This window comes from Gorilla gorilla, chromosome 5, assembly GCF_029281585.2.
Source record: "Gorilla gorilla gorilla isolate KB3781 chromosome 5, NHGRI_mGorGor1-v2.1_pri, whole genome shotgun sequence".
NCBI classification, from domain to species: domain Eukaryota; kingdom Metazoa; phylum Chordata; class Mammalia; order Primates; family Hominidae; genus Gorilla; species Gorilla gorilla.
The window spans coordinates 146,534,425-147,111,140 of NC_073229.2; the positions used below are offsets into that span (position 1 = coordinate 146,534,425).

Below are 576,716 nucleotides of genomic sequence, written 5' to 3' on the forward strand. Positions count from 1 at the left end.
CTGTGCCATTGCTTCTGGCACTAGACATTGAAAGCCACAGCTGTCTTGAGAAACTCAATATTACTGCCACTTCTGCTGCCACTACTCAGCACCAAAATGGATTTTCTCCAGGGCCTGCTTCTTTGAATCAGTAGCTTTTTATCCAAAGTTGGAAGAAAATGTTTTTATTTAATTATTTAAAGAAAGTCATGTGCTCACATCCGTGATGAAAAGTACCTTAGCAAAACAAACACCAAGCATTTTCCTTCTCTATTATGCATGACAGGCTCTGTCTCTCACCAGGATGAATCATGCAGCCAATTCCAGGAATATAAGAAGGGGTTTCTGATGTTGTTCAGCCCCTCAAAAAGGGCAAATATGCATTTCAAGCAACCTGAATTTAATGAAAGTGAGTGTATAATTCAGTTAGTGTTGATTTTATTCAAATAAGTCTCAAATATTTTGACATAACAAAAGACAGAAAGCCTCTTTCTACTTTTCCACTAACTGCCTCTCAGAATCACTACCTGCAATTCAGGAAAATTACCTGATAACTCTGGAAATTATACCAATGTGTCAATCCCAGAGATGATGCAGGGTAAAAGATTAAATAAAATATAGTAGCAATTATGAACTTACAGAAAATCAGCCACCAACTCTATTTATATTTCCTTTTTTCAGGGCATTAAGCTAAAATTTTATTAAATATCTAGCTTTCTGGCAAGAAATAATAAAAAAGAGATTATTGATTAATTATAATACTATCTTAAGAATTCAATTTTGATGTATTTGCCCTATCCATTTAACAATAAAATATGAAAATATCTAACCAAAATAGGACTCTTATTATGTGCTTAACATGTGCTAATTATTTACACAATTATTCTATCCCATCTTTATATACAATTTTGTGAGGAAATGAAGTAACTGACTTGCTGCAATAAAAGACTTGCCAGGGATTCCACAAAAATGGCATAGCTAAGGCTCCACTCCCATTATGTCTTCACTTCAAGTTCCAACTTTGTCTAATTCCAAAGCCCAACTCTCATCAAAAAGTGTTGTAGACAAGCGCTCATCAATGGTGGACTAGATAAAGAAAATGTGGTACATATGCACCATAGAATACTATGCAGCCACAAAAGAGAATGAAATCATGTCCTTTGCAGCAACATAGATGCAGCTGGAGTCCATTATCCTAAGTGAATTAATGCAAAAACAGAAAATGAAATGCTGTATGTTCTCACTTATAAGTGGGAGCTAAACAGTGGGTACACATGGACATAAAAATGGGAACAATTGACACTGGGGACTCCAAAAGCGGGTAAGGATGGAGGGGAGTAAGGGCTGAAAAACTACTATTGGATACTATGTTCACTATCTGGGTGATGGGTTTACTAGAAGCCTAAACCCCAGGATTACACGACTTACCCATGTAACAAACCTGTACATATACCCTGAATCTGCACATATACCCTGAAACAACAACAAAAAAGTTACTGTACAGTAAGTTCAGCAAAGTTTCCCGCTCCATTTTTGTTTTGTTCCTCACTCGCTCCTTATTGTTAAAATGAACTACATCAAAACGATAGCAACAAAACCTGAAATTGTGACTGAAAGTATTTATGCAATCAGAGACCCCTCTAAGATGTGCAAGGCCTTGGGAAAATATTTTTGCAGAACCCCTATCTACATTAATCATTCGACTTTTAAATATGCTACAAAATTCATGGGTCGCTGCAAAGATTAGTGACTTCTTGATAAAGATTTGGAATAACAGATACTTAGCTGTTTATTGTCCAATAAGTTCTTGGGAAGATTCTTCATAATATCCAGGTGCCATCTCTTCCTGTTCAGGTCTCAGAACAAGCCTTGTGTGTTTTTTATTGTCAAAATGTGCTAATTTTGTATTTCTCACTGAAAGACTGTATTATCACAAGGCCATGGTTTTCAGAGCCCATTTGTATGAAAACAACACAGATCTTCTTGCTTCTGCAGCTTCCTTAGTAACATTTACTTAATGGTAGTTATTACTCACGTTGCTGAATTATACCTCATGCTGCTGTGGTTATTTTCTTCCAATAATTCTCTCAAAGGTTGCTAATATTTTTCCCAAAGAATGATGATGACCACAAATACGTCTTATCCAGAGTATGCAGGAAATGTGAGCAATAATTCTTTTTTAGGTCATGTGAAATTTTTTGTTCAGAATTTTATAGTGTAAAAGTAGGACAACACATCTTTTAACAATGTTGACCACACTCCTGCCTTCTACACGTCACCCCATCAGGGAGGATAGGCAAGAGACCCATGGGTGACACAAGAAGAATGGTTCCATTTATACAAGGAATATGCATCCCTTTATTCCACATGGCTTAGGACTAACTCAAGAGAGACCCACTGACATTGTATAGCAAGGGTCTCAAAATCTTTGAGGACTGCCTAATACAGAACAAGGAGCCTGAGAACCAGTTGGGGTGGCCACGTTGGTGTCATGGCAGGGATGGAAAGGCACACAGGATGCCTACAATCCTATCCTGCACACAAGTGTCAAGCTGTACTATGTGCAACAAGAAGTTGTTCGGTTTTATAAATGTTTTGTTTGTTGATGCCTCTCTGTGTCATTATCCCTGACTTAAAATAGGTTTTCTAAAGAGAATTGTAAGTGTAAGGAGTTCTGGAAGTCACAAATTCTCTGTAAATACATCTCCAGTCTTAGTGAATCTGAGTGCATTATTGTTACTGTTTTCAGTAGTTCTCTTGACCCCCAGTTTGTATATCCTGCTTCTCCTGTTAAATTATATTTAAAATTTAGCAACTGGCTAATATCATACAATGATCAATATTATGATAAATGCCTGCATGATGCTGCCTCAGAGCAAATTATTGGTTAAACAAACACTTGGATCAAATACAAAAACCAAGAAACACAATATACTAAGTATTTGCTGAGTAATCCTGTCTGTGGCTGGACAAATATATATGCCAGCTGACATCTGTTTTAATCTATCCTCCTAGATATAAATTGGTAGTTTGACCCTATATTTTTGTCATTTTTTTGTGCTGCTACTCACTGTAATCAAAGCATTCTATGACAAGAATCATTGGGAAAAAATAATGTCTGTTGGAAACGATTTAGACCAAATCATGGAGGAAGAAGAAGAGACGTAAAGTGTAGAGTTAGTAATGTTGAAAGGCTTTTATTTTTATTGTCTCTTATGTTTATAGCAAAAACTATATTTAGCAGAATACACTGAATTTTGTTCAGTGTGTTTTATGTTGCCTTTTTTCCCTATAGACCAATATAGTTAATGTTTTATCAGAAATTTATCATTAGTATTTTTCAAGATGTGATTTAATTTTTTCTTAAGTAACAGAATTTTATCTAGCCAAAGTCATCTCTGATTTAATAATGAAAATAACATGAAAAGTAAAACAGGATCTACTTAACAAATTTAGATAGCAGTTTTCTATTCCATAAAGGGAAGGGTAGATGAGAGGCTATGTGTAGCTCACACAGTGAGATACTTTCTGTAGTTAATTAAATGCTTATTTATATACCATTACAGATAGCTGAAGCATATGAAGAAAAAGTCAGAAGTATTTCCAACAAAAATTCTTTTAATTTTTGATACAGGCCAAGTTCTTCATCCTTGAGAAATAGTTTGTATAGAGAAGTGTCCTAAATTCTTTCAGCAGTGCACTTCTTAGCTGCTCCAAGTAATACATCTTGTCCCTGTACGTGAGAAAGTGTTTAGTAAAACCAGATGGCCAACTGTTTTCCTGTCTTGAAGCACTTACAACTGGCAAGAATAGATTTAAGGTCAAAAAAGTTACAGATCCTAATGAAATGAACACACACTTGAAAATTCTAGTACATCCATAATTAGATTATTTTAGTTATTCTCCACCCAAATCTTATTAAGTCACAGTTTGTTATCTGAAAAATATTATTCTAACACACATTGAGCTCAAATCTCCTCCATCCCTACTTTTGTTGAAAGTCTATACAAGATCTACACTATCATTTCAAGCACTAAAAATCCAATGAAAAAATAAAAGTAGATTCTCAACCCAATGTTTAAACAACTCATATTTATTATTGGATATCCGAATATCACAATTGAATATTCAACTCAGAAAGATCCATTTACTTGCCAGGTCCCAGCTCAACTATAAAATCTGCACACAAAGATAAGCCGATACTCTAGGCCAGCACTTGCCAAACGAATCACCTAGAGATCTTGTAATATGAAGAGTGGAGCCTGAGGATCTGCATTTCTAATAAGTTTCCAGATGACATCAAAGCTGCCGGACTGTGGGTCATGTTGCACAAAAAGCTTCCAGAGCTAGACAGTGCTCAGAACTCGACTGCTTCCATTCCTCTCAAATTCTCCCATGATTTGTTCCCAGGCTACTTATTCTCTTCTCCATGGCCTGTCTTTCATTATGCTTTGCCCCAACTCCCCTTCTAATAGCCATCGGTGCATCCACTGGGTTTGTAGCTTTGTTCATCTCTCTAGCCTCCATGTTTCTAATTTCAGACAAATATTTCCCATTCTAGTTTCTGGCCTTGGAATCCCTTCCTTCATTTGACAACACCTCCAGTGCTCCTCATAAGTTAACCAGTGTCTAGACAATCAAAGTGGCAAGAAAGAGTGAAAGAGAACCCTAAAGTCCCAAACGGAAGTACAAGATAAAATCAATGCCATTGGGAATCTGAAATCCATTTGAGATCAGACAATTAGGCCTAAAAATCTGTTACAAAGATAACATATAGGGGTCAAGTGATCAACCAGTACTTAGGAGTTGAGAAAAGAGTACTTAATGACAGCAGACTAAAGTAGGGGAGCTTTATGAGAAATATTGGGGATAAACCCCACTTTAAAAGTTGTATAGGGGTTAAAAAGGTAAACTGATGTGAGACAATTTAAAAGGTAAAGAGAGAGGATAACATAAACAAATGTGCAAGGGCAGAAATATCTAAGCAAATAGGTGAGGTGATCAGTGAGTACACCCATCAAAGAGAGGCAGAGAGCCTAACATTAATTTCCGGAATGCCAAGCTAAAAAAAGTTGTAGTTCTATTTGTAGGTGGTAGAAGGCACTGAGGTTATAAGGAGTTGGACGACTAGGGTTATCCCACTTCCCACTTTGCCTAGGACAGTTCCAGTTTACACCACTGTCCAGCCATAATTATAATCATTATAAATACCCCTCTTTCACGCTTCAAAATGATCCAGTTTGAACAATAAACTATATGGTATCCTAGGCCAGGTGCAGTGGCTCACACCTTAATCCCAGCACTTTGGGAGGCCAAGGCGGGCAGATCACCTGAGGTCTGGAGTTTGAGACCAGCCTGACTAACATGGAGAAACCCCATCTCTACTAAAAATACAAAATCAGCGGGGTGTAGTGGCAAAGGCCTGTAATCCCAGCTATTCAGGAGGCTGAGGCAGGAGAATCACTTGAACCCAGGAGGCAGAGGGTGCAGTGAGCCGAGATTGCGCCATTGCACTCCAGCCTGGGCAACAAGAGTGAAGCTGTCTCAAAAACAACAACAACAACAACAACAAAAAACTATATGGTGTCCTTAAACATAATGGAATTGGTATTTCACCCAAGTGGATTAGAACAGTGTCCCAAAATGCCTAGTTGATAAAGGAAGGATAGGACAGGAGGTTAAAAGAGCATTGCATTTGACATAGTTATGCTGATTATTGCATGTCAATCAAGAGTTTTATTGTAGTTACACATTATAGATCTTGGATTTAGAAAATATAGATAAACTAACAAAATACCATGCCACTTCATAAATGCAGTTTATTTTATAATTAGAACTTTTCAAGACATAAAGTAAAGAGTTGGAAAATTAATAAAGGGGTTTAAAGAAGTGGCCACTGAGTATGATGAGAATGAATTACGAAAGCAGTGGCAGCTCAGGGGGTGTGGGTGGAGAGCTGCTTAGGATAACATCTGGCAAGAAATAAGAGGTTTGATGCTAGATACGTTTTAGACAGAGAATACACAGAACTTAGTACCTGCCTGCGTACAAAATGCCAGAGAGAAGAAGTGAAGGATGAGTTTTGAGTTTTAAATTTGGATGCCTGAAACAAATAAGAAATGCAAGAGGGACTTCAGAGAAGGGGAAAGGGGAGTTCAGCAGATGAGATGATGGCATGATCTTCAAGTGGACCCACCATACCCAATAGGTACCTCAATTAATCCTTTAGTTTAGGAGATGAATTTTTCCCTTTCACTTTTTCGTTTATAAAAATCATATCTGTATTGTCTGTTTTCTCACACATACGTCTAGATTTAGAGGAAAAAACTCTGAAAATCAACTCTCACTTTTTGTAGTGATGCCAGATTTCTAGCTTATATTCCTAGCTTCAGATTCATGGAGATTCAAAACATTGATGTAACTTGACAGTGCTTTTTTAAGAATTAAGTGATCATCACCAGAACAATTAGTGATTTAAGTTATGTTTCAGACTATATGACCTTAGATATCAAGCTGTGCCCCAATTCAACAACATAGAAGAAAGCGATTTTCATTAAAACTCTAAATGAAAGAAAAAACTGGTTTAATTTGCATATTATGATTTACATAATATAAAGATTAATACAGATTCTTCTAGACCTAGACTCAATTTATGTTTGCTATGTATTCCTGCTTTACTATTTCTCCTTTCAGTTACTAGGCCAGACACAACTGAAATTTGGTACTGCCTGAACAAGAATTGTAAAAGGGATTGTATGAGGCAGGGTGTTATCTCAACTACTGAAGTTTACTTGGAGCTAGTGACTTACATTTATCTGTCTATTCACTTGCCCTACACTGACGGCTTTTGTCAGTGTCTTAAGGCCAGGTTTCTCAAACCTTAAACTCTCTGGTCTACCTTGTCCTTGGGCATATGTTTCCTCTTGAGTCCTGCCAGAGTATCTGACTTTCATATTCAAGTGTTCCCTGACTGTTGTTTTTCATCCTAGTTTCTAACATCATTTCACACTAAATTTTTTGTCTTCAAAGGTGCTTCTGGACTCTAATTTGATGACCTTTGGATTCAACCAAAATCATAATTTTAAAGTAGGAAAAAAACATGTAGCACACAATAATTTCATAGCTGATGAAACAGCCCAGATAGATTAATTAACTAATCAAAATCATAACGCAAATTTGTGGCATATTTAAGACCAAGTGTTATGTCTTCCAGTTTAAGGTTTTATCACAAAAGCTTCTTTATTCCTAAGCTGTGGCTCCAATGCTGAGACCAAATTTAACAATAATTGAGTTTTAATAATTAGCATATACATCATCTTATCATTCCTATCCTCTTACTAAACTTCATTTGCAAGATACAGCTAATTTGTTTTCACCTGTAAAATTAAGATATTCCCAGGGTGAAATATAATAGCTATTGAAGCAATTCACTGAAAGCAAATTAAGTTCAAGCAACAGAGAAGTAACATATTACCAATTTGGAAAGACATGGGGAATCTAAATAATGCTGAGTAGATATCAGAATAAAAATGTAGATACATACAGCTCAAATATATTGTCACCTTAGTAATGTTCCTAGGGAACTACTACTATCAAGGAGAAATTTCATGGGGTTTTATAAGAAGTTCTAATTTTAAGATTTCCCAGGAGCACAGAACTAATTAGTTTGTATGGTATTGACTCAACACTATTTCGAAAGAATAATTCCACATCCTACATTGCCAACATTAATGCTTTATCAAGCTGAAAAGTCATTTGGCCTACAGATTTCAATTCCTTTTAAAGATAAATTAAACAAACAACACAAACACAATCTTCCAATCCTGACAGTTGTTGCTACAAAAAGGCAGGGGGGAGAATGGGATAAAAATCACAGTAGAATTCCAGAGTCTCAAATGTACATCTTGTTCCAGCAACAAGCCACACGGATTTTGCTCTTCCTCACTGAAAACCAAAACACTAATTTAGGTGCTCTAAAGTGAACGTGGTTTTTGTGTAAAGCATTTATTGGAAGCTTGACATAGAAATAAATCAAGACATGGTTTTTAAAATGTTTTACACACAAAAAAATGAGGATTCATAGACCAAGTCAATGTATTCTTTTTCTCTACCTTTTCCGTAACAAGTCCCAAAAGAGAAGAACAGGCATAAATAATGAAGTGGGAAGAATAAAAATGTGAACGTCTGACCTTCCAAATCCTCTACAGCAATATATCAGTATAAAGGAAAGATAAAAACAGCTCAGCTTCTCTGGTACATAGAGTAGATGCCTTTTCCTTAAAACCTTTTGTGTGTGCATCTTTCAATAAAGTATATAAGAATATAAGTAACAAGATTTCTTATAAAATACCTTTAGAAAATTTTCAAAATGAACTCAATCAGAAGGCTTATTAGTTTGTTCGTTTTTTGCTTTGAAGAGAGTGGCTATAGACTTCTGAGTTAATGAGAAGAAGATATTTCACATTTATGCCCAACATGACTAATTGTTATGTCTGTGTTGCATATTGTCTCCATCACTAAGTTACAGTGGCATGATGATTTTTTTCTTACACTTGTAATCTCTCCAAAACTCATGGTAATGACGGAAATCCTGAATATAGGTCAATCTCCCTTGTTACGCTTCTTTAAAATCCTAGGAGGAAAAGTAATGCAATTCATTGAACAACTACTATGTTCCTGCTTTGATGTTAAGGGCATTAAATACAATCTTTACAGCAACTTTAGAAAGTAGATATTATTGACCTTCTGTTACCAGAGAGACTATCATAGCTCAGGGAGTAGCCAAATGGAAGAATGAGAATTCAAATCTAAATTGTTCTTATTCCGAAACCCATTCTCTCTCAACAATACTGTACTGCCGCTAGTAACTGCGGTTGGTCAACCAAATATGTGAATTAGACAATGATTTATTGCATTTACTTAAAAAACTACATAAGCTAATTTAGTTGCATCTATTCATATCTAGAGAGAAAATACTTGTATAATTATTTTAACAGGCGATTCTCTGAAAGCACTATATTTTTTTATTAAAATATCGCTGGTGTGATACACAACTAATAAACTCTTCTAAGTAATTTAGAAAAAAATCCAAAACTATTCAATGTACCACATTTCTGAATATGTATTTAATTGCTTTCTTATTTTCCCCCATATTTCCCTGTTAAAAGGGTTAATTAGTGGTAAGATAATTTCACAGATGAAATTCCACAGAACTGTCACAAAATGCAACTTCAAGTTGGTTTCTATAATAGATGTTTGCTCCAACCTTCAATTTTGAATAAGTATATAAGGAAAAGCTAACCAGAAACTTCCGTGCAGCTTGTGGCCAAGGAACAGTGTGTATTTTTGTGTGACACTAACTAGCACATAAAAAGAGCTAATGTTTTGGCTTCATTGAAATTGATCTGTCATCAAGGGAACTGTCTGACTCAAATAATCTATGAACTCTTGATGACCTCTCCAAAAACCCAAGGGTTAGCTATATGTATTAGTTTCAAATACAGTAATATATTGTTACCAAAAACCTCCATCCAAAACATAAAAATGCTAGAAAAATTATTTTAAATACACTTCCAATTCAGAATTACTTTGTGATTTATAGTAAGAGAATATAAAGTTTGTTTGCAACTTTATCATTTGAGATGGCAGTAATCCACATAATTATCAGAAGCTTCCTAAAAGGAGATCTCCACTCCTTTAAGGCTCTGAACTTTCCTTTACTTCAGAAAGGAGTGTTTGGCATTAATTTCATCTCCCTCAAAGTCACATTACTGTTGAGTGAAATAACAAAACTAGATTATTTAAGCATAGCAGGCTGCTAGGCAGCACTCCTGAGTAGTTACCACAGACCACACCTCAGGTGGCTATTGTGAGGCCCCAGGCCAGAAGCAAGGTAATTCACAAGAACTGCATAAATCAACTGAAAATCATTTTGCTTGGCTTTCATATTGCTATCATGAAATAGAATTAATCTACCCTAATAAAGGAAAATCTGCTATGGGTGGAAATTTTCCTGTGCTTTCTCTTCATGTTCATGACAGCCTTTGGTTTAAAACATACCACAGGAGCCATGTATAAAGTTCTACAGCTTAAAAGTGAAATGAACTTGCACCTTGTTTCTGGTTACTCTACTGAGTAAATCATCTAAGGACAAGAGAAATATTGTCAAAGTCACACATGTGACAAGTAAAGCAAAAAGACCATATGTGCAGTGCTGTAAAGTAAGGGAAGGGGTTTTTTTTGGGGGGGACAGCAGGGGGGTTGGGTGGCGGCCAAGTCTCACTCTATTGCCCAGGCTGGAGTGCAATGGCATGATCTCGGCTCACTGCTACCTCCACCTCCCAGGTTCAAGTGATTTTCGTGCCTCAGCCTCCCGAGTAGCCAGGATAACAGGCGTCCGCCACCACAACTGGCTAATTTTTTGTATTTTTAGTAGAGATGGGGTTTCGCCATGTCAGACAGGCTGGTCTTGAACTCTTGACCTCAGGTGATCCACCTGCCTCAGCCTCCCAATGTGCTGAGATTATAGGCGTAAGCCACTGCGCCCAGCCGGGAAAGTTATTTCTTACACATTCAGAAGAAAAGTGTCATCCTCAGATAAGTGTCCTTGTCAGTGGAGAAGGCTAAATTCTCAACTCAAATTTTGAGTGATCACTTGGGTATCTCAAAAGCATTATCAATGAGCAGCATACAACTGTATACTTTGTCAAGGAATCTGACTTCTGACCAACCTACCTGGAATTTAGAAATTTTCATTTAAAACAATGAAAATGCTTAAATACACAAAAAAGAATTTGATGATATTAATAGTATATACCATTTCAGAATGTACCAGGAACTTGGCATTCATTATTTCATTAAGTCATTCATTACTTCATTCATTGCTTCATTCACTTGAATTTTATCAATATTCGCAGAGAATTTAGTCTAATTCATTAGTAGTCCTAAAATAGTGTCAGGCACGTAGTGGATGTTTAAGAATTGTTGAAGGTTTGACCAATGCCAAAGTTGAAGGCACATTTTCCCTGGGCCATGCTAATTCTTCAAAGATGAGAAAAGATTAAGAGGAAGGGAAAAGAGGGGAGGGGAGGGGAAGGGAGAGAAGAGGAGGGGAGGGGAGAGGAGGGGAGGGGAGGGAAAAAGGAAAAGGAAAGAGAAAAGGAAAGGAGTACCATCTCCTTAGTGAGCAAAAGGAAAAACCAATCTTCTATATTTTCAACTATTTAAAGCCATTAAGTAGTTATTTGTATATCCCATCCCCGTCTGGCTAATGAAGTTGTAATTAAAATGTGGTGACAGGCCACTAAAAGTATTTAATGAAAATAGTTTGTATAGATTTTTAGGCCTTAAGAAAGGGAGGCTTTAAATTGTAATGACGCAGAAGTTAAGGCAAAGTTAGATTACTTACTCAAGGTCACTATATAAACAGCAAAAATTAGGTCATTTGATCACTCAGTTTTTAAATGATTACTAGGTGCCACACAATGCTCTAAGTGCTGGACTTTTAAGTATAGCACAGTACCTCCCTCAAGAAGTGTATAGGTTTGTGAGTAAGACGCTAAAGTAGCTAAGCAATTAATATAAAATATGTTAGAAAACATAGAAGAACACCTTCATGACCTTGAGATGAGTGAGGGCTTTTTAATCATGATGCAAAAAGTCGTAATGATGAAGAAACAATCATAAATTGAACTATAATACAATTAAGAATTTCTGTTCATAAACCATTCCCACCTCTGCCAAAGGATAATTAAGAGAGTGTGATGGTTCATTTTATTTGTCCACTTGACTGGACTAGAGACATTTATCTGCTTCTGCCCTTTAACATTGGTGTTCCGTGTTTTTGGACCTTTGGACTCAGACCAGGACTTAGCACCATTGGCTACCCTGGTTCCCAGGCCTTCAGACTCAGGCTTTAGATTTTAACTGAATTACACCACTGGCTTTCCTTGTTCTCCAGCTTGTAGACAGCAGTAAGTGGGACTTCTCAGCCTCCATAATCAGGTGAGCCATTTCTTATAATAATGAAATAAATATATCCTATTGGTTCTGTTTCGCTGGAGAACCTTGACTAATACAAAGAGTAAAGAGAAAATATCTCAAGGAGATATAACTAGCAGGGAGGCCAAGGTGGCTAGAGTTTGCAAAGCAGTGTACTGGAAAGGAGGGAGTTACACATAGAGAGCTCCAGAAATCTGCAGATTCCCCTTTTTGTCTTCAACTAAGTACCAATTAGCACATGACAATGAGAAAACTACCTGTGGCTGGAGAAAGAACCATTAGAAAGGATTCAAGGAAACAGTGTTGGAGTTTACAAAGAGCCTGGGACAGTTGCTAATTTCCCCAGCCTGAGAGAAAACTCATAATTCATGGGGCATTGAGTAGAGTACTCAGAAGAATTTAGCTTCAGTGGTAGGACAAAATCATTTCTAGAAAAAAGGCTGCTCTGGTTCTGTCTAACAAATATTAAAAGCAAGATCTGAATGTATCAAAGTGTTTCCAAGTAACTTTAACTGTGGCCCAGAAAAAACAGCTCAGGAATAATATTTATAAGAATATAAAAATGGGCCAGGCAGGGTGGCTCATGCCTGTAATCCCAACACTTTGGGAGGCCGAGGAGGGAGGATCACTTGAGGCTAGGGATTTGAGACCAGCCTAGTCAACATAATAAGAGCCCCATCTCTCCAAAAAATTTAAAAATTAGCTAGGCATGGTGGTGTGTGATTGTAGTCCTAGCTACTTGGGAGACTGAGGCAGGAGGATCACTTGATCCCAGGGGTCAAGAATACAGTGAGTTATGACCGTGCCATTGCACTCTAGCCTGGGTGACAGAGCAAGACCCTATCTCTAAAACAAACAAACAAACTAAAAGGAATACAAAAATATCCAAAACCCTTCAAGAAAAAATTTACAACGTCTGGTGTCAACTAAAGGAAAACTCAGGCTTTTATAGGATTAAAATCAGTTTTATTCGGAGTCTTACTGAGGATTGGAACCAGGAGAGTCTTTCAGAGAGCTTCTGTTTGACTGCTCCAAAGCAATGTCTCAGCCCACAGCTTATATATCAGGTGGTGGAGGTTCCGCATGTGCTCCAAAGTTACATCGAACATGCTCAGAAATTACTTTAGAACAAAATCATCAAAGTTCAGGTGCCAGAGTACATCTGGTTACAGATTACAGATCTGGTTATGTACAGGAAGAAGCAAGGGCTAGGATCATTGAACTTATTTTAAAATGCAGTGATTCAAGCAAGAGATGGAGGAACCTATGCTCTAACCTGCTTATTGTCTTCAGGCATTCTTCCAGAGGGCCAGTTCAGTCACTGAATCAGGGACTTTGTAAAATTCTGCAGACAAGGGAAAATAAAACGCAAGACAAGCAGAATAAGCAAATATGTTTTCTTACGTTTGCTACTTTGTCTCATCCTGGCAACCAACCAAAAATTACCCAACATGCAAAGACGCAGAAAAATATAACAATAACGAAGGTGAAATCAATCAAAATATACCTGGAAATGACACAGATGTTAGAATTAGTACACAAGGACATTAAAACATTTATCATCAAAAAAGAATAATAAAAATTCTTAACTAATCCTAAGAAATCAGAAGATTTAAAAATCAAAGAATAGGTGAGAGAAAAAATAGCAAAAGAAATATTTAACACAAGAACAGAAAACCAAACACCGCATGTTCTCACTCATAAGTGAGAGTTGATCAGTGAGAACACATGGACACAGGGAGGGAAACACTACACACCAGGGCCTGTCGGGGGCTGAGGGGCTAGTCGGGGGATAGCATTAGGAGAAATACTTAATGTAGATGATGGGTTGATGGGTGCAGCAAAACACCACGGCATGTGTAAACCTATGTAACAAACCTGCATGTTCTGCACATGTACACCAGAACTTAAACTATAATTTCAAAAAAGAAAGAAATATTTATACCCAGTCATCTCAAGAATCACATTATGCCTGTAATCCTAGCACTTTGGGAGGTGAAGGCCATGGCCTTCACCATGGCCAACATGGTGAAACCTTGTCTCTACTAAAAATACAAAAATTAGCCAGATGTGGTGGCACGTGCCTATAATCCCAGCTACTCGGGAGGTTGAGACAAAAGAATCACTTGAACCTCGGGGACGGAGGTTGTAGTGAGCCGAGATCGCACCACTTCACTCCAGCCTGGGCAAAACAACGAAACTCCACCTCGGGGGAAAAAAAAAAAAAATCACATTAAATGAAAATAAACACTCCAATTAAAGGCAGAGATTGTAAATTAGATAAAGAAGGAAGGTGTAAATACAAGTTGTTGAAAGGAAACTTGGTTTAAATTCCATGAGGAAACAAATAGGTTAAAACTAAAAGAATGGAAGAAAAATATATCATGCTGAAACATCAGAAGAAAGCAAAGCAGATGTCAGAGCAAAGAAATATTACCAGAAATTAAAAGATTTATTTCACAGTGTTAAAAGAATAAATTCGTTAAGAGAATATAACAATTCTAAGTTTTTATGCACTTAACTTATGAATACATAAAAATGCACATAGCAAAATGTGAAGGAACTGCCAGAAGAAATTAGACAAATCTAATTCCAATAAGAGATTTCAGCTTCAGTTTCTTGATACTGATATTAAGTACACAGAAAATCCATAAGAATATAGAAGATTTGAACAACACTTTCAATCAATTTGAAGTAATGCACATGTACAGAATACTCAGACAAATAATAGCAGAATTGTATTCATTTCACCTGAACACATTTATCACAACAGAACATATCTGGGAAAGAAAACAAGTCTCAATAGATCTTTAAAATTTCAAATTATGCAAAATATGCTCTCTGTAACCACAATAGAATAAAATTGGAAATCAGTTACAGAAAAACGTCCAGAAACATTTTTTTTCTTTTCTTTCTTTTTTCTTTTTCTTTTTCTTTTTTTTTTTTTTTTTTTTTTTTTTTTTGAGAGGGAGTCTTGCTCTGTCGCCCAGGCTGGAGTGCAATAGCGTGATCTCAGCTCCCTGCAACCTCTGCCTCTGGGTTCAAGTGATTCTCCTGCCTCAGCCTCCCAAGTAGCTGGGATTACAGGTGCCTGCTACCACGCCCGACTAATTTTTGTATTTTAGTAGAAACAGGGTTTCACTATGTTGGCTAGAATGCCTCGAACTCCTGACCTCAAGTGATCCGCCCACCTTGGTCTCCCAAAGTGTTGGAATTACAGGTAAGAGCCTCCGCCACCAGCCCAGAAACTTTTTAAATTATTTAAAAACTAAATAATACATTTCTAAACACTCTATGGGCCAAAAAGATATCATAAAGGAAACTTTAAAATACTTTTTACCGAAATGAAAATAAAAATACAGTTTACTCCGATTTGTGAAATATATCTAACGCAGTATTTAAAGGGAAATTTACAGCCTAAACATTCATATTAGGGGGAAAATGTTCTCAAATCATTGACCTTAGTTTCCACCTTAAGAAACTAGAAAAAGAAGAGAAAATAAAACACCAAGTAAGCAGAAGAAGGGAAACAATAAAGATAGGAGATGAATAAAATAGAAAGTAGAAGACTGATTGAGAAAAGCTAATGAAACCAAAGCTGGGTTTTTTAAAAAGAAGATTAATAAATTTAATAAACTTCAAGGTAGACTGATGAGGAAAAAGAGAGAGAGAAGAGGCAAATACCAACATCAGGAGTGGGAGAAGTGACATTTGTACAGATTCTAAAGATACTAAGTGAATAAGGAATATTATGAAGAACTTTATGTCTATAATTTCAACAAGATAGATAAAATGAATAAATTCCCTAAATGATATTAACTACCAAGACTCACTCCAGAAGAAATAGATAACCTGAATAGCCATATAGCTATTAAAGAAATCAGAATTATCAATACAAATCGTCCCACAAAGAAAACTGGATTTTATCATCAACATCTTCCTCTCCTCATATCTAATTACTAACCTGTGCCTGTCAATTTTTCTTTGAAATTTCCCCTTATCTCAATCCCTGTCTTCTACTACTACCTGGCCAGAGCCTTTTTCAACTTTTGCCAGAATTGCATAATATCGTCTAAGCTGTTATTCTGCTTGCTTCCTTTCGTGGTAAAAAATATATTATTTAAGGGTATTTCTTTGATTCACCTGCTTAAAACAATTCCAGGCTTCCCTCGTTCAACAGTAGCAGTCTCAATTCTGTTAGAAGCCCATTTTTTCACAGGTCTGTCACATTTGTGAAATGAAGGACTGACTGACCTCTTTTTCAGATTATTTTTTCAAGGGTGCTTATATAGAAAATAAATATAGTGTCTCCTTTCAAAGCAAATGGCAGGTTTGCTGAAGGCTTTGAAAGACAGAGATAGTTTCTCTAACTAAAACAAATGGTAGGCATATTACTTTCCAGTATAAAATATTCAGGTCTCCCTAACCTCTGGGATACTCTCCTGCAATTATACCTAGTATGTGTGCAGGTGTCATCTGGCCCTCTTTGTATCATCCTATAGGAATTAGGGCTCAAGGAACCAGCACAAAAAAATGCCAATACTCTGGCTACTTTTATTTCTGTAATAAACCGTTTTTAATCTCTGACTCAGGAGTTTCATATTTTATACCAGCATTCTTGAAACTGTGGTAGAGTAACCTTTTAGCTAATAAATAGTGTAAAATTTCAGAACCTTTACAGTTCTTCACAATTAGAATCACCTAGAGAGACATTTAAAAACACCAGTACCCAGGTTTTAGCCATATCAACTCAGAGCCTGTGGAAGTAAGCCTTGGGCACTGGCTATTTCAAAGCTCCCCAGGCAATTCTAACGTGCAGCCACATTAGAGTAAGCTACAAGGCCCTCTTACATTCAGGGCTCTCTAAAATCTGACTCGTTTGTTTCTCAAACTCATTTTCCAAGTGGAAAAATTAGAAATAAAGGAAGAGACTAAGCTGGAGAAAGAGAAACATTTCACAAGAGAAAACTGAAATATAGAAGACAGGATAGACAGCTACAATGGAGAAAATGAGATTCTGAAAGTGAGAATAGAAAGAATGCATCCAGAACTGTCTTCTGTTAAAAAAAAAAAAAAAAAGCAAGAGAGAGATTTCTAAAAAGCTCCTTGGGGCCAATGACATCGGAAAGAGAGAGAGGTGGAAGGAGGAGGAACCCCCACTGCGAGCTCGACCCCTGGTCCACCAGAAAATAGAGAATGAACAGCCGATTGAGCCCCAAAGGCAGGCCCAGGGATCCCCTACCGTGGTGGAGCACACTTCATATAGTGCCTACACCCCGACTAAGTTGCGGGAGTTAGGCAGTGTCGGCAGCATCCGGGGAAGCCCCTACCTGCCTGGATGCCCCGCCTCTGGGAAGAAGGAGCTGAGAGTATTTCCTTTTCTGCAGCCAAGATGGAAAAGTTGGTTTATATCACAACTCATCCCCACCCCATCAGCGGTTGCAGGTGAGCAGGTGGTTGGCACAAGGTCAAGGTGACCACACCCTGACTGAATGGCTGATGGCAGCCATACGGACGGTGTGGAAGGATGCTGGAGAAATACCAGAAACTGTGAGTAAATGACAATCATATGCAAAGCTGGTGCAGGTAATTTAGGAGATGGGTATGCGGCAGGCTATGTTTGATTTAAATACCGAGAGAGCCGTATGATGAACGCTTTACCTCCCACATGAGGTACCTTGTGTTGGGCTCTGTACCCCTGAGTGCCCTCGGCTCTCTGGCCGCTGTCCTCACTCCATACGCTGTCATTGTCACGTACATGAGGTGACTACTACCATGGCAGCCCTCAGGGAAGCAGAAAGCCAGCGGCAGCAGCAGGGAGTCTGTGCCATAAAGAAGGGGAAGGTATCCCTCCCACAGGCAGCCATCTCAGGGGACAAAAAGGGGCCCCAGTAGGTGACACGCCCGCAGATGTGGATTGATCTGATATTGGCTGGGGTTGTTCTGGAGAAAATTGATAGGCAACCCAATGAAGTGCTGTTAACTTTGTGGAGGCAATTGTCCTCGGAGCAGCAATTCTGGAAAATGCCCAAGAGGGGGCGGGACAATGCTGCCCCACCCAGTCCTGCCCGGATGCTCCAGCTCAAGGATTACTTGCAGACAGGCAGAGGAATAGAGCCTTTTGTGTTTGATTAGGGAACTGGCTAAGATGCCCGGCTTGGGGGGACACTGGATGACCAGAGGCCACATGTGGAATTGGCAATCCACTGGTCTCCCACCAATATACAGTAGATACTGGCACAGATTGTAGACTCATCTATGGGAACGTGGATAAGTTTCTGGGCAAGGCTGCATACGTAGACCACTATGGAGGCCAGTCAGTAAAAGTGAAACCTGTATCTCTGCACCTCAGTATCAGCCGCTTGGCTCCCCACTTATACACTACATATGTCTCCAGAATACATTCTGGGGGTGGACATTTTGCACAGTCTAGACTTACACACTATGGACAGAAAATTCAGACTCCAAGTACGTGGGGGTAAAGCTGATACTACAGGGACGTACACATCACCAGTCTCAGGTTCTGCCGCAATCCCAGCGGGTTACCTCCACTCATCAATACAACTTGCCAGGGGTGCATACAGAGATAACTGAGACTATTCAGAAGTTAGAGGAGGCATAGAGAGTGCATGGCACCCACAGCTCCTACAATTCTCTAGTATGGCCAGTCAGAAAGCCTGATGGGACTTGGTGGATGACAGTAGACTATCGAGAACTACATAAAGTAACACCCCCTTTACATGCAGCTATCCTGTCTACCACAGATTTGATGAACTGCTTGATGATGGAATTGGGACAGTAACACTATGTAGTGGACTTGACTAATGCATTCTTTTCAATTGACCTTACTCCAGAGAGCCGGAAACAGTTTGTTTCACATAAGAAGGGCGACAATGGACTTTCACAGTGTTGCCGCAGGGCTATGTGCATAGCCCCAACATATGTCATGGTCTCATTGCCACAGATTTAGCTGCCTAGCCATGTCTAAAGGGAATCTGCCTATTCCATTATATTGATGCTATTATGTTAACCTCTGATTCTGTTGTAGATTTAGAATTGGCAGCACCCCTCTTGCAACAATCTTTGGCAGCATGCGGTTGGGCCATCAACGAATCCAAGGTCCAAGGTCCTGGATTGTCTGCCACATTCTTGGGCGTTATCTGGCTGGGTAAGACGAAAGCCATACCAGAGGCCATCACAGACAAAATTCAGGTACATCCCTGGCCCACCAAGATAAGGCAGCTAAAGACCTTTGTGGGCCTCCTAGGATATTGGTGGACATCCGTGCACCATTTAGCTCAAATGATGAAACTGTTGTACCGGTTGACAAAAAACGGGGCTACGTGAGATTGGGATTATGACATCCCAATGAGACAGTCTTTCTGGCAGCCAAGCAGGCTATTCAGCAAGCATAGGCCCTGCAAGTGATTGACCAGGGGCACCCATTTGAACTCGATGTGCATGGGACAACAGATGGCTTTAGCTGGAGCCTATGGCAGTGCATGGAGCACTTTAGAACACCAGTAGGCTTTTGCTCCCAACTTTGGAAGGGAGCCAAGCTCTGGTATTCATTGATAGAGAAGCAATTAGCAGCTATATATGCTGCCCTTCAGCCTTGTGAGAGTTTGACAGAAAAGGCTATAGTCATCATGCAGACGACTTACCCAATAGTGGGGTGGATATGTTCATGGGTGAAACCCTCCAGACTGGGATGGCACAGACATCCACTTTAGCAAAGTGGGATGCCTACTTAGAACAGCAGAGTACCTTGAGTTCCAGCCCCTTAGCAGCAGAATTATAAGAAACCTTGGCACCTGTAGTCCTAATGCAAGATAAGGCCATGGATCGGCCTGAGACACCCCTGGACCCCGAGCCATCGCCATTTAAGGAAGGGTGCCTCCCCATTCCTAATGAGGCATGGTTTAGCCAGAGTGCCACTGCTACCTGGACTCCTGTCATGGTCCAGCCTAGTATTGATACCATATGGTTTGACACCGGATGTGGACAAAGTAGTCAATGGGCTGAACTCAAGGCAATGTAGATGGTGATCACCAAGGAGACACCTATGGTAAGTAATCTGCACTGATAGCTTGGCAGTTTATCAAGATCTAACATTGTGGTGAACTACCTGGAAGTCACAGAATTAGTTGGTTGGCCACCAACCCATTTGGGGCCAAGCCATGTGGCAAGACATACGGGAAATGTGCCAACGAAAGGGTGTAACTCTCTATCATGTGACAGGTCATGTGCCTTTGGCTGCCCCTGGCAATGACAAGGCAGATGCCTTGGCCAGAGTCCAGTGGTTGGAGTGAACACCTATATGAGATGTGGCCCTATGGCTACACTGGAAATTAGGCTGTATGGGGGGTAAACTGATGCAACAGAGCACTGGGGTCTGTTCTTGCCCAAGCAGGATATTTGGGAGGCCTGTGGTAAGTGTCCAGCATGCACACAGGCATACCCCAGATGGAGGCAGCTGCCCAGTGTCATGTAACAAGTGATGATAGGGCACATTCCCTTGACCAGATGGCAGATAGATTACACTGGGCCGCTGCCAAAATCGCAGGGATACACACATGTGCTGATGTCTGTAGACACGGCCACTGGCCTGTTGTTCACCTACCTTGTAGGGTGGCCGACCAACAACATACCATTCAGGACCTGCAACACTTGTGTGCTCTATATAGTTGCCACTTAGCCATTGAAAGTGATAGAGGAACACATTTCACTGGACAGCAGATAAACAGCGGGCATGGCAGGCGGACATATAGTGGGGATTTCATGTTCCATATAATCCACAGGCTGCTGGCATGATTGAACAATATAATGGACTCTTGAAAAGTGGGTTACACTTGCATGTTACTCCCCCATCTTTGCAGGGCTGGAGTTCAAGTTTGGACCTGGTGCTCCAGAACTTGAATGAGCGGCCACGAAAAGGTGGCCCAGCCATGGTGGAGATACTGCTACACCAGGCTGCTGCCTCCATTCAGTTACAGATACACACCAAGGATGACCTCCTCCAACCAGGTATGGGGACAATCAGTAATCTATTGTTGCCTGCCCCAACACCCCTAAAGGTAAGAGAACAAAAAACCTGGCTTTGGCCATGGGCCCTCCAAGACCCCCACTGCAAGTGGTTGGCCATCGTAGCCCCCTGGGAGAAAGGTCTACAGTATGATTTACATGTCACTCCTTGGGTACTTGATATATAGTCTCCACAATTGACCATTCATGGGGGAACAACCAAGAAAAGAACCCTCCTGTAGGGGATATATGTGCTGTCTGTGTAGCCTCTTATAAGCTCCCCAGTAACTTTAGCATGAATACAGAACCCAAAGGAACCATGGGGAACTGAAAAGGTATGGTACCATTGTCCAGGAGAGAAGCCCCTGGCAGCTGCACTACTATCCAGAAATGAAGAGTTGGCCTGTATTTTGCCTGAGGAGCGTGATTTACCCCATTAGTATCTGTGCCTGCTTTGTTGTTTCGACCATAGGTTGACATGCTCCAACAGCATTGTGGAATGGGCCCACACCTACACTGAAGTGACTAACATTTCCAGTTAGTAAATCTGCACCACCCTTCCAGCAGCAGCTGTGGACAGCTTGCCCTGGCACATATACCCAGCTTCTATAGACAACTGGACATGGCTAGAGACTTAGGGTCCCATGGGCAATGCCTGGAATGTGACACGGCAAGCTTTGGATAGGGGGTGCCACAAAACCCATGACATGCCCTCCCCCGGCTCACCTGTAGTGTCTATGATGGATGGGGCTGGTTAGTGAGAAAACACGTGGTGCCCCTGCCACAGGTACCACAATGTATAGAGCAACGTTGGGATAGCATCACCATGCGGTGGTTGCCCACCATAGCCTGCACAAGGTATGGTGGAATAAGTGGCCTCATCAAGGACTTTGTGCCCCCTGGGAGTTTATGGGTCTGTGGAGACACAGATTGGCCAAATATTTGCCAGTGAACTAGACTGGCTGCTGTGGCCGGTGAACTAGACTGGCTGCCACTGGGCTTCCCACATTGTCTAGATGCCCACACGACTGGGAGGTGCTACATTCTTGGATTTTGCTAGTGCGCCAGGCCCCGTGGTTGCTCTCCCCCTTAGATTTGACCACCCCTGGAGCGGGTGTCATCACTGTAGAAATGCAGCTTACAGCCCTTGCAGAGCACCCAGCTCAGGCCCTGAGTTATACCTGAGTCATCCTCCTCCTGTTAACCAATGAGGTTGATAAAACCAGAAAGGTGGTGCTGCAAAACCAGATGGCCTTAGATATATAGTAACAGCTGCCCAAAGTGGCACCTGTGCCCTTATAGGAATGCAGTGTAGTACCTTTATTCCAGACAATCAACAAAACATAACAGCAGCCTTACAAGGGATGTCACAGGAGATTAAAGCAGTTGAGAGCCTTACTGACAATCCTCTACAGAGATGGTGGGCGTGCCTGGGCTCTGGCCTATGTTAGGCCCTGATAATCATAGGCAGCATAGCAGAAACATTAGTCGTAGGTTGCTGCTCCCTGTATTGTTGCTGTGGCCTATGGGTCCAGGGGGCTGCCTTATGGGCACGTTTCCCCACTAAGAGGACACCCTCGGCTTAGGGGTTGGAGTGTAAGGAAAATGGCTGTGCAGCAGTCAAGAGTAGGCCCAGGTAAATATCCGGTGCAGCATGACACAGCGGGATTGGAGTGCAGGCACACAATCTTGTGCATTATATAGTCACAGTTATGAAACCATGTTATGGGTGGGCTCATCACCTGACTCTGAGCCACTATTGTCTGTGAGGTGCATAAATGTATCACCGACACTGTGAGAGTGGCAGTGCATAATAAAGCCATGTCCCACCTGCCTATGGCCCCCCAAGTGTTCTTTCAACTACCCGCCCACCAACTCCCCTTGGACCTCAGCTCAGGTTGGAACCTGACAGGATGTCAAAGCAAAGATGGGGTATATGAAAGTGGAGCCAGGCAAGACAAAAGCAGATAGAGTCTGAGTTAGATGCTGGTCTGATGGGAGAATATCTCCTGGGTGGGATTATCCAACTCAAAGAGTATAATTTTGACAATATAGTATATTTGACAAACAGGCAATTCTGGAATATGTCACTATCAGTGTCTACAAAAAAATCTGAAGGAATAAAGTAGAAATACAAAGAATAATGTAAAGGAAAAAACTCAATTATATCAAGCAAACAGTGCTGTAGAAGAAAAGGAAACAACTTACAAAGTAATTTAAACTTAAAAATTCAGCTGAGCTTCACTGAAGGTGTATACTGGAATGGTAGAGAGAAATGAAACTAGAGACAAATCTCCTACAGCTACAGAAAAATACATGGGAGAAAATAATGTTACTCAAGAGTTGAAACATTTAAAAACTAAGCACAAAGTTTTAAACAGCAGGCCCCTAAGGAGTACAGATTTCAGAATAACCAAAAGAAACTTCAGTTCAGAAAGCTATTAAGGGTGATTCTCAGATATTAAGAAAAAATTTTGTTCTAGTAGCAAGTTTCTGGGCTTAAGCAATTAATACTGAAAAAAATGAACAGGTTCAGGGTGTAAAATGCTTGCTCACAAAATATTGGAACACTGTAACGTTAAGTGGATTTCATGCCTATTAAACTTTGGGGTGCCTGAGGCACATGATTCAAGGGAGAAATATAAATTAAAAGAGTTTAAGTATGCAGAAGAAAAATAAAAGCACCTGAAATGAGACTCATAGGCCAAAACCACCACCATTATAATTTCTGAGCTACAAAAAAATATATAGAGTGCATGCATAGGTTTCCCTCCCCAATTCTAATCATAGGATAGTGACAAAATGGACTCTTGCTAGCAGAGATCTCAGGCTTTCAGATTCACTGCTCATGGATTTGAAAGAACTGAAATCATAGGCAGGAGTCACAGCAAGTTTGAACTAAGAAAAATATTGCCATCTAACTTCCTTCTCTTAAATACTGTTGAGACTTCAGCAACACTAAGTACATGGTCCTAGACACACACTTCTGTTTGAGATCAGTGGTCTATGAAATGGGAATTGACCCATTTTCCAACTGAACAGATGCGGAATTGGTGCTTGGATAATTTTTTTGTTCTATTAATGTGTTGGACACTTTTTCAAAAATGCAAGGGTATAAAAAATGTAACAGATACAACTAAAAGAAACCCACATATTTATATGAAAAAATTTGGCCACAGATGCTAAAGAAAACCTAACTCTACCCAGGCCAGGAAGAGAAATTGGGAAAGACTTGAAGTCCTTTTATTTTCATTTTACTTAAGCAATATAATTTGATTTGGGACTTGAAATCCATGGAATCTCCCTGGAAATTGTACAATTAGAAGGCAGTTACACTCAAATTTGGAATATCTCTGTGTTGATGGAAGTTTATTACCAGAATATCATAATGTCTCATTCATTCTTATTGCAAAATTCTGACAAGCAGTGTTGGACATTATGGTCAGCCCTAGTTGTGAAGTGCTCATTTAATTAGCAAAAAGTTCTGACCTATATCAGAGCCATCTGGGTGCTAAATCTACACTGACAATTAATGATTCCAGAAAGATCAATAATTGATACAAGGGAAGTGGCCTCATGAAGAGGGAAGCTATCTCAAGAAGTCTATCTTCTCCTCCAGGAGGAAAAGCCATACTCCTGATTGAGCATAGGCTTATTGGTTAAACTTGATGGGTGAAAAGCAACAAAAGCAACAAGAACAGTAACAATCTAAGATGATGGCAGAGCATCTTGGTCCTTTCAGGCTGCTAAAACAAAATACCACAAACTAGCTACCTTTTAAACAACAAAAATGTATTTATCATTGTTTTGGAGGCTGAGAAGTCCAAGACCAAGGCACCTGGCAGGTTCAGTGCCTGGTGAGGGCCTGCTTCTTCATAGACAGCTGTCTTCTCACTTTATCTTCACACGGTGGAAAGGCAAAGGGTCTCTCTGGGGCCTCTTTTATAAAAACACTAATGTCATTCATGAAGGCTCTGCTCCCATAAAGTAATTACCTCCCAAATGCCCGACATCCCAATACCATAACCTTGGGGGTGGGGATTTCCACATATACATTTTGTGGGGATGTAAACATTCAGACCACAGCACAGAGGCTGAGGGAAACTGAGTATATTATTAGATTGACAAATTTCGGACAAGGAACCAGACAAGCAGAGCTGAGATCTTTTCCCTTTCCTCCTCCTTTTTGGGAATCAATCTGCCTACAGAGGGCACATATTATGGTCTATCTTTAACACAAATGTAATTTTACAACTCTGCTACCTGGGAGGAGGCCTGCCATAGTCCAGACAGGCCTGTGGATGAGAAAATCTGCCTGTTTATGGGCAGTAATATTCAGCATTTATGAGGTTCACTATCTTTGCCAAACACCCAAGACAAGTGTCCCAACAGCTCTAGCAATAACAAAGCAAACATTTAAATCCTCCTCAGCTAGACTTCCTTGTCTATCTCAATTGAATCAGAATTAAGAAAAAGGGTTTGGAGAGATGTTATGTACTGTTCCTCTCCAAATCCCAAATATTTCCAGTTCTCAAAGCACAACCACACCCTGTTTTGTCACACCAGACAGTTCTATTACCTCCTTAACCAAAGTAAGCATTTGAGTGTGACCTCTGGACCAGAGTAATAAAAATAATTAAAATATTAAATGTTTACTAGTGCAAGGACCTACACTGTTATTATTTCTGTGGTAGGGAGGAGGGAATTAAGGCTTAGTGATTATACGTTATCCAAGGTCACAAAGCTAGAAAGAAGGAAAGCCAGAACTGGAACCCAGCTTTTTCTGACTTGGGAACCCTCAGTATTCTCACACTTTGTTTAGTCCATGACAAAAATATCTTGTTCATTTATTTCTATCACCCCCCAAAAAATCCCAAATTTTTAAAACTTTTTCTAGTGTGAAAAGATCGGGAATCTTAAAGCACTTAGAGCATCACTGCCTAGAAAAGCACAGACATGTGCCAGCACATTCTCAGCACTCAAGTAATATCTGCTCATTTTTATTTATAATGTCTAAGACAGATTCATATAACTCCACCCAGCCTTTAGTCTCCAAATCCATTTTTCCAATTTTTCTTCCTTCTATGAGATATATCATTCCCCTGCACAGGCCACTATGTTAATTTGGAATCCGCTTTCCTTCACATAATCTGTTAAGTCAGCATCTCCTGCTGATTTTTCTTTGAGAATATTCCTCCCATGAATCTTTTCATTGCATGACTACCACTACAATTAACCTAAGTCCTCTAAAGGTCTAAATGATTATTTTAGACCTTAAAACATCACAGAAGCATTTTAAGTGGATTTCAGTTTCTAGATTCCCAATTACAATACATTTGACACAGTCCATATTACCTTTACACAAACCACTTACTGGATTCTGATTGACTTTAAACTAACGTCCACATCCTTTGTTCATGGTCTGGCCCGTACATCTCTAATATAATACTCTACTAACTCCCTAGTCAAAGACTCAAATCCAGACAAACTGCTTTACTCATTTTTCCCTGAATATATGTTTACATTACTTTCTCTTAAGTGAAATATGAAAAATATGATAAACCAATAATACATATAAATGGGCTCACCATCATTCACAACTACAGATACTTTAATTAAAACAATGAAATACATTTTTAATTGAGTAGCTATGCAAAGATGCTAAGGGATAAATTCTAGGATTTGATAGCACAGTAAGGTGACTACAGTTAATAATTTATTGTGTATTTCAAAATGGCTAAAAGAAAGATTTAAAATGCTCCCAACACAAAGAAATAATAAATGTTTAAGGTGATGGACATCCTAAGTACCCTGATTTGATCATTACACATTGTATGTCTGTATCAGATTATCACACATACCCCATGTGATATGTGCAATTATTACATATCAATAACAAAATACATATGTACAATTATTACATATCAATAACAAAAATAAAAAATATTGAAAAATTGCATTGAATTGGACAAACACATTCACACACAAATGAGTGTGTATATGATTGGTGAAAGCTGAATAAACTATGGGTTGCATCAATGTCAATCTCCTAGTTTTGATATTATGTTATAGATGTTAACATTAGGGAATTTTAGGTAAAGGGTGCAGTACATGGGATTCCCCATACATATCTTTGCCACTTCCTATAAATATATAATTATTTCTTATAAACATGTAATTATTTCTAAATGAAGGTAAAGATTGTGAAATTCTTACCAAAATAGAAAGCTGAATATTGTTAATACTTTAAGAGGAGTGTAAATGCTATATGAATGTTTTAGGATTGCTAAAATATGTTGGCATAATCTTATAAACTCTTAACAAATCTAGTGTAAACAGCCAACAATAAAAAGAACAAGTTGCAGAATAGATGAATGGTTGTATCTCATTTATGTAAAATATGTACATATTTATTGACTAAAATATCAAGAAAGAGGCCACATGTTGGTTCATGCCTGTAATCTCAGCACTTTGGGAAGCCTAGGTGGGCAGATCACCTGAGGTCAGGAGTTCAAGACCAGCCTGGCCAACATGGTGGAACCCCATTTCTACTAAAAATACAAAAATTAGCCAGGCGTGGTGGTGTGCACCTGTAGTCCCAGCTACTTGGGAGGCTAAGGCACAAGAATCACTTGAACCCGGGAGGAGAAGATTGCAGTGAGCCGAGATGTCGCCATTGCACTCCAACCTGGGCAACAGAGTGAGACTCTGTCTCAAAAAAATTAAAATAAAATATCAAGAATATCCACTCCTAACTGTTAATAATGCTTACCTCTAGAGAATGTGATAGAGCTGGAGAAAAAGAGAGTGGAATTTTATTTTTTACATTAATACAATTCTATATTGCTTAACTTTTTTGGTATTGCTGTATTTTTGATGTAATCTAAAATTAATTAGGAGGATAATGAAACAGAAGAAATTGAAAGAGAAAGAAGGAACTGCCTCCTCTAAGCCTTTGCTCATCCCATTCCTTCAATGCCTATTTTAAAACTTTTTTTCCCGCATGAGATCTCAACAGAACTCAGAACACCAGAGGTATTTTACTTATTGTCTAACACTATACATTTGAGACTTAGAAAGTCTTTCTTAAAATATTAGACTCTAGAATTACAGATTTTTCAAGAAGTGTTTACCATGATAATACTAATGCCTTATATTTGCAAAAAGAGGGGTTATTCACAAATTATCTCATTACTTTATCTGCCATTAGAAAGAAAAGAATAAAGAAAATGCTCACTGGACAAACACAGACCTTAATTCAGTACCATAGTCTTAAATTTCTGGGTCAGTCAATCAGTCAGAAGAAAAAATAATGCAACCTTAAAGAATTAATGCAAATTTAATGAATGAAGATTTGGGGATTATTTGAACATAGCTACTTCTTTCAGAAAAGCAAGATAAGTTTTAGAAATTATTAAAATTCTCATATTAACACCCAAAAAGTGATTCTGTTCAGAGATACTAGTCCAGTGCTCATTAATACATTGTTGTATAACTTTCTGCAAAATAATGCCCTGTCCTCCTGCGGCAGCTTCTTTCCTATGCGACAAACATCCTCAAAAGTATTTGCAGTAGAGGGAAGAGATTCCAAAATGTATATGCCACTGCATTCAGACTTCCTGTGTCTTTCATTGATGTTTGGGCAAAGATAAGGATTGTTCAATGTTTGTGAAGACACAGCAGCAGTACATATCTTCATGAGTTCATCTGAAGTACTTAAATGTAGATATATCTTCCATTCTACGCTGGTACCTGTATAATTGATCTTGATATTTGGATATTTATCATTCACTTGAAAAAACTGAAAGAAATAAATCTGATATATATCAACACTTTATTCACTGAGGGCTAAGAATTAATTTTATAATAGCATCAAAATTATACCTGCATTTTACTATATCCTAAGCAATTATTGTATAAATCTGAGTATCTGAAAGATATGACATATCATCTCAATTATTAGATTACAGTAGAGAGATAGAAGAAGATTCAGTTTTATTCAGATTCCAAATAAAATGTAGGAAGTCTTTCAGAACTTTCTGTTGATTTTCCAACATAACTGTGCCTTGTGCACCATCTAGAGGAAAGATGTTAAATTTATACTGAGCAGAAACACTTGCATTGGTTGTGGAGACAAATTGAACAATCTCACCATGAGAGTTATAAACTAAAAACTATTTCATCTACCTAAGATGATTTTCATGTAGTCTTGCTGGAATATGAATTCCCATCTTATGTAGATGAAGTTAGATATCAGTTGGAATCTACCATGAATATTTATAGTTGCAATTACTTAAAACTGTTACTTGAATATAATTTAAATTTTAATTTCCCTTGGTAAATTAGAGGGCCTACAGCTAGATTTTCTTCTAACATTAAACTAAAGGTTATTTATTTAAAAGTAAATATAACACTTGTGTTATCCATAGTTTAAACAACAAGGAAAAACCCCTCTTTTATTTTCAGTATTAAAAAAAAGACAAGCTCTGTTTTACTGACAAGGAAATCAAAATGTGGATTAGAAAAACTTTCAGACCTAAGTGTTCTATTACCAAAAAAGAGACAAAAAAAGAATTGAACTTCATCATCAAACACTTTTTCCAAATATCTTTCTAAGCTTCCTAGAATCCATAGAGCAAAGTGAGTTAAATCAATGCTTGCACTATCTCCTATTAGTAAACATGTGTAATATGCAACTCTGTCTTTATAGTAGATACTCAAGTTATTTCCTAACAATAATTGTTACAATTGCTTTTAAACACAATTTTTTTAAATGAGATGAGGTCCTTTATTGTCTTACCATGCTATATCGAAAACACCTAACCAGGACAAAAACTCTACGTCCTCATCTCTTGTTAACATATACCCTCTCTTCCTAATTAATCTCATTCAAAAATAAAGTCTCAGTTAATAGTTATATGACAATGACTCCAAATTAATATATAGAATATATTATCACCTTTGTATATTTAAAAGTAACTCAGCCTCTCTACTTGTATGTTTCAAAGATATTTCAACTCAACACATTCAGGGCTATTGTGTTCCTTCCTCCACAGTTTGCTTCTCTTGCTGCACCCCTTTGTTCAGTCTATGGCGCCATGAAACTTGAAAGTCATCCTTGAAAAACTCCCTCTTCCTGTTTTTCCATATCTAAGCCATCGTCCAAACCACTAATTTAACTCTAAGTAACTCTCAAATCTCTTCACCCCTGTCTATCTTTATTCCTACAATCCAGTTCAAACTAACAACACTCTGACTTGGGCAATGGTCACAACCTCCAACCATCGCCTTGTATTATATGGCCCACACCCAGCTGACCACACAGCAGCCAGCCTGTTCTCTTTGCACTGCTCCTGCCTGGAAACCTTCTATAAGCTTTTAGAGGCTTCCCATTGCTCCTAGAGGTCAAGATCCCAGGCCTGACTCTGGTTAAGAAGGTTCCCCCTATCTGGTCAATGCGTGCTTCACTGGTCTCAGGTCACATTTCTTTTCCCTTTGTCCTCCATGCTGTAGCCCCTGGAATTCTCTCAGTTTCTCTAAATACCATTCTCTTTTCCAAGACTAGAATTTGGTAAATGTTATACTTTTTCTTTAAATGCTCTTCCCCTTGCCCCATTTTCTTCTAATTATTTTATTTTCAGTTATACTTTAGATGTCGATTCAAATTTGCTTTCTTGGGGAACCCACCCCCTGAGACTAAGTCAGGCACTTTCACTTATCCACCCCCTGGGGAATCCCCATGAGCATAGAAAACTCTGGTTTTGCTCATCATTACATTCTCAGCGCACGGCATAGAGTTAGTAAGAACTTAAATATTTCTTGAAGAAAGAAACAAATATTTGAATGAGAATGGTCACTTTGGTTTTCTTGCAAAAACAAAATCAAGATAAAAGAAAGAGTACTTGTTTGTCACTTTATCTCCTCTCTTTCCCAAGACCCAATGAAAACAATAGTATAAGTAAACACAAAAATGGTGTAAACCAACAATGAGAAATAGAACAGAAAGTGGGACACTCAATAAATGATGTTAACAAATTTTCAGAAGACTGAAAGTAGGTGATGAACTAGTAACTATTAAAGTAAGCAAAGGAAGATGCTGTACAGGACATACACAGAAAGGGAAGAAGAGGAAAGCTAATCTGTCCACTAGAAACCAGAGGACTAGGGAGTTTGAAGTGCCACTATGGTGGAGAGTTGAAGTGAGGCATGGCGTAAAAACAGAGCTAATTCGAAAGATTTCAGATAAAACATGTTACTTCCCCCCACAGCCACCTCCCTCCTTCAACCTCTGCTTTCTCAGAAGGTCCAACTGTCTTGCACTTATCCCCATCCTAACCCCAGGTGAAAGTCAGAGAGAGAAAGTGCTCACACATGTGGGACAGAAAGGAAGAAGGAAGGAAGGAAAGAAGGAAGGAAGGACAGAAGGAAGGAAGGAAGGAAGGAAAGAAGAAAGGAGCCACCCTTCTCTGTATAAAACTGAATATACTTTGGAAGAACCAGGGCAGTTTGCATGGGAATGGAAACTCAGATATTTAGGAGTCTCAAATTATAGTGTTTAGTGCCCTACCCACATACCTTAAAACAAAGCTTTCCAGTACAATAACTGTATCTGACGGAAACTCACTTGGCTTTTCTATTACCTCTTTCATAAGTCAAATGGACAAGCAAGAACCACCAAGAAAAAAACCTGCAACATGGATGAGAAAAGCCAAAATAAGCAAAAATGACTCCAGAAAAAACACAGGTAATTCATCAACAAAAGGACTCTTAAAAAAAAAAAAAGATTTCTTATTGCATCCTGACAGATATTGGAGAAGATATTTCATATATTGCATCTATAAAACAAATAAAAAACAACAAGATACTATTAAAAAGTAAAAATAAGAAAGCAAATGTGTTATTAGAAATTAAAACATGAATACTAAAAAATCTTCCAGAATATAAAACTAAAAGATAAGCAATAGAAAATAGAAGATAAAATGAGATAAAGATGATTACTCCAAGATATCCAACATAAGAGGGAGCAGAGATAATAGAAGGGAGGTGATAATAAAAAATAATAATAGAAGAAATCTCCTACAGCTGAAGTACTTATTCAGTGAAAGTCCACAGATTGAAAGAGCCCATGGTGTGTCTGGCTCAATTAATAAAAGAAAGACATAAGCTGAGCCATATCATTATAAAACCTCAAAACAATAACTATAGAGAATATATTTAAATTTTTCACTGTGGAGATAAAAACAAATGTTTAAAAAGGAACAGAAGATAGACTATCATCAGAGTTATCAGCAGTACTTGGTGACAGAAAACAATGGAAGAAGATTTTCAAAAATCTGAAGGAAAATGATTTTCCACCTTGGAATGCATGTACTCCAGCACAACCATCCATCAAATGTGAGGGAAAAGAAAGAAATACTTTCAGACACATAGGCAATCAGAAAATTTAACTACCATGGTGCTTTCTGGTGAAATACCTTTAGGATACATTCCTACAAAAGAAAGAAACAGACCAAGAGGGAGAAAAATGATAGGCAACAATGGGTCTTTCTCAGAAGAGCAGTGAAGAAGTCCCAGGATGACAGGAGAACACCAGAACAGCAAACTGTACTCTGTGGCCCGGCAAGATGGCAGTCTCCAGACAAAAGAACCAGGTGGGGGAAAAGTCCACAATGTCATAGACTGTACAATATGAACTTCGAACAAAATGTAAAATGAAACAAAGGTAAATGATGCAAAGAGGAAGAAGAAGCCAATTAGAAATTACAAGAAATAAACAATTGTAAAAGAAGAAAAATATAGATATAATGCACTACTTACCTCTCCAGTGAACGATATTTACCTGATCATAATGACATTAACACTGTCTATTCAATTTCTTATTTTAGAATCAATTTATGGACCAACTATGAAAGCACTGTGGTTATAGAGTACAATGTAAGTGGAATGAAGCTCATTAAAAGTGAAAGTACAGTGACGAAAGGTGGCAGGTGGAAGGGAAAGTTGGAGAACTGAAGGGTAGAGTAGGGGTCCTGTCCATGTTGTGTGGAGTGGAAACAAAAGATACTCTCTGTAGTTGGAGAAACAGGGAATCAAGGTTGTGTAAATCTTAAAACTGCAGGAATTAAAGCAATAGATAGAAGATAAAATTTTTAATTGAAATACACTAGAAGGCAGGGGAATGTAAGAAAGCTTAGTAAAAATGAGCTAAGTACTCCTCTATCATAGTAAGAAGTCAATAAAGAATATCAAAAATTGATAAATCTTGGAATAGATATATAAGCACATTTTGGAAATATCTTAACAGTGTACAAGCTGTGTAACTGCCAAGTTAGTTAACCCCAGTATGCCTCAGTTTCTTCATCTTTAAAATGAGAATAATAATAGTACATATCTCATGGTGCTTGTGATGATTAAATGAGTCAATATATGTAATCTTTTTTTATTATACTTTAAGTTTTAGGGTACATGTGCACAACGTGCAGGTTAGTTACGTATGTATACACGTGCCATGTTGGTGTGCTGCACCCATTAACTCATCATTTAACATTAGGTATATCTCCTAATGCTCTCCCTCCCCCTTCCCCCCACCCCACAATAGGCCCCAGTGTGTGATGTTCCCCTTCCTGTGTCCATGTGTTTTCATTGTTCAGCTCCCACCTATGAGTGAGAACATGTGGTGTTTGGTTTTTTGTCCTTGAGATAGTTTGCTGAGAATGATGGTTTCCAGCTTCATCCAAGTCCCTACAAAGGACATGAACTCATCCTTTTTTATGGCTGCATAGTATTCCATGGTGTATATGTGCCACATTTTCTTAATCCAGTCTATCATTGTTCGACATTTGGGCTGGTTCCAAGTCCTTGCTGTTGTGAATAGTGCCGCAATAAACATACGTGTGCATGTGTCTTTATAGCAGCATGATTTATAATCCTTTGGGTATATACCCGGTAATGGTATTGCTGGGTCAAATGGTATTTCTAGTTCTAGATCCCTGAGGAATCGCCACACTCACTTCCACAATGGTTGAACTAGTTTACAGTTCCACCAACAGTGTAAAAGTGTTCCTATTTCTCCACATCCTCTCCAGCACCTGTTGTTTCCTGACTTTTTAATGATCGCCATTCTAACTGGTGTGAGATGGTATCTCATTGTGGTTTTGATTGCATTTCTCTGATGGCCAGTGATGATGAGCATTTTTTCATGTGTCTTTTGGCTGCATAAATGTCTTCTTTTGAGAAGTGTCTGTTCATATCCTTTGTCCACTTTTTGATGGGGTTGTTTGTTTTTTTCTTGTAAATTTGTTTGAGTTCATTGTAGATTCTGGATATTAGCCCTTTGTCAGATGAGTAGATTGCAAAAATTTTCTCCCATTCTGTAGGTTGCCTGTTCACTCTGATGGTAGTTTCTTTTGCTGTGCAGAAGCTCTTTAGTTTAATGAGATCCCATTTGTTAATTCTGGCTTTTGTTGCCATTGCTTTTGGTGTTTCAGACATGAAGTCCTTGCCCATGCCTGTGTCCTGAATGGTATTGCCTAGGTTTTCTTCTAGGGTTTTTATGGTTTTAGGTCTAACATTTAAGTCTTTAATCCATCTTGAATTAATTTTTGTATAAGGTGTAAGGAAGGGATCCAGTTTCAGCTTTCTACGTATGGTTAGCCAATTTTCCCAGCACCATTTATTAAATAGGGAATCCTTTCCCCATTTCTTGTTTTTGTCAGGTTTGTCAAAGGTCAGATGGTTGTAGATATGCGGCATTATTTCTGAGGGCTCTGTTCTGTTCCATTGATCTATATCTCTGTTCTGGTACCAGTACCATGCTGTTTTGCTTACTGTAGCCTTGTAGTATAATTTGAAGTCAGTAGCATGATGCCTCAAGCTTTGTTCTTTTGGCTTAGGATTGTCTTGGCAATGCGGGCTCTTTTTTGGTTCCATATGAACTTTAAAGTAGTTTTTTCCAATTCTGTAAAGAAAGTCATTGGTAGCTTGATGGGGATGGCACTGAATCTATAAATTACCTTGGGCAGTATGGCCATTTTCATGATATTGATTCTTCCTACCCATGAGCATGGAATGTTCTTCCATTTCTTTGTATCCTCTTTTATTTCATTGAGCAGTGGTTTGTAGTTCTCCTTGAAGAGGTCCTTCACATCCCTTGCAAGTTGGATTCCTGGGTATTTTATTCTCTTTGAAGCAATTGTGAATGGGAGTTCACTCATGATTTGGCTCTCTGTTTGTCAGTTATTGGTGTATAAGAATGCTTGTGATTTTTGTACCTTGATTTTGTATCCTGAGACTTTGCTGAAGTTGCCTATCAGCTTAAGGAGATTTTGGGCAGAGACGATGGGGTTTTCTAGATATACAATGATGTCATCTGCAAACAGGGACAATTTGACTTCCTCTTTTCCTAATTAAATACCCTTTATTTCCTTCTCCTGCCTGATTGCCCTGGCCAGAACTTCCAACACTATGTTGAATAGGAGTGGTGAGAGAGGGCATCCCTGTCTTTTGCCAGTTTTCAAAGGGAATGCTTCCAGTTTTTGCCCATTCAGTATGATATTGGCTGTGGGTTTGTCATAGATAGCTCTTATTATTTTGAGATACATCCCATCAATACTTAATTTATTGAGAGTTTTTAGCATGAAGCATTGTTGAATTTTGCCAAAGGCCTTTTCTGCATCTATTGAGATAATCATGTGGTTTTTGCCTTTGGTTCTGTTTATATGCTGGATTATGTTTATTGATTTCATATGTTGAACCAGCCTTGCATCCCAGGGATGAAGCCCACTTGATCATGGTGGATAAGCTTTTTGATGTGCTGCTGGATTCGGTTTGCCAGTATTTTATTGAGGATTCTTACATCGATGTTCATCAGGGATATTGGTCTGAAATTCTCTTTTTTTGTTGTATCTCTGCCAGGCTTTGGTATCAGGATGATGCTGGTGTCATAAAATGAGTTAGGGAGGATTCCCTCTTTTTCTATTGATTGGAATAGTTTCAGAAGGAATGGTACCAGTTCCTCCTTGTACCTCTGCTAGAATTCGGTTGTGAATCCATCTGGTCCTGGACTTTTTTTCATTGGTAAGCTATTAATTATTGCCTCAATTTCAGAGCCTGTTATTGGTCTATTCAGAGATTCAACTTCTTCCTGGTTTAATCTTGGGATGGTGTATGTGTTGAGGAATTTATCCATTTCTTCTAGATTTTCTAGTTTATTTGCATAGAGGTTTTTATAGTATTCTCTGATGGTAGTTTGTATTTCTGTGGGATCGGTGGTGATATCCCCTTTATCATTTTTTACTGCGTCTACTTGATTTTTCTCTCTTTTCTTCTTTATTAGTCTTGCTAGCGGTCTATCAATTTTGTTGATCTTTTCCAAAAACCATCTCCTGGATTCATTGATTTTTTGAAGGGTTTTTTTGTGTGTGTCTCTATTTCCTTCAGGTCTGCTCTGATCTTCGTTATTTCTTGCCTTCTGCTAGCTTTTGAATGTGTTTGCTCTTGCTTCTCTAGTTCTTTTAATTGTGATGTTAGGATGTCAATTTTAGATCTTTCCTGCTTTCTCTTGTGGGCATTTAGTGCTATAAATTTCCCTTTACACATTGCTTTGAATGTGTCCCAGAGATTCTGGTATGTTGCGTCTTTGTTCTCATTGCTTTCAAAGAACATCTTTATTTCTGCCTTCATTTCGTTATGTACACAGTAGTCATTCAGGAGCAGGTTGTTCAGTTTCCATGGAGTTGAGCGGTTTTGAGTGAGTTTCTTAATCCTGAGTTCTAGTTTGATTGCACTGTGGTCTGAGAGACAGTTTGTTATAATTTCTGCTCTTTTACATTTGCTGAGGAGTGCTTTACTTCCAACTATGTGGTCAATTTTGGAATAGGTGCAGTGTGGTGCTGAAAAGAATGTATATTCTGTTGATCTGGGGTGGAGAGTTCTGTAGATGTCTATTAGGTCTGCTTGGTGCAGAGCCGATTTCAATTCCTGGATATCCTTGTTAACTTTCTGTCTCGTTGATCTGTCTAATGTTGACAGTGGGGTGTTAAAGTCTCCCATTATTATTGCGTGGGAGTCTAAGTCTCTTTGTAGGTCTCTAAGGACTCGCTTTATGAATCTGGGTGCTCCTGTATTGGGTGCATATATATTTAGGATAGTTAGGTCTTCTTGTTGAATTGATCCCTTTACCATTATGTAATGGCCTTCTTTGTCTCTTTTGATCTTTGTTGGTTTAAAGTCTGTTTTATCAGAGACTAGGATTGCAACCCCTGCCTTTTTTTGTTTTCCATTTGCTTGGTAGATCTTCGTCCATCCATTTATTTTGAGCCTATATGTGTCTCTGCGCATGAGATGGGTTTCCTAAATACAGCACACTGATAGGTCTTGACTCTTTTTCCAACTTGCCAGTCTGTGTCTTTTAATTGGAGCATTGAGCCCATTTACATTTAAGGTTAATATTGTTATGTGTGAACTTGATCCTGTCATTATGATGTTACCTAGTTATTTTGCTCCTTAGTTGATGCAGTTTCTTCCTAGCCTCCACTGTCTTAATGAATCATTGAAAGAACTCAGAGAAATCACGTGCATTTGACATCATCCAGATAATTTTTTTAATTATACTTGCCAAGAGAAGCACTAACTGTAAATTCATATTTTATCAATAATTAAAATAAAATGGATATTAACTAAGGGGGAAAATCTGATCCTAGGGAATACAACTCTCTAAAGTACATTCAGTGATGTGGTTTTGCTGAGAATGAACAATTCTACTGTTGGGGGAGTGAAACTTAAGAAATTAATCATATTTATATCATTTTGGGGCCACCAAAAATGGGATTCATGTTTCTTTAGCAGATTTCTTTCTGCCTGCATTTACAGGTCGCAATAGTAACAGAGAGTGAACAGCAGAGGGAGCTGAAGATGCAAGCCAGCCGGTGAACATCTGTAAGACCAGTATTTCACAGCAGGCTTGGAGTTAGCGGCATTCATGTGCAAAACTCCGCATCCTGAGGCTGTGCAAAGCATACTGATTGAAATAATTAGGAGATTTACTTATTCTCAAAAGAATTATAAAAACATAAAGGTATCTTTAATAGAATCCGTTCTTGACAAATATTATTTTGGGGGTCAATGTGATTAGGAAAAGACTTTAATTTAACAAGTTCAGGAGTACATGTGCAGGTTTGTTACATAGGTAAACTCATGCCAAGGGGGGTTTGTTGTACAGATTATTTCATTACCCATGTATTAAGCCTTGTATCCATTATTTATTTCTTCTGATCCTCTCTCTCCTCCCACTCTCCATCCTCCAGTAGCCCCAGTGTCTGTTGTTCTCCTCTATGTGTCTGTGTTCTCAACATTTAGCTCTCACTTGTAAGAACATGCGATATTTGGTTTTCTATTCCTGCATTAGTTTGCTAAGGATAATGGCCTTCAGCTTCATTCATGTTTTGCATGTGGTGTAGCACATTTTCTTTATCCGGTCTACCATTGATGGTCACCTAGATTGATTCCATGTCTTTGATATTGTGAATAGTGCAGCAATGAACATACACATGCATGCATCTTTATGATAGAATGGTTTATACTCCTTTAAGTAAATATTCAGTAATGGGATTGCTGGGTCTAACGGTAGTTCCGTTTTTAGGTCTTCGAGGAATCACCACACTGTTTTCCACGATGGTTGAACTAATTTACACTCTCACCAACAATTTATAAGCGCTCCTTTTTCTCTGCAACCTTGCCAGCACCTGTTATTTTTCTGACTTTTTAATAATAGTCATTGTGACTGGTGTGAGATGATCAATGTGGTCTTGAATTGCATTTCTCTAATAATCGGTGATATTCAGCTTTTATTCATATGCTTGTTGGCCACAATTTCTTTGAAAAGTGTTCGCTCATGTCCTTGGCCCACTTTTTAATGGGTTTGTTTGTGTCTTGTAAATTTGTTTAAGTTCCTTATAGATGCTATATATTAGACCTTTGTCAGATGCATAGTTCGCAAATATTTTCTCCCATTCTGTAGGTTGTCTGTTTATTCTGTTGATACTTTCTTTTGCTGTGCAGAAGCTCTTTAGTTTAATTAGATCCCATTTGTCAATTGTGGCTTTTTATGCAATTGCTTTTGGTTTCTTTGTCCTAAGATCTTTTCTCATTCCTATGTCCAGGCTGGTATTGCCTAGGTTATCTTCCAGAGTTTTTTATAGTTTGGTGTTTTACATTTAAGTCTGTAATCCATCTTGAGTGGATTTTGTATATGGTGTAACGAAGGCGTCCAGTTTCAATCTTCTGCATATGGCCAGCCAGTTATCCTAGCACCATTTATTGAATAGAGGAGTCCTTTCCTTATTGATTGTTTTTATCAGCTTTGTTGAAGATCAGTTTGTTTTAGATGTATATGACCTTATTTCTGAGCTCTCTATTCTGTTCCATTGGTCTATGTGTCTGTTTTGGTTACTGTAGTCCTGTAGTATAGTTTGAGGCCCTGTGGTGTGATGTCTCCAGATTTGTTCTTTTTGCTTAGGATTGCCTTGGCTATTAGTGCTTGTTTATGAATTTTTAAATATTTTTTCTAGTTCTGTGAAGAATGATATTGTAGTTTGATAGAAATAGCAATGAATCTATAAATTGCTTTGGGCAGTATGGCCATTTTAATTATGTTGATTCTTACTATCCACGAGCATGGAATATTTTTCCAATTGCTTGTGTCATCTCTGATGTCTTTGAGCAGTGTTTTGTAATTTTTATTGTAGAGGTCTTTCACCCCCCATTAGCTGTATTCATAGCTATTTTATTTTTGTGTCAATTGTGAAGTGGATTGCCTTCTGATTTGGCTCTTGGCTTGACTATTCTTGGTGTATAGGAATGTTGGTGATTTTTGTATGTTGATTTTGTATCCTGAGACTTTGCTGAAGTTGTTTATCAGCTTAAGGAGCTATTGGGCTGAGACTATGAGGTTTTCTAGACATAGATTTATGTCATCTGTAGACAGAGATAGTTTGACTTCCTCTCTTCCTATTTGTATGCCCTTTATTTATTTATCTTTCCTGATTGCTCTGACCAGGCCTTCCAATAATATGGTGAATAGGAGTAGTGAGACAGAGTATCATTGTGCCAGTTTTCAAGGATAATGCTTCCAGCTTTTGCCCATTCAGTATGATGTTGGCTGTGGGTTTGTCATAGACAGCTCAAAAAGATTTTTTAATGCATTTATCTTTAAAATATCTTGGAAATGCCATCCTCAAATATTTCAGCATCTCCAGATTCCTGTTATGAGTAATACCAATAAGTGCAAAGAGGGTAGAAGAGTAAGCCAGAACAAAACACTCTTATTATTTTTACTAAGAAGAACTTGTTTAGGGTGGCCCAGTTACAAACCTGTTGACACAGAGCATTCTTTTCATTTCTGTTTGCTACTCTCTTCTCAACTGTTCCATGTTTTTCACTTCCTTTCTTCTGTGTTGCCTTTCTCTTATATTTCATTTGCTTGTCACTTTTCTTTCATTTCCACAACTCCTTTTTTCCAAGAGTTTCCTATTTGTTCTTGGCTATTTCTATTTTATGATTTGTTCCAGTCACATTTTATTTCAACCCATTTATTATTGCCCTTCAATTTATTTTTATTTTTAATAATTTTCCCTCTTTTTCTCATTATCTTTTTCCATCTATAGGTTCTTCTTCTTTTATAATCTAAGTTATTAACTTTAAAAAATTTCTTTTTTGCCAGGCATGGTGGCTCATGCCTCTAATTCCAGCAGTTTGTGAGGCCAAGGCAGGAGGATCACTTAAGCTCAGGAGTTCAAGACAAACCTAGGCTACATAGCAAGACCCATGTCTCTATAAAAAATACAAAAATTAGCCAAATGTGGTAGCATATGCCTGTGGTCCCAGCTACTTGAGATACTGAGGAGGGAGGATTGCTTGAACCAGGAGTTCAAGGCCGCCGTGAACTATGATTGTGCCACTGCACTCCAGCCAGGGCAGCAGAGTGAGACCCTGTCTCAAAAATAATAATAATAATGTCCTTTTCTCTTTTTCTTTTCACATTTATTGAGAAAGCTACCTCTTCTCCACTTTTGCAAAGTGGGAACAATATCTTGGCTGTATTCATTCATTTACTTATTTCATAAATACTTAACGAATGCCTACAGTATATAAGACATACCAGGTATCATGGTTGGAAAGTAGCAATAAGGAATGAATGGGGAACATAAAAATGAAAAAGAGATAAATCCTTTCCTCTGTTGCTCATAAGAAATAAACACAAGGCCAGGCGTGGTGGCTCACACCTGTAATCTTAGTGCTTTGGGAGACCGAGGAGGGTAAATCACGAGGTCAGGAGTTTGAGACCAGTCGGGCCAACATGGCGAAACCCCATCTCTACCAAAAATACAAAAATTAGCCAGGTATGGGGGCGTGCACCTGTAGTCCTAGCTACTCAGGAAGCTGAGGCAGGAGAATAGCTTGAACCCGGGAGGCGGAGATTGTAGTGAGCCAAGATAATGCCACTGCACTCCAGCTTGGGAGACAGAGTGAGACTTCGTCTCAAAAAAATAAATAAATAATAATTTAAAAAACCCAAAATAACTACAAGGCAGTTTAATATCACTATCATAAGAAAAATGCAATATTTTTCTCCTGGACAGGGCATTAACATAGAAACTGTGAGGGCTCTTGAGGGACACATAAGATATCCATAAAGGTAAGTTAGGAGAGCAAGATGGCTAATAACACTGAGGCAGAAAGAAGGAATAGCTTAATTGTATTGAAGTAAGGGGTAGATGTGGAAGAATAGCTGGAAATTCTGTACATTATTTGTCTTACAGTAAGGATGGTTTCTCTGCAATATTCATAATAGAATCTGCCTTTTGGTAAACCTTTTCAGTCCTTCTATAGACTTGGTGGGAAAGATTGAAAATCACAATTACTAATCAGTACTTTTTCTTGGTTTATTTCTTCCTTTTAAATGGGAGTAAAATAGTATCTAATTCCTGGGGGGTTGTTCAGAACTAAATTAGTTAATAAATGTAAAGTAGTTATAACTGTTCTTGCAATGTATTAAGGAGTGTAAAGCCGTTTCTTATGCTGTTGTTGTGCTGAGGGTTAATTGGGGCCAATTAAAATGCTCCATATTCATTCCATGAAGATTTTCTAATCTCTCCAACCCACTCTGATCTTTAACTTTGCTGTACACCTAGTCAGTGTTACCTGGTTAATACTTAGTTATTTGCTAATGATTTTGTGTATTTTCATTTTGTGTTTTCGTTAGATCATAAATTCCTCTTGGCAGGGACCACAAGTATTGTACAATTGTCAGTGTAACTAATATGACGGAAGACACCTAATAGACACTCAAAAAAAGTAGCTAAACTAATCAATAGCTTTCATATCTTAGAAGTGCAGGAGTAAATAGTATGAAATGTAAGGCTGCACATTCATTAATGGAAAATAAAAATTATAAATAACCTCAAAAGACATCTAAGAAGAACTGCTCAAATAAACAGTATTTTAGCATTCAGAGTTATTCAACAGTATCAGGGAACATCTATTAGACACCTACTATTATGTGTCTATTTGTCCATAATAAATTCATTATTTAAATATGAGGTTTTGTAAATGAGTGAGGCTCAGAGAGGTCCACAGTCACACTATCATTAATAATGACAAAGCTTGCCGGGCATGGTGATTCATGCCTGTAATCCCAGTGCTTTGGGAGGTTAAGACCAGAAGATTGCTTGATCCCAGGAGTTCAACACCAGCCTGGGCAACATAGTGAGACCCCATCTCTACATAAATACAAAAATTAGCTGGGCATGGTGGTACACACCTATAGTCCTAGCTATTCAGGAGGCTGAGGGTAGAAGATCACTTAAATCCAGGAGTTGAGGCTACTGTGAGGTATGATCATGTCACTGCACTCCAGCCAGGGTGAAAAAGGGAGATCTTGTCTCAATAATAATAATAATGGCAAAGCTATGTCTGCCAAACTTCTAACTGCTCTTTCTTCTGTAATACTTTCCATTGATATAAGTAAATTTGAGAAATAATTTCCATTTGGGGACTGAATAGACATTTTATATAATTAGCACAATTATAGAGACATAAAGTGAAAATAAGAAAAATCAAAATGTTTATTTCCAGAATTAGCTAAAGAAACAGAGCAGGAGTTATGAAATGTCAAAAACTGATTGATTTAAAAGGTTGAAATTCTGCAAATGTATTTTGAATTCCCAAAATACATTAATATTAACATTTTCCAGTAGTGAAACAAATGCTTTTTTACAGTTAGTATGGAAAATCTTGGACAAGTATTTATTATTGAGAGAATCAAGTTTCATAACAGCAATCAAATCCTTTGATTTTTATTTCATGTTTTTAAGAATCAGCCTACACCCTTTCTTGAACCCCAAGAAGTGGGCCATTTCTTTGCTAACTTGGAGTAGAGTAGAGCTAACGCATCATTAAATAAAGCTTGTCTCTATTTCAAGTCCTTTACTCAGCTCTGGTTATTAACTTAGTTGATAGCATTGCATAAAGATGCTCTCCTCTTATTTATTCATTTTTCAATAAATATTTAATGAACACTCATAATGTGCCAGGCACACTTCTTGGAATACATCCATGGAAAAAAATGAAGATCCCTGGCCTTGTGGAAAAAATAAAAAGAAATTGGGGTTGTATAGGGGAGAGTAATCAAGAAGGTTACAATTTTAAACAGGCTGGTCAGGACAGGCCTCATAGAAAATATGACGTTTGAGCAAAATCTTAGAAGCCAGGAGGAGAATATCTAGAGGAAAGAGCATTCCAGGCAGAGAAAGCTGTTAGTGCAAAGACCCTAAGACAAAGTGCTCCCAACATGTATGAAGAATAAGGACTCCAATACATCTGCAAAGAAGTAAGAGCATTAAGAGAAGAAATATGTGATCAGTCTTCCCACAATCCCCACAACCCACGTGCAGAGGTTTTACCAGGGGCCGGGGTTGGGTGAAGACAAATCACACAGGTGCTTGTAGGCATTGAAAGGACTTTGACTTTAATTGGAGTGGAGAGATGGAGATGGAGAGCCTTTGCAAAGTTTTGAGCAGAGGAGTGACATGTGCAGTTGAAAATAAATAGCACGTATTGGTGATGTGAATAACTCTTGGTAAAGTTCTGAACAAAACAAAACTGAATCTTCTCTTTTCTAGAAATTGGATCCCTAGAAAATTAAGTACTGTATATGATAAAATCTTAAAAAAATACATAAATAAATAGTAAAAATCCATCCAATTACTTGTTCAAGGATAATTTTAAAGCATTAGGCTAGCCAAGGGAAAATGTCATTTGATAACACTTAAAATATACAGTCAATTTTTGCATTCTTAGGTATCAAGTATTGCATATTTATTAAACTTTTTATACTCAATGACAAATTTCACAATGATTATCTTAATTTTAATATGGAGAAATAATTCTCATTTCACCTAGGCTTAAAATAATGCCTTAATGTCTCATAATTAACATTTTTGGTTATAAAAATAAAAAATATTAATAGCCATTAAAATGTGTTCATGAGTTTATCCAGCCACTATAAATCAGCAAGGTTAGTAAAATGTTTTTATCAAAGTTGTTTCATATCCAGAGTAGTTGGACTTTTTGGTTGTCACAAGGTTTTGGTATAGTTGAAAGTCCTCCTATAGAGAGTACATTAGCAGTCTCAGTTGCTAAAACAATGGAAAATTATTTTCTCACTGTTCTGGAGGCTAGAAGTCCAAGATCAAAGTGTTGGCAGATCTAGTTTCTTCTAAGACCTTTCTTCTTGGCTTGCCAATGGATTCCTTCTCCCTGTGTTCTCACATAATTACCCCTCAGTCTGTAGGTCTGTGTATTGTCTGCATTTGAATCTCCCCTTCTTATAAGGACACCAGTAATACTAGATCAGACCTACCTGCATGGACTCATTTTATATCAATTATATCCATAAAGGCCCTATCTCAAAAAACAGTCACATTCTGAGGTACTGGGGGATTCAAATTTCAACAAATAAAGCTTGAGGGGACACAAGTCAGCCCATAACACATAGCATCAAGACCCAAATGATTTATCTGATGGAAACAAGACTCAGGATCAAAGCACACGATGACCTCACTAAGCACCAAAGCAGGAGAACCAAAACATGTTTTTGTTCAATTATGTTCATTTGTTTGTTTATTGCAGATTTTTATATCTTAAAAACATTAACATAGTTATCATAAAAAAGCAGAACTTTATTACACATTCTAATTCTTATTAGAATAGAGTCTTGTTAACTGGTGACTATAGGTCTTAGCCAGCCTGTGGAAGATCCTGAGTAAGGGCTAAGGGAGCAGCCCAGCCAAGTAGGTGGGTATTGGCGGCAGGGCTCTGCCTCTCATATGGGAACTGGAGTGCAGCCTAGTTATAGGCTAAAGAGAGTCAAATTGGAAGCCTGCCACTTTGAACAGGGGATGTCAAGCACTCACTCTGGGAACATCAGATACAAGAGACTTGGGATACCAGATTTGGTTTGGATTCTTCTAGGGTCATCATAGGGTAAATCATAAAGTGATAGAAAGGCATAGGCTTCAAAGTGGAAAAGTCTGAATCAAAACACATGCACACACACACACACACACGCACACACATATATATATAACATGCTGATCGTGAACCTATTAGAATGTAATCAAACCTCTCTGGGTCTCAATTTCAATAAACATCTCTAAACACCAGAACACTAGCTCATTTTGTTTACTATCTTCATTTTTCACAGCTGGCTAGGACTAGAAGAGATAGTTACAGACAATTATGAATTAATTCAGTGGAAAATAAACCAGACCTAAATTGGTCCAAAAGCAATACAGAATATATCTTCAGCCACCAGTGCCCCCAAAAATCACATGTAATAAAGTGTATAGTTTTCTGGCTTTGCATTGTGTTATGAAAATAACAAAGAATAAAGGTATCTCCTTTTATTTGTATCCAAAGGTGAAATCACCCCTGAGCACTAAATATTAGATTATTCTCTGCCTTGCTTAAACATTTGCTATTGCCATAGAAGCATGATGTTGACATTTCTTGTTGCTAGGAGCGTCATAGTGTTGGATACGTATACAATAGCATTCTGTTAGCTCAAACATGGGGCTTTTTAAACAGCAGCATGCTCTTTTTATATCCTGGTACAGTAATCTAAAGTATAGATTTACCATGCAAATTATACATGAACATCTGAATTTACTACTACACAGAAATAAAAGCACCAATGCTTAATAATTTATGTTTAAGGAATATTTTTGCAGCATCTCAGAGTGGAAAAAAAAATAAAAACCTTGAAACAAAGCAGATGCCCATCAGTAGTAGAATGGCTGAATCTATTGTGCTGCATACAAGCCACAGAATATCATGGAATCTTTAAAAGGAATAAATTATAGCTATGCCAATTGACATGAAAGAATTTCTACCATGCGTTATCAACTGAGAAAAGCAAAATGCATAAAATTGTTTATATACACCAATGTTCATAGCAGCATTATTCACAATAGTCAAAAGGTAGAAATAACTTGTGTCCATTGATGAACGAATAAAAAAAAGTGGTGTATGCATACAAACGAATATTATTTACCTTTTAAAAAGACAGAAAATTATGACACATGTTTACAGTATGGATGAACCTTGAAGACATGCTAAGTGAAATAAACCAGTTACAAAAAGACAAAGACTGTATGATCCCAAATATATGAGTTAATAGAGTAGTCAAATTTATAACCACAGAAAGTAAAATGGTGGTTGCCAGGGGCTGAGGGAAGGAGGAAAAGCATAAATGTTATTTAATGGGTATGGAGTTTCAGATTTGCAAGATGAAAGGCATTCTAGAGATTGATCACACAAGAAAGTGAATGTACTTAACGCTATTAAACTGTACACTTAAAAATTGTTAAGATGGTAAATTTTATATTGTGTATATTTTACTGCAATTAAAAGTAAATTTTAAAAATTGGGAAAATGTTTTATATAAAAATAATGCCAATAAACTCTCTTTATACATATAAATACATATATAGCCTACTGTAAATAGAGAAAATTTGGAAGGATGACACCAGGTTGTCAAATGAGTTACCCTGTATGAATGCAAACTAGAGGGAATAGTAGGTTGTTCAAATAAATCAAGAAAATAAATGATATAATCCCTACATTGGAGGCAATGGGAGTTCTCTACAGAGTGATACTCGGAGGCCTTTATTGGCTGTAGTGCTTTTTAGTACGTCTTGAAATATATCTTTAGCCACTAATGCCTACAAAGTCATATCCAACAAAATCTATGACCCCCAGCACTGAAAATTAGCTTCCCAGCTAACTGAACTCGTAGTTCAATGTAGGGATCTATTTTGTTGCATCAATTTAGAAAATTTTGCCAGATTTACACTTCTGAGAACTAATCTAAACCAATTTGATTATCCACAATGACTGTTTTGGTAGCTTCAAAGAGTTAGAGCTAGGTGAAGTTGAGCTGACCAAAACCTTACCACCAGAAAGAAGTTTATATTTTAAAAATATTAAAATAATCGTCATGAAAAAAGCAGAAATTCTGCCACACATACAAAGATGTATTAGCAAGAAGGCACAAAAAGTTATTCACCTTGCTATATAAACCTGATGAAGTATGTTGCATAGAATATGTTGCAGTATTCTAACAGTGGGATTCAGCTAACTTTCAAGAAAGTCAGGTGACAAAAATCTACTCTAAGTAGCAGTATTGCCTTTATAATCTAGAGGAGGAATCTCTTTTTGGAGCCCAGCACCTTAAAGAGCCCTGAATATCATAACACACACCAAAAAATTAATTTATTAAGGAACAAACGGTCACTTCTATCATTTGGAATCCAGCACTCCGTGTTGGCATAGTGTAACTCTAAACATCATTCCAGCAACTAAGAGCTCCAGAAAAATTCTTCTCCTACGCCCTTGAGACACAAGGTTTGCAGGTTGTACTACTTTATGCCCATGCCAGCTGCTTCTGAGTGAGAATAGTTTATTTTTTTGAAATGTTTAATACAATCTGATTATAGTTTCAAAATATTAAACTTAAAATGTCAAATTTATATGAATGATTTTGTTTTTAAATTAGAAATTTATTAATTATAATTTAATTTTTAATTTTATGATATTTCTAAATATTTTAAAACAAAATGTACAAAAACTTTAATTTTCCTATTTTTAACATGTATTTGAAATACATTTTATAAAATATATTCAGATTTGGTTGTTAAATACAGTTGTACTTTGAATACAACTACATTTCAAATACTTTGATCCAATAGAACATAGGTTATGTGACAACCTTGATGGTGACAACTAACTGAAATATAGGCAAGAAAAAATAATTTTATGGAATAAATATACAATGATCTACAAATTATATATCTCTATTTTATTAATCATCAAAAACATCATTCCTCCATCAACAGAACACCAAACAATAATTACATTTGATCTTCGCGGATCAAAGTTAATTTAAAAATATTTTGCCAACCTAGTGTCTTATGAAAACTATACATACATTGTTTGTTTGTTTGTTTGTTTGTTTGTTTTTTGAGACAGGGTCTCACTCTGTTACCCAGCCTGCAGTGCACTGGCGCAATCACCGCTCATTGCAGCCTTAAACTCCTGGGCTCAAGCAATCCTGCCTTAGCCTCCTGGGTAGCTGGAACTACAGGCATGCACCACCATGCCCGGCTGAAAACTATGATTTGACACATATCTTTTAATTTTATTATTATGAAGATACATTTTTCAAGCTAGGAGACTAGAACATATTTTATTTAAGTTTGTTAGCTTGATTTGCAATCTTTAAAACTTCTGAAATATGGCATGTAAGCCTCTATTTTTACTCTTGCTTCAGGCCACCTAAATCCCCTGAACACTGGATCTATGAGGATCCTAAGGTTAGGGCACCTAGAGAATAGGCTACCAGTTCAAGATAACACCATTCTCAGGTTAGTCAAAAATGGGGAAAGACAATACACTATTTTTAGTCAATACACATATCCTGAACTTCACTAATTTTACCAAGAAAGAAATCATTTCCACATCCATTGCCCTAGTTAACAAAACTTTGGTATTAATTAAAAAAATAAACATTAAGATTAAATCTTCATAGGAAAAGCATTAGATTAGTCTTTCATATGCTAACTAACCACCCCTGGAGAATGCCTTCCTAATTCGGGTTTTTCAACTGTTAACTTGACTGCCCCTAGGGTGCAGATTACAATTAACTACCACACTATATACTCCTCTTTAAATTGTAGTATTTTAAAGTAAATTATAGCAAATATAACAATTACCATATATAAGGGCTTTATAAATCAAGAGTTCTGCCATTAAGTAGCAAATTTTTTTTTTTTTTTTTGAGTCAGAGTCTTGCTTTGCTTTGTCATCCAGGCTGGAGTGCAGTGGCGCAGTCTCAGCTCACTGCAAACTCCGCCTCCTGGGTTCAAGCAATTCTCCTGCCTCAGCCTCCGGAGTAGCTGAGAGTACAGGCGTGTCCCACACGCCTGGCTAATTTTTTGTATTTTTAGTAGAGATGAGGTTTCACCGTGTTAGCCAGGACGGTCTTGATCTCCTGTCCTTGTGATCCGCCCGCCTTGGCCTCCCCAAAGTGTTAGGATTACAGGCATGAGCCACTGCGCCCGACCGCAAATCTTTAAGAGGTCCTAGCAACTACTTGATTCAGACAATGGCAGACTTTTCTCTGAAAGATCAGAATTCATTCAGTTCTATCCTAGGATGCCTTCTCAAGAAAGCAGCAGGTTGAGCCTTTGTTTCATCTCTACTGTACTGCACCACACTGTGAGCACAGAATAGAAAAGTCATTTCTCTTTATGGCTGGTAGGTGGATGCTGCTCATAGTAGATGACTAAACTCTAAAGAGGTTAGAAATGTCCCAGTGGTTACCAACTCTTCACAGACACCTCTCAGATCATGACACACAGCTGTGACAGTGACTACCTCCTCACTGAACCCAATTTCTCCAGTTTAGTATTCAAAGCATGAGTATATTTCTGTATCCAATTCCTATAATTCAGCTCATTTCATCTTTGAGGTCCTCAAAGGTCTTAGTTATCAAATGATTTGAATAAAATGATAACTTAAACCACATTTTCCGAAAGATAAACTCCTAACACATTCCATCTATCTTGGACACCACCTCCTCTTGGAACAAGACAAGTCCCAGTGAAGTAGAAACTTAAACCCTAACATGGTTTTATTCTAGTAGAAATAATGGAAGGCTTATATTGCAGGCCATTTCTCTATTCCACTCCATTTTTCTAATGTTTCCAGTCCTTCACGGTTTTTAGCCTTGAATTTTCTTTCTTATCAACATCTCTCTGTGTGTGTCTGAGCCTTCACGGGGACCTTGAGTTGCAGGGGTACATCAATTCCTTCTATTTATCAGCTAGCTGTTGGAGTGCCTGTGAAAGAGAGCCTCCACACTGCTTCCAGAAAGGCCAAAGCTGCATTAGAGTTTGCAGATCCCGTATCTACATTGTCGCTATACAATATTTTGCTTTGCTTAAAGAGCCTCTGCTTCCTGTCCAACATAAATAACTGGAAGAGGCTGAGTTAGGGTGACCAAACAATCTGGTTTGCCTGGGGCTGAGGGATTTCCTGGGACATAGGACTTTCAGTATTAAAACTGGAAATGTATTGTGCTAACCTGAGCTAGTTTGTCACCCTAGTTGGATGACTGATTGGATTCTAGCAAATCTGGCTTAGATTGGAGTTTTAATGTAGAGCAGTTCCAGCCCGAGTCTGGTACAAGCAGTACTAACACATTTCCCATGTAAAAAGCTCCTCTGGCTAGTGTCTTTTGCACCCAGGTTGTAGCCTTAGAAGAAGAAAACTTCTTGAAAAATTTTAAAAATTAACTTTCACAGTCTTCTAGCTCTTCACTTACTCAAAAGCCTATTCAAGAGTCCTTAAGCATTTTGCCACTGTCATTTGTTTTGAAGATATAAGTGACCTCAAACCTGGGCCTCTATAACATTCTGTTAACATCTGGCATTTCCGGGATTCTAATATTTGTTCAGTTACTAACAGCTCCTCATTCGCATGCTTCTCAGTTGAGCTATCCTTAAGCTCTTCTCTTCATTTTCTTCTCTTGTAAACAAAAAGGTTTCTACTGACTGAGAATAAATTGTAAGGGGTTTCCTTATTATTAGGTAGAGCACATTTTATCCAAAGGATTTCAAAAGCTAAAATTATTAATTCAACAAATATTTATTGAGCAGTTCCTATGTTATTATTAGCACTGTGTTGAGTGCTCAGGATACAAGAGTGAACAATGCAAGCACAATCTGCTAGTCTAGTAAGGGTTGCTGAGAAGTAAATGAGCAGCAATAGTCTGGTAAAAACTATGAAGGTCAAGTTCCAGAAGCTATAGGAGCACATGGGAGGAACAACTAACCCAGATTTGGGGGTCATGCAAGAATAAACGGATGATTAGCACTTACCTGTTCATGTATTCATTTATTAATTCAACAAATATCTATTGATATTTTAACATATATCATGCATTGTGAATGTCACTGTAAATAAGTGAATGTACATATGACATAGTATTTATGTTGAAGCAGTTTCATAGTCTAGAATGAAAAATACATGTAAATAAATAATTATAATATGATGTAGTAAGTGCTATAATAAATGTTACCAAGGAAGATTTCACAAAAGAACTTATGTTTGTACGGGATTGTACTTGACCTGGAAGGTTGAAGAAGAATTTAGGGGAAAATGGTGAAGAAGGGCTCTGCCAACAGCCTATGGAAATACATAGAGGTATAAAAGAATATGACCAGTAAGGTAACTACAAGCAATGAGGTGCGGCTAAGGGAAAGGCGTTGTAAACAATGGTAGACAATAACTGAAATGGTAGGCGGCATCAGATCAGAGAAGGCCTTTTATGCCCCTTAAGGGGTTTGAATTTATTCTGGAAATTATGGGAAGTCACTGAATAGTTTTAAGTCAGGAAGTGACCTTTTCAGATTTGTGTTTTAGAAAGAGATCCATAAAGATTGTGAAAGTGGACTGGAGGAAGAGACAATTTCTTTGATCTTCAAAACCACCCTGTGAAGTGAGCATAGCAGATATTTTTCACTCACATCTTATATATAAGGAACGAGGACTAGAAAATGTTAGGTGATTTGCCTAAGGTCCCCTAAGTCATTCCAAAATTGAAGAAAATCAACACTTTGTCCAGATAGCAATATAGGTGGAAACCTCTATGCAGTTCACCTTTGGATTTAATCATCCTATCCTTGAAAAAAAATTCTTTAAAAGCTAATACTGGTTGCACTGTTGATTCCAATTAGTTTTGCAAAATCGATTGGATAGAATTTATGGCATCATCTGATGATTTGAAGCATCAAATTGCTCCATAATATGCTTTTCTATTTCCTAGACAAAGGTCTGGATCATTCATATTTTTTAATGTTATTCTAAATCTAAGTCTTACATTCTAGGCTGCAAATGAACCATGAAAATAATCCAGCTTTTTAAACTGGAGTTAATAGGAGGCAACTCCTTTAAGAAAGTGACATTTTTATCTTCTTGTGTTATAAACATGTCAAAATTGTCGACACTGGCGCAAATCTGTTTCTTCTGATATTTTAGGGATATTATAGGTGGCAAATAATTGTGAGATAAAGCTTGATTTTGTTTTCTTCCCCTCTCAGTTTTATAAATAAGTGCAAACAAGCCAACAAGTTATAATTTCCTTTTCCCCCAAAAAAGTCTGCATTCAATACTTAGTTTTTCAGAAAATGTACTAATTATAATAAATATTAACGATTATAAGTTCATAGAAAAACAAAACATAGTCGTTTAAGTTATTCCTGGAACATCTGGATTTTATTAAGAGATGAAGCGTGGCCAAGTGCAGTTGCTCACACCTGTAATCTTATTACTTTCGGAGGCCAAGGTGGCAGATCACTTGAGCTCAGGAGTTCAAGACCAGCCTGGCCAACATGGTGAAACCCCATCTCTTCTAAGAATACAAAAATTAGTGAGGTTTTGTGGTGCAGACCTGTAATCCCAGCTACTCAGGAGGCTGAAGCAGGAGAATTGCTGGAACCCGGGAGGCAGAGTTTGCAGTGAGCCAAGATCACACCACTGCACTCCAGCCTGCCAGCCTGGATGACAGAGTAAGTCTCTGTCAAAAAAAAAAAAAAAAAAAAGACAGAAGTGAAGCATAACAATAAATCTGTACATCTTAGTAGTAAGGGAAGCTCAGTTTACTAATTTTTCCTCTATAACAGCAGTTCTCAAAATGCGGTCCCAGGGCCAGTAGCATCTGCATCATCTGGGACTTGTTAAAAATAAAAATTCTTAACCTGTACCCCAGACTTACTGAGAGCCATGGAAGCAGAAGCAGCAATTTGTTTTTTAAGAAGCTGTCCAGGTGATTCTGCGCTAAAGTTTGAGACACATTGGTGTAAATTTAAAAAGCATGTTTCAGACTACGAAAGACCTGGTTTCAATTCCAACCTTAACTAGATGATTTTGGATACATCATCTAATTTTCTGGTGCCAAGGTTTTCTTATCTGGTTAATAACTTATCCTTGTCACTGCCCTTATAAGTATTACAAATACTACCTGATAAGTGATATTGCTCATTTGCTTACTGGAAGGCTCCCCTCTCCAAGTGATTCAGACGCATGCTTAAGTTTGAGAACCATTTGTTTCAAACTTACGGTCTATAAGATGCCATACATTGGAAACAGAATCACCTACACAATTTGCAAGGTCCATTGCAAAATGAAAATGTACAGTCCCTTGTTCAAAAACTGAGAATTTCAAGAGGATGAGAACAGAGCATTAAACTAAGTATGGCACCCCACTAAGCCCAGCCCTATGAATGCCCAGCCTTTGAATGTCCAAAGACAAGTTTCTGCTTCTATCTAATCACACCTTCTTTTTTTTTAGAAGAAAATAATATAATGCCATGAAAGTAGGCCACATTTCCTCCTTAGACACTGCCATTCTTACCTCCTGAGCTGTTGCCCTCCATAGACAGACATGATCATTAGCTTCCTGGTTTTTGCTCATTCTGTTGTCTTCCTTTTAGCTATTCAAATATATCTGTACCTCAAGACCCAACTTAAGGTCCCTATCTGCCATGAAATCCTTCCTTACCACCTTAACCTCCTAATCTGTCTTTTTAAACTTATCTAGTACTTATTTTATACCAAACATTTAGCTCTTTTTGTATATATTGAGTGCTGATCACTGTGGTCATATTGTTTCTTGAGTTTGAATATAAGCATCTTGAGCTTTGAAACAGTGTCATCATTGTACAATGGAAAGGGCACATACTTTTGAGCTCAATAAAGCTTGGGTGTAAATACTCTCTCCCATTTACTTGCTGTGACTGAAGAAATTAATCAACTTTTGAGTCTCAGAATCTCCTCTGGGAAAATGGGATAATAAAACCTAGTTCATTGGGTTGTTGTGAGGATTCAATAATATATGTAAAGCCCTTGGCATATATAAGGGCTCATCAAATATTACTTCCTCTATCACATGTATGCCTCCATATATCTGATTTTGCTTCAGCCAACATCCCAGTGCTAAGCACAAAGGCAGCATTCACTAAATATTTGCTCATTGGAAGATATATATATATATCTTCCATTAAATGATATATATATATTTAATGTACTATTTTACATTTACCCAAGAAGTAAACCAATCCTATGTTGAAGTTTTGTATGTTATCTCTGACTTGTTTGTAAGTTTTTGCCTTCACATGCTGACTTCTGTAAAAAAATAAAAGTCGAATTTTGTAGACTTCATATTTTCAAAGCATTTGCACAGCCATTATAGTATTAAAGGCACTCTTAGTGGGTAAAAAGATAGATCTTATTCCCAGTCAAGAAATGGAAAAAACTGGCACTGGTGGCTAAGGAATTGTTCTAAATGACAGAACCAGTGTATTTTAATATACAGAAAAACGTCCAAGAGGCTTTATCTAAACTGAGATCTACTGACTCCTTTTCCATTGTTTTTTTCCACTATACCAATCTCTCAGGCAAAAAAGAATATATCTGTAAAGTATACGCAGGAAAAACTATTTTAATTAACTAAAATAGTACAAATGAGTCTATTTCTTTTTATTCTGGGTACAGAGTAGGCACTTGATGACTGGATTAAAAACAGCACATGATGTATCAATTGCAGTTCCTGGTTTACAGTTTTAAGTAATAGAGAGTGAGTTATTTAAACTGCTCTTTTTGATAAACATATTTTAAAGAGGGCTTTTTCTCCCAATGAAAATGTAAGAACAAGGTTCATTATTTTTAAGACAATTTCAATTTGGGGCCTAGCACATCATGCTTGAGAGCTGGTTTGTTCCTTATGCAAATAGATCCTTTCTCTAAACTGGTGCAAACCACACTTTGCCTGCCAAACTTATGACTCAAAGGCCCTGAAGGGTTTTTGTAGCCTCCCAGCCACAGCCCAGAAACCATAAGCTGTTTCCACGTGAAACATCCAAACACGGTCTCCCAAGCCTAAGGTCTGCTACCATCAAGGCTTCTGTATAAAAGGCAAATGAGCAGGCAGCGCCCCCTTCTGCTCCCACCCCCTTCTGCTCCCACCCCCTTCATGTCAGCAGCAGCCAATCGCTTTTCTCTGTCGTGCAGTCGGCCCCTGGGATTGGCCAGAGACGGGACCGGCGCGGAACCACTGCGCGCACAGGCGGAGCGCAGAGACTCGTCCGTCACGTGCGGCCGCCCGGCCTCTCGGCCTTGCCGCGCGCCTGGCGGGGTTGGGGGGCGGGGACCAAGATCTGCTGCGCCTGCGTTGTGGGCGTTCTCGGGGAGCTGCTGCCGTAGCTGCCGCCGCCGCCGCCGCCGCCGCTACCGCCGCGTTCGGGTGTAGAATTTGGAATCCCTGCGCCGCGTTAACAATGAAGCAGAGTTCGAACGTGCCGGCTTTCCTCAGCAAGCTGTGGACGCTTGTGGAGGAAACCCACACTAACGAGTTCATCACCTGGAGCCAGGTATGGTCAGGCCACGGCGGCCTCTGAACCCCTTGAATAACCGCCTCCTCACTCGCTCTCCTGCGGGGTGGTCTCTCGCGGCCTTGCGGCTCGACGCTGTCTGCGAGGCCCGCGGTGCGGGGCCTTGGCGTTCGGCCTCGCGGGGGACCCCCTGTATTGTTCGCTCGGGGAGCCGCGGGGGCCCGGCCGGCAGCGCCGCTCGCCTCAGGCCGCGGTGGGGGAGGGGCGGCCCGCGCGGGGCGTAGCGGCCCAGGCAGCCCCTTAACGGTCCGGTCCGCGTTCGGAACCGGCCCGGCGTCGCGAGGGGAATCGGCGAGCCGAGGGCGCGGGAGCCTCTTTACTGCACACTCATCCTCCGTCCTCCCGCCCGGCTCAGGGGTTACAAATCGCGGAGGGGACAGGGAGCCCAGGGCCAGGATCATCAACGTGGGGCTTTATAGGAGGCGATCTTTACCTCAGCGACCGATCACCCCCGGTTTCCCTAACACTGCTTTGCATCTGGCATCTTTATGTGGAGAGCAGTCAGGGCAATAGACATACGTTCAAACGCAGGTTACTGCTTATCAGTTGGTTTTAAAAATATATAGAAATTAACAAATTATTCTTTTGAGATTCTGTGCTATTTGTATAATGGGATTATTAGGATTGTTTTAATAAAGTACTAATAGGTGGTAACTTAGTAGTTACTAAATTTCGCTGAACAGTTACCAGCAGAGGGGCATATCGATGTGTTGATTATTGGTTTGATCTCAACTCTGGTTCTAAACAAGGATGACCTTAGTCCAGCCCTTTATCTTGTCTGGCCTAAGTTAAATCTTTCGTAAGATGGATGGGTTGCCTAGGTGACCCAAGACCTATATCAGTCCCAAATACAAGATTTTAGGCAGAATGATTATTTAAATCCACAGTGCGTGTGCATTAGAATACACTCCTAGGCTGTTGGAATCATTTTTATGAAGGGAAGTGGTTAACTCTTATTGTAGATGATCACCTATTGAGGCATATTTTCATATGTGTAGTTCTTGAGAAGAATAAGTGAAAACTACCTGCATAGTGCCTGGCACCTGTTAAGTGCTGAGTAAATGTTATCTCCCGTCCTCCTTTCTTTCCTGTTCTCCTCCTATTATAGGAACTCTCAGTTTTATTTACTTTTGTCTTAACAGGGAGTGAGCACCATATTAAGACCCTGAAGTTTTGACTTCTGTGATACCATAGTTTGCCTTGTGTTACTATTTGTTCTTTTTTCTGACTTCCTTCTAGGATTCAATTTTTGTGTGTTCCTTATGAGCAACTGAGTTATCCTTTTAGCCCCACTCCCTGCTTGGAGTTGAGTAGGGGGGCGTGAGTGTTTATATTAAGCATTTAATGAATTCTGTACAATTGTACAAAGCTAGGTGAAAATAAGAAAGCCAGCCACTAGCATGTACTTAAAATAAACACATGTCTCATGCTTTTCATCAGTTAGAAGGATTAAAAGTTGACAAGAAGGATCAGTACAGACTGTTACTCAGACATGTATTCGTGTTAGAGATTGGACTGAGATTCTCTCCCCATGAAAGCTGACTTTATCATACCTTTTTGTCTTTTATGGGCCAGAAATAGGGGCTATATATATTGGCAGTTGCTTTTAATCAGAGTATCATGTCAGTGGTAGGCCTATTAAATTCTGATTAGTAACAGTGTTTTAATAACATTCTTATTTTCTGAGCAGTGTCAAATGTGGAGAGTTTCGTACTGATCCGTAAATGCATCATTCTATGAGTTCTAAGCCAAATAAACAAGCCACTTAACCGTTTTTTAATCCCATTATTAACTTTAAGCTTATGTGTTAACCAATTTTCTAATATGCCAATGGGACAATCAAAATGTAAGCTCAGTGAGATCACTATGCCAGAGACACACTAGGTGTTTAATAATTGTTTGATGAATAAATGAGATCCCTCGAAAATGTAATGGAGTGGTAGGAATGATGAAGATAAAATTATATTTGAAATGAATCTTAGAGATCATCTAGGTTAGCCTCATCATTGTGTAGATGAGGATTTGAAGCTTGGACGGGTGAGATTATTTATCCATAATTATACAGCTCGCCAAGATTGGAGATAAGACCCTAACATAAGCTTGTCCAACCCGAGGCTCACATGTGGCCAAGGATGGGTTGGAATGCGGCCCAACACAAATTCATAAAGTTTCTTAAAGAAACATGAGATATTTTTGCAATTTTGCTTTTAAGCTCATCAGCTATCATTAGTGTTAGTGTATTTTATGTGTGGCCCAAGACAATTCTTCTTCCAGTGTGGCCCAGGAAAACCAAAAGATTGGACACCCCTACCCTAATAGATTTCTGAGCTCCCAGATCAGTCTTCCACCAATAGAACTAGACTTAATACAAGTTGACATCATATTTAGTTTTATGCCAAAATGTTGCTTGCCACAAGTCAATGGACAATTCTGAATAAATGTTGTCTAGGGCTAAGCCTAGTTGCTTAGGCAGCTGTCTCATTTGTGCTCTCCATGGATTTTTCTAAAAGCAGTGCTAATACTGAAAAGTAAAACTTTAACAATAATGTTAGGTGGAAAAACCAAAATAAGTTACTTTCATCTTTCTCTTTTCTTTGATGAATAAATGAAACCCTAGAAAATGTAATGAGAGTGGTAGGAATGATGATATAATAGTCCTCAACAGGCTTTGAATTTCCAGGTGGCAGAGACTATATCACACTATATCATATTCATTTTTTTTTTTTTGTGGTAGAGTATCACTCTGTCACCCTGGAGTACGGTGGCACAATCTCGGCTCACTGCAACCTCTGCCTCCTGGGCTCAAACGATTCTTCTGCCTCAGCGTCTCGAGTAGTTGTGATTACAGATGCGCACCACCATGCCTGGCTAATTTTTGTATTTTTAGTAGAGACGGTGTTTCACCATGTTGGCCAGGCAGTTTCAAACTCCTGACCTCAAGTGATCCACCCGTCTCGGCCTCCCAAAGTGTTGAGATTACAGGTGTGAGCCACCGGCGCCCAGGTACTCTCATGTTTTGAAAGTTGCTATTTATGGTGGTTTCTGGTTTCCTTCAAACTTGTGTTGTATTTCTGTTGAGATAATTTAGCATTTATACTATGAAAATCATTGAGAACTTTTAGAAGAAGCAGTTGTTTTGGGAACCAGACAAGCTTTTGTGCAGTTTTTTTTTTCAATGGTGGAAAATAATTTATTTCTCTACCTTGAGTGTAAGGCAAGGGAAAAAAACTCTTACCAATTGCGTTTTGGAAAACGCAGTTGGTAATATCTTTGGATAATATCTCTGGCGACGTACATAACTTTAATTTTCCTCGAAATTTGCAATATGACAAAATTGAAAAGGGAAATAATACCTCTCACCATTAAATACAAGAATATAATAATCTGAACAATTGAAATTATACTTAAATATGTTATTGACTCTAAAATAATAGAAATGCCTTAATTCCAGACTGTCTTTAAGAAAGCATAATGTGGCTAGGCGTGGTGGCTCATGCCTGTAATCCCAGCACTTTGGGAGGCCAAGATGGGCAGGTTGCTTGAGCCCAGGAGTTTGAGACCAGCCTGGGCAACATGGTGAAACCCTGTCTCTACAAAAAAATACAGAAAGTAGCCAGGTGTGGTGGTGTGCATCTTTAGTCCCAGCTACTCAGGAGGCTGAAGAGGGAAGATGGCTTGAGCCCATGAGGCGGAGGTTGCAATGAGCTGAGATCACACTACTGCAAGCCAGCCTGAACAGCAGAACGAAATCCTGTCTCAAAACAACAACAACAAAAAACAGAAAGAAAAGAAAATATGTTTTACATATTTCCATTTTCTTCTTACTCTTCTGAAAAACAAAAATGAAAAGTTTTCATTTTTTTTAACGTTTCCTTTAAATGTAAAATTTTATATAACTGTTCTTGGCTTTGGTAGTCTGTTGTCAGAATCAAGTACAGAGATTGTACTGTCAGACGACCTAAAACTGTTTTAAATCTTAAGTGTCCTAAAGAGAGGGCACATATTAGCTTGGAAGCAACTGGTGAAACTTGATATTCAGAGACAAGGCTGTAGAGGTTAAATGAAGTTATATAGTAAAAAGCAGCCTTTACGAGTTAATGAAATGTTATAACCAACGTATGCTGAAGTGAAGCAGTATAAAAGAAGGAAAGAACTGGAAGGTCATCCTTTTGTCAGTGTTGTTACCTTTGTCTCTGTTCTTCAGATTGTTTGAGAAAATGAAGTGATTTCCACCAAAGACTTTATACCCAGCTTTCCCCCCTTTTTGTGCCCTTTGGCATTCTCTGCTTCTCTATCCCCCTCATGTCAGCAGAGATGAATTAGGAAATAGGTAGGAGGGAGAGAGAGCAAAAACAGAATTTTTCCATTGTTTTCTAGCTGTTTTGGATGAATTTGAGCAGTAGGCCCTTGGACTTCACAAAGTGCTAGTATTGTTTTGAACATCCCAGCAACCATTGCATTATATTAGTATTTCAAAGTGAAAATAAGAAAGACTACAAGTGTGGGAGGATGGGGGTAAAATCCAACTTAGATGGACCTGCAGAAAAGTTGAAAGATTGATTTTCAAGTATTTTTATTTGTATATATAAGAGAAAGAATGAGCTAAAGACTCTAAAAGAGTAGCTGGTGCATATTAAAAATGATAGATTGGCAAGCCACAAATTTCTGTTCCGAAAAATGTTGTAAAGTAATGTGGCTGAAGTATTAGATTATTAGGAATATTTTGAGTGTTCTAACAAGAGTGCCAAAAGGTTAACTTGGAGAGTAACGACTGTTTCTACTCTTTGGACTCTTGCCAACATTTGTGGGTAAGGTTTAAGGAGAAGGTGCCTATCTTTCCCACCTCACTCACTAGTAGTTTTCTCATCCTTGTAAAATGCTTAGGGAGATTCTGTGTTGTATTGCTTGAACTTCACAGGTTTAAAAGACAGGAAGGTGAATTTTTGCACTCAAAGAAGTTATTTACTAATTTTAGAATAGAGACTGAGGGAATACAATAAGCAGAGATAGAGTGATGTGAATGAATAAGGAGTGTATGTGAGAGAGAGTGAGCACAGGTATAGCAAGAGATTATTGTCATCTCCCTATTTTATATAATCAAATAGTTGAAATTCTAAAAATTCAGTTTATTTGGCCAAAGATTAGTCAGTCACAGATATTTGTTACGAATCTGTTATGACCTAATATTGTGCTAGGTATTAGGAATTCATTCAGTAGTGAACCAAAGTGCCTACCTTTATGGAGCTTACATTGAGTGGTGGATATCAGTAAATAGTAAGCAAATACAAGCTGGGTATGGTAGTGCATGTTGTAGTTCTGGGTACTGGGGAGGCTGAGTTGGGAGGATTGCTTGAGCCCAGGAGTTTGAGGCTAGCTTGGGCAACATACTGAGACCCCTGTCTCTTAAAAAAAAAAAAAAAAAAGTAAAAGGAAGCAAAACACAATCAATATCATTTCAGTTAGTGATAAATGCCTTTAAAAAAAACCAAGATAAACTGTGTGTTGGTTAAGATGCAATCATAAGTCAGAAGCCACAGGTATTTTCAAGAGGGTAAGTTTAATAGAGTTACTGACTATATCAGGGAAATTAAAGAAAATTAAAAGAATACAAGAATAGTTTTAAGAAGCAGCCACTACTGATAGGGCTGAGATAGAGTGCCCAAGTAAGAACCCTTTTTGCCAAGGCTAAGATTCTTACCTTATTGGAAGGAATATGGCCATGACTCAGTAGCGGAGAAGTCACTGGTGTTGCTCTGGTGGAACTTACTGGAAATGCATCCTTCAAAACTTGGTGGGAAATATGCCCTCTAGGTCAGGGGTTGGCAAACTGTAGTCCTTTTGCCAGCTGTTTTATAAATAAAGTTTAAATAGAACACAGCTATGCCCAATCTATTTACATATTGTCTATATCTGCTTTCTCACTACAAAGGTAGAGTTATGATGTTATAATCTGCAAGCCTAATTTACTATTTGTCCCTTTAAGAAAAAGTTTATAAATCTGTGTTCTGGAGTACTCTAAAAAACTGTTTATGGGGAGATATCTTGTTAGAGATACTCTGCTTTGAAACCTCCCAAGGGAGAGGGAGCACCAGTGAAAGCTGATGGTCTTTGAGTGTTGCTGACCACCATTAATATCAAGAGCTAGGCACTGGAGAACCTGCCTCCACTGCAGAAGCTTGCCAAGGATACATGAGTCAGGAACAAGAACTCCTTTTTCTTGTAATATCTCTCTTTTATCCCCTGCTGACAGAACTTAACATCATGGCACCTAGAAAAAGAAAGATATTTATTTAAGGAACCTAGCTCTATGCTTGTAGAGCAGACAATGAAGAATGAATTTGGAGCAATAAATTGATAACTGGCCCATAAACAGACTAGGATTTGTGGATATTTTAGGTAAGGTGATGAGGAAAGCCTCTCCAAGGAGATGATGTTTGAGGAGAGATCTAAATGATTAGAAAAGATGGGCCAAAGGGGAATGACAAAAGGTAAGGCCTTGAATGTGGCTGTTCAAGGAAGCAGGAAGGCCCATGTGATTAGAGTTTCTTTAGGTAATTAGGAGAGTGAGGGTAGGGAGGTAGGCAGGAGCAGATGGTATAGGGCCCTAGATCTATAGTAAGAAGATTGGAAATGAGGGGACCAGTTAGAAGACTATCACAGTTTTCCTATATGGTATTGAAAATATTGATGGCTGAGACTAAGGTAGCAGCAGTCAAGGTATTGAGATGTAGCTTTGAAATCTTTGAAGGCAAAGCTGCAGGATTTGCTGATAAATTGATAAATTGGCTATGGTTGGAGGAACGACAGTTAAAAATGATTCATAAATTTGGTTTGAACTACAGGATAAATCCATTTGCTGAGGAAAGATGTTAGAGATTCTTTTTGGCATATTAACTTTGAGATTAAAAATGGATCTCTAATAGTATTTGAAACAGCTTGAAAATTGTTTAATTTTTCTTAAATTTGACCATGCCTAGTCATATGGCCACACCTAATTTCAAAAGGGATGAGGAAGTGCAGTGCTAGAAAAAAAACAGGAGTATTTTTGAACAGCTTGACTGACTTCCACACACCAAGATGTCCAAGTGGAAATGTTGAATAGGTGGTTGAGTATAAGACTTTGGCATTCAGGGTGGAGTTTGGACCTTGTAACTGGTAAAGCCAGGAGACTTAATGAAATCATCTTCTGTGAAGATAGAAGGAACCAAAAGATGTATTATTCCAACATTTAGAGAGTATGAAGACAAAAGCCAGCAAAGGAGGCTGAGACGGAACAGTGAAAAAGAAGGAAAATCAAGGGAGTGAACCCACAGAAGTTAATGAAAGAAAATGGCTCAGGAAAGAGATCAACTGTGTCACATGCTGTTAGGAATATTCTTGTATATCTCTCCTGGTGTATATAAGCAAGAGTTTCTCTAAAGTCTGTACACTCATATGAATTGCTGGGATATAGGATATGAAATGTCTAACCTCAAGATAGTGTGAATTATCTTCCAAAGAGATCACACCAGCTTATTCCGCTATTAGCCATGTATGAGATTTTCTGTTAATCTGCCTCTTCAAAACTGTGTATTTGTTATTCTTACTTTTTACCAATCTAATTGATGTAAAGCATTGTCTCAATGAGGTTTTGATTTATATTTTCTTGATTATTAATGAGTTCTAAAACCTTTTCACGTTCGTTGGCCATTTGTGTTTCCTGTTCTGTGAAATGTTTGTTTTGCCATTTTTCTGTTTTTTTTTTTTATTATTTGTGAGAATTCCTATATATTCTACATATTCGAGTTTGTGTTTTGGCCATATCTTCCAGTTTGTGGCTTTTTACATTTTAGTTGTCTAGCACCTTTACTGAGTGGTTCTTCCTTTTCCAATGATCTGTATTGCCACTTCTATCTTACGTCACAAGTACATATAGATATTGTCTTAATCAGTTGGGCTGCCGTAGCAAGATATCATAGACCAGGTGGCTTCAACAACAGGCATTTATTTTTTACAGTTCTGGAGGCGGAGAAGTCCAAGATGAAGGCACTGGCCATTTCAGTTCCTGGGTTAGAGCTTTCTCTGCTTTGCAGACAGCTGCCTTCTCTCTCTGTCTTCCCAATGGCAGAGAGAGAGAGAGAGAGAGACAGAGAGTGTGTGTGTTCTGGTCTCTCTTATCTTATAAGGACACTAATCTAACCTGGGGGGTCCTATCTTCATTACCTGCTCTGAACCTAACTACCTCCCAAAGGCCCTACCTCCAAATACCATCATATCAGGGGCAAGGGTTTCAACATAGAATTTTGGGGGACACAAACATTCAGTGGTTTTGTTTCTGGAGTCTTTATGCCATTCCATTGGACAATTTATCCTGTGCCTGTCTTCTGCTGTCTTAATTACTGTAGCTTCAGAAAAAGTCTTTTGGTAGGGTAATCTATCCTTCAGGAGTGCCTTAAGTATTTTTGGTCTTTAGCTCTTCCACATATGTTTTAAAATCAAGTTCCATAAAAAAAAAAAAAAGCCTTTTGGATTTTTGCTGCAATTGGATCAAAACTATATAAATCAGATTAGGGAAAATCGATATCTCTTTGTTGTGTATTCTCATGACAAGGCATATTTCTAAATTCATTTTATTGATTTATGTTTGCTATTAGGTCTTGTGGATCTTTGTTCATTTTCTTCCTGGATATCTTATATATGTTGTAAATGGTGTTCTTGACTTAAAAATAGATGTCTAGCTGTTGCTGGTAATTAGAAATACAAGTAATTTTTGTATATTGATAATAAATCAGTGAGCAAATCATTTTACTGATTTCAGTTTTCTGAGTACACCCATAGTATCTGTGATTGACATTTATTTTCTTCCTTTCAGACCTTTATGCCTTCCGTTTTTCTTTTGGCAGTAACTAAGAGTGAGTAGAAGCAATTATCATGGGATTCTGGCTTTGTTCTTAATTTTTAAAGGGAATGTTTTAATGTTTCCCCCTTACTAGGTGTTAGAATGAGAGTTTTTAACTTCATTTTTTTTTTTTTGACATCAAATGTAGTCGGGTGACTTAGTGAGGAAGGGACTTGGTAGAATGGAAGACACAAGAAAAGATTGACTTCGGGGGAAACAGGAAATGGGTTTAGAACATACTGAGTTAAAGAACATAGTGTAAAAAATGTTAACATTTTAAATTGAAGTGTGTAATTTGAGATGATCAGGGACAGAGCTGTAGATGTGTTTATTATAAAATAAAGTCAATAATAAGATACCCTACTGTGGATGAATTCTAAGGAAAGAATATGAATGGTGCCACGATCAAGGATAAAAACCTGGAAAACACAGCTACCTCTTATTTGATAGGTGGAAGAAAATTGAAAGGAAATATGAGAGATAAGAGACTCAACAGTGTTTAGCATCAAAGCCCAGAGAGTAGAACATTTAAGGAGGAGATTGTTAGTTGTACCAAATGAAATGCCACAGAGAGGTGTAGGAAGATCAGGACTGAAAAGAGGGCATTGAATTTGATATTTGACATTTTAGAAATCTGGTTTCAGTCGAGTGAGGGAACCAAAAGCAGTTTTCAGTGAGAGTAAGTGGATGGTCCTGAATTGGAGAAGGGGGGTTTAAAATACCTGCTTGTTAAATTTTGCAGTTAAGGAAAAGACAAATGGGTAGATTGAAAAAGAAGGTATAAGAGGGAAAGTTCTTTTAAGATAGGAAAAGATGTATGCATTTTAATTTTGATAATTACCTAGTTGCCAATACTGGTTATTGTCAAGGGTTGTAAATTTAATCTAATAAGGGAAAATCATTAGTTGTTTTGCTCTACATTCTTCATTTATGAGTCTGGGTCTCTTCTAAATTTCACAATGTGTTTTTCATCAAAATTGTGTTTCTGTTAGGAAGAAAGTAGAGGAGAGTAGAGATAGAGTAGGAAGCTAGCAGTCTCCATGGATAAATTTATATTTTATCTATATGTCTTCTGGGTTTATTATGTCATGTCTCCAAAAGCTTGCTTGTAAAGAGTAAGATGACATCGAGCTCTTATTTTTCTTCCCAAATGGAAAATTTCTTAATCCTTTTCTGTCCTGATTATCCCCCCATTTGAATGCCATCTTGACTTACTACCTGGTAAATTCTCAGATAGATTTGCTGGTTCATCTATCCTCTCTAGTCAGTCCATTCATCTATTTAATCACTTCTTCTTTTGTACTAAATTGTTAACACTATAATTTTATAATCTATATTGGGTAGGGTTAAAATACTCCTCCCCATTGTTCTCAATATTTTCTTTCCTGTTGTTATGTAATTATTTTTACAAATGAACTTAAGTACCTAACATTTGGTTATGATAGCATCAATTCATCTTTACTCCACAAATCATTTTTTTAATTAAGAGAGAATTTAATGTATTGGTTAATTTAGAGAGAATTGACACGTTTACAATACTGCATTTGTCTTCCTTTTGTATTTCTATAGTTTTAATATTTTTAAAGTTCCTGTATATTTTTAAATTTTATTTTTAGATACTTAACATTTTTCTATTATTATTGAGATTTTTTATTCCATTTTAGTTTCTAATTTTTTAAATTGTGGTAAAATATACATAACATAAAATTAACCATTTTAAGTGCATTAAGTTAGATTCACATTGTTAGGCAACCATTACCACCATCCATCTCCAGAACAATTTTTATCTTTCCACGCTGAAACTTTATACCCATTTCACAGTAACTTCTAACTCCTTCCTCCCTGCAGCCCCTGACAACCACCATTCTACTTTTTGTCTCTGAAATTGGCTATTATGGAAACTTCATATAAGGGGAATTGTACAGTGTTTGTTCTTTTGTGACTGGCTTATTTCACAGCATAATGTTTTCAAAGTTCTTTTCATGTTGTAGCTTGTGAGAATTTCCTTTTTTAGGTGAAATAATATTTCATTGCATGTATATACCATACTTTATCCATATATATTTCACCATGTGTTGGTGGATACTGAAGTTACTTCTACCTTTTGCCTGTTGTGAAAAATGCTACTGTGAACGTGGGGTACGAATATCTGTTCAAGTCGTTGCTTTTATGGTTTTTTGTTTTGTTTTGTTTTTTTGTTGTTTTTTTGGGTTTTTTTTTTTTTGAGTATATACCTAGGAATGGAATTGCTGGATTATATGTTCTTTGTTTAATTTTTAAAGGAACTATCATAGTGTTTTCCACAGCAACCACACTATTTTAACATTCCCACCAATAATGCACCAATATTCCAATTTCTCCACATCCTTGCCAACGCTTGTTTTATGCGTTTTTTGATAATAGCCATTCTAATGGGTGTGAAGTGGTATATTGTTTTAGTTTCGATTTTCATTTCCCTAATGATTTGTGTTACTGACCATCTTTTTATTTGCTTATTGGCAGTTTGTATATCTTCTTTGAAGAAATATCTACTCACTTCCTTGCTCGTTTTTTATCGGGTTGTTTGGGGTTTTTTTGTCTTTTGTTCTTTTTGAATTTTAAGAGTTCTATCTATGTTCTGGATATTAACTCCTTATGAGATATATGATTTGCACTTTCTTCTTTCCATTCTGAGGGTTGCCTTTTCAGTCTGTTGGTAGTCTTCTTTTCATAAAAGTTTTTAGATTTGATGTAGTTCCATTTGTCTATTTTTGCTTTTGTTGCCTGTACTTTTAGTGTTACATTTAATAAATCATTGCCAAGTCTAATGTCATGCTCTACTATTGTTAAAAGTTTCTTTAGCTCTTGTGTTTAGGTCTTTGATTGATTTGAAGTTAGTTTTTATATATGTTATCAGGTAAGGGTCTAACTTCATTTTTTTGTATGTAGATATCCAGTTTTCCCAGCACCATTTGTTGAAAAGACTGTCCTTTTTTTATTGAATGGTCTTGACACTGTTGTCAAAAATCCTTTGGCAGGGTTTATTTCTGGGCTGTCTATTTTATTTCATTGATCTATATGTTTGTCAGTATGCCAGTACCATGCTACTTTGATTACTTTATTTTTGTAGTGTTTCCAGGTGTTTGTTTTTTGTAGAGAAAAACACTAGTGACTTTTAATATTAATTTAGTAACCACGTATCTTACTGAATTCTTAAAGGGTTTTTAAATTGATTTTACAAAGATACAATTATGTCTACTATGTCTACTGCGAATAATTATAAAATGGTACTTCCTCTCAAAATCTTTTTTTTGGTCTTAATTGCACTAGTTTTAAAACAATGTTAATTATGCTGGCTACATAATTGTATTTCATTTTCTCATTGCTGGTTTAATGGAAGTTCTAATATTTCACCATAGAGTGTGATGTGGCATCTGGTTTGAGATATGTTCCTAAACTTTTGAGGTTGACATCAAAAAAGCTTAGTTGCAATTTGTTGCTTAATTGCAATTTGTTTCTTGTTCCTGTTGTCAAGAATAGAATGTTGGTCTGAAGGCAACCAGGAGGGACTGGACTACTCAAGACAGTTGTGGGATGTATAAATATATCACCATGTGTCATAGGAACTTAACTAATTTACTTTTTCTTTTTTTTTTTTCCCCCCTTGCAGAATGGCCAAAGTTTTCTGGTCTTGGATGAGCAACGATTTGCAAAAGAAATTCTTCCCAAATATTTCAAGCACAATAATATGGCAAGCTTTGTGAGGCAACTGAATATGTGTGAGTATGGACAGCAGTTTATTGGAGTACCATTATCAGCTACTGATGAAGCCATTTTTTTTCCCATTAGGGTGGTAAAGGAAAATTATTCCATACAAGCACCACCAAATTTTGACTCGTTTATTTTAGTCATTTGAATTTTGAATATTTTTCAGATGGTTTCCGTAAAGTAGTACATATCGACTCTGGAATTGTAAAGCAAGAAAGAGATGGTCCTGTAGAATTTCAGCATCCTTACTTCAAACAAGGACAGGATGACTTGTTGGAGAACATTAAAAGGAAGGTGAGCTATTGTGAACATGAGCTAATTAGGGTATTGACCTGGAGTGTGCTTGGCCAAGATTTTTATTTCAGCTGTTGAAAGTACAGAAATGCACAACTGTTCCTTGTTGGGATGAATTAGGATAATAAAGTTTTACTTGTTTCCCTGTATTTTTTTCCTAAGTTAGCTTAAAAAAAAAAAAAAGAAAAAAAAAATAAGTTCCTGCTAGAATATGAGCTCCCTGGAAGACTTTTTCTATAGTTTGTAATTGTACATCCAGTACCTACAATAAGTCTCTTCTAATAATATAAATATGCCCACATAGTAGGCATTCAGAAATACATTCAGTAATATATTTTTTAATGCATAATATCTTTTGGTAAAATAAGATATTTTACTAAATCTGTAAAAGGGGTGGACCATGAAAGAAAATGGCCTAGCATGAACCTCTTACTGCATAAATTTAATTAAATGTGGAATGTGGTAATAAAGAGGCTTGGGGGAAATTGCAAGGAGCTTGGCATAAGGGGAGAATAAAAGACTCTAAGGTATTCCTGCTTGCGGAAACTTTTTCACATTAAAAAAAAATTTTTTTTTTAAGTAGATTATTCCTTGCGTTCTCTCCCATTGAGCTCTGAAGTTTATTCTCTCCCTAGCATTTCATTCCGGGCTTTTGGAACCCGATCTCACTTCCTGAACAGGCTACGAAAACCTCTTCTAATAGGGAAGCTTTGAATTACAATCATGGGTGTTTACTGTTTCTTTGATTTTCCAAATTTACTTTTTCAAAGGTTTCATCTTCAAAACCAGAAGAAAATAAAATTCGTCAGGAAGATTTAACAAAAATTATAAGTAGTGCTCAGAAGGTTCAGATAAAACAGGAAACTATTGAGTCCAGGCTTTCTGAATTAAAAAGGTAAAGTGTTATTTCCAAATATAATTTTAATCTGGGAATTGGGTATGTGTCTATGTGTGTTGAGTTTGGAGGTTGTCTGATGTTTTATTGTAAGTACTCAGATCACTTTGCTGAAGCCAAGATCAAAGGTCATTTTTCTGCAAGTATTGGTTCCCTTTACTTTGATTTGTGGCCACTGACTTTACTCTAATATTGTTTTAATTATGATAGTCAGAAGAAGATATAAACCTAAGCGTATCAAAACAGTTTGATGTATAAGTCTTAGCAATAAACAGTAGGTCTTTAAGATGATGTAGGAAATATGATTCTATTTAGGTTAGCTCATATGGTGCTCATAGACAATGAGGGCATACGACATAAAAACCCTGTATGTTACCCATCCTTTGTTTAATGGCTGTCTCTTAAGATTTCTTTGTGCGGGCTCTTAGGAAAAAGTAGGACACAAAAAAATCGGAAAACAATGATGCAGGAGAGTTGCCCTGCTTGATACTTATTTCGTATAGACTTGGAAAAGTGTTATTCAGAGCTTTTATCTACAGAAAGATGCTTCATTTTATTTTACTACATTTCTTGGTACCATTATTCTAACTTGCCATACTAATAACTTGTGTATAGAGTAGATGGTGTATTACTCTTCTTAGTAAGTAGCTGGAATTTTTCTGTATCCTAATAGGTGCCAAGGGCTTAAGAGTGGTTAGTTTACATATTCTCTCTTCCATATCAGATGTGGGACGTTACTTTAGTTAATCATAACTCAAATATCTTCATTAAAAGAGGAACCTATAACTTTGATTTCTTTTTTAAATAAGCTTTAGGCTTTCTCTTCTTGTGTATTTAACAACTTGTTTACTGTATGTATCTTGTGTATACTAGCTGCTCTTTGACCCAGTTCCTTGGGACCACAGTTTCAGCCTTTAAAGAAAGTGATCCCCAAATCATTTTTTGTACCTTAGAGGGAACTTTCTTCTCCTTATCTTTTTGTTTGTTTGTTTTTGTTTTGAGACAGTCTCACTCTGTTACCCAGTCTGGAGTGCAGTGACTTGATCTTACCTCACTGCAATCTCCACCTCCCGGTTCAAGTGATTCTTGTGCCTCAGCCTCCCTAGTAGCTGGGATTACAGGCATGTGCCAGCTAATTTTTGTATTTTTAGTAGAGATGGGGTTTCACTGTGTTGGCCAGGCTGTTCTCAAACTGGTGACCTCAAGTGATCCGCCCACATCGGCCTTTCAAAGTGCTAGAATTACAGGCACGAGCCACTGCACCCAGCCCTACTTATCTTTATTTAGTAAGCAGATAACAACATTTTTTAATTTGAATCAGAAAAATACAGTAGTTATTCAGTAAATATTAAAATCTCCTTTGGTATACCCTTATATGTAAATCTCCAGTTCCTTTTATATTAGTTTGGATTAAATAAGATGACTTGTGGAGAATAACAAAAGATGGAAAATTAAAGCATTTAATAGGTATTCAGCATTATCTGTGCTGCTAACATTTAACAACATAATGCAGTTTCAATTAAAAAAGGTGAACGAAGAAGAAGCTATTCATATTTGGCAAGTTATTAGTTTATTATTGGATATGCTTTTTCAGAATAACATTTTAGTGGTTTACATATGCTGTTGTTTGAGATAGATCTTAAGATAGTTTTAGAATCTGACAGACTTTAGTTTGATTTCAACACTTACCAAATTATTTGTATGATCTTGAGCAGTTCCCCTCAATTCTCTGTACCTCAGTGTCCTCATCTATAAAATAGAGATGATGACTTATTTCTTGGTGGTTTTTAGAGAAGTTTTAAATAAGTAATACACATAAAATGTCTAGCATAGTGCTTAGAGTATAGTAAGTACTGGGTATGTATCACTACCCTTTATTTCCTAAGGTGATTAGGAAGGCCTGAATTCACTTGGTAACCACAGTCGAAAGATTAGCTTATTTTTTTTAAGCAAAAAATAATGAGCCAGATTGTCAAAAGTAGTAAATTGCCAACTACTATATTGATGTAGGCATATGTCTTAAGTTTCTGTGTATCTATTGTCATGAGTAGCAGATAATACACTTAGGAGGGAATGATGCTGGTGCTGGGTGCAGTGGCTCATGCCTGTAATCGCAGCACTTTGGGAGGCTGAGGTGGGTGGATCACCTGAGGTCAGGAGTTTGAGATCAGCTCTGGCCAACATGGCAAAACCCCGTTTCTACTAAAAATACAAAAAAAATTAGCTGGTTGTGGTGGCACATGCCTGTAATCCCAGCTACTTAGGAAGCTGAGGCACGAGAATTGCTTGAACCCTGGAGGCGAAGGTTGCAATGAGCCGAGATCATACCACTGCACTTCAGCCTGGGCGACAGAGTAAAGCTACACTTTTTTTTAAAAAAAAGGAATGATTCAGGAGTTGTGTCAAGGTAGTTGTCACTCCTATGTAATTGAACCAAAGTTTTCTTGGTCTCATAAATACATATAGTAAAAACAAGTGTAGTTAAGTTGTCTGGTATTCTTAATTAAAGATACTATGGTCTGGTTTTTTGATTGATTTTTTTTGTTTTGTTGCTTAATAAATTATAGTGAGAATGAGTCCCTTTGGAAGGAGGTGTCAGAATTACGAGCAAAGCATGCACAACAGCAACAAGTTATTCGAAAGGTAAGAAGCTCTTTTCCCCAGGACCATAATTTGCATTTGTTTAATGAGTACTGTTTGTGACCCAAAAAGGTCTTTATTGAGTGTCTGTGATTGATCTTAGTTTCTTACATATTGGATGCACAGATAGAAGTAAAAAATGAAATGAAATTAAGCCAAGTGTTACACATTTTTAATAAAAAAATTCTCACTAGCTAAAGATGGTTATTCCATACTCGCAGATAATGTCTCAGTAGCTTTTAGTAAATGATCTTTTGCCTAATATAACAATTTTGAAATACTTTATTTTTATGAGCATAATTAATACACTACCAATTTCTTTTAAAATTAGAAAACATAGCCTTACTGGTTTTTTTTGTTGGTTTTTATTATAAAAGGCATAGTTAAGGTCTCAGAAGATAAATGACAAATATTTTCAAATCAGTTGACCAAATTATGAGTTCAGAAAATGATTTCTCAATGTATGCTGTTATTAGTCTGTGCAGAAAAGCAGTTAACATAGTGTTGTAAAATGAATTTTAGATTTTAGTATCTGAGCTGAAAATTTAATAGAGGAGTTGGAATCCCTCTGTTTCATTGTGTCCTTGTGATTTAATCTTTGCATATCAGCTTTCATTTGCTAATAAGAGATGAAACATAGTAATTAAGGCAGCTATTTTTTGCTCATGAGTAAACTAGACTCTGAGTTTAAGCAACAGGTTTTTTGAGGGGGAGCTTCTGATTGCTCCTGCTTAGAAGGCCCTTGAACTAAAAATAGGGTTGTGACTGACAGGATCAGGGTCTAATGGAGAAGGCTTTAAAGCAGAGATGAGTAGCAGTTGCAGCCTGTAGCCTATAGTCAGCATAGATTTACTGTGTGTGTTTTTTTTTTTAAAGTATGCAAGTGAAGATTGAATGTAGTAGAATTCAGTTCTAAGTGTTTAGTCCAAGTACATGTATTTTTAAAACTTTCATAGGCAACTCTAATGTGCAGCCTGGTTAAGAATAGTTGACTTAAAACAATAGATGTACCTTAACCTGTACTTTATGGAAACAGTCTGTTAATACTTTTCAGAAACAGTGTTTTGGTAATATATTAGCTTACAACACTCTATAATGTGTAGATTTTTTTTTTCCTGAAAGCAAGAATAGTTGATAAAATAGCTATGTGACATTTCAGTTTTTCATGAATGCTAACATTCTGTCTGCTAAAATTTGAGTTTGAATCTCTGTGCTTTGGTGAGTGGTGTTTATATAATGCATGACGACAACCAATAATTTTTACTCTGCTCCTGGAATTTACTCTCAGCCATGGATTAATTGAGAATAATATGTGTGATGGTCCAGTTATAGGACTTAACAGGTACAGAAGTTACATGCTGTAAGTGTTAGATGCCTTATCTTCTTCAGATAAAAATCCCTGTGTAATGTGATCCAGAAGTGTCAACAGAGAACTGAGATGTAGAATAAATTTAATTTAGCCAGTGACTGATGTTCTTATAAATTCAACCTGAAGTTTTTAGAATATTCCCATAACATTTATTAATTAAAAAAACTGAAGTCGAATTGTATCATAGATATCTTTAAGCTTACATATTGTCTTTTCACTAGCTGTTAACATTTTCTCTTGAATAAGCAATTTGGTGGCTACCCTCCTTTTCATAGACTCTAATACTATGAAACTCTTCAGTTAAAATGTCTATATTTTTGTCCATTGAAAAATTGATATTGATTATAAGGCAGACCATTTAGTAGCCTTTTTTGTAAGGAAATGCTCACTGTTAGAACCTGTACAATAGATATTTTTAATTGATAATACTCTATTTAATCATGTAACTTCACAAAGCTTATAAGCACACTTTCTGCACAGAGTCTAAATAGTGCTCCAATCAATTTTGGCTTTTATTCATAGCTTCTCAGTGATATACTACTTTTTATAGTTTACCATATGATCCTCACCTTTTATAGCACGTTTAGGAAGTTGGCAATGTAATTTCAAGACATACTCTAAGCCAGTAGTTCTTATACTCACATCAGTATCCAGTCTACACTAAAGGGTTTTCTAAACATACTGGATCCCATGATCCGAATTTCAGATTCAGCAATTCTGTAGTAGGATTGAGAATTTAACATATCCAAAGTTCCTAAGCTAGTGTTCCTGGTATTATGGGCCACACTTTAAGAAACACTACTATAAGATATGAAAGCTTGTTTGTGTGTCTTCACAATTTTCTCTCTAAATTTAATTAAATATTAAAGATTAGCTTCCCTTGTCAGTAGGAAGTTTTGACAGATAGGTCTCAACATTAATCTTTATAGAATCAGGCAATAAACTTTTATCTTTTTCTTTTTTTTCTTTGGTTGCAAGCAGAGTTTGTTTGTTTAGAAATGGAGCATCACGATGTTGCCCAGGCTGGTCTCCGACTCCTGGGCTGAAGCAATCCTCCTACCTAGGCTTCCCAAAGTGTTGGGATTACAGGCATGAGCCACCACGCCTGGCCCATCACCTTTTTCTAACTCGAAAATTTCATGATTATTCTGAAGGAACTGACAGTTTATTTTGCCTCTGTTACCTGGTATAAGAAAAATGTTGCCTATCAAACACCAGTTTTCTCTTTTGCACCGTAATGTAATCTTCAAAGTACTTGAAGCAAAAAAGTTGGGATCTATAGCCAGGCAAGTTTGGTACTTATCACCAAAACAAATAAACTGCCTGGAAGCTGGTGTGTTTCTTTAGACAGTGGTTCTAAGGTGCGTCTGGATTTCAAGCGCTAATATGTGAGAAATTATGAGACTTAGAGGACAAATTATTATATGAATTTGTTTTATAAGACTTGGTAATAGAGACAAAAGAATTAACAGTATAATGAAATAATTTTTGTTTATATTTTTTCAGATTGTCCAGTTTATTGTTACATTGGTTCAAAATAACCAACTTGTGAGTTTAAAACGTAAAAGGTAAGTTTTTATGATAAAGTATTATGTCCTGTATATAGGCAGTCAGACTTTTTAGTGTTTAACCATGAGTAGCCTACACTTGCTGAGTATGTGCTTGTTGTCCAAAAAGAACAATTCTCCTTTGTTAAATTATACTCTTAAAATCTCTAGAGTAGTATTATTTTTTAGTTTTATCATTCTGCTGATGTTTGTGAGAGATAAGGATAGCCTAAGTGGTCACTTTATAGACATACATACAGTTAATACAAAATATTCACTTTTCATTCACATTATTAAAGTAGCATTAGAAGGCCTGAGTGAGGGAAATTTTTAAAAAGAGGCCATATGTTAAAAAAAAAAATGAAAATTTGTTTTACTTGGCCTCTCTTAGTTTAAGCCACTCATAGTCGTTTTAAATCTGTATCTCAGCCATGGGTTGTGATACCTGTAAATGTCAGTAGCTACTATCATCACAGCTAAAACATTAGAAGAATAATGGACAAAAGGAATAGTTGGAAGGAAAAAATGATCTGTAACACTAAGATTTGGGAAAAACTTGATTATGATCAGAGCTTTATGGCCTTAACTACTTCCACTAATTAGTTCTTATGATATTATCTATTTTTTTCTATATAAATACAGTTCATAGAGTTGTGTGGTTCGGTAAGCAATGAAGTATAACTGGAGAGAATAGCTTATTATAACAAAAAGAGTGTAGAAAAGTGGAGAACTGAAAGTCCTAGATATTCTCATCCAGCAGTTTCTGTTCTTAAGATGTAATCATTTTTAAGTTTATTTATTGTTACTGAAATTTTTTATTCATTATTAAAGTGAGTGTGCATGTGTGTGTGTTTGGGTAAGTTAATAGAGGGAGTTTAAATTCATTGTATATTTGCTTCACTGAACTGCATATTCTTCTGGTTTTCAGGCCTCTACTTCTAAACACTAATGGAGCCCAAAAGAAGAACCTGTTTCAGCACATAGTCAAAGAACCAACTGATAATCATCATCATAAAGTAATTTTTTAGTTAGGGTCTATTTTATATTTATTGTCTCAGACTAAATTTTATTATGGCAGTGTTTCATGCATTCAAAGAAGTGTGAATAACAATTCAAGTGTTCATCCCACAGCTTTGTTAAATTGTGACATTTTTTATTATTTGCTTTAGATTATTGTAAGAAATAAATCATCACAAATCTAGTTGTTCCAGTTGCCTGTTTCCAAGTTTTTCTCTCTCCCCCTCCTTGTCTCCCCTCTTTACTCTTCCTCGCTTACCCTACAGGTAATCACTATCTTGAATTAGTATCTATCATTCTCATGGCCATTTTGTATACGTGAATCCAGGAGCAGTACTTGGTATTATTTTGCATATATCTAAACTTCATATAAATAATATCATTTTGTGCATATCATTTTATAGTGTGGCTTTTTTTTAACTTGATGTTGCTTTTGAGATTTATTAAACATAGCGATTTAGTTTATTCATTTCTTTTTTTTTTTTTTTTTTTTGAGATGAGGTTTCACTCTGTCACCCAGCCTGGAGTGCAGTGGTATGATCTTGGCTCACTGCAGCCTCCACCTCCTGGGCCCAAGCAATTCTCCTGCCTCAGTCTCCTGAGTAGCTGGGACTACAGGTGTGTGCCACCACACTTGGATAATTTTTGTATTTTTTGTAGTGATGGATTTTCATCATGTCACCTTTGCTGGTCTCGAACTCCCAGACTCAGGCCATCTGCCTGCCTCAGCCTCCCAAAGTTTTGGGATTGCAGGCATGAGCCATTGCACCTGGCTTACTCATTTCAATATTATATAATAATTGAATATTTTGAAAATGTAATTATAATAATTTAATGTGATTATATATTCTTACATTGGTTATTTTATTTTCAACTTTTTTTTATTAATGTGCACCAACTAGACTGCTTTTTACTCCAGCAATTTAAATTTTTACCTTCATTTTGTCACAGGCTTTCTGGATAATTTGTTAGATTTCTATCCAGTGGCAAATTAGTCCAGTCCAAAGTCCAGATCTTTTTTATTATCTTTTTGTTACTACTTTCAAACTTCAGAATTCAAAATAGTTCTTTAGATTTATTATTAAAGTAATAAGATTTTTGTTCTTGGACAATCAAACTTAACCTCACATCTGATATCTTTTCCCTCTACTGTTAGAAAATAATCAAGCATACCTATTTTGTTTTTAGGATTGAAGGCTCATGTAAGTGGATGAAGATTTTTACATTTTTAACTGGGTTTATATATTTTAAAGTACTTCACATCCTTTGCCTCTTTATTATCTAGTATTGGAATTTATAGTTTTTTGCATTTTAATAATGACTTTAGTTTGCTTTACAGGATTGAACTTAGTTTGATTATACAGCTGTAGCCTGAATATATCTGTAGCTTAAGTTTAAAAAAAAATCATTGCTAAAAAGCCAAGCTAACATGTAACTGAGAGAGGTGAAGTGCGTTTTTTTCTCTTAGTGAAGGTATTTAATGAATAAGAATAAAACACATTTCAAAACAGAGCATCTTGAGCTGAAACAATATCCCTATCAGCACGGTGGCTGTCTGGTTGTGCTTGAAATTTCTAGTTAAGTCCTAAGACTTTTCTCTTTAGGCATAAAAAATACTTTAAAATTTGAAGATCTTTCCATAGAAACATTTTCAGGGGTGTCATCTTCAGGGTCCCTTACAGTAAAAGAAGTAGTAAAATGTAGAATGCAGTTAATATACCTCATACCTCTGTGAATTGGTGCTGCTAGTACCAATTAGTATGTAAGTTCCATAAGAGCAGAGAACATACCTGTTTTGCATACCGCAAGATTCAGTAAATAGTAGTTGCCCAGTTATTTTGTAGATGATATCTTGTTTGGTAGTCAATGATTTTGATTTTTAGATATATTTTTCTCTCTGAATTTTTAGGTTCCACACAGTAGGACTGAAGGTTTAAAGCCAAGGGAGAGGATTTCAGATGACATCATTATTTATGATGTTACTGATGATAATGCAGATGAAGAAAATATCCCAGTTATTCCAGAAACTAATGAGGATGTTATATCTGATCCCTCCAAGTAAGGAGTTTGTGAGATAAAATGTATGAAAATATTGATTACTTTTCTTATTACAGAGCAAAATTCAAAACTACTTTGTTCTTTGAAAAACTAATAATCTTTCTCACATTTGGATTATTAAACTTGATAATTAAGCTAAATTATTCAACCAGATAAAACCTCACCTCCTCTTCCTCTCAAAGGAGGTATACTGAAACTAATTGATTTTTAATTTTTATTTTGGAGTTAAGCACTTCTCATTCAATCTTTGTGGTCTTCTATAGTATGAAGTACCAATATTGTGATTAAGCTGCTCGATCAAGAAATTTAAGCCTTTCAGTATGTGGTATGGGGAGAGAGTTTCCATTTAGAATGAATGGATTGTATGAACTTAATAAATTTGAAAATGTAATACGTTCCTTCTTTTATTGCTGATTTAGCTGTAGCCAGTACCCTGATATTGTCATCGTTGAAGATGACAATGAAGATGAGTATGCACCTGTCATTCAGAGTGGAGAGCAGAATGAACCAGCCAGAGAATCCCTAAGTTCAGGTAGTGATGGCAGCAGCCCTCTCATGTCTAGTGCTGTCCAGCTAAATGGCTCATCCAGTCTGACCTCAGAAGATCCAGTGACCATGATGGATTCCATTTTGAATGATAACATCAATCTTTTGGGAAAGTGAGTGCTCATCTAGATGTTGTCTAAAATTATTTGCTTTCTTTGTTCACTTCACATGTTCTATTTCTCTTCGAGTAATCTTCCTTTCAGATGATGAACCCACATAGTCCACCTTTCTCTGTTTCGGTCAGTGTTGAGTTCTGTAATGAATGGGATTTAATCATCCCAAGAATAGTCTTGGTATTTTCCTGGTAGTTTCTCAGATTCCTTTGATGATATACTTCCTTTGAGTGTACATACAGTGTTTGTGATTATATATATTTGTCTATCCAAACTACAGAATAATGTAATTTCTAGTAAGGTACTTATAACAAAGAAAACTTAATAATTAGTAATAATCAGTAATGAGATTAAACATTTTATATAGTATAGAGGAAAAAGGTAAATCAGACTGTTCTGCAGGGTGTGTTTTTCTGTAAATACTAAAATTTTCTGTAAAGGCTATGAATTTTCAGTTAACCAGATTTTCAAGAATTCCTACTCTAGAATAAGATCTCTTAAGATTAAGAACCGGTAAGGATGCAGCAGCTGCTAGAAATATCTTGCCTAGCCAAGTTGTAATGGTGATTTTTAAACATAAAAACAAGGATATCTAATATTTGATTAAAAAAATTTTTTTTTCCTTAGGGTTGAGCTGTTGGATTATCTTGACAGTATTGATTGCAGTTTAGAGGACTTCCAGGCCATGCTATCAGGAAGACAATTTAGCATAGACCCAGATCTCCTGGTTGATGTAGGTACTTTGGGTAATCTTTGCTATACTGGTAGTTTGTGTGTTTATGTATATTATTTAAAAACCAGTACATCATTTTGTTTTGTATTCTACAGGTTGTTTTTGCATTTCTTTTTTAAATTAATAATTTTGTTTATCAGAAAGAATGAAAAAATAGGTTTGGGACATTGAAGGAGTGTGATTACCACCTGCCTTGGAGTAGCAATTGAACTAATTTCCCTGTGAGAACATATCAGATCTTTTCATTAGTACTGTTAAGTTCATGTCTTGTCTGGACTTGTTGCTCTTTTTTGTTTTGCTCTAGAATGAATTGTCAGTAAATAGAAATTTGTGGAAATTAGTAATAGAGGTACATAGCTAGGAAATAGCATGGAGACACCTTTTAATACTTTGGGGATTAACATTTTTTACTCAAATATGTTTTAATGTATTTGCCTTATTTTTTACATTTTTATATTTTGAGTCACAAGTTTCCCCTGCTCCAGTCCCCACCACTATCCCTATGAAGTTGACTTCAATATTGACTGGACTGAGAATTCTTATCTACCGTTTCTGCCACTAACCACCTTTCTCACTCTATTCTCTCTTGTTCCTGCTATTCCTGCCTTCTTTATCTAAAGCTTCCTACATGGTCTGGTCGCGCTCAGATGAATCTTGTTCTGTCTCCTATTTCCATTTTCTGTTGTGAACAGTTTTCTCTCTTTATCCTGGAAAATTTTGTTGTCTTTTTTCTGTGTTTCTTGCCTTACATTGCAGCTTCTCTTACCCTTTTAAAAGCCTCTCAGGCTAAACAAGAATTAGTTCTTTCTGCTCTTCGATCTTATTTCAAGTTCATTAATTTACTGCATTACTCCTCTGCTTCTCACCAGTCCTTGTCAGTGGCCCAAGGACTTGTTCTTACTAAATCGTTAGCACCTCACAGAGGGGATTTTACTTTCTTTGAAGATTTCTTTTCCATTTTGACCTGTGTTTCTATCTTATGAATACATGTTAATTTGAATTTTGCATCCATGTTGATGACCTACTTCAACTTAGCGGTAACCTGACAGTGTTTTTTGATCCTGTCAGCCTTTCTCCCTTCTTTAGATCCAGAGACCTTTCAAATATTTTTCCTTTAGATCACCAAGAATGAAATAAAATTCTATAATTCTGGCCATGTTCAAATCCTTACAGTCTTCAGCTAGGTCATTTTAATTCAACTTTAAAACATTTGCCACATTTATTTGCCCTAGACCTTATCCAGTCAACAGCCCCTTATTCACAGAGGATAATTAACTATACTCTCATTCTCTCATAAGTAATGACTCTGTTTCCAATCTTGTATCCTTTCTTCTTAGAAGTAATTCCTTAAACCAATGTGTACCCCTATCCTTTGCCTCTGTATTTGTCTCCTCTATCCTTGATCTTTCCTGTCTGCCTTCAGTAGTTAGAGATCTGCTCCATCTTAAAAAACAACCATTTTGACATCTTGCTTTGTTCATTTACCATTCTGCTTCTCTAACTCCTTTACTACAAAACTTTAGAAACGAGCGGCTGCATTTACCTCTTTTTTACTCTATTTTGTCTGAAGCTTTGTATTGTGTTGCTTATTAACTCAAACTCTGCACTGCCTGTGTTGTCTTGGTTTTTTCCATTGTAAGTACGCTGTGTGTGATTTTTCTTTTCTTTTTGCTGTATTAGTCCATTGGGCTAGTGGAAAGTTTGTTTTGAATCAGACAAATTTGGGTTCTGTTATAGGCTCATGTTACTTACTAGCTATGTTACTAACCTTTGAAAAGTTATTCTCTCTCGCCTAGTTTCTCCATCTGTTAGATGTTGCTGATGTCTAACATGAAGGGCTGTTGGCAAGAATTAGAAATAATTAATACTATTATTAACATTATTGGGCATTCTGTACAATAGAACTTTTATTGTTGATTTTAGAGGTGCTGTACTTTTTTGTTCTCTCCCTGTCTCCCTAATCTTCTCTGTTTTATCTAAGAGCTTTTCTTTTTTCTACTATCTTCTACTTAAGGGCATCCCCTAATGCACCCAATCTTTCAGCCTCTTTTATTTTTTCTATCTCTCTTCTTTTTCCATTCTTCCTCTGTGAAGAGATTTTGGCTTGTAAGATTGCTTTCAAATGTGTATATCCAGCTCTTAACATTTTTCTAAAGTAAACTGGACTTGAATTCTAATTCCGTGACTTTGGGATCATCAGGTAACTCTTACCTCAGATTACTTGATTTAACAACAAACTTCTTTATTCTCTGTATTAGTTACATTTTACAGCTTTCTGATTTTCTGTAGTGGTATTACTTCTATTTACTTAGGAGGATAGTTATCACAGAATCACCTTGAATTCTCTTTCTCTCATCATTCACTAAATCCAGTTTTCTAAAATAGCATTCACAAGCCATCCCTATATTCTGTTTTCACTATTGCTTTTCTCATCCAAGACCCTCATTATTTTATCCTTGAATTATGCCGTATTGTCATAAATAAAAAGTCCACCTATGCTGCTTTGTTCTCTGAGATGACAAAAATGGTAAGAATGTGAATAAGTGTGCTGAAAAGTTTACAGCTTCTCTCTGAAGAGTTCAGTACCAGTACTGGTAACCCAGAGTGGGGTCACAGCAGGAGAGGCCTGGCCTTAGAATTCAACCAGCTGTGTCAGCTTATATATGATCTACTTTTTCTACCATTTGTCTCCTGGGAATACATGTAGGATATCCCTGAGTTAGTGGGTAGGGGTTGCTGGGCAAAGAGGAGAATAGAGGAGCTTACAGTGCTGGTCCTCCTCAGATGCCACTCTCTGTAGGTACAAAATTTGGGTTAGGCTTCTTAGGCAGTGATAAGCTAAACTGGCAGAGATTGATTATCATGAGTCACTATCTACTCTCAACGATCTGAGCTTTCTTCCTTTTCTGAGGTTAGTAGTTGGTAAGAAAGGAGAAGGAAATAAAAAGGCAAAGCCAGGGAATTTTATAGGACTACCATGAATATGGAACTTTAAAGAAAGGAATCAGTGTCTAGGGAGAATGGAGGAAGAATCTGCCTGTGGCTTTTTTGCACCTCATTCTATCCTGTGAACCAGTTGGTGTGTTCATTCTCATAAAAGGCTAACTCAGTGAGTGCATTTCATCATTCAGGCCATTCCCAAGGCTCTTATTGCTGACAGGATGTGGCCTCTACTTTTCGAACCTATGTATATAACTTATTCAACTTAGAACTTCTGTGTTATTTCTATTTCTGGAACATATCCTACCTTCTTTGTTGATGCTGCTAGTGTTATACCCGTGTGTTCTTCCCCTAGTCTTCTCCTTTCCAAGTTCTAACCTAATATTCTCCAGGTACTGATATATATCACATAGTTTTATCAGCCCTTTTATTTCATTATGTATGTTTCTGTGTGTGCTTTCCTCCCTTCCCATTGTCTTAACTCCTTAGTGCTTTTGAGCGCCACCATCTTCTGTTAAAATACTGGATTATATCTGAACATGTGTTGCTATTTGGTGTTGGTCTTACCTTGTCCTTTAGATTGTAAGCTCCTAGAGAGCAGGAATGATGTCTTTATGATGTCAGTTATTTGTTAAAGATACTCAGTAAATTTCTATGGAATGAATGACTTTAAAGCTTATGACTTATAGTTAACATCTGTGAACTGGCCGGACTGAGGAGTGCAGTAAGCAGTGATCTTAGCACTTAAAATTTTCCTTGCGAGGTGTGGTGAAAAGAACCAACAAGTAGATATGCCATCTGTCAGAGGGCTTCACTTGAGGCATAGTTTAGGAGCCACTGTCATAGAGCAGATTCTGTAAATTTTTTACCTAACCAGGTATTCAGTGAAGGCTCAGTGTCAGGGCAGAGGTCTCAACCCTGCACACCACTTAAGGCCAAAGACATTTAGAGAAAAAAAATAAAGGAAATGAAATTGAATGGTAAATAATGAAGAAGGGAGGAGGTGAAAACCACTGTTTGTCTCAATTGATTTACCCCAATGTTTTTTAGAGAAGTTCTTACCACATGAAATTTTATCTAATGCATGGGGTAGCTTGTTCTGCTTTTGTTTGTTTTTCTTTCTGCTTTTCTCTTTCAAACTTGTTTAACTGTATAGAAGCTTCCTAGTGCAGGGGCTACATCTCTTCCCCCAACATGGCTGTATAAAAATTTTGAACACACAATTATTTTTAATTATTTTTTAAACTTATCATCTTTCTTGTTTGGTCTTTCAGCTTTTCACTAGTTCTGTGCAGATGAATCCCACAGATTACATCAATAATACAAAAGTAAGTTTTAATTCATGTTGCTCAGGACCCATAGCTATAAAAATCTACAAAAACGTCCTAATAAGTAGAGAGCAATGTCACTCCCAGCCACAAAAAGCATTTTATATTCTTACCCAGTATGTGTGATCAAGATAATAAAATTCTAGTTGAAAAATTAGCTTTTGGTTATGTGGTGAACTATTACCCACTTTTGGCACTTGTGGGATTAACTACCAATATGAAATTAACTTCTTTTGGTGCTGGGAGATCACCTGACTAAACTTGGTATATTGAAACCAATAACTAAAATATGATTTCTTCATGTTTTATGGGCAGCATTTTACATTCTTATTTTTCCTATTCTCAACTTTTTTATTAAAAAGTTATAGTACCCATATTTTTTGTGAGTTCTATCATTAGCATACAGTAAAAATTCAGGAATTCTTATTTATTGCAGAAAAGGGAAGTTGAAACGTATGGATTTTTGACTTTTTTTTAAGTAATAAGGATTTTTTGACATATAGGAACTGCACTTGGGCTTAGCAAGTGTTGACAAGAGATTCTGCGGAACTTGTTTTTAATGAGTAGTAAGGACAATTTGAAGTTATTAGAGCAGGTGTTTATATATCATTGTATTTTATATATAACTTATTGTCATGAATAGGTATACACTCCCTTTATCTTTTATTTGTACCAAATTGTTTAGTAAGGCTTGTTAAAGGTAAATCAAGTCCAGATTCCAGATTAGTGAAGCCAGAATTTTATTTTGATTCTTTTTCTTTATAGTCCAAAAATGAGCACATCTCAAATAAATATAAGTGATTAGGGTGAGGGGTGGAATTTATATGATTATTGTCATGTGTAAGCCTGACCAGACTTTCTATATTTTCAGAGTTACATTGTGGATAACTTAGGGCTTAAAAAATTTGTGAATTTGTGAACTAGGAAGTTGATTATACATTCAGTATGCAGATAATTTATATTGGAGGTTGGCATACTTTCTCCATAAAGGGGCAGCTAGTAAATACTTTTGATTTTTCAGGCCATATGTTCTCTGTCATAACTATGCAGTTCTGCAATTGTAATGTGAAAGCGGATACAGACAATATGTAAAAGAATGTGTGGTTGTGTTGCAAAAAAACTTCATTTACAGACAGGCAGCATGCTGAATTTGGCATATGGACCATAAGTCTACCTGGATTTATATTACAAGATTTTATGTAACATGCTCTGTGTTTCAGTAAATATATTACTGAATGTTATTCTCATGGACCGTTTAAGTTGAATGGACTCATATCATTTGTTCATGTAGTGAATGTGCTTTGTTGTTTATTTGCGACTGGACATTGAGTCCTTATTTGTGGATCATCATCTTATTCCTGAAACCAAGACCTTGATTATAGTTTTCAAAAACTATAAGCAGTTAAGCAACAAATTGCATTTTGCTCTACAATGCTGTAGAAAAATTACATTTGAGAGTGACTTTTCATTATAGTTCTGAATCTAGATTTTAATGTTTTCAAATAATTGGCACATCAGCTGTCCTTCCCTTGCTCATGACAGGTATTATATAACATGGATTACAACACTTTCCTAATAAATCAGATGCCTTATACTTCTCAGTACAGCAATCTTAATTGGCCACTATGAATGAATAAGAATTTGCATGGGAAATGAAATCTCATTCAGTATGATACTGGCTATGGGTTTGTCATAAATAGCTCTTACTGTTGTGAGATATGTTCCATCAATACCTAGTTTATTGGGTGTTTTTAGCATGAAAGAGTGTTGAATTTTATTAAAGGCTTTTCTGCATCTGTTGGGATAATCATGTGGTTTTTGTCATTGGTTCTGTTTATGTGATGGATTACGTTTATTGATATGTGTATGTTGAACCAGCCTTACATCCCAGGGATGAAGCCGACTTGATGGTGATGGATAAGCTTTATGATGTGCTGCTGGATTCAGTTTGCCAGTATTTTATTGAGGATTTTCGCATTGATGTTTATCAGGGATATTGGCCTGAAATTTTCTTTTTTTGTTGTGTCTCTGCCAGGTTTTGGTATCAGGATGACGCTGGCCTCATAAAATGAGTTAGGGAGGAGTCCCTCTTTTTCTGTTGTTTGGAATAGTTTCAGAAGGAATGGTACCGCTCCTCTTTGTACCTCTGGTAGAATTCGGCTGTGACTCCGTCTGGTCCTGGCTTTTTTTGGTTGGTAGGCTATTAATTACTGCCTCAATTTCAGAACTTGTTATTGGTCTATTCGGAGATTTGACTTCTTCCTGGTTTAGTCTTGGGAGGGTGTTATGTGTCCAGGAATTTATCCATTTCTTCTGGATTTTCTAGTTTATTCGTGTGGAGGTGTTTACAGTATTCTCTGATGGTAGTTTGTATTTCTGTGGGATCAGTGGTGATATCCCCTTTATCATTTTTTATTGTGTCTATTTGAAATCCATTTGTTATCAGGTTCTCATGTTTTAGAATAACGGTGACATCTTTGGAAAATACCTATTTTAGGAAGCCTAAAAATAAAGATGGTATTATTTCATTAATGTTTATATATTTATTGTGAATGCTAAGTGATGAAATATTTTTATGTACACTTTTGGAAAGGTTTCGTAGTTTTTATTATATCTTGGAGCCCTTATTTTCTCTTAAATCCTAAAACTTACACAGCTTCATTTTATGTTAAATATCAGGGGAATTACTGGAATTAGTTTACAGTTGGTTACACCATATATATTTAGTCAGCATGTAGATCTGGGACTTGCAGATGTCTGGGACTTACAGGAAAAATTAAGAACCTCTGCACCTCAGAGTTTGAACATCATTGAAAGGAGCACTGAAGAAATTAACAACGGTAAAGATATAATTTCCCTACCACAGTCAGATGTGAGGAGAGAAGAAAGTGGTTCAAAGAAGCAATTTAAATGACAGAAAAGAACTGACAGAGCTACAAAAAGGACAAGAAGAAACACCACCTCAACTTTGAGGCTTCTAAATTATAGTGATAAATAGTTTTAAGGATGTCATTATGTCATCCTGAGCTACTCTAAATATGTTCACTTATGCTAAATATTCTGTTTATGAGTGAAATGTATAATACATTTTTTAAATCAAAACTACTTAAAATGAATTTAATTGCTTAGTTAATTATCTCTCAATTAACATTTTGAAACCAGTCATCTTTGATTCATTCTGATCTTTTACTCGTGACAAATTCTATCTGTTCTGCTGCTGAAATCCCCCTTCATTTCATACTTAATATAGAACTCTTAATTCAGGTTCTTTGTTTTATCCCCTCAGTGACAGCAATAGTTCCTTAACCAGTCTTGTTATCTCTACTCAGATCTCTCTCTGTAGCCCATTTTTCCTGATGTTTCCCCATCTCATATATTTCAGATAATATACCAGTATTTACATATTGTATCAATTTTTCATTTTTTTCAGAAACATAAAATATGAAACAAGTACTTATATATATATATTTTTCTTTTAGTCTGAGAATAAAGGATTAGAAACTACCAAGAACAATGTAGTTCAGCCAGTTTCGGAAGAGGGAAGAAAATCTAAATCCAAACCAGGTAGGTATAAATATAGTATTCAGTCTCTGTAGGTTTTTTTACTCCTATGCAGAAACAAGTGCAAGCCGAGGGTAGTCTTAACAATTGAATATGCTGGCTTTAGTTCTGTGAATAGTGTGTCGAGGTTCTAGTATATAGAGAAAGTTGAATTGGTGAGGTAACAATTCTTTAAGTTTTTTTTTTTTTTCCTATTTAACTTTAGGAAACTAAAGACCCCTCATTTCTTAATTGTTGAATAAGAGCTATTGACTTGCACATTTTAAAATTTATTGACATAGTGCATCATGTCATTTCTTGTTTGGCTATATGAGAGTAGTAATTGCCTATGTGTACATCTCTGTTTTCATTTTTTTCCCCTCAGCTTGAACTCAGTATAAGCTGGTGATAAAAGAGTGTTTTTCTGATCTTTATAGATAAGCAGCTTATCCAGTATACTGCCTTTCCACTTCTTGCATTCCTCGATGGGAACCCTGCTTCTTCTGTTGAACAGGCGAGTACAACAGCATCATCAGAAGTTTTGTCCTCTGTAGATAAACCCATAGAAGTTGATGAGCTTCTGGATAGCAGCCTAGACCCAGAACCAACCCAAAGTAAGCTTGTTCGCCTGGAGCCATTGACTGAAGCTGAAGCTAGTGAAGCTACACTGTTTTATTTATGTGAACTTGCTCCTGCACCTCTGGATAGTGATATGCCACTTTTAGATAGCTAAATCCCCAGGAAGTGGACTTTACATGTATATATTCATCAAAATGATGAACTATTTATTTTAAAGTATCATTTGGTACTTTTTTTGTAAATTGCTTTGTTTTGTTTAATCAGATACTGTGGAATAAAAGCACCTTTTGCTTTTCTCACTAACCACACACTCTTGCAGAGCTTTCAGATGTTACTCAGCTGCATAGTTAAACGCAGATGTAATGCACATTATTGGCGTATCTTTAAGTTGGATTCAAATGGCCATTTTTCTCCAATTTTGGTAAATTGGATATCTTTTTTTTACAATTACGACCATTAACCTCAGTTAAATTTTTGTTTGTTTTCCTGTTTGATGCTGTCTATTTACATTGAGTGTAAGTCATTTGAACTAATGGTATAACTCCTAAAGCTTTCTCTGCTCCAGTTATTTTTATTAAATATTTTTCACTTGGCTTATTTTTAAAACTGGGAACATAAAGTGCCTGTATCTTGTAAAACTTCATTTGTTTCTTTTGGTTCAGAGAAGTTCATTTATGTTCAAAGACGTTTATTCATGTTCAACAGGAAAGACAAAGTGTACATGAATGCTCACTGTCTGATAGGGTTCCAGCTCCATATATATAGAAAGATCGGGGGTGGGATGGGATGGAGTCAGCCCCATCCAGTTAGTTGGACTAGTTTTAAATAAAGGTTTTCCGGTTTGTGTTTTTTTGAACCATACTGTTTAGTAAAATAAATACAATGAATGTTGAGTACTAGTGTCTGTTATGTGTCTTCTTTAGAGGTGACACTCACATGAAACAATTTTTTCTTCTCATAGGAAGCAGTAGCTTTAAACTGTCTGTGGTTCATTATTCTCAATATGAATCATACCAAGATATTTGTGCCTCATCTCGAAAATATATTGTATATTGCAACAAGGGAGAAATATAATCTCTAAATTTAATGTATTTTAAAGTTCTTTGTTTAAAAATTATACTGGGTTGCTTTCTATGTTTCTAATAAAAAAGTGAGAGAAGTATGCCTCTCATTGTCCCAAATAGTGTAAGAATATTATCACTGGATGTCTGGAGAGAAGATAAGAGAAATAGTCAAATCACCTCTTTCCTTTGAAACAGTTGCCCAAGAGAATTATAGAGACTTAATGCAAGGCCAGGGCACTTTATCATGTGAAGAATTTCACCTTTGGGCAAAGGGCTGAAAGCAGTACAATTAATATTGTATAGGGCTATTTAATGGGGAGTTTCAAGGCCAGTTTTCCTATTGGCCATATTCTGTCAGTGTCTTAGAATTTCTTTTATTATGATGTAAAGATTCAAAGTAAGGGCTAGCACAGAAGAATAGGAAAATTCCCTTAGGAGAGTTTTAGTTAGATCCTAAAATACTTGGCTCTGATGGTGGGATCTTGGTGAATTAATTCAAGACCCTACAACAGTGCTCTGCGTGAGCTGAAGAGGTTATGTTTTTAAGGGTGATAAGAAGAGTTTAGAAACTGAGAGGAGAAAACCTTAAAAGACTTTTCTTCATTCCTTTCTCATTGTGAAATACAGTCAAGTTTCTTCTTCTTGGGGGCATTTTGGAACTCTAGAAGCACTTAAAAAATAATTTTGAAAAACTTGATTACGACCCTGGTACTTTTAAAGTTGACATTTAAGATTTTTCATCTTAAGTTTAAATAGTTGGAAGGAATTTAGGATATAGTTAATATTGCTGTTTTAAAACATAATTGTTATATGTTTCTTTAACATTTTCCTAAAGGAATTTGAATGCCATAGTGATTTGATCTCTATCATCCACTCTACTTCCTCCAAACAATTTTTTTTTTGAGACAGAGTTTCACTCTGTCGCCCAGGGTAGAGAGCAGTGGCGTGATCTCGGCTCACTGCAACCTCCGCCTCCCAGATTCAAGCGATTCTCTTGCCTCAGCCTCTTGAGTAGCTGGGACTACAGTCATGTGCCAACACACCTGGCTAATTTTTTATTTTTAGTAGAGATGGGGTTTCACCATGTTGGCCAGGCCGGTCTTGAACTCCTGACCTCAGGTGATCTGCCTGCCTCGGCCTCCCAAAGTGCCGGGATTACACGCATGAGCCACCGTGCCCGGCTTCCTCCAAAGAATTTTATCCTGCTTTTTTATGTTTGAAAGTTAGACAATGATGATCTTTCGTGACACCTCTTTACATCTAAATTTGAGATTGTTTCCTATAACTGTAAGATTCTAGGCATTAAAAAACTTTCCCTCCAATTTTATACTGTATAACTACACAGTGGATTAAAACCATATAAATATATATGGTAGAGACTTAACTGATTGCCAAACCGTTTCCTTTTCCTATCATGTGGCTAGATTATTTCCACCACTGCAGATGGGGTAGCCATGTAACTGAGTTTTAATCAGTAAAACAGGAGAAGTGATGTGTAGCACTTCCAGTTCTGGTGGTGTAACTTCCCCCATGCATTCCTCCCATGCCATTTACCCCTCCACTGGCTTGATGCAGAGTTGTATGTAGCTTTCAAATATACAATCAAGAAGGAAAAAAATGGCTTCTTGAATTACTGCTTAGAGGAGGGCCACCTATCAGTCCTGGATAACCATTTTACACTTCAGGTGAGGGGAAACAAACCTTTTTTCTACCTGAGTTTTTGGGGGTTGATCTGTTATAGCTTGTAATATTTACTACAATTATAGTCTAATTTTGATGATCTGTTAAACAAAAAGTTTTACCAAAAATATATCTTATAGTGGAATAAACAGCTCTTCCTGAGTTTTCATAATAAAAGTTAGTACCAATTTTATTCCTATTTTTGTTTTCACTGATGTTAAAATCCTGAGAATCTTTGTCTATAGTACAAAATGACAAGTAGATGAAAAAGCAGTTTTGTATAGTACTGTTAATTTTGTAATGTCTTTAGAATTATGTACCAGAATTCTATCAATTGATGACTCAGTTGGATCATCTTTCAATTTTGTTGAAAGCAAAATATTAGAAACCAGCTAAATCACAAAAAAAGTTTTTTAACTCAGTGTCATCTCTTTCTCACCAGTATTTTTAAATGTCCCTTTACCAATTGTCTGGAGATTTTTTTCCAAAGTGCATTGGTAAGATTAAGAATGGATAAGAGATATATCTTTGTTTTGTCAAGTATGAAAAGAATAATTTTTGTTCTGTTTTGAGATAGAGTTTTGCTCTGTTGCTCAGACAGGGATTACAATGGCGCAATCTCAGCTCACTGCAACCTCTGCCTCCCGGGTTCAAGCGATTCTCCTGCCTCAGCCTCTGGAGTAGCTGGGATTACATGCGTGCACCACTACGCCTGGCTAATTTTTTGTATTTTTAGTAGAGATGGGGTTTCACCATGTTGGCCAGGCTGGTCTCAAACTCCTGACCTCAGGTGATCTGCCCTCCTCGGCCTCCCAAAGTGCGGGGATTACAAGCGTGAGCCACTGCACCTGGCCAGAATAATTGTTAAAAAGGATGATGCTGGCCGGGTGCAGTGGCTGACGCCTGTAATCCCAGCACTTTGGGAGGCCGAGGTGGGTGGATCACGAGGTCAGGAGATCAAGACCATCCTGGCTAACACGGTGAAACCCCGTCTCTACTAAAAAATACAAAAAATTAGCCGGGCATGGTGGCGAGTGCCTGTAGTCCCAGCTACTCCGGAGACTGAGGCAGGAGAATGGCGTGAACCCGGGAGACGGAGCTTGCTTGCAGTGAGCTGAGATCGCGACACTGCACTCCAGCCTGGGTGACAGAGCCAGACTCTGTCTCAAAAAAAAAAAAAAAAAAAAAAAAAAAAAAGGATGATGCCTTGTCCTGAGGCCTGAGGCACCGTTTCAGCCAGATCAGTTTTAGGAAAGAACACACATAGGAATGAAAGATGTGGTTTCTTTAAAAAACAATCTAGCTTGTGTGTACCAGAGGAAGTCTGCCTGTACTATCTGGGAAACTAGTACCACAGTGTGAAGACAGTGTAGGGGGTACACTCATTATCCCACTTCCAGCTTTTTTTTTTTGTCTTAGGGAGATAGAACTAGGACCATAAAAGCTTGCGAATTACAGACAGCTAAATGTTCTTTTAGGTTGTGTCAGTATGTGTTTGATTACAGATGGCATAATCAGGAATCTAGAGCTTGAGATGTGAGAAGAATGGTCTGCAGACTGGAAAAATACCAAAATGACATTCACTATGACTTAACGTATATAAAATGTCACGTTCAAGACTTAGAGCCTACATCTTCATTTCAAGCACACATGAAGTATTTTTCGAAAATCAATATAGCATAGTAGGTCATAAAGTAAGTCAACAAACTTCTAAGAATTGGTATCAAACAGACTAACCACAATACAAATAAGCTAGAAACCAGAAGAACCATTTTGAGATTCTTTAACATTTCTGGAAATTGGAAAAGAACTGCTAAACTTTGGGGCCAAACAAAAACTGTTGGAAATACTGATGTTAATGATTTAAAAAAAAGAAAAGTACATGCCCAGATTTATGAGATGCAGTTTAAGTGATATCTAGAGGGGAAATCTATTCTTAAGTGCCTTTTTAAGAAAGGAATAAAAACAAAATGAGCTGGACAAAAACCAAGTAAAATAAGCCAGAACTTGTTTATTGAAAAAGCACTAAAACAAAATCTTTTGGTAAGATCGAGCAAGAAGACACAAATAGAGAATGGAAAAATGAAAATTTTATAAATGCAGTTGAAATTTGAAAATGTGAGGATATTATGAACAATTCATTTGGAAACTGACAAAATAGACAAATTACTACGAGTATTTTACTCAAACTAATTGAAGATAGACATGTAATCCCACAGCTCCTAAATAGTTTCAGTAATTAAAAATTCCCCCCAAAGAAAAGCATTTTATAGTAAGTTCCACTAACCTGTTCCATATGGTACCAATTCTTAATCTAACAGTTAACAGTTCATTCAAAATAATGGCAACAATGTATTTGATTTTGTACACATATATTTGTGTGTGTGTGTGTGTGTGTATAGTCGTCATACTTAGGGGTGCTTATATATAAGTGGAATGACAGCAATGATACATGGGATAGGAAAGAGAAATTAGGATTATTTTGTTACTATAAGGTACACTGCCCAAGAAGCAGTATATTATTATTTGAAAGAGGGGTTGCATTATTTGTAAATCTATACTGCAAACACAAGGGCAACCACAAGAAAACCACGCTAGAAGAGAGAGAATAATAAAATGCCAAATTAACGCCATCAAAGGCACAAGACGAATGGAAGACAAAAATAGGAATAAAGAACAAGGTTAACAAATAGAAAACAGTAACATTATGGTAGATGTTTATCCAAATATATAAATATTTTGAATGTCAAGGGTGTAAATGTACCAATTAAAAGATAGATTATTATATGGAAAAACTGGGCCAGTTTAAAAAAGAAAAAATTGTCAAAGCAGGATCAAAGAACAAAACCCAATTATATGTTGGTTACAAGCAACCCACTTGAAATGTAAAGAGACATACAAATTAAAGGGAGAAAAATATGCCAGGCTAACACTAACCAAAATGAAGAAATAGGTATATTATAGAATAGCAGACTATACAGCAAGAATTACTATCAGGGATAATGATGAAAGGGGTCCATTCTCCAAGAAGACATGACTATCCTTAACATGTATGCACCCAAGAACAGAGGATCAGGATACATGAGGCAAAAACTGATAGAACTGCAGGGAGAATGATATAGTTTGGAAGTTGACCCCTCTGACCCTCTTGTTGAATTGTAATCTCCAGTGCTGGAGGTGGAACCTGGTAGGAGGTGACTGCATCATTGGTGCAGATTTCTCATGAATGGTTTAGCCCCATCCACTTGATGCTGTCCTTGTGATGGTGCGTACTCATGAGGTTTGCCTGTTTACAAGTATATGGCTTCTTCCTTCACTCTCTCTTACTCTGACTCTCACTATGTGAGACATCAGGTTCCTTTGCCTTCCACCATGATTGTAAGCCTTCTGAGGCCTCACCGGAAGCTGAGCAGATGCCTGGGACTGTGCTGCTTGTACAGCCTACAGAACCATAAGCCAATTAAGCCTCTTTATATATTACCCAGCCTCAGGTATTTTTTGCAATATAAGGATGGCCTGCCACAGAAAATTGGTACTGAGGAGTGGAGCATTGCTATATAGCTACTTGAAAAGCCAGAGTCTCTCTCTTACTTCCTCCAAACAACCACCCTAGTGCCCCAGCAAGGGTTCTTAACCAGGCTGAAATGGCTGAAATGACAGAAGTAGAATTCAGAATATGGATAGGAACAAAAATCGAGATTCAGGAGAAAAGTCAAAACCCAATCCAAGAAATCTAAGGATTACAGTAAAATGATACAGAAGCTGATAGATGAAATGGGCATTATAAGAAAGAACCAAACTGATCTGATAGAGCTGAAAAAGATGCTACAAGAATTTCATAATGCAATCACGAGTATTACCAGCAGAATAGACCAAGCTGAGAAAAGAATCTCAGAGCTCAAAGATTGGCTTACTGAACTAACTCAAACAAAAAGAATGAACAAAACCTCCAAGAAATAGGGGATTATGTAAAGGAAACCAAAGGGGAAGAAAGCAAGCAACGTGGAAAACATATTTCAGGATATTGTTCATGAAATTTCCCCAACCTCACTAGAATGGCCAACATTCAAACTGAGGAAATGCCCTGGGAGATACTTCACAAGAAGACCATACCTGAGGCACATAGGCATAAGATTTTCCAAGGTTGAAATGAAAGAAAAAATGTAAAAGCAGCCATAGAGAAGGGGCTGCCCAGCCTTGGGACACTGCTCAGCTCTAAAGGGCCCAAGTAAGGCTTGGGGTGCCACTTGTGCAGGGCACAAGCCATAAGCCTTGGTGGCTAACACGTGTTGTTAAGCCTGCAGGTGTGGAGAGTGCAAGGGTGAAGGAGGTTTGGCAACCTCCACCTAGATTTCAGAGGATGTATGAGAAAGCCTGAGTAATCAGGCAGAAGCCTGCTGCAGGGATGGAGCCCTCACAGAGAACCTATACTAAGCCAGTATGGAGGGGAAATGTGGGGTTGGAGGCCCAACAGAGTCCCCACTGGGGTACTCCTCAGAGAGCTGTGGGAAGGGGGCCACTGTCTTCCAGACCCCAAAATGGTTGATCCTCCAATAGCTTGCGCCCTGTGCCTGGAAAAGCTGCAAGCACTAAACTCCAACCCTTTACCCTGCAAAGTCACAGGGGCAGAGCTTCCCAAGGCTTTGGGAGCCCACCCCTTATACCAGTGTGTTCTTGTGAGGCACAAGGTAAGACATGGAGTCAAAGAAGGTTATTTGGGATATTTTAAAAAAGACTGCACTGCTGTATTTCAGACTTGGATGGGGCCTGCAGCCTCTTTCTTTTGGCTAATTTCTCTTGTTTGGAATGGTAATATTTATCCAATATCTGCACCCCCATTGTATCTTGGGAGTAAATACCTTGTTTAGATTTTAAAGGCTTATAGGTGGAAGAGACCTGCCTTGTCTCAGAAGGCCTTTGTACTTTTGAATGATGCTGGAATTAGTTAAGATTTTTGGGAGAATATTGGCAGAGGATGATTGTATTTTGCAATGTGAGAATATGAGATTTCAGATGCCGGGGCAGAATGATACAGTTTGCATGTGGTCTCCTCTAAAACTCTTGTTGAATTATAATCCCCAGTGTTGGAGGTAGGACATGGTGGGAGATAACTGGATCATTGGGGCAGATTTCTCATGAATGTTTTAGTGCCATCCACTTGGTGCTGTCCTTGTGATAGTGAGTTCTCACAATATCTAGATGCTTAAGTGTAGCATCTTCCCCCTCATTCTCTTCTGCTCTTGCTATGTGAGATGCCAGGTCCCCCCGTTGGCTTCTGCCATCATTGCAAGTTACCTGAGGCCTCACCAGAAGCTGAGCAGATGCCTTGCACCATGCTTCTTGTACAACTTGCAGAATTGTGAACCAATTAAACCTTTTTACCTTATAAATTATCCAGTCGCAGGTATTTCTTTATAGCAAATTAGAGAATAGGTTAACACAGAAAAAGTTGAATTCACTATTATAGTTGCAGACTTCAACACTCCTCTAGCAGAATGAAGAGATCCATCAAGCAGAAAATCAGGAAGTCAACAGAGAAAATTGATGAAACCAAAAGCTGGTTTTTGAAAGATTGATGAAATCAGTAAACCTCTGTCAAGCCAGACTGAGAGACAAAAATTAATATCAGAGATGAAAGAGGGGATATCACTGCAAATCCCATGGACGTTAACAAAGGTAATAAAGGAGTATCACAAACAATTGTATGCCTACAAATTTGATAACCTACATGACGAAGTCCTTGAAACACACAACCTGCCAAAACTCACACCAGAAGAAATAGATACTCCAAATAACATCTGTATCTATTTTAAAAATTGAATCTATTGCCTTCCCAAACAGAAAATGCTAGACTGAGGTGGGTTCACTGGTGAATTCTAAAAACGATACCAATTCTGTAGAAACTCTTTCAGAAGGTAGAAGCAGAGGGAATGCTTCCCAACTCATTCTATGAGGCCTAAAACCAAAACCAGACAAAAATATCACAAGAAAACTACAAACCAGTGTCTTTAATTAACATAGATGTAAAAATCCTCAATGAAGTATTAGCAAATCCAATTCAACAATGTATAAGAATTATACACCAGGATCAAGAGGGATTCATCCCAGATACGCAAGCCTGGTTCAAATATTGAAAATGAACTAATAGAATCTATCACATAAAGAAACTCAAGAAAAATCGTATGATCACATCAATAGATCCAGAAAAAATATGACAAAATCCAAAACCCATTCATGATAAAAATTTTCCATAAACTAGACCAGGCACAGTGGCTCATGCTTGTAATCCTAGCACTTTAGGAGGCTGAAGCAAGCAGATCACTTGAGGTCAGGAGTTCAAGACCAGCCTGGCCAACATGGTGAAACCCTGTCTCTACTAAAAATACAAAAAAATTAGCTGGGCTTGGTGGCAGGCGCCTGTAATCCCAGCTACTCGGGGGGCTGTGGCAGAATTGCTTGAACCCAGGAGGCGGAGGTTGCAGCGAGCCGAGATTGCGCCACTGCACTCCAGCCTGGGTGACAGAGTGAGACCCCCGTCTCAAAAAAAAAAAAAAAAAAAAAAATTCTCCAATTCTCCATAAAAAAAGGAATGGAGGGGAACCTTCTCAACCTGATAAGGAATATTTACCAAAGATCCCCAACCAGTAACATCATATTTAATGGTGAGAAATTTAGCAGTTTTCCTACTAAGGAGGAAGGCAAAGATGTTTCTTTTCACTATTTCAACATCCTAATGGAAGTCCTGGTTAATGCAATAAAACAAGAAAAGGAAATAAAAAGTACACTACTTGGGAAAGGAGATATAACATTAACATTGTCTCTGCTAGCCGATGACATGATCATTTATGTAGAAAATCCAAAAGAATTGATTACAAATCTCCTGGAACCTATATGCAATTACAGCAAGGTTGCAGGATACAAGGTTATTATATGAAAATAAACTGCTTTCTTATATAACAGTAATAACTCAAATTTGAAATTAAAACCCAATGCCATTTATATTAGCACCCCAAAATGAAACATTTAGGTAAAAATTAAGAAAATATACATAAGATCTACATGAGAACTACAGACCCGATCAAAGAAATCAAAGACCCAAATAAATGGAGAGATATTTCATATTCATGGATAGGAAGACTCAATATTGTCAACATGTCAGTTCTTCCCAACCTGATCTATAGATTCAATGTAATCCCAATCATAATCCCAGCAATATTTTGTGGATATTTGATAAAGTGATTTTAAAGTTTATATGCAGAGGCAAACAACCTGGAATAGCAAACACAATATTGAAGGAGAAAACCAACACTGAAGGAGGAATGATTGATAGTACTCATCCTCAAGATTTAATATAAAGCTATAATAATCAAGATAGTGTGGTATTGGCAAAAGAACAGACAAATGATCAATGAAACAGAACAGAGTTTAGAAACACTCATATTTAGTCAACTGATACCTAGCGAAAGGACAAAGGCAATACAATGTAGTAAAAAGTCTTTTTGACAAATGATGCTGGAACAACTGGACATCCACATGCAAAAAAAAGAATCTAGACACAGACTTTCCACCCTTCACAAAAATTAACTCGAATGGATCACAGAACTGAATGTAAAAGTATACAACTCCTAAAAGAAAACATAGAAGGAAATTTAGATGGTCCTGTGTTTGACAGTGGCATTTTAGATACAACACCAAAGGCATAGTTCATGATCCACAAAGGTCTCTCTCCCCTCCCATCTCTGACCCCAACCAACCATTAATCTGTTCTCCATTTCTATAATTGTATCATTACATTAATGCTATATAAATGGAATTATATGTGATCTTTGGAGATTGGATTTCTTTAAAACCCAGCATTCATGTTGTTGCATGTACTAATGGTTCATTCCTTTTTTAAGTAGTATTCTATGGTATAGGTTTACTGGTGTGTTTTTTCATTCATCTATTGAAGGACATCTGGGTTTCCAGTTTTGTCTGTTACAAATAAAGCTGTTATGAACATTTATGTACAGGTTTTTATGTGAACATAAGATTTTATCTGGGATAAACGGTCAATACTTTTATGGGCATTGTGCTGCTGATAATGTTGGAGAAAGACCACAAGAATTATGGAATAAAATATACTAAAGCTTGGTAACTAACATGAGTTGGAGTATTTTATCAGTAAAAGTACATTCTTTTTTAGTAAGGGAAATTTTTATACTATCTTAAGTATCTGTTAAAGAAGACAAGCATCAAAACTGGCAACCAGAAAAAATAGCTGGAAGACATAGTAGATGTAGAATATCCACTGAAAATATATTAATATTCTCCAAACTAAACTGGTCCATATACTGAAGACTCTTTAGGGGAAGAATGCCTCTTTACCTTTGAGATCCTACTTCTGGGGTCACTTACAGACAACCAAAGGGTAACAATCTCCTTTTAAGCAATTTAATTATCATTACAGAAAACAGGCAGTTACTTTGTAGTGCCAGGTCCTTTTTCACATAGGAAGAAAGGTCTAAATGTTATTATGGCCACCTAAAGTTAAGCTGCTAAATAATCAGTACACTACACACTTTCTCTGAATTCATTTATTTAGAGGTAAAACACAGCCATTCAAAATTGTGGAATACAATGTCTACACACAGAATAAGGTTGGGGAATTAAGCTGAATTGTTATATTCCATTCACATTAATAAATATTTTTAAAGAAGAAAATGTAGATTTTAAAAGCTTCATTAGACACTAGTGACACATACAAATAACTAAACTGTCATACTGCTTGATTTTCAGGTTGAAAGGTTACAATAATCTATATATTTCAATTACATGGCAGTAAATACAAAAGCATTTTAAACATCTTTTGAACTGTGTAGTATACTATAAGCAGGATTTTATTCTAAAACATTCCATCATTCTTCTGACCTGTTTATGGGTCATGCTGGACACCAGCAATCCACATCACATAAATTATCCACCAGTAATGAGGTGTAAAATCAATTATGCATGTATTTTGAATAGAAATTATTTTTAAATGTCAGAGAGAATGCTATTATTGGCCAACTTGAAATTTCCTAATTAGCTATCTGAGCTATTTAAGTCTGTACTTCAGTGTCTTCATTTTTTTAAGTGAGAGAACTGGACTAGATTTTATATAAGTACCTACTAAAGCCTAGTGTTTTGCAGTTACTTCCTTCCCTGTCAAAATTTTGCCTCCTTTGATTTTCAATGTATGTATTTTTTCTTTGTCTCACTCTGTTGCCCAGGCTGGAGTGCAGTGGCGTGACCTTGGCTCACTGCAACCTCTGCCTCCTGGGCTCAAGCAATCCTCCCACCTCAGCCTCCTCAGTAGCTGGGACCACAGGCATATACTACAAAGCCCAGATTATTTTTTACAGAAACAGGGTTTCACCATGTTGCCCAGGCTGGTCTTGAATTCCTGGGCTCAAGTAATCTACCCACCTCAGCCTCCCAAAGTGCTGGGATTACAAGGGTGAGCTACCGTGCTGGCCCAAAACTAACTTTGAAAGTGACTTTCAAACACTTCCTTCTAACCCATGATTATCCTTTTCAAAACCTTGTCTAAATCCTTCAGAGTTCCAAACATCTCCACTGAACCCATACTTCATGAGTTTAAAACAACCAAAACAGTTCACTTTGTTGGCAAAGGCCGTCTCTACCCAAGTAAGATTATTTACTCGTTATTCAATTTAGTACCCACACCTCCATCCATAACCTACACTATTGTCCACTGAACATTCCCTACCTGTGTAAGTTCCATATCAAGGGTAAAACCTTATAAGATTTTTCAGACAACTGGCATTTAAGTGACTTGTTTATAAATTTTAAAATAAACCATGTTCTTTGCAGTATCCTGCCAGGCAACACATCAAATATTTCAAAAGGCAGCCATACATTTGCTTTAATGCTTCCTAAAACAGCTTAAGGTCTAATATAATTTTAAAATAGTCAATTTTGTTTTTACTCTTCATTTCACAACTATAGAGCAGAGAATAAGCCCAATAATGGCCACTTTTACTAACTCATCACCATATTCATAAAACTTTCCTCTGCAATTCATTCTACTTCACATATGAATGCACTTGGTAAGAAAATAACAAATAAAATGACAAGCAGTAAAATCTAATTCATGCCAGAACACTGGAGAAGTTACATGGGAAGCAAAAACATACACAACTTTACAAAAGTTGGGAATACTGTTTTCAAATAAGCAATAATCAAAGTGGGACTTTCATGCTAGAAGTCTCACTCAGTCAAAATCACGATTTGTAAGAACAAGTGGTGCCACGAGTGTCCAAACATACAGCACGATGCCAATCCAACTGGAAGAGATTTTCACCCAGACAGCTGTCCATTGACTTTTCATCTCACGAGAGGGTTCATACCTAAAATTTCAGGGAAAATTATTAAAAAGGGGCAAGGGGGTTGAATTATCAGCCACCAAGCTACGAAGCTTCATTAATTCAGAAGCGTGCTTTGTATACAGTTTGTGATTTCAGATATATCATTGGTGCATCTAATCTGCTCCCTTTCTTTCTACACTGCTAGTGTGATGGTAAAAATCTGTTATTTCCTTTAATGGAGTAAAGTACACAGGCCTCTGAAATAGTTATTTTGCATAATCTCTGAAGCACTTTATGCATGTCTGCCATGTTATTAGACAGAAGAGGAACTGAATGTGACCTCTGGATAAATGAGATGTCACTATTACATAAGATTGTTCAAGATGTATATGGAACTCCTCACCTGATTTCCACTCCCCCAATCCCCTCCCCCACCCCTCCCTTCTCAGAATTAAGAGACTGGTATGACTCAGAGATATCTCCTTAAAAAAAGAAAGAATTAAGAGACTGGGAAGGAAATATATCTCAAGTTTAAGTGATTTTTGAGTTAATGAAATATACCAAAATCCTTCTGGTATAAAGCCTTAATATCTACTATTATGTGACAGCCAAGGATCTGAGTTAAGAACCAGCTGGTACTCGGGAGGCTGAGGCAGGAGAATGGCATGAACCTGGGAGACAGAGCTTGCAGTGAGCTGAGATCAAGCCACTGCACTCCAGCCTGGGTGACAGAGCAAGACTCCATTTCAAAAAAAAAAAAAAGAACCAGCTGGATTCTTATAGCTTAATATGCTACAGTGTAAGAATTAAAAAATATATATTCTTTTCAATAATAAAAATCAGTAAAGGCTGCACTCAAAGACATACAACAAAGAATAATCTTTTTCCTCCATCTTTTGCTGATACTGAAAGCCGCCTTACAAATTGTTTATTAATATTATGCATTAAAGTTATTAAAAACGGAACTTCCCAAACCACATAGTTCAATTTGAATCTTTGACCAAATCTTTCAGTAATCATTTGGACAAAACCCGAACTTGCAAAAATGAAACACTATAAATCACTATCTTCCTCTTAACAGAAAAAGATTTATGGATTAAGTTTGAAGTGATTAAAAAAAAAAGTAGCTTGTAAGAATTCTAAGCTTGTAGAATTTGTAGAAATTCTTGCTTGTAGAAAGAATTCTAAGCTTGTAAAAATTGTGGCTTGTAAGAATTCTAAGAATCTATCTGCATTAATGAATTCATACTTAAATTTAAAAATTTTCAGAGCTTTTAATAACAGTTCAAACAAAAGAGAAAAAAGGATGTATCCTTTACTTCACTATCTTTACAGAATTGAAAAAAAAATGTTAGATCCACTATCAACATGGATTTTTGTAAAAAGTATTAGTTTCATGAAAATTTTTATTTTAATCTCTCCAAGATTTGGAACTATTTCAATGTTTGTGTTACTGTTAAAGCAAGGAAGTAAAGACTGCATTTCTCATGCTGATCTCACTATTCATTTAGCTGTACATTTTGAAATGTATCAGAGGATAAAAAGTACTTCATATCACATCATGGTTTCACAAGAGAATCATAAAATGCCATCAGAATTCACACATCCAGAGTTTTCATGAAATATAAATACCTGTACCAGTTGGTAAGGGTCATCATGATATAAAGTGAAGCCAGGAAAAGCATGAAGTGAAAGAAGGAATAACTGTAAGTGACACCATCCCTTTCATTATCTACAGCTCGGTGAACATCGTCACCATCCTCCAGTGATCCATCACTTCTAGCTCCACCATCTTCTATTAATGTAGATTCATCACTTGTTAGAGTCAGTTTATTAACCTGACTATTGTTTGAAGTACGGATGCTGTATGAAAGAGAGTTTAGGAGGAGAGAAAAAAAAGAACATGTTTAAAAGAAATGATTCATAAATAAACAGCTAGACTTCTTGTTTAAAGAAAAAAATTCCCTAGTTTTTCCTACCTGGAATAAAATACACACAACAAAAAGAGAATTAGTCCTATAATTCCTTGAGCATGCCACCACTGGACTGACTGCCCTTCCTTTGGGACAGTGCTTGTTGTATTGTAGCCAATTATGCTTAGTAGACTTGGGTTGCAATTTGTTTCTGTAATATAAAGCCAAATTAAAATGTTAGAATATATTAAAAAGATGTTTTTCAGAGCAAACAAAAGTTATTTTTAACTCTCTATACCCCTGCAAATTGAGAAACAATTGCTGGAAAAGGCATCAGTATAACAAAAATAATTGAAGAAAACTTGCACTTATTAATAAGACCTTTGAAGTGTTAATAGTTCTGATTTTATAGAAGTGCCTGGAAAAGTTAAATCATTTAATTTTCAACAACATGTGATAGCTGAGAGATAACTACCTCTACAATCAGGAAAGAGGTGAAATATAGATGAACTTTCTAAGGTTAGTATAATTCTAGTAGATTTAGAAAGAAAATTCAGGGATTATAAGCCACAATGCACTGGCTTTTCTATCATATGTTGAGATTATGATACAGACTTTATGAAGCTTATCAATTTGATACAGCACACTGTTGAAAAAGCAAGACAGCTTACACAAAAACCAGTTATAAGGACTCCAGCAAATGCCTCATGGAAATTACCCAATAAGGTATAACGACCTACTGCTTACTCAAGTTTTATTCTTTTATAAAGAAGAAAGTAGGCCAGGTGTGGTGGCTCATGCCTGTAATCCCAGCACTTTGGGAGGCTGAGGTGGGCGGATCACAAGGTCAAGAGATCGAGATCATCCTGGCCAACATGGTGAAACTGCTTCTCTACTAAAAATACAAAAATCAGCTGGGCGTGATGGCATGTGCCTGTAGTCCCAGCTACTCGGGAGGCTGAGGCAGAAAGACTCGAACCCGGGAGGCGGTTGCAGTGAGCCGAGATCACGCCACTGCATTCCAGCCTGACGACAGAGCGAGACTCTGTCTCAAAAAAAAAAAAAAAAAAAAAGTAGGATTGCTAAAATATTCACTAAAGTGTCTAAAATACATATTTTTCTCCCGCAAAGCCAGATCTGTCAAACTCCATCTTACTAATGAAAATGATTCTTATCTTAAAGCCAATTAGGTAAGGCTATTTCCTTCTCTAAAGCAAACTACTAGTAATTTTTTTCTAACCACCTACCTGGAAAAAAAACAGGAAATCTTTGTGTAATACATCAAAACAAAAAACAAAAAATAAATTGGTCTCCAAGTTATAAAGTACCTATGATAAAATACCTACAGTTTGTAAACTCAATGAGATTCATATAACATCAGATAAATTTTTTAGGAAAAGAGATCTTCCTCAATAGGTAATAATTTTTGTCTATTCTAATTTGTCTCCTTTCAACGTATGTTTCTATTCTCATGGTATGCAATATAACTAGCCTATAATAAGATGCATTACAAAGCCCAATTATCAAATTCAATTGTAAGGCAGTCACAGGCTAAAAGAGTAATTTAATAATGTGAAAAAATTATACTGTTCACAATTGAATCAACAGGAATTTGAAGAGCTTTTCTTTCTATATACAACGATTATATGCTCTATGCAAATCAGATACCTTTCTTATAATTTCACCCAGTTTCTTACATAGACATACCTTGTTTTATTGCGCTTTGCTTTTTTTTTTTTTTTTTTTTTTTTTTTTTAGCATTTCACAGATACTGTTCTTTTTACAAATTGAAGGTTTGTGGCAACCCTGCATTAAACAAGTCTATTGGTTCCATTTTTTCTAACAGTATGTACTCACTTTGTTTCACATTTTGGTAATTCTTGTAATATTCCACAATTTTTCATTATTATTAATTACATCTGTTATGGTGATCTCTCATCAGTGACCTATTATGTTACTATTGTAATTTCTTTGGGGCACCACAAATCACATCCATATAAGATGGTGAAATAATCGACAAACATTGTGTGTGTGCTGACTGCTCCACCAACCAGCCATTTCCTTGTCTCTATCCCTCTCCTTGGGCCTATTTTAAGACACAACCATATGGAAATTAGGCCAGTTAATAACCCTGCAATGGCCTCTAACTGTTCAAGTAAAAGAGTCCCCTTTCTCACTTAAATCAAAAGCTAGAAATGATTAAGCTTAGTTAAGAAAGCATGCCAAAAGCTGAGACAGGTCAAAAGCTAGGCCTTCTGTTCCAGTTGGCTGAGTTGCGAATGCAAAGAAAAGAAAAAGTTCTTGAAGGATATTAAAAGTGCCACTCCAGTGAACACAAACACACAAATGACAGATAAGAAAGCAAAGCAGTCTTATTGCTGATATGGAGGAGAAAGTTTTAGTGACCTGGATAGAAGATCAAACCAGCAGAGCATTCCCTTAAGCCAAAGCCTAGTCCAGAGCAAGGCCCTCTCTTTCATTTCAAGTCTATTAAGATTGAGAGAGAGAAGGAAGCTGTAGAAGAAAAGTTTGAAACTAGATGGGGTTGGTTGTTGAGATTTAAGGAAAGAAACTGTCTCCATAACATAAAAGTATAAGGTGAACCAGTAAGTGCTGATGCAGGAGCTACAGCAAGTCATCCTAAAAATCTAGCCAAAAAAACTAATGAAAGTAGCTACACTGGTCAGGCATGGTTGCTCACGCCTGTAAGTTCAGCACTTTGGGAGGCTGAGGCGGGTGGATCACCTGAGGTCAGGAGTTTGAGAACAGCCTGGCTAACATGGTGAAACCCAATCTCTACTAAAAATACAAAATTAGCTGGGTGTGGTGGCGCAGGCCTGTAATCCCAGCTATTCAGGAGGCTGAGGCAGGAGAATGGCTTACCAAGGAGACAGAAGGTGCAGTGAATGGGGATTGTGCCATTGCACTCCAGCCTGGGCAACAAGAGTGAAACTCCATCTCAAAAAAATAAAAATAAGAAAAAAGAAAGCAGCCAAACCAAACAACAGATTTTCAATAAAGACAACATAGACTTCTATTGTAAGAAGATATAATCTAGGACTTTCATAGCTATAGAGAAGTCAGTCAATGCCTGGCTTCAAAGCTTAAAAGGACAGGCTGATTCTCTTGTTAGGGACTAATGCAGACAATGATTTTAAGAGAAAGCCAATGTTCTTTACCATTCCAAAAATCCTAGGGCCCTTAAGAATTATATTAAGTCTATTCAGCCTCTCTATGAATAGAAAAAAGCCTAGATGACAGCACATCTGTTGAAAGTATGGGTTATGGAATATTTTAAGCCCATTGTTGGGACTTACTGCTAAAAGATCCTTTCAAAATATTACTACTCACTGACGATGCACCTGGGTCACCCAAAAGCTCTGATAGAGATGTACAGGGAGATTAATATTTTCATGTCTGCTAACACAGTATTTATTCTGCAGCCCATGGAAAAAGGAGCAATTTCAACGTTTAAATCTTATTATTTAAGAAATATATTTTGTAAGGCTATAGCTGCCATAGAGTAATTCCTCTGATAGATCTGGGTGGGCAAAGTAAACTGAAAACCTTCTGGAAAAGATTCACCATTCTAGATGCTATTAAGAACATTCATGATTCATGGGAAAAATGTCAAAATATCAACATTAACAGGAGTTTGAAAGAAGTTGATTCTAACCCTCATAGATGACTCAGGATTTCAAGACTTTAGTGGAGGAAGTAGCTACAGATATGGTGGAAAGAGCAAGAGAACTAAAAAGTGGAACCTGAAGATGTGACTGAATTGCTGCAATTTCATTATCAAGCCTGAATGATGAGGAGTTGCTTCTTACGGATGAACAAAGTAGTTTTTTGAGATGGAATTTACTCTTGATGAAGAAGCTATGAATATTACTGAAATGACAGCAAAGGAGTTAGAATATTACATAAACTTGCTTAATAAAGCAGCATCAGGTTTAAGAGGATTGACTTCAATTTGGAAGGAAATTCTACTCTGGGTCAAATGCTATCAAACAGCATCATATGCTACAGAGAAATATTTTGTGAAAGGAAGAGTCAATCAATGGGCAAACTTCATTGTGGTCTTAGTTTAAAGATACTAAAACAGCCACGCCAACCTGCAGCAACCAACACCCTGTTCGGTCAGCAGCCGTCAACATTGAGGCAAGACCTCCTACCAGCAAAAAGATTACAACTTATGAAGGCTCAGATGACTGTTAGCATTTTTTGGAAATAAAGTACTTTCAAATTAAGGAATGTACATTGTTTTTCTAGACATAATGCTATGGCACACAACAGACTACAGTGTAAGATAAACAAAAGTTTTATATGCATTGGGAAACCAAAAAATCATGCTTTACTGTGATGCTTGTTTCATTGTGGTGCTCTGAAACTGAACTCACAGTTTCTCTTAGGTATACATGTAACCTTCTTATAATTTTGTTAGTGATGGAAGAAACTAAGTGAAATAAATAATACATCAAAGATAAAAACTTCATACTTTATTCCTCTAGAAGCCTAATTTTTAAGTAATTTAATCTCACAAAAAGACAATTTCTGGAAAAATAACAACAACTGCAGAACCTTTAGGAACATGTAATATAAATAAAACACACCTGGTTCATTAGTCATAGCTGACCATGTCAAATACATTGTGTAGACTGTAATTACTGAAGACTGTAACAAACCAGATCTTGGTTGTGATTCCTACAAAAAAAAAAAAAAAAATATATATATATATATATAGCAACACAGGTAAACAGTCTGACATCATTCTAGATTTTTGAAAACTTAAAAAGGTATAAGCTTTATAAAAACTAATGCTTTAAAGGGCATACTTGGATTTTTGGCAGTATAGACATTACAGAAGCACCAACGCAGAGGAGCATGTTGACGCTGATGAACGCCTTGTTTTCTGAACAACTGGCTGGATGAGTGTAGTAGACAAAGAACAGGACGATAGCAACTAAAGACAGCAGATAATTCAGAGCTGTAGCTGATAACAAGGCTGTGAAAGAAATATAATTGGATAATTAGCTTTTTATCAGAAATTATTAGCAATTAGAAATGGGACCTGTTTTATAAACAATCTGTCATTTTGTCAAAAAATATATTTTAAGCAACTAACATTGTCAGCATTATAAAGGCTATAAAAGCAGGAAAGAAAATTAATTCTGACCTTTATTGCTGAAGAATTCTAGTTTTTACACATAGCTATTATGTATTTGCAAGGATGGCAAGTTAGTAAGAAACTAATAGGATTTAATACTAATATCTATATTAGAGTTTACAAACTATGTTTACATGTTAGCCATTATTTTCAAAATAAAGAAAAATAACCATAAGAGGAATATTACTTAAGGTTTTTAAAGAACCATTATCACTCAGTTGTAAAGAAGGGCATTAAGAAAATTATTTTCATTATTAATGTTAAGCCCTCAAAACAATGATGCTTTTCCTCATGAACTAAAATCTTAAAAGATACATATTATGCAAGGGTAAGTCATTATTTAATAAGTCAACCTATGCTTTTTCTATGTAAATTTCAACATACACAAGTTGTTTAGCCTTTATGCTAATATGTGCCTAATATACAAGTATTTATGTAGATTTGCCTCGCTGACAGGGGATCCATCCAACAAATATTTATTGAATGCCTGCATTCCAGGCCCTGGGGATACAGCAGGGAACAAAAGACACAGAAACCCTTGCATTAGATTTTGCATTTAGAGAACAAGGTATTCAATGTAAGTGAAATTTCCAAATGACTAAAGCTTATTTCTTTGAGCACCAAATTATTTTAACTTGAACCACTGAGATAAAACACCACAAATTAGTTGTGTGAGAGGAATATTAGGCCAGCAGACACACTGGATTTGGCTTGCATTCCAATTTAAAATTCTTTTAGCTGAAACTCAGTCATTTAGCATGAAAATCCAGATTTATGACTTCTTTTGAAAAACATTAGAAAAATGAAGCAATACTAAGTTCACATTCCCACAAGGCAACTAATATATGGAGCTGAGCAGTAGTAATGCACTTTAGATGGGGCATTCATACTCTCCAATTCATTGTAGTCTATCTGCACAAAGCTTATGCACTTAAACTTTGTCCTCCTGTTCCCTCATTTTTGTTACCTGGTTTGGCCCTGTAAGCATCTGAATTGTGATATCTGTTTTCAAGTATAACCCCAAAGGACTCAACATCATCATTATAAATAATCATTAATTACATTACTATAGGAACTCCTTTAGTTGTTATTGATGCACATAAAAGCATCCTTTGCACTTGAATAAAACGTCCGAGTTGCTTTTTATATTTTTTATTTGCTGCTGTTTATGAATTGTATCACTGTGTGTTTATCTATTCCTAGCAATCCTCTTCCCTTTAATATTTTATTTTTAACCCATTGTAGGCTAGAAAATTAGGCTATAAAGTGCACATGCTTTCAGTAATATGCTTTGGAACATTTATTTTAGCTATTCAGGTTCTTTTGGATTCTTTCCTGGTTCTTGGGTTATGTTCCCAGTTAATCTGCTAAAAGATCTGCTCACCAAGTTGCTGATACAATGTGATATTTTGACACTCACAAAGTTTAAATTAAAAACCTCTTCATAGGAAAGTAGACCATAAAAATCCTAAGTGATTTACCTAGTCTACATATCTATTCTTGACTTCAAAGTTCAACTATACTGAAGTTGTTCTGCGACGAAAGCTTACCTGCATACCAACATCTTGAGTTCCCTTCTTCCATTTTTTCAACCCACGATTCATTCCATGAATGTGCAAAATCAATAAGTAAGACTAGTTGTATGAGGATGAAACAAAAGGCACCTGCCATGCCTACATAAAACCACACTGAAAGGGAAAGAAAGCATACATAAGTGATTGGTTAGTTTGATTTTTATCATTTCCTTTCAAAATCACAGTACACAAAAAGGAAAATAAAATTTTATATGAACATCTTGATTTTGCCAACTGGGGAAACACACACACACACACACCCACAAAAAGACAAACAATTAGAGTTATAGTTCCAGGTGACAATTATTTCAGATTCCTTTATAAAATATCAACATCAAACAACTTAAAAAGGATTTCTTACCAGTTGTAAAAGTTCCTTCTGGAATGAAGAATGCCCCAATAATAATTGCAATTGCTGCAGCAAATTTAAAGAACCAAAATCTAAAACAAAAAGAAATATAATTTTTTATTAATAGACATTCATCAAATAATTTCATATATGAAATCATTTAACTGCATCTTAACAAATAGCTACACTTTATGTGAATGCTCTACTTCTTTCTGAGGATATTATGATCTGGAGTGTAGCCATATTTGTAACTACAAAACAAGGTAATCATCATATTTAGATAATGTAGTTTGGAGAGAGAGTGAAATTAACCATTACCATGAACCCAAGCTTATATTATAGATCTTTCCAATTGGAAAAAACAAAGCAAAAAAAAATCTGATAAGAAAGGCAAGTCAAAATGTGAAAGGAATGGATTAAAGCCCAGACAGCGCTAGAGAAAGCATCAGAGCAAATGGCTGGAAAAGAAAGGGAAATGATAAGACATTTTGGGGACTACTGGACACTGGCTCTGAGCTGACATTGATTCCAGGGGACCCAAAACAACATTGTGGTCCCCCAGTTAAAGTAGGCGCTTATGGAGATCATTGGGTCACTCCACCAGGAAAAAAACCACGACCTGCTGAGTTGCTTGCTGAAGGCAAAGGGAATACACAATGGGTAGCAGAAGGCAGTCATCAATACCAGCTATGACCACATGTCCAGCTGCAGAAACGAGGGCTGTAATTGTTGTGAGTACTTCCTCCTTGTTTTGTCAAAAACATGTTCATGCATGCATATACTTGTACTAAGAAAATATCTTCATTTTATTTCCATTGTCCTTTATCATGTGACATAAGATTTATTGACTTCACATCAGCATTTAAGTATTGTTAACTTTATGTAATTAGTATTTTGGTTGGGGACTGGTGTGTTTTCAGTTGTAAGGTTAGTTGTATGACCTTATTATTGTCTTTATTTGCAGATTATGTATGATATCAGGAGATGTATACGGGTTCAAGTTGACAATGGGTAGACTTCTGATAGTTAATACTGAGTGTCGATTGAATTCAAGGATGCAAAGTACTGACTTGTAATGGTTAATACTGAGCGTCAACTTGATTGGATTGAAGGGTGCAAAGTACTGATGCTGGGTGTGTCTGTGAGGGTGTTGCCAAAGGAGATTAACATTTCAGTCAGTGGGCTGGGAAAGGCAGACCCACCCTTAATCTGGGTGGGCACCATCTAATCAGCTGCCAGCAGGGCTAGAATATAAAGCAGGCAAAAAAAACAAGTGAAAAGACTAGACTGGCCTAGCATCCCAGCCTACATCTTTCTCCCGTGCTGGATGCTCCCCGCCCTTGAACATCAGGCTCCAAGTTCTTCAGTTTTGGGACTAGGACTGGCTCTCCTTGCTCCTCAGCTTGCAGACGGCCTATTGTGGGACCTTGAGATCATGTGAGATAATACTTAATAAACTCCCCTTTATATATATCTATCTATCCTATTAGTTCTGTCCCTCTAGAGAACCCTAACACACTTGATTATCAGAAAAAACAACAATTACATAAACTGCTTTTAAGACCATTTTGAGAAAGATGTATTTCTCACTAATTCATTATGGAAAAATGAGAATGTTAGTTCCATTTCACAGGCTTATTTCACGTAAGTGGGATAATGTATCAAAGTATAAGGTGAACTGTATAAATGAATAGTTTTTATAAACACATGATAAATGCCTCCATCTAAAACTCTAATAATAAAATAATCAATGACCAAAGGAACAAAATAAAGGAAAATCAACCCGTCACATATTTTCTCATTAATATTTATATTCTACTTGTTTATTCCTTTTGTCTTTGGTAGCACATGTAACTAGATAAGCAACAGCAGATATTAAAACAGTCAAATAAGGGTACCAGAAGTAGTGCTCTATATGAAGGAAGATTGATAAAAGAAACCCTGAAGTTTCTTTCTGGGTTGTCCAATACAACCAACCTAGAAAAATCTGCTCTCTGGGTCTAGGGAACTGAGAGTTCTATGTAAGTGGACTGGTCCACCTAAAGTTAACAGTAGAAGGAGAAATAGCTATTCCCTTAGTAGTCACAAATATAATAGAGCCTCTTTTTTAGTATGAAAATATAAAACACTGTGGATCAGAGGTTATTACAGCTATTATTTAATATCCAAAGTCTGACATTCTCCAGTAAAAACAAGATTTTCTTACCCTGTCATTCATGAATAAAGTAATTCTGCAAATTGTATAAGTTTATTTTACCTTAAAGTTTCCTTAGATAAACTGGCAATTATCAAGAAGAGGCTACCCAGGCTTTTATATTGAAGCTTATTTAAAAACTTACCCATTGTGCACTGCAGCTCTAGGATCACTGCTACTCTTCACTTTGATCATTAGTAAAGAGAGAAGAAGATAGAACATAGCCAAACCAAAGCACAAACGATATACAGCTTTATAGCCAACCAAAATGTTACAAGGGACAACACCTTTCTCATTCTCACAAAATCCAGGAATCTAGAAAAACAAGAGTTTATGATCCATCATTTTTTTTCATTAAGTAAAAATAAAAGTTATATGTAATCAAATAGTTTAAGTAAAGGTTTAGAAAACTGGCATTTGCTTTACAATTTATGATGAATATGTACTCAAGATGAGTCTGATACATTTTAATCACATACAGTGGGGAAAAAAGAGTTAAATCCCCATCTGCGCAAATCATAAACGACAATACCAACTCTATGCTGGTTGCTTATTTTGAGTTATAGATTTATCCTACATTTTAAAAACTTGCATTCTACTTGAATAGCATGATAGACTTGTTTTAGTAGTGTAAGTGCTATTTCTGAGACTACTGTTCAGAACTATTAATACATCTATTATTCAAATATATAAGAATAAATTATTTCCTCCCACTCTTTCCAGTCCCAGCACTCTAAAAAAACTGCTTTTCCAGGACACTAGTCATGTACTGGTTTCCAAACCCAAAGGCTACTGCTTAATCACATTCCTTAATCTCATTTTTATATAGACACTATCCCTGTCATTCTTAAAACTTTCTTCCTAGAACCTGTACATTTTCTTTGTTCTTTTCTGTTATCCCTTCCCTCCCAGTTTTCTAGGATCAGAACCAGGTTTTCCTTTCTCCACTAACTCCCTTAAGTAAGAGATTTTGGCAGAGTTCTAGCTCTGCTCACTCTGAATGATCTTCAGCATACGCTGCCATGGTTTCAACATTCAACTTCTATCCTCAAGGCAGTCTCTAGCTCTGATTTCTCTTTTAAATTCCTTCATGTTTTCTACTTACTGCTGTATATTATTATGGACTTCATGTTTGTGTCTACCCAAAATTAAATGCTGAAACCCTAACCCTCAATGGGAGGATAGTGGGAGATGGGGCCTTTATGTGGTAATTAAATCATGAGGGTAGAGCCCTCAGGATGGGATTAATGCCCTTATAAAAACAGATAGAAGAGAGCTGCTGCTTTCTTTCAAAAATGTAAGATGGCCATGTGTAAACCAGGAATAAGACCCTCACCAGAACTTGACCATGGTGGCACCCTGATCTTGGACTTTCAGCCTCCAAAACTGAGAAATAAATTTTTGTTGTCTTAAGCCACCCAGCCTATGATATTCTTGTTATAGCAGCCTGAACTGAGTAAGACATACATATATATATACACATGTACATGATGCAATACCACCAAGTCAACATGTTATAAACTAAATTTATTATATGTTCCCCATCTCCTTCCACAACCTGACTCTCTCTAAAAATTTTCCTTTCTAGGTTAATAGCAATACTTTCCTCCCAGTTTTCTAGGATCAGAACCTGGTTGTTATTTATGATTCCATATCACTGCCAATATTTCAGTGCTAGGCTCAGTCAATTTTACATCCAGAAAATCTTATTTCAGGTCCGCTATTCTCTTCTTGATTATACCACTGCAACAGCTTCCATATTTAACTGCTTGACTTTTATACTTTATTAATTGTAAGATTAATCTTCCTAAAGTATAGATACTTTGCTCGAAAAGCTCTTTTATACTCATTATGCTTTATATTTTTCAATCTCTGTATATGCAAGTTCTAATCATTCTTAGAACATCCTTTTTTCCATGACCCACTGAGATTCTGACACCTGGTTAGAATTATACTTCTTTCTGTGTATTACCACAGTACATTTCCTGTACCACCATCATAGAACTTAACAAACTAATGTATATTATCTTTTTCCTAAAAGATTATGAACTACAACTAGGATTACATACTGTCTTATTCTATATTATTCTGTTTACAATATCCCCGAATCAGTTTTATACATATACATATATACCCTATAGCCTCAGTTAATAAATAAGAAACAAGACTAACCTTATTCAGTTGTTCTTCCATTCCTGGTATCAACATTACACAAGCTACACATACTCCAACAAGCAAGAAAAGTGCATAGATCAATCTAGTTACAGTGGAGTTGTTTCCACTAGGACAGCATCGGCATAGCAAACACGGGGCACTTCCACACAAACATGGTATCTGGGAAAAAGAATATTATTGAAAATATTATTAAGAATCAGTAAATCACTATATCTTAAAATGATACAATGAAAATTGACATTCTATCTGTTAAAAAAGAAAAAAGACTAAAAGTAATTACATCAAGGGACATAAGGTATTTGGTTCATATAAATTATCTATATACCACAAAACTTAGCAACTTCTAAGAAGGAGTAAAGACAAAAAAAACCCTTGGACTCTATGCCAAGTAAAACGGACAAATCAGCTAAAACAAAAAGGGGAAAAAAATCATCAGCAGTAACCAAAGTTTAAAGAGGAAAAGAAATGGAATATTCATGAGTAGCACAGCTGCTAAGCCCACCTCCAGCCCCTGACCTTTAGCCCCCAGATACTAGACTGATGAATACACAAAATTCTGAGGATTCTCAAATACATCCAGGGAGGGAAAAAAAAGTGAATTGATATATTTTCCTTCTTTTGACCTGGCGATAGTGATAATAATGAAAACTACAACTACAGTGAGGCAAAAAGGATAATAATACAACTGGGGCTAGCTTTTCTCCAGTGACCACCACACTAAACTAGCAGTATGCCCCCAAGGGAACAGAATATCTTCCTGTCTAGGAGAGAGGAACACTGGTACAGAGTATTTAACAGTATCTAAGAAAGCCACAGAGTAAATATTCTCATAATATCATAACCTGGGCTGAGATGTCAGACTTCTAGAACGTGGATGAACCAGATCTTCCAGCCCTAGAATTACAGCTCTAGGGGAAAAGGGTCTTAGATATCACAGTAAGGGAATGTTGTAGAAGCTAGACCACTACACCAACCAATATAAGGTAAGAATAAAGCTGCTTTATATTAAACGTCCACTAAACGGAAATACATGTCATGGCAACTATGTAAATATACTTTAGCAAAAATTAAACATAAACATCTCCCCTCAGAAAAAGGAATGAAGAAAATATAAGGCATATGAAGAATTCAGTCTGAAATAAATATAATCCAGTAAGAAAAGGAAATCCCCTACCAGTATTTCATTTGAGCTATAGAAAAATAAAAAATATTTTTTTTTAAAAAAAGGAGACCTCAAAAATGAAGTAAGAACAGAACACAATGGAAAGTGGAAATCAAAGGGCTAAAGAAATGAAAAGGGAAAAAACGGACTTAACTAATAACTATCAAGAAACAAAACAGACATAGGTAAACATAAAATTACTGATGAAAAAAGGCTTGGGATAATTACTGTAAATTCAGATCAAGATGGAGAAACCATGACCAGACTTATCCTCCTGACTTAAACAATGGAAAAAATAAGTTTTTCAGACAATGAACAACAGGCTATGTAAAGCAGCAATTTCTAAGAGAAGACAATGTGAGCCCTATGACTGGCCCTTATTTTATTGATTAATTGATTGATTGAAACAGTCTCCTTCTGTCACCCAGGATGGAGTGCAGTGGTGCGATCTCAGCTCACTGCAACCTTCCCCCACCCACTCCGGGTTCAAGGGATTCCCCTGCCTCAGCCTCCTGGAGTAGCTGGGATTGCAGGCGTGCACCACCACACCCGGCTAATTTTTGTATTTTTTTTTGTAGTTTTAGTAGACAGGGTTTCACCATGTTGGCCAGGCTGGTCTCCTGACCTCAGGTGATCCGCCTACCTCGGCCTCCCAAAGTGCTGGGATTACAGGCGTGGCCCACCGCACCCGGCCAACTGGCCCTTATTTCTGCCTAGGGAGAATGTTCACTGCAGGGAGGGTCTGGGAATTTTACCACTCAGAGGTGAAAAACTTTGTAATCCATGAGGCATTGGGTAAAGATATCAGAAGGCAATTAATGCTGGAGAAAAATCAGCCATCAAACTAAAGGCTGCACTAGTTGCACTTAACGAAACCTAAAGGCAAATAAAAAGATCACACTGTCTCTAAGTAAAATCACCCAAGTCAAAGATAAAAGCCCAAGAATATTTTTTTGAAAATAAAAGTATATCCAGCGCTGATCAAGGAAAAATTTACACTGGAAAGCTAACAAAAAATTAGCAGGCATGCAAAAAACAGAAAAATACAACCTATAATGAGGATCAATCAGTCAATATCAACCTGGAAATGATATAGATAACTGAGTTCATTTATAAATAGGGCACTGTAGTATTATTGTAAGTATATATCACATGCTCAAGGAGGTAGAGGAAAACTTGATAATGTTACGGACAGACATGGAAGATAATTTAAAATTAAGACCCATATCATACTTCTCCAGATGATAAAATAAGCCCCCTAAATATTGACAAGACAGAAGAAAAGATTAATAATGAACCTGAAGACATAAGAAAATAAATGATCCAAAATGAAATTGAGATAAAAATAAGAAAAGGATCAGAACATTGTGAGACAACTTTAAATAGCCTAATATAAGTGAAATTAGAGTCCCTGAAATGAACTTCAATTGGAGAGAAGTGACACAAGGGTGCTTCTGAGGAAGTAATACCCAAAATTTTTCCAAATTTATGAAAACGATAGACTCACAGATCCAGGAAACTCAACAAAGCCCTAGCAAAATAAACATGAAAACCACACCAAGTCACATCATAATCAAATTACTTAAAAAAAGTAATAATCAGAAAAATCTTAAAAGTAGGCAGAAAAATAAAATGAACATTATAAACTGAGGAACAAAGAAATAAATCACACTTCTAGTAAGAAACGTTCAAGCCTAAAATCAGTACCAAAAGAAAAAAATATATAAACATAGAATTTTGTACTCAGTGAAAATATCTTCCAAAAATTAAGGCAAAATAAAGACATTTTCAGGAATAGAAAAGACAAAATAATCCAAACAAGCAGAATTAAACTACCAGAAATGTTGAAGGAAATCCTCCAAGAAAGAAAATTATACCAGAGAGAAATTTGGATTTGCATACAAAGGAATGAAGAATAGAAATATTAAAGAGATATATTCTTCTTATTTAAAAAAATGGGCCAGAATTACAGAGACTAAATCCAAAGACATCATAAGAAAATAATAGACCGATATCCCTCATAAACATACACAAAAAAATTCTTAATGATATTTTAGCCATTCAAAAACAGCAATATGAAAGTATATAAAAAGGATAATATATTGTCACCAGGTAGAGTTTAGCCTGGAAAAGCAAGGCTGGTTCCACTTTTAAAAATCAACCAATGACATCTACTGTATAAACAGACTAAAGAAAAAACAAGGTCATCTCAATAGACACAGAAAAACCATTTGACAAAATTCAATACCTATTCATGATATAAACTGTTAGCAAAGAATAGAAGATAACATCCTTAACTTGATAAACGGCATTTACAAATACCTATAGCTCCCACCCATAATTAATGATGAAAGTCTGAATGCTTTCCCTGTAAGACATCAAACAAGGCAAAATACCTCTCTCACCATTTGAATTCAACTTCACACTGGAGGTCCCAGCCAATACAATGAGGCAAGAAAGAAAATAAAACATAAAAATTGGAATGGAAGACATGAAACTGCCCTCTTCACATATAACACAACTGTCTATATAGAAAATCCCAAAGAGGGCCATACACCATGGCTCACACCTGTAATCCCAGCAATTTGGGAAGCTGAGGCAGGAGGACCATTTGAGCCTAGGAGTTCAAGGATATAGTAAGCTATGATAGCGCCACTGCACTCGAGTCTGGATGACAACAAAACAAAACAAATAAAAACAACAAAAATACCCCACAAAGAACCTACAAAAATGCAACTAGAACTAACTCATCAGTTTAATAAGGTCACATGATAAAAAGTCAATATACACAATCATGTTTCTATGTATTAGGAACAACTGAAAACAAAAAGAAAATAGTTATAAATCTAACAAAACATAGACAAGATCTCAAATAATGAAAACTACAAAACATTGATGAAAGAAATCAAAGACCTAAATGAATGGCAAAATATACAGAGTTCATAGATTGGAAGACAATTATTTTCAAGATATCAGGTCTTTCCAAACTTATCTATAGATTCAGCCCAATTCCAATCACAATCCCAACATCAGATTTACAGAAATAAACTAGCTGAACAGGCAAAAACACCAGAATAGCTCAAACAAGTCTGAAAAAAGAGCAAAGTTAAAAGACACACTACCTGATTTCAAGACTAGCATTAAAGTGACAGTAATTAAAACAGAGTGATATAGGGAAAAGGGTGGACACACTAAGTAGAACACAATAAAGTTCAGAAATAGATTCATGCAAATATAATCAAAGGATTTTTGACAAAGATACCAAAGCAATTCACTACGGAAAGGATAATCTTTTTAACAGATGTTGCTGAAATAACTGGATATTCATACATTTTTTAGAAAGTTAACCTTAAGCCATAATCAAACCATATATGAGAATTAAGAGTTCCTAGATACCATATAAAAAACAGGACTCACAAAAGAAAAACAAATGAATTGGGCTTCATCAAAATTAAGAACTTTTGCTCTTTGAAACACACTGCTGAGAATGAAAAAGCAAACCATAAACTTGAAAATACTTGCAAGTCAGGTACATGATAAATCATCGGCATCCAGAATATAAAACGAACTCTAAAAACTCAGTGATAAGAAAACAAACAACTCAATTAAAAATGGGCAAAATATTTAAACAGATACTTTAATAAAAGGCATATAGACAGCAAATAAGCAACGAAAAAGTGCTCAATATCATTATTAGGGAAATGTACATTAAAATCAGAGATACTACTGCATGCATATTAGAACGGCTAAAATGAAATAAACTGATGATACCAACTACTGACAAGAATGCAGAGCAACTAGAACTCTCTTACTTTGGTGGCGGGAATGAAAAATGGTACAACCATTTTGGAAACCAGTTTGACTGTTTCTTATTTTTAAATCAAACATGCACTTACTGTATGAATAAGCAAATCCACATTCAGATAATTATTCAAGTGAAATAAGAACTTATAATTACACAAAAAAACCTTGATGGGAATGCTTATAGCTACTTTATTTGTAATCATCAAAACCTGGAAAGGCTCCTCAAATGGTGAATGGATAAATTGTGGTACATCCAAACAAAAACAATACTCAACAATAAAAACATATGGTGAATGAAACTCATTATGTGCTAAGTAAAAGAAGCCAGACTCAAAGACTATATATTGTAGGATTCCATTAATATGACACTCTAAAAAGGCAAAATCCTAAAGACAGAAAATAGGGGTTGCCAAGGACAGGACAGTGCAATGTTTTAGGATGATCAATGTTCCAAAATGGTTACACGACTAGAGATGCATTTGTCAAAACTCATGGAACTGTATATTACAAAGAGTAAATTCTACTGTATGTAAATTATACCTTAACTAAAAAAAGTCCTTAAAATAGAGAATCCTCTAAATAAATGAATTAAAGGATATTCACAGATCTAATATAAGAAAAATTTCTTAGATGGAAAAATAATCTGTGCATCAAAAGAGCACACTACTTTTTGAGAAGGGGAAAAAAAGTGATAAAAGATTTAAACTCAGACTTATCTGGTTATTTAATTTTTAAGATAAACAAAAACTCTTCAGCTACTCAGGCAGAGGAAACAAACCGCCTATGCATGTGCAGAGTTGTTTTGGGATGGTGTGGAAACCAGGCTGATATAAGACAGAATACGAAAGAGAAATAACTACAAAGTTCTGAAGGAAATTCGTATACTATATTATACCAGTCCAAAATGTCTCTCAAGAATTTAGCAGGCACTTTCAAAAACCAAAGAACTTAGGGATTCCGGCACCAATAAATCCTTTTTGAAAAATCTACTGATGACAAAATGTGGTCAATTAGGAGATGACATTAAAATAAAAAATTAGAGCAAAGCAATGGTAAGCCAAGGACTGGTAGAGAGCTTTGCATCCACTTAAGTTTACAGCACTGGTTCTCAAACTGTAACAACTACCAGAATTACCTGGAGGGCTTATTAAAACATAGAATGCCCCCAGTCAATGTTTCTAGGGTATAAGATAATGGCAACATAAAAATAATAGTACAAAGTGCTTCTAGTTAAAGATGACAGACTGAATATATTAATTTACCTATGTTCACTCTAGAAATCCCAGTAAAATAAAAAATAAAGGTTTGGGTTTTTTTTCTTTAAAAAAGAAAGAATAAAATGTAAAAGTCAAAAAGAACTAGATCTTTTGTTCTAGTTCTTTTGTTTTGTTCTTCCCAGAACAAATCTAGGAAGTAGAAACTACAAAGTAGTAACAGCCTTAACAGAGAAAGCTGAATTCTAAGTTATCAAAGGAAAAAGTTAACGAGCAACACAATTCATTTGGCAGAATCCCCAAATAGTTCAGGAACTGGTGGCACCAGGAGTCTCTGTAAGTGATACTAAAGGTAGAGTAAAAATAGATGATTGGTTGAATGTCTTTCCAAAGATCAGTTAAGACTCCCAGATTTCATTCCATTTCTTGTACTAGTCAACTGAAAAGAATAAAACATGAGGTTTGACAGGGAAACACCAAGTACCAAGTAGAGTTGACAGAAGGGGTTCCATATTAAAAACATAAAATTAAGTCAAATTTTATGTACTGAATGTGAAGAACCTCATCATTCTTTCCCTCACTTGCCTTCCAGAATGCAGGTATATTCCCCAGGTTGGAGACTGGAAGTGTACCCTGGATCTATCAATAGCCCTAGATAAATATCTGCATTAGGCTTCCACAATAAACTGTTTCAGCCAGATCACTTCACGGTAGTCACAGCTGACAAGTCCTACACGAAGCTCTTGAGTGTCCTACTCCTAAATACGAACAAATAGCTACTGACCACTGAATACTCCGGAAAACACTAAGATCAATGAAAGTGGGAGGAGTGGATAGGAGAAACTTGAAAAGAAATTATAGGCAGACATAAAAGCATAAAAAATTTAGTATTTTTAATATACTTACAGAGTATATTAATAAATTATATAGTACAGGGTATATCATAAAGATAAAAATAAAGATTTTTTTAAAAAGGGAGAAAGCTTGCTTCCATGAAACAAACACAGGATGCTATAAAAATGGAACAGAGGCCAGGAACGGTGGCTCACACCTGTAATCCCAGCACTTTGGGAGGCTGAGGCTGGCAGATCACTTGAGGTCAGGAGTTCAAGACCAGCCTGGCCAACATGGTGAAACAGTCTCTACTAAAAATACAAAAATTACCCAGGGATGGAGTTGTGCGCCTATAGTCCCAGCTACTCAGAAGGCTGAGGCATTTGAACTTGGGAGGCGGAATTGCTCGAACTTGGGAGGCGGAAGTTTCAGTGAGCCGAGATCATGCCACTGTGCTCCATCCCAGGCAACAAAGCAAGACTAGGTGAAACATAGAACAAAACAGACTCTTGGTAATTAAAAATGTTACAGCAGAGGTTTTTGTTGTTGTTTGTTTTTTGAGACAGAGTCTCACTCTGTTGCCCAGGCTGGAGTGCAGCCTTTACTAGAGTGCAGTGGCATGATTACAGCTCACTGAAGCCTCAACCTCCCTGGGTTTAGGTGATCCCCCCCACCTCAGCCGCTACAGAAGCTGGGATCACAGATATGCTGGGTGTAGCTGGGACCACAAGCATGCACCACCACGCCTGGGTAATTTTTTTGTATTTTTTGTATAGACAGTGTTTTGCCATGTTGCCAAGGCTGGTCTCCAACTCCTGAGCTCAAGTGATCTGCCTACCTTGGCCTCCCAAAGTGTTAAGATTATAGGTGTGAGCACACTGCCCCTATAGCAGAGGTTTAAAAATTCAACAGAAGCCCAATCAGTCAATAAAAAAATTTAAAAAATAAAATTCAACGGAAGTTCTGAAAACAATCAAGGATATTTCTCAGAAACCCGTGCAAAAAGCCAATGAGATGGAAAGCAGAAAGGAAGAAAACTAGAGTTTCAGTCCAGGAAGCATATTATGTGAATAACAGAAAGACAATGTAGAAAATACAGGTGAGAAAATTAAAGAATTCAAGAAATGTAACTAACTGGTGGAGAAGGGAAGGATGGAAAGGTCATACAGAAAAAGTTTCTAAAATGACTTCAGAATACCCAGCAGCAAGACTACAAGTCTACAAAGGAGCATCAAAATTCTGAGGGAAAATGACTTCCAATCTAGACTTCTATGACCAAAGCGTACCTCCTATGTGCTTCTGTCAAGGAGCATTATACCAAAACACGGTCGTCAACCAAATGAATACAAGCAATGAAGAAAAAAAGGGTTTCAACCTAAGAGAGAGGAAATGTACATCCTCATTAGAGGATAAAGTGAGATCCAGGATGAAAACAGTTGACTATAGACTAGAGCAGGTCAGAAGATTCTGGGAGAGATAACCTCCAAGGTTCCATCAATCATGCCATGTATCTGAACTTACTCAGAGATGCATACAGCTGGGGAAAAGTCTGAGGTTAAATAATTTAAATACACTGAAAATAGGCTGGGCGCGGTGGCTCACACCTATAATCCCAGCACTTCGGGAGGCCAAGGCAGGTGGATCACTTGAGGCTAGGAGTTCTGAGACCAGCCTGGCCAACATGGCAAAACCCCATCTCTACTAAAAATATAAAAATTAGCTGGGTGTGGTGGCACATGCCTGTAATCCCAGCTACTCAGGAGGCTGAGGCAAGCGAATCACTTGAACCCAGAAGGCCGAAGTCGCAGTGAACTGAGATCACGCCACTGCACTCCAGCCTGGGCAATGCAGTGAGATTCTGTCAAAAAAAGAAAAGAAAGCAAACCAATGAACAAAAAATGTTGTGCATGAAAGGAAAAATCATTGTATATTTATTACAAGGCTGACCTATGAAGAGCATTACACAAATAAAGAACTAACATGTAAGTGCTTGCTACAGCTTTACATATATAAACTTATTTAAATAGTCACAATAATGTTCATTTACCAAAATTATTTAGTATTATGGAAAGCTATGGGGACATCAATGTGTGTGTGTGATTTTGGTGGGGGTAGGGATGAGGGCCAGTTGAAATCAAGGGATGACTGCTAAATCTCCGTCTTCCATAGTTAGAAGACAATGTCTAAAACAAATAAACAAAATCAAGAATACACTATATGTATGTTAATTAGAAATACGGCAATAAATACCAAAAGAAATATTGTCTCCAAAGGGTGGAAATGGGAGTGGTATACTATTTTTCTTAAGCACACAGAGAAGTATGTACATACAGAATTATGAATTTAAAAATTTAAAAATGATACAATTAATTAAACCTGGGAACTAGGGGAATGGGTGAATACTGATTTGTTCCACCTTTCAGAGAAGTGAATCTAAAATTAAAATGTCCTTAAAAAGTTACTCCAATTTCAATGTTTTATATAATGTTTTTCTTAAACTTAAACCAGACTTTCTTAACCATGTTGTTATTGCTATTTTGGGCTGAATAATTATTTGTTGTTGGGGGCTATCCTATACATTGTCGATTTAGCAGCATCCCTGTCCTCTACCAACTAACTAGATGCTAGTGGCACTCCTCACCCCAGGTTGTGACAATGAAAAATGTCTGCAGATATTGCCAAATGCCCACTGGGGAGCAAAACTGTGTCCAGTTGAAAATCACTGCTATGGAAACACCTCCTTAGAAAAATCTTTTTAAGAAACTCTCCTGACAAATGTTAACATTTAAGAATTACTTTATTTTTTTTGTTAAATTCAAGAAAAATTAAATTCAATGCTTTGCTTAAAAATATGTTTAAGATGCTGCCATTCCTAAGAATATATTTTTGTCTATTCATCCACCCATGTATATACAAATACACAATGCACCCATGCATTGAGAGAGAAGGAAGATTTTGGGGGGACATTTTTATTTAATTTCTACTCTGCATTGCTTGACCATTCATAGCAACTATAAATCATTTCTATAAAACAAGTCACTGTATTAACAAAAATTTAGGAGGTTGGCAAAAAATACGCACTCAGTAATCACTAGTTCTTAACGACTTAACTACACTAAATATCTTGATAGGTATTGTATATAAGGTTCACCCATTCAAAAAAAAAATCAATTCTGTCTACTCACTAATACCAGTGTTGAGACTGGGATGGGGAAAAGCATGTAAGTAGGTATTAGTGATTGGTAATGTTATAGTTATAGGATTAGTTGGTATGATGTTTATAATGTTTAAAGTAATTAACAATCAAAAAAAGAGACAACCATGCATGAATAAAAAATTATACTGCCATGAACCAACGATTATGATCAATCTAATTCTAGGTCTCTTAGCAGCAAACAAAAAGTGAACAATTTAACACTCCAATTTCTGCTCAGTGGTATTACACATAATTTGTCTCTTTATAGTTCAGACATTTTCTACAATTATTTTATAAATAAGGAAAAAACTTTTACTAAATTTGATTAAGCCTGCAGAAACTTGTACTAATTAAGAATGAGGTTGGTTTGTTTTTAATTCTGGCTTACCTGATCTAATTTAATGATTTGAATGTTACTTTTTTTTTTGTTCTGTTTTTTGTTTTGTTTTTTTTTTTGAGACAGAGTCTCACTCTGTTGCCCAGGCTGGAGTGCAGTGGCGCCATCTTGGCTCACTGCAGCCTCCGCCTCCTGGGTTTAAGAGATTCTCCTGCCTCAGCCACCCGAGTGGGATTACAGGTGTGCGCCACCACATCCGGCTAATTTTTGTTTTTTTGTTTTGTTTTGTTTTGTTTTCTGAGACGGAGTCCTGCTCTGTTGCCCAGGCTGGAGTGCAGTGGCATGATCTCAGCTCACTGCAACCTCCGTCTCCCAGTTCAAGCAATTCTCCTGCCTCAGCCTCCCGAGTAGCTGGGACTACAGGCATGTGCCACCATACCCAGCTATTTTTTTTGTATTTTTAGTAGAGACGGGGTTTCACCATATTGACCAGGCGGTCTCCCACTCCTGACATCAAGTGATCCATCCACCTCATCCTCCCAAGTGCTGGGATTACAGGCGTGAGCCACTGCGGCAGGCTCTGAGTGTTACTTTTGAAAAGCTGAATAAATTTTAATTTCATCAAAACCTCTAAGTAAATGAGCACATTAAGTGTTAAGAATGTGGAAGAGATGGTCCCCTTCAATGACTATTGGCCTGCAGTAAAATCAAACAATTAATGAATAGAGACAGAGGCACAAGGAAGAAAAGGGAAAAAGATTACTGAAACCGCAAACAATAAAATAAATTCCAAACTGGGCACGGTAGCACCTGCCTGTAGTACCAGCTACCTGGGAGGCTGAGGTTACACTTAAGCTCAGCAGTTCCAGGCTGCAGTTCACTACCACCATCCCCTGCACTTCAGCCCAGCCAATACACTTAGACCCCCATCTCTAAAAAACTGCCTCACTGCTGCTACCTTTTTAATGTACTTCGCTATTAACACAGAAACTAAAAGGCAGGGTCAATTTTATCACGGACATTCTTCTAATCAATAAAGGTGGCGATCTATGTTGTAAAAGGGAAAACATGTATCTCATCTTTTAAATCTCTATTATATACAAAAAACTACAGCACGCCCACTTCATAACTGGACAAGATACGACATTACAAATTAAATTGCATAACATCTTCCAATAAAAAACCGATGAAAACAATCTTATATGATAATCAATTATCAGTTTTCAAAACTGTTTATCACACTAAATATGCCTCTTTTGTATAAAAGTCAATAATTAAACTCTCTAATATCTTGAGATAAAATATTCCAGGCTTCCGTGCAAGAAGAAATACCATATAATCAAAAGAACAGACTGGCTGGAGTAACAATCTCCACATTATTATTTGATTAAAATTCAACATTTTTAGTTCAAGACATATCAAAACCTTTAAGAGTATATATAACGGAATCATTTGGGAAGTCAGAAAAGCAATTGTTAGAAACAGAATTAACAAATTCCAGACTAAAGAAAAGTGATTTGAGTCCAAATACCTCGCCTAAAATTACAAATATCTTTATTAACTGCACTGCCAATGTTTTGCCTACTATTTTGGAGGGGGCAGAGATTATCTTAAATAAACTGAAATTTGTGCCACACGGACCAAAGTCTTGCCACTATACTGAAAATAGTTTTACTCTAACAACTCTTTAATGAAAATGCAATGTACAGCTGATTAAGCATGAAATTTCAGATGACACACGCATGTTTTGTGCCTAAAGACAAAATTGTCATTAGGCACAAGGCATGCGTGTGTCATCTGAAATTTCAATTTTAAGTTGAAATTTGAAATTGACACTTCAAACAGTTACGGCAGAGCTATGACTATTTGTTTCAAAAACAATATTACTACATTAACATTACTGCCAGGCGGTTCCAAATGACGACAGGCACTTTTTAATCATAATCTGCGCCACTGAACAAAGAGGGCGACATGAATCCAGGAACGACAGTGCGGCAGTCTGAGGTCGCCAGGAAAGAGATGACAACAGAGTGGGTACCCCACCAAAGGAAAGGGGCAAAGACCTTTGTAGAGATGGCCTGCGCAGATACAAACAAAACCACGAAAAGGGACCTGAAAGAATGGGAGACAGCGTTCACGAAGCAGGGGTGGGGGAGGGGCCCTATTCTAGTTCTCTTCCTCAATTTGGGTCATCTTCCCATCGCCACTAAACCTTACGGCCAGTGATCAGTTCTTCGCAAGACCCAAAGCTCTGAAGCTGAGTCTGAGTGACGAGAGGAGACGGGAAGAAAACGGGGACAGAGAGGGCACTCCCTGTTGGGTGGGGCACCACATTCCCGCCGGGCTCACCCAGCCCCGGCTCGGATCGCCTTCTCTTTGGTCTCTCACACTAGCACCCCAGAGGCCGCAAAAAGCACCTTACCCAGCTCGCCATGGAGCACAGCCCCAGGACGCTCCCCATCTCCACAACGTCACAAGAGCAGCGGATACAGACAAGATGGAGACAGCGTCTTTCTCGCCTTTCCGAGATTATTTACTATCTGCGAGACACTTCCGGACGCACAGCGCAACCCGCCCCTCAGCCTCGCGTCACTTCCTTCCAGGCCTGGGTGGGATAAAACACGGAGCGCGCAGCGCTGAGATTGCGCATGCGCGTCACTAGACGACACTGCTGTCTTCTCTCGTGGAGAATTTCTCAAGGACTGCTGGCTGGTAACTTAACGGCTAATGTGGATCTGACCGTAGTTTGCCAAATTAAGAAAACGGTGTGAGCAAAACCCACCTTTACCTACCATTCACTTGCATTTGGGCATTAGTAGAGAACAGAGCTGAGGTGGTGGCTGACGTTTTGCCTTCCTTCATCTGAGGAACCTCTGCTTTTTAGGGGATTGCTTCCTCTTTCTCAGTCTTTGTCCGTCCTAACTCCACTTATTTCCCATTTTTCCCACGTTTGCATCCTGTTTTGCTCTTGCGTTTGCAACGTATTCCTGCAGCCCGCTGCCCGGAACAAGTTTTATTGGGATATTTATATTCATCTGTGTGCTTCAGTTTCTCTGTATCATTTCTATTTGCTATTGACTTATATTTTAATTTCTTGTGCTATTAAGATGTTACAAGAAATTTGCACGTTAAAATTATTTTTAATTAGTTAGATAAGACTTATTATCAAACTCAAACACTGATTTCGAATGTCATGAGCTGTTGAGGCATGTGGAACCCTTGCATATTAGGTGATGATGCACATCTGCAGGGAATGCATTCCTATAAAAGTTCCAGTTATTTTTTTAGAGTTATTTGTTCTTGAAAATATTCTGGGAAACAGCTCAAACTTGAAATAGTCATTCCCATAACTAATAATAAGAAAGTGTTGTAAAATCTACAAAAATTGCATGGGTCGAGGTGGGGTAAACACCTAAGAATCTGGAAGAATGTCGGAATCCCTACTCCTAGTTATTGTAACCACTAAGGGACAATCTTGATTTATTCTTCTTTGCCTTATCTGTGGTTTTGTAGACCACTCTTAAAGCAAAGTATTATAATAGAGCATCCATTAGGTTTAAAGAATTGTGGAAATGCCTGTAATCCCAGAACTTTGGGAGGCTGAGGCAGGCGGGTCACAAGGTCAGTAGTTCAAGACCAGCCTGGCCAGCATGGTGAAACCCCATCTCTACTAAAAATACAAAAAATTAGCCGGGCATGGTGGCACGCGCATGTAATCCCAGCTACTCGGGAGGCGAGGCAGGAGAACTGCTTGAACCCGGGAGGCAGAGGTTGCAGTGAGCCGAGATTGGGCCACTGCACTCCAGCCTGGGCTGCAGAGCGAGACTCCATCTCAAAAAAAAAAAGAATAGTGGAAATGGAAATTACAAACCTAACAATATTTTTAATTATGCTAAACTTAATACGTTATTTATGGGAGAAGAGAATCCTAGTATCTCAAGTCCTTAAACTTTTCAAAGTACCAGAGAAGGAGACAAAAAACACTTATATGTGAGTAACTTTAAGGTCGTAAAGAATATTAGCCAGATGGAGAATGGGTCTCTTAAAATTTAAATTTGCACAGATTCTTGTCTCTTGCTACATTTAAGAGGGTTTCTGAGATATTCATAAGTTCTTGCACTATTCAATAGAGTTTTTTCACCTGAGATATTCAGAGTTAAATACAAAAGTCATATTAATCTTTCTGGAATGTAACACTTGGCCTTGAAATACATTAAAAAAAATTTACTTTTATTTAACCTGTAGGCTATGTGGAGTGGAATTTGCTCACTTAAGTTATTATATATACAACATTAATTGGACACGACAGTATATAAATTATAGACTATTTTATTCGTTAGAAGAGTCTTCGACACCAGTCTCATTTTTCTCTTTGCCAACTATGAAAGAAAATTGAAACGATGACTTTTTCAAATTTCAACCCAAACACAGCTCAAAGCATAGTTTTCTCAATATATACCAGCTATTAGTAGGAGCACCCATTTCTCCAGGTGACTTCCTGTAGCACACATATAACTTACAATGCCAAAATACAAATCAGTCTAAGTAAGTACATTAGTAAAAAACATTCTATCTAGCCGAGCATGGTGGCTCACACCCATTATCTTAGCACGTTAGGTGGCTGAGGAGGGCAGATCACCTGAGGTCAGGAGTTCCAGACCAGCCTGGCCAACATGGCGAAAACCTGTCTCTACTAAAAATACAAAAATTAGCAGGGCATGGTGGCACACCTCTGTAATCCCAGCTACTCAGGAGGCTGAGGCTGGAGAATTGCTTGAACCCAGGAGGCAGAGGTTGCAGTGAGCTGAGATCGTGCCACTGCACTCCGGCCTAGGTGATAAGAGCAAAACTCTGTCTCAAAACAAACAAACAAACAAAAAAGCCATGCTATCTAATAACTCAGTTCTCTGACTTGATTAAGGGCTAGTATGCCAAAAAACAAAAAAATTGGAATATTGATTTTTTTGAGAATGTTACTAAGTAGCCATGCTGGAAAAAGTTTTCAGATAAGCTTGGATGGTACTGCCTGTTACATTCTTCTCTTGTGACTGATGTTGCATATTAGCATGTTCAATTCCTTCACTCCTAATGTTTTCTAAACTTGACCTTAAAAAATCTTTTTTTCTTATGAAATGTATTAATATGCACTGTAAGTGTTCCATGAAATATAGTTTAAGAAATACTGATGGAGGGAAGGATGGACTTCATAGCCTTCCGGCAGCCCTCCTAGAATATCTTTTCTCATAATTAAACTTTTGATCCATATGTGGCATCAGAGAGCTGAAGGTTATGTTTGTTGTCAAGAATCAGAGCATGAATGCTCTGTATTGTCAATTAAGGACAAGACATAGACTTTAACATTCAAATAAATGGTATGTAAAGTTAATAGTCTCTTAGGGAAATTCAGGAGAAAGACCAAAATACTTGTCAGAATAGACATGCACAGAAATGGGCTGGGAGATCTGTGGAATACTATAGACAGGCTTAAGGTTTTCCTTAGAAGATAGTCCAGGTTCATTCTCACATATAGGTAAATGAATTCTCCCAGATAAACTGTAGTTGTGACTATTGTACCCTGAGAAAAATGTAAAGCAGGATTATGAAGCTTATCCTAGTCATAGTAAAAATTTCAATAATGGATTCACAAAAATCAATATTAACCAATGTAATTTCAGAATGATTTAGGTACAAAATTTAGGTTTACGTAAGTCACTCTCAAATATAGATTTGTCAGTTATCAGTCATTTTGGTTTGTTGTTGTTCTTGTTATTGTTTTGAGACGTAGGCTTGCTCTATTGCCCAGGCTGGAGTTCAGTGGCCTGATCTCGGCTCACTGCAACCTCCACCTCCCAAATTCCAGCGATTCTCCTGCAACCGCTGCCTGGAGTACAGTGGCCTGACCTCAGCTCACTGCAACCTCAGCCTCCTGAGGAGCTGGGATTACAGGCGCGTGCCAAAACGCCTGGCCCATTCAATTTTTGAGAGAATACTAAAAATAATAATTTTATTTTCAGAAACCACATCTTCAGCATAAAGGAAAATAAATGTCTGTAACCCTTCGCCACCTCTTGTAATTCCTGTTGAAATCCATAAGGTTATGCTGGGTGCAGTGACTCACATCTTATTTCCAACACTCCAGAGACTGAGGCAGGAGGATAGCTTGATCACAGGAGTTAGAGACCAACCTAGGCAACATAGTGAGACTTCATCTCTATAAAAGTAAAAATAGGCCGGGTGTGGTGGCTCACGCCTGTAATCCCAGCACTTTGGGAGCCCAAGGTGGGGTGGATCACCTGAGGTCAGGAGTTTGAGACCAGCCTGGCCAACATGGTGAAACCCTGTCTCTACTAAAAATACAAAAATTAGCTGGGTGTGGTGGCATGCGCCTGTAGTCCCAGCTACTGAAGAGGCCGAGGCAGGAGAATTGCTCGAACCTGGGAGGCAGAGGTTGCAGTGAGCCGAGATCACGCCACTGCACTCCAGCCTGGGTGACAGAGTGAGACTCTGTCTCAAAAAAAAAACAAGTAAAAATAAATAATCAATCCATAAGGATATGGTTTAGAATCATGTATATCACATTAAAAATTCCCAGTGTAACCTAGAATCAGTGTGTCTCCATCAAGGTTGACTAAAATTAGACTCATCTTTGGTCCCATAATCCTTCTTGCCTTTACACAAATCTCTGTATAAACTTTAATTTTTATCCTAATAAATGATCTATATCTCTGAAATATTGTGAGAGTGGAACAGATTTTAAGGAAAATAATCAGGTCATATTTTTCTGGAAATTAGAAATTATACTGCTTAGTTCTCTTGTCCTTAGTACATCAACACTAAATATAATGACGACTGAAACATCTTGGCCCCCCCACAGTAGTTAAAGGATGAATAAAATTTGTGCATAGTTTGTTATATAATCCAAGGGGAGCAAAAATATAAAAAGTATTTTATGGCTTTTATCCTAAATTAGTTATATCTTAAATGTAAACATGTTTAAGTATTTCACAGATATTCTGAAAGGATAAGCCAAAAATAGATTAGGACACAGTAACCCATAGGGGTCAGTATAAACTTAGAATTGGAAGAGACCATATTCTGATTAAAGACATGCTTTTATCTGTTAAGACAGACATTGATAGTTTTGGAAAATAATTCAAAACTAAGATATAGTGTCAAATGTACAAAAACTCTCTTCAATTATGGTCTTAATGTTAAAACAGCAAATGAACAATATTCTTTCCACACAGATTTTCTTATTTTGCTGAAATCTAAGCCTGTAATTCCATAACAAGCAGATATGTTTATACCAGTGAAATAGATGTCTACAAAAATATGTTTATTTCAGGCAGAACATACATAAATTCAGGAAAAAAGGAAATATTCACTGCATAAATAATGAAGTGGATAGTAAATTCAAATATGTGTCTAATATTTAATGTACTATTTTATAATCATTGAGAAGGGAGTGACTTCTTGAAAAAGTGTAAATGGCATTTCTAAAACATTTCACTTTTCAAGGGCAGATGTATTGACCTTGATAAAATATAATGAAATTATATACTGAAGAAATTCTTCACATTCATTCACCCAAAACGTTATTTATTTGTGCTACAGAAAGGAATCAACTAGTTTGATTTGGCACTCATCAGATTTTTGAATTCTTATTAAACATGTTATTAAGGCAACGTCTAAATCAGCACCTTCCAATAGAAATGAAATGTGAATCACATTTGTAATTTAAAATTTTTTGTAGATGTATTAAAAGAAATGGATGAAATTAATTTTAAAGATGCATTTAATTGAACTCTATATCCAAAATATTTCAATGACATTAATATAAAAATTCTTAATAGAATGTTTTACATTATTTTTCATATAAGTCTTCAGAATCTGGTTGTGTTATATAATTAAGAGCACATCTCCATTTGGACCAGCATATTTCAAATGTCCAGTAGTCCCTATATTGGACAATGCAGGTCTGTAAGCTGAAGGAGAAAGTCGAGGCAATTATCCAGGTGATACAAGCTAAACAAGGAAGCAGTCATATTTTTCTTTGTATAAGTTATTTAGATATTTCAGATAAAGTGGTTTTAAGCCTGTGCATTTGCTTTAGGTATTGAACCTAAATTGATTTCTTATATAAAAATCAGATATGAGAGATTTGTAAGAAGGATAAATGTTATATTCTGATAATCATTTAGGCTATCAAAGTACTATACTATATGATACTCTATGAAATTTGCCAGATTTGACTTTATTTTCCAGTAATCCATATATTCCATTATGTTATTTTAGCCAATTTATCTTGATTTCTTTTTTATTCACCTGAATTTCTATGGCCTTAGCTGCTTTCTTTCCTCCAGAATTAATTGTAAGAATAGAATGATATCCAGAGGCCCTGACATTTTAAATGGCCTGATCTCAAGCGACTTCAGACAGTGATTTTTTATTCTTACCCAATTCTCTACACCTCACTCCACTGACTGTATTGTCCATTATTGCGTAAAACACTTTGGCAAATTGATACCTAAAGCTCTTTCTACTGAGTGATTAAGAACTTTGGGTACTTTTTCCTCACAGTTTTTACCCTGTTGAAGATTTGCTTTAACTTCAAAAGCGATGACAAGAAAGTATGGACACCCCTTCAGGACCAACCTGATAAGTCACTGGTAAGGTCTTAATTTCTCCATAAAGCTTCCTAATATTTTCTAGTATTAAGGTCTTCATATCCCGTAACCCGCTTTGCATCACCTGCAGAAATCCTAGGCTTAGCTGTTTGGTAGCATCTGGCTGTGTCATTTGTTCTATTATTTTTCGCAGGCTCTCATCTAGAGTCCTGTTATAGTGAGGGCTGGCTTCCACTAGTTTCCATTATTGCTTATGGGTCTGTCCCTTTTCTCCAGAAAAGTCCTATCTTTTTAAAGATGTAATGTCAGATGAAGCTTATGAACCAACCACAGGCCATTTTTTTAATCGACATCTCCTGAAGGAAATTTTCTGCCTTAGCTGGCCTGACTTACTTGTATTTTGTGGCAGAATCCACTCTTTCTAGGAATCATCCAGTTTTTAAAATCATCTCAGTGGTTGTAGAGCTGAGAGCAGAATTCTCTCTACCTATTTTCTCTGCCATGGAGAAAGCATTCCCAGCATCATTTATACAAATGCTATGCACATTTCCACTTCCCAGCAATACTCATGCAGCAATTTAGATGCCATGGGAGGGTACTCCATAGTTCAGTTCTATGGTATGCTTTGATACGGGCATGGCTGGACACTGCACATTGTTCAGCAATTCCAAATGGTAGTCTTTAGTAAGAGAAAAAACATAATTAGAGTCACTTAACATATTATGTGGTGGCGGGGGGTGGGGAAATATGCTTTAAGAAGTAGCTTTCACATAGAAATGGAGTCCCAAATAGTGAACTTTTCCCATTGGATATTTATATGAATACAACCATGGATTAAATGCCAATAGGAGAAAGTGTTTTAGAGACGTGCTTAAAATCTGGAGAAAGAAAACAAAAAACAAAAAAAAAACTCCTGCAGCCAGCTCAGTGTCTGCCCAAACAGCCACCCAGTTTTGTGCTTGAAACCCAGGGCTCTGGTGGCGTAGGCACTGGAGGGAATCTCCTGGTCAGTGGGTTGCGAAGACCATGGGAAAAGCATAGTATCTGGGCTAGAATGCACCATTCTTCATGGCACAGTCCCTCACGGCTTCCCTTGGCTATCAGAGGGAGTTCCTCGACCCCTTGCACTTCCCGGGTGAGGTGATGCCCCACCCTGCTTCTGCTTGCCCTTCGTGGCTGCACCCACTGTCTAATCAGTCCCGATGAGATGAGCTGGGTACCTCAGTTGGAAATGGAGAAATCACCCACCTTCTACATTGAACTTGCTGAATGCTGCAGAGAGCTGTTCCTATTGGGCCATCTTGACTAATTGCAAGAATATTTTTAAGAGCCTTTCCAGGGCTTCTTGCTTTCTCTAGGCAGACTCTCAGAAGCTCTGTCCCAGACATATTAAAGCAGTAATCAGCAACTTAATGTCTTAATCCTGCCCTGAGAAAGGTACTTCATACTTTATAGAGTTTTGAGGCACTAAGAATCAACAAAGGGGAAAAAAGTTCCTTATCCTAATTGAGTAGCCTAGGAAACAACATGTAGTATTATGACTATGTGTTTTAATTCTGTCAATTAGAACTCAAAATTTTCTTTTTAGTCAGATCAGTTCTATAGTTTTGATAAATATCACAAAACAGAAATGAGAGTACAATGCATTTACTCATGAGTGCTTAGACATCAAAAGTCTCATTATTTTCTTTGCCCTCTTTCCTAGCTGTTAATATAATGCTAAGATTAAGTTGACACATTGACTAGACTGTGATCTCTCTTTGCCCTCTGCTTTATTTAAAGATTTTCCTTTGGCGAGCAGTTATATATCAGGCACTCCCCAAACCCAACATCAGAGACACTCAAAATTGCCGTGAATATTCTAGTAGCAATCTCAAAAGTTTTAAGTTCTTTTGTATATAGATAGACTTGACACATTCTCTCAAAGCATATACTGTTTCTTGCTTTTCACTGTCTACAATGCCAGTGCCAGTATTGACTGTAAGAGCTTCCCATGGCATGAATAAACAGTGAAAAGGTCCAACAGAGCTTAAAGGTATATAGAAAAAATAATAAAAAGTTAAAAAAAGATTAAAGAAAACAATGAGTATATTTGTAGAAATAAGTGAGGTTAGTTCTATTTGATTTGTACTGGCAACCATAGTCAATTTTTTTTTTTTTTTTCTTGAGATGGAGTCTCGCTCTGTCACCCAGGCTGGAGTGCAGTGGCGCGATCTTGGCTCACCGCAAGCTCTGCCTCACAGGTTCATGTCATTCTCCTGCCTCAGCCTCCTGAGTAGCTGGGACTACAGGCGCCCGCCACCACGCCCGGCTAGTTTTTTGTATTTTTAGTAGAGACGGGGTTTCACCGTGTTAGCCGGGATGGTCTTGATCTCCTGACCTCATGATACACCCGCCTCGGCCTCCCAAAGTGCTGGGATTACAGGCTTGAGCCACCATGCCTGGCCTATAGTCAAATTTTTTAATAAAAATGCTAACCTACACTTAGTATATCCAATAACGAATGCACTATTTTGATTTTCAATTCTGTTTATGCATGTTTCAGTAATCAATGCATACATATGTAATATTTTAATATTAGTAATGATAAAGAACAACTACAATTTATTTAAATAATGCTTCAGGTACTTTTTTCTATTCAAGTTATTTACTTAATCCAAAGGGAATAAATTTTTTGAAAATGTAGTAATAGTGATCCTGGAAAAATGTCATGTTCTATTTATATGCCTGGAGTATTTACTCCATTTCTATCTCTTCCCTTTGCTCTGTTTGATGGCTATGCCTGCCTTATATCTCTAAGAATTTTTTTTCAAACAATTTTTAGTGGGTTGTGATGTTCATCTCCGTTTCTTACTGTACAAATACTTTTCTGTTAAATTTAAAGATTACTCTCTAAAGCTTAGTAGGTGTGCTTTCATTTTCACACTGATAACTAAAATCCACATCATTACTAATCACAGACATGCATATGTGTTGATTATAAAGTGATATTGTACATACCACAAAATCAGAGATACAAAAATAATCTTTTGTTGTTCTTTTTAAAAAACTTAATGTAGAAATATCATAAAATGAAGTTAAATTGAGTAAATCTTAAGACATCATTTAGTCAAGCTCCTTGCATCAAATCAAGCCCATGATTATATAAGTGTATAGAAAAGCCCACAAAAAATTAAAAAGAAAGCTTTTCAGTGGAAAACCTGACAGACACCTTATCCAAAAGATCAAAGTTTTAACATCACCAGTAATAGAACAAATAGGTTTCATGTGTCTTCTGATGTAATGCACTGAGGAGTGAGCACTATCACTCCTGAGGCATTTTTGCCAAAAACATATAAACGGGAATAAATCATGAAGAAATATCAGACAAACCCAAATTAAGGCACATTATGCAACGTAAATGGCCTGTACTCTTCAAAATGTCTAGGTCATGAAAGAAAAGGACTAAGAAACTGCCCAGATTAAAGGAAACCAGAGACTTGACAACTAAATGCCACATGTAATCATGGATTAGATACTGGAGCAGAAATAACAATACTAATAAATAATTGCTGTTACTGCTGTAAAGAACATTATTGAGACAATTAGCAAAATTTGAATGGGGCTTGTGAATTACAAAGCAGTATCATATCAAAACTGATTTTCTGTTTTTGATTGTTATAATGTGGTTATGTAGAAAAGTATTATATTTTTGAAAATGTACATTGTAGTATATGGGAGTAAAAAGGATCATGTTGGAAATTTATTCTCGAACGGTTTACAAAACAGTATGTATGTGTGTGTGTGTGTGTGTGTGTACATACACACACATTGTGTAAAGTAAACAAGATAAAATTTTAATATTTGGTGAATAGAGGTGAAAGATATATAGTAAATTTTGTACAGTGTTTGAAACTTTTCTGAAGTCAGAAATCAGTTCAAATTTTTTTTAAATATTGCTTTGGCTTCCTATTTTACCTGTAGTTAACTGTGTCAAAAATATGCTAATTATGTTATCAACACCCAGGGTTTTTGTAATCTCGCAATATTGAAATCAAGAGACATCACAGAACACAGCAGCAAAGATAAGTTTTTTTTTTTTTTTTGAGACGGAGTCTCGCTGTGGCCCAGGCTGGAATGCAGTGGCGCGATCTCGGCTCACTGCAGGCTCCGCCCCTCCGGGGTTCACGCCATTCTCCTGCCTCAGCATCGCGAGTAGCTGGGACTACAGGCGCCCGCCACCTCGCCTGTCTAATTTTTTGTATTTTTGGTAGAGACGGGGTTTCACCGTGTTAGCCAGGATGGTCTTGATCTCTTGACCTCGTGATCCGCCCACCTCGGCCTCCCAAAGTGCTGGGATTACAGGCGTGAGCCACCGCGCCCGGGCAGCAAAGGTAAATTTAATTTTATTCCAGCTTGTGCTCAAGGGAGCTAGCACTGAGAAAGGAAAAAGGAGTTGGCTGTTCCCTGAGGGTAGTGTGTGGGTTAATTTAATAGGCTCTTTTCATAGGGAAAGGTTATATTAGGGCATATATAGGACAGCTTTTTCTAGTGCTTGCACAGTAGCTCAACATGCTTCTCCATACATTACATGTAGCATTAGCATTTAAAATCTCCACCCTTGTGTGTGAATTTTAGCATTAAAATGAGGAAGAGATAACTTTAGGTTGGATTTTTTTTTTTTTTTTTAGATGGAGTCTTGCTCTGTCACCCAGGCTGGAGTGCAGTGGTGCGATCTCAGCTCACTGCAGCCTCCGCCTCCCGGGTTCAAGTGATTCTCCTGCCTCATCCTCCTGAGTAGCTGGGATTACAGGCATGCGCCACCACACCCGGCTAATTTTTGTATTTTTATTAGAGACGGGGTTTCACCAAGTTGGTCAGGCTGGTCTCGAACTTCTGACTTCGTGATCTGCCTGCCTTGCTCTCCCAGCGTGCTGGGATTACAGGTGTGAGCCACTGTGCCCGGCCACTTTAGGTTGGATTTTAAGTCCAACTGCACGTGCAAGGCTCTGGGGAAATCCCTACCCCCCTGAAATAGGAGCTTGCTGTTAAGTTTCTTGGGTCTCTTGTCACTGATTGGCTGAAAGTTAAATAAGCTAGTGTTTGAGTGAGGGGCTTTATCGTTTCCTTTAGAACATCTTAAAATAGGGACTCAACCAGCCTGCTTGTCTTAATCATATAAATTTATTTAAAATTATCTTAATAAACCAGAACGTGGAGACTATTTTTTAAAAGAATTATTTGTCGAAGTATTACATTTTTAGTAAGTTATCTCTTTTTCTTGTGTAGCTTCCTCATTTTTAAATTTAAACCAGACAAAAAGTTTCAGTATACAGCATAAAGAACATTTGATGAAAATTTGATGAAAGTAATTTAAACAACTATAAATACATTAATTTATATCAATTTTTGATTATGGGAGAGTAATAATCCTTCATTACAAGTTGAAACATCCCCTGAATACATTAGAATGAATGCTACAGAAAACAGAAATAATTTTCACAATTATCTGCCACATATCATAATGCCTCAGACAAATTTTGTGTATGCATATAGAAGATGAAAAATTATTTCCTAATACACTCCTAGGTTTTCTGGTTAGAGTCCTCTAAATTAAATTGACAAAAGGCAGAAAAATAAGGGGAAAAAAAACCAAAAGTTTATTAACGTATGCATTGTGCATGTAACATATACCCAGAGATGAGTAACTCAAAGGTTTGGTTAGAACTTGGACTTATATAGGATTTCAGCAAAGAAACAATTTTTAGAAAAATGACAAGAGTCTCTAGGAGTGGCAGATTGTGTGAAGGCAAATATATGGGAAACTAGGTAAATAAAGGCTAGTTTGCAAAGTTTGTTATATACAGTCCTCTGATTCTGTCTACAGGCTGTAAGGGTCTAAAGCTGTCTCTGGTAATTAAGTTTTGTCCTTCCTTGTAGAAAGCGGGGGACAACTTTGTAAATTTATGTCCTGCTTTTAGATGACAGAAGAACAGAGAGCTTTTCTTGTATCTTTTTCTTCTCAATTGCCTTCAGCTCAAAGTAATCCTTGTGCCAAAGTGGAAAAGTTTGCTGTGGCATATTCTGCCACCCTACCATAGCTAGGATAGAATACATCTGTACGTGAAGGTCTTTGAGGGCAGAGGCCAGATTAATTTGTAGAGTTTTACTGCCATCACCTAACCTAGTGCTTGACATGGAGAAGGGGCTTGGTAAACAATTGAATGAATTAATGCATTTGCTTGTGCCTTCCATATTTTCCATACAACACTCTTGCAGTAAATAAAGAAAAAAAAAAGGAAAAAAGAAAAAAAAACACTCTTGCAGTAAATATACTCATATACTTTTAAATACTATTCTAAGGTCAAAAACACCTTTATCAAATATCTAAAAGCTAATGTGAAGAAAATTACATGAACACCAACCAAATTGTATGAAATAATTTCATATGCTTGGTTTATGTACTTGTTTTGAAAAGTGGGATTTTGCCTTAGAAATCAGAGGCCACTTTACATCTTAACTGAGAATCATTTTTGTCAACTCTTGGAACAAGGACAATTGCAAGGAATAAATATGACTTAATTTTTGGAAGATGTATTCTGTGAAGAACTGTTATAGTAAGAGGAATTATTTATTCTTATAAAAAGAAGAATCCTGAAATAAAAAGGGGCAGTCCCAAAGTGAAGGAATCATTTTCAGTAGGTTTGCTATTTTCCTTATCAGAAATTCACAGCACACATTACTTTTTTAAGACTTTGACAAATACTGCCATAAATAAAATTATTTAATATTGTTTAATCCAATGTTTCTTAAATGTGTATGATCTCAAACCCTGAAACAAAGCAACATATCACATCCTGTGGATCATCATTTAGGAAAACACTATTAAAATGTTAAAGCAAACTAAATATGGTCTGAGAAGGACTCCGTACTTGTATATTTGAGTCCTTGTGGATGAACTGCAGCCTAACTTAATAGGTAGACAAGATTGAAAACCTAACTTAGGAGTATGCACCAGAAACAATAGATGAGTTTTGGCCAATCCTAGCAGCAGAAGTTCAACCACTCTTACACTGCCTCGTGTTCAAACTGTTCAAATAAGGCAAATGCTGAATTGTAATCAATCTAGTTGTTTCTGTACCTCACTTCCAATTTCTGTACTTCACTTCCCTTTTTTTGGCCTATAAATCTGTCACCATGTGGCTGCTCTAGAGTCTCTGAATATGCTGTGATTCTGGGGGCTGCCTGATTTGTGAATCGTGTCTTGCTCAATTAAACTCCTTTAAATTTAATTCAGCTGAAGTTTTTCTTTCAACAAAAATATTATTTTTTTTTTCCTGGAATGTGGTAGCTAGGTGGTCTGTATTTTTACTGAGAATAAAATGAGACAAAATGGAAAAACTGAATTAATCTATTACATGAGATATAAATAAGAGGCCTAAGTATTTATACATTGAAATTATTTCCCAAAGGAAAATTAGAATCTCACTGAAAATAGAAGAGCTAGTCATCTATAAAGTATTAATTTTGAAGGTTTAGGTTAAAATATTAGAACAAACTAATGTATCAAAGTGGCATCATTCTTTAGGTAAAAGATGTGTCAGTGGTAAAAACAACATTAAATTTTCTGGAATAATTAGGCTTCAGGATAGCATCAGTCGTGTGTTACTGGAATACAGAAATCAGGATCTAAGGGAAGCACACGTGGTAAACAAAAATCACATTTAATAACAAAGGAGAGTGGTTAACACATTTCCAATTCAAAACTAGAAGAGAGTAGAATCTAGTAAGGATGGCTAGTTTAATAGCAGAGCCATCAAAGGCAGTGTTAAAGCGGAAGGATGGTGGCAGAAATCATTAGCAGTCGAGTGCCTGAGGATTGAATGTTGCATCTGTTGAAGTCTTTATCATGAATTAGCAATGGCTGTGCTTTGGTAGCATGGTTGGATTCACTGTAACTTTTGGATTATTGCTGTATATCTTGCCTTTTGTCTTTTTGCATGGAAGTAATTGTCACCAAAAATTGTCTCTCTTCTATTTTCTTGTCCCAAATTTACAACATATGTCTTTTCTTAGGAGAAATTTCTGGTGCCAGTTGATTGTTTCTGTCTAGAAATAACATATTCATAGACACATACACAAATGTGGCTAATTCATCACAAAATATACCCACGTAACCTCCACATTACCCCCCTGACTCTAAAATAAAAATAAAAACAAATGTAGCTGATAAATTGAATAGCCAAACTTAAAAATAAACTTTTTTTCTTTTAAATCCATCACTGTCCCTATTAAACTTGTGAGCCAGCTTCTTTCTGCAGAAATTGAAAAAGTCTTGAGTCCAGTTTCGTCATTTCTGGTTGTTTCAGATAATAAAAAGTCCTCCAGTCATTTTATTCCCCCTAAACCAGTCTCAATTCAATTATTGTTATCTTTCTTTAAGAGTAATAAGTATGGCATTGAAAAATATTATGCAATTATTTGTTCTCTTGTTTTGGTTTCTTTTTTGAGGATTCCAACCATAGTTGCTTGATCCACCCTCATCTTCTATATTTATTATTTCATGTTTAATGCATTTTAAGTTTATTTCTGTTATACATTTTCATTTATAAGTTTCATCCTCTATGTTCCAATAGTATCTAACTTCCATTATGTTCCTTCTAATTTCATTTCTCATATTAGTTTTTTGTGTGTATGATTTTTTTTCTTTATCTATTTCTTGTTTCTTTCTAGTTTTTCTACTAATGTGTATCTCCTTTTATTGTCTTACCATTTCTTCCTCAAGTTCTAACATTTCTGCTTTATGGTATTCTAGTTAGAGCGAATTTTATTAATACATTTTTAATTTTATGGCAGAGTATTTGATCACAGTTTGAATCTGCACCATGACATTTTTCATGTAATTTTACTTTTGCTTTTTAAAAGTACTGTGTTTTAAAACATCTTAGTTGAAATAACTCTAGATTTGCAGAAAAGTTATAATAGTATGAAGAATTCCATCTACCCTTTATCCCAATTCCCCAAATGTTAACCTTTTGCCACACTTGATGTCTGTCTGTCTATCTATCTATCTATCTATCTATCTATCTAACTACTATTTTCTGAATCAATTAAAAATAAGTTGTAGACATGATGCTGTATTTCATGTAACTACATAAATATGTATTTCTCCAAATGTAAAAGCATTTTACTGCATAACCACAATGTACCAAAATCAGAAAATTAATAAGTAAAATGCTTCTTTCTACATTGAACATATTCACATTTTGCCAATTGTCCCAGTGATATATTTTATAACAAAAAATAAATAAATAGTTTATCTGGTCCAGGGTCCAATAGAGGATTATGTGTTGCATTTAGTTGTCATGTCTCCTGATTATCTGACAATCCAGAACCCACATTCAGTCTTTTCTTTCATGACCTTGTTATTTTTTTGAAGAATGAAAGTTAGTTAAATTGTATCATACCTCTTATGTTTAGACTCATCTGATATTTCTTTGTGATTAGATTCAGCTTGTTATGTTCTGAATATTCATGTTTGTGTTCACCCCCCAAAATTCATACATTGAAACCTAATCACCAGTGTGATGGTATTAGAAGGTGGGGCCTTTTGGGAGGTGATGAGGTTGTTAGGGGACAGCCTTCATGATTGGGATTTATGCTCTTATAAAAGAGACTCCAGAGAGCTAACTAGCTCTTCTGCCATGTGAAGACACAGCAAAAAGGTGCTGTTTTGTTGTGTTTTGAGACAGGCCCAACTGTAGCATCAGCTGACTCCATGGGGAAGCTCTGGATGACCCTTTAGTCTTGACTGGAAGCAGACTCTCACCAGACACCAAATCTATTAACACTTTGATCATAGACTTCCCAACCTCCAGAAATGTGAGAAACAAATTTCTGTTGTTTATACGCTACCCAATTTAAGGTTTTTAGTTATAGCAGCCTGAATGAACTAAGTCACAGCTTAGGCATTCAGGACAGGGATATGAGAGAAGCGATGCTGTGTTCTTCTCATTGTATTAATACTGCATCAGTAAACATATGGTGCTGATTTGTCCCATTACTGATGATAACACATTTATCACTCGTTTAAAGTGATATCTTCCAGGTTTCTCAATTGTAAAGTTTCTGTTTCTCTCTTTAGTAAGTATTTTGGAGGGATATGTTTTTAGACTGTAAATATGTTGTTCCTCAGTAATTATTTACCCATTCATTTCAGCATCTATCCAAGGTTCTTATCTCAATATGTTCTTATTATGGCTACCAAATTGTAATTTTCTCATTTCATCATTCTTTCTACATTTAACTTGCATTTGGCTGGAAGTAATAGCTTTTTCTTTCATATATATATATTCATATATATACACACACACGCATGTATGTACACACACACACACACATCTCCTTATAGATTTCTGTTTATTTAATGAGTTTATAGTCTATTGTTATAATTATTTATCTTGTTGCTCTATTTGCTACGTATTTGGCAAACGGGGAAACCCCCCACCTAGAAGCTGAATCCTGTCTTTTACTTTTTCCCTTCATATTCTTTTGTTTGAGCTCTTCTTTTCTGGCACAAGATCTTCCAGGGTCTCACTGTGTTGCCCAGGCTGGAGTACAGTGGTACCATCATGGTTCACTGCAGCCACTCCCTCCCTGGACTCAGGTGATTCTCCTGCCTCAGCTTCCAGAGTAGTTGGGACAACAGGCACACCATTATGGCCAACTAATTTTTGTATTTTTTTTTTGTAGAAATGGGGTTTTGCCATGTTGCCCAGGCTGTTCTCAAACCAGTTTATATTATTCTTTCATTTCTCCAAGGAGCTCTTGTTCTACGTTAGAGAAGAATGATACTTAGAAACCAACATTGGAGCACTACGTCTGCTCACTGCTCCTGGGATTAATTGCTTCTAGGCTTTCCCACCAGGCAGAGGTAGAAAATGTCTGTCACTCACATACACAAACATTTGTATCTACTTCTGTATCTATCTGTCTATCTCTGTCTATCTAAGAAATTGTGTGTTCCCAGTGATAACTCCAATTGAAACATAATACCACAGGGATCATGCTGGCCATTGGCTTTTCATATTTGTAACTCCTTTATCCAATAGTGAGAAACTTGGTTCTCATTATTCTCAATTTATTCACTTATTTGCTTTTTCCTCCTGTATATAATCAAACTCCTGACCCAGAAAGTTGCCTTCTAGGCCCTGCCCACCTCAATAGCCCCAATAGTTTCCTTGGTCCTAAAGTTTCTACTTGTGTTAGCTGCCTCAAAGGACAGGAAGTAAAAGGAATTAATAGATTTTTTTAAAGAAGGAAAAAGAAGACACTTTTAAAAATAGTATTTCATTTATTATTATTATTATTATTATTGTTATTATTATTATTTTTGAGAAAAGTCTTGCTCTGTTGCCCAGGCTGGAGTGCAGTGGTACAGTCTCAGCTCACTTCAACCTCTGCCTCCCAGGTTCAATTTATTCTCCTGCCTCAGCCTCCTGAGTAGCTGGGATTACAGGCACCTGCCACCACACCCAGCTAATTTTTGTATTTTTAATAGAAATGGGGTTTTGCCATGCTGGCAAGGCTGGTCTTGAACTCCTCACCTCAAGTGATTCAGCTGCCTCAGCCTCCCAAAGTGCTGTGATTACAGGCATGAGCCTGGCCAAAATAGTAATTTAAAAATGGATTCTCTCCTTTTAAAATACTACTCATCATTGAATGAGTTAGGCTTTCCTGGACTGGCCATTTGTAAGAGGTTTCTTTTGGGATATAAAGGAAAGATAAAGTTTCTGGCTAAGTAATTTTCATAGAGCAAAAGCTTTCTCCTTTCCTGTTACAGAGTCATGTTACTTCTTATAAATATGATTTTTCTGTATAATTCTTTTTATAGCCCCAGGCCTTCTTAAGAAGAAAGACATGGCAACTCAGTCCATTCAGTCTTTGTACTAAGGGTCACAAAAAAGGAATATTACTTTTTGGCTTCACAGTGTACCCACACTTTCAGGAAGTATATTTTGCTGGTGCTTTTTGAGATCTATTTTTCAGTGGGTCCCTGCTCTTGAGATTTATCACCAGGGATTCTTGTTTTCACTGCCCTTTCTGTGTATACAAAAAAAGTCATGTGCTTTTGATAGTGTTTGATATAAAATGGAGTCTGGGAGTTAAATATGCATCCAAGTTCTTCAAAAATAGTTTGCAAACTTATGAAAGCTTCTTCTTGTAGCTTTTGAATAATTTCCAAGAAAAAGGGAAAATGCTGATTTATAGAGTCATTCAAATTGTGTCTAAGTCCTCCGAAAATGTTTTTCAAACTTATAAAAGCATCTTCTTGTAGCTTTTGAATAATTTCCAGGAGAAAGAAAAAGTGCTGCTTTATATAGTTATGTTTGTAGTTGTCACATGTTGGCTTCTTCAGGAAGGAGGCTCTGAGATGAAGTTTAGCGTGAGGATGTTTATTAAAGTGTGCCCTTACCAAAGAGATCAATACAACTGGCAGGGAGGGAAAGAAAACAGTAGTAGTATTATGGTTTGGATGTTTACCTCTTCCAAATCTTATGTTGAAATATGATTCCAAATGTTGGAGGTGGGGACTGGCGGGAGGTGATTGGATCATGGAGAAAGTTCCCTCATGAGTGGTTTAGCACCATCCTCTTGGTGATGAGTGAGTTTCCTCTCAGTTCACACAGAGATCTGGTTGTTTTGAATCTGGGACCTCTCCCTTCTCTCTTTCTTGCTCCCATTCTCATCATGTGACATATTGGCTACCCTTTGTCTTCCACCATGAGTGTAAGCTTCCTGAGTGCCTCAGCAGAAGATGACAGCACTATGCTTCGTGTACAGCCTGCAGAACCATAAGCCAATTCAACCTCTTTTATTTATAAATTTCTCAGTCTCAGCTATTTCTTTATAGCTAGCAAAAATGGCCTAATACAAGTAGGCAGAGGAAGAAGTTGTGCTGTGATACAGCCCAGCTTTAGCCTCAGCTGAATCCATAGGGAAGCTCTAGAACTAGAATGACCCTTTAGAGTTGCCTGAATGGGGCTAAGATCACCCATCAGTGATTATGTTAGTGGCAGTGAATCTATACTGGTCTGCAGCAACCTCAATTCCTGCCTCCTCAGAAGAAAAAATTTGAGGGGCATAAAGGAGAAGAAGAGACTGAGACAAGTTTTAGAGCAGGAGTGAAAGTTTATTAAAAAGCTTTACAGCAGGAAGAAAAGTACACTAGGAAGAGGCCCAAGCAGGCCACTTGAAGGACAAGTGTGGGGTTTGACCTTTTGACTTGGGGTTTTATATCTTGACATACTTCCATGGTCTTGCATCCCTTATCTCTTTATTCTGCACTTGGAGCTGCCTGTTCTCATGCACAGTGTGTTACTGGAGTTATACGCATGCTCACTTGAGGCATTCTTCTCTTTACCAGTGGAATGCTTCTGGAAGGTCATATACCAGTTAAACTCTACCATTTTGCCTCTTAATGTGCATGCTTGAGCTCACTCACCCAATTCCTGAGATCTTTTTGGGAATCATCTATTATTATTTTAGAGAGGCAGTGTGACAACTGCCTGACCATCACCTGATGGTCACCTGACATTCCTGTTGGAGTTGGGGGAGCCCTCTCCTCCCCCGCTCATGCCTGGCTAGCTACCTACTGTAAAAATTAGTCATTAACGTAGGCCTCTAGAAGGGACATGTGGTCTTGGGCAAACCAAGTCTTCCTGAAGAAGTGAACAGCTGAAAGATGTCTGCAGATAGCACTCCTCACTACTGGTGCAACAAGTCATTTCTTGAAAATAGGTTGTGGAAGCACATTTCAGTGTCCTGGTGCATAGCCTTTGAATACACACTCCTCTGAGTTTTGGTTTTGATCTGATTTCATAGCCATTTATGACTCAAAAATATCAAGAATCACTGCATTATTGGGAACATTCATTATTTCTGTACCTTGTTTTTATCGAGAAAACTAAGGTTAATCTAGAAAGATTTGAGCTGAATTTCTGAAGCTACTCGGTAAAAATAAACATGTTGTTTTTACAGTCGGCAAATTTTCTTTAGTTATATGTTAGAATTATGAGTACTGAAAGCCCTTTGTAATTCCACTACATTACTAAAAGCTAAGACTCACCAACTGTGGATTAGTTACGCAGATATTTCAAAAACACTTGGAGGTTTTATTCAGAGGCTTAAGCCACACATCTCAGCGATTGAGAGGGTAGCCTAGAACCAAGAGGGGGCAGCAGAGGGCCACCAGAACAGTGAGGGAGAGGTATGAGAATATGTCAGTTGAAAGGATACTGATTTTAGAGAGAGAAATACATTTATCTATTCATGCTAAACACAGAAGGAGGAGTTATGGCTTAAGAAAAATTTATTGTAAGCATATTGAGAGAATCTCTGGTTGTTCGTGGGTAGTGTTCATGGGACAAAAACTGAGCAGAGGAAAAGCAAGTAGAATTCAGGTTATAGGGAAGTCATGAGCTTCTTAGGGAATGTGTGCCTTTTGGATCTATGACCTATGGTTACTTCGGGCTCTTTATCACTGATAACATTAAGCACTCGGGGAACAATATGGGACCAGCGATAGCCTCAGTAATGTTTCCAGATATATATTTATATTGCTTTTCCACTAATTCCTAGACCAGAGTAATGGACTTAAGAGACATTCTTTCAAAGAAAATTTTTCCCCAAAGAACCAGTTTTTGCTTTTAGTGATCAAACTACATTTTCCTCTCAGTTTCTAGTTTGACTTATTATTTTTATAACTCTAACATTTTATGTTTTATTTTATTGAAGCATTTGTTCCTTTTATATTTTTCTGTAAAGTAATTTAAGCATAAGAGGTTATGAGTTTGCCCCAGTATAGCTTTATCATATATTATATATATTTTAAGAGAAAGAGTTTTTTTTTTTTTAATTTTCTCAATATTCTTTACTGGAAGCTTTGGTTTCCTTTTAACCCAATAATTATTTAAGACATGTTTTCCATTTTCCACAAAGGCAAGCCTTTTTGTTTAAGCCATTGTCATTAAATTACAGTTTTATTACATTTTAGTCAGAAGATATGACTTTTATTACTTCTACTCTGGCATAAGGTTTTGTGTCCCAGTAGATAATTAATTTCTCTTTCATGAATTATTGAAAAGGATATATTTTCTATTACAAGTTATCTATTGTCTATCTAAACTCAACTTCATTAATTAGGTTAATTTTAGACTTTCCAATATTTTCTGAATTTTTAAAAAGAAATCCCTTTGAACTGTCAAAGCATGATGCTGTGGTCTGAATATCTGTGTCCCCCCTGCAAATCTACATGTTGAAACTTAGTCACCAATGTTACTGTGTTAGGAGTTAGGACCTTTGGGAGGTGAATGAGATCAGTGCTCTTATAAATTGGCTCCAGAGAGCTCCTTCGTCCCTTTCACCATGTGAGGACACAGCTAGAAGACACCATCTGTGAACCAGAAAGTGAGTCCTTATCAGACACTGAATCTGCTGGCACCTTGACTTCTTAGCCTTCAGAAATGTGAGAATTAAATTTCTGTTGTTTATAAGATACACAATTTATGATATGTTGTTATAACAGCCCAAACATATATGATGTATTGAAATCTTCTATGAAAAATTGTGTGATTTTCCTCAATTTTTTCATGTTTCTAACAGATTTTATTTTATTATGCATATCTGAAGCTGTGCTTTTCAGCATATAAATGTTTATTGTTCTATAACTTTGATATAGGTAGTGCCTCATAAGTAGTACCTTTTGTCTGAGAGTCTGTTTTGTTTTCTTCCATGACCCTGTGAACTCCAAGGAGTTTTCTAAAATATTTTCTGCTTTGGTAGTATGCAAAATTCCTAGGCCTGAAATTTCTTTAATTATCTTTACATGAGGGGTGGTCTAGCTAGTCCAGTCTTTGCCGACTTAACCTTGGTCTTCCTCTCTGTACCTTCACTCTAGTTATATTGAATTCTGGACCACAGCCAGGGACCACATTGTTCCCACTAATCCTGTTCTTGCAGTCATTTATCTACTGTGGCTCTTCTGGAAAGAAATGGGATATTTTCCCATCCTCTCTGCTTGCTTTATTGCTTGCTTTAAATATTTAACTATTTTATTAAGTTGTCTTTAAGAGTCATGAGACATATATGCCCATGTTAATATCAAATAAAAATTTTGAAAAACCTATTAGTAATTTAAAATCAATTACTAAATCCCACTTTATATACGGCCAAGTTAATTCCACACAGACCTTGAACTTTCTTATTTGAGAACATGCTTGATTAATTCAAATTAAATCCAAACACCAAAAGTTCAGAAAACTTGAAAGGAATGCTATGGCATTAAAAAACTTTCATTTAATCTTTGGAATAGTAAGAAAAATCTGCTTGCTAGTTTGGAAGTTGCTAGCTCTGAGACCTTAATTGAGCCATCTAACTTTTCTGGACTTCTATTTACCCTCCTCTGAAACAATAGGCATTGGGCCAATGGTACAATATGGAACTTCTTCCTGGCAGGTGTTCAGAAGTATGTAGGGGTGTTTTTGTTGTCACAGTAACTGAAGAGTGCTATGGCGCAAGGGTTTAAAACATGAGACAGTTTTATACTAAAGAGAATTGTCTCAACAAAATGCCAAAAATACCCCCTTGGGAAATACTGGAAGATGATCAGCAAGTTTTACTAATTTTGTGGTTCCAGAATAGGTGTTGAAAAATAATGGGGAAAAAAATTGCCTTTAAGAAAATCTTGAAGATGGCGGACTTAGCACTCTGACACAGAGAAACAGGGTAGAGAGTAAACACTTGCTCTTCAAGTGGGTCATCAAAGGGATCGTTTCTGGATTCACCAAAGAAGCGACAGGAACCAAAAAGAACAAACAGAAGTGAAGCCAGGCAGCCTCCTACTCAGAACTGGTGTGGAGCCAGCAGAAGCCTCCTAATGTGGAGAAATGATGAGGGAATGAGTGTCCCCAGAGGATCCACATTTCCTCCATGAACCTTGCAATCATGGGCATGGGAGAACCTCCCTGACACCTTCACTCCTCCAGGCCAATACAGAGAGCCACCTGGAGTCTTTGCACAGGCACTGTTTAAGCCCATGTGAAGCCCCAGAGGACTTGGATCCCTTGGTGTCAACAGTTATAGCCCTGCTAGAGGATGCAGCCACAGTGCTGAGGAGTGGCCAGACTGCCCTGCTATTTCCTGCCAGGCAGGATCTACAGCTTGGGCTCCCAGCACAATGGCCCTTCCCCCAATCCAAATATTTTGGTTGGTGACAGCTCCTCATTCTTCTGAGCCAAAACTCTCAGAGGTAATAGACAAGGTTTAGCACCTCTGCATGCCACCAATAGCAAAGTTCACCCTCTTGGGTGGGAGGGAAGTGCAAGTGTATCACATGCCCTACAGTCTTTACTGCTGCAGCTGAGGGGGTCCTGCCTTCCTCGGTGGAAGGCCCATAGCACAGCTGCCCTGCCCCCACCTGAACATTTCACCTGTGGTCCAGAGCCCTTCTGAAAACCCAACCCCCACAGGCCTGTAATATCCCTTCAGATCCTCTACCACTTAAGTGTTCCATCTGCCCCTGCCTGAGAGTTTGGTTGGTGATCTGGGGACCAGGCCACCCCTCCCCATCACAGCCAGCACTTGACTTCTGGGCTAGCCCAACCCTAGTCCTGGCCCTTCAGGAGTCATATATGCTATCTAGTGGGCCACCTGGGGCCTCGGAACTGGGGAAACTACCTACCCCATTCCAACTCAGCTGGCATCTGGCCGATTCCCCCAGTGTCTGAGGTCAAGCTGACCAAATCAGCCAATACCACCACACAACTCACTTGCATGAGTCCAAAGGTGGAGCCACCCCTTTATAAGAAGCGGAAGTACTCTCACATTGGAGAACAGGAGAGCCAGGAAGCTATATGTATCCAGTTGGGTGACAAGATTATACCCTGAAACCACTTCCACAGAGAGTGGTGAAACAGGTGTTTCCCATGGCTTTCAACCATATTGTGGTCCAGAGTGGTCCAGCTGCTGCAGCCTCTCCCCAACATGGAGACTCATTTCCCCAGATGATCCTCCTAGTCACCCTTGTCAGAGCTGGTGTTTACACTTGCCATCTCTGTATTCATAGGCAAGCTTGGGGCTCCAGGTCAACCCAACTGTGTCCCCCAACCCCCATGAAAAGCTCAGGGCACCAGGTACTTCACTGTCCAGTCCCTCACCCAAGACAACAGAAAGCACCTCATGGTAAAGAAAGATCAGGTACACAACTACCTGCTTGTGCCACAGTGCTCTTACCTGCAAGTGCTGTCTACTGGCCTGTAGGTCAAACCACATGGCACAATATAAAATCTGAAGTGACAGAAGTGCAAAGGGCTATAGAAGTAAAGCCAAAAGACCCTACCCAACACATTTATCTCCAGATTTGAAAGAACTAGTATAAGAATTCTGGCACCATGAAAAATCTGAATGTTGCAACACCACCAAAGGATCATTCTTTTCAGAAATGGTCTCTAACCAAAATGGAAACTCAGAAATGACAGTTAAAGAATTCAAAGCATAGATGTCAAGGAAACTTGATGAAATCCAACACAAGATTTAAAATCAATACAAATAAACTTCTAAAGTAATCCAGGAAACTAAGGAAAAGATAAATCTTCTAAAAAGAAATCATTCAGAGCTCCTGGAATTAAAAATTGCTTTAGAAATTCTAAAATACAATTGAAAGTTTTATCAGTAGACTAAACCAAAGAGAAGAGAGGATTTTAGAGCTTGAAAACTATTCTTTTAAACTAATCCAGTCAGACAAAAATTTTTAAAAATTCAAAAAATGAGCAAAGTCTCCAAGAAATATGAGATTATGTAAAGTGACCAAGTCTATAAATTATTGGCATTCCTAAAAGATAAGGATACAAAGTAAACCTGAAAAATATATTTAAGGGAATAATTCAAGAAAATGTTCCTAATCTTGCTAGAGATTTCTTATATCCAGATGCAAGAAATTCAGAGAATACTTTCCAGATACTATACAAAATGAATGTTATTAAAGGATATAGTCACCAGACTGCCTAAGGTCAATGCTAAAGAAAAAACTTGAAAGATAGCTAGAGAAAAAGGTTAGATTACATGCAAAGGCCACCCCATCAGGCTAAAAGCAGACCTTTCAGCAGAAACCTTTCAAGCTTGAAGAGATTGGGAGCCTATTTTCAGCATTCTCAAAGAAAAGAAATTCCAATCAAGAATTTTATATCCTGCCAAACTAAGCTTCATAAGTGAAAGATAAATAAAATCTTGTTCAGACAAGAAATCACTAGGGGAATTTGTTACCTCTAGACCAGCCTTACAAAAGATTATTCAGGAAGTTTAAACGTGGAAACAAAAAACAATACCTACTACCATAAAATCACACTTAAGTATATAGCCCACAAAACCTATACAACAACTACACAATAGCAACTACAAAGCAACCAGCTAACAACTTTATGATAGAATCAAAACTTCACATTATAATATTAGCCATGAATGTAAATGGTATTCACACCCTACTTAGAAGGCAAAGAGCAGCAAGTTGGATAGAAAAGCAAGACCCATTCATCTGCTGTCTTCAAGAGACTCAGCCCACATGTAACGACACCCATAGTCTCAAAGGGTTGAAGAAAGATCTATCATGTAAGTGGAAAACTAAAAGAGATCAGGGGTCATTATTCTTAGACAAAATAGACTTTAAAACATCAACAATAAAAAAGACAAAGAAGGGCACTACATAATGATAAAGGGTTTAATTGAACAAGAAGACTTAACTATCCTAAATATATACATACTCAACAATGGAGCACCCAGATTAATAAAATAAGTACTTCCAGACCTATGAAAAGACTTAGCCACACAATTACATTGGGGGACTTTACCATTCCACTGATGGCATTAGACAGATCATAGAGGAAGAAAACTAATAAGAAAGTCTGGGCTTAAATTCAACACTTGACCAACTGGACACAATAGGCATCTACAGGACACTCTACCCATCAACCAACCACAGAATATACATTCTTCTTATCTGCACATGAAACATACTCTCAGATCGACCCCATGCTCAGCCATAAAGCAAATATTAATACATTTAAAAAATCAAAATAATACCAACCATACTTTTGGGCCACAGTGGAACAAAAATACAAATCACTACCAAGAAATTCTCTCAAAACCACCCAATTACATGGAAATGAAATAACTTGCTCCTGAATGCTGTATTAATCTGTTTTTATGCTGCTGATAAAGACATAACTGAGACTAGGCAATTTACAAAAGAAAGGTGTATTGGACTTACAGTTCCACGTGGCTTGGGAGGCCTCACAATCATGGTAGAAGGTGTACAGCACACCTCATATGGTGGTGGACAAGGGAAGAGAGCTTGCGCCTGGAAAGTCCCATTTTTAAAACCAGTAGATCTCGTGAGACTCATTCACTATCAGGAGGACAGTGCAGGAAAGACCTGCCCCCATAATTCAATCACCACTCACCAGGTTCCTCCCATGACATGTGGGAATTGTGGGAGTTACCATTCAAGATGAGATCTGGGTGTGGACACAGCCAAACCATATCAAATGACTTTTGGGTAAACAACAAAAATAAGGCAGGAATAAAATACTTTTTTGAAATAAAACAGACACAACATACCAAAATCTCTGGGATGCAGCAAAAGCAATGTTAAGAGGAAAGTTTATAGCATTAAATGCCTACATCAAGACTTTAGAAGGATTTCAAAGTAATGAGCTAACATCACATCTAGACAAACTAGAAAAACAAGAACAAACTACAAAGCCAGTAGAAGAAAACAAATAACTAAAATCAGAGGAGAACTGAATGAAACGAAGAGGCAAAAATCCATACAAGAGATCAATGAAATATAAAGTGAGTTCTTTAAACGAATAAACAAGATTGATGACCACTAGCTAGATTAACAGAGAAGTGAGAGAAGATTCAACTAAGCTTAATCAGAAATGCCAAAGGCAACTTTAGAACTGATCTTATGGAAATACAAAAGATCCTCAGAGACTATTATAAACACCTCTATGTATACAAATTAGAAAATCTAGAGGAAATGAATAAATGCCTGGAAACACACAATCTCCCAAGACTGAATGAGGAAGAAATTGAAAGCCTGAACTGACCAATATCAACTTCTAAAACTGAATCAGTAATTTAAAAACCTACCAACCAAAAAGAACCCTGGATCAGATGGATTCACAGCCTAATTCTACCAGACATACAAAGAAGAGTTGGTACCAATCCTACTAAAACTATTCCAAAACATTGAGGAATAGGGACTCTTCTCTAACACATTGTACAAAGCCAGAATCACTCTGATATTGAAATCTGTCAAAGAAACAACCAAAAACAAACTTCATGTCAATATCCCTAATGAATATAGGCAGAAAAATTCCTAATAAAATACTAGTAAACCAAATCCAGCACCACATCAAAATTTATTCACCACATCAAGTAGGTTTTATTCCTAGCAGTCAGGGTTGGTTGAATGTATGCAAATTAATAAATCTGATTTGCCACATAAACAGAATTAAAAACAAAAACCATATGATTGTCTCAGCAAACACAGAAAAAATCTCTTGATAAAATCCAGCATCCCTTCATGAAAAGAACACTCAACAAACTAGTCATTGAAGAAACATATATCAAAATATTGAGAGCCGTTTATGAGAAACCACAGCCAACATCATACTGAATGGACAAAAGCTGGAAGCATTTTCCTTAAGAAATGGAACAAGACAAGGATGCCCACTCTCACCACTCCTATTCAACGTAGTACTGGAAGTCCTAGCCAGAGATATGAGGGAAGAGAATGAAATAAAAGGCATCCAAATAGGAAAAGAAGAAGCCAAATTTCATCTCTTTTTGCTGATGATCTAATTCTATACCTAGAAAACCCTAAAGACTTCACCAAAAGCCTCCTAGAACTGAAAAGTGACTTCAGTAAAGTTTCAGGATACAAAATTTATGTACAAAAATCAGTAGCAATAACATTTAAGTGGAGATCCAAGTCAAGAATGCAATTCCATTTACAATAGCCACATAAAAATAAAATACCTAAGAATACATCTAACAAAGGAGGTGAATGATATCTACAAGGAAAACTATGAAACACTGCTGAAAGAAGTTATAAATGAGACAGACAAATGGAAAAATATTACATGCCCATGGATTGGAAGAATCATATTATTAAAATGGCCATACTTCCCAGAGAAATCTATGGATTCAATGCTATTTCTATGAAACTATTCAGCATAAAATCAGCATCTTTAATCTATTCAGCACTGATGTCATTGGCTACCCAGTGAGATATTAAGAACAGTGGGAAAAAAAGTCCTCAACAGGGTTTGAATTTGTAAGTGGTAGAGATTATATCACATTCTTTTTTTTATATTAAGTATCCAGTATATACTAAATGCTCAGTAGATATTAATAAAATAGAATTTAACACTGAGGAAGGGAAGAGAAGATTGCTTCTACATTCTAACACTTTTCTGTAGATAAATTTTTGTTTGCATTACATTTACACAGTTAGCACAAAAAAAAATTTCCTTTGAGTCATTTCCAATAATGCTAAATATAAACCTTTATGCTGTGCAGCTAGGAGTTTACACAAACAATGCTGTCCAAGATTGTCTTTAGAATTTTTCTGACTGCTCCAGAGGATTAATAACTTACCCCTACTCACAAGCATAGAATCCTAGATATGGCCAATTCCTAGAAAACAAGTAGGCATTGCATTTTCTTAGATATGGAGAAATTTATTTTGCATGAGTTATATGTTGTATTAGTTTGTTCTACACTGTGATAAGGGCATACCTGAGACTAGGTAATTCATGGAGAAAAGAGGCTTAATTAACTCACAGTTCTACAAGCCGCACAGGAGGCATGGCTGGGGAAGACTCAGGAAATTTGCAATCATGACAGAAGGTGAAGGGGAAGCAGGCACAGTCTTCATATAGTAGAACAGGAGAGAGAGAGCAAAGGTGGAAGCACTACATACTTTTAAACAACCAGATTTTGTGAGAACTCATTCACTACCACAAGAACAGCAAGAGGAAGTCTGCCCCCGTGATTCAATCACCCCCCACCAGGACCCTCTCCCAACACGTGGGGATTACAATTTGACATGAGATTTGAGTGGGGACCAAGAGTCAAACCATATCATTCTGCCCCCAGCTTCTCCCACATCTCATGTCCTTCTCACATTCCAGAACACAATCATGACTTCCCAACAGTCCCCTAAAGTCTTAACTCATTCCAACATTAACTTAAAAGTCCAACTCCAAAGTCTCATTTGAGACAAAGCAAGTCCTTTCTGCCTATGAACCTGTAATATCAAAATCAAGTTAGTTACTTCCAATATACAGTGGGGGTAGAGGCATTGGGTAAATGCTCTCATTCCACAAGGGAGAAATTGGCCAAAACAAAGGGGCTACAGGCCCTAGTGGAGGTTCTCTATGATGGCTCTGCCACTGCAGCGGACTTCTACCTGGACATCCAAGTGTTTCTATACATCCTCTGATATCTAGGAAGAGGCTTCCAAACCTCAACTCTTGCCTTCTGTGCACCCTCAGGCCAACACCACATGGAAACCACCAAGGCTTGGGGCTTACAGTGTTTGAAATAATGGCTTGAGCATTACTTTGGACCCTTTTAGCGATGGCTGGAGCTGGAATGCCTGGGATGCAGGGTGCCATGTCCTGAGGCTGCATAGAGCAGTGGGGCCCTGAGTCTGGCCCATGAAACCATTTTTCCCTCCTAGACCTCCAGGCCTGTGATGGAAGGGGCTACCAGGAATGTCTCTGAAATGCGCTGAAGGCAATTTCCTCATTATCTTGGCTATTAACATTCAGCTCTTCTGCACCCTTGAATTCTTCCTCAGAAAATGGATTTTTCTCCTCTACTGCATAGTCATGCTGCAAATTTTCCAAACTTTTGTGATAAGTTCTAGTTTCAGTTCATTTCTTTGTTTATGCAAATAAGCATAGGCTTTTAGAAGCAGCCAGGCCACTTCTTTTTTTTTTTTTTAATTTTATTTTATTTTTTTCGAGATGGAGTTTTGCTCTTGTTTCCCAGGCTGGAGTGCAATGGCACAATCTTGGCTCATTGCAACCTCTGCCTCCCCAGTTCAAGTGATTCTCCTGCCTCAGCCTCCCAAGTAGCTGGGATTACAGGCCTGCACCACCACACCCAGCTAATTTACACCTGGAATGTCTATATCACTATCAGCATTTTGGTCCAAAAAAAATTAACAAGTCTCTAGGAAGTTCCAAACCTTCCCTCATCTTTCTGTCTTCTGAGCTCTCCATACTGTTCCAATTTCTGCCCATTACATAGTTCCAAAGTTGCTTCCACATTTTCAGGTATCTTTATAGCAATGCCTTACTTCTCTGGTACCAATTTTCTGTAGTAGTCTATTTTTATGCCACTATAAAGACATACCTGAGCCTGGGTAGTTTATGGAGAAAAGGGGTATAATTGACTCACAGTTCTGCAGGCTGTACAGGAGGCATGGCTGGGGAGGACTCAGAAAATTTACAATCAGAAGAAGGCAAAGGGGAAACAGGCACAATCTTCGTTTGGCAGAACAGAAGAGAGAGAGAGTGAAGGGGGAAGTGCTACACACTTTTAAATAATCAGATCTTGTGAGACTCATTCACTATCACAAGAGAAGAAAGGGGAAAGTCTGCCCCCATGATTCAATCACCTCCCACTGGCCCTTCCTCAACATGTGGGGATTACAATTCCACATGATGTTTGGTTGGGGACAAAGAGCTAAACCACATCATGTGTCAAACATATTTTCTTTATATACATACTGAATATAGTAAATTCTAGATATTTTGGAGATGAATTCTGCAGCTCATGAATTATGTAGATCCTGTTTTTTTTCTTTCAAATCTCAGTAATTTTTCATTGCTAATTACATATTTTCCTTGAAAGATTCAGTCAAGAGTAGTGTCTTAGTTAGCTTAGGCTGCTATAACTATACACTGCAAACTGGGTGGTTTAAACAACAAGCATTTATTTCTCACAGTTCTGGAGCCTGGGAAGTCCAAGATCAAAGCATGGGCAGATTTAGTGTCTGGTGATGGCCTAATTCCTGCTTCATATGCGGTCTTCTCTCTGTGTCTTCATGTAGTGAAAGAGGGAAGTCTCTTTCAAGATTCTTTTAAGGACACTAATTCTATTCAGGAGGGCTCCACCTTAATGCCCTCATCTAATTCTGATTACCCACAAAAGACCCCACTTCCAAATGCCGTCACATTAGGAGGTAGGATTTCAGTATATAAATTTGCAGGGGACATGAACATTCAGTACATAACAGGTAGTGGGTCTCTGAAATGTTCATGTAGCAATTCTTGTAGAGATTCAAAAGTCACAGACGAAGTAGAAATTATGCCTAATAATTGGCTTATGGATTGCTTGTAAATTTATCCAAATGCTATTATTGTTATGGAGAGTTGTTATTCAATGTTAAAAATTTATGTAAATATTTCTGTTTATTAAAACTCAATTCAAACTGGCTTAAGAAATTAAGAAGAGTTTATTTTATATTTCAGGGTGACTGAGTCCAGGGATTTAAATGAGCTCTTCAGGATTATCTCTTTCTCTATCGCTTATCTTTCTTCTTTTATGATTATAGTGTCATTTTCTTTCATGACCACAAGCTTCCTTCAGGAAGGATTTATCTCAGCCCAGTTAGTATCCCAAAAGAAAGAGAGGGCTAGTTTATTTTGGGGTATTACAAGGCAAAGTGAATACCCTAGCACTGGTCCTATTCATTCCTCTCCTGTTTCCCAGGACCAGAGCAATGGAGGATCCTGGCTGGTGAGACACAGTGATTTTTAACACCTCACCCCCCAGGCTAGGGTGTAAAACAATTTTCCAAATAAACTGGGGACTCTGACACCAAATAAAATGTAGGAGAGAGGAAAATAATACAGGAGCACCAAAACAAATGAAACCCAAAGTGGTTTCTGTTATATTTAGTCAAACATGTTCAACTACATTCTAGTTTCTGGTAATGATAATGAATTGATTCCAATGCACTTCATGAAAGTTTCCCCAAGGATTTTCTAGGGATTAAAAACAGATAACAATACATATCCTTCAGAAATATGCTATATATTTCTGAATATATATTCAGAGATATGCATATGAGAGATATATTCATATGCATTTTTTTCATTGCTGGCTCAGTGTTCTGGGCCTATGTTTGTTGCCTTTTGTGGTAGACTTTGCAGTAATGATAAATATTTCTTTTATGAGGCTTTATTACTGTTGTCAAGTCTTTTGATCTTAAGGATTATGGCTGAAAAACTCTAATAATCTGAATTATTTCCTTAAATAAAGTTTTTGCTTCTTTCTCTTTCTGGTTCTTCCTTATTTTAGAATCTTTATAATCAACTAAATGCATTTTCCTTCTGATAAAATAACTCATTTAACTATAAATTTCACCACATCTTAGGGACTGTGGGCCTTGACTACTTGGGAAGAATATGCATTTAATGAGGCATGTTTTATTTACTGTGTTCCAAATGGTACTTATACCATTAGGTGATTAGTGTTCATCTGCTGAGTGCAGTTGCTCAGAAAATGCAACCCTTCATTTAAGATTCCTTGGAACTTGATGTCAGTCTCTGAATGCATATTTTGTCTGATTTTAGCATGTTTGTTAGAAATCCCTGGATGCTCAGAGATATTTTCCATAGCTTGAACAATGATTTAGCACAAATTGTGTTGCATTTTCTGGCTTTAAACAGTTATTTTAAAAATTAAAATTTTACCCTGTTATGTAATATTTTTCACATTTCTATTGTATTTTGTTATAGACATCCTTATATAGTTTATCTACTGAAGGATAATCATTTTGCATAACTATAGTACATAAAATGTGTTGGTTTAGAAATATGTAAAGATTTCAATGCAGACACTTTTCAGGTCATGTCCTGTTGGGGGCCAGCCTCAACACCATCCGTAGGGTATCCGAAGTCCGGTGGTAACAAAGGAATGAGAAGAGACAGGTTAAGAGTTCTTAAAGGTGGGAGTCAGGGGGCCAGTTTTAAAATGGAGGCTGCAAAAGGCCCCGAGCTCTGGTTTCTACTTGATTTATTGAGTACAATCACTTAGATCTAAGAAGCAGATGTTTAGGGCAAAACAGTGACAGGGAGGCAATACGTCATAGGCGTAATCTATAGTAATAGTGGTTTAAATGAATTTTCTTTGTGTTCAAACAGTGTAGCTTTATCGGAGAGTAGTTAGTGGGAGTGGGCTTAACTAGGAGCCTGTACGTCTGTCCACATTTTAATGTGTTAAAGGAGTATCTTTCTTTTTTCTTGAACACAGTGTTTACAGATAAGAGAGCAGGTCTCGCTCTGAGCATGGGAACATGATGGCAATTAGGAGGCTTTCCTCCTCAGAGGCCTCTTGTGGCTTTCCACAACTTATTGTCCCATATTTTTATGGCCAGTTTATACAGGCACCCCACAAGCCCTTTTCCCAACATGTCCCCCTTTTTTCTTTCTTAAAACTGTCATTGTTATTATGGTTTGTTTGTGGTGTCTGGTCTCTCTCCAGAGGTGTCTTTCGCATCTGTAGACTAAAAGTAAACAGCATAAATAGATACACATTAAAGTAAAATTTGTAATAGTTGATCCTCCAGTGGTCTTAATTTATTTAAGAGGGTTTTCGTTTGAAAGTCCATTAGTAGTTTTGGTGAGAATGTCAGTCTCAGGCAGGAGAGTTGAATGAGCCTGAGACCCTTTAAAAACCTGTTTTATTAATTTGACTAAATTTAATATTAATTTTTATCCCTTTTTTTAGATGATATTTAACTTTTTTAAAATGATGTTTAGTAGTATTATACGAATAGGGAGTTATGTAGAAATCAGAAGTATTTTAATCACATTGTATTTGTAATTGATGCTTTAAGCTTATTATATGATCTTTCATTTAAATAACAGTCTATATAAGATTATTTATTTGATTTGTTAATTGTTGGTCTGTTTAGGTCTGAGTTCCACAATTTTTGAGGAATTTTTTTGTCAATTATTGACATATTTTGTAGTTTGAATAGAGGAGTGTAAAGTAATTCCAGCAGCCACAGCAGTAGCTGTGACTGCAATAAGGCCCATAATGACTGTTATAAGGCTAAAAATAAATCTTTTTGTTTTGGTAAACACTTTTTTTTAACATTTTTGTGACCATATGAATGGAAGGAGAAGCTTTTTAAGGTCTATTGAGGAAAACTGGTATCCAAACTTTTTTTTAAATCTTTACCAGTAACACAGATGTTTTTTCACCAAATGTGAAATCAATACAGGTGAAAAGGTGACAGTTTTGACAAGTAATAGTTTGATAATTAGGTCGAATATTAATATTTTCAAACATTAACATAAAAGGAGGTTTGACAGAACTTTGGGCACCGTTCGGTTGGAAGAAAACTGATACACAAATTGAAGTCTCTCATCATTTTTTTAAAGATTATATATATTTTTAAACCCGAATATGAGTTTGGGCCATCATTAACTTCCATAATTTGGGAATTATGTTTAGGGCCTATTATTGGTTTAATTATTTTTGGATGTGGGCCAGCCATACTAAAATTGGCCCAAATTATGGGAAACTGGGCATGTTTTTTAGTGTAAGTAGTGTCATCTTTTTGATAGTATAGTTTTTGTTTCAGTCCTGTCATGTATTTATTATTTTGATTGGTACAATTAACTGTAAAGGTCCCCTTAGGAGACCAATTAATGACCATTTTATAGGAATTATTTTGTAGTACCAGTGTGATTAGAGATGTAATTTTTAAAAATTAATATTTTTAAATTTTTTCACCATTGTTGAGGCTGTTAATCCCTCTTTTTGGGAGGTTTAAATTGTTTTAATTGAACCAAACTTTGTGAATGATCTGGGTTCTATTTAGAAAATAAATGATAGAGTACTGGTTTTTTATTATGACCTGGAATTTTAACAGTCAATGTTGTCAGTAGTCTTTTAGGCAACTGATAGTTGGCCTTATGTAAAGAGGGGGAACTGATAACTCATGGACACATTTATTAACATTTCTTTCTTCTCTGGGTGAGAGGGTTTATAAGTATCTGTAGGCTCAGGCATCTAAACACTATTATTAACATAAGCCTCAACCAGGGGTTTTAACCATGTAACAGGCCTAATTAAAGGCGGAAATGGGACATATATCTAATAGGTATAATTTTGGTTTGTTGTAGTTACAGGGAGACTTACAGTCATAGTAATTACCGTAATTATAGTCACCATCAGGTTACTTGAAGTTAGTGGGTTTTGTTGTGTCTTTAGGTGTTTTTTTTGTAAGTTGGGTCCATCATTTGATTTGTTTTCAAGCTGGTGGGCTCATTTGATGGGTTTTGTTGGTCTTTATCTGGTTGGCTGAAATGTGTATTTGAGCCATCAGGCATGTTGGGGGCGCCCATCAGGCGTGTTGGGGGCGGGGGTGGAAATCTTGGCTTAAAAAATTTTTTTTTCTTTTGGAATTTTGTTTATGGTAGAGTTTAAGATGTTTTGTAGGTACCCAAACTGGAAGTTGTTTTTTTTCTGGGGAAATACAAACAAACCCTCTTTCCCGTGTAATAACTTTTCCTCTTTTTTAGGTCTTTGTTTTTGAGTTTTTTTACCACACAGGTTTTTCTTTATGAACATTTACCTTTTGTCCTGTTAAATGTTGTTTAGTTGTTGTAGTAACCTGATTTTGGGAGATGTTTAAAAAATTTAAGGTAAGAAGAGCCAATTGTAACTGTACATGAGGGGTGGAATATTTTTAATTTTTTAAATTTTTTGTTTATGTAATTGTATTTTTAAGATTTGATTGGCTTGTTTCACAATTGTTTGTCCTTGAGAATTATAGGGAATACTTGTGTTGTGTTTAATGTTTTATTGTTTTAAAAATGTTTGGAAAGATCTACTGCAGTAGTCTGGTCCATTGTCTGTTTTTAATTTTTGTGGAATTTCCATGACAGTAAAACAGGAAAGTAAGTGTCTTTTTATATGTGTTGTAGTCTTGCTGGTTTGGCAAGTAGTCCATATAAAATAAGAATATGTATTTATGGTCGCATGGACATAAGAAAGTTTGCCAAATGTAGGAACGTGGGTGACATCTGTTTGTCAGATTTTGTTAGGTGTCAACCCTCAAGGGTTAACACCAGGTTTTTGATGCGGTAGTTGTAGTACCTGGCACTGAGGACAATGTTGTACAATGTCCTTGGCCTGATTTTACATAATTTGATATTTGTTTTTGAGTCCTGTTGTGTTAAGGTGTAAGGTGTGTTATTGAGTGGAAACTTTGGGCATTAGTAAGTATGGGGGAAACCAACAAGTCAGCTTGTTTATTAGTCTTAGTCAAGGGTCCTGGAAGATTGGTATGTGCTCAGATATGAGTTATATAGAAAGGAAAACCCTGAGTACGCACAGCTGTTTGTAAAGAGTTGAACAATTGATAAAGCTGTTTACCAATAATATATTTAACTAAGGCAGTTTTAATATGTTGAGTAGCTTGTACAACATAAGTTGAATTTGAAACAATATTAACTGGCTGATTAAAATTTTTTTTTTTTTAGAGACGGAGTCTTGCTCTGTCGCCCAGGCTGGAATGCAGTGACGCCATCTCGACTCACTGCAAGCTCCACCTCCTGGGTTCACGCCATTCTCCTGCCTCAGCGTCCCGAGTAGCTGGGACTACAGGTGCCCGCCACCATGCCCAGCTAATTTTTGTATTTTTAGTAGAGACGGGGTTTCACTGTGTTAGCCAGGATGGTCTTGATCTCCTGACCTAGTGATCTGCCCACCTCAGCCTCCCAAAGTGCTGGGATTACAGGCGTGAGCCACGGCGCCCGGCCTAAAATTTTTTAATACTGTAATTACTGTTTGTAATTCAGCTCTTTGGGCTGAGGAAAAGTTAGTGTGGATAACTTTATCACATGGTCCCACATATGTTGCTTTTTTAGTACTAGAGCCATTAGTAAAAACAGTTACAGTTCCTTTTAAAGGGGCATTAGGAGTAATTTTTGGAAGAACCCATGTAGTTAATTTTAAGAACTGGAAAATTTTATTTAGGATAATGATTATTAATACATTTAACAAATTTTGTTAAATTAACTTGTCATGTAACTGAATTAATAAATGCTTGTTTAACCTGATTTTTATTTATTGGAACTACAATCTTATTGGGCTTAGTGCCGTAAAGTTTAACAATTTGTATATGAGCCTGTCCAATTAAAATTGTCTTTTTTTTTTTGAGATGGAGTCTCACTCTGTTGCCCAGGCTGGAGTCCAGTGGTGCGATCTTGGCTCACTGCAAGCTCTGCCTCCCAGGTTCACGCCATTCTCCTGCCTTAGCCTCCCAAGTAGCTGGGACCACAGATGCCCGCCACCACACCCAGATAATTTTTTTGTATTTTTAGTAGAGACAGGGCTTCACCATGTTAGCCAGGATGGTGTCAATCTCCTGACCTCGTGATCTGCCCACCTCGGCCTCCCAAAGTGCTGGGATTACAGGTGTGAGCCACCACACCCAGCTTAAAATTGTCATTTGATCAAATATACTGTAAGCATTTTTATGGTATTATGTGGCAAAAAGGACCACTTAACTAAATCATCATTTTGAATAATAACCCCCATTGGGTAGTGGAAAGTAGGGAACACTGTGAATTGTAAAGGCAAGTCTGAGCCAATCCTACTGATCTGGGCTTGTTGAGTTTTTTTTTTAATTACTTTTAACTCTTTTATGGCCTTGGGTGTTAGTTTTTTTTTACTGTGCAAGTGGAATTTTTTTCTCAATATTGAGAAGAGATTAGATATAGTATAAGTAGGGATCTTTAAGTTGGGCTGAATTCAGTTAATATCTTCTAACAATTTTTGAAAATTATTTAAGGTTTTTAAAGAATTTTTTTTAATTTGAACCTTTTGAGGCTTAATGGCTCTATTCTGCACTTGTATTTTCAAATACTGAAAAGGAGTGGTTTTTTGAATTTTTTTCAGGTGTTCTAAGCAATCCAGTGTTTGTAATTGTCTTTTATAAAGATGAATAACATTGAATAAGTTGGTTTTTATTTTTTGTTGTACACAGTATGTCATCCATATAATGAATGATGTAACAATCTGGAAATTGATTTTTAACAGTCTGGATAGCTCTGTCTACAAAAGTTTGACAAATTGTGGGACTGTTTAACATACCCTGAGGCAAAACTTTTCAATGATATCTGGCTGTAGGTTTTTTGTTATTAACGGCAGGGATGGTAATGGTAAATTTTTCAAAACCTGTCTCTGTTAAAGGAATTGTAAAAAAGTAGTCTTTTAAATCTATAATAACAAGTGGCCAGTCTTTAGGGATCATGGTGGGAGATGGGAGCTCGGGTTGTAAGGCTCCCATTGGTTGAATTACAGCGTTGACTGCTTGCAAGTCAGTCAGCATGTGCCATCTACCAAACTTTTTAAATTACAAATACTGGGGAATTTCAAGGAGAGAAAGTGGGTGAAATATATCCTTTTTTTTAGTAGTTTAACTATTTTATGAAGTGTCCCCAATTTTTCCTTAGGGAGCAGCCACTGTTTGACCCAGATAAGGTGCTGGGTCGGGCCTGAATTGGTCCTTCACTGTAATGAATGGCAGGGTGAGCCTGAATGCCCCCTTTTCATAATGAACTGTGGGTTGGGCAATAATAGGCGCAGCAAGCCGAGTCATGGCGAGCCAAGTCTTGGGCTCCCTCTCCTAGAAGGTGGCCATTTCGGACATTTCTCTGAAGGAGCCATGGGCTGAACAATTTTTTGAGTAGGTTTAGGGAGACTGGGGGGATTGGCAGAAATCACCTCCGGAGTCTCCTTTTTGTTAGTACTTGGTAGAGGTGGTTCAGGGTCCTGATCATTAGACTCCTTTCTCTCCTCCTCTGACTCAACCTCATCATTTGTCTGAAAAGGCACCAGTGCTGCATGCACCAATGACCAAACTGACCAAACAGGCAAAGGAATTTCCTTTCCTTTTCTATTTGTTTTTTAAGGTTCTCTTCAACTCTTTCCCAATTTTTTAATTTCACAGTTCTCTGTTTTCAGAACCAAGCACAAAATTGTCCCACAGCATAAAACAAATCCATAAGATTTTCCGTATCAACTTTTACCCCACCACACTTCAAGAGCTGCCATGGCAAGCTCAAATATATGGTGTACTTACTTTCAGTTTGTCCCATTTGTGTCCCTAGCTTTCTCCGAGTGCCCTGTTTACCTGCAGAGCTTAAAACTTTTTTGTCCTCAGGAGTCCTTTGTCCATCGGTCCTCCATTTCACACACTTGAGCGTTTCTTCACTGGATTCTTTTGGGTCCCATGTTGGGTGACAAAATGTTAGGGGCACCACCCGTAGGGTACCCGAACTCTAGTGGTGACAAAGGAATGAGAAGAGACGGGTCAAGAGTTCTTTAAAATGGGAGCCAGGGGGCCAGTTGTAAAATGGAGGCTGCAAAAGGCGCCGAGCTCTGGTTTCCACAGTATTTATTGAGTACAATCACTTAGATCTAAGAAGCAGATGTTCAGGGCGAAACAGTGAAAGGGAGGCAGTACGTCATAGGCGTAATCTACGGTAATAGTGGTTTAAATGAATTTTCTTTGTGTTCAAACAATGTATCTTTAACTTATCAGAGAGTAGTTAGTGGGAGCGGACTTAACTAGGAGCCTGTACATCTGTCCACATTTTAATGTTTTAAAGGAGTATCTTTCTTTTTTCTTGAACACGGTGTTTACAGATAAGAGAGCGGATCTCCCTCTGAGCATGGGAACATGATGGCAATTAGGAGGCCTTCCTCCTCAGAGGCCTCTTATGGCTTTCCACAACTTATTGTCCCATATTTTTAGGGCAAGTTTATACAGGCACCCCACAGTCCTTTCTCCCAACAATGTCCTAACCTATTTAAAATTACAGTGGTATCCTAACACACCAGTACCTCAGAGGACTAAACTTTTAATTCAAGTAATATAAAATGCATATTATTTTGCACATGTTTAAAAAATAAGAAAATGTTAATACTTAAAATAACTAGGTTAGTTTCTTCTTGAAATAGTCAAGAATATTCTTGGGATCTGTGGCTCCCATTCTCCTTAGTGAACTTCTCTTTCATTGCTCATTCCATAAATGTTCTCAACTTTCTCTCTTTTCCCTCTTCTCATTTTATATCAGATATTGGAAATTGGTGACTATACAGACCAAATCTGGTCTACAGATAGTGTATTATAATAGTAATTATTATTTTTTGGCTCTCACAATACTTGGAAATAAATGGATTTAACATTTAACAATTTGGAGATTATATATGAGATCTGTTTTCAGCTTTCTTGAAAACCTGGACTTTCTGGACCATCTTGGCTGGCACTTCCACCTGTCCATAGTTAGCTTGAGCTGTGTGCCAGCTGCTCCTTTGGACAATACATGCTCTGTCCCTTCACCTACCACTCCCTTTGGTATCCTTCGAACACTGAGTCCAAGTCTCGGTTATCACTTATCACACTGAGACTGTTGTTTTCCTTATAGTAGAAAAATATTCCTTGACATTTAAAATTAGAAAATGAAAGACCAAGACAGCTATGTGTTTAAAGGAAAATTAGACATGTCAATGTCTAAATTGCCCAAGAGGGCAAGTCAACCCTCTTCTCCCTGAAAGATTCATTCACTTCCTTAAGATTTAAACTACCATTTTTAATGTTTATAATTCTAAAATATATATCTCCCTTTCATAGTTTTCTCCTAAACTTCTTAGCCATATATTTGTATATATGTATAGGTATGTATGTATATCCAATTTCTTAGTCAGCATCTCTGTTTGAATGTCTCACAGACACTTTAACCATGACATGCCTGATGTGGACACATCATCTTATTCCCTCGATTTACTCTTCCACCTCTGATCTTTCTTTGTGGTAGACCATATTATCATCCTCAATTGCTCATTCTTCCCTTCCCTGTAAGACCATTAATCTACATCCACCTCCATGTGCATACAGTACTAGCCTTAAGAGGAGCATACTTTCCCACACCATTTAGGCCAGGCTCAGCTACATGACTTGTTTTGACCAGTGAAATGTGAGCAGAATTGACAGTATACCAGTCTGAACAGAAGCTTTCCGTTGTGTAGTTTCACCAGCTCTCTTGCTTTTACTCTCTACCTTGAGAACTATAAATCACAGGTGAGTGATGCTTCTTCCAACTGGATCCTGGAGTGAAAGAACAACTAAATTGCTGGGTAAAATATTTACATATATATATTTATATTCAATTTCAACTTTCACTTTAAATACAGGGGGTATATGTGCAGCTTTGCTACAAGAGTATTGTGAGTACATTGTGTGGTGTTGAGGTTTGGGGTGTAGATGTCATCACCCAGGTTGTAGTGAACATAGTACCCAAAAGGTAGTTTTTCACCCCGTGAGCTTCTCCTTCCCTCCCCTGTCTAGTAGTTCACAGTGTTTATTGTCCCGATCTTTAGTTCCACGTGGGCTCAATGTTTAGCTTCCAATTACAAGTGAGATCGTGCAATATTTGGTTTTCTGTTCTTGTGTTAATTTCCTTGGGATTATGGCCTCCAGCTGTATCTATGTTGCTGCAAAGGACATGACTTCGTTCTTTTTAAATAGCTGCATAGTATTGCATAGTGTATATGCACCACATTTTCTTTATCCATAGATAAAATATTTTTAAATGTATAATTATAAGGAAAGTGAGGGAACTTCACTAAGACCTGAAGCAATAAGAAACTGTGAATCTCTTTCTAGGTCAGTGCTGAAGTCAGCATTTGCACTAACAGCATCTGCTCATCCTTGGTGATTTAAAGTTTCATATTTTGATGGGCTGATAATCACAGACAGGAACACTTGGGCTCCTGTGCAAGGTGAGAGACTGGAGCAAGACTCAGAGGCAAATCCAGGAATTCTAAAAGGAACAGATTCCAGGGATGAATTCTCTTATTCAGGAAAAGGGAGAGAATAAGAATGCTTGCCTTTTTTGGCTTTGGCCATGAGTACACAGGGAAAAAAAAATTCTTTCTTTGAGAATTCTCAGTATGCCTTCCTTTTGGTTTGGGGTCACATTCCCTGTATGCTTGGAAAAAAACCCATGCCACAAATTTATGTAAAATTGGTCCTGGGCTAGTAGTACACACAGGTTCCTGGCATTTTAGCAAACTCAAATTCTCCATGGTGGTACATGCTTGAAACTCAGGCCACAAAGAAGTCATACTGATAAAGTTTAGAGAAACATGAGTTCACAAAAATATTTGAAAAGCACTTGGAAAAACAAGCTACCGCTGGCAAAATTTAGCAGAACAACAAAATGAAGAATCAGATTCACAAAGTAGCATATATTTGAATGTTTAAAGACAATACAAAATAAGGGTTTAAAATATTTATCAGAATATAAGAGGATAGCTTCAGGGCCTTGACCAGTCTCCTTTCCATAGATACCAAGATAGGAAATATTGCTTTAGAGAGTAGTGGGTTTTTTTGTTTTTGTTTTTGTTTCTCAAGTCCTTTTATTATTCATTTTAAACAACAGCCCAGGGATAGGGAACCAGGGGAAGTGGAAAGGGGAGAAGGGAGCCCCTACAACCCCTCCCAACTCACCCCTTCCCCTATTATGTATTTATAATCTATATGTAAGCCCCAGGGGTGAGAGGAAAAGGGAACTCCCTCATTGGAGTGGGGTAACCCATAGAGTGAAGTTATATTTAGGCTTTGTGTGACATTCATTCTATGCTTCTGTGCCTGAGGTCTTTGCAAGAGTAAATGGTACAGTTTGGGTGTGATTTTTTCTCTCTTGGTGTGCTTATAGCGATAAACTAACAGTAAAACTATTTTACTTTTACAGCTGGTATTAGTGTAGTTTCTTATAAATTCGTATTTTTTGGGGGAAGAAAGAGTAACGCACTTAAGTGGACATTAACTCATAAAATATTCAACCCTATTACACAATACTAAATAATTTTCCATTTTCTGAACTATAATTTCATGATAAAACTCTGGATTTGAACCGTTTATTCCAGGTATAAATAAACAATAAAATACAAAAATGTCTTTTAAAATTATCTTTCTTCTGTTTCTGACTTCTTCAAGCTCAATAAATATTAAACATTAAGAGTTGTCATTTGCAAAGAATGAAACATTTTAAATGACCAGCTTAATTTTAAAAAATACTTTATAATTTATAAAACAGAAGCTTATTTTCATTAGAAAAATTTTATTAGTTCAGATTCACACAAGGTTAAGTATAAATAAGAGAAAGTTAGGATTAAATAATACTTGAGAATAAAGGCAAAGTCTTCTCATATTTTTAAATACAACACAAACTTGAAGAACAAAGCATTTATTAAGAGATCCTTGAGAAATTACTTTAAGAACAGATAAGACAGATTAGCAGGTACCCCATGTACATGAGTGCCTCTATAGTTTGTTCATTTAGATAAGTCAAAAATTCTCACTTGAGATCTTGTTTATTAATTAAAATATTAGTAAACTATTTCTTCATGAGTTGTTTGTTTGTTTTTGAGATGGAGTCTTACTCTGTCACTAGGCTGGAGTACAGTGGCGCAATCTTGGTTCACTGCAACCTGTGCCTTCTGGGTTCAAGCTATTCTCCTGCCTCAGCCTCCCGGGTAGCTGGGACTACAGGCTCGCACCACCACACCCTGCTAATTTTTGTATTTTGGTAGAGACAGGGTTTCACCATGTTCACCAGGATGTTCTCCATCTCTTGACCTCGTGATCTGCCCTCCTCGGCCTCCCAAAGTGTTGGGATTACAGGCATGAACCACCACGCCCGGCCTCTTCATGAGTTTTTAATGATTCCTGGCTCATATTTGGAGTCAATGTCAGCTAAAAAAGCTATAATAACTAATGGGTTTCTCACAGAATCTACTATCATACAATTTAGTGTCCTGCAATAGAAAGTATAAATCTCAAAGAGCACACACGTAACTACTTGAGCTGAGGAGTGAACCAGTATCTGGCTTCCTGGAAGACTGTACTGTAAGTATGGAGCTGTCTTCTCTTTTGGTCATCTGTTTCTCTCATCATTCAGGTGAATCCACTCATCCTCATCTTCAGGCTTCAGATCTGCTTCTTGGGGGACTGGTTTTTGCTTTAATATAACTCCATAGGAGACCTAAAGGTAAATCAAAGAGTTGGCTTTCAGTTCCCTGTGCCTCTTGCATGCTCCTCTTTTATGGTTGTGATCACTAATGCTCAGTCACTTACTTGTTCGAGTTCTTGCCTTCACCTTCCAAGACCCTTGTTGCCTACTGTTAAGATGACTTCTTGGGTAATCAATATGTTCTCCTTGTCCTTGTCAATATTTACTAGGTGACTAATACTATAGACCTTGCCTGTGTTCCCAGTTCTGATTACTCTGCTGGAGACTTCCAAGTTGGCCTGCTTAGCTGTATCATCTCTCATTCAGATCTGACGTGTAGCAGGAGCCAGATTGACTGAAACTGAGGGGTTACATAAAATTCAGCATTAAGTAGGACAGATGAGTATTAGAAAGCAGAAGAGGTCCCACCACATAAGGCAATACTAAAACAAGTATTGAGATTGGGAGCGTTCAAGGAATAAATTAGGGAGAAGAGACACGAAGCAATGGAAAAGTGAGAGATTTTGGTTAAATATGGACATATTGGAAGCTTTTGCCTGGTCTTCCAGGGATATTTGAAACATGTGGCATTTAAAAGCTGGGGTGAGCAGGTACCCAATTCTAATTCTGTGCTGATAACCTCCTCCCGCCCATAGTGTGGGAATGGTGCATGTGCCCTGGCCATGTATGGATCATTTGAATCACTATTTAGCGGATTATGTCTTAGAATCTCAGCTTTTTAGAGGTTAAATGGTCTTTAAAAATATTCCATCACTTACGGATTATGTTTCTGTTTTTTTGTTGTTGTTCACTTTTTATTGAAAATATGCATTCAGAAAAGCATACAAATACAATTTCTGGAATTTTTATACTGAACACATTCTAATCACCATTCAAGTCAAGTTATAGAATGTTTTCAGTACCCTAGAAGCTTCCCTTGTACTCACCTTCAGGCATTATTCAACCCCACAGGTAACTAATATTTTGACTTCTATTAAAGAGACTTTTAAAAATATTGTTCTTTTATAAGTCTAATGCTTTTAGGAAATGTTTAAATATTAAACAAATATTCCCCTAAGCACTTACTGTGCACTAAACAATAGGGATTTTAAAAAGAATAAAATGTCATCTTTGCCTTCTAAAAAGAGGAGCTGAAAATGTTTTCTGTGAAAGTCCAGAGGGAAAATATTTTAGACTGCTTGGGCCACATGGTCTTTCTCATAATTATTCAGAGACATCAGTCTAAAGTGTTGTTTAACCCTTCTCCTGTTTGCCCTGAGAATACTCACTGGTGGCACTTACAGCTGCAGCATTTGCTCATGGATAACTTTGCTACGAAATATCTGGCTTTTATTATTATTTTCACTTTGTCTATGTATATTGACTTTGGAAACAAAAGACATAATTCTATTTATGGCATTCTGTTTTTAGTAGTGGCATTTCCATTTTCAAAATATAGTAATTCTTGATCACTGAATGTGTCAAATCCTAGAAAACATAGCATTCCTACATGTGATATTAACATCATTCTCAAACAGGTATTGGCCCAAGAATCATTTGATGAATCCTATTTTTCCAAAATAGGTGATTCTGATGTTAGTTCTGTTTATAAATAACTCCAAAAATAGTTTTTATATTTTATTTTCACCTTAAAATTAGTCATATTTGCTTCAGCCTCAAAGAGCATGTTCATGTAAAATTAAATGAGTGCTGGCAGTGAGCTGCACTTTTTTTTTTCTCAACAGGTAAAGGGTTAAAAGCAACCCCAGAAATGAATAAATGTGGCTGTGTCCCAATAAAACTTTATTTATGGAAACTGAAATTTGAATTTTATATAATTTTTACATGCTATGAAATGTTCTTCTTTTGAGCTTATTTGCCCAACCATTTAAAAATGTAAAAGTTACTCATAGCTTCTTGGTTGTACAAATGCAGGCAGTGGGCTGTATTTGGCCTGTGGGCCTAGATTACCAACCCTGCTTTAAGAGTTCAAGATTTAAGGTAATCTAGAAGGGGATAGAAGAAAATAAGCAGATACTCTAATTTTAAACACTACATTAAGTCTTTTTAGAGTGGTACCTTCACAGTTTTATTGGAGTTCATTAGTGAGAGGGACTGACTCTATCCAAGTGTGTTGGGGAAGATTTCATGAAACAAAATGAGGGAGCAGCGCCCTGCTTTAGCTGTAGGTTGTCAGGACCTCTCTGGAGAGGAACGATTTGAGCTGAGAACTGAAGGGTGAGGCAGAGTGGCAATGGGAGAGCTGGAGGTCACGCCTTCCAAGCAGGAGGTAAAGCACGTGAGAAGGTGCTGAGAGGGCCTCTGGCACATGGGAGAAGAGGAGTGCCTAGTGGGTGTCAGGCATTCAATAAATGTACCTATTGTTATAACCATCATGACCCCTTTTAGACCGAGAAACTAAGGAGTGAAGAATTAAGTCCATGAGGCTCACATTCATTAAGACAAATATATTTTATTTATGCATCATATGCTATTCATTTTATTTTTAAAGTATCTGTTAAAATACACTCAAATACAAAGATATTTTAAAAATTGGTATTCAGACACAGACTGAGCACCACATGCTGACCACTTTACTGTACTTTTCGTTGTAAGATGAAATAGAAAGATGCCTCACTTTGGGGAATGTACCATCTAGAGGAAGAAGAAAATGCTGTAATACAAGTGTGAGCACTTATTAGGTTGGAAGAGCCAAATTTGGGGGAGATAAGATGTTTTAGGCTAGGGGTACCAGTCCGTGGGCTGCTAGCAACCAGACTGCACAGCAGGAGGTGAATGGCTGTGGGTGAGCAAGCGTTACTGCCTGAGCTCTGCCTCCTGTCAGATCAGCAGCTCCTAGAGTCTCATAGGACAGTGAACATTGTGAACTGTGCATGTGAGGGATCTAGCTTGTGCCTCCTTATGAGATTCTAATGCCTGATGATCTGTCACTGTCTCCCATCACCCCCCCGATGAGACTGTCTAGTTGCAGGAAAACAAGCTCAGGGCTCCCACTGCTCCTATATTATGATGAGTTGTATAATTGTTTCATTATTTGTTACAATGTAATAATAGTATAAATAAAGTGCACAATAAATGTAATGCACTTGAATCATCCCAAAACCATCCCCCACATCCCCCACCTCCATCTGTGGAAAAATTTTCTTCCACGAAACTTGTCCCTGGTGTCAAAAAGGTTGGAGACCACTGTTTTAGGTTATACAGCCATACAAAGCAAGCTGTAATGAATTAATAAAAATCTTTTTCTATTCCAAGGCAAGAGGAAAGAATGATGGGTTAAAACATAGCCCTCAGTAACTAATAAACAGCAAAATACAATTTCACTAGTAGAGATGCCTTTTTCCTTACTCTGTGAGTGAAAAGAGATACAAGGTTTTATCTTGTTTTATGTTTTCCTGAATCTTTCTATTAAAGACTCACATTCATGGAGTGACAGCATAATAAATGTTGTCCTCAAAAACACTTTTATCAGAGCCATTGGATAAAGAGACATTTCTAATCCCAATCCTAGATGGAAACATCACATTAGCGGGGCTTTACACCCACTGTGGTCCAGATACAATACCCTAATCTTTTCTTCCTCCAGCTTTTCACTGAACTGTTGGCATTTTTCTCATTTATCATGTAGTTTCCCACCTTCCAAGATTCCCTCTAGGGTGCCATTCATTATTGCCAAATAATCGTAATATTTCCAGTTATGTTATAGTTATCCATTGAGACTGAGTTCAGGCATCAATTCCCAGAAGCATTCCCTAAAAATCCATACTGAGCCTTTTAGCCTGCTTTGTTTGGCACTGTATCCGTACCACATTACTGTACTTGCTATATTATGTTGAAATTATCAACATATTGGTCAATTTGATATATTTCCTGCAAACTAGATTATAAGCTCCTAGAAGAAAAGAGCCATGCATTTTTGTTAATTGTCATATATCTGGCACTTAGAAGAGTAGGTACACATTAAATATTTACTGATACTCTATAAGTTTGATAAGCCTTTGGAGTAACAAACCTGAGTTACACAAGCTGATTTTGTTGCATTCTGATGATCTGACTTGATAAAGGGATTTAACACAATAAGTCATGAATGCATCTCCTTAGAAGAGGCCTCTTCCATATCAAGAGTGTCTATTTACCATAGGTCTATTCTGCAGATGGTATAAAATTGAGATAATTGGCACACATCTAAGTTCACATGTTTGTGTTTTTCTCATCTGGCTTATACTCCTGCGGTGATTCTTCTCCTCTAGGGAAAGTCATTATTTCCTCTTCTTAAGCTCTCTCTGTAAATGTGTGGTGTGGGCTGAAAGTTTATGTTCCCACCTCCCCCCCCCCACCAAATTTATATTAGTTTGATGCAAACTAATTGTGGTTTCAGACCGTGAATTTTAAATTATTATAACTAAGCTCAAACACGTCTTTGTTAATCAAAGTAGGGACCATTACAATCAACACATTTTTTGCCAATGAGAAATAAGTTTATTTAGTCCTGTAGCATAAAAATTCATGCTTTGGGATTTGATGAGCTCTTGGAGAGCATTTTCTGCGTCCTGGTTGTGGAAGCATTTTCCCTGCAAAAAGTTGTTGAAATGCTTGAAGAAGTGGTAGTCAGTTGGCGAGACATCAGGTGAGTATGATGGATGAGGCAAAACTTTGTGGCAGAATTTCTTCAACTTTTGAAGCACTGGTTGTGGGATATGCAGTCCGGCATTTTCGTGGAGAAGAATTGGGCCCTATCTGTTGACCAATGCTGGCTTCAGGTGTTGCAGTTTTTGGTGCATCTCATCGATTTGCTGAGCATACCTCTCATATGTAATGGTTTTGCTGGGATTCGGAAAACTTAGTGGATCGGACTGGCTGCAGGCCACCAAACAGTGACCATGACGACCTTTTTTTGGTGCAAGTTTGGCTTTGGGAAGTGATGTGGAGCTTCTTCTTGGTCCAACCACTGAGCTTGTCATTGCCAGTTGTATAAAATTCACTTTTTGTCACACGACACTATCTGATTGAGAAATGGTTCACTGTTGTTGTGTAGAATAAGAAGATGACATTTCAGGCCAGGTGTGGTGGCTCACACCTGTAATCCTAGCACTTTGGGAGGCTGAGGCGGGCAGATCACGAGGTCAGGAGATCGAGACCATCCTGGCTAACACAGTGAAATGCTGTCTCTACTAAAAATACAAAAAATTAGCTGGGCGTGGTGGTGGGCGCCTGTAGTCCCAGCTACTCAGGAGGCTGAGGCAGGAGAATGGCGTGAGCACAGGAGGCGGAGCTTGCAGTGAGCTGAGATCAGGCCACTGCACTCCAGCCTGGGTGACAGAGCAAGACTCCGCCTCAAAAAAAAAATAATAATAATAAAAGAAGATGACATTTCAAAATGACGATATGTTTGATTTTCCATCAGCTCCTGAGGCACCCACTTATCTAGCTTTTTCACCTTTTTTATTTGCTTCAAATGCCAAATGACCATAGAATGGTCGACATTGAGTTCTTTGGCAACTTCTTGTGCAGTTGTAAGAGGATCAGCTTTGATGATTGCTCTTAGTCCTTGTCAGTTTCCGATGGCTGGCCACTACGGTCCTCATCTTCAAGGCTCTCGTCTCCTTTGCAAAACTTGAACTGCCACCGCACTGAACATTCATTAGCAGTTCCTGGGCCAAATGCATTATTGATGTTGTGAGTTGTCTCTGCTGCTTTATGACCCATTTCGAACTCAAACAAAAAAATCGCTTGAATTTGCTTTTTGTCTAACATCATTTCCATATTCTAAAATAAACATAAACAGCAAGTAATAAGTCATTAGCAAAAAAAAAACATAAAGCGAGAAATGCACATTAAAATGATGTACAAATAAGCACATTTATTTAAGAATGTATTCTAATATCAAATGGCAAATTTAAACAGTGCAAAAACTGTAATTACTTTTGCACTGGCAGTGAGAATTTCAAGCCAGTGGATCTTAGCTTGTTGGGCTCTGTCGGGGTGGGATCCACTGAGCAAGACCACTCAGCTCCCTGGCTTCAGCCCCCTTTCCAGGGGAGTGAATGGTTTTGTCTCCCAGGCATTCCAGGCACCACTGGGGTACAAGAAAACCAAAACAAACAACAACAACAAAAAACAACAAAAAACTCCTGCAGCTAGCTTAGTGTCTCAGTGTCTGCCCAAACAGCCATCCAGCTTTGTGCTTGAAGCTCAGGGCCCTGGTGGTGTAGGCACCAGAGGGAATCTCCTGGTCTGTGGGTTGCAAAGACAGTGGGAAAAGTGTAGTATCTGGGCTGGATAGCTCTGTCCCTCATGGCTTCCCTTGGCTAGTGGAGGGAGTTCCCCAACCCCTTTTGCTCCCCGGGTGAGGAAATGCCCCACCCTGCTTCTGCTCACCCTCCGTGGGCTGCACCCACTGTCTAACCAGTTCCAGTGAGATGAGCCAGGTATCTCAGTTGGAAATGCAGAAATCCCTCGCCTTCTGCATTGATCTCGCTGGGAGCTGCAGACTGGAGCTGTTCCTGTTTGGACATCTTGCCTGGAGATAGCATTTTTATATTATAGGATCATGTCATCTGAGGACAGAGAACTTCATTAATTGAATACATTTAATAATTTACTTTTTCCCCCAATTTGGATATCTTTCATTGTTTGTTTTGACTAAGGGCTCTGGCTAGGACATCCAATACTATGTTGTATAAAACAGTGAGACTGGGCATCCTTGTCTTTTTGTTCTAATCTTAAATGAAAAACTTTCAGTTTTCACTATTAAGTATAATGTTAGCTGTGGGCTTCTCATAAATGGCCTTTATTATGTTGAGGCAGTTTCTTTGTTCCTGTGTTGCTAAGTGTTTTTTAAAATTATTATTATTATGAGAGTTTGTTGAATCTTGTCAGATGCTTTTTCTGCAATTGAGATAATCATGTTGTTTTGTCCTTCATTCTATTAATGAAGTGTATTACATTAATCTATTTCTGTGTATTAAATTATCCTTGCATTCCAGGAATAAATCCTTCTTGTTCATGGTTGATATGGTTTGGCTGTGTCCCCACGCAAATCTTGTCCTGAATTCTAGTTCCCATAATCCCCACACGTTGTGGGAGGGACCCAGTGGGAAGTACTTGAATCACAGAGGTGGGATATTTTTTGTGCTGTTCTCATGATAGTTAATAAGTCTCATGAGATCTGATGGGTTTAAAAAGGGAAGTTCTTGGGAGGCTGAGGCAGGTGGATCACCTGAGGTCAGGAATTCAAGACCAGCCTGGTCAACATGGTGAAAACCCATCTCTACTAAAAATACAAAAATTAGTGGGGCGTGGTGGTGGGTGCCTGTAACTCTAGCTACTTGAGAGGCTGAGGTAGGAGAATTGCTTGAACTTGGGAGATGAAGGTTGCGGTGAGCTGAGATCAAGCCACTGCACTCCAGCATGGGCAACACAGTGAAACTCGGTATCAAGAAAAAAAAAAAAGGGATGTTCCCTTGCAGAAGCTCTCTTTCCTGCCACCATGTAAGATGTGTCTTTGCTTCTCCTTCGCCTTCTGCCACAATTGTGAGGCCTCCCCAGCCATGTGAAACTGTGAGTCCATTAAACCGCTTTTTCTTTATAAATTACCCAGTCTCAAGTGTTTCTTCATAGCAGTATGAAAATTGACCAGTATAATGGTGTATACCCCTTTTAATGTGCTGTTAAACTTGGTTTGCTAATATTAATATTTTGTTGATTTTTGAATCAATATTCATCAGGGATATTGATCTATAGATTTCTTCTTCTTTCTTCTCTCTTCTTCCTTCTGACTTCTCCTCCTTCTTCCTCCTCCTCCCCTCCTCCTCTTGCCCTTCCTCCTCCTCCTCTTCATCCTCCTCTTTCTTCTTCTTTCTTCTTCCTCCTCCTCCCCCTCCTCCTCTTCCTCATCCTCCTTCTTTTTCTTTTCCTCTTCCTCTTCCTCCTCCTTCTTGTTCTTCCTTCTCCTCCTCATCCTCTTTCTTTTTCTTTTCCTCTTCCTCCTCCTTCTTCTTCTTCCTTCTCCTCCTCCTCCTCCTCTTTTTCTTCTCCTCCTCCTCCTTCTTTTTCTTCTCCTTCCTCTTCTGCTTTTGCTGCTTCTTCTTCGTTGTCATCATCATCATAGTTGTCTGTAGTGCCTTTGTCTGGCTTTGGTGTCAGGGTAATGCCTCATAGAAGAATCTTGGAAGAGTTCCCTCCTCTTCAATTTTTTGGAAAAGTTTTAAAAGAATTGATGTTACATCTTTAAATGTTTTGTAGAATTCTCCAGTGAAGCCATCTTTTCCTGGGCTTCTCTTTGTTAGGAGGTTTTTGATTACTGATTCAATCTCTTTACTTTTTATTGACCTGTTCAGATTTTCTATTTCTTCATGAGTCAGTCTTAGTAGGTTTTATGTGTCTAGGAATTTATCCGTTTCTTTTAGGATATTCAATTTTTTGGCATGTACTTGCTTATGTTATTCTTTTACAATTTTAAATATGTGTGGCATCAGTTGTAATATCCCCTCTTTATTTCTGATTTTAGTTGTCTTCTTTCTTTTTTTTAACATAATCTGCTTAAGAGGCTTTCCATTTTTTTGATCTTTTGTAAAACATTTTTTCGTTTTGTTGATTTTTTTCCTTTTGTTTGCCTATTCTTGTTTTATTTATCTCTGCTCCAATTTTTATTATTTTTTTCCTTGTGCTAATTTTGGGCTCAGTTTTTTTTCCACTAGTTTCCTTAGGTGCAGTGTTAGGTTGTTAATTTTTTTTTAAATGTATGCATTTACAGATATAATCTTCTCTCTTAGCACTGCTTTCACTGCATTACATAAATTTTGATATGTTGTATTTTTATTTTCCTCTGTTACGAGGTATTATATAATTTCCTTTGTTACTTCTTCTTTGACCCAGGTTATTTAAGAGTCCACTGTTTAGCTTTCACATATTTGTATATTTTCTAGTTTACCTTGTGCTTTTTATTTACAGTTTCATTGTATTGTGATTGAAAAAATACTTTGTATGATTTCAGTAAACTTGAAATTGTTGAAGATTTGTTTTATGGCCCATTAAAGCTTCATTTTCTGCCTTAATATGTAGTCTATCTGGGGGAATGTTCTATGTGCACTTGAGAAGAATGTATATTCTGCTGCTGTTGGGTGGAATGTTCTGTATATGTCTGTTAGGTCCAATTGGTATATACAGACATACCTTGGAGATATTGTGGGTTCAATCACAGACCACAATATCATGACAAAGCAAGTCACAAATGTTTGGTTTCACAGCACATATGTTATGTTAACACTATACTATAGTCAAATGTGCAATAACATTATTTCTAAAAAGATGTACATACTTTAATTAAAAAATACTGTATGGCTAAAAAATGCTAATGATTATCTGAGCCTTTAGTGATTTATAATATTTTTGCTTGTGGAGGGTCTTGGCTTTATGTTGATGGTTGCTGACTGATCAGGGTGGTGGTTGCTGAAGGTTGAAGTGGCTGTGGCAATTTGTTAAACTAAGACAACAGTAAAATTTGCTATCTCAATCGACTCTTTCTTTCATAAAATATTTCCCTGTAGCATGCAATGCTTCTTGATAACATTTTACCCTATACTAGAATTCTCTTAAAATTGAAGTCAAATCTCTGCAATGTTGCTACTGATTTATCAACTATGTTTATGTAATTTTCTAAGTTCTTTGTTGTCATTTCAGTAATGTTCATAGCATCTGCACCAGGAATAGACTCCATCTCAGGGAACTACTTTTTATGCTCATTCCTTAAAAGCAACTCTTCATCATTCAAGTTTGATAATGAAATTTTAGCAATTCTGCCACCTGTTTTGATTCCACTTCTAATTTTGTTCTCTTGCTATTTTTACCACGTTTTTAGTTATTTCCTCTGCTGAAGTCTTGAACCTTTCAAAGTTATCCATAAGAGCTGGAATGAACTTTTGAAAATTTCTTTTAATGTTGACATCTTGACCTCTTCCCGCGAATTACAAACATTCTTAATAGCATCTAGACTGGTGAATTCTTTCCAGAAGGGTTTAAATTTACTTTGCCCAGATCCATCAAATGAATCATTCTTTATGGCAGCTATAGCCTTATAAATGTATTTTTTAAATAATAAGATTTAAATGTTGAAATTACCCCTTGATCTATGAGTTGCAGAATGGATGTTGTGTTAGTAGGCACAAAAACAACATTAATTTCCCTGGATATCCCCATAAAAGCTCTTAGATGACTAGGAGTATTGTCAATGAACAGTAATATTTTAAAACAAAATCTTTTTCTTTGATCAGTGGGTCTCAACAATGGACTTAAAATATTCAATAAGCCATGCTGTCAGTGAATGTGCTGTTATCTAGGCTTTGTTGTTTCATTTATAGAGCACAAGCAGAGTAGATTTGGCATAATTCTCAAGGTTCTAGGATTTTTCAGAATGGTAATAGTTTTACAAAATGGATTTTCAAGTGGTAAATGAGCATTGGTTTCTAGCTAAAGTTACCAGCTGTGTTAACACCTAATTAGAGAGTCATCCTCATTATAAGAGTCAGTGATTTTCTCCTTAGCTCTGAAAGTGGTAGATGACATCTTCTTCCAATATAAGGTTGTTTTGTCTACATTAAAAATCTGTTGTTAAGTGTAACCACCTGAATTAATGATCTTGGCTACGTCTTCTTCTGGATAACTTGCTACAGTTACTACAAAAGTAATTGCTGCTCCATCTTGGACTTTTATGTTATGGAGTTAATTTCTTTCCTTCAACCTCATGGACCAAACTCTACTAGCTCCCAGCTTTTCTTCTGCAGTTTCCTCACCTCTCTTAGCCTTCGTAAAATTGAAGAGAGTGAGGATCTTGCTCTTGATTAGCTTTGGTTTAAGAGAGTGTTCTGGCTTGTTTGAACTATTCAGACCACTCAAACTGTTTTCCTTTCAGTAAGAAGGCTGTTTTCCTTTCTTATTATTCATGTGTTCACTACAGTAGCACTTTTCATTTTTTATAAGAATTTTTTTTTTTTTTTGCATTCACAACTTGCTAACTGGTACAAGAGGACCAGCTTTTGGCCTGTCTCAGCTTTGGACATGCTTTTCCATTAAGCTTAATCATTTGTAGGTTTTGATTTCAAAGCAGATATGTGCAAATTTTTCTTTATTTGAACACTTAGATGCCATGGCAGGATTTCTATTGACCTAATTTTGTTATTTTTGTGTCTCTGAGAATATGGAGATCCAAGGGGATGAGGAGAGATGAGGGATTAACTCGTCAGCAGAGCAGTCAGAACATATACAACATTTATCAATCAGTTTCACTCTTTTATATGGGAATGGTTTGTGGGGCCTCAAATAAATTATAATAGTAACATCAAAGATCACTGACCACAGATCACCCTACAGATATAATAATAATGATGATAAAGATTGAAATATTGTAAGAATTACTAAAATGTGACATGAGGCACAAGGTGAGCACATACTGTAAGAAAAATGGTTTCAATAGGTTTGCTTGATGCGGGGTTGCCACAAACCTTCAATTTGTAAGAAACACAATATTTGTGAAGCAAAATAAAGCAAACTGTAATAAAATGAAGTACATCTGTGTTATTTAAATCCCGTTTTCTTATTGATATTCTGTCTGGTTATTCTATTCACTATTGAAAGTATTGAAGTCTCCTACTACTATTTTGCTGTTATTTCTCACTCCAATTGTGTCAAAGTTTGCTTCGTATATTTTTATTTGGAAACTTGGATATTTGGTGCATAAATACTTATGATTATTATATCTTTCTGGCAAAGTTACTCTTTTATCATTCTAAATGCCCTTCTTAGTCTCTTATAACAGTTTTTGATTTGAAGGCTGTTTTGTCTACTATACCAATATTAGGCACTAGTATAGCCACTCCTGCTGTTTTTGATTGTCATTTGCATGGAGTATCTTTTCCTATCTTTTCACTTTCATCTTACATGTGTTCTTAGATGTAAAGTGAGTATCTTTTAGAAAGCAGATAGCTGGGTCCTATGTTTTTTATCCATTCAGTCAATCTCTGTTCTTTGATTGGACAGTGTCTTAGTAAGCTCAGGCTGATAAAACAAAATACCATAGACTGGATGGCTTAAACAATACAAATTCATTTCTCACAGTTCTGGAGGCTGGGAAGTCTGAGATCAAGGTCCCTGCATGGTTAGGGTCTGAAGAAGGCCCTTTTTCTGGCTTGCAGACAGCTGCCATCTTGCTGTATCCTCACATGATAGAGAAAGAAGGAGCTCTAATATTTTCCTCTTCTTATAAGAACGTTAATCTGTGGGCCAAGTGTGGTGGCTCATGCCTATAATCCTAGCACTTTGGGAAGCCAAGGTGGGAGGATCAGTTGAGATCAGGAGTTCAAGATTAGCTTGGGCAACATAGCAAGACCTCATCTCTACAAAAAATAAAATAACTAGCTGGGCATGGTGGCACATGCTTGTAGTCCTAGCTACTTGGGAGACCGAACTTAGGATTTTGAGGCTGCAGTGAGCCATGGTCATACCGATTGCACTCTAACCTGGGTGACAGAGTAAGACCTTATTTCTTTAAAAAAGAGAAAAGAGAAAAAATGGAAAAAAAGACACTTAATTCTCATGACCTCATCTAAACCTAATTACCTCAAATGATCACACCGCTAACTACTGTCACATTTGGGACTAGGGCTTCATGTGAATTTTAGGGTAACACAAACATTCTGTGTATAACAGACAGTTGATTCTATTTACATTTAAAGTAATTACTGATGATAAAAGAATTACAATTGCCATTTTGTTAACTGTTGTTTGTATATCTTACAGCTTCTCTGTTTCTCCTTTCTCTCTGCTTCTTTTGTGTTTTGTTGATCTTCTGTAATGATATGCTTTGATTTACTTCTTATTTCCTTTTGGATATATTACATAGATATTTTCTTTGTGGTTTTCATTGCAATTACATAAAACATCTTAAGTTATAGCATTTTATTTTAAACAGATAACAAGTATGTTTAACACACACAACAACCCTACTTCTTAACAGTTCCACCTCCCCTACTTTATGTTGTTGAGGTTACAATTTACATTTTCATTTTCATATATTGTATTCTCACTAATATGACTTTATAGCTTTTGAATTTTTGTCATTTAAGTTTTATGCATCAAAATTACAATAATACAAGTCACGATATTTGTCTATAAATTTACCTTTACGAGAGTACCTTATATTTTCACATCATGTCAAATGGCTGTCTACTATCCTTTTGTTTCAACTTGAAGGGCACCTGTTAGTTAACCTTTCTTGTAGAGCAGGTCGAGTGGTAATGAACTCCCTCCCCTTTTGCTTGGTCTGGGAAAATCTTAATTTCTCATTCATTTTTGAAGGATGGGATGTTTTTGCTGGATACAGTATTTATTGATGATAGTTTTGTTTTCCTTTCTACAGTTTGAATGAGTCATTCTACTTCCTTCTATCCTGCAAAGTTTCTGCTGAGAAATCCCCTGATAATCTTATGGAAACTCCTTTATATGTGATGAATCTCTTTTTTCCTTTCTTTGTTCAAGATTCTTTGTCTTTGGCTTTAAACAGTTTGATTATAAGATACATCTGTGTTGTTCTCTTGGGATTTATATTGGTTGGAGTTTTTTCAGCTTCTTGAATCCACATGTCCATTTCTTTCTTCAGATCTGGGATATTTTCAGCCATTATTTTTTCAAATAAGCTCTCTCCCCCTTCTTTCTCTCCTCTCCTCCTAGTATTCTCATATGTATATATTGGTCCACTTAATAGTGTCCCAGAGGCTCTTTTCACTTTTCTTTACTCTTTTTTTATGTTTGATTCTCTGATTCAGTCATCTCAACTGACTTGTCTTCAAGTTTGCTCATTATTTCATCTTACTGATAAAGTTTGCTGTTTCATTCTTTAAAATACATTTTTAGTTTAATTGTTGAAGTTTTCAGCTCCAGAATTTCTGTGTTTAAAAAAAATAGTTTCCATTGACTTGTCTATATTCTAATTTTGGTCACAGATTTTTTTTGGTTTTGTTTAGTCATTTATCTGTGTTCTCTTTTAGCTTATTGAGTATTTTTATGATAGTTATTTTAAATTCATTTTTAGACAGCTCACAGATTTATGTTTCTTTAGGATTAGTTTCTGGAGTTTGTTCCTTTGATTGTGCCATGTTTTTTCTTTGTATGCCTTGTAATTTGTTTGTTTGTTTGCTGGGATTTGGGAATTTGAAAAAACAACCACCCTCTCCCAGTTGTGTACTGCCTTCAGGCAGGGAAGACTTTGCCTATGAGCCTAGCTGGAAGTGAAAGAGCTTCAAACCTTTTATGACCTCTGGCTCTCTCTGGTGTTTTTCTGAGGAACTGCAGCCTGACATGCTACTAGCCTCTGTTTTCAGCAGCTTCCAAACTCTCCCAGTCAGGTGAGAAAGAGATCAGTCCCCAAGACAGCTCTCAGATAAACCAGAACACTGGAAACGTGGTCAACTCTCCTGTTTTTGGCAAAAGCCCCAATATGGGAGAGGAGTTCTTTCTAATTGTTCTGCAATATGCCATTTAGTGGGAGACACATGAACAGACACATCAAATGCTGCAAATTTCCTTACTTCTTTCTTTGAAATCCTGTCTTGTTTTTACAATGGCTTACTTAAGTGATGTATCTACACAATTTGTCTCTGTGGTTCTCACAGGATATTCTGTTATTGTCAACTCAGTGTCTATGAGGGAAGGAGAACTTTTAGCTTTCTAGTCTGCCATCTTGCTGAAATGACCTTAAGAGTGGGTGACTTTAAAATATCATACATGTATAGGAAAAAGGCTGAACATTGTAAGGGAGCTATACAAAACTTGAATTATTGCCTCTTTAATATCACAAAAGAAAATATGTATGTGAAATTTTTTGAAAACATGGGAATTCTCTGTAAATACAAAATTAGTTTCTGCTGCCCCGTCATGTCCACATGTGCAGATGAACCCTTTAGAGATTGAAAAATATGCTATCACTATTGCTGGATTGTTCTATGACTCTTAAGAGAAAAGTTTGGAAGTTCAGGCACACAAAGAGTAACAGAAAGAGGGCATTAACTAGATGATTTCATCATTGTAGTTACCGGTAAATCTACTTCATTATACAGGGAAGAAAGCTTCATATATCCTAAACTGATTTATCAAATCCAGACTCAATTTTCCTGTTTTTATCTGAAAACCACTACTTGTGGACACTTGAACTTGTTGGTTCTTTAAATGTTCTTTATCCTTCTGCCTGGGATACAGCATAATTGCTTCAATTTCCTATGCCGCCTTCTCCTGGTTAATTCCTACTCAGCTTTTGAGACCCATCCCAGGTGTTTCCACCTCCTTCCACTCCCCACCTTTCACTTCTGGTAAGGGTTTCCTAACTATGAGCTAGATGCACCTTCTGTTTTCCAAGGGATAGCACATTGTTCTCTAATTGTCTATATTCTTATTTCTTTCAAATACTAGATTGTGAATTGCTTAAGGCTCAGAATTTATCCCGTTAATCTTTGTGGCTTTAGCACTCAGCATTGTGCTTGGCACAAAGTAGCTTAATAATTGTTGAATGAATGTAGGCAAAAAGACAGATCTGAGTTTAAATCCTGGCTGTTCCACTTGCCAGCTCTATGATGCAATGTTACTTGACTTTTGTGTAGCTCTATGATACAGACTTACCACATTTTCAGTCCTTTAGTTTTCTCATCTCTAAAATTAGCTTGACGCCTCCGTAAATGTTTGCTGTGAGGATCAAATGAGAGCTTCAGTGTAGAACATTTATGCAGCCTCATAGATAATAAACAGGCAGTAAATGGTAGCTATAATGTAGCTTGTTATCCTTAAATTGCAGATAACAATTAACTAAGGTGAAATGAGAAAAATAAAGTATCTACATGCTTCCACCTAGTTTAATCAACATACTCCAAGATGGGGAACTAAGTAATTAATTCCAAATGTGTATCTTTCAGCAAATTAGTTCTCTGTCACTCTTTTGTTTATTCAATACTTTATTAAATGGTTACATTTTTAGCAGTTTCCTTTTTTATAACAACCTTTTTATTGTAAAATACACAAAACAAAAATTGCCTTTTTAAACTATTTTTTAAGCAGACAAGTCATTAGCATTAGGTGCATTAACATTGTTGTGTAATCATCACCACTATCCATCTCCAGAATGAAATTCTGTACTCATTAAAGAGTAACTCCTCATTTTCCCATTCTCCTCCAGCTCCTGGCAACCACTATTCTACCTTCTTTATCTGTGAATTTGACTATCCTATATATCCCATATAGATGGATTCAAATAGTATTTGTTTGTGAGTAGTTTATTTTGCCTACCATAATGTTTTAAACGTTTATCCATGCTGTAGCATGTGTTAATCCCTTCCTTTTTCATGGCTGGATAATATCCCATTGTATTTACATACCACATTTTGTTTATCCACCCATCCTTTGACAGACATTTGGGTTATTTCTATTCTTTTGGCTACTATGAATAATGTTGGGCGCACGAATATCTCTTCAAGACCGTGCTATAAATTCTTTTGAGTATATACCCAGAAATAATGGGATCACCGAATCACATGTTCATCCTGTTTTGATTTGCATATCTCTAATGACTAGTGATCTTGAACATCTTTTCATATGTTTATTGGACATTTGTGTATTTTCTTTGGGGAAATATCTATTCAAGTCCTTTGCCCAGTTTTTAGTTGCTTTTTTTGAGTTGTAGCAGTTTTTTATATATTTGGGTATTAACACTGTAGCAAATATATGATCTCCTGTAGGCTGCCTTTTCACTCTCCTGATAGTGTCCTTTGATGCACAAAACTTTTTATTTATTTATTTATTTATTTATTTATTTATTTATTTATTTATGAGACAGAGTCTTGGTCTGTTGCCCAGACTGGAGTGCAGTGGCATGATCTTGGCTCATTGCAACCTCTGCTTCTGGGTCTTAAGCAATCCTTCCACCTCAGCCTCCCAATTAGCTGGGACTACAGGCGTATACCACCGTGCCTAGCTAATTTGTGTATTTTTTGTAGAAATGGGGTCTTGCTATGTTGCCCAGGCTTGTGTCAAACTCCTGGGCTCAAGCCCACCTTGGCCTTCCACTTGGCCGACCACTGTGGCCAGCCCTTATTTAATTTTTAAATGTACACCATCAATACCAATTTCTGATCTTAATATTGTATATAAAATAAGTACTTGGCAAAGAAAAGAAATGATTTTCTCTATTGTCTCACACTATAATGCATTTTCTTTTTCAGAGTGTAGGAGACTTCATGTACTGTTTTATTTGTAGAATTCTCTTGCTTATGTTTTAAAATCAATGCGAGAACAACTTTATTTTGAGGTGAGTTTATTTTGAATTGGATTACTCAAGAAACAAGAACAATTTACAACGCTAAAGCTAACTCGTGAGAACATTGCCTGATTATATTCAGATAATGTTTAAATTTTGATTCCTTTCTCATGGGTCTGCCTTTTCCTCTTATTACTGTTTTTCAACTGGTCTGTGCCTAAAATCTTATCTCTATATTGTATGGTCTTCAGATCTTCTAGTGCTTACTTCTTATCTTCTATACATCTTATTTGGGCTTCCTACTTCCTGTCCCTTCTATCAACCATCCTCTCTGTCTTTCCTTTATGCTTATCACATCTTGTATTTTGGAAACTTCTACCCACTTACCTCCTCTCTCCCCCACCTGCCAATATATATAAACTTCATCTGTGACCTGATTACTTCTCAAATAATCTATTTTTTAAATAATGACAGCAATAATAATATTAACTGATGAACTAATCTATGCCCAGGTTCTGGTATATTATATATTTTATATATAATATATATAATATATTATATACAATTGAGGCCAACCTTACAATCACCCCAGTTATTGGCCTAGAGGACTTTTCTACACCACAGCACAGGGAGATGGACCCATATATAGCATGATAATCTCTCTGGTTGTGGGGACATAGATTGGAATTTTGGTTGGCTAAGGCAGATGTGCTAAATGTAGTTATGCATGAATAAGGTGAAATTTTATGAGGTAAAGAAGAATTGGTCATCTTTAGGTTGAGCATTTCCCTGAGTTCACATAGGGCCAAGAGATTTCAAGTTCTGAGTATCCAGCGTAAAAAGATCTCACTGTACGCAGGGAATACAGTAAAGACCCTGGAAACATGGCACTGTGGTAGAAGGGCTAAACTAGCACTAGCATGGAGGCTACTCAAGCCCCACCATACCAATGCATAAAAGCAAGTCTCAAAAGATTTACACTGGTTCGTAAATAACTACCAGCCAAATACAATGCTTTCATTGGAAAAATATATAATGTAATATATAAAATTATCTTGCTATTTTGCCCTGGCTGGACTTGAGCCACTGAGCTCAAGTGATCCTCCCACTTCAGCCTCCTGAGTAACTAGAACCACAGACAGGGACCGCTGTGCCAGGCCCCTCATTTTTGAATGAGAAAAGATTCAGGAAGGGTAACTTTGAATTAAAAGTATTGATATTATTTCTATATATGTGTGATTAATAAAAATGAAGGCTAAGGAAAGAGTTTCAGCGAATATTCATTTACATTTTCTCCAGATTTGTGATATCCTCTCCCTTCAACACACATGTATTACCTCATACAGATATTTCATAGTTGCTATAATGCATTCATAATGGTCAGTTCTGCTCTTAGAGAAAATAGATGCATTTTTAGTGTTGGGATAATTTATAGAATACCCTCAGCCTGTCCTCTCTCTCTCTTCTCTCTCTCTTCTTTACATCTAACTGTGGAGATCTGTTTTTAATCAATCTACGTCTGCAGAACAAGTTTGGTCTTTGTAAAATTAATTAATTAATTTGTGTTTATCTTCAGAGACTTTACAATTTTGGTAGGAGTTTTACTCATCAGAACAATAATTTTTCAAGCAGTTTGACTTTAGGTTCCCAATTTAAAATTTAGGTTTTTAAACATAATTTGTAAATCACTGGCTGCTCTCTTTTTCTTTCTTCCCTAAAAAAGGTTCAATTATGAGTTCCTTTTATATAATCACTATTCATTCAAACAATATTACAATAGTTCTTTACTATTTTATTAGTAAAATATGACACATTTGTCTGGTTATGTAGTTAATTACTAAAATGACAGCTATTACATTTTGATTCTGTTGTCCTATGCTGCCATGGATTCCAACCACAGTCTGTCCAGTAAAAAATCTAAAAACCTTCCAGCATGATGCCTTCTTCCTCTTTTGAGGCTCTTCTCTTAGTCCTGCTTGCAGTTGCTGACTGTTGTTCTTTTCAAGAAACCTGGACAGAGGAGAAGTAAACTGGTGAAAAGTTAGGCACACAGGCTTGAGAATTAAACATGTTTAAGTTCTGTTCAAGAAACCTGGTCAGAGGAGAAGTAAACTGGTGAAAAGTTAGGCACACAGCCTTGAGAATTAAACATGTTTAAGTTTAAGCCCTAGCTCTACCCCTTGTTAGTAGTATGACTCTGAGAAAGTTTCTTAAATGGTCTAAGCTGTGGTTTCCTCATCTTCAAAATAAGAATCATGACATCAGTCGGGTTTGTAATCTAATGAGCTAATATCTATAAAGCACAAGTACTGTACTTGGCACTTTGAGTCAATTGATAAGCTTCAGAAGGTCTGTGAACATCATGACACTCTAATGTTTTCTGTTGCAATTTTCTTTTTCTTTTAGACAGAATCTGACAGAGTAAGACTCTGTCACCCAAGTTGAAGCGCAGTGGCGATCTCGGCTCACTGCAGCCTCCACCTCCAGGATTCAATTGATCCTCCTGCCTCAGCCTCCCAAGTAGCTGGGATTACAAGCATGTGCCACCACGCCCAGCTAATTTTTGTATTTTCAGTAGAGACGGAGTTTCACCATGGTAGCCAGGCTGGTCCCAAACTCGTGACCTCAAGTGATCCACCTGCCTTGGCCTCCCAAAGTGTTAAGATTACAGGCGTGAGCACTGTGCCCAGCTGCAATTTCCTTTTTATAGCCTTGAAAATGGTCTTTGTGAAAAAAAGACAGTGGAAAAATTGTTATTAAGGTATTGCATCACTTCAAAAATATGTAGACTGCTTCTCCTTTAATTACCAAATATAATTGGTAATCAGCTCTAATATGAGTTCTAGCAAATATTCCCAATAGTAGTAATTATAAGAAATGCACCCTAGCATTTTGCATAGGGACATCTCTGACTATATTTGGCCTAGTTTAGATTGAAGGATGCCAAGGAAAATAAGGTACAAAGAAACTTGCCTATTCTTTGGGTTTCTGACCAGCAGTGAATGTGATAAACATAAAAATTCCTAAATCTTTTGAACAAGTTTCTTTTTTAATGAGTGCATTGATTCCTAAAGATCCTTTATGTCCACTTTGAAATATGTTGGAAAGAATAGATTTTATTTATGAAAAAACTTTTGATTTTAATGGAGATTTTCCAAAACTTAAAAACTATCTACCAGATGACATAAAGACTAACATTAATAATAATAATATTAAAACAATGACAGTAAAATTAAAAAATAAAAGAGAGAAAAACAAAGCAATAATAAATATTAGACAAATGAAAATAAAGGCATCACAGAAATATAGCAGGCATAAAAGACAGTATTTTTGTCTACCCAATATCCTTTCTGTCTTTTTTTTTTTTTAACCAACAGAACCTCAAATTTTGCTTGGGATGCCACATTGCCTGCTAGAAAAAAAATCAATATTTCTAACTTTTCTTGCATAGAGGGGGCCATATAAGATTTCCATCTGTTGGGACATAATCAGAAATCTGCTGTGGATGCTGGTAAATTTTTTTTCTTTATACTGATGCTGCCTTTTCCTCCTAGTTGCTTCTTTATTCCTCCTAGTTGCTTCTTTATTCTTCTTTCTGACAGAATCACCTTTATTTTATTTTATTTTATTATTATTATACTTTAAGTTTTAGGGTACATGTGCACAATGTGCAGGTTTGTTACATATGTATACATGTGCCATGTTGGTGTACTGCACCCATTAACTCATCATTTAGCATTAGGTATATCTCCTAATGCTATCCCTCCCCCTCCCCCCACCCCACAACAGACCCCAGTGTGTGATGTTCCCCTTCCTGTGTCCATGTGTTCTCCTTGTTCAATTCCCACCTATGAGTGAGAACATGCGGTGTTTGGTTTTTTGTCCTTGTGATAGTTTGCTGAGAATGGTGGTTTCCAGTTTCATCCGTATCCCTACAAAGGACATGAACTCTTCATTTTTTATGGCTGCATAGTATTCCATGGTGTATATGTGCCACATTTTCTTCATCCAGTCTATCGTTGTTGGACATTAGGGTTGGTTCCAAGTCTTTGCTATTGTGAATAGTGCCACAATAAACATACGTGTGCATGTGTCTTTATAGCAGCATGATTTATAATCCTTTGGGTATATACCCAGTAATGGGATGGCTGGGTCAAAGGGTATTTCTAGTTCTAGATCCCTGAGGAATCGCCACACTGACTTCCACAATGGTTGAACTAGTTTACAGTCCCACCAACAGTGTAAAACTGTTCCTATTTCTCCACATCCTCTCCAGCACCTGTTGTTTCCTGACTTTTTAATGATCGCCATTCTAACTGGTGTGAGATGGTATCTCATTGTGGTTTTGATTTGCGTTTCTCTGATGGCCAGTGATGATGAGCATTTTTTCATGTGTTTTTTGGCTGCATAAATGTCTTCTTTTGAGAAGTGTCTGTTCATATCCTTTGCCCACTTTTTGATGGGATTGTTTTTTTTTTCTTGTAAATTTGTTTGAGTTCATTGTAGATTCTGGATATTAGCCCTTTGTCAGATGAGTAGGTTGCGAAAATTTTCTTCCATTTTATAGGTTACCTGTTCACTCTGATGGTAGTTTCTTTTGCTGTGCAGAAGGTCTTTGGTTTAATTAGATCCCATTTGTCAATTTTGGCTTTTGTTGCCATTTCTTTTGGTGTTTTAGACATGAAGTCCTTGCCAATGCCTATGTCCTGAATGGTATTGCCTAGGTTTTCTTCTAGGGTTTTTATGATTTTAGATCTAACATGTAAGTCTATAATCCATCTTGAATTAATTTTTGTATAAGGTGTAAGGAAGGGATCCAGTTTCACCTTTCTACATATGGCTAGCCAGTTTTCCCAGCACCATTTATTAAATAGGGAATCCTTTCCCCATTGCTTGTTTTTGTCAGGTTTGTCAAAGATCAGATGGTTGTAGATATGTGGCATTATTTCTGAGGGCTCTGTTCTGTTCCATTGATCTATATCTCTGTTTTGGTACCAGTATCATGCTGTTTTGGTTACTGTAGCCTTGTAATATAGTTTGAAGTCAGGTAGCATGATGCCTCCGGCTTTGTTCTTCTGGCTTAGGATTGACTTGGCAATGCAGGCTCTTTTTTGGTTCCATATGAACTTTAAAGTAGTTTTTTCCAATTCTGTGAAGAAAGTCATTGGTAGCTTGATGGGGATGGCATTGAATCTATAAATTACCTTGGGCAGTATGGCCATTTTCACAATATTGATTCTTCCTACCCATGAGCATGGAATCTTCTTCCATTTGTTTGTATCCTCTTTTATTTCATTGAGCAGTGTGGTTTGTAGTTCTCCTTGAAGAGGTCCTTCACATCCCTTGTAAGTTGGATTACTAGGTATTTTATTCTCTTTGAAGCAATTGTGAATGGGAGTTCACTGATGATTTGGCTCTCTGTTTGTCTGTTATTGGTGTATAAGAATACTTGTGATTTTTGTACATTGATTTTGTATCCTGAGACTTTGCTGAAGTTGCTTATCAGCTTAAGGAGATTTTGGGCTGAGACAATGGGGTTTTCTAGATATACAATCAATTAATCTGCAAACAGGTACAATTTGACTTCCTATTTTCCTAACTGAATACCCTTTATTTCCTTCTCCTGCCTAATTGCCCTGGCCAGAACTTCCAACACTATGTTGAATAGGAGTGGTGAGAGAGGGCATCCCTGTCTTGTGCCAGTTTTCAAAGGGAATGCTTCCAGTTTTTGTCCATTCAGTATGATATTGGCTGTGGGTTTGTCATAGATAGCTATTATTAGTTTGAGATACATCCCATCAATACCTAATTTATTGATAGTTTTTAGCATGAAGCATTGTTGCATTTTGTCAAAGGCCTTTTCTGCATCTATTGAGATAATCATGTGGTTTTTGTCTTTGGTTCTGTTTATATGCTGGATTATGTTTATTGATTAGCGTATGTGGAACCAGCCTTGCATCCCAGGGATGAAGCCTACTTGATCATGGTGGATAAGCTTTTTGATGTGCTGCTGGATTCGGTTTGCCAGTATTTTATTGAGATTGTTGCATCAATGTTCATCAAGGATATTGGTCTAAAATTTTCTTTTTTGGCTATGTCTCTGCCAGGCTTTGGTATCAGGATAATGCTGGCCTCATAAAATGAGTTAGGGAGGATTCCCTCTTTTTCTATTGATTGGAATAGTTTCAGAAGGAATGGCACCAGCTCCTCCTTGTACCTCTGGTAGAATTCGGCTGTGAATCCATCTGGTCCTGGACTTTTTTTAGTTCGTAAGCTATTGATTATTGCCACAATTTCAGATCCTGTTATTGGTCTATTCAGAGATTCAACTTCTTCCTGGTTTAGTCTTGGGAGGGTGTATGTGTTAAGGAATTTATCCATTTCTTCTAGATTTTCTAGTTTATTTGCGTAGAGGTGTTTGTAGTATTCTCTGATGGTAGTTTGTATTTCTATGGGATCGGTGGTGATATCCCCTTTATCATTTTTTATTGCGTCTATTTGATTCTTCTCTCTTTTCTTCTTTATTAGTCTTGCTAGCAATCTATTGATTTTGTTGATCTTTTCAAAAAACCAGCTCCAGGATTCATTAATTTTTTGAAGGGTTTTTTATGTCTCTATTTCCTTCAGTTCTGCTCTGATTTTACTTATTTCTTGCCTTCTGCTAGCTTTTGAATGTGTTTACTCTTGCTTTTCTAGTTCTTTTAATTGTGATGTTAGGGTGTCAATTTTGGATCTTTCCTGCTTTCTCTTGTGGGCATTTAGTGCTATAAATTTCCCTCTACACACTGCTTTGAATGTGTCCCAGAGATTCTGGTATGTTGTGTCTTTGTTCTCGTTGGTTTCAAAGAACATCTTTATTTCTGCCTTCATTTCATTATGTACCCAGTAGTCATTCAGGAGCAGGTTGTTCAGTTTCCATGTAGTTGAGTGGTTTTGAGTGAGTTTCTTAGTCCTGAGTTCTAGTTTGATTGCACTGTGGTCTGAGAGACAGTTTGTTATAATTTCTGTTCTTTTACATTTGCCGAGGAGTGCTTTACTTCCAACTATGTGGTCAATTTTGGAATAGGTGTGGTGTGGTGCTGAAAAAAATGTATATTCTGTTGATTTGGGGTGGAGAGCTCTGTAGATGTCAATTAGGTCTGCTTGGTGCAGAGCTGAGTTCAATTCCTGGGTAATCCTTGTTTACTTTTGTCTCACTGATCTGTCTAATGTTGACAGTGGGGTGTTAAAGTCTCCCATTATTATTGTATGGGAGTCTAAGTCTCTTTGTAGGTCACTCAGTACTTGCTTTATGAATCTGGGTGCTCCTGTATTGGGTGCATATATATTTAGGATAGTTAGCTCTTCTTGTTGAATTGATCCCTTTACCATTATGTAATGGCCTTTTTTGTCTCTTTTGATCTTTGTTGGTTTAAAGTCTGTTTTATCAGAGACTAGGATTACAACCCCTGCCTTTTTTTGTTTTCCATTTGCTTGGTAGATCTTCCTCCATCCTTTTATTTTGAGCCTATGTGTGTCTCTGCACATGAGATGGGTTTCCTGAATACAGCACACTGATGGGTCTTGACTCTTTATCCAATTTGCCAGTCTGTGTCTTTTAATTGGACCATTTAGCCCATTTACATTTAAAGTTCATACTGTTATGTGTGAATTTGGTCCTGTCATTATGATGTTAGCTGGTTATTTTGCTCATTAGTTGATGCAGTTTCTTCCTAGCTTTGATGGTCTTTACATTTTGGCATGTTTTTGCAGTGGGTGGTACCGGTTGTTCCTTTCCATGTTTAGTGCTTCCTTCAGGAGCTCTTTTAGGTCAGGCCTGGTGGTGACAGAATCTCTCAGCATTTGCTTGTCTGTAAAGTATTTTATTTCTCCTTCACTTACGAAGCTTAGTTTGGCTGGATATGAAATTCTGGGTTGAAAATTCTTTTCTTTAAGAATGTTGAATATTGGCCCCCACTCTCTTCTGGCTTGTAGAGTTTCTGCCGAGAGATCCGCTGTTAGTCTGATGGGCTTCCCTTTGTGGGTAACCTGACCTTTCTCTCTGGCTGCCCTTAACATTTTTTCCTTCATTCAACTTTGGTGAACCTGACAATTATGTGTCTTGGAGTTGCTCTTCTCGAGGAGTATCTTTGTGGCGTTCTCTGTATTTCCTGAATCTGAATGTTGGCCTGCCTTGCTAGATTGGGGAAGTTCTCCTGGATAATATCCTGCAGAGTGTTTTCCAACTTGGTTCCATTCTCCCCGTCATTTTCAGGTACACCAATCAGACGTAGATTTGGTCTTTTCACATAGTCCCATATTTCTTGGAGGCTTTGTTCATTTCTTTTTATTCTTTTTTCTCTAAACTTCCCTTCTTGCTTCATTTCATTCATTTCATTTTCTATCACTGAGACCCTTTCTTCCAGTTGATCGCATCGGCTCCTGAGGCTTCTGCATTCTTCACTTAATTCTCGAGCCTTGGCTTTCAGCTCCATCAGCTCCTTTAAGGACTTCTCTGTGTTGGTTATTCTAGTTATCCATTCGTCTAATTTTTTTTTCAAAGTTTTTAACTTCTTTGCCATTGGTTTGAATTTCCTCCTGTAGCTCAGAGTAGTTTGATCGTCTGAAGCCTTCTTCTCTCAACTCGTCAAAGTCATTGTCCGTCCAGCTTTGTTCTGTTGCTGGTGAGGAGCTGCGTTCCTTTGGAGGAGGAGAGGCACTCTGCTTTTTAGAGTTTCCAGTTTTTCTGCTCTGTTTTTTCCCCATCTTTGTGGTTTTATCTACTTTTGGTCTTTGATGATGGTGACGCACAGAAGGGTTTTTGGTGTGGATGTCCTTTCTGTTTGTTAGTTTTCCTTCTAACAGACAGGACCCTCAGCTGCAGGTCTGTTGGAGTTTGCTAGAGGTCTACTCCAGACTCTGTTTGCCTGGGTATCAGCAGTGGTGGCTGCAGAACAGCGGTGGCTATAGAACAGCGGTGACTATAGAACAGTGGATCTTGGTGAACCACAAATGCTGCTGCGTGATCGTTCCTCTGGAAGTTTTGTCTCAGAGGAGTACCCGGCCGTGTGAGGTGTCAGTCTGCCCCTACTGGGGGGTGCCTCCCAGTTAGGCTGCTCGGGGGTCAAGGACCCACTTGAGGAGGCAGTCTGCCTTTTCTCAGATCTCCAGCTGCGTGCTTGGAGAACCACTACTCTCTTCAAAACTGTCAGACAGGGACATTTAACTCTGCAGAGGTTACTGCTGTCTTTTTGTTTGTCTGTGCCCTGCCCCCAGAGATGGAGCCTACAGAGACAGGCAGGCCTCCTTGAGCTGTGGTGGGCTCCACCCAATTCGAGCTTCCCGGCTGCTTTGTTTACCTAATCAAGCCTGGGCAATGGCAGGTGCCCCTCCCCCAGCCTCGCTGCCGCCTTGAGGTTTGATCTCAGACTGCTGTGCTAGTAATCAGCGAGACTCCATGGGCATACGACCCTCTGAGCCAGGTGTGGGATATAATCTCCTGGTGTGCCGTTTTTTAAGCCCGTTGGAAAAGTGCAGTATTAGGGTGGGAGTGACCCGATTTTCCAGGTGCCGTCTGTCACCCCTTTCTTTGACTAGGAAAGGGAGGTCCCTCACCCCTTGCGCATCCCGAGTGAGGCAATGCCTCGCCCTGCTTCAGCTCGCGCACGGTGTGCTGCGCCCACTGTCCTGCACCCACTGTCTGGAGTTCCCTAGTGAGATGAACCCAGTACCTCAGATGGAAATGCAGAAATCACCCATCTTCTGCATCGCTCACGCTGGGAACTGTAAACAGGAGCTGTTCCTATTCGGCCATCTTGGCTCCACCCCCTCCTTTTTTTTTTTTTTTTGTTTGTTTTTAGACAGAGTTTCACTCTTGTTGCCTGGAGTGCACTCTTGTAGACTGGAGTGCAATGGCATGATCTCAGCTCACTGCAACCTCCGCCTCCCAGGTTCAAGTGATTCTCCTGCCTCAGCCTCCCAAGTAGCTGGGATTACAGGTGCCTGCAACCATGCCCAGCTAATTTTCGTATTTTTAGTAGAGGCAGTGTTTCATCATGTTGGCCAGACTGGTCTTGAACTCCTGACCTCACATAATCCACCCGCCTCAGTCTCCCAAAGTGCTGGGATTACAGGTATGAGCCACTGCACCTGGCTAGAATCACTTTTTAGAAGTAAGAGATTGGGTGACCATGGATATGACAGCTGCTGCTAAGGATACCAGAGCAGAAAGAGAGAAAGTGCTGTCGATCTGCTGTATATGAACTGAAAGTAATACTTTCAACTCATTATGTGGGATAAACTAGTGAACTTTCAACTCGTTATGTGGGATAAAATAAACTCATATATGGTTAATCCACTCTTGTTGAGTATCTGTTACAGGCCTCTGAAAATGATCCCAAACTGATACGAAATATCATTTTATATTGATAATATATGTATATTTCACACAACATCTTATTTCCTTTTTGTTTCTGTTAAAATAACCACAGCAATAATATTCATTGAGAACTAACTCTATGACAAAACTCTATTAAATGTTTTATAAATACCATAATCAAATCAATACTGAAAACAGTATAATAATACACTGATACCTATTAAAAAACACAAAAGCAAATGCTTTAAAATACAAAGAAAATTTAAAAGTATATAATCATAAGGTAACTTTTAACAGAGCAGTAATCATCAATAGATTAAGCATTGAAATTTAAACTAGATATTAAAGCATTCAAACTAATAAACTTACACAAACTTTTGTATGATATATACATTTGTCTCACTTTCTTATAAAATGTCTAAAGAAAGTGAAAAGTCATATACTTAACCCTAAATAAAATATTAATAGATTTTTAAAAATTAAAAAAAAATTCTAGCTAAATTGTCTGAGCATAACCTGTAAAATAAACCCCACAATCATTTGAAAATATGCAAATTATCTCCCAAATAGCCAGTGTCTGAAGTACCCACCTCCCCCTTGCCTGCACACGATGCTACCCTGGGGTTCCAACCTGGAGGGGTGTTTTGAGATCTGGGCGTGGATGTTAGAATGGAGAATGATGGAATATGTAGTGTGCATGCTAGAACTTGGGTGGAGATTTCCCATATAAAAAATTATCTGAATGGACTACCAGCTTCAGAAAAGCCAAGGAGAAGAAAAATTATCAATAGAGTGAACAGACAAACTAAAGAATGGGAGAAAATATTTGCAAACTATGTATCTGTCAATGGTCTAATATCCAGAATCTGTAAAGAACTTAAAGAAATCAATAACCAAAAAACAAATAACCCCATCAAAAAATAGGCGAGGGACATGAACAGACACTTCTTAAAAGAAGACATACATGTGGCAAACAAGCATTTGAAAAATATTCAATATCACTAATAATTAGGGAAATGCAAATCAAAACCACAATGAGATATCATCTTGCACTGGTCAGAATGGCTATTACTAAAACGTCAAAAAATAACAGATGCTAGCAAGGTTGCAGAGACAACAGAATACTTATATACTGCTCGTGGGAATGTAAATTTGTCCAGCCACTGTTGAAAACAGTCTGGAGATTTCTCAAGGAACTTAAAATAGAATTAACATTTAACCCAAGAATCTCATTACTGGGTATATACCCAAAGGAATACAAATCATTCCACCAAAAAGACACATGCACATATGTTCATCACAGTACTATTCACAATAGCAAAGATATGGAATCAACCTAGATGCCCATCAGTGGTGGACTGGATGAAAAAAAATGTAGTATATATACATCATGGAATACCATGTAGCCATAAAGAAGAATGAGATCATGTCTTTTGCAACAACATGGATGGAGCTGGAGGCCATTATCTTACATGTATTAATGCAGCAACAGACAACCAAATACTGCATGTTCTCACTTACAAGTGGGAGCTAAACATTGAGTACACATGGACACAAAGGTTCAAGGGGTACATGTATAGGTTTGTTATGTGGGTAAATTGCGTGATGCAGGGGTTTGGTGTACAGATTATTTTGTCACCAAGGTAATCAGCATAATACCCGATAGGTAGTTTTCCAGTCTTCATCGTTCTCCCACCCTTCACCCACAAATAGGGCCTGGTGTCTGTTGTTCCCTTCTTTGTGGAGGGTGGCAGGAGGGTGTGGATTGAAAAACTATCTATCAGGTATTATGCTGATTACCTGGGTGACAAAATAATCTGTACACCAAACCCCTGCAACATGCAATTTACCCATGCAACAAACCTGCACGTGTATCCCTTGAACCTAAAATAAAAGTTGGAAAGAAAATAAATGAATAAATAAAGGCTTTCCATCATGTGAAAAAAAAAAAGTCAAGCAGAGAGGTGAATATATGGTAGAAAGCAGTATGGCTGGTATTTAGGACAGTGGAGTGGTTAATGTGGTTAAGTGTGTAGGGAAGAGGTAGAACCTAGAGAGATCTCCCTGGGTGCCCAGGTATAGCGTTAAGGGCTTTCTAATATGAGAGAAGTCCCAGGAGCAGGGGTTTTCTCTTAAAGGCTCATTTCCCTTTAAGCATCCTGATTAACAGTGTCAATAGAGGGTGTCTTAGTGCCAACTAGAAATAAGCTGAGGCAAATCAGGTCTTCAGCTGTTTTAAGCTGCACAGTTCTTCCTTTTCTTGAGAAGAGAAGTTTTTTTGGGTGGTCAAGATAGAAAAGTTGTGGAACAAACTGCCAATAACATCTAATGAACCCTAGGGTCTTGCTCTTCAGAGCGTGCATAGCATGAGGGACTCTTGGTTGGACCCAATACATCCTAAAACCTATACCTGGAGCCGTGCTCATCACCAGATTACTCACTACCCTTCTATTCTCAAAATGACTGTAGCATTCCAAAACACATGGGATGGGGTGGGGGCAGGTTGGGGGGCGGAGGTGCGGTTTGGAGCCACAGCTTAGTTTGCAACAACTTTTCTGCCTCAAAGCAAAATAATATTCTAATAATCGCTAAATGAAACATTATGGAGCTATTTAACTGTTTACCATGATTTTAAAATTACATGTAGACTTTTCATGTTGTGATGTCTAACTATATATACAAACTATGTGGACATCATGCTTTAACTGTATATAAAAGCCATAGAAAAAGGTAAATGAGGGGAAATATTTTCAAACATTATTTCTGGTATATTCAGATGAAGAAACTGTGGTTCATTTTATTTATTTATTTTTTACTTTACTGTTTTTCAAATATTCTTGAGTAGACAAATATTATTTTTTAAAAAACTTATGAAATTAATGAATTGAATGCTAAATATGCAAAATCAGAGATAGGTACTATGGGGACAAAAGGATACATAAGAGTAAGAGAAAGGATGTTTTCCTTAAAGACCTTTATCACAGTAGAAGAGATGAGACTTTCACACATAACGTAATATATAGTAGAAAGTAGCAAATGCTATAGCACAGAGATACAGGGGAAGAAGAGATTATGACCACTACCATTAGTCATTTGTAATTTACTTTTGACCCATACAGGTCAGCTTTAGACTAGTGAATAACAAAGTCAAGTTTATATAATGGATCTGTGTGTACCTGTAGGCTATTTTATTTACCATTCATATTTTGGAGAACGGGAACCTCATTGCTAGTATTTCATAGGATCTCTTTCCTCTCAGATTTGGAAAGGTGTTCTGAAAGAAGAAACAAGGTGTCACGCCCAGTGTTAGGTTCCAGCCCATGCTGAGGTCTGAAGGGAGTGGGTGGATGGGTGGGAGATAGCTGAAAGAATACTTGGGGTGGTGGGGGTGGAGGCGTAGGCAGATAAAGTATGGTTTTATTCAGCAGCTTTCTTTTTCTTCTTTTTTTCTTTTCGAGATGGAGTTTCACTCTTGTTGCCCAGGCTGGAGTGCAATGGCATGATCTCAGCTCACTGCAACCTCTGCGTCCTGGGTTCAAGCGATTCTCCTGCCTCAGCCTCCCTGGTAGCTGGAATTACAGGCACCCGCCACCAAGCCCAGCTAATTTTTTTGTATTTTTAGTAGAGACGGGATTTCACCGTGTTGGCCAGGCTGGTCTCGAACTCCTGACCTCAGGTGATCCACCCACCTCAGCCTCTCAAAGTGTTGGGATTACAGGCGTGAGCCACCGCGCCCGGCCTATTCAGCAGCTTTCTTATACTGTCTGTCTTGGCTGCCTGGTCCGGCTCTGCAGCTCCAGCCACTCCCACGCACAGCTGCATGGCCGGCTCTCCCTACAGGGTCAGCAGCTTCACTCTCTCTCTCTCGACACGAACCATATGCACAGCATCAGCAGGACAGTTATACCTTTTACAAACAATAGTGGCTCCGAGCCAGGTGATGAACCTTCCCATATTATGGCTACACAGCTGTGATTATATAACAAGTGGAGTTATGCGTCTGTGCTCCAAACTCACTGAGTCACTTTGGCCTGGATGTCTCCTTTGGCCTACCCTTGACTAAAGCACATCCATATACCTTACACTCCAAACGCTAGGCCTAGGGAGACATAGGCCTTGGATACACAGGTTATACACATAAGCTTTGGGTACATAGGCTCGATATACACACACCGGCTTTATACATAAGTTTTGGGCATACAGATTTGATTCACCGGTTTGGCACACAGGCCTTACACAAGGGTAATTTAATTTTAACAGACCTGTTTTGACATGACTTGAATTGATTTGAAATACACCTGAGAATTACAGTAGCTTAAAGATGACCCTTGACTCATTTTCTGGTCAAAAAATACATTCCAGAGAATTTTAAATATGAAAATAACCTTTGTGAGACTTCTACAGTGAGGATTTTAAAAGCTTCTATAATTTAAGCAAGTGTATAGACTATCAGCAGCTGAACTCCTAATTTCCCGAGCCTTTCTAAAGCATTACAAAAAATAAATCTCTTAGCAAATATTAAATCTGAACCTACTGTTTTCAAAGTGGTCATCTGACACCGAAATGGAAAGCATATGTAGAGAATGATAGGGAGAAAGGACATCAAATATTTATTCTAGCTATCATTTCATTTCAATTTAGAATACAGTGTTGTGAAAGTTATACAGATCACATGTAGATACTATTCAAAGTGCTTCAATAATAGGAATACAAAATAGAGTTAAGCATTTGATTTTATTATTCAGTTTCCATTCTTTAGGTTATAAAGAGGCAAATACAGCAAGCACACAATGACTAAATGGGCAGAAAAATGGAGTTAAGTATCTAAAATTTAAATTAGATTGTTCAGAATATATTGAGTACAGTTAATAATAGCATTTTGGGAATTACAAAAGAAGAGAACACAAGCATATTTTGATTGTGTTTTTATTCCATTCACATGGAAATTTTAATTTTATTTAAAGAAAAAGAAGAAATACTTTCTTTGATAACTATGTATACCTGTATAAAATAAATAGTTATAATCCAATGTTTAAAGGAATGTTTGGCATAACAAAGACATCATGTTCTAGCACACATCCATTTCAAAAGCACTGTGGGGTTCTGATAACCCACAACAGTAACTTCCTTACTTTCCTTGACTACGACCCATGGAAAGAAAGAAACTGTCAAATCACAGCCAAAAAGATAATCTAGTTTACTTTCCCCCTTTGAGGCTGAATCATGTGTCAGCCCTGGGTACTACTGTGAAGTTCTTCTGTTCTTAAAACTACTATTATTCAGTTCATCTGTAAAATGAGTCTAATAGAGTTAGGAGGACTAAGTCAAAGAATGTGGATAAAACACTCAGTATGGGTATCATACATATGAGGCAATGAAAAAAGCATCTACTACTATTATTATTAAGAAGATAATATGGTAACCTGCTTGAGCAACCTCTTTTAAACTGTAAAAACATTTTTTTCCAAGAAATTTTTCCTCTTATATTTCTTTTAGACAATTGAATTTCCCATGCTACAATTTATACTGTATATCTAGCATTGGCAATGTCCTCTAATTATTTGTTTCACGTTTTTCTCCACATTCCTCTGCCATTCTTTAACCTTGTGAGTTCCTTGAAGTTAGGATCCCAGTCTTATTCCAATTTTATGCCCAGTGCCTAGCATGAAACTGGGTATTCAGTCAATTCTTAACATACATCAGTTCAGTGAGTGTGAATAGAAAAATAACATTTTTGACTAATATATTCTCTTGCTCTTTTAAAATTAAATTTACTTTTGAAAAAGTAATATTTGCACATAGTTTATAAGCCAAATAGAACAGAATGATATGTAACAAAATACAGTAATTTCCTCCCACTTTTCCAGTTCTCTTCGCTAGAGGCAATCACTTTTGATTTCTTTAGAGGTTTCTTCCTTTTATGTTACCATATTTCTAAATAGTATATATATATAAAATTATATATATGTATATATACACATATATGTATATGTATATAAAAATATATATAATTTTATATATATATACACAGATATATATATTATATATATTATTATATATATATTATTATATATATACATTTTTTGAGACAGAGTCTTGCTCTGTCACCCAGGCTGGAATGCAGTGGCACCATCTCAGCTTACTGCAACCTCTGCCTCCTGGGTTCAAGCCATTCTCCTGCCTCAGCCTCCCGAGTAGCTGGGATTACAGGTGTGTGCTGCCATGCCCGGCTAATTTCTGTATTTTTAGTAGAGACGGGGTTTCACCATGTTGCCCAGACTGGTCTCTAACTCCTGACCTCAGGGGATCCACCTGCCTCAGTCTCCCAAAGTGCTAGGATTACAGACGTGAGCCACTGCACCTGGACTCTATTGACTTTCTAATAAAAAGTCTAGCTAATATGAAATATGTCTAATATGAAAGTCTAGTCTAATATGAAAGAACTAGCTCCCTGAAACTTCTATCACTTCTGCTTCCCTTCCCTATTTCCTACAATAGAGTTATATCAGAAGATTTTGTTTACATCTACATTTATTGCTTAAATTATTATGAATATGTGAGTAATATTTATAACTGAGCATTTTAGAAATTTATTAAAATTACATTTTCTTTTGTATTTTTAATGTTTTAACATCAATGATAGACTTGCTTTTTCATAAATGAAAAAGAATTCATTTAAAACTTTTGCTAATTTTTCATATTTTCCAACAGTCTTTTGATAACATTTTCACCAATATCATTCTTATCAGGTAATCTACTAATTATTTTATGGAGTCATACATCTGGAGCTCTCCATCCCTTTTCTATTTGAATGAACTGCTCTTTAGAAATGCTTCAAAGCACCTGTCCAGGAACTTCCCTTTGTTGCCATGCAAAAAATTTCATTGATTTTCTCCTGATTTGGGTGTCCTATTTTCTTCATCCTGTCTTTTCTTCTTTCTAGTTTATTTCCTTGTTTTGTTGGAGTATATCCTTTATTTCTTGAGAAAGAGTGCATGAGAAATACAATATATGAGAATTTGCGTACTTGAAAATGTCTTTATTTTACCGTATCACTGCTAGTGTGGGCATTGATTTCAATGAGGCAAAAATTTTTTAGTCACAGTTGTGAAGGTGTTTCTTCATCTTTTTCTAGAGAGCAGTGGTGTTGAGATGCCTGAAATTAATTTGATTCCTCATTTTTGCATGGCATTCTATCTTTTATCTCTTTTTGAGGTTATCTCTGTTATCCTAAAATTTCACTTATATGCTTGAGTGTAGATCTATTTTTCATCTCTCTTGTTAGCACTTAGTATGCCCTTTTAATCTGGAAATCATGACTTTCAGTGCTGGGAAATTTTCTTTAATTATTTTCTTGATGATTCCCTGGTTACTCTTTAATTTCTCTTTCTGAAAGATCTATAATTCAAATATTGCACCTTCAGGACCATCTTATTTTCTCATATTTTCTCTCATTTCCTATCTCTTTGTCTTTGCACTTTAATTACTAGATGATTTCTTTGACATTATCTTTCATCAGTACTATTGAGTTTTTCCTCTCTGCCATCATGCTTTTAATCATGTTCTTTTTTTGTTTTCTAAACATCTCTTTTTATCTAGCATCTTGTTTTGGTTTCATAGATGCAGTATTTTCTCTTATTTCTCTGAGAACATTTGAACTTTCTTCTCCCACTAAGGTCTTTGTTGCTATTATTGTTTTTCTCTCTATTGTTCATGTTAGAGCTTTCCTTTGATGTCCCCTTATCCTTGTCATTTCCTCATTTTAAGTGTGGGGAACGAACAAGTCATCAACATTGAGCCAGCATTCTGGAAGCCATGAGGAAAGAATGGAGGGGTCTCAGCATTCAGTATTCAATATGTTTATGTTCACTTTTCCACCCAGTTTTCACACTGTGCTTGGCATTTCCCAGTCCAAAGGCCTCCTGTTTTGTCTTTAAATAATAAAACTCCAGTATTTCTACTGGGTTAAATGAGAGTAATCACCCAGCTATAGAAAGTGATGGAAGGAATCTTTGACTTAGTGAATCTTTTTTTTTTTTTACAACAAATTATCAGTATGTTTATTAAAGCAACTTCCTCCAGTCCTCTGTTTTTAGTCTTGGGCCATTCTAGAGATGGTGCCAGTTCCTGAGCCTTCTGTGCATTCTTGATGTCATGTTGGTTCTCTACTCTCTCCACTGCTACTTCTCAGTTCTAAATTTACCCTTTTTACTTGCTCTGTGTAAATGGAGATGGGCCAATTAAATATTTCTCTTTGCAGCTGCCATGATGTTAAGCTTTGTTACTAGGTGGTATTGGAGATACACCGCAGAAGGAAGAGGCTTTCTTTCTTGGTTCCAATGTGTTCCTTTCGTCAGGCTCCTACAGTATGAGTAGCTTCTGCAGCATGAGTCTCTTTCTAGTGCAGGTAACTTCTCCAGGGCCTGGCTTTACGGTTCACGCCAGGTAGCATAACCCAGTGGCCAGCAGCTTCCTCAGCATCTCCACATCTCAGGCAGTTTTGTTGTTGTTTTGTTTTGTTTTGAGACAGTGTCTTGCTCTGTCACCCATCACCCAGGCTGGAGTACAGTGGCACGATCTTGGCTGACTACAACCTCCACCCCCTGGGTTCCAGTGATTCTCCTGCCTCAGCCTCCCTAGTAGCTGGGATTACAGGTGTGTGCCACCATGCCCAGCTACTTTTTTGTATTTTTAGTAGAGATGGGGTTTTGCTATGTTTGCCAGGCTGGTCTCAAACTCCTGGCCTCAAGTGATCTGCCCGCCTTGGCCTCCCAAAGTGCTGGGATTACAGGCACGAGCCACCACGCCCAACCCATCTCAGGCAGTTTTAAAACAGAGTGCCTCCAGTCTGCTATCTCCCTAGAAATAGTTTTCTCTGCACCCTAGATGGTGTTTTTATTTCCAGCAAGTACACCAGTGCAGCATCAAGGCATCCTCTTTGCATCCAGGGAGCCATTTCTATTCCTTTTCCAACAAGGTCTGGATCTCAGTCTTTAGGGCTAGTGGTGGGGTTGGGTGCAGAGTGGACAGAAATAGGTTCATCTTTGGGCTCTAGCTCATTGTAAAGAGTAGTGGCTACTCCTTATATCTGCTATTCCTAAATTCACTGGATTTTTTTTTTATTTCTTACTAACTAATCTTTTTTTATCCCTATCTCCTGTTATAGTTAGTAATTCTTTATGATAAACTCTCCCTGTTCAAATTACTGCATTCAATTTGTTCTTAGCAGATACAGTTACTTAAAGCCTACCCAAAGCTCTCTGTCACCCGCAAGGTAATAGCATGGTCTACTCTGCTCTTCTTAATCTGCCCCTGACCATCTCTCCATTTATCCCCTGGCTACCCTGACCACCTGTATTCTGCTCCTAACCTCTAAATACTCATTTTCTTTTCAAGAGTGTAAACTATTAGGTTGGTACAAAAGTAATTGCAGTTTTTGCCATTAAAAGTAATGACCAAAACCGCAAATTACTTTTGCACCAACTGAATACTCAGTTTTCAGGGTCCACAAAGCCGATTGATATCCTGGCCCTTAAATGCATGCAGTTTCCTCACTCTAGAAATATCTGAACTCATCACTTTGTTGCACTCATCTCTCAAGATTGCTCAAATATCTTCTTTTTTTTTTTTTTCTGAAAAAGGCTTCCCTGACTCTTCGCTCTCATGAAATGAGTTGCTTTTAGTTCTTTCTCCTCTTAGGACACAAGCCATCCACAGGTCTGTCTCCCTGAGTTTACAGTGAACTATTTATCCTTCTTTATATTACCAGATCTTTCATGCTGACCTTTTGTTATATATTAAGAACTCAGTAAAATTGTGAAATAAATGAACATGTTTAATTTTTAAGGAATCTAATTTACAGTTTCCTCCATAGAGAATTGAACAATGAATAAGCAAGAGAAAGGTGAGATTTCAGGAAAGGGAAAAAGATTAAATAGTAGGATGACTCTTCCTTAATGTGCAGCTATATTTTCACTCCTGTCACCACAAATACGACTGCACCACCCTGCTATTTCAAAGCAGCTGTCAGGCCAGCTGGAGCTTGGAGCTCTTAATAAATCATGCGAATGGAGCAAAGTGACACAGATGCTTCTAGTTTAGGGAAAAATTAATCATCAGTATATTCCAGTATTCTGGTGGACATTTGCATTTATAGGTCAACAGGTACAGCTGAGAATTTATAGTTCGCAAAAGCAATCAGAAATCAGCATTTCTTAGATTCCTTAAATTTGTCAATTAAAAATTTTGTACTACAGAGTTGGCATTTCCCTGGGCTGGAATTTTGCTTATACACAAGGACTACTAGACTACATTACTGTGACTTCAAACTATTTGTTTCTTTCTGATGAAGATAACACATTAGCCTACAATAATGACAGAAAAAGTAATTAATTCCACCTATAAAGCAAAGATTCTTGAATTTTCCAGGCATTGTCTCAATGACCTGCTTTGAAATGTAGATATTTAAATATGTGTTAATTAGCTTTCTATTTGGTTTAGACATTATGCAGTTCAATAGAAATATAATGTTAAATAAATCCTAGGGCACAGAGATTGTCCATGCAATGCCTCTCTAAATGTTCTGATACGTTTATTAGGCACATGATACTCATAATGCTTGCATTTGAATAGTGCTTATACTCACTTCAAAAACTCACATTTATAAAGTTATAAGATGGCCAGGAATTATTATCTTCATTTTACAGTGGAAAGATAACTGAGCAGTAGTGGGGCTGTCTATCAAAGGTCACACAGCCAGTATGTTGGAAAACAAGGACTTTAATCAAGGGCTCTATTATTCAGGGGTAAGTATATAACCTGAACAGAGTAAACTTTAAAGAGATCAACATTTTAATAAACAGGTCAATTCTTTTCTTATATAGAGATTCATGCAAGGCTGGGGCACCAAAAAATCAATGAATTGAACACGAAATACTAGACTTTTCTAAGTGACCTCTAAAAAATCAATTCAAAGGAACACTCTATTAGTAACTTTAGATAATTGCCTGCACAGCTATTTGGGGAAAAATAAGTTTCCTCTTAAAGATTTTCAATAAAACCAACAGCAAATTAAGGGGGGACAGATAGGGAGATACCGTGAAGGAGATGGGCAAAACAGAAGGTAATACATTCATCAATTTATTTCTAGATCACATGTTTATGATGCTTCTTTTCTTTGTTCCAGTCACTGAGATAAACACATATAAATAGAGAAACAACAACCTCTGTGAAAAGCGCTCTATTAGTTATGAACTATGTGCTGGGAGTAACCTAGAGATGGGACTGATCCACTGGTTTGGGGGAATAAGAAAATCAGAAAATAAAGGATATTTGAGTTGAGTCTCGAGGATTAATTGAGTAATCCACGAGAAGCAGAGGAGCAAAGTCATTTTCAGCATAAGGACCAAGATGTACAAAGACTGGAAATTAAGAAAACACACAATGTATTCTAGGAAACGTGAGGAATCCATCCTGACTTGAGAATAAGCTGCAGGTGTTAGAGCCAAGGCCATAAAAACAGTTGGAAGTAATATTTGAAGGAGGTTTTTGGCTATTAGTTGTTTGCTTTTTATCTTGTAGACAGCAGAGAGACATTGGAATTTCATATATTGTGGCAAGGACAATTGAGAAAACTCAACATTTAAATTGACTTTAGACAAGACACAAAGTGCTAAAATCAAGGAAAAAAATAGAAGATAAAAGCCACACAGAGTTGGCCTGAATGCAGCATTCTCTCTTTGATGTGGAGGGGATAATCTCATATCCTAATTTTGTAGTTTCCTATCCTGCAGGCCTTCTTTTTCTTTTCAAATTGCCATTAGGACTTTAGCCTTTGGTTCTATTTCTTATCTTAGTGTTCTGCTTTCTTTCAAAACATTACTTGATGGCTGGTTTGAAGATCCTGTTCACTGTCATTTAGCTCTTGTTTATAAGTGTTGATACTTGTGAAAATGCTAATCTCATTATAACATGTAAGAGAAAAACACCAACTTGGAATTGAAAAGATGTGTATAATACAGAAATATCACACAAAAGTTCGGGGGCTTGTCACCTTGGTGAAACTTATTGTGGTCTAGTGGTTTGGGGCATTTAGATCTATGCTTTTAAAGAAGAAGGATGATATGGTCTGGTTCTGTGTGCCCACCCAAATCTCATCTTGAATTGTAATCCGAATTTTAATCCCCACGTGTTGGGGAAGGCACCTTGTGGGAGGTGATTAGATGATGGGGCAGTTCCTCCATGCTCTTCTCATGATAGTGAATGAGTTCTCATGAGATCTGATGGCTTTATAAAGGGCTTTTCCTGCCTTTGCTCAGCACTTCTTCCTGCTGCTATGTGAAGAAGGACGTGTTTTCTTCCCCTTCCACCATAATTGTAAGTTTTCTGAGGCCTCCAAAGCCATGCTGAACTGTGAGTCAATTAAACCTCTTTCCTTTATAAATTACCCAGTCTTTGATATGTCTTTATTAGCAGCATGAGAACAGACTAATACACAGGACAAGTTACTGCATCTGGTTCCTTCTAACACAAAAAGGGGGCACAACAACTTGTCAACCTCCTTGAATTTTTAGAAACAACAAACTTCTTACTTGGACATGCTATTCTGATCTATGTACCTAGTGTCTCTAAAGACTGCCAATTTTGAGTAGGACCAGAACAAAAGAAGGCTCTGTATAAGGTCCATGCTCCCATACAAGCTGCTCTACAACTTGGGCCATATGAATGAGCAGATCTGCGGGTGCCTGAAGTGTCAAAGGTAGACAGAGATGCTGTATGGAACCTCTGGCGGGTCCCTACAAGTGAATCCTAGCACAGAGCTTTAATAATTTTGGAGCAAAACTTTGTCTCCTCTGCAGAAAACTCTCCTCCTTTTGAAAACCAGCTTCAGGCTTGCTACTGGACAAGCCACAAGTAACTGAAAGCTTGACAATTATCTACTAAGTTACCAAGCCACATGTATTACCTATCACAAACTAAGTGTTTTGCACCAAGCCAAAACACTGGATATGTATAATAACACTTGATTGTCAAATGAAAGTAATATATACAAGACCAGGCTCAGCCGGGCGTGGTGGCTTATGCCTGTAATCCCAGCACTTTGGGAGGCTGAAGTGGGTGGATTACTTGAGGTCAGAAGTCTGAGACCAGCCTGGCCAACATGGTAAAATCCTGTCTCTACTAAAAATACAAAAGAAATAGCCAGGTGTGGTGGCGGGCACCTGTAGTCTCAGCTACTCAGAAGGCTGAGGCACGAGAATCACTTGAATCCAGGAGGCAGAGCTTGCAGTGAGCTGACATGGCTGCACTACAGCCTGGGCAAAAGAGAAAAACTTCATTTAAGAAAAACAAAAAAACAGGCTCAAGCAGATCTTCAAGGTAACAAATTAGTGCGTGAGCAAATGTCACAGATGTTCATGGCCCATATTTCTGCCTCATTGCTTCTTTCAACTCAACCGATACCTGTGTTCTCACGGGGAGCTCCCTATAATCAACTAAGGAAGAACAAAATTTGGGGTCTCCTTTATATGACCAGGAGAGGATTGTTTTGGATTGTTCTGTGTCAACTTGGTTAAGCTGAGAACCGTATTTCCCAGAATCTTTTTCCCTGTAAGATTGTAAGTTAAAGCTGACCAAAAGAGAACTTGTGTAAGATTTGGAAGGCACACATGTGAAACAGCAGCCTTTACTTTCTGGAAGTCTTTGTGGCCAGACAAAGTGACAAAACCAAGGAGCTCTTCTTCCCAACTCTTGGCCCTGGCAATTAAGAGCAGTCCAGGTTCAACAACAGATGCTTGTCTGTAAATCGACAGAAGCCATAGATAACTTCCCATAGACCTCTCATTAGCTTACCTCTAACAGAATCACTTGGTGGGTAGATGTGCTGTCCTCAGATTTACCTGCAATCATTGACTTTTTTACTTGCACCATTGCTTAGGGAGGATCCTACTCCTTATTTGATCTTCCTACTCTCCCTTTGAATTTGCAGTTACCTAGCTCCTCCCACAATTGGGTAAGGTCTGATTCTTACAATGTATCCCTTACCCCGTTGCACTTATAGTGACCCTACTTCCATGACTGGACTATCATATACCCTCCAAGCTCCCGATTTTTTTTGGAAATCATAATGTTAACACAAGAGGTGAACAACTAAGTGAATTTTAAGAAATTAGGAAGTCCTATTTGTTAGGACTCTACGTTTCAAAAACACATACTAAACTTACTGAAGCAGAAAGGTGAATTTATTGGCTCAAATTGCTGAGAAGTACAGGTTGTATTTGTAGGGTTTAGTCATGGCTGAATTTAGATGCACACACAATGTTATCAAGCCTCTTTTTTCATACTTCTCAGCTCTGATTTCTTGGCTGGTTTCATTCTCAGAAGCTCTGTAAGTGGTAACAAAGACAAATATTGATAGTTCCAGGCTTATATTCTACCAGCTTAGTAATGCCAGTGGATTAAGAATATTCTTTCCTCAATAGGTTTAGCAAGTTTTCAAGCTGATTTGGTTCATGTACCTTGAGTCATATGTTCACCTCTTAAGCAGCAATTGTGGATTCTACTAGTGAAAGGTACAGTCAGACTAGTCCCCAAGAACTATGGCAGCCCATCCAAACCTCACACGTTGGAAATAGAGAAGTCTATAAGAAAAAATGGGCTTCCATTGTCAAGATGTTTGATAAGTAAAATCTACATATCTCCATTATATCATCCTTAGTTGTCCAGTAAATACATAAACTTTCTTTTAATTCATGTATCTTCAACATTTCTTTTAGTAGATACGTTGCTTCTATGTAATATAATAAAACTCCTTCATACACAAGAAAAAGCCACAGTCACCTCCTCTCTATTTTTTTAAATTTTATTTTTTAATCAATTGATTAATATATATTTTTTCCATAAGTTATTGGGTACAGGTGGTATTTGGTTACATGAGTAAGTTCTTTAGTGGTGATTTGTGAGATTTTGGTGCACCCATCACCCGAGCAGTATACATTGCACCATATTTGTAGTCTTTTATCCCTTGCTTCCTTCCCACTTTTTCCCACAAGTCCCCAAAGTCCACTGTATCATTCTTCTGCCTTTGCGCCCTCACAGCTTAGCTCCCACATATCAGTGAGAACATATGATGTTTATTTTTCCATTCCTGAGTTACTTCACTTAGAATAATAGTCTCCAAACTCATCCAGGTCACTGCAAATGCTGTTAATTCATTCCTTTTTATGGCTGCATAGTATTCCATCATATATATATGACAAAGGACTGATATCCAGAATCAACAACGAACTCAAACAAATCAGTAAGAAAAAAACAAACAGTCCCCAAAAAGTGGGCTAAGGACATGAGTAGACAATTCTCAAAAGAAGATATACAAATGGCCAACAAATATATATATAAAATAGATACATAATTATATATATAATATATATATGCCACTTTCCCCACTTTATGTTTTTGTCTGCTTTGTCAAAGATCAGTTGGCTGTATTTGGGTTTATTTCTGGCTTCCGTATTCTGTTCCATTGGTCTGTGTGCCTATTTCTATCCCAGTATCATGCTGTTTTGGTGACTATGGCCTTATAGTATAGTTTGAAATCAGGTAGTGTGATGCCTTCAGATTTGGTCTTTTTGTTTAGTCTTGCTTTGGTTGTGTGGGCTCTTTTTTGTTCCCTATGAATTTTAGAATTGTTTTTTTCTAATTCTGTGAAGAATGATGGTGGTATTTTGATGGGGATTGCATTGAATTTGTAGATTGCTTTTGGTACTATGGTCATTTTCACAATATTGATTCTACCCATCCATGAGCATGAGATGTGTTTCCATTTGTTTGTGTCATCTATGATTTCTTTCAACAGAGTTTTGTAGTTTTCCTTGTAGAGGTCTTTGACTCCTTGGTTAGGTATATTCCTAAGAATTTTATTTTTTGGCAGCTATTGTAAAAGGGGTTGAGTTCTTGATTTGATTCTCCATTTGGTTGCTGTTCATGTACAGAAGAGCTACTAATTTGTGTACATTAATCTTGTATCCGGAAACTTTGCTGAATTCTTTTATCAGTTCTAGGAGCTTTCTGGAGGAATCCTTAGGGTTTTCAAGGTAAACAATCATATCATCAGCAAACAGTGACAGTTTGACTTTCTCTTTACTGAATCAGATGCCCTTTATTTCTTTCTCTTGTTTGATTGCTCTGGCTAGGACTTCCAGTACTATGTTGAAGAGGAGTGGCGAGAGTGGGCATCCTTGTCTTGTTCCAGTTCTCAGAGAGAATGCTTTCAATTTTTCCCCATTCAGTATTATGTTGGCTGTGGGTTTGTCGTAGATGGCTTTTATTACACTAAGGTATGTCCCTTGTATGCTGATTTTGCTGAGAGTTTCAGTCACAAGAGATGTTGGATTTTGTTGAATGCTTTTTTTTGCATCTATTGAGATGATCATGTGATTTTTGTTTTTAATTCTGTTTATGTGGTATATCACACTTATTGACTTGCATATGCTAAACCATCCCTGCATCCCTGGCATGAAACCCACTTGATCATGGTGGATTATATTTTTGATATGTTGTTGGTTAGCTAATATTTTGTTAAGGATTTTAGCATCAGTGTTCATCAAAGATATCAGTCTGTAGTTTTCTTTTTTGGTTATGTCCTTTCCTGATTTTGGTATTAGGGTGATGCTGGCTTCATGAAATGAATTAGGGAGGGTTCCTTCTTTCTCTATCTTGTGGAATAGTGTCAAAAGGATTGATACCAATTCTTCTCTGAATGTTTGGTAGAATTCTGCTGTGAATCCGTCTGGTCCTGGACTTTTTTTTGTTGGTGGTAATTTTTAAATTACCATTTTAATCTCGCTGCTTGTTATTGGTCTGTTCAGGGTATCTAATTCGTCCTGATTTAAGCTAAGAGGGTTGTATTTTTCCAGGAATTTATTTATCTCTTCTAGGTTTTCTAGTTTATGTTCATAAAGCTGTTCATAGTAGCCTTCAATAATCTTTTGTATTTCAGTGGTGTCAGTTGTAATGTCTTCTGTTTGATTTCTCAGTGAGGTTATTTGGATTTTCTCTCTCTTTTTCTTGGTTAGTCTTGCTAATGGTCTATCAATTTTATTTATCTTTTCAAAGAACCAGCTTTTTGTTTCATTTATCTTTTTTATTTTTATTTTTTCTATTTCATTTAGTTCTGCTCTGATCTTGGTAATTTCCTTTCTTCTGCTGGGCCTGGGTTTAGTTTGTTCTTGTTTCTCTAGTTCCTTGAGGTATGACCTTAGAATGTCAGTTTGTGCACTTTCAGTCTTTTTGATGTAGGCGCTTAGGGCTATGTACTTTCCTCTTAGCACTGCCTTTGCTGTATCCCAGAGGTTTTGATAGGTCATGTCATTATTGCCGTTCAGTTTGAAGAATTTTTAAATTTCCATCTTGATTTTGTTTTTGACCCAATGCTCATTCAGGAGCAGGTTATTTAATTTCCATGTTTTTGCATGGTTCTGAAGGTTCCTTTTGGAGTTGATTTTCAGTTTTATTCCACTGTGGTCTGAGAGAGTGCTTGATATAATTTTAATTTTATTAAATTTTTAAAATTTATTGAGGCTCATTTTTGGCCTATCATATGATCTATCTTGGAGAAAGTTCCATGTGCAATTGAGTAGAATGTGTATTCTGAGGTTGTGTTGCTGTCTATCTCATTTCTTAGGTCTGTTAGTAATTTTTTTTTTTTTATAAATTTGGGAGCTCCAGTGTATGGTGCATATATGTTTAGGATTGTAATATTTTCCCGTTGGGCAAGGCCTTTTACCTTTATATATTGTCCATCTTTGACTCTTTTAACTGCTATTGCTTTAAAGTTTGTTTTGTCTGATATAAGAAGAGCTACCCCTGCTCGCTTTTAGTGTCCATTTGCATGAAATGCCTTTTTCCACCCCTTTACTTTAAGTTCATGTGAGTCCTTATGTATTAGGTGAGCCTCCTGAAGTAAGCAGGTAGTTGGTTGGTGAGTTCTTACCCATTCCATGGTTCTATATCTTTGAAATGGAGATTTTGGCCAATTACATTCAATGTTAGTATTGAAATGTGAGGTACCCTTGCGTTCATCATGCTCTTTGTTGCCTGCATAGTTTTTTTTTTTTTTTTTTTTTTGCTTTTTAACTTATATTTTTGCTGTATAGTTCCTGTGTGATTTATGCTTTAAAGAGGTTCTGTTTTGATGTGTTCCCAGGATTAGTTTCAAGATTTAGAGCTCTTTTAGCAGTTCTTGTCGTGGTGGCTTGGTAACAGCAAATTCTCTCAGCATTTGTTTGTCTGAAAACGACTGTATCTTTCCTTCATATATGAAACTTAGTTTTGCTGGATACAAAATTCTTGGTTGATAATTGTTTTGTTTGAGGAGGCTGAAGATAGGGCCCCAATCCCTTCTAGCTTGGAGGGTTTCTGCTGAGAAATCTGCTGTTAATCTGATAGGTTTTCCTTTATAGGTTGCTTGGTGCTTCGTCTCACAGCTGTTAAGATTTTTTCCTTTGTCTTAACTTTGGATAATCTGATGACAAAGTGCCTATGCAAAGATCTTTTTGTGATGAATTTTCCAGGTGTTCCCTGTGCTTTTTGTATTTGGATGTCTTGGTCTCTAGCAAGGCTGGAGAAGTCTTCCTCAATTATTCCCCCAAATATGTTTTCCAAGCTTTTGGAATTCTCTTCTTCCACAGGAATGCCAATTATCCTTAAGTTTGGTCATTTAACATAATCCCAGACTTCTTGGAGACTTTGTTCATATTTTCTTATTCTTTTTTCTTTGTCTTTATTGGATTGGGTTAATTAGAAGGCTTTGTCTTCAAGCTCTGAATTTCTTTATTCAACTTGTTCAATTCTATTGCTGAGACTTTCTAGAGCATTTCACATTTCTAAAAGTGTGTCCAAAGTTTTCTGAATTTTTGGTTGTTTTTTTCTTTAAGCTATCTATTTCCTTGAATATTTCTCCCTTCACTTCTTGTATCATTTTTTTTTATTTCCTTGCATTGGGCTTCACCTTTCTCTGGTCCTTCCCTGATTAGCTTAATAACTAACCTCCTGGGTTCTTTTTCAGGTAAATCAAGGATTTCTTCTTGGTTTGGATCCATTGCTGGTGCACTACTGTGATTTTTCACGGGTGTTGAAGAGCTTTTTTTTTGTCATATTACCAGGGTTGGTTTTCTGGTTCCTTCTCATTTAGGTAGGCTCTGTCACAGGGAAGGTCTAGGGCTGAAGGCTGTTGTTCAGATTCTTTTGTCCCATGGGGTGTTCCCTTGATGTAGTACTCTCATCCTTTTCCTGTGGATGTGGCTTCCTGTGAGTCAAACTGCAGTGATTGTTGTCCCTCTTCTGGGTCTAGCCACCCAGTAAGTCTACCTGGCTCTGGGCTAGTACTGGGGGTTGTCTGCACGTAGTCCTGTGATGTGAACTGCCCTTGGGTCTCTCAGCTGTGTGTCTCAGTGCCTGTTCTGGTGGAGGTGGCAGGGGGTGCAATGGACTCCATGAGAGTTCTTGGCTTTAGTGGTTTAATGCTCTATTTTTGTGCTGGTTGGCCTACTGCCAGGTGGTGGCGCTTTCCAGAAAGCATCAGCTGTAGGAGTATAGAGAGGGACTGGTGGTGGGTGGGGCCCTAGATCTCCCAAGATTAATACCCTTTGTCTTCTGCTACCAGGGAGGGTAGGGAAGGAACATCAGGCGGGGGCAGGACTAGGCATGTCTGAGCTCAGGCTCTCCTTGCGTGGGTCTTGCTGCGGCTGCTGTAGGGGATAGGAGTGAGATTCCCAGGTCACTGGAGTTGTGTACCTAGGAAGATTATGCCTGCCTCTGCGAGCTATGCGGGTTGTCAGGGAAGTGGGGGAAAGCCAGCAGTCACAGGCCTCACCCAGCTCCCACGCAAACCGAAGGGTCAGTCTCACTCCCACTGTTCCCCCCGACAACAGCCCCAAGTCTGTTTCCAGGCAGAGGGGAAGACAGGCTTGAAATCTCCCGCCTCCCAGCTGTGAGAGAAGAAGGCTTGGTTCTTCCCCTGCTGGTGGAGTCTGCACACCAGATTTGCACACCTTCTCCCAAGTTCTGGCAAGGAGGCTTCTCATCCTGTTCATATTATTACAAAGTTCTGCTAGGGATTTCTTTCTCCCTATGTAGTTTTACCCTCACTTGGCTCTCTAAATTGGCTCAGCTCCAGGTAAGGTCGGAAACTTCTCCCGCAAACAGACCTTCAACTTTTCCAGTGGATATGTGCGTTCGGGAGAGGAAGATTTCCCTTTCCCACTTCTGCAGTTGGGGCACTCACAGTTTTTGGGGTATCTCCAGGGTCGTGCAGGAGCAGTCCACTTCCTTTAGAGGGTCTGTGGGTCCTCTCGGGATTGCTGGTTTGTTCTTGCACTCGATCTGGAGCTAAAATTCACAATGCAAGCTTCTGCAAGCTGCTCTGTCCGGAGCTGCACTCTAGTCCTGCCTCCCATCTGTCATGATGATCCTAGAATTCCATCTCCTCTCTAAAAAGTACAAAGCACACACATTTACTCTATGTACCTCTAGTAAGATCTTTGCTTTGTGCTTGTCTGTCAGTCTTAAAGGTAGCTTCTCATGCTTGAGCAGTCTATGACTAAGTGGTTTATTTGTTTAACCACTGACAATATAACATAATAGATAAAATAAAGTAAATAAAATATAAAATTTAATAAAATTTTCACACAGAAATGAGAAAAGCGGGAAATTAATAAACAGTGGTTTTACTCATCAGAGTTTGCAAATTCTTTCTGCATGGAAGGGTAGTGAGCTCCTTGGTCAGCCAATCTGCATCATGGAGGATTTTATTTAACAGTTTCATATTCTTAAGTAAATTACTTGACATTTGCTATTGACATTGGGAAGGACCCTTTTTTGGTGGCTGCTGTAGGTTAGGGACCTACTTCCCATTGGTGAAATTTTGGTAGTGTAGGAAACGCTTAGGAATTGGGTATTTCCAAGCATTTGCTGCCAGTGTTCGGGTTTCTCTGGAAGAAAAAATTTCTTACAGCCTTAGGAGGTGTGCAGCTAATCTGTATTTAGTTAATGATATAGACTAGTTACTGGAAACTGAGACCATGTTGAGCATAGTCTCAAGAGAAGTGTGAGTTTGTGGTTTCTGTTTCTTAGTATTAGACCTCAATGGCTTACCCATATTTTAACTTTTAGCTTAATGGTTTGTAAGTGGCACTGAATAATTAGTTGGGATTGGAAGTGATAACTAATTCTCCTCATATCTCTAGGTAGCAGGAAAGGGAATTTTTTTACTGCCTTTTAATTAAGATAATTAAATTGGAGTTACTGTCATTTTTACGTACAATATCATAGCTAACACCTTCTTCTGGCAGAAAATACCACTCAAAGTTCTTGGGGAGGTCCTGGAGATCATATCATAGCTTCCCCTAGATTCTATTCTTATTTTCAATGTTCTTGTCAGCCTCTCTGAGTTTCCTTTGCACTAACTTTTTCTTGGGGTAAACATTTTGCCTTTTTTGATTTTCAAAGCTCATGGTTATTTGAATCTTAGCTGTCTCAGATTGTTAGATGCAGATATAAATCAAGGTTGTATTTTCTTTTGTCTTTGCTTTTAAACAGGTAAGCTTGAGAGAACTGGCCAAGATATTCCAGTATCCTGACATTTTTCTACCAAGTTCCTTAAAGTTATAGTCTCAGTAGACACATGAGTCTAAGAGTATGACAGGTAACAGTTTAACCAGTTTAACTGTCTACTTTTCTACTGTATAGCATGGATGGACTACCCTATAGCTACTGTAAAAAACACTAACTTCCCTGTTGTCCACCTCAACTTGGCCAATTCAACTTTTTAAGATTTTCCAGTAACAACAACTGTCTTCCATATTAGCCAAGATATTTTTAGGTGAAAGTGACAGCAACCCAATTTTAATTTAAAGAAAAAGGTATGAATTGGTTCACAAATCTGAAAAGGCCAAGGGTAGCCTGAGGCATGGCCAGATCTGCATTTGTGAGTGCTTTAATGACATCATCACAAATCTGTCTCTTACCACTTTTACCTCTGTTTTCCTTTGACTTTTCTTCACTCTTAGGCAACATCTTTTATGAGCTGACAAACTATGGCTATAAGTGACTTCAGGCTTTTCATCTTCTAACAGTTTACTACCCCCAATGGAAGAAGCTATCTTTTTTTTCAAGTACTGAGCTGACTTTGATTTGCCTAACTTGGATCACATGCCTAATCCTGTGCTAATCATTGTGTGTTGGACTTTTAGTAGACAGGCTTGGGTCACCCTTGAAGATGAGGGACGAGGAAAAGAAATAAAAAAAGAAGTTCACTTATTATAAAAGGGGTATTGAAGAAGCAAACACAACCAGTGTTCATCACTGTCATGAGGAACACTGGGCCAGGAGTCAGAAGAAATATAGTCTGACCACAGTTCCATTACTTTCTAGCCATTTGGCCCTTTCTGAGCCTAGTTTTGTTATCTGTAAAATAAGGACATTAATACTGAACTCAATTATTTCACAAGATTTTTGTAATAACAGGTGAGGTTTTATATATAGCCTCAAAACTCATATGTAGATAACATATTATTAAAATATTTTTGAAAGATCTTTATACTAATGCTTATGTTCCTTTAAAATACATTATTTTTATACTAAAAATATTATAACCAAAAATAATAAAATAATATAGGCCTACTCCCAGAAAATCGTATTACCATTTTGAAATAATTCCTCCCTTCCTCCCTCCCTCCCTCCCTTCCTTCCTTCCTTCTCTTTATCCCCCTGCACGAACATCTTCTCATATAGCAATATAATATTCATAATTCTCAACTTTAATAGCAAAACTTCATCCAGCAGGCATACATAACTTTCCTAACCATTCTTATATTGTTGGATATTTAGAATATTTATTATTTTTAACATTATAAATAACACTTCAATGAATGTACACATAATTGTTTTCATGGAGTTCCCCTTAGTAGGAACATTTCTTTTTTTAAATTGGAGACAAGGTCTCACTTTGTCACCCAGGCTGCAGTGCAATTGCAAGAGCCTAGCTCACTGCAGCCTTGAACTCCTGGCTCAATATACAGTGTCAAATGTCTTTCCAAAATAATTGTGGCAATTTACAATGTCCTTAGAAATATATAGAGGTAAAAATTTCAATAGGCTCTCACCAGCTGTGGTAGATGCTGCCCTTGTCCTGCTCATATTTCTCAGACTATACCATTCTAGTCTACTCAGGTGACTTCCAATTGCTGATGCCTGTTACCTCTATGCTTGGAGTTTTTCTGAGATGCAGAAGGCATTTCTCTCCAAGTGTTTGCTGCAAGTCAGAAATGCTAGGAAATTAACATGCCTTGGGAGCAGTCCTCAAATAGTGGCTGATGAGAGTTGGTGAAAAGATACCCTTTGAAGTGTGTGCTTTATACTGATCCACAGAATTAAGCTCTATTCACTCACAGTGGTAGCTGGTTTCATAATGCACTCTTGATTGGCTGTTTTCTGTTCCTTGTTTCTATTCCCCAGTCCTTTGCCATGGTTCCCTGTATTGTGCAGATAAACTGTCTATACTTGAAGCTTCATCTCAGAGTCAGCTTCTGGAGCAACCCAAAATAAAACACCAGCATTAGTTATCTTCGCTCAATTTTTAAATTAGCTCATTTAATAGAAAATGAGTTATCAATTATTTGTAGCAACATAGATAAATCTGAAATACTATTAAATGAAAAAAGCAACCTTCAACGAATTTATAAGTAGAGTAGTATTCATAAAAGAACTCTTATAAAACAACATAGGCAAAATAATGTATACATGCAAAGCAATGAGATACATGCAAAAATTTTCATACGTGTAAAGTGATATAAAATATGTAACAAACCATACCAATTGAGCATGCTTGAAAATAATAAAGCCAAATTCAGAATTACAATAACCTCTAGAGAGAAGGAGGTTACTGTAGTTAGGAATGTCATTGGGAGGGTTATATAAGGAGGCTTCAAGTGTATTAGTAATGTTTTACTGTTTAAAGTTGCATTACAATTCTGTATAGCTATATCACTCTATGTCCTTTTTTTGTGTGCCTGAAATATGCTATTATTAACATTATTAATTAAAATATAGACAGAGTTAATTATAAAAGTTGTACATTTTCATATGTCAAAAAATGAATGACTCTTTTTCTTCTTTATGTTTTTGGTATTTTCCAAGTCTTTTATCACAAACAACGTTGCATTTATAATAAAAAAAAAAGTTTCAAAGGTAATATGATGAAAAGAAGCAAATTTAATTTAAAGTAAAAAAATTACTGACAATGTTTACTTGTTTAAAAAGATACATTCTGGACAGAATAGTGTGTGGAGATTCACACCATAAATTTTTTCCAAGAACCAGTGCAGGAATTTAACATAAAATCTGAAAGAATCCACAGAGCCTTTGAAATAAGTGACAGGCTGAAGCCTACTCCATGAGACAGGTGAAAAACTGTTAAGTCCCCAGAGTGTGATAGAGGAGAGTCTGCCTCCAGAGGACATATCCCCACCAGGGAATCTGAAAATCCAGGTCTTGGGAGAAGACCTTAACCTTACCCAGAGCTGGAACAAATTGAGGGAGTGGTGTGCAATATAAAAGTAGAAGCAATAGCAGGAAGTGCCTTGCAAGCAATCCCAGTCTTCAGTGTGAACCCAAGAAAACCATTACTGACTATATCTCACAGGGGCCCTCAAAGAAGTCAGCCAATGAGCTCAGGAAGGGGGTTGCAGGTGAAAGAAGCTCCCCACTGAATTTTGTAATATAATCTTGAGTAGGAACAAACTCCCTTGACCAGAACTCAGGGTTGGAGGTGGGGAGCACAAATGGGAATTGCACTGCAGACATGAGCACAGGAGCTGGGTGCCCAGCCTTGTAGAGAGACAGGGATAGGTGTGGCTAGAAAGTGGAGGTTGCTATCTCTGTGGAAAGCTTATGGCCTCGGGCAGGTCTGAGTTCTGTGTGCAGACTGCCTGGATCTTAACCCAGTGCTGTTAGTGGAGCACTGTGGGAGTGAGATTGGCCTCACCAACTGCATGGGAGCTGGGTGAGGCTTACTGCTGCCTGATACTCTCCACTCCCTTTGCAAACTCTTCTGTGCACCAAAGGCAGTTATACTCCCCTCTGGAACTTTATCCCAGTAGCCTGAAACCCTCTCCTTGACCCTCATAGGGCCTGTGGCTAGCCCCACCCAAGGAGAGTCAGAGCACAGACCCGCCTAACCCTATCCCCAACTGGCTGTGCCCCTCCACCCACGCTGATAGCTTAACACAAAGAACATAAACTTTAAGGAGCTTTATAGCTCCACCCATTGCCTGAGAAACCAGAATACTTCCCCTGGGTGACTTAGGGCAAACTCAAATCCTGCTGCTACTACCACAGCTGGTGCTCTTTTGAAAGTGCCATCTCTTGGCTGGAGGCCAACCAAAACAGTCCATTACAGCACCTCTAGGTAGAATAATACTGTGTCCAGAACGGAGAAAATGGCTGCATGACCTCAGCTGTACTCATCACCACTGCGTACAACACCCTGGCTAACCAAAGGTTCTAAGTGGGTCCACATGACAAGTTCACAATAATTATGACCAGCACTTGAGAAAGCCAGCACACTAAGCCTATCAACCAAGGAATCTCACAGAGTCTACGTCACTCCTCTACCACCTTCGTCAGAAATGGTGCTGGTATCACCTGCTGGGAGACTTGAAGACAGGTCACATCACTGGATCCCTTGCAGACATTCTTCAGCACCAGTCTGGAGTCTGGTAACTCTACTTGGTGGCTATACCCAGAAGAGCAATAACAGTTACTGTAGTCTGGCTCTCAGGAATTCCCATTCTTAGGGGAAGGGAGAGAGAACCACATCAAGGGAACACCCCGTGGGACAAAAGAATCTGAACGGCGGTTCTTGAGTCCCAGATCTTTCCACTAATGGGAAGTTTCTTACAGCAGAGACACAATTACAGTGCTGCTCTGAACCTCTATCCCAACAGGGAGGCAACCTCTCTGATCATTAAGGGTCTTGGAGACGGTGTCCTTATTCCCATGAGTACACCACTGCAGACACAGCTGGGGCTTCTCCCACAGGAATGCAACATGGATGCACCTACAGACAGCTTTCCTAGAACAAGTCAGGGTGATTGCATCCCCACAGGAAGAGCACTTTCCAGGTCAGGCTTTCATGAGAGACAGAGTCACAACTCCTCTTTACTTAGAATATCAACATTCTTACAGATGAAAAGAGGAGCCTGTCTAACCTGAATAGCCAGAACACTGGGATAGAAATGAAGCTGGGAAGTAGATGCCTTCCCTGCTGGCCTGGCAGTGTAGCTGAGGTGCTCCCACCTTTCAACCTGATAAAACCTCTGTACATCTAATTGAGGGCTTCCCAGCCACCTTTAACAAGGCTGGGACGTCTGCCCACCATTGGGTATTACATCTACCCACCTGCTTTAGCTACAACCAGTGCCTACCCAGGGATAACTCCCCTACTAACCTGAAGCCTGGATCATCAAATCAGTAAATAAAACACTGGAGAAAAATTAAGTAAATAAAAAAGCATACACCATGGGAGAATGAGATAAGCTTCAAAAATCCTTGCCATTCCAACCCCATATGAGACAGTGAAGTTGCCCACACGCCATGTACATAACTACTACAACAAGCATCTGGAAAAGCCAGTGCACAAAGACCCTCTATAACTAAGGAAGTCATACAGAGTCTTTCCTGCTAAAAGCACCAAGAATTAAATTAGGCTGCAATAAACTATAAACGTTAAAGTCAGATTCCTAAGAGGGAAAAAAAGAAATTAAATAAAAACCACAGTCAAATAAAAATAAATTCAAGAAAATTTTGAAGAAAAGTCTATCCAAATGAAAAGGAACCAGAAAAGTAATTCTGGTAATATGACAAAAGAGAGTTCTGTAACACCCCCAAAAGATCAAACTAGCTCCCCAAAAATTGCTTCAAACCAAGATGAAGTCTTTGAAATACCAGACAAGTCAGAAGGTTGATTATTAAGCTACTCTAGGAAATAACCAGAGAAAGGTGAAAACCAACATAAAAAATGTTTTAAAATTCAGGATATGAATGAAAAAATTTTCAGAGGGATGGATATCATAAAAAAAAAACAATCAGAACTTCTGGAAATAAAAGACATACTTAGGGAAATACAAAATGTAGTGAAAATTTCAATATTAGACAAGAACACATAGAATAAATAATTTCAGAGCTTGAAGACAAGGCTTTTGAATTAACCCAATCAGACAAAGATAAAGAAAAAAGAAGCAAAAGAAATGAACCAAGTTTCCAAGAAATATGGGATTATGTAAAATGGCCAAACCTAAGAATAATTGATGTTCCTGAGGGGGAAGAGAAGTCTAAGAGTTTGGAGAACTTATTTTAAGGAATAATTGAGGAAAACTTCCCTTGCCTTGCTAGATATACAGATATCAAAATACAAGAAGCTTAGATTCCTGGGAAATTCCATTGCAAAAAGATCATCACAAAAGCACGTAGTCATTAAGCTATCTAAAGTCAACACGAAGAAAAGGATTTTGGTAGCTGTGAGACAAAAGCATCAGGTAACCTATAAAAGAAAAACTATCAGACTAACAGCAGATTTCTCAGCAGAAACCTTACAAGCCAGAAGGGATTGGGGTCCTATCTTTACCCTGCTTAAACAAAATAATTGTCAGCCAAGAATTTTGCATTCTGCAAAACTAAGCTTCATAAATGGAGAGATAAAGTATTTTTCAACAAATGCTGAGGAAATTTTCCACTACCAAACCAGCACTACAATAAATGCTAAATGGAGTTCCATATCTTGAAACAAAACCTTGATCTATATCAAAATGGAACCTCCTTAAAGCATAAATCTCACAGGGCCTATAAAACACTAACATAATGAAGAAAAACAAAGTATCTAGGTAGAAACTAATATGATGAATAGAACAGTACTTCACATCTTAATATTCAGGTTGAATGTAAATAGCCTAAATGCTTCACTTGAAAAGGTACAGAATGGCAGAATGGATTAAAAAACCGCTAACCAAATGTCTACTGTCTTCAAGAGGCCCATCTAACACAAAAGGACTCACATAAACTCATGGTTAAGGGGTGGAAGAAGGTATTCCACGCAAATGGAAACTGACACATAAACTCATGGTAAAGGGGTGGAAGAAGGTATTCCACGCAAATGGAAACTGAAAGCAAGCAGGAGTCACTATTCTTACATCAGACAAACCAGACTTTGAAACAATACAATAAAAAAAGACAAAGAAGGACATTATATAATAACAAAATGATTAGTTCAACAAGAAGATATTACAATCCTAAATTTATATGCACCTAAGACAGGAGCTCCAAGATTTATAAAACAATTACTGCTAGATCTAAAAGCAACTCACCCTCCAAACTATACAAAGACATGGAAATTAAATAATCTGCATTTGAATAATTTTGGGGTTAATAATGAAATTAAGACGGAAATTGAAAATTATTGGAAATGAATAATAAAGTGACACAACTTATCAAAACCTCCGGGATACAGCAAAAGTAGTACCAAAAGGAAAGCTAATAGTATTAAATGCCTACATCAAAAAGTCTGAAACAGCAAAAATAGACAACCTAATGTCACACCTCAAGGAAATAGAGAAACAATAACAAAGCAAATCCAAATGTAGCAGAAGGAAAAAAAAAACAAAGATCAGAGCAGAACTAAATGAAATTGAAACAAAAAAAAACGATAAATGAAACAAAAAGCTGGTTCTTTGAAAAGATAAACAAAATTGATAAACTATTAGTGAGATTAACCAAGAAAAGAAGAGAGAACATTCAAATAAGCTGAATTAGAAATGAAACTGGCAATATTACAACAGATACTACAGAAATAAAAAAATAACATTCAAGGCTAGTATGAATACCTTTATACACACAAACTAGAAAATCTAGAGGAAATGTATAACTTCCTGGAAACATGTAATTCTCCTAGATCAAATCAGGAAGAACTAGAAACCCTGAACAGACCAGTAACAAGCAGCAAGATTAAATCAGTAATGAAAAAATTGCCAACACAGAAAATTTCCAGGACCAGATGGATTCATAGCTGAATTCAAAGAATATTCAAAGAAGAGTTGGCATCAATTCTACTGAAACTATTCCAAAAGATAAAGAAAGAGGGAATCCTCCCTAAGTTATTCTGAAGCCAGTATAACACTAATACCAAAACCAGGAAAGGACACAAGAGAAAAAGAAAACTGCAAACCAATATCTCTGATAAAAACAGATGCAAAATCCTCAACAAAATACTAGCTAACTGAATCCAAAAGCACATCCAAAAGATAATACATCATGATTGGCTGGGCGCAGTGGCTCATGCCTGTAATCTTATCACTTAAGCCCAGAAGGTTAAAACCAGCCTGGACAACATGGCAAGACTCCATCTCTACAAAAAATACAAAAATTCGCTGGTAGTGCACACATGTTCTCCCAGGTACTCGCGAGGCTGAGGTGGAAGGATCGCTTGAGCCCATGAGGCAGAGGTTGCAGTAAGCTGAGATTGTGCCACTGTTCTCCAGCCGAGGCAACAGAGTTAGACTCTGTCTCAAAAAAAAAAAAAAAAAAAAAAAAAAAGAAAAAAGAAAAGAAAAAAAAAGAAGAAGAAGAAAGAGATAATACATCATGATCAAGTGGGTTTTATCTCAGGGATGCAGGGATGATTCAACATATGCAAGTCAATATGTGTGATACATCACATAAACAGGATTAAAAACAAAAAATATAATTATCTCAATAGATGCAGAAAAAGCATTTGACAAAATGCAGCATCCCTTTGTGATAAAAACCCTCAGCAAAAATAGGCATAGAAAGGATTTACCTCAAAGTAATAAAAGTAACATATGACAAATCCACAGCCAACATCATACTGAATGGGAAAAAGTTGAAAGGATTCCCCCTGAGAACTGGAACAAGACAAGGATGCACACTTTCACCACTTCTATGCAACATAGTACTGGAAGTTTTAGCCAGAGCAATCAGACAAAAGAAATAAATAAAGGGCATCCAAACTGGAAAAGAAGAAGTCAAACTATCTCTGTTCACCCATGATATGATCGTATACCTAGAAAACCCCAAAGACTCATCCAAAAAGCTCCTGCATTTGATAAACTCAGTAAAGTCTCAGGTTACAAAATTAATGTACACAAATCAGTAGCACTGCTATACACCAACAACAATCAAGCTGAGAATCAAATCAAGAACTCAATCCCTTTTGCAACAGCTGCAAAAATAAAAATAAAAACACAAAAATCTAGGAATATACTTAACCAAGTAGGTGAAAGATCACCTACACTGCTGAAAGAAATCATAGCTGACACAAACAAATGGAAACACATCTCCTGCTCATGGATGGGAAGAATCAGTGTTGTGAAAATATCCAAATTCACAAATAAATCTACAGATTCAATGCAATTCCCATCAAAATATCCATCATCGTTCTCCACAGAACTAGAAAAAACAATCCTAGAATTAATATGGAATCACAAAAGAGCCCATAGCCAAAGCAATACTAAGCAAAAAGAACAAATCTGGAAGCATCACGTTACCCAACTTTAAATTATACTACAGGGCTATAATTAGCAAAACAACATGGCACTGGTATAAAAATAGGCATATAGACCAATGGAACAGCATAGAGAACCCAGAAGTAAAGCCAAATACTTACAGCTAACTGATCTTCGACAAAGCATACAAAAACATAAACTGTATATTCAATAAATGGTGCTGGGAAAACTAGCAAGCCACATGTGGAAGAATGAAACTAGATCCTCATCTCTCACCTTCTACAAATATCAACTCAAGATCAATCAAAGACTTAAATCTAAGACCTAAAATCATAACAGTTCTGGAAGATAACATCAGAAAACTCTTCTGGACTTTGGCTTAGGCAAAGAATTCATTATTAATATCCCAAAAACAAATGCAACCAAGTGAAAAATAAATAAGTGTGACCTACTTAAACTAAAAAGCTTCTGCACAGCAAAAGAAATAATCAGTAGAGTAACAGACAACCCACAGAGTAGGAGAAAATATTTGCAAACTATGCATCTGACAAAGAACTAGTATCCAGAATCTACAAGGAACTCAAACAAATCAGCAATAATAGTAATAAGAAAACCTGTCAAAAAGTGGGCAAAGGACATGAGTAGACATTTTTCAAACGAAGGTACACAAACAGCCAACAAACATATGAAAAAATGCTCACCATTGCTAATCATCAGGGAAATGTAAATTAAAACCACAGTAAGATATTACCTTACTCTTGCAAGAATGGCCGTAAGTAAAAAGTCAAAAAACAATAGATGTTGGCATGGATGTGGTGAAAAGGAAACACTTTTATATTGCTGGCGGGAATGTAAATTAGTACAACCACGATGGAAAACAGTATGGAGATTCCTTAAATAACTAAAAGTAGAACTATCTTGCAGCAATTTGTGGTAGATCCAGCAGTTCCACTACTGGGTATCTACTCAAAGGAAAATAAGTCATTATATGAAAAAAAACCATGCACACTCATGTTTAAAGCAGCACAATTTGCAATTGCAGAGATATTAAACCAACCTAAGTGCCCACTGACCAACGAGTGGATAAAGAAAATGTGATATATATACCCCATGGAATACTACTCAGCCATAAAAAAGGAATGAAATAATGACTTTTGCAGCAGCTTGGATAGAGTAAGAGGCCATTATTCTAAGGGAAGTAATGCTGGAATGGGAAACCAAATATTGTATGCTCTTACTTATAAGTGGGAGCTAAGCTACAAGGATGCAAAGGCATAACAGTACTATAATGGACTTTGTGGACTCAGAGGGAATAGTTGTGGGGGTAAAAGGCTATATATTGGGTACAATGTATACTGCTTGGGTGACAAGTGCACTAAAATCTCAGAATTTACCATTAAAGAACTTATCAGTGTAAGCAAAAACCACCTGTACCCCCAAAACTACTGAAATTTTAAAAAAGAAACTACTGATACAACAACATGAATGAATCTCAAAAGCATTACTGTAAGTGCAAGAAGCCAGACACACAACAGTACACACTACACAATGTCACTTATATGAAACTCTAGGAAAGACTCTAATCAATAATGATACAAGACCAGTTATTGCCTGGAACCAGGGACAGCAGTGAGGGAAGAAATAAAAGAAACCTTTTGAGATTATGGAAATGTCCTATAACTTGATGGTGATGATGATTACATGGTTCTTTTAATTTGTCAAAACACATTAAACCTTACACTTAAAATATATATTTTGGCCGGGCACGGTGGCTCACGCCTGTAATCCCAGAACTTTGGGAGGCCGAGGCAGGCGGATCACGAGGTCAGGAGATCAAGACCATCCTGGCTAACATGGTGAAACCCCGTCTCTACTAAAAACACAAAAAATTAGCCGGGCGTGGTGGCAGGCGCCTGTAGTCCCAGCTAATCGGGAGGCTGAGGCAGGAGAATGGCATGAACCCGGGAGAAGGAGCTTGCAGTGAAGCCCAGATGGTGCCACTGCACTCCAGCCTGGGCGACAGAGCGAGACTCCATCTCAAAAAAAAAAAAAAATATATATATATATATATATTTTTTTTTTTGTATAATTATACCTCAGTAAAGTTAATTTTAAAAAGAAAAAAGTAAAAGGAACTATTTAACATAGCACATCTTGATTTTGTTAGGCATATGTATATTATCGCATGTGTTTTTAAATTAAGTATAACTTGCCTGGCTTTGTGTGTAATTAAACAAATTGAAAACTATCAGAAGGAGAGAAAATAAAGGAAATAAATATGACATTTTAACATGGTGGATCTAAAGAATTCCTAGACAGCCACCAGGTCTATCTCTAGCATTCATACATCTCTTCATATATTAATTCATTAAACATTGGAACACTTACCATGTGTCAGGGACTGTGCCATACATGATGACTCTGTCTTTAAGATTTTACAATACACTGGAAAGACAAACAATAATTACACTATAACATTATATATGGGGCGATATAAAAAATGCTGTGGGTACATAAATGTTGGGGCCACTGGTGGCTTGATTTCAGCGTTTAGCCAAATAGTATCATACACAGATTTCAAATCAGAAGTTCTAGAGAATAAAATGAGATTAAAACCTGACCTACATTACTTTTAAGTTAAAAAAAAGTATGTGGAATAATTTTTCCTGGGATGAGGGACGCAGGGTTGGAGAAATGTAAAGAAAAAGCAATTTATGGCCCTTGAATTTGGATTCATTTTGTTTGTATATTTTTTTCTTAGAAGTTTATAGTAATTCATTACACTGCTTTTCAAACAGATTTGATGAACATTTGTGATAAAGACACAAAAAGATGTCAGATTTGTGAGTTGTCAAATCAAGTCCAAATTAATCTTGAAAAAACAGTACCCATTTCTTCTCAATGTCCATGAAAAAAAGAAATACAGATACCAGCACTGAGGGGAAATAAAATGGTTTTATCTCATTTTATATGGGGAAGAAATACATCTATTGGGCCGGGAGCTGTGGCTCATGCCTGTAATCCTAGCACTTTGGGAGGCCAAGGCGGGCAGATCACGAGATCAGGAGATCGAGAACATCCTGGCTAACACAGTGAAACCCCGTCTCTACTAAAAATACAAAAAATTAGCCGGGCATGGTGGTGGCCGCCTGTAGTTCCAGATACTCAGGAGGCTGAGGCAGGAGAATGGCGTGAACCCGGGAGGCAGAGCTTGCAGTGAGCTGAGATCACGCCACTGCACTCCAGTCTGGGCGACAGAGCAAGACTCCGTCTCAAAAAAAAAAAAAGAAAAGAAAAGAAAAAAGAAATACATTTATTTAGAACACATTAACTGGGATAAACAGACAAAAGCATAGTTAGAGGAGTTTTTTTTTGTAAAATTTAAGATAAAGGGGTAAAACTTAGTGGGCAGGAATTATTACAGGATAGTTTTAAAGAGAGAAACAATCTGATTTATGAGAAGTTAAGAAATACTGTTTAAATTAGAAGGAAATGTAGATAGAAATGTCCAGGAAGATGGATTCTACTTTAAATGTCAGTAAAATGAGGCTGGGAACCATGGCTAAAAATTAAATCAGGGTTCAACGAAAACATTTTCACAGGATTTGGAAAATAAGTTAGCATCATGTATGATGCTTCTGCTTCAAAGTGGTAAGTTTGCTACTTACATGAACAAAAAGGTGATATAGTTGTTTTTTATTTTGTATTTTTATCTTATTTTATTTTATTTAACCTTTCCTTTTCGGTATCTTTCAAGCATTTTGAATTCTACGTGTTCAAAATGGAGCTCATCAATTTCCCATGCAAAACTAATTTTCCTCTGGACTTATCTATTGTGATGAATTATAACACTATCTAGTCATCTAGATGCCAAAATGTTCTTTTGTCTTTTCAATTCCCTATATTAAATTATTTGCCTAGTTGTGCAGGTTCTCTTTGTCTAAGCCATCTTTCCTTCCTTCCCATTTCCGCAGTCACTACCCTGATCTTGGTCTCTGTTGCTCCTTGCCTGGGCCCACAGAGCCTCTCTCACATTGTGCATGGTTAATGATGTTACTCTTGACAGCCAGGCCTAATTATATCACTTCCTGATATGGCTTGGCTGTGTCCCCACCCAAATCTCATCTTGAATTGTAGTTCCCGTAATCTCCATGTGTCGTGGGAGGGACCTGGTGGAAGGTGAACGAATCATGGGGTCAGTTACCCTCATGCTGTTGTTCTCATGATAGTAAGTGAGTTCTCACAAGAACTGATGGTTTCATAAGAGGCTTTTCCCTCTTTTGCTCCTTTTTCTCCTTCCTGCCACCATGTAAAGAAGAACATGTTAGCTTTCCATTCTGCCATGATTGCAAGTTTCCTGAGGCCTCCCCAGCCATGCTGAACTGTGAGTCAATTAAACTTCTTTCCTTTATAAATTACCCAGTCTTGGGTATGTGTTCATCAGCAGCTTGAGAATGGACTAGTACACTTCCCCTGCTCCAACCGTTTTCATGACTTCTCATGACTTCAGAATCTACTCAGGAGTTCAAGGTTGCCATAATTTACCTACCACCTACTTTCTAAAGTTTATTTTCAATGACTTCCTTATAGTCTTCTTACACTCTAATAAAACTGGCCTTTCCACTGATGCCCTGACACAACACCTGCTTTTCCATCTTCATATCTTTGCAATTGTGTTTGCGGTGCATGGAATATCCTCCCTTTCCTCCTCTATCCCATATGCCCTAACCTATCTTCATCCCTCTGTAAAGATCTCTGGTACATCAAATTCTTAGGGCCTTTTCTCTTGTTTAAACTTTTACGATATTTTTGTATTTTTGTGCTGCATCCTTTCTGTTACAAGAACATATAATTTTAATTTTCTGTACTACATTACAGCACTTTCCAGAGCAGGAATTTGTATATTACTCATATTTATGGCTCTTTAATCAATAATTAGTAAAAAAGCAAAGTATTATTTTTTAAAATATCATGTATTTTATGATTTATTCAAATTTTAAAATTTGAGATGTATCAATTCCTAATGAAAAGTACTATACAACAAAATGAAAATTACTCTCTAGTATTTTCTCTAGGCCCCATGTATCAAGATCAGGTTGTAAATAAAGAATATTTTTACTGCAAATAAAGCAGCAACCTCTTCAGGTTCAGCTTGGAGAAATCTGAATTATTCTCACACAACTAGCCACATAAATAAATCTTATCTGCACCTTGACACAATGTGTTTAACAAACGTCAATTAAACACAGCTGGTTTCTTCTCAGTCAGAGAAATTAAGGTGCAAATAAAAGAAGACATCGTATATAGATACATATTGTAGTTAGCCTTGTTCTAAGATTATTAAAAATAGGTCTTAAGGTGCTTTCTATTCAGTAAAATTAATACCTCTCATTTAATTTTTAAAGTAAAAAATTATGTTCAGTGAATTTGTACTGAAATTATTTAATCACTATTTTTATATTTGACCTGTGTTGCTAGTTTGATATATAAAAGCATTTAAAATTTGTTTTTCTATCTTCAAAAAAACTAGAAAGTTCTATGTGAATGTAGTCAAATTCAAACATATTTGCTTGAGGATTCTTCTTTAGGCAGAAATGTTTCACGTGGAGTCTAAGCATGCAAACATTTTCTGCTATCTTAAATTATAAATTACAGAAAATAAATAAAGCTCTAGAAATTGGAACTTGGTTGATTTTGATGGGAAACTGGGAGCTCTGGAAAATAATGTTGGCATCTAATGATGTTATTTGTTTTTATCTGTTATATTAAATAAAGGTAATTGCTAAGCTTATTGCCCATTAGTATGTTATTCATTAAGTGAACTATTAAAATACATTTCACCTATGTTATGCTTTTTCTCATTCTCTTCTTCTTTTGTAAAGATTAACTGGCTTTTTCCTTAGCATAATATTAAAGTGAATTGTTTGCCTACATAGGGTTTGCCCCATCTCAGATTGTAAAGCCTCCCTGAACACTAGGCTTTTCAGGCTGCTGAAACTTGGGGACTGGTTTTATCCTGTATCATATCTATATGCACTATACACTACAAGCAGCAGAAAATATATTATTTTGTCTTGTATCTTCTTAGTTCCCAGCATACCACCTTCCCCCCACCAACTTTTAAAAAAGATTGAATCTGTTTTAGTGAGCCTCCAGAATGAAATGTTAATGGATAAACGAAACAGGAAGGGTTGTTTGTTTTTACCGAATTGCACTGAATACCTTGTCTGACATAACCTGTGGTCAATCTTTTCTTTTACACCCTCTAGAAAACATGTGAGTCATAGTTGATGGGGAAACAGTCATTATCATCAATTCTTGTCTGGGCTACCACTAGGTGGATGGTGCAGATTCTGTATTACAGACTGTAGCCTGCCAAATACCCAGGATCTTCCCTCAATCACAGGCTGGAGATATACCTCGAGTCCCACCAGAGCCAGGGACTTTTAGTTATTGCACAGGCAGAATATCAACTCACTCTTCAAATAGCTCTAGTAATTTTGTGGAAATAAAAATTTAACTACTGCGTCACACTGTGATTTGGAAGAATTTAACCATTATAATACCATCATCATTTTTCTACATAGAGGACAGAATAGATGTTTCAGGTCTGAAGCAATTTCTTGGTATTGCAATGTAAGATTTCCTGGGAAATGTTGGTTTCAATGTAGAGAATTTCTTCCTACTTTATCAGTCATCTCGAAGTTGTTTTTGTTATAACATTTCTTTTACAATATAAGACTATCCATCTTGACTTATGATTGTTAGTTATTATTAAAACTAGGCATTGTTAAGCATGAAAAGCTGAAAAGAAAATAAGAAGTAATACAAATTACTTGGTCAGAGAGCCTCACAAAGGACTTAAATAGATTTGGAATGAAAAATAGCAAGACTAGGTTAATTTAAATAACTTGCCATATAAATGTTGGAAAGCAATTACCAAAATCCCTAAAATTTTAAGCATCAAGATTAAAGGTTTAAAATTAATTCATTTTCTCTTACACAAACATAATCCTCCTTTTAACGTGCTTTGTTCTTTTAATTCTGTGATTTACCTAGGTGCATTTGCATTTATTGTATTTTTCTTTCTGTTTTTCTTCCTTATGATATCTTAATCTCCTTTGTGGGCAGGGACCATTAAAAATCTTTAATTGTGCCAGATGTCTCTGACTACCGAGTCAACATTCACTGATTGAGCCATGAAGATTGAGCTATGAGGATATTGCCATCTTTCTATCCGTTACAAATGTAAAGTTTTTTTCTAGCTTTCTATCTCTATGGGCAAGTGTGGTCTGAATGGAAGGCGAGCAATGAGTGTAGGTGTGGGATATGACATCATTTTAATTTTTTAAGTGTTTATGTTCTCTTACAAATTTATACTGCAGAGATGGTCTTTTACCACTATGAGCCATATAACATGTGATGTACATAGCAGTTGCTTGAAAAACATTTGCACTTCTTGATGATAGATGAGGACTTTGTAGTTGCTTATTTTTTGTCATCTTTATGGAACTAACATGGTAACAGTTATATCCTAATAGAAAAAAGTTAAAGTCCTAAAATCATCCAGGTCATTCTTAAGCAGGGCTGGAATGTCTCAGAATTTAGTAGCTATTCTTCACCAAGCAGAACTTAGTCATACCACTGTGGACTTCCCTTATTTTCTCCTATTTGCCACCAAAAAAGCAAGTGAAAGAATGTAAGAGAGGGATAAGGAGATGTGGCTACTGTTTAACAACACATCCAGTTGTTGGCTCGTGGCTTTCATCCAGATGAGAATGATTAGGAATGACTCCAAAGGCCAAAAAATGTTTATATTCCATAATGTGACATTAAACATTTCTGAATCCAAAGTCTGAATTTTATTTTTCTCAAAAGCCATTTGCACTAATGTTTGTATTATAAATATGTCCCTCAAAGAGGTTGAGCTAGAAATGGTATTATCTGATGGAGGGGCTAGACATATAGATATGTAAGCAGTTATCTTTTCTATCCTATGTTCTTATGACAGAAGCTACCTTCTTTGAAGCTATGGGAGGTGTTGATAGAAAGTGCGTTTTCTTCGTACTGCTTGTGATAAAGGAACTGATGGCCAGGTTAATATTACATATAAACATGTTTAAGTACAGACTGTAATAGAGGCTCCACGAGGTCAGGGATTTTTGTGTTTTTTTGTTCTCTTATGTATCCCAAGACCTAAAACAGTACCTAACACATAGTAATTACTAAGGAAATAGTTACTGAATGAAAGACTAGAATATGGTCACATTATTCTTGCATTTTGTTTTCTTTGGCTATGCAAGTTGTATCATATTTTCCTGTTTTCATAATCATCTTCTGAATATTGATTAATACTTAGTCATATGAAGAAATATTAATATAAGATATAGAATAGTCTTAACAATCAAGATAGAAAAAACATTTATATCCCAAGTGTTTTCTTTCTTTTCCTTTTTTCTATTTATCTTAAATAGGTTGATTATGTTTTGATTTCATTGTATAATACACTGTTGAGGTCAAACAAACTAAGCTTTAGTAAAGATTATTTTGAAAGAAACAATAGCGCATTTAATAATTTTATTTGCAAAATATATTTCAGAAACATTTTATTTCTAGCCTTAAACAGAAATCTTAATAATGTCTTCTACATTATGCAGGCAGCAAACTGTGAGACAGGCCTGCCCAAGCATTTCTAGGGAAGGACTTATACATTCTTAATAGCAATTTTAATTGTTCCCAGAATTGAGAATTTTAATTCTAATAATGACATGGGTAATATGCCAATAAGATACATATTAAAGGTGAGACCTAAAATTCATCTTGCAAAATACAATTATTCACAAATGACTCTCTGAAATACCTCTTTAGGATTCTTCTTTGCTTTCCAGGCTGTTCCACGAAATTTTTGCTGCTATTACTTTAGTATGCTACTACACCCCTTCCCACTGCTTACTTTAAGAAAATTCCCTCACACTGAATACGCACATATACATTTTGTAATGTTAATTCTAGTCTGTCTTTTCAGGTATCTTCTTGGCACAAATATCACCTCTAATAAACACCATTAATCATAATGATGGTATTAATATCAATAACAATGATTACCCATTCTAGATTAGTTTATTCATTTTCATTGACTTAAAATGATTACTTCTTGACTTGAGAGGTAAGCAGATCCTTAGAGACCTCTGAGACTAGTGAGAATAGAGCAAAGAGGCCAACTCTTAGGCTTGTCAGACTTCCTTTTTTATGCTGGGCTATGCCCCTTTTCGCAGTTTCACTTGGATGAAGAACTGGAGATTTAGTAGTTAGTGTCTTTGCAGTGTGGGAGTGTCTAACTTGGGAAGTCATAGAAGAATGAGGGAAGGTCTTATCTATTTATTTCTCTGGTATTTTTCTGGTAGCTGAATTGATTTAATTTTACCCGTGAGAGATTACACATCATTAAGGATTGTGAGTGAGGCAAATGGCTATTTAAAGGTTGACAGTGTGAAAAAACTAATTAAAACATGCACAGTCTAATCAGAAAGAAAATATATGAGAAAAGGGGAGAATGTAAAAATGGTTAAATTATTAAGCATGCACAAGATCTCAGGATAGTATCTCTACCTTATTGCTACATATTTCACCAAATAAGGATTATTTTTTTCTTATCTCATGGTAACATCAAATGAATAAGTTCAAATTTACATCTACAAACCAGAGATTAAATATGTCAATAAAAAAGTGAAATATCTGTTGGAAATGATAATCATAAATTAAGTAAGCCATAAATAGAATTTCAATGAAGTGTTTTGATTTGTGTGAATGAATTCATTAAATAAATATTATAGCAGCAAGTTAGAGGCCTGTAATATACTGACTAACTACCTAGTGGGATTCTTTTCCACTGCATTCCAAATTTATAAGAAATATGCAAAAATTAAGTAAAGAAATAGGTCTCAGAGATTATTAACTTTTATGTCATGTAGACTTAAATACAGTTTTAATGAACAGAACTGAAGAAAAATTGAATTATATTTACCACTTTTTATGCTTAGAAAAGTGGCTTCAATTTATTAAGAAAGAATCTTGAAATGGAAGATTGAAACTAAGTATGAATTGTGTGTTTAATTTACTGTTATCTCAAAATATTAAATTTATTAAATAGTATTCACAAAGTGTTATTGAGATAGGACGTGGGATGCAACTGTGGAGGGGCTCAGACACTGGGACACAATGGGGACTAGGTAAAACAGGGATGGGGCAGAAACATCTCTCCATAAGACAAGCCCACCAGTGTGCCATGTCAGTTTACCATTGCCATGGCAACATCTGTAAGTTACTGCCCCTTTCCATGTCAATAACCTAACAGCATGAAAGTTACCACTCTTTTTCTAGAAATTTCTGCATAATCTGTCCCTTAATTTGCATATAATTAAAAGTGGGTATACATATGACTGCAGGACTGCCTCTGAGCTGCTATTCTGGGCACACTGCATATAGGATAGCCCCACTCTCCAAGAAACAGCACCTCCGCTGCTGCTGTATGCTGTCGCTTCAATAAAAGTTGCTGTCTAACACCACCAGCTCACCCTTGAATGTTTTCCTTAGCAAAGCCAAGAACCCTCCTGGGCTAAGCCCCAATTTTAAGACTTGTCTGCCCTGCATCTTTATGATCAATGCAAGAGTCTCCTGTACAATAAGGTAAGGTATACAAATAGCAGCAGATGGTCTACTGAATAATTGAACATCTTTCAGCTTCACTTGGCCTGTTAGGACTACCCTTCACCTGGTACTTTTCTAACAGTTGACTTAGTTGTTGGGCTAAAGCTAAAAGGGGCCAGAGATAATTTTAATTTCTTTTCTCTCTCACTGGAATAGAGGTCTCACAAGGTCAAGGCTCCACAAGGCTCAGTGCTAAAGGAGAGGAATCTTAAAAACGGTAAAAATTGTTATAGTTTTCTTTTTGGTCTTTAATAAGATTAAATTCAACAGTCTAAAGCTAAAGAAACATTAAGTCTATAGAAGTGAAATTAATTATGTAAGTGAACACTGCAAATTATTGAAAAAACAATAGTTAAAACCTAATTTCTTTACTTCTGGTCCAATGTTCTTTCCATGCCACTATCCTGCTTCCTCCAAGCATTTTGTTACAAAATTTTTTAAAATGTGCAAAAATATATTTTCTTGAATTATCCAGAACGGTTATTCCTAATGTGTTTGGGGTGTTATTACTTACATGTTATGTTAATTATGCTGAACCTTTGTAAAATGTATGTATAACTTGTTTTTCTCTTTCTCTCTCTTAGGTTTTTCTTTCATTTAAAGATGACACACTCGGAAATTAATTTGATTTTGAGATTTGAGAATGGACATACATACTTCCTATGGAAGGTAACATCTTTTTGGTAGTGATCACGTTTTGTCATGTTTATGTGCCTAGCAGCTGATAGAATGCCTGGTGCATAATAAACATTCCCAGAACTGAATTAAACAAGTTGATACAATTGACATGTTTTGTGAAATCTTGCTTTAAAAATCATCTACTCAAGAGAGTGCTTCAAGTTTCCACTTTGTGTGGGTAGACACTGTCTAAATTGAAAGTAAACTGTGATCTGTTGAACCAAGGATGGCATTATCAAACTTATTTATGGTTCTGTCCTGGTTAGGTTTTTCATTATTTGTGTTGTGATTGTTAAGTGCAGTCTTGAGACCATCATATGATTTTTCTCATTTTAATGTAACTACATTTTCTATAATTTATTCCCATCTGTCCTTTCAGCTGACTGATAATTCCACATTACAAATTACGTTGTCTTTATTTTGATTCATGTTTTTGTCCTCATATAGTCCTTTTGCCTTTGATGCTACTACAACTTCAAAAAGAGTTTAAATAAATGAAGAGAATGTATAGGCTCAGTGCTAAAGGGCAGAAATCTTGAAAAACGTGGATAAAAAATAGTTATATTTTTCTCTTCAGTCTTTACTGAGTATTAAATTCACCAAAGTCTCTTTTTGAGAAAGTCCTTTCCCTGTACTTCCCCTCTACTGGCCCCTTCTTTATTTAGCATGTGTGTGTACTCCTTATAATTGATGATATAGCCGAGGGAAGGGCTTATGTTTAGGCAGACAACAGAGCAGATGGGTCTTAAACAGAATTTGGGAAGCTAGAATCTGGAGAACATGGGAAACAACTCCAAGAACTCTCTCAGTACTGGGCACTGCATTTCCAGGAAATTACAGCTTTAGGGCCACAGAAAATATATTAAGCACCTGTTATAACAAATTTCCCTCTGCCTCCACCTGGGTGGGGTGGTAGGAGGGAGCGATAACTTCACTCCAGTATATAGTGTTTGTAGAGAAGGGTACCAAGCAGCCTTTTTATTAAATAAAACAAACTAAATAAGCAATGTGGTTTTTTTTTGTAGTTTTTTTTATTATACTTTAAGTTTTAGGGTACATGTGCACAATGTGCAGGTTTGTTACATATGTATACATGTGCCATATTGGTGTGCTGCACCCATGAACTCATCATTTAGCATTAGGTATATCTCCTAATGCTATCCCTCCCCACTCCTCCCACCCCACAATAAGTCCCGGTATGTGATGTTCCCCTTCCTGTGTCCATCTGTTCTCATTGTTCAATTCCCACCTATGAGTGAGAACATGCGGTGTTTGGTTTTTTGTCCTTGTGATAGTTTGCTGAGAATGATGGTTTCCAGCTTCATCCATGTCCCTACAAAGGACATGAACTCATCCTTTTTTATGGCTGCATAGTATTCCATGGTGTATATATGCCACATTTTGTTAATCCAGTCTATCATTGTTGGACATTTGGGTTGGTTCCAAGTCTTTGCTATTGTGAATAGTGCCGCAATAAACATACGTGTGCATGTGTCTTTATAGCAGCACGATTTATAATCCTTTGGGTATATACCCAGTAATGGGATGGCTGGGTCAAATGGTATTTCTAGTTCTAGATCCCTGAGGAATTGCCACACTGACTTCCACAATGGTTGAACTAGTTTACAGTCCCACCAACAGTGTAAAAGTGTTCCTATTTCTCCACATCCTCTCCAGCACCTGTTGTTTCCTGACTTTTTATTGATCGCCATTCTAACTGGTGTGAGATGGTATCTTATTGAGGTGTTGATTTGCATTTCTCTGATGGCCAGTGATGATGAGCATTTTTTCATGTGTCTTTTGGCTGCATAAATGTCTTCTTCTGAGAAGTGTCTGTTCATATCCTTCGTCTACTTGTTGATGGGGTTGTTTTTTTCTTGTAAATTTGTTCGAGTTCATTGTAGATTCTGGATATTAGCCCTTTGTCAGATGAGTAGATTGCAAAATTTTCTCCCATTCTGTAGGTTACCTGTTCACTCTGATGGTAGTTTCTTTTGCCGTGCAGAAGCTCTTTAGTTTAATTAGATCCAATTTGTCAGTTTTGGCTTTTGTTGCCATTGCTTTTGGTGTTTCAGACATGAAGTCCTTGCTCAGCGTATGTCCTGAATGGTATTGCCTAGGTTTTCTTCTATGATTTTTATGGTTTTAGGGCTAATATTTAAGTCTTTAATCCATCTTGAATTAATTTTTGTATAAGGTGTAAGGAAGGGATCCAGTTTCACCTTTCTACATATGGCTAGCCAGTTTTCCCAGCACCATTTATTAAATAGGGAATCCTTTCCCTATTGCTTGTTTTTGTCAGGTTTGTCAAAAATCAGATAGTTGTAGATATGCAGCATTATTTCTGAGGTCTCTGTTCTGTTCCATTGGTCTAGATTCAATGCCATCCCCATCAAGCTACCAATGACTTTCTTCACGGAATTGGAAAAAACTACTTTAAAGTTCATATGGAACCAATAAAGAGCCCACATTGCCAAGTCAATCATAAGCCAAAAGAACCAAGCTGGAGGCATCACACTACCTGACTTCAAACTATGCTACAAGGCTACAGTAACCAAAACAGCATGGTACTGGTACCAAAACAGAGATGTAGACCAATGGAACAGAATTTTTTGTAGTTTTTTAAAAAATCACACATTTTGCAGCCTACGTGTATTTGTATAAATATCTGTTTACACATTGCTTTGTTTTCTGGTATTATTTCTTGTTAATTTCTTAAGGAAACATTGTAGACTCTTATATATGCCTTGTATATTCTTGTACAGTGAATGAATAACTTAAGAACAGAAATATGTCATGTAGATATATAAATTTCTGAGAAATAATCTAGTCCTATCTCCAAATTACTGCAGACAAAGAAACAGAAACTTGGAGAGGCTGCACAACTTCTAATCAGCAGCAGAAAGGGTTAGTCTTGGTTTCTTTTTATCCCCACTGCAATGTGTTTTCCATCAGAAAAATACAACTGCTGCCAAACTGATAGACTTCCTATAACTCTAGACTACAGGATTGAAGAGGTTGTTATTTTAGTGCTGAGCCTTTATGACCTAATATAACTTCCTAGCACAGGAATATCTCTTCAACTAAGATGTATGCCACAACCTAGAAATTTTACTTCTCAATATCTACCCTAGAGTAATGCATGTTTATAAGGATTCATAAAAAAGGATGTTGCAGCAATGTTTGTAATAATAAAGTTGTGGAGAGAACTTAAATGTTTTTGTATAGGGGAATGGTTAAATAAATCTTAATATTTTTATTCCATGAAATACTATGCAACAATTTAAAAGAATGAGTCATACCTATGTTTGGCAAAAACAGCTGAATTCTAGGATGTTGTATTACAGTGTGTACAACACATAGCCATGTAAAAAGCAATATTATATAATATATCTAGATCCATGTGATGTGTGTGTAAAAGCATTAACAAAGGGTGGGAATTAAATATGTTAAACTGTGATAGAGATAGTCACCTATGAGGATGGTGGGACTAAAAGTTGAAGGTGGCTGTCAAAGGTGATTTGATTTCATCTCCATGTCTTAAATTTGTAAAAAAATAAAATGTATTTATAAATGTATCAGTGTAATGTAAAAACAAGTTGGTTAAAGCACATTATCCAATAAAAGCTTAATATGTCCCTGTTTGACATGATCTTAGACTAGGGGCAAGGAGAGAATATGCAGATGTGGGAAAAGAGGTTGTCATTCTAGGCCGGCTCATGTTTCACAAAGCAGATAACATAAATAAGTTATTGATATTTCATTATTACAGGAAAAAGAAAATAACAAAGAATAAGGGGGCAGCAATGAAAGAAGACAGTTAAGGTAGTCACGTTTTTACCAACAGAGCCAATTTAGTTAATAACAAGAAACCAATTTTCTTCAAGTTCAAATAAGTGATCCTCAAATATTTGCAATGCATAGTCTCTGTTAAAGTTCAGAATTTTCAGTCTTTGGTTATTCTGAAATATCTTATCTTTTGATGCTTCTGTACATAATCATAATATATGTTTTGACATTAATAGAAATCAGAAAAAAGTGAGTAAAAATCAGGACAGAACAAAAGGGGGATTTTAAACATACACTTTCGGGAAAACGGTAAAGTATTCAGAAATGCCAAATTATTGGTAAGGATGAGTGGTATCTGATTAAAATATTATCTTTCTAAGCTCTGAGCCTGCTGCAGGCAAACATGTCATTTTGAAATGATGCCTTATTTATAGGAAGAAGAGCTTCATGAATAGCTATTTTACATAAACAATCATTCACAGTGAAACTTTGTGAGGTTTATTTATGGGAAGCTATATAGTGTGGAGGTTAAAATCACAGGCTCAGATGTATCCAAATTTTGAAACCTGGTTCCACCATTTACAGATTTTAAGATCTTGGGTAAGTTATTTACTCTATCTGTACCTCAGTTTACTCTTTTTTTGAAGACAATAATACTGCATACCTCACAGATTGCTCTAAAGAGGTAATAAATGAAGTAATAAAAGAAAAGCAATTAGCTCTGCAAGTGTTCAGTAAGCTACAGAAGAGTTACTTTTTTCTCCCTCCAGTGGAAGTGTATAAATGTAGGCAGACTGCAAAATGATAGCCTTTTATTAGTGTTCTGCAAAACAAGGTGTAGATTATTTAGCTCTTTAGTTAACTTGGTGAATATAGACACCAAAGATATGAGAATTTTATCTCCATAGTGCATTTTTCAAGTTTAGAGAAGGGCAGAACGATCAGACATTTCTCTTGGTCTAGCATGCCCAAGAAAAAAGGGAGAGTTGGAGCAAAGCCAGGGAGAGGCTGGAGATAAAGGTGATGGTGGGGAGGTGATGCATGCTTAGCGTGCAGTCCACAGGGCTGCCCTCTGCCCACAAAGGGTAATGACTTCTGTTGGCAAAGATTTGGGAGAAAAGGGATTGAGATAAAAGTGTAGAAGGTGTCTGCCAACGCTAAATCACTCCACAGTTGTGTGGTTCCTTTAGAATTGCCCTTGCTTATCATGGAGTATCTTTCATGAGTTTTGCCTTTTTTAAAAAAAAAAAAAACAGACAAAAAAACAAACCCTGATTTCAGACATCTGACAGATTATGGTTTATCCACCTATTAAAGTTATCTCTAAGTTAGGAAATTCCGCAGGCTCCAGCTTCTCATTAAAAATTGTATAGCAAGGAAGGTCCCCCCCACATCTAATTCCTATCTCTCGACACACACACACACACACACACCCCACATACACACACGTTTTCCCAGATTAGACAAACGTTTTCTAACTATATGCCTTTCCTATGAATAACTGAAGGGCTACTGGAAGTTACTGATTTTCAGTATTTTTTGCATTGACATACTGATTTCCTCTTCTTCCTTTACTAAAATGGATAATATCTATTCACCATTCTTTGCATAACACCCCATAGATTTGAACGTCTAAGTCAATTGTCAAGGTGTTAGTTGAAGTCCAAGTCAATAATCCAGTATTTTGTTTTGTCCTTTTTAAAAAAGTTAAATTATATCTTTGCTCTTATCATTTTCATTCATTTAGCCAATGAGATTATTTTTGTATATTAGACTTCATTCAGTAGAATAGTACTATTCTAATTCAATACATTAGTATGATGCTGAGCCAAATCTAAGCATCTTTCATTTACTGTAGTAATGTAACCCTTCAGATAAAAATCTGGTTCAAATTGATCATTTATATGTGGTTTGTATGTATTTATTTATTATTTTTATTTTTTTGAGACAAAATATCACTCTGTTGCCCAGGCTGGAGTGCAGTGGCATGATCATGGCTCACTGCAGCCTCAACTTGCTGGGCTTAAGCAATCGTCCCACTTCAGCCACCCTAGTAGCTGGAATTACAGGAATTACATGAGTGTGTCACTGTGCCTGGCTAGTTTTTTTTTTTTTTTTTTAATCATCCATATATAAGGTTTTAAAAAACAAAGTGAACTCTTTGGTTATTAAGGTCCTCAACTGGGATTCAACACATGGTATTGAAAATGCTAACTTGCTATGTAGTCTCTTTTCCCTTTTTTTTTTTTAACCTTAGTTTCCTTTTCCTGAACTTAATGAAGATTCTAACTTAATGGTCAATTTCAGTAAACACAGATGAGGTGGTTGGTACACCTATTTGATTCCCCTTTACATTAAAAAATAAATCTAATTAAATAATTGTATTTCATATATGTAATCTTTTAGAATAATAAATTTGTTTTGGAAGCTGGCAGGGCATCATTTACATAGAGGATAAATAATGAATTCTAAAAATTTTTGCAAATTACTTCCTGTAAAATGCAAAGGAGATGGATGGACTGACTAGCATACTTTCTGGATCTAAATTTCTATTATTATGACTGGTTTTGAACAACTGTATGCAACCTTTCCATCAGAAAAATGAAAACTGGTTTATCTTAAGTTAGGGTTTGAGTAAATTCTGAAAAATTTTGATCTTTAAAAGAATCATGAAGAAGTTGCATTTTAAATATTGTCTAGCCATATAGTGTCTGATAATTTGCAGTGAAGAGATCAGGAACACATTTTCAGGAAAGAAAAATCCCTGCTTTCTTGAATGGTGCCCCACATCACTTCTCTCACCCACCTGAAACTTTGCCTATAAATTACATTTGTCATCACAGAAATCAGAAAAACGTAAACACTAAGATTATTGTGCAAAGATGAAAGCCATTGCCTTTTTTAGAGTAAAAGAAGCTTTGTTAACCTAGAGTAAAAGAAGCACAGTTTATCTAGAGTAAAATCTCAAGGGATTAGCCACTGAGTTAAGGATGCAAGTACAGCAGAGCTTTTCAAACTTTAATGGGTTTACAAATCAAATAGTGATCTTGTGAAATGCAGATTGTGATTTAGTAGTTCTGAGATGGGGTCTGAGATCGTATATTTCTAACAAACTCCCAGTACTACCAATTCTACTGGTTCGGGGTCTCAGGTAACAATAATGTACATAACTCTAATATTTGGGGTCAAGTAACGTTAACATTTTTGATATTAAATTTACAAATGTTTAGAGGTCACTGGCTTTCCTAAACATTCACAGACTAAAGTTTTGATGGTTAAGGTGTGTGGTGTCAAGCTACTATTTTCAGCCATAAATTGTCCCTTTACTGAGAGAATTTGTTTACTGGAATGAAACTAAATCTAATACACCAGGCCAACTGTGTCTACAGATTTGTGCACATAGGTTTTGGAGAAAATAGAGAATTTCTTTATGTACCTGTGCTTTTTAACTTTCTTTATTTTGGATGCTCCAGATGACCCGATATAATCCAGGGGCCGCAGTAGAAAAAAGTTGGCTGCAGCAAGTTTATATGCTTTTTTTTTTTTGAAACAAATTTATATAGACTGTTTATAGATAAATATTGTAGAAATATTTAGTGGGGAAATGGAGACATTCATTAATAAGGAACCATTAAGTCATTAAGTTAATGTAAAAGCTGAGAAGACTATCACCGTAGAACTGAAAAATATTTTTTATTTGTCCCTCTCCTTGAGATGTAGCCTCAGCATTGCTATTGATAGTGACTTTATTACATGAACTCCAGAGCACAGCTCAAAATCTGCTCCCTTGTTGATAATGAGTAATTTGTAAACATAATATTCACAATTGTTAAAGCTTTTCAAAGGCAATATAGATGGTATTTCAATACAATCCTAGTTAAACTGATTTCATTCAAATCTAATGTAAAAGCCTTACTTAATTTTATAGAGGAATGATAATATTAATTACAATTTTATATGAAAATTTAGACATAAAAAGTTAAGAACACAAAAGTTGTCAGGAACAGAGTTGAGAATAGGCTGGTTATCTCAGAACGGTGTCCTGCAGATTAAGGATGGATCTGCCTTCCCAAGCCCACTGACTCAAATGTTAGTCTCTTTTGGCAACACCCTCACAGACACACCCAGGATCAATACTTTGTATCCTTCAATCCAATCAAGTTGACACTCAGTATTAACCAACACAAGTCCACCCTTTGTCAACCTGAACCCATACACATCTCCTGAGATCATACATAATCTTCAAATGAAGACAATAATGAGGTCGTAATTATGCCTAACATAATACAACTATCCTTTGTACAACCAGAAATGCACCAATCCCCAACCCAAAAGCTATTACATAAAGTTAACAATACTTAAATGCTGATGTGAAGTCAATAAATCTTATGTTACATAATAAAGGAGAAAGGAAATAAAATAAAGACTCTTTTTTTTTTAAGATGGAGTCTTGCTCTGTCACCAGGCTGGAGTGCAGTGGTGCGATCTCTGCTCACTGCAACCTCTGCCTCCCGGGTTCAAGCGATTCTCCTGCCTCAGCCTCCTGAAAGCTGGGATTACAGGCGTGCGCCACCATGCCCAGCTAATTTTTGTATTTTTAGTAGAGACGGGGTTTCACCATGTTGGCCAGGATTGTCTCGATCTCCTGACCTCATGATCTGCCCGCCTCAGCCTCCCAAAGTGCTGGGATTACAGGCATGAACCACCGTGCATGGCCAAGACATTTTCTTAGTACAAGTGTATACATGCACAAACATGTTTTTTTAACAAAAGAAGGAAACGCTCATGACAATTACAGTTCTCGTTTCTGCAGCTGGTCATGTGGTCATAACTGGTATTAATGACTACCTTCTTCTACTACCCATTCTGTATTCCCTTTACCTTCAGCAAGTATCTCAACAGGTCGTGGTTTTTTTCCTGATGGAGAGACCTAAACCTTCATTCCTGAAGGGTCTGGACCATTTGTAGTCCTGCCTGGATTGGGCTGTTGTAGTTTCCCATTGACCTTAATAGCAGGGCATGGTAATACTGAGTCACCCTAATGGATCTCCTGTATTCCATGCGTACATTTCTTTACCTTGGTTATGGAGTAGTAGACTGATTTCATCTATAGTCTGAGGCAATCACAGCAGCCAACACTGTAGCTCCCTTAGCCTGTTTACTTAAAGGTAGAAGGACCCCAAAGTGTCCAGGTGGCAATCTTAACTTCCAGTTTAATGGGATCGTTGTTGCATCTCCTGGTGGCAGCTTTCCTCCCTCTGGAACTGAGGTCTCTAGGCCAGCAGAATGTAATGTTGCAGGAACAGGAAGCAAAAATTTTGCTAGTGGATCACTAGGGGTGATGGTGAGTGGTGCCACTTCCACTTCCACCTCTTGATTGCTGAATCCGTGAACTCTGGCTATGGGAGGAAACAATACCATATATTGGATGCTGATTCAGAGCATACATGGCTTTCTGGAGAACTTTTCCCTAGCCCTGCAAAATATTGTCACCTAGTTGGCATTGTAATTATGACTTCAAAAGACCATTCCCCTGTTCTATCAATGCAGCTGCTTCAGGATGATGGCAAACATGGTAAGACTAGTTAATTCCATGAGCATGAACCCACTGCTGCACTTTTTTAGCCATAAGGTGAGTGCCTTTGTCAGAGGCAATGCTGTGTGGAATATCATGACAGTGGATAAGGCATTCTAGGAGTCCACAGATAGTAGTCGTGGCAGAAGCATTGTGTACAGGAGAGGCAAACCCATATCCAGAGTAAGTGTCTATTCCAGTGAGGACAAACCTCTGCCCTTTCCATGATGGAAGAGGTCCAATATAACCAACTTGCCACTAGGTTGCTGGCTGATCACCCTGAGGAATGGTGCCATATCGAGGGCTCAGTATAGGTCTCTGCTGCTGGCAAATTGGGCACTCAGCAGTGGCTGTAACCAGGTCAGCCTTGGTGAGTGAAAGTCCATGTTGCTGAGTCCATGTGTAACCTCCATCCCTGCCACTATGGCCACTTTGTTCGTGGGCCTATTGGACGATGACAGGGATGGCTGGGGAAAAAGGCTGAGTGGTGTCCACAGAACGGGTCATCCTATCCATTTGATTATTAAACTCCTCCTCTGCTGAGGTCACCCGTTGGTGAGCACTCACATGGGAAACAAATATCTTCACAGTTTTTGACCACTCAGAGAGGTCCATCCACATACCTCTTCCCCAAATTTCTTTGTTACCCAATTTTCCAATCACGCTTCTTTCAAGTCCCTGACCGTCCAGCCAAACCATTGGCTATAGCTCCTGAATCAGCATATAAACACACATCTGGCCATTTCTCCTTCCATGCAAAATGCACAACCAGGTGCACTGCTCGAAGTTCTGCCAACTGGGAAGATTGCCCTTCGCCGCTGTCCTTCAGGGATGTCCTAGAAAGGGGCTGTAATGCTGCAGCTGTCCACTTACGGGTGGTGCCAGCCTGTCATGCAGAACCATCTGTGAACCAGGCCCTAGTCTTCTCTTCCTCTGTCAACTGATCATAGGGAACTCCCCATGAGGCCATTGGTGCAGGCTTGGGGAGAGAAGGCAGGGTGACAGGAGTGGAGACCATGGGCATTTGAGCCACTTGCTCATGTAACTTACTTGTGCCTTCAGGACCTGCCCAAGCCTGATCACGTATATACCACTTCCATTTGATGATGGAATGCTGCTGTGCATGACCCACTTTATGGCTAGATGGGTCAGAAAGCACCCAGGTCAGAAAGCACCCAGTTCATGATAGGCAGTTCAGGTCACATGGTGACTTCATGACCCATAGTCAAACGTTCAGTTTCTACCAAAGCCCAGTAATAGGCCAAGAGCTCTCTCTCAAAAGGAGACTAGTTATCTAGTTATCTGCAGAAGATGGCAGGGCCTTGCTCCAAAATCCTGGAGGCCTTCACTGTGATTCACCTATGAGAGCCTGCCAAAGGCTCCAAACAGCATCCCTATTTGCCACTGACACCTCAAGCACCATTGGATCTGTTGGGTCATATGGCCCAAGTGGCAAAGCAGATTGCACAGCAGCCTGGACCTGTTGCAGAGCCTTCTCCTGTTCTGGACCCCACTCAAAATTGGCCGCCTTTCAGGTCACTTGATAAATGGGCTGGAGTAATACACCCAAATGAGGAATGTGTTACTTTCAAAATCCAAATAGACCCACCAGGTGTTGTACATCTTTCTTGGTTTTGGGAGGGGCCAAATGAAGCAACTTATTCTTCACTTTAGAAGGAATATCTTGACAAGCCCCATACCACTGGACCCCTAGAAATTTTACTGAGGTAGAAAGTCCCTGAATTTTAGTAAGATTTATTTCTCATCCTCTGGCATGGAAATGTCTCACCAACAAGTCCAGTGCGTTTGCTACTTCTGGCTCACTGGATCCAATGAGCACAATATAATCAATGTTATGGCCCAGTGCGATATCTTGTAGAAGCGAAAAGTGATCAAAGGCTCTCTGAATAAGATTATGACATAAAGCCGGAGAGTTGATATAGCCCTAAGGTGGGACAGTAAAGATATATTGCTGGCCTTGCCAGCTGAAGGCACATCACTTCTGTTGGACGTTATGGACAGGAATGGAGAAAAAGAGATTTACCAAGTCAATGGCTGCATACAAGGTACCAGGAGATGTGTTAATCTGCTTAACTAATGAAACCATATCTGGTACAGCAGCTGCAACTGGGGTCACCACTTGGTCAAGCTTACAATAATCCACTGTCATTCTCCAAGATCCATCTGTCTTCTGCACAGGCCAAATGGAAGAGTTGAATGGGGATGTGGTGGGAATCACCACACCTGTGTCTTTCAAGTCCCTGATGGTGGCACTAATCTCTGCAATCTCTCCAGGGATGCAATATTGCTTTTGATTTACTATTTTTCTAGGTAAAGGCAACTCTAATGGTTTCCATTTGGCCTTTCCCACCATGTAGCCTTCCCTCACCCTACCAGTCAGGGAGCCAATGTGGGAGTTCTGCCAGCTGCAATTATGCATTCTGGCACTGGGGAAATGACCACAGGATGAGTCCGGGGACCAACTGGACCCACTGTAAGCTGGACCTGAGCTAAAATTCCATTAATTACCTGACCTCTGTAAGCTCCTACTTTAACTGGAGGAACACAGTGACATTTTGGGTCCCCTGGAATCAACATCAGCTCAGAGCCAGTGTCCAGTAGTCCCCAAAATGTCTAATCATTTCCCTTTCCCCAATGCACAGTTACCCTGGTAAAAGGCTGGAGGTCTCCTTGGGGAAGGATGGGAGAAAGATTCACTGCATAAATTGTTGGCAATGTAGTGGAGTCCTTCCTCAAGGGCACCCAGCCTCCCCTTCACTCAAGGGGTTCTGGATCTGTAAACTGACTCAAGTATGGAAATTGATTGAAAGGCTGTGATTCTCTGTTTTATAATTCAAATTAGTCTTCTGTCCATTCGACCTAGAAGTTTTCTGTTTGTAAAATTTAAGTAGGAATGCAGTAGGCTTCCTATCAATTTAACTTCTGGGAACACTGTGATTAATTAGCCAATGCCAGAGCTCTACACGAGTCAGACTATTCTGATTGCTGCTTTGCCTCTGCTGACCGTTAACAGTAGCTACACCCACCTTGCCTTTCACAGTTGAGTGCTGCCACTTGGCTCCTCCCACCTCGGGATTCAATTATTCCCATTGTATTTAAATTTTGTAGTTGAGTGACTGCGGTTCCCACCATTAGATCTGACATACAGAGAAGAGCAATTACAGGGCTCTTCAAAGATGCAGGTGCTGCCCTCACAAATTTATTTTGCAAGAGATTGGTGAAGGGTATATCTTCTGTCTGAACCCTCCCAGCTGGGATGAGTAGGTCTAAAGTGACTAATCCACTCCACCATCCCAATCTCCCTAAGCCTTTTGATCCCTTCCTCTACATTAAACCAAGGGAGATCAGGCATTTCCAGCTCGCTCACAATGGGCCATCATTTAATCTATATTTCAGCTAACCAAACAAATAAACTATTATAATCTTTTTTTAACTCCCTGAGCTGCAACATTAAATGCAATGCAGAGTCCCTACTTAGTGGGCCCAAATCAATAAATTCAGCCTGATCCAATTCTATGTTCCTTCCACCATTATCCCATACCCCTAATATCCATTCCCATGCCTGTTCTCCAGATTTGTGTTTATATGAATTAAAGAACTCAAACAGTTCTTTTCAAGTGTAATGCACCTCCTCATGGGTCACACTCTCAACCTCACCTCTAGGGTCCACTGGTAGCTTAGTCTCGTTATATGTCTGGAAGCAAACAGAGGTGTTGGGGGTGGCTTCTGAGGAGAATCAACATTATCTTGCCTGGCAATTGCCTCAGGGGAGGCCATCGCTGTTGCCTCAAGCAGCACAGGGTTTGTCTCCTCAGACAAAGGTGGAAAGGCTGATGGCAGCATGGGTCAGGAAGGGGATGTTGCCACTACTGGGGATGGGGAAGGTGTTTCTGGCAAAAAAGGTTCATCAGAATTTACAAATTCAGTATCCCCAGCTTTATCAGGGTCCTCCCACACATCCCCATTCCAAGTTGCAGGGTCCCATTCTTTTCCAATCAATGCCCTCACTTTAACAGTAGACACCTGGTGAGGCTATGCATGCATTTTTTCATTGCAGGTCAGCCACTAGCACGATAAGAGCTTATATCTGTTTTTCCACAATTTCAGCTTTTTCTCTACAGGAGATAAGACTCACTCAGGGCAATCTTAGCAGATTAGAGGCTCAGTATCTGCTTTTGAAGCCGGGAGACAGAATCCCTTCATTCATCATTTTCTTTCATCACTTTGTCTACTGAACTTAGGAGCAACCAACCAGCTTCATTATGTTCCTTGGTTCTCCACATATGGTCAAAACTATTATGTATAGGGTCACCTCACTCTGCCTGTCATGAGCAGTGAATCAGGAGTGTCAAATGGATTTATTTTGGATAACTCTCTAAACAGTTGCCGCTAAGCACTATCAGTGTTCTCTATACTATTAGAAGTAGAGTCCTTAGCATTTTTGGGTCTAATCGTATTAAGCAGCCAACTCCAGAAACCCCAAAACCAATGAAAGAACTCCATCCTTAATATTCTGTTCCTCTAGAACCACTGCTGCTACCAAAATCTGTATTAGTCAGGGTTCTTTTACAGGGACAGAACTAATAGGATATATCTATATCTATATCTATATCTATATCTATAGCTATATATATATCTATCACTATAGCTATATCTATATCTATCACTATATCTATATCTATATCTATCTATACAAAGGGGAGTTTATTAAGTATTAGCTTACATGATCACAAGGTCCCACAATAGGCTGCCTGCAAGCTGAGGATCAAGGTGAGCCAGTATGAGTCCCAAAACTGAAGAACTTGGAGTCTGATGTTCAAGGACAGGAAGCATCCAGCATGGGAGAAAGATATAGGCTGGGAGGCTAGGCCTGTCTTTCCTTTTCACATTTTTCTGCCTGCTTTATATTTGCTGGCAGCTGATTAGATTGTGGCCACCAGATTAAGGGTGGATCTGCCTTTCCCAGCCCACTGACTCAACTGTTAATCTCTTTTGGCAACACCCTCACAGACACACCCAGGATCAATAGTTTGTATCCATCAATCCAGTTAAGTTGACACTCAGTATTAACTATCACAGACTGAGAAGAAACCACCTGAGGGAGCATAGGGAACAACAAGAAAAGGGCACAGAGAGCTGGGATTAGTTCTTGTTCCTTGCAGCAAAAGTGGAAAACCTCGTAATTCAAGAGACATCAGATAGAGTATTCAAAAAGTCATTACCTCAGAAGAGGGGCAAAATAAGCCCTAGATAAATTACTTCTTTCTAATACTACCTCACAAAACTTAATAGACAGACTCAGACAGATAAAGTCATTTCAGGTAACATCACTATGACCAAGACCAACATTAAGGAATACTAATAGAAAAACAAAAATATCTATCACCCACCATAAATGATAAAATCATGATGTCTGGAATCTAATAAAAAATGAGTAGGCATGCAGGGAAGCAGGAAATATGACCCATAATGAAGAGAAAAAAAGCAATCAATAGTAACAAATTCCAAATTGACACAGATACTAGAATTAATAGATGAGGATATTATGAAAGTTATAGTAACTGGATCTCATATGCTCATGAAAATTGAGGAAAGATTGAGCATGTTAAATAGAGATACGGAAGATATGGAAAAAAACCAGATCATCAAATTTCTTTAGATAATGAATGCATTGTATAAACTAACAGTAGTTTAAATATGCAGAGTAAAAAAAAAAATCAGTGAGCTGTAAGGCATAGCAATAGAACTATGAAGAATAAAACACAGAAAGAAAAAGGGCCCCAAATAATGAACAGGACATTAATGATCTGTGGGACAACTTCAAGCAGCCCAAGCACATGTGGAATTAGAGTCACCAAAGGAGATGGGGAGAAGGAATAATTATATGAAGAAATGAGTGAAATGTTTCCAACCCAAGAAGGTCAATAGGCCTCAAGTTTGTCAAGAAAATTATATCAAGGATATAATAATAAAATGACTTAAAATTATTAATAAAGAAAAAAACCTTAAAAGAAATTAGAGAAAAAGAGTTTGTACATGGCACAAAGTTAAGCAACTTTTTTAAAGTATTGGGAAAATAACCTCTCACCCTAGAATTCTGTATCAACATCTTCCTTACTACTCAAGAAAAGGGATCTCCATCAAGTATTACTGACGCTTGAACAACACAGATTTGAACTGCGTGGGTCCACTTATCTGTAGAGTTTCTTCCACATCTACCACCTCTGAGACGTCAAGACCAACCCCTCCTCTTCCTCTTCCTCCTACTCAGCCTAATCAACATGAAGATGATGAGGATGAAGACCTTTATAATGATGGATTTCCACTTAATATATAGGATATATATTGTCTCTTCCTTATGACTTTCTTACTAACATTTTCTTTTGTCTGGCTTACTTTATCAGTATATAGTACATATAACATACAAAACTGTGTTAATCAACTGTTTGTGTTATCAATAAGGCTTCTGGACAACAGTAGCTATTAGTAGTTGTGTTCTAGGGGAGTCAAAAGTTATATGAGGATTTTCAACAGGCGAGGGTTCAGTGCCCTTAACCCAGTGTTGTTTAAGTGTCACCTGTAGTTTGGAATCAATTAGGAAAGCATGGAGTCCTCCCTTTTCTTTCCTTCCAAGCTCTTCCCTTCCTTTCCCTTCTTTTTTTTTTTTTTTATAAATACAAGGTTGGGAAAAAGATTTATCTTATGCATATCTATTAACTGGTAGTCCCGAAGTCTGGTTGTAAAGGAAGATATTTACTCCTAGGAATCATAGTGGTGCTTCAACTCAAACCACTGGAAATTATTCTCAGATATTATTATCACCCTAAGATTCTTTTCTGTGATGTAAATTGCTCTGCTTCACCTTCCTACGGCTGAACCCAAATAGTGTTTCACAAGTAGCTACTAATAGGGCCAGTGTGGACTTAAAACCACTTAGGACTCATAGAAGAAGCTCAAGTGGTTGGGAATGGGAAGATGAAAAAGATACAGAAAGGAGACAGGCTTTGTTTTCTCTAACATTTTGTCTATAGAGCTGTAGCTAATGAGAATCATAAGATGCATCTTAGCCTCAATGTTCTAAGAAATGTTGATGCCAGAGATTGTATTTCAACAGTTAAGATGCTTTAAGGAATACAACTTTTGTTGTTATTTACTTTGGATTAATGAGCTAATGTTAATTTTTACAGCTTTTCTAATTCCAGTAGAGTATAAGGGTAATTCCTTACAAAAAAAGACAAAAAACAAACTAACAAAAAATCCTGTATCAATAGGGTAAGTTGGCCAGGCGTGGTGGCACACACTTGTAATCTCAGCACTTTGAGAGGCCGAGGCAGGCGGATTGTTTGAGGCCAGGAGTTCGAGACCAGCCTGGCCAATGTGGCAAAATGCCGTCTCCCCTAAAAATACAAAAAACAAGCAAAAAACAAATGAACAAACAAAAAAAACCAAAAAAATTAGCCGGGTGTGGTGGTGCACACCTGTAGTCCCAGTTACTTGAGAGGCTGAGACAGGAGAATTGCTTGAACCCAGGAGGCAGAAGTTGCAGCGAGCCGAGATCGCACCACGGCACTCCAGCCTGGGTGACAGGGCAAGACTGCGTCTCAAAAAAAAAAAAAAAAAAAAATAGGATTACGTTTACATTTTAGGTTCCTAAGCAAATTTTTAAAAGAGGCTAACTTTTAAGTCCAATTCCCCAGGAACATCTCAAAAGCTTCTCTTTTTTAAAAGACTCCATCCACCCCAACTCTGAACAGTGATACAGGAGCTATGGTTAAATTAGAGTTTATCTAAATTAAAAAGACCTAATTCATTTTATAAGACAACTTAATATTCATTATATTTATCTATAGTTATTGAGTAATTTGGGATCATAATAAATAATATCTAATACGAATAACATAAATGTCATAAAGGTGCTACTTACTGGAGTTCTGATAAAATGTATATTTTCCAATTTAATAAGATAAGGCATGAGAGACATCAGGATTTCCCATGTTAGAAGTTATGAATTCATTTTTTAATTATGAGCATCTAATCTTAGATCTAACCCAATCTTAGATTTTATGTATCTGTGCACAGAAGAAATTCACATAAAAGTATATTGAAAAAATTTGAAAGACATTTCTTTTTTTCTTTTTTTTGAGACAGAGTCTCACTCTGTTGCTTAGGCTAGAGTACAGTGGTGCTGTCTCAACTCACTGCAACCTCCACCTCCTGAGTTCAAGCGATTCTCCTGCCTCAGACTCTCCAGAGTAGCTGCAATTATAGGTATGTGCTACCACGCCCGGCTAATTTATGTATTTTTAGTAGAGATGGGGTTTTGCCACGTTGGCCAGGCAGGTCTTGAACTCGTGGCCTCAAGTGTTCCGCCCACCTTGGCCTCCCAAAGTGCTGGGATTACAGGCATGAACGACCACTCCTGGCTTTCAACTACATTTTTTACAGGTATTAGTACAAATAAAGCTTATTTGGACAAATAACTTACCACATACTTATTAGTCACGAAAATATATTTGGTAAGTTGTGATTTCTTTAATTATTTTTGGTGTTTTGTTATGTGTTAAGGTCATCCTGTTGAATGGAGAAGAGAGGTGGGAGAATGGTTAGTGTGTGTGTGTACTTATGGTCAAATAAAAAGGTGCACATTAGCTTACTTACATATTTATACAAAAATATTTATTAGATACCAACTCTGTGCCAAACACAGATGCTGCACCATTAAATGGTTAGTTGGTTAGGGTTAGCAATTCATGTATTGGTCCTGAAACATTCAGAGTTGTCTCATTTACTTGAAGAAGTTAGAAAATACCAATTTTGGAATAGAAGAATCTCATGCTGACAGTGATAGTAGAATTAGACAATACACATGAAAAGTTTTAAGGGCATGTCAAAAACTTAAGAGAATAATATTTTTCTTTTAAAATTGCCATACTCCCCAAACACATGGAGGAAAGTCTGTAAGATTGGATGGCAACTTGGCACATTTGAATGAATTGATCAGAAATGGAGAAAAATTCCTCAATAAGTTTCCCAAAGTAGAAGATTTGTGGACAGGAATTTGAAGAAATTAAGTGACACTGCTTAAGAGCAGAAGGTAATGAAAATAAATACATCCCCTTGCACCAATTATGAAAATTAGAAAAAAAGAGATCACATGGAGTGTCAAGTTGATGAGTTTATTTGGAAAGCAGGATTTGTGCTGGGAAGTGATAAGAATTAGTTAGTTGGAGGTGGATGGGTAAAGTGTTCTAAGTGTTGGGCTTAATTTCAATTTAATAAGGAGGCCAATTCAGAGACTTAAAGAAATTTAGAGCAGGATAATCCCTTAGTTCTTCATCTTCCCTTCAGTCATAAGAAAACTAATTTTACTCAGATTACACAGCCTTGAGTGGCATTGCCAGTTGGGATCAGAACCCAACATTTTCTGTTTTCCGTGTTCTTTTCATATGCCCTGCTACTCTGCAAAACAATGCCCCATTGATCAGGAGTGGGGAGAGACACATGACTACAATGGTAATAAAGGAATACTTTGTTAGGAAATTTCTATTTTAAATACTGAAAAGAAATCAGTCTCTTTCCCACCTTTCTGCTTCTTACTTTATAGACTCTGATCTTCTAAAGGACAGTTGTGCCCCCAGCTGTTTCATTGTCCAGCTTCTCCCTTGGTGAATGTAAGTCTGTAGCACCCTTTCTGCTATACAAAAGGAGCAGGGTCACTAACTAGTAGCACAGTCTGTGCCCCTTGTGCCCTAGGCCACTCTGTCACCCAAGCTTGGTTGCAGGGCAACATCCTTAGTGGCCTTTCAAAGATGGATGCTCCTGTAATCTGTTCCAAACCTCGGCTTAGTTATGCTGCTGCCCCTGCCACAATTTGGAATTCTCTCACATTGTCACTCTGCAAATAATGGATGGAAGCTTTGGGGGAACTTATAGTTCCTGGTCTTTGGTGGAATTTATGGTTCCTGTCCTGGAGCAGAAAGAAGAAAAAGCCAGAGAGTGTTATGCTTTTTAAAGAGAGTTCCATTTGTCTCTGGCAGCTACTTGAATATTTCTCAGACTGTCTGTCAGCTGGAGGAAAAGGTAGCACTGATTTAGACATTTCCTTCTTCCCTCTCTAAGGATTTTAAAAATTTTCCTTCACAAGGTACGGCTTGAGAAACTAGGCCAGCCTCTCCCACAGGTGAAGAAGGTCACTACTCTAGCCCTTCTGAATCTTATATTTTTAGGAAAGGGTGAGATATGGTCATCCTGTAGACTCTCCCTTAATACCAAGGAACCACACACGTCCTCTGGAATGGAGAGTGGGCGAATCCTCCCCTCCCCTGCAAGAGGAGGAGTGGAGAAGCCAACTTCCTCAGTTCTTTGTAACCACACTTCTCACTGTCCCAGGTACATGACTTCTCAGTGGTTTTTGTCCCCAAGGCAGATAGCTACTCTCAGGGGTGTAAAGACTCTGGGCAGCTCTAATCTTCTGATTTTCATATGTATTAAATGTCACAGTTTGAAAGCTTTAGAAACATTGATAAGGTTCATATTATTGTAGTTATCTTTGCCAAATAGACCTGAAGAGCTATCATGCCAGTGTCATCCAGCCTTGCTATTCCTCTGGCCTCCATAGACTTGGCTACAGTGGACTGAATGGTGGTCTCTAAAAAGATATGTCCATGACCTAACCTCTGGTACCTGTGAATTTGACTTTACTTGGAAAAAGGATCTTTGAAGATGCAATTAAAGTAGGGATCTCCAGGGGAGATCATCCTGGATGAACTGGGTGGATGCAAAATCCAATGACAAGTGTCCTTATAAGAAGAGGGGAATACCAATGCCAACAGTAGAGAAGAAACATAGGGAAGATGTGAAAATGGATGCAGAGATTGGAGTTATGTAGCTATAAGCTAAAGACAATCAAGGATTGCCTGTGGCCATTAAAAGCTAGAAGAGGGCTGGGCATGGCGGCCCACGCCTGTAATCCCAGCACTTTGGGAGGCTGAGGTAGGCAGATCACCTAAGGTCAGGAGTCCAAGATGAGCCTGGCTAACATGGTGAAACCCCATCTCTGCAAAAATGCAAAAATTAGAAGGGTGTGGTGGCATGTGCCTGTAATCCGTGCTACTTGGGAGGCTGAGGCAGGAGAATCGCTCGAACCCAGGAGGCAGAGGTTGCAGTGAGCAGAGATCGCGCCATTGCACTCCAGCCTGGGTGACAGAGCGAGACTCTGTCTCAAAAAAAAAAAAAAAAAAAAAAGCTAGAAGAGACAAAAGAGGGTTGTCCCCTGAGTCTTTACAGGACGTGATACCCTGCCAACACTTTGACTTCAGACTTCTGGCTTCCAGAATTGTGAGAGAATAAATTCCTTCTAGTGTATGTCACCAAATTTGTGGTAATTTTTAATGGCAACCCTAAAAAAACTAACCCACTAGCATATAAAAACATGGAGTGTGATGATGGTAACTACTGTCCACTTCTTCTGCCCAGGTGTCAGCCAGCCTGGCCCTAAAGAGACATGAAAACTAGATCTCACTTGAAACCTTGCAGCCACATCCTTCTCCCTGCATCTCTTGGTCTCCCCTCAAAATACAAACTTCTGCATTTAGTCTTTCCCAAACTTTAATCCCTAGAAGGTAAATACTGATTCTTGCTTCACCCATGCAAGAATTTCTCCTTTCTTCCACACAGCATTGGTTACATAATTTGCTGGGCTCAATGAAAGATGAAAATGCAAGTCCCCTTGGTAATAAATAAATAAATAAATAAATAAATAAATAAATAAATAAATATTTCAAGGCAGGGACAGGAGAGCATTAAACATTGCACAGGGCCTTCTTAAAAGTAGATCCTGAGCAAGGCATGTGGCTTATGCCTGAAATCCAAACACTGTGGAAGGCCAAGACAGGTGGATTGCTTGAGCCTAGGAGTTCGAGGCCAGCCTGGCCAACATAGCAAAACCCCCTCTCTACAAAAAAAAAAAACAAAAACAAAAACAAAACAAAAAACCCCACAAAAGTTAGCCAGGTGTGGTGATGTGTGCCCGTAGTCTCAGCTACTCTGGAGGCTAAGGTGGGAAGATTGCTTGAGCCTGGGGGGCCAAGTCTGCAGTGAGCCGAGATTGGGCCACTGCACTCCAGCCTGGGTGAGAGAGTCAGACTCTGTCTCAAAAACAAACAACACGTAGATCCCTGCTCAACTGAACAGGTCATAGACCCATGAAGCCAGCCCTACCTCCCACCTCTTAACTACTCTGACCTTGGAGAATCCTCATTTAATATTGAAAAATACCACCAACCTCATAAACTATTTACACAATGCTTTCTCCATTTTCTGGCCTTAAGTGGAAATAAGCTTTCTTCTAAGAATTATTTCCCCTAGATGTCCCTTTGATATAGACTGTTCATTGTTTCACATTCTAGGGTCACGGGGGCAGTGTTGGGATCCTTGTAGCTCCCCAGTATTACTTCTGAAGTCTTAATTGTCTCTTTTACCAGTCCTTGATCCACTTACGCTTTTCCTCCCTGGATATGCACCTTCTGCCCCAACTTTGCATAGTCATCCTCTCAGTTCTGGATCAGTCCACTACATTCACGGAAGTGTTTGTTATCAAACTCACTCCTTTTTTATTCTGGTATTACTGTTGGTGGCTTCAGTGTCCATATAGTTTCTTCAATACCTTAGTCCCTAATGTCTTGATCTTCGTTCTATGTTAACCAACCCCACCCTTAGCTCTTCCATAAACTGCCTATCTTTGTACTTCTAAAACTTCAAAGAAAACGATCCCATTTCCTGACTACAACTTATCTCTCTCATTTGATGTGGATTTGTAGTTCTTGGACTCTTCCTTCTTCTCCCCTCTTTGTCCTCACTTATTTTCCTATTTATTCTTGTTTACCTTAAAACCCTGTCTTAAAAATAGTATCCAAGCTTGCTCCTTGTCTTTTCATCACATCACTTGGCACAATCCCAAAGTTGGATTAAACTTTCTGCATTTAAAGGCATATATTTGACACAAATTCACAATTTACATGATTGTGTGGAATTACTGCTACCACCAATTCTTGGACTCAAAAACTCCTCCTTGCACTTATGGTCAGGTCGTGTCTAGCATTCGCAAAAGCAGCTACTGCAAACCTTTCCACATCTTCTCCTTACTTTCCTAGTAGAAATGAGAGGCCATCAAAAATCTTAAATCTAAATAGACAAAAGCATTCTATAAATAGTGTTCTTATAAGTCATTATTTGGTCTTAAGTGTGGAAACAAGGTTAATACTTATTCATTTCAAAACGGCCTGTAGAGTACCTACTTTGTGAAGGTACTATTCTAGGTGTTGAGGATATGGCCTTCATGGGCCATACATTCCAGTGGTTCTGATGATTTCATATGTAGGTTAAAAGCTTAGCAGTGAGGTCTAGTGGTTTTCTCACATTGATCCCAAAATACAGATTTTACAAAGCAAAATTTTCAAGTATAGGAAATACACTTGCAGGATCATAAAAATCCAATCATGATACCATAATTCATAAGTTCAAACCTTTTAGTATCACTCTCTGTCATAGTACCTCTAAAATAAATAAACATTAGAATAATTTGCCCTAGATAATAAAAATATGTTATTATATAATATAATAATAGGCCTTAGCAGTATGCCAGATAATAAGTTTTAAAGTTACACTAATGATATAAATAACTCTCAATCTCTTTGATTAATGCTTGTGTAACCACACAAGTAACTGTATTTTTATTAGGCAGGTGCAGAAGCTACTGCAGTTTTTGCCAGTACTTTTTTGCAATCACTTTTGCACTAACCTAATACAAAACAGTTCAGAATACATCACAATTCAGAAAAATCACAAGCTTTATTAAAAGAGTATAATTTAAGGAAGTCAATCAATCCTGAAGGCAGAAAGACCTAAGTTCAAAACTGATTTGGAATCTTCTCAGCTATTTAGCCTTGTTCAAAGTATCTAACCTTGCTGAACCTCAGTTTACTATCTGAAAATAGAGAAAATTATTACTATATTGTGGAGGTATGAATATTGAATAATTTAAAGAACTTGATTGTACTACCATTAGCACACACTGAATAAAATATGTCTGCTTATATTTTCATATTTCCATATTTAGGCTTTTGCCTAAAAAGGGAATTTGGAAGTGGTCATTGGCAGGCGTCATAGGCTTTGGGTGGCAAGTCAGAGCATAGTATGAATGAGCAAATTAGTAAAGACTAGAGATAAGAGAAGACTTTGAGTACTAATTAAGAGTTTCAAGAGACCAGAGATTTTAAGACTTCAGTGAGAAACCACTTTCTCAGAAAGCAGAGAAATTAATTTTATCAGCAGTATCGTCGTCCATGTAATATGGCTTTTAAAAAGCACAGTGAGACCTTAGTAGTAACGACTTTATTTTTCTTAGTGAGAACGTGAAGGTGAAACTTGATATACATTATTTTCTGCTTTTGTTGCACAAAAAGTTGTTTCCATTGCATATTGCTTCCTAATCTGTTAAAATAATCTGTTAACAAACTCGAAGACCCAGATTCGGGGCGCAGATAAGCCTGTATACCTTCCTACCTTCTCCAAACAGCCAACATTAGATCAAAGGGCAACCTTAATGACACCTGGAGCACAAACCCTGCTCAGGGCGCGTACAACCGGAGGGACAGAAAACACGATGCGACGTCGGAAAGCAGGAAGGGAATTGAAATTCCCGCAGTCACGTCACAGAAATCTTAGCAGAACCTCATCATCGCCCAAGGGAACTGGGAGTGGCGGGCGGGGAGGACGCGGGTTGTGTGACGATCACCGATAATTAGTTGGTGGTTAACGCACAAGTAGGATAAAAGAGCTCGCCCCAGGCTGCCAGCAGAAAAAAGCTACCGTGGCACGTGCCCCGGGGAGTACTGCGGTGGCCCGGTTTGCACGGAGAGCGGGACACCGCCTGGGGAGCCGCTCTCGTAGCCTGGGGGCGGGACGCGGCGGCCGCTCCCTCCGCCCCCGAGTAGCTGCCACCGCCTGGCTGCGCCCCAGCCCAGTAGCTCAGACGCGGCCGCATCCCGGTGGACTGTAGAGGCGGCAGCGAGCTAGAGCCCGAGTCACAGCTCCGGGCCGCAGAGCGCTGGGCGAGCGCGAGCGCCAGGGCACCAGCAGGGCAGGCAGCTGCGCGCGGCTGGTACGTACCTGGTGGAGCGGGCGCGCGAGTGGGTGTCCCTATGCGAGGAGGGAGGCGTGGGACTTGGGAAGTCGGGGGAGACTGACCCAGGGAAGATGTGGTAAGTGCAACTTTCCTATTTTCTGCCCTGCTGGCACAAATACGGGGGGAGTTCGAAGCAGATGCCTCTTTCGCTTGGGCGACCCGACCCATCGTTTAACTCACAAGTCAGGGTACTTGGTGAAAAGGACGCTTACGCCAACAGGCGTGACGTGGGAGGTCTGTCATCTGCCTTTTGCCCACTCTGCCCTGCAGGTGGCCATTGATGACCTCCTGTCACAAGTCGCTGAGTCCTTCGGCTCTCGCGCCAGCAATGCCAAGTCTTTCCCCTGGGCGGTGCTTACCAAGCCCCGGGTAGTCACGAGCGGCCGCGGGGTTAGCAGAGACCCGAGTACTAACCCGCTCGGCCAGCATCTAGCTGTGTGGCTTTAGCCAAGTTACCTCACCTCACTGGCCTCCGTCCATTCTTTGGATAAAATATGGAGGTGGGTAGACCGAGTAAACTCAAGGGTCTCCCGTAGCTATTGGATTTACCCTGCTCCTAGGACCCCGGCAGGCCGCGGGGAGGGACACGAGTGCCAGGTGGTCGCGGGGCTGAGGGAGCGGAGGGCCTGTGTTCCGGTTGGTGCTGATGCTAGCCCCTTGGGGAAATTCCTGAAGGTGCATTCCGGAGCCAAATGACCGTGCCTTGCAGCAGGTCCCTTCCAAGGGAGCTGAGAGGGCCAGGTCAGACCGGTCTTCGTAGAGCTCCCCGGGGAACGCAGCCAACGGAACTCGGGTCCTTTAGAAAAGTGCATGCGTGAACTAGGCATGTGGGAAGCACTAAAACAAACAACAAACAAACAACAAAACACCCTGCAGGTGGTAGTGTTATTAGCTGGAGTCTGTGCAGGACTGGAAAGTGGAGATTTGAGGCGAATGACCACTTAAACGTTCATCTAGAAAAAAAATTTAAAAAAAAACTCTTTTATCAGTGGTTTGCATACTGAAAGGTATTGAATTAGAAATATTGCGAGTATTGCATTTCTCTTCGTGTACAGATAGATTTCAAAATTCATCTGTCCACTTTATCTCTTCACAAGATGCCTTCCTTCTTACTGACATTGCCACACATTCAAAAAAAATCCTCCTGGGATTTAATATTTAGAAAGCTCAGCATTTGGATTATTAAAATGAGAACTGATGACCATAATGCTCACGGAAAATGGGGTAGGTTATGGATCAAGGTTGGTTAAATCAGCAGTTTATAAACCTTGTTTCCTGTTAGTGTGCCGGGTGCTGGTCAATGCCCCCCTAGTGACACTATCTCAAGAGATCATTTGCTAAAAAGGTGTTTTGGAAGTTCAAAAGATTCGATTTTGAAGGGAAGTATAGCTTTGGAAAGGAAATCTTTTGGAAAACGTTTCTAGTAATGGACTTCTCAATCTTATCTTTACCACAACTTTCTTCAATAAAATATCAAAGACTAATGGACCACATTATGCAGAATATTTTAAAATGTGTCAAATTTCATTTTTGTTAAAGAGTTTCTCCTCCTTTTTAGTCGATTGCAAACATATTGTTTAGATCAATGATAGATCAATTTAATTTTCCTCACAGTTCTTACAATTATTTAAATTCTTACGCAGTTTGCATTACAGCATTTCTTTACAACTTTATTGAGATATAATTTATATATTATAAAGTTCACCCTTTAAGGGTGAATAATATTTAAAAATTATATTTCAGTGAGTTTTAGAAAATTTGTTAATTTTGTAAAAGTTGTAAAACCATTACCATATCTGGTTTTAGAACGTTCCAAAATTGTAAAATCATTACCATATCTGGTTTTAGAACAGTTTACTCACTTGGTAAGATTCCTTATGTCCATTATGTCTTTGTTCCCACTCCCATTCCCAGGCAACCATTAATCTACTTTCAGTCTCTATAGATTTGCCTTTTCTGAACATTTTATATAAATGGAATGATACACTATATGGTCTTTTGTTTATGGCTTCTCTTACTTAGCATAATGTTTTTGGGGTTCAGCTATGTTGTGGCATATATCAGTATTTCATTTCTTCTTATTGCTGAATAGTTTTCCATTGTATGGATATACCACATTTTGTCAGTTTACTAGTGGATGGATATTTGGGTTGTTTCCAATATGGGAATATTATGAATCATGCTGCTGAGAACATTTGCATTCAAGTGTTTGTGGGTACCCGTTTTCATTTCTCTTGGGTAGATGCTTAACAGTGAAATTGGTGGGTTGTATGACAAACTTGTGTCTAACTTTTAAAGAACACTATAGAGTAATTTTTGTAGAAGTTATATATATAAAAATGTAAAAAATTCTGGAAAAATAAATGTTTCTTACTGGATCATATATGATGTTATATGTATATAGAGAGAGGCTTGGGAGAGGAACCATTGCTTCTCTTCAAATTTAGAGCTGAGGTACAGCAAACACTTTTGAAAAAAATGTCGCAATATTTCTCAGAAACGAGATATTTCTTGCCTAATGTTTTTTAATGCTAAATAAGCATGGATCAGGCTTAATCAAGACTAAATTTTCATTAATGTCAATTGAAAATGAGAAAGCATGCAGTTTGAAAATTGTATTTTAAGTGTTGAGACTTAGCCAGCTCTGAATGGCTGGACAATAAATTCGGTGGTTTTCCATTTCTTCAATGCAAAATTTTAATTGAGTTAGAAAAAACAAAATTATTCTTTCCTCAACATCAAAAATAAACTATACGTCTTGTGAACTATATGTCTTGTGATAAGCATTGTTAATCATGATTCCATATAATTATTTTAAATAATAATTAAGCATATTCTATTAGTAGATTTAGGGATCTAAGGCCCAAGAGTAAGTGATTTACATATACAAAAATCACATATTAGGCCAGGGCTCTGGTTTTCCTGTTTTAAAACTTCCCCCATTAGTACATGTTCCTCTAAATCCTGTTAGTTTCAGACATTTTCATATGTTATATGTACTTTAAAAAAGTCATTACCAGGTAGTGGCATTACATGGAAATAATCTAGGTTAAGCACTTGAACATCCCCATAAAATCAAAGACGGTTACTATTTTTTATTTTTATTAGAAGTACAACTGGTTTTGGCCCTGCGTGGTGGCTCATGCCTGTAATCCCAGCACTTTGGGAGGCTGAGGTGGGCGGATCACAAGGTCAAGAGGTAGAGACCATCCTGGCCAACATGGTGAAACCCCGTCTCTCTAAAAATACAAAAATTAGCTGGGTGTGGTGGTGCACACCTGTAGTCCCAGCTATTTGGGAGGCTGAGGTAGGAGAATCGCTTGAACCCAGGAGGCGGAGGTTGCAGTGAGCTGAGATCGCGCCACTGCACTCCAGCCTGGTGACAGAGTAAGACTCCATCAAAAAAAAAAAAAAAAAAAAAAAAAGAATTACGGCTGATTTTGAGAAATCAAATGGATATGCTACTTTTTACTGAACTGAGGTACACTTTTTATTCTAGCTGTCAAGTGGCGAATAGCAGTATTATGTGCCCAGAGCAGAGTGGATTTGTGTTCTTCAGTCACTCCTAGTTGTAAAAATGTGACATTGCCCAAGAGTTGGGTGCTTGGTTGGAGAAGAGAGTTCAGAGATGTTTAGATAAAAATAAAACAAGCTAGATTTGCATAATTTCCTGAACGGGAAGAGGTATTCTCACCTAGAATCCTGGATCTGTTAGAAGTAGGATTTCTCAGATTGGAAAGAGGGCCAAGGAAATGGAGATTCTTTAAGACAATGTGGTCTGCAGCCAAGACAGTTTTAATGTAATTGAAGAAGCAGCAACAGAAGCATCTACAGACAATATGAATGGAGCTGGATGCCTTCCTGTACCTCCCAGACTCTCCCTTCCTGCAGTCTCCTGCAGTCTCTGCTTTCTTCTAAGCACTCTTATTGGCTATGCTGTTGAAAGTATTCTTATCCCCGTGGGGGTGTGGGAGTAAGTAAACTGTAGGCTTTCTTTTTTTTTTGGATAAAGTAAAGGGAGAACTGAAGTCCAGTGTGATAGCTTCAGGAATAAAACCATGGAAGACAGGAAATAATTAGGTAGTCTTCTCAAGTATGCTTATATTTTAATGGTCACAAAATAATTTATATCTAGATTAAATTTTATGTATTGAGCTAATACATCTCAGAAGAAGAAAACACCATTCTTAAAATTCTTAAAATCATAAAATCTTAAAATCAGTGTGTGTGTATGTGTATGTGCCTGTGTGTGTAAAGAGGGCTTACAACTCATGCAATTACATTAGTATATTACATTAGTTTATTTTATATTTTAAAATGAAAATAAATACCTCTACCATGGAGCTTCTGGAGCCAGGTATAATATTAAATTTTAAAATGCTGAAATAAGCCCTACTTTTCTCACTTTTCCCAAAAAAGGTCTTGAAATCTAATGAAAAGCCAGATTATAGGTATGGTAGATTTTGTTACACTCCAAGGGTTTGCAAAAAGTCTATCAAGCCAAAATTTATAAACGCCAGGACTTCACAGAAACCACTCTTCTTTTCAGTTCCATCATCCTTGAAGAAGGGTGTCTATGATAATTCTGTGTATTGTAGTGAAGTAGCAGAACTTTTCACAGTAGTGAAAAGAAAAAAAAAATTTTTAAATATGTCTTTCTAACATGCCATGAAGCTGTGCATATGTATATACTGTTGTAATCCTGAGGAGGTTTCATCTGAAGGCTACTGGAAGGACTGCTGTAGTAGGCCAAGCAAGAGATGCTGAATGAGTCAGGGCAGCAGAATTAGGGATGAAGAAAAGTATTCAGATTCTAGAAATATTAGGAGATGAAAATAATTGAGTTTGATGGTAGTTGGGATATGAAATTAAGAAGACATGAGAATGAAGAGTGCCTCTCAGATTCTTGGCTTGAAGTGAGAGCTGGCACAATTTACAAACATGCAGATTTAAGAATGGGGCGACTTCATGGGTGTACTGAGTTGGATAATGTCTCCCCAAAATTCACGTCCTTCCTAGAATCTCAGGATGTGACCTTATTTGGAAATAGGATCACTACATATGCAATTAGTTAGGATGAGGTCATACTTGAGTAAGGTGGGCTCTTAACCCAATATGACTGGTTTCCTTATAAGAAGAGGCAAGAGACACAAAGAGAAAGACACACAGAGGGTAGATAACATGACAATGCTGGGAGAGATTGAAGTTATGAAACTGTAAACCAAGGGATGCCAAGATTTGCTGGCAACCACTAGAAGCTAAGAGAGAGGCATAAAACAGATTTCCCCTCTGATTCCACAAAAATGAACCAACCCTACTGACAGTTGATTGGATTGCTGCCATTCTGAACTGTGTGAAAATAAATTTCTGTTGTATTAAGTCACTCAGTTTGTGGTAATTTGTTACAGCAGCTCTATCAAACTAATACAGTGGGTGTGAGTAAAAGATACATTGGGGTGAAGATATCCAAGAAGCTGTTGTTTGACAAGCTCAGAAGATGCAGATTGAGTTGACACTGGCATGCAGTAGGTAAATATAATGATGAGATCTCCAGTGGGAAGCACATGGAATCAGAAGGAAAATGGGAGAAAAATGAACCCTGGGAAATGAGTTCCAGTCAGAGCCCAAGAGGAGAAGCTGGAAAGGGCATTGTCATAGCGAGAAAGGTATGTAGAGCTTCAAAATGTGTGGCATGATCAACAAGTCATAGACATAAGAGGACATAATAGGAGAAGGGTTGAAGGGACTTTTGTTTTGACAAGTAGAAAGCAAGAGTAATGGCTTTATGATTGGAAGGTTGAAGCCAGATTGTGCTGCGTGAGAAGGAAATGGAAAGTAAGGAGATAGGATCAGCTAGTGTCCAGTAGTCCTCCCAGGATTATAGGTGAAAGATGGAGGAGAAAGTTGGGTATGCAGGGAATCACGACACAGTGTCCAATTAATTTTTGTTTAATATTTAAAGGAAAACCTTTGTCCTGTCTTTAGGAGTCGTTAGTGTGGGAGAGGCTGTTAAGTATAGAAAAGATAATTTATGGAGCTGCTTTCCAATAAAGGGGATTGGGTTAAGGACAAAAGTGGAGGCCTTGAACATACAATGTTTTCAATCTGTAGTAGAAGCTTGAGATGTTTTTAAGGGTGAGTAGTTATTTTTTCTTTCTATGGAAATAACTGTTATGCTAAGAGAAAGGAAACTACTGTTTATTGAGCAATCTGCCAGACCCCTAGGGTTGGAGTCTGGTGGATTGATCAATAAATAGTAATTTGTAGCACATTTTCACTAATTTCATTTATTCTCCAATCTGTGAAGTCAGTGTTACTGCTCTATTTTTTAAGACGAGTGGGCAAAGAGAGTATCTATTCAAAGTCATTTGATAGAAAGTGGCAGAGCTGAGATTAAAAGCCAAGTTTGATTTATGCTTATTTCTTAAATCTACAGCCTTTCTACCCTTCTAATTTGAGCTCAGTAAAAATGCCCAGCTAACTCACTTATATTGGACCTTCTTAGCCACTGGCTGAGCACACACTCAGGTCTCATTCTCAATATCACTTGTAAATATGGCTGCAAAGAGGCAACAGGTTAATGGGTATCGCATCTACCGTATGCACTACCTAATGTGGTCAAAGTTCTACACCTCTGAAATCAAACAGGTCATTTCAGGTTTTTCATTTATTTGTCGCTTATGGATTCAACCATGTGGAAATAGGGGGTTGAGGGGAGGCATTTTTATTTATTTCCCTCAGGGAGTGGTGGAGAAAGTTTTTAGGGGAAGTGAGGAATACTTTTCTGGCGCGGTAGATCTGGGTGAGCTCCCTGAGATGCTTGTGGACTTTTGCCAAAGAATATTAAGCTTCAAGTAAAACCCAGCATAGTTTGTTTCAACTCTGAGAAATTCATAGTTTGGGTTCTAGGTTTGAATGCTTTGAAAGGAAAAATAAACCTTTCAGTATTCAATGAAACACTGGAGGAAACAAAGCATTGTTTTTACTCATAGATATTTATTTTTACCAACTCTTTAAAAAAGTATTTTAATTTATCCCAACTTGATGAAAACTTTTCATATTTTCTTTCAATAATATTACTGGTCTTAATTGTCAGTTGATTTGTTTTCTTTTTGTAGGTTTTTGTTTTAATATGACTCATCTGAAATACGAATTAAGTTTGATGACAACAGTTTAGGTTATGTCTAAGTATATCTAGAATTATTTTACATAAGGACTGTTAAAAAGATTTACTTTATTAAGTACATCAAGATGTTTTTTATTTTAATTCTCACATGCATCCATAATTGTTTTAATATTGGGTATCTTCCAGTTTTTGTACATTTGTAAGGATATTTTTTACATTAATGTAACAATGGTGTACAGTTTGTATCCTACATTTCTTCCTCTTAAAATTACTATTGCCAGTGTAAAAATGAGTAGAAACAGAAAATTAAAGAAAATAACATTCCTTAAAAGAATGTATAGTATCCTATGAAACAGTTTTTGGTTAGATAAAATTTCAGATCATAAGGATAGGAAACACTTTCTAGTTTGCTGAAAGGCTACATTCTAATTTCACTGCACCCTGTGGTAATCATTGATTTAACTCAGAAATGAGAAAACAAAATAAAAGAGAAACATACCCAAACGATTAAAATTCATTACTTTAGCTATTAGCAGTATTTAAATGTAGAATTCAACTTTTTCAAGGGCAGTATGTGCTTACTGTTATAAATTCTTCACCAAGAATCACAGACATGAAAATACGCTCAAACATCTTTTTCTTTCTTTCAGTCTCATCTCTTTGTCAACCCTTTATCATTACATAATAATGAATTATTCCACATGTTACTTTCTGGGCAAGTAATGTTTTCCACTTAAAATACTACCAAGTCCTAACCTTTAACATTTTTTAATAATGTTTTAGAGATAATATACGTTGCAATGAAAATCAGAAATTTCAGAATAGTTTTAAGAAAAAAAGGTCTATTTATATTTGATTTTTCCACTAACTAGAAGTAATCACTATAAAATTATTCTTTGCATATACATAACTTTTTTAAAAAACAAAAAATTATCATATCATATTCCCTGTTTCCCACTTAGTAAATCATCTTAGTATAAATTACAGTTTTTTAATGGCTCCATTAACTAATTTTCTGGTGACTCTTCAGAAAGTTACCGAATTCAGTTTTATAAACAATAGCATAGTAGATAACTCTGTTCATAATTTTGATACATCATATACACCTATTTGATTAATTCCTTTGAATAAATTTCTAGACATAGAATTGCTGCATCAGAGGATGTTAATTTTTAAAGTGTTTTGATATATTTTACAAAATATCTTTAGAAAGCCTGTGCAGTTTACATTCAAAATAATACTTTTACTAACATACTAATACAGTTTCAAAAATTTGAAATTTAGAAATCAGTGGGAAAATATAGCTACATTTGTATTTCTTTGATTGGTAGTGAGGCAGAATATTTTTAGTTAGTTATTTTTATGAATTGTTATTTTATATTCTTTGCCTATTTTTTCAATCTGTTTGCAAGAGCTTTTTATTGATAAATATATCAACCTTTTGTATGTCTATTTTACAGATTTTAAATGTTTTCTTTTTACCATTAATGATTTAGGGTGCACTGCTTTGTAGGATACTTAATTTTTTAAGGATGTCAAAGTTATCAATCTATTCTCACGTAGTTTGTGAAGTTTAAGATGGCCTTTCCCACTTGTAAAAGTATTCACCTACATTTTCTTTTAGTACTTTTTACATCTTTTGTTTCTATTTAAAATTTTAATCCATTGGCAGTTATTTTAGTAAGAAATAAAGTGGGGATCTTACCTTATTTTATTATTATTTAATGGCTAGCCTTTTTTTTATAGCTATTTGTCCTATAATGGATTCCCTCCCCATTGATTTGAATAGCATCCTGTGCCTTCTCACCCCCGCACCTGCCTTGGAACCTACCTTTCTCATAGCTGTCCCACTGTTAGAATGCGTTAGAATGCAGACATGACTGCAGGCTCTTTGACTGCTCCCCCTTCATCCACATCTGCCACTCACAACCTGAGCCCTAGAAGGAAAAAAAATTCTATAACCCTTATCATAGCATCCAGCTTTCCTAAATTACCACATTACCAGTTTTGGAACATATAATTTTGTTGGTCCTGAAAAACAGCTAATTTTCAAATGCTTCAAGTCTCTGATTTTATCATTCACCTGCTCATTTTTTCTCTTTGTGTTGAAACTTTGTTATATGTTTTGCTACCTCCCCCTTGACCCAATGTCTCCTTTGTATTCTTCCTTCGAAACCATTCCATCATGCTACCTGGAACAACTGTTCAATAATAATAAATTAATCTATATTATTAACTTCCACCTTTTCCCTTAGCCCTGAAGCTTGACTGTCCCCTGGGTATCTTACTTCTCCTTAAGCCCTTTCTATTGGAGACTGTTTATTATTTTCAATTTTATAATCTCAGAGTAGTAGAGGGGGGCACATTGCCTTCATGCCCCCATATGCCACCTGTACAATATTTGTCCACCCTCTTATACTCACTCCCGCTCCTTTGAGCACTCTGGCTATACCATCCTCTACCATTTCTCATTTCTATCATCAATGCTGAGGGTTTAGCACCTGAACAAACTCCTCCTGTTCTGAACACTCTAGTAATTGGTGTACAGTCATCTTCTCCCATCCTTCTTCTGTCCTAAATCTGGTGCCTTCCTATGTACATCCAATATCCTGACCTCTCACTTACCATGTGATCGTGTGTGTTTTTTGGAATTCCCAAAAGTATTCAGAAGAGAACCTAGTTAAAGAAGCACAGACTCAGAAGTATATAGAGCCGAAAAGCTCATTATAGACTAAGAATTCTCTCTTGGTTTCTTAACACAGATAGGCTAATAATTCAGCTTTCCATTGATCAGAATTTGTGTTGCTTGGTTTAACTTAGACAATCGTTTACTGCTAGTATCAAAATATTTGAGAATATTGTTGCATAAGCATCTGTGTAGAATCAAGAAGTTCCACACAAGGCATGAAAGTGGTTATACGTGTCTAGCTCCTGAGGCGGTGAGGTAAGAGGTTGAGTGGCTTTGTGACACTATGCCTGGCTGCTGCATTCATGGATTTTTGTGCCTTGTTTGCTCGTGTTCCTATTTAATTTTTTAATTAGTATGTTGAGGGAGGCAGATGTTGAGTAAATGCTGTTTTGTAAATTTTTAATTAGGATTTTTAAAAATTGAAATACCTTTTTTTGATTTTTGTTTAGCTCTAAATGTTTTGTTTTATATTATTTTCCCTATTTTAGTTGCACCAAAGATTTCTGCATAAACTACTTCAAGATTTGCTTATCTGAATGAAAAGTTATCTTCCCTGAGACCAGATCCAGACCACCTTTTGATGATTTACTTACCTGACCATGTCGTTCCCTTGAGTTTCTTGTTATTATGATTATAATAAAAGGAGTACAAGCAATCTGGTCATTTTAACCTACTACCAGATGGATTAGATCACTGCGGGATATTGGCTTATTTACCCTACAATGACTCATCACAGTTTAGGAGGAAGAAGACCAGCTTAGAGGTCAGGAGATTTACTTTTTTAGTTTTTGGTTAATTACTTTACTACCTGTCTCTGATATTATAGGTTAATGGTTTCTGGGGGGATTAATGAGATTAAAAACAGAGAGATGCCCAATCCTTATTTATTTTACAATTTTGCCTAGGAGTACCGTTCCCTAATCTTAATAAATTATAGTATAAATACCTCCTTGATGCTAAGGAATATGCCAGGTCTGAGGAGATCAGGTTGAACTGAACAAGGTTCTAGCCCTTCAAGAGCACAGGATTAGTGTTGGATAGGTAAATAACTGCAAACACGATGTGATAAAAGCCACCATAGGAGTATGAATCAAGTATAGACATGTCCAGAGGTGGTTATAAGTAATCTAATATCAGGAATGGTTTCTCTGTAGAGGTGATGCTATTGTTAGATCTTGAAAGATAACCAACTAGTTTGCCAGGTAAAGGGGAAGGTGTTCTAGGAAGAGCAAAGAGACTCAAAGTGCAGCATATGTTTAGGGAACTAGAGTTAATTCAACATAATAGAATGTGCACACTAAGGGACAGTGACAGGAGATGTAGCTGGAAATTTGATAGGAAATAGATTTAGAAGTGCTTTGCCTATTATGCTAAATAGATTGGACTTGATTGAACGTTTCAAATTACAGGAAAAATGGAATCTTATTTGTACAGTGGTGTACTGGCTGAAAGCCCATGTCCCTCAGAGCACATGTCTCTTCCTCCATTACAGAGAAGTAAAGGATATTAGAGGAAATACGGGGAGGGCTGGACTCAAGTTCTGAGTGGGTAAATTTTTAGGTGGATTGACTCGGTGGTTGCCTTCTAAGAAGTAAGTCACATATGGATTAAAGAAGCATGACTAATTTAGATTTGTTGAATTTGAGTTAGGGTGTGTGGAACTAAGGAGAAGTCAAGACTAAAGATATAAAGTGTGGGTCTAACTGTAGGTAATTGAAGGCCCTTCCTAGAAATTGCTGTGTTTAAACACGAGTTATGTGTTAAAATATTTTAGGAATAAGTTTGCCATAAGAATCATGGGATTTAACTCTTAAATTATGTTTTTCCCATTTTTTTGTGTTAGCACAAACTTGGTAAATAGCAAAATTCTATAAAATTATGGAAACTTTCAAAGTCATAATTTAAAAGGAACAGCCTTCTTCATTTTTTTTTGTAAATACTTAGACTATTTTTGCCAAAGATTTTAGTTCTGATGCTTTAGTTTTTCTGACAGCTACTCCAAAGATTCAAGGATAGAGTTTAAATGAAGGATACATTCAAGGGTATCCTTTAGGTAGGAACTAGCTCTGCTCTGATTTTTATTTAGCTATCATTGGAGAACATTCCGAAAAGTGTGTGTATAGATTATGTAACCAGTCACTTAGGGCCCCTGACTCCTTGTTAACCTGGCCCTCTTGAGAGACAGTGAGCTGGGGGTGCACTGGGAACAGCTAGGTCAGATGCAGCCCTGTTGCTTAGCAGTCCCCATGGATCAGTCATAAGGGGTTGTTGCTGAGCAACCAGTGCTCTAGTGGTGCTTCATCCCCCATGGCATTTTGCAGTAGTGGGGGCTCACCCCCACCGGAGAAGTAGTACAGTCTGGCAGGGTGCCAAACATCCCCACAGGCATGAAGGTTCTTAGTAAGTACTTGCCCTTAGAATCAGAGAAGATAACTTATGTTCTCTGAACGTACAAGTGATTTATGGATTATTGATGTAGATTTAATTAAACATGAACTTGGAGCAGAGCAGGTAGTTCTGGCAGCTAGAGTTCTCATTTCAAATACTTTGATTTCAGTTTCTTTCTTCTTGAGGCTTATTTGCAAGGTGAGTTTTCTGGGTCAATGCAAAGTAATTTTTTATGCTGCATGGAATACGTAACTTTCCAATTAGCATTATTAAGCCAGAGCAAACATTTATGTTTGAGAAAACCCGCCAAGCAAATTCTTACTTTGGTCATGTGGGCCTGAATGTCAGAGTATTTGATTTAATATCGATAAAAGAATTTGCCACTAATATTTGAGATATTCTTTGAATTTTCTTTCTGTGTAGAAAGGTCAGAAAATAACAATTCACGAGGACCACGTCTTATTTTATTTTTAATATTTAACACAGCACATAAATTACTCTTTAGGAGAGTTGACAAAAAGTTGAAACTAATTAGCTCTTGTAAGGAAGGCTGAGTTCTGCCAGTGTTGAGCAATGGGTTCTTCTTAAGATCCAGGCACATATTTTAAAGATCAAGACATAACATCATCAGTATCTTGAAGTAATGCACAGTTGCATCAAAGGCTAAAATGTGGAGTAGAGAAATGTGCCTTGTCAGATGTGAGAAATAATGTTGCCAGCTCTTTCCCTCCCACCACTTTTTTATTCAGTACTTCTGGCCTTGGGCTGTAACTGTTTGCCTACTGATTCAAAGGGTAAGGAGGCATGGCTCTCTTCTGTATACAAAAGGGAAGCCTCTTTGTTGGCTTTGAGATCTGTACTCTCTGTAGGATCTCCATTATTAAAAAAATACTTAAAAACTTGAAAATTTCCCTCAAGCCTTGCACCCAGACACCTTACACGCATACATATACACAAATATGTTGAAGATCATTCAATTCAAGTTATTTCTAAGGTATTACCTAAATAGTAATAGAACAATTAAGTTTTTTTCTAAGATATACTTAAAGCTACTTTTAAGAGTGTTTTTTTTACTGTTTCTATCATACATTTCATTGGCAGGAGCAATCCATTTATCTTTCTTGTGTAAGAGTATTAATAAATCTAAAACATATTAAACACAATATGTGCCAGGCATTATTCTTTGTGACAAGAATTCAGTATGTCATTTAAACCTCCTAACAACTCTATGTGGTAAATACTATTATTATAGATATTTTTACTTATAGGGAAGTCTAGACTGTTCCAGAAAGTTTAAGTAACTTGGCCAAGTGTACACAGTAAAGATTTATAATCATTAAGTCTGTCTTCAGAATCCATGTTCTCAAACATGACAATATATTGTAAGTACCAAATTATTTCAGGAGGGCAACTTAATCAAAATCCAAAGCAAACATGTTTGTAAGTTATAATGGTATGATGAAAGAATGCAAGACATTGAATATTACAAAATCATTTAGGTAACAAGTTTTGCTTATTTTATTCTTTGGGCCATAGTCCATAGCAGGAAACCTTTTTGATCAAGCTTCTTTATATCCATCACATCCTATGAACGTGAAACATGAATTCAGGGGGCATATTAGCACTCTTGTTTCTCTCCAGTATAAGATGTGAAGACATATTGTCTTTGATATAAGATATAAAGGAAGAGGAAATCCTTAAAACTTAAAAGAAAACTTAGAGGTAATGAACACGTCTATGAACTGCTTTTGAGTCAATTCTCCAAAAACATTCATATTTCTTAGAGCTTTGAGATATAAAGCAAAATATTAAGTATCAAGGAATGGTCATTTAATCATAAGAGAAAAATCATATAGAGGAGAAAATATATATAAAATCCAGGTCAAAAGTCCAAGAATATTGTGAGGCACCATGATGTGTAGTGGATTAATTGTCGGCTTTAGAGTTGAACAGAGCTGAATTTGAATCCCAGCTCTGGGACTTATTAGCTGTGTGATCTTAGGGATGCATCTCACTATCTTTAAGCTTTGCAAAAGGTCCACTCTGTGACAGACTAATTGCAATGATTAAGTGGACTAAAATGCAAGGTGTCTACTAAGGTTCATGATACAGAACAGGTGTTTATTAAATGTCAAAATCCCTTTATCTCCTTTTCCTCCTGACAGTAGCAAAGTAAAAAGAGGTTTATCCTGGGGACTTGAAGTGTGAAAGGAGTTTCACAGTGTAATTAATGGGTTAAAGTTTGTCAACATTTTTAAGACTTTGAGTCAACTTTACCAAACTACTATGTAAAAGCAGTTGCACAATGCAGATGTTACCTTTTTAAGAAAACCTGATTTTACCTTGCCTATTAAAAATGTTTATGGTTTTGACTTGAATCTAAGACAATCAGATGAGATGTTTAACTACTTGTATAAACTGATACCTGAAAGATGAATATATCTCTAATTCTTAGTCATTTTTATCAGTTCCTTTTTATTCATTCTTCACCTGCTGAGGCTTTTAGTACTTGAATAAAAAATTTCAGATAAATTGGATTTTGGTCATTTCTGTATATTTTTAAATCAACTAGTCTAGTTCTAACCCTTCTTTCCACAAAAGTGGGTCTGTGTTTCCTCCATTGTATCTACCACATGGTGGATAAAAAGATTTGCCCATGTATGTATAAAGCAGGTTATTTGAAATTTTATGTAAATTAAAAAGCTATGGGGCCTGGCTTGGTGGCTCACGCCTTTAATCCCAGGACTTTGGTAAATCAAGTCAGGAGAATCGATTGAACCTCAGAGGCGGAGGTTGCAGTGAGCTGAGATTGCCTCACTGCACTCCAGCCTGGGCAACAGAAAGACTGTCTCCAAAAATAATAATAATAATAATAATTAATTAATTAACTTTTTAAAAAAAGCTATGAAAATGTAGCAATTGCCAAGGTTAGTTTAAAAACTGTCACAGTTGTAGAAATCAAGCATATATAATAGGGAAAGAAATGGACTACAGATTAGATTGGCCAGCTTCAGTGGCTCATACCTGTAATCCCAGCGCTTTGGGAGGCCTAGGCAGGTGCTTAGCTTGAGCCCAGGAGTTTGAGACCAGCCTGGGCAACATGGACAAATTCCATCTCTACAAAAAATACAACAATTAGTCAGGTGTTGTGGCATGGACCTGAAATTCCAGCTACTCAGGAGGCTGAGATGGGAGGATCACTTGAGCCCAGAATGTCAAGCCTGCAGTGAGCCAGGATTGCATCACTGCACTTCAGCCTGGGTGACAGAGAGAGATCCAATTTCAAAATATAGATAGATAGATAGATAGATAGATAGATAGATAGATAGATAGATATAGATAGATAGATTAGAAGTCAATGAAATGAAAAATTAATAGTAGGTAAATAAGTTGAATACAATAATGCTAATTTTGTTGTGAACACTTACTAATCAATATACTTTAGTGGTTCATATTTTCACAACTGTATAAATTCATCCTTTTTGAACTTTATGGAGCAAAAGTGAGTGTAAAACACATTTGCAAATATTCTTTAAAGTTATTATTTACCTTTTGCTAATACGAGTAAAGATTTATGAATTTCCATTCAATGATCACTTATTGAATACCTACAGTATATTGTCCTAAGTCCTGCAGATAGTTGAATAAAACATTGCCATTCAAGATGTTCACACGCTCTAGGGAAGACTATCAAACACAGCTGTAACAGAAAGCATCAGAGAGTCATAAGAAGAATGATTTTGGGGCAGAGATTATGATTAATAACAATCTGGAACAATTCCTAAAGCTTCACAGAAGAGGGAGCATTTGAGTTGGGCCATTAAGGATGGCCCACAGCCTTCCAGGAAGAGCAAAAGGAAATGTGCATTCTGGACAGATGAAGCAGAATGTTTTTTGTGTGTTCTATTTGTATTAATCTTTTGCTATTTATTGCTAGCCCTATGTGGCCGAGGGATCCAAACAACCACATTTTATCACCACTTGTACAAGTTCTCATACAAAGGAAGCACTCAGTAAATATTGTTTTTTAATATATGAATGAATGAATGAATGAACACACAGATCCTTCTTAATATGAGGTAATAACTTTCAAATAAAAATTATACCACATTGAGAGTTGTTTTTCTTTACCTGATAACAGCTATGCAATTCAAAGGACAATTTAAATTTTCTAAACTCTGAGTAACAATCATCTCGGCCGGGCGCGGTGGCTCACGCCTGTAATCCCAGCACTTTCGGAGGCCAAGGTGGGTGGATCACGAGGTCAGGAGATTGAGACCATCCTGGTTAACACGGTGAAACCCCGTCTCTACTAAAAATACAAAAAAAAAAAAAAAAAATTAGCTGGGCGTGCTGGCGGGCGCCTGTAGTCCCAGCTACTCAGGAGACTGAGGCAGGAAAACGGCGTGAACCCGGGAGGCGGAGCTTGCAGTGAGCCGAGATTGTGCCTACTGCACTCCAGCCTGGGCGACAGAGTTAGACTCCGTCTCAAAAAAAAAAAAAAGAAAAAAAAAATCATCTCACCAAATTTTAACTCCTGTGGATTTTAGTCCTAGCACTCTGCTCTTCTCTTTCTATAATTAATTCCTACACTTTTGTTGGCTTGTTTAAATGCATGAGTTCGAATGTATCACTTCATAAGTTACTCCCTGATTTACTCCCCTGGATTTGATCAATTGATTGTATTTACTGTTAATATTGTTTCCCATTTGCCTATTGGATAAGCTCTTCTTGGTTGAATCACACTCACAGAATACCTGAATGTCTTAATTTGAACTCATCATGTTCCTTCCAACTTTTCTTGCCAATTCTTCCTTTTCTGGATAATTCCTGGGGTATATCTGACTCTTTTTTCTCCCTACCCAAATCAACAATCAACCCTGGCATGAATTCTTTTGACATCTTTCACATTTGTCAGCTTTTAGTCACAAACTAAAACACTTGGCTTATTACCCCAAATGACCTTCATTCATTTTTCTTCAGTCTTACAGACAGTTAATTGTTCTACATCCTTTCTTGACGTAACATAGACACTTTCATGGTCATCCCTCATTTACTGATAAATAAAACTTCTTTTTATAAAATATCATTAATTTATTTCTGATTAGAAAAGAACATGATTTAATTTATAAAATATATAAAATAAGGAAAATAAATAAGTAAACTCATACAAGATTTTAACTGTATATCATCTTACAGAAAACATTCATATTTTGTTATGTATGGGATTAACATATATACTTTTAAAAAACAAAATTGTGATTCTATTGTATAGCGAGTGTATCCAGTTCTTTTTTTTTTTGAGACAGAGTTTTGCTCTTGCCCAGGCTGGAGTGCAATGGCTCAATCTTGGCTCACCGCAACCTCCACCTCCCAGGTTCAAGCGATTCTCCTGCCTCAGCCTTCCCAAGTAGCTGGGATTACAGGCATGCACCACCAAGTCCGGCTAATTTTGTATTTTTAGTAGAGATGGAGTTTCTCCATGTGGGTCAGGCTGGTCTCAAACTCCCAACCTCAGGCGATCCACCTACCTCGGCCTCCCAAAGTGCTGGGATTACAGGTGTGAGCCACCGCGCCCGGCCTCCAGTTCTTTCATTTAACATTTATGAAACATTTGCCATGTCTTATGATTACATATTCTTTAAGACTTGCTGAGTTGAATAGCATTACTTTAAGAGTAATACAGAGCAAAGTCTGAATCTCTCCAGTGGGCTTCTTAGCTATGTGATCTTGGGTAAGTTACTGAATATTTTTGAGCTTCAGTTTTGTCATTTGCAAAATTGAGATCTTAATAGTTGTAATGAAGATTTAATGACATAGTGGATACAAAGTATGCTCTGTGCATTAATAGCTAGTATAAATGTTAGCTATAATTTCTGGTTTCTTATATCTAGATACTATTTCTTCCTATGGCTACATCATACTTTATTGGACTGCACCCCCAGTTAGACTTATTGCCTACTAATTCAATCTTAAGCCTTTTGCCTGGCTTTCAGGATTCCTTATAACCTAGCCTGACCTGACTCACAACATTTTTCACAATTTAAATTCTCTCCTCTCTGTAACCAATTTCTTTCCAGTTGCATGTGTTCAGTACGCTGACTTTCACCTTATCTCCCTTACTAGAGGTTACCTAGTGTTGTTTGTGTATACAGGAAACATTCCTGGGTAGAGGGGAAAGCTGATTCCATGGGGAGCTCAGCAGCTGGGATGTGCCCTCAGAATCCGTCCAAATGAGGGCTCAGTGCAGGTTCTTTATGCCCTGCAGTAACTCGTAATTGGAAGGTTTCAGTTGAGGGCCATCAACCACCAATAATCAGCTGGGGAAATGAATGGTTCAGTCCTGAAGGGGGCAGCTGGTGGCACACCACAATGTCCATTACAACTGCTTCATAATACTCTCTGTCTTTCATTGTACTTGAATAAGGCTTTTCTCAGCTGTGTTACCCAGATAGAGCTATATGCTAGATGTCAAGGCTGAAATATTGAGTGGTGATAGATAATGCAATATGTATTGCATTAACAGGAAAAGTACTACAGGCGCCAACTGAAAGAGCTAATGATGACCCAATCTGGAACAATTTGCAGAGCATAATAAAGTACTATTGGATTATAATCCAAAGTATAAAATATAATATCTACCATGAGTTCATATCATTATGAATAAATAATTGAATACATAAATAAATGAGAAGAAGAGATAAATCTCTTGTGCAGAAAAATTCCAAATAATTTAAGTAGATACAACATCCTCAAGGAGGTAGAAAATAACTCCTTTCTTCTTAATTGTGGGCTACACATAGTGACTTCTTCCCCAAAAATACAGAGGAAAGCAGCAGGAGACAGACTAACTTTTCAGTGGAGAAACCTGACAAACACTATCTCATCAAGGTCAACATCAGTAGTGATGCCATACTGATATTATAGACCCTTGATATGATGTGATGAAAATGGCACTTTTCCTCTGTGGTCTTCCTCCCAAAATCTCATAGCCACAGTCTAATCATGAGAAAAACACCAGGCAAATCCCAATTGAAAGGCATTCTACAAAATATCTGTCAAACTATTAAGGTCATTAAAAACAAGGAAAGTCTAAGAAAATGTCACAGTAAAGAGGAAACATTATGACTACATGTAATGCGGTATCCTAAATGACACTCTGAAATACCATAAGGGCATCAGATAAAAACTAAAGAGATGTGAAGTATGGGATTTACTTGACAATAGCATATCAATGTTAGTTCATTAATTGTAATAAATGTACCATACTAATGTAAAATACAAATAATAGGGGAAACTGGGTATGGAACAGTATAAGAACTTTCTGTACTATCTTCAGATTTTTTTTTGTAAATCAAAACTATTGTAAAAAATATGTTAAAAAGAAATATTATCATAGGACCTAGCAATTCCACTTCTGTGTATATATCCAGAAGATTTGAAAGCAGGGTGTTGAGGGGATATTTGTACAGTCATGTTCATAGTAGCATTATTTATAATATTCAAAAGGTGAAAGTAACTCAAGTGTCCATTGATGGATGAATACATAAACAAAATACGATATATACATCAGAGTATTTTTATTTAAGGCTTTATTCAGCCTAAAAAAGGGAAGAAATTCTGGCACTTGCTGCCACATAGATAAACTTTGAGAACATTATGCTAAGTGAAATGAGCTAGTCACAAAAAGACAAATACTATATGATTCCACTTATAAAACTAGATAGTAAAATTTATAGAAACAGTAAGATGATGGTTGTCGGGGTTTTGAAAAGAGAAATGGAGGTGGTAGTTTAATGGGTATGAAGTTTCAGTTTTGCAAGACAAAAAAGTTGTGGAGATTGGTTGTATAACAATATGAATATAATGAAGAATACTGAACTATATGCTTAAAAATGATTATGATACATTTTATATGATTTAACTATAATTTTTAAAAAGCACTATTAAAATTACCATTTTCAATCCATTAACCTGATAAAATCGGTACTGCACAGATATGCTATATCTGTTTCTTTTCAGTTTATGATCCTCAGTATACTGTTTGGCTAATCACCCAGTGATCTAAAACAGTAAAGAGGTTAAGTAGGATAATCAGTATCATCCAAAAATATTTGCAATGAATGCTCATCCAAAAGCCCATATAAAAGTTACCTGGAAACCAGCAGATGGGATGCTCATGAGAACTCAGGGGTTGAAGGAGAAGAAAGCATGGATTAGCAGCATTTTTTGTCATTTTTATGTCTAAAATAAAGACTTCCTTGAGCTAAGGCCACAGTGCTAATTATATATTAAGGAATATTTGGTTGATATCTTTTATTTCCTCTTTGGAAACAGAACAAACAAACATCCTATTGCACACACTCTCCATTTCTTTCATTTAAAACTCTACAACACAATGACAGAGAATAGGGACATATTTTCTACTAGTGTCCAGTAATGTCTGGAGATATTAGCAGAGTTTGAAAAAGATGGCATTAATATCTGTGCCACATATGGCAGTTGAGTTATTTTAATTAAATGGCAGGTTCAGCCAATTGAGATTTGTCACTGTTTTGAGCTCCCTTTCCTTTTTCTCACTTTTTTAGATTCAGAGTGTCTTTGACATCCAAATATATTACAGTATAATTCCTTTGGTGCTCTTTTTTTTGGGAAGCCAAAACAAACTCTTTAGAACATCACATTTCCAAAAGAAAGCTGTAAGACTTAAGAGTGTGATCACAGATACCTCTTGGGTCTCAATCTGAATTTAGTGTTAAACAAAGGAAGCAAGTTTATACTTTTGCAGATCTTCAGGGAGCGTAATAACCGTATATTTGGAATTTCATTGTATGTGATCTTCTTTAAATCTCAGAACAACCTGGAGAGACAGGCAGGATTAATATTATTATGCCATTTGATGAACAAAGGTCTGTCATTCACCTCCAGGAAAGGACATGACTCCTCAAAATCACCAGCTGATAAATAGATGAGTTGAAACTAGAACTGAGTTCAGTGCTTCTGCCTTTATGTTGCAATGCCTTTAGGACATTCTTTTACTGGTGCATTTGCAAGCTATGTGAGAAGCAAAGGAGAGAGTAATCAAACTATTTGAAAACTAACTTAGAGTGGCTAACATAATGATGTTGACATTTGGGGAAAAAGATACTTTATTTGAGAATCATAGTGAAATATCTCCACCACGTATAGTTCTTGGGTTTTATACAAATTGGAAGTTCAGTTACTGTCCCAATGTGAAAGGTGTGTGGAGGATGGATTCGAAGGGCAATGACTCAGGCAGGGATACTGGTGAGAAATGTCATAACCCCTGGAAGAATGGGTGGAATGGAAGAAGCTATGGCTGGGGAGAGTTGAGCTAGATTTGCCCATGCAAATGGAATTGGAATGAAGAGTGAATTGAAGAACAATTAGAGCCTGGAATAGATAGAATTTGATGGTTTATTACAAAGGAATAGGGAAGAGAAGACAGCAGACAGCGTTGATCCTTGAATGCATAATATAAAACTAGACTCTTCCCTGCTCTGAATAACCCTAGTATACAAGCAGAGGAATGTTGACATTACTGGCCTCACATCTAGAAAAAGAAACAGATGATCTTCATAAAATGAAAGAAACATGGCTCATTCATTTTTAACATCTAAGCATTTACTATGTGTCTGCTCAAATATGTAGACTGCCTGAGTGAAAGGGCGTCTGGTTAACCCAGTGATCAGTTGTGACCACCTCTACAGAAGTATATACATAAATGAAAATAACTAGGTTGTTTTCCAGCTATTTAAAGCTAATAACTAGTTTTTAAATGAGGACTTTTTTACATATAAATACCTAAAAGAATATGATCTGCAAAAAATATGCAAGTTGATTGGCTACCTATTCATAGCAGAATGTTAGATTACCTCTAGATGGTGAGGCATTATGCGTAGACTGGATTTTACTGGATTCATTTCTCTCCAAAAATTCCAATCACTAGATCTTGTGATTGAGGAAAACAATGTCCTTGCTCCTTGGTATTTAAATTCAAAGATGAACGGTTGCAGGGATATATTGCTTTTTAAAGCACACATTTGAGAAAGGCTGTCATTCACCTAGTGAATCTATTTTCAATGGAAATTTGAAAATCTAAAAAAAATCTTGCTTTCTTGTTGATTTTACTATTTAGTAAGAATGTCTCTGACTGTTCATGTTACACAGTTTTAGAGCAAAACATGAGAAAGACTGCTCAGAATACAATTGATGTGTTTGAATGGTGAACAAAATAATGCAAAGAAATACATTCCTTATTTATCTGGGTGTATGGAGCTGCTTACTCAAGAAAATTTGTCCTGCTCTTGCTATCAGAGAAACTGAACAAAACAATTTGGGAAAAGGAATAAAAAAGACAATGAATGTTGTTTTAACAACATGTGACATTTGGTCACTAAGTTAGACTTTTTTGTCTAAGGAACAACTTGTTCTTTTTTGCAAGAGACAAGCAACTAGAGATGTTTATCTTAATAAATCTTTTCCTGCCTTTGTTTCCTTCAGGAGTCATGCTATACTGAAAAGACACTTGATCAAGAGAACTCTGGGAGAAGCAGAAAACCCTGTGCCAGGGACAGGAAAGATAGGAGTAAGTATATTTTTGTTCCATTGATCTTGGAACATATGGAATAATATATTGAAGATGTTCCTAAAAATATATTTGTTGCTATAAAGCCAGATGACAGCAAAGAAAATGTAAGGTGGGATATCTTCATTTTAGAACACAATGTAGTTTAATATAAGATTGATAGAATATACTGTTAATTTCTAATTAATAGCAAACAATACATACTGGGACCTTGAGATACACATTTTCAACTCGTATCTGCCAGGGATAAGTGAGCTTGGTTTGATATTTCCACTATTAGCTGTGCCTACTTAAATGGTTCTTGTAGAGGCAGCTAGCCCATCAGAATAGTATTTTGAAATTTATAGCCTTTAAAATAGAAGAGAAATTCATACTGCCTATCAGGTCTTATAAACTGACTGCTTTTCTTATTACTACTCTCCTCAGAGACCATAGTAATAGAATTATAATCAATACCTACAATTAAATATTCTTGATGACACTAATAGGTGAACATAAACCTCAAGTTAATACTTGTTTGAGAGACAGGTTTTTGTGTGCTGGTATCTCACAGATATCTGTCCTATCTATCTATCTATCTATCTATCTATCTATCTATCTATCTATCTATCTATCTATGACAGATATCTGTATATATTCGTACTTGCCTACACAGTAGTGCATCCTTTAAAAATTGAGGCCACATTCATATTGCAGTCTTATTAGTATTTCATAAAAATATTAACAGTTTGTAACAAGGAACAGAAAACCAAACACCGCATGTTCTCACTCATAAGTAGGGGTTGAACAATGAGAACACACGGACCCAGGGAGGGGAACATCACACACCGGGGCCTGTCAGGGGGTGTGGGGCAAGGGGAGGGATAACATTAGGAGAAATACCTAATGTAGATGACGGGTTGATGTGTGCAGCAAACCACCATGGCACGTGTATGCCTATGCAACAAACCTGCACATTCTGCACATGTATCCCAGAACTTAAAGTATAATAAAAAGAAATAATAAATAAATAAATAAATGTTATCAGCTTGGTAAAACTTGTATTTGAGGGCACCTGGACCCCTTAGTGCTACATTCTCCTACCCAGAGTGAGAACCTTGCTTCTCCACTGCAGCTTAGATGACAGAGCAAGAGAACCCAAGGTCAGCTGCAGCCTGAGGGAAGGCTCCAAAGTTCTTCTCCCCCTCTTAGATTCCTATTAGAACACAACTCCAGGGAAGCAGGAAGGAGTGGAAGACATTACATTTGGTTTAGGCTCATTGCCTGGTCTTCTTAAAACCAGTGTACAACTTTCCTATTAACCCTCTGTGATTTCGTTTAACATTGGCAATAGGTTCATTCCCATGGCTCATCAGAGCATTTTTACTTTGATGTGAAAATTTAAATTTATGTCAACATGTCTAAAAATAAAAAAATACAAAAAAATTAGCTGGGCGTGGTGGCGGGCGCCTATAGTCCCAGCTACTCGGGAGGCTGAGGAAGGAAAATGGCATGAACCCGGGAGGCGGAGCTTGCAGTGAGCCAAGATCACACCACTGCACTCCAGCCTGGGTGACAGAGAGAGACTCCATCTCAAAGAAAAAAAAAAAAAAAGAATAGCATGTCTTAATTGAAATCTACTTTTATTAGAAAATAATTTCACACAAATAATTTTACCCAAACCATTTATATTTCTACATAAACCACTGGAACCTCCATACTAGAACAAAATAAGTAGAATTATAAATACGAATTAATTTTGTACTTAAGGAAAATTAAAACTAACATATAAAATAATTTATTGGGTCTATATTGTGGGCTGAGTATACAGTGATTTATAAGCATAATCTTCTTTAATTGTCACAGTAACTCTATGAGGAAGGTAAGGAAGGCATGGTTATTTCCTGTGATACAAGCATACCTTGCCAAATGCACACATTTAGCAAGTGGGTGGTGAGTTAGGACTTGAGCCTAATTTTGTCGGAAGCATAAGCCTATGTCCTTGACCAGCTTGAATAGAAATGTTTGATGGGAGCTAAAACACTACATTTAAGTGACTATAGTATCTTATTTTCATCAGCTATTTATAATCAATTACTAGAAATATACACTCTTAAGGAACAAATTATCCCTATACTCTATGAATTCTTTGAAAGAGAAAACATTTTTCTGATTTATTTAATAAGAAGCACAATATCAAAAAAGTAAAAAAAAAAAAAAAACTAAAAGAAGTATCACAAAAAAGAAAATCATAAAAATTCATTGAAATACTAGCTAAATAATGTAGATATCAATAAAATAGAATAATACAACACATGGTGTTTATTCTAGGAATGTTAAAGTGGTTTAGTATCAGGAAACTTATTAAAGTGATTTCATAGTCTTAGACTGAAGAATAAAACCCCTATTTTAACTTCCAAATAGATTTCAAATGAGATTTGATAAAATGCAACTATATTTCTTTTAAGAAAGCACACATACATGTAGCATAGTAATTTAGGAATAGAGAGATGTCATTAAAATATAAAACTTCTGCTTTCTGATTTCAAGAAAGCAGAAAAACCCTAGTGGCTTACTACATGACCAATTTCATCACTTATAATTAATGTCATTTAACAAATTTTAACCAACGCAATAAACGTTTTAAAAGACCAATATTTTCTGCATTTTTCTTATATATGCTAGTAACTGTTCTAAATGCTTTGCAAATATTAAATCATTTAATCCTCACAACAACCCTAGGAGATATGGACTACTATCATTCTATTTTACAAATTAGGAAGCTGAGGCCAAGAGATGCTAAGTAACAAGGCCAAGATCATGAAGCTAATAAGTAGCAGAGCTGAATTAAAACTCATGTGGTTTGATCTATGAGTCTTTAATCATAAATACCATGTTATGCTGCCTCTCAAAGGTTATAATTATTAGAAAAAAGGTTATATTTTTGCTAAAAATATATATTTTACTAAAAATCCGAAGAGAATTAACTGAAGAACCATTAGGGTAATGAACTTTGTTAAGTAACTATACAAAAGATAAATGTGTAAAAATCAGTTGATTTTTCTATGACAGCAACAAATAAAAAACATTTAAAAATCTCATCATAACAATTAAATATTATATAGCTATGAATAAACTATTAAAGAAATGTACAAGACTTAAGAAAATAACATCTATTGAGAAACATAAGATAAACAATTGGCTGTTAAGTATGTTATGCAGAAAGAAAAAATAGCAGTAATGAAGGTTTATATTGTATTCTTGGATAAGAATAATAGATGTTGTACACGTTAGCTTCCTCAAATTAATTTATAAAGTTAGTACAATTTCATTTAAAATCCAAAAAAGGATTTGGGAGAGATCTTGGCAAAATGATTATTAAAATTCATTTGGAAGTATGGACAGTCTGGAAAAGGCACATTTTTGAAAAAAGAAGAAAGTTGAAACTTGCTATTTCCCCGTATTAAAGCATATTAAAAAGTTACAATTATTAAAATTGTGTGGTATTATTTACTAATATAGAAACTTAGAGAAGCCAAATCAGTTTGAGAATTCCCCAAACAGATCAAAGCACATGTAAAAGTAATGCATAAGAAAGACCACATTTCATGTTGATGGAGAAAGTAATGATTATTCAAAAAGCACAAGAACAATAATTAGTTAATGTTAGGAAAACATGTAAATTTGTATATTTTATTTATACAATATACAAATATTTGTCAGATTGATAAAAGCAGAACAATGACAGAGACATAACTGGAGGAAAATAGATTGGCAAATAATTTCATAATCTTGTCTAACATGACATCAAAGGCAAAAATCATAATTGGAGATCGCTAGACTTGATTGTAGATATATTAAAACTTCTATACATATAAAACAGAGAAGAGACTCAAATAGCATGAACCTAATAAATGTTTGAAAATTGCTTTTTCTTGATTTTTTGAGGGGAAATGGAATTAATGAATCAGTAAGTTCTGACTAACATTCCAATATATTACTGTTTGATGGCTTAGTAAAGCAGAAATTTTTCTGGGATAGTACTAATTTGCTATTTTATCTCCTGAAGGCACACAGCATCACAGAAATTTTTGTGTGAAGAATACATAATATGTCTTAGTTAAAAATAAAGATGAAGGCCAGGTGCGGTGGCTCATGCCTGTAATCCCAACACTTTGGGAGGCCGAGGCAGGTGGATCACGAGGTCAGGAGATTGAGACCATCCTGACTAACACACTGAAACCCTATCTCTACTAAAAATACAAAAAATTAGCTGGGCGTGGTGGCGGGTGCCTGTAGTCCCACATACTTGGGAGGCTGAGGCAGGAGAATGGCCTGAACTCAGGAGATGGAGCTTGCAGTGAGCAGAGATCACGTCACTGCACTCCAGCCTGGGTGACAGAGCAAGACTCCGTCTCAAAAAAAAAAAAATCATAATAATAAATAAATAAATAAATAAATAAAGATGAAGTTCTAGTAAAGACCAGTGATAATATGGAAAGGTGAATTGTTCCACCTAAAAAGATCAATTAAATTTGGCTTAAAGAATCCAAGAGAGTAGAGGATTTCAACAAGACAGTTTTATAATTCTTGCATGTGCCAAGGCATTTTATTTCAGTAGAAATTATTTGCAACCTCCTTGAGTAATCTCTGAATTAAAATAACATGTTAAAATACGTTATTACTAATAAAAATGAAATAATTCAATTTCTGTCTTGAATAATGCAGTAGATAATCACAGAGGAGTGACACAATGATAAAATTTGGAGAGAAATGTTTCATGTTTTATTGAAGTTGATGATACAAGAAAGTTTGTTTGCTTCCTTCCAGAGTACTGCTGCTCCTTCAATGCTGGGGACTCAGAGGAAGTGTGAAAGGAAAATGTATTATAATTAATGACCAATAATTTTTTTAAAGTTTTAATTTAGGTAAAATATTCAAGGTTGTACCAGCCTGTACTATAACAATCAACTAACACTAACAAAATAGCAATTTTCTGTCCCAGGCCATATTAGCATAATTACTAGACTCTGAGGACCAAATATCTCATGGGAAAGAGTAACCAGTGTACCCGTGAACTTTCTAGTCTTTCTGTTCACATCCAGCCCCTATCCATGATTCTGGCCAATGCGTTGACTCCTGTTCACTGCTATTCCTCCAGAGAGCACTCACTCTGCTTCATGTCCTCCCACTAGCAGTCTCTCAGCTGACAGGGAATCTGCTCCCCCACCTGTGTTGCCCTTTTGTTTCAGGGCTCAAATTGCCCCAAGTTCTGCCTTCAGCCATTCATCTCTTGCCTTCTAACCCCGATCATTTTCTCTGTATTGAGTTTAGCACTTCAACTCTTTTTATCCATCCATCTTAAAGAGTTTTTTCCCTTACTTACACAAGGACTGGGACTGTTAAGAAGTGGATTTTTGCCAGGCAGGTCTTGGTCCTGGGGTTTGGTTAATAGCCATCATCATTGTCCTTCCTATAAGAACTTTTAGACATTCATGAAGTTATATCCCTGGCAGATTCATCCTGCTGGCTCAGGAGACGTGCCTAAAAGTGCCTGAAATTAAAAAAAGACTACAGAATAGACCTTAGCTCTGATACCCTTGCTAAATAAACATTGATTTTTAAACATGTATCTTTATTTGTTCATAAATCTACACTTAGTACATATATTCTTTTACCACCACCAGAAAAAAGTCTGGAAGTAGTGAAAAGAACTGTGTAAAATGTTTTCTTCTCTTGACTAATAAAGGCAAAAGAGAAACTTAGCCATTTTGTTTTAAGCACGACTAACCAAATCAAACAAGCATAACCCTAAACTTAAATAATAAATCTTGTTAATGTTCATGCTAGCCAGACTGTCACTTTTTGAAGACTGTCCAAACACTGTAAGCAGTGAATTATCGAGGGGAAAATGGAAAACAAAACAAAATAACCAACAAACAAAGGAGCAGAACACACAGATACCCTTGTCAAGGAGAGTAAAGGGAATATATACAAAGAATGAAGGTGATCATTAACAGATTAGCACTAATTCTTAGTGATCAAAGTCATTGTCAATTAATGTTTGCAGTGTGCCAAACTCATTTTCTCAATTCTTCATTCCATAAGTGTTCTTTGAATGCTTATTCCATTTACCCTGTGCCCTGCACTGTTGTGAGCTGTGGGGATCAGAGCTAAAGACACTGCAATTCTCCAGAGTCTGTGAATCACTAGCATGGAAATTTTGAACTAGAGAAAAATTGACTAGAGGAGTGTGAGGAGACCCAAAAGGTGTTATATCAGGAGAGGCTGATGTTTTCTTTGTGGAGGTCCTAGAGAAGATGCGCTAACTTTCTTCGATTACGTGAGAAATATCATGTCAAAAAATTCTGTGTGATTGAGGAGGGAAAACTAGATTTGAATGGATGGAATTAGAGGAGGAAACATTTTTGCTTAATCAAGGGAAAGGCTTCCTGAAATTATAACAAGCTACCTCTGATAACTGAGTTGATTGGTCATAAGTGGGAGGGTGACGGGTTGGTGTTGGGGGTGGGTAATTAATTCATCTCCAAAGACAAAAGTTCCAGGGTCTGTTGTTGAAACCATTGATGTGGGAAGGGTTCCCCTGAAGACAATACAATAAGGGACTACAAGGCTGCTTTTGAGTTAGATCTACCAGCTTTGTCACTTACTCTTAGGCTTTGACCAAATCTCTCATCTCTGATCCTTAGTGCCTACATCAGAGAAAAGGAGATAGTACGTGTCACAGGGCTGTGGTGAGAAGAGAAAAAAATAATGAGTGTAAATGAACTAATTCAAAATGGTTGCTATATAGTGGACACTCAATAGTTGGTACTCAATTCATGGGAACGAGAATGTCATCTTGGGAAACATTTGGACTCCCTTAAACAACCCAGAAAGTTAAAATGACACCTACTAACGTAAAAAGATCCTCTCTTCTTATTTGGGATTCATAAAAACAAAATGTTTCTAAAATGTACAGTGAGAAATGCTAAACATATACAACATTAGAAAAGCTGCCAAGACAATTGTTCTAATTCATTACCATTTCCTTATTATTTACCTATTCTTAGTTGCTGGAAAGATTTTTTTTAGCTCAATTTCTACTTTGTAGTGTTCTAAGAGACCTGTACTGTCAACTTCAGTTTGTCATATCAAAGGAGATCTTGGACAACATGTTGTGACATGTTCAAAGAGAGCCTGCTCATGCAAGTTGGATGAGTTTGAAAGTTGCTAGGGTTTAATTCTAAGTATCTGTGTTGTAATCAATTCCTATTTTTCAATCATGTTGTTGGTATCAACTGTTGCATAATTTGAACTAGCCAGTAAAAAGTCCAAAAGGACTCAGGTGGTGAACTAGAGCAAGATTATGCCAACATGAGACACATAAAGCAATTAGTGATTGCCGGTAAGAACGTTAACTCAATGAACTGTGGTTCACTTCTCACATGCCTACCAGCTGCAATAATGAATATTTAAATAAATAAATATTTCAATACTCTGGGCTCACTTTTCCAGGCCTATCTTAGGTTAGTTTCACCTTCTCTTTGTTTTCATAGTCTGTGTTCTGTTTTTTTATTCGTGTAATTCATATTATACGAATATGAATTTCAATAATGAGACATTTAAATAATGAAGAGAACAAAGAATAAAATCAATTTCCCACCTCCCAAAATTGACTCATTTTATTTTATAATGTCTGCTTAAAGTCTCCTTTATAAAGAAATAAAATACAACAGTGAAGTCTCCTCTCAGAAGCTCCTGTGAATTAGTATGCATTGTTCCAGTCTATTTTATATTTTCACTCGTGTATTTATACAACCATTCCAATATTTAGTCTTGATTTGTGTTTTTTAACTTACAAAAATAATATCACACTTCTTTTCAAAAGATTGTTTTTGAAATATATGTAGATATATATAGTTCTAGCTCTGTTCTCCCTGTGAAATTTGTATTTCACTTGGTAAATGAAACACTTCATTTGCTATTCACATCTAGTGGCCTTCCCTACTCCTAAATTGGGCCCATGGATAGCAGAACGTTATTGCTAGAAAAGTTGGAATAAAACATCATTCTAATTTATGGCTTTATATATTACCAGTGCTGGGAACTTTTGAAAATGGCAAAAGCTAAACTGGATGGGAAGTCAGGAAAATATGAATAAACTAGAATTTTCCCAGGCAAACCACAATGAAGGATCAGACTGCATATGAAGAAAACAAAGCTCCGAGAGGTGATGTGACTTTCTGGTGTTAAAGCCAAATAATCAGGAGGCCATTCATCTAGGGTTGTTTCTGTTTCCAGAACCCTTATACAAGCCACGCCAAAAGTTAACTTAGAGGCATTCCTTGTTACTGCTTATTATTATTATTATTATTTTTTTTTTTTGAGATGGAGTCTTACTCTGTCACCCAGGCCAGAGTGCAACCACATGATCTCCGCTCACTGCAACCTCTGCCTCCTGGGTTCAAGTGATTCTCCTGCCTCAGCCTCCCGAGTAGCTGGGACTGCAGGCACATGCCATCATACCTGGCTCATTTTTTATTTTTAGTAGAGACCGGGTTTCACCATATTGGCCAGGCTGGTCTCAAACTGCAGACCTCAGATGATCCGCCCAACTCGGCCTCCCAAAGTACTGGGATTGCAGGCGTGAGCCACAGCTCCCGGCTGTTACTGATTAATTTTGAATTGAGCTTCAGCCAATCACAGACACCCAGCTAGCTGATTGGTTATATAACAAGAGACCTCCCATTGAACTGTACGGAAATGCATAGCTATAGTTAATCAAGTATTTTTTTTTACTTTGTTTCCATGTTCAGACTATAAAAGCCCACTGCTTAGGCTGCTAGCCAAAGAGCTAGCAGAGCTCTTTGAACCTCTTTCAGTTTTGATTATTCATTCTTTGCTTAAATAAACTCTTAAATTTATTTTGTCTAAAGTTGTTCTTTTAACACTGGGTTACATAGCTAGTTAATGACAGTGCCTGAAATATCCAGCCCAAATCTCAAAATCAAAATATTGCATGGGGCAAGAGATAGAAAGCTTTTCTAGTTCATTGTTCTGTTTGTTATTCTGCTGCTTATGTTTAAAAAACACCCAGAGAGCTAAGATAAGGCATTCTTAGAGACACCTTGTTAGAAAAATGAAGTCTGATACCTTGCTTTCACAATGGCTGGTAAGAGTATAGTTTTAATCTATCATTGTGTCCTTACGCTTGCTATCTCACATGCCAGGTAAAGCTGTTTGCTCCCTCTTCTCACTCTATCCCATTTGTCCCTCTAGGTAGGAGAATGTGGTCTGGAAAATGAGGTGTCACTGGTGATCAGACATCATCACTTTTCTAGTGACTGTCAGCTTAGTTTTGTCCTACAGTTGTCTTGATTTCCGGCTAGTTAATGAGTGTGACATATCTTTAAGGTCTGGGTGTGCCAATGTACTGGAGACAGAAAATTGACTCACTAATTAAACCATAGCCTGAAACTTGCATGTTCAATACAGGCCTGCAATTTCCTTTACCTAGGCTTGGTCTCAGGTATTCTTCATAGTGAAGGTGATATTACTATTGTATCACTATGATTCATGGTGTTAGGACACCAAATTCCTCATTACATCTTTATTTTAAACTTCTAAACTAGTATAGCTCCTAGAATTAAAAGGATTGCAGATTTTTAATTTTTTTAAAAAAGAGGCAGTATTTAGGTGTACCTTGTAGGGAAGAGAACAAGCATAAGGAAAAGTGAATAAATTAAAGCTATACTGTTACCAGCCATTTTGAAGACAAGGTAAAGCTTTTTCATTTTTCTAATGAAGCAGCTCTAAGAATCCATTATCTTAGTTCCCTACATGTTTTCTAAACATAAGAAGCAGCATAACAAACAGAACAAAGGAGTAGAAAGCTTTCTATTTCTTACCCCATTCAATTGTTTGATTTTGAGATTTGAGCTAGGTATTTCAAGGACTGCCATTAACCAGCTATGTAACCTGGTGTTAACTATTAAGTTTTACTCACTTCAAATTTGATTTTGTTTCTCCAAAACGTTTTGCACATTTATAAGATAAATAAAAATCAGCATTTTTAGAAGGCAGCTATGATCACCACTCTACCACCAATGTCACTGAAATCAGTATTCTTGATTACCTGCTGGAAATAAAAATGTAATTGCTAAAATACTCAGTATAAGTTAAGTGATACATTACAAGTAAAGATCTATCATGTGTTAAGTTTCAAGTTTCACTTAATGTTCTTAATAAAATAATGGTAATTTGAATTCTCTACAAATATGTTCAGCCTGTAGTATTCTAATTTACAGATGCTTGAGAACACCTAATATTTTTGATTAACTTAATGTCAAACTATTATCCTACCTTGTAAATAGCATAGAAATTTTAACTATAGTCTTTAAAAATCAAATTTCATTGGTAGGGAAGTGTAAATGTATGGTTTTTTTAAAAACACAACATTAAAAGGTTGAGGTTATAACTTTCCTAAAGATGAAATCACTATTTAAAAGCTGCACATACACTGATTATTATTGTTTGTTTGTCTTAGAAGATGTATCTTTAAATTGCTGGAAGACATCATGAATATTTTCATTGCTAATTATTGGTAAAGTCTTTAGAATATGTCAGTTCTGTTTGTGTGGGTATGGTTGCTGTAGTGAGGCTTAAAAAAAAACAGTGCTTCATGTCAGTGAAAGCTCTTCTTTGGTTTAATCTGGGTTGTGGTTATATTGTTTTTTCATATCGTGTGAGCTGATTGCAAGGGGTTAACCCAAAATGAGCCACTTCACTTAAAATTATTCTATATGTTAGTTTGTGAATTCTGTTGTTGGTATTTAAACGTACATCATAGTTTAATCATATCACATAAAGTTGTGATTTCAGGAATACTTTATATTTCTTTTGCTGTTTTTGCTTGTGACAATTGACTAGTCCACCACATAGAATTTCTTAGTCTTTCTAACACTAGGTGAACATTTGAACTGACCAGATGATTTTATGGAAACAGCATGAGACAATGGAAGTCAAATCTCTGTTCTGTACCTTGCTTTGCCCCTTTCTGGCTATAGGAGCCTCAGAAGTCATTCAGAGATGCAGCAAAGTGCAGGGGATCAAACCATTGATCTCTGAATTTGAGTCTTACTTTTGTCATTTATTATTAGCTGTGTGACAGCTGGTAAATTAACTTAATCTCTCTGTCTCTGCATTTTCATTTGTAAATGGTATTAATATTAGTGCCTCTCCCCCAGGGTTCTTAAGAAGATTAAAGTAGTTGATATTTGTAAAGTACTTAGAATATTGCCTGTACAGCTAATTATTTAATAACATTTTAATGTGATGTGACCTCATTAGATCTGATGTCTACAAACAGTACTTTGAGTTTGAGAATTGTTATCATTTTAAGTGTTTCTTGCCTTTGTTTTCAATACATCTTGAAATTATTAAACTTAGACTGGTGAAAACATTGTTTCTATGTGGAGTATTAATGATTATACAGCTAACACTGATGATTTCTTTGTCATTTGTTTTAAATCAAGGCACATTTGCAGAAATAAAGGACTGCTTTAAAAACTAGCAAAATATTCATATATCTTAGGGTTGTATGGACTGTGACAACTCCTGTAACTGGGTTTGGAACTTGTTTCTGCATTAGGTACACATTTTGTTTACCTCCTAAAGGGTTAATGTCATTTATTTTATTTTTCAATTTTTGTCTTTATAACTGTGCTATTAGATGGCAGACTGTTTGGAAAGCTGAATTTGATTATTGCTTTTCAGTTCTTTATTGCCAGTGAAAATATTCTGCTGTTTATCACTTTTCTTTAGTACAGGTTGGTACATGACTTCTATCTTTTAGGGTTATCATACACACATAACTCTTTCTTAAATAATCCACAATCTGTTTTAATTATTCTTGAAACCTGTTAAGTTGGAATATTTTATAGGACAAAGAGTAGTGTAACTTGTCAGTATAAGAGTTGGTGGTAGAGGATGGGGTTAATTTGTTTTTTAATGACAGGGCATTGTCTCCAGTGTGAAAGAGGCCATTGGAATTGGAACTTGTTTCCGCTGATGGGAGAAAGTCCAACCGAGCTAGTAGGCTGATTATCTGGAGAGAATAATGATGTCAACAGGAGGTTGTCCTGGCAGATAGGGGGTCGGAGTCCACTAGGACCAGCAAGGTGCAGCAGATGGTGTCCCAGCAGGTGGGTGGGTTGTGGTGACACAGAGTCTGGAAGCAGACAATATCCAGGCAGATAAACAGATAGATATGTTCACAGATTGTGGGTCCCAAGGATTGGGGCTGAGGCTGGGGCCTGAAATACAGGCCCTGGGAAACCTGGATAGACTAGCACAGAGGCCGATCTTGGAGGGAGTAGTGAACTACATAGGGCATTAAAGCAGAGACTCTGTTAGGTGGGGCCACGGGTTAAAGGGTACTTGTGACATCCTCAGGTTTGGGGGTTATGTGGATTGGAAGGATACTGGAGCTGGGAGCCAGGAAGGTCTTTAAAGATGCTGACTTCCATATTCCTTAGTGCAGACTCATGTGACGGTCACCTTTTGAAAACTGAAAAACTCAAGTGTGTTAATTACAAAATTGTGCTTTACTTTATTACTGATGAGGAGATTAAAAGACAACTTTGATACAATCAGCCTTGCCTTTTTTTTTTGCAAAGGTTGTAGTAACCTTCAGATCAGACTTAACTTCCTGCAGTTGAAACTGCTCACATGGGGCCTAGGCGAAGTGAAGCATGCAATATGGAGGTGTTATTATTCCTTATTCTGCTTAGATTTATCCTTAGGAAGAGGTTATCTATCTAAGAAGAAAGTATAAAATGAAAGAATTAGGAAGTAGGTCTTTGTTTTTGACTGAAGCTTGCTTGTAATAGAAGAGAAAATTATGTGGAAGTTGCTGAAATTAATTTCCTTACAATAATATGAGTGTTAACTGGCTTTTTCCCTGACAGTCATTATTTGGGGGAATATCAGCCCCAGTTACATTATTTGGGAATGCCCTACATCAAACCAGGGCCTTCACTTCTAAGGACTAAGAAAAAAATTGAACATTGACTCTTTTGCTTGAGTCTTAGCATTTAACAGCCTTCTATTATTGATCTTAGACTTTATGTGTACCTATATATTTGAAATCAAAGAAAAATGAAACCCTCAAAACAAAATCCAAGCATTCTCATGCTTTACATTTTGAAATTAAATCTCTAGTTGATGTTCACTTTTAAAAAATCTAAGTTACTATGAAGTTTCAAAGTGCTATCATTGTTTTTCCAAGTACTACTTTGGATAGAGGAAAAAATCCGTGTTTCTTTTTATTAGATTCTTTACAATGGTGAACCTTGTCTAGAGAAACAATGCATTCATTTATTAAATAGAAGTTAATTTATGTAATTAAAATAAAATAAATTTTTCTGTCATAAAATATAGCTTCAAATTATCACCTCTGCGACTTTGGGGCAAGTAGTTTATTATACTGGGTTTTAGTTTCGTATCTCAATTTACACCTTCTTCATAGAAATACTGTATTTCTAGTACACCCTTGGGAATCATGATGGATGACAAAGCTTTCCTTTTTTAATGGAATTTTTCTTACTGGAAGTCATTTTAATATTTTCCACTTTTACATGCCCTCACAATCTATATGCAATTGTATCAGTCAGGCTTCCACCAGAGAAACAGATGAAAAATAGAGAAACAGAACCAGTAGGAGATATACATTAAGAAACTTATTGTGAGGAATGGGCTTAAGGAATCCACACACTCACAGAAGGGTAGGGTGGAAACTCTGGGGCAAGAGTTCGAGCTTCAGTCCACAGGTAGAATTTCTTTTTCCTCAGGAAAACCTCAGTTCTGCTGTTAAGCCCTTTCAGATGATTGAATCTGGACCACTAAGATATTGAGGATAATCTTCTTCACTTAAAGTCAATTGATTGCAGATATTAGTCACATTTATAAAATTCCTTCACACAAACACCTAGGTGAGTGTCCGATTGATTAACTGGGGACTATAGACTAGTCAGGTTGACGCATGAAGCTGATCACCACATCACAGTCCACACTTTGCAACTTTAGACTCACGCACATTTCCTGAAACCATATTTAATCTCAAAATAAAGAACATAGCAAAGTCATTCTTCCACCTAATGCAATACAGCTATCTTGAAGCATGTTTTCCAACCCAAAACATGGTAACCCTTTCCCTAGAAGAGGATGCAATGTCATTCACTGTTCTCCTTGACATTCTGTAGCTTAAACACTGTGATGTAAAGTTAACTATTATGAATATATCTTACATTAGATAATAATGACAAAAGAGGAAAGAAAGCAAAAATCGTAAATACATGTGCACACACATTTCTAACAAAATAAGGGATGCTTAAAATTTACAGAATTGCTTCTAGAACTGGCCATGTGGTCAATGCTGGTATTTATGATTCCCTTCTTCCATTACCCATTTCATAATTCTCTGCTCTTAAGCAGGCACCTCAGCTGGTCATGGTTCTTAGCGTGGCGGCGTGACCCAAACCTTCATTCCTGAAGGGGCTGGGCCATTAGCAGTCCTGTCTGAATTGAATTATTGTGGTTTTCTTCACAGAATGTGGTAGTAATAAGAGATGCCCTCAGGGATCTCCTGTGTTTCAGACAGGCTCATCCTTACCTCCACTGCGTGGTATAGCCCAATTTCCCCTTGGTAATCAGGATTCACCACCCCAACCAATATAGTAATTTCCTTCTTTGCCTGTTGATTCAGAGGTCTGGGGAGCCCAAAGTGACTGGTGGCAGCCTCAACTCCTAGTTCAGTGGAATCCTTTTGTCTCCTAGTGGAAGAACACCTCCCTTTGAAACTAAGACCTCTCCACCAGCACAGCATAAGGTTGTGGGGACATGAAGCAAAATTTCTCTGGTGGATTGCTAAGTGTAATAATTAGTGATGCCACTCTCATTTTCACCCCTTGATTGTTGGATTCATGAATTCTGGCAATAGGAGATCAAGCACCACATACTGAGCACATACATATTTAGATTTAGAACATATACAGCCTCCTAGAGGATATTTCTAGAGCCCAGCAAAATACTGCCACCTACTAGGCACTATAACTGAGTTTTCAAAGGCCATTCCACTGTTTTCTATTATGCCATCTAACTCAGGATGATGGAGAACATGGTAAGATCAGTGAATTAGAGTTTCTTTGCTTCATTTGCTGTGAAGTAAGCTCCTTGATCAGAAGCAATGCTGTGTGGATTACTGTAAGCATGGATGAATTATTCTGTAAATTTGAGGAGGTAGTTATGACAGAAACTTTACATGAGGGAGAGTAAATTTATATCCATAGTAAGTATATAATTCCAGTAATAACAAAGCAGCACTTTTTCCAAGATAGAAGAAGTCTCATATAATCAACCTGTGACCAGGTAGCTTGGTTAATCACCCAGGGAATGATACCATATTGGGGACTCAGTGTTGGTCTCTGCTGCTGGCAGATTGGGCACTCAGCAGTGGCTGAAGTCAGGTTGGCCCATCTCCAACTTCCTTGTTGAGTGGAAGTCCATGTTGCTGAGCCCATGCATAACCTTCATGCCTCCCCATGGCCATTGTTCACAAGCCCTCTGGTCAAAGACAGCAGTGGCTGGAGAAAGAAGTGCAGTATCCACAGAATGGGTCATTCTACCCACTTGATTATTAAAATTCTCCTCTGCTGAGGTCCTCTTTTGGTGAACATTTACTTACATGGGACATGAATGTTATGTTCTATGTCCATTTAGAGAGGTCTGTCTGCATACCTCTTCTCAGCTATCCTTGTCACCAATTTTTCAGTCATGTTCCTTTTAAGTTGATGGCCATCTCCAAACTGTGGACCACAGCCCATCAGTCAATATAGTCTTGTACCTCTGGCCATTTCTCCTGCCAAGTAAAATGAACACCCAGCTTCACTGCTCAAAGTTGTGTCCACTAGGAAGACTTCTCTTTAGCACTGTCCTTCAGATATGTACTAGAAAGGGGTTGTAGTGCAATCACTCTCTACATTCAGTAGAGCATTGGCATTGGCATATCATGCAAGACCATCTGTAAACCACTCTGAAATCTTGTTTCCTCAGTCAATTGGTTGCTGGGAACTCCTCAGGAGACCCTAGGTACTGACTGGTAGAGAGAAGATAAAGGCAGGAGTGGGGACCATGGGATTTGGGCCACTTCCTTATGTAAATTACTTGAGCCTGTTTCAGCTCGATCTTATATATACCACTTCCGTTTGATATTGGGGTGTGGCTGTACATACCCAATGTCAAAATGCTTGGTGGGTCAGACAACAACCATTTAATGATGGGCAGCTTAGATTTCATAGTAACTTGGTGGCCCATGGTGAGGTGTTCAGTTTCTATATAGGCCCAGTAGCAGGCAAAAAGCTGTTTCTCAGAAGAAGAGTAGCTGTCTTCAGAAGATGGCAGGGTTTTGGAACAAAGCCTCAGAGTTTGCACTGTGATTCACCTTCAGGGATCTGCCAAAGGCTGCAATCAACATCTCTATCTGCTACTGGCACTTCAAGCACCATCACCGGATCTGATGAATCATATGTTCCAAATGACAAAGAAGCTTACATGGCAGCTTGGACTTGTTATAGAGCCTTCTCTTATTTGGGTACTCACCTAAAACTAGCAGCTTTTTGGGTCACTCGATAAATTGGCCAAAGTAGTACACCGAAATAAAGAGTAAGTTGCTTCTAAAATCCAAAGAGGCCCACTTGGCATTGTGCTTCATTTTTGGTTGTATGAGAAGCCAAATGCAACAACTTAATGTTTACTTTAGAAAGGATATGTCTAACATGCCCCATACCACTAGATCCCTGGGAATTTCATCGAGGTGGCAGGCCCTACACAGACCAAGTAGACGAGTAAATGAGATGTGATGGGAATCATCACCCCTGCATCCTTCAAGCCCTTAATGGTGGCATCGAGCTCTGCAATCCCTCTAGGAATATAGATTTGCTTATGATTTACACTTTTTCTAAGTGGAGACAGTTCTGGTGATTTCTACTTGGCCTCAGTCCATAGTTCAGTAGTGTTATAACCCTTGTTTATATACAGATTAAGAATTTAGTAGATTACCTATTTCTTTTCTAGAAATACCATGATCAACTAGCCAATTCCAAAGGTCTCCACAAGTTAGACTATTCTGATTACTGCATTGTCTTTGCTGTTCACTGTGTAACCACATCAATCTTGTCTTTGATGATTAAGGCTGCCACAAGGGAGCCAATTATCCTTATTGCATTTAGGTATCCCACCCAGTTCAGTGGCAGCAATTCCCACTGTAATGTCTGACCTGTAAGAAGGATGACCACAGAGCTCTTTAAGGGTGCTGGGACCCCCCCTCACAAATTTATTTCTCACCATCATGATGAAATGTGTGTCCTCAGGACTCTCCTGGGGTATGTGAGCAGGTCTTACATGATAAATTTATTCTACTTTTTCGATCTCCCTCTCTAGCCTTTGGATAAATTCCTCTTCAGTGTAGCAAGGCAGTTAATTCTGGCATTTGATTTCATTTAATGTAGACCGCCTTGTAGTCCATGTTTCAGCCAATGAATCAAACTGTTAGAGGCTTTTCTAACCCTTTGAGCTAAAATACTGAATCCAGAATCTCTGCTTAGTGGGATGATATCAATAAATTCATCCTAATTCAACTTTATGGGAATTTTACTATGGTGGAAGGCCCTACACAGGCCAGATAGACGAGTGAAACAAGATGTGGTGGGAATCATTACCCCTGCATCCTTCAAGTCCTTGATGGTGGCACTAATCCCTATAATCCCTCTAGGAATGCACTTGATAGGAAATGATTTATGTGATTCAACTTTATGTTCCTTCCACAATTATCCCACGTACTTAATATTCATTTACGTATTCCCCAGATTGTATAAATTGGAAAACTCACGCAATTCATTTGGTATGTAGCACACTTCCTTGTGGACTACACTTTGTACCTTAATCTTTAGGGCCTGCTGGTACTTGAGTCTTGTTATAAGTCTAGAAGCAAAGAGGGGTGTCAGGGATAAGTTCTGAGGAGAATCAACAGGGTCTTGCAAGACACCTACCTCAGGAGCAGCCATTACTGGTTCTTTAGGCAACGCAGAGTTAACCTCAGACAGGGGTGAAAAGATTTTTCTATTGGCAAATAAACTCATCAGAATTTAGAGATTTGATGTCACAAGTTTGAGTGGGATTTCCCATATGTCCCCATTCTAATTTTCAAGATCCCATTTGTTCTCAATCAATCCTCCTACTTTAACAGGAGAAATTCATTTTGTGTTGTAATTCAGCAACACGCAGTGTGAGAGTCTGGTTTTGAAATCTTAGCCCTGTGGTTGTAGGAGATAAGGATTTGCTTTTGGGCAGACACAGAAGTATTCAGGTTATTTATGCAGCGCTTGAACAGGAAATTTCAAGCCCTGAGTTTATCTTTTTCTTTCCATTTTCCATAGTACAGTTGGCAGCAACCTGCCAATTTCATCATACTCTTCAGTTTGGCTAAAATGCTCTAAGGCATGAAATATATGGTCACCTAAAACCTTGCCTTTTACAAATATTTGATTATGAGTACTCAGTGGTGATATTTGTGTTTCTCCATTGCCACATCATGCCATAGACTACCAGTGCCCTCTTCACAACTGAGAATTGTCTTTAATACCTTTAAATTTAATCACATTAGAGAACATATTCCAAGAATAACAGAACCAAACCAATTCATAAAGCTTATCCTTAAAAATTCTATTCCTATGGAACCACTCTTAGGGCAGAAATCTGTATGGGTCAGTCAGGGCTCCACCAGAAAAACAGAAATTGCTCTGACATAACTTTAGGTACAATTTATGGAGAATGTACATGTATGTATATACATACCTATATATATATGCTGTGTGCATATATGTTGGTTGGTGTGTGTGTGTGTGTGTGTGTGTGTGTGTGGAGAGAGACAGATTTATTGAAAAGAATTGATTTATGTGATTATGGAGGCTGGCTGGGCAAGTCCAAAATCTTTAGGGCAATCTGCAAGCTGGGAATTCCTTGGAGGAAACTTAAGCTGCATAGTCCATAGGTAGAATGTTTTCTTCATCAGGGAAAGCAGTCATCTGTTCTTTTGATGATTGAGTCAAACCCACCCAGATTATTGATGATAATCTCCTTTACTTAAATCAACTGATTATAGATGTTACATATATCTACAAAATTCCTTTACCACACCACCTAGATTAATGTTTGATTGAACAACTGGGGCCTGTGGCCTAACTAAACAGTAGTTTAACTTTGTTCTGGATGACTCAGAGTCATCCCACATGTAGGCAGATTTAGGTGCTGTGTCCACAAAGATTGAAGCTAATTATCCGCACAGGCTCTAGAACTTGGTTTCTTGAAGAAGTTGTAGGTAATAGTTTCTTTTTCTTTAAAACATAGAATGAAATATTGCGGCCACAAAATGCTCCTTGGTAGCATGATTTGGCTTTTCCCCCGGTTCCCCATCCCCCACTAAAATTTAATTGAGGTGGTCTTTTCTCAACAGATTTTTGTTCATTCTTCAGAAAATTGCCTGTGGTCTACTGTTATTAACATCTTTGAATTGACACATCCATAATAGAGTGGGGTCATCCTGATCTTTGGGTCCAGGACCCTTTTCAATTGTACTCATGTATTGCTGCCAGTGCAGGGGCTAATTCTGCTAATAGGTTTGGAGTTTGGTTTTGTTTGGCTAGTCAGGAAGAATTCTAGGATTGGAAAGTTCCAGAAAACTGGTCCCTGGATAGCTGAGCTTTCTCAGTCTATTATTTAAAATGTTTAAAATGTACTAAAAAGAAAATAATGAGGTTGATACATGACTAGAGTGATCTCTTGGCTGAGTGAAAGGAGCACATTCCTGGGTGAATATTTGATTAGTCATCATCAAGCAAGGTGAAAGGGCTTCCTGGATTGTTTTTCCAGGTGACTAGCATCTCCACCCAAGCTCTTGTGATTTGCTTATGTGGAATAATGGTGTGTGTTGGGCTGTTCTCCTCTCTTGCATGTGTTCTGGCGACCAAGAGGAAAGACATAAATTGCTCCGACAGGATTGCAGGTGCCAATCTACAGCTGTGAGAGAGATTTTTATGAAGAACCTCTAGAGCAGGTTTTCTGATGTTTTATCATTCAAACCTGGTGGGGCGGGGATGAGGTGGGGGGAATTTGACTCCGAAACATGTACTTTATTCTCTCTATTAAACTCAATGCATTTTCTTTAATGTAACTTGAAGGGATTATTTGAAAAAAAAAAAAAAATTGGAGTTAAGGGGCTTCCTGGCCAGGCGCAGTGGCTCCCGCCTGTAATCCCAGCACTTTGGGAGGTCGAGGCGGGCGGATCATTTGAGGTCAGGAGTTCCAGACCAGCCTGGCCAACATGGTGAAACCCTGTCTCTACTAAAAGTGCAAAAATTAGCTGGGCATGGTGACTCACTGTAGTCCCAACTACTCGGAAGGCTGAGGCAGGAGAATGGCTTGAACCTGAGAGGCGGAGGTTGCAGTGAGCGGAGATCGTGCCATTACACTCCAGCCTGAGCAACAGAGAGAGACTGTCTCAAAACGAACAAACAAAAAAGGCGGGGTGGGGGCATCCTAACAATCAATAGTTCCCTCTTTCACTGGGTGCTTTTCCCCGTCTCCAATTATGGTCAGCAAGATATGCACCTCTATTTTATTTTAGGCCAGATAATGTTAGTGCTTGAAGCCAACCTGATTCTTTCCATTGCCTCGTCTAGTCTTTCTTAAGCCCTAATCTTTATGTTCTGCTCTGTCAGTAAGATGAAGTGTGAAGAATTTAGGGTTTGGAGTCAGACCAGGGTTTGGATTCTTCTTAGGAGGTTAGCTGATTTCCTCATAAAGAAAATGTAGATAATTCAGAGCATTCTGTTGGAATAAGATCATGTTTGTGTAAAGTGCATAGTACAGGATAGATGCAAAGTGTATTTTCCTTGCTGCCAACCCTCCATTTCCTGAACACAAAAATATGGGAACAAATAGGATTTTGAGTGGAGATGAGAGTTGTCCTTCCTGCCATTTCTTCCAGTCCTTTAACTGTGACTCCATATCTTACATGCTAAAGGTAAACTCACACAAGTTGCTGTTTACCTCTAGAATATTGTTTGTATTAATAATGGGCATTTATTGAAGGTCTGCTATGTACAGGGTTCTTAACCAAGGCTAAGTAGGACCATAAATATTGGTCAATATTATTATGCGATTGCAGATTTTAAGAATGTAAACCTACATTTTGGTGTTCTATCCTCAACTTTCAAAAACAGAGGTAAGCCTTATTCCCAGTCATCAGTTGTTATATTTTTCTGTACTGATTTACTCATAACCTGTCTGAATATATTACACTAGATTTCTATTTTTTTAACTTCATACTATTTCACAATTTTAGTGTTAGAAAGAGAAATGTATCTTAATACTTCAGATTTTTTTCTTGTAGGAGAAAAATATGACTCATGTTAGGTCACTTTTTGGTTCATTCTCCTAATATAATTAGAAACTTAAATTACTTTTGGCCTTCATGTTTTCTCTCCTGCATTTCAGTTAATATTCAGGGATTTTTTGTTCATTTGTTTTTGAGTCAGAATTTAACTGTTTTGCCCAGGCTTTGCCCAGGCTGGAGTGAAGTGGCATGATCTCAGCCCATTGCAACCTCCACCCCCAGGGTTCAAGAGATTCTCCTGCCACAGCCTCCCAAGTAGATTAGATCCAGGGACTTTTAATTCTTATGTATAAGTACCATATAGTCTGCTTATCATTATAAAAATTCATTGTTTCAATAAAAACATATTGAGGGCCTAAAAATGTGGAACAAAAAATGGAAATGGTACCTGACTGCTAGAGACAGAATATTTGTGTTCTCCTTTCCACCTAAAAATGTTTATATGTTGAAATCATAAATACCAAGGTGATGGTTTTAGGAGGTGTGGAACCTTTGTTAGGTGACTAGGCCATGCAAGTGGAGCCCTCATGAATGGAATTAGTGCCTTTTGAAAAGAGATCCAGGAGAACTCCCTCTCTTTTCCTCATGTGAGGATACAGCAAGAATGTAGCCATTTATGAACCAGAAAGCAGGCCCTCACCAGAGACTCAATTTGCTGGTGCCTCCATCTTGGACTTCTCAGCCTCCAGAACTGTGAGAAATAAATTTTTGTTGTTTATAAGCTGCCCACTCTATGGGATTCTGTTGTAGCAGCCCAGACAGATGAAGACACTGCCTTCATGGAGGTAACAGTCTAGTAGAGAAGACAGACATAAATAAATAAAAGTACACATATACAGCTACTAATAGTGATGAGAATTATGGGAAAAATATATATTTCTAAAGAGAATAACCTTAATATTGATAATGCTAATAAAAACAACGTACTTTTTAAAAAATTGGATAGCCTTTATAAGGCTCTCTAATTATTGACTATTATACTAGCCTATATAAGGAAAAAAAGTCATTTTAGGTTTATTCTTCTATGTATAAAATACTGAGAAAGAAGTAGCTATTTATGTTCTGTCCAGCTCTAGAGCTTTGAAACAAAAACTTAAAAAGGTGCTTGAAATTGTAAAAATTGAGCTCAATGGTAACCATATTATATTTTTGTATTTTTTTCTTCCCTTGATAATAATTTATCTTTTATGGTATTGTGAGTTTTGTTTGTCTGGGTGTGATATAATATTCTTAAGAGATTCTTTTTCTTTCTTTCTAGGAAATCTTCAGGCTTAGCACTTACAAATATTTATATATAAAAACAATTGACTATGCAACTATTGTATGCACCAGTATAATCTGACCAGATGACTTTTTGTCTCCATTAAATAAAAGATCTGATAAGTCTGTTACATAAAAGAATAGTGTGTTGTAGACATATCGTGAAAGTTCAAATCCTCTTTCAGAGAATAGTAACAATTGTATAAATCTCATTTTTTATTTTAGGTAAACTGCACACTAAGACTTTAAGCATATTGCTATACAGTTGAAAAGAATCAGTTCATGGAGAATTAAATAAAATTTTTTACTTAAGTATATTTTAAATATAGTATTTGAATTTGAGAGAAATTAAATTTGCCTATTGTGCTAAGAAATTGTTCCCATAACATCAAGCAAAGCTTTTTAGCCAAACTGATGTATCACTACTGAGCTTCGTCCCCATTCATGCCACATGTCTGGCTGTCACTGCCCCTGACCCACAGTGAGGCAGGACCATGGAGTTGCAGCTTTAGCTCTTCAGCCAGAAACCCAGGCGGGAGAAGTGAGGGGGCAAGAAAGTTGATGGGGGTGTCGGGTGTCCAGGGAGTGGAACATGAGAGAAACAAAGGAATTCTGAAATTATAGATGTAGTACTGAGGATGTCAAAGCAGAACTGGCTTATGGATAAAAGCCAGTAAAGGCAAGACCACCAATGATCCATATGTTTGCTCTATGCACACTAGCTATATTTGCCACGTACATCTCCAGGTTGTTCACCTCCTCAAAGAGGCTGTCTCTGTCTCCTCATCTAATGTAAATACTCCTTAATTTTTCATTATTATCTAATGACTTATTTTTCCCTTTCAGAATTGTAAATTGTAAATTATATATTTGATTACTTATATATGTTCTATATTCTCTTTTAGTCTTCAATTAAAATAAATTTTATTGTGCATATTTGAGGTTTATAACATGATGCTATGGAATATATACAGATAGTAAAATAGTTAAAGTAGTGAAGCAGATTAACATATCTATCATCTCACGTAGCTACTTCTTATTTTGTCTTTAAGGCTTTTTTACACCAACTATCTTCCAGTTGTTCAATAAACATTTGTTAAACGAATGAATGATGACCAAAGCTTTCAACCGGTTGCTGTTGGTGTTTCCCTTTATCCAATAGGACTTGAGTCTAAAATTGCTACTCATGGCTACATATTCATTAGGGGCACACATGAACATCACCAAAATGCTTGGAAATGTGCACATTTTTTCAAAGTGGTTATTCCGTTGGCTTGCAATAGATGTTAGTGATCACCTACCCCCAAAATGCAGCTATTTATCCCAACATAATATCACAATTATGTTAGTGTAATTAATTGTTTTTTGTTGGTGTCAATGATAGATGTAGATGATATTTTGGAGCTAACTTGGCTTTCATTTTTAGTGAAGTATGTAGAATTTCATACTGAGGGGAATTTATGAGTGAATGATTGCAGAAGTATTGGGATTGTCTCTAGTTTTGGGCATATCTGCAATGCTACTTCCTTTTTCATCATGGTTTAGCAGGAATTGCTTGGAATCTTTCTTACATTGATATTTCCAGAAAACTCTGTTGATATTTGTTGCTCTTTTTTCAGCTGTATGTTTCTAATCTTTGAAAGATATGGAAGCAATCCAATTTAAACACTGGCTTTCAGCCACATCTCAATATACTCATAAAACCAATAAAAATTCTTTCAGTCCAGCTTCACAGATACAGGAATCATGCAGCTCTTTCTTGAGCCATTAAGGGACATAACTAAAGATAAGGGTTTTGTCATATATCAGATATGTGTGGTGTGTACGCTAGCCTTAAAGATAAACTCACAAATTCTAATTTTCTGCTATTGTCCTGAATCACTGGATTAAGCTCTTTATATCATGTTGATTAAGATATACACTAAAATTAAATTTACTAATCTTTTATGCAAATTCAAAGAAAAAGCTTCCTGAAACCTTAGCTTATTAATTAAAAATAATTTAAAATATTATGTACTTTTAATCTGGGAGTCTAAAATATTTTTGTAATAGATTGGTTTTGTGCTGGTTCTGGAATAATTAATGGAAAATATTAGACATAACTTATATTTGCAGAACTAGTTTGGGCCAAGTCATGTATATTATTCCTTGACAACATCAGGCACACATGACCACTAAATTAGTTACTGTATAATTACAATAATTAAATGATTTTTACTAAGTGATGAATCAGATTTGATTTACAAATTCATAAAAGTAATGATACAATTTTTGGCTACATCTTACTCTACCACAGAGTAGGAAATGTATTGGCTTAGTTTGCTGAGTGCTTTAAGATTATAATTTAAATACTGTCCCTTGAGATGTTAATAAATCCAATTCCTTGATATTTCACTTTCACTAATTGCCTTCATTCATTTATACTCTTATTTTTTCTATTCTCAAGCTTGAATTTGTTGTTTTCATAATGATATGATGCACAGATCACTATGGAAGTGTAACATAAACTTGGAGTTCAAGCTTGATTTTTCCTTATTAGTGGGGACCCTCTCTGGGCAGAGGTCTTTCTGAATTAAGGCCAGGGGAAAGCCTTGTTTGTTGGCAAAAGCAGACCTATCTCAGGACCACTACTGGCTGCAACATCCTCTTACCTTAAATCTGAACCAGGAATCACTGAAGATAAGGGATCTTGGTAATGTTAAATGTTTATGTTAACAGTAGCATTTATTCATTTGTTAAGCATTCATTTGACAAATTTTTTATTGAGTACCTACTTACCATCTGCCAGGCACTCCTCTAGATACTGGGAATATAGGGTTGAACAAAAAAGAATCATAGCCTAATGGAACACCCATTTTTAAAATAATATTAAACAGTAAGCTTGAATTATATAATATTATTAATCAAAGCAACTTTTCATAAGGAATGAAAACTACACTTTACCAAATAGAAGTCATATGAACTTTTAAAATGAATAGACATTTCTATTTGCATATTATTTACATGGAAATGAATGCTTCTAAACACTTTAAAATAATTTATTTCCTGACAAAGTTTAAAGATCTCTAGCTCTCATTAGAATTTTATTTAGTCTGTAATTGACTTAGCAAGTTAATGAGGCTTTATATACATATAAAATAAACTTGAATGTATTTTTAAATGTCTACATATAGAGTTCTACGTACATGTGGATACTCTTTAGAAAGATATTTTCAAAATTGTTGACATCTGAAAGATTCATTCCTTACTCTGCTGTTTCCCTCAGAGATTATGCAAAATTTAATTGTGCTTTTAAAGACATTGTGCATAATCGATCTATGGATAAATCAAACTGAATATGAAATCATTTTGTAAGACCATTTGGTTCTTATATGATCTAGTTATAGGTACTTGATTGTTTTCCCCACAAAAGTACTGAGTAAACTTAACTTAGTGAAAGGAATATGATTTTCCTTTCAAACAGTGAAACGGCAAGAGTGCAACATGGTGAGAGTTCCACTGTTTGAAAGAAAAGACATCTTCTTAACTAGTATTTATTTTTATTTTTAACTATTATTTTAATTTCAGGGGTACAAGTGCAGGTTGAAACTATAATTTAATAACTCTCAGTCTTGACTATTTTTTGGTAAAGTTGCCTATGTGTATCACTAGCATTGATTTAATGAAGTAGTGAGAGGAGAATCTGTAAATGCAGAAGTGAAGTAATTGAAAATCTATTAGCTGAGAGGTTCCTGCTCATGCTATATTTAGAGAACACAATTAAAAGAAAAATATGGAAAAAAAACAAGGAACTTTTATGTGAAAAGACACAGAGAATGACAGTGCACAATAGAAAGAGCTGCATTAAATAAAAATAAAAATGGAAACATTTATCCAGTGCAGCATGATATTAAAATATTCCGAAAGAGCATGAAAATTAATTACCTACTTTAGTTTTCCTTTACAAATGAGTTGGAAATGTCAAACAAATTTCTGGATAAATGAGAAGGCTAAGCACTGAATCATTTGCAGGTGTTTTCTGAACACAGCAGAGCCTGGTGGATTCTGACATACATGAGAAAAGCCCCCACCAATTAAGGTGGGTTTCTCATAGTCATATGCACTTCCACTATTGTGGACAATATGGTCAAGAGTAAAGAAGCCCATGTTGCCCTTTGCTTTGAAAGACAAGATGATATGTTGGAAGAAACACTAGGTTGAATCTCCAGAGACCTAATTACACTTTCACTCTTCATCTCAGCAACTCAGAGACCAAGGCATGTAGGATTTCAGCTATGGAACTAGAGGACTGAGATGAAAGAGTTAAACATATTCTCCTCTAAGGTCCCTTCCAAATTGATCATGCTGTAGCCTTGGGATATGTTGTTCTCTTACAGACTAAACCACAGATACAGTCATGTTCTCCATGCTTGGATCTCAGGGCTGAGAGGGCTTAGTATATGTTTACAATTGTAATCACTGGAAAGTTTACAGGGCGTGGATATCTTGGAATTAAATAAGCACATGGCTACTTACACTAAAAAGTTTCTGTTTCATTAAGTACAAATTTTTGATTAGAATACAAGGAGGCAGTTCCCCCAACCTTTGCAATTCTGTAGCCTAAAGGATTAAGCTAAAATGATCATGTTTATTATTAAGCAACCAAAGGAAAATGTTCCCATATGGAAATGTGTGATTTCTTCAAGATAACATACTTGCAACAGGATTGTAAATGAGAGAGAAAACCCACTGACTGATATATTTCTGCAATAAATATTACCATTCATCTCAAGACCCACTCATTTAATAAACCTTCTATGTATAAGACACTTACATTTATAGATTAAATATTTATACTTAGACTTTTTTAGTCTTTTAGAAGAATAATCAACAGGTAGAAAATATACACGGTTTGTTAAATATAACAAGCTGGCATCCTAGTTCTACATTTGAAAAAATAAAATAACCTCAATTTGGGATCTGTAATCAATGTGTTCATCAAAATGCTACAAGAATAAATTGTATGGATAAAGATGATTGGCATATCGCACACCGTAATCCTCCCTCAGAGATTCACACCCAGCACTGACATCCTCTGAGTCAATTTATTTAACTTAAAAAAAACTTTATTGACATAATTTGCTACCTTAAAAGCCACCCATTTAAATAGTTTCTAGTATATTCACACACTGTCATGTCACCACAATCCATTTTAGGTCATTTTCATCACCCCAAAGAGAAACCCTATAAACATTAGTTGTGACTCCCTATTTCCCCCAAAGCCTAGGTACTCCCTCTCCAACCTTAGGCCACCACAGATTTTTCTTGTTTTGTAAATTTGCGTATTTTGGCCATTTTATATAAATTGAATCATACAACATGTGGTTCCTCTCATTTAGCATAATGTTTTCCAGGATCATCAATGTTGTGGCATGTATCAATCCTTCATTCCTTTTTATTGCCAAGTAATATTACATTGTAAGAATATACTACATTTTATTTACACATTTATCAGTGATGATGGACATTTGTGTTTTTTCCACTTTTTGGCTATTATGAATAACATTGCTGTGAATATTCCTGTAGAAGTTCTCTGTGGACATATGCTTTCATTACTTTTGGTTATATATCTAGGAGTGGAATGGCTGGATCATATGGTAACCCTATGTTTAACAGTTTGAGGAAATGCTAAGCTATTTTCCGAAGAGACTGCACCATTTTACATTTCAGCCAGCAATGATGAAGCCTTCCATTTCTTTATATCCTTCTCAACACTTGTCATTGTCTTTTTTTATTATAGTCATCATAATGAGTGTAAAGTGGTATTTCAACATGGTTTTAACTTGCAGTTCCCTAATAGGGCATAATGATGCTTTGTATCATTTAATGTGCTTATTGGCCATTTACATACCTTCTTTGTAGAAATGTCTATTCATGTTCACTGCCCATATTCTAAATTGGGTTATTTATCTTTTTATTATTTAGTTGTAGTTCTATATATACTTAACTTACAAGTCTCTTATCAGACATATGATTGGCAAGTGTTTTTTTCCAATTCTTTAGGTAGTCTTTCACTTTTGATGCTGTCATTTGGTGCACAAAGGCTTTTTATTTTGATGAAGTTCAATTTATCAATTTTTTTTGTCACTTGTGCTTTGGTGTCATATCTAAGAAATGATTGCCTAAACCAAGGTCTCTCTCTCTCTCTCCTTCTTTCTTTCCTTCCTTCTCTCTTCTTTCCTTGTCTTTTTTTTTTTTTTTTTTTTTTTTGGAGTTTCATTCTTGTTGTCCAGGCTGGAGTGCAATGGCACAATCTCAGCTCACTGCAACCTCCGCCTCCCGGGTTCAAGCAATTCTTCTGTCTCAGCCTCCCGAGTAGCTGAGATTATAGGCATGCACCACCGTGCCCAGCTATTTTTTTTTGTATTTTTAGTAGAGACAGGGTTTCCCCATGTTGGACAGGCTGGTCTCGAACTCCTGACATCAGGCAATCCACTTGCTTTGGCCTCCCAAAGTGCTGGGATTACAGGCATCAGCCACCCTGCTCGGCCTCTTTGTGATTTAAAAAACATAAAGCTGAGGCATGGAGTAATATCTTTTCCATGAGTGAGGTTGCAACTTAAGCTAACATTGAATTTAGTAATAACATTTCTAACAACTACTGAAAGCTTTCCTTATGAGGTTGGTAAAATTATTACTGTCACTTTACTAATGAGTAAACTGAAGTTTAGAGAGGGTATATAACTTGTCCAAAGACACAGAGCTAGTCAGTAGCGGAGCTAGCAAGACTCAGGGGTGTCTGATTCTAGCTGCTGTTTGTCTGCCTTCCAAGAGAGAAGCTTGAGCAATAAATTATGTAGGTTTAGTTTAGTGCCTCAATTCCTTAGGTCTATTTCTGTTGTTTCCCTTATCCTGATTGTATTATTTCTTCTTCATTTCCTTGCTTTGAAAAACTTCATGGAAATTGGACTCTGGTGATTCTGTTACATCTCTGTTGTTTTCAGTGTGTTGAAACTTCTGGACATGGGTAATTGTGGTGATAGCTTGATATCTGTTAATACCCACAGATCATGAGATGACACCTAAAAGCACTAGAAACACAAGCTATTCTAGAATACCTGGCTCATTTCAAACCATTTTAATGTATTATTTAATCTAAGATCTATTAGTCTGATCCTGGTTTTGCTTATCTTAGGAATTGGCTACACATTTAGGGATGCTCTAATTTAAAAAAGATGAATCTGAGAAAATGTAACCTGAAAGAAGAGCCTGTTAAATTACTATGTTTCCTGGATTAACATAGTTTATACCTGTGCCCTCCAGGAGCCGCTAAGAGTCTACCATCATCCCCACGTGGATGTCCCAAAATGGCTGCCACAAGAAAGTACCACAAACTGGGTGGCTTAAAACAAAGGAAATTTATTTGCTCATAGTTCTGGAGGCCAGAAGCCTAAACTCAAAGTGTTGCCAGGGCCATGCTCCCTCTGATGCCTAGAGGGGAGGATCCTTCTTGCCTCTTTCAGTTCTGGTAGCTCCAGGTATCCCTCAGCTGGTAGATGTGTCCCTCCTATTTCTTCACAGGACATTCTCTGTGTGTCTGTCTTTACATTGTCTTCCCTCCTTTTATAAGGACACCAGTCATATTGGATCAAGGGACTGCCCTACTCCAGTGTGACCTCATCTTAACTTGGTTACATTTGCCAAGACCTTATTTCCAAATAACATCATATTCACATGTATTGGGGGTTAGGACTTTAATATATTTTCGGAGGAAACGATGCAACCCATAACACCATATCTGTATTTTTTTAGGGCTGAAGTGTGATTGTTTCAGACCAATGCCTCAGAGAAATATGGAGGTGGGTGGAATCATTCTACTGAAAATTAGTATTTTAGCATTTAGAACATATGTTCTTTGTACCACTTCCTTCAAAAAATTTATTTACATATTCATGAGGATGTGGATATTCTCATATTGAAGGTCTCTACAAGATGATGTTATGTCAACTAGTGCAGTATGATATGACAACAGTAATACTGCAATGTGGTGAAAGTACCAACAACTGACAAAATCCACAGATTAGCTGCAACAGTCAGAGATTGATTGATGTTTGAAGCCCAGCTTTCAGCAGCAGCTGCTTCATTGAGAATTGGTTTTAGTGACTCAGCACTGCAGCTGCCATTTTTCTCTAAGCCAGACAAATCCTGACATGGACAATGTACTGTTATAAGAAGTATAAATTCAGCTAGTTATGAATGTCATTGGCCTAAACATGAGACTTGTAGTCATTCTCAGATTAAAGGAAGGAGATAATTTTGACACTTAATGTAAATATTAAATTTACTTATTTATTTATTTTAGAGACGGGTTTTTCTCTATCACCAGGCTGGAGAGAAGTGATGCGTGATCATAGCTCACTGTAACCTCAAACTCCTGGGCTCAGGCAATGCTTCCGCTTCATCCTCCCAAGTAGCTGGGACTACAGGTGTGTGCCACCATGTCCAGCTAATTTTTCTATTTTTTGTAGAGGTAAAGTCTCACTATGTTGCAGGATGGGCTCAAGCAATCCTCCTACCTCGGCCTCCCAAGTGCTGGGATTACGGATATGAGCCACTGTTCCTGGTCTGACATTAAATATATTTTTGTCAAGTTTTTTTGTTGTTGTTTATTTTTGTTTTGTTTATAGCCTTCTTGCCTTTAACTTTAATTTAATTTAATGCCTTAAAATGAAGCATATCTAAATAATTCATCTTCTAAAGGCAAATATATAATATATAATTGTAATGTTTAGAATTTAGAATGCCTAGTAAACACCCCTTTAGGGAAAAATAAACCTTTGTAAAAAGAATATTAATACATTTTTAAATTCAAATTTGGACTTTAGTGACATCAACAGTGTTTACATTTAGCTATTAGTCTTCCTTGGACTAGAGTGAATGGCAGCCATGAAGTATACAGTCTGTACAGCCTAATACAGTGAACTTATATAAATGCTTCTCCAGTTCTAGAAATATCATGAATCAGTAAAATTAAGCTTGTTTTTGTTCTTGTTGACTCATATACCTGGGTTAAAAAAAGTTTCAAAATGACAGCAATGACAAAAGAAATAAGGTTAGGCTGCATTGCTTAGTAAAGATAAGTAGGAAAACCAGAAGTGAACATTTCAACCTTTGTCTATTGTTGAGCAAAATACGAAACCTGAATTTGGCCAGTTTATTTTGAGAGATTGTTCTTGCAGATAATGCTTAAGAGTCACTCTTCAAAGGGACCTTTAAAATGGATTTATTGGAAAATTTTATTTCAAATTATTTTCTTAGTCTAAAATTCAAAACTAACAATCTGCATCTTATTTAGATAAAAGCATCTAAATCTGCAGCATGTTAAATAGTTAGCAAAGAAATATTCTTCTGAATAAGATCCTTCTAATGCATTTCTCTGCTGTGTGTGCTTTTTCTAGGATATAGAAGAATGAAATAGCAATGACAATGTTAGGACAAAGTAGACTCGGGAGAGAGACCTTCAGTTCAAAAAATAATGAGATCAAAATCACACAGGAATTCACACAGTGTTAGTTTTGAAAGGAAACAGATGTCAGGGAAAGGAAAAAAGAAAGTTGGTTGTAAAGTCAGTTTTTAATGAAAAAAACTGAAAATGCATTTGAAATTTTCATAGATATTTTCTGGTCCTATGCATATAATTGGTTATTTAGAGGTAATTTGTTTTTTGATGAAGCTGAGTTTATCCTCCACCCCCTAACCTGACACCTCAGTAAAGGAATGGCCTGTGACCTTGTGCTAGTCATTTAACCTTCTAAAGCACAGTTTTTCCTTCGGTACAAAGAATAGTCATAATAGCAACTTCTGTTTATTAAGCACTTACTATGTGTTAGGAATTACACTAAGTACTTTTCAGACATTGTCTCATTTAATCTTCACAACATCCTGTGAGGTGGAAGTTTTATTTCCACAGTACAAATAAGGAAATGTGAGCCGAGTTTTCCCAAGTCATATAGCTATTATGTTCTAGAGCCAGTCTGTCTCCAAAGCTCGTGTGCATAGCATTATACTGTCTTTAATGTTAGTATTTTCCAGCCTTAGCCTTCCATGACCAAACCTTTATGACCATCTGACTTCCTTTGCCCAGTGCACTCACCATCGACACTGCCTCTCAGCCAGATTCAAACAGGTTAACCTTGCAAAAGCCCTTAAATTTCCAACAGGTTACCTATGCAGAAGAAAAAACTGAAGTTCAAAGGGCTTATTGCTTTGTAAGGGGTCATTTAGCTAACCAAAATCATGTCCGTTTAATAGCAGTATCTTGACTGATTCAAAAGGGCACAAAAATATAATATCTACTTCAAAAACATTTTTTAAAACTGGGGATATGTGCTAGTTGTGTTTTTTGTTTTTGTCTTTGTTTTTGTTTTTTGTTTTTTTTGGTACTTCTCTTCCACTTCTAGGAGTCTATCAAGTAACTTTCTGGTGGATACGCAATATGAGAACACATCTCTTAGTAGTCTTGAGCTGCCCTCATGGGCGCATTTCTGTGTGCTTTTTGAAACAGACCAGACTCCTTTGAGCAGGTTACTGATCTTATCAAGGTAGGGAGTGAACATCTGGTATTAATCTATAATGCTAAGAGGGTATCTTATAGAAACCATTTTGAAAAAATATGGGATATATCAAAAGTGACCTCTAAAGTAGAATTCATCAACTTTACTTTCAGACAAAGTCTGAAAAGTATATTTCTTTTTGTTGCTCCTGTGAATCGACTTAGTCAACCACTACTACTAGTATTAAGTCAGTATGGCAGGCAGACCTGGATTCATGACTTGACCTTGCTTGGCACTGGTTCGATTATAACCTCAAGCTTCCTTAGGCATCCAATGGTACTAATATATTTTTTTTTGATGGCTTTTGAAAGGATTCAGTGAGAGAATGTTTAATGCATCTAGAAAGTCATGGGCACTCCACGATTGTTTGCTCCCTTTCCTCCCAGTGAGTTAGTATGTTCCTTTTTATATTTAACATAGTTTTCATTGGCCTTCTTCTGTGAGCACAAATGTTTATAGATGCCAGATGGAAATAATGCGTCTATGTATGTAACAATACTGGGGTTAGACTTAACTTTTTTCAATTTATTTTGTAATTAACATCAAAATTAACTGTGATGCCTAATGATTTCCTCTTTAACCTCAGATATACCTATTAAAATGTTGTAAGTCGGCCAGGCGCCGTGGCTCACGCCTGTAATCCCAGCACTTTGGGAGGCCGAGGAGATCGAGACCATCCTGGCTAACACGGTGAAACCCCATCTCTACCAAAAATACAAAAAATTAGCCGGGCGTGGTGGCCGGCGCCTGTAGTCCCAGCTACTCGGGAGGCTGAGGCAGGAGGATGGCGTGAACCCGGGAGGCAGAGCTTGCAGTGAGCCGAGATGACGCCACTGCACTCCAGCCTGGGGGACAAAGCAAGACTCTGTCTCAAAAAAAATAAAAATAAAAATAAAAATTGTAAATGAGATGAAAGATAACGTAAAGCTTATGAACTTTTTTGTTGGTGTTTGAGGATTATAATATAGGTAAGAAAGTAATATAAGCTAAGAAGTTTAATAGTTACAGAAAAAAATTAAAAGTTACTTCTTTTATTGAGGCTTTGCAAGCAAACATTAAGAAGCACTGAATAGTTTACAAAAAAAAATGTGAATCTGCTGTTTCGGTGCTGTGGTTTTTATGTGGCACATGGTAAAAAAGTAAAGAGAAGCTCTTTCCAAATTGATCTGAGTGGCTTTCAGGTTATATTTAAATGCCAGGAATTCTAGAACCACACAGGCCACACCTGAAAAGATATACAGACAGACAGGAGTGAAGCAATGGCAATTTTGTGTGTTGAATGCTGTGTGATGAAATGCAACCCCCACCCTCTACCCTGCTCCCACTTAACATATACACACTCTTCTCTTACTCCAACTCAAAATAAGAAAAGGTTTCTTTCCCCTCAAGCTAATTTCTTGGTGTACAGCAATCTTTGTTCAGGTATTCTGCAACCATATGTAAAGGAAAGGTCATTTTAGAGCAGGTTTACACACTCTGATCTACTTGGAGAAGTGAAAAGTATTGTCCGGTCATTAAGTAAAAAAATGACAGGGTTTAGAATCCCGAAATGTGTGCCAGTATTAAGAATTTAAAAGAATACTGTATATAGGATTCAAGGATAACACTAAAAACAACGGTGAAAACTGTCTTCCAAACAATTGGAAAGACCGTGGATAATGCAGTCATTATGTGAAGAGAAAAAGGAGATTCCTAACCGATTTCTCTTCAAAGGAAGACAGAGGGATATCAATTTCTCATACAAAGTGAATTAGTATGATCGACTTTTATGAAAATGTTCTGGTAAAGAAAAATGGAGTCTTTCCTGATGTCCCTGAAGCAGCTATACTACACATTCTGCAGACTAAAACAAGAGAGAAAGCAATCTTCAAAGAAAAAGCTAAAATGGTGTGTTTTGTCAATATGAAGTGGACAATGGAATACAAAACAGAAATCTTTGGTCTGACTTCTCCCTAAAAATTGTCCTCCTGGTTGGATCAACCAGGCCAGCTGGGGAAGAAGAACTGTTGGAGGGCCTAGTATGATGTTGCCTGAATGTTCTGAAATGCTGATGACCTTCCAGGAATATTAGCACATCTCACAAGCGATACAGATTCCCAAACTTTTTCTTTTTATATGTAACAGTTGGCTTCTATGTTGCCAACTTTATTAACTTCAAAGCTTAATGTGAAATTTAAATCACTATATCTTCCAATGAAACAATAAAAATTGAGGAGGAGGATTTGTTTCAATTTGCCATTTCTACTTACAGACATCAGCCCCTGGCTGGGTGCGTTGACTCACTCCTGTTATCCCAAAACTTTAGGAGACCAAGGTGGGAGGATTGCTTAAAGCCAAGAGTTTGAGACCAGCCTGGAAAATATATTGAGACCCCATCCCTAATTAAAAAACAAAACAAAACAAAAACAATCAGCCTCCTAGAAAGAATGTGTGAGTAGCAAGGCACTTATGCTTCATTTTCCCTTCATTCTTGTCATCTCTTTTCTTCCTCTATTGTGAGAATTTAAAAAGGACAGAATGACATAGGTATCTGTTGGGTGTTTTTTTTTTCTCTTGGAATTCTGGAAATTTAAACTAAAGAAATTATTGAGATCTGGCTTGTTCAGAACTGTAATTAATGCCTTTCTATTTCAAGAAATGATTGCTTTAGTTTTTCTTGGGAGCTTTAAATGGATTTAAGACATTTAGCCCACATTAGATTCCCTTTAGATTTATTTGTCAGCTTGAATCAAGGTTAATTCTGTTATTCCATGATTTTAATCATTAACCCTTTCCTATGTAGGATAATAACATTCTTTTTTATTTTAACCTTTGCTGATTACTGCTGCTCTCTTCTGCCTTCTGTAAGAATACCCCGTCATTCAGCTTTTGGCATTCTCTGATCTTAGTCTTAGATTCTATTAATTTTCACATTTTCATCTGTATATACTATACAAAATTGCTGACATTTCTATTTTCAAATTTTTCCTTTTGTCTGAGTTCCAGGCCCATACTTTCAGCTCCCGCCTTGGCTATTTTCCACCATCTGAACTCCACCCATCTCCCTCTCACCTGTTATTTTGTTGGTGGTTCCACTATTGTCCTAGTTCCCTGGGCATAAAACCTTGGAATTGTTTGAGTTCATCATTCTCCCTCATTCGGTGTAGTCTATCACCACATTCCATGGATTTTTCCATTTTGTAAATTCTTTTTATGTCCATATATATTAGTTTCTGACATCAGTTTGGCAGTTATTGCAAAATCCAAAAATGACAGTGGATGAAACACAATGTAAGTTTAGTTCTATCTTATGTGCAATCCAGGCAGGTGCTATAGGGCTGATATAGTGGCTTAACCAGGTTAGGGATGCAGGCCCCTTCTATCTAGTTGCTTTGTCATCTCCAAGGTATTGTGTTTGTCCACCTCATAAAGCATGACTCACAACAACAGATGCAGTCCAGTTTTCAGAAAGGGCAAAAGAGGAATGAGAGACCACATTCCCTTCTCTTTCAGTATGTAACCTGGAAGTGGAGTATATCACTTCTGCACCTAGCCATAGTTAATGAAGAAATCCAGTTGCATGACCTAGCAGCACGGAAGGCTTGGTAATACTATCTGTGGCTGTGTACCCAGCTAAACTTTCTATTTCTATGGAAAGGGGGAGAAGAGCAAATAGCAGCCAGCCAGCAGTATTCCCTACACTCGTCTTCCTCCAGTTTTATAGTCCGCACCCTTTGGTGGGTCCTTATTGCCCATTGCCAAGGCTATTTCTAAAACTTTTGCTGGATTTGCTATTTGCTCACAACCAATCCACCCATCACCCATTCTTTCTTATAAGGAATCACATGTTGTTGTTGTTGTTGTTGTTGTTGTTATTGTTGTTAAACCTCATCAGACCTTTGCTCAGTGGCCCACAGCATGAAGTCTCTGTTTCATTATTCTTTATAATCTGGTCCTAGTATACCTGTTGCCAGCCATCTTTCAACTTTTATTATTTCATTAATTTATTCATTTAGTATATGTCTGTTGAGTACTTACTATGTGTCAGGCAGAGTCATTCATTCTCCTAAGCTAGTTAATTTGGGTTGGTGGACAGAAAACATCCTCCTGAATGCACATCATTTTCAATATCACCATGATTCATCTCTGTGATGATTGTGTTCACCATTGTAATGCTTGAGAGGTTAAATGCATCCTCTTAAGAGTAGACTTTTAAAACTAGGTCTTACAGTTGAAGTGGTTAATTTGCTTCACATAGTCAGATGATGTTCACTGGATACATTTTAACTTTCAGGTTTTTATGTATTTTAGAACTATGCTTTGCTTTTAAAAACAACACAGAAATTTAAAAGAATACTTATTGAAGGGGCCAGGCACGGTGGCTCATGCCTGTAATCCCAGCACTTTGGGAGGCCGAGGTGGGCAGATCACGAGGTCAGGAGATTAAGACCATTCTGGCCAACATGGTGAAACCCTGTCTCTACTAAAAATACAAAAATTAGCTGGGTGTGGTGGTAGGCACCTGTAATCCCAGCTACTCGGGAGGCTGAGGCAGGAGAATGGCTTGAACCCAGGAGGCGGAGGTTGCAGTGAGCCAAAATTGCGCCACTGCACTCCAGCCTGGTGACAGAGAAAGACTCTGTCTCAAAAAAACAACAAAAAAATACTTACTGAAGTGCTATAACTAGATTTAGTAGCTCACTGACATTGTAAAATAGTTCAAATGAAAGTATAGGTTAGGTCTTATCTCATGTGTTACAGTTGTCTAGTTGCTTATTTGTTCCCAAGCAACCTCACCTGATCCCCAGTCTTACAGACTGAAGTGTAAAAGCCTTTACCGGAACATGCCTTTGACTGGACTTTGTCCTCCAAACTACATTTCCTTCTCCTTCTACAGTCCTTGGTGTTTTGAGGCAGAAATTTGCATAATGTAACTAACCTGACATGATTTTTATGTTTACAATTCATTTTTCAGAGAAGTCACTGAACCAGGTGAGATACATGAGGCTGACTTATACAAGTTCAGGGTTAAATCTGTATTTAAAACTTTGATATTTTGTTCGTCATAGATCTTTGCATAAATTTCTATTTTTACAGTGTATGGCACTTACATGTTATTTATCTTGATTTCTGAGCTTTTGGGCACCCCCTGAAATTTTGTGCTTCAGACCTGATAGATTCTTCTCCTTTATGCATGTTATTTGCATGTTAACATGGCTGGCTGCTTGAGTAATTAAAACTCAAGTTAGAAAATATATATTTGGAAGAAAAAATAAGTATTTATTGTTTTACGAAACCCTAGTACCAAAAATTACCTTAATTCCTGTTAGTTAATGGTTTAAGTATTTATATTTACAACTGAGGTCTGCTTGGGACATGCAGAGAAATCAGTTCCTGCAAGCAAGTACTGATTGTCCATCAAAAAGGAGGATGGACAAGCACCAAGATTAATATTTTTAGCTATGTTATTATATGTTTCTTGAAAAGGCTGCTCTTGTTCCATCTCCAGCCTGGTAGCCTCATCTCTAAAGTGTCAGTGTAGACATGTAGTTTTCCCTGAGAAGGAGGAGAAGAGCAGGGAAGGGAGTGAGTAGAGCATCAGACCTTGAAGCCCGAAGTACCCAGAGCAGTTCTGCTTGCATCCATCTTGAATGTAGGCCTTCTGCTGAGGGGTTCATTTAAAAAGAAAATATTCCTCATCAAAAAACAATAGTTTGAAAATGATTAAACTAAATGACATTCAAGATCTCTGCTAATTCTGAATGTGCATGTGTTTCTACTGTGATAAATTTCTGCTGATTCACCCATACTTTGATCTGCTCCCTTTGTAAAGGGTATCAGTACACCTTGATGAGTCCACTGGCTTTTTGGCTGTTGGTATGTCTTAGCTTCCATGTATATCACCAAGTTTTCTCTTGATTTAGTTGTAGTTTCAGGAGAGAGAACGGAGAAAGAATCAGACCTCGTGTGGTAGAAACGTCATGCAAATTCTGCATCGTACACTGAGGATCATGAAAAAATATTAAAACATCTAATTATATCTATTTATATTTTATTTTTAATGTCTGTTAATGTATTTAACATATATAATAATATAGCAAATAAGTTATATTAGACTATTAGGATAGTAATACTTATAATTTATAGTATAAATATTCATATATAGGAGATATGTACACACAAAAATTATTTTTGTATTTGTTAGGGGCATGCTACTGTTCTTGAAATCTTCCCAAGAATTACTGCACTTTCATTAGTAAAATATTTGATAAGTGATATTTTAAAGGATGAGTAGAGACTCTCACAGTCTCAACCTTTAGGATTTTTGTGTTAAGCATATCTTCATTAAATCTGAATTTTTATGTACATTAGTAATAAAAAATATGGATGAAATGTTTTCAGAGTCCACCACATAGGTATATCTGTATGTAAAATAAACTGGAAAGAAGTGGAGAGGGAAAAACATAACTATTTCACTCATTTTTTTTTATTTTGGTTGTGTTGCAATAGACAAGGATAGGTGGATTTCTGTAAAAAAAAATTAATCATGGAAAGGTTATAAAATTATAGGGATATTTTAAACATGCATTTTTAAAATGCAAATAGCAATGTTTACTTTTTTATCTAACAGACTTTAAACTAGATTCTTATTTATAGTTTCTACTAGATCTTTGCCAAGAGCTGCGTCCAAATCGTTGAAAATCTTAAGACTACAAAATTTTGTTTTCTTAATCATGTCTTTTAGGGGTGTATATTTACATTACATTATATAAGTTTTGAAGTTTACAAATTTTTATCTTTTTGCTACTTACTGTATCATCATTTCTTCATTTATTTCTCACTTCCTCTTCTCAGTTCCTTTTATTTGGTCTGGACATATAGGACTCATTGAAGGAAAAAGTCCCAGACAAAGAGTGAGAGGAAGAGCAAAGATCATTTGAGAAACTGAGTATGGGAACAAGGTTAAAATGATGTCTGCTTTTAATTTTAAAATTCTTCCAAGGTGGTAAAATATGCATTCAGGCAGCTCCAAGTCTGAAAAACACCTAATGCACCTTGACATTCAACAGGTATTTATTGCACTCCTCCTACCATCTGTGAAACACTCTGCTGGGAACAAGACAAATAAGTCACAGTCCATGCCCTCAAAAGGCTTAAAAAAATGTGTTTGCAGCAGGAAGGCAGACACTAAACCGAAATGTGTAATGCCTGTGATAAGCACAAAGACAGATATATACCAGAGTGCTTTAGAGCACATAGGAAGGAACCTGCCTAGACTAAGGAAGGCATAGAAGGCTCTGGAAAGGGTTGCCCAAGTTGACCCAGAAGAGATGAAGAAGATATACTAGCAAGGGGATGGGGAAGAGATGGAGGGCAAAGAAACTCAGCCACAGGTGTGACAGAAATAAAGCACAGGATTCTACTGGTGGAGTGTGACTGCGGAATTTGAGGATTGGTGCAGGTTGGGCATGGGTGAAAAGGAAGGAAAAGTGGAGTGGGGCTAGTTCTTGGAGGGCACCATGTACCACGTGAAGGGATTTGGGCTTGATATTGTAGGTGATAGGCAGACTAATAAGGGTTAATTGTAGAATGATCATGACTATATTTACTTTGAAATAATTCTACCTGACACCTGTGTAAAGAGTGGATTTGCAGGAAGCAAGAATGCATACAAGAAAATCATTAGGACGTTGTTGCCACAGTCCAGGAAGAGTGAATGGTAGGTTGAACTAAGGCAGTGAGAGTGTGGTGAAGGGAATTTGCAAAGTGCCTTATTGCTATGAGTGGCTAATGTGCATACCGATGGTTCATACTCCCGTTATTTTTCACCCTTCTTATGCCAGATGCTAAGTCCTGAAATATAAGGCCCATTCTGTGAATAGGAATAATATATAGGTAGTTTACTTTGATTTCCAAGAGCAAGATGGTTCGATTCCTTTGACATGATCCTTATGTGGGTACTGGGAATATTGGTACAATGCCTTAGAATACTTATGGAGGGTGCAGAAGATTCTCTACAATTATATTCTCAAAGTCTGGTGTGTTTCTACAAACTTCCAAAGGTGGTATCATGCCAAATATTGTCCTACAATCATTTTTATGTGGCTACAAATATTTCCTGTAATGATCAGTTGTTTTTACATGATGATTTCTCAACCTGGCAATGATCCTTAACAGCATCAATGCAGCAATCATCCACTGGATTTTGTAGCTGATAATCTTGGGAACTAATAACTGTTATTTGAAATAAGATCCTTTTGACTTTTAATAGAAAATTTTGTGTTTGAATTAGAGGTTTGGCTTTTCCCAAGAAAGTCAGGCAAGTCGTGATGTTTACCAGTTTTAACTAAATATTTTAAAAAGCCAAAAGTAATTAAAATTTGATTAACTGAATTGCCACCTTTTCTGGTTCTTCATAGTTCTTTTTTTTAATTTGCAGGAAAGAAAGTTTATCAGAATTTTTTAAACCTGTCTCAGAAATAACAACATATTTTAATCAGATTTGTAAGTATCCTTTTCTTCTTTATTTAGGAAATTATATATTGATTTTGTGAAAGAAATGGTTCCTACCATAAAACACTTGACAGGAAATGGATATTTAGTCTGAAGTGGCATGCAAAATTTGAATGAGAGTAATACATATGCAAAAATCTACCACTCCTCAAACAACAAAATAAATAAACCAAAGCCTCAATTAGAAAACCTTCACCAAATCTATCTATAGCTCACAAATATTTGGTTTGTTCTTTGGACATTTCTCTTTGATGATGTCTTTTTCATTATCATTTTTCCTTTTGTGAAGATACATGTGTGTCTACATATTTTAGAGAGTTTGTCACATCAATGAGAAGGAAGAGAAAAAGAGGTCCACAGGAAAGGGAAGAAATAGTATTCTGTTAAAAGTTAATATGGCTTTTCTATGACCACTTTTGGTGAATTTTTTTTAAAAATCAAAACTAGGTCTCATAATACTAAGGTCCATGCAGTTTCATGATAGTTCTGAAAGGCCTATTATTGTCCTATACCCAAAACTGATCAACTCAAGAATGAGGAATCTAGGAGACTTTTTCTATTTTAATTTACCAGACTTCAAGACAAGCACACATTTTCACAAACAAATATTTTATTAGATAAATTTAGAAGAAACTGTAAGTGAAAAAAAATTATGTTTTATTCCCTGAACAAAAAATCATGTCTAATGAAGTTTATTATAGCACTAAAGCAAATAATCAGCATATTGAATTTAAGAACACAGAGTTGATGGTGTAAAGCAGCAGTCCCCGACCATTTTTGGCACCAGGGACTGGTTTCTTGGAAGACAATTTTTCCACAGACTTGGGGTTGGAGGGGATAGGGACGGTTTGGGGATGATTCAATCACATTACATTTATTGCACACTTTATTTATATTATTATTACATTGTAATATATAATGAAATAATTATACAATTCATCACAATGTAGAATCAATGGGAGCACTGAGCTTGTTTTCCTGCAACTAGATGGTCCTATCTGGGGTGATGGGAAACAGTGACAGATCATCAGGCATTAGATTCTCATAAGGAGCATACAACATAGATCCCTCACATACACAGTTCACAGTAGGGCTCATGCTCCTATGAGAATCTAATGCGGCCACTGATCTGACGGGAGGCAGAGCTCAAGTGGTAATGTGAGTGATGTGGAGTGGCTGTAAATACAGATGAAGCTTTGCTTGCACACCTGTTGCTCACCTCCCGCTGTGTGGCCCAGTTCCTAACAGGCCATGGATTGGTACCCAGCCCATGGCCCAAGTGTAAGGAAGATCAGTAAAGCAAAGTCATGCAACTAAAGTCTGGAGCTGAGTGGGCTCTTCAATAGCTGTATGAGACCTTGGACAGCATAATTCTGGGGTTCTCAACTATAAATATTTGTGTTTGAGGGATGTTGACTAAAATGATGACTACCCTAGATCATTTTATGATTCCAGGATATCACTGAAACATTGCTGCTTAGTAGTTAACAGTCACTTTATCTTGGTTAACTATTATTATTATATGACATTAACATTTGTGTAGTAGCTAATAAAACTGACCAACAGGAACTGAGATATATTTCTATCTTGCTTCATCAGATAAGACCTCAGCAATTGTTTAATGAAAAGGTGCATTAAATGTTTAATTACACATTTTGCAGCAATATAGGCTGTTTCATAGCTTTGTGGCATTAGTTTTCAGTTTCATTGCATACATTTAGTAATCTTGTGATTCCGGGTAAGTTGCCTGAACTTCCTAACACTTCAGTTTGTAAATATTAATAATGACATTAACCTATACTGTACCCATGATTTCCTGTCTTTACTACATTGTTTTATAGATCTTGAGGTTTTGTCCTTGTAAAGATTTCATTTGTACGCATATATATGCTATGTTATGGATGATATTGGTATTTGTAAAGTCACTGGAAGAATTGCTATAATGCAGATTCTTGGCCACACTTCCAACTATTAACAAGTATCTTAGATAACTCTTATGAAAGTAATTCATAAGCTAATCTTTGAGAAATACAAATTTTCCTTAAAAAATGATCCCCAAATCAAAATCGAAGGGGAGGTTTGTAAAAAATACACATTTCTAGGGCTCTATCTTGGAGCTCCTGATTTAGCAGCAGGGCTGAAGCAAGGCCTTGGAACTTGTTTTTTTTTTTTTTTTTTTTTTTTAAACTATCTCATTGATTATAATACTTTGAAAATTCCTGCTTTACAGCCTCACTGCATCGCTAATTTTTGGTTGAAGGTTTTGGCTGTGCTGCTTACCATATATGGATGAGGGGTTGTAGTCAGGCTTGTGTGCTTCTGCTAGTGCAGATCAAGTAAAGAATGAAAATGATGAGTTTGGATTGTCTGCAGTGCATACATTGAGATTGACTGTCTTCTCACCCTTGGCTATGTAGCTGCTTTAAGTAAATCCATATGTCAAGCCCATAAATTTCAGATTTCCTGAACCAGAAAAGACTGTTGGAGATCATCTAGTTCAAACCCCTTATTTTGCAGAGGAGGGAATTAAACTCAGAGATTTGCCCCAAGGCCCCTGGGGAAGACCAGGACTAACAGTTGGATTCTTGCCCCAAGCTTAGTTTCATTTCTGTCACAATTGAATGACTCTAATTCTGCCATTTTAGGAACCTATGCTACTTGTGAAACCAGCTTTCTTTTGTTCCTTCCTTCCTTTCTTTCTTTCCTCTTTCTTTTTTTTTTTTTTGAAATGGAGTCTTGCTCTGTCGCCCAGGCTGGAGTGCAGTGGCGAGATCTCGGCTCACTGCAAGCTCTGCCTCCTGGGTTCATGCCATTCTCCTGCCTCAGCCTCCCTAGTAGCTGGGACTACAGGCACCCACCACCATGCATGGCTAATTTTTTGTAGAGACGGGGTTTCTCCGTGTTAGCCAGGGTGGTCTCGATCTCCTGACCTCGTAATCTGCCCACCTCGGCCTCCCAAAGTGCTGGGATTACAGGCATGAGCAAAACCAGCTTTTCTAGTGCTGACTTCAGGCTTCCAGAGCAGGCATAGAAAGTGCTCTTAACTGTCCAGCTCTATGAAAGTGAGAGCATCTTCCTTTCCAACTCCAGTTCTCTGTCCTGAATGAAAAGAGGCAGGAGGGCCACTGAGGGATTGCTCATACTCACCTGGACAGGACTTCTGTTCCTATAGTTGCACCATTTTCTCTATTGCCTTCTTGGTCTTTATGTTAGCCAGAGCCAGGCCTTTTCTTAAATTCTGTATCTCCAGAAGGCAGAGCCATTGTCTTAGTTTGCTTCTTTTTTTTAATACTTGCATCTTTCTGTTTTGTTTTGTTTTGTTTTTTTTTGTGGCACATCTTTACTTGCCCTAATGTGGACATTTTTCAGCTCTGGAGTGCAATTAAGTTCAACAAATACTCAGTGCTTCTCTGTCCGAAGAGCAGTCCTGGGTACCAGAGATGTAAAATGAATCCAGTATAGTCCTAGTTTCAAAAGCATTCACAACATCGTGAGAAATGAGATAAGTATGAGAATTGCTGCAGGAATGTTTGCAAGTGCCACAGGAGCACAGAAGCCATGACTTCCACTTACTAGGAGAGTCAAAGAAGTCTTTGGAGAGGAGGTGACATTGGTCTGTTTTAGGTGCAAAACCATAACCCACAATATAAATGTACAACATTTTGAAACCACATGAAAATAGTGTATCTAAGTCTGAATAAAGAGAGCAAATGCAATGCAGATAAATAAGGCTGGTGTCAGCATGATGGAGGAAGAGGGACACTGCAACACGTGGCGGGAGGCCTGTGTCTTCTCACACCACTGCCCCCAACTTGTGTGGCTCTCAGCGATCCAGTCAGACTTCTGGGGCTACAGGCAATCCTACATACTTGGGATACCATCAAGTGAAAAAAACGTGCATCCCAAACAAGGTGTTATGTGTGCCAAAACTTCAGTTTTGAGTAGTTGTTGCCCAAGTGAAGAGAAGCCTTGGAGGAAGAGCACTTCAGCCAGGAGGAAGCACAAACGTGCAGTGACCTGTGTTTGGAGGTGAAAGGGAGTATGTCTGAGAGTTATAAGTCCTGAATGGAGGGTAGTTTCTTTCAACTGCTGGACCGGAGGGGAGCAGAGGAGCAGCAAGAGAGAAGCCTGGGAAGTAAGCAGAGGGTATTTTGTGAAGTGTGTGAAAGGTCATGTTAAGAAATTGGGTGAGCTTTTCCTGATGTAAGGGGATGGCTGAAGAGCTGAGATGGTAAGATTTGCTGGGCTGTTGTCAAGAATGGATGAGAGGGCAAAAACCGAGGCAGGAAACTCAGTGAAGAGGACCATCTAAGCTAGAGAGGCTGGTGATCTTGGGTAGTGAAAGACGATGAGAAAAGCAGTCCATCCACAGATTTAAAACCTATTTAGAGACTAGAGTTTATATGACTTGATCATGGAGGGTGAGGGAAAAAGATGCCTCCTGGGTTTCTGGGGTGGATGTACAGTGGTGTTCACTTGCAGGAAAATCCAGGAGGAGGAACAGGTTTCAAAAGGAGGGTGATATTTCTAAGCCACGGTGATGAGATCAGCTGATTTGTCCTGGGGCTCTTCAATATTAACTGGCCTTCCACATGCTGAGAAAATCACGTACATTGTCACACTTCATCATCTCAGTTGTGAGAGGTATTCTTTTGTGAACTCCAAAGAGGTGGAAGCTGAGGCTCCGAGAGCTTAAGTGCCTTGTATAAGGTCCCTTAGATAATAGGTAGAGGAGCCGAAAGTTGAGAACAGATTCTAAACCAAACCACATGTACCTTCTATTATAGCACTGTGCTTTCTTTTTTCCTTTGACACATATAATTCTGTAAAAATAGGTCAATTGTAGAACACAAATAACTTGGGACTTTATGGATTGTTAAATAGAACACATAAACTCTACTTTCTATAGAAGGTTTGCTGAAAAATCAGTTCACAAAGGCTGATTAATTGGAGAAAAGGCATACAAATCTATTTAACATGAATACATAGGAGCCTTCAGAATGAAGACCCCAAAATACAGGGGCAATTTTCCATTTTTACGCTTAGGTTCAAAAAAGTATGGATTGCCATATAGAAATATGATTAGACAAAATTGATATTATCTCATGCTAATAGTCTGACTGGGGAAACCCAGCAAGGTCTGTCGGTCTAGATTCTTCTGGGCTGCTCTAAGCATGCATTCTTTCCTTCTGGATTTGGGGGAGGACCCTCTCTGAAATGGAGGGGTTCTTCAGACCTATGGTTGAATGAGTTAGATAATTTCTTTATGGCCAGTTTTTAGACAGAAAGGGAGAGGGAAGATTAGAGTCATATTTTTAGGTTTCATGGCTGGCTTTGGAAAAAAAGGGATTCTGATTTCTGCGACCTGCCTTGGGGAAAAGGGATTCTAGTTTTTATGACAAGCCTCAGGGGAGAATGGGACTGCCAGATAGGAAGGCAGGCCAAGATCAAAGAAAAACTTTTGCTTCTGAGGCTGCTTCTGAAGTTTTCACTTTGAGGTATTGCTTTCTGAGCTCCAACATGTCTGAGTTACCACCATCCCTCAGTTGAAATACTGCAATTGCCTCCTAACTCATCTCTTGAACCAACTTTTCCTCTTTTCCAATCTATTCCGTTTGCTGTAGCCAAAACAAACTTTTTAAAATTCAGTTTTGATTGTCATACTATCACTTAAAATCCTTCAATGACCTCCTGTCACTATTAGGATAGAGTAAATTCTTAATATATCTAGATGTTGTGGCCCCTACTAACTGACCCACTTCATCTTGTGTCTATCTTTCCCTTCTTCCCTTTGTTGTGGCCACACTGACCTTCCTTCAGTTCCTAAAATGTGCTCGTCTCTCCTGCATGAAATACTCTTTTCCTACCTCAATACCAGTTAACTACATTTCTTCCTTTATATCTCAGTTCATACTATCAATGAGTCAGGTCCTGATACATTCACATAAAACCTTGTAATTTTTTTTTTGTCTAAGACTTACCACATTTTGGAATTGTATACGGATATGTGTTAATAGTTTTTATAATGTTTTTTCTCATCCATTGGAGTTCTTTAAAACAATTATAAAACTGTTTGGGCAGGCATATAATTGGCACTCAACAGATATTTTTCAAATGAATTAATACATTCATAAGTGAATAAAAATGACTTTGGATTAGCTAATTTATATTTGATCATTTGGTAAATTACTTTTTAGAATTCAGAAAAAGGACATTTCTTTTACACCTATAAAATAAACTGAGTTTTGCTCATATACAATATTGTTTTATTATACTCCAATGATATAACATTTCCCCTGGTATTATATTGTAGTTGCATTTCTCCTTCTGAAGTCAATTTTCTTTTGCTCAATAAATGAAGATGATTCAAACAGCAGAGGGGTAATTACCTAATTGACATTTTTTGGATTAACCAATTAAGAAAAAACAATTAAAACTTGGAAATGGCAACTATAAAGATCAATATGTCACCATTCAGTGTACCAAGGAAAGAGAAAAATATGTCATAATTTACTTTAAATGTCACAGCTTTATTGCACTTGCTAATTAAATGATGCTTTTCCATCCCAGCCACATTGAAAATGATTTAGAATTTTAGGAGTGATATTTAATTGTTCCCTCAAGAATGATTTTCTACCATGTGACTGTGCACCATGTAACTAATGAGGCTTGGATATGGCTTAAGAAAGGATGCACTAATGTGTCAGCCTACAGCCCTCAAGTGGTGATGTGCTATCAGTGCTCAATATTCGTTCCAGAACTCAGGACTGAACAACTGATTGAACTGAGGGATGGAGTCTAGCGTGAGAAATTTCTACATCCTATTTTCCAGATATACTGCTGAGGCCCTCTGGGATTGTCTACTGCATGTAGACAATCATAGTTATCTAGCCTTTCAATATCTATGAACCACCTCAGAGAAATAGATTAGATAAACACTAACTTTTTTTTTTTTTAGCTCGAATAGTCTATAATTCTAAATGGAAGAAGTGGGGAGTTACAGATAGGTGGAGGAAGGCTTATGAGTTACAGAGTAAAATTATACTTGTTACAAGACACAGTTTTGTCAGGCGGCTGGCCAGTAGGGCCATGATTTATGATACAATTGAATGTTTGCCAACATGGGGGTCCTGGTCTCCTAGGATTCTATAGAATTATTAGAGGAGTCCACAAAGCCATGTGTCTGTGTCTAAATAAATACTGTCACATTAATGCTACCATTATCTAAATGTACATAGATTATTTTATAAAAAATAATTTATTTAAAGTATTTAATTCACAAAAATGCTTTTTTGTTACATATATTCTGAATCAACGGATTATCTAAAAACTGTAGGTTTTTTCAACTTGAGGGGTTATTTTGGCATAAAACCTCAATAAACATAGTTGTAACTTTTATACCTCAGGATGTGCCATATTTTTTAGTATTACCCATACAGAGTGTTTCTGACAACCCTCAGATTCTATTAGTCTATCCTGGGTGCTGCCCATCACCTCTCGTCTGCTGCTCTGGTCTCTCTGCTGTCTTCCAAAGAGAGACTTCTGCTGTCTTCCAAAGCTTCTTGAGCCTGCTGCAGTTCTCTCTGGCCCACATCCTCCTGGGATTGTTCTCAGCAATTTTACTTTACTGTCCAAAGCAAAGACATCACTAGGATGATTATGGTGCATAGTAAACTTTACCAAGCCTTGAGGATAACATGAGAGAATTATAGTGCAGAAATGGGAAACCTGGAATTGGTTATTCAACATCATTACTAGAGTTCATTAGTTGGGCCCATTCACAAGGGTCCCCGGTTGATTGGCTCTTTCCTTACTTTGTAACCTGTTTCAGGTGTCTGCTCATCTCCCACAGGCAAGGTTGATTTAATTATGTGCTGCCTCCCTGGAATCGAGTCAATAATTCTCTCTGCACATAAATCAGTACACATTATGATTATTAAAATTTGGCAGTTATGGAATTCAGAGCCTGTATTGGGCTGTTCTTACATTGCTATAAATACCTGAGAATGGATAATTTATTAAAAAGATTTAATTGGCTCATGGTTCTACAGACTGTACAGGAAGCATGGTGCTGACATCTACTTGGCTTCTAAAGAGGCCTCAGGAATCTTCCAATCATGGTAGAAGGCAAAGGGGGAACAGTCATGTCACATGGCAAAAGGAGGAGCAAGTGAGAGAGTTGGAGGGGTAGGTGCCACACTCCTAAATTACCAGATCTTGAGGGAATTCACTATTAGGTAGAGAGTACCAAGCCATAAGGAATTCACCCCCCATGATCCAAACACCTTCCACCAGGCCCTGCTTCTAGCATTGAGGATTACAATTCAGCAGAGATTTGGGTGGGGACAAATATCCAAATTACATCAGACCTCAATGAGTACAACTTTGAAATCACATCAATAAGGAACTTTTATCATTCAGAATATTATTGTTCCAAAGTGGAGTTCTCATTTAACCAAGTCTCCTCTACCCCAACAATCTACTCCCAAGCAAGATGGCTTTACCAATGTAGTAAGTCAGTTTTTTCATAAAGCCTTAAAAGAACACAGACTGACTTCTAAGCAAGACTCAAGGGCAAGAAATGTACATGTCTTTCCCTAATAGACCTTACAATCAGAAACTTTCCCCTAAACTAACAATAAGACTATGATATGATCCAGCCATCACACTTCTGAATATTTATTCCAGAGAATTTAAATCAGGATATTAAAGAGATATTAGCACTCCCATGTTCATTACAGCACTATTCACAGCAGTCAAAATGTGAAAACACTTAATTGTTCACCAATAGATGATTGGAAAAAGAAAATGTGGTATATTTATACCTTCAAAAAGAAGACGATTCTATTAAGTATGACAACATGGATAAACCTTGAGGTGAAATAAGCCAGTCACAGAAAGACAAATGCTGCATGAGCTCACTTACATGAAGCATTTTAAATAATCAGATTTGTAGAAGCCAAGAGTGGAATGATGGTGGTTGCCAGGAGATGGTAGAACAAGGAAATGGGGAGTTACTAATCAATAGGCATAAAGTTTCAGTAAACCAAAATGAGTAAGCTCTACAGATCTGCTGTACAACATTGTACCTTAGTCAACAATACAGTATTCTACACTTAAAAATTTGTTAAGCACCTAGATCTCATGTTAAGTGTTATTTTTATCACAATAAAATAAAAATTGGGAGGAAAAAAACACTTTCCCCTAAGCACAATAAAGACCTAGCCCTCAATCTACCTTTCTCTTTCACATCTACCTTTCTCTTTCATATCTCCCCCAAACAGAGGCTGGGCCTTTTACCTTTACAAATCACACCACCATGTCCACTAGTAATCTGATGTTAGAAACTGATGTTTATTCTTGAAAAAAATTATAGGAACCACCGTTATCTTATAAGTTTGCCCTAGAAGTCCAGTGACATTAGCTTTAGACTGGATTTTCAAATTAATCAGATGATTAGTCATACCAGCAGTCTGGTCTCCTATATACATCTTTGAAAATAGACCTGCTTTTTTGTTTTTAGTTTTGTTTTGTTTATTAATGAGCTGATGATTAAAATTCCTTCTAGCTCCAAAATTCTCAGATATCTACAAATTACACATTGAATGTCACTTGTTTTGTTTTCCTCTTGACTGCCTTTAATAGCATTGATTAATTTGGCTTTGCATCAATTCTCTTAAGTTGTAAAATAAGAAAAATAAACTGGATAAGGTATGCTTTGGTCAAGGTCAGATACACATGTGAGTCTCTTATGTAAAATGTACATTGCAATCTTAAAAATTAGTCTATTGAAACATTTCTGTAAATTTTTTAAATTGAGAAAACACATTTATTAATTTTCTTCCAGCTGCTAAACTTCTCAGATTATTGAAAATGTGTTATGAAAAGTTAGTCACTTGCCCCCAGTCATAGACAGTGATAGAATTAGGAACTGGATCCTATCACTATCTTTAATTTAAGAAATGAGATCATCATGAATTAAAGGGGGAGATTGTGCCAAAGTGTAGGTAATACCAAAAAGCTGCAGTTTTAAAAAGACTAAAAATTCTATTGGCATTTATAATTACTACAGTGTATATAAGCAATAGAGATAAGAATGACCCAATTTGTATTTCCCAGATAAATCTCAAGGCAAGTTTTAAAAAGGATTAAAAGAAAGAGAAGAATCTTAGGTTCAAATGAGTTTACATCATGCATAAACACAGCAGCAAAATGCCCATTCTATTTGGCCTTGGTTGGACAACTGCCTATGAAAAGAAGAAATACTCAAGGAAAATTTCTGCTGTAACTGGGCTAGCTTTTTAAAATTAATTAGTTAATTAGTTTTTATTGGCTTTTTATTTTTAATTTTTGTGGGTACATAGTAGGTATATATATTTATGGAGAACATGAGATATTTTGATACAGGCATGCATCAGGGTAAATGGGGCATCCATTACCTCAAACATTTATCCTTTGTGTTAAAAACAATCTGATTACACTCTTTTAGTTTAGAATATAAAATTAAATTATTATTGACTATAGTCATCCTGTTGTGCTATCAAATACTAGGTCTTATTCTTTCTATATTTTTTTGTACCCATTAACCATCCTTTACTACCATCCCACCACTAACCCATGATCCCCTTCCCAGCCTCTGGTAACCATCCATCTGCTCTCTGTCTCCGTGAATTCAATTGTTTTAATTTTAGCTCCCACAAATAACTGAGAACATGCAAAGTTTGTCTTTCTGTGCCTGGCTTATTTCAATTAACATAATGTCTTCCAGTTCCATCCGTGTTGTTGCAAACGACAGTATCTCATTCTTTTTATGGCTGAATAGTACTCCATTGTGTATATGTATCACATTTTCTTTATCCATTCATCTTCTGATGAACACTTAAGTTGTTCCAAATCCTAGCTATTGTGAATAATGCTGCAGTCAACATGGAAGTGCAGACCTCTTTGATATATTGATTTCCTTTCTTTGAAGTATGTACATTGCAGTAGGATTGCTAGATCATATGGTAGCTCTGTTTTAATTTTTTGAGGAAACTTCAAAGTGTTCTCCACAGTGATTGTACAAATTTACATTCCCACCAACAGTATATGAGGGTTCCCTTTTCTCCTCATCCTCACCAGCATTTGTTATTGTCTCTCTTTTTAATAATAGCTATTGTAACTGGAGTAGGATGGTATCTCATTGGTTTCTATTTGCATTTCTCTGATAGATGAATGATATGGAGCACCATTTCTTATACCTGTTTGCCATTTGTGTGTCTTCTTTTGAGAAATATTTTTTTCAAATCTTTTGCCCATTTATATATATATATATATTTTTTATTTTTCGAGAAAGGATCTCACTCTTTCATCCAGGCCTGAGTGCAGTGGCATGATCATGGCTCGCTGCAGCCTTAACTTCCTAGGCTCAAGCAATCCCCCCACCTTGCCTCCCAAAGAGCTGGGGCAACAGGCAGGTATCACCATGTCCAGATAACTTCTTTAATTTCTGTAAAGATGGAGTCCCAGTAGATTGTCTTTTGAACTCCTGTGCAGAAGTGATTCTCCTGCCTCAGCCTCCCAAAGTGCTGGGATTACAGGTGTGAGCCACCACATCCAGCCTTTTTTGCCCATTTTAAATCTAATTATTAATTTTTTCCTATAAAGTTGTTTGAGATCCTTATATATTTTAATTATTAATCTCTTGTCACATTGGTACTTTGTAAATATTTTATCCCTTTCCATGAGTTATCTCTTCACCTTGTTGATTGTTTCCTTTCCTGTGAAGAAGCTTTTTAACCTGATGTGATCCCATCTGTCCATTTTTGCTTTGGGTGCCTGTGCTTGTGAGTTATTACTCAAGAAATCTTTGTCCATTTCAGTATCCTGGAGAGTTTTCTCAATGTTTTCCTTTAGTAGTTTCATAGTTTGAAGTCTTAAATTTAAGTCTTTAATTCATTTTGGTTTGATTTTTGTGTATGGCAAGAGACAGGGGTCTAGTTTCACTCTTCTGCATATGGATATCCAGTTTTCCTAGTACCATTTATTGAAGAGACTATCTTTTCCTTAGTATATGTTCTTGGCACCTTTGTTGAAAATGAGTTTACTGTAGATGTATAGATTTGTTTCTGGGTACTTTATTCTGTTCATTGGTCTATATGTCTGTTTTTATGCTAGTAGCCTGCTGTTTTGCTTACTGTAGCTCTATAGTATAATTTGAAGTCAGGTCATGTGATTCCTCTTGTTTTGCTATTTTTGCTCAGGATAGCTTTGGCTATTATTCTGGTCTTTTGTGGTTCTGTATAAATTTTAGCATAGTTTTTTCTATTTCTGTGAAGAATGTCATTGATATTTTCATAGAGACTGTATTTAATCTGTAGATTGCTTTGGGTAATATGGGCGTTTTAACATTATTGATTCTTCCAATCCATGAATATGGAATATCTTATCATTTTTTGTGTCCTCTTTAATTTCTTGTGTCAGAGTTTTAGTTTTTATTGCAGAGATATTTCATTTCTTTGGTTAATTCCTAGATATTTTAATTTTAGCTATGGTAAATGAAATTACTTTTTTGATTTCTTTTTCAGATTATTAAATCTTGGCATAAAGAAATGCTACTGATTTTTGAATGTTGATTTTGTATCCTGATATTCTACTGAGTTTATCAGTTCTAATACTTTTTGGTGGAGTCTTTAGATTTTTCTAAATATAAGATCATATCATCTGCACACAAGAGTAATTTGACTTCTTTCTTTCCAATTTGGATGTCCTTTTTTTTTTAATTTTATTTAATGGCTCTAGCTAGGACTTCCAGTACTATGTTGAATAACAGTAGTGAAAGTTGATATCCTTATTATATTCCAGATCTTAGAGGAAAGGCTTTCAGTTTTTCCCCATTCAGTGTAATACTAGCTGTGGGTGTCTTACATATGGCTTTTCTTATGTTGAGGTATGTTTCTTTTGTATCTGTTTTTCTAGGGTTTTTATCATGAAAGGATGTTGAATTTTATCAAATGCTTTTTCAGCATCAATTGAAATGATCATTTTTTTTTGTCCTTCATTCTGTTAATATAATGTATCACACTGATTGATTTGTGTATGTTGAACCATACTCTCATCCCAGGGATAAATCCCAGTTGGTCATGATGAATGAAACTTTTAGTGAAGAGTTGAATTGGTTTGCTAGTGTTTTGTTGAAGATTTTTGGATTGATATTCTTCAGGGATATTGGTGTGTATTTTTCTCTTTCGGATGTGTCTTTGTCTGGTTTTGGAATCAGGGTAATATTGGCATTATGGGATGAATTTGACAGTATTCTTTTCTTCTTTTTTTTTTGGAATACTTTGAGTAGGACTGGTATTAGTTCTTCTTTAAATGTTTGGTAGAATTTAGCAGTGAAGCCACTGGGTCTCAGGCTTTACTTTACTGGGAGACTTTTTATTATGGCTTCAGTCTTGTTACTTGTTATTGGTCTGTTCAGGTTTTGTATTTCTTCATGGTTCAATCTTGATAGATTGTATGATAGATTGCGTGTCTAGAAATTTATCCATTTCTTCTAGATTTTCCAATTTATTCCATATAGTTACTTAATAGTAGCCACTAATGAGCCTTTCTTTTTTTTTTTTTTTGAGACCGAGTCTTGCTCTGTCGCCCAGGCTGGAGTGCAGTGGCGCGATCTCGGCTCACTGCAAGCTCCGCCTCCCGGGTTCACGCCGTTCTCCTGCCTCAGCCTCCCGAGTGGCTGGGACTACAGACGCCCGCCACCACGCCCGGCTAATTTTTTTTAATTTTTAGTAGAGACGGGGTTTCACCATGTTAGCCAGGATGGTCTTGATCTCCTGACCTCGTGACCCACCTGCCTTGGCCTCCCAAAGTGCTGGGATTACAGGCGTGAGCCACCACACCTGGCCGATCCTTTCAATTTCTCTGGTATTGGTTGTAACGTCTCCTTTTTCATCTCTAATTCTATTTATTTGGGTCTTCTCTCTTTTTTTCTTAGTCTGGCTAAAGGTTTGTCAATTTTGGTTATTTTTCTAAAAACCGAATTTTCGTTTTATTGATCCTTTGTGTTATTTCTTCATTTCAATTCCATTTACTTCTGCTCTGATGTTTATTTCTTTTCTTCTACTAATTTTGGGTTCAGTTTTCTCTTGCTTTTCTAGTTCTTTAATATGCATCATTGAGTTGATCACTTGAAATTTTATTCTTTTTCGATGTAGGTGCTTATTGCTATTAACTTCCCTCTTAGTACTGTTTTTGTGAATTCCACAGGTTTTGGTATGTTGTGTTTCCATTATCATTTGTTTCAAGAAATTTTTCAATTTCCTTCTTAATTTCTCCATTGATCTACTGGTCATTTAGGAGCATATTGTTTAATTTCCATGTGTTCGTATAGGTTCCAAAATTCCTCCTGATTTCTAATTTTATTCCATGGTAGTCAGAGAAGAAGCTTGATATTATTTCAATTTTTAAAATGTTTTAGGACTTGTTCTGTGGTCTAACATATGGTCTATTCTTGAGAATGTGCAGTATGTTGAGGAGAAGAATGTGTATTCTGCAGCTGTTGGATAAAATGTTCTGTAAATATTTATCAGGTTCACTTGGTCTGTAATGCAGATTAAGTCCAGTGTTTCTTTGTTGATTTTCTGTCTAGCAGATCTGTCCCATGCTGCAAGTGGGATGTTGAGGTCTCCAGCTATTATTATGTTGGGAGTCTATCTCTCTCTCCAGCTCTAATAATATTTGCTTTATATATCTAGATGCTCTAGTGTTGCATGCATATATATTTAAAATTGTTATATCCTCTTGCTTAATAGACCCCTTTATCATTATATGACCTTTGTTTCTTCCTATAGTTTTTGTCTTGAAGTACATTTTATTTGATATAAGTATAGTTACTCCTGCTCTTTTTTGACTTCCATTAGCATGGAATATCTTTCTCCATCTTTATTTTCTGTCTATGTGTGTCTTTATAGGTGAAGTGTGTTTCTTACAGGCAACAGATCATTGGGTCTTTCTTTTTTTTTTTTAATCCATTCAACCACTCTGTGTCTTTTTATTGGAGAATTTAGTCCATTTACATTCAATGTTACTATTGATAGGTAAGGACTACTCTTGCCATTTAGTTGTTTGCTAGTTGTTTTGTGGTCTTTTCTCCTTTCCTGCGTTCATTTTAGTGAAGATGATTTTCCCTGGTGGCATAGTTTAATTTCTTACTTTTTATTTTTTTGTGTATTTGTTGTATGTTTTTTGATTTCAGGTTACCATGAGGATTGCAAATACTATCTCATAACCCATTATGTTAAACTGATGACAGCCTAACACTAATTGCATAAACAAACAAACAAGCAAAAAGAAATCTAATAAAAACTCTATACTTTAACTTCCTCTCCCTGCTTTTTAAGTTTTTGATGTTTCTATTTATATCTTACTATACTATGTCTTGAAAGGTTGTCTCAGTTATTATTTTTGATTGGTTCACCTTTTAGTCTTTCTACTTAATATAACAGTAATTTACACACCACAATTTCAGTGTTATAATATACTGTATTTTTCTGCGTGCTTATTAGTAACAGTAAGTTTTGTACCTTCAGGTGATTTCTTCTTGCTCATTAACATTTCTTTTTCTTTCTGATTGAAGAACTCCCTTTAGTATTTCTTGTAAGACAGGTCTGGTGTTGATGAAATCCTTCAGCTTTTGTTTGTCTGGAAATGTCCTTATTTCTCCTTCATGCTTGAAGGACATTTTTTTTTTTTGTTTTTTTTTGTTTTTTTTTTTTGCCAAATACACTATTCTAGGGTAAAAGGTTTTTTTCCTTTAGCACTTTAAATGTGGCATGCCACTCTCTCCCGGCCCTAAATTTTCCACTGAAAACCCTGCTGCCAGACATATTGGTGCTCCATTATATGTTATTTGTTTCTTTTCTCTTACTGCTTTTAGGGTTCTTTCTTTATCCTTGACCTTTGGAAGTTTGATTATTAAATGCCTTAAGGTAGTCTTCTTTCAGTTAAATATTCTTGATATTCTATAACCTTCCTGTACTTAGATATTGATATTTTTGTCTAGGTTTGAGAAATTTTCTGTTATTATCTTTGTGAATAAACTTTCTACCCCTGTATCTTTCTCTACCTACTCTTTAAGGCCAATAACTCTTAGATTTGCCTTTTTGAGGGTATTTTCTAGATCTCGTATGAGTGCTTTATTCCTTTTTATTCTTTTTTCTTTTGTCTGCTCTGACTGTATTTTCAGATAACCTGTCTTCAAGGTCACTAATTCTTTCTCTGCTTTATCAGTTCTGCTATTAAGAGACTCTGATGCCTTCTTCAATATGTCAATTTTATTTTTCACCTCCAGAATTTCTGCTTGATTCTTCTTAATTATTTCAATCTCTTTGTTACATTTAACCGATAGAATTCTGAATGCTTCCCTGTGTTATCTTGATTTTTTTGTTAACTTTCCTCAAAACAGCTAATTTGAATTCTCTGTCTGAAAGGTCACATATCTCTTTTTCCCCAGGATTGGTCCCTGGTGGCTTATTTAGTTCATTTGGTGAGGCCATGTTTTCCTGAATGTTTTTGATGCTTGTGGATGTTCATTGGTGTTTGGGCCTTGAAGAGTTAGGTATTTACTGTAGTCGTCTCAGTCTGGGCTTGTTTTTACTCATCCTTCTTGGGAAGCCTTTTCAGGTATTTGAAAGGATTTGGGTATTGTGATCTAAGGCATATCTGCATTACAGGGTACCCCAAGCCCAGTAACACTGTGGTTCTTGTAGGCTTGTAGGGGTACCACATTAGTGATGTTCAATAAGATCCAGAAGAATACTCTGGATTACCAGGCAGAGACTCTTGCTCTCTTGCTTTACTTTCTCCCAAACAGAGTCTCCCTGTCTGTGCTGAGCTGCCTGGAGCTGGAAGAAGGGTGACACGAGCACCCCTGTGACCACCAGTGCTGGGACTGCTCTGGGTCAGATCTGAAGCCAGCATTGCATTGGGTCTTGCCCAAGGCCCGCTGTAACCACCCCCTGTCTATAGCCTATGTTTGCTCAAGGCCCTAGGGCTCTACGATCAGCGAGTAGCAAAGCCAGTCAGACCTGTGTCCTCCCTTCAGGGCAGTGAATTCTCTGGCACATTGAGTGAATTCAGAGATGTCAAATGGGAGCCAGGAACTGGAGTCAAAACCTCAGGAATCTGTCTGTTGCTCTATTCTGCTACAGCTAAGCTGGCACTCAGACCATGAGACAAAGTCCTTCCCACCTTCCCCTCCTTTCCACAGCCAGAGGAATCTCTCTCTGTGGCCACCACCACAGCCCCATGGGGAGTACTTCCAGGCCATTGCTTATTTTCACTACTTGCCTAAAGCTCTTCAGTCAGCTTGTGGTGAATGCTTCCAGGCTTGGGACTCACCCTTCAGGGCAGTGGGCTCCCATCTGGCCCATGGCAGGTCCAGAAATGCCATCCAAGAGCCAAGGCCTAGAATTGGGGACCTCACAAGGCTGGTTGGTGCTCTACCCCACTGTGGTTGAGCTAGTACCTGATTTTTGGTTCTTATAAAGGTGTAGATAGTTGTTAAATTAAATTGTTGTTTCTGTCAGGGGGACAATAGGTAGAGGCTTCTATTCAGCCATCAAGATCTATCCCTTATCTGGGCTACCTTATTTTAGATTAAAAATACATCAAAGAAACATTATGTTTCAGACTACATAAAGCCTTCTGATTTATAAGTTACTAGGAAACAAGTTTTGAATTTTAATCTTGGCAATTAGCAATACTTTAAATTATAAAGACTATTCAAGTTAAGAGAAGGTAGGCACCTCTGCTTTCTCTCCACGTTCCATAGAGGATTTGCTGAGGATAAAGGACTTGCATTTACATGCAAGTACATAAAAAAAACAAGACAAGAACCAATGCATATCTGCATTGTGTTTTAAGATTTCCACAACTGTAATTGGGGCTTCTGAAAATGTCAGAACATTCTATCCTCTGTACCCTGTGACGTATAATTAATTTCAGGGTCCAGCAGACCCCAGAACACAAGGCTTCAAGGTTTTCTGAAACTTCAGTACTCTAGGGTGGAGTACGTAGCTTCGAAGTTAGAGTCAACTAACTGTTGACTTTCGATGTTTCCATACTTCCTTTACTCCCCACCGCCCCCTGCTAGTGAGAATATTTAAAATTATCTTTAATTATACTAATTTTCAAATTATGACAAGCTGAGTCAGCTTTTTAGTATTTTCTTCAGCTATTTGAATTATGATAGATTTGTGGGAATTTTCTCATACTAAAATTCTTCAGCATCCTTAATCAAATGTCAAAGGATAATATTCGAAAGATCTGATGTGGAATGAACAAACTGGCAGGATGACTTGAAAGATTTTTCTTGGTTCAGACATGCTGCCTAAGATATAAATGTGACAATACTTAAAATGCCAACAGAACACTTTTATGAAGTTTGATAACATACACTTTCTCTCCCCATAGACAGGATCTGCAAATGATGTGGACTACACAGTGTCAGATCAATGTTAAGTTCACTTGGAAAGCACTCAATGAATATTTTCTATCTACTTTCCACCCTTAGAATCTGTTCTTGCCTCTCGGGAGATTTTAGTCTTCTAGGGAAAAACCATTACCCACAGAGAATGTTTAGTGAACATCATATTAAACTGATTTAGTGGTGAACTTCAGGGTTGATTATCAGAGTGAAAAGTAAAAAACTCTAGGAGATGACTGATCTAGACAAGGCCATCAGCATATATCCTGACAGGGCAGGTATTGAGAAAGTTAATTTTGAGATTTAAATTTTTAATTTACTACAAGGCAATTTTAAATAAGGTCTGAAATTGGATGAGTAGGCTTCCAAGGTCGTGCGTATGCATTTCTACACTTTGTTAAAACCACAGTAAATAGTTCATTCATTTGGGTATATATGCTGTTAGATCCTGAAGATACTTAATCAATGGATTTATGTGGCTTACCCTCACCCCCAAGAGTATTACTGGAGAAAGATGGAGGAGAATGTTGCCTAACCTTTACTCCAATTCATTATTCTCAAACTGTGTGACCACAGTTACCTAGGGTGCTTGTAATGCATATGATGTCAGACATACTGAATCAAAAATTCTAGGGAAGGTACCTGGAATCTGTATTGCTAACAGACTTCCCAGCTGAGTCTTATGAACAGAAGTTGGGGAAACACTGTCCTGGTTTAAATGGCATAAGATTAACTTTCAGTAAATAGCTGTTTTATTCAAACTTGCTTTATCTCTCCTGTATTTCTCCACATCTCCCACGTTAAGATTTGTAAAAATATCTTAGGAAGAGCTAATTTGCTTTAAATTCACTTTTTCAGTCTCCAAGCTGGCACAGGTGAGATAAAGTTTTCTCAATTTTTTTTTCTTCTCCTTTCCACAATTTAATCAAGTGTTAAAGTGAAAAATCTGGTTCTTTGTGGAGTGGTGCATAAGAAAAAAGGGGAATTAATTTACACTGCCTGGTGTCAGGATGTAATATGATTATGTTGGCAAAGCTATAAAAAGAAAATATCCAAAGCTCATAAAAAAATTCGAAGGAGGTCACTGTTAGAGCAGATGGATGGAGCACAGTGCCTGACCATTGAACAGCTACTGAGCTAAAAGGATATTCAGGTCGAGGTGTACATAGCTGGGAGAAGGTCACAAATCTTAATTAAAGCTTTCAAGGGGAAAGTCCTGGATTTGACAGTAGACGCATATTGATTGCCTTACTGTATAGAAATGACTAAAAGGACTGGTAAATAGAGTGTAGTCAGCTGTCAATTTCAATTACCCTGAGGGAATCTAATACAGTAGAGGGTTCCTATGCTGCATTCTTTGGGGCCTTCTCTCCTTTGTAACCAGAAAATACCCTTTCATGAAATGCAAACTTATTTTCATATTTTAACAAAAAAGCTACAAAGATTAAGTGCATTAAAAAGTCTAAAATTAAACCAGAAAACAGGATTATTAAACAAAAATTTATATTGATCTCAATATTTTTAATGAATTCTGCCAATTGTTGTGACATGAAAGATAAGCTAGGAGGCAAAACTAACACACCTTAAAAACAACAAAATATTTAAATTATATTAGATAGAATTATACCACCAATGAGAGAAGTATTTGTTTCTATTTTATTCTATGAAAGAATTTTATGACATCTAAATGCGTGTGTGTTCATGGATTACACATATTATATACATTATTATATTGTATATGTATTACATAATAATAGGTATAGAGAACAAAAATAAATTTTTTCAAAATTATGCACTTTATTCAATTGTATGATCTTTTTTAAGATTTAAAAATGAATTAAAGTTTTCATATCAGATGAATTACTGAAACAATATTTTGGGTTTGCTGAAACACTATGGTGAATATGCGGTTCAAAGAAGAAAAATATTCTTGTTGAAATGATTCAGGCATATTGTAGATGGCTGTACTAGGTGACTTTTAGGTGACTTCTTTATAACTTTATAAAGTTATTTTAGTCTAATCTCTTCTAAATTTATAAGGGCCTATGACTCTAGAAAAGACAATATAATGAAATTTTTTAAAATCCATGTTTTGGAATCCTATGTGACAGGGCTTAAATCCTATCTTAGGGCAAGTTTCTTAATATCTAAAAGACTCTATTTCAGTTGTTTCTTTTGAATTGTAGGGAATCTGTCTCTCCTCTCTCTTCTCTCCCTCCCTCTCTGACATCTGTGGTAAAGATTAAATAAAATATTGCATATAAAGCCATGTACAATATATATTAATAAAAGCCACTGCCTAGCTAAGGGCCCAATTAAGAGTAGCTGTTCTACCTGTGTATGGCTGATAATATTTTAGTTATCAACTGAGATTTCTTTACTCCTTTATACTTGCTTTAATACTCTATAAAGGCGGTTCACTGAGGGATGATGCACTTAATCTAGAACAAACGATCACTTAAGTTTCTGTTTTTTAAAATCTAAACAAAGAGCCATAGTCTTGAAAGTCAGCATTATTTATGACAATAGCCTGACTTTTTGAAAGAAAAGATTTCTTGAGCTATCTGAAACTGAAGAACTGAGAACAAACCGTAGAGTGGGAATTACTATATGATGATGTAAAAGTTTTGATGTTTCTGGGAAGGGAAATGAGTCATTGACTAGCTAGTGGGAGAAGAATTCAGGATGTAATGAGACCCCAGTCATTATTCAAGTCTCTGTGAAGGTGGCCAGGACTCCAGCTCACTGGGTTGAACAGAAGGGAGATTGAATAATAAAAATTCTAATGAACATCCAAATGTAAAGAGGACTATCCCTCACTTCCCAGGGAAAATTTGGGTATCAAAAAGAAGCTCTCTTTGTATGTTCTTCGACCCTAGAAAGGTAGACAAGCAATGGTCAAGAGAAGTGTCCAGGCAGATGGGCCTGACTGCCACCTCACAGAGTTCTCAGCCCCTCAGAGGAGTGAAACTCTGAAGTGATTTCATGGACCTCATGGAGGGCATAGAATGATTTAAATAGACCGTCAACCTTAAAGTCCAGAGATGGAACAAAGAGGATGCAGATGCACATATCTCTACCTGAGGTAATAGTTATACCTGAGACAATAGCAGTGGATCCCTGTGCACGCTGATGTAACTAGACACATTGCAGCTCAGTGAGGGTCAGTGTGGACACAGGATATGTGTGAACCTGATGCCTTTTCTCTACACTTCAGTCTCCCTTTCATGAGAGAAAGGAACATGCTATTAGTGGTAGGGTGTCTTAGTCACCTCCTATTTACCCTGCGGGTGAGGGAGAGCTAAACACCACCTGACCCTGAAGAGATGAGACCAACAGCAGGTTATTAGTCATGTCTACTGATGGCCTGGGGGAGGAGGACATGGCACACCTTGCAGGGCCACACAGGAGTTGCACTCAAGAGCAGAGTGAACAGCCAGGTCTGTAGGTGGTAGGCTTTGGAGAATTAAGAGGGTAGGGTGCTCCCAGTTCCTGTGGCATGGTGTGATTCACTTGTTTGATTTGGCAGGCAAATGGAACAAAACCTGCTACTCAAGGATAAATAGAAACTGTGCCTGGTCCCCTTCATAAGGATGGTGGTCTGGCTAGGATACCTGATCTATGGGAGCAGAGTGGGGAGGAGAACTTGTAGTTAGGCCATTAGAGACCTGTTTTATCAGATATCAAGCCTAAATTTTTGGCTTTATGCTACAATTGATCACTTGATGCTTTGACATCAGTTTAAATCTTGATGATAACTGAGACTTTTAGGGATTAGGAGACGTGCCTTCCTAGGAAGCAAAGTAGGCACCTGACCAAGCAGAGAGGGCCACATTTTGAGGTGGTTGCCAAAAACATGAACTTCGAGCATGTCTCCATATATAACCAGTAAAAGCAATTGAGAGACCTGTGTGACATTAATGTAGAGAGTGGGTGCTCCCAGGGGGTGTGAATTGAGACTAACCAATGCTTGTGGCAGTGGTGACATCAAGGGGGTAGAGGGACATTTGTCTCATTGTGACTTAAATAGTTCTTTGAAAACCCATTAGGCTTATCAATTAAAGTAGCTGCCTGGGGCTAACTACCTGAGGCCTATGGGAAGGCTGCATTTCAATGGAAAGCTTTCTTCAAGATTCCATTGTGTATTCTGAGACATAAAATGAGTGCCTTGGTTAACAATCTAGTGTCTAAAACTGCAAATGAGATAAGGAATATCCTGTTGAGGCCTTGTATTGTGGCCTTAGGATATGTAGAGAAACCTGTTAATTTGGTTTATATATTTATATTTGGGTACTTGTGAAACAAGAGATTCACAGAGTTCTTTAAAGTGAGACTCTTAGGCAATGGTCTAAGAGTTGTAAAAATATACATATGAGGTGAAATGGCCGGGGCATCCATTGCCAAGATAAATGTCTAGAGTGTGCCAACTGTGCTGACCATTGGGTTCTATTCTTTATCAGGGACATCTTGGTTAAGGAATTAAGAGCAACAACTCTCTACTGAGCTCTGTCATGTATAATTGTGGCAACATCACTGGTAAAATGTATGGCCTTCTATTGCCGTTCATTCAGTTGATCCCAGAGGGCTCTCCAGGTAGCCAAGGACTCTAGGAAAGGGATGACTTCCCCTAGCACCATGGTTTTGGCAAAGGACTGATGGTAGAGGAGGCCACCACCTTCTACAGATAGAATATGCCAGAAGGCCCAAGCTTGACTCCATCCTGTCGCAAAGAGGTCTCATAGCTATGCCAAATTCATGGGGGTGCTGCTCCAATGCGTTACAAGGCATTGCAGTAGCTGAGTACAGAGGGTCACAGGCTCAAAGTCTGTGATACCCTCTATTTCCAGAAAAGCCCAGTGTGTGGCCAGTAATTGCCACTATAACAGTGTATAGTACAAGGCCAGGAAAGGCAGTTTCTTGCATCAGAAGCCCATGAGCAACTTATGACCGTCACAGGTGGCCTAGAGACTCCAGGAGGCATGAGATGAGGTCACTGAAGCCTCTGAGGGCACTAACTGGAGTGCCTGTTGATTTCATTTTGGACAGCTTCTACAGCCTTTTGTTGAGGAGGTTCCCCTTTAAGATGGGCAATCTGTAAGTAACAGCATTAGTGAAATTAAAGAAAATTTGCAAAAGAATATGTTGTCTCCAGAACCCAAAAAAGACTAAAAGATATTGGACTTGTATTAACCTTGTGGGTACTGAGAGGGTTAATACCTGTTTTTTGACAGTATCAGGGATGGAGCAGCTTTTGGTTTACCAGATAACTTTCAGGAATTTAACAGAAGTCACAGGACTTTGTACTATGTGTGAAATATCCACCCTTTTTGTGTGAGTTCCTTTGTATTTGTATATTCTTAATGAATACGTCAAACAAATCTTCCTGGAGAAGGATGTCATCAATGTAATATACCTGTGCTCCTGGAGAAAGGTGGATGTCATTAAGATCCTGCCTGCAAAGACCGTGTGCAGTGGCAAGGCTGCTGAGGTAGCCCTTGAGTAGCCTGGTAAAAATATATTGTGTAGCAGCGCACCAGCATGGCACATGTATACATATGTAACTAACTTGCACAATGTGCACATGTACCCTAAAACTTAAAGTATAATAAAAAAAAAAGAATTGCATTTGTGAACTAAAATATATATATATATATAGTGTCTCGTGGGAGGTAAAAGCAAACTGTGACTGCTAAGCTGCTGACATTGGCACCAAATGGATCATATTAGCCTAATTCGTAGTAGCAAAATATTTATCAGTTGCTGATTGGATGGAGTCAGAAGTTTCAATACTCAGTTTGTTGGAAATAGGGGCCTGAACTGTATGGGACCATGGCATTAAGGTTGCAGCAGTCTACTGTGCTGCACCATTTATTTGTTCCAGGTTTAAGAACAGGCCAAACAGGCCAGATTGGGTTGTTAAATGGAGAAGCAGTGGGGATAATCACCCCTGCACTCTATAGCTGTCATATAACAAATTTTAATCCTCAAAAGCCCTGTTTTAAATTACTTCGAGCCATATTAATAATTATTTTAATTTGGGGTGGAGGCAGAAGAGTCAGGAGTTTCCATCCTGTCAAGCCAATTTATAAGTGTCAAGATTTAATTTAATTTCCATTTATTTTTCACTGGGTCAGAGCGTCCATGTCCATTATGGGATATTTTAGGGCAACGATTGCTATGACCATGATGAGAAATTTAGGCAAGACAGTAATTATGATGGTTAAGAAGAGGCATATCTCTTTGTCCTCTATTTTATATGCCAGAACTCCCCTAATGTTATGGGGGATACCATCTTTAAATTTAGGAAGATCCTAGTCATAACTGTAATCTGAGCCCTAGTGCCAGTTAAAACCATGAAGGTTTGCCAATTGGTGCATTTCAGCAGGTATTAAAGTTAATTAAAAACCTATACTGTAGAGGCACAAAAGCCAGTCAGTGCCCCTTTATCTTGGCTATATAAATGCCTTTAATATATTTTGAATTTCCAATTGGGTCAAATTGTAGATCTTTGTTTTAGGGTTCTTTTGTTGTTGTTGTTGTTGTTGGTTCCTACCCGTATCCAGGATATTTTTTTCTTTGCTTTTTTAAATTTCTTTTCTTTCTTTTTTTTTTTTTTTTTTTTAGTGGTGGTCACTGGACATATTTGGTGGTGGTGGGGTGGTGGTGAGTGATCCTCTTTACCCTGATGATACTTATAAGTCTTTTCTCTCAGAGAGCTTCAAATTAGTATCATCAGGGTTAGGGGTTTCCCCCACAGCAGTGGTTGCTTTATATGCTTTAAAGACCATGGGCTTAAGTTGAGTTTGAATTAATGGTGCCATGGGGTACCCCAGTGCCACAAAGGTAACATAAGTATTTCTCTATAACCTCAAGAATTAGGATCTTTATTGCAACAGAGACATAGTAAGCAGAGTGGTACAGGGAAAGAAACCTAGGTTTACAACCCAGACTCAATAGACCAAAATTATCTCCTGCTGCCACTGCCCTACCTTTTCTGTCATGTGGACTTTTTCCCTCTTTGTTTGTTTCTTTCTCTGCACAAATTCCCTGAGAATATTTTGAGTTTGTAGCTAGGTAAAATTGGAGCTTTCTGTACAATCACCTGTGGTGCAGACTTTCTGGGTACTTATGGGAAAACATTAGGGAGCTTAGTGGCCTTTCTCAGAAGTGGCTGCCTCTTCCTCTAGGAAGTGCGAGTCCATCTCTCTAGAGTTGAGGTCCATATCCAGTAAAGTCATTAGTCTATGGCTTGGATAGGGCCAGCAAGCCCATGATTGCAAGATTGGCCATTTGGTGTGCTGGTAGGCAGCAGTGCTGAGCCCAGGCATACTGGCTATGGGTTTTGCATTGGCAAATCATTTGAGTACCAAATGCTCCTTCCTCTCCCCACCCTTTTCTTTTTTCATTAGCACCTGTGCCACAGGCCACCATGGATCTGCACCTCGATGCCCTTCGGAGTCACGAGAGCGCAAGCAATAGCAGCTCAGGAAGCAGCAGCAGAGGAGACCAGAAAGGTCACTACCTTTGCATGAACAACAATGGCAACCAGGATACCATGCTTGGTTCTCCATGGGGTGGCCACCTTCCTTCCCACAAACTTCACACAGGGCTGCCTCTGCGCCTGTTCCATAGGTGTACCATTACAAGCAATGTCTGTATTGCTGCTCCGAGCAGCCAGTGACAGTCACCAGGCTAGACATGGTGATCAGAGAGCTCTAGCCTGAGCTCTGGTAAGCAGGACTGAAGTACTGACTGGTTAAGGCACTGTTTTCTCATTGCATTTACAGGCTGAAGCTTCAGAGATCACCTGCCAAACACAGGCTGAACCTGACAGCATGTCATACCAGGGTATAGTTAACAACCATTTTCTTCTTGGGGACAAGAGCATTGCAGAGTTAAAAGAGATGGCATAACAGTGCCACATAGGCCATAGCTCAAGCCCATCAGCAGTTAGCAGTTCTGTCTCAGGTACCCTTGCCAAATAACTCAGAACCAAATAACCAAGGAACAGTTAATTTTAACTGACTAGGTGTCTTCTGAAATGGTTGGGCATGTCATATGGTTCATAACACCAGTGGATTTTATTGCTTTCTATTCACCCCATTGGTGAACGAAAGATTCCTGCCCTGGAGATTCAGAGATGCCTAGACAACCAACACCCAACACTGGACAGATGAGATCCACAGCAGTTTACTGGTCATACATACTCACCACCAAAGGAGAAGAACATTGCAGGGCATGCAGGAGCATGTGAGGGTTGTAACCAGGAGTAGTATGAACAACCAGGGGCTGTGGGAGTAATAGTAACAAGAGTTACTATTAGTTACATTAGGTAACCAGAATAAGACTTGGATTTCTAAGAGTGACATGCTCAATAAAAGGGTAATATGACAAAACCCTAACCTCCAAGGAAGACAGTAAGGAGACTTGCCAGTCTTGACTTTGCCTTGGATGGAAACGGGGGAAAGACTCTCTTAATAACTTATGAACGAAAATGAAACCTCACATTGAGTGTGCAAATTTCCAACTGTGTAGTCTATGTAATCCGAACAAAAGTCATGCTGAGAATATAAGGCTAACCAATCTGGTATTACCCCAGACACCCAGCAGAGGCAAATTCAGAGCTAGGTAGAGGAAAACACCTTAACCCCATTTAACCCAGGTCTCAGGTAATTTTTTTAAAAAAACTTTTTTTTTTTTTTTTTGAGATGGAGTCTCACTCTGTTGCCCAAGCTGGAGTGCAGTGGCGTGACCTCGGCTCACTGCAACCTCCACCTCCTGGGTTCAAGTGATTCTCCTGCCTCATGCTCCTTAGTGTCTGGGATACAGGCACACACCACCACACCCAGCTAATTCTTATATTTTTAGTAGAGACAAGTTTTCGCCATGTTGGTCTCAAACTCCTGACCTCAGGTGATCTGCCCACCTTGGCCTCCCAAAGTGATGGGATTACAGGCATGAGTCACTGCACCTGGCCTTAAGGGAAATGTTTTTAAAAATATGATCTCAGAACCCCAAATCACAAAGCAACCAAAGAAATAAGTCTCCATGAGAAAGATTCGACAAAAACGGTAAACAATGGGATCAGAGTATAAAGAATTTAAATATTGGAATTTTTCATAGAGAATTTTTTTCACTATTTGAGAAGAATATATTTTAGTACTGTGGCATAATGTATAACTTTTTATAATAATAACTATATATGATATAGTATAGGTCTTAACTGTATCATTCATCATACAGTTATATGTTAAAATAGTTAATATTTATATGCCATAACATGAAGCATGATGTCGTGTACTTTCTCCTCCATTTTTCATTTGGAATACGTTCTACAACATGACCCAAAATGTAAGAACTTGTGACTTGTAACTTTTGTTTAAAGCCATAATTGTGCAATAATGTGCTACAGAAAGATTCAATTGACTTCTCTTATGAAACGAGCTTCAATGTTTCAGCTCTATTCTGTGAAATGTCCTTTAAGTAAAAGATAATATAACATTTTAATGCATTGTGTATAATGTACACAAGCATATTGTCCATGTACTGAACACACATTGTATATGATATTGTTATTACTATTTGTAAAAAAATCTTTATAGCCTTAATATATTTGAAAAGAATAATTGAGGGTTTTTTATTTTTTATTTCTTTTAAACTTACAGAATTTTAATGGGAAAATGCTTATGTCGTATGTTAAGCAAACACAGCAGGAAACAGTACAGTATTTTGAAAACTATTTAAAACCCCACAGAAAAAAGACTGGAAGCAAACAGTTGCTGTTGTGTGATAAGACTATTGTTTTTATTTCAATTATTAAAACATTCCTTTATTATTTTTACTATGAGAAAACATATGTAAGTATAAATGACTAAGTAATAAGATACTGTAATACAATGAACTAAACTTGAAAAAGAGCAAAGTAGATTGCCTAGAAATAAAAATATGATAATTGGAAATAAAAACAGTGTGTGGATTATGCAGCTGATTAGACACAGCTAAAGAGAGAATAGTGAACTATATACACTTATGATGCAATTCTCTGAAGAATCTAATACACTTATGATGCAGTTGCTGTTCTTATGTAGAGCGTTTTTGCCATTCTTATGTAGAGCTTTTACATATATACATACACACACATATATATACACATATGTATATATGTAAAAGCTATATATACACACATATATATGTATATATATGTAAAAGCTCTACGTAAGAACGGCAAAGATGCTCGCTTTCTATATAAAAAACGCTATATATATATGTGTGTATATATATATATATATAGAGAGAGAGAGAGAGAGAGAGAGAGAGAGAAATTGGTTCATGCAATTATGAAGGCTGAGAAGTCCTAAGGCTTTGGCAAGCTAGAGACTCAGGAGAGCTAATGATATGGTTCCAGTTTGTGTTCAAGTCTGATAACCAGGAGACCCACTATTGTCGGTTCCAGGCCAAGTCTGAGTTTAAGGCAAAAGATTGAAGACTGAAGACAGCTTGAAGACAGGCAGAGAAAGAAATTCTCCTTCTCTCTATCTTTTTATTCCATTCAGGACTTCAATGCATGGGATGTGGCCCGCCCATATTGAGAAGGGCAATGTGTTTTATGCAGTCCACTGATTCAGATGTTAATCTTATCTGGAAACACCCTCACAGACACACCCCGAGAAATGGTTAACCAAGTATCTGAGCACTTTGTAGCCCAGTCAAGTTGGCATATAAAATTAGCCATCACAATTAGCAAACTTCTTAACAGCAAAAATAGAATAATGTGGAATAATATTGTTAGGTGCTTTCATCCTAACATAGTGTATTTGTAAGAATGAAGATAAAAATAGATCTTTTCAGTCATCAAAAAACTATAGTTCCCAAAAGAATTTCAAAGGCTAAATCCAGGGGAAAGGTTGAATTATCTCAGGAATTGGAAAATGAAAAAAATAACATTGTGGAAATATAATGGTATTATGGATATACACAGAAGACCAATTCTTAAATACTTAGATATATGCTAGGGTATTTAGATATGCAGTGTCATGTTATTGGTATCTTGCTTTCAGTTGGTGAAATAATAACTGTGTGTGTGTGTGTGTGTGTGTTTATGTTTAGAGAGATTAAATATAGCAAAGTGTTGATCATTGAATCAGGTGGAGGCTCCTGCTTGAAACCCCAGTACTTTTGGAGGCCAAGGAGGGAGGATCACTTGAGGCCAGAAGTTTAAGACCATCCTTCAACTCTACAAAAAGTTTTAAAATTAGGCAAGTGTGGTGCTGCCCACCTGTAGCTCTAACTATTCGGGAGGCAGACAGGACATTGCTTTTAGCTCAAACAATTGAGGCTGCAGTGAGTTGTGATCATGTCACTGCACTCCAGTCTGGGAAACAGAGGGAGACCCTGTCTAAAAATAAAATATACCAGAAAAACACTATAGCTGAAAGCCATCTATTTAATAATCCTTAGAATTTTTGTCACAAATTATTATAAACAAGATCTGTTGTTTCCATGATCAAAAATTTCTCCACCAATATCTAATTTTGTGGTACCTTTGTGAGTCCTCCAAGATCATCATGGTTCAATGACCACATTAATAATCAAAGCCTTTTTCAGAAATCAATGGACAATAAGAGTGTATTTGTCTATTTCTAGAGTGTCTATTTTATTTTGTATTCTATTTGTCTACCCTTGAGGAATACCACACAGAATTAATAGCCATCAAGTCTGATAGTGTAAGTCCTTTACTTTTTCCTTTCTTTTTGAAATAAGAAGTTATTCTCAGTCTGTAGCATTTTCATATAAATTTTTGGAATCAGCTTATTACTCCTATTGTGGTAGATTTGATTTAAAAACTTCACCTTTTAATATGCTCTAATGGTTCTCCTTGACATCTGTCTTTATTTTCAGAAAGTGCATATTTTTTTTTTTTTTAAGACGGAGTCTTGCTCTGTGGCTACACTGGAGTGTAGTGGTGCAATTTCGACTCACTGCAACCTCCAGCTCCCTGGTTCAAGTGATTCTCCTGCCTCGGCCTCCTAAGTAGCTGGGATTACAGGCACCCACCACCACGCCCAGCTAATTTTTTGTATTTTTAGTAGAGATGGGGTTTCACCATGTTGGCCAGGATGGTCTCGATCTCCTGACCTTGTAATCTGCCTGCCTTGGCCTCCCAAAGTGCTGGGATTACGGCATGAGCCACTGCACCTGGCCAGAAAATGCATCTCATACACATCTTTACTACGTGATTTAGAAGTTTCATGATTCCCTGGTGCTTACAGGATACGTTCACATATTGTGCATGGCATTCATTTTCTTTGCCACTATGTTATGACTATGCTCCAACTCATTTTTCCAACTCCACGTGGGCATAACACTCCATGGCAGCGAAATGTTTCCTTTTCTCTTATTTAGAACTTGCTTTTTACACTCCCCTCTTTTAGCTTACAGATATTTCTCTGGCTTAGTAAGCCTTTCATTCCCATTCTACCTGTGTGGATTCCTCCCAAATTTTGAGGCTCTGTATGTGTTCTACAGCCTTTGTGAAATATTCCTTAATCACCCCAAAATTCAGTAACCATTTATCTTTTACATTTCTATAGTAGTTTTATTTATAACACTTATTTGAATATATCATATATTTACTTCTATTTTTACATTTCCTTTAATATGCAACATATTCCATCTGTACGATGAGTTCACAACTCTTTCAGGGTGGGGACCATATATTAAGCATCTTCATGCGTCCCCACTGTTTCTATCACAATGCTTAGTCTTATTTGCCACTGTTTCCCCAGAGTCTTGCACTGAACGGAAGATATAGTAGATGCTTAACAATAATTGATTGAATGAGGACTGAGTCTGTGCTCAATAAATGTTTGCTGAGGTGTAATTTGAGAAAATAATGAGTTGTGAGATGAAATGGGTTCCAGTCTTGTCTCTGTTACTTGCTAGCTAGGTTTAGCCAAACCCTTTTATTTCTATGATCATCAGTTTCCTCACCCTTAAAATGAAGACAGTAGTGACTAATCCACAGTATAGAATCACATGAACAAATTCTCATTAAAGTGCTTTAAAACAATGCATGCTTAACACATGCATATGCCATTTTTCATATCATAAAAATCTTCATTATAGAAAATTTGGAAAAAAGTAAAATTCAAAGAAGAAAATAGAAATCATTAATAATAACATACACAAAGGGAATAACTATTATAATTTCAGTATATTTCCCTTAAAATGTTTTTCTGTGCATGTATTTTAAAACTAATATATGCATAGTGGTTTTAAAATTTTGAAAATTTATGTTTTTAAATATTTTAGATATTTTCATGGCCTCATTTTTCTATTTAACTTATATAGTACTAAAGGACTATAGTAACATAATTTTGTACAAAAAAGTTTTTATAAAAGTTAAATGTATCAATTTAAATAATGCTACTTCTATTAACTTAATTGCAGGTTAATATAAACATGCATAATTTGATGAAAAAATATTTCAATGAGATGATTTTTCTTTCTAAAGTTGTTTGCCCTTTGGTTGGGATTTTTTTTCCTCTATGACCCAGAAAAATTCTCAAAACTACTCTTAATTTTTGTTCCCATAATTTTGATTGAATTTTTTGCTTGCTGCAATGTTATAATGATTTCTTCTGTAAAGTACCGAAGATAACTTAGAAAACAAATCAGAGCTCAGAAAGGCTTAATCATTTCTCTCCTTTTCTTTGTTGGAAGAAAAAAATGAATATTATATTCATTTAAATAGGGGCTAAGAGACATCCTAAGAGTTTTTCTTTAAATTGATGAAATAGAAGAAAAAGACACTGCCGAAACTGTGGGTGCATTTAAAAAAGCATTATACCTATCTATTTTATACCCATTTTATTTATCCAATTAAAGAAAAATTTATAAATAATTTCAGTACTCAGCCATGTTCCTTGCTTTTTGACTATGCATATTTTACATAGTTGGTATATGCTCTGTAATGTTAACATTCAAGAAAATTTTATTTTTTCAAAACTGTCATTAGAAATTTTGAATTATGTTGATTTGAGAAAGATTGCATTTCTAAGATATAATAAAGTGACATCAAATAAATATCATCTAGCTTCAAACTAAGTGGTGTGTAAAATATGTTGTGATATTCTTGTGTATGTGCCGCTGAAAAAATTCTGGCAGGTTATGCACCAGAATTACAACAGCACTGTTACTGGATAGCGGGATGGCAATCTCTTTTTCCTTCTTTATGTCTTTCGGAATTGTCCTTTTCCCAACAACAAGCATATATTAATGTCATATGCAAAAAGAAAAAAAATTCATGTTAAAAAGAAAAGTGGAAAGACAATTATTTTATTTATTGAGTGCTTGCTGACTAAGAATCAGGCATGGCTTTTGGTCCTATGAATACATCAATGAAACAGCCTACAAAAACAAAAGCTCTGCTTTGTGGAGCTTACCTTCTAGTGAAGGGAGACAGACAATAAGCAACAACTGCAATCATAAGTAAATGAGAATACATTTTCAAAGCTAGTAAGTGCTAAGAGAAAGTAAGAGGAATCAGAAGCTGGAGGGGTGAGATGCAATTTTAAACAAGGTGGTTAAAGCAAGCCCCACTGAGAAAGCAGGACTCCGTCAATATTATCTTTTGTGACCCTTTTTCCTATGCCATATTATCTCATTTTAATATTACTCAGATTAAGAATGCTTTTTTAGGCATCATGAAGAAATCAAGAATTTCAGTCCCATTTTAACCATTGGAGAGAACACTGAAACATGGTTTGTTTCTGAAAGTACGTGAAAATTTCACCTTTAGGGAGAAATCTTCCTATGGGCAGTGTAGGGGAGATATGGTTTTCTGTGACTGGTGACTTGTATGGTTCAGATGTTGCAGAAACGTAGACAAGTTTGTGGGTGTGCTGGGAAGCAGATTGTAAATGATTTTTTGAATGCCTTTTTAAACAATATCAACTTTCTGGAAATGTCTCAGAGTTAATCTCTTTTTCTTGACATGGAGTCTTGCTCTGTTGCCCAGGCTGGAGTGTAGTAGCGTGATCTCAGGTCACTGCAACCTCCTCCTCCCGAGTTCAAGAGATTCTCCTGCCTCAGCCTCCTGAGTAACTGGGATTACAGGCATGCGTCACCACGCCTGGCTAATTTTTGTATTTTTAGTAGATACTGGCCAGTAGATATTAGCCAGGCTGGTCTCAAACTCCTGAACTCAGGTGATCTGCCTGCCTCAGCCTCCCAAAACCCTGAGATTACAGGCATGAGCCATCATGCCCAGCTGCGTTAATCTCTTTCTGCCTGCAGTCCAACATCAGAGGCTGTCTCTAGAGCCACGTCAACACTGTTGCTTAAAAGAATAATTGATATTCATAATGATACTCTGTCATAGTGCCTATAAATTTATATGACTGATATCTAAATAAATTCCATTTGTGTAGTTGTTAACCAAGCACATTTATAGCATTAGTTCATTTGAGTCCAGGGTAGTAAAATAGATAATATAAATCCTACTTTTTAAAAATGTAGAATGCTAATCAACAAAGAAGTTAGATGTCTTTCTAGAAGTTGGAAGTCCAGGATTCAACTTCAGAAGTGTTCACTTTTAGGCTACCAAAATTCCCATTGCTCCATATAGACCATGTAACAAACAAGAGGACTAAGGGCAGTCGCTTTGAGAGTGTGTTAATGCAGTTAAGTAGTGCCCAAAGCTCTGCTTTCAAATCGTCATTTAAAATAGTTTTATTTTGAATATGTGCAAATCTAAATTACCTAAGGAGGTTTTGAAAAGTAGCTGAAGTCATTCTTAGTACAAAGAGATGGGATCAAGTGGGAGTTTTTTTTTTTTTAATTAAAAACAGTTTACTATAAAATACGTTATATTTTAAATAGAACATGTTACCACTATTTGATGTATGAGTATAAAATGAGTTGCAATGATGGAGTCACAAAAACAGTTTCAGAAGTGGAATAAATATGTGGCTACTTAAAGTAATTGCTTTGATAGATGATACTCATCTCCATCTATAAATTTTGGTGTGTTAGTAAAAATAGTTCTATTATTTGGTATCACACTGCATTTTCCCTTTGAAAGATAAATAAGTATATATTAATTATAAATGCTTTCTGAAATGAAAGCGTAAAATTTAAAGTGTCCATGTGTATAACCATCAGATGTCCTAGATGAGGGTCGTGCTGTATGAGTTTTTGCAGCAACTACTGCTCTGGCTCTACCAATCCAGGTTTACTACCCACATCTAAAAACCATTGTATTTGCCATTAGTCTACAGCCTGACTCCTATCTATTTTGATGTTAACAAAACAAAATCTATTTTAATACTGAATAACTGAACTTTCAGTCTTATTTTATTATTTATTTACTTTTGGTCTTTATTATGAATATTAATAATGTAAAGGACCTTCATTTTCAGCTCATAATCGATAGGTATCGGCTATTAATTCAACATTGATTTATTGATTGTATTAAGCAGATATGTTCCAGTCTCTCTACTAGGCAGAGGGATATGAAGCCATTTCTATTGTGACCACATTGGTAAGAATCAACTTCCCCTTCTCTTCTTCCTACTGATGTCATAAACCGTCATTTGACATTTTAAAACCATATATCTCATTGAAAAGGGAACTGACTTTTTAGGCCTTGCATGTAAACCCCCAACACAGACTGGCCATGTTCCCTCTTTGTAGGGAAGAGTACAAGCAGACCACAAGAACTTCAAAATCACATTGTACACAAGAACTTCAAAATCACATTATTTTCCCACTAGGGCAAATTCAGTGCTGGGGATTTTGTGTACTTGGAGTGTATTTGTGCCCCCTTTGAAATCTAAGAATACTTTGTGTACAATAGTAGTTGGAAAAGCAACTAAATGAGAAATGGGTGATCTGAGGGCGGCCCTTCTCTGAAATTTGCTTACTTATTTTCTGGGGTTCCATTAAATGCTATGTTCCCTGTGAAGCCTGGCCTCATTTTCTATCCTGGAATTAAGTGCTGCCTCCACTGCTCACGTAGTAAAGGTGCTAGCACGCAGCCTTCACACACTGCCAGTTAAGGCATGGGAAGACCTTACTTACTCTGCCAAATTCCACAGTACCTAGCGTGGGACTTTGCAGAGTTGGTGTTACCTAAATGCTTTTTGAATTGAACCCTAACTTCTTTAAGCAGGCTCCAGTACCTCAATAAAATAAGAACCAACAATATTTGAGTCACTGGTTAGAAAGAATAATGTGAAACAAATGAAAGTGAAGGAGTATAAATAGGGTTTGAGGTAAGGTGGGAAAAAAAGAATGAGAAGGGTTTCTTCAAATCCGTGCTAAATCCTCTCAATTCTGAATACTCTGAAGCTAGAAATAAAAGCTAAGCTATATAAAATGTAGACAGTAGGGATGCTTTGCTATGGTTATAACCACTTATATTCATCTAAAGGAGAAGTGAAAATATCACTCTATTCTGGATAACACCCAATATACATAGCACACACACACACAAACACACACCACACAGGGACACACACACCCCACTCAAGCTAATGTATTAAAAAGGAAACCTGTTTAATTTTTAGAAAGACTTTTTCGTATACAGTGAATTTTCTTTTTTATTTTTATCCCTGTAGATAGCTGGGTTTGTTTTCGTTTTTTGTTACGGAAAGCAGCAGGAGGAATCACGGTAATGGAAGAAAGAGTACCGCCTAAACTTAGGAAAGACTTTGACACAAATTAAGTTATGTTATATTGATGCATCACTTAAGTGTCTGGATCTGGAAGTCTGGACTATATCATCTTTTCAAATGTAATATCCTGCAATCATGTGAGAAATTTATTAGTCCTTTTGGGAATCTGCAAGTGGTTGGGAGAAGCCCAACTAACTCCCTGCAAACCTTTATGGAGGATACATGTTGAATAAGTCTTTCTAGTATGAAACTAAAAAGAATAAGATGACCAGTTAAATCTGACTCCCCCAAACACAGACACATACTCAAGGGGGCTACATAGTTTATTGCAGTCCATCTGTTTTATCATTAACAACATTCATGTATATTAGTATTGTAAGTGGCCTTATGTTAGTATAAGAAGTAACATTGTGCTGGAAAGGTATTCAGCTTTGTGCATTAATTTATCTGGAAAATTATGAAAAAATTAATTTGACTTTGCGTTTTGAATTTTATATGTTTAAGCTGTCAAAAATTCTCTGTGGTAAAAATAACTTCCATGTGCCTACCAATGTATATTGAAGGATCTGTCTATGCAATTAGCAAACAAGAACATAAACATTAAAAAATGTGCGTGTCAACAAACCAAAGGTAGATTTCCCTTTGACTTACACTAGAGACAGAGAAATACCATCTTTTGAAAAATTTCAAAGACAGGAAAGTTTCTAAGTTGAAAAAAATTATGCAGGTCTACATTTCATGTAAGTTCTGTTTAGCTTAAAATGATCTTGATACTTAAGTGAATAGGAGATATGTAAAGCATTTACATTTTAGGAGTGGGTAATTTTACTTTATTTCCAAATAATAGGATTTGAGGTCAAGAAAGGCAACTAGAAAGATCAAACTGTGTCTCATCTCACCAGACTCTGGGTTCCTCTTTGTAACTTGTGGGCCAAGAAAAAGGCTTTGCACTTAATAATTTAGTAGGAGCTCAAGAGATGACTGGATGAATAAATAATGATCTGTTTTTGTTGGCACATAAAGAAGTAATTCTAGTTCTTTCACCTTTTTTGGAAGAGGTTCGTATGTTTCAAAACAGAAAATTATATGAAATAAATAATTTGTAGGCAGAGAACTGAAAACATGTAGCATAAGGGATTAGGATACTGAGAGCTGGACAGAGGCAGATAAGGCATTTGGTTATCAGGGGAGACCAGTGTCAGTCTGTCCATTTGTCAGTCTCTCCTTCTCTCTTAGTCTTTGGTCAGGAAAAGCACTGACATTTTTTCCAAAATGCATGTTTTTACTTCTTTGTTATTTTGTGTTTTTTCAGAAAGTCTGACTCATACCTCCAGGGAACTAATTTAGTGGGCAAGAAGTTTATTTGAAGTCTTAGGTATAAAATGAGCAATGGTTTCACTGTGGAAGATAGGGTGAGTGATATGTATCTGGAGATTAGAAAAGAATGGATCTATCATTTTGCAATCTTGGCTTCAAGTAAGGAAGCTTGAGAAAATAATGTGTTTGAGTTAAGAAAATGGACCTATTGTGGGTAGGAAACAGTTTGCAAAACTTCTGTTTGTTTATAATTATGCTTCTAACATACTAACATCCTCTTTTTCTTAGCAGGCTCTTCAGGGCCCACTGGGTTCGGACTGGTGTTTTTTTAATATGCCTTTAGTGCTCCATTTATCTTGAACATCTTGTCCTCTTGAGTAGTGCTGGTGTTGCATTCTCAATATTTCAGAGACTGTAAAGATGCTGGCATGTGTGTATATACATATATAAATATATATATGACTGTGTAATAGTCTTTTCTCAAGCAGCCTGAAAATTGTATATTTTCAATAGAGATAGAAGTGTGTCTCAGGCAATGTAAATTGTGTTACCTTGCTGTGGGATTGCAAGGACTTTTGTGAAATCTCCAAATGTCTAAATGGTTCCAGCTCCTGTAAGCAGCCACAGTTGACAGAGCAGCACTCATCTAGAGTCCTTTGTTAATTCTATAGAAGAGAAAGAGGAAGAGTTGCTAGTGAGTCAGCTGCCTTGGTTAGCAAACATAACATAATTAGCTATTTAAGCCCAGAAAATTAAAAGACCCTCAAGTTAATCTGTCATTTTTCTCTGCAGTATTTCCTCATCTTTCTGTGGACTATATATTATAATTATCACAAGCCATTTGAAGAGAGCAATTGTCTCTTTTCTATATGTATATCACCCCTTTTAAAAAAAACCAAGCATATGCAATCGGTGTTGTATAGAAAACTAACAACAGACAAATGAGAGATGGCTACTGGGGGAAGGAGAAGCTTTCACTTAACGATATGCTATCATTTGGTTAAATTTTCAAAATGTTACTTTTAGAACCTTTCTGTGCTAGAATATCTGTTTATTTATAATTTTTCCAGGTGGATGTTTCAATTCTTTTAAATTACAAAGGTAATATATATGCTCATTAGTAAAAGTCAAAATATGTAAAGAGGTAGAGAAAAAGGTTAATATTTTCCTTGTTCTACCTTCCATTCCCAACTAGAATTTTTATTATTTGTATAAAGTTGAGGTTACATTGCATTCATAATATTCTCCCCTTTTCCCCCACACTATAAATATTAATTTTTAAACTTGCTTTATTTCACAGTGTGTCAGTGGATCTAATACATTCTTTAACACTGTGGCATAACATTCCATAACATAATTACATAGCTTACTCATATACTTTTTTTCTTGTTGGGCTTTCAGGTTGTCTCCAGTGGTACAATAAATCTCTTTGCTTTGGAGTTTAAAGAGCCCAGCTAAGAGTCACCTTGTGGATTCAAATATTCCTGCCACCAATTTCTAGGCCATTGACACATTTGGTCAGGAAAATAGCTTTTCTCTGTAGAAAGTGCCATCTTCCTACATCGTTGTGAGGCTGGGCGGGGTTAGCTATTCGGTCTGCCTGTGGTGAAGCATGACATCTTGGTCAGTCAATATCAGTGGCAGACTGAAAGGAAGATTGTGCCAAATGTGAGTTTGCCACAGCCAAGTTCAGCCCCAAAGTAAAACAGTTTTGTTACTTAGCCTCCCTATATGGCCACTTCTGTTTTCGATCTTAAAATAGTAGTTAATGAATATAACTTTAACAAACTTTTAGATAGTTTTGTGATTCTTTTATTTTCCAGCATCGATCTACGAAAAGGACTAGTTAGAAAGCCTCTATCTGAAATAATAATATAAAGGCAAAAGGAAAAACTTCCAAAATAGCAGTCAGCTAGCAGCAAAATAATCTTGAAATAAACGTGAAACCCAGAATTTCTTTTTCCATGCTGACGGCCCACTCCAAGGGCCACTTTTTAGAAGTTCTTTTTTAACAACAGACATTGGGGTTCACTTGAGGGTGGAGGGTGGGAGGTGGGAGATCTGCAGAAAAGATAACTATTGGGTATTGGGCTTAATATCTGGGTGATGAAATAATCTGTACAACAAATCCCCATGACACAAGTTTACCTACATAACAAACTTTCACATGTCTTGCTCTATCACCCAGGCTGGAGTGCAGTGGCGCAATCTCGGCTCACTGCAGCCTCTGCCTCCTGGGTTCAAACGATTCTCCTGCCTTAGCCTCCTGAGTAGCTGGGATCACAGGTGTGAGCCACCATGCCTGACTATTTTTTTTTATTTTTTAGTAGAGACAGGGTTTCACCATCTTGGCCAGGCTGGTCTCAAACTTCTGGCCTCATGATCTGCTCACCTTGGCCTCCCAAAGTGCTGGGATTACAGGCATGAGCCACCACACTGAGCCAAAAAAAAAAAATTAAAAAAAAAAGGAATTTCTCTTTCAGTATACAAATTTCAATTCAATATTCGTTTAAAATGTCCCATCTTGCTGAAGAAGTTTACCTATTTTATTTTATATAAAATATATAGCATTTATTTAAATATTTAAGATGCATATCTTAACATTTTAAAAACATTATTACATTTAATTTTAAGGTTTTAGACTATCAGGCAAGTAAGAATTCAGTTATTTATGGAGCTGTTCCTTTAAGACCAGCAGAGTTAACTTCTTTGCAGTTACACAGGAAGAGATACTAGCAGCCACAGTGGTTTCTGATGTCAAGTGAATTGGTGGAGGACAGAGTGGAAGCCAGAAAATGGGGTCTACTTCCAAACTAGCCACTTCTCACAAGCTGTTGAGATCTAAATGAAATTAATGTACCGTGGGAGGGCTCACAAGATAACCAAACATTCAAACTAGAGAAGAACACTGTGAAAAGACAGGGAACCAATTATGTGCATCAGTTGTATATATATATATGAAGAGAGAGAGAGATTATCTCATCACTCAGGTATTTTATATATATATATATATACATACACATATATGTGAACTTTAAGAAACTTTTAGATATATATATGTATATACACACATTTTCCCCCTGTTTTCTCTATATAAAAATAATAAAGGCAGAATCTAAAGTAGCTTTAGATGGTTAACTATGTGCATTATGGGGATTTGAAGAGATAATTTTGTGATAATCCATTTCGTGTTGCTTTCAGAGTGAACTGAAATTGATTTGCATGCCTGAGCGCTGACTTAGCAGCTGTGCAACTTTAAATGAGTCGCTTAACCTCTCTGATCCCCAGTTTCCACATCCACAAAGCAAGGGTCATACTTCAGTACCTCATGGGATTATTGGGAGGTTTAACTAATGTAATATAAAAATGTTCATGTAGTATTGAATAAAAATGCTGGTTTTCCTCTTGGAAAATGCAAGAGGTCTTCCCAATAGGAAAATACTTTTTGTTGGGATTAAATGGGATACACAAGAAGGTGGTAGAATAAAGAACATTTAGTGAGATATGAACAATGATGCCAGCAATCAGACATATACCTTATAGTTACAAAGAGTTCATTTATTCTTTATCTCATTATTGCTTCACCAGCATCCTGTGAATCCGTAGGCTAATTGCTATGCCCATTATATAGGGGAGGAACTGTGACTCAGAGAAATTAAATGGATTGAACACTATCACCTTCCAAGTCTATAATGGAGCATATTCTTTTTGACCAATAGTCTGGTGCTCTTTACAGTACTCTAAGAATCTATACATTCTCCACAGTTGCCAAATACCAAGCAGTTAAAAGTCTAATGGATTCCAAAATTGTATCTCAAAACATAGCTCTGTTCTCAAATTTCCCATGATTCCTGGAAAGACAATAATATCTATGGAATTAATAGAATGACTCTTTTTGGGGCAATTCCAAACTATTCCTGGACTCCTAAGGACCATGCTAAGCTCAATTTGCATTTCTTGCATTCTATGAACCAAAAATATTGTGTTTCTAATGTCAAATGCACCATGTTTTGTGACTACGCCATTTAGTGTTTAGCATTTCCCGAATTGAAGTTATTCCCTCCAACTACCACGAAAAGTTGGATTTGTTCTGTGTAGCCCAAGGTTTACATATTTCTGCCCTTTTTAGGTATCACAAATGAGCATCTCCATCCTTCGGTCGATACTTAGTGCATTCTGTGTTAGGGTGTCTATCTTTGCAGGTATATATTTTCTCTCCCTTTTGAGAGTGCAAGTTCCCTAAAGATGGAAAGTATACCATACGTCTGTACTCTCAGGCCTAGCTGAGAGGCTAGCATTAGATAGCTTTTCAATACAATGCTTCTGCTTTCGAGATGCTATTCAGAGTTGACTTCTCAGGAGAGATTCATTCCAAAACATAATAAAAAGGTCAGTTTAGAGTAAGCAATAACTGTTACCTTCCTCCCTTTATAGTGAATGATCTCTTGAGAATTCTTTCTTAGAAAGAGACAATTGCTAGGGAGATAAAGGGTGCTTAGGAAAGAGCTAGTAATTACCATGTCAACCTGAAGGTAAAAAAACCTAAAATAGGTCCTACTCTTCCAACCATTACCATGAGTCTATCGAAAATTAGGTCTCAGACCAGAACAGATCAAAATATTTAGTGCTCTCTAGGGAAAAAGCTTTTGAGATAAAGTGGAATTTCTTATTTCTAAGAAGTAGGAAAAGAGTGTTTTGTTTGGTCTCTACAAATTATAGTTATTTGGTTTCAGCCTGAACAACCACCACAAGCAAATACTGGCAGGCAGAGTCTCTACAGGAGTGGTCAAAAAAGTCAGTTTTCATTTCCTTCCAAGCCCTAGTTTGGTTGATCCATCCACAGAAAAGCAGAACAAAAGGCAAGGGATTACTGCACCCTTAAGCATCCAAGTGGCTCATTCGGCTCAGGGGTTATTTTTAGCAATCTGGCTCACACTGAGGGCTTCCTGCTCTATTCAGCAAATGTGCAAATGGATGCTGCAGGACCGTAACAGTAGACATTGATGAAGGTTGTGATCAATGATTAGACTCTCAAGCCTGTTGTGTTTTTGATCTAGCCATGCCTTTCAACCACTGTGGTGAACATTTAGCTCTGAATAGGCTCACCTTCTTCATATGCACATTCTATTTGTAGATGTTGCTATGAGGACAGATTCATCAAAAATGACTGATGTGGAGTCTGGGGTTGCCAATTTTGCATCTTCAGCAAGGGCAGGCCGCCGGAATGCCTTACCAGACATCCAGAGTTCAGCTGCCACAGACGGAACCTCAGATTTACCCCTCAAACTGGAGGCTCTCTCCGTGAAGGAAGGTAATACTCAAAATCCTCTTACAATTAACAGCACTTGTCCCTTCTTAACCAAGCCTTTTCTCTGGACAGTCTTTCTTTTATCTAGTTAAAAGTGCTCAGTTTCCTTATTTGTTTACTTAAACCTCTCAGCTTTTGTTTAAGGCTTAGTAGATGTTCAGCCTTTTCCAAAGTAGAATATTTCATCTTTTTGTCTTATGCTGTGTATGTGGAAACTGAAGTTTTATTTATTCATTCCATGTGTATAGTCATGCACAAAGCTAGTAATTGGGAATACAAAGGTGAACAAATATGATCTTTCTCTCAATGAGCTTTCAATTTTATTGAGAAGTATTCATAAATAAAATAATTTTTCTTCTGCCATCCATTGACAAATCACTTTGGAAGCTTCTGCTTACTGTAGTGTGCTACAAGCCCTTTAATTTTCAAATCTAGGAAGAAGTTTACTATCAAGTAGAGATGAGATTCTTTCAACAGAATTTTTGTATAAAAGGTGATACTTTATATGAAAGTATAAGGATACTTTAAATAAAGTGTTAAAAGGTGCCTTTCATTTAAAAACCCTCATGGAGATTTAAAAAAACAAAACAAAACCCTGAATCAAAGTTAAAAAATACACTCAGAGAGATTAAAGATCATTTTAGTTCCAAGCCATTAGCAAAATACTCAACGTTTTGTGCCCCATTTTAGACTCTCAGGTGGACTCTAGTGTATGTTTGGGAATTTATTCTTGGTGACAATGAAGCAAGTGAGAACCAGAAGCCGCTTGCATCTAACCCATTCCCGGGAGCCCAAGAAGAAGGCTCTTGGTTCTTTGCTTCAGGAGGTTATTTACTACCTGGTAAAGCTGCAAATGTTCCTGGTTCATTCTCTATGAAATAGTTATATCCTTGTAGGCCAGGAGCTGTGACCAGATCCTGCAGTTCCATGATTACCTCATCTTTTTCCAAAGGCCACTATTTCTCATATGCAATACTATAGGTGAGAGTAAAAAAGCATACACATCAACGTAAAATATTATAAGAAGAATGAAAAGAAGGAAAAGATAGGGGAAGAAAGAAATAAACATATATGTAATGTTTTTGGCCTTTTAAGTTTGAAAATGTAATATGACCATAGGAACATGACGTTGCTGTTCAAGAGTCCATTCCAAACTAGTGAGGTAGAGAAGGCAATTACTTGTTCGTGTAAAAACCGTAATTAAATTTTATACACCTTCAACACACACAAAACCTTAATGTTTACTGACATTACTTAATCAAGCAAAAGAGAGCAAATACACTGTGGGAGAGTCAGCAGTGTTCTCCATTTTATTTTGGTCACTAGAGAGACTAGGATCTGAAAGAATATGTTCCTGTTTTTATATTTTTCTTCATATCATTTTGAAATAAAGTCAAAGGCATCAATTAAGAAACTGAAAATGTTAAAAATGAATTTACAAATAACACCAGATGCTAAAGATTACACAAAAGGGTGAAGGCAAGTTGTAAAGTGAAATAGGCCAGGCACAGAAAGGTAAATACCACATGATCTTATTCATGGAATCTGAAAGAGACAAACTGCTAGAATCAGAGAGTAGAATGGTAGCTACCAGGAAAATTAGGAAAATGATGGTCAAAAGAGGTAAAATTACAATTAGACAGGAGAAGTAAGTTCAGGGGATCTATTGTAGCAACATGATGACTATAGTTAATAACAATGTATTGTATATTTGAAGATTGCCGAGTGAATAGATTTTGAGTGTTCCCACCACACATACACACACACACACAAACTATGTGAGGTAATGGATATGTTAATTAGCTTGATTTAGCCACTCCACAATGTATGCATGTATCAAAACATCATGTTGCACAACAACATAAATATATATAATTTTTATTTGTCAATGAAAAATTAAAGAGTAGAAAAAATACAGAAAAGGATATAGGCTTACATAGGTAGATGACATAGATAATATTTTATTAACAAAGTCACAAGTAAGCAGTTTGAAGGCTTATTTTTTTCTCATTAGCTAAGCATAGATGTTATTATGAATTTTAAAATGAATGGTTTCCAGTTGCTAATGAAAACTGAAAGCGGGAGTCTGTCTCAGATGTTATGGTTTCAATAATTTATTCACTTAAACATACAAATTTTGAGGTGAGGAAGATCTGCAGATTTCCCTCAGGTCTATCCTCTTTTGTTTTTATTTTTAATTTTTTTAATAAATATGCCTAAGTGGCAGGAAATCTAGGATTTCAAGTGTCTTGCATGCTGCATGAAATTAACCTGAGATTTGCCCAGTTCATAATCTGTCTTAATCTATCCCTTATAAATTGATAACCATGATAAAAAGGTCAATGATATTTGATGACATATGAACAGGAGGTGTCAGAGGGTGGCATCCTGGGATGGAGAAAGATCAGTGGATTTGGGATATGTTTTATAGGCAGAATCAATAGGACTTGCTGATGAATTGGATGTGGCAGAGATGAGGAAGAGAATTGGAGGATAACTCCTAGAGCAGTCAGGCAGGTGCTGATGCCATACACTGAGAAGGGTTAGCCTAGAGGATGGGCAATTTTAAGAGTTGGAGGGGTTAAAATTTTTGTCTTCAGGATGCCTACGAGACATCTAAATGGACAAGTCAATGAAGCGATTTGATATATAGCTCTGGTGGATCAGACGGAAAAAGATTCTGAGATATACATTTTTGAATATTTGAGTGTATTTTTTTTTTTTTTTTTGAGACGGAGTTTCACTCTTGTCTCCCAGGATGGAGTGCAATGGCGTCATCTTGGTTCACTGCAACCTCTGCCTCCCGGTTTCAAGCGATTCTCCTGTCTCAGCCTCCTGAGTAGCTGGGATTACAGGTGCCCACCACCACACGCCACTAATATTTGTATTTTTAGTAGAAACGGGGTTTCACCACGTTGGGCAGGCTGGTCTCAAACTCCTGACTTCAGGTGATCCACCTGCCTTGGCCTCCCAAAGTGCTGGGGTTACAGGCATGAGCCACTGCGCCTGGCCTTGAGTGTATATTTTCAAAACATATTTTATATGATTGAGGAGAAAACAGTGCAAATGAAATTATCCCATACCTGACAAGCCACATGAGTAGATTACCTTTTCAGTACAAATGGAACCACAGAATATGAGAAGGAAAGACGGAGCCTTAGAAGTCCTCCACTCTTTTGATATATAGATGTTACCATAACTAACCCCAAACAGGTTAAGTGACTTGCCCAAGCTCACAAAAATTAAGTGATAATAGAATGTCCGGTTCCAAAGCCTTCGTCTTTCCCATTATACCAATTTTTCTCTATAAATGTTTCATAGAAATTATTTTGGGTGTTAATGTGTCACCCAGAAAAAAAGGGTGCTGTAGTCAAATAAGTTTGGAATTGCTGGTTTCAACATAATTGGCTTTTTACACTTCTCAGAATGTTTCCTTTTTAGACAAGGACTTCTCAGAGCCTTTGTTACAGAGACTTTAAAGTAATAGTGTGTCTACACCCTTCTAAAAATAGAACATACAACATTTTTTTCTCTCATTTATTTGGCCATCTCTGAAGAAGCATCTTGCAGAATTATTGTTCTGGGAGGCACTCTAAAAATGTGACAAGGAGTAGAAAAGGCAGTTGATACAAAGAAGAGCAGAACACAAGGATGGAAATAGGAAATGTAAAAAAATAGACTATTATATCTGATTTATATTAAATGTATATTAATGAAAAGCCTAATTTAGTAAACAGTTAAAGTGGTATGTTACCTAAAAGATATATAATAAGGATCTCAATGTAATATTTATATAGAGTAACATGTTACTACATATATATATATATATATATATATATATATATATATATATATATGAGAAATGTTTTTCCAAGCTAGGCTTCTAGAGAACAGAAGAACCAAGCCAGATAATCTAGAACTCAACATTTTCTTGCTTTCCCAAGAGTTCTTATTATGATCAAAAAAGTGAGATAAGTAACAGTTCAAAATAGCTTATTCACATTTGAAATGACAGTAACAGGCTTGAAAGGGAAGTTTGATGTTGCACTCTCAGAGAAATTATGTTGGAAAAATATATTGAAAATATATTCAATTACATTGAAAGCACTTGACATATGCAGAAGGTTGAAGAATAACAACAATGTTAACTAGGAAGCACATAATATATGAAAAATCATTTTCCTTTCATTAACATCACAATACAAAGTTGACAGCAATCATAACCTCTTGAGCAGATTATTGTTTCTTTTTATCTGCAATCATCTTTGAATGTATTTCTAAACACTTTCACATTACAAAGCAAAAAATGAGACTATAAGAGGTATTTGGAATCATGTTTTATATTTTAGTTAATAATCCTGAGCAAGATACTAGATTGACAACAAATGATATCGTGTTAGTTTTCATCTAATTATTATCTTGAGTTCCTAGTTCATTTCACAGAAAGATAACACCTTAAGGGGACTTCATATCATCATCTGCTCATTAGACCAACTTAGAGATAGCAGATATAACAACTCTTCTCTGAAAGCTATAAAGCTTTGTGTGTAGCTTGCTTAGAATCAGTGGTGGCCAGTGCAGCTTCAATTACTGTACAAATAATTTAGTGTTTTGTATTTCATATGGTTATAGAGTACCATTTTCTACCAAGCTTATTTTTCTAAGGGATTTCTTTCAATAAACACTTATTAAGCATCTGCCATGTTAATTAGAAGGCAACCAATTATGATTGTTAGGGTGCAAATTCTCCCTTGATCCCAATTCTCCTCCAGCTACTGTCCTAGTTCTCCATTTCTGTTTTGTAACAAAACTCCTTGACAGAGTTATCTGCTTCTGTGATTCCAAATCTGCGTACCATTCTTTCTCTCACCCTAATAAGATTTTCACCTCACCACATCACCCCACTGCTATTTCAAGATCACAAATGACATCATTTCTGCTAACACCAGTGGTTCATTCTTAGCCCTCCTCTTGCACGATCTCTTAGTCACAGATGATTGTCACTCTTTCCTGTAACGTTTCTCTTCCCTTGGCTTTCCGGACACTCCACTCATCTGGTTTTCTTCCTGCTTCCCTGGCTGCTCCTCCTTCAGCTTTTCTTTCCTCATCTCCCCTAACTCTAAATAAATTGGAGGTTATCAGAATTCAGTCTTTGGACATCATCTCTATCAACACTCCCTCACTTGTGATGTAATCTGATTTCGTTGGGATAATGATTGTGCTTTTGATGACTTACAAATTTTTGTCTCCAACCTGGAGCTCCCCTGCACTGCACACTCATATACTAATTGCCTAATTGGCGTCTCCGCTTGGATATCTAATGGGAATCTCAAACTTAATGGGTATAAAAGCGAACTCCAGATAGTCTCCTGATAACAGCTCTTTCTGCATTTTCCCATCTCTGAGTGGCAATTCATACTTCCAGCTAACAAAATTATTGCCAAAAATATTGGAATCATCCTTTTCTCCCCTCTTTTTCTCGTATTCTCCATCCCATCTATCAGTGAATACTGTCAGCTCTACTTTCAAAATTGGTCCATAAATCTGCCATTTTTCACTCACAGGATCTAGTTTTTTCGGTACCTCTATGACTCCGTTTTCTATTCCAATTTTCTCTACCACTGTCCCGCTTGCAAATCCTTCCTGCATATTATTGTCTTTGGCTTTGCTTTTCTCTGTGCTTGGAATGCTCTTCTCCCCACTATCTATATAGAATTCTTCTTCACCTTTTCAGGCCTTTACTCAAATGTCCCCTTCTCAGTGAGGCATTCCCAGCTAACTCTGTCTAGAATTGCATCCTTCAGGCCACAAGACTTCTTGAAAATTTCTATTTTCCACTCCTGTTTTAATGTCTTCATTAGCCCTTTTTACTTCTTATTGACCACACATTTTATTTATTTTGTTTATTGTCCATATTTCTCATCAGATTTTCCTTGAGAGCTGGGATTCATGTTTTGTTCATTGCCTTGTACGTAGTACATGCTTAATAAATATTTGATGAATGAGATTTGAAGAACTGAATAGAGTCCATCAGATTTCAAAGATACCATTGATGACTTGGTAGGAGCAGTTTTGCAGGAGTAGTAGACCTAAATAGTTTCACTTAAAAATGGAGACAACAAAAGAGGGATACCTTTTAAAGGATGAAAGAGAAGATAGTATGTGGAAGACTTACAGTTGAAAGAGGGTCTTTGTTAGTTTAAAGACAGTAGTGACTTGCGGGAACGAAGGAGCCAGGAGAAAGGGAAAGTCAGGTAAAATGAAGAGCGCAGATGACTATTGGAGTCAGCCTCTTGATGAAGCAAAAATGGATAGGATGGGGGATCATGAAGGTATTAGACTGCATAGCAGGAGTAACACCAGGAGCCAGCTCCAAAATTGTGCAACCAGGGTGGTTGCATAGGGCTCCCTGATTAGAAGAGACTTGCATTTGGTTTAATGTTCTATTGTTGCTGTCTTGAAATTTTTCATTATTTTTGAGCAAGCGTACTGCATTTTCATTTTGCACTGGGCACCAACAAATTACATAGCCAGTGCTGACAAGTGCATCTTCCATTGTAAAAAGAGGGAAGGCAGAAAGAATAAGCACAGATCACAGGGAGTTTTAGACATTTAATGGCAGGAAGTTGAGGGAACTCTTGTCTGATAACTTTGATTATTTTTTTTTCCTATGAAGTAGAAAGTGAGGTTGTCTCCTAAGAAAGAGCAAAGGGAGTAGAAAGTGTGAAGAAGCTGGGGAGAGTGCAATCCTGCATAGGGAATTGGCTAAGGACATACACCACAGAGTCAGTTGGCCCAAGCTCAAGTTGTGACTGTCACTCACTAGTCTCTGACTTTGGACAAGTCACTTTACCTGCTTGTGTTTCATTTTAGTAATCTGTAAATGGAGGCTCTCAGAATACCCTAGAAGACTGTCTGGCACTTAATAACTCTGTAGAATAGGAGAAAGTTGATCAGGAGAAGGTAGATTCCCAAACCTACTCATATCTCTCTTCTTTGTATAGTTTCCATATCTGAATTGAGGGCAACATATGGATGGTGGACAAAGGAAAAACCAATGGTTGTATTCTAACATAATACAAAATAAATTTCAATATATTCCACATATGAATGGAAATTTTTTTTTCAGATGCAAAAGAGAAAGATGAAGAAACAACACAAGACCAATTGGAAAAGCCTCAAAATGAAGAAAAATGAAGGCTCATAATCTATCAAGAGTGCTGAATTTCCGCATGTTGAAAGACTTAGTGGTTCTGTTTTCCTGAGACATTTAATCTGGTGGTAACTGTGGTAACATTGCAGCCCTAAGCAGCATGTGTATATTAGATAATTGTGTTGTGATGCTACTCACTTTGATTGCAATGATGATGTCCAATGTAAGCTATTAAAAGGCAGGTTACTTCCAAACCTCACTGATGGAAAAGGTTAAGAATAATACATGATCACGGAAATGCATACCATTGTCAGTAAACCCAACAAAATTCACTGTTCTCTTTTGGATTTATTTAGCCTGATGTATTTTTAATTCAGTTTTTATGGTGATGGGCAAATCATTTCTTGGTAAATGTAAATCAAACATGATTGATTTAAAACTTCATGGAATTTGTAGAAAATTATGGGCATTTTTGGTGAGAAAGAACAATAGTCAAAATTCACATGGATAGAGTGTGTTTGTTTTTTGCCAAAAATGCCTCAGACTTTTTCCCAAACCTCAAAAACGACTTGGAAAAATTGTAAAAGTTTGATAACAAAAACATCTTTAGGATATTTTTGTCTGACATATTTTGCTTCTAGTATGTGCCTACTGTGATTTTTTTCATGTGGAAAATGCAAAATTTGTAACAAAATGGTTATATGGAACATGCCTATTAAATGAATTTTACTATCTTCCCTAACTTTGGTATGTGTATGTGTGTGTGTTTTACTTTAATATGAATTATACAAAATACTAGTTGTTTTACACTCTCTTTTCTTATTCTTAGGGCTTTTGTGTATGTCTGACTTGTTTTTAAATACCTTCCTCAGGAATGCAGACCTTAATTTTTATATTTTTTTAAAGTAGCTAACATAGCAGTAGGCACTTAAGCATTTAGTCAATGATATTGGTAGAAATAGTAAAATACATCCTTTAAATATATATCTAAGCATATATTTTAAAAGGAGCAAAAATAAAACCAAAGTGTTAGTAAATTTTGATTTATTAGATATTTTAGAAAAATAATAGAATTCTGAAGTTTTAAAAATGTCAGTAATTAATTTATTTTCATTTTCAGAAATATATGCATGCAGTTATGTTTTATTTTATTGTTGACTTAGGCTATGTCTGTATACAGTAACCAAATAAACTCTTTCACTATTAAAGAGATTTCTTACTGACACAAGTCTCCTTCATTTTATCTTCAGAAGTAGGCTGGGTAAAAAATGGTGACACATTTTATAGAATGAGGTTAACAGTCTTTGCAATATAAATCACCTCTGGCTTATTATTTTATTGACAGAGCTTACCTTTATATCTTATATACACCAAAGGGGTAGATCTCAAAGAACCTGATTGCTTTAAGTTTTCAAATATAATTTTTTCTTTATTAAATAATCAAAAGTAATATTTTAAGTGTAGCACTAATTTAATATTCAATAACATTTATCACAGCCATTAAAATTATATTTCTAAAAGTTATTTAATGACATGAGGTTATATAATCAGATAAAGAGGGGTTAGAGTGGAACAGTGGTTTTCAGCATGGATGGGGAAGAAATTTTGCCCCCTAGAGGGCATTTGACAATGTCTGGAGACTTTTTGGCTGCCACAACTGGAGGTGGAAAGCAAGGGAGAAAAGGTGCTACTGTAATGTAGTGGGCAGAGGCCGGGGATACCGCTAAGCTGCTAAGCATCTCACCATTCCACAGGGCAGCCCTTACAGCAAAGATTACCCGGTCATGTGTGTCAACAATGCTGAGGTTGAGACACTCTGGAGTAGAGTTAAACTGTTAAGCATGTGGATTTTAAATCCAGATTATCTGGGTTTGAATTCTAGCTCTGCTACTCAGTAGTTGCGTGATCCTGGGCAACTTACATCATGTCTCTAAGTCTCAGTTGTATCCTCTGTGGAGTGGTTTTAATAATAGCGCATACTTTATAGGGTGGGTGGAGGCAGTAAATGAGATAGTATATGCAAAACAATTGAATAATGCCCGGCAAAGAATAATTATTCAATAGATATTAGCTATCATCATCATCGTTGTCATATTTATTCAAGATGCTCTTGCCAATACTGTGGTAGTGGAGGTGGTAGGAAGCTCAATTTGTTTATTTGTCGGTCTTCTGCCTTTCTCTGTGACTTCACAAAATCTCTGTGATATCCCCAATGCTTGGTGCTGGGAGAAAACAGGATGGTAGAAATAGACAATTCATGGTAATTACCACATGAATGCTAATTCAATCATGCTAATGGGTGACTGACAGGCCATGAGTATTACCATTTAACAATGAGTCTGCTCACTAGTGTTTTATGACAGTTACTGCAAAAAAATAGAATCTTGAGTCAGTATTTAAATGAGTAATTTGTTCCATGAAAATGTAGAAGAAATAAAGTAACATCGTTCTTGGGTCATAGTTTTCTACAATATTTTTCTCATTTGGAAAACCAAAAGTAAAGCCATGTCCCTCCTCATTATTGCTAACAGTTACATATATTCTGAATGATATATATTCTAAATCAATTATTCACTACAATGCACACACAAACGTTCCATTATTTTGTATTACCCAAGGTATCAGGCTTGTTCACTGAGAATATGTGCTAACAAAAATGGTTTATTTTCACTGAGGAGCCCAGACAAAGGAGAATGAGAGGTCAGTAGCAGTTTAAAGACAACGCTGAATTTGCCTACCAACTTTTTAAAAAATCAAGCTATTTTGAGGAACCTATGGTATTTTGTCATAGCAAGTAGACACTTTTACCAAAGCTATTTATTTGGGACTCATTAAAGAAAGTCTCCTTGCCCATTTTGCCATCGTCTTTATACAAGGCACTTGCTTTAGTCAATAGCTATAAAGTCTAAATTAACACTGTCAGATAATCAGGCTAAAAGGTGACAATAAAGCTATAAAGCAGCTGTCTGAAAACTTTACTCTATAAAGGAGAAAGAACAAAAAGAATCTATTCTGTGTCATGTACCCAGAGATATTTTGTGATCTGGGTAGAAAAGATGTGAACTTTCTTAAAACGTTAGTGAGTATAAGGGGAGGTGCCCTACTTAGAGAATAAACCACTAGTTTTCCTCAGGTGGCTTGACAACTTGGGCAGATGTTTGGCAAGGGACAGGGGGATAGAGAGGAGCCAGAGGAAAATGAAAATTCTGGTGTTCTATGCCACTGTAGAATGACTATACTTAGTAATAATATATAATTTAAAATAGCTAGAAGGGGCCCTGTGCAGTGGCTCACACCTGTAATCCAGCACTTTGGGAGAGCAAGGTGGGTGGATCACTTGAAGTCAATAATTCAAGACCAGCCTGGCCAACATGATGAAACCCCGTCTCTACTAAAAATACAAAAATTAGCTGGATGTAAAAAAATAAAAATTAGCTTGATGTGGTGGCATTGTCCCAGGTACTCGGGAGGCTGAGGCAGGAGAATCACTTGAACCCAGGAGACAGAGTTTGCAGTGGGCCGAGATTGTGCCACTGCACTCCAGCCTGGGCAATAGAGCAAGACTCTGTCTTAGAAAACAAAAACAAATTAAAATAAAATAGCTAGAAGGAGGATGTTGAGCATTCTCAACACAAAGAAATGACAAATGCTTGAGATGATGAATATGCAAATACCATGATCTGACCACGCTAAATTGTATGTATCGAAACATCACTATGTACCCCATGAATATGTATAATTATTATTTGTTAATTAAAAAGTAAAATAAAAAAAAGATGTAACCAAAGCTCACTAATCTGTTACCCTGTCTGTGGAGCCTGACCCCTCAAGTTCAAAGTACAGCTCTGCCATTTGCTCTTATGATTTTGTTTATTTTATTCCTTGTGCTTCCATTTATTCAACATGTAAAATGATAAATTATTATGAGGATTAAGTGAGTGAATATTGGTCATTGATAAGGGCAGTGCCTGGCATACTAGCAAAAACTCGTATTATTATTATTTGCCAGAACATAAAGGATGATAAAGACTTTAAGTTGAATGTTCTAGATCTGTTGATTTTTTCCTATGTTATTTGCCAGAATAGGTTTCCTTCTATTCTTCTGCTCTTTTCTTTCCGCTAGCAACACCTCTGTGGCTAAAAACAGGACTGATTAATCAGAGTGAATCCCCCTTTTTTATTTTAGAGTTGCTGATGAGAACTCTCAGAACATTAAAAATCTGCAGTCAGTTAAAAACTGGAAGCATTGGCTCAAACAAAGGGCTGGGGCAATCTTGTTGTTACTTGTTAAAATCCCAGAATGGATTTCTCAGTGGGCACACATCAACAGAAGTCATCATCATAGGCCGGGCGCAGTGGCTCATGCCTGTAATCCCAGCACTTTGGGAGGCCGAGGCAGGCGGTTCATGAGATCGAGATCATCCTGGCTAACACGGTGAAACCCTGTCTCTACTAAAAATACAAAAAAAATAGCTTGGCATGGTGGCGGGTGCCTACAGTCCCAGCTACTTGGGAGGCTGAGGCAGAAGAATGGCATGAACCCAGGAGGCAGAGGTTGCAGTGAGCTGAGATCGTGCCACTGCACTCCAGCCGGGGCAACAGAGCGAGACTCCGTCTCAAAAAAAAAAAAAAAAAAAATCATCATCATAGCCAAATTTCTTGTGACTGGTGATTACTTAGCACATAGTAGATCCTTTTGAATCTTCATAAAAAATCATATAAAATAGTTGTTAATGTTTCTCATTTTTACAGATGAAGAAAATGGATTCAGAGAGTATCTTTGAGAGTTCACACAAGGAAGTGCAACAGTGACTTAGGACAGGGCTCTCAGAGTTTGGATGTGCACAGCCTCTCTTGTACCAAAAGTCCCCTCTTCCCCAAACCAGCTCATTCATGAGCATATTAGATTTGTCTGAATTTACTCAAAATTCTTAGGGAAATTTAAAAGTTGTATGAGAAGAATAACATATGAGCCAAAATGAGCACTGATATCTCAAAACAGCAATTTTATTTATTTATTTGGCTTTATTCTTTCATTAACTCATATTTTACCTCATTCCAGAAATGATTTTATATGGCAAGCTGTTGGTATTGTTGTCATTTAATTTTCCATTAACTTGTAGAGCCCTGAAGGAGTGCAGAGTTGGTGAGAAGACTGGGGTTCTTTGGGGTGGGAAGTAGTAGCTGGAAGAGAGGCAGAGAAGAAAGGCTCCCCATCCTTGGCTCGGCTCACACTCAGCTTGGGGCTAACCATGGTTGTGAAGAGGGCACACGGACATTCTGAGACACAAACTGCATCTGGCATGAACTAACTATGAACATTTTTAGAGAAGGGCCACATAGGTAAGTGAAATCATCTCATTTGTTCCTCAGTGATAAATTTCAGAGGCTGAATTATTTTTGGCAATGTTGATGGCAGAGAAGCATCCGAAGTGCCAGATGGGTCGCTACAGAGACCTCAGGGAACCATAAGAAAGCCAGAAATCTGAAGAAAAAAAAAAGTCTCACCTTAGAGTCTGTGGAATTGAGCTCTCATAGTGCTTTAGGCATACCAGATATTCAAATAGTCCTGTTTTATAACGTATTTGTCACCTAAATTGAATTTCCATTAGTGGAAGGGATTTGTTTTTTACATATTGCCTTTCTTTGATGTAAAATTGTGGAGAATAATACGAGAAAAAGCATGGGGCTGTCGTCAATAAATGCGGATTTGGTTCCAGGATTTTGACCTAAATTTAACCTATATTGACTACGTGCCTTTGGGTAAATTATTTTCACCCTGGGCAGTTTTTCTTATTTGAGAGAATTATTCAAAACTGACACTAGGTGGTGCTCTGCTCCCACTGGCTCTACAAAAAATTTAATCGAGGCATGCCTGAGGTTTCCAGTTTGTTTTTACCAATTCTGCTACATATGTTGGTCAGGATTACTGCAAAAACAAAACAGCAACCAAAACTACAGTATTTCAAACACAATTTTTTCAAGAGACACAAGAAAAATAAAATTATAACAGTGTGCTCTTCTGTGGCTACCAATTTTTTAGGATACCCTATGTTCTTAGGTACCAAAAGAAGGTGTTCTAATATAGCTTAAAAATATACTTCTCCCAAAGGAAAAATAAATCATTATGTTAAAAAGATACCTACACCAGTATATTTATCATAACACTATTCATATTAGCAAAAATGCAGAATCAACCTGTGTCTATCAACAGATGACTGAATAAAGCAAATGTGGTACAATACAACGGAATACTACTTAGCCCTAAAAAGAATAAAATCATATCTTTTGCAGCAACATGAATGGAACTGGAGGCCATCAGAAAGTTTCTGAGTTATTTTACTTAAGTACAACATGTTCTCACTCATAAGTGGGTACTAAATAATGCATACATACAGACATAGAAAGTGGAATTGTAGACACTGGAGACTTGGAAGGGGGTGGGAGTGAGATGAGAAATTACCTATTGGGTACAATGTACACTATTCAGGCGATGGCTACACTGAAAGCCCAGACTTCACCACTAGGCAATATATTCATGTAACAAGATGATACATAAGCCCTAAATCTATAAAAATAAAAAAATACACTTCTTAAGAATATATGGGGAGCAAGGGGAGGAATAGCTTTAGGACAAATACCTAATGCATGCGGGACTTAAAGCCTAGATGATGGGTTGATGGGTGCAGCAAACCATCATGGCACATGTATACCTACGTAACAAACCTTCACGTTCTGCACATGTATCCCAGAACTGAAAGCATAATAAAATAAAAGCTAAAAATAAATAAATAAAAAGAATATAAAGTCTATCACTTTTTCTGATGTGTAACAAAGAGTTCCTTTTTCTGTGTAACAGGGTCATCTGGATCTTTTTAAAAAAAATTTAAAATAGCAATACACAAATGCTTTATTCATTAAAATCAAATTACAAACAATCCTGAGTTCTCTACAAGCTTCAATTCAAAGTAGACCTTTGATGTCTTTCAAGTTTAAAGCACTGTTTTCAATTGTGACTTTTAGACTTGGAAGAGCCCCTGGCAGTTTGAACTCAAGTAAATGTGTAAATGCTATGTGAATATGTGGTTTTGTTCTTGATTTAATTCAAAATATCATCTTATTGCTTAATAGTTCCCCTTCCAATTAGAAGAAAGATTGGTGTCTCCTAAGTGGAGGAATTGGGGTTAACAAGATGATTATTCCTGTTTTTCCAAGAGCAGGAAGGAAAATAGGGAGAACGTTTTCCACAAATCCCACTGTGTGTTATGTGGGAAATTTGAATGCACAAAGGGGATGCTGGCCAAGTAGTCTTGTTGAGGTTCTATTGGGGTGAGAGATTCTGAGCACAGCTTCTGAAATCTCTGGAGTGCTTTCGCTCTACAAGAAGATGTACATTCAGTGACAGGCCCACATGCGGGTAGTTAACAAGGGGAAGGAACAGATAGTATATAACTAACCCTTAGTATGTATTAAAACTGTTCTCAGTGCTTTATGAGATTATTTAATTCTCACAATAGGCCAACATACGAGAAAATAGGCCCAGAGATGTACTGTCCAAGCTCACATGAGTAAATGGTAAAGCCAAGCTTCAAACCAAAGCAACTTTGTTCCAGAATCCATGCTTTTAATCACTAATCTACATCATCTCCCCAAATGAGAGCAAACACACAGTGATACTGTTGTAAGTGCTTTATTCACATTAACTGTTTTAATTTTCACAACAACCTCACGACACAGGATTTATTCTTCGTCTCCTTTCACAGCTGAGGAAACTGAAGCACAGATTAGCTAAAAGGTTAAGATGATAATTAACGTTGAGGGTGTGCTTAAAGACTGCCTCTTCTTAAAGTCTGTTTGAAGGGCACTCAGCAGGTGCAGAATTGAGCTCTGATCCCCACCACCTTCTTTTTTCCCTGGGGTTCTTCTTACTTGGGTAGATCCTTGCTGCACAGCCTCCGAAGGCTTTGGTCTAAGCCTACGGATAATTTTGGTTCCTGGTGCCTCTTGTCATAGTTGGGATTAAAAAAAAGACACTAAGTATAGAGGAAGAACAGGATACACTTCCTCTGCACTGAGCTCTACACTTTGAAAGAGCGCTGCTTTAGCAACAAAGTTCTGAGGCAACTTCACAGACACCTCCTGCTCCCTAGCACCAGCCGGCTCTCCAGGGGCGCCATCTTCCTAAGTTTTCCCTTTTAACACCACAGTCAAGAAGGGCTTGGGTCTCCTCCCCAGGTGCTTGTCGCCTACTGGTAATTAACGAAATGAATCATTTCACTCTTCTGATGAAACATCTGCTTCCCTATAGCAATGGATGTTTAGGCGGTTGGCCAGGAGGCGGAATGTGTAGACCCAAGGAGATACCTTATTAGTTACTTTACCTATTAGCAGAAAATGAGGTCCGGTGGCTGGATAATTGTGTCACCAAGAATGACAGAAAATCCAAAAGAAAAAGAAAGAGTGGTTCTCTTCCATTCACAGGTTCTTTTCAATACAAGTGTTCCTTTATTTCTTGGAACTTCAGTTTTCTTATATGCAAAATGAATTTATTGAAAAGCCCTCTAAATTCTAGCTAATTCTGATAGTCCCTGAATTTTGGACTCATTTTAAGAGAAATTTTGAGACAATAAAATGGATTATCAGTAATAATATATCTATTTTAACTTGCAACTAAATTAATATTTCCTTTTTTAATTTGTTTTCTATTTTTTCTGTGTTTAGTTTTCAAGCTGAAAGAAAACAGGCTGTATTATGCATACAGTATCTACAATTGCACATTCAACAACTGAGTTATATCATTTCTCAATATTAATTGAAGAAATGATTAGAATCCCTATAGAAAGTAATGCTGTGTTCATTTACTCAATTACGAATGCCTTCCTGAAGCTGTCCTCACTCCCCCTCATTGCTTCTCCAAGGTATGGAAATAGGCAGCCCCATCCTGCCACATGTCTATGTTACATATGTGTTATACCATGTTATCCTGGGTAATGAGTCATCCTATCTGACTGGCTGGGAACCATAAGGTGTTCTCCTTCTCTTAAGATTTTTGCCCCTTGAAATAATCTTCCTGTTTCTTCTCACACCAAAGAGTCCCTATTCTTAGATGCTTCTGGAGTTTCTATATTTGAGTTCTTCTGGCAATGATGGCCAGAGAGAAAGGAGAGGAAAGGAACCCACCAGTAGCTGTCTTTCTGCTGCCTGTCTGAGTACAGGTATATACAACGATGACGGGGGACATGGTGCGTGGAAACACATGATGAGCGTGAGCCATGCCAAGCGGGGACCTGAGTGAGGACCACTTACAGGTGTGGTCACAGAGGGAAGATGGACTTGGGTCCAGAAAGACGGGACAGAGAGATGGGCAGGAAAAGGGAGAGTACTTCACATGAGGAGAAGCTGAGAGACGGCAGAAGTGCACATGGGTATTTTGAGAGAAGCAGGCTGGGGTGGTTGGCACTGAGGCGCAGAGAGAAAGTGGTGGGAGACAAGAAAAACAGGGTTGGAAATGAGGCTCACAGCAGATTCTAGAGATCCAGGAATGGCAGGCTAAAGCACTTGGCCTTTATCTTGCAGGCAACAGGGAATCTTAAAAGGCTCTGTGTGTGTGTGTGTGTGTGTGTGTGTGTGTGTGTGTGTGTGTGTGGTAAATGAACGGGATGAGTGCTATCAAACCTTGGTATTTTTCTTAAGTTATATAAAATAAATTATTTTCTATTTTATTCTTAGCCAATAAACGGGATCAAGTGGCAACTAACAAAAACTAGCCAACTCTGTCAAAAAGATCTCCACGTCAGAAACCAAGACCTGGAAGCTGTAAGAAGCCTGGATCCACACAAACGACTGCTTAGCATTCAAATACTCCCCTCCCAGAACACTTGATGTGTTTCTTGCATATCTGACTTACTCTGCTGGCCATCTACTGACAAAAGCAATCTCTTCCCAGATGAAAATTTCTCTGGCCCTTTCTCTTTCTCTTTGTTTGTTTTTGGTGTTGTTTAAGAAACAGCATTTCAAATTCCTTCAGCCTTCCAAGAAAGCAGACAGATGTGTAAATTAGATTCCAAAGCACTAAGACTTCTGCATCTTAATAAGCTGGGACACAATCATGCCCTGGAAGCAAAAGTGAATAGAATTTCCTCATTCACGAAGGGTCTACTGTTGATTTTCTAAAAAGGAACAAAACAGTAACCAGATGGTAGTTGACAGGGCAACTTTAAAGACAAGTATTTGTTTTGATCTCATTCCTAAGGGAAAGAAAGTTAGATAATTAATAGCAGGAAAGAACAGGAGAGAAAGGCTAGAGGAGAAGAAATATCAAAGATAATGTATAAAGAGAAATGTGAGGAGAAATGGATATTGGAAAATAAGGGGAAAAAATAACAAGTTCTAGAAAAATAGAAAATGGGATGAAATGAAATATAACTGCACATTTTTCACTAAATCGTTGCCTAGGAAACAACTAGGAGTGTTTCTCCCTGTACTGAATAATCGTTGAGAAACACACTGGACTTAGGTTCTCTTGGCTTTATTGTATCAACTGGGAAACTTACGTGTCAGTCATAGTAGTTATGAGCACCATGCTTTCTATATCATGCTTCTAACAACAGAAGTAGTCAGTTTCAACAATTTTGGAGGGTAATAGCATGGGAATTGTAAGTTTGAAACCTACAAACACAGGCAGGTTGAGACTTGAAAATCTGATTAGTCTAGGATGACACATTAGTATGTGTAACACTAAGCAACAAACCGTGGAAAAGTCAATTAGAAAAGCAGCTGAAGGCCCATTTGGCAATGTGAGATCATCTTTACAGTTTGCCTGGTATCTGTTGAAAACCAGTTTTCCATATAAAGAGCCTGGTGCACTTAAAGTCATATAGTGTGGCGGCAAAGTTTCACATTACAAAGCAGTTCTTTATCCTCCATTAGCGTACAGCCCCTATGGATCTTATTATCACTGTTTTCCTTTTAATCTAATAATTATAAAGAACAAAAAGCATTAAAAAATGCTTTACTGCTCCCATTTGAATTTGTCTTTCCTATAGTTTAGTGAATTTTGCAGAAAATATTTATATACATTGTCTTAAATAAGCCCATCTCTATAAAGTTGTTCCTCCTCTATTTATTGGGCTGAATTCTCAGCGTGTGCGTGCAGGCAGGCATGCATATGTGTGTGTGTGTGTTTGTGTACGCATGCGCATACATGTGCACTTAGAGAATTGTGACAGGGGTAGGGAAAACAGGTGTGGGAGGGATTGTTTTTCATGACTCATGCTATCCTTTTCCTAAACAAAAGCAGGAGTTAAGAGTTTGAGAACGTTTGCTGTTGGTTGGAAATAGACCATGGTTATTTCATCTTATTTTTTTCTTCACATTAACATAGAGAAGTTTTCTATAAATTTGTAAGGTCATACATATCCTATCCTGTGAGATAGAGTGAATCCTAAATTGTAAATATTTTTATTTAGAGACAAATTGGAAAGGCATAACAAAACAAATAAGAAATTATCTCGGGCTCCTGACAAATGTTTGAATTGTATCCTTGGAATTCATTTTGTCAAACATTTACTCATCCTTGTATTGGTATTGCCTTGTCACTTTCATTTATTATAGAAAAAAATAAAATCTCAGTTCATAACAGGACCAGCAGCAAAGCAAACATGACATTCAACCCTCGGCCATCTGTCTGGATTTAGGTCAAGATTGTTTCCAAAACTGGAATGAGGCAGAGAAAGCCAATAAAATCTTGATGGGTTTTTATTTTGGTTGTATTTATGTATTTTCCTGGTTTTTAAAAAAATACTGGGGAAAAAACGGTCAGTTATAATATGTACCATATCTCTGCATATTTCACAACATTTAGACATAATTTATGTATGTATATATTCCTTCTTCTAGATCTTATGTTTTAGTGAGGAAGACAGCTACATATCTTAATTCTAAGTAAATCTCACAAATAAGCAAAAAAATTTAATTCAAGAATACTGATTATCATAAAAGAAATAATTGCAGAAGTTCCAATAAAAATTTGATATTACAATGTTAGTATAGTATATATCTTACCTACTGCCTCTCAAGCTATACTCAGAGATTAGCAATTAGCTGAGTGTATGTCCCTAACTCTCCTCAAATATATGAAAAAATTGGCCCAGAGATTTTTAAAAATTCTGTTCTGAAAAAAGTCTATAGATTTTTCTATTTAAAAATTCCTTATATAAAAATTAAGAAAAGATAAAACTTGGGAACATATTTATAATTACATAGATAATATAAGTGAATACAAATAAAACAATAAGAAAAGTATTAGTATTCTAATTTTAAAAGAAAAAACAATTCCAGAAAGAAGTTCACAAAGGAGAAAAAACATGTGTTTAAAAAAATAATAAAAGTGCAAACATATAGAAGTTGTTTCTGTTTTGTTTTTTAAACTATTGCATTAGCCAAAATGAACCAACAGTGCAGTGGTTAAGAAGATGAACTCTGGAGACAGACAAACCTGACTGGCATTGCTGTTCAACTTTTACAGGTTGTGGGGCCTAGGGCAAGTCTCCATTTTCCTACTAAAAATTGGAAATAGCAATAGCACCTATCTCATAGTGTGATGAATGAAGATTTAAATGAGATGACTGTTATGTGCTTCGCACAGTGCCTACCATATATTAAGAGACTGATTTTAATGAATTATTGTCATTCAAACAAGTGGAAATGTAAAATGGTACAGATATTTTAATAAGGATCTGGGAAATGTATTGATGAAATATTAAGTTGTCTTTAACATGCTTCAAATAGTTTTTAAAAACAGAAAAATGGACCTAGCAATCACAGTTTGGGAAGCACAATGAATTAAATGTTCTTATATTTTCCCTTAGCCAAGGCTGCCAACTGTTTTTTTTTTTTTTTAGACGGAGTCTTGCTCTGTTGCCAGGCTAGAGTGCAGTGGTGCAATCGTGGCTCACTGCAACCTCTGCCTCCCAGGTTCAAGCAATTCTCCTGCCTCAGCCTCCCAGGTAGCTAGGACTACAGGTGTGTGCCACCACCCCCAGCTAATTTTTTGTATTTTTAGTACAGACGGGGTTCCACCATGTTGGCCAGGATGGTATGAATCTCTTGACCTCGTGATCTGCCCGCTTTGGCCTCCCAAAGTGCTGGGATTACAGGCGTGAGCCACCCAGCCGGCTGTCAATGTTTAAGCTGTTTTGACTCAATACCTTATTCTATAAGAATATGTGTATGTATAAGCAAAACAGCAACAACAAAAAAACACTAAACAAAACTCATCAATGTCTGGCAAAGGAGATGTTTTATTACTATTGTAGAGTAAATTCTGTATCTAACTTTAAAAGTTTGAAAATGAGATTCTGTATGTGGAAGTTAAGAAATTTATTTCACATATATTCTCTGGAGATATATTAATTTTTAAACAACTTTTGGTAATGCCCACAGGTCTCCAAAATTTCAAGTTTATATTTTTAAAAACTCAGTATCTGCAAGTTTGTACTTAAATTCAGTAAACTTCTTGATTTGTAAATATACTGACATTTTCTACTAGTCAGATAACTGAATGATTCAACCATATTGTTCACTTTTTATGTGTTATGATATTATAGAACTATGAAGTTATCACCAGTTTAGATTACAAGATTCTTGAAAGATTCTTATAGTTTGTTTAATATATTTACAATACATCTATAGCTACCGATAGTTAGGTTACTTAATCTCTAAGAAACACGAGATATTAGGCATAAAACATATTTTAAACTAAGAAAACATCTTTTCCATTTGATGAATTATGCACGGCAAAACAAACCTGCTAGGTAACAATAATATTCATATAAGTAATATTTATATAGATATCATCTATCATTTTTCTATATATATTATATAGCACCTTGTAGAATATTTTGACATATATTCTGAATAAAAGACTTCCAGTATATAAGATTTACAAAGGCTAAGTTAGATGGTAAGTTTTTAATTTTTGACGAGGATAACAGAGTTTTTTGTTTTTTGTTTTTTTTTTAAACTGGCTATCATAGGTCAGGCATAGTGGCTCATGCCTGTAATCCCAGAACTTTGAAAGGCAGAGGTGGATGGATCACCTGAGGTAAGGAGTTCGAGACCAGCCTGGCCAAGGTGATGAAATCCCATCACTACTAAAAATACAAAAAATTAGCTAGGTGTGGTGGCAGGCACCTGTAATCCCAGCTACTTGGGAGGCTGAAGCAGGAGAATTGCTTGAACCCAGGAGGCGGAGGTTGCAGTCAGCCGAGGTTGTGCCATTTCACTCCAACCTGGGCACAAGAGTGAAACTCTTTCCCCAAAAAAGATAAATAAATAAAAAATAAAAAATAAAAATAAAAAACTGGCTATCATAATATGAAACTTGTCATATGTGAAATCTTTTCCTTATGATAGTTCTTAATTTCTATTAAAACAGTGAAAGGACTTAAATCTTGATTTCCAATGTATTGTAAGAAAACACTTTAATTTATTAAATTGGTATTTTTCTGTGGCTGTTTGGCAATGGAATAATTCAACTTTATTTTTGGTATGGTCTCTTAGGCAAATGATTATCAGGATTTTTAAATTTAATGATTTGTTATTCAAAATTTGCTGTTTGTAGCCAAGTAAATTTCAAAACAAAACATAAAAACAGAGAAATCTTAACTATATTTTGCCTTTTTTTTTTTTTTTTTTTTTTTGAGATGGAGTCTTGCTCTGTCGCCAGGCTGGAGTGCAGTGGTGCGATCTTGGCTCACCGCAACCTCCGCCTCCCATGTTTAAGAGATCCTCCTGCCTCAGCCTCCAAAGTAGCTGGGACTACAGGTGCATGTCACCACACCCAGCTAAATTATATATTTTTAGTAGAGACGGGGTTTCGCCATGTTGGCCAGGGTGGTATGGAACTCCTGACCGCAGGTGATCCACCAGTCTGGGCCTCCCAAAATGCTGAGATAACAGGCATGAGCCACCACACCTGGCCTATTTTACTATTTCTTACATATGAGCTAATGCTTAAGAGATTGCTAAATTAAATTGTGTATTTTATCTTAAAAATTTGCTAAAAGGGCAGATTTTGTGTTAAGTGCTCTTATCACACAAAACAGTAACAATAAATAAAAGGGCGGGAGGAAGCTTTTGGAGGGAACGGGTATATTTATGGTATAGATTGTGGTGCTGGTTTCACAGTGTATACTTATCTTCTAATTCCTCCAGTAGCATGCATTAAATATGGACAACTTTTTATATATAGATCATACCTCAATAAAGTGGTTCAAAAAAATAAAATAGATTTTCCCAAGTACTCCATATTTCTATTATTTTTCATAAAGATTGTTAATTGCCTTAATATTCTTGATGCAATTTTTAAAAATACCCATCTCTGAAAACAAAAAAATTGAAATAGTGCAGTTTGTCCTGCAAATCCAAGATTTCAGATTTGCTCCACAGAACCCATGTGGTGTGAACCAGTAAGGAAGTGCAGGCAGCAGAGATGGAAGTACTGATGATGACTTTATTCTTAGTGTCATGCAATGTCATTCACATCCTATGTACTTTTACTTTCAACACTCCAATGACAACTTAAAACTCTATTATGTAGGGACACTAGACCAACACACCTTTGCTTCACTCTGTACTATACTATAGTATACCATACTGTAGTATCACTCACATCAGCACTAGAAATATAAGCAAAGCTCCTTTTCCATCTTCCTCCATCCCACTTGCCATATCTAGATAGTGCCTGTTATATATATCCATACTTAATCATCTATTATAAATGACCTTAAAGTATTCATCAATGCTTTTTTTTTACTGCAAGAAGAAGATAGTCAATTGAATTTAAGCAAAAAGAGAGGACTTATTGACTCATGTAACTAAGTACAGAGGTGTAGCCAACCTCAGAAAAAGGGAATTTAGGGGCTTCAATAATGCTGTTGTGCTCTGCCTATATTTTTTATCTCTCAGTGTCTGTGTGGCCTTATCTGTGGCTATTTCCGGGAGCTCAGGCTTAGTCGACAAGGTTCATACTCTTTTCTTTTGTTCAGCTTGTCTTTGCTTGGCTTGATTTGTCACATTAGAACCAGGTATGTGATAGGCAAGATGGCCACCAGTAACCCCAGACTTCTTACTCCTTGCTTCAACATTCCATCCCACAGGGGAAGGAGACTGTTGCCCCCCAACAGTCCCAGCAAATAATTTTTGGGATAATTTGGTCTTTCTGACTTGAGACGTGCTCCTGCCACTGAACCACCTAGCTGTGGAAAGAAGACACATTGATTTGCCATGACTGAGAGTTGTTCTCCCCACTGTGGCAAGGAATGGAGAATTGGCCCCATCTGAACCTGCAGCAGGATAAGCCCCAGACAAAAACCCCTTAGACACCGAGTTAAAGAAGGAAGCGGTATATTCAGCCGGGAGCATCAGCAAGACTCCTGTCTCAAGGGCCGAGCTCCCTGAGTGAGCAATTCCTGTCCCTTTTAAGGGCTCACAACTCTAAGCAGGTCCTTTTGAGATTGTCGTGATTGATTGAGCAAGCAGGGGGTACGTGACTGGGGGGTGCTGCATGCACCGGTAATTAGAACCGAACAGAATAGGACAGGGATTTTCACAGTGCTTTTCTATACGATGTCTGTAATTACAGATAACCAATTAGGTCAGGGGTCCATCTTTAACTACCAGGCCCAGGGTGTGGTGCTGGGTTGTCTGCTTGTGGATTTCATTTCTGCCTTTCAGTTTTTACTTCTTCTTTCTTTGGAGGCAGAAATTGGGCATAGGACAATATGAGGGGTGGTCTCCTTCCTTATTCCCCCTGCTTTGAGAATCTCACTCAATAGTGGGAGTTCTCACTTTCATTCTCACTACGCATATCTTCTCTCAAGACAGATCAATAGTGATTCATATAGTACACCTGTGCTGAAGCATTTTGGTGAACTAAGGTAGCGACGAAGCTTTTTATCATTTGAAGAAGTACAGGTAGCAAGCAAGGGAGCAGTAAGCAGGTTCCTATTACTATTATAACTCCTATTATAAGAGTTTTAAATCCTCCTAGCCCTGGGAACCATTTTCCAAACATTGCCCCAGGATCAAATCCATGCCACACTTGCACAGGCACATGTGCCAGTTTTGTCATATCTCTAACTATGTCTTCAATTACTTGCCCTTGATCATCTATGTGTAGACAGCAATTAGTAAGGTTAAATTTTCTACAGACCCCTCCTTCAGCTGCTAGCAAGTAGTCAAGAGCCAATCTATTTTGATAGATCGCATTTCTCATCTGAGTTTCTTGCTGGGCTAGAATAGTCAAGGCTCTGCCAGTTTTATTAGTGATTATTTCTAAGACAGCTTGTAACCGTATGATTTGGTTGATCATGTAAATGGGGGTCCGGTATCTCCATGAGCCGTCTTGTGCCCAAGTAGCATGCCATAATATTGTATGATTCTCTCAGGGGGCCATTCATCATCTTTCCAATTTCCTATAGCTATGCTTCTCTTTTCGCGGGAAGCATAGACAGGGAAGCCCAGGAGTTTGCCTGTTTTTATGGGCAGTAGGAAGAAAGATGGTTTAATAGTGCCAATAACACAACTACCTGCCCACTGGTCAGGTAATTTGGCATAAGCTCTATGCCCACATATCCAGTATAATCCAGTGGGGCTGTCCAGTCCCGGTGGGACTCCAGGTGGGTCCACATGGTTTGCAACTTTGGGAATATGCTAAATGGATTCCTCTCTGTGTGATTTGAACTCCACCAAGTGACTGTTTTTGTGGGACCATTATACAGTTTCTGTCCCAGACAACTAAGTCGTCCTACGGGGTGAGTGAATTCTTTGCCTTCTCTGGCTATGCAATATTGTCCAATAATTGAGGCTTTTAGGGCCCAGAAATTATCAGGGTGATTCTTTTGAGCTGGGAATTCATCAGGAACTGTGTCTGTAGGTACTAATTCTCGGGCTTCCCATGGCCATTGATCTCCCATTACAGTTCCTTCACATACATAACATGAAGTGACATTGAGAGACTGGGCTACATGCTCAGCTAGTTGCAAAACCAAATTTCTTGTTTTTCCTGGAGTTTCTGGTACTGGCACATTTAGCTCATCATAGAAAGTTTGAAACACTGGCTCAGGAAAGCGTTTGTAAACTTCTCCTCAAACCAAGATATTTACTGGAGGATCCAGTCCAGCCCCGTCGATTCCTAAGGTCACACAATCCCCTTTTTTCCAGCAAGGATGAAGGGGATTGGTTATTACTAGCTCTAAGGGGTTACATTGTCCCTTAGTACAGGAAGGGCCATTTTTTCCTCTCTGAAGGTGGACTGGATCCTTTTCATTTTTTATCCAAGTAGCCCAAGTGACACAAGACCAGTATCCACATACATTTCCATGCAGTCCTAATTCATGACAAATGTACTTATTTTCGGTCATATAGCCTTTTTCCTAACTAAAGAGCCACATCTCCTTCCTAACTTATTGCTATTAATGACAGTACAGGCATCAAATTTCAAGATTATGCATTTGGGAATCCCTTTTTCTTCTGTTCTGGCTAATACTTGTATCATTTATGAGTCCTCACCAGTCTTCAGTCATTAATCTTATTTCAAAAACTGTGGACATGGGAGGCTCAGAGGGGTCATAACACACATCTGGTTGGTCGTTTCCTGGCTACATACCTTGTACTGAGTGTCATTATATAAATATGTTCCTTTTAAAGTTCCTAGGCATTCATAGTAACTATAGAACAGAAAGATTGTTTTAACTTGTTGCCCTACCTCGGTAACCTGATGTATACACTGAGAGCAGTCCTCCATGCAGGGAAAATCAGTGGAAGTTTTTACTATACAAGTCCAAATTATAAGGAAAATGAGTCTCATGATGATTCTCCTCATGCTTCGGCTGTGCGTGGACCAGTCAGCTTCCAGGTGTGACTGGAGCAGGGCTTGTCGTCCTCCTCAGAGTCACTTTGCAGGGGTTGTCCAGGCTCTGTTTTGCCTCCCAGGTTTCAGTGGCTGAAAGGTTTCACATGGCTGTGGTGGATCCAGGCTGGGATTCCTTCTACCTTTACAGCCGTGGGGGTGGTCAGGATGACGGTCTGAGGTCCTTTCCACCATGGCCGCAAAGGGGCTACGTTCCAGTCCTTGATCCACACGCCATCACCTGGAGAGTAAGGGTGAACTGGGGAGAATAAGCTGATGGGACACCTCTCATTTACCCAAGTTGAGATTGTTTGTGTAATTTTTCCTAAAGCCTGTAGCTGTCATTGTAATTCAATTTCACCTAACTCTTGGGGAGTGCCTGGAAGCTCCTGTAGTATTGGAGGAGGCCTATGATACAGCATTTCATAAGGGGAGTATTCTATTTTCTTAGAAGGAGTGCATCTAATTTTAAACAATACCATAGGAAGGGCCTGTATCCGCTTTAATCCTGTTTCATGACATACTTTCCTTAAACTATTTTTGATAGTCTGATTCATTCGCTCCACCTTTCCGGAACTCTGAGGTCGGTAGGCGGCATGTAGCTTCCAAGTGATTCCTAATGCCTTTGCTGTCTTCTGTACCAAGTCAGCCACAAATGCCAGCCTGTTATCTGAGCCGATTCATAAGGGCAGTCCAAACCTAGGAATAAGATCTCGGAGAAGCACACGGGTTACCTCGTAGGCCTTTTCAGTTCGTGTTGGATAAGCCTCTACCCACCCAGAGTAAGTACACACAAGAACCAGCAAATACTTGTTACCTCCACATTTCAGCATTTCTGTGAAATCCACCTGAAGATCCTCAAAAGGAGCCGCTCCATAAGCTTGTATGCCAGGTGGAACAGTGGGGCTTTGCCTCTTACTGTGCTGTCGGCAAGTAATGCACTGTTGTGCTACTGCTTTGGCAAGGGCTGGCAAGTGTGAGACGTAGAAGTACCGGCCTAACAATTTTTCAAGTGACTCTTGTCCTAGATGAGTGGTTTTGTGAATGGCCAATATGATTATGGCTCCTAGCAACTGCAGCACAGCTACTCTTCCACCTGGCAGTCTGATCCATCCTCCTTTTATTACTTGCCTCTCTTCTGTGTGGAAGAAGTCTTTTTCTTCCTTAGAATAGGTAGGTACCAGGTCAGGTGTTTGAGGGAGTAAGGGGGCTGCTACTGATGCCCGGTAAGGGGTAGATGCTGCTTTTCGAGCTTCTGAATCAGCTGTAGTGCGCTATGCCAATTGGGTGTCCGCACTAAGTTCAGCATCAATACGGTGACCTCCCGGAAGCGGGGAACAGCAGGTTGCCTAAGGAGGGGTGAACCGGCCCAGGTCAGAGATGGAGCAGGTCAAAACTCCCGTGCTGATCAGTAGTGGGATCGTGCCTGTGCTGTCTGCAGATCTGAGCTTTCTTCTTGGACACCTTATACCCACAGTCCTCTAGGTGCCAAAGCAGGCCATCCATCCCTTTAGCACACCTGACTGCTGTGGAGTGTCCCAGCAGAAGGTTGTCCATGTACAGGAGCAAGATGCAGCCTAGGTCTTTAGCAGGAAGCTTTTGCAGGTCTCGAGCCAGGGCCTCCCCAAAGATAGTAGGGGAGTTCTTGAACCTTTGGGGAAGCCGGGTCCAAGTGTTCTGAGTAGTGACACCTGACTCCGGATCTTCCCACTGAAAGGCAAACAGCTTCTGGCTCTCAGGAGCTAGTCTGATGCAAAAGAAGGCATATTTTAAGTCTAGACAGGTAAACCAGCTGTCCTCAGCTAGCAGCAGCCCTAATAATGTGTAAGGGTTAGGAACTGTTGGGTGCAGAGTCACTGTAGCTTGGTTGACCAAGCATAAATCCTGTACTGGCTGGTAGTCCTTGGTCCCTGGCTTAGGCACAGGCAGGAGGGGGGTGTGCCATGGAGACTAGCAAAGAACTGTAATTCCATAGGCTTTGAAGTGCCTGAGATGAACCTGGATTCCTTTAAGAGCTTCTCTGGGAACTGGATACTGCTTTTGTCTAATTGGTTGTGCCCCAGGCTTAACTTCTATAAGTATGTGGGCTTGGTTGACCACCAGTCCTGGAGGATTATCCTCTGCCCATACTCGGGGCCATTGCTTAGCTAGAGCTGATTTTATCTCTTGGCCTGGCTTGGTTAGAAAAAGTCTCCATTCTTCTTCCCGGGGGACCATAAGGGCCTTGATAACTCCTGTTCCCGGTAACTTTAGCTGTAAAGAGCCCTGTTTTGTAAAGCAGATGGTGGCTCTCAGCTTTCTAAGCAAGACTCTTCCCAGCAAGAGCAAAGGACAGTCAGGCATGTACAAGAACTGGTGAACTATCTTATGTCCCCACACCAAGCAGGTCCGTGGTAGACTGAAAGCCTGCTTAGTGGAAACTCCTGTTGCTCTGATTATATCAATGGTTTTCTTGGATAAGGGGGTGACCAGGGTTGTCACTACTGAATGTTCAGCACCAGTATCGACCAAAAATGTAATGTCCTTGCCCCTAATTGTAATCCTGACCATGGGCTCCTTGGGGGTGCTTGAGCCCGGTCCCCTTCAGTCCAGTAGCCCTTCAGCCAGATTGAACAAAGCTCCCTCATCTTTATCTGAGGCCTTTTGTTCTGAATCACCTTGCTTTTCCTTCAGCTGGGGACACTTATCTTTCCAATGTCTTATTTCCTTACAGTAGGTGCATTGGTTTTGTTGCAAGTGTGGGGGATTAGACTGGGTATTCTTCCCGGAACCCCCCCTTTCCCTCTCCTTTCAGGGGAATTCCCCTAATGGCCGTGGCCGGTAAGTTGGTGTTTCGCCTAGCCTGGCGTTCACCTTCCTTACGGCTTTCTCTGCGGCTTGTTGCATCTCTATTCACAAACACTTGATTGGCTATTTCCAGTAACTGTGAGGTATTCACACCTGCAAACCCAGCCTTGTTTCTGCAATTTTCTCCTGATATCTTCCACGCTTTGACTAACTAAGGCCATGTTAATCATGTGCTGATTTTCAGGGCTATCTGGATCAAAAGGAGTGTACATACGGTAAGCCGCACACAGTCTTTCATAGAATTGTGCCGGACTCTCCTCTTTTCCTTGGATGACCTCAGAGACCTTATTTACATTTGTAGCCTTTTGAGCCCCTTTCTTTAGACCTTCTATTAATGCCTCACGGTACCATCTTAGCCTCTTCACGTCTGGTCCCTCATTCGGGTCCCGTTGGGGGTCTGTTCCTGGCAGCTGAATTCTTATATATTCTTGGGGGTTTTGGTAATCGGCTGGGACGTGCTCTTCTAGCCACTTAGTTGCTGCCTGGAGCACCCTTCGCCTTTCATCTGTATTAAAGAGGTACATGAGCAGCTGAGGCCATCAGCCCAAGTAGGATTATGAGTCTGTATAATAGTTTGGAGCAAGTCAATTAAAGCTTGAGGCTTTTCAGTGTAAGATGGAGTATTATTTTTCCAATTGAGGAGGTCAGCAGAGGTGAAAGGTTGATACACAAAGGCACACCTTTCCACCATGTGTCCATCCTCATCTACCCCAGTATATCGCTGCTGTCTCAAGGGCATTTGGATTCCAGTCTCGGGCGGTAAGTGAGCTGCCAAGGGAGGAGTTTCTCCTGCGGCTTCACTTCCTCTTTTGTCTACTCTGGGCGGTCTAGGGGTGTGGTTATCTGGTGGAGGTGGAGGTGCTGTGGGCTCAGGGCTGGGGAGCCCTTCCTCTCGATAAGGAGGGGGTACTGCCGGTACCAATTCCTGCCATGATTCTTCTGGTGTTGGGTCGGAGAGACTTTTGGTGCCGACTTCTCTCTGCAGGTGGAGCGAGAACCTTCCTTAATGAACTGTTCCTTTGCTACTAGTACTGCTGCTGCCTGTCCTCTTAACCACTGTGGGGGGTCCAAAACTAGCTGTAACCGAGAGTCTATATATGGGAAGTGATCTGGGTGTCCTGGCTTACAGGTTACCCTGTGCCATACTTTCGAGACAAGGGACCTGTCCAGGCTTCCTTCTGATGGCCAACCCACCTCTATGGCCAGTCTATCTCACACAAAGTTCTAAGTTTTCCTGGTATCATGATGCCTCTATAGTCTCCCTTAAATCCCTTTTTGAAATTTTTCAATATAGTTCCTAGTGGGGTGGGCTTACTTTGTGCCTGACCCATGTTTCCTCAAGACAAAACACCACACTCACACCACACGCACACCACAAAACAAAGAACGGGTAAAAAGGGCACACACACACTTTTACAGTTTACACCAAACCAGAATCAAAACCAAAATCAGAGTATCAAGAAATCCAAACCAGGTCAAAACCAAAACCAAAGTATCAAGCAATTCAAGTCAGGTCAAAAACAAAAACCAAAGTGCCAGTACAGGCATGCTGTGGGTGATCAGGCCATGCTTCCACTCAAATGGAGTGGGCAAGTTCCAAAGACTAGTCTTACCAAGTTTCAGATGTCTGGACTCCAAGTGCCAGTTCCTTCCCGGTGTTCAGCCACTGTGTTGATCCTCCACGGGGGCCTGCCATGTGCTGCTCTGGTGAGGCATTCCACTGGGGCAATTGCCTACCTGAGTCGCTCAAGCTGGCCAGAGTCCCCTGCAGGGATGCTCCACAGGGCAGGCCTAAGCCGCCTAAGGTGCCGCCTCGACTGTCCGTTAATCACCACGTTTCCTGGTCAGGGAACCAAGAAATGTAGCAGGACAAGCCGCAGACAAAACCCCTCAGACACCGAGTTAAAGAAGGAAGTGGTTTATTCGGCCGGGAGCATCAGCAAGACTCCTTTCTCAAGAGCTGAGCTCCCCGAGTGAGCAATTCCTGTACCTTTTAAGGGCTCACAACTCTAAGGGGGTCGCTTGAGAGGGTTGTGATTGATTGAGCAAGCAGGGGGTACATGACTGGGGGCTGCATGCACCAGTAATTAGAACGGAACAGAATAGGACAGGGATTTTCACAGTGCTTTTCTATACAATGTCTGTAATCTATAGATAACATAACCAATTAGGTCAGGGGTTGATCTTTAACTACCAGGCCCAGGGTGTGGCACTGGGTTGTCTGCTTGTGGATTTCATTTCTGCCTTTTAGTTTTTACTTCTTTCTTTGGAGGCAAAAATTGGGTATAAGACAATGTGAGGGGTGGTCTCCTCCCTTAAACCCGGTGGAATGCAACTGAAGGAGAAGGATTGGAGATCTGCACTTATCAAAACAGCACATCAACAAAAAGACGCAAACAGCTTATTTTTCTGAATTTTGAAAACATTTTATGATGCTGCCTACATTTATTAAAGAACACGACCATAATGATAATAGTGAAAATTAAGTGATGATTAATAGTGTCTCTCTCTGTTTTTATGTGTGAACATTTCCATATTAGGAAAAAGAAATGTCTTTGTTTCTTAAGGTCCGATGCTCCAAAATGGAATAACGTGACTTATAACCCTAAATATCTACTCTCATGACTGACACCACCCAAGACCCAGGGAATCACTTCATATATATCCTTTCCAATATCCTATATCCTTGAAAGAGAAGGCAGCTGTATTTAAATGCCACAAATGTTTGTGGGCAGTTTCCTTGCCAGTCTGCAAAACAAATAATGCTTTGAGTAGAGGGAAGATTTGAGCAGGGGAATCATTTAGCTAAGATAAAAGACAAATTAACTTGTCAAATGATTTCTCACAGACAAGAAGAAGGCAGTAGATTCTTGTATTATAAAAGATCATTTCCCGTAACACCAAGCATACTGTTTCTTGCTTCATTTCATGTTGCAGTTTATGGTTCCAGTATTAACCACAAATCATGATGACATTCACAACAGTTGCACCTGGTGGCTGAGGGACATTTTATAGAATTAAGTTATTTATGTTACTTCTAGACATAACATGAATTGTGATACCAGCTCAACTAGGTGAAAATTGAACACGGGAATTATGAGTAGTTTTAATTGTATTAACATATACAATAAGATTTATGTAAATTTTTAAAAATTAAATAAAAACCTTAAATATTCAATTTTAAATTTGTATGTGTTTTATAATTTTAATAACTAATGTTGAATATTTCATGAGATAATTTTTTGAAAATATAAAAAATAATTTTAATTTTTGAATTAGTTTACATTAATTTTAATTTGCTTTTTTGATGAAATAGTATTCAAGCTTTGCATACACTGAATATGATTACATATTGTCTTTTCATCTTTTAGAATAATTGCTACCAATAGATCTTAAAATAGGTGAAAATATTAATAATTATTATAAAATAATCATTTTGCTAAAATGAAAGCAAGAAAAACACATTTTATGTAATAAATAATAGATCAAAAATTAAACTTGTCTTTATTACTGATTTATACATTAATCATGCATCAACAGTACAACCAGACATGTGCAATAATAACTAAATTCATTTGTCTTTGATATCTTGCTAGTTTTCAGCCTTATGAAACCATAGGGTTACCCATATCTTTGGATTTTTTCATTAGGAGAGTGTATTTGTCAAGGTAGGGAGATAAGACATATGTTTAATGGTATGTGAGCCTTATTTTTACCCTCCCCTGGGCCCCACTGCTGTTAAAGGAAGAACTAAACAAAGAAGACAAGAAACTTGGTCTAAACCGGAATGTTGTGTGATAATTTAAGGTGTTGATAAAAGCAGACTTTAGTCTCAGGCAAAGCCAGTGAAGAGAGAAAACTGGTCAGGAGTTAGCTGATGAGTGGAAGAATAAGGGAAAGTTGAGAGACTATGCTGAAAAGTTCGGATTTTGAAGCTTTGCCTGTTCTTTTGGACTGCTTGAGTTACTCTGACTTTTTCTGCGTTTTCATGCCAATTATGCTGTTATTTTCAGTCTTTATTAGCTGGTTTATATATCACCTCATAATTCCCAATAGGTATCTTTAGTGGGTTCACATGTCTGTGTGAAAATTTAGGTATTCAATAAATTCATATGTATTATGAATAAATAAATATGTGTGCTTAAATTTTTTTCTTTGAGTTCTCTAGTCTAGAAGGTATCATAAAATTGATGTCAATTAGTTCCACTTACTCTAAATTAATTCAGAATTTTTATTCTTAACCTCTGCATGCCTGTTTTCTCATCCATAAAGTGAGTACTATAGTGGTATTTACATCATAGGATGGTTGTGAGAATTAAGTGTGTTAATATACGTAAACTACACAGAATATGTAAACTACATGCCTGGTCCCTACATAAATGTGTGCTTCTATTCTTACTGCCTCATCCTTCCTGTTGTCCCTATATTCCAGATGATGGTGATGGGCTGTGAGGAAGCCAGGTACTGTGGGTGCATCTTGTCCTCGATTTTCACCATCTATGCATGCAGGCATCTATGCTGAGAAGTCTTCCTTTAAAGTTTCCACATAGTTACTACCACATCCTGTCTAAAAGACCCTTCTGGTTTCACTTTACACTTAGTTATTTTCACTTTTTTTGAGCACATAAGAAACATTCAGCTCGGAAATTCTGTGTCAGAGACGTCTATTTAAATAATGCAAATGGCACATTCTATTATTATGCTCTGCTATGCTGCAGAACTCAACAAAGCTTTCCACCTTCCACTCCACCTGGGAACTGAGGTACAAATGCTTCAACCCTCATATCCTTCCAAATTTAAGAAGGATTTCTACCTTGTACACCTATTTCAGCACTCGGCCTGAGGAAGGGAAGCCGGCAAAGGAATCTGGGGCTCCTCAGGGCCTTTCTAGCTCCCAGGCTCTCTTGCTTCCTCCCCATCTCCCTCCTTGCTTTCCTCTCATCCCTCTGCCCCAACCCAGGTCATCTTTATTTCCTACACATCTTATAAACCTGAGCTGGAGAACTGGCTCCTATGTCAGCAGACATTCTCTCAGGCCCATTGTTTATATCCCTGGGTCCCCAAACCCAAATGCTTTGACTTCTGTAACTGAAAAACCACCACCCACCCCAGCTTTCCACCCCTAACCCCACCACCATCTCCCGATTTTCTTTGTTAGCAAACCTCCCCTGGCAACTTTTCTAATGTACTAATTTGATTGAGGAAAAGGCCAAGGAGCAAATAAAAAAAAAACAATGATTTATATTTCAAAATGTTATTTTGTTCTAGTAACTCTGTGTTCTGAGGAAGAAAATTGACTTCTCATTTAGATGTGTTCATCCTTGCCTGCAATCTTTAAAAGGGTGAGAATTAGTTTTCTGTACAGAATCTATTTCACAAAAATAGTAAGTCCCTCAATCATGCATGCATGCACTCTGTGGTTCTATGGGTAATATTTCCTAACCCCTCTGCAGGGTTAAACCTAAATAGTGGGTTACATCTGCAATCTCCTTGGCTAGAATTGTCAACATTTTATATATACGGGATTTCTTTCCTCTAAATGCTGGCCTAAGCCATTCCCACCCCCAACTTTACCCTCCTGGAGATATTGGCATGATGCTGGCTGAATTTCTCCTTTATGAATAAGCTCTGAGGAAACTTCTTGCATAAAGGATGAAGAGTTGGTTTTTCTATAGATAGAATCTCTTAGACCTTTGTCTAAGCTAGTACACTTCTGAAAGTGAAAGGGGACACTTAATCATTATGCCAGGACACCATGAGTGAATTTGGATAGTCTCCAGCGAAGTAAGCCTTGTGGCTCTATTTAGAGTTTACAGACAGTGTAGTCTGTTTCCCAACCCAAAATTTTAGCCATCTCTACCCCCTCTACATTGTTATTGCCTAGTCTTTTGCCATCACCTGCTTAGTTCAAGAAAGTTATTAGTCAAGCTGAGGCTTACATAGGGTTAGTGGTCTCTCTCTGGTTTGTTGAGTCCACTAAGCTTGTGTTGTTTCCATTGTTTTTTGCTGTGGTTTCTTTAAGAGTCCCAGCTAAAGACAAAATGCCATTTTCATAAAGGCAAAGCAAAAGAAAGATGCTTACTCTGGACAAAATGCTTAGCAGCTCTCTGAAAAAAATTCTGTCTGCGAGACTAACCGATTCTCTCTGGCTTTATAATGAAATTCCAATTCCTCTTCAAAAACAAGATCTGTCTCCCAGCAGGTGCCCAGGCCACTGCTTTCTGGCAGCCCTGCAGGGTAACTTGGGCTATCTGTATTGCTGTGCTTTTGTAGATATCTGTTTCGGAAATTCAGAACTTCAAGAATGGGCTCTAAAGATAATTTTCATCCCTCCCTAAGTGTTCTCCACTGATTTAGCAAATTGAATCTTGGCAATTTACAAGCCTCTGCTGCCTCTTGTTTCTTTCTTTACATAGACTTCTGTGCATCTACTCAGAAAATTGAAAGCATTCAGTAATTCGCTCACACTCAGTCTCATCACTGTCCACTGGTTTATCTAGAACCGTATTGACCTTGGAGTCTGCCTCCTCCCCAAGTTCTCTCCCATCTGTCACCTCAAGATGACTTGCTGTGGTGCACATATTTGTCATGGATGAGCTCCTACACACAGTGGGTACTGTCACCGATAGAGGGTCATGACTGCAAGTTGTCCAGGTTCTTGGCATTTTGAACAAAGAATTGGATAAAACGCCCAGCAAAACGAAGGAATGAAGCAACAAAAGAACGAAAGAAGGGATTTATTGAAAATGAAAGTACACTCCACAGTGTGGAAGTGGACTCGAGCAGCAGCTTAAGGGCCTGGATACAGAATCTCCTTGGGTCCAAATCCCCCCCCCCCCCCCCACAGAAGTTTTCTGTTGGCCACTTCATGCTCACCTCATGTAACTGAAGTGGTAGCTGGCAATCTGTCTGATTGGTTGCAGACAGCTACCATTCAGAGGCTGGAGTGAAGTTACAAAGTTGCAAACAAAGACCAGACGGGCACTCAGGATAATTTGTTGCCAGTCTTCCCTCTGCCACGCAGAAAAGGTCAAAGGGAGAAGCCTCTGGTCCTTTTATTACTTAGGCATGGAAAGTTAGGGTTTTCCTTTCAATTTAGTTATAGGAAGTCAGCATGAAACAGCCTTAGGTTCCCTGCCTTCAGACCCTATTCTCCTGCCTCAGGTACCATTATCAGCTCACAAGACTTAGCTGTATAAGAAATATAATTTTATTTTTCTAAATTTAAACTTAGTTTTAAATAGGAGTTCCACAAAGTGGTTTCTGCCTAATCTTTTTCAATCCTAGATAAGCTCAGTTCACTTAAGGATGGTCTTTAGTTGATGAATGTGTTATATTTCATAGAGAAAATCAAACAAATATTTCCTCATCTTCTTCCACCAAACCACCAGCTTCCTGCTTCAGTGTCCACGTGGTCTGCCTTCCTCCTCCCTATTTCAATGGAAGAAATGTCTCCATGCCTGAGGCAAGTCCTCCACTGTGCTGCAGCTCTCAGACTTTTCCAACTTCTGGACGACTTTTCTGAAATGATCCACCTTTTCTTCATTTGCCCCGAGACCTTCAAGATCTCAACTTTTGTCAAAGGTTCAGGCTTCTTAAACTGAAAAACATTCGCTTTAAAACTCCTTCCTCCCATGCTCCCCCATCCCCCCACCCCCCACCCACTTTTCAGTGGTAACAATGGGTGTTTTGTCCAATTCATTCAGATCATTGTTTCCTTCTGTCTCTGTGTAGCCTCCTTTGAAGTACATGTGCTAAGACTATCCTCTTTTCTGTCCCCACTTGTTAGCCTAAGAACTTCCCCTCACACCTCTTGATTTCATGAAAATTAAATTACCTGGCTCACCACCTATCTCTTAAACTCAGCATCATTTTCATAGCCCTCGTACCCACACAGAAGATCTATCCAACTCCCAGGACTTGCAGTTCCCTGGTGTCCCTTTCAATTACAATGTTCTCCACCTAAACTCACCAACCTTTCTACTGGTTATTTCCCAGGTATTGACATCACCAATAACTGTACCACTCCCAGATTCTCATTCTTTAACAATCACTTTTTTTTTTTTCCAGTTCACTACTTCCAATAGTGCTACTCCAAAAGGCTTTAACACCAGGGATTTCTAATCAATTTACTCTACCATTTCTTCCCTGTGTCCTCTCTCTCTCACTTACTCACCTTGCCAATACTTGGCTTATATGCCATGATCTATTGCTGTACTTCCTTGCATATATCATAAAGTCACTTGACCCTTTCTCTCTCCATTGTCCTCACCAAGTGAAACTCAACCCTAGCAAAATTCATCTCTCTTCCTACTCTGGGCTGCATTCGAACACTAAAAAACATGTACTTCTTTTTATTATTAATTTATATTTATGTTACATCTCATTATAATATAGTATGAACTATTATATTATAAAATATATTATAAAGTGTGAATTTTTATTTATAACCATGATTCTTAAGTGAGAATTCAACATTTTCTACTCCTCCCAGTATGTTTTGTTTTTTTTTTTTTTTTTTTGAGACGGAGTCTTGCTCTGTAGCCCAGGCTGGAGTGGTGCAATCTTGGCTCACTGCAAGCTCTGCCTCCCGGGTTCATGCCATTCTCCTGCCTCAGCCTCCCGAGTAGCTGGGACTACAGGCGCCCGCCACCATGCCCGGCTAATTTTTTTTTTTTAATTTTTAGTAGATATGGGGTTTCATCGTGTTAGCCAGGATGGCCTTGATCTCCTGACCTCGTGATCTGCCCGCCTCAGCCTCCCAAAGTGCTGGGATTACAAGCATGAGCCACCGCGCGCGGCCTCCTCCCAGTATGTTTCTTGAATGAATTCCTTCCCAGTTTCTATGAAGTGCTGGGTCTGACCAGCAGACCCTAGCCAAACGACAGATGAAGAAATTCACACAGACACAGGTATCCAATGAAGAGTGGGTTAGGGGACCGGGCCACTTAAAGACATCAAGGAGGATGCTGTAAAGAGTCACAGCGGCTGCAGTCCCAACAAGCCAGTGCTGCGGGCGTTTATACAGTACAGATTTAATGACAAAGGCTTTGAGTCAACACACTTGTGGGTAATTAACATGGCCGCCCCTCCTCAGGGGATAGAGCAGTTCTGCGCTCCCCCCTTTCCCGTCCTCCCCCCAACGGGAGAGAGCAGATGATTACAGGCCAGGTTCCTGGAGACATGAGTAAACAAGCTATTCAGATAAACTCCCCTGCATTCTTTTGTACCTACTTCTCACCCTTTGCCCTGGGGTAAGAACCACCGCCTTCAGCTCATTCTTCCCCCAAGCTTTGCAGAACCTCCTGGCCTTCCAAGAAGGTTTGCATCTTTCTATAATTTTTATAATTTTTCCCACCACCCTGATTGAACTCCTACAGTGAGGTAACTATTTCATATTTTCCTTAACTGCTCAAATACCTTCCCCTCTTCATTCTATTAATGAAGTTGCTTCTAATCTCAATGAGAAAATAGACCCAATTAAAAAGGACTTCCTGTCGGCACCACCATGCTCACCAACATATACGCATCTGTAGCAATATAATCTGCATTCTACTCTCATCTAACCTCAAACTTCTACTTATATCCCATGTCCTCTGTTCTCTTGCTCACTGAAATGCTTTGTTCCTTCAATCCTCTCTATCTAACTACTGCTCCAATTTCTGAGTCCTTCTTTATGAAAAATTATTTAAAGGACTTGTCGATAATACATCCCGTTTGTCTCTTCTTAGTTTCTCTTAAAGCCACTCTCCTCCAGTCTATGGAAATCACTCATCAAAGTCATCAATGACTACTACATTACCCAGTCTGAAGATCAACTCTATCTTTGTCTTTCCCAACTTCTCATCAGCACTTGACAGGTGACCACTCACTCCTTAGAGCGCTTCTTCCTTTGGCTTCTGATATATGACACTATCCTTGTTTTCCTCTCACTTCACTGGCCTCTCTTTCTCAGTTTCCTTGTCTGGATCCTTCTATTCTTCCTGATTTATGAAAGCTGGAGAGTTCCTAAGGCTCAGGCTTTGAATCACTTCTTTGCACTGTCCACATTCACTCATGGGAAACTAAGGGTTAAGTGATCTATTAATAATTTGGTCCCATGGCTTTAAAGATCAATCATATCTTCTGGTTTCTCCTAAGTGTATATCTTAACCATAAACCTCTCTTATGAACTCCAGACTGCTATATTCAAAAGTCTACCATCTGATATCTGCCTTGAGTGTATAATAGACATCTCAAACTTATTTCCAAGAGAGAGATACTGATTTACCCCTTCCAATCCAATTTTTTCTCTTGTTCTCCACAGTATGCTAAGTGGAATTACAGTTCTCCAGCCAAAAGTCTTGTACTCTTTCTTGACACCTCGCTTTTTACATGTGGGACAGCATCAGATGCACTGGGGCTGAGTAGGAATCACAGAGAAGATGACTGAAGACTAAATGTCGTGATACTACTATAAAGACCATAAATTCCTTTCTGGCCCTAGGCCCCTGTCCCTGTCATGTCATCCCCTGTCCTCAGATATTAGATGCAGTGTCGTAGAAGAGAAGGAGGGAGTCCTTGAACTGATTTAGCAAAACATTCAAATCCCTCAATAATCACAAATTAAACGGAGTTTGCAGAAAAGTGACTGAATAGAGCTTTCTGCTACTAGATACACATGAGAAGTTGAGTCAGTAATGAAGTTTAGATAAAAACAAGACAAAGAAATATGTTACTATATGTAGGTCTGCGCTGAAAATTTATACCTGCTATCTTTGAGGCTTCTCTCCTACTTGTGTGGATTGCAGGCTTTCTTTCATGATTGGCTGGTTTCTTTAGAGGAGGTGCATGCGTTCCAAGGAGTCTGTTAAGGTGCCAGAATAAAATATTAAGGTACTAGAAGAAGAAAATATTAGTATTCCCGTTACTATTTAATTTTATATAAAATGAGATAGAATTTGATCTTTACTAACATTTATATGTGGATTGACACTGGTCCTTTACTTAGACATGTGTCAGTCACTTTTCATAGTATCCTGAGGACAGAGTGAACGATGAACAGGGGCAGTCTCACTTTTCATCCATTTTACCTTACTGGGCTTTACTTCATTGCAATGCAATAAAGCAAATTAAGTAAATTTGTAAATTACATTATCTAGCTTTTTTTTTTTTTTTTTTTTTTTAACAGAGTCTTGCTTTGTTCCCAGGCTGGAATGCCGTAGCACAATCTTGGCTCACTGCAAACTCTGCCTCCTGGGTTCAAGCAATTCTTCTGTCTCAGCCTCCCGAGTAGCTGGGATTACAGGCATGTATCACCACATCTGGTTAATTTTTGTATTTTTAGTAGAGACAAAGTTTTGCCATGTTGGCCAGGCTGCTCTTAAACTCCTGACCTCAGATGATCCGCCCACCTTGGCCTCCCAGTGTTATCTAGTTTTAATTAAAATGAGACTAAAAGACTGGGAGAATGTCTGTAAAACAACTGAGGATATAAGACAATGCTAATGCTATGTGTACAGTCTAACAACAAAAGATGAGTGCTGATAGGTGTTCTATTCCTAGTGCAAGTTCTTGTCAATCAAATTCTAAGGTATAAATTTGGGCCATATAAATAGTTTTAACGAAAAAAATCGCTAAGAAAGTTCATAATTACAAGATAACTTGAAATGTGAATTTATGTCCATTGTTCCTGAAGATAATCCTTACCCTAAGTGTATGCTGGGCTTTGAAATTTTAGCCAACAGTATTATGAAGCCATCTACAATTAGGAAGACAATATATAAAAATATTACTTATGTCATCTTCATCTCATTGTCTCCACATTATATTTTATATGTTTTATAATGTTCACACTATGTTAATATGGTAATATGTGCATATAAGTTATGAATAAATAAATATACATACATCAGGTTGACAAACTTTTTTGATGGGGTAAAACATAAAAATTATTTAGGGACCACTGCTCAATAGGACAGCAATTAGCATGACTGCTTCTAAATCTTACAGTGGAAAATTATAAAACGTAAAAATTATTTAGGGACCACATCTCAATAGGAGAGCAATTAGCATGACTGCTTCTAAATCTTATAGTGGAAAATGGTAGAGCTACACAATGCTCTAAAGAGTTACTTAAAGAAACAAGCTCCCTTGGGACCAACATAATATTCTGTTCTCTTCTTGAGTTTTTCCTTTATGAAGTTATAAAGCAGGGCCACTGAGTTTCACATACTTAGAATGAATTCCATGCTCTCCCATTCATTAATTTGTTCAAACATACTAATGAAGCCTTTCCTTTTTGTAGAGTATGACAGTACAGAGCCTAGATGTTCCTCATGGGGGTTTCCAAATCAGGTAGCAAGAATTCTTGCCAACAATTCTAAACTGTTCTCGGTATTTGGCCACAAACTTCCCCCATAGGGTGTGTGTCAGCTATGCAAATTCAATTACAGAAAGAGGTCTGTCATCGCTCAAGCTAAAAATCTAGACATCCAAATAAATTCTAGTTAATTTGGTTAAAAACTGATTTCCAACAAAGGGCTATTTTTCTTCCTTCTTCTTTTCTTCCTATTTTTCTCCTTTTGATGCATTAAAATAATGCTACAAATCATTACAAGCATCCAATCTTAATCAGGCTTAATCAGAGGATACAGAATTTAATAATAGCTAACATGGATTGAGTACTTGCTGTGACATTCTTCTAAGCACTTTATTTGTAGTAACTCATTTAGTCCTTACAACTACTGTTTAACTGTGACAATAATGCTTATTTTAAAATTAAATTGAGGCACAGAGAAGTTAAATTAGTTAATTTTATATATGGTGAGGAATATAAGGAGGCAGGATTTAGCCCCTGGCAGTCTGGCCAAGCATACATGCTCTAAATAACTATGCTACAATACTACTCTAGCCCACTTATGATTCATTTGGAAATGCCATTTTTTCTTTTTTTTTTTTTAACTTTATTAAGATATAATTTACAGGCCCGGCACAGTGGCTGATGCCTGTAATCCCAGCACTTTGGGAGGCCAAGGGGTCAGATCACAAGGTCAGGAGTTTGAGACCAGCCTGGCCAATATGGTGAAACCCCATCTCCACTAAAAATACAAAAATTAGCCAGGTGTGGTGGCTGGTGCCTGCAGTCCTAGCTACTCAGGAGGCTGAGGCAGGAGAATTACTTGAACCCAGGAGGCGGAGGTTGCCACTGCACTCCAGTCTGGGCGACAGAGCGCGACTCTGATTCAAAAAAAAAAAAGATATAATTTACATACCATAAATGTACCCATTTAAAGTGTACAGTTTAATAGTTTTGACCAAGGTACACACCCAAGTATTCAAAGAGTCAGTCGAGATGGAAAACATTTGCTTAAGAAGTTCCCTCATGCCCCTTTCAAGAAATAATTGAATAATTGATACTTTAATCCTGTAAAATGTTCCTCTTTGTCCCCAGTAAGGTTCATTGTCCTGAAGTCTACTTTATCTCATAATATAACCATTCCAACTTCCTTATCATTAGCATTTGCATGATGCATTTTCTTCATCCTTTTAACATATGTGACTTTATATTTATAGTAAATTTCTTGTAGACAGCATAATTTGGGGCCTGTTGTTGTTTTTTTAAGTTCTACCATCTTGCTCTTTGATTTCTCTTAGTCCTATCCATCTGCTCTTTGTTTTTTTTTTCCTTCTGTTCCTGCCTTCTTTTAGATTAATTGAATTTTCTTTAGCATAGTAATTTATAGCAACTTTTGGCTTATTATTAGCTATACTTCTTTTCACTTTATTTTGACTATGAAAAATATGACTGGGGAGTGATTTACATTGTAAAACTAATCTTTTATAAGTGGTTCTTTTTTACAAACAGCAAATATCTTAATTTGCCGTAACATTATATTGAATTTAAATGATATTTAAATCAAACAATGTTGATATATAATAGTGGCCAAAATTGATATAATAAAAACTGCAAAATGCTAGAAATGAGAAAATGAATATATAATAGTGATATATCACTATTATAACTTAAATGAATGCTTTGAAGCTTTGTAAAAGATTAGTACATGGTTCCTCATTAACTAATCAGATTTTTATTAAAATTAATGTCAAAGCAAGATTTATGAGACTTCCAGGTTAAAGTTAGCTTTATTTATCTGTGAACTCAAACATAACTATTTAGTTCTGTCCCTCTTCCCCAATTCTGTCTTTTAAAAGTTTAAAAATATTTTCTATCTCAAAGTTTTATTTTGGTAGAATTGTTTCATTTGCTTTGAACTTGAATCGTGAGAGCATCTAGATAACTGCTTCCTGAGGTATGAGATAATGTTTTCCTACAAGGTGACTGTTAACATACACAGGGGAAGTCCTCTTAACTTGTCTGATAGGGTTTCTATGAGGTTAAATTTGAAAATGAGCCAAATACTATAGAAATACCAAACAACTCTAGGACATTAGACAAAGAAGAAACCTAAGAGATGATCCAGAGTAACACTGTGATTTTCAGACCATTACTTATATGCTAAAGAAGTTAGGTTATCTAAAGATATACCCTGTGTTTTGAAACTGGCCAGACTATATAATTTATGTAAAGATGCACCCTGTATTTTGAACCTGGCCAGTAATCTTTCAGAGTCAAAACAAGAAAATCTTCTCATAATAGGATTTCAATATAGGGCAGTCAAAGATTATTATATTAATTGATCTAAGTACTAGATCCAAACAGACTTATGATTAAAAATGCTAATCCCTGGGTTGTAGAGTTTGCTTCATTTTTGTTTTGTTTTAATTATTTTGAAACCCACGGCTATCTTAAGGAGAGTAAAAGAATTGATAACACATACTTAAATGTAGAAAATAAATATGTTACCCAAAGAAGTATCAAATTTTGGAATAAATGAAGTCAAAACCTCATGGTCTCTAAATGAGAAGACTTCATATAATAATAATTTAATCCTTTCTGAAAAAGAAATCAATTTTAACTCAATTCTTTTCTGTTTTTCAAGTTTTGAAAAGATGTTCAAATTGAGGCAACAATTAATAGCCTACCAACCAAAAATGGTCCAGGACCAGACGGATTCACAGCCGAATTCTACCAGAGGTACAAAGAAGAGCTGTTACCATTCCTTCTGAAACTATTCCAATCAATAGAAAAAGAGGGAATCCTCTCTAACTCATTTTATGAGGCCAGCGTCATCCTGATACCAAAGCTTGGCAGAGACACAACAAAAAAAGAGAATTTTAGACCAATATCCCTGATGAACATTGATGCAAAAATCCTCAATAAAATACTGGCAAACCGAATCCAGCAGCACATCAAAAAGCTTATCCACCATGATCAAGTGGGCTTCATCCCTGGGATGCAAGGCTGGTTCAACATACACAAATCAATAAACATAATCCATCATATAAATAGAACCAATGGCAAAAACTACATGATTATCTCAATAGATGCAGAAAAGGCCTTTGACAAAATTCAACAGCCCGTCATGCTAAAAACTCTCAATGAACTAGATATTGATGGGACATATCTCAAAATAATAAGAGCTATTTATGACAAACCCACAGCCAATATCATACTAAATGGGCAAAAACTGGGAGCATTCCCTTTGAAAACTGGCACAAGACAGGGATGCCCTCTCTCACCACTCCTATTCAACATAGTGTTGGAAGTTCTTGCCAGGGCAATCAGGCAGGAGAAAGAAATAAAGGGTATTCAATTAGGAAAAGAGGAAGTCAAATTGTCCCTGTTTGCAGAAGACCTGATTGTATATTTAGAAAACCCCATCGTCTCAGCCCAAAATCTCCTTAAGCTGATAAGCAACTTTAGCAAAGTCTCAGGATACAAAATCAATGTGCAAAAATCACAACCATTTCTATACACAAATAACAGACAAACAGAGAGCCAAATCATGAGTGAACTCCCATTCACAATTGCTTCAAAGAGAATAAAATACCTAGGAATCCAACTTACAGTGGATGTGAAGGACTTCTTCAAGGGGAACTACAAACCACTGCTCAATGAAATAAAAGAGGACAAAAATGGAAGAACATTCCATGCTCATGGGTAGGAAGACGCTATAAAGCGAAAATGGCCATACTGCCCAAGGTAATTTACAAATTCATTGCCATCCCCATCAAGCTACTGATGACTTTCTTCACAGAATTGGAAAAAAACTACTTTAAAGTTCATATGGAACCAAAAAAGAGACCACATTTCCAAGACAGTCCTTAGGAAAAAGAACAAAGCTGGAGATACCATGCTACCTGACTTCAAACTATACTATAAGGGTACAGTAACCAAAACAGCATGGTACTGGTACCAAAACAGATATATAGACCAATGGAACAGAACAGAGCCCTCAGAAGTAATTCCACACATCTACAACCATCTGATCTTTGACAAACCTGACAAAAACAAGAAATGGGGAAAGGATTCCCTATTTAATAAATGTTGCTGGGAAAACTGGCTAGCCATATGTAGAAAGCTGAAACTGGATCCCTTCCTTACACCTTATACAAAAATTAATTCAGGATGGATTAAAGACTTAAATGTTAGACCTAAAACCATAAAAACCCTAGAAGAAAACCTAGGCAACACCATTCAGGACATAGGCATGGGCAAGGACTTCATGACTAAAATACCAAAAGCAATGGCAACAAAAGCTAAAATAGACAAATGGGATCTAATTAAACTAAAGAGCTTCTGCACGGCAAAAGAAACTACCAGCAGAGTGAACAGCCAACCTACAGAATGGGAGAAAATTTTTGCAATCTACCCATCTGACAAAGGGCTAATATCCAGAATCTACAAAGAACTTAAACAAATTTACAAGAAAAAAATCAAACAATCCCATCAACAAGTGGGTGAAGGATATGAACAGACACTTCTCAAAAGAAGACATTTATGCAGCCAACAGACAAATGAAAAAATGCTCATCATCACTGGTCATCAGAGAAATGCAAATCAAAACCACAATGAGGTACCATCTCACACCAGTTAGAATGGCAATCATTAAAAAGTCAGGAAACAACAGGTGCTGGAGAGGATGTGGAGAAATAGGAACACTTTTACACTGTTAGTGGTAGTGTAAACTAGTTCAACCATTGTGGAAGACAGGAAGTCGATTCCTCAAGGATCTAAAACTAGAAATACCATTTGACCCAGTGATCCCATTACTGGGTATATACCCAAAGGATTATAAATCATGCTACAAAGACACATGCACACGTATGTTTATTGCGGCACTATTCACAATAGCGAAGACTTGAAACTAACCCAAATGTCCATCAATGATAGACTGGATTCAGAAGATGTGGCACGTATACACCATGGAGTACTATGCAGCTATAGAAAAGGATGAGTTCATGTCCTTTGTAGGGACATGGATGAAGCTGGAAGCCATCATTCTGAGCAAATTTTCGCAAGGACAGAAAACCAAACACCACGTGTTCTCACTTATAGGTGGGAATTGAACAATGAGAACACTTGGACACAGGAAGGGGAACATCACACACCAAGGCCTGTCGTGGCATGGGGGGAGTGGGGAGGGATGGCATTAGGAGAAATACATAATGTAAATGATGAGTTAATGGGTGCAGCACACCAACATGGCACATGTATACATATGTAACAAACCTGTGCATTTTGCACATGTACCCTAGAACTTAAAGTATAATAAAAAAAAAGAGAAAACAAACAAGACAAAAAAAAGATGTTCAAAGGAAATCACGAACTTTTTCATTTATGACCCATCCCCTTTTTGTTAAAAACTGCATATCTTCCCTTGATGTTGTAAGTCAAAACGATGGCAATTTTGAACATGGCTTATGAAACTGAATACATCTTCCCTGCCCACATGCAAGACCCTTCCCTTTGGAAAGGGATGTGTGTATGTTTGTCTTTTCTACGAGTCGATGATCATTGCCTTAAAGTGTTTGCCATTGTTCAGAATCTAGACTTAATCCTGAGGATTTTGAAACATGATTTGACAGCAAAACTTGATCTTGTCTCAAACAGCAGACTCAAGTCAACTAGGCTGTCAAGACTGTTGTATGCAATCAGACTTTACTAATTTGCAAGGGAAATATAATTGCAGAGTAAATGGTGTTACCAAGTCCACTGCCTAATGTAGTTTCTTCCTGCAGATAAGTAACATGAAAACATTATAATGAGAATGCCAGTTGATTGATTTTCAAAGAGAAAAATCTTTTTTTACAGGCACATGTAATGGGAAAAAAATGAGTCTCAGTTTTTTCAAAACATTTGTAACATTGCTGTGTGTTCATTTGGTATCTCAATTCTACAATGAAAAAGACTATGGGCAATCATACTTCTTACGACATTACAGGCATCTTTTTCTCTGATTGAATGTTTATTGGATTTTTTCACTTATGTTTTATATTTATTGATCTGAATTATATTTGATTCAAAATACTGCTAGAATTAGAAAGTTTAGGTCCTTTTTTCATTAACCAAATCAGCTGGCATGGCATTTTGACCTCTATCTATCTTATATAGAGAGTTTAGATAAAGATAGATCGATTTAGATATATATCTATATATATATATATAGCCTATTTTCAGCAAATGAAAGGTTTCCTCAATAATGCTTTTGTTTATTGCATATATTTTATATTCCAGTTCTTTTGATGTCATTCTTGGTAATCTGTGCCTCTTAGGCTATCTATTCTGTCTTGTCTAATATTTTTATTTTCACTATTTAAAATGTCTCTGCATTCTGAAAGTTCTCTTCAAACAATGGCATTCTATTCATTACCGTCTCCTATGTTGATCTGATTCCTTCTATTTAATTATTAATTTTCTTGAATTTTTTCATCACCTCAGCTTATTTTTTAATTTTAGCCTCCCTGCCTCCCTTTCATCTGGCTCATTTTTAAAATTTCAATCTGTTCTCTTCTTAGGAATCCTTGCTCCTGTGTCATAGAAGCCACTTCTACCTACTGATATGCCAAAGACATGTTTTTTTCTTCTTTTTGCTTTGATAATTTTCTGAGAATATACTCTTATTCTCTGTCTTCAAGATAATGTGGCCTCTACTACTTTATTGTTTTTATAGCTCTGCCCACAGATTTCATGCTGGATTTGATTATATTTTGCTTCTCTTATTAAAGCAAAGAGAAATATTTATCAAGACCTGAAATTTTGTTACAAACAACAGGAAAGGATCTTTTTTTTTCTTTCCCTCAACATGCTGTCATATGGTAACTGATAGAGTTCTGCTCTCAAATATGTAGCTAGAGAATAGGTTTAGAGGATCAGCTACCAGTTTAGAAACTGCTGTGAAATGAGTTGGGATATTTTCTACACCTATTGCCTACTTTCCTGAGGCTTTTTAACATATTGTATGCATATTCATTAGTTGCTGCTTCAAGTGGTTTTTAAGTATTTGTTCAAGATGACAGCAACTTTTATGTAGGTACTACACTTCTTAGGGTACAATATGCTACATTCAGTCCTTCTCTAACTTTGAGTGGTTGAAGAAAGAAGAAAGACTGTGCAGGAAAGAAGGAACACAGCTGTAATCACCTAGAATGTAGTGTTTCTGTTTGTAATATCCAAGGAAAGATATATTGCCAGATTTCTGGTTGGCACAGACCTAGCATCCCATATCCTGGAGGCAGATGGTAGAGTAGATCAAAGACTTGCTTGTTTTATTTTAGGTCTTAAAGTCCATGCAGTATTAGATGATAAAGAGCATATAACCCACCAGCATACACATTCATAATAAAAATGATTAGGGAATCAGGAATTTTAGGGAAAGGTTTTACTACTAAAAAGTGATTTTCTATAGAAAATTAACATCTAGAAGTGATATAAATAGGTGAACATTAGAAGAATTCCTGGAAAAATCAAGAATGAGACAACAATACACAGTATGGTAGCTTATATTTAAACTGAATTGAAGTCCTCAGTGCAATAATATTGTAAGAAATATTAAACTGGAAAGGAGGAAATTAAAATACCATTAATTGCACGTTTTATGATCATTTACATTGAAAAATATTCTACAAATTGTTACAAATAATAGAATAGTGTAGCAAGCAGACTAGATATAATATGTTTGCTAAAGTCAGTTGTATTTCTATATAACAGTAACAAACTAATAGAAAATTAAAGGGAAGACAACATTTTCAGTAGTCTCAAGGAACCTCAATTATCTAAGAATAAATCTTAAAAAATATGTAGAAAAGCCCTGCAGGGGAAATTATAAAACATTATTATGCAATATTAATGACTACATATGTAAAAAAGTACATCATTTTCATGACTAGGAAGTCAATATCATAGAAGTATCAATTCTTCCAGATCAATATATAAAATAGATGTGATTCCAATGTAAAAACATAATTTTTTATGGATGATAATAAAATGATAGTACCATATATACATACATTAAGGGCCATAAATAGGATATTTCTGAAGAAGAGTAACAAATTGGGAGACTTGCTCTTCCAGTTATTAGGACTGTCACGAGGCTATAAAAATTGACAGCTTAGCAATGTTAGAAGGTTACAAACCTAATTGATTAGTGGAATTGAAGAGGGTTCAGAGAAAGATATTAAAATACATAGAGGACTTCGGTAAATCACAGAGATGGTATTCCATTTAGGTGGTGAAATGTTCAATAAGTGGAGTGGAAAAAATTATTATCTACATATTCAAAAGTGAATTTAAAACCCTACTTCTTATGATATACAAAAATCTATTCCAGCAAGTTAAGGGTTCAAATGTTAAAACTTTAAATCACTTGGTGGCCAGGCACAGTGGCTAATGCCTGTAATTCCCCCACTTAGGGAGACAGAGGTGGGGGGATAGCTTGAGCCCAGGAGTTTGGGACCTGCCTGGGCAACATAGCAAGACCCTGTTCTCCAGTAAAAGGAAAAAAAAAAAAAAAGAAGAGAGAGAGAGAAAAAAAGGGCTTGGTAGAAAATATAAGTGAATATCTTTTGGACCTTTGGTAGGTGGTTTCCTTAAATAAGACATGAAACATATTGACAATGACATAAAATATTAATAAATTTGGCAATATTAAAAATAAGAACTTTTGGTCATAAGAAGCTACTTTAAAGAAAGTGAAAGTAAGTTACAAACTGGAAGAATATATTCATGACTCCCACACTACAAAAATTAGGATCAATAATACAAAATAAGAAAAACACAACTAACCTATAGGCAAATGGGCAGGAGAACAGACATTTCACAGAGGTAGAAATCATAGACCATTAAACATATGAAAATATGTTCACTTCATTCATGATTAGGAAAATACAAGTCAAGAAAAAATTAGATGTCATTGTATATGCATCTGATTGGTCACCATTGAAACTCTGTCAATATTAAGTGTTGGGGAATATGTTGATCCACTGGTGAGAGTATAAATTGGTGAGTCCACTTTAGAAAACAATTTGGCATAACCGTCTAAAACTGAAGATTAACTTATGACCAATCAATGACCCATCAATTTCAATTCAAACTATGAGCCCAAAATAAACTATTGCACATGTAAAAAAGTTAATTCCTAGCATATTACATAACAATGTAAAACATTTATGAAGATTACATTAGTATATATGTTTTAAGAAAATATGTAGATGCACTGAACTAAATAAAAGCAAAAAAAACAAGTGATGAGCATGAGATTCAGGAAGATGTTTACCTTGAGTTGGAGAAAGTAAGGAAATGGATGCAGGAATGTTTTCAAAGTCCTAGGCTTTGTTTCGAAAGGAGGATTCACATGTGGGTGTTTATTACATTAGTGAAAATAATTATGTAATTAACCAAATAAATGAAAATTGGACCAGCATGGACAAGTGATAAGATTATGACACTAACCAAGGGTGTGATTAATTTAACTTTGTGCCCCAGATAATCAGAATTTTCTCTTAGAGAAGGAGCTGTATTATATTAGAAAATACTTTAATAAGCAATTAGTACTGAGGTCATGGATTAACAGGTGTCAAAGAAATAAAAGAGATGGCTACATTACTCTAGATTAGAAATGAATAGGGATTTCTTCCTTGTTGGAAACAAGGAGAAAGGAATGAGGATATCACCATTCGAACAGGTTTTGTATTTTTGCAATATTAACTGTGCCTTCCTAAAACTTCAGGAAAAAGCACCAGACTCAAAAATGCCTCCTGTCTGGTGGTTTCTCTGTGGAAACAAAGGAATGACATAGAGTTCCACATCTACCTGTCATAGTTCAAAACAGCTTGAGCACTTGAGGGTAGAAAAGCAAACCATACCCTGACATTCTCCATTGGTAGCAGCAGCAGGAATCTGGAAGTGACCCATGAAAACTCACCTCAGGGTTTTAAAGATATCATGATGATGACATGGACTTTCAAGGGAAATTCAGGGTTTCCCCAATAATGTTTTCTATCAACTACTAATTTCCTTTTATATATTACAGATTACACAATGTATAAAAGCAGCACTCCTCAAGACTCAAAGGTCTTCAAAAATTGCTGCTCACTATAATTTATAAATGATATATTTGTAACATAATTCAACATAATTTATAAAATTAAATCCTGTTGTAAGCTCTGTTTCTAAAAGTACATAAATATACAAAATTTATTATTATATGTTTACATAGCATCATTTTACTTGCCTTCAATGATTAGCACTTTCTTGTACATACTGGAGAGGCAGAAATAAATGCATTCAGAAAAATGTATTTGGTTTCAGAAACACCTTAACTTACACAGAATCTCTCATATTTATTTATGTCTACAAATGTTATTTTTAGGATATTAAATATTTCCAAAAGGATAGAAAATTAATAGGCCGAGCAGAAAACTTACGAAATGCTGGCATTTTGTTGAGTCCCAAATGGAGACTTATCTGTTAACAAATTGAGGAGTACAAACGTTTGTAATGTCATTCCCATATTCTTAAAAACAACAGCAAAAATAGTGTAATCCTAATGGTTTCGACCGATCTGGTCAGTTAAAAAAGTTGCTTTGCGGTGAAAGAAAAAGTAAAATAATGCCCCAATTTTATTTTATTTTAATTTTATGCTGCTAAAATTCAAACAAAGGCTTATAATACTGTGTTTCCAATCAGCTATTGAATGAGAAATATTGCAGATTTCAATGGCCCGCTTGTAATTTACAACGATGTTATTTATCAAACCATATCGATAGCTTCTTCAACAAATTCTCTTGCAAATAATGTGTTGCAAAGACTTAAATTTCAGTTAGAAAATATTTACATGAGAATTATCTTTTTTTTAATGAGAGTAAATATATTTCACTTATCTGGAGGCCCAAATGAACCAGTGGCTCTCTTGGAAGAGGAATTTTTAATGTCCTCTTGCATGTTCCCATAAAAGTTAATGGATAGTTGATTAAACTTTGTGGATCTTGGAAATTTATATTTAGATTGGGGATAGTCTTAATTGTAACAGCTTTTCATGTTAACATTGGTTTAGCATATTTCATCTTTAGGGTAGTTATAGGTCATATTTCTTCCTTGCTGCATAACACAAGACACTTTTATCTGATATGGAGGCACTCTTGGCATAAGTCACACACCATTTCCACGATCACCAGTAGGGTCAAGGAATTAGTAGTAGCATCAGTGGTCTTGTAGTCCTACTTTGTACTTAGCAATGAAGAAATATTAGAATCTAAATTTACTAATATGATTCTGACAGACTGGAATGTACTAGTTTACAAGTTAATAAGGCATTAAATGTATTACATACATAGGATTTCAACTTAAGATTTTGTTTTTCAATACAAAGTTCAGCCTTACCCCTAGACTGCCAATGTCAAAATCTTGATAAACTTGAAATCTCCATAAATATAAATCTTCCCAGATGATTCTAATGATCTTCCAGTTTTAGATACTACTACTATAGAATATTTTCAGACCTATACGATCTATTTCTTTACTTTATTCTCCCCTTTTAACAAACACATTTAAAAAATGTTCATTTATCTGTGTGATGGATGGGGTGTGGTAGATTGACTTATCTGATTCATGCTCTGCAGAAGCAGCAGAGGGTAAAACAGTATTTCCAAACTTCCCTATACCTACACTTGATTTAGGTTTTGCCTATTGCATAACTTGTGCAATATACTTGTGTAAGACTAGATTTCAAAATGTAAGTAAGTGGTGAGAGAGAATGCACACAAGTCATACATTTGCTGTTGAGATTCAGCCCATATGGTGTGGTTTTGGAATCAGTACTTCTGAGCAAAGCTCTCATTTCTAGGCAACAACTAGCAGGATATTTGGAAGCCAGCAGGTGGCAAAGCAGGTTCCTGATTCCCAGCTTCCCAATTATGTAGAGATAACTGTTGCCTTAGCAGGTCAGTTTATGCGGTGGTGTTCTGGGAGTATTCCTGAAAGCTTAGCTCAACCTAAAACCTGCTATTTCAACTATTCCAAGTGTTTTGTAAGCATCTAATTCCCTATATGTTGTCCTGTTTCTGTTAAAAATAGCTAGGGTGGTTTCTGTAATCTTCAACTGATCCCAGATTAGTAACTTCCTTTTATAGCTACCTACCTGTTAATCATTGCTCAATGTACACAGTAATCAACAGAGATCAGTAAACAAAAAAGATCTTCAAGGAATATAAGAACAAAAAAATTCTTGATTGATTTACAAGTGATAATAACCCATAGTAAACAGATCAGAGGATCTATAGAAAGGACAATTACCATGCATACTCATTGGCATCAGGCTTCCACATATGGCATGGCACAAAACTCTCCTACTCTTGCATTATTGAATCCATCATGCATTTGAACGCTTATTAAAACTATTTTGTGTGCTTTCATTTTAAAGAAAAAACCTAAAAACAGTGAGCCTTAATTTCCTCTTAAACATTAACATGATAGGATTAAAGAAGAGGCTTAGACACCTTTCTTTGGGGATCATATATGTTGCAAAGAGAAGAAAGGTTTGGCTGAAAACTTAGAAAAGATCATATGAACTCTAGTCTAAATTCTTATTTTTTGACCCTTTCTGGTTTTCTGTATATTTCTATATTTGTTCATATGTTTGACATTTGTGGAGCACATATCAAGTGGACTTGATACTATGCTAGACGATGGTCGTAGAGCACAATGCACAATAAAATAGATGTTTCAAGGAACTTGTGTTCTTAAGGTAGGAGAAAGATACTAAATGACTGATTACAAAAGTAATTGAAATTATTATATATGTGTAATACATAAATGAAACCATAGGATGACATAACCATGGGGTTTTGACCCAGTTTTCCTTGAGGAAATATTAATTGAACTAAACGCTAAAAGTGAAATTAACCAGGAGGCCGGAGAGAAGAGTTTTCTTGGCCGAGTTGTTGCATATGAATGACCCGAGCAGAAGGAAGGTCCTGGGACTTTTTAATAATAAACCCAAAATATGCAAAAAGTTCTCTCCTCAGTCACTATGTCAGATCTAGAAGCAGGCTAAGAATGGAATATTTAAATAATGGGAGGTAAAAGGAGAAAAAACTGCAGAAAATAGTAGAGAAATGACAAGGACATTTCTCCAAAATGCTTCTTTTCAAGGGCATGCCATACCTGGAGATTTATGTCCCTCTGACCTAGTCTATGTTGCTCAGGCTGGACTGCAGTGGCACAATCAGCTCACTGCAACTTCCACCTCCTGGGTTCAAGCAATTCTCATGCCTCAGCCACCTGAGTAATTAGGACTACAGGCATGTGCCACCACATCCCAGCTAATTTTTGTACTTTCAGTAGAGAAGGGATTTCATCATGTTGCCCAGGCTGGTCTTGAACTCCTGAGCTCAACTGATCTGCCCACCTCTGCCTCTCAAAGTGCTGGGATTACGGGCATGAGCCACCATGCCCGGCCAAGTCTATACTTTCTAAAATGCAATAAGATAAAAGTTACATATCACCAATAGACAGATAATTCACTCATTTTTTCCTACCCCTACACCTCTTCACACCATCAAATTCCATTACTGATATTGCATTTAGCCCTTGCTTGAAGATTGGGATCCTCATCCCTCCTGGGCAGGAGCTGGCTTAGCTGGTTGATTGGTGAGGGTAGGCATGATAAAATGTGTACACATGAACAGACAGGTAAGCCCCTAGGGAATGTCTGTACCATTGCTTCAGCAAAAACAGTTTGTCTGATCTTCCTGAGGAGAGCAAAGATCACCTGGTGGCCATCAAGCGGATCATCCAGAGGCAAAACTCTTTATCAGAGGAATTCAGAAGTAATTAGATTTCCCTATTATCTAAGGCAGGCATCTGGTTGCAGGTTTTTCCCCCAAAATTTGTAAGCAACTAGAATTTCTATATATCTCCAGAATACATGCGAATCAAAACTCATTATGCAACCCTTGCTGACATTAAGGCGCCAAAATGTCTACAAATGTAATCATTTATCATGACCTAAGTGGCTGATATGATCTAAATTACCCTTAAGTTCCTCCTTTAAGGACCATAAATACTCCTAAGGAAAAATCCACTGCTGCGCACTCAGTCCTCTTTTAGTGAGGTGCCCACTGCACTCTTCTGGAGCATTCTTTCTATCTAATAAAACTTTCTTTTTTAAATCTATACTATCACCTGTAAATTCTTTTTGCCAACCCTTGAGTTGACCACTTTCTGATGCCAGGGCTCTGACACCTTGCCCAGCATTACCTATTATGGGAGAGACTGTGGGCCAATGGTGCTTTTATTGTGTAATTACATTTTATTTCCAGCTACAGAGATATTCAATTACTATTTTATTCTTTGTAATTTGGTAAGAAAGAGAACCTCAAGCAGCAAGTACTTTGAATGTTATTTAATTTTTGTTGCTGCATAACTTTGGATATCTTACAAGAAATAATGTCATAACCTCGGTTAGCTTACTTTGCTCAAAACAATGTTAAAACTTTATTAACACCTTCTATTTTGTTAAAAAGGAAAAATTGTTGTAAAGCAAGGCCAGGAGATTCAGCGTCATGTGAAGATTCTGCCAGGATCTCCTAAAGCAACTTATCTTTGTTTCTTTTATTTCACTACTTTAAAAAAACAAACAAACAGGTTTTTATAATGAATTCTTTAGCATTAGTGCCACTAGTTAATAAATAAAGGTAACAACTCTGAGTGAGGAGTCAATCTGTCATAATCTTTCCCTTATGAGACTGTAGATGCGTTTGTATGATAAAAGCCACAGCAAAATCATAAATTGCTCCCAGGTTTAGAAAGCTTGGAAAAAGCCAGGAGCAGTGGCTCACACCTATAATCTCAGCACTTTGGGAGGCCCAGGAGGGTGGATCACATGAGGTCAGGGGTTCGAGACCAGCCTAGCCAATATGGTAAAACACCATCTCTACTAAAAATACAAAAATTAGCTGGGCGTGGTGGTGCATGCCTGTAATTCCAGCTACTCTGGCGTCTGAGGCAGGAGAATTGCTTGAACCTGGAAGGTGGAGATTGCAGTGAGCCCAGATCACGCCACTGCACTCCAGCCTGGGTGACAGAGATAGACTCTGTCAAAAAAAAAAAAAAAAAAAAAGACAGAGAGAGAGAGAAAGGAAAAGAAAGCTTGTAAAAAGATTTGTTAAATGTTAAACCCTTAGCACAACACAGTCTCTGCTTTTTCACTTTATCTTCTATTAAATTCTTCAATAATCAGAGCAAATAAGCTACTATTTGAAAGCAACCATTCTTAGGTATACAGCCATTATATTCTGAATAACGTAAAATAAGTCAAATATGTCAGTATATGGAGTTATAAAACAGTCGAGTGGCTTTTATTCAACATGGTATTGGAAGTCCTAGCCAGGGCAATTAGACAAGAGAAAGAAATAAAGGGAATCCACACTGCAAAGGAAGAAGTCAAATTGTTATTGTTTGCTGATGACATGATCTCATATTTAGAAAAACCTAAACACTCTTCCAAAAAAAAAAAAATGGTTAGAATTGATAAATTCAGCAAAGTTGTAGGATACTAAATCAACGTACAAAAATCAGTAGCATTTCTATATGCCAACAATGCACAATCTAAAAAAGATATCAAGAAGGCAATCCCATCTATAATAGTACGATAAACAAATACCTAGGAATACACTTAACCAAAAAAGTGAAGGATCTCTACAATGAAAACTATAAAATACTAATGAAATAAAATGAAAAAAAGCACACAAAAAGGAAAGATATTGCATGTTCATGAATTAGAAAAATAATATTGTTAAACTGTTCATATTACCCAAAATGATCTACAGATTAATGCACTCTCTATTAAAATACCAATGACATTCTTCACAGAAAAATAAATCCTAAAATTCATATAGAATTACAAAAGACTCCAAATAGCCAAAGTTATCCTAAGTAAAAAGAACAAAGCAAAAAGAACACATGGAAGCATCACATTACCTGACTTCAAAAGATACTACAAAGCTATAGTAACAAAAAGTGCATAGTACTGGCATAAAAACAGACACATAGACCAATAGAACTGAATAGAGTACACAGAAAAAAGTTTTTATATTTACAGACAACTTATTTTCAACAAAGGTGCCAAGAATATACACTGTGGAAAGGACGGTCACTTCAACAAATGGTGTTGGAAAAACTGGATAACCACATGCAGAATAATGAAACTAGACCCCTATCTCTCACTGTGTATGAAAATCAAATTAAAATGAATCATAGACTTATATATAAGACCTGAAACGATGAAACTACTACCAGAAAACATTGGTGAAATACTTCAGGACATTGGTTTGATACAGATTTTTCAGTAAGACCTCAAATGCACAGGCAACCAAAGCAAAAATGGACAAATAGGACTATATCAAGTTGAAAAGCTCTTCACAACAACAACAACAACAACAACAAAAAAAAAAAAACCAAAAAAACACTAAACAAAGTGGAGAGAAAACCTACAGAATGGAAGAAAATATTTGGAAGCTATCCATCCAGCAAGGGAAGACATAAGAGGTTCAAATGATTGAATAGCAACAACAAACAAACAAACAAACAAACAAACCAAAAAAACAAATTATCTGATTGAAAATTAGCAAAGATCTGAATAGACATTTCTCAAAGAAGAGATAAGAATGGACAACAGGCATATGAAAAATACTCAACACCACTAATTATTAGGGAAATACAAATCAAAACCACAATGAGATATCACCTCATCCCAGTTAAAATGGCTATTATCAAAAAGACAGTAAGAATTTTGATAAAGGGGCAATGCTTATACACTGTTGTTGGGAATGTAGATCAGCCACTATGGAAAACAGTACGGAGATTCCTCAAAAAATTTAAAATAGAACCACCATACGATGCAATAATCCCACTGTGGTGTATATATCCAAAAGAAAGAAAATCAGTATATCAAAGAGTTATCTGTGCTTCCATGTTTATTACAGCACTAGTTACAATAGACAAGATTTGGAATCAACCTGTGTTCATCAATGGATGAATGGATAAAGAAAATGTGGTAGTATACATAATGAAATATTATTCAGCCATAAAAAAAGGAAGGAAATCTTGTCATTTGCCACAACATGGATGGAGCTGGAGGATATTAAACGAAAGAAGCCATGCAGAGAAAGAGAAATATCACATTTTAACTCATACATGGGAGCCAAAAAAAATCAATCTCATGAAAGTAGTGAATAGAATGGTGGTTACAAGAGGCTGGGAAGTGTAGTCAGGAACATGGGATGAAAAGGGAATGGTTAATGGGTAGAAAAACACAGTTAGGTGGAATGAATAAATTCTAGCCTTTGATACCACAACAGGTTTACTATAGTTAACAATAATTCATAGCATTTTTCAAAATAGCTAGAAAAGAATATTTAGAATGTTCCCAACAAAAAGAAATGACCAATGAGGTGATAAATATCATAATTACCCAGATTCAATCATTACTCATGTAATGTTTGCATCCAAATATCATATGTACCTGATAAATATGCACAACTATTATGTATCCATACATGATTAATTAAAAAATAGTCACTTGACTTTTTCTAAAATTTCTATTACAGATATCCGTATGGCAACATGTATTCTTTTCTGCCTATTACAAGATTAATATGCAACCAAAAACACCTGCCTTTAAATTGTGGGGCTTTCATGTTTTTGATAAGGTTTAAAGGAATCAGAATTAATGGAATATATGCTCTACGAATAAATATGTCACCATCTCATATTCTTTATCTAGAGAGTGGAAGAAATAAATGGGTATGCACAAATATTTCAGCACTTGTGATCTATAAAGGGCTAAGATGAAGATATCTAATACATGATTCCTGCTCTCAACAATTTTATGTTGTTAGAATACAAAAAGGAAATGATTTATTATATTTTAGAACAATACTTACACATTCTACCACTTTAAACGTGTTTTATTAGATGAAACATATAGCAATAATTTGTAACAAAACAACTGTTTGAGAACATTTACTAGAGAAATAGTTTGCATAGATGAAACAGTCATCGGAATTTTAGCTGTAAACTGGAAATAAAATCCTAAGCACTCCCACATACTGAGCAGACCCCCTTTTGGCCAAGGGACGCCCGCCTCAAAAAAACCCTTAAAACCTGAATTCCTGGCCATAAAAGGAAGGGAAGTCGGACATACTTCTGACTTTTTGGAGTTTAGACACAACTGACAGGCATTCATGTTAAAATAGAGATTATAAAACCGACAAAACAGACTCTTTGTGTCAATAAGACACCAAACTATAAACAAGATCTAAGATAATGCAAGGCAAGAATTAGGCCATTCATCTTGCCACAGAACATCATTTTGTTAATATAAAACATTTATGTCCAGCCTGGGCAACATGGCAAGACCTTGACTCTACTAAAATTACAAAAAAATAGCCAGGCATAATGGTACATGTCTGTTGTCCCACCTACTCAGAGGGCTGATGTGGGAGGATCACTTGAGTCGTGGAGGTTGCAGTGGGCTGAGATCGCCCCACTGCACTCCGGCCTGGGTGAGAGAGCAAGACTCTGTCTCCAAAAATAAATAAATTAATAAATAAATAAATAAATAAATATAATTTTTTTATGTGGACTCCAAGTTTTAGACAGAGCCTTATTCCTTTAACCAAGTGCAAATTAAAGAATCTCTGAATTCATCTATAAGCTGTAAGCCCTCAGCTTCAAGATATCCCAGCTTTTTGAGCTGAATCAATGTATGCCTTCCATGTATTGATTTACGTTTTTGACTGTACTTCTTGGCTCCCTAAAATGTATAAAACCAAACTGTAATCTGACCACCTTGGAACCACTTTCCCAAGGCTTCTTGGGTTTGTGTTTTCCCTGGGCTTCAGTTGCTCATATTGGTTCAGAGTAAACTTCTGTAAAACATTTTACAGAGTTTGGTTTTTCTGTTAGCAAAGCAAAAGAGATAGGCCTTGGCATTAAGTTTGATTTTAGTGGTAAAGTATTAGAAATGATTCAGAGGTTTCTGGCTTGTACAGTTGGGTGCATGGTGGTATCAGTCACAAATAAAGTGAAAATTGGAAGAAAAGCAGTTGTGAAGGAAGACTACAGTTTTTGTTAAACAAGCGCACTTGAGACACCAAAGAAGAATCATGTAGCCGCCACCTAGCGTAGGAGGCCTTCTGAGCCTTCTCTGTTGGATCTGGTGTGGATTGGGTAGAAATGTGCTGGGCTGCAGTTTAATTGGGAGGGGAGAGAGAAGGGCAGGGAATATCAAGTCGGATTCTCCTGCTCTGTCCCCAGGAGAGGCAGGTAAGCTGCTTTCATTGCTGGTCAGCACTAGTAAGTCAGGAAGGAATCTCTTTGGGTGAAGGGGAATTTCAGAGACTTCCTTTAAATACTCTACTTAGAACCCTCAAGGTATTTGCCATTCTTGGGGAACCCTGAGCCAGGGCAAACTGAAACCAAAGCCCTTCTGATTCCTACCGCTCCTCCAGTTCCTGCCTTTCCCCATCACTAACTCCCAACAAATGTACACAGATTGTATTTGTGTAGATGTGGCCTCAGGAAATCAAAAGGTCCTAGAATGCAGGTAATTTAAAATCTTACTAAATAATCTTCTGTCCAGTTTTTCCACATGGATTCTATAATCTATTCAAGGAGGTCGGGGGGAAAAGCATTCTTTTATTTATTTTTGTACCTCATTAGTAAGTCCTAACCATACTCTTCCTTAGGTCCCTTTTCCAACTCAGTCTCGTTCTCACATTTTTAGAAAGGACAACGGGATCTTTAAATTCTCTCGGTTTGTGTTGGGAAAGGACCCAAATTAGTGTGCTTCCTCATTGACAGTCAGAGTAGCCTTCAAGCAGTATATGCAGGGAAGGCATTTACACCTCCTCCCCGCCCTCTTTTTCAGTTTGGCCTAGTCTAGCCTGCATTTCGCTCTCCCTGTAACTATGAGAGAAAATAACACACACTATTCACTCTCCTTTGTCTGCAAAGTCTGGCATTTCAGTGGTTTTCTTTAAGGGGGTCCTCATTTGTGACCAGCTTTGTCATTAACGGAAATCAATCTGAATGCCCCATTGTGCATCTTTTTTCTTTCCTTGCAGTCTGAAATTGCCTTTGCCAAGTTTTTTCTCACCGAACCTGAAAGCCCTTCTCTCATTTTCCCGTTCCCTGCCTCCAGCCCCATTGAATCCCTGCCGAGCTTTCTCAGGCATAAGGGCTGTAGTGTGAGGATTGGGAGGAACTCGACCTACTCCGCTAACCCAGTGGCCTGAGCCAATCACAAAGAGGATTGGAGCCTCACTCGAGCGCTCCTTCCCTTCTCCTCTCTCTGTGACAGCCTCTTGGAAAGACGGACACTGGAGGGGTGTGTTTGCAATTTAAATCATTGGATTTTTGCCCACCCTCTTTCCAAATAAGAAGGCAGGAGCTGCTTGCTGATGTGTAAAGGGTCTTCTGAGCTGCAGTGGCAATTAGACCAGAAGATCCTCGCTCCTGTCTCTAAAGAGGGGAAAGGGCAAGAATGGTGGAGGCTTTCTGTGCTACCTGGAAGCTGACCGACAGCCAGAACTTTGATGAGTACATGAAGGCTCTAGGTAGGTGACAATAAGACCGGCTGTTCTCTTCTTAACGTGCAGCTTTAGATATTTGCAGATTCCATTTTTCACTCATCAGGTCAGCAAGAGGCAAAGACAGATCACATTGTCCTGATCAGATGCTAGGCTACGCATTTTCCACTGAATGGATTTTTAATGTGGCACTTGCTTGCCTTCTTACCCAGGGCCAATAAAAACAGAACATTTGCTATTCCGTGGAGAATATGAAGCTTCTCTGACTTTTTTGGTTTTCTTCTGCATCCACTTATTATCACAGTAGTGTTTTACATGATTAATGGGCTAATCATGTTCTAATGAAACTTACACTTTAGAACCTGGATTCCAGAATCAGAAAGCAGATTCTTGCTTTGTGAGTTATTTTGGAAGTCGCTGCAGACTGTACTGTTCCCTTTGCTATTTTAGGCGTGGGCTTTGCCACTAGGCAGGTGGGAAATGTGACCAAACCAACGGTAATTATCAGTCAAGAAGGAGACAAAGTGGTCATCAGGACTCTCAGCACATTCAAGAACACGGAGATTAGTTTCCACCTGGGAGAAGAGTTTGATGAAACCACTGCAGATGATAGAAACTGCAAGGTGAGAAACTGCTTCTTCTCCAGAGTGGGGATGGGGAGCGGGGAATAAAGATAAAGATTTCCAATGCATGTTTTTTTTAAGATGTTGGAAAGTGTAGAATATTTTCAGTATTTCAATCCAAGGAGAAATATACCAAAGTTAGTTTAGTGTGCATATGTTATATTTTGAACAATGGGTACTTGCTATAGCGTAAATCTCAGTTGTATTTGTCTCTTACCATATACTGTTCACATTTTATATCAAACTTGTATTTCAGAAAATATTTAATAAGGTTTGTTTGAAAGAGAGATTGCATTTTGTTTAATTCCCCAGATTGCCTCAGATTGACTAAATGGACATTTTGCCTCATTCTAAGGCTTTCTTTAGAGGGACGACTAGCTGCAAAGCACTAGTTTAGGATTTTTGTTTTTAATATATTAAATTTTTGTATTTAGATGTATACTTTTTAATCAAATTATGAATTCAAATTTACATAATAGAAAATCTAGAAGTAATAGAAATAACAATAGGATAATTAATTGATCATGATTTATTCAATTATACAACTCTTTCAAAAATCACATCATTTGTCTTCCGTATCAGAAATCTGAATTGTATTTATTGCTATGTTCTGCATTTTGTTGTTGGTCTCAGTCTGTTGTTAGCCTGGATGGAGACAAACTTGTTCACATACAGAAATGGGATGGCAAAGAAACAAATTTTGTAAGAGAAATTAAGGATGGCAAAATGGTTATGGTAAGTAATGACAATTCTCCATTCTTCCTTGTTTTTTTCTCCTCTCCGCACACCTCTCACCTCCTTCCTTCTTCTTCCCTCCCCCTTCCATTCTTCCTCCTTCCTTCCTTCTTTAATAATACATCACTGGCAAGGTTCTTTAACTATATGTAAAACAGGGGAAACAAAAAGGTCCTAGTTAATTTTCTTCTTCAGCTCAACTTCTTTGATTGTAGAAAAAGAGAAAAATTCATGTGTAGTTAAAAAAATAAAAGTTGCCATTGATTTGCCTAAAACTGTGTCAAAAGATTTTTTGTAGGATAACTATGGATGTCTCTCAAATAAAATTTAATATAAAGCCCATAATCACTGAAATATATAAAGATAATTGCTATTATAAGAGAATCTCAGACAGATGACTTTATAGCTCCTGTAATAAGAGATCTTTAAACAGTTTATATTTTAATTTATAAAGTTACACAAGTTCAGGGCAGATAATTTGGAATATAACAGAAAAGTATAACAAAAAAATTAAAATCCCCTCTGATTTCTCATCAGTGATAACCTTTTTTTTTTTTTTTTGAGATAAAGTCTTGCTGTGTCACCCAGACTGGAGTGTAGGGGTGCACTCTTGGCTCACTGCAACCTCTGCTTCATGGGCTCAAGCGATTCTACAATCTCAGCCTCCTGACTAGCTGGGACCACAGGTGCAAGCCACCAACGCCGGGCTAATTTTTTTGTATTTTTGTAGAGACAGGGTTTCGCCATGTTGCCCAGGCTGGCCTACAGCTCTTGAGCTCAAAGTGATGCTCCTGCCTCCTGCCTCAGCCTCCCAGAGTGCTGGGATTACAGGCCTGAGCCAAGGCTCCCAGCCCCCAAAGAGAACCATTTTGATGTTACTTCTTTCCAGTTTTTATCTCGAATGCATAATATGCCTTTTAAACATATATATTCAATACTAGGTAGACATGAAAAATATTTTTTTCAATCAGCCTCTTCTTATTTACTAGGAATTATCTGTAAAAGAGGATTTATTAGTGTCCTAAGGCTGCCACAACAAAGTACCACAAACTTTGTGGCTTAAAACAACAGAAATGAATTTTCTCAGTTCTGAAAGCTAGACGCCTGAGATCAAGGCGACCCTAGTGCCACCGTCCTTCTGCGGGCCCCCTCCCTTGCTTCTTCCTACTTCCCGGATGGCTCCTGGCAATCATTGAGGTTGTTGGGCTTACAGTTGTTATCACTCTGATCCATTTCTGACTCCATCTTTACAAGACTTTTTCCCCTGTTTTTGTCCTAAATTGATCAAATATAAAATAATTAACAAATAATTTATCTAATGATGGAGTAGTATCACAAACTAGGAGAAATATTATGCCTTCACCAAGCCTTCCTCAGACACTTTTTGTGTGACCTGCAATGGTATATTGATGATACTGACATAGGTGGGTAGGCTCATTCAATTTTGGAGGAGGGTGTGAGAATGCTTTACATAGTCCTTGTACGATGACAGCAGAGAAAGTTTTGTTGTTTAAGAATGGGGACTCATGTTTCCTTCTCCCCTTGACTACTGCAATCAGCACTGTTCTGCATTGAGATATTCATGTTTCTGTGGAGATGGAGGTGGGGAGGAGAGGGACGGTTTTCCTTTCGTGTTAAAGGATATTTGCTCACATTTTTTTTGGCAACAATCAATAAAAGAAAGGACTCATTTCTAAAAGATTAGCTCTGAAGTTCTCCTTTATGCTTTTACCTCCATTTTTTTCCAGAACACAGAAAAGTAGATAGCTCAACTGTGGCATGCATGACTATGATCAGGCAAGACTGAGTTCAAAAAGGAAGACTAAAGCAATAGACTACAAGGATATAGTATACTCCTGAACATCACATCAATACATGAAAACCATGAGCACCAAAACCCCCTAAGTTCTGTAAAGTGGTTTTATAATAACTCTTCAAGTTAGATTTGACATTAGAGTAATAGAGCTGATGTTCCGCATCCTATCCACCTACCTACCTGGGTTCACATAGGCTAAACCATGACAACCAAAACAAGGAGAATATTTGTACCTTTACATGTTCCTCTTGATTTTGGAACAAGTCATTCCAAATGCCATCAGCTCAAATGATTGGATTTTCTAATGGCTATTCAAAATTTATCTAGGTTAAGAATTGAAAACTGTTATGTAAATCTATTATAAAACTCATTCACTTTTAAAGCAGATAGCAGAGAAAACAACGTAGACACTCCATTTCTCACACCTGATCTGCTCAATTACCCTGATAATTTAAGGCTAAAGAAATTCTTTTGACTTGAATCTAAAGTGCCAATCCCAGTTTTTGCTTCATTCTCATTTCAGAGACACAAACTGTATATTAATATAGGGTCTCTTTTCAAGATGTGAAATGCTTATGCAGCATTTAATGTTTGTAAATGTCATTCTTTTGCATAATACTTAGATCACATATATGATGATCTTTAAAATTCGGTGACTGAAGTTCCTGTATAAAAAGATTTGATTATCTTTTGAACCTTTCAGACCCTTACTTTTGGTGATGTGGTTGCTGTTCGCCACTATGAGAAGGCATAAAAATGTTCCTGGTTGGGGCTTGGAAGAGCTCTTCAGTTTTTCTGTTTCCTCAAGTCTCAGTGCTATCCTATTACAGCATGGCTGATCATTAATTAGAAGGTTATCCTTGGTGTGGAGGTGGAAAATGGTGATTTAAAAACTTGTTACTCCAAGCAACTAGCCCAATTTTAATCTGAAAATTTATCATGTTTTATAATTTGAATTAAAGTTTTGTCCCGCCCCCTTTTTTTATAAACAAGTGAATACATTTTATAATTTCTTTTGGAATGTAAATCAAATTTGAATAAAAATCTTACACGTGAAATTTTGTTGTTGTTTCTAATATCATTAATCTGGCTAAGAATTCTATATTAGACAATTTTAAGTAAAATAGTCACTCTTATAGCATAAAGTAAGGCTGAAAAAATTAGCACTTTGTTTAAAATACTAATTTAAAAAATAAGCAAAAGCCTTAGAAAATACACAAACACCACAGTTTTGATTGAGCCTTCCATGAAGAATCTGTGATGGTAAAATTCATTTGGCCAGGACCCAGAGAAGCCTTGTATAGTGGGTTGGGCTACGGAAGTGGTGTCATTTTTTTCCTTTTTTTAAGACAAAGATTCAGTCTTGTTGCCCAGGCTGGAGTGCAGTCATGCGAACTCCACCTCGCGGGTTCAAGCAATTCTCCTGCCTCAGCCTCCTGAGTAGCTGGGATTACAGGCGCCCACCACCATGCCTGGCTAATTTTTGTATTTTTTAGAGACGGGGTTTCACCATGTTGACCAGGCTGGTCTTGAACTTCTGACTTCAGATGATCCACCTGCCTCGGCCTCCCAAAGTGCTGGGATTACAGGCATGAGCCACTGCGCCTGGTGGAAGTAGTGTCTTTAGAAGAAACAGTTTGAAGAAACAAAATGATGTATATCAAAATGTCTTATTAAAAGGTAAATATAATCAAAATATCATGTAATCAAAATTTCTTATTGAAAGGCAATAGAGAAAGGGAGTGAATTTTAACCTGGATTATAAAAAATGTTTCTCCAGACAACTAAACTGAGTTGGATAAAGTCATTGAGAGTGCAAATGGAGTGCTGTGCATAAAGACACTCAAAATTTCGGGGTGGTGGAGCGGGGCGGGGAGAAGAAAGGGAAGGTGATTGAGTTGACCAAACCAAATTAAATACCTGTTTGTATCTGGCTGGGGTCTGAATTTGTGAAATACAAACAAACAAATATTTTACGTATTTCATCATTTACAAAATGCTTTTTATACATTTTCTCAACCATACAATGTTTAGCAAGAAGGCAGGTATTACTTATTTTTACTTTACCAATAAGGAAATTGAAGGTTAGATTTGCATGTCCAAGTTCTCATGTGTAGTAAATAATATTGAGAGCTGGAAATCTTGCAATATTTCTCTTTATTTCCTCTCCAAAATTAATATTTCAGCTAACTTTTCTTCTGAAACAAAAACACAAGATTTTATTCTCCCCGATCATTCCTTTTCTTTGTTAGCCTCTTGGGAGGCTAGGGAGGTAAATATATTTCAGCACTTATATGTAATACTGTATTCATTTTTAATCAGCCCTGTGTTTTCAGTAAGTTTTTATAAATTAATTCAAAGTTCAATTAACTGGCCAGGCACAGCAGCTCACACCTGTAATCCCAGCACCAGCACTTTGGGAAGCTGAGGCAGGTGGATCACGTGAGGCCAAGAGTTCAAGACCAGCCTGGGTAACATGGTGAAACCCTGTCTCTACTAAAAATACAAAAATTAGCCAGGTGTGATGGTGCATTTCTGTAATCCCGGCTACTCAGGAGGCTGAGTTAGAAGAATTGCTTGAGCCGGGAGGTGGAGGTTAAAGTGAGGCAAGACTGTGTCATTGCACTACAGCCTGGGTGACAGAGAGAGACTCTGTCTCAAAAGAAAAAAAAAAAGTTCAATTAACTTACAGCTATAAGTATGAGAAAATTTTCTTTTTTTTTTTTTTTCCTAAGAGATGGGGTCTTGCTTAGTTGCCCAATCTAGTCTCAAACTCCTGTGCTCAAGCAATCCTCCTACTTCAGCCTCCTGAATAGCTGGGACTACTGGCACATACCACTGCACTCAGTTTACCTGTCTTTAAAAGCATGAAACACAACATGAACAGGTTGTTGGCTCCAACTGTTCTGACAGCCACCATCTCTGCTTCTGGTGGAGGGCTATTTAACAACTGGATTTCAGCCTACACTCTACCAGAAGCCCAGATTCTGGCCTCTCTCTTATTAAAGATACAAAGCCGAAGATAGAGATTTATCTTTAGCTCATTAAAATGAAGCCAAATAACACTGCCACCAGTTTCCATAACAACTGTCTCCCAGAGTGAAGAATGAAAAGGTTTTTGGGTGGCCTAAACGGGACACAAAGATGCAATGGTCTGAAAGATCAAGGGTTGCAGCGGTAGAACAAATGATTTTAAGAGGGAAGATAATTAACATGTTTGCTTCCTAAATTTTTCTGGGTAGTCGCAAATCATTTTTCTTCAAACCAAATTCTATTTCACACTGTCATTCTGTCAATGCACTAACTTTTCTGGTTTGCCATCTTTGTTTTGTTTCTTAACATAGTTAAGAAACATAATTAAAGGAAAGGAAAAATGACCAAGACCAAAGGCAATTTGACCAACAGGCCCTGGAAGAACATTTCTGAAATGATACGAAGGTCTCAATGATACAAACTAAGCTAAGGCTGTTTTGTGAAGCTTCTGCTCTTCTTTCATGTGATTTCCCTCACCCAGATATACACACTCACGATGACATATTTGTACACCTGGAACATGGAGACCTACAAATATATGCCCATGGTTGAGATATGCCTGTAGAGATGTTGGGGCACTGTAGTTTTTTGCTTCTTAGTGAGTATTAAGAAAAAAAAAAAGAAAGTGGAGTGAGCAGAAAGAAGGATGGTGTTTCTACCCACTAATTTTAATATACTGTACTTTTTAGGATTTCAAACATTTCTTAAGTTTCAAAATGTGTATGCCTTGTTTTATGCTTACTGAAAAACTATTTTGCAACCAGTTACTTCCAGTAAAGTATATCGAAATTGGAAAAAAAAAAAGGAGTGAAAAGAGCTATTTTTATAATTTATCCTTTTCCTGGCTTTAAATGTTTGGACTAAAAACTCCTAAGTTGTTTTGTTAATCCTTACAGTTGTTTTCTCTCACCAGCTCACCATTTTTTTCTGGCTCCATTTTCTCCCATCCTCTAGAGGTTGTGAACTGAGAAACTCCAAGGACCATCTTGTCCACCACTGGAATGCACTTTGGTTCTTGCAAGCTTTTGAATCATCCAAAAGCTGAAGCAGGACTTCGGCTGCCCTGGCAGGACTTGAAACTGTAACATAAAAGTACCTGAGACAGGTCTCAATCAATTTAGAAAGTTTATTTTGCCAAGGTTAAGGATGGGCCAGTGACACAGCCTCAGGAGGTCTTGACATGTGCCCAAGGTGGTCAGGATACAGCTTGGTTTTATACATTTTAGGGAGACATAATACAGCAATCAATACATGTAAGATTTTACATTGGTTCGATCTAGACGGGCAGGACAACTTGAAGCTGGGCGGGGGGTGGGTGTTTCCAGATCATAGGTAGATTTAGACATGTCCTGATTGGCAATTGGTTGATTGAAAAAGTTATTATCAACAGAAAGGATGTCTGGGTTATGATAAGGGGTTGTTAGACCTAGATTTTGTCACACAGACGAAGCCTCCACGTAGCAGGCTTTAGAGAAAACAGACCTTAAATGTTTCTTATCAGACTTAAGGTCTGTGTTGATGTTAATTACGCATGTCCAACCCCCCCCCCATCCCCCTTTTCATGGCCTGAACCAGTCTTTCAGGTTAAATTTTAGAGTGTCCTGACTGAGGAGAGTCCATACAGATGGTCGTCCATTCAGATGATTGTGGGGGGCCTTCAAATTTTATTTTTGGTTTACAAAACAGAAAATGGAAGCACCTTGCTTCCCACTTCAAAGCCCGTTTCATGACACACACTCCCATTAAACTACATGGGATACAAAACAAAGCTTTCTATGCTGGGAAAGAAATACACTCTACAACATCTTTTTTGAGGTTAGTAATTATGGAAAGCATTTTCTTCTGCAAAGGAATTCCACGCCCTATAAATTTAAATGATTAGCTTGTCATCTCCAAGAGATCAGCATCCTCATAAATGGTGAGAGAAGGAACACAGAATACAGGATCCAGCACAGTTTCGGGATTCTGGCTTCTTTGCCAGACTTATCTTTGCTTACTTCTTTGTACAGACTTACTTCTTTGCCAGAAGTATATTCAAAAAAGTTCCGTGGAAGCATCAAATCAACCACCTCTACTTATGATTTCCATGCGTCTCTGGAATGCATAAAGCATGATTTCAGAACATGTTCTAATTCTAAGACCCTTCTCTTCCCGGCACTTTAAAAAAAAACAAAAAACAAAACGTGATATCTTTGAGCATTGGTTTTCAAACATCACAATCACTTTAACATGACCTGAAATGCTTGTGAAAACACAAACTGCTGGGCTCCAGCAGTTTTCTGACTCAACAGGTCTAGGGTGGTGCCTGGGAATGTGCATTTCTAACTAGAGTTCCCAGGTGGTGCTAATGTTCCCAGTCCAGAGACAACAATTCGAGATCCACTGCAGTATCCAGAACTTTTGCTGATATCCTTCAAATCATGATACTTCAGGGCTCTCTGCATCGCCTCTACTGAGGAGCCCTACCCATTAAAACTGGGGTAGGTTGGCCCAAGAATGGAACCGGGATCGTTGAGATTTCAGCACCCCAGCATTTTTTAGTGACTGAAATAATGAAAATTCTGATCAGGCTCCTGCTTGCTTGCACATTTTAACCACTCGCTTTCTGCCCAATATTCTCCTTGTTTCCACAATATAATTATAAACTGCTGATGTACTGCTTCCTCGTCAAGAACAAAGAGGTAACTTCGGGGTCACAAAAATGTTTGCAGAAGGGATGAATACCTCCAAGGGCTTTGCAACCAGCTGCGGATGCCTGGACGTCTAATTGCTCAAAGGTGTTATCTGAGACTGAAGAAACAGATTTTTCCCCTGGATTCTTTGAAAATCCCCCTCTCTTATTCTCTAGCAGAATAAAAACTCCCTGCTTTTTCCTTTTTACACACGGATTTAAGAGATCTTGTTCTCCCTCCTTCTGGCTTTTACTAAATTGAATGTCTTTCTCTATCCCCAAGCACCAGTATGTCAGTGTTTGACATCAACTGCACCACTGATACACGAGTCGGAATTTGAGCTTCTACAAGTACATTCCTTCCTAGGCCAAACACTGACGCTAAGAAATACGAGAACAGATCATCGCTAAACAGCAGCTGAAGGTCAGGCGAACTGACTCGCTGCGGAATCTGCCTTTGCACGTGATCAGTCGGGCGTCTACACCCGCAGCCGTCTTCTGCCTCCTCCTCACCCTCAGGCCTGACGGTCCGAGTGGAGCTGCGGGACAGCCCGAACCTCCAGGTCAGCCCCGCGGCCCTCCATGGCGCTGGTGCGCGCACTCGTGTGCTGCCTGCTGACTGCCTGGCACTGCCGCTCCGGCCTCGGGCTGCCCGTGGCGCCCGCAGGCGGCAGGAATCCTCCTCCGGCGATAGGTGAGTTGTCCGCGACCCTTCTCTTCCCAGCCGGCAAAGAGCGCGGAGCGGCGGCGCCTGCGCACAGCAGGAGAAAGTGCGTGGGGGCAGCTGCCCCCGGCAGAGGCTCGGGCTAGCCGGGCCTCTGACGCGTCCGGCGTTGACCACGGCTGCTGGGCGCGGGGAAGGCGACCAAGGGACTACAGCGTTAGGGCGTCCAGCCGGGAGGCCGGGGCTGGGCGGGGGAAATGCCCTCGCCGGTGGGGGCGCTCCAAGGGCGCGTCGGCCGGATTTCGCCAGCCTGGCTTTTGTTTACATCCTGCATCTCAGTTGTTTTACTCCTTGGGGAAGGAAGGAAAAGCTACGGGACTCAAGGGAAGAGGAAGCTGGGAGTCCGATGTCCAGCACAGCAAGAGGCCCCTAATCGGTCCTGAATGGAGGGGGACTGCAGTTTCCCCCCCAGCTCAGGGAATTAAATTTCAGGTGACTCACACTATCTTCTGTCTTGCTCGACCGAGGTCAGTGGCTTTTTCTGCCACTCACCCAGCCAGAGCGCGAAAGCACCCTCGGGTAGACTCACCCCTTAGTCTACCGTGGAACTCACGGGGACTTCATTTCACCTGGATGTCCACTAGGTTTCCTGCGGGCGGGACCCATTTTAGTCACTCCCAGCACTTAATACAGTGCCCGTTACAGTAGTGATTCTCTTAAGTGTGCCCTGGACCGGTGGGAGCAGCCGCCGCACTTAAAGTTGTTAGCATTGCAAATTTCCAGCCCATCCCAGACCTACTGAATCTGAAACGCCGGCGTTGGGGTTCCACAGTATGCTGTTTAACCCACCCTCCGCATGATTCCTTTCGGCTAAGTTTGAGACTCACTGGTCCAGAATAGATACATTTTGGTGGGAGATTGTACAATGCCATCCGAGCCTCCAGTTTCAAAAATCAAGGTGCCCCCACCTCCTCAACTCCCTTTAAACATAATTGCACTGTTAAGAGGAAAAACAAAATTAGAGAAGTGGGGTTCTGTTTTCTTTTAGGGGAGAGTTGTCCCTGAGACTCGGTAGCAGCACCTAGTGCTGAAACCTCTTTCGCTCCCTCTGTGCTTTCTCAGGACTTGGGAGCGCTCTAGGGCAAATATCTTCTCTTTGAAGGCCAAGTCCTCACGACTCAGCTGTCAGATCTGAAGCAAAAACTGTAAATCTGGTTTCCGAACTGTGGCAAATGTCAGTCATTACAAGAAATTTCCCCAAAATGCTTATGTATACTGGTTTCTGCTTTTATTACGGCTTAGCTTGTGTTCCTTTAATTATGTGACCGGTTAGGGTTTTGAAATAAAATGTCTCACGTTGCTTGAGGCCACACAATGGCAAATTCACCTGTGTTTTAAAGAGGCCTGAATGAGCGCTTTCTGGGGATTCTGTGAGTCTTCACACCTCCTGTTTGGTTGGAAAGCTGCAAGGTTGAATCCCCTCCTACTAAAGGGGAAGGAAGAGGGGTTACTGGAGTTCAGTGGTCTGAAGTGTTACTGGAGTCACTGGAGTTCGAAAGTCTGAAGTGTTACTGGAGTTCAAAGGTCTGAAGTGTTCACTCAGCAGTTTCACAATTCTCCTTGTTTGTAATATTTTGCATATTTTCTACTTGATGTGACAACTCCCCTGCCTCCTCTCAACCCCAAATGCTTGGACTTCCTTTCAGCATCCACCCTGCCTGGCTACTGCTTTCTTGTTTTGTGTTTTTGCGTTTAAATTCCCAGTCTTAGTTTTCTGCCCTGTCAAGTCCTGGTGGTCGGACGACAGAAGTTCTAGGAAGCTTCACCTGTGTGTTTTTGGCTACAGTTCTTTAGATTTAGTAGGCTGGGACTGGCTTGTGTATTGGTACTGTTAATGCAAACTAAATACGGCCTGAGAAGGACTCCTTACTTCTATATTTGAATCCTTGTGAATGAACTGTAACCTAGCTTAATAGTCAGATGAGACTAAAAACCTAACTTAAGAGTATGCACTGGTAACAATAGCTAAGTTTGGCCAATCCCAGCAGCCATACTTCAACCATTCATATACTGCTGAGTGTTCAAACTATGTTCAAATAAGGCATAAGGCGAGCTGAATTATGTCTGAACTATGGTTCATTGGATTCTTGAGAAGTTATAAAATATTTTGGATTAAAAGCTTTTCTGGTATAATTTTGAGAGTTTTTCTAGATTTGCTGAACACACACACATATTTTTGGAAGTCTTTTTTTAAATTTATTTTATTATTTTATTTTATTTTTTATTTTGAGACAATCTCGCCCTGTCACCCAGGCTGGAGTGCAGTGGCGCTATCTCGGCTCACTGCAAACTCCACCTCCCGGGTTCACGCCATTCCCCTGCCTCAGCCTCCCGAGTAGCTGGGACTACAGGCGCCCGCCACCATGCCCGGCTAATTTTTTGTACTTTTAGTAGAGACGGGGTTTCACCGTGTTAGCCAGGATGGTCTCAATTTCCTGACCTCGTGATCTGCCCACCTCAGCCTCCCAAAGTGCTGGGATTACAGGCATGAGCCACCGCGCCCGACTTGGAAATCTTTTTAAAGATAGTCTGCAGAACAGGAAAACGTGCTGTAGTAAACAGAACTTTGGACTTTGAACTAGGAAACATGGATTGGAGTGTGGGCTCTGCCACAGGCCAGGCCTTGGAAACACACATAGGCACACAGTTTCGTTAGGAGACGGACATGAGGCTTCCAGATGTTCATTATTCATGAGTCCCAGGTTAAGAACCTGTCAGAGCTCTGTTCTTGGCTTCTGTTTAAAGACATCTTTCAGTGAGTTTAAATGATTATCCCCTAATTTATCTGTCTGGAATGCCATGCAGTAGAACGATCACTAGACCGGAAGTCTGGAGAGACTGGTTCCAGTTAAGCTTTCATTACTGAGTCATCTGTGATCTTGAGGATATCATGAAATTTGCCTTTGACTAAATGTCATCATATATAAATTAAAGAATGTTTGTTGAAGGGCTACTATAAGTCATGCATATTCTAGATGCTGGCGATATAAATCTAGGTACTAAATTATATCAGAGGGGTGTACTCTTAATGCATTTCAGGTTTGGGTTTACCGAAACAGATGCTGAATATGTTTATAGTCTCTTTTCCCCTAATCTTCACAGTATCTCGAGTGTAGATATTGTCGTTATCTGTTTTCTTTCTTCTTCTTCCTTTTTTTTTTTAGAGACAGGGTCTCTGTCACCCAGGGTGGAGTGCCTTGGCCCAATCTTGGCTCACTGCAGCCTCAAACTCCCCGGCTCAAGAGATCCTTTCTAAGTTTTTTATTTTTCGTAGGCATGGGGTTTCACCATGTTGCCCAGGCTGATCTCAAAATCCTGAGCTCAAGCGATCCTCCTGCCTCAGCCTCCCAAAGTGCTGAGATTACAGGCATGAGTACCCGTTTTCATTATCTGTTTTCATGTGAGGCAAGTGAGATTGGAGATATTTGAATGTGAAAACACAGAGAGGAATTGTATGTGGATAAGGGCAATGTGGACTCTGGAGTCAGATTTCCTGAATTCACAGTTTAGCCCTGTTGCAGATGATAGTTTAGATCTGTTGCAGATGATGCATGTAACTTGAATTTAATCTCTGTGTGCTTCAGTTTCTTATCTGTAAAATGGAGTATACATAATAATGAGCTCATACATGTGAAGCATAAAAAATAGTACTAAACATGTAATAAGTACTTGAATTTTAAGTATTACTTGGAAATGGGGTTTGAAGTTAAAAAAATAACAGTAAAACTAACATTGAGCTTACTTGGTTCCATACACCTTCTAAGGGCTTTACTTCTACTAAGTCACTTAACTCTCACAGTAGGCACTATTATTATTCCCATTTCATCAATGAAATAGGCCAAGATCACATAGCAAGATTAGTGGGTGGTAGAGCTTGGGTTGGAAGTCAAGCAGTCTGACTCTGGCCTCCACTCTTAACCACGACACTGTATTGTTTCATGTTCATTTACTATACCCTTACATTCTCGAAATAATACAAATACATGTTCACGTTAAAATGATTCTCTGGGATGACTCTGAGCTATTTGCCATCTTTACTTTTTCTGCTGGGTAAAGTATATCTAAGATGGAAATAAAGATTGGGGTGTTTTCTGCATTATGGAATAAAAGAAAATTGCTTTTGTCAGATGTTTTCAAATAGTGACTAAGTGCCAAGTAATTGACCATACTACTACTTTCTTCTGGATCTTTTGTCTACCATTTCTTAGTTGTGAACATAAATATGTTATGGAATTATAATGACAACTATGTTGGGAAGAAACAACCAGCAAAAGATAACTCACCCCTTTCACCTTAACGTATCAACTGTTTCACCTTATTATCCCAGCTTTGGATTTTATTCAGTTGTAACATATTGGTAGAGTTTAAAGTTTGCATCCTACCTGTTTGCTCTGTGCTTCTGGTGTAGTACATGCTACTTTGTCACTTCTGATGTGTTTCTAGTCATAATCAGAGTAAACTCAAAAACTCAAAAGTGTGGAAAAAAATCTCTTTATTAAAACAATTTGAACATGGTCTATAAGGATCATTGAATATATATATATAAATGATGTATAAACAAACTTGGAAGCCCTTCAGTATGGGAGTTCAGATTTATTAGCTGTGTATACTTTAACAAATTTTCTATTTGACCCAGCACTGGTTTTTCAATTCTAAAATGAGAACCATAATTCCCAGTTCAGAGAGTAGTTTTGAGAATCAAATGACATAGTATATTTAAATTGCTTATCACAGTGCCTGGCACATAGCAAATACTTAATAAAGAGAGATACCACTGTGATTATTTGTTCTAGTATTACCTTCAATAAAGGAAACTTTCTTGGCTGGGTGTGGTGGCTCACGCCTGTAATCCCAGCACTTTAGGAGGCTGGGGCGGGCAAATCACGAGGTCAGGAAATCGAGACCATCCTGGCTAACATGGTGAAACCCCGTCTCTACTAAAAATACAAAAAATTAGCTGGGTGTGGTGGCATGCACCTGTAATCCCAGCTACTCAGAAGGCTGAGGCAGAAGAATCGCTTGAACCCGGGAGGTGGAGGTGGCAGTGAGCCAAGATCACGCCATTGCACTCCAGCACTGGAGACAGTGCGAGACTCCATCTCAAAAAAAACACACACAAAAAAAACTTTCTTAAGATGATTTCCAAGTAAGGGTGCTATCAAATGGGCTTGGCTGCTTCCTAAAAACCCAATGGAAGCATCCTTTTTAACAACTGCTTCCCTTAATTTTATTAACATTTTATACGAGTGTATGATAGAAGATGTACCTCTATTAAATAGCTTTTAAGAAGCTTTGGGAATTCCTATTTTTGGCTTAAAGCTTGTATTAGAGATTTATGTTCTTGGAATTAATGTTGAGAGGCAAGGTTTATAAGAAAGTAAGAGTGATATATAGTTCCTGGTTCTGCAGTCTACCTACTCAACTGTGTAACCCTAACAAATGACATCATATTTATACGTCAATTTTTCTACAAGAAGAATGTAAATAATTTGTAAAATCTTAAACTCTTAAAGGAGACATGCTATTAAGACACAAGATGATGTCATCATTGGCCTCTCCAAAGGATATTTTCGTACATTTTATTATGGAAACATAGCTTTGCTAAATATTCTTTGTTAGGTTATCATGCTGATATGAATACTGAGCTCATCGGTTCTTTTTTTTTGAGATGGAGTCTTGCTCTGTCGCCCAGGCTGGAGTACAGTGGCACGATCTCAGCGTACCACAACCTCCACCTCCCAGGTTTAAGTGATTCTCCTGCGTCAGCTTCCCAAGTAGCTGGGATTACAGGCGTGTGCCACCACACTCGGCTAATTTTTTATATTTTTGGTAGAGATGGGGTTTCACCATGTTGGCCAGGTTGGTCTCGAACTCCTGACCTCAAGTGATCCACCTGCTTCAGCCTCCCAAATTGCTGGGATTACAGGCATGAGCCACCGCGCCCAGCCTGAGCTCATCAGTTCTGACACACTTAAGTAGTAAATTGTTCCTACAGTTCCTTGAAGCTCATCTTCTCACAGAGAAGGACTGTATTTAACTTCAAGGCTTATGAACATTTAAATTACCAAGGCTTTCATCCATCACAGGGAGGAACAACCGTCTCTAGTCTTAATATAAATATTTTTATGAGAATTCCAAAAGAGAACAAGTAGATTTATCTGCATTTTTTGTGTAATCAACAGGACAGTTTTGGCATGTGACTGACTTACACTTAGACCCTACTTACCACATCACAGATGACCACGCAAAAGTGTGTGCTTCATCTAAAGGTGCAAATGCCTCCAACCCTGGCCCTTTTGGAGATGTTCTGTGTGATTCTCCATATCAACTTATTTTGTCAGCATTTGATTTTATTAAAAATTCTGGACAAGAAGCATCTTTCATGATATGGACAGGGTAAGTGATTATACAAGTACCATTAATTACTCAATATTTATTTACAGTGTCCTAAGCTTCATAAGAGTGCTGAATTCCGTAACAAGATTAGTTACATTTTAAGAGTTATTTGAGTTAAAAAAAAACTAGGTCAAACTAATCAACATTATTAGAGGTAAGAACAATTTTAGAAGTGTTTTTTTTTTTTTTGGAATACAGATTTCAGAAATATGTCAGTGTTAACTAGGAGATGAATCCATAAACAGCACACTTGCATCAATATCTTGAGGTGTTGATATTAGGTCTTCATGAAATTATCAAAGACGAAAGGCAATAATGGAAGTTTACCTGTCATGACAATTTTGTAAAGCATCATCTTCTGGCAGTATAACTAACTGGTTCCCTTCATCATTATAGGGTGAAGAGGCCCATATTTCTTTACCTGGAATAATGACCATGGCTAATACTTGTAGAATATTTACTTGGGGCTTGGCACTGTTTTAATTAACTTATACATTGTAACTTATTTAATCTTTACAATGGGTATTATTATTCCCATTTTACAGATGAGGAAATGAAGGCACTGAACATCTAAGTAACTTACGAGTATACACAACTAGTAATTGGCAAAGCTGGGATTTGAAATAGGCATTTGGGCTCTCGTTCAATTGGCATCTGCTTTTAATTATTGCAGTTTTTAGCCTCTTATAAATCTTCAGTCAGGTAGTGAAATAGGCTGGGATTTCCAGCTTATTTTTTGTATTATATTTTGTTAATTTTCTTTTATAGGATTATCTGTAGGGTAGAGGTAGGTGAAGAGTAGTCTATCAACTCTTTAGCTGTAATCTGCTGTTTTAAAATGGAAGTCTGCAATGACAGGTATAGCAACGCATCATGCATAAGTCTAGTAACTCTTTATGAAACTGATTTTGTTCTTTACAATCTCTCTCTTTTTTCAGGGATAGCCCACCTCATGTTCCTGTACCTGAACTCTCAACAGACACTGTTATAAATGTGATCACTAATATGACAACCACCATCCAGAGTCTCTTTCCAAATCTCCAGGTTTTCCCTGCACTGGGTAATCATGACTATTGGCCACAGGTAAATTTGATAGACTTTCAGAAATGCTTAAAGAATTTTTCCGATTAGTAGTGTCAAAATTGTGACAATAACTAGCTAGTGATAGGGCATGGGAATGGCTCCCTCCTTATAGAGGGAGAATATGGTCTTAATCCTAACCATCAAGAAAGGCAAAGACAAGTACTTTGGGGACTGTAAAAGTAATCTTTTAATACTTCATGAGAAGTTGTATCAATAGTGAGTTTTCAGAATAAAATTATCCAGTTTTTGGATTATTAATTTATGTTTTCCTTCATAATCTTCTTCAATTTCTCTTTTCTTTTGAGTAATGTTCTGGTTCATTTGCATGTCCATGACAAGGTTAGCAAGTAAGGTTAATATTGATAAATATTTACTTTTTCCAGAATTCTTATTAGACCTACAAGGATGTGCATACCCTGATGTAAGCTAGACTGTAAATAAAAACAAAAACATTACAAATTGCCATAAGAAGCAAAGAGGAAGGAGGTCCATGTTCAAGTCATAGTTTATCTAATTAAGACATGATTCAAGGCAGAAACCATGTTCAGAGCATTTAATGCCTGAGATACCCCTGGCTCCAACAGGTTTTTATTTGAGAACCAACCTGTGCATAACAGCAAGATGGCCGTCCTGTTTACAGCATCCTATTGTAGTAGTGTAAAATCTTAGATTTGTACCCAGAGATTTTTGTTTAAGTCCAGGGCTGGGCAATTGTCTCCTGTGGTACAAATTCAGCCTGTTGTTTGTTTTCGTAAATAAAGTTTTATTGGAACACAGCGATGTTTCCATTCATTCTACATTGCTTTTGATTGTTTCATGTTTCAGAACAGAGCAGTTGAAATGGATAGAAAAAGTTTGCTGACCCCTGGTCTAGACCTACCCTTCATTTTGTAGGTGAGAAAATGAAGGCTCAGAAATGTGAATTACTTGTCCAAGTGCTCAAAATCCCTTGGGAGCAGAGCCCATACTCTAGATCTTTTTACCTCAGATCTGTGTTCACTTAAACCAACATCCTTTTGCACATCCCTTGCCTTGCCTGATTAACATACTCAATATTTCCCAAACATATCTACTTTCACGCCTCTCTGTGTCCACATTTTTCTCTTTGCTTAGAATATCTTCCATCTCATGTCAAATGAATGCTGAATGGGGGTTTTGATTATTTTTAGTTAATCGAACCTGAATACAGTAATTTTGATGAGTTGTATTCTGGAATAAGGTTAAGTTTCCAGTGACTTCTTGTCCCTGGCCTACTATCTTGAGATGAGTAATATGTGAGTCTTTTGAGTCAGCCTGTCAACGAGCATTTGTTCCTGTTGATATGTTAGACCACACAGTGAAGAGGCTTGGGAACAAATGAGCTCCAGCAGCCCAAGGTCACACACATTGTGTTTATATGCCTTAGGTGGCAGGAAGACTGGAATATTGGAAAACACAGGAGTTCATAGTCACTAGAATGTAAATCGTTAACCAGCCCTGCTTTCCACTCCTTCCCTCTCCGCCACCACACCTCCCTCCGAGCCCTGCTTTTAATAGCTTGGCCAACTCGGGTGATTCACTTAACCTCGCTGATGCAGAGATCACTCATTTGTAAATAGAAGCTAGAAGTACCTACCCTGCAAAGCTTTTGTGAGCATTGGTGATATGAAAAAGGCATAGCTTACTATCTGGCACAGCATCAGCCCTCAGTAAGTGGGCTGGTGGTGATTGTCACATTAAGTGGTGACAGGGGATACATGTTTGTAACTCCTTTGAGGATTTGTTTGATTTTATTTTTATCTCTGTCCTCTTTTTGTCAAGTCAGATCTTACAATTCAAAGACAGAAATGCTACCTAACTTCTATAACATATCCTATTATATTAATATATACAGCTAGGGTAAATTGGGCGGCCTACATACCTTTAACAGTTAATTTTTTTTCTCTTTCTAGCTTATGATCTTATATCTAAAAATGTTCTTTCTGTTATTCTACTACCATCTTTCCACCTCACAGTTTCGGAAATGTCAAATGTAACATGAAAGCTCCACAACAAAATTTCTTAGAGGCTGATGTCTGAGATCTAACTCTGGAGAATGTTAGAAACAAATAAATTTCATAAGTGCTATTTTTCCACTGAAATTCTATGTTCATGCAGCATAGCTACATAAATATACATATACAGATGCATGTCCCCACCCATGACATCAGAAGTAGGTATCAGTGTGGACATCCTGGAGGATTCTTCCTGTTGCCACCCAAGGAAGGGTCCCCATTTACTCCTACACTGGCAAGACTGGTGCCACCGAATTTGTGGGTAGGTCACTTTCCATTAGGCTTCATTTCTCAGCAGTGGTTATGTCACAGCCAAAAAGGACTGGGAAGGAAACATGGTGCAATAGACAATTGACTGTGAGAGTAATCATGGGATTTAGACCAGCCCTGAAACTGACACCTATCCCTGGATAAGCCATCTAACTTCTCTGGTGCTTGTGTTTCTCATGTTTAAAATAGAGAAGAAAGTCTAAGTGATTTTTACATAATTCTAAGCTTCTCCATCACCACACCATACTTGGCATCCATCCCAAAGTAAACAAATGGCCAAGACTTTATGGCTTTTTATTATATGATGATAACAATGCGTACCAATTTTCAATCAGAATCTAGATTGGCCTAAGCTGTTGTGTAATTCTCAGACAGGCGACCCTGATCTTGGACTCAAACTGAAAATACATGTTTAGTCCAATTAAAACAAGTCATTTGGTTATTACTTGCCCTATGTGTATCTATATGTTCATCATGTATTAGACGCATGTATCAAGAACTACTAGGACTTGGGCATCTTCTTGAAAAATAACTTTTGATAAACTCCTGTCAGAAATAGGTCTATTTTACCAATGTACAGAAGTAAATGAAGAGAGTGAAGAAGGGGTGTCAGTCATTTAACATAATTTTTTAAAACAAAATTAAAAACAATTATCCAATTCACAAATGATTTATGGGTTTTTATTCAGTATTTACTTTTTTTTTTTTTTTGAAACAGGGTCTTTTTCTGTTGCCCAGGCTGGAGTGCAGTGCAGTGGCACAATCATAGATAAATGCAGCCTCGACCTCTGGGGCTCAAGCTGTCCTCCTGGCTTAGCCTTTCAAAGTGCTGAGATTACAGGCATGAATCACCATGCCCTGCTTCAGTATTTAACTTTCTTAAAGTTTTGTTTGTTTGTTTTCCTCCAGGCGAGGCTCCCCATTTACTTCTACAGTAGAGCTTATGTCATCCTGAAGATACTTTATGATAATAAAAATGTTTTGTACTTAAAATGTATTATTTAAAAAATCAAAATATTTTGATATAATTTATGCTGCCCTAAAGAGACTTCTCCAAATCAAAAGCATGTGGTTGTAAATCTTTATTCAAAGAGTTAAGAAGCTTATAATAGTTTGAACAGTTCAGAAGACTTTGTTAAATTCTAAAACATGATGTTTTCCTGTTCCCTCGGCATGCTGCATCAGGCAGTGCATGTGCAGGCTCAAACCTGCCTTTGGCATCTCTTTAATGAGCATACTCCTGCATCCTTCCATATCCTAGCCATGCTAAAACATGAGCTTTTCTCTGTACATGGTACACACCTATGGAACTCTGTGCTTGTGCCTGTGCCTATGCCTGTGTTTGTATCTGGGCCATTGCATTTGCTTTGATGCCCTTTTGTTAAGTTGATAAAGTCCTTATTTAAGGCCTGGCTTAAATAGTCTCTTCACTCTCTAATTCCCTGGGCTACACCTTTTTTTTGAGCCAGAGCCTCACTCAGTTGCCCAGGCTGAAGTGCAGTGGTACGATCTTGGCTCACTGCAACCTTCGCCTCACGGATTCCAGTGATTTTCCTGCCTCAGCCTCCCAAGTAGCTATGATTATGGGTGCTCACCACCATGCCTGGGTAATTTTTGTGTTTGTAGTAGAGATGGGGTTTCACCATATTGGCCAGACACTTCTTGAACTTCTGACCTCAAGTGATCCGCCTGCCTTGGCCTCCCAAAGTGCTGGGATTATAGGCATGAGCCACTGCACCTGGCCCTTGGCTACACTTGATTGTTCTTGCTTCTAGGCTCCCTGGACCTCTGGGTAGTGCCCAGCACATTGTCTTATAGTTAATTGGTTACATTTTATCCCCCAGTCTCCAACTAAGTTATAATTCCTTGAAGATGAAGTCTATCTAATAATCATCCTTGCATCTCTAGATGTCTAATGTAGTAGTCAGTGCTCAAGTAGTGTTTACATTAATTCAGCTGTGTATCTTTAAATTTCAATGGTGGATTATATTGTTTGTGGCCAGGATCAACTGCCTGTAGTCACCAGTAAAGTGTACAATGCAGTAGCAAACCTCTGGAAACCATGGCTAGATGAAGAAGCTATTAGTACTTTAAGGAAAGGTAAGTGAAAGACTTAGTTATTCCTATTTTGCCTCAATTTTTATTCATGTTATTTAGACTTAAATTTTTAATGTTTGCTTGAGTGTGCCACTTCTGGAGCACAGCCCCCAGTTTTTGTGGAGGACAGTGAGTAGTAATGCTGCCTGTGACACAGGTCATGAACCTGTTTATCTTGCAGGGAGCTCTTCCTGTTCTTCTTCTATTCTTTTTTCTTCTTCTACTCTTAATTAGGTAGATATGTTCCCCATGGAGCAAAAGCTGAACTTTGGATTTGAATGTAAATAAAAGTGTATGTTTCTAATTGGAAAATTGATTGAGAAGAGAGAATAGACACTAACTTCTAACCAAGCAGCACAATTTTATAAAACAAACAGCTGGTAAAGTGAGGATAACTAAGCTTTTAACGTGGACTTTGAGGTGCTTGGGAAAGTAATGCATAATTAGTGCATAGTAAGGCCTTCCCTGCGTCATGTCTAAAGGCCCTCTGCTCCAGTGGCTCTTGACACATCATTATGTAAATCCCTTACATTTTGTGAGCTTAACTGAGGTGTCCAGCTGTTAAACTAAGACTTTGGTGTTTTCAGAATGTTGAGACAAATATTAAGTTAATGGCTAGACTTCTCTCAGTTAAAATACTTCTTTCGGTATTTTTGTTAACCCTTTGGCTTTTGCCACTATTTTGTTATTGTTTTTGCTAGCATGCAGCAAATCATAGTATATATGAATTTGAGACACGATAGCTTAGAATTAGACTATGATTCTGATTAATCTAGGGAACTATATCTAGTCTTTTTTTTTTTTTTTTTATTAAGATGGAGTTCCACTCTTGTTGCCCAGGCTGGAGTGCAATGGCATGGTCTTGGCTCACAGCAACCTCTGCCTCCTGGTTTCAAGCGATTCTCCTGCTGCAGCCTCCTGAGTAGCTGGGATTACAGGCACCTGCCACCACACCTGGCTAATTTTTGTATTTTTAGTAGAGATAGGGTTTCACTATGTTGGTCAGGCTGGTCTCGGGCTTCTGACCTCAGGAGATCCACCTGCCTCGGCCTCCCAAAGTGCTGGGATTACAGGCATGAGCCACCGTGCCCGGCCTATGTCTAGTCTTACACTTCACATCCTACAAGACACATGGAGAGCTTATGCAGGTTGAAGGGAGAGCCATAAAGAATGATCAAGATTCCTAAAGAAATGCTCTGCCTTCTAAGGAGACTCAGCATAAAGCAGGGGAGGCAGAAAAAAGCTGAGAAGTGGAATGCAGGCCCTAAGAAAAAGCCATATGAGTTTCATAATGATATCCATTCCAATGATAGCCCTCAAAGCTCCAGTTAAACACTGGAATATAATATTAAGTTAAAAGTCATAGAAGCCATCCTGAGAAAGTCTTAAAGGCAAAAGTGATTTGGGGCAGAGATGTCTTGCATGAGGGGCCTCAAACTTTGTCATCCCAGAGGCCCCAGTGAGACCTGTTGTCATTTTCTACTACTAGGACATGAAAGGCAGCTTCTCAAAAATAACTTCTGACAAATTCAAACCCAACTGACCTGCTAGTACCATAATAAAAATAATAAGGTGTTATGACTACAAGAAAGAATAGAGAAAATTAAAGGGGCAGTGATCCATCATGATTGAAAGCTAAGGAAAGCCATGCATAGTGAGTAGGCTCAGGGCAAAGAAAGCTGGGCCATATCTTAGTGCCCAGCTCTGAAAGTGCCATTGCAACAGACCCTTGGGTGTCCCATCACCAGTGGTTCAGAGGTGTGGGTGGAATGATGCCTTTAAACCTCCTCTCCCCTGAGATTATAGCAGCTGTGGTTTGTCTGACCTTTTTTTCCGAGTAGTCTCTAGCAAGACCCATATGTGTTACCATTTTTTGGATTTTATATTTCACAATGTCTCTCATCTTAAGCCCCTAATCATAAAAGTAGAAGTTGATGTGTAAATCTTTCTTTCATAAAATTCAATCTCATTGCTTACTGCCGAAACACTTATTTATCTTTTCATGTGAATATTGGATACAGCTGTTGTTATCTCAATATGTTGGAAGCGATAGCATGGGGCCTGGCACCATAGCAGGTTTGCAGTAAATGCTTGCTAAATCTGATTCTTATCTAATAACAGCCTATCTATGTGCAAACTAAACAATGAGAAATAAGCACCAACCTCCTGACTGGATTTTAAACCTCAGGAATTTGCTTTCACAATGTTTGTGTGTATGTGTATGTTTTCCTAAATGTGTTTTAAAATTGTTTTTATAGGTGGTTTTTATTCACAGAAAGTTACAACTAATCCAAACCTTAGGATCATCAGTCTAAACACAAACTTGTACTACGGCCCAAATATAATGACACTGAACAAGACTGACCCAGCCAACCAGTTTGAATGGCTAGAAAGTACATTGAACAGCTCTCAGCAGAATAAGGAGAAGGTAGATCCCATAGACCAAAACCATATGGGAATAAACGGAAGGCAAAATCTGTATGTTTATTAAACTCAGGGTAGACTCCAGTATCAATAAAAGTATTAGAATTTGAAGATTTTTTTTGCATAAACACTTTACAACTCATGGATTTTCTTTTTTTTTTTTTTTTAATTTCGAGACGGAGTCTCACTCTGTTGCCCAGGCTGGAGTGCAATGGCGTGGTCTCGGCTCACTGCAACCTCTACCTCCCAGGCTGAAGAGATTCTCCTGCCTCAGCCTCCCCAGTTGCTGGGATTACAGGCACCCACCACCATGCCTGGCTAATTTTCGTATTTTTAGCAGAGACGGGGTTTTACCATGTTGGCCAGGTTGGTCTCGAACTACTGACCTAGGTGATCCACCCGCCTCGGCCTTCCAAAGTGCTGGGATTACAGGCGTGAGCCACTATGCCTGGCCAACTCATTTTAGTTTTTATTTATTTATTTTTTTCAGAGACAGGGGTCTCACTCTGTTGCCCAGGCTAGAGTGCAGTGGTGTGATCATGGCTCACTGCAGCTTCAGCCTCCTGGGCTCAAGTGATTCTCCCACCTCAGACTCCTAAGTAAGTGGGACTACAGATGTGCACCACCACTCCTGGCTAATTTTTTTTTCTATTATTTTTTGTAGAGACAAGATTTCACCATGATGCCCAGGTTGATCTCGAACTCTGGGGGGCTCGAACTCTGCTTTGGCATCCCAAAGTGCTGGGATTACAGGCCTGAGCCACCTTGCATAGCAAGTTTTATTTTGTTTTGCTTTTACTGCTTTTAGGATTAGTGGCCATCTATTGGTACAAAAAGAGGCCAATTCAAAAAATTGTGACTGAAGTCACAGTTGCCTTATATCATCAACAGTGTGCAAATATAGTGACCCTAATAGTTTTATAATTTCATCTCTTTTTCTTATAAATAGAAGAGATGATATATTTGCTTTCTAAATTTTAATTAATATACTTTCAATCTTGGGTATCCAAATGTCATTTAGTTATGATGAATGTGCAGAAAGATTCTCATGAGGCCTTTTTGTGTTTCTTTTTCCAGGTGTATATCATAGCACATGTTCCAGTGGGGTATCTGCCATCTTCACAGAACATCACAGCAATGAGAGAATACTATAATGAGAAATTGATAGATATTTTTCGAAAATACAGTGATGTCATTGCAGGACAATTTTATGGACACACTCACAGAGACAGCATTATGGTTCTTTCAGATAAAAAAGGTAATGTAGTGCTGTGTTTGCATCTCCCCAGTCTAAGAGTCTAGAGCAAAGCGGTGAATATCCAGTAAATTTGCTGATTTAGTAAATTAAACATTTTATTTAAAAATCTGCCAGCATTAGCCTTTTCTGAATTATCCTCAATGGTTGTATGATGAGTGTCCAAATCACAACATTAGGCCTGCAGCTGGATTTCTTCAACGTAAGCTCCTATTAGCTCCACAGGGCCAGCGTTACTTATTTGCTGTCAACACAAAAGCCTCAGAAACCCTCAGCTCACCCAAATTTTCTTTTAAATCTTCGAGTTTAAAGAAATGTCACTCTATTTTAACTGCTACACTCAAGTTTCTTTTGATGCTACTTGTTTTATTTCTCAGAATTTAGAAAGCAAAGCACAATTTACACAATGGCTTAAAATAAAATATATTAAGCTCTTACTTGCAAGTTCTTATTGATACATATATAAGCAGAGAGAATGATACAAACAAATCTCCTATGTACTCATCACTCACATTCAACATCTATCAAGATTTTTCACTTTTTTTGTTTTGTTGTTGAGATGGAGCCTCGCTCTGTTGCCAGGCTGGAGTGCACCCTGCGATCTCGGCTCACTGCAACCTCTGCCTCCCTGGTTCAAGTGATTATCCTGCCTCAGCCTCCCGAGTAGCTGGGACTACATGTGTGTCACCACGCCCAGCTAATTTCACCATGTTGGCCAGGAAGGTCTCGATCTCTTGACCTAGTGATCTGCCCGCCTCGGCCTCCCAAAGTGCTGGGATTACAGGCATGAGCCACTGCACCTGGCCTTACATTCTTTTAATTTTTTGCTGGAGTATTTGAAAGTGAATCTCAAACATTGGATCCATTTCCGCACTACATATTCTATATTCATTGCTAAAATATATGGATAATTTACATAACCACAAACTTAGTTAACAAAATCAACAATAATTATCCGGTATCAATAACAAAAATGCCCCTATTTTCTCAAAATTGTCTCTTTACAGTTGTTTCAAGTCAGTATCCACCAGTGATCACATATCACTTGGTTATGTCTGTTAATCTCTTAATCTGGAAACTGTTTATATTTTTAATATAGTTAAACTGTTATTTAAAAATGTATGTTTATGTGCATACGTTTTGTTCAGGAAGTCCAGTAAATTCTTTGTTTGTGGCTCCTGCTGTTACACCAGTGAAGAGTGTTTTAGAAAAACAGACCAACAATCCTGGTATCAGACTGTTTCAGTATGATCCTCGTGATTATAAATTATTGGTAAGTTGGCAGATTTCAGAGCTGACCCCATATTTATGCATATCTTTGCAGTTTTCATTAGTTTAGTTGAATTTTTCTCAGGACAGTCATGTGAGATGTATTTTATGTTGAAATCTCCTGGCATCCTTCTTCTTTTTTATACTTGCAGTGTTATCAGGACTTACTAAGTGTGAGCTGATGAAGTTAGTCTTTGGAAGGCTGTTTCTGTTCTGTTCTTCTAAGGACTTCACATTTATTTAGATGCTTTCATTGGTTAGTGCCATGTTTGTGGACTTGTATACGTACTGAAATGTTTCACTAAGCCATGTTCATTCTTCTTTTCCAGAATCTAAGTATCAAGAAGAGTGTAGGCTCTGTTACCATTCCCTCTCATGAGCCATTATTTCTAAACTTTTCTGTGTCCCAGTCTATTTCTCCATGAAATGGGAATTAAAATATTATTTAATTCACTGAGTTGCTATGAGGATTGCATGAACAAATCTATGTAAAGCACTTAGAAAAATGCTTGGCTCATACTAAATGCTTAATAAATGTTAACAAACAAGATTTTATTTTCAAGTTCTTGTTCTGTTACTCAGGCTGGAGTGTAGTGGTGTGATCGCAGCTTACAGCAGCCTCAAACTCCTGGGCTCAAGTGATCCTCCCACCTCAGCTTCCCATGTAGGCGGGACTACAGGCATGTACCACCAAGCCCAGCTAATTTTTATAATCCTATTGTAGAGATGGGGGGTCTCCCTATGTTGCCCAGGCTGGTCTTGAACTCTTGGGCTCAAGTGATCCTCCCACATTGGCCTTCCGAATTGCTGGTATTACAGATGTGAGCCACTGGGCACACCCAAAAAATGTTTTTAAAGGAAAAAAGTGGTAGCTCACGCCTGTAGTCCCAGCACTTTGGGAGGCCGAGTTGGGTGGATCACGAGGTCAAGAAATCGAGACCATCCTGGCTGACACGGTGAAACCCCGTCTCCACTAAAAATACAAAAAAGTTAGCTCGGCGTGGCGGCGGGTGCCTGTAGTCCCAGCTACTCGGGAGGCTGAGGCAGGAGAATGGCGTGAACCTGGGAGGCAGAGCTTGCAGTGAGCCGAGATTGCGCCACTGCACTCCAGCCTGGGCGACAGAGCGAGACTCCGTCTCAAAATAAAATAAAATAAAGGGAAAAAATTGAGTTGCATATTTGGGACAAAAGTTCTTTGGAGCAGCTTCATGGCTCCTTGCTTTAGAACAATTTAGCACAAAAGACTGACCATTTAGCTTATGGGTACTTCAGTTTGGGTAACTTCCCCTTTCTACAAACATAATTTGAAAATAATTCACTTCAATTAAAGCCATTATTGGTATAACTGCTTTTTTTTTTTCTGGATGAATTTAAATAGGAGATGGTTTTGTTATTCCCCAGAATAACAGGGAGGAGGTATGGTGGCAGAAATCTGGTTTTATTCATAAATATTTGATTAAATGGGAAAATGAAACAATTGTGTGATAAATTAGTCCAAAAGAATTTTTTCTACAACTTTCAGTTGCCTAATTTTGGATCTGAACCTCAGATATATACATCCACACACACGTATATATCCATCTATATATGTGTTTATGTATCTAATACACAGCATCTGAGGTTCAGACCCCAATGTATATTTACGTGTGTACATATGTACTGATGTAGGAAGATTCTCCTGATATAGCACTAAATAATTTCTAAAAATATAAAAATAATTTCTTATATAATTTCTAAATAATTTCTTAAAATACAACAACATATATAGTAAGACTCCATTTTTTTGAAAAAGCCAAAAATGTAAATAAGTATGCACATTCCAAATATTTATCTTTGTTTTGATCTAAAGCCTAGATCACCACGCATACACTGGAGTACTGACAAATGTTTAACAACTATTCACTGAGGGGAAATGTGCCTTAATTGGTAGTGTTTGCCAATTTCCATGACAGAAATACTCACATCATGGACAATTTCAAGCTACCAAAGTGCCACAGATTGACTAGCAACATTCTTAAAAATTTGACAATCGGCTTTTGTGAGCTGGTACAAGCTGCCTTCAGCACACCACTGATACACACAACCATTAGTGATGGTTACCTCTGAGGATGTGTGAATTGAAGGTTTTTTATTTTGTTCACCTCTCTTTATAGTTTGGATTACATGCTATTATATTCTTTCATCCTTTTTAAAATTGAAAAAGTGATACAGGTTTTTTATTGAGCCTCCCTTCCTCCCTTCCTCCCTTCCTCCCCCCCTCCCTCCCTCTCCTTCTTTCTTATTTATTTATTGAGACAAAGTCTTGCTCTGTCACCCAGGCTGGAGTGCAGTGGCGCAATCTTGCAATCTCGGCTCACCGCAACCTCCGCCTCCCGGGTTCAAGCGATTCTTCTGCCCCAGCCTCCTGAGTAGCTGGGATTACAGGCACCCACCACTATGCCCGGCTAATTTTTTTTTTCTTTTTTGTATTTTTGGTAGAGATGGAGTTTCACCATGTTGGTCAGGCTGGTCTCAAACTCCTGACCTCAGGTAACCCACCTGCCTCAGCCTCTCAAAGTGCTAGGATTACAGGCGTGAGCCACAGCGCCAAGCCTAAAATGTCACAGAAATTTAAACATGAACTCTTCTTCTTGTACAATGCCTTATGTGCCAAAAAGTGAACCAGGTTTTGTTACTGTTCTTAACTGCAGGATATGTTGCAGTATTACTTGAATCTGACAGAGGCGAATCTAAAGGGAGAGTCCATCTGGAAGCTGGAGTATATCCTGACCCAGACCTACGGCATTGAAGATTTGCAGCCGGAAAGTTTATACGGATTAGCTAAACAATTTACAATCCTAGACAGTAAGCAGTTTATAAAATACTACAATTACTTCTTTGTGAGTTATGACACCAGTGTAATATGTGATAAGACATGTAAGGCCTTTCAGATTTGTGCAATTATGAATCTTGATAATATTTCCTATGCAGATTGCCTCAAACAGCTTTATATAAAGCACAATTACTAGTATTTCACAGTTTTTGTTAATACAAAATGCTGATTCTGATTCTGAGATCAATTTGTGGGAATTTTACATAAATCTTTGTTAATTACTGAGTGGGCAAGAAGACTTCCTGTCTTTGCTTTCTTTTTTTTTTTTTCTTTTTGATGCCTAAATGTAGATATCTTTATCATTCTGAATTGTATTATATATTTAAACTGCTCATTAATAGAATGATGGATGTAAATTGGATGTAAATATTCAGTTTATATAATTATATCTAATTTGTACCCTTGTTGAAATTGTCATTTATACAATAAAGCGAATTCTTTATCTCTAAATATGATGAAGTTTTCTTAACATGATAATTTTTAGTTAAAATCTATGTATTAACTGAGGTCCAAATTGTTTACCTCTCATATGTAAACAGATGTTACCACTGTTTACATGCACTATCTACTCTTGGGAAAATACCATGGTCATTAGGAGCATGCTGAAACATCACAGGGCATGTATTGCCTAGCTTTCTTCATTCTGTGAGTCTTTGGCATTGCTAACTTTTAAGGATGAGAATGTCACACATACTTATTGCATCTGCAGTACTAGCACAAGGCCTGGGTCCTAGTCCAGTGCCTGGCACCTAGTAAATAATTGTTGAAATGAATTGAAAGCTGTGAATATTTTTCAAAGAAACGTCCTATATTACAGTGGTGGCATTTTCTTTGTCACAGTATTCCAAGATAGGATAAAAATGAGCCTTTTATTTAATGGGATTGTTTTTAGGACTCTCCAATGGCTCAAGCTGTTTTCTGCTTTCAGGTTAAGTAGGAGAATTAAAGTAGAAATGGAAGGGAGAGTGGGAGGGACTGGGGGATTTAAAGGAAGAGAAGATTGTATATCCCAACACTGGCATAGTGGAGAAGACTGTTAAAGAAAAAAACTCATCATGACACTTGTTAAAGAAGTTAAAGCAGACGTTATCCAAGGTAGGCCCTAGTGGTAGGTCTAGGGACCACTGCAATGGAATCCTGCAGTGAGGGAGAGAGAGTGGACTCAGTTCTGACTTCAACAAGGCTGAGTGGGGATCAGTGAATGGAAAATTACCAGGAGGAAAAACATCAAAGGTAAGAGGTTTCTGGCTATTACCAGGAGGAAAAACATCAAAGGTAAGAGGTTTCTGGCTATACCAACTTGATAGGATTATTGCCGAAGGCAGGCCAGTGTGATAGGATATCAAGGGCCGTCAGATACCAAGGGTGGGGCATTCTCCCTAAGCCAACTAAACAGGATTCTTGCTCAAACTGGATCCTGCAAGAACAAAGAAGGAAGCCCAATGTTGGCCTAGTCAAGCAGAGGAATTGGAGGAGCCTGACTAAAGTTTTGGTCAAAAGAGAGAGTCTTTGTCAAGACATAAAATGAGCAACCTTAGATTGAGGAGAATGGAACTCATCATCCTTGTGACTGGCTTGACTTCATGTATTAAAATGACTTTTAGATGTAACATTGCATAATAATGAAACCAAATTATCCTGATTTCCAGAGAGCTAATAAGTATTACAAAACAAAGATATCATATCTAGGAAACAATCATGATTCATTAGGTAAACTTTCTTTTAAAATTTTTACTTTTTAGTTTTCAACAAACAAATTAGTATGTTTTAAAAGTGAGAATGCCGAAACAAAGCAAAATTTTGTTATAAAATAGTCACATCATTTAGAAAACTTCATGCCTGCAATTATATTTAAAGTTGGTATTTTCAAATGACTAGATCGTGTATTCATACTTTTTTTAATTTTTAATTTTCGTGAGTACATAGTAGGTGTATATATTTATGGGGTACATGAGATATTTTGATACAGGCATGCAATGCGTAATAATCACATGAAAAATGGGGTATCTATACCCTCAAGCATTTATCCTTTGTGTTACAAACAATCCAATTATGCTATTTTAGTTATTTAGAAATATACAATCTTCATCTATTCTTATACTTACGGACAGAGGTTCTAAGAAAACAAATTTGCAACATGTAGGAAAATTTAGCAACAGTGAAAAGCAAATATGGTTTTAGCTGACTTGGAAAATGAGTCCAAGCACTGGAAATGCTTGCAGCGTTATTGTGGAGAAAATTTCTGCATCTGTTGGGGGTTGGGGGCAGTGAATATTTAGGGTCTACCCTACTTTGTTCTAGCGTTTTTACATTTTTAATTACACATTTTTGTATTCAGTTTACTTTCCTCTTGAAATATAAATGATTTTAAAATCTGAGTGACATTTAGGGACATTATCAACAGTTAAATTGATGTTTCCATTGTAAAACCAGAGCATGTTACAATTATTTATTGTGGTTTATTTCAGATTATGTTCAAATAAATTATGAATTTTATTATGTCCACAGTAAAACTTATCTTAATTTGCCTCTGTTTATTGGTGGTGCTTTGGCAAATTCATAAACTGTATCCTGTTAAGATATAGACACTGCTACTTTGAAAATGGTTTTGAATGAACATTAACCATATATTGGTAGGAAAAAAGGGGGCCGGGAGCGGTGGCTCACACTTGTAAGCCCAGCACTTTGGGAGGCCGAGGCGGGCAGATCACAAGGTCAGGAGATCGAGACCATCCTGGCTAACACGGTGAAACCTCATCTCTACTAAAAACACAAAAAAATCAGCTGGGCGTGGTGGCGGGTGCCTGTAGTCCCAGCTACTGGGGAGGCTGAGGCAGGAGAATGGCATGAACCCAGGAGGCGGAGTTTGCAGTGAGCTAAGATCCTGCCACTGCACTCCAGCCTGGGCAACAGACGGAGACTCCCTCTCAAAAAAAAAAAAAAGGAGGGGGGGGGGAGTTGGGGGAGTAAAAGTGAAGAGAATAGGAAAGAGTCTTTAAATGAGAGGCACTGTTTTAGGTGAGTAGAAAGATTTAAGGGCAAACTATACCTTATTTATACACTCACACACACACACAGAGAAATATCTATTTGAATAAATTTTTTCCATTCATAATGGCTATACTCTCCCATAGTATGAACGGATTGGTTAAATTGAGCAGGCACCCCCGCTTCTTAATATGCAGTAGAGGAATCTGCTTAATAAACTCAGCTGCTCTTCTGGTGGTGCCTAGCCTAGGACACAACTTGAACTTGTGTACAGACCTCTAACAGAGCATTCTGTTTCTCTGTATTCTTGGAAGATGAGCTGAATCCTTGTCACATCTGTCTTGAGTGACACTTTTAGGCAATGAGCTTTATGCCAAAAGGAGAAAGCTGGAACTTCATTAGGCTAATAGTATAGGTAATTTGACTATTTCTGGACCTACTTGCTGAATAAAATCTATGAGACTTGCTTTCATTGTTAAACTCATCAGATAACAAAATTATAAGGGAAGAAGGGAATAACCTTCACTTTCCTCTTGCTATTGGAGCTACCTATAAATTTCAAAATAACCAAATAAGTGCAAATAGCTACATTAGGTCAGTTCTACAATGTTGAGTTGAGGATTAAACTTGCTATTGGTTAGCAATTTCATGCTAGGGATATACTAAAGTGTAAGCTTTCAAAAATATGTAGTAATAATCATGTATAAAATACCTGGGTTAGCATTGTTCGTAATAACAATAATAACAACAACAAAACATATAAACCTACATCAACAGGAAAATGGATCAGTGAAGTATGGTTTATTCAGAACGTGGAATATTGTACAGAAGCAAAAATGAACGAGAATAAATGTCACAAGCATACTGATGAGATAAAAACAAATTGCCAAAGAATAAATACAATAAAATATCATTTACACCAAACTTTAAAAATGCAAAAATAATACATATTGCTTAGAGATAGATTTAGACAACCAAAAGAAGTATGTTAGTAAAATAAATATCAAGTACAGGATAGTTGGAAGATGATGAACAGCATAGTTAATTGGGAAGAGATACATAAGGAGATTTAAATGTGTAGTAGCTATATAGATGTCTGCTCTATTTTTCTTAAATATATGTATTCAGTATTATATAATCATTTGTTTTAAGGGGAAACAGAGGTCCAGCCTTTAAAAATGATTAATTTCACTCTTGTAGGGAGAACGATTTGTTGGGAAAGCTTGGAGACATTGGAGAATTTAATGAAATCTAGCTGAGAGCAGATTGTAGTTGGGCTGAGGAGGTGGCAGTGGAGACAGTTCAGTTTATGATATATTTTGGAATTAGAAGCAGTGGGATCTGTTGCTGACATAGATGTACAAAATGAAATACAGAGAGAAATAAAGTTTGGACTGTTGGATTTTTCGCTAGAGCAACTGGTAGATAGTGGTATCGTGAGGGAGTTAAGATTACTAGAAGGATTCCTGGGGAGAGTGTGAAGGGCAGAGTGAAAGACTGAGGGTCTTATTGTGTGTTACAGCTAACCCAGACTACCCAAGAATCTCTCTAGTTCTTTAAATGCTTTGCTATTCTAATTATCTCTAAGTGGGAGGCTTTCTTTTAAAAGTTTCTTTTAAAAAATAAATCACTATCTTATGAAAGAAGCCTAACCAACCCAGCCTCAGTCTACTATGATTGTTTCTACAATATTTAAAATTTGTGCCAAGCATGGTGGCTCACACCTGTAATCCCAGCACTTTGGGAGGCCGAGGTGGGTGGATCACCTGAGGTCAGGAGTTTGAGACTAGCCCGGCCTATGTGGTGAAATCCTGTCTCTACTAAAAATACAAGAATTAGCTGGGCATGGTGGCGAGCATCTGTAATAACAGCTACTCAGGAGGCTGAGGCAGGAGAATTGCTTGAACCTGGGAGGAGGAGGCTGCAGTGAGCCGAGATTTCGCCACTCCACTCCAGCCTGAGTGACAAGAGAGAGACTCCCTCTCAAAAAAGCAGAAAAAAAAAAAATTGTTACAGATAAACATGACTTACTTTATAGAAGTGTGCTGTCTGCCCCATCCCTTCTGGTACTGCCTAAACCACACTAGACAAATGCTGAGGAGATAAAGGAAAGGACAGATAAGATGTTTGTGTTTTTAAAATGTTTTAATTTTAATTATTATGGATACATAATAGTTATAGAGTACATGTGATATTGTAATGCAAGCAGACAATGTGTAATGATCAGATCAGGGTAACTGGGATACCCATCACCTTAAGCAGGTATTATTTCTTTGTGTTAGGAACATTCCAATTCTACTCTTTTAGTTATTCGGAAATACACAACAAACTATTATCAACTATAGTTGCCCTATTTTGCTACCAAACACTAGATCTCATTTCTTCTATCCAACTGTATCTTTGTACCCATAAACAAAATGGGTACAAAATTTTGTACCCTCTTCATTCTGTCCCACCCCACCAACTATACTTCCCAGCCTCTGGTAACCATCATTCTACTCCCCACCTCGACGAATTCCAATTTTTTTAGCTCTCACATATGAGTGGGAACATGCTGTATTTGTCTTTCTCTGCCTGACTTATTTCACTTAACGTAATGTCCTCCACTTTCATCTATGTTGTTGCGAATCACAAGATTTCATATTTTTATGTTTGAATAATATTCCATTGTTTACCACATTTTCTTTATTCATTCATCCATGAGAAACAGTTTGATTTCATATCTTGGCTACCGTGAATAGTGCTGTAATAAACATGGGAGTACAGATGTCTCTTTGATGCATCAATTTGCTTTCTTTTGGGTAAATACCTAGCAGTGGGATTGCTGGATCGTATGGTAGTTCTATTTGTAGGTTTTTTTTTTTTTTTTTTTTTTTTTTTAGAAACCTAGATACTGTTCTCCATAGTGGCTGTACTAATTTACATTCCCATCAACAGTGTACAAGGGTTTTATATATATGAATGAAACCTCTGTGTGTGTGGGTGTGTATATATATATATATATATAGAGAGAGAGAGAGAGAGAGAGAGGGAGAGAGATAGCTAGATATGCAAAGGACCTGAAATTATACATAAAATATGTATTATATATTTGTTATAAATGTCAATAGAATATATTATATATTTATATAAAATATGCATGTTATATAAATATATCATATATTATATAAATAGATATCATATATAAATAGATATCATATACTATATATTATATAAATATATCTTATATTACATATATAAATAGATATCATATATTATATGATATAATTATATATTTATATAGAGCCTCTCTTTATAGATGTTTATACATTATATTTATATATTATATTGATATATATCTATATATTATATTGATATATACATATTTATATATCTATATATTATATTGATATATACATATTTATATATCTATATATTATATTGATATATACATATTTACATCTTATATATAATATATATTTATATATTATATAAAAATATTTTTATATAATATATAAATATTTTTATATATTTATTTATATATAAATATTTATATATTTATATATCTTTATATCTTTATATATTTATATATAATATTTATATGTTAATATAAATATATATAATATATAAAATATAAATATATATTTATATGTAAATATATATTTATATATAAATATATATAATATAAATATATATTTATATATAAATATATATAATATAAATATATATTTATATATAAATATATATAATATAAATATATATTTATATATAAATATATATAATATAAATATATATTTATATATATATATAAAATATAAATATATATTTATATATATATATAAAATATAAATATATATTTATATATAAATATATATAAAATATAAATATATATTTATATATATATAAAATATAAATATATATTTATATATAAATATATATAATATAAATATATATTTATATATAAATATATATAAAATATAAATATATATTTATATATAAATATATATAAAATATAAATATATATTTATATATAAATATATATAAAATATAAATATATATTTATATATAATATATAAAATATAATTTTATATAAATATATATTTGTATATATTTATATATATTATATTTATATATACATATTTATATATTATATAGAGGCTCTCTCCGTATAAATATATGTGTATATGTAGAGAGAAGTTTTATATATATAAATTATATACAGTGAAAGGTTTTATATATATAAACATATATATTTTATAGATATAACTCCCGTTTTTCTCTCTATATATGTGTATGTGTGTGTATATATGTATATTTATATATGGAACCTCTCTTTCTCTCTCTCTACATATATATAATGTATATTATATATTGATATATCTCTGCATATACAAATGTATTTATATATTTTTCTATATATAAAATATATATTTATATATGGAGGAGTTTTATATATATAAAATATAATATATAAGGGGGTTTATATGTATTAATGTATGTATTATTTTATATTATACTAATAATATATAATTATATGTTATTAAATTTTATATATAGCGAGAAAGAGATGGGGTTCTCTTGAACTCCTGGACTCAAGTGATCCTCCCACCTCAGCCTGCTGAGTAGCTGGGACTACAGATGCATACCACCACACCTTGCTAGAAATAGTTTTAATTAAATTATTGATGAGCTATCTAATTTTTTTGGTGGAAAATGGGTTCCCCTCTCATTTAGAGTCCCCTGCGATTAGGTCTCCTTGGAGCAATTATATGGATTAGCATAATGTGGGTAATCACTCCATGGAACACTAGACAAAATAATGAAAAGATAAGGATCATATCTATTCTATGACTTCAATTTTCTAAGATATACCTAAAGTTTCTATTATACAAAATTATCCTTATTAAAAGTCAGCATGATTCAGCATCCTTACTCATTAATAGAATGAATTTCTTTCTATAATATGTATTAGTTCTTTAATTTAAAAAATTTAAATCAGTATAAACTTTTTATCTTTTATTGTAAAACTCCAGATCCTTTGCATGCTGTTCTATATATAATGCATTTCCTTTTGAAAGTTTGGTGTCCTCAAACTTTTAAGAACTAATGATTCAGGAAGATGGCTGTGAATATCCCCTGACCATTGCCTTGTAGGCCTGGAGGACTCCTTTTCATACAAGACCAGGGAATGATATGGCTCTATTGGTTTCTGTAGCTTTTTTTTTTTTTCTTTTTCAATGCAGATTCCTTCATCTCCCATCACCACCCATATTCTAATTAATTGAAACAGATTGTCAGTTTCTAAACACAAATGCAATACCCATATCTTTACCTTTTCTCATATTATTCCTTTTCCCAGTCTAAACTACCTTATTTCTTCCTCTCCCAAACTACTATTTTTTTCTAGAAGACCCAACATAAAATTTACGTCTATTGTTAAGACTTATCTAACGTTTTTAGGTAGAATTAATCTTTTCTTCTCGAGGCCATTGTAGCACTTTACTTACAATCAGTAGTGCCACTGATCACACCTCCTCTATCTTCCTCACCGCCATTAATTCTGAGCAAATAAGGGCTCTGCTTTACTCGACTTTGTATCCCTACTGTCTAACACAGTGCTTGACAAATAGGTAAGGAAGTGTATTAGTCTGCCTGGCACCACAATAAAATGCCATGGACTGGGTGGTTTAAACAAGACAAATTTCTCACAGTTCTGGACATGCCAAGATCTAGGCGCCGGCAGGGTCAGTTTCTGGTGGGGCCTCTCCTCTTGGATTGCAGACAGCTGCCTTCTCTTGGTGTCCCCACATGGCCTTTCCTCTGTGTGTTCTCAGAGAGAGAGCACGTAAGCCCAGAAGTGAGTGAGCTCTTGTCTTTTTCTCTTCTTATAAGGACACCAGCCCTATCAAATTAGGGGCCCGCTGTTATAGCCTCATTTAACCTTAATTACTTCTTTAAAGACCCTATCTGTAAATGGAGTCACATTGCGGGTCAGGGCCTCAGCATATGAATTTTCAAGGGGGCAAATTTCATTCCATAACACTAAACTTTATAATAAAATGTGTTGAATGAATGACATTATTCTTATTTTCAGAAATGTTTTCCTCAACTACTTGCAGATGTCTAAATTCCTTTAGAAACAGATTAAACTTTGAGCAGCAGAGATGAATGGTTTAAGATAGAAATGTTTGGGTGAGGCAATTTATTGAAAATCATTTACTCTAAAGTGTAATGAGTTGATTAGTCACCATCCTACGTGACTGAGTGCACCTCGTTCCAGTTCAGACAGAGAGGATGGATTCTGGCATTGGAGGGTTGGGGAAAGTGAACTGTAACGAGAAAGATGGGGTAGTGAGTTATTAGAAAAGAAAATACAAAATATTATCTCATGTTCTGATAGTGATGAAGACTTAGTGACTAGGAGGTCATTTGGAGGTGATATAATAAAGCTATCATGGCCAGAACTTCTAGTTAGAGGCATATGAGACTGATCCCAGCTCCTCCAATTTTTTCAATTGCAGCCAAGTTATTTACCCATCTGTAATTCAATCTGTCTCATCAAATAAATGAGAATTATAATATCACCTAATTTACAACTTTGCAGTGGTGGTTAAATAAAAATATATAGTGCACATTCCAGTTTCTGGACATAGTTAGCATTATGAGAAGTTAGAAATATTAAGACTATTTTTAATATTGTTAGATGCTCAAAGGAGGTGTTAGTGTTACAGCACTGAGCATAATAGACAAAGATTCCTGCTCAGGTAGAGCTTGCTCTAGTGCAACATCTGTGTGTGTGTGTGTGTCTGTGTGTCTGCTTGTGTACAGCTTCGAAATAACACTGATTGTCTTTGAACCACTCCACACATAATAAAAATGATTTAATAATTAATGTCTTCTTACAGGGTCACCTTCAGTGTAATGGACTTCATTCCCAGAGCACTAATTAATAGGGGCTGTGATTGTCAAGGCACAAAACAAAAATGCTGGAAATACTGTCAACTGTATTACAAAGATGTCCACTTGAGTTTTAAATATTTGGGAAGAATGATGGAAAGTTACTAAAATAACTACTTTGTCTAAAACCATGTAATTATATAAACATGGAAATGATTATCATAATATAGAAGAAAAATCTATTTTCTGATTACTTTCATTGGCAGATTTTATTATTTCGCTGATCAGTGTTGAGGTGCCTGTCTGATACTTACAAAATCCCTTTTTATGGATGTGCCTTCAAAGCATTTATTCTCAGATCACTCAGACTGCAAATGGAATTGTGCTTGGAACAATGACTAGTGTTATGTGGAGCATTTTGCTATAGTGTTCATTTGTCTTCTTTCCTGTTAAGCCCTTAAATCGCTGCCAAGTGGTGTCAAAGAACCATAGCAACAATAGGAGTTAGTTTCTATTCACCTGAAAATTCATTAATCACAATTTCCCTTCAAATCTAGCTAGAATCTTTAGCTGAAATTTATGCAGTTTTTAATAATCTTTTGTTTGGGAAGGGTTGGTAGTAATTATCTTAGAATATATAAATATTAAATCCTTTGAATATAAAAAATGACTTTAAAAATTCAAAATACCATTTACTAATTATTTATATTTTAATCAATATGTTTGTTTCACCAGAAAGGACCAAAATCTTTCATTTGAAATCTTTGTGCTTTGGAAGCAAAACAAGATTACTTCAATAAGTGCACATTTAAGATTCCTATTTATATTCTTCAATGGGTGTCTGTAAGCCACAGATAATTAAATTGGTGGTTCCTTTGTTTAGAGGCTACAAATGTGTTTATTTAAGTTACTCGTATGTTCAACAACCGTTTTCGTAAAAAGGAGGAGTGGGCTCATACATTTATTCATCAAGCATTTTCTTGGAGCCTGTTATGTGCAGGGCCTGAGCTAGGTAGGGAGTACAAAGATAATTAAAATATGAAACAAAAGGGAAGATAAATACATATGTAGACAAATAAAAAGAATATATAGTAGAGAAATTATGTTGATTGACCTGGCACATTTTGCTCAGTTCTTTGTAGTTGTGGTGTTTTGTAGTTTTGATTTGTAGTTTCTGCATTCAATTGAGGATTTTAATAAGTTTCTTTAATTTAGTTTTGGTTCTCATGATGAATTATTTTAGAAATATAGTACCCCTGTGAGTCTTAAGGCAGTGTTTTCTTTCCTTTTGTTGTTAGTTTTCTATAATATTCATGGTGGACCTTTTCTGTCAGCCAGCTTCAAATGATGTACGCCTATTTCTGTATTTTACCAAGAGAAACAAAAGAGTGTTTTCCATTTGTGAAGTAGAAATAGTAATAGTACTTCACATAGAGTGGCGTTGTGATGATTAGAGTTAATTGTTTAAAAGCGTAACAATGTCTGGCACATAGTAAGTGCTACAAAATGTAGTTAAATAAAATAAATAAAATAAAATATACCTTATTCCCCATTCCAGTCATTGTCTACCTGGTGGTTGTGGTTGACCTAAGTCAACTTACTCTTTCTTTTTGGTAGAAATGGTAGCCATCCCAAAATTCTTGGGTTTCAAGTAAAAGTGAAAGCAAACTTCAGCTGAATTATACCACATATACAGACATTTATTAACTAAATATTGATTAGTAAGAGAACATATAAAACAAAAATTGAAACAAATACTTTGTACAACTCATTTTATAGTTTCTAGATAGCTCTAGTTCTCCAGCCATGAAGTGCTTTGAGCACTAACCTGAATGAAAGATTTGCTAGAACCAAATGGCAAAATTCTAGAGACAAGACATTTCAGCTTTGTAGACTCTCAGATGCTCAGAATCAGGGTAGTGAGGCACATATCACAGGTGCAAAATTTAAGGAAGTACCAAAAACTCAATAATCAGGAGTAGTAATATTTCTAAAAATAATTCTTTTTTAAAAAAGAATTTATTTATTTAGAGACCGGGTTATGAGACTGGCTAATTTTTGTATTTTTGGTAGAGACAGGGTTTTACCATATTGCCAAGACTGGTCTCAAACTCCTGGCCTCAAGTGATCCACCTGCCTCAGCCTCCCAAAGTTCTGGGATTACAGGCATGAGCCACTGCACCCCACCAGGAGTGTATTTTAAGGCAGGATTGAAAAAAAAATACAAAACAAAAATCATAAAGAAAATATCAAAATGTTACATGATGGGAGGCTGTTGTTTGTTTTATGTCTCTGGGTTACTGTGCAACAAGAAAAGTTATATCCAAATAACCAATGGTTCTGGGGCTGCCAGATGGCTTTATATGGGTTGACAATGGCATGCAATCCCCTTGGGCAACACAGAGGATAATGTGGAGCTTTATATATAGCCATGTTCTTTTATTGTAGAGATGTTATTAACTTTTTTCACTTAGTTCAAAATATGGGAGAATATTTTTGTAAATATATATATAGGGGCACACTTCTTTTCTTTGCTAAACTCAGATTCCAGTATGGCTTGATGGGGCACTGCTTAGATCCCTCAAGAGTTCACCTCTGGAGGTAGGAGGGGGTAGAGATTTAGTCCAAGGCATTATCCCTAAAGGCAAGACTTCTGGCCTTTCAGCGTTCTTCTACTTTGTCATGCATATTAGAAGGAGTCAGTGTCTCTGTAAAACAAACAAACAAACAACCCAAAAAACCCAAAACTACATACTTCAGGTATTTTAAATTTCATCATTGAGAGTTTCATCATGCTACATGCTAATCCACAGGCCATTATTTCCACCAATAAAAACCCATTTCTGAGATCCAATATGCTAATTAGCAAAGAGTAACAGTTCCTGATTAGAGCTCTCACTGACTGCCTGTGGGCCCTGCATTCTTGATGGTAAATTATGTGACCACTCCCAAATGTGAAATTTGGATTACAGTGAAACTGACCCTAGATTTGAGTTGGTATCTTCTTTTGTCTCTACTGTTTGGTTGTCTGAGATGCTAAAACATCAGAATTACGGGAAAATCCGTAATTTCCCACATGGAGTAGTATTGGGCTCATCTTGACTCCATACATACATATAATTTTATTTAAGGAGACTACATCTCCCAGAGTTCTACAAACATTTCTCCTCTATAATTCTTGCCCAGTTCTTTTCTAGGAATTGTAGTCACTAATTTTACATAGAAAGAGATAGACTTACTGAGGATGCAGGGAGAAAACACATAGGTTTCTGCACTCTCTCTGGTGAGAGGTATATGCCTTGATTTCTGGCTGGTATTATAAATGCCTTGTATTTCTGTGCCAGTGGCAGATAGAGGGGTAAAGACAAAGCATTTTCTTTTTCTTTCAAGGCAGCAGATTTTCATTGCTTGAGTGTATATTGTGCAGGGGTCAGTAATTGTCTCCCCACCCAACTGCCAGTTGTAATTCTTTTCAGATTCTGGCAACAATATGACTCTTAGTCCTGGTTAGTTAACTTATTCTTTCATCAAATGTTTATGGAATTTTTCCTACATACTAGGTGCTATTTTATGCACTGGAAACACAGATAAAATAAGCCTGCCTTTATAAAGCTTAAATTCTTGTTTTGCCTCTTCATCTCATTCTGTGAATTCATGGATAGGAATAAGAAGAGCTGCTAGATAGATATCATTTGACACTGAAGCCCAACCTAAAACACTTTGGCATATCTAGCGAATTTCAAATATTAGGGTAATCAGTTTGATCTTTTCTCATACCCATAAATTACTCATTAAGGAAATTTAAATTGTTAAATAAAGTTGCACAGCATTTTATATATCTTCTACATGGACTTTTAACATAATTCATTTAGTATTTTAATGTTTCAGAAGCATTTCAGTCCATCCACCACATTATTTATGGGCAGAGTTGGCTCAGAAAGATTAAATTAACTGCTTAAGGGATATTCCTAATTAAGTAAAGAAGCTGAAACTCAAACCCAAGGCTTCTGACTTCAAGTTCAGTGATAGTTCCATTATACTAGTCAAATATGCAGTTTCCAGCACTTTCCATGTTGATGAATAATTCATTAAATTCACAGGGCAATAGATAATAAACACTTCTACTAAAACAATTTCAGTTTTTTTTTCTTTCTTTCTTTTTTTTTTTTTTGAGACGGAGCCTCGCTCTGTTGCCCAGGCTGGAGTGCAGTGGCGCGATCTCGGCTCACAGCAAGCTCCGCCTCCTGGCTTCACGCCATTTCCCTGCCTCAGCCTCCCGAGTAGCTGGGACTACAGGCGCCCGCCACCATGCCCGGCAAATTTTTTTTTGTATTTTTAGTAGAGATGGGGTTTCACCGTGTTAGCCAGGATGGTCTTGATCTCTTGACCTCGTGATCCGCCCGCCTTGGCCCCCGAAAGTGCTGGGATTACCACGCCCGGCCAGTTGTTTTTTTCACAATTGAATTAAGCCATGGATTTTTTCCAAGATTGCCTGTCAGTAGTTCAAAATGCTGTGTGTATTCAGTAAGCCTCTTGCTTCTTTGACCTGTTAGAGTCTGCTTGTTCTGAGCGCTCAGTATCAAACACTCTTCTGATGCTGCAGGCCTCCTTATGAGGACATACTCATTTCGTTGTTATCAGTGAGTTGAAAACACAACTGACACTAAGGCCACATGATGTTTCTTGGTCAGCTTCTATTGCATTAAAGCTCCCATTTTATATTTTGGTTTCCTTTTTCTTCTGATCAAGATATAATTTAGGAACCATACAAGAAAGAGCCCATCTTTTTTCCATTAACTCAGAGAAGGTAAAATATATCTTTTCAAGTTTTAGATTTTTTTCAATCTTGATTTTCATATATTAAATGCATAATGACTCTCAAGTATGTTGCTAGAAAGCTTTATCTTCTAACAGCCCATTACATATTTAATGAGGCTCAGTCAGTTGCACATTTAACATGGTCTAGTAAGCATCCATTTTAAGGAAGGCGCACAGTTAGTTCCTACAGGCTCGATTGCTCCAGTTTATGGAATAGTTTTCAAGTTTCTGCATTGGTACTAGATTATCAAGGTCCCCAGAGCATCTGATATTAAAAGACGCCTTGGACACCCATCCACCAATCCCTTCGTTAAGAAAAAAAAATCCTACAATTGCATGTCAAGAACAATAATTATATTAGGAAAAACACACTGATACATGGTTTATATCATGCCCCAGAACTTTCTCTGAATGGAAGAAATATGAATAATAACTGCTGCACACACACACACACACACACACACACACATATACTTAGACATACATTAAGGTACTCTTACAAGAGGAAAGGCTTTTCACTCAAAGATACATGAATGGGAAAGAAATATTTCTCTATTTCTCAAAAAGTCAATTAAATTTTATGTTTGATCAAATTGCCCAAGTATCTCTTAATACGTATCTAAAGGCATAAAAGTGAGAAATGACACAACCCAAAACTCTTTTCTTAGTTTCTACTAATATAGTTTTTTCAAAAGATATTAAAATGATTTTTCAACCTACAGAGTAATAATTATTTCAAGCAAGTATCATCAATGTTTGCTAAAACTATAGAATGAAAATCTGAATAAGAACAGTATATTGTATTATCCCAAAGTCTTTTTCTACAGCTCACAAACCAATTACAAAAATTGAAACAGTGATCTTCCAGTAGAGAAACATGGCAGATGCCACCTTAACCAAGTATTCATAGTTAACATAGCTAATAATGGGACAAACAGCTGATCCTCCTGTTGTGATGCATGAATGATATACCATTCCTGCCTAAAATACGTAAAATGAACATACAGTTAAGGAAACATCAGACAAATTCACATTGAGGGACATTCTACAAAACAACTGGCCTGTAATCTTCATAAGGGTCAATGTCATGAAAGAAAAAGAAAGAAAGATGGAGGAATCATTTTGGGTCAAGAGAGACTAAAGAGACCTGGCAAGTAAATGCAAAGCATGATCTTGGATTGACACAAAAAATTTCATAAAGGATGTTATCAGGATAATTGGTGAAAACTGAAAATCAGCTGTGTGTAGTATAATATTACATTAATGTTAAGTCTCCTGAATTTGATAAAACTAGTGTATGAATACACAAATACATGTTTGCATATACATATACAAATATATATGCATTAAAATAAAAAGTTGAAATGTAAAATATGAAAAAGTTAATTCAAGAAAAACATTGTACCTAAAAAATAAAACAAAGCAAAGCAAAAGGGAACAAAAATTATTGAGACTACAATTGTTGTTATTCCTTCTGTCTGTGTCTTGGAAATAATGAAATAATTTAACCAAGTTATAAAGATGAGGAATAAAATTCGTGAGACTTGTTTTATTTACAGTCCTTTTGCTATGGCAAGCTCTCTGAAATACCTTTTTGTTTTTGTTTGAGTGTCATAAACTACTTCTTAATTGTTTTAGGTAGCTTATAAAATTTCATATAGAGTGCAGCTTAATTATGTTTTCTTGAAGCTTTTTTCTCTCTCTTGCTATATTCACCATTGAAGCAAACTTTTGTTGCTATAAAACAAGGAACCATTGGATTTTATACAGCCATATCCCTGGTGCCTTTATGTAATCTACATTCACACTCTGCATATTTAGCATCGCTTGTAATGGGGCTTCCTGAACCATGGTAACCCTTGTAACTCAGTAAATAATGGAAATTAGATGGATCATTCTTTCTAGTGGCATGTTGTGAGGTAATCGGCTTTCATTACAGGCTTTCTTGCAGAGGTGATTGGGATTAGATGCTGTAAACACAGAGCAGAATATATTCGTTTTCCCAAAAAGCCAAGTTCAAGATTTGTATGAATCACTGTTGCTACTTTCCCACAGCCATTTTCAGCTTCTTCCTGAGCCTGTAAATGGACAACCTTGCTTAACATGTCTGCTTTCCATTTTCTTTTTCTTTTTTTTTTTTTGAAACAGAGTTTCACTCTTGTTGCCCAGGCTGGAGTGCAATGGCATGATCTCAGCTCACTGCAACTTCTGCCTCCGGGTTCAAGCAATTCTCCTCCCTCAGCCTCCCGAGTAGCTGGGATTACAGGTGTGCGGCACCACACCTGGCTAATTTTGTATTTTTAGTAGAGATGGGGTTTCTCCATGTTGGCCAGGCTGGTCTCGAACTCCCGACCTCAGGTGATCCGCCCGCCTCGGCCTCCCAAAGTGCTGGGATTACAGGCATGAGACACCATGCCCTGCCTCCATTTTCAACATCTCTTTAAGGGATTCTGGTCCCTCTGTAGAAATCATCCGGAAGAAAATATTTCTTTCTTTCGTATATTAATTTTGCAATGAGTAGTCTCTATAACGGTAAGCCACATTTTCCTGCAGAAAAGGGACTGCTTCTCTTAGCTTACCTTGGAAGCTTAGAAGAGAAAAATATAAAGCTTTATTTTGTGTATGTGGTTGTGATGACCTACTGTCTTATGCAAAATCAATTAAATATATTCATTTATACTTTCAAAATTTTCAGTTACAAAATGGCAGGTTACAATGAAGGAGCTTACCCAGCATTTGTATAGAGCACAGCTGCCCCTTGATATCTGTGAACAACATGGGTTTGAACTTTATGGGTTTATTTTTTTATTTTATTTATTTATTTATTTTGAGATGGAGTTCCGCTCTTGTTGCCCAGGCTGGAGTGCAGTGGCGCGATCTCGGCTCGCTGCAACCCCTGCCTCCTGGGTTCAAGCGATTCTCCTGCCTCAGCCTCCTGAGTAGCTGGGACTACCTGCTCCCGTCACCACACCTGGTTAATTTTTTTTGTATTTTTAGTATAGACAGGGTTTCACCATGTTGGCCAGGCTGGTCTTGAACTCCTGATCTCAGGTGATCCACCAGCCTTGGCTTCCCAAAGTGCTGGGATTACAGGTGTGAGCTACCACGTCCGGACATGTAGGTCCATGTATACACAAGTTTTCTTCTGCCTCTGCCACTCCTAAGACAGCAAGACCATCCCTCCTCAGGCTACTCAGCATGAAGATGATGAGGATGAAGATCTTATGACAATCCATTTGCACTTAATGAATAGTAAATATGTTTTCCTTATAATTTTCTTAATAGCATTTTATTTTCTCTAACTTACTTTATTGTAAAAATAGAACATATACTACATATAACATACAAAATATGTGATAATCAACTGTTTATGTTATCAGTAAGGCTTCCAGTCAACACTAAGCTATTAGTACGTAAGTTTTGGGGGAGTCAAAAGCTATACACAGATTTTCAACTGTCCGGGGATCGGTGACCTCTGCGTTGTTTGAGTCAACCGTATTTTCATAATATCAGTGACCTGGGATTGTCATCAGTTTCTGGTGCTTCTTCCTGCTATTAAGTCATCATTAAGTGAAACGTGCTTTTCAGTATCAGGGGATTTTGTTGTAAGGCACACTTTGTCCTACTGTGTCTCTTTTACTATCAAAGTTACTACAAGCATGTTTCTCTTTGACTGTATTTCTCTTTGAAGCATTTTGAATTGATAATTAAATAATGTAGTCCTCCCTTATCCATGGGGATAAGTTCCAAGACCCTCGAGTGGATACCTGAAACCACAGATACCGAACCCTATATATATTATGTTTTTCCTAAGTGAGCATATCTATGATAAAGTTTAATTTATAAATTAGAAACAGTAAGAGACTAACAACTTCTCTTTGACATATGTTTGGGTTTCTTTTGGTATATCCAAGTTGTCAGCATCACTACTCTTGCACTTTATTAATTAAAATAAGGGTTACTTGAACACAGCACTGCCATAGCAAGACAATCAATCTGATAACCAAGATGGCTATTGAGTGACTAATGGATGAATAGTGCATATCATGTGGATCTGCTGGACAAAGGGATAATCTACCTCCCAGGCAGGACAGCATGAGATTTCTTCACTTTACTCAGAATGGTGCATAATTTAAAACTTACAAATTATTTATTTTTGGAATTTTGCATTTAATATTTTTGAACTGCAGTTGGGTAATTGAAATCACAGAAAGCAAAACTGCAGATAAGTGGGGGCTGCTATAGTGGTTTGCACTATTATATTTGGAAGAGGAAAGGTCTAAACATTTGGCTTTTGTTGCAAATGAAGAAATTTTTTTGGGTAGGAGTAATCACCTAAAAACCTTAATAAGTTGTGATCTTGCTCGAAAACCCAAGAAGTGTTTCTTTTTTTGTTTTTGTTTTGCATATGTAGCATTATTTGTGTTTGTTTGCCTGATTATAGATGAAAGTGCTTGATGAAATTCCCAATATTTATTCTATCTCTAGGATAATGTGAACATAGCAATTAAAGCTTATAAACAGTGGAGTTTCATGCCCAGATAATTATGGCAAGAATTTTTCAGGTGCACGCTTTCTAAAATTTATATGCCTAAGGAAGCACTTATGATTGAAAGCACGAGGACGATTCTTTTTCACTGCCCCATTCATAACCATTTTTTTCTCCCATTTTACAAAGAAAGGCTTTCTGCTTATCTATTTAGGATCTTTATATGATTGATGATCTCACCATGTAAAAATTTCTCAGATTCAAAATAAAGGGACACTAGAAATATTACAGTGTTGAGAAGGTGAATACTCTAATGACTGTTAGGCAAATCCTTTTGAAAGCCAGGTGACTTCTAATTCTTTGCTATCAATATACAGAGATAGATTATTTAAAATAATTTGGATGATTGATCACTATAGGAGTTTGCAGTTAACTTGGAAACAATTCAAATAATGGATTGGCCACATGCTCATGCCTATATCCCAACATTTTGGAGAGGCTGAGGCAGGCAGATTGCTTGAGCCCAGGAGTTTAAGACCAGCTGGGGCAATATGAGGAGACCTCATCTCTACAGATAATTTAAAAATTAGCCAGATGTGGTGGCATGTGCCTGTAGTCCCAGCTACTCAGGAGGCTGAGGTGGGAGGATTACCTGAGCTAGGGTGAAAGAGCAGGACGCTGTCTCAAAAAACAAGAAAAAGAAAGAATAGATGGATATTTCAATACTCATATTACGTTCGCCCCAACTATTATTTATGTAAATGTTTCTCAGTACATATGTCCACGAAAAAAAATTTTTAAGGGAGAAAATAAATTCTCACATCTGTCTTATTCTAGCAATATGACATATCTACAATATGTAAACTAATTGGAAAGAAAAAAATCCCACAGTACCATCAATACCCTTAACAGATGCCATGGTAAACTATGTTATTGGCCTCGATTCTTTACTTTTTCCATTCTTTGCCTTGAAGCTTTGCAGTTCTCCTCACAAAAGTAGCAGATTATGTTTCTGAGTAGGAAAATCTCCTTTTATACTCTCATAACACTCTCAATACATCATTTCTGACACCAGATGTGTGGATTTTTTTCTACACAGACCAATTTTTGATACCAGCAGAGTGTTCTTTAATTTAATTAAATGTTGACACTGTCTACCTGGTGACAGCATTAGATCCACAGGTTAGGTCCCACAAGAAAGGCCCCTTGTCTGACGTCAATCATAAGTCCATGTTGTCACTTCTGAGTAACCCACTGTAGAGATTCCCATTGTCCCTTCCTCGGGTTAGGTCATTTGCTAGAAGAGCTCACAGAACTCAAGAAAACAGTTTACTTGGTAGATTAGAATTTATTGTAAAAGGATGCAACTCTAGAATAGCCAGATGGAAGAGATGGATAGGGTAAAGTCAATGGGAAGGGGCACAGCTTCCACAGCCTCTCCAGGCTTGCCACCCTGTTGTACCTCAATGTGTTCACCAGCCTGAAAGCTCTCTAAACTGCATTCTTTTAGGTTTTTATGGAGGCTTCATTACATAGGTATAATTGATTAAGCCATCAGCCATTGATGATCAAGTGAATCTCTAGTCTTTTTTCCCTCCCTGGAGGAAGGTGTAGGAGGGTGAGGCTGAGATTTCTAGCCCTCTAATCACCCAGATGGTTCCCCTAGCAACCAGTCCCCACCCTTAGGGACTTCCAAAAGTCACTTCATTAACATAAACTCAGGTGTGGTTGGAGGGGCTTGCTATGAACAACAAAAAATGGTCCTTTCACCTTTATCACTTGGAAAATTCCAAGGGTTTTAGAAGCCTGTGCCAGGAACTGGGATGAAGACTAAGTATATGCCTCTTATTATAAATTACCATATCACAATTTCCCAATCCCTCGCTTCTGGGTTTGACTTTGAGACTTGCTTTAGCTAATAGAATTGGCTGGAAGAGACAGTGTGCCAGTTCTGGGTATAGTCCTCAATAGACCTTACATGTTTCTGCTTTCTTTCTCCTGCATCTGCCAGAGCTGTGGCAAAGAAGTGACCAGGCTAGGCAGCTTGTGGAAAGAGAGGATGAGAGACATGTGAAGTAGAGTTATCCCAGATGATCTGCCCCAGCCGGAAACCAGCCAGAAGAGCGCTGACTCCCCTCTGCCCCACAGACACATAAATTAGAATAACTAGTAAACTGAATCTACTGAGTTTTGGGTAGCAGCAATTGCTAACCCACATAGATATTTAATAGTTAACAATGTATTATTCTTGTAATTTTGATCACTTGCTTACTATTAATAATAAAAATAAGAAGAACATCCGCAAGACATATTTTAATACATGTCTTAGAGCATTATGGCCACAGACAATTAAAAAATTATTTTAGGTACCTATTTTTGTGGAAGAGAAGTATTAATGGGTGGTCACATTTGGGTAAAACAGAAATGTAATTCATTTGAATGAAAATGCAATAAGCATGTGAATACAAGAAATGAAAAAGAATGAAAAAAAAGATGATTTTTTTTTTTTTTTTTTGAGACAGAGTCTTGCTTTGTTGCCCAGGCTGGAGTGCAGTGGTGCGATCTTGGCTCACTGCAATTTCCGTCTCCTGTGTTTTTTAAGTGATTCTCCTGGCTCAGCCTCCTGAGTAGCTTGGATTACAGGTGCTCACCACCATGCCCAGCTAATTTTTTTATTTTTAGTAGAGACGGGGTTTTGCCATGTTGGCCAGGCTGGTCTTGAACTCCTGACCTCAAGTGATCTGCCTGCCTCAGCCTCCCAAAGTGCTGGGATTATAAGCAAAGGCCAACATGCCCGGCCTAGATGGTGTATTTTTAAGATCAGTAATGGTGGGTATCAATTCGCTATGGTGCTTAGGTTTCAATCAGAGATGCAAAACCATTAGGGAGGTCTCTATCTATCCATCTATCTATCTATCTATCTATCAGTTGATTAGTTGGTTAATCAATGTATCTATTTTTGTAAAAGAAAGGATTTGTTACAAAGATTTGATTTTATGCCATTTTGGGATCTGGTTAAAAAGTCTCTGTAAGGTGGTAGCTTCTGCATCTGATGCTGAAGCTTCAAGTCCACAAGGCAGACAGTCTGGAAGAGGAACTAAATGTAAAGTCAGAGTTAGAACAAGCTGGATCCCTTAAGCATGAGCTTAACCAAGAACAGACTGAGATACACATTAGTTCTCACTGCCCCCAACCATAATGATGTGGAGATGCTGCAGGAGAGGCTGGTGCTCTTCATCAAAGAGCTATACACACATACGTTCCAGGAACTAGAGAAGTTGAAGGAAGATCCAGGGACAGGTAGAGCAGTTGCAGATCAGGCAGCTGATCCATGCCAACAACGTGAGCAGGCAGAGAAGCAACAAAATATATGAGCTACAAAGTGGCCACCACTTCTATCCTGCAATTTCCCACAAGGTTCTCTTGTGTGGCCACCCTTACCAGAAGCATACGGTAAGGAGAATTCTAGAAAAAATAGTTTGGCCTAATCTCATGGACACATTAGAGTGATAATACTTTTAAAGAGTTTTTCACAGATTTATTTTAAAATGCTGATGGGGTTCACAACATGTTACCCCCAAAATATGGCACCTTGGCATTTGAGAAAATGGTGGAAGCCAGAAGGTCACTCTCACCTTCCTCTTGCCCTTCTCTGAAGCAAGTCATAAAATCTAGAAAGGTCAATCTCTGACCTTTTTCCACCTTTCTACCCTGAAGCAGGTCATAGGACCTTCGTTCCAGAAGGGCCCTGCCCATTCCCAGAAGAAAGAACTTCCTTATCTCTGAAGGCACAGGGACACAGAGAAGAATCTGAGCAAACAAGTCTCACTAGGTTTTCCCCAGTTGTTAACCATTAGATTATACCTACTTTGTCTGATCATACTTCTCAACCTTCCACTTCATCATAGCTAGCATAAGAAACACACAGTTTTACCTGTTTTATTAAGCCTTCACTTCAGAAGGCCCCAGATCATAGAAAAGTATTAAATAAATGTATATGTAATCTGTCTTTGTTATAGGAGCCTTTTAACTAAAAAAAAAAAACCCTCAGTAGTTAAAACATCTTGAAAGGGACTGATAGAAAATCTTAAATATACTTTAATACAAAATGGCATAATAAGTTGTCTGACATAGAGATTAAGAACTCAACTTCTAGATTTAGACAGCTACAGTTTAAATCTCATCTTTACTACTAGTTAGTCATAGGAATTTGGCAGTTTTCTGGGCTTCAGTTTCCTTACCCATAAAATTGTTACCTGACAAAAAGTGAGGACTACCTAACTGTAAATTATATTATTAAATAAATGAGGTGAACTCTGCGCAAGTGTGAACTAATTTCTTACCTTTTTAAATTCTAAGTGTCATTCTAAAACCCTGTATATCTCACATTCAAATTATAGTAGGCTCAATGTTTTCATTATTCTGTTTACTCAGTTAGAAGGAAATTGACATTTGCGTGCTATCAACTTGGAGTTCAGCAGCTTCCATATATGGATCTACCAAAAGTGTCCTTTTGAAAAAGTATCATAAAAGGATGTGACTTGGTATTGTTGAAGTCTTTTAAGAAGAGGGAGGTGATGACAAAGAGGTAAATACAGTGAAGAAATTAGTGAGCTCCTTGGTGAGTGCTGAATGGGTAGAAAGATGCATACGTAGGGATGGGGAGCAAGTGTAGAGATGAGGTTAATAGATAAGTAAAGAGAAAAGGCTCAGATCTCAGGGCCACATTAAGTCAGAGCTGGTATATTTCTTCTTGTACAATCCATTTGTGAGATCTCCAATGATGTCATTGTAATTAATTTATAAAGGATTAACTAACCGTCTGCCCAGGGAGAACAGATGTATTATAGTTAATCCATATTTTAGATATCATTTGATGATCTTTAGTCACTGTTACCGTTTTTAAAGTGTTTCCAAACAAAAGTCATTTGTACTTTCAAGAAATGACTCTTCCTACTGCTTACATTAAAAAATAAATGACATGTAAACTATATGTAAACTATAAATTCACAGAAATTCTGCTTGGAAATAATTAATTGAGTTCACCAGAAGCCTAAAATGCAACAGACATCACCAGTCCCTGGTGTTACCACACTGTCACTGCATTTCCTTCTTACTTTTATATCTCTGTCTTTTTATTTGTTTATTTTGTATCTTACACTTTCCTCCCACTCCTGATGTTAAACATGCAGCTTCACCCAAGTGTGAACTTCAGAGAGTATTCCATCAGTTACTCTCCCTCTGTGGTCTGCACAATGCCCCAACAGACTGGTATGAATGTTGAAAGCCTTCTCCAGGCAGCAGCCTCACGGGCTTCTTTTCTTTCCTGCTTAGGGATGCTTTGTCAGCCTGTGAATGTTGCCTCTTTGGTTGGCTTTGTGGAGACAGCTTGTGCTCAGATGTGATTTAGTTGTAAGCTGATTGCTGCTCCATATGCGAAAAGAAAGAGAGAGTGACCAGTTCTGAGGCAGCCAGTCAGTGTGCCCCAGACCATTACGTCAGTATCGCATGATGGTGAACCGGGCAGTGCCAAACAATCTCTTCTTGGTGCCCTTTCTTTCTTTCTTTTTTCTTTTCTTTTTTTTTTTTTTTTTTGGTCTTTCAAAGAAAGGTAAGAAAGCCTGGGAAAAGAGCAAGAGATACAAGATACGCTTGCCTTTCCTTGAGAATTTCTAAATGCTATTTATTATCAAATACATTTTTCTTTTAAATTGAGATTCTGTAATGGAGGAGGGGAGTAAAGAAGGATAGAATCTTGAGGAAGAAATAATTTATAGTATATTGAAACTCGGGTGCGGTATATCAGTTTTATCTGTTTTGGTACTTTATTGATTTCCCCCTGCCCCCAACTTGCTCCTAGGTTTTTGTAGTGGTTATATTAATTTTTATCTAGAAATATGTATGTACATTAACAGAGCAGAGGCAGAAAATAATACTTCTTTCAGTTGGGAGGAAGGTTAATCAACATAATTAGAATGTTTCTTCTGTTATCTTAATGTTCTGGTTATTCTCCCTCAGACTTCATTGCTTAAAAGAGACTGTATGCTTTAAAACTATAGTAGGCTAGTACCCATATGTCTCATCAATATCACATATTGTTCAGGGGAGGCTTATTTGAAAGTAATGTGGCACATTGGTTTTACCAGTGTTGTTTCTGAGGACTGTACCATGGAGATTCCATATGCCCTGCGGAAGCAATTTTAGTTGGTGTTGATAACCCATTTTCACAATAGGTTTCATGGCAATCAACAGTGTTTTGACCCTCAGTTTGAACATCTGATCAAGAAGGTTTTTAAAATAAGAGCCTCATTCTACTGAGGTCCACTAACTTCTCCGTAACATGTGAACCAAACCCTAAAAGCATTTCTTGCTGCTTATCTACAATAGAATTGCAGATTATTTGTTTGATCACATGGGGCTAACAATGATACCCCTCCTGATACTACTTTTTTTCACAAATTAAAGGAAAGAGGAATTTGTGTTAAAAATAAAGGAAGGAGGAACTTGTGTGAAAAATAATAAAGTATGTTTTCTTATTCTTCTGGAAAGAGAGATAACTTTCTGAGAAAATTTATTCCAGTTATGAAGCAGAGGCACCGAATCACACACTTCAAATCTTTCTGTCACTTTTAACAAAGCTGATTGATTATGTGAGTTTATGCCTGTCACCTTTCCTTTGGTAAAGGAAGCCTTAGCTTTGTCTTTAATGTCTGAAATGTTAACGAGGATATCTTTATGTATTATTTAATAAATTTTTATTTGATAACTAAAGTAGCATTGTCACTGTAAAAAAATTAGAAAATGCAGAAAACATGAAGGAGAAAAATCATTCCATTATTCTATTACATAAAGGGAACCTCTCTTATTATTAAGTGATTGATTGGCTGACAGGTTATTTGCTAAAAGGAAAGCATCCAACTATCCAAGTTAGTTTTGGCACTTTTCTTTTTTAGTACTTGTTGCAGCTGAAATGATCTAATCCAGGGGTGTTCAATCTTTTGGCTTCTCTGAGCCACCTTGGAAAAAGAAGAATTGTCTTGGGCCACACATCAAATACAGTAACACTAATGATAGCTGATTAGCTTAAAAAAATTGCAAAAGAGATCTCATAATGTTTTAACAAAGTTTATGAATTTGTGTTCTGCCACATTCAAAGCCATCCTGGGCTGCATGCAGCCCGTGGGCCATGGGTTGGACAAACTTGATCTAGTCCTTTGTGAAATTTTTATTTTTATTTTTGGCTATCTCTCCCCAACAAATATATAAGCTCCATGAGAACAGGTGTTGTTTTCTATTTTGTTCACTGTCGTGTCCCCAATACTATTAAGAACAATGTCTGACACTAGAAGCCATTCAGTAAGTATTTGTTAAATAGTGCATTAATGAACAAGCATGAGTTACCTTTCAAGAGTCGTTGCCCAGTTGAACCTATCCTGTCTAAGCAATTTTTTCTCTTGATACTTAAATTAGCATTACAGAAAGAATCTTTCCCTAAGCTTTACATAATGTTGCAAAATCAGAAGCTAAGACTGTTGAACACTATGGGTTTGGACGGTTAGGGCAGGTTCCTTTATGTTTGTTATTAAATGATTGTTCTATTACTGGACTTCTTGGGTTGTTCTTTTCAAGCTACTTTTCTTTGGTTTTCATTGAACGGAATGGCATGGATGGATGGCCATGCCTTCCTTCAATTCCTTCTGGCCTCACTGGCCTTTTGAACCTGCCAAACTCTTGTGCAGGACCTTCGCATGAGCTGTTCCTGTGCCTAGAAATCTCTTCTGTGCTCTTCAGGGGACAGTTCTTTCAACTCTGTACTTGGCTGTCAGTTACCTAGAGCAGACCCCTGACATTGTAGAGGTGTCTGTGTACACACACTTATCACTGTCTGATATGATATCACAATTGCTTAACTATTCATACATATGGCATTTGTATCTATTACCTCTGTTCCCCCATCTTGCACTAGAATGTTTTCATGAGAGCATGAAATGTTTTTTGTTTACTGCAGTATCCTATAGACAGACTAAAGTAGCCAAAGCTTTATCCAAGAAACCTTACATTTACATGATATGTGCTAAGTACTAGGAATTTTAAGATGACTATGAGACTATCCCGGAGCCTCTGCTATGAACAGGCATTGTGAGCACTGCCAGGGATACAACCTTGAACGAAGTGAGGTGAGGCAGGGTGATGCAGATAGATAATTAGAAAAATACAAATCTATCTAGGTGGTGCAGATAGATAATTAGAAAAATACAAATCGTTAAATAATTACAGTTTTGATAAGTGCTGCAAAGGAAGTCCCAGGTACTAGAATATAGCTGGGATCTGGCTTGCATGATTTTGTTACAGTAGGTGGCTAGTCAGGAATGAATGGGGAAAGAGAGGGCTCCCCCAAAACCCCATCAGAAAAGTCGGGTGACCATCAGGTGATGGTCAGACAGTTGTCACACTGCCTCTAAAATAATAATTGGTCGCAGCCAGTGCCAGGGAAAGGCAGTTTCCCTATAGATAGGAAAAAACTGAAACTGGTGATCAGCAGCTTCCTGATGAGATCTTAGGAGCTGGGCAAGTGGGCTCACACATGTGCACTAAGAGGCAAAACGGTGGAATTTAACTGGTACATGACCTTCCGCGCCCATTCCACGGCAAAAGGGAAGAATGCCTCAGGTGAGCATGCGTACAACTCCAGTAAACACACCGTGCATGCTCCCCTCCCAAGCACTAGCAGGCCATTGTGTATGTGGACAACCCACACCAAGAGAAGAATCAGGGGAGAAGGAACGCAAGACCCAGAATCACGCCAACATATAAAACCCCAAGTCGGGCCGGGTGCAGTGGCTCACGCCTGTAATCCAGGCACTTTGGCAGGCCGAGGCAGATGGATCACGAAGTTAGGAGTTCAAGACCTGCCTGGCCAACATGATGAAACCTTGTCTCTACTAAAAATACAAAAATTAGCCAGGCGTGGTGGTGGGCACCTGTAATCCCAGTTACTCAGGAGGCTGAGACAGATAATTGCTTGAACCCGGGAGGCGGAGGTTGCAGTGAGCCCAGATCGCACCAATGCACTCAAGCCTTGGCGACAGAGCAAGACTCTGTCACCAAAACAAAAACAAAAAACAAACAAAACAAAAAATAACAAAACCCAAGTCAAAAGGTCAGACCCTGCACTTGTCCTTCAAGTCGCTTGCTTGGGCCTCTTCCAAATGTACTTTTTTTTCTTTTGTTCCTGCTCCAAAGCTTTTTTTTTTCTTTCCTTTTCTTTCTTCCTTTCTTTCTTCTTTTTCTTTTCTTTTCTTTTCTTTTTTTTTTTTTTAAGACAGGGTCTCACTTTGTCACCCAGGCTGGAGTGTAATAGCGTGATCTTGGCTCACTGCACCATCCACCTCCCAGGCTCAAGCAATCCTCCCACCTCAGCCTCCTGAGTAGTTTTTTAAAAAAATTTTTTGTAGAGATGAGGTTTCACTATGTTGCCCAGGCTGAGCTCAGATGATCCACCCACCTCAGCCTCCCAAAATGCTGAGATTACAGGCATAAGCCACTAAGCTGTGCCCCTGCTCTCAAATTTTTAAGTCAACTTTCACTCATGCTCTAAAACTTGCCTCAATCTGTTCTTCTGCATTATGCCCCTCAGTCGAATTTTTTCTTCTTTGAAGACAATAATTGAGGTGGCTGCAGACCCGTATGGACTCGCTGCTTGTAACTCAGATACTCACCACTGCTAAGAGTTTGATTCATTCCAGGTACCCTATCTAATATTGCTCAGAACATTAGACAGAAAGACAGAGGAGTTTACTTGGTGCTCTTCAGATGCATGGTGTGGATACTTTCTTTCTCCATTTCTCTAGCAGCCCTGTACATTTCCAACCAGAGACACCCACACATACCTATAGAGTTAGGACAAAGACACAAGGCTCCTAGGTTGGTTTTTACCTTAAGTAAAATTCTGTGAAACAGGGATGTGAATTAGACATTCTGAAATAAGTCAAATATTTGGATTAAGAATTGCCCTAAAATAGAAATCACCAACCCCATACCAGACATGGATTTAATTAAAGTCACTTAAATACCTGATCCTGATAAAATCATTATGATTTTCTCTGGTTGCGGGCTTCATATGCAATGGTAAAATGCAATTTGGGGAGTATTTATTTTGAGATGCCATGTTAAGTCAATGCCCAAACTAATCTCCACAAACCCTTTGATGACACTTTAATTCAAGCCAACAAAATGGTGTGTGAATTTTATTAGGGGCAATACAATATAAAAATAAATTAGTTTAAACTATAATTTTTCTCTGTCATACAAATACTTTATTGACCAGAGAGCAACTCTTTACTGCCCTCCCCTGATCTGTTGTGGAAATACTGCTTCTACTGGAGAAAACTAAATTATTCTATGATAGTACTAAGAAAAGAAAATTTAGTCTTTTAATCCCATGGATAAAGTTAAATGGCTTCTTTTCTAGGATGCAATATTGCCTGGGTTTCAAATTGCTGTACATTAGCTTCTCCCCAAAAGTAATAAGAAACTATAGCATTTAGTTGATGCTATCTTAGAGCCCCGGGATCTCTTAAGTGGTGCTAAATTTTCTTCTCTTTCCGGAAATATTACTCATTCTCATTAAAAAAATAGATGTGGGAATAACTAAAATGAGTCAAGCTCACTCCCTGATATAGCTTTACTTCACACAAAAGGGCCTTTCTATTGAACCTGTGGGTATTTAACTGAATTCCAGTAGTTCAAATACAATTTTATGGGAAATTCGTTGCCCCTTTCTTCCAGCCTGAATATGAAATTAAAATAGGCAGAAGAAGTTGAGAGGGTGTCCTGTTTAAGCAGGGCGGTTAGACCATTTACATTCAAGTTTAATATTGATACATGAGGTTTCGATCCTATCACGATATCGTTAGCTGTTTGCTTTGTAGTTTCTGCTGTGTTTTTGCTTTCTGGGGTCTGGGGGCTTTGTACTTCAGTGTGATTTCTGTTTGTTTTAGAACCATGGAATGTTAGAATCAGAAGTAAATGAGAGTCAACAAATCAGGTGCTAGCCCTTTGTGATAGTTAATACTGAGTGTCAACTTGATTGGATTGGAGAATACAAAATATTGATTCCAGGTGTGTCTGTGAGGGTGTTGCCCAAGGAGATTGACATTTGAGTCAGTGAGCTGGGAAAGGCAGGCCCATCCTTAATCTGGGTGGGCACAATCTAATCAGCTGTCAGCATGGCTAGAATATAAGCAGACAGAAAAATGTGAAAAGAGACTAGCTTAGCCTTCCCAGCGTGTATCTTTCTCCCCTGCTGGATGCTTCCTGCCCCTGAACATTGGACTCCAAATTCTTCAGTTTTGGAACTCTGACTGGCTCTCCTTTCTCCTCAGCTTGCAGAGAGCCCATTGTGGGACCTTGTGATGGTGTGAGTTAATATTTAATAAACTCCCCTATATATATATATTCCATTAGTTCTGTCCCTCTAGAGAAACTTGACTAATACGCCCTTGAATTAAAATATGCTGAAACCAAGGTCCAGAGAGTGAAGTGATGTTCAAGGTCACATAGCAAAACAGAGGTTGATTCTGCTACCCCTGATATCCTCTTCCACGTAGGCTCTTCATGGTCTGAGTTTGGAAAACTCATTTTGTCTGTGTGCACCTGGGTTGTGATAGCTTCCCCAGCTTTCATCAAACCCTTAATTCTGTTGTGCTGCCCCCTGGTGACAAGGATTATCCACTACAGCTACAGAATTTGGCCCAAGCATGCTCCTCCCTCTGCATTCATTCAGTTGACAAATATTTATTGAGATCTACACTATGCCAGTCACCTTCTAGACACTGGAGCTTCAGTAGTAAAAAAGCAACGCACTATCTCTGTCAAACACATTAAATAACACACAAGGCTATGGAGATGATAAATCCGAGAAGGGACAGGCATAAGTGGCTGGAGAATTACAAGTTTAAATCATGTGTTCCTAGGTTGGCCTCTCTGGAAATAAGACGTTTGAGAAGATTTGAAGGAAGTGAGGGCATAAGCCGTGCTGGGGCCAGGGGAAGCATGGCCTGGGCAGCAGAAATGTGAAGATGCCAAGGATCAAGAGGGCATCTGCTGGTTCTGAGGAACGGTAAAGAGGCCATTGTGTTCTGAGCTGAGTGAGATGCAGAGAATAGAGACAAGCACAGTGCCATGCAAAGGCAGAGAAGGGAAAGACCAGTGGGGCCTACGGGCTGGAGCAAGAGTTTGGTTTTTCTCTGGATATGGGGACTGTTGGTGCTGTGACTCGGATCGGGGGACCTCCCTTGGGAGATCAATCTCCTGTCCTCCTGTTCTTTGCTCCGTGAGAAAGATCCACCTACGACCTCAGGTCCTCAGACTGACCAGCCCAAGGAACATCTCACCAATTTTAAATCAGGTAAGTGGCCTCTTCTTACTCTTCTCCAACCTCTCTCACTGTCCCTCAACCACTTTCTCCTTTCCACTCTTCAATCTCTCCCTTCTCTTAATTTCAATTCCTTTCATTTTCTGGGAGAGACAAAGGAGACACGTTTTATCAGTGGACCCAAAACTCCGGCGCCGGTCACGGACTGGGAAGGCAGCCTTCCCTTGGTGTTTAATCATTGCAGGGACGCCTCTCTGATTATACATCCACGTTTCAAGGGTGTCAGACCACGCAGGGATGCCTGCCTTGGTCCTTCACCCTTAGCGGCAAGTCCCGCTTTTCTGGGGAAGGGGCAAGTACCTCAACCCCTTCTCTCCTTGTCTCTACCCCTTCTCTGCTTTTCCGGGGACAGGGCAAGTACCCCAACCTCTTCTCTCCTTGTCTCTACCCCTTCTCTGCTTTTCCGGGGACAGGGCAAGTACCCCAACCCCTTCTCTCCTTGTCTCTACCCCTTCTCTGTTTTTCTGGGAGAGGGGCAAGTACCCCTCAACCCCTTCTCCTTCACTCTTAGCGGCAAGTCCCGCTTTTCTAGAGGAGGGGCAAGTACCCTAACCTCGTACCTCTGCGCCCCAATCCCTTATTTCTGCACCCCGACCTCTTATTTCTGTGCCCCAACCCCTTATTTCTGCACCCCATCCCTTATTTCCGTGCCCCAACCTCTTATCTCTGCGCCCCAACCCATTTTCCCACTTTTCTGGAAGGTAAGAACCCCCAAACCCCTTCCCTCGATTTCTCTACTCTCTCTTTATGGGCAACCTTCCACCCTCCATTCCTCCTTCTACTCCCTTGGCCTGTGTTCTCAAAAACTTAAAACCTCTTTAACACCTGACCTAAAACCTAAATGCCTTATTTTCTTCTGCAATGCCGCTTGACCCCAATACAAACTTGACAGTAGCTCCAAATAGCCAGAAAATGGCACTTTGAATTTTTCCATCCTGCAAGATCTAAATAATTCTTGTCGTAAAATAGGCAAACAGTCTGAGGTGCCTGACGTCCAGGCATTCTTTTACATATCAGTCCCTTCCTAGTCTCTGTGCCCAGTGCAACTCGTCCCAAATCTTCCTTCTTTCCCTCCCACCTGTCCCCTCAGTACCAACCCCAAGCGTTGCTGAGTCTTTCTAATCTTCCTTTTCTACAGACCCATCTGACCTCTCCCTTCTTCCCCAGGCTGCTCCTTGCCAGGCCGAGCTAGGTCCCAATTCTTCCTCCTTAGCCTCTGCTCCTCCACCCTGTAATCTTTTTATCACCTCCCCTCCTCACACCTGGTCCGGCTTACAGTTTTGTTCCGTGACTAGCCCTCCCCCTCCCGCCCAGCAATTTACTCTTAAAAAGGTGGCTGGAGCTAAAGGCATAGTCAAGGTTAATGCTCCTTTTTCTTTATCCCAAATCAGATAGCGTTTAGGCTCTTTTTCATCAAATATAAAAATCCAGCCCAGTTCATGACTTGTTTGGCAGCAACCCTGAGACACTTTACAGCCCTAGACCCTAAAAGGTCAAAAGGCCATCTTATTCTCAAAATACATTTTATTACCCAATCTGCTCCCGACATTAAATAAAACTCCAAAAATTAAATTCCGGCCCTCAAACCCCACAGAAGGATTTAATTAACCTCGCCTTCAAGGTGTACAATAATAGAAATAGTTGCAATTCCTTGCCTCCACTGTGAGACAAACCCCAGCCACATCTCCAGCACACAAGAACTTCTAAATGCCTGAACCACAGCGGCCAGGCATTCCTCCAGAACCTCCTCCCCCAGGAGCTTGCTACACATGCCGGAAATCTGGCCACTGGGCCAAGGAATGCCCGCAGCCCGGGATTCCTCCTAAGCCATGTCCCATCTGTGTGGGACCCCACTGAAAATCGGACTGTTCAACTCACCTGGCAGCCACTCCCACAGCCCCTGGAACTCTGGCCCAAGGCTCTCTGACTGACTCCATCCCAGATCTTCTCGGCTTAGCAGCTGAAGACTGACACTGCCTGATCACCTCAGAAGCTCCCTAGACCCTCACGGATGCCGAGCTTCGGGTAACTCTCACAGTGGAAGGTAAGTCCATCCCCTTCTTAATCAATATGGAGGCTACCCACTCCACATTACCTTCTTTTCAAGGGCCTGTTTCCCTTGCCTCCATAACTGTTGTGGGTATTGATGGCCAGGCTTCTAAACCTCTTAAAACTCCCCAACTCTGGTGCCAACTTAGACAATACTCTTTTAAGCACTCCTTTTTAGTTATCCCCACCTGCCCAGTTCCCTTATTAGGCTGAGACACTTTAAATAAATTATCTGCTTCCCTGACTATTCCTGGACTACAGCTATATCTCATTGCCGCCCTTCTTCCCAATCCAAAGCCTCCTTTGCGTCCTCCTCTTGTATCCCCCCACCTTAACCCACAAGTATAAGATACCTCTACTCCCTCCTTGGCGACCGATCATGCACCCCTTACCATCTCATTAAAACCTAATCACCTTTACCCTACTCAATGCCAATATTCCATCCCGCAGCACACTTTAAAAAGATTAAAGCCTGTTATCACTCGCCGGCTACAGCATGGCCTTTTAAAGCCTATAAACTCTCCTTACAATTCCCCCATTTTACCTGTCCTAAAACCAGACAAGCCTTACAAGTTAGTTCAGGATGTGCGCCTTATCAACCAAATTGTTTTGCCTATCCACCCCGTGGTGCCAAACCCATGTACTCTCCTATCCTCAATACCTGCCTCTACAACCCATTATTCTGTTCTAGATCTCAAACATGCTTTCTTTACTATTCCTTTGCACCCTTAATCCCAGCCTCTCTTCACTTTCACTTGGACTGACCCTGGCACCCATCAAGCTCAGCAAATTACCTAGGCTGTACTGCTGCAAAGCTTCACAGACAGCCCCCATTACTTCAATCAAGCCCAAATTTCTTCCTCATCTGTTACCTATCTCGGCATAATTCTCATAAAAGCACACGTGCTCTTCCTGCCAATCATGTCCGACTGATCTCTCAAACCCCAGCACCTTCTACAAAACAACAACTTCTTTCCTTCCTAGGCATGGTTAGCGCGGTCAGAATTCTTACACAAGAGCAAGGACCACACCCTGTAGCCTTTCTGTCCAAACAACTTGACCTTACTGTTTTAGCCTAGCCCTCACGTCTGCATGCAGCGGCTGCCGCTGCTTTAATACTTTTAGAGGCCCTCAAAATCACAAACTATGCTCAACTCACTCTCTACAGTTCTCATAACTTACAAAATCTATTTTCTTCCTCATACCTGACGCATATACTTTCTGCTCCCTGGCTCCTTCAGCTGTACTCATTCTTTAAGTCCCACAATTATCATTGTTCCTGGCCTGGACTTCAATCTGGCCTCCCACATTATTCCTGATACCACACCTGACCCCCATGACTGTATCTCTCTGATCCACCTGATATTCACCCCATTTCCCCATATTTCCTTCTTTCCTGTTCCTCACCCTGATCACGCTTGATTTATTGATGGCGGTTCCACCAGGCCTAATCGCCACACACCGGCAAAGGCAGGTTATGCTATAGTACAAGCCACTAGCCCGCCTCTTAGAACCTCTCATTTCCTTTCCATCGTGGAAATCTATCCTCAAGGAAATAACTTCTCAGTGTTCCATCTGCTATTCTACTACTCCTCAGGGATTATTCAGGCCCCCTCCCTTCCCTACACATCAAGCTGGAGGATTTGCCCCACCCAGGACTGGCAAATTAGCTTTACTCAACATGCCCTGAGTCAGATAACTAAAATACCTCTTAGTCTAAATAGACACTTTCACTGAATAAGTAAAGGCCTTTCCTACAGGGTCTGAGAAGGCCACCGCAGTCATTTCTTCCCTTCTGTCAGACATAATTCCTCAGTTTAGCCTTCCCACCTCAATACAGTCTGATAACAGACGAGCCTTTATTAGTCAAATCAGCCAAGCAGTTTTTCAGGCCCTTGGTATTCAGTGAAACCTTTATATCCCTACGGTCCTCCATCTTCAAGAAAAGTAGAACGGACTAAAGGTCTTTTAAAAACACACCTCACCAAGCTCAGCCACCAAAAAGGACTGGACAATAGTTTTACCACTTTCCCTTCTCAGAATTCAGGCCTGTCCTCGGAATGCTACAGGGTACAACCCATTTAAGCTCCTGTATAGACGCTCCTTTTTATTAGGCCCCAGTCTCATTCCAGACACCAGACCAACTTAGACTGTGCCCCCAAAAAAACTTGTCATCCCTACTATCTTCTGTCTAGTCATACTCCTATTCACCGTTCTCAACTACTCATACATGCCCTGCTCTTGTTTACACTGCCAGTTTACACTGTTTTTCCAAGCCATCACAGCTGATATCTCCTGGTGCTATCCCCAAACTGCCACTCCTAACTCTTGAAGTAAATAAATAATCTTTGCTGGCAGGACTATGCTGAATCTCCTTAGGCACTCTAATCAGATGTCCTGGGTCCTCCCAATTCTTAGACCTTTTATACCTGTTTTTCTCCTTCTGTTATTCCATTTAGTTTCTTAATTCATCCAAAACCGTGTCCAGGCCATCACCAATCATTCTATACGACAAACTTTTCCTCTAACATCCCCACAATATCACCCCTTACCACAAGACCTCCCTTCAGCTTAATCTCTCCCACTCTAGGTTCCCACGCTGCCCCAGTCCCGCTTGAAGCAGCCCTGAGAAACATCGCCCATTCTCTCTCCATACCACCCCCCAAAAATTTTCGCTGCCCCAACACTTCAACACTATTTTGTTTTATTTTTCTTATTAATATAAGAGGGCAGGAATGTCAGGCCTCTGAGCCCAAGCCAAGCCATCGCATCCCCTGTGACTTGCACATATATGCCCAGATGGCCTGAAGTAACTGAAGAATCACAAAAGAAGTGAATATGCCCTGCCCCACCTTAACTGATGACATTCCACCACAAAAGAAGTGTAAATGGCCGGTCCTTGCCTTAAGTGATGACATTACCTTGTGAAAGTCCTTTTCCTGGCTCATCCTGGCTCACAAAGCACCCCCACTGAGCACCTTGCGACCCCCACTCCTGCCCACCAGAGAACAAACCCCCTTTGACTGTAATTTTCCTTTACCTACCCAAATCCTATAAAACGGCCCCACCCTTATCTCCCTTCGCTGACTCTCTTTTCGGACTCAGCCCGCCTGCACCCAGGTGAAATAAACAGCCATGTTGCTCACACAAAGCCTGTTTGGTGGTCTCTTCACACGGACGTGCATGAAAGGGACCACTAGCCTTTCATGAGTAGAGGTATGACATGAAACTTCGGAAGCCTTTGGAGTCAGTCCTCTGACTGCTGCATTGCGAATACACAGGAGTGGGGGCCACAGTGGAAGTAGAGAGGCCTAGCATGAGGCCATTGCAATAACCGAGACAAAACGATGGCAGTGAGTAGTGGGGAGACAGCTGTGAGGCAAGACCCTGTACATGTCCTGAAGTTAGAGCCATTAGCCTTTGCTGATGATGTGATGTAGGAGGTGTGGGAAAGAGACACATCAATGTTGACCCCCAAATGTTCTACCTGAACATGAAAGAATGGAGTGGCCATTAAATGTGATAAGAAAAGGCTGAGTGAGAAGCAGATTCTCAGAAGAAGATGAGGAGCTCAGTTTAGAACGTGTTAATGTTTCTACTTATTTACATATTGATTACTTACAGTGCTCTTCCTTCCCTCATGTAGATCCAAATTAGCATCTGGTATAATTTTCCTTCTATCAGAAGAACTTCCTTTAACATTTCTTTTAGTCCACATCTGCTGGTGACTAATCCCCTCAGCATTTTCTGAAAACATCTTCATTTTACTTTCAATTTTGAAAGATATTTTCACTGGATATGGAATTCTGGGTCAGCAGTTCCTGCCTCCCCCCACCTCCTACCCCTACCCCAATCAATAACTTTGGTTGCTTCAATGTCGTCTGACTTTTATAGTTTCTGACAAGAATTCTTTTGTCATACTGATCTTTGTCCTTTGAATTTAATATACTTTTCTTTCCTGGTCCAGCTGAAACTGTTTGCTTCGTCATGTGTTTTCAGCAATTTGATTATGGTGTGCCTTGGTGTGGTGCCCTGTATGTAAGTCCTAATAAACTCATCTAGTTGTCAAGCTGGACTTGTCTGAGTCATTCTCTGGTCTCTCAGCACCTTTCTTGTTTGTGGGGGGAGAATGTTATAGTCCTAAGTTTTTCTCATAACGGTAGTTTCACTTGATATGCTGGAGGGTATTGCCAATAGGCAAAGAAAATCTTTTTTCTCTCCTTTCCATTTTATAGGGCTTATCACTGGAACCCAGTATTTTCTTTCTTTTAAAATTATATACATACATATACATAAATTATGCACATACATATGTGTGTGTGTGTGTGTGTGTGTGTGTGTATATATATATATATATATATATATGTGTAGTCTGTGACAAAGCTTCAGGAGGTCCTGAGAACATGTGCCCCGGTGTGGTTTTCTTTGTGTTTCTTCTGTTTGGGGTTCTTAGAGGTTCTGGGATATGCAGGTTTATGTTTTCATCAAATTAAGAACATTTTTTATCATTTTTTAAGGGTTTTTTTTCTGTCAATTCCCTTTACTGAGTCTTCAACTACATGCTGTTATATTGCTTGATAGTGTCAAACAGTATCATTGATAAGGTCATGATGCTTTGTTCATTTTTTAAAAAGTCTTTTTTTCTCTGCACTTTATCTTGGACATTTTCTATAGCTTTAAGTTTACTTTAATATTTGTAAGTTCACTAATCTTCAGTTTTGTAAGGTTTAATCTGTTGTTAATCTTTTCCATTATATTTTTAATTTCTGACATTGTATTTTTATCTCTGCAAACTATGTGTAATTCTTTTTATAATATTTCTACCACTTCTTCCCTCATAATGTTAATATTTTCTTCCACTTCCCTGATTGTATGGAGTATAATTATAGTAGAATTTGAAATTTTCTGTCTGCTAATTTCATCATCTCTGTAAATCTGGTTCTGTTGCTATTGAGTGACTTTCCTTTTGGTTATGGGTCATATATCCTCCTTCTTTGATGTCTGTTATTATTATTGTTTTTAAAATTATTATTTTTTTTGAGACAGAGTCTCACCCAGGCCGTCACCCAGGCTGGAGTGCAATGGCATGATCTTGGCTCACTGCAACCTCTGCCTCCCAGGTTCAATCCATTCTCCTGTCTCAGCCTCCCAAGTAGCTGGGACTACAGGCATGTACCACCACACCTGGCTAATTTTTGTATTTTTAGTAGAAATGGGGTTTCACCATGTTGGCCAGGCTGGTCTTGAACTCCTGACCTCAAGTGATATGACCGCCTTGGCCTCCCAAAGTGCTGGGATTACAGGCATGAGCCACTGCATCTGGCTTGATGTCTGTTATTTTTTATTTGAAGACAGACATTATACATTTTGTGTTGTCAGGGGCTATATTTTGTTGTATTCTTTTAAATAGTGCTGAACATTGTTCTGGCATGCAGTTAGTTAAGTTGCTTGGATTCAGTTTGATCCTTCTGAGGCCTGCCTTAAGCTTTGTTAGGGTGAATCCAGGGTACCTTTTGGTTCAAATTTAACTTATGCCCAATACTAAGCGGACACTCTTCTGAGGATTTTACCCAGTGCTCTATGTATTTCAAGGTCTTTCTCCTTTGGTTGGTGGAAACATTGAGTATTTTCCACCCTGTGTGAGTGTTTAGAATTTTTCTGCCTGCTGTTTTTTAAAGGGGTTTTCTCCAGTCTCAGATAGTTTTCTGTCACTTATGCTCACATCAGTACTCAGACAATGACTGAGGTGCTCCTCTGCAGTTCTTGAATCCTCTCTGTGTAGCTCCCTCCTGTCTGCCTCACAGATTCTAGCTGTTTTGGCCTTTCTCAACTCAGATCTCCTCTTCTCTACTCTGTGAGATACCTTGGCTCTGGGTTTCTTCTGTCTCCTCTACAGCCTGGAAACTGTCCAAGCAGTAAGCTGATAGTAAGGATAGAGCTCATCTTGCTCATTTTTTTTCTTATCTTGGGGAATTACTGTGCACACTACCAATGTCCAATGGCTGAAAATTATTGTTTCATATATGTTGTCTGATTTGGTAGATGTAAAAGCCTAGGATGCTGCTGGTGGTGGTTAAATCCAATTTCTGTTATTCCAGATTGGTAGAAAGCAGAAACTCTTAGGGCATTTTAATTTGGGGATATGTCTGTTGAACATGCAAGTACTGTTGTCATGTGGGCATTTAGATATATGTGTTTGGAGATCAGGAAAGAGTTCCAGATTAGAGGTACACATTTGTTATATACATTTAATCACATATTGCCTTGGAAAATTTCTTTCCAATGGCCCCATCCCTCTTATCAGAACTAAACTGTTACACATTCTATCTTATCAGGTGTCACTAAGGAGATAGACTAAACAAAATAAGGTAATAGTGTCATTGAGTCACTCTTTTCAGGTACATATTTATCCATTAATAGGGCCTACCCAAGTCAATATTCTTGCCAACCAAACACAAATAAATTTTACCTGAATTGCCAATTCTTTTCCATTAATAGTGGCTCCCTGAAGTGCTATGTACAGAAGAAATCTGAGGCCATGTCCAGGCAAAGAGTGCCATGGCTGATTACTTATTTCTGTTGTGGAAGCGGGAAGGAGAATAGGGATAACTGTACCATGTGTTATGCTGCCTGTTTTGGCATAGAACAATAAATGGATATATTTGGGGAAAGTGATATACAAACAACACAATATAGACTATCAACTATTTTGCTTTTATTGAGAAAGATATTACTAGTTATTTCTGTAGAATAACTCATAAGCATATATTCCCAGCCCCAAATTAGTTAATAGCACAAATTCATGTTGGATTTTTTTCTAGCACAATGTGGTTGGAAAATAGAACCTCTCCTTATGCAACTCATAGGTGGTTGTAGTGTGACAGGTCCCTCACCAGGATACCTAAGGGCATATGTCTGCCACCTGAACCCTGAAGGCTGGGCGGTGAGCCAAGGCCATAGCGCCCAACCCAGGTGTCCCTGAGAAACCAAACATCCTGGAGAATATCTGAGAACATACCAAGAAAAACAGTCTCATTGTTCAAACACAGTCAGCAAAGAGCCAAAAAATTAGCTTAATAGCATGCTGCATCCAGGAATGCCCTGTATGTAAGTCAAAATAAATCACCTACTCATCAATCTGGACTTGTCTGAACCATTCTTTGGTCTCTTGGCACCTTCCCAGTTTGAAAGGGGGGATCGTTACAGCCCCAAGTTTTTCTCTTAACAGTGGCTTCATTCAATATGTTGGAGGGTGTTGGCAACAGGCAAAGGAAATCTCTTCTCTCTCTTTTTCATGTCATAGGGCTTATCACTGGAGCCCAGCTGTCTTTCCTATATAAGGGGAAATCTAGAAGAAAAAAAAATCGCATTTTTTAAACTAGAAGTTAAGAAAAGCTCTACCTGGAACATCAGAGCTAAACCTTCTTTAGATTATATTGAATTGCATTTTCAAGTTTATTTGAATGATATTTGGAATATAGTAGGCTTTCAATAAACAATTTGTGAATGCATTAAGTGACTTTTCTATTTTCAACCTTGAATGGATATTGTATTAGTCCATTCTTACACTGCTATAAAGAAATACCTGAGACGGGGTAATTTATAAAGAAAAGAGGTTTAATTGACTCACACTTCCACAGGCTGTACAGGAAGCATGACTGAGGCAGGGGGACCCAGGAAATGTACAATCATGGCAGAAGATGAAGAGAAAGGAGGAACGTTTTACATAGCCAGAGAAGGAGGAAGAGAGCGAAGCAGGAGGTGCTACACAGTTTTAAACAACCAGATCTCTTGAGAACTCACTCACTATCATGAGAAAAGCAAGGGGGTAATCTGCCCCCATGATCCAGTTACCTCCCACCAGTTTCCTTCTCCAACACTGGGGTTATAATTCGACATGAGATTTGGGCGAGGACACAAATCCAAACCATATCAAATACCTAAGCTTATTGCTGAGACCTTTCCTTGTAGCCAAATGTTGACACTCTGGGATCACAAAACACCTCAGGCAAGTCTTGAAAGACCTCAGCCACATAAAACATACTAATTGTGGCTGATCAATACCTTCAAAAGGGTGAATTTAATCCAGATAACAGGGTCATGATACTTAATTTTATGTGTCAACCTGACTGGGTTAAGGAATGCCCAGATAGCTGGTAAAACATTGTTTTTAGGTTTTTATAGGGGTGTTTGTGGGGGTGTTTCTGGAAGACATTAGTATTTGAATCAGTGAATTGAGTAAAGAAGATCCTCTCTACTAATGTGGGCAGGCATCATTCAATCCATTGAATGCCAAGACAATAAAAAAGTGGAGGAAGGGCAAATTCTCTCTCTCTTTCCCATTGAATTGGGACACCCACCTTTGCCTGCTCTTGGATGGCAGAGTTCTCGGACTCTGGGACTTACACCACCACCCTCATCTCTGCTTCCCTGGTTTTCAGACTGGGAGTTTTGCCACTCAGTTTCCTGGTGTTATTAGTCAGCCTTCTCCCAACGGACAGAATCAATAGGATATATGTATATATAAAAGGAAGTTTATTACAGAGATTTGGCTCACACATTTACGTGGTGAAGTCCCATATTAGGCTGTCTGCAGGCTGGGGAAAGAGAGAAGCCGGTAGAGGCTCAGTCTAAGTCTGAAAGCCTCAAAACTAAGGAAGCTGACAATGCAGCCTTCAGTCTGTGGCCAAAGGCCCAAAAGTCCCCAGGAAGCTGCGAGTGCAAGTCTTAGAGTTCAAAGACCAAAGAACCCGGAGCCTGATCTCAAAGGACAGGGGAAGTGAAAGCACGCATCTGGCACAGGAAGAACAAAGAGAGCCAGGAGACTTGGTAGGCAAACTTATCCCACCTTCTTCCACCTGCTTTGTTCTAGCAGTGCTGGTAGCCAATTGGATGGTGCCCACCCACACTGAAAGCAGGTCTTCCTTTCCCAGACCACTGACTCAAACGTCAGTCTCCTCTGACAACACCCTCACAGACACACCCAGGAATAATACTTTACCAGCCATCTAGGCATCCCTCAATCCAATCAAGTGGCACCTAATATTAACCATCATGCCGGGGTCTCCAGTTGCAGATGTCAGATTGTGGGACTTCTGGACCTTCATAATTGCTGAGTCAATTCCCATAACATATCTCCTCTAATATAGAATTTATATCCATCCTATTGGTTCTGTCTTTCTGGAGATCCCTAATACAAGGGCCCAACGTGAGGTGCAGTTTCCATCTTTCCACACCAGTTACCCATCATGATTTCTCTTCAGTTGACTCAAGCAGAGTTAGTTGCACCTGGGAAGTTTGTTTGCACTTCTCATTTAATTCAATTTGACAAGCATTTAACAAGACCTTACTCTGTAGCAAGGTTTCTCAACCTTGCCACTCTTGACATTTTGCCTTGACATTTTGTTGTCTAATTCTATGCTGTGCTGTGCTGTCCTGCACATTGTAGGATGTTTAGCAATATTCCTGGCATTCACTCACTAGATGCCAGGGGTATGCTCAACCCCCCTTAGTCTTGATAATGTCTCCAGACATCAACAGATGTCCCAAGAGTAAAACCACTGTTATTTGAGAAGCACTGCCCTAAACTCTCACCTTTGTAAATAAACCTTCCTTGAATTATCGTATTTTAAGTATGACATCTGTATCCTGTTGGAATTAGTGACTGATACAGAGTGTGTGCAAAGCTAAATGAATTTGAAGTTCATTTTGAAGTGCACAAGGAGAAATAACATGTTTGGTCTTAGACTATTTGGTTATCTTATACAGTAATTAAAAGTAAATAACTTTGGCTAGTGGAAAGAGTGAAGTGTTTGATCTAGAATTGGTAGAATGCCTAGACAGGTGATGATGAGGGCCTAAGTCAAGGCTTCCCTACTGAATGAATGGAGAATAGCTGTAGAGAAACATGGACCCCTCACCCCTCGGGATGGTTGAAGGATTCTGAGTCTTGTTTCCAGTAACTTACACAATCAGATTTTTGTCCAGGCACAGTGGCTCACACCTGTAACCCCAGCACTTCGGGGGGCTGAGGCAGGTGGATCACCTGAGGTCAGGAATTCGAGAGCAGCCTGACCAACATGGCAAAACCCCATCTCTACTAAAATACAAAAAATAGCCAGGTGCGGTGGCAGGTGCCTGTAATCCCAGCTACTCAGGAGGCTGATGCAGGAAAATAGCTTGAACCCAGGAGGCGGAGGTTGCAGTGAGCCGAGATCATGCCACTGCACTCCAGCCTGGGCAACACAGTGAGACTCTGTCTCGGAAAAAATAAAAATAAAAAGAAAGAAAGAAAAAAGATCTTTTACCCCTATGGCCTGTACTTATAGAATATAATTATTTTCTAATGTGAAAATAATTTCACTTTTATGTGGAAAGTGTGAAAACCCTTGCCTAAACTAATTCATGGGCAATGAGGACAGTAAAGAGGAATTATATTTCCAAGATGCTGATAAGGCAAACTTGATTAGACTTGGTGATTGATTAATATGGGGGTGAGAGATAGTGAGGAGTCAAGGATGACCCAAGTATTTGCTTAGGTGCCTAGATAGGTAGCTGTGGTTTTGCCAACTAAGATTGGGAACACAGAAGGAAGAGAAGAGCATGTTTTGGAGCAGTGGTTGTCAAAGTGTGGTTCCTGGACTAGCATCATCGGCATCACCTGGGGACTTGTTGGACATGCAATTCTCAGACTGCACCCTCGTCTACTCTGGGGGTGGAGCTCAGTGATCTAAGAACCTGTCCAGGTAATTCTGATCTATGTTGGAATTTGAGAGCTTCTGTTTGGATGTAAGGTAATACTTTCCACCTGAGGCTTGTTGAATGTTCCAGCAGGACATTCAGCGAAGTTTGTGGTCTCGAACTTCCTTGGCTTCCTTGTGCTTAGTCTTATGGGTTTTTGTTGTTGTTATTGTTTTGTTTGCTTGTTTTTTTTTAGTGAAGGAAGAGCTGTCAAGCTCCTTTTTACCCCCTTGTTCCTTGAGGCAAACAGAATCACAGAGAACATTTCTTTTAGAAAAATGATACACACAAAACTTGGATAAACGATGGTTATGGTGTTGATATTTCAGTCTGAAGTCTACTTTTTTTCAGAGGAGCTCTGGAATTCTGGGAACTGACGGGAGGATTTAGGTTCATCTCTTTCTGTTTTCCTTTCTGTGCCTTATTCTTAATTAGTAAATGGCTTGAGTACTCTGTGCAGAATTCTCAAGTGGAAGCAGAAAAGTGCATGTACATTTGGAGGTACGTTGATACCATCTGGGCTCATCAGTAGGTGTCAGGACCAATGAAAGTGAAAAGGTGAGGAAGGAGAAGTAGTGAGCAAACCTACTGCCTCTTCTTCCTCCCACCCATTTGTTTTCTGTATCAGGGATCAGCAATGGCCCATGGGCCAAATCTAGTCTCTGACCCGTTTTTGTAAACAAAATTTTATTGGAACATCACCATGCCCATTTGTTAACATATTATCTATGACTTCTTTTGCACTACCCAGCAGAGTTTGGTTGTGACAGAGAAAGTATGAAGTGCAACATCTAAAACTTTTCTTCTCTGGCCTTTTAGAGAAAAAGTCTACTGACCTCTCCTTGAGACCAGCGGTTCTCAAAGTTCAGCATTCATCAGAATCCCTGGGGTGGGGAGAGGGGTTTGAAACACAGGTCACCAGGCCTCCCCTCCAGTGTTTCTGATTCGGTAGGTCTTGAATGCAGCCTGGGAATTTACATTTCTAACAAGTTCCCAGGTGATGCTGATGTTGCTGGTCTGGGGGCAACACTTTGAGAATGTATTAGTCCACTCTTGCATCTCTCTAAAGGAATACCTGAAACTGGGTAATTTATAATGAAAAGAGGTTTAATTGGCTCATGATTCTGCAGGCTGTACAGGAGACATAATGCTAGCATCTGCTTGACCTCTGGGGATGCTTCAGGAAACTTACAATCATGGTGGAAGGTGAGCGGGGAGCAGGCACTTCACATGGCCATAGGAGGAGCAAGGTGGTGGGGGTGGTGCCACACACTTTTAAACAACCAGATCTTGTGAGAACTCACTCACTCTCATGAGGACAGTACCAACGGAATGGTGCTAAAGTACTCAAGAAATCCACTCTCATGATCCAGTCACCTCCCACCAGGCCCCACCTCCAGCACTGGGGATTATGGTTTAACATAAGGTTTTGGTGGGGACACAAATCCAAACTATATCAGAAAACTACTGCTTTCAACAGTGTCTTTGTACCCTCAGAATTCACCCCCTAGATCAAGGAAAAAACTGCCTATACAAGCTCAATCAGGCTCTGCTGTCTACCTCAGCATGGACTGTCGCTCTTATGGAACTCCATTTTCATCCTACTGGTTCCCTCTATGTGTGAGTCCTCTCTGCACAAGTTTTAAGATAAGCTATTTGCTTACATTAAAAAAAAAAGCCTTCCTTTCTCCTTATTTTTCTGAGGTACAATATATTAGAATGTTGACATCTAGATCTTTTTAAGAATTAGCAACTATTCTCATTGATTATGCTTATGATCATCTTTTTCTGTTTATTCTTACCTATTTACCTTGTTCCTGTACCAAATCAAATAAATAATTTGAAGACACAATTTTTGTTTTCCTTATTTGAGTGAAAGCTTTTAAGGAGAGGGAAACTGTTTTTCACAAGTTGGAGAAATTTGTGAAATTCACAAATTTCTCCAACAAACACAGTATCAGCCTGAAATAGGATTAGGAAGAAGTTGAGATAGAATCAAATAGAGGTGTTGACTACTTTCTCCATTTTCACAAGCTAGGCTTTTACAAGGTTGTTTCATTACTTTGTTAGAAGTGCTGTGGCTTAATCACCAGAGCACCAGACAGGGTCGTATGTGAATGTAGGTGAGAGTACATTCAATAATAAAAGCTTTTGTAATATTCAGGACTTTTCATATGGTTGCTTTCTTCCCTTCCTACAGAAAATATAAAGGTGACTGTCTCTGTGTTTACAATGTAATATAAGGTTGATATAATTTAATTTTGAACTGTAAGTTCATAGAAAGTAGGACTATATGTGCCTTATTAGTTGACCAACTATGAGTAAAGTACTATATCTACCCAACAGCTTAATAAATTCATGCAATAACATTTCTCTTCCCCTTCTTCTCATACTGTATTTATCAGAGTCTATGGTTGAGGAAAAAAACTACCAAGGAATAGTGAAGGTTTATGAGTCAGTTTGTTTCTCCCCATTTCTGCCCTGAAAAAAAAATTGGCAGTAGGAAAATCAAAGTCTGATAAACTTATCATCCAACTTTTAAAAAACATAAAAATTGATGAATTGTTGGGATGAAGAGCCAGGAAAATAGCTACCCAATCTATAAATTGCTCAGCCAGAATGACGTATTAGCAGCCACTCTTTAAATATGAAATGTACTAGTACTGGTTCTATCCATTTATCATAGATTTTATGCCTCAAATATATTCATAATGTATTACAGTGCTGAAGTTCATTTCTCACACATTTATATATTTAATATTTTCCCCCCAGAAGATTTGAATGTGGTTAAAGGCAAAGTTGTATTTCTTCTTGATAATAATAAAATAATAAAGTGTTGCTCATAAAAGAAGTTCAGTATGAATTTATGGCTGGAGCCAGGCTGTATTTTATGCTGCAGTAGTAATGCTCTTGCTCACCTGACAGTGGCTTCTTTCAACATCATTACTCTTCTGGTTTAGGACTTTGTGATAAAAAGCCATCTTTTTAAAACTGGCACTTTCAGTTCTTGATAATTCAAGATGATGGGCTTTCAGAAAAGCACATGCCCTGAAGAATACCTTAAGGAAACCAAGTGTCTCTAATTACTGTGTCTTTGATTTAATACCAGATGGTAATAATATGACTATTGCAAAATGGCAGAGTTGTTTCTACTTAGGAATACATTAGTAAAACTATTCTGTGGTATTAGAACGAAGGATGGTTATACCAGTTACATCTGGAAGGGTCATTACTTACTGGAAAAGAACATGAGGGGTCTTTTGAGGTGCTGGAACAGTGCATTCTGTTTCTCCATCTCAGTGCTCATTTCACAAGTGTGGTCATTTTGTGTAAATACATTGATTTAGGATTTGGGTCCTTGATATATGTTAAGCTTCAGTAAAAATGTCTATTAAATAAGAAAAGGTACAATCTATTAGGGTGACTTGGAAAATCAGCCCTATCTTTTTCTGAAGTTGTCAACTCTATGTAAATTACTCTATATAAATTGTCAACTCTATATAAAGACCAATTATTTTCTACTTTGGAAAATCTGCTTAATTGTTTTTCTTTTTGTATTGTACAAACAACATGATGTATGGTGCTTAGGCATCCCCTTCTTCTATTTTCTCTGGGATCCTCCCCCTTGCTGCTGACACTGCTTCTTTTGTGGCATACACATTTAGGGGAGGCCTCCATGACAACATGGCAAGAGGTTTTATTTTTTGTTTTATTTTACATAATTTATTACAATTGGAAGGTTCTCGGAATGACCCTGGAAAGATGCTGATGGTATCTATTCTTCCAGTTTACTTCTACAAATTGAAATAACACTTTAGGGACAAAATGTTATATATATACATACATATACAAGTGTGTGTTATATTTTCATTCCATAACAATGGATATGCATATATCCATTTGAACATCCCTACTCCAAAAATTCAAAATCCCAAATTCTCCAAAATCCGGAACTTTTTGGTTACTGACATGATGCCACAAGTGGAAATTTTTTTTTTGAATTTTGACAAATCTTATTTAATTCAGATAGCAGTCTGATCACACATGGTCCAACAACATTCAAATAATAAATCAAATATAATCAGATGTTAAAGACTGGTCTTCAAACATCATAGCCAATGATGCCACGCTTGCCTATGATCTCTCCGACATAAAACCACACAACACCTCAGTGGCCACCAAACCATTCAGCACAGCTTCCTTAACTGTGAGTTGTTTGAAGCTACCAGTCTGAGCACTATTGACTATTTTTTTCAGACTCTGAATAGCTCTAGGGATCTCAGCAGGGGTGGGAGGAACCAGCCCAAACTTGGCATAGTACCAAAATGTGGCCAATCAAGGCTTTGAGTAAGTCACAGCAGCGTTCACCAGCACCAGGGTCTTCTCCACAAGGTTACGGACAAATTGGGCCAATGGTTCTGGCATGGTAAGTCTGTCGCCCTGAACGCCACAAGTGGAAAATTCTACACTTGACCTCATGTGATGGCTCACAGTCAAAAGGCAGTCAAAACTTTGTTTCATGTAATTAAAACATAAGGAAATTTTGTGTTTAGAGAAAATCCGAAATCTGAAAAACTGATCCCAAGCATTTTGGATAGAGATAGTCCACCTGTAAGTAACTTCTGCAGTGAGCTGCCGTCAGCTGAACAGGAGCTGATAAACTCTTTCACACAGAACTGCCAATAGATAACACTTGTTATCCTTTCCAGACCTATATGCTTTATTGTGGAATGACAACATTACACACACATATAATATATATGTATATACTATATATTATATATAATATGACATATGTATAAATATATGTAACATTATATATACATATATGTATATTTTATACATATATAATACATAAAATATATATAAAACACATTATATATATATACACACACACATATATATAATGTAATACATTATCCAAAATGCATGGGACCAAAAGTGTTTGAGATTTTGGATTATTTTGGATTTCAGAATATTTACATGTATGTAGTGAGATATTTTAGGAATGAGACCCAAAGTCTAAACATGAAATTCATTTATGTTTCATATACACCTTATACACATAGCTTGAAGGTAAGTTTGTAGAATATTTTAAATAATTTTGTCCATGAAACAAAGTTTTGACTGCATTTTGACTGCAACCTATCATGTGAAGTCAAGTGTGGAAGTGGAATTTTTCACTTGTTATATCATGTCAGTCCTCAACAAGTTTTAGATTTTGGAGCATTTTGGATTTTGGATTTTCAGATTAGGGATGCTCAACCTCGATATTATGTTGTTTGGATTGGAGATAGGAAAGCTCTGGGAGGAAAGAAGTCATTTAGTATTTGGGTGGGGGACATGCTTTCCATTCTGACTGAGCACCACAGAACCACTCCCCAAAACTGGTCGTCTATGACCATATTTTGGCAAATCCCTTTGCAAGGGGTTTCCTTCAGACATGGGTAACATAAATGGGTGTAGTGGTGAGGATGCACCACTGGATTTGGCTCTTGCAGGTGCTTTGTCAGGACTCATGTATGACTGGCATTAACAGATTTTGAACATGCACAATTGGCTACTCCAGATGCCCTGGCCTGCTGGACAGACAATGAAATACTTCAAGCCATCAAGTTAATAAAAGCGTCTGATAGTAAATTACATCTACTCCTCTAGATTAGATTTCTACAGATGAGTGTATCTGTTTGCATTGAAGGCACTTATGCATGCATTCAGATCATTATGCTCACAACGCTAAGAGAAACATTTTCACAATTTTTGATATATACATCTAGTAGCCAAAGTATACATATAAAAACATTATGTTAGCATAATATATTTATATGGCAAGACGGAACATTTTTAAATATCATAATTAGAGTTCAGGATAGGTCCTCCTGTCTCTTCCATAATCCCTATCCTAAAAATTCTTGAATGAAAATGATCATCTTCAGAAAATTTCTTATAGTCTTTCCTCAGGAAATAATTTATTTATTAATAATATGGCAGAGAGTGGCTCAGAAAAAGAAAAAAATATAACCTATAGATTATATTTTTAAAATTCCTAGAAGCTAAAGAGAATTAGAAAATGAAACCCAAGGGATCAATAAATCTTCCAGAATGTTGCTGGATTGTGCAGAGGTTGCACTGGCTATCTCTTTGTGAAGGGTACTTCTCATTTACAGTTTACCCATGCACTTTGCAAATGCAAAGCACAGCCCAGAATATCCTCATTTAAATGAAGGACACAATTAATAGTCCATCTGCTGGGCTAAGGAGAGAATAGTGTGATAGCGAAGCTGAGCTAATTCTTTGATGCTGGGTTAGAAGTCTTGGTCCTTAACCTCATTTCAAATAAAGAGATCAGAAGTCTCTACAAATAAAAAGAACAAGAGAGCCCTGGTTATATTAGGGGAAGAAAAGATGAGGAATCTGAATGTTTGAGTCCAGACTCTGCCATTTACTCCTTTTATGACTAAGCTTAAAACCAATCTCAATACCAGCTTTTCCATCTGTAAAATTAGCATAACGTTGCTTTACTGAGATAAGACATGGAGATGCAGCAAAAAAATAAAAAGCCTGTAAAAACAACTATGATTATGATTGATACAGAAATGTCAAGCACATGCTATGCTTTGTGCCTTAGGACAGTCCTATGAAGCAGGCTGGGAGAAAAGCCTTGGAAAAATTTGCTAAATTCTTCCTTCATTTGAGAATGAATGGGCTTGAGAAACTGTTTTTAAGGAAACATGTACAGCAAAGCTGGGGTTATTCCATAAGCTTCAATACGGGAGGGTGGGGGGGAAAGAAAGGATGAGGCATTCTTCAGCCCTTCCAACTTGCTCTGCATCTTGTTTGCTAATTTGTCTTTATTAGAAAATAGAAGATGTCTGCCACTCAGTGCTTCAAACGAGAATGGAAAAGTACAACTGGGTGTCATCAGTGTCAGTCATGTTGGGTGTAAATGAGGCAATCTAGCAGGGAGGAGAAGCAGAGGAAATAACTTGATTATGGATAGTTGTGGGTTAGGGATGGCTGTTTCCCTGATGCTCTACCTTTAAAAGAGGTCCAGGAGAGAGGCTACACCAGCAGAGGGCTGAGGAACAGTGTGCATAATTCTAGTTATTACTTAATGTTATCTTGAGTGGAAAATAAAGGAATATTGTTACAAAACTCTTCATAGTACTATCTGTTTCTGGGGGTGCTGAAACTCTTGTTCCTGATGCATAGATGCATCACTTTGGGACTTGTTAAAAAAGAGTGGTTTTCCCTAACATTTGTCAGAAATTCCCCTAAAACATTATTTCTTGCATATTGCAAGTGACATCTTTGATTGCTCATGCTCCTCTCTCTTTTCCTTAACTTTTATTCACAAATTGCTACTTGTCTGCATTCCCCTTTTCTATCAGCATGGCCACAGCCATGAACTCTGATGGCTACCAGTGTTGGTTATTGTTTGCATTCTCTTTCTCGATCTCTCTCTCCTACCTCTCCATTCGATTCCATCCTATAAATCATAGCCTAATATTCCTGAAGCACGTCTAAGAACATTTCATAGCTCCCCAGTACTTACCAAACTGGATACACACTCTTCAATCCTCATTCACTGCCTTCTCTAGTTTAATCCCAACGTTTTTTTTTTCTTTGAGACGGAGTCTCACTCTGTCGCCCAGGCTGGAGTGCAGCAGCGCAATCTCGGCTCACTGCAAGCTCCACCTCCCGGGTTCACGCCATTCTCCCGCTTCAGCCTGCCGAGTAGCTGGGACTACAGGCGCCCGCCACCATGCCCGGCTAATTTTTTGTATTTTTAGTAGAGACGGGGTTTCACCGTGTTAGCCAGGATGGTCTCGATCTCATGACCTCGTGATCTGCCCGCCTCGGCCTCCTAAAATGCTCGGAAGTTTTAATTCCCCACTGCTCTCACGCATTTGCCAGTCTTGCTGAAATACTCGCACTGGCCAAACATACGTTGTGTTCCTCCACTCAGGCCTTGATCTTCCCATTAAGATCTCTACCAGTAATGTTTCTCATCTTTCTCCTAACAGGAGCAGGTCAGGTGCCAGATCTTTTTGAATGTGCAGTTCATAAAGAGAGGAAGGAACTTGGGTTGTCTGAATATCTGCTTCCAGGGCAAAGTGAGGAAGGGAGGAAGAAACCTTGACTGCAGAGAAGGAAACCAGGCAGCTCTGGCACATTACCGTCACAACAGTGTCTATTCTACTTATGAGAGTATTGAACCTGATGCCAATACTTCATCCCATTGTATCTCCCACTAGTTGCTTGTATCTATTCTGATGCCTTTCATCTACAATGGGCTAATTCATGGTTCTCTCTCCTTTTCTTTTTTTTTTTTTTTTGAGACAGACTCTTGCTCTGTCATTCAGACCGGAGGGCAGTGGCTTGATCGCAGCTCACTGCAACCTCTGCCTTCCGGGTTCAAGCGATTCTCCTGCCTCAGCCTCCTGAGTAGCTGGGACTACAGACATGCGCCTCCATGCCCGGCTAATTTTTTTGTATTTTTAGTAGAGATGGGGTTTCACTGTGTTGGCCAGGCTGGTCTTGAACTCCTGACCTCAGGTGATCGACTTGCCTCGGCCTCCCAAAGTGCTGGGATTACAGATGTGAGGAACTGCCCCCAGCCTCTCACTTCTTTTCTTATCTATTTATCTATCTATCTATTTATTTATTTATTTATTTATTTATTTATTTAGAGACAGACTCTTGCTCTGTCACCCAGGCTAGAGTGCAGTGTGTGATCATGGCTCATTGCAGCCTCAACCTCCCTGGGCTCAAGCGATCCTCCCACCTCAGCCTTCAAAGTAGCTGGGACTACAGGCATGCACCACTGTACCTTGCTAATTTCTTGTTTATTTTTTGTAGAAACCAAGTCTCACTGTGTTGCCCTGGTTGGTCTGGAACTCTTGAACTGAAGTGATGCACCCACCTCTGCCTCCCAAAGTGCCAGGATTACCAGCATGTGCCACTGCCCGGCCTGTAACTTTACTTTAAAAATAGGCTTCTTTGGTGTACAGTTCTATGAATTTTAACATATATATAGACAGATGCATATAATCACACCACAATCCGAATATAAAGAAGTTTCATCACCCCTCAAATGCCTTCATGGTATCCCTATAACATCACACCCTCACTTTATCCATAACCTCTGGGAAGCTAATTTATTTTCTGTAACTATAGTTTAAAAAAAATTAAATATTTTAAATAATTTATTTTATTTTAAGTTACAGGATACATGTGCAGGATGTGCAGGCATCTTACACAGGTAAACGTGTGCCATGGTGGTTTGCTGCACCTATCAACCAGTCACCTAGGTATTAAGCCCAGCATGCATTAGCTATTTATCCTGATGCTCTCTCTCCCCTGCCGCCCCCTCCACAGACCCCAGTGAGTGTTGTTCCCCTCCCTGTGTCCATGTGTTCTCACTGTATTTTCTGTAACTATAGTTTTATCCCTTAAAAATATTTAATACAATTTGAGAATATCACATAAATGGAATCAGATAAATACATAGATAGACTAAATAGAATGTTACCTTTTGAGTATGGCTTTCTTTACTAAGCATAAGGCTTTTGACAAAATAGACATTTTATTTATTTATTTAGAGATGAGTCTTGCTCTGTCCCCCAGGCTGGAGTGCAGTGGTGCCATCTCGGCTCACTGCATCCTCCATCTCCCAGGTTCAAGCATTTCTTGTACCTCAGCCTCCCAAGTAGCTGGAGTTACAGGTGAGTGCTATCATGCCTAGCTAATTTTTGTATTTTTAGTAGAGACGGGGTTTTGCCATGTTGGCCAGGCTGGTCTTGAATTCCTGGCTTCGAGTGATCCAACTGCCTCAGCCTCCCAAACTGCTGGGATTACAGGCATGAGTCACCGCGCCTGGTAACATTTTTTATTTTAATGAATTCCAATTTATCAAGTTTTTTCTTTCATGGATCATGTTTTTGGTGTCATGTCTAAGAATTCGTTGTCTAACTACAGTTTATGAAGATTTTCTCGTATGTTTTTTTCTAAAAAGTTTTATAGTTTTATATTTTACATTTTGAAGGTAAGATGTGAGGTTTAGGTCAACATTTTATTTTTTACTGCACTTTTATCAGTGATTAGCACTGAAAAGTAGAAATGACTCAAAAGTCCGCCAGCAGGTAACTAGCATTGCAGTATATCCATTCAACTGAATACCACTCAGTAATAAAAAGAATAAACTATTGATACAAGCAGCAGAATAGATGAATCTCAGAATAATTGTACTGAGTGAAAGAACCAGATACAAATGAATATATGCAGTATGATTCCATCCTGTTAAATTCTAGAAACAACAAACAAATCCATAGTAACAGAACATAGATTAGTGGTTGCCTGGGGCTAGATAGGGCAGAAGTGAGAATCAACAAGGGGAACAAGGAAATTTTTGGGGTTGATGGCCGGGTTCACTATCTTAATGGTGGTGATCAATTCTTAGGTATATAAATATGTCAATACCTATCAAATTGTATACAGGTATGTGGCGCTTATTATATGGCAATTATATCTCAATAAAGCTGTTATAATGTTTTTATTATAACTGCTCATATAGTTATATATGAGCAGTATTTCACCACAGCTCATCTTAAAGATATTTTATAATTTATCCTCTATTTTTACAGCAAAATGGTCACATTTCTGTCAGTTGATAATAATTTTTTTTTGTTTGTTTGCTTTGTTTTGTAGAGTTGGGGTTTTGCCATGTTGGCCAGGCTGGTCTCAAACTCCCGGCTTCAAGTGATCCACCTGGCTTAGCCTCTCAAAATGCTGGGATTACAGATGTGAGCCACCATGCCTGGGAGATAATAAATTCTTGAAAGATTGCCAATATTTTACCAACTTACACATTAAATTAATCTTCCCATTTTCTTTGTCCAATTAAGTTTTAGAGCAAAATAATGAAAATATTTATAGACCCAAATTGTAAACACATTTCAGTTTTGAAGAACAATATAAAGTAAATATAATATGGAATTACAATTAGAACACAAAGTTTGCACTGATACTTTTAAAACTTCTGTGGGGAAATAAGTTTTTCAAGTTAAGAACACAATGTATTAAATTAGAAGGTATTTCCCTTCACTAATGAAAATTTTTGTTTTTAATTATCTGTTGTTTTCTTTCAAATTTTGGGTTTAATGGTGACCAATCAATATTGCTTAAAGTTACAACATAGACAAACAATTCAAATATCTTAGCAAATTGTAGTTCTGGTTATTCTCATATCATAATATGTAATTTAGAGGGTGATGACTCGAGATTTAAAAAATTAAATAACATGGCCATACAATTTTCTCTAAAATGTTCCCTTCAGATTTTAGGTCAACATTTTATTTGTTTTTTCCTTCTGCATATTGATGTCAATCGTTCCATCACTATTTGCACTATTTGTTGAAAAGATATGCTCCCTCCATTGAATTGCTTTTGCACTTTTGTCAAAAATCTATGGGCCAAATCTATTTGGGTCAATTTCTGGGTTCTCTATTCTGTTCCACTGATCTTTGTCTACACATCTGCTAATATCATGCTCTCTTGATTACTCTAAAGTCTTAAAATATAGGAGAGTGATTTCTCCAAATTTATTCCTTTTTTCAAAATTATTTTAGCTATTCTAGTTACTTTGTCTTTCCATATAAATTTTAGAATTAACTCTTCTATAGCTACAAAAAATCATGCTGGAATTTTTATTGACATTGTATTAAATCTATAGATCAATTTGGGGATAATTGACATCTCTACTATGTTGTGTCTTCAGACCTTTATCATTGTATGTCTCTCCATTTAGTTAGATTTTCTTTAATGTCTTTCATTAGCATTCTGTAGTTTTCAGCATACAGATCTAGAAAATGTTCTGTTAGATGTATACTCATTTCACTTTTGAGGAACCTATTATACATGGTAGCGCTTTTAAAATCAGCTTACAAATATATGTTGCTAAAATATAGAAATACCATGGAAATTTGTGTCTTCACTTAGTTTCTTGTGATTATGTTAAACTCACTTTTAAGTTCTAGGAGTATTTTTGCAGGACTGTTTCATTTTCCCCCAGATTGGCCTTTGAAGTCTTGACCTTTCTTTCAGCCCTTTCTTAAATACAATTCCTTCTCTGAGGCCTTTCTAGTTCCCTTTACCAGATGTGATTTCTTCATCCATTAAATATACAAATCATTTTGTCCCTACATATCACTTGTCTTTTTTTCTCTATATTATGGTGAACTGAATACTTCACTCATTCCTCAGTACAGTATGGGATTATCATAGTGTTAAATACTTTAAATCACAATTCTGTCTTTTCTCACCCTGGAATATTGGGCAAATCCTTAAATCTTTTTGGCGTTCAGTTTTCTTTTCATTTGTAATCAGTGAAAGAATAATTATTTTGTAGATTTATTGTGAGAATAATGCATGTTAGGTGCTCACTAAATATTAGGGTTTTTTTCCCCTTTAGAGTTATACATTCTTGAGAACTTATTGCTACATACTTGCTTGAGTTCTCTGCAGTATCTGGGATGAAGTACAGATATATGTTTAATTGTATCCACAGAACTTAGCACAGGACAAGGAACACTATCTATGTTTAGTAAACTCTGGTCTTACAACTCTTTATTGTATCTATAAGAAATTTTAATATTATGTGATTGTGAGGATCATTAGGAAATTAGCCAACTTGTAGCATTAATATAAGCAAAACATGCAGAGAAACTAAATTATACCAGATTCTCTAGGCAGCTATTAAACTAAATTGAGGTCATTATTAGCTGAGTAAGGGAAATGGTTAGAGGAGGGCAAGAAAATGGTACCCTTTAGTGAGCTACCAGAAGAGCAGATTTTACAGCAACTGAAGAATGGATGATGTTATGGTTTGAATGTGTGCCCTAGAATTCATATGTTGGAAACTTAATTTCCAATGCAACAGTATTGGGAGGTGGGGCTTAATGGAAGTTGTTTAGGTCACAAGGGTTCTGCGCTCATGAACAGATTAATGCTGTTATAAAAAGGGCTTGTGGGAGTGGTGTCCCTCTTTTGTACTCTTGCCCTTCCACCTTCCACCATTTTGATAATACAGGAAGAAGGCCCTCACCAGATGTTGGCACTTTGATCTCAAATTTTCCAGCCTCCAGAAGTGTGAACCAATACATTTCTGATCATGATAAATTAACTAACCTTAGGAATTTTTTTATAGCAGCACAAAATGGACTAAGACAAATGAGGGTATGAGGAGGACTACCAGTTTAAAAGAGATTACTTTGGGATTTCAGGTAGCAAGGCAAGCAGGGGAGCATTATGCTCTTTGTATTAGAGAAGAGGAAGAGTAGTATCTTCACCATCACTGGTGACCGGGAAGTTTACTGGCAGGGTTAGAATTCTTGTTGCTATCACAGTGCCACTAGGCTATCTGACTGAGTCTAGAAGCATCTGTTTGTGCTCTACATAACAAATAGAAACGACTTTAGCTTTCAGAAACTTGAAGTTAACTGGGATCTTAGTCAGTTGGGGCTGCTATAACAAAAATGCCATGGACTAGGTGGCTTAAACAGCAAACTTTTATTTCTTAACAGTTCCACAGGCTGGGAAGTCCAAGATTAAGGAGCTAGCAGATCTAGTGTCTGGTGACAGCCCACTCCTTAGCTTGTAGACAGCTGCCTTCTCTCTACATCCTTATATGACTGAGAGCTCTTTTCTTTTAAGGACACTAAACACATTCATAAGGGCTTTACTCTCATGACCTAATCACCTCCCAGAGGCCTTACCTCCAAATACCATCATATGGGGGATCACATTTCAACATACAGATTTTGGGGGAACACAAACATTCAGTTCATAGCACTAAGAAAGCACAATCATTTGCAGAAATTGCTGACATCTAAATATTAGCTGGGTCAGTCTGTGGACCAAGAAAGAGAAGGAAAATATCTGTGGGATCTTAGCATTAGAGACTATGATGCATCTGTTAATGTGTGTGTGTGTCATTTAGAGCATATAAATGAAGCTTGTTCTCATGTGGCAGTCTAAGAGCAGGTGGTGTTCCTGAGGAAGTCCAGCAGGGTGCACTAAGAGGCTAGGGGAAGAGAACACACTGGGAAATTGTGCAACCTCATAGCATAATATTAAGTTTATCATGACCTTCAATGCAGAATTACCTAGGTGAGGGTGGAAGGGTATTGCAACAGAAAAAGATAAAAGGTAGCAGTCAAACATCACAAAGTATTTCTGGAATACTATTTAAAAATACCACTTAAGCATTTAATCTTTGTATCTAGATTAAAAAGTTGTCCTGCAAATATTCACATGCTTTGCCACTAAAACAAGCTATAGAAATTTTATTTAATAATTTTATTCTTTACAATATGAGCCTGGTGCATACTAGGTAAGATGTTTTTCATAGCTCTTGGAAATAGTTATGCCTTTATCATGTGTATGAAAGAAGATAGGGATAGTAGATGCTATGGTTTGAATGTTCCCTCCAAAGCTTGTTAAATTTAATTGTCATTGTGATAGAATTAAGAGAGGCAACTGTTAACAGGTGGTTAGGTCACAAGTCTCTGTCCTCCTCATAAATTGATTAATGTAATAATCACAGGAGCACATTATTATTGTGGGAATGGGTTACTTATTGTGACAGTAGACTTGTGAGGCAACTGTTAATAGCTGATTAGGTCAAAGGTTTCTGTGCTCCTCATAAATTTATTAATGTCATAATCACAGGAGCACATTATTATTGAGAGTAGACTTGTTATAAAACTGAGGTTTCACCCCTCTTGCTGTCTCTCTCATGTTCTCTGGCTCTTCTGCCTTCTGCCATGGGATGACACAGCAGGAAGGCCCTCATCAGATGCAGGCACCTCAACTTAGGCTTCTCAGCCACCAGAACTGTAAGAAATAAATATCTGTTCTTTGTAAATTGCCCAGTTTCATGTACCATGCTATACCAGCAGAAAATGGACTAAGACACAAAATTGGTACCATGAAGTGGGGCCATTGCTATTAAAAATGTTGAAGTGACTTTGAAAGTAAGTAATGGATAGATGCTAGAAGAATTTTGAGGAGCAGGCTAGAAAAAGCCTAGATTGCTATAAAAAGAGCAGTAAGAGTGATTCTGGTGAGAGTTGAGAATAAATGTAAAGAAACCTGGAACTTCTTAGATATTACTTAATTGATCATGATTAGAATGTTGGTAGAAACATGAATGGTAAAGGCCATTCTGATGAGCTCTCAATGGAAATGAGGAACAAAATATTGTAAACTGACATAAAAGTTATTTTTGTGACACAGTTGTAAGGAACTTAGTAGAATTGTGTCCATGTCCTAGGACTCTATGGAAGACAAATTTAAGAGTACTGAATTAGAATGTGTGGCAGAAGAAATTTCTAAGCAAAACATTGAAGGAGCTGCATGGCTACTTTTAACTGCATACAGTACGATGTGAGAGGAGAGATATTAGAGACAGAATTTATAATAAAAGGGAAGCAGAGCAGAAAAATTTGAAAAATTTGGAGCTTAGCCATTGTATTAGTCAGGGTACTCTGGAGGGACAGAACTAATAGCATAGAGGTATATGTAAAGGGGAGTTTATCAAGGAGTATTGACTCACATGATCACAATGGGAGGTCCCACAATAGGCCATCTGGAATCTAAGGAGCAAGGAAGCCAGTCCAGTCCCAAAGCTGATAAATTTGGAGTCTGATGTTTGAGGGCAGAAGCATGGGAGAAAGATGTAGGCTGTGAGGCTAAGCCAGTTTAGTCTTTTAACATTCTTCTGCCTGCTTTTATTCTGGCTGGGTTGGCAGCTGAATAGATTGTATCCACCCGGATTGAGGGTGGGCCTGCCTTTCCCATTCCACTGACTCAAATGTAAATCTTTTTTGGCAACACCATCACAGACACACCCAGGAAGGCCAAATCCTTCAATCCAACCAAGTTGACGCTCAGTATTAACTATCACAGCCATGTAAACAGTGAAAAGGATTTTTACATTTGCTTTAGAAGAGCAAACCAAGGGTCTAGCCAAGCAACTATTTGCTAAATTGGTATTGATAGAGGAGAGCCAGGGGCTAGTTTTCAAGACAGTGGGAGAATGACCCAGAAGGCATTTCAGAGATCCTCCAGGCAAGCTGTGACCTTGAGGGCAAAGTTTCCAGAGAGGCACCCAAGGGAGCTCAGGATTTGCTGCCCAGGGTTATCCCAAACTTTGGTGTCTAAATTCTGGGGCAGCACACCTTAGCTGCCCCATTTTTTTTTTGGCTCAAGTGGGCCCAGTACAGCTCAATCAACCACTCTGGAAGTTACAAGACATAAACCTTGACAATGTCTATGTGGTACTAATTCTGCAGACAGGTGGAATACAAGAGCTGTAACTTTTTCCACTTAGATTTCAAAGGATGTCGTAGACAGCCTGGGCACAGGCAGAAATGTCTCAGGGGTGGAGCCACCACAGCCAGCCACCACCAAGGCAATGCCCAGCAGAACTGTGGGGTTGGGGTCACTGCAGAGTCCCCACTTGGGCAACACTTACTGGGAGCTATGGCAGCTGTCAAGACCCCAGGACTGTAGAGCTACCAGCATGCCAACTCTAGCTGGGGAAAGCCATAGGCATGAGACTTTAATCCATGAGAGCTTCTGGGTAGACTGAGCCTAGCAAAACCTCATGGTGGGGCTGCCTGGGGCCTTGGGGGCCCAACCCCAGCCCAGGGTGCCCAGAATAGGGGACATGGAATCAAATAAGATTATTCTTCAGATTTACAACTTAATGTTTTCCTTGTGGGATTTTGGACTTACTTGTTATAGCTACCCTTTTTTCTTGCCTACTTCACCCTTTTGGAATGAGAATGGTTATCCTATGTCTTGGCTATTTTGGAAGCACGTAACTTGTTAATTTCACAGGCTTACAGCTGGAGAGAAATTTGTTTAAAGATGAATCATGCCTTGAGTATCACTCACATTTGATTCAGATGAGACGCTGGACTTTGGACTTTTGAGTTGGTGCTGAAATGAGTAAGACTTTTGGGGCTATTGGCATAAAATTAATGTATTTTGTATATGAAAAGGACATAAGTTGTGAGGTGCCAGGGATGGAATTCTATGATTTGAATGTTCCCTCTAAAATTTATGTTGAAATGTAATTGCTATTATAGCAGTATTATAAAGCAGGACCATTAATAACTGATTATGCCATGAGGGTTCCACCCTCATGAAAGGATTAATGTCATTATCTCAGGAGTGGGTTAGTTATTGCAAGACTGGGCTTTTTATGTAAGTGAGTTCAGCTCCCTCTTGCTCTCTCTCTCATCCTCTCATTCCTTTCTGCCATGGTATGACATAACAAGAAAGCCTTAGCAGATGGGGGACCCCTGACTTTGGACTTCCAGCCTCTAGAACTCTAAGAAATAAATGTATTTTTTTGATAAATTATATCTAGACATTATTCAGTTATATCAGTGCTTGAGAGGGAGTGAGGTCAATCTGAATTCAGTCTTTTTTCACAGCTTTAGTTCACCAAGAAACGGGAAGAAAAATCGGAGGGGAGCAGTTGACACCACTCATTAAATATGCCATTCTTTTCTCACTGAGGTGAAATGTGAGCTTCATCATATGCCGAATGATTACATATCCCCAAGTCTGTTTTTAGATATGAATTTATTTTGTTGATTTATTTGCCTAGTTCTCTTCCAACACTATGTTATTTTAATGTTTTGATATTTATTTTTATTTAATAAACATTTACTTAAGACTACATGCTGAACATTATTTTTAGTGATTTATAACTTTGAAATCATTTCATCTTCAAATAAACTTATGAAGTGGGTCCCATTGATTGAATCCATTTTACAGATTAGGAAACCGAAGCACTGGAAGGAGTGACATAAATTCTAGACCCCCCAACCTATGTTCAGTAAAAACGCCAGTGCCCTCCTAAGAGTCCCAGGAATTCCAAAGTACTTGTTTTCTCATGGTAACTGATCCAATTTTTTTTCCCCTAGGAGTTATTAACATCAATTGAGTCTCACTACACAGAACTGTTTTGTGCTGTCTGCCTTGTACTTCCCAAGCTAAGAAAAATCACCATTTCTCTTGTTCCTAAAACACTCCTTTTCCCACGAGGTTTTTTTTTTTTACTGAAGGTTTGACAATTGGACAACTGTTATTACATCTCAGGAATTAAAAGTCCTTTAGTTCACTATCAGGGATATGTCACTGGCTAGTATTTCTCATTTCCAGTATCTAGATACCTAATGAATCTATCTATCACCTATCTGTATGTAGTTTTTTTCTCTTCTTCCTCCTCCTTCCCCTCCCCCTCCTCTTCCTCCCCTCCCCTTCTTCCTCCCCCTCCCTTTCCTTTTCCCTCTCTCCCTCAATCCTCCTCCTCCTTCTTCTCCTTCTCCTCCTCCTCCTCTTTCTCCTTCTTTTTCTTCCCTGTTCCCCCACCACGCTCTTTCCCCTTTTATTTTGTATTCCCTTGCCTCAAAATCATATACATAAAAGATGAGCTTTTATATCCAAACTTGCTAAAAGAATGAAATGGGCATGTCCTCTGGATTGAATTTATTCCAACTCACTTAGGGACAGAAACAGCTGCAGGAAATGGTAGACTTAAATAGTAATTTACCCCTTCCTTCTCATCATCATTAAAATATTGCTTGTGAATTTATAGTTGTGTTTATAGTCCCAGCTATTCAGGCAGCTTAGGTGAGAGGACTGCTTGAGGCTAAGAGTTTGAAGCTGCAGTTAATAGCCTGTACCTGTTAATAGCCACTGCTCTATAGCCCTGAGCAACATAGGGAGACCCTGTCTAATAATATTAATATTTGTGTTTAGTAAACATAAACTCATAGACTGTTAGAACTGGCAGTCTAAGTCTTCTTTTATAGACCAGTGATTCTGAAACTTGGTTGTGCATTAGAATCTCCTGGGACCTTTACAAAATACTGATGTCTGGGAACAGTGCTTGCTATTCTGATTAAATTAGTTTGGAGTGTTGTCTGGCCATCAGGAATTTTTGTGAAGCTCCAAGGTGATTCTAAGGTACAGTCAAGTTGAGAATGACTGTTATTGATCCAGAGAAAGAAATCTACACAAGATCAACACAATTGGGAACAGAGCTAGAGTTAAATTCAGCATGGTATTTAAGTCCAAGTTTTATCATTTACTGTTATCTTGGGTAAGTTTCTTTCTTTTTTTCTTTCTTTTTTTTTTTCTGGAGATGGAGTCTTGCTCTATCACCCAGCCTGGAGTGCAGTGGCGCGATCTCAGCTCACTACAACCTCCGCCTCCCGGGTTCAAGCAATTCTCCTGCCTCAGCCTCCAGAGTAGCTGGGATTACAGGCACCTGCCAACATGCCAGGCCAATTTTTGTACTTTTGATAGAGATGGGGTTTCACCATGTTGGTCAGGTTGGTCTCTAACTCCTGACCTCAGGTGATCTGCCTGCCTCAGCCTCCCAAAGTGCTGGGATTACAGGCGTGAGCCACTGCGCCCGGCTACCTTGGGTAAGTTTCTTTATGGTTCTCCGAGTCACTCTGCACACCACTTGTACTCTGTCTGGGTTTGAAGTTGGACAGGGTGAGAGCTGGCATGGTAGAGAACAAGGACATATGTGCATGCACACGGCAGTGCTACTGCTTTTTTAGGAGTCACTCCTGGCATATTTACAATAATTATTTACTTTCAATTAAAATAATAAAAACAAGGGCTCTTTTAGCCAGGTCGATAAAGGAAAGAGAAGGTTAAGGAAAGGATAATAGAGAACAGCTGTTTTCAATGTATTGCAAAGCCCCTTGTATTGAATTACCCTGTGTAATGAATTACCACAAACTTAGCGGCATAAAAGAATACCCATATTAGCTCACAGTTTTGTAGGTCAGAAGTCTGGCATGGCGTGGCTGGGTTCTCTGCTCAGGGTTTCATGAGGCTGAAACCCAGATGTTGGCCACATGAGGTTCTTTTCAAAAGGCTCTGAGGAAAAATCCTCTTCCAAGCTCATTCTTATCATTGGCAAAAATTCATTCCTTTTGGCTCTAAAACTGAGATCCGTTTCCTGGCTGGCTGGGAGCTGGGAGCTTCTCTGAACTCCTACTGATCACTTGCATTCCTTGCTAAGCTATCCCCTCCATCTTCAAGCCAGGGATGTGTGTCGATCAAATCTTTGTTATGCTCTGAATCTTTGACTTCCTCCTCTGCCATTTGCTAGAGATTTGTTTTTAAAGAGCTCATGTGACTAGGTCATGTCCATCAGATAATCTCCTTATGTTAAGGTTGACTGATTTGGAATCTTGACTCTCTTTGCAAAACTCTAGGTACAGCAGTTCCTAGATTAGCGTTGGACTGAATAACTCAGAGAAGGTATATGTACACAAGGCACCAGGAATCTTGGGGCCATCTTAAAATTCTGCCTACCACATTCTATTCAAGATTCATACATGGTTTAGAAGCTTCTTATTTCCTATACCATCCTCAATTCTGAGAGTAGTGTTTTTTGTTGTTGTTGTTGTTTTTGTTTTGTTTTGTTTTGTTTTTGTATTTTTAGTAGAGACGGGGTTTCGCCATGTTGGTCAGGCTAGTCTGGAACTCCTGACCTCCTGATCTGCCCGCCTAGGCCTCCCAAAGTGCTGGGATTACAGGCGTGAGCCACCGCGCCCAGCCTGAGAGTAGTATTGAAGTATTATCGAAAGGCTTTCGTGATACACTGGCTAAAGAGCAAATTTGTTTAATAAAATAAACCAATCAAACAGCCAATCAACTTAATCCCTGAAATATAGAAAGTAATCAACCTTCATTCCCCACAAGTGTTAAAGTGAGGAACTATTTTCTCTTCACCAAAAATTTTTTCATGAGCAAGAGTAGGAAGAACATTCTGGGGCAGAAACAGTACAAAAACGGGCATACAGAGTGAAAATTTGCCTTGCTTTCCAGAAACTGGAAGTAAAGAGCTTAAGCTATGGAGTAGCTTGGTCAGGTTTATGCTTTAGAAATATCAGCTTCTCATCAGAGGACAGATGGGGGATGGTGGTGGTGGTGAAGCTGCTACATTTTCTGGGATACTCAGGGTTCATTGCCTTGCGCCAGGAAAATTTAGGACATAGACACACACATGAGGAGTTTAGGAGCGGAGGTTAATAAGCAAAAGAAAGAGAAAGAAAAATAGCTCTCTCTCTAGTGAGAGGGAGGGGACTTCCAAGAGGAAAAGGCGAGACAGCAGTGGATGTGCTGGATTTTATAGTCAGGTATAAGGAGGCGGTGTCTGATTTACATAGAGCTCACAGATTGGTTCGATCAGGTACGATGTTTACATATCAAATATCGTATAATTATTAAAATAGTTCTTATCCTTAGATACATATTGGAAACACCCAAAGAGCTTTATAATCTACTCATGCCTGGGTGCCATCTCAGAAATTCATACTTAATTGGCGTGAGGGCCAATGAAAAGATCTCCAGATGCTTCATTTATGCAACCAAGGTAGACCCCCTAGACGTTGTGGGTATGGAGAAGTTCAGGAGTCAACAGAGATCTCCAGAAAGTCTAGTATTTCCTATACCCCTTAGATTTCTTAGATTTCACCAAATATTCGTGTTTTGGATCTAACTAAGTGTAAAAACTAGTAATGAAAAATGAAAATCTCTGTGTGTAGAGATATTGGCAAAGTTATACTAAGAAACAGTATAGTAAAAGATCGTAAACCATAATTCCTCTGCGACAAAGAAATTATGGCTAATTTTTACTATTTGTAAGGCACTTTAAGGGCAATATCTATTTTATCTCATTTTACCTTTACAGTAAAGCTCTGAGGGTGATATTATTAATCCTTATTTTACAAATGATGAAACAGGCACAACTATTAAAATGCAGAGTCATGATTTAAGCCTTGACTGTCAGTCTGTTGAATTTCAAAGCTGATGCTCTTAGCCAAACAGTTGTACTTACTGATAACTTTGAAAAATATAATGCAGCTTCAACAAGTTAAGACATTTGTTTTGTCTCACCTATTAAAGAACAGAAAATATACACAACATATACACTTGTGCATTTAACTTAAGATTTCCATATACACACATGAAAGGATCCAGTAACAGGAAGACCTATGTACCATATTTATTAATATGGCAAGTTAAATGACATCTCTGGAAAGCTAAGTTTAACATAGCTAACCTATGGAATAAGGATTATAAAGGGGATTAGTGTCATGGAGTAGAAATGAACCAGAGGTTAGGAAACTTGAGTCAGTGACCTCTCCCAACCTGCCTCTCCTAACCTAGAAGAGTTCCAGGACCCTGAGTTAGCTACTGTCCTTCTTTGCTTCTGGGTGTCCAAAGTTGTACAATGTAGCATAAGCATTGAATTATCTTTTAGAGCCTTTCTATTTAAAAAAGGCAATTTTTTAAATGATTTGAAGCTATTGTGTATCTGTTTTCTTTTCTTCGGCACTTATTCATTTATCTGTTTATTAGTCTTCAATTATTTGTTTTACTGTTGAAATTCAATTTTATATCAGAGAAATAATTTAATAATGGTAAAATAGATGATTATTATGATAATAGCATAGGTTTATCAAACACTAAATTCTAGACACATTTATGAATTATGTATGTTAACTCATTTGATCCTCATGACAGTCCAAAGAAATAGGAACTACTATTATTACCCCCATTTTAGAACTGATGAAGCAAAGAAGTCACAGTACTGATGGTAGGCAGCCTTCCTGAGGTTGCAAAGCCAGCATATGGCAGAAAAATGAGGTAGTTCAGTCTAGAATATTTTCTTTAAACTGTTTTACACTCTACCTTCCAATCTTTTTGGTGCTATAAATGGGAGATTTACATGCTTATTTAATGGAGTTTATTTAATGACACATTACAATTTGAGGAACCCCCAAATGATAAAACTGTTTTCTACATTTCAATGGTATTTGACTTAACAAAATTCTTTCTCTCTACCACCCTCCCTGACACATACTGACACACATATATGCACATACTATCTCTTGAAACTCATTCTTTATTTTATATATGGCCCACGTGACAGATAATCTCTGGGATATTCCTCTCTGAGAACAATATAAATATCATATTTAGAAAAGATGAGAGCATCTGTTTTTCTGTTCAGGACATGATATCTTCTCACTTTTCTCTGCCTTCTGGGAATTTAATTAAAACAATAAAATAGAGCTACAAGAGTTTGTCACCTAATGATAGGAAAAGGCAACAGCACATAGTTAATCCCTTCTATGCAAAATGTTGCTTTATATGCACATTCATCCAAAAATTAATGATGCCAGTCATATCAATAAGGGGCAACGAGCTGACTGCACAGTCTGAGGGATTGGCTGATTGTACAGCAGTGTTTCAAGTCTCAGCTGTAAAGATCTAGAAAATACACAGTGGCACAGGAAGTTGCCTTTGCTGTGGCGGTTAGTTACCATGGTTTCTGGGTCTAAAGGTAGAAATGTTGCAGCAGAGAGGCTTCTGAGTAGAAACCCTTAATCCTAAGGCAAAATATGGAATTGGAGCAATAGTCTAGATAATTCTCACAATGTGGAGCAAAAGTACATATTTTTTTCTTTTTCTTCCAGGGATGATCTGTCTGGATGGTAACTTTAAATCATTTCCCATTGTCAGCATAACATACTGCCTGCCCCTCCTGGAACATGTGGCTTAGCGAGATAGACAGCACTGTGCTTTATTTATTTATTTAAAATTATACTTAAGTTCTGAGATATATGTGCAGAACATGCAGATTTGCTACATAGGTGTACATGTGCCATGGTGGTTTGCTGCACTCATCAATCCATCATCTACATTAGGTATTTCTCCTAATGCTATCCCTCCCCCTTCCCCCCACCACTGACAGGCCCCAGTGTGTGATGTTCCCATCTCTGTGCCCATATGTTTTCATTGTTCAACTCCCACTTATGAGTGAGAACATGCGGTGTTTGGTTTTCTGTTCCTGTGTTAGTTTGCTGAGAATGATGGTTTCCAGCTTCATCCATGTCCCTGCAAAGGACATGAACTCATTCTTTTTTTATGGCTGCATAGCATTCCATGGTGTATATGTGCCACATTTTCTTTAGTCTATCATTGATGGGGATTTTGGTTGGTTCCAAGTCTTTGCTATTGTGAACAGTGCTGCAATAAACATACGTGTGCATGTACCTTTATAGTAGAGTGATTTATAATCCTTTGGGTATATATACCCCATAATGGGACTGGTAGGTCACATGGTATTTCTAGTTCTAGATCCTTGAGGAATCACCACACTGTCTTCTACAATGATTGACTAATTTACACTCCCATCAACAGTGTAAAAGTGTTCCTATTTCTCCACATCCTCTCCAGCATGTGTTGTTTCCTGACTTTTAATGATCGCCATTCTAACTGGCGTGAGATGGTATCTCACTGGGATTTTGATTTGCATTTCTCTAATGCCCCGAGATGATGAGCTTTTTTCATCTTTGTTGGCTGCATAAATGTCTTCTTGTGAAAAGTGTCTGTTCATATCCTTCACCCACTTTTTGATGGGGTTGTTAGTTTTTTTCTTGTAAATTTGTGTGAGTTCCTTGTAGATTCTGGATATTAGACCTTTGTGAGATGGATAGATTGCAAAAATTTTCTCCCATTCTGTAGGTTGCCTGTTCACTCTGATTATAGTTTCTTTTGCTGTGCAGAAGCTTTTTAGTTTAATTAGACCCGACTTGTCAATTTTGGCTTTCCTTGCCATTGCTTTTGGTGCTTTAGTCATGAAGTCTTTCCCCATGCCTATGTCCTAAATGGTTTTGCCTAGGTTTCCTTCTAGGGTTTTATGGTTTTAGGTCTTCATTTAAATCTTTAATCCATCCTGAGTTAATTTTGTATAAGGTATAAGGAAGGGGTCCAGTTTCTGTTTTCTGCATATGGATAGTCAGTTTTCCCAACACCATTTATTAAATAGGGAATCCTTTCCCCATTGCTTGTTTTTGTCAGGGTTGTCAAAGATCAGATGGTTGTAGATGTGTAGTGTTATTTCTGAGGGCTCTGTTCTGTTCCATTGATCTATATCTCTGTTTTGGTACCAGTACCAAGCTGTTTTGGTTACTGTAGCCTTGTATTATAGTTTGAAGTCAGGTAGTATGATGCCTCCAGCTTTGTTCTTTTCGCTCAGGATCGTCTTGGCTATACAGGCTCTGTTCTGGTTCCCTATGAAATTTAAAGTAGTTTTTTCTAATTCTATGCAGAAAGTCAATGGTAGTTTGATGGTGATAACATTGAATCTATAAATTACTTGGGGCAGTATGGCCATTTTCACAATATTGATTCTTCCTATTCATGAGCCTGGAATGTTTTTCCATTTGTTTGTGTCTTCTCTTATTTTCTTGAGTAGAGTTTTGCAGTTTTCCTTGAAGAGTTCCTTCACATCCCTTGTAAGTTGTATTCCTAGGTATTTTATTCTCTTTGTAGCAATTGTGAATGGCAGTTCGCTCATGATTTGGCTCTCTGTTTGTCTCTTATTGGTGTATAGGAATGCTTGTGATTTTTGCACATTGATTTTGTATCCGGAGACTTTGCTGAAGTTGCTTATCAGCTTAAGGAGTTTTTGGGCTGAGATGATGGGGTTTTCTAAATATACAATCATGTCATCTGCAAACAGAGATAATTTGACTTCCTCTCTTCCTATTTGAATACCATTTATTTCTTTCTCTTTCCTGACCTGGCCAGAACTTCCAATACTATGTTGAATAGCAGTGGTGTGAGAGGGCATCCTTGTCTTGTGCCAGTTTTCAAAGGGAATGCTTCTAGCTTTTGCCCATTCAGTATGATATTGGCTAGGATTTGTCATAAATAGCTCTTATTATTTTGAGGTATGTTCCATCAATACCTAGTTTATTGAGTGTTTTTAGCATGAAGGGGTGCTTAATTTTATTGAAGGCCTTTCTGTATCTATTGTGGTGATCATGTGGTTTTTGGCATTGGTTCTGTTTATGTAATGGATTATGTTTGTTAATTTGCATATGTTGAACCTGCCTTGCATCCCGGGGATGAAACCGACTTGATCACGGTGGATAAACTTTTTAATGTGCTGCTGGATTTGGTTTGCCAGTATTTTATTGAGGATTTTCGTATCAATGTTCATCAGGGATATTGGCCTGAAATTATCTTTTTTATTTTTTGTTGTGTCTCTGCCAGGTTTTGGTATCAGGATGATGCTGGCCTCATAAAATGAGTTAGGGAGGATTCCCTCTTTTTCTATTGTTTGGAATAGTTGCAGAAGGAATGGTACCAGCTCCTCTTTGTACCTCTAGTAGAATTCGGCTGTGAATTCATCTGGTCCTGAGCTTTTTTTGGTTGGTAGGCTATTAATTAATGCCTCTATTTCAGAACTTATTGTTGGTCTATTCAGGGATTCAACTTCTTCCTGGTTTAGTCTTGGGAGGGTGTATGTGTCCAGGAATTTATCCATTTCTTCTAGATTTTCTAGTTTATCCGTGTAGAGGTGTTTATAGTATTCTCTGATGGTAGTTTGTATTTCTGTGGGATTAGTGGTGATATCCTCTTTATCACATTTTATTGTGTGTATTTGATTCTTTTTTTTTTCTTTATTATTCTGGTTAGCGGTCTATCTACTTTGTTAATCTTTAAAAAAAAAAAAAACCAGCTTCTGGATTCATTGATTTTTTGAAGAGTTTTTCATGTCTCTATCTCCTTCATTTCTGCTCTTATCTTAGTTATTTCTTGTCTTCTGCTAGCTTTTGAATTTGTTTGCTCTTGCTTCTCTAGTTCTTTTAATTGTGAGGTTAGGGGGTCGATTTTAGATCTTTCACACTTTCTACTGTGGGCTTTTAGTGCTATAAATTTCCCTCTAAACACTGCTTTAGCTGTATCCCAGAGATTCTGGTACATTTTGTCTTTGTTCTCATTGGTTTCAAACAACATATTTATTCCTGCCTTAATTTTGTTATTTACCCAGTAGTCATTCAGGAGCAGGTTGTTCAGTTTCCATGTAGTTGTGCCATTTTGAGTGAGTCTCTTAATCCTGAGTTCTAATTTGATTGCACTGTGGTCTGAGAGACCGTTTGTTATGATTGCCATTCTTTTGCATTTGCTGTGGAGTGTTTTACTTCCAATTATGTGGTCAGTTTTAGAATAAGTGCTATGTGGTGTTGAGAAGAATGTATATTCTGTTGATTTGTGGCGAAGAGTTCCGTAGATGTCTATTAGGTTCGCTTGGTCCTGAGCTGTGTTCAAGTCCTGAATATCCTTGTTAATTTTCTGTCTTGTTTATCTAATATTGACAGTGATGTGTTAAAGTCTCTCACCATTATTGTGTGGGAGTTTAAGTCTCTTTGTAGGTCTCTAAGAACTTGCTTTATGAAGCTGGGTGCTCCTATATTGGGTACATAAATATTTAGTATAGTTAGCTCTTCTTGTTGCATTAATACCATTCCCGTTATGTAATGCCCTTCTTTGTCTTTTTATATCTTTGTTGGTTTAAAGTCTGTTTTATCAGAGACTAGGATTGCAACCCCTGATTTTTTTTTGCTTTCCATTTGCTTAGTAAATCTTCCTCCATCCCTTTACTTTGAGCCTATGTGTGTCTTTGCATGTGAAATGCATGTGAATATAGCACACCAATGGGTCTTGAATCTTTATTCAATTTGTCAGTCTGTGTCTTTTAATTGGGGCATTTAGCCTGTTTACATTTAAGGTTAATATTGTTATGTGTGAATTTTATCCTGTCATTATGTTGCTAGCTGGTTATTTTGCCCATTAGTTGATGCACTTTCTTTACAGTGTCAATGGTCTTTACATTTTTGTATGTTTTTGCAGTGGCTGGTACTGGTTTTTCCTTTCCATATTTAGTGCTTTCTTTAGGAGCTCTTTTAAGGCAGACCTGGTGGTGACAAAATCCCTCAGCATTTGCTTGTCTGTGAAGGATTTTATCTCTCCTTCACTTATGAAGCTTAGTTTGGCTGGATGTGAAATTCTGGGTTGAAAATTATTTTTTTTTTTAGAATGTTTTACGTTGGCCCCAACTGTCTTCTGGCTTGTAGGGTTTCTGCAGAGAGATCCACTGTTAGTCTGATGGGCTTCCCTTCGTGGGTAACCTGACCTTTTTCTCTGGCTGCCCTTAACATTTTTTTCTTTATTTCAACCTTGGTGAATCTGATGATTATGTGTCTTGGGGTTCCTCTTCTCAAGTAGTATCTTTGTGGTGTTCTCTGTATTTCCTGAACTTGAATATTGGCCTGTCTTGCTAGGTTGGGAAAGTTCTCCTGGATAATATCCTGAAATGTGTTTTCCAACTTGGTTCCATTCTCCCCATCACTTTTGGGCACACCAATCAAATTTAGGTTTGGTCTCTTCACATAGTTCCATATTTCTTGGAGGCTTTGTTCATTCCTATTCATTCTTTTTTCTCTAATCTTGTCTTCATGCCTTATTTAATTCAGCTGATCTTCAATCTCTGATATCCTTTCTTCCACTGGATCAGTTTGGCTATTGATATTTGTGTATGCTTCATGGAGTTCTCAGGCTGTGTTTTTCAGCTCCATCAGGTCATTTATGTTCTTTTCTAATCCAGCTATTCTAGTTAGGGTTGACAGACACCTCATACAAGAGAGCTCTGGCTGGCATCTGGCAGGTGACCCTCTCAGACGAAGCTTCCAGAGGAAGGACCAAGCAGCAATGTTTGCTGTTCTGTAGCCTCCACTGGTGATACCTAGGCAAACAGGGTCTGGAGTGTACCTCCAGCAAACTACAGCAGACCTGCAGAAGAGAGGCCTGACTGTTAGAAGGAAAACTAACAAACAGGAAGCAATAGCATCAACATCAACATCAACAAAAAGGATGACCAGTCAAAAACCCCATTCGAAGGTCACCAACATCAAAGACCAAAGGTAGAAAAATCCACAAAGATGAGGAAAAACCATTGCAAAAAGGCTGAAAATTCCAAAAACCAGAATGCCTTTTCTCCTCCAAAGGATCACAAACTTCTTGCCAGCAAGGGAACAAAACTGGACGGTGAACGAATTTGATTGATTGTCAGAAGTAGGCTTCAGAAGGTGGGCAATAATGAACTCCTCCAAGCTAAAGGAGCATGTTCTAATCCAATGCAAGGAAGCTAAGAACCTTGATAAAAGGTTATAGCACAGTGTTTTAATGTGAAAACTAACTCGCAGCAATTTTTGAGTATTTTTGTCTTTCTAATGAAATCGATAGGGTTGTACATATTATATGTTTATAACATATTACATAATAAACATATGTACAACACAATGTAAACATATGTGTTTTAGGTATAAGATTGCTGAAACATATAAGGACAAAAATATAACATCGTAGGTAGTGTCCAACTCACCAATATATCACTTTCCCAATTGATGTATAAATTAGTTGTTTAGAAACCCATTGAGTGTTTCCCTACACAAAATAAGTAAACAAGTATGCTTTCTTTTTTTCACTCTCACTTTGTGAAGAGATATTTAGTGTTACATGTGTTTTGAAGTATACTGTGATTTTTCTTCTAGTTCTTGTCATCAGGAGTCTTTTGTTGTTACAAGAGAAGGAATCAGAAGAAACCGGAAACATTAGAGATGGGCGTATGGGAAATTCCGAGTTGCTTAGTACTTTCTCCTGCGTCCTATTCAACTGGGTCCCTGGGCCCTGCTCAGGGCTATGAGCTGTCCCGAATCTCTTTCCAGGGCACCACACTGAGGCGAGCCCCACAATGTCTTCACAAACATTATGTTCTTTAACTTACTTGTGTATTATTCTCCAGATATTCTCTGCGCTTACCAATCAAAAGCAATCTGAAGTAAATAATTAATGTCAATAACAAATCCAAATTCCTTACACAAAAGGATTACACAGATTTTTTTTTAAGTAGATCTTTACCATGTTTACTTTGCAATTATCACAACATTACTTAAAAACTTATAGGCCTATTAAAGGGATATATTTCTTACACTTTTTGCTTTTACCACAAAACATTTTTAAAGCAAATACAAAAAATACCAGAAAACGCAAATAACATTAATGTTATATAATGGGCCAGGTGGGGTAGCTCATGCCTGTAATCTCAGCACACTGGGAGGCCGAGGCAGGGTGAATCGCTTGAGCCCAGGAGTTTGAGACCAGCCTGTGCAACATGATGAAACTCTGTCTCTACAAAACATACAAAAATCAGCTGGCTGGGTGCGGTGGTGCACACCTTTAGTCCCATCTACTTGGAAGGCTAGGTGAGAGGCTTGCTTGAGCCTAGGAGATTGAGGCTACAGTGAGCCAAGATTGCACCACTGCACTTCAGCCTGGGCAATGGAGAGAGACCCTGTCTCCAAAAAAAAATAAATAAAAATAAATAAATAAATAAACAAAAAAATATATATACACAATGAATTATCTTAGGCTGAAACTAAATAATTGATGTTGACTTTAATAGTAGGAAGATGTATTGATGTATTTTTTTATATTTTACTTGTTAGATTGACTCTTAATTTTTGAATGTGAGACACATCAATTGGATCACATATTATTGTTTTTATTATTTTTTCCTGTTGAACTATAACCTTTTTTAATCGTCAATGATCATTTTTATTGAAGAGCCAATCAATTTAATGGTATATATAAAAATAAAACTGAAAGGTGTTTTTTATTTATTAGTGGCAATCAGCTGTCATTAGCTGGAACATATATAGTGATCCGCTAATGAGCTATTATAAGTTAGTATCAGAAGAAATAGAATCTGCAAGTTGTGTCTGTTCTTATTGAGAGTGGAGAAAGGGCTGCTATAAGGAGAGTTCTTTTGAGTTTGGCAATTCTATACCACCATGTTCATATAATAACTCAGCTCTGTTTTCAACATTAAAAAAAACTTTTATTCTAGGTTTGGGGGTACGTGTACAGTTTGTTACATAGGTAAACATGTGTCATGGTGGTTCGTTGTACATATTATTCATCCTCAACGTTTTTCTACTTGACCAATTTAGGAAAGTTTGCTAAAATCTCTAGCAACGCTCTCTCCTTCACTGCCCGGTACTTACAAATGTCTACTAAGCCATTCAAGATTTGCAACCCCTGCTGGGTTACCACACTGACTTAGAATCCCAGCTTCCCTTAACTGCTTCCACTTTTCCTTTTCTTCCCCATAGAATTTTATTGTCATTCTTTTCCTGCTAAAATGTAAACTGCATAAGGCCATTCTTTGTTTTGTTCACTGATCTATTACAACAGAATAGTACCTGTAACATGTAGATGCTCAATGACTATTTGTCAAGTGAATAAAAATAATAGACAAAGTTTATTAACACATACGATGTTCCCCCATTGCTAAAGAGAATTTATATTTACTAAACTGTTTACTTTTCCCCAAACCTAAGAATTTTCTCTTTTCCAGTCTTGTGTTTGAGGTAGTGTGATTCAGAATTAGGAATATGGACTGGAATTTAGAAAAGAAGACTGAAGAAACAAAGGAATTTGAGAGGAGGACAAAGAAAAAGATCCAAAGCTAACTGGATGTGGTAGAGCTTCATGAAAGTTAGCAGGCAGGGAGTTGGAGTAAGGGTTTAGAGAAAGAGAAATTCTGGAGGATTAGAGAACGAGAGAGGCAGTGAGGGATTGTTTTAAGAGGTGTTGCTATGCATTAAGAAATTGACCTCCTTTAAATTACTTCTACTAACTTGAGTTTTTAAAGGGAGTTTATCTGCATTATGCACTATTCCCTTGAGGTCCTCTGCCTCGTATTCAGAGCACACGTACACTTGTCCTTTTCTTGGACCAAACAGATTATTGACACAAATGACAGACAATAGTACTGTATTTAGTTATAAATTATTGAAAGTCAGTACTAACTAATAAGATAGATATTTGAATGACTATCTCAACTGTAAAAAGTTATCAAGGAAACCAGAAAAATTAGAAAAATACCTACAGATTTTAAAAACATATATAACTCCAAGAATATAATCTTTGCTGAATATGATAGATGGCCTTTAACTTTACCAGAGGGGATTTTCAAAGAGCAGAGGGTTACTATGCAGATGCCTTGCCAGTCAGAGAGAACTCTCTGCATTTCTCCAGAGGGATCACAGAAGACCACCCATTCTCCAGAGACCTAACTTTATTCTGTTCTTAAAGTAGGCTTTTTAAATTGAGTTTAGATCCCAGGGCACTCTAAGCTCTCTCTAACTCCTGTGAAGACCAAATCCTAAACCTTATAACAGGGCCAATTGGAACACATACGCATTCTGGGAAAATTAATAATTCATTTACTGAAACTCTTCTCTATTATACATGGCTCCAAAAGTTCCCTAATCTTAATTTTCTTAAGTTAAATTCAGGCATATTTGGTAGAATAGCATTCCAAGTAAAATGGAGGATGGTAGAACTAGATCCATTATAATGAGATATTATAACCTTAAGAATTATCCCTAATAAAGGTTGATGGCATGCCTTTCTGTGTGGCATTAATGGTGGCATCACTGGCAGAAGACTTGCCATCACAGAAATTGTTGCTAACCTCATTGCCTCTTCTGTCCATCTGTTCTTTTGGCTCCTTCACCTTCCAATTCCCTGTTTGCATTTGGCTGTCTCTGATAAGGTTTCAATTTGCTGTACCTCACATTTTCTTTTGGGCAATCTTGCTAATACCCAAGCATCATGCATATATTGTTATTTATGTCCCTGGTAGTAGATGTATTGTCTCAAGATAATTGCTGATTTAAAAATCATAAACAGCACACATTGAACATACACTCATGATCCTTTTTATTCATGCAAATTTAATAGCATCCCAATAGAAAACCTTACACTGAATGGAAACTATGATACCTCTTTCTGCCTTCTTGTCTTTTGATTTTCATATCAAATGTATACTTTCATTTTCACACTTATATTTACTTTCACACACAACAAGAATAAACCAACAACCTTAACAAGGTATTATAAATATGAAAAAAGTATCAAATGCAGGCAAAAATACTCTTTTAATCCATGTACCATATGACCCTAGCTACTGGGAATAACAGAATTCAGAGATGAAAAGGTCTTGCGGAATTGTCTGATCCAGCTATTTATTTAGTGATAGAATTCCCTCTACTTAGAACACTATTTCTGATGAATGACTACCTGGTCTCTGCATGAATACTTTTAACATATTATTCACTCCTAAGCAAGCTCATTCTGCCTCTAAAGAGCACTGTTTGAAAAATCTTTGTTAACATAATCCTAAGTCATTTTGTTATAATTTCTTTTTCTTTTTCTTTTATTTTTATTTATTTTTATTATTTTTTTATTTTTTATTTATTTATTATTATTATACTTTAAGTTTTAGGGTACATGTGCACAATGTGCAGGCTAGTTACATATGTATACATGTGCCATGCTGGTGCGCTGCACCCACTAACTCGTCGTCTAGCATTAGGTATATCTCCCAATGCTATCCCTCCCCCCTCCCCCCACCCCACAACAGTCCCCAGAGTGTGATGTTCCCCTTCCTGTGTCCAAGTGTTCTCATTGTTCAATTCCCACCTATGAGTGAGAATATGCGGTGTTTGGTTTTTTGTTCTTGTGATAGTTTACTGAGAATGATGATTTCCGATTTCATCCATGTCCCTACAAAGGACATGAACTCATCAATTTTTATGGCTGCATAGTATTCCATGGTGTATATGTGCCACATTTTCTTAATCCAGTCTATCATTGTTGGACATTTGGGTTGGTTCCAAGTCTTTGCTATTGTGAATAATGCCACAATAAACATACATATGCATATGTCTTTATAGCAGCATGATTTATAGTCCTTTGTGTGTATACCCAGTAATGGGATGGCTGGGTCAAATGGTATTTCTAGTTCTAGATCCTTGAGGAATCGCCACACTGACTTCCACAATGGTTGAACTAGTTTACAGTCCCACCAACAGTGTAAAAGTGTTCCTATTTCTCCACATCGTCTCCAGCACCTGTCGTTTCCTGACTTTTTAATGATTGCCATTCTAACTGGTGTGAGATGGTATCTCATTGTGGTTTTGATTTGCATTTCTCTGATGGCCAGTGATGGTGAACATTTTTTCATGTGTTTTTTGGCTGCATAAATGTCTTCTTTTGAGAAGTGTCTGCTCATGTCCTTTGCCCACTTTTTGATGGGGTTGTTTGTTTTTTTCTTGTAAATTTGTTTGAGTTGATTGTAGATTCTGGATATTAGCCTTTGTCAGATGAATAGGTTGCGAAAATTTTCTCCCATTTTGTAGGTTGGCTGTTCACTCTGATGGTTGTTTCTTTTGCTGTGCAGAAGCTCTTTAGTTTAATTAGATCCCATTTTTTGTTATAATTTCTAACAGCTGTTTCTATAAATTCTTCCCATAGAGCTATTTTATAATTTGAATTTTTCTATCACATGACTACCTTTCAAATATTTGGAGACAGCCCACATTTATAGATAAAGCAAAGGAAATACCATAAAATGAAAAGGGAAGGTTGTTTTATTGACAAGGAGGAAGGAAACAAAGGTATTAATTGATAGAACCAAAAGTAAAGAAAGAAATGAGACTTGGCACAAGAATAAAGCAGACGGTTCACTGATTCACTGAAACCAAAGAATGTGTGAAAGTCCCTAAATTCACAGAATGATGCTTGATCTTCATGAGGAAAAGCTGTGTAGAATTCTGAAAAACTAAGTGGGATGTGCAAGGGAAAGCAAAATTAATCAGGTGATCACCAACTAGAGTAGAGTGACCATAGAGAAGGTGAGCTGCTATTCTGGCCATGCAACGTGGAGTTCACTAACAAGAAGGGATATTCTGTGATTGTAATGGATCCCAGTATGTACAGGCAATGACATCATCACTCAAAGAGATCATCAAGAAGTATTTCTTCTTTTTCTTAATGTGTGAAATGGGATGAAAAAGTGTTCTTACATGTAAAACGAAGATAATACACCTGATTAAGACTATGTCATCCTATACCGATAATCACAGTTGTCAAATTGTGATTTGAGTCATGACCGAGATAGGCAGGCAGTAAGACAGGCTATACAACTCTATAGTGGTATAGTGTGTGACTGTTTTCTCTATGAGATCTCTTCTCAAGAACATCTTCTCGGTTTCTCTGAATTTGGCAGTCAGTAGCCTTACACAACTTGAGTTTTCTCAACTCCTAGTAAGTGGCTAAGGACTGGAGGTTACTGAAGACTTCTAATATAAAGAGAGTCAGAGATTTCTGGAAGAGATGAGATTACTTATGTTCAGCTGCACTTAGTAGTGGTTAGTTTATGTATTTGTGGTAGAGTGAATAATAGTCTCTTACAGATATCCTCATCCTAATCCCTGAAATCTGTACATGTTATCTAATGTAGCAAAGAGATATTTTTAGATATGATTAAGTTGAGAATCTTGAGATGGGGAGATTATTCTATATTATCCTGAGAGCCCTAAACGTAATCACAAGTGTCCTTATATGAGGGATGCAAGAGATCAAAGTTAGTAGTAGGAGATATGAGGAGAGAAGCAAGAGACCCAATAGTGTGGTCATAAGATAAGGAATGCAGGCAGCATCTAGAAGTGGGAAGAAGCAAGAGAAGCAAGAGATGGATTCTTCCCTGGAGCATCCAGAAGAAACTGACTCTTTAGAAACCTTGATGTCAGCCATGTAACATTCATCTTGGATTTCTGACTTCCAGAATTGTAAGAGGATAAATGTGTGTTGTTTTAAGCCATTAAGTTTGTGGTAGTTTATTACAGCAGAAATAAGAAACTAATACAATATTATGTATATTTTCTATTAATTTAACATCTTCCTATCAATCCAGTATAAAAACATTTTTCTTTTTTTTTAAATATACTTTAAGTTTTGGGATACATGTGCAGGACATGCAGGTTTGTTACATAGATATACATGTGCCATGGTGGTTTGCTGCACCCATCAACCAATCATCTAGGTCTAAACCCTGCATGCATTAGATATTTGTCCTAATGTTATCCCTCCCCTTGCCCCTCATCCCCCTGACAGGCCCAGGTGTGTGTGATGTTCCCCTCCCAGTGTCTGTGTATTCTCATTGTTCAACTCCCACTTATGAGTGAGAACATGTGGTGTTTGGTTTTCTGTTCCTGTGTTAGTTTGCTGAGAATGATGGTTTCCAGCTTCATCCATGTCCTTGCAAAGGACATGAACTCATTCTTTTTTATGGTTGAATAGTATTCCATAGTGTATATGTGCCACATTTTCTTTATCCAGTCTATCATTGATGGGCATTTGGTTTGGTTTCAAGTCTTTGCTATTGTGAATAGTGCTGCAATAAACATACACGTGCATGTGTCTTCATAGTAGAATGACTTACAATCCTTTGGGCATACACCCAATAATGGGATTACTGGGTCATCTGGTATTTCTGGTTCTAGATCCTTGAGGAATCACCACACTGTCTTCAATAATGGTTGAACTAATTTACACTCCCACAAACAGTGTAAAAGCGTTCCTATTTCTCCACATCGTCTCCAGCATCTGTTGTTTCCTGACTTTTTGATGATCACCATTCTAACTGGTGTGAGATGGTATCTCATTGTGGCTTTGATTTGCATTTCTCTAATAACTAGAGAGATGGACTAGTGATGACGAGCTTTTTTCATGTTTGTTGGCTGCATAAATGCCTTCTTTTGAAAAGTGTTTCAAAAGTTCATATTCTTTGCCCACTTTTTGATGGGGTTGTTAGTTTTCTTTTTCTTTTAAATTTGTTTAAGTTCCTTGTAGATTCTGGATATTAAACTTTTGTGAGATGGATAGATTGCAAAAAGTTTTCTCCCATTCTGTAGGTTGCCTGTTCACTCTGATGATAGTTTCTTTTGCTGTGCAGAAGCTCTTTAGTTTAATTAGATCCGATTTGTCAATTTTGGCTTTTGTTGCAATTGCTTTTGGTGTCTTAGTCATGAAGTCTTTGCCCATGCCTATGTCCTGAATGGTTTTTCCTAGGTTTTCTTTCTGGGTTTTTATGGTTTTAGGTCTTACATTTACATCCTTAAGCCATCTTGAGTTAATATTTGTATAAAGTGTAAAGAAGGGGTTCAGTTTCTGTTTTCTGCATATAGCTAGCCAGTTTTCCCAACACCATTTATTAAATAGGGAATCCTTTCCCCATTGCTTGTTTGTGTCAGTTTTGTGGAAGATCAGGTGGTTGTAGATGTGTGGTTTTATTTCTGAGGCCTCTGTTCTGTTCCATTGGTCTATATATCTGTTTTGATACCAGTACCATGCTGTTTTGGTTACTGTAGACTTGTGGTATAGTTTGAAGTCAGGTAGTGTGATGCCTCCACCTTTGCTCCTTTTGCTTAGGATTGTCTTGGCTATATGGGCTCTTTTTTGGTTCCATATAAATTTAAAGTCGTTTTTTTCTAATGCTATGAAGAAAGTCAGTGGTAGCTTGATGGTGACAACATTGCATCTATAAATTACTTTGGGTGGTATGGCTATTTTCACAGTATTGATTCTTTCTATCCAGCAGCATGGTATTTTTTTTTTCCATTTGTTTTTGTCCTCTCTAATTTCCTTGAGCAGTGGTTTGTAGTTCTCCTTGAAGAGGTCCTTCATGTCTCTTGTAAGTTGTATTCCTAGGTATTTTATTCTTTTTGTAGAAATTGTGAATGGGTGTTCACTCACAATCTGGCTCTCTGTTTGTCTATTATTGGTGTATGGGAATGCTTGTGATTTTTGCACATTGATTTTGTATCTTGAGACTTTGCTGATGTTGCTTATCAGCTTAAAAAGCTTTCAGGCTGAGACGATGAGATTTTCTAGATATACGATGAGTTATATGCAAACAGAGACTATTTGACTTTCTCTCTTCCTATTTGAATACCCTTGTTTCTTTCTCTTGCCTGATTGCCCTGGGCAGAACTTCCAATACTATGTTGAATAGGAGTGGTGAGTTAGGGCATCCTTGTCTTGCGCAGGTTTTCAAAGGGAATGCTTCCAGCTTTTGCTCATGCAGTATGATATTCGCTATGCATTTGTCATAAATAGAAAAGCATTTATTTCTATACAGACATTCCCAGGGTGCTGTGAGAAGAAGGCATCTGGGGGAGTGAACACTAATCTATGCAATGCTACACAAAAATAAATTCTATTGGTTAATGTCTATTAGTTGCAAGGATCAGAAAACAACTCAGATAACAGAAAATAAATTTACTGACAGGATATTAGGAATATCACGTTAGGAATTAGAATTAGAAAAATAAATAAGAACAAGGGAGCTAGGTATCAGCCAAGACCAGGCTAACAGCACTCTCCAGATGAAACCTGTGAAGACACTGCTGCCGCCGCCACTGCCACTCACCACCATGGCTCACTTGGTAGTCCATCATGGTACCAGAAACCAAGCACCACCCTGCTCAGCTGACCCTGACATCTCTGGAAACCTAATGTTTTTGCTGGTGTTGCTATCCCATGCCACTAGAATAGACTTTTTGTGGACCTTGTGTCTTTGAATCTTTAACTCCTGTTCATAGCCTCAGTTGGGTAAATCTGATTGATCAAGGCTGGGTCACGTGAGGCACACCTTAACTATTATATAAGGGAAGCTGGGAAAATGTGCATCTGGTGCTTTAAGCTTCAGAGAGATTGCTCTATTTCTCACTAGGACTAATAAGGTATGAATTTCCCCAGTATAGGAAAGAATTTCAAATGATGAGTGGCTTTAAAATGCACAAATGTTAAAAACCTAAATGTTAAGGAAAATTGGTATAAAATGCACTGATACACAAGCAGGAAAATGAACATAAGAATATGGTATAGCACATATAATAGAGTAAACAAGATATTTTGAGATTTGGGAGAAAAGAGCTCAAAACTTAAAAAAAAAAAAAACCCACAAATGAAAAACTATCCCTATTCAAAAGAAAGTATACAGTTAATATTCATCAAGTGCTTGTTATATACCAAGCACCCTTCTAAGTATTTAACACATGTTAACTTTGTTCGTCTTTGTAGGAAAGCACTATTATTTTCATTTGTAGGTAAATAAATAAGACATCAGATGTTTAAAAAAACATGCCCAAGGTCACACATGTGAAAGTAGCAGACACAGAGTATAAATACAGGCAGTGTGATCCAGCGCTGTAATCACTAGAGTTTACTGATGGCTGAGGAAAAAAAACAGCATCTTAAAAAAAAGAAATAAACAATACTTTTGTGTCTTTTTAATTTAAAATCAGACGTGCTTACTGTAGGAAGAGCTAGTAATACAAGAGTTTATTTGAGTAGAAAGTAACAGTGTTCTTTTTTCCCGTAAATCTCACCCCACCCAGATGGACATTCACTGGTGTAGTGCACTTTCTTTTATGGTATCTAAGGTTAGGCTGGCACTGTGTTCAGGTGACTATGTGTCTATAAAATCTCATGAAACTGAAATCTGATAACCTCAGGAGACTGTCTCAATGAAGATTTTAAAAAAGAGAGAAACCTGATATTTTTGATGTGGTAGGGTTCTGTTAGGCTTTTGTTCTATCCATTTTCTTCCTGACCCCCATCTTTCATACTTGGGTTTTGGAGAGACTTAATGAAAAATTTGAGCTCAGGTAATGAGCCAATAACAATGATACAGTGAAATTAACTCACACTTGCACAATTTCTTTTTTGTTATTGTTTGGTTGGTTGATTAGTTTCAAGATGGCAGAGTGAATTTGGTGTCTCTGGCCTAACGAATTAAATTATAATAGAAGACTATACTATTTAAGAACATTTGTCATTTGTATTAGGGTGGGGTGTATAAAGTCCCCACCATCATACAAAAACTCTTTCAGTCCAAAACTCTCTCAATCAGTAGCCTAAAAACTCTTCTAATCAAATATTCCCACTCTTTCCATCAATGGTCCTTCTCCATTGATTTTTGTCATAAGCACTTCTGTTTGAGATTGTAATTTGCAGGTGTTAATCACTGAATTACATCACAGGATAAAATGCCTTTTGATTTGGGGCAATTACATCTCAGGATGAAGTGGAAATTTGTAAGAAATGCGCATTTTACCCACTCCTCAAACTTCCAACTCTCTCAGCCAAATTTTTTCTCCCAGCTAATTGCTCCTGCTTTCTTACACATGTGTGCAAATATTGAAACTATCAGAAGAGAACTTCAGTAAACTGCCACACATTCTCACACATCTTCCCAACTATCAGCTTCTGCCTTCTTGTACGGTGTCGCCTGCCACATTACAATAGAACTGTCTGTGCTGCACCTGAGGCCCACCCCGCATTCTGTGCTAGAGCCCACTCCTTCTCTCAGACTCAAGGTCACTGCTCCCGTGATTCTCCCTTCAGTGGAATGGCAGTGGAGAAAACACTGCCATGTTGACTGCTGTCACTTTAATATATTTTTCCCTTGGAAAGTTATTTAATTATTTACTAAAGAGTTTTTTAATGGAACATTACACAGACTGACACAGCAGAATATCCACTCATCTTTCCCCAAATGTCTACCGTAAGTCAGCTGCCTCGACCTTTGAGTTTCCTTCTTTCTTCCATATTTTCTATCAAAGCCCCAAATTGGGCTAGTTTTCTTATTTTTTTCAACTCCATTTCACTATTTCCACCCCCTGACCCGCCCCTGTCACTTGCCTTTGAAACTTTTTCTGATCTGTCTGTGTGTATGTTGGGTTGTGGGGCTGGAGCGGGGAAGGGGATCCAGTGAGTTTTGAGCAGGGAGGAGAGATCCTTGATGTTTCTTTTTTTTTTTTTAATAAAAACAACAACTTGTTAATTGAAAAATACAGCATGCATCAACAAAACATGTAAAAGGTAAATGTTCAGTTAGAGAATAATTATAAAGCAAACATCACTTAACAATCACACAGGTAAAAAAAAAATGAGTGTTAACAGTTCCCTCACGTGTCCCTTTCCAAACATAATTATTTTCCTCCTTGGTCTTAAGTAATTACTATTTAGAATTATTTTAAATCATTTCATTGAACATTTTAAAATGATCTAAGTATGCATTTGTAAAAAATATTGGCTAGGTTAATCTGTTTTTGCATTCTATTGATATAATTCTAATGTATGTATAATATATGTATAATTTTGTGTCTTCCTTATTTTGTACAATGTTTTAAGATTCATCTATGATGCTGTATGTACATGTAGATTGGGCATGTTTGTTGCTGTATAGTTTTCCATTGTATAATTATGCCATCACCATCAATTATGTAACTGTTTTACTGATGTTACAGTTGTTGCAAAAGCAACAAGAAACAAATACAATATTAGAGAATAAATTATAAAACAAATTTATAATTACTGGGCCTGTGGTTGACGATCCTGATACGATCATCCTTTGATATATCTTTGATGTACATATGTTGAATACTTACAGTTGAAATAGATGGGTCATAGGCTATGCATATATTTAACTCTAGCGGATACTACAAGTCTTAGCAATTTATACTTTCACCAGCTGTGTTTGAGAGGTGCAGTTCTCCACATTTTTGCTATAACTTCACATTATCAGCTTTTATTTTTTAAATGTCAGCCATCCTTCTGGGTAGTACTGGCCTTTCACTGGTCCATAAACACCTCTGTCATAAAACCAGTATTAGTGTAGACATGTCCCCTGCTTGAGCTCTTTGTTTCTCACCTTCTGTTTCTGACATTTACTTCAATCATGCCTGTAGTCCTGCTACCTTCCTCTAGTGGCTGCTTCTCACACTGTCATAGATGACTACTTCATTAGCCTCTTTTCTTATAGTAATATACCTGTCCAACTTTTTCCTGACTCCATACTTTCATATCTAACTGCCTAGTTGACATCCCACTCAGAGGCTCTAACACTTAAACTAACACTTAAAAGGTCCAAAATTAAATTCCTGGCCCCTGACCCCAAACCTGATCCATGTCCACAGCTTGGGTGATGGCAACTCCATCCTTACACTTCCTCATGATCTATACCTTCAACTCAATGAAGATATACATTTCAGTGTGATTGTTCTTTAACTCCCCATTTGAAATTGTGCCTCTCCATCTTAGTATTATCTATTTTTCATGTCTTGTTTTTACAGCATCACTAATTATCTAACATAATACAGACATATGTTTACCTTATTTGTTTTTAGCGACCCTCAGGTGGAAGGTAAGCTTCAAAAGAAGAGGTTTTGGATTGTTCTGATTTTTCTTGTATCCCCAGCATCTAGAAAAGTTCCAAACATACAGAGATTGATAAATAAATATTTGTCAAATGAAAGAATAAATATAAGGCCCTGTTCTTTTGGTCTATTACATGAATAAACATGCACACTGTCTCATTTACCATTAGGAACATTTGTAAAAAAGACTTGGAAATCTCAACTGATACCAAACTATAGGAATTGGCAGTGGGCCATAATTGCCTAAAAGCTATTCTTATCTTAGGTTACGTTATACATTTAGAATCATGGACAAAGGAGGTAAGATAAAACATGAATATTTTATTCAGTTCTCTTGAAAAGAAACACAATCAAACTGGGAGTCAGTAACAAAGGAATTTGGTTGTGAAATAGTATAGGAAAATGGAATACTAACATTTAAGAAATGTGACTCTGAGAAGACAAGACAGTTTTCTTCACATATGTGTAATGACTCCTGTTTTAAAGAAGTTGTAAGGTAGCTTTTGCAAGACCCCAAAGGATTGAACTACTGATGGCTTCAGTAACCATGAAACATAGTTTTATCAAATATAAGTATGAGGTTTCATACTGTCATAATCTGACAGGTGGAAGGACCTTTCTTATGCTTTACCTCCAGCCATGCCTCCATAGATGCTGTACGGTCTTCATCCACCCCCAGGAGATCCCAGACTGCAAGCCCTTCTGTCACAACAAAGTCTATAATCAAGCCCAGAAGCCAGGGTGCCAGCAGCCTTGAGCCTTTAGTCTCTCTTCTTCTCTCCTCTTTTCTTGAATTCAGATACTTTCCAAGGATTTTGGAGATGCCTCTATTTTCCAGAGACCCAAGTTCAGTACATATGCCTGCACAGTATTTTACAGTGTAAGTGTGCACAACTTTAGACAGTTACCCTTCTGAATGGTCATCTGTTTAGACTTCAGTTGTATTCCATGAGAGCTAAGGGTTCTCATATATCAAAAGATGACAGAAGTGAAAATTAATTATCATGCATACTTATGGTCACCTAAATACACATCACTCTCAACCACTTTGTCGTTGGTCACTGCCTGAAATGAAAGTCCTTATGGTTCTGGATCACATGCCGTTTTTATTCTCTCATCTGAATTCTCCTTTTTATTTTCTTTCTCCAGACTCAACTTTAACTTTTCTTTCCTCTTCACACCTTTTTGTTATGCACTGTTAAACACAGTTCTGTTGTTAACAAATCCTTTACATCCTTGATTTCTTTACCGACATTTCCTCAACCTCCTGTTCTTCCTGGCAAGCTAATTATCCCTGAGGACATCAAGACCCTGCATCCCTCCCAGGTGAAGGCTATAAAATCTTATTCCCAAATCTTAAGGTAATGGAATGTGTTTGGTGGGTTCTCTGCCCATGCCACCATGTCAGGACCACTAATCACTCTCCTTCATGTAGCTCTTCTTCTCTTTTGAGGCTCATGTAATCAGCTGTACTTCTTGTGTTGTTTGTAGATACTGTCATCATTCATTTATTTCATCCACTGCTTGGTCATTCCAGAGATATTCATCCACATCTCTGGATAAATATCTTGCATCCTGGCTGCCCCATTCCTTGGGAGCCTCATCTCTAATGACATCTTCAACTTCTCACTCACACATTTTCATGTCCATGTTCTGGACCGAATCATCACTCAGAACTGTTCCACTCTTGCACTCCAACTTTTAATCTTTCCACCTACTTCACTTAATATTAGGCAGGATTCTTTGTTGCAAAAAATAAATCTGATTTGGATAGCTTAAGTAGAAAATCAATTAATTAAAGTATACTAGATAGCTTGAGGAAGTCAGAGAGCCATGTCTAACTGCCAGAAGCCAGGAATGGTGTTTGACTGACTCCCTTGGGGACTGCCCTAGTAAAAACATCCTTGCTGCCACTACTTAGCACCACCATTGTTGGTGGTACCAGTGATGCCAAAGGTTTCACTGGTTGCTGAAAGCTCCCTGCTAATTCTCCTGAGGATCCAAGTGTCTTTGTTAATATGGTTGCTAGAAAGTGAATTCCTCTAGCCAGCATCCTTACTTTGCTCACTCTCTGTAGTGATGTTCTGAGAGGATGCATCTGATTGTTGTTCACATGCCTACACTCCAGTCAAAAAGGTTTCCAGGAAAATTTCTTGGTCCCTACTGTGGGTAGGCAGGATTCATAAGGCAGAAAATATGCAAATACTTCACAGATAATCAACAGGTTTCTAAAACTCAGAACATATTACAAATAACCACCATAATAATTATTCCTTTCTTCCTTGGTTTTGCCTTACCAGGAATTTTAGCATAGATCCTTCTAATTCAATCTCATTTTATCTGTTTTCCATCTTCGTGTCCTCTCACAGGTAGCTTAGATTTCATGGTACACAGTTCCAGTCACTCCCTTACATGTATACCAAGCTTCCTTGCTCTATTATTTTGTCACACGGATAGACCCCAGTGCTGAACAAATCCAACTATTTAACATTTTTTTTGTCTGTGTAGGAGTTGTGCAGTACTGTTGGAAACAATCACACAAGCCGATAATTGGTGCTCTAAATGAATGGTTCTGAGGATCATACTCCCCCCATCCTCAAGATTTGTCCAATAGTACTTGCTGTTTGCCTTGTCAGTTCTCTCTCTATGTGTGTCATTTCAAATGTTCTATAATCTTCTCAAAATTATCATTCTACTATTCCACTGATTCCCTTCATATTTGGGCACATTATCTTATCTCTACTTCAGAAAGAAAATGGGGCCATCAAACACAACATTTTTAAAATGTTGCCCACAAACCTATAAACTTAGTTATATCAACATCAATACTCTCTTCTTTTGCACCTGATATCAAAGATAGAACTCTTTGGCGTGTGTTTCCTTCCCTGAGAGACGTCACTTTTAAAATTCTTTGCACTCTATCCTCTCTTTTGTTTCTATGGTCTCCTCTGTCAGCGTTCAAGCACACTCATATTGCTCCATATTAAATTAATTTAAAACATCAAAAGCCAAGCAACAAAGTAGCTGATTGTACAAAAGCAAACATTTATACAAACAACCCACCTACAATGCGCCAGCTACTATGTTATTACTTTCATCCTTTAAATAAAAACTTCTTGATTTCTGCTTCAACTTTTCCACTCAAACAACTCATGAGGTTATTCATAATCTACTTTCCCTTCCTTCCTTCCTTCCTTCCTTCTTTCTTTCCCTCTCTCCTTCCTTCCCTCCCTCCCTCCTTCTTTCCTTCCTCCCTCCCTCGCTTCCTTCCTTCCTTCTCTCCTTCCTTCCTTCTCTCCCTCCCTCCTTCTTTCCTTCCTCCCTCCCTCGCTTCCTTCCTTCTCTCTTCCTTCTTCTTCTTTCTTCTTTCCTCCTCCTCCACCTCCTCCTCCTCCTCCTCCTCCTCCTCCTCCTCCTCCTCCTCCTCCTCCTTCTTCTTCTTCTTCTTCTTCTTCTTCTTCTTCTTCTTCTTCTTCTTCTTCTTCTTCTTCTTCTTCTTCTTCCTCTTCCTCTTCTTCTTCTTCCTCTTCTCCTCCTTCTCCCTTCCTCCTCCTCCTTCTTCCTCTTCCTCTTCTTCTTCTTCCTCTTCTTCTTTCTTCCTTCTTTCCTCCTCCTCCTTCTGCTTCCTCTTCTTTTTTCTTCTTTGTAATGTCACTGTCAGCTTTTCTGACTTTATCTTACTTGGCCTCTCTAGATCCCTCAGGATATGACCTCTGCTTCCTTCTTAGCCTCATTACATGGAGCAATGGGATATAATATTTACCCTAGTTTTATTCTGGAAAAATTACATCCGATGGATCCATGATTAAAACTCAGGGTGTCTGAATTTAAAAATGTGTTAAAATCTTTGCTAAGGTTGCACTCCATGAGACTTTTTGTCATAGGGGAGACATATTATGAAGAAGAGAAACACATTAAGAGTAACTAAAAATGAGAAAAAATTGGAAGGCTTCAGAGTTGCTTTGTTGTGTTTACCAGCTGGAAGTGCAGGTGGGCCACATGAGGGCCTGGAGCCAGAGCTGGACAGCAACGGCCTGGCTCTCCTTGCTCCATCTCTTAGTGCTATGAGGTCTCCCTTGGTGTCTTCTCAAGCAGATCAGCCTTTTCTTGCTCTCTGTAGACTATCCTTTGCTTCTGAGTGCACATAGACAAATGAATTTGGTTTTATATTCTCCTCAATGCAATACCAGAAAATTTTCTCAGAGATTCCTTAGTCACTGAGGAAGAAGGATTTTTGTCCTGCCTGCATCCCAGGGTTGTTCCTTAATCCTAGTAAGAACTGTTTTTCAATTATCTGAGCTCTAAAATCAATGATTTTCTTACATTTTATTCTGGATTCAGACATCTTCCTGACTTGGCCCCTCTTTTTCTTCCTGCTCTAAAACTTGTGCACAATATTCTGGCTGATGAATGTATTCAGGTGTTCTCGTGACCTTGAACATATTATCTTATTTCTCTTCCAATTTCTTCATGCCTTCTGCTCCCATTTCTCTAAAACACCCTTTTTTACCCATCACATGTTAGTCTTCTCTTATTTTTTCAACAATTCACAAATTGTTCTTCCTTAAGTCTACCTATAGTCCTCTTAATAAAATGTAGGAGGTCTTAATCCAGTAACCATAGCCTTAAAAATAAAACCATTATTTATATAGCCAATAAATATGTATTGAATGTATACTGTGTATTGTGTGCTGTGTGAGGCTCTGAGTAAACAGAATGCCTGAAACTTATTTTTCATCCTCCATCTTCTGGCTCAGAGATTAGGGGCATTGTGGTTATTATTTCATAGATGAGAAATTTAGACTTGAAGAGTTTATGCAATACCTGTCCAAAGTCTTATGATTATAAAAAACGAGTCAGGATTCAAGCTCAAGTTTGAGTTCAAAGTACTTGCCTCATAATCTGCATAAAATTCGTATGGAAATTTCAGTGGGGACGTATCTCCATTCCATTTGTTTGGTGAGGAATTAGGTTGAATGGAGGCTTCCAAAAGTTATTTGTCCCCAGAAGTGATAAGAAAGAAAGATATTTGATTAGATTGATATGTATGCCAATGAAAATGTAAATGTAAAGTTGTAATTTGTGTGTGTGTGTGTGTGTGTGTCTAAGAACTTATTCAAGGGCATTGTAAAAGAAGTTCCCCAAATATTTTGATTACTGTTAACCTCCCTGGAATAAATGTGTATTGTAATCTTTCAAGGTGAAGGATACTCTGAAGGATAGCCTTTAAGTGTATGTACACGTTTTTTGTTTGGCATTTAAAAAGATATCTCATTATTTTAACATTTGTTCTTAAAGACTTTGAGGAGAAATATCTTACTACATTATCCATCATTACCACCTTAGAACAGTAAGTTTATCATGTTAATTTCTGTTACTTAAGCTGCCCAGGGAGAATGAGATGACAAAAAATTTTTATGTACTAAGCCAAAAACATTTTAAAGTATAAAAGGGTCTACCATAAGTTTGACTTAAGTGTCTGCTTATGCAATTGGGTTAGTTGATTGAGACTTATACAGCATCTCAAAGCATGTATTTCCTACATTTTTATTTCGGCTTTCAGTCAATGTTCTTTAGCATGTAGTGTTTATAATTGAGAGAAAATATGTTATCTCCTGTTGTAGAACATAAAATATACTTCTCTTTACTGTTTGCTCACTATGTCCTTCTTAAGGTGATTTTTCTGTCCCTCTATAGCTCTCTGAACCATCATTTAAAATTAAATAAGTAAACATCTCTTTATTTTGTTAGAAAATCTAGACAAATACCATCTGTTCTTTGAATTGTTCCAGGTACAGCGACCACCTATTGTTCCCCATCTGTCAAATGTACATTTATTCATGTCATCTGTGCTGCCAGATGATTTTATGCTTTAAAACAGTGGCTGGTTTTCTGTATCTCTTTTCATGTTAAGTATAATGTGGAATGCTGATTTACAAATAAGATATGAAACTATAAAGCAGTGAATACAGTTTCCTAAATTGACTTGGAAGGGCATTTTAAAGGAGGATTTCCAAAAATGGTTGCAGCATCACTGGCATGTATTCAGCCTTTCAAGGTGAATTGTTTGTATGGTGGCATTCATTTGAATGTTTACTTTTCAGTAAGTTAAACTTTAAAAGTTAAGCCTATTTGACTGTCACAATTCATACAAGTAAGTAGTAGGAACTACATCAGATAAATTTAGAAAAAGGTAGGCACTTCAGTGACAAAAATTTAGCCTTTTCCCTTAAAATTATAAGTAGCTTTTATTGGAACTTTAAAATTTTAATTTAAGCAATATTCTTATTGAAAAGTAATATCTTAATATGTATGTTAAATGAAACTCAAGTGCAGAACTCTACAAATCACATGGCATTTGGCCACAATTACTAGGCTTTTAACAACATATAAAAATAATTCTATCTATCTTTATAGTTAAGAAGTTAGCTAGGGATTTACAAAATATTATAAAATTTATATTCATTTATAAAAAAGTATATTTACAATACAAAGAAGAAGAATAAAATTAAGAAGTATGACCATGCAAGCTAATAAATAGAACGTTGCCAACATTCAGAAGCCCTTATGTAATGTACCAAATCATATATCTTTTCATTGTCCAGCAGCTAACTACTAATCTGAATTTTGTGTAACCATTTGCTTCCTCATTGTTATAGGTTTATGATATGGTTTAACTGTGTGCCCACTCAAATCTCACCTTGAATTGTGGCTCCCATAATTCCCATGTGTTGTGGGAGGAACTCAGTGGGAGGTAATTGAATCATGGGGGTGGGTCTTTCCTGTGTTGTTCTCGTAATAGTGAATAAACCTCATGAGATCTGATGATTTTATAAAGGGGCGTTCCCCTGCACAAGCCCTTTTGCCTGCTGCCACATAAGACATCCCTTTGCTCTTCCTTTGTCTTCCATCATGATTATGAGGCCTCCCTAGCCATGTGTAACTGTGAGTCCATTAAACCTCTTTCCTTTATAAATTACCCAGTCTTTCGTATGTCTTTCTTTGCAGTATGAGAACAGACTAAAATACCATCCGTGATAAATCCATAAACAATGTACTGTTCAATTATACCAGCTTTTAAACTTAATTAAATATATTCAATGTTATATATAAGTTTCTGTGCTTTGCCTCTTTTGATTAATATTATGTTTCTGAGGTTCATATACGTGGGTGGACATTTGTACTTCTCCACTCTTCAACAGTATCACACTATTGTGACTATACATTCTAGGACTGGTAGGCATTTGACTTGTATCCAGGTTTTGGCCATCATAAATAAGGGTGCTATAAATATCCCTATAAAAGTCATTTTGGGAGCATATGTTTTCATTTCTTTTGAGTAAATTTGAAGGAGTGAAATTACTGGGTTATAAGGTTTAAATGTACAAGAAACTGCCATATAGTTTTCCAAAGTGGCTGAGACATTTTATTTTATTTTTATAATTTCAGCTTTTATTTTAGACTCATGGGGTAAATGTGCAAGGTTGTTTCATGGGTATATTGGGTGATCCTGAGGTTTGGGTTATGAATGGTCCCATCACCCAGATAATGGGCATAGTACTCAATAGGTAGTTTTCCGGCCCTTGCCCCCTTCCCTTTCTCTATCCTCTGGTAGTCCCCAGTGTGTATTGTTTGGCTGTGACATTTTAAATTCACAACAGCGATTTTAAAAGTCTCAGTTGCTCTGTATTCTCACCAAAATTTGGTATTGTCAGGTTTTGAAATTGTAACCAATCTAAGGGAGTTATAGTGGTATCTCATTGTGAGTTTATTTTGCATTTTCTTGATGAATAATTTGAACATTTTTCTATGCTGATTGGCCATTCACAAATCATTTTTTGTTTGTTTAAATCTTTTGGCCATTTAAAGATTGGGTTGTCTTTTTATTTATTATTGGTTTAGTAGCAATGCTTAATATTTTGTGGGCACAAGCCTTTTTCTAGAAATGTGTATTGCAAATATTTTCTTCCATACAGTCGCATCTTTCTTACTTTTACTTATGGTGCCTTCGATGGACAGAATGTTTATTTTGATGAAATCCAATGTCTCTTTCTTCATATTTCCTTTTTTGTCTTTTTGCTTTAGGGTTGGTGTTTTTGTATCCTCTCTAAGAAATGTTTATCTTACCCACGTTCTGAAGATACTGTTCAATGTTTCGCGTTAGAAACTTCATAGCTTTGCTTGTAGTTTTAATTATAAAATTGATCTTGAATTAATTTTTTCTTTCTTTCTCTCTCTCTCTCTCTCTTTTTGAGACAGAGTCTCACTCTGTTGGCCAGGCTGGAGTGCAGTGGCACGATCTCGGCTCACTACAACCTCCACCTCCCCGATTCAAGTGATTCTTCTGCCTCAGCCTCCCGAGTAGCTGGGACTACAGGCATTTGCCACCACTCCCAGCTAATTTTTTCGTAATTTTAGTAGAGATGGGGTTTCACCATGTTAGCCAGGCTGGTCTCGAACTCCTGACCCCTCAGGTGATCCACCCGTCTCGGCCTCCCAAAGTGCTGGGATTACAGGTGTGAGCCACTGCACCCGCCATGATGTTGAATTAATTTTTGCATATGTTATAAAGAATGGGTAATATTCATTTCACTTTTTTTTTTTTTTTTGAGACGGAGTTTCACTCTTATTGCCCAAGCTGTAGTGCAGTGGTGCAACCTCAGCTCATTGCAACCTTCGCCTCCTCGGTTCAAAAGATTCTCCTGCCTCAGCCTCCTGAATAGCTGGAATTACAGGCGTGCGCCTCCACACCTGGCTAATTTTTTGTATTTTTAGTAGAAACGGGTTTTCATTATGTTAGCCAGGCTGGTATTGAACTCCTGACCTCAGGGGATCCACCCACCTCGGCCTCCTAAAGTGTTGGGATTACTGGCGTGAGCCACCGCACCCAGCCAATATTCATTTCTTTATATGTTTTCCAATTGTCCCATCACTACTTGTTGAAGATTTTTCATTTTCCATTGAACAATCTTGGTACTTGGATCAAAAATCAATTGACTATATATATTTTGGGGTTGGTTTTTAATTTTCTTCTGCATGTTGATATATTTATCTATTCTTTTTCCAATACTAAATGTTATTTATTACTATAGGTTTAGAGTAAATATTGAAATCGAGTAGTGTAAATAAGCCAGCTTTGTTTTCCCTTCTCAATATTGTTTAGTTAGTGGGCCTTTGTATTTTCGTATAAAATTTGTCAGTAATCATAAAATACTTGTCCATGTCATAAAAAAGCCTTTGGGATTTTGATTATGAATGCAATGAAGTTATATATATCAATTAATGGAAAATGAAGATATTAATGATATTAAGTCAACTAATCTGTAAACATGGAATATTTTTCCATTTTATTTAAGTCTTTGTTATTTTGTTATTTTTTATTTTATTTTTTTTTTATAGAGATTGGATCTCAATCTGTCACCTGCTGGAGTACAATAACTTTCTTAGCTCACTGCAGCCTCAAACTCATGGGCTCAAGTGATCCTCCTGACTCACACTCCCAAAGAGCTAGGACTACAAGGTGTGCACCACCATACCTGGCTGAATTTTTAATATTTTTGTAGAAACAGGGTCTTGCTATGTTGTGTAGGCTGGCCTCAAACTAATGGCCTCAAGCTATCCTCCTGCCTTGCCCTCACACAATACAGTTATCTTTAACTCAGTTGTGGTTTCATTTGCAAAAAAATGTACATTTTTGTTTAAATTTTCTAAGTGTGTTATATATGGAGGATGTTCTATTCAATGGTAGTTAAACATTTTATTTTCAATTTGTTTGCTGCTAATATATACAGAAATACCACTGATTTCTGTTTATTGATGGTTTACACTGCAATCTTATTGCTTTTACTTAGTAGATCTGATATATTTTCTGGTAGATTCCTTAGGTTTTATACGTACACAATTATTCACTTATATTTCATTTTCTTTTCTTAGATTGATATGATTTGGCTGCGTCCCCACCCAAAATCTCATCTTGAATTGTAACCCCCATAATCCCCACAATTCTCATGTGTCAAGGATGGGACCAGGTGAAGGTAATTGGATCGTGGGGGCAGTTTCCCCAATGCTGTTCTTGTGATAGTGAGTGAGTCTTATGAGGTCTGATGGTTTTATAAGTATTTGGCATTTCCCCTGCTTGCACTCACTACATCTCGCCGCCCTGAGAAGAAGGTGCCTGCTTCTCCTTTGCCTTCCACCATGATTGTAAGTTTCCTGAGGCCGCCCCAGCACTGCAGAACTGTGAGTCAATTAAAACTTTTTTGTCTATAAGTTACCCAGTCTTGGGTATTTCTTCATAGCAGTGTGAGAACAGACTAATACATACATTGTATAGGTACTTTATTACAATGATGAATAGAAGACATGAGGCAACATGCTTACTTCCTTCTCAGTCTTAGGGGGAAGTAGATTAGACATGGTATTACCAGCATGTTCTTTGTAAAGATTTCCTTTATCAGACTGAAGTCCTATTTCCACTTCCAAGATTTTGAAAAAAATTATAAATTGACATTAGATGTCCTCAGATGTGTTTTCTACATTGGTCAAAATGATTATGTTTACTTTCTTTCATCTATCTATTTTTATCTTTTTTTTTTTTTTTTTTTAAGACGGAGTCTTGCTCTGTCGCCCAGGCTGGAGTGCAGTGGTGCAATCTTGGCTCACTGCAAGCTCCGCCTCCTGGGTTCACGCCATTCTCCTGCCTCAGCCTCCCGAGTAGCTGGGACTACAGGCGCTCGCCACCACGCCTGGCTAATTGTTTGTATTTTTAGTAGAGATGGGGTTTCACTGTGTTAGCCAGGATGGTCTCCATCTCCTGACCTCGTGATCCGCCCGCCTCTGCCTCCCAAAGTGCTGGGATTACAAGCGTGAGCCACCGCGCCCGGCTATTTTTATCTTTTTAATGTGTTGAATATACATTGATTTTCAAATGTTAAACAATTCCTGGAATACAGTATAAATTACATCCCTGATTTCTAAATCAGGGTCATAAAAAGTCCTGCAGCCTCCATCCGGGACTCTTAGAACATTCTCTCACTGCAAAATCTGAGCTGTCATAAAAAAAAGATCAGGTTCTTTGAAACCGTTGTGCTGTAGAAGCCATGTGTAGGAGCTGTGGTCAACAGATCCAGCTGAGCCTAGTTTCTTAGGCGTCTCCACTAAAGTGCTAGACATGTGAGTAAAATGACCTCAGACTCTTTAAGCCATTCAAACCACCAGCTGAATACCACCTAGTGACTTTTGTTATAAGCCTTCACATGGTAGAAAAAATTCAGCTAGCTGGGACCCACCCGAATTTCTGATCCAGGAGTAATGAGATACAATGTGGCTGTTTGAAGCCACTGAGTTTTGGGGTAGTTTATAACACAGTAATATGTGTTTTGGAATATGCAGTAAATAAGAAAGTGTCGTACTAGGTTTAAGAATAGATTAGTCATCAGAGTAGAATAAAGAACCGAGAAACAGACTCATATATATATGTTGACATGTAATTTAAAATAAAGGTGACATTAAAGCGCAATGGAGGAAATGCCAATCTTTTCAATAATTAGTGTGGGGGTAATTAAGTACTCATATGGAATGCAAAAATGAAACCAGATCCCTACCTCACTTCATAAACAAAAATTAAGTGTAGTTATTTTATTTATTTCTTTCTTTTTAAAATGCTGGTTGACTCAGCCACTGTGAAAAGACTGAGATCCTGCCTTCTTTTTTTTTTTTTCTTTATAGATGGGATCTTGCTATGTTGCCCAAGCTGGTCTCAAATGTCTGGCCTCAGCAATCTTTCTGCCTTAGCCTTCCAATGCATTGGGATTACAGGCATGAACCACTGCATTTTGCCTATAGTTGTTTTATAATTGAATTCAGAAAGCAAAACAGTAACTTTTAAAAAAGATAATTATATCTTTTTAATAATTCTTGGTATGTAAAAAGACAGGTCCTCTGATCTTAGAAATGTTCCTTATTTTACATAATTTTAGAATAATTATCAACTATTATTTAAGAAACAATTATCAAGTTTTATAGAAATCATGTGAGGATTCTGATTGGAAGTGCATCAGAAATAAATTAACTTGGGAAAACATGGATATTTTAAAAATATCAAGACTTTAAGCCATAAAAATAGTAAACTACATTTTAAAAAAGCCTTTGTCAATGTCTATCAATTAAGTTTATTATTATTTTTATAAGGAAATTTCATTTATTTTGTTAAATTAATCTTAGGTACTTTTCAAGGATATATGTATTTATTTAGTTTTACTTATGTATTTAGTTTTCTTGTTCTGTCACCCAGATTGGAGTGCAGTGGCACAATTATGGTGCACTGCGGCCTCGACCTCCTTGTCTAAAGTGATCCTCCTTCCACAGCCTCCCAAGTAATTAGGGCTACAGGCATACACCATGATGTCTGGCTAATTTTTAAGTGTTTTCTGTAAAATGGGGTCTTGCTATATTGTCTAGGTTAGTCTTAAATGCCTGGACTCAAGTGATTCCCCTGTATTGGCCTCTCAAAGTGTTGGGATTACAGGCACGAGCCAAGGCACTTGGCCAAGTTTTATCTTTTTTTTTTTTTTTTTTGAGACGGAGTCTCGCTCTGTCACCCAGGCTGGAGTGCAGTGGCGCGATCTCGGCTCACTGCAAGCTCCGCCTCCCAGCTTCACGCCATTCTACTGCCTCAGCCTCCCGAGTAGCTGGGACTAGAGGCGCCCACCACCACGCCCGGCTAATTTCTTTGTATTTTTAGTGGAGACGGGGTTTCACCGTGTTAGCCAGCATGGTCTCGATCTCCTGACCTCGTGATCCACCCGCCTCAGCCTCCCAAAGTGCTGGGATTACAGGCCTGAGCCACCGTGCTGGGCCAGTTTTATCTTATTTTTAATTGACAAATAATAGCACATATTTGTGGGTAAAATGTGATGTTTTGATACATATATACATTATGGAGTGATCAAACGGGCTAATTGACATATTTATCACCTCAAATACTTATTTCTTTGTGAAATTCACTCTTTTAGGTATTTTGAAATATATTGTTTACTATAGTCACCATGCTGTGCAAAGGATCACTAGAGCCTATTCCTTGTATTCTACTGAAACTTTGTACCCTTTGACCAACATCTCCTCCTTCCCCGTCCATTCCCCTCAACTATGGTAATTACCTTTCTACTCTCTATTTTCATGGGTTTGACTTTTTAAGATTACACATGCAAGTTAGAGCAGATTGTTTTTATCTCTCTGTGCCCGGTTTATTTCACTTAGCATAAAATATCTTCTAGGTTCATCCATGTTGTTGCAAATGAGGGAATTTTCTGCTTTTTAAAGGCTGAATAGTATTCCATTGTGCATCTTTACTAAACTTGTTTATCAGTTATAACTTTTTTTTAAAATGAAGTCTTTAGGTTTTCCTATATATAAGATCATGTCACCAGCAAACAGAGACAATTTCATTTTATTTTTCCTATTTGGATACTTTTTATTTCTTTTTCTTGCCTAATTGCTCTAAGACTTCTGGCTACTCCACATTGAACAGAACTGGTGAGAATAGGCAACCTTCTCTTGTTCCTAATCTTAGAATAAAAACCTTCAACTTTTTATCCTTGAGTATTATGCTACCTATGGGATTATTATATATGGCCTTAATTGTGTTGAAGAACATTTCTTCTATACCTAACTTGTGAGATTTTATTATGAAAGGATGTTAAATTTTTTTCAAATTTTGCTTTTTCTGTATCTGTTCAGATAATCATCTAGTTTTCATCCTTAATTCTGTTAATATGGTGAATGAAATTTATTGATTTACATATATGGAACCATCCTTACATCCCAGGGATAAATTCCACTTGATCATGATGAATGATCCTTTTGACATAATGTTGAATATAGTTTGCTAGTATTTTGTTGAGGCTTTTTGCATTGATGTTTATCAGGGATATTGGCTTGTAGTGTTCTTTTCCTGTAGTGCCTTTATCTGGCTTTAGTATCATGGTAATGCTGGACACATAAAATGAATTTGTAAGTACTCCCTCCTCTTCAAGTTTTTGGAAGAGTTAGAGAAGGACTGGTATTAGTTTTAAAAATCTTCACTAGAATTCAGCAGTGAAGCCATCTGGTCCTGGGCTTTTCTTTTAATAAAAGCACACTTTTATTTCCTGAATTAATCTTCTTACTCATTATTGGTCTGTTCATATTTCTAATTTCTTTATGATTTAGTCTTAATACATTACATAGTTCTAGGAATTTATTCATTTCTTCTAGGTTTTCCAATTTGTTGGAATGTAGTTGTTCATAGTAGTCTCATAATCCTTTGTATTTCTGTGTTATCAGTTGTGAGACCTCTTTTATTCCTGATTTCATTTTTTGATATTCCTTTTTTTAAGTCCAGCTAAGAGCTTGTTGATTTTGTTTAGATTGTCAAAATAACAACTCTTTGGTTTTTGTTGTTGTTGTTGTTTTTCTTAGTCTCTATTTCATTTATTTCTGCTCTTAACGTTTGTTACTTACTTCCTCCTATTAACTTTGGGCTTAATTTGTTATCCTTTTTTCTAGTTCTATGAGATGTAACATTATGTTGTTTATTTGAGATCTTTTTTCTTTTCTGACGTAGACATTTGGTTCTATGAATTTCCCTCTTAGAAGCACTTTTCCTGTATCAGGTATATTTTGATATGATATGTTACCATTTTCATTTGTCTCAAGGTATTCTTAAATTTCTCTTTCAATTTTTCCTTTGACCAAATAGTAGTTCAGGACTATATTGGTTAATTTTCATATATTTGTTGATTTTTACAGTTGTACCTTTCATTGTTTTCTGGTTCCATACAGATGAGGTTGGAAAAGATAATATGATTTTAATCTTCTTAAATTATTTAGACTTGTTTTGTGGCCTAACATAGGATCTATCCTGGAGAATGTTCTCTGAACATTTGAAAAGAATGTGCATTTTTTTGCTGTTGGATGGAATGTTCTGTTATATGCCTGTTAGGTCTATTTGATCTTTAGTGGAGTTCATGTCCAATGTTTCCTTATTAATTTTCTGTTTGGATAATCTGTCTGTGTTCCCACCCACGTCTCACCTTGAATTGTAGTTCCTGTAATCCCCACATGTCATGGGAGGGACCCAGTGGGGAGTAGATCATGGGGGTTGTTCTCCAATGCTGTTCTCATGATGGTGAGTTCGTTCTTACGAGATCTGATAGTTTTATAAGGGGCTTCCCTGCCTTCACGCAGGAGTTCTCCCTGCTGGCATGTAAAGAAGGAAGTGTTTGCTTCCCCTTCTGCCACAGATGTAAGTTTCCTGAGGCCTCCCTAGCCATGCAGAACTGTGGGTCAATTAAACCTCTTTCCTTTATAAATTACCCAGTCTTGGGTATGTCTTCACAGCAGCATTAAAACAGACTAATGCAGTAAATTGGTACTGCATAGAAAGGAGTGCTGCTGTAAAGATATCCAAAAATGTGGAAGCAACTTTGGAACTGGGTAACAGGCAGAGGTTGGAACAGTTTGGAGTGCTCAGAAGAAGACAGGAAAATATGGGAAAGTTTGGAACTTCCTACAGACTTGGAGGGATCAGAAGACAGGAAAATGTGAGAAAGTTTGGAACTTCCTAGGGACTTGTTGAATGGCTTTGACCCAAATGCTGATAGTGATATGGACAATGAAATCCAGGTTGAGGTTGTTGCAGATGGAGATGAGGAACTTCTTGGGAACTGGAGTAAAGGTCACTCTTGCTATGCTTTAGCAAAGACTGGTGACATTTTGCCCCTGCCCTAGAGATATGTGGATCTTTGAACTTGAGAGGGATGATTTAGGGTACCTGGTGGAAGAAATTTCTAAGTAGCAAAGTGTTCAAGAAGTGATAGAGCATAACATTTTGGAAAATTTGCAGCCTGGTGATGTGGTAGGAAAGAAAAACCCATTTTTAGTGGACAAAAATCAAGCCAGCTACACAAATTTGCAGAACTAACAAGGAGTCAAATGTTAATGACCAAAATAGTGGGGAAAATGTCTCCAAGGCATGTCAGAGACCTTCACAGCAGCCCCTCCCATCACAGGCCTGGAGGCCTAGGAAGGAAAAATGGTTTCTTGAGCCAGGCCCAGGGCCCCCTTGCTCTGTGCAGCCTCAGGACATGGTGGACTGTGTCCCAGCTGCTTCAGCTTCAGCCACGGCTAAAACGGGCCAAGGTACAGCCTGGGCCATTGCTTCAGAGGGTGCAAGCCCCAAGCCTTGGCAGCTTCCACATGGTGTTGGCCCTGTGGGTACACAGAAGTCAGGAACTGAGTTTTGGGAACCTCTGCCTAGATTGCAGAGGATGTATGGAAACATCTAGATGTTCAGGCAGAGGTGTGCTGCAGGGGTGAAGCCCTCATGGAGAGCCTCTGCTAGGGCAGTACAGAAGGGAAATGTGTGATTGGATCCCCTATACAGAGCCCCAACTGGGGCACTGCCTAGTGGAACTGTGTGAAGAGGACCACATTCTCCAGACCCCAGAATAGTAGATCCACTGACAGCTTGCACTGTGCATCTGGAAAAGCCACAGACACTCAACGTCAGCCTGAGAAAGCAGCTAGGAGGGGGGCTGTACTCTGCAAAGCCAAAGGGACAGAGCTGCCCGAGGCTGTGGGAGCCTATGTCTTGCCTCAGCATAACCGGGATGTGAGACATGGAGTCAAAGGAGATCATCTTGGAACTTTAATGTTTTAGTGACTGCCCTATTGGATTTCAGACTTGCATAGCCCCTTGTTTTGGCCAATTTCTCCCACTTTCAATGCATGTATTTACCAAGTGCCTGTACCTCCTTCTATCTAGGAAGTGCCTAACTTGCTTATGATTTTACAGACTCACAGGTAGAAAGGACTTGCCTTGTCTCAGGTGAGACTTTGAACTTGGACTTTTGGGTTAATGATGGAATGAGTTAAGACTCTGGGGGACTATTGGAAAGGCATGGTTGTATTTTGAAATTTGAGAAAGAGGAGATTTGGGGGGGCCCAGGGGCTGAATAATATGATTTGGCTGTATCCCCACCCAAATCTCATCTTGAATTGTAGTTCCCATAATCCCCATGTGTCCTCGGAGGGACCTGGTAGGAAGTGATTAGATCATGGAAGTGGTTCCCTCATGCTGTTCTTGTGACAGTGGGTGAGTTCTCATGAGATCTGATGGTTTCATAAGGGGAATTTTCTCCCCTTCCCTTGGTACTTCCTCTCCCTGCACTCAGGTGAATAAGGATGTGTTTGCTTCCCCTTTGGCCATGATTATAAGTTTCCTGAGGCCTCCTCAGCCATGTGGAACTGTGAGTCAATTAAACCTCTTTCTTTATAAATTACCCAGTCTGAGGTATGTCTTCATAGCAGTGTGAAAATTGACTGATGCACTGTCTATTGTTGAAAATAAAATATTAAAATCTCATACTATTGTTGTGTTGCAGTCTATGTCTCTCTTTAGATCTCTTAATGTTTGCTTTGTATATTTATGTGTTCCTATTTTGATGCATATATATTTATAATTTACATATCCTCTTAGCAATTGACCCTTTCATCACTGCATCAATAATCTTCTTTGTCTCTTTTTACAGTCTTGAACTAAAGTCAATTTTTTTCTGAAATAGGAATAGCTATCCCTGTCTCTTTTGGTTTCCATTTGCATGGAATAATCTTTTTAATCCCTTAACTTTCAGCCTGTGAGTATCATTTAAGGTGAATTAGTGAGTCTTTTATAAGAATAGGCAGCATGTAGTTGAGTCTTTTTTTCTTAAGCCATTCAGCCACTCTCTTTTTATTGAAAAGTTTAATTTATTTACATTCAAAATAATTATTGATAGGTAAATGACTTACTAGTATCTTTTTGTCAATTGTTTCTGGTTGTTTGTAGATTCTTTGTTTCTTTCTTCCTCTCTTGTTTCCTTCTTTTGCAGTTTGATGGCTTTCTTTCATAGTATGCTTTGAATCACTCTTTTTGTCTTTTGTGTATACATTATAGACTTTTGTGATTACCCTGGGATAAAGCATCTTATCCTTATAACAGATTATTTTCACTTGATATCAACTTAATTTTAATCACATACACAAAGTCTATGCTTATACACTACGTCCTCCCATTTTTTATTTCTTATGTCAAAACTTACATCTTTTTATATTTTGTATCTCTTAACAAATAATTGTAGCTTTCACTGTTTTTAATATTTTTGCCTTTTAACATTTATACTAGAGATATAATCGATTTGTCCACCACCATTACAGTATTAGAGTGTTTTGGATTTGACAACGTACTTACCAGTGAGTTTTGTGGTTTTATATGTTTTTATGTTACTAATTAGCATCCATTTTCTTTACCTTAAAAAATTCCATTCAGCATTTCTTGTAATGTAGACATAGCGGTGATAAACTCTCAGCTTTTGTCTGAGAAAGTCTTTATCACCCCTTAATTTTTGAAAGACATGATTGCTGAGTATAGTATTCTTGATTGGCAGTATTTTTCTTTCAGGATATTGAATATATCATCCCACTCTCTTCTGACCTACAAGATTTCTGCTGAAAAATCTGCTAGTAGTCTTATAAATGTTCTCTTATATGTTACAGTTCACTTTTCCCTTCCTGCTTTCAAAACTCTTTGTCTTGAACTTTTGATAATTTAATTATGATGTGTCTCAGTGTGCCTATGGATTCATCTTATTTGGTGTCTATTGAGCTTTCTGCATCTGGATTTCTATTTCCTTCCCCAGTCTTGGAAAGTTTTCTACCATTACCTCTTTGAAAATATTTCTGTCCCTTTCTCTGTTTCTTCTCTTTCTGGAATGCCAATAATGCATAAGTTGTTCTTGGTAGTGTCCTATAATCTCTTAAGCTATCTTCAATCTTTTTCATTCTTTTTCTTTTTACTCCTCAGATTGGATGATTTCCAGTGACCTGTCTTTGAGTTCACTGATTTTTTCTTCTGCTTGATCTATTGACATCCTCAGCTTTATGATTTTTGTTTGGTGTTTTTAAATTTTTTGTATCTCTTTGTTGAAATTCTCAGTTTGCTTTTACCTTGCTCCCCTAGCTTAATGAGCATCTTTATGACAAGTGTCATTAATTCCCTGTTGGGTAAATCATACATCTCCATTTCACTTGAGTTTGTTTCCAGAGATTTATCTTGTTCCTTTATTGGGAATACATCGCTCTGTTTCTTTATTTTCCTTGATTCTCTGGATTGGCTTCTGCATACTAGATAAGACAACTGCCTCTCTCAGTCCTGTTAGACTTGGCTTTTATAGGAGAAGGATCTCACAAATCTATCCACTGAGAGATTTTAAGGTTTCTCTCAAATCTTTGTGTTTGTTCAAACTGCACTCTCTCTTTCTGATGATCTCCAACAAACGGTTATCTTTGTTTTTGATTAGGATGTGCCATGTCCTGTTAATACCCTGAGATCAGTAAGGTAAAAGCCAGGTTCTTTAGATATAGCTGGAAATGTTAATGCCTTGAATGTGTATTCCAGTTGCTTTTATCCTCACGGTGAAGTTGAGTGTGGGTGTTTACCTCCCACTCTTTCTGCACTAAGCTGAGGAGAGGATCTTTGGCAAATGCCCTGTATTCACATTTAGGTTACACCCTCTGACCTTGCAAAGATAGCTGCTGGAAGCACGTCTTTCACATGCTCACCTCTTGGCTTTTTTTGGTCCAGGGACACTCAGGATTGCTATAACTTCCAGAGCTGGTTCATTTTGGAGACAGCCCGTTGGTGAGAGCTCTATAATTTGTGGACTCAGTGTGTGGACAAACTTCCTCCAGAAAGAATGGATAGACCTGGATTTATCACTGAGGCAACTGAAAGGAAAGGCTTGGGAAGTGCCAGGCTCCTGCTCAGGTTACCGGAGGGCTACTGTTTGTTCCATTAATGACCCAACGCAAGCAGTTAGAGGCTGGGCCATAAAAACCACTGGAAGAGTGTGTAGTAAGCCCCTTTAGAGAGAAAGTGAGAGTTGTGTCTTTCAGCCACTTTTCTACACTGCTGTCTGGGTGAGTAGTCCCTGGAAGTGTTTGCATACCCGGTAAAAAATCACCTTTTTATTCTGTGACCTATGGAGACTTGCATATGCCTAGTCCTTTCTGCTCCCAAAGCTAGGAGATTTGTGGTCCAGTGCCTTGGGTGTGTAGCTATAATAGTTGGGTCAATTGCATAAACAAACTCCTTCCAGGAGCAATTTGTAGACCTTGAGTTACTGCTGGGTCAGGTTGAGGGAGAAAAGCACAAGCAGTGCTGAACTGCAGCTCAGGCCACTGCAGGGCTATTGTTTGTTTAGCCATTTAACTTCTGGATAAAAGTTAGTTAGAAGCCAGGTAATCAAGTAGACACTGGAAGAGTGTGCCAAAAACCCTTTCCTTGGAGAAAGAGAGCTTCGTTTTTTTAGCTCCTACTCCATACTGCTCCTGGGAGGTGTAGCCCCTGAAAGTAGTTCCACATCTGTTTTAAACCAGCTCTTTTTTCTGTATCTAGAGGGACTCACACATGTCCAGTTCTCTCTCTCCGGAGCCAGGAGGTTAGAATGAAGTCCCTTGGGTAGGAACTGTAAAATTTGGGGCAAACTTTCAGAGGAAATTGGTAGACCTGAAGTTATCTCTAGTGTGAGCTGGGGGAGAAAAATCAGGAAGATGCTGCTTCTCAGTCTGCCAGCAAGTTACTGTTTTTGTGTGCCTCTTCAACTCCTCCATGAAAGTTTATTAGAATACCTGTCCTTAAGTAGTTAAGGAAAGAGTGTGTTACAAACTCCTTCCAGAAGAAATAGAAAGCTTCATTTTTGAGATCTTCCTCTGTATTTCTCCAAGGAAATGAAGCCCTCGAAATGCTTGTGCCGACATATAAAACCACCAATTTTTCCTGTGGTCTAGAGAGACTCATATATGCCTAGTCCCCTCTCCTCCCAGACTTAATGACTTAAAAGACTATGGGGAACCTTAGAGTTGGGGTGCTATATGTGAGGTCAAAGCCCCCCTCTCCACAGGGAGGTAATGGGTGTTGGTGATTCCTTTCCCAGTTGTATAGCACAGTGCCCAGGGTGGGGTCTGTGCCCAAGTGTGCCTCAGCTTTTCCTACTTGTTTGATGTGGATGTTTTCTCAGTTGCCTGGTGGGTAGAGGTTTTTTAAACTGCTTTTAAAAAAAGTTTTGTTTTATTTTGGAATGACACATCGTAGTAATTGTACATATTTATGAGGTACAACTGGTTTCTGTTTTTCTCTCAGAGGGGAGTGATCCATGAAGATGCTAAGTCAGTACATCATGAATGGAGAGAGTCAGAAGCCTCCTATTCCTCCATGTTGCTGATGTCATTCCCCCATGATTTATTTTTAAATGCATTTCTCCTTTTACCAAAATGTTTGTTTGCCCTATACTGTTTTGAATCCAACAATATTTCCAAACTCTCTTATTTTCTATAATAATTCATCCAAAACTATTTTGTATTTTTTTTACAGTCAAGCTACTTTTGGAGAGTGACTTTTTTTTGCAATTATCTTATACAGTATTTTCTTGGATAGAAGAGAGCCACAATCCAAGGAATTCAGATAGCCTCTAGAAGCTGGAAAAGATTATAAGAAAGTGGATTCTTCCCTAGAGCCTCTGGAAGCAGTATAGCTCTGCCAATACCTTGATGTTAGCTCAGTGAGGCCCACATCAGACATTTGACCTCCAGGACTGTAATACATTTGTTTTTCTTAAACCTGTCAGTTTGTGGTAATTTGTTATAGCAGCAGTGAAACTAATGCAGGATATATTAAAATATTTTCTTTCTTTTAATTTTGTCATTAGATTCTGATGTTCATTGTTTCTGCTGATTTGATATTAATTAAGGCTTTTCACCAGTATCCCAGATCTCTTATCTTTCTGGGCAAATGATATGATTTGACTTCTCTGTCCTTTTGAAAGTTTGATGTGTTCTACTGAGATCCTGACCAGTAATATGGGAAGATAAATGATGAGTGTACCTTCCTGTTTGAAGCTTTTAAGCACCAGTACACAGTTTGCTATATTGTCTTCTATTTCAGTTGTAGTCATGGAAACATATAATTGAGCTGCTATCAGCCTGAGTTCCTGAGTATAATACCAGAAGTATGACTGTTGATCAACATTAGATATGTCTAAGTATAAAATAAGTTTTTGTTGTATTTTTCTCTGAGATTTGGGTTTTTGTTATGAGAATATAAACTATAGTATCCTGACTTATATAGAAATTGGTAGAGGGAATGGGTTCTGCTATAATTTTTTAAAAAATTTCAAATGTGTGGCATTGGCTTAATGACCATTGGCCAACAGTGAAAAATATGAGAGGCGAAAAGAATTGCTATTTTTGTAATGCATGTAACCATGAATGCATGGCAAATTGTTGTCTAAAATAACTTTAAAGGCAGAAAATATACCTAATGATCATGTGTCTCTAAAGGATAATGTTGGGAAATAATATATAAGTAATGTCTGTTAGTTACATTTGATATTATAATAAATAGAAAAGCTTAAAGAAAGAATTGGTCTTAGAGCAGGTCATTTCATCTTGTTCTTTTCCCTAAGTGTGTCTTGGTTTTATTGCCCTTTGATTTCCCATATTTCAGTGCCAAATTTCAAGACAGGCATTTTTTTCTTGCTGAACCATTGAGGGCATTTAAACAAATTTATTGTTGTTGTTATTATTAAACATTTTTAATTTTTAACTTTTGTAGCTACATAGTAGGTGTATATATTTATGGGGTACATGAGATGTTTTACTATAGGTAGACAGAGGTCATTTATTTATAATTAATCCTTATACTGTGGCTGGAGTCCTTTGAGGTCCCAATTTTATGAGAGTCTCCTATTAGACTTCCCATGTTACATATACCCTTAGCTTTGTCCTCTGCTTTCCAGTCTTTATGAAGAAAGGAAATCAATGTATAAATTAGTCCTCACATGTCAACTCACAGATACAGTTGAGAAGATGTTATTCATAAGAAGGATGAAATATGTATCTGGTTCATCATGTTGCTGGAAATGAGAGTCCCTAAAAACAATGTTTTGGAAGGAATTAACTAATCATTTAAGAATAACTAATAATAACTAATCATTTAAGAAACTGCCATTTCTTAAATGATTGAAATGACTTCATCCCTATCTCCCCTTTGTTTATTGTCATATTTTACATGCCCTCCATGTAAGCTCTTTTAGTCTCATATAGAAAGGTCATTTCTCACTGTGTTTGTAAATGTAAGATAATGTTAATATCTTAATGATATTAAGATACATGTAAGATATTAAGATACATTAAGATATTAATGTTACTTAATGTTATTAAGATATATTACATTAAGATAATGTAAGATAAATGTAAATAAATATTATTAAGTATGTAAAATCTGTATCTACACAGTTCATCAAGGACTTGAACTCCATGAGTCATTTGCTCTATTCAGACTCATACCAGAACATTTATGCCAAACCCTTCAATGTTAGGGCATAGATTATCCAATTTGATAGGAAACTCTATTGGCTTCACAACACCAGAGGTTGCAATATAAGAGACATTGGGAGTAAATGGACAGTAAATGACATACTGAGAAATGTCTTAAGTCTGCCTCTATTATGGGATCAAAGGGAAATTCCTTCTGTAATATTTCCTTTAGGCCTAGGATAATATTAAAACCCCAAGGAAATTTAATTTGGTTTCAGTATCCTTTGAAATTATTCTTTTAATTAAAAGTATATATTTTCCTTCAGGCCTTATTTTAAAACACTAAGTGAATCCTTGTTGCTTCTCCCAGAAATATAAAATGAAAATGAAAATGAAAATGTTATCCTTTTATTATGACATCTGCAAAATTAATTCTTTCTCTATGGATAGGTAAGGGGCACTGGTATGCTTATAAATAAAAGTCTTTTTCTTTAAATTTCCTGTTTTCTATAATAAGTTTAAAGTCAAATTTGAGCTCTTACTTGGCAGTGGAAGAGTGAGCCAACATTCCAGTAGATCAGTCAATTTCAGACTTCTGTTCTTGAGCCCTAGGAAAAAGTTTTAAAGGCATGAAATAGCAGTGAGGGCATTGTCTCCAGATAATGATTTATGCAAATGTTATATTCATTTGTATAAGAAATGGAATTGTTGTACCATCTTCCTCAATTTATGATCTTCAGCCTCAGCATGAGAGGGCTAGGAAGACAAATATAAGTGGTTAAAATAATGAATGGAGGATATTAAATGTCATCATAGAAAAAACAGAAAAAGAATATTATACCTATAGCTTGCAACACTGTAGAAAGCCCGTATTTGACTGCTGATAATGCTTCCCAAGTGGCAACTTAGTCACTTTTAAATCTTTTAACTGTTTCTTCCCTGACAGTCTTTACATCTCTAAATAATATGCTCATATAGTTAGCTTAAACTTTATTAATTTTGTGCCCTCTAAATGGATTTCTTACTATGCTGGCTTATTTATATCATCTCACCCCCACTCCCGCATTTATTCATTCAAGAAATATTTACTGAGTGCACACAATGAGTGAGGTCGTGGGGTTACAAAAATTAATGAGACAAAGTCCCCGCTCTCAAAGAGCATATGGCCCACTGATGGGAGAGATCAGCATGCAAATGAATTAATGAGAAAATTCAAATGTTGATGAATGAAATGAAGACAGTAAAGCATGGTAATGTTAAAGAAAAAATGGAGTTTTCAACAAAAAAGTAATTGCTTTCCATCTTTCTGTCCTACTATCCTCAGCATACTGTCTTTGTCCAGCTGTGTTTCTGTTGACAGTGTGGAAAAATAGCCTTCACGATTCTAGGCTCACACACTTACGGGAATATCTAGAGTTTTATTTTTATTTCTCTGTTTTTGTACTAAAAATTTTTTCCCTGGAAGCCATTTTGCAGACTTCCTGTTCTTTGCCTTCCTCCTAAACCAATTATTAGCAAGAGCAATGGAATTACTATGATTGGTTTCAATAATCAAAATTTACCTTCAAAGTAGGAAATAAGATCACCCTTCCTAGATCATCTATGAGAGAGGTAAAAACTTAAATAGAAAAAGCAGGTTGGCTTTTAAAAAGGTGTCAGCTGCAGTTTTTTCATTTGTTTGTCTGGAGCACATTGCCATAAGTAGTGTCTTAAAAAGAATTGTGTGAGGGTAAATTTTCTGGGCTTCTGCATGTGTGAACATGTCTCAATTTTACTTTCCAAAGTCTTGATAATTGTCTAGTTAATGGACCTCTAGGATGAAAAAGTGTTTCTTCAGAACTTGAAGCAATTGCTCTATGTCTACAGGTTGCAGTGGTAAACATTTTCTTCTGCATTTTTAAGTGATCACTTTTGCATCTAGGTTCTTATGACCTTCTTCC

General features: G+C 37.5%; 5 protein-coding genes, 1 long non-coding RNA gene and 1 pseudogene across 28 annotated transcripts; 5 read left to right on the plus strand and 2 right to left on the minus strand.

The window, feature by feature from the left end:
• Window positions 1–55,693: 55,693 nt before the first annotated feature.
• Window positions 55,694–89,189, plus strand: HSF2 (heat shock transcription factor 2). Of its 2 annotated transcripts, XM_004044613.5 has the most exons (13): window positions 55,698–56,048; window positions 68,597–68,705; window positions 68,861–68,988; window positions 69,759–69,883; window positions 72,451–72,526; window positions 75,399–75,460; window positions 76,368–76,455; window positions 78,366–78,514; window positions 78,934–79,173; window positions 79,801–79,906; window positions 84,121–84,174; window positions 87,654–87,738; window positions 88,152–89,189. In XM_004044613.5, exons 1-13 carry the CDS (start codon window positions 55,956–55,958, stop codon window positions 88,445–88,447), a joined length of 1,611 nt encoding a protein of 536 aa, XP_004044661.1. In that variant the 5' UTR covers window positions 55,698–55,955; the 3' UTR covers window positions 88,448–89,189. The 2 variants fall into 2 exon arrangements, with proteins under 2 accessions (XP_004044660.1, XP_004044661.1); XM_004044612.4 differs by lacking the exon at window positions 84,121–84,174 and having other exon boundaries at window positions 55,694–56,048.
• Window positions 89,190–99,598: 10,409 nt separating this feature from the next.
• On the minus strand, window positions 99,599–127,940 carry SERINC1 (serine incorporator 1). Its single transcript, XM_031012061.2, has 10 exons — window positions 127,728–127,940; window positions 114,756–114,917; window positions 112,729–112,898; window positions 110,402–110,481; window positions 110,017–110,154; window positions 108,135–108,304; window positions 107,913–108,003; window positions 103,366–103,510; window positions 103,019–103,249; window positions 99,599–101,428 (listed from the first exon to the last, which is right to left on the minus strand). Exons 1-10 carry the CDS (start codon window positions 127,764–127,766, stop codon window positions 101,293–101,295), a joined length of 1,362 nt encoding a protein of 453 aa, XP_030867921.1. The 5' UTR covers window positions 127,767–127,940; the 3' UTR covers window positions 99,599–101,292.
• An 8-nt stretch (window positions 127,941–127,948) lies between these two features.
• PKIB (cAMP-dependent protein kinase inhibitor beta) lies at window positions 127,949–381,596 on the plus strand. Of its 18 annotated transcripts, XM_063707827.1 has the most exons (9): window positions 278,409–278,497; window positions 289,010–289,094; window positions 319,636–319,682; window positions 320,186–320,309; window positions 330,856–330,920; window positions 356,808–356,912; window positions 357,186–357,246; window positions 373,528–373,704; window positions 380,831–381,596. In XM_063707827.1, exons 6-9 carry the CDS (start codon window positions 356,844–356,846, stop codon window positions 380,896–380,898), a joined length of 375 nt encoding a protein of 124 aa, XP_063563897.1. In that variant the 5' UTR covers window positions 278,409–278,497; window positions 289,010–289,094; window positions 319,636–319,682; window positions 320,186–320,309; window positions 330,856–330,920; window positions 356,808–356,843; the 3' UTR covers window positions 380,899–381,596. The 18 variants fall into 18 exon arrangements, with proteins under 18 accessions (XP_063563895.1, XP_055247227.1, XP_063563896.1 ...); XM_063707829.1 differs by lacking the exon at window positions 357,186–357,246; XM_055391253.2 differs by lacking the exon at window positions 320,186–320,309.
• Window positions 381,597–435,303: 53,707 nt separating this feature from the next.
• On the plus strand, window positions 435,304–439,819 carry FABP7 (fatty acid binding protein 7). 2 transcript variants are annotated; one of them, XM_004044620.5, is made up of 4 exons: window positions 435,324–435,614; window positions 436,038–436,210; window positions 436,844–436,945; window positions 439,465–439,819. In XM_004044620.5, exons 1-4 carry the CDS (start codon window positions 435,542–435,544, stop codon window positions 439,513–439,515), a joined length of 399 nt encoding a protein of 132 aa, XP_004044668.3. In that variant the 5' UTR covers window positions 435,324–435,541; the 3' UTR covers window positions 439,516–439,819. The 2 variants fall into 2 exon arrangements, with proteins under 2 accessions (XP_018884215.2, XP_004044668.3); XM_019028670.3 differs by lacking the exon at window positions 439,465–439,819 and having other exon boundaries at window positions 435,304–435,614; window positions 436,844–439,411.
• Window positions 439,820–442,909: 3,090 nt separating this feature from the next.
• Window positions 442,910–465,338, plus strand: SMPDL3A (sphingomyelin phosphodiesterase acid like 3A). Of its 4 annotated transcripts, none has more exons than XM_019030261.3 (8): window positions 442,910–445,159; window positions 451,372–451,585; window positions 452,524–452,668; window positions 456,975–457,071; window positions 459,327–459,496; window positions 460,570–460,750; window positions 461,896–462,020; window positions 464,707–465,338. In XM_019030261.3, exons 1-8 carry the CDS (start codon window positions 445,048–445,050, stop codon window positions 465,022–465,024), a joined length of 1,362 nt encoding a protein of 453 aa, XP_018885806.2. In that variant the 5' UTR covers window positions 442,910–445,047; the 3' UTR covers window positions 465,025–465,338. The 4 variants fall into 4 exon arrangements, with proteins under 4 accessions (XP_018885806.2, XP_004044669.1, XP_018885807.2 ...); XM_019030263.3 differs by lacking the exon at window positions 442,910–445,159 and adding an exon at window positions 445,225–445,621; XM_004044621.5 differs by lacking the exon at window positions 451,372–451,585.
• A 47,934-nt stretch (window positions 465,339–513,272) lies between these two features.
• Window positions 513,273–513,709, minus strand: LOC101152040 (ATP synthase subunit g, mitochondrial-like; annotated as a pseudogene).
• Window positions 513,710–519,680: 5,971 nt separating this feature from the next.
• LOC129534096 (uncharacterized) lies at window positions 519,681–526,831 on the plus strand. Its single transcript, XR_008680519.1, has 3 exons — window positions 519,681–519,784; window positions 526,190–526,300; window positions 526,792–526,831. It is a non-coding gene; the product is annotated as an uncharacterized lncRNA (long non-coding RNA).
• Window positions 526,832–576,716: the final 49,885 nt, after the last annotated feature.

Coding starts and splice junctions, on each gene's coding strand:
- HSF2 (XM_004044613.5), top strand. CDS start 55,956: ATGAAGCAGAGTTCGAACGTGCCGGCTTTCCTCAGCAAGCTGTGGACG. Junction 72,527..75,398: donor AGCAACAAGTTATTCGAAAG/GTAAGAAGCTCT, acceptor ATATTTTTTCAG/ATTGTCCAGTTTATTGTTAC. Junction 87,739..88,151: donor AAAATCTAAATCCAAACCAG/GTAGGTATAAAT, acceptor TGATCTTTATAG/ATAAGCAGCTTATCCAGTAT.
- SERINC1 (XM_031012061.2), bottom strand. CDS start 127,766: ATGGGGAGCGTCCTGGGGCTGTGCTCCATGGCGAGCTGG. Junction 110,482..112,728: donor AGAGCTGCAGTGCACAATGG/GTAAGTTTTTAA, acceptor TTTTTGTTTTAG/ATTTTGGTTCTTTAAATTTG. Junction 108,305..110,016: donor CTCAAGATGTTGGTATGCAG/GTAAGCTTTCGT, acceptor TTTCTTTCACAG/CCTTGTTATCAGCTACAGCT.
- PKIB (XM_063707825.1), top strand. CDS start 133,925: ATGACAAGAAAGTATGGACACCCCTTCAGGACCAACCTGATAAGTCAC. Junction 289,095..356,807: donor CAGGGACAGGAAAGATAGGA/GTAAGTATATTT, acceptor TTTTTTCATTAG/CACCTGTGCCACAGGCCACC. Junction 373,705..380,830: donor GGCTCTCTCCGTGAAGGAAG/GTAATACTCAAA, acceptor TTTTTTTTTCAG/ATGCAAAAGAGAAAGATGAA.
- FABP7 (XM_019028670.3), top strand. CDS start 435,542: ATGGTGGAGGCTTTCTGTGCTACCTGGAAGCTGACCGACAGCCAGAAC. Junction 435,615..436,037: donor TGAGTACATGAAGGCTCTAG/GTAGGTGACAAT, acceptor TTGCTATTTTAG/GCGTGGGCTTTGCCACTAGG. Junction 436,211..436,843: donor CAGATGATAGAAACTGCAAG/GTGAGAAACTGC, acceptor TGTTGGTCTCAG/TCTGTTGTTAGCCTGGATGG.
- SMPDL3A (XM_019030261.3), top strand. CDS start 445,048: ATGGCGCTGGTGCGCGCACTCGTGTGCTGCCTGCTGACTGCCTGGCAC. Junction 452,669..456,974: donor ATCATGACTATTGGCCACAG/GTAAATTTGATA, acceptor GTTTGTGGCCAG/GATCAACTGCCTGTAGTCAC. Junction 462,021..464,706: donor CTCGTGATTATAAATTATTG/GTAAGTTGGCAG, acceptor TCTTAACTGCAG/GATATGTTGCAGTATTACTT.